At 43.1% G+C, this 576,716-nt stretch overlaps 4 protein-coding genes and 1 long non-coding RNA gene across 7 annotated transcripts in view; 3 read left to right on the top strand and 2 right to left on the bottom strand.

Moving 5' to 3' along the window:
- Positions 1-112,766: 112,766 nt before the first annotated feature.
- On the top strand, positions 112,767-435,712 carry MAML3 (mastermind like transcriptional coactivator 3). Of its 2 annotated transcripts, none has more exons than XM_066573728.1 (5): positions 112,767-113,969; positions 305,469-306,968; positions 419,644-419,871; positions 421,666-421,750; positions 428,063-435,712. In XM_066573728.1, the coding sequence occupies exons 1-5, from the start codon at positions 113,466-113,468 to the stop codon at positions 429,043-429,045; spliced, it is 3,300 nt and encodes a 1,099-aa protein (XP_066429825.1). In that variant the 5' UTR covers positions 112,767-113,465; the 3' UTR covers positions 429,046-435,712. The 2 variants fall into 2 exon arrangements, with proteins under 2 accessions (XP_066429825.1, XP_066429826.1); XM_066573729.1 differs by having other exon boundaries at positions 421,669-421,750.
- A 7,144-nt stretch (positions 435,713-442,856) lies between these two features.
- On the bottom strand, positions 442,857-477,356 carry MGST2 (microsomal glutathione S-transferase 2). The gene is made up of 5 exons (XM_066573730.1): positions 477,265-477,356; positions 462,352-462,451; positions 453,286-453,356; positions 447,027-447,108; positions 442,857-445,571 (listed from the first exon to the last, which is right to left on the bottom strand). The coding sequence occupies exons 1-5, from the start codon at positions 477,320-477,322 to the stop codon at positions 445,433-445,435; spliced, it is 450 nt and encodes a 149-aa protein (XP_066429827.1). The 5' UTR covers positions 477,323-477,356; the 3' UTR covers positions 442,857-445,432.
- Positions 477,357-491,987: 14,631 nt separating this feature from the next.
- LOC136572810 (microsomal glutathione S-transferase 2-like) lies at positions 491,988-517,576 on the bottom strand. The gene is made up of 5 exons (XM_066573731.1): positions 517,434-517,576; positions 504,371-504,470; positions 496,335-496,405; positions 495,832-495,913; positions 491,988-492,263 (listed from the first exon to the last, which is right to left on the bottom strand). The coding sequence occupies exons 1-5, from the start codon at positions 517,495-517,497 to the stop codon at positions 492,131-492,133; spliced, it is 450 nt and encodes a 149-aa protein (XP_066429828.1). The 5' UTR covers positions 517,498-517,576; the 3' UTR covers positions 491,988-492,130.
- A 17,865-nt stretch (positions 517,577-535,441) lies between these two features.
- On the top strand, positions 535,442-564,695 carry SETD7 (SET domain containing 7, histone lysine methyltransferase). Of its 2 annotated transcripts, XM_066573732.1 has the most exons (8): positions 535,442-535,539; positions 541,182-541,311; positions 552,961-553,162; positions 554,991-555,180; positions 556,157-556,238; positions 559,457-559,574; positions 559,901-560,058; positions 563,552-564,695. In XM_066573732.1, the coding sequence occupies exons 1-8, from the start codon at positions 535,500-535,502 to the stop codon at positions 563,730-563,732; spliced, it is 1,101 nt and encodes a 366-aa protein (XP_066429829.1). In that variant the 5' UTR covers positions 535,442-535,499; the 3' UTR covers positions 563,733-564,695. The 2 variants fall into 2 exon arrangements, with proteins under 2 accessions (XP_066429829.1, XP_066429831.1); XM_066573734.1 differs by lacking the exons at positions 556,157-556,238; positions 559,457-559,574; positions 559,901-560,058; positions 563,552-564,695 and having other exon boundaries at positions 554,968-555,152.
- Positions 564,696-576,120: 11,425 nt separating this feature from the next.
- Positions 576,121-576,716, top strand: part of LOC136572813 (uncharacterized) — a 2,532-nt gene continuing 1,936 nt past the window's right edge. Inside the window, exon 1 of the long non-coding RNA XR_010785822.1 lies at positions 576,121-576,716. This exon is cut by the window's right edge and continues 140 nt beyond it. This is a non-coding gene — a long non-coding RNA (uncharacterized lncRNA).

Here is a 576,716-nt window from a genome sequence, read left to right on the forward strand (position 1 = left end):
TTTGTATACTAGTTAATCCAGCTCCCCCCAATCTCTGCCGATGCATCTACAAACTTTTGTCCAACTCTAAAATAGTCACTATTAAATATGTTAAATAAAATCCATGTACACCAAATACACATAAGCAGGTGTTTCCTCCCTAACTCATATCAGTTGGAAAAGTAAACATTGTAACTCAATTTTTTTGAGAGGACGAATTTTTCCACTGTCTCCTTTACTGATCCTCAGGCTGCAATGATTCTTTTTTGTGACATCATTACTTTAAATCTGAGCTAGGGCTGATGTCACTTGTATGATTAATAGAATTTCAGGTCACACAACATGATTAAATCCCCAGCTAACCACCCATGTGTGCTGCATTATAAGGAGACAGATCGAGATGAAGACATTTATAGCTTCTTGTTGGAATTATATCTTTGAATTCAGGTGTCACAATAAACAACTCCGGAGTTTACTCTTGTGGTTTGGCAAGATGTCTCCCAAGCTCCTAGATGTAGTTGTCAGTGTGTTATTTACTGGCCTCATCATTTATAGTGTAGTGACAACTCGACTGTAATACACATTTAAATTGAAACATAGTTTGTACACAACATGTTTCTGTTAAAGAATATGTATTTTATTTTAATTCCTATGCACTGTCTTTGCTGCAATTGCAGAGAAGTCTATATCTAAATTATTCTGGGAAGGGGTAGGAGTGGATCCACGGCGCTGCTGGAGAGAAGGACCCAGGAATAGATAGAACAACCTTGGACGACATGTTTCGGTGTCGAATTGACACCTTTGTCAGGTAGTATGATGCTACTCTAATAATACTTATAGTGGCGACTCTATACATTGGGCACCCAGATCCTGTACAACAGTACATGTCCAATAATCTACTAATCTCCCAGGATCCATGTTATTCAGCACAAAAATGACAATAGTAAGAAAAAAGTTTTTTAAGTTAGGAACAAAAAACTAAAATAGATTATTAGCATTTCCAAGACTCTTGTACTGTACCTAGTGTTTATTCCATGTTTGCTTGCTTCACTCTGTTGATTTTGTTAAGGTTCCTGCAGGGATATAGCCCCAAGCTTGTGATGGATGTTTGTTATACTGATCTATTGTAAATCGTACTGAATTACCCGTATTTTTCAGCATGCACTGTTTAAACTAGTGACATGTGCCATGCATTTGTGTTTGCTGAGTTTACTCGTTGCGCCACTGAGTAGTTGTGAGTCTATGGTAATTGTCACTCTACAAGTTCTTTGCATAGAACTTTTCAACTTTGTTTAGTAACTTTGACATGCAAGGAAAAGCTGAAAATGTAAGTGTAGTTTCTGTAGACTAAACATCTAATGTAATCCCCATCTGTCTTATATGAGTGTTCACATCTACATATCCTGGTCACATGTGGAAAGAAGTGGTTTGCCTTGTATTCTTCTTATCATGGTACTCAACATAAAGGAATAGTCTGTCATAAAGGGTTATTGAAAGCACACATGAGTGATAAGTAAAAAGTACATGAATAAGGCCCATGCAACACGAACGTATTGGCCTAGAGTTGTACTCAGTGAATAGAAGCCATTGATTTCAATGGAAATGCAAAGCAGAAACCCATTAATTTGCAGTCATTCCTTTGGAAGGGCTGTCTGGAAACCACAACAAATGCGCAGGATAGCGAAGTAAGTCCAGCAACAGACACAAAAATACAATAAAACACGCACTTCAACATCCATTGTGCAAATATATGGCGCAAATGTGCTCCTAAATGTGATATGAAAAAAGGTTTGGTACGGTGTTAGCCAGTAGAATGAAGTGTGATTGTCCTCAGTGAGAGAAACCAAGTCATCTTGTAGATATGATACCTTTTAATGGCTAACAAAAATACATGATGTTACAGCAAGCTTTCAGGGATATCTCAACCCCTTCGTCAGGCTAATGAATGAAACTAGTTTGTATCGCACATAATTATAAGATGCAGAGGGGAGGGGAGGGGGACGCACTTCTCTTGATCTAAATAAATGTTCACACACAGAAATTTGAAACTTGAAAAAACACAAGACAGTCTGAGCAGAGAAACAAACATTAAATCAGATTAATACTGAAAGTGTTGGCCCTTTAATAAATAATGTAGGAAAAATTGTAGAGGGTGATGAGGAGAAAGCAAATCTAGTAAATATTTTTTTCTCCAGTGTATTCACAGATGAGATGCAAAGTCACAAAGTAAACTCTCCACTAAATCTGACCAGTATACCCAGAAAGAAGTTCAGAGCCTCCTTAAAAAAATTAAAAAAGACAAATCGATGGCATACACCCCAGGGTTCTAAGGGAATTAAAACAGACCATGGTTTCTTATATTTTAAGATTCTATAGTAATGGGGGGTGGGGTTTGTTCCACTTGAATGACACATAGCCAATGTGGTGTTGATACTCCAAAAGGGGTCTAAAAGTGAACCTGGAAACTACAGTCTGGTAAGTCTTACATGTATTGTGGATAAAGTGTTTGTAGGGTTTCTAAGAGATGCTATCCTGGAGTACCTTAAGGAAAGTAACTCTATTACTCCATGTCAGCATGGGTTTATGAGGGGTTATTCCGGTAAAACCAACCTGATCAGCTTTTACGAGGAGGTAAGTTCTAGACTGGATCAGGGAATGTCATTGGATCTTGTGTATCTGGACTTTTACAAAGCATTTGATACTGTACCCTATAAAAGGTTGGTACCTTAAATGAGAATGCTTGATCTGGGGAGAATGTGTGTAAGTGGGTAAGTAACTACCTCAGTGCTAGAAAGCAGAGGGTGGTTATAAATGGTACATACTCTGATTGGGTCGCCGTTACTAATAGGGTACCACAGGGGGCAGTAATGGCCACTATTCTTTTTAATATATTTATTAATGAGCTGGTAGAAGGATTACACAGTAAAATAACAATATTTGCAGATGATACAAAGCTATGTAAAGTAATTAACACAAGAGGACAGAATACGGTAGCACATGGATCTGGATAAGTTGGGAGCTTGGGTAGAAAAGTGGCATATGTTGTTTAACATTGCTAAATGTAAGGTTATGCACATGGGCAGGGAAATACATGTCACCATTACACAGTAAATGGGAAACCACTGGGGAACACTGACATGGAAAAGGACTTGGGGATTTTAGTTAACTGTAAGCTTGAGTGGAGCAACCAGTGTCAGGCAGCGGCTGCCAAGCCAAAAAGGATCATGGGGTTCATCAAAAGAGGTCTAGGGGCACATGACGAGAACATTGTTCTTACTCTTTACAAATCACTGGTCAGACCACACATGCAATATAAAAATAAAATAAATAAATCTTGCTTTTATAGCGTCAACTTATTCAACAGCACTTTCAGGTAACTTATTTATTACCCCCCACCAAGCTAGATACTCATTTTACTGACCTCGGAAGGTTGGAAGGCTGAGTCAATCTTGAGCCGGCTACCTGAACCATGCGGAGATTAAACTCGCAACTTTCAGGTCATGAGCGAGAGCTTAGGACTGCATACTGCTGCCTTTACACTCTGTGCCACACGAGGCTCTATTGTGTACAGTTTAGGGCACCAGTACTCAAGAAGGACATATGAGAGCTTGAGCGGGTACAAAGCTGGGCAGCTAAAGTAATAAACGGAATGTGCGGACTACAATACCCAGAGAGGCTATTACAAATTGAGGTTATTTATTTTAGAAAAAAGATGGCTGAGGGTCGACCTAATAACTATGTATAGATATATCAGGGGACAATACAGAGATCTCTCCGACCATCATTTATACCCAGGACTGTGACTGTAACAAGGCGGCATTCTCTACATCTAAAGGAAAGAACCATTCTACATCAACATAGAAGGGGGTTCTTTACAGTAAGAGCAGTAAGACTACGGAACTCTCTGCCTGAGGATGTGGTGATGACGAATTTGATAAAAGAGTTTAAGAGAGGACTAGATGCCTTTCCTGAGCATTACAATATTACATTATAGTCACTGATGACATCAGAACATTTGGTGCCTTCCTCTGGATCAACACTGGGGGAAAAAAGGCTGAAATAGATGGACATATGTCTTTGTTCAGTCTTACTAAGTTACTATTAACTACCAATATTCCCCCTCACTAGGCTCCCCCTTCTCAACATTGTTGTGGGGGCCCCCATAACTGATCATCTGGTTGCTCTTTGCTGCTGCCTGTGGCCTAGTGCTACAGGAACATGTATGCCCAGCTTGCAGAGCTGAGAGGACCACTAGCCCAAGACAAGAATCTGGTAGCAGGCTATTGTGAGGCCCACAGGACATAAACTGTGCGAAGCAAAGGCCAGGCAGCAGGCTACTGCTGCATAAAGTGTAGTTCCCTCTCCAACTAGGTGATTTTAAAAAATTACTTTCCAAATTCTTGTCATCCTTTAACCCTCCATCCGCGACTGTAACTCTCAGCAGGACCTGACTGCTGCAAACCATATTACAAAGCAATATTCTCCATATACTTCAGTGAAGACAGGGCTGCATGCAAATGAAGGGCTTGAAGGTCCCATTGAAGGGCTTGGCAGAGAATGCGAATTCTGGGGATCTGATCATATTTACATGTAGTTGTGCAGTGGGCCCTCAGAATGAATTTTACTAATGGGCCCCAAGCATCATAGACTGACTCTGCTCATATATTTGCTGTATATTTGTGTACAGTAGTGTACTAGATTCAAACTATCATTCATCTTTTTGTTTTTGACTATCAATCTAACCTCCATATACTGCATGATAGTTTCCTGAAGTGTCATCCATTTATAAAAAGTGTTATTTAATATGACTGTTATGGAATATTTGTGACATGTGAAAGTATCCGTTCTGTGTATAACCCTCAACAATTGTTGCAAGTCTCTTCTAAAGGATGGCGCAGTGAAGGGGCAGACAAACAGCGATTAGCTTGAGTAAACTTTACTTCACATGAAGCGCAAGGCTTAATGGTTACAAGCAGAAATGCTACAGAGCCTGGCAGTTACAGTCTCTCTTAAAGGCACAGAGCTTGGTGGTTACTATTAACAATGAGCAGTCTCTCCAGGGGGCACAGGACATAATGGTTACAGTCTTTCTTGGAGGCAATTTAGCATAATAATTACAGTTTCTGTTCATTTCACAGGGCGATTGACTTGAAAGGAATTTAGCCAGGCACTATAAGGCCAGGGGTTGGACGACAATTTTGGCTGTGACATATCACAGAGCCAAAGAACAGAAAGTTGTTCTTTACAGCCAAAGTACCAGTGTATTTCTAGCCTCTAGTCCTAACAGCAGTATTTCCAGGGCTTTGCTGAGCCCACAATACAGTCTTTTTTTCCCAATTAGCGGTCCAAAGCTGTCAATTCCTCCAGTGATACTTCTAGTTAAGAGATCTCCTAAAACCCAGCAGTCCCGAAAAAGGCCGGAGCCAACAAAGATCAGGATGACAGGACAGTCCACTCAACAGAATTTCATGATGAACAGGTTTTTAATAGTTCACTGGGCAAATCCAATTCCACTTCTCACAGACCAAATCAGTTGATGTTTGAGAGTTCTAGTCCGACTTGCTGTACACTTCACTGCAAAGTACATCACAACTTACCGCAAGGCATGCAAAGCAGCCCAAGTTATAGTCTATTATTCTGTCCTGAACAGAGCCTGTGCAACAACAAACTTCAGAGTATGACAGGTTTTAGAAACAATTAGCCACCCTAAAATGGATAATTAGGATAATTGGAGATAAAATGTAAATTTATATTGACAGGTACAATTTATATTACGTATCAGGGATACAAAAAAGGTTTAGTCGTTTGTTACATTTCTGAATTCTCAGCACTGAATGGTGGTAGACAAGTATATGAAAAATTCATATTGCTCATTTTATCCAAAATCTCCAAAGACAAATCTAAACTATTATGAGTAAATCAATATCTTTACATCATTAGCACTCAAATACATATTTAGATTCAAAGACGTTTTATTGGCAGGACTAAATAGACTTTAGTACTGTATTGCCAAAGCGATTAGAAAATAAGGATTGGAGGTAGAGGTGGTGGATCAGGGCTGGGAATTTAGGGTGTAGGGGTACTTCCAGATTGGAAGCTACCGAGGTCCATGACATATCACATAGAGGTTTTTGGATATCGATGACATATTACACACCTCTCAGTCTATGGTAGGCAATATGTGAAGTTTCTCTTCCTCTTCCATGAAGCCAAAGTCTGTTGGAGATCAGAGAGTCCCCTGAGGTGAGTGTCTGGGGCATTGCAACAGAAAGTGGGTCTCATTCTCCATGGTCTCTTGGTGGCGTCATTTCTGCCCATTGCCTTACCAACACTTTGTACCCTTTAGGGGAACCATCTGACACAGTGATACAGACTTCATCTAATGGCATTGAGGGTTCTGCATGACTTGGCTGATATGTATCTTTAATTTATATTTCATTTAACAGAAACAAATTGCATGCTTATAGCAAACTTGTGACGCAAAGGCAAAAGGTCAATACTGCTATTGTCATCCAGTGGACCAACAACCCGAAATAGAAAGCTGAGGGTTATTTTTAGTTCTTGGTGCTTGAACTGCTGGTAAATAACTAAAAAATAATCAAACAACTGTATTCTGGGATCTGGTAACTGGCATACGTTCCCCCTACTAGAGTGAGAATCAGTTTCAGATTTCACTGTCTGGCTTGGCTTTAAAAGCAGTAACAGGAATTATATGAGTTCTTCCTACTAATATAAAAACGTGTCCCAAGCCTAGACATGAGACCATTGAGTAAGGTTGCATTTACACGGGCAAAACTCTCACTATACTATAACTCATTATTTGTAGTGGATCTATTCACATGGATAATTTTTCTCTCGCAGCAATGCAGCAAGACGGAAAAATCTCAGCATCTTCTATTTTCATGTGAGTTTCGCAGAAGGATAGAACATGCAGATGTGTGTTCTCCAGCACATTGTACAGCGCACGGATGGAGTGTGCGGAAACAAAGCTATCAGTAATGCTTCTTTTACACAAGACGATTCTTGTTTGCCTAAGCAAACGAGCTGGTGATGTCATCACCAGCGTGTTTGCACTCGTTCAGTGTGTTTATGGCTCCTTCATATGGGTGGTGAGCTGTGCAGTCGACCAAGCCTCGGCTGCAACTCCCGTTTATGCGCCCGTTCAGACTGCCAGGGTCCAGCGAGTATACGCAGAGCTCGGGATACTGTCAGGCAAGAGGGAGAGAATTTAGCTCTGCTAGTGTGCTCATCTCCCGCCCCCTTCCTATGCCAACAGCCAGCAAGGAGCGGAGAGAGGAAGGGAAGGGGGAGGGAGTTTAGCAGAGATGCTGCTAAACTCCCTAACTCCTCCCTTTTCCGGCAGCTCCCATAGGAGTCTATGGATTTGGCTGGCACATTCCGGCCGAAAAGATAGGTCCAGAACTATCTTTTCCGGACAGCGTAAAAATGACTGACCAAAATGCGCACTTTTTGCTCTATCTTTTCCAGCCAACCGTTTTTAAGCATCGGAAAAATCAGCCATCTGAACTGATGCATTGGAATCTGGGGCCGATATATACTCTCGTGTGAATAAGCCCATAGACTGCACGATTCTTGTTGAGAATCATGCAGTTCTCGTTCACTTATCATTCAGTGTTTCACATTTCAGCCTGGCATTTGCTCTAACAGTGGGGACCAAAAAAAAAACACGGATCCCCACTATTTAACACTTTACATGCTCTCTCTCCCTTTCATCCATTGGACCCTCGTCAGGTCGTTGCAGGGTCCCAATGGGTTGCTATAGGACTCAGAGGCTTAAATATAGGCTCCAGGTCTGCCAACGACAGTGACCTATGAGGCTCAGCCTCTTGCTGAGCTTCATAGGCTTTCTAATGCACTGTTATATTGAAGTATAGTAGTGTTTTACAGGAATTCTCAAATACGGTAATATTCAAGTTCCCTAGTGAGAGAAAAATAAAGGGTTAACAAGCTTTAAAAAATTTTTAAATAAAAATAAAAACATCCAATTTCCACCCATCCCTCTTTACTTTGTAAAAATAAATAAATCACACTTGTGGTATCACTGCATTTGTAATGACTCAGAGCAAAGATTAATTAACCTGCAGAGTGCACGTCATGAAAAAAAAAATACAAAAAACATGAAAATAGCTTATTTTGCCTTACAAAGCACAAATTTAAAAATCCTGCCTCTTGAAAGTGCTGATCTGATTGGCTGAGCGCTCAGCCATTCATTGAATGACAGCTGGGTGCTTCCTGTGATTGGTCACAGCACTTAGCCAATCAGAGGCAGCGCTCAGCCATTCATTGAATTCATTTTTAAATCCCCAGCAGGAGAACAATCAGCAGAAAAGCAGAAGACTACCGGTGAAGCCAGCGCCAAGATGCTCAGGAGCCCTGACAGCAGTAGAGAGGTGATGTATTTATTTATTTTTACACCATCTAGGGATGATTTTCATGGAAGGGCTTATATTTCAAGCCCTTCCCCGAAAATCACTGCAGGGGTTGCCTGCATCCCATTGCTTTCAATGGAGCAGCTGCAGCGCTGGACCCATTGAAAGCAATGGTAGATCATCGCGGTCCTCTGCCACAGCTGTGGCAGGGGATTCCTTCATCCCCATGGGGAGTTCCCTTGTCACTGAACACTGTGACATTGCTGTCAGAGTGTTCAGTGATAAGGGGACTCCCCACTCGGAAACTTTCTGTGCAGCACGGACCTTCCTGGCACACAGATGTCCTAACTTTTGCAGGTGCAAGTATTTTGCACCTGTAAAAGATGGACATGTGAACACTACATAGGGAACCAATGGATCTATCAGATGCGCTTTTTTGCGCACTTAGGTCTTCTGACTTCACCCTCAAGGTGCAAGCAGGCTTCATTACAAAAGGCTTAAACTGCCTAACAAGTGAACGAGCCGCCACTGATTTTTATGCCAGTCTAAATGCAGCATAAGACTGCAGGTAGAATTTCTTTGTCATGAGGAATGCTTTACTTGTTATTTACTGATGACCCCTTGAGGCCTGAAAAATGTAGATTACAACTGTAAAAGTCCTCAATTTTTTATTCTAGAAAGGTCACATTATACACCATGATCGTAGAGAAGTTCTGAGCTGCGCTATGATCGCCCTTGTTCTCCTTTATCCAAACAAGACGTAAAGAGGTCTTCTGATCATAGAGGATTCTGACAGAAACCCTTTATAACAAGCATTTTATAAACATAGGTCAGCAAATCCCAAATCATAGAAAAAGGTCAGATGATTACTCAATAAGTCCAAAATCCATTTATCTTTCACCTGAGTAAGAGCTGTCAGCCCAAGTCTCTACTGCATAAACATTACAATAAAAGTAACAATAAATATGAGGAGTCTGGGAATATGACAGGTTTTAGAAACAATTAGCCACATTAACATAGATAATCTGTATAATTTGAGATAAAATGTAAATTCATGTTGACAGGTACAATTTAAATTATGTATCAGAGATACAGAAAGGGTTCAGTGATTTGCTGTATTTTTACATTTTCAGCACTGTCTGATGCTGTTCATTTTTTGCAAAACTTCCAAAGGCAAATATAAACGGCTATTATGAGTAAATCAATCTCTTTATATCATTAGCACTCGAATACAAATTCATCTTTATTTTTTATATTTTATTTAACTCAAAAACAGTAAATTTCATAGCAAACTGGTGACCCAACACTGCAGGCAAATAGTCAAGAAAACTGTTGTCCAGTGGACCAACAAGCAGAAACAAAAAGTTGAGTTGTTTTTAGTTCTTAGTGATTGAACTGCTGGTAAATAACTAAAAACACAATGAAATAAACAGCTGTACTTTATAATGCTGGGGTAAGATGACTGGCATAAGTTCCCTCTACTAGAGTGAAAATCAGCTTCAGATTTCACTGTCTGGTTTGGTTTTCACAGCAGTAACAGGAATTATATGAGTTCTCTACTAAAATAAGAAGCAGCCCCAGGCCTAGATACAAGACCACTGAGTAAGAAAAAAACGAAGGAAAGCCAAATGCACAGAAACAGATTTCCTGATTCCTGAAAGTGCCCATACATATCAGATAGCTGTTGACCCAATGCTCGTTTGGCCAACAGCTTGTTCGTCTAATAACTATCTCTTCCAACACCCTTATAGATGTGCATGTTCAGTTCCACAATAGGTTTATTTGCTCTAAGTGTAAAGAGTAGAGAGAGTCGCTGCCAGACTCAGCTTATCACTCTGGAAAGGCAGATTGGCCGTTTGGTCAATACATATGTAATGTGTATGCTCATCCTAAACCAGTTCTAGAAGCAACTCTTGCAAAATAAAACAAAGATTAAATAGCTATATGACACAAGAGATTCTTTCCATGATCCTAAAACTGGCATTTTATATTCTTGAAGGTTTAGTCCATGCAGCTTCACAACATGTAATTGACAAAAAGAGATTATCCAAATTGGACAACAATTTTAAGTTTTGGGATATCAATTTGATTATGAGGCTCTAGATATAGTGCGGGAACGTTCCTTATATGATGCTGTAATTACTTCACTACATGTACCTACATGTATCAGCATATTAAAGTGTATAAATGATAAATCATGTTACAATATTTACAAAAAAAAGTTTGTTACAGTGTTAGCCAGTCGAGCAAAATATGATTGTTCCCAGCAAGAGAAACCAAGTAATCTTGTAGATATGATACCTTTTAATGGCTAACAAAAATACATGATGTTAATGCGAGCTTTTGGACCTACTCAGGGTCCTTCATCAATGCATAATGAAATGGATTCGAAGAGGCATGCATATATACACACAAACTTATGACAAACATAACTTGTCTCACAAAATGTTACCTCCTTTCCACAGAATAGAGAATAGCTATTTAATCGGTGAAGTTACAACTGCTAGGACCCCCACCGTTCACGAGAGCGAGGGTCCTAAAAGTCCCGAAAAGACTGAAGCAGTGGTCACTCATGTACATCACTGGTCCATTCATTTCAATCAAACTATTAGACATAACTCAGTTCTATGGATAATTCGGCTATCTCTGGAAATCTCACAGAAATAAATAGGATATAGGGGATAACTTCTTTCCATCTGACAACCTCTTTAATAGCTTCTGATAGCACCTGACAGTATGTTCATGCCTGGTTAGATATGTCCCTACATGGAAGATATGATCTCTTGGATGGTCACTATATAAAAGTCAACATTTGAGATGACCAAAATCTTAAAAATTCACTTTGGCAGTGTTTCCATAAACCAGTCACCTGGTTGGTGAAATGTGAACAACAGATAGAGTTCTATCTTATTTGTTAAGTACCCAGTTATATATACCCTATCACATATCACTTTCTTACATCTCTGGCATTCTCTACTTGCATATAAGTGAAGTGATCAAGTGGCATACACTGCGTTGTTGAGTTCAGTAGCTGAAGACTGACAAAGGTGCCACCAATGCCTCGCATGAGCCCAGGAAGGATGTCAGTGGACCTTGGAGGTGTGGTAGAAAGTCCACTGGAGTGAGTAGACCTGTTTCCTGCTGAACCGTAGAGATGGCTGGGTCTGCATGTGACATAAACAGCATGAAACCACCATGGGCGCAATGTTGAGGTTCAACAGGTTGGTGGTGGTGGCGGTGTCATGACCTGGGGAGCATTTTCCTGGCATGGTATAGGTCTGTTGGTCATCATACCACATTCCTTGTATGGTGACTGGTACAAGAACCTGCTAGCTGACCATCTGCACCCAAATCTTGAGGAAGTCTTCCCCAACCACAGTGCCATCTTTCAGCAGAACAACACTTTATGTCATCAAGCTCGGATCACTAAGAAGTGGTTGGAGGAACATGACAATGAATTCTCCACACTGCTGTGGCTCCCACTGAACATATTTGGTATATGCTGGAAAGGGTTGTGAGATCTGCTCCAAGTTATCTTCAAAATGTGCACCAATTGATGGTGCAGCTACAGCAGGCATGGGTTGAGTTGAGCATGGAATATGTTCGCCATCTTGTGGAATCCGTTCCCCGATGGCTGAAATCTCTGATTGACCAACCCGTTATTGAGTAGGTGTTCCTAATGCAGTGATTGTTCAATGTATGTGTGTGTGTAATATATTAAATTACATATTAAGATAAGAATATAGAAAATATATGGGGAAGCAAAGCTGACACCTTATGAAGCTAATTTATGCAACAAACTAGAAGAAACATTTTTGCAACCACTGGGCTTGAGGTCAACATGGATGATTACGTTTTATACAATATCTTCCCAAACATCTGGAATAACTGCCTGAGAGTAGTTAGCTATAACCTATTGAGGAAGAGGTTCGGTTAATTGTCCATCAACTGTCTCCTACTGTGCAGTAAGTTAGATCAGTTTGATTCACTTTATTATTTATACAACCCTGATAATTAGTTTCCTGAGAACAGAAATGCTTTTTTCTTCCTACATTGTGATCCTTGTCCATGAGATCTTCAAAACCAGAATATTTCGGATTTCTGCTTGAATAGCCTAGAGAAGTGAAAATGTTGCCAAAGATATGTTGCCCTGCCTCAAAGTAAACATCTTCAAGTTGTTCACTCCACAAAAGTGCTTAGGCCGTCTGCACACAGGCGGATCAGACCCCGCATGCGGGATTCCCGCAGCGGAGTTCAACCTGGGACCTGGCTGGTGACCCCTGCTTACCTGTCTGGCGTCTTCTCATCTGCTGCTGATGTGCTGGCCAACACGCCGACGCACATGCGCAGTACAGAGGACGCCGCGCCGTTGCTATGGGGATGACGTGGCTGCTGTGACCATTCTGCATTGAGAATTGTTGAATGGCCACGGGACGGATGGCTTCCATTGACTTCAATGGAAGCCGGCCATGCATAGCCCGCACAAAATCGCAGCATGCTGCGATTTCTCCCCGGCGAGCAGGGAATCGCAATCGATTTTCGCTCGTGGGCAGGAAATTGCGTTTTACCTTAGCATGCTATGGGCTGGATTTGCTGCAGAATCTGGAGGCGGAATCCCGCTCCGGATTTCACAATGCAAATCTGCCCGTGTGCAAGAGGCCTTATAGTCACTAGACATATTTATATTTCCACAGAGAACACAGTAATTAAATGCTGGTGTGAAAAGAAAACTTAATCCATGGCAGGGAATGGCATAAAAAACTAAAATAACTATTATTCACCAATTCATTGTGCCTCTGGTTCAGCACTGTAGACCTGGTACCCTCCATTCGGGTACCTGCTGATAATGGAAGCGATGACGTCCCATTCATCATTCACATGACCACTGCAACCAATCGCTGACCTTAGTGTTTATGTGTGAATGAGCGGCACTGGACTACTGTGGTCATTGATTGGTTGCAGTGATCATGTGAGTGATGAACATGACTTCATCCCTTCCTTTATCAGCAGGGACCAAAGAGGAGGGGACTGGGTTAGCTGCATGAGACTAGTGAAGTTTGGAGGTGTTTCTGCTGGGAAGTACTAGGGGCATTGGTTACAGTGAACAGTGAAAGAGTGAGGGCTCCTGCACACTTGCGTTTTCTTGCGCGTTTTTTTCACGCAATTGTCAATGGGACTTTAATGTTAAAAAAACGCATCGCACAAAAATTGCAAAGCAGCAACTTGCGATGTTTTTTAACATTAGAAAGTTCCATTGATAATCGCGTGAAAAAAACACAGCGATATCACGTGAAAAAAACGCGCAAGAAAAATGCAAATGGGTGTCCACCCTGAGTAATGTTTTTGGTCTATTAAAGGGGTCCCACAAAGACAGGCTTTGATTACCTAACCATAGGATAGGTGATAAAAGTCTGAATTATGAGGGTCTCACCACTGGGCCCCCCAGCAATCGTGAGAAGAGGAGTCCAGAGTCCCCCTCTCCTGCCAATGCGGGGATGCTTCTCCCACCCGCAGTGATGTCAGATTGAATGCAGCTATGGCTGTGTACTCACCGCTTCGTTCATTTCAGTGGGGCTGACAGAAATAGTAGAGCACTTGTACTCGGCTATCTCTGCCAGTCCCATTGAAAATTATAGTAGCAGCACCATGCACAAGCGACTGTCATTCCATTCAATCTCCTTAGCTCAGCTGTTAGACCCCTACTGATCTGACTTTTATCACTTATCCTATGGATAGGTGATAAATATCTATCTTGGTACATCCCCTTTAATTATAGAAAAAGATTGAGGGTTTTAAAACTAGATGGATACTACAATATATGATTGGCTATCTTTGGTCAGGTGATCAAAATAAAGCAACATTTTTTCAGTGTTGGAACATAACAGCAGACTTTTATTGTAATTGCAAATGTGCTTCCAATGTATGGTTTTATGAAAAAGATAGTTAGAATTCTTAGTATGTTTGGAAGAATATTATACATTTGCTAATATATGTTAATGAAATGCAGACTAACAACAATTTTGGATATTTATGCAAGAGGTAATCATTGATTGATGTAACTGCATATAGTGAGGAATGTAGACATAGTAGGCAAGTTTTAACTTTGAATAAATGTTTTAGCATGAGAATGGGATGGCGATGGCTTATGAATGATCCAGAGTCTGGTAGGTTGAAACATGGGCCTTATGTGGACATCTGTTTTAACCCAATGGTCCCTAATGGTCTTTCTTGTGCATGGCTCTGCATTAGTGAGCTGCAGGTTAGGTGCAGAATTTTTTTTTTTTTACTGTTTCTGCCCTTGCAATTCCTTATTACTGTATAGAACACTCAATGAGAACTGTTTATACAACAGAGACAGTGCTACTGCCCCCATTAGTCCCAGCAATCACATGATCGACAAGACAACTGTCAGTTCAGGGCCCATTCACACAGTCATATTTTTTGGCAGTGTGAATGACCGAAGTCCACTGTTGGCAATGTTTTTCGTAAATTGAAAACATCTGGTGTGTGTGCAGTGCAGCCATGTTCGGGGAGAACTCGTAAATTGACAGAACATTGACAACAAAGCCTTTAATGAGCTATGAAGGCATCGCACACATCGTTTGCTGAAGCACTTGCTCAGAAGGTCTCACATGCCATTGGAATATCCAGTAGTACCATAACCATTTGTAGAAAACTCCATGCGAAGGGGTAACAATGGAAGAGCGACTGCACGCAAGCCCAACATCACAGCAATGAATGCATAGAAGCACCTGGGATGATGATTGGAGCATCGTTCTTGGACTTTAAATAAGTGGAAGCAAGTGCTGTGGTCAGCTGAATGGGATGGCCACATCTGGGTGTGGTGGTTGGCTGGAGAGCGGTTTCTACATGACTGCATCGTCCCCACAGTGAACGTTAGGAGGAGGTTCTGTTATGGTGTGGGGGTGTTTCTGTGGAAAGGACTATTGCCATTGGTTATAGTAAAGTTCACCCTAAACACTAAGTGGTATAGGTAAATTCTGGACAATGTGGCATTACCTGACAATTCTTTGGTACAGATCAGTGTCTCTACAAAAATGATTGAGCACCATGTCATACAGTATGCAGTGTTGAGGTTTGGATTGAGGAACAGTGTAGTGGTATTCAGGTGCTAGTAGTAGCCGCAGGTCTGGAGAGTAGTCAGGGAAGAGCCCGGAGTCAGCAACAGGAGGTCTTAGTTCACAGTACAGATTGAGGAGGCAGGTAGCGTCGTCAGAAGGGAAGCCAGGGGTCAGCAATGGGTTGTCTCAGTTTACAGTAAAGTTGGAGGAGGCGGGGAATGTAGTCAGAAGGGAAGTCAGGGGTCAGCAATGGGAGGTTTCAGTTCGCAATACAGATGGAGGAGACAGATAGTGTAGTTAGAAGGAAAGCCAGGGGTTGATATTAGAAGATCTCATTAGATTAGTAGAGGAGCAGGCAGAAGTAGAGCTTGATCAAGGCTTGGAGCACAATAATCACGCAAGGGTGGGAGGTTCAAAGACAGGTTTATATAGAGGGCTTAATCAGGAGCAGGGCGGATCTGAGACAGGGAAACAGAGGGTGGAGCCAGTCAGGGAAAACACAGGAGCATGGCTAGGTGTTCAGTAAAGAAGCTGTGCAAGTCCTGGATGGCCTAGGGAAAAGAGCTGCTGCCTTTGAGCCCTGACAAACAGAACATCAGCACACTTCATTGGCCAGTCCAAAGCCTGGATCTTAATCCTATCAAGCATCTTTGGGATGAACTAATATACTGTATCTGTACACACCCAACATGCCCATCATCCCCCACATCACTATCTGAGTCTATTCTCAAGAAATGGAGACAAATCCCTCTACCACAATCCCATCTATCAAAATTTGGTGGAAAGCATGCCTAGTAGGGTTACTACAGTCATTGAGGCCAAAGGTGGCCCAACCCCATATAGAGAAATGTGAATAAAATCGAATTTCATCGCCTTCTATGTGTGTCCCAATACTTTTGTCAACATAGTGTATTTATCTGTTAAACACCTTTTCCCCAGTGGAATGAATGTGCAATTAGATCTAACTTGTGTTATAGGGGGATAGTTATTTACTCCTGCAGGTTGGAGAATATATTGTAATATTTAGTTTTTATTTATTTAAAAAAAAATGTTGTTATTGGAATACAATTGGTTCCTCCCAGAAGAAAGGTGGGGACTTTTATTTTCATTGTGATGAGGCATCACAGACGGCCAACTCTTGATAAAGCCGGCAGGTTAAACCAGTTCAGTCTGCTGTGAAATTTATGTGTCCTTTAACAAGAATTGTTTCTTGTAAGTACAATTAAGTAGTGGGGTGTTCCTTCTTTTAGTCAGATTTGCACATTTTTTCTTCTTCTGTTCCCTCCGTGATTCTTCCTATACAGCTTTAGGACTTGGCCACTGCCCTGAATGTGAAGAAACTCGCTTGACGGAACTTTGGCCTAAAGCAACTTCCATAGTTACTGGAAGGGAGAAGATGTCCACCTGTGGCCATTCATTGAATTCAATGAATGGCCCGTGTGCTGCCTGTTATTGGCTGAGCGCTGTGACCAATCACAGGCAGCGTTCAGCTGTCATTCAATGAATGGCTGAGCGCTGCCTGTGATTGGCTGAGTGCGCAGCCAATCAGATTCAGCCCTTTCAGCAGGCAGAGATTTTAAATCCCTGCCTGCTGAAAGACCTTCAGAGCAGTGCAGGGAGACCAAGTGGCTAGACGCACCTGAGCCCGGCAGCGGCGGAGAGGTGAGCATATTTTTTTAAATTTTTTTTACACATACTAGGAATGATTTTTCAGGGAAGGGCTTATATTTAAAGCCCTTCCCCGAAAATCCCCGCAGAGTTTGCCAGCAGCCCATTGCTTTCAATGTGGCTGACGGCAGCAGCGGCGGCGCCATTGAAAGCAAGGGCAGAACATCGCGAACCTCTGCCACAGCTGTGACAGCTGTGGCAGGGGATTCTTTACTCCCAGCGGGGAGTGCTATCAACACTGTGACAGTGCTGTCACAGTATTCAGTGAGGAGAGGATTCCCTGCGGGGAATATTGATGCGCAGCACGGACCTATGGTGCACGCATGTCCTATCTTTTGCAGGTGCGCACGATTGCATGCCTGTAAAACACGGACATGTGAACACATCATAGGAAACCAATTGTTCTAATAGACGCTTCACAGGGACGTATTTGCATTTTTTTGTCTACACAAAATTTACATGCAATATGCAGAGAATAAAATCTATTGATTTCATTGGGTTTTTGTTCACAGTTAAAGTTTTTTGCGCACGTGAAAAAGAATGTAGCATGCTCTACTTTTGTGTGCCAAAGGTCCCTATAGAAGTCTATGAGAGTGCACAATATGCAAGAAGATGTGCAATACATTGCTGGTCAATTCATTGGGAAAAAGAACACATCTGGAATTCATTAGGCTAAATAACGTTGCGACAATGCTACAAATCGCATGTATAAGAAGCCCATGCTTTCCTATGGGTTAATTCACACATGCGATGTTTTGTAGCATGCGACGTCCCGACACAAAAACCTCACGGGTCCCGCGATACGCCCGCGACTCGTGAGATTTGTAGCCCATGTTTCACAATGGAGCCTTCCTCTCTGTTGCATTGCATTGCATGAAAACGCGATTTTCATGCGGTGCAATGCAACTTTGACAGTAGGAAATCCTACTGTCAAAGCCCTAACCTAAGCCCTAGCTGCAGGAAAAAATTAAAAGAAAACTGTTTATATCACCTTAGTAGTGCTGTCAGCCCGGCCGCTTCTTCTCCCTGGGTCCCTGGCACTCTTCTCCTTCATCTCTTACGGCTGGGGATTGAAAAATCCTGCCTCCTGGAAGCTCTGGCTGTGATCGGCTGATGCTTAGCCAATCACAGCCAACACTCGATGAACCAATCACAGCCATTCATCGAGCACTGGCTCTGACTGGCTAAGCATCAGCCAATTACATCCAGCTCTTCCAGGAGGCAGGGATTTTTTAGTCCCTTGACAGAAGAGATGAAGGAGACCAGTGCTGGGGACCAGGAAGAAGCTGCAGCAAAGCCCCGGACAGCGCTTCTAGGTGAAGTATACTTACTAAATAAATCTGTAGTTAGAGCTTATTTTCAGGGCAGGGCTTATATTTCAAGCCCCCACACTCCCGAAAATCCTCGCATGTGGTGCTACAAAGTCGCGCAGCTTCGTGGCACTACAAAATTGCGGTATTGCCATGAGAAGACGCAGTGATATCGCACAGACCAGCGATGCGATATTGCTGCGATTTTCTCACAGCGATGCTGTGTCGTCCATGTAAAGGAGGCCTTACAGTACAACATGTGTAACCTTTGCAATTGCACAGGGGTCCGGTGGGTAAAGGCCTTACCCATCTTAAATTAATTTCTTACTTTCTGCAATTTGCAAGGAACTGCGCTAATGAATTTCACGGCTTACAATCACTATGGATTGTGAGACATTGATAGGATGCTGTATGCAAGAGGCGCATATACTGTTCTTGTCTGTGAGCCTTCTGCTGTCTGTGTCCGTCCTTGTACAACACGCTATATTCTGAAACTTCTCCCCAATTACTAATCACATATTGACTGTCACACTGAAACATGGCCTATATATTAACTAGTAACAACACACGCATGCTACTATCCATCCAGTGAGAATATAAAACACTACTAATGAATGTATATGTGCTGCACCGCATTACCTTTCCTACTATTTATATTTGTATCCTGGAATCGCCTGCTTCTTGCCAGTTTTTTCTTATTACAGCTCCGGTATTCTAGTCTGTCAGATTCCATAGCTAAGTTATTGGAGAACAGCCATGCACACGCTCTAAGCTTCCTGTCACCGTCCCCTGAATGTAAGAAGCCATAACCAGCTGCTTTCACTAAGGTGACAAAATCCATCAGGTAAACATATCCCTATTTGTAAAGCACAGGACAGGTTTTAATTCCAGAAGTCGTTCTTTTCTAACATTACAGGCTTACAGGAAAAGAGGTGTTTTTTTTTTCCATTTACACAAAATTATTTCTCAATTTCAGACTTAAAGCTATTAGATATTACTCAATTTAGCAAATTTATATCACTTAGGCATAAACAGGATTCGATATAAGAACTATTTTCTATAAAAGTGGTAGTGATTTCTACATTTTCATTAATGTTGCAAATTATCTAGGAAATTACACAATGGTACAAATACACTAAAGATTATGGACACCCTTGAGGGCCTTTTTTAAAAGTGAAATGCATGTATTTTGGACTGAAAAGCATTTTTGCAATAGGGTTTTATTATAAATGCTGCAACGCTTGGCTTCTGCAGCTTCTATATATCACAGTATATAATAAGCTGCAGAATGCTGTTAACAAGCAAATCCATCAGTGAGCTCATCTGATGACTCGGTCTCCAACCCTCACTCCTTTGCTAAATGATGTTTCTAAGCTGAGTTATGTTTAACTATGTTTTGGTCATAAATTAGCTTAGAAAATCCTTCAGGAGAGTGAAGGGAGACTGAACCATTATGTAAGAGGCAATGCCATGCTATCCCTCCTAGTACAGCGGCTAAGCCACTCTAACTAGTAACCGCTTTGGCCGCACTAAGTTCTATTCCTCTGTCAGACAGAAAAGAGATAAAACTAGGACGTGGGCCATAAAATAGACACATGGCAGGGCAGAGGGCTCTGTGCGCCATATTCAGGCACCCAGAAATGCCAGAAGAGGAAGCTCTGACCCCCTGGATGTCAGCAGTGACACAACTGGTGTGTCACCAATTGAAGAACTGCTCCCACCATAGGGAAGGGTAGGGGCTACTCCCCGACCACCATCCAGCATGATTGGGAATGTTCTACGTGTCTCAGGTTCCCTATAAATGGAATTAGAAGCTGCACCACAGGGCAGTGTGATGAAGCAAGCAGCACAACATGGAGCACAGCAGAGAGAGCAGCGTGACATTTAAAGTGGCAGAGGCTGCTGCCATCATAGCCATGATGGGGGGAAAACAGGGGAGCTGCCAGGGGGCCTGACACAGCACCTGGACCCAGCGAGAACCGACCCAATGGCTGAAGATGATGCACCATGTGGAAAGAGGGAGAGTCTTCCTTCCCACAAGGGACCCAGTCCCAAAAGACACTGACTGTGCCATTGACCCAGGACAAGGAGCAGAGCTTCTAGACATGTGAGACTGGTCTGTGACTCAGTAGTGTGCACACACTTTCTGAACTATGACTGACGAACATAGACTGTAGTTATATGGGGATTGATGAAAAAGGTTTGGTACTGTGTTAGCCAGTAGAGCAAAATGTGATTGTTCCCAGCAAGAGAAACCAAGTAATCTTGTAGATATGGTACCTTTTAATGGCTAACAAAAATACATCATGTTATAGCGAGCTTTCCAACCTACTCAGGGTTCTTCCTCAGGGATGGATGACACACTGTTTAAGATGACGTGATATGTATAGATACCGGTTAAGGGGGAATTAAGTATTAGCAAATGATATGCTGCATACAATACATGTACTGGGGTTACAAGGCACTCTGCATTGGTGTTACGCACCAAGAAGACGTTATGTGGGATGGACATGAGGATCTGCATTATGTGCGGTCGCTGAGATAGATTGGAGATGTACTTTGTTGGGTCCACGGCATAGCAGAAGCCCAAAGTTACAGTAAGCCAAGTGATGGAGATGGAAAGTCACAAGTATAGTTCAAATTGCCTTGTTGTTCTGTAGTAAACACACAAACATATATATTTCCCAACTGCTGGGAAAGCACATGGGGATGTAAATGGAGGGTGCAGTGGTCAGCACTGAAGACGTTGGTAACAACAAGTTGGTCCATAGCTTTTAAAATCAAAGATATACATTACCTAGTGGCCACAGGAAAAAGTTGCCAAGCTCCAGTTGCTCTCCAATTGCTCTCCAGTGAATTTGAATTGTTAGAAAACCAAGGGTCCCTAGCATGATGAAAAGGGGAATCAAGCACAAAATACATAAAAATAAGGGAAATTACGCATTACATAGTCTTCATTTAATTCAATGGGGTTGTACTATAATGCATGGATATACTGGATATACAGAGGGATCCTCTTTATAGCGGCTCTTTGCTATGGCTAATAGATAAAGGTCCTGAATGAGGGACTCCCTCTATTAACTTAGAATTCCCTAATGCACGTTCTAAAGCCCCTGACTCAGCTAAATGTCTACATACATGCTGCAGTGTATGGGGGACACTTTTTAGTCTTGTAGGATTTAAAGAAAAAATCAAGGCATTAGAGGCATTACAGATATGCAAGCCACTTCAGCAACCAAGCATCACAGCAGCTGCCATGGACAGACCCACTGCACCCAGTGATAGATCTAGTAACAACTCACACTGGGCGGCCAACCTGCAGTTACATCACTTTTTATTATGATTTTTACACTTAAGTTTACAGTCAAGATATTTTGATCCTCTCAGGCATGTTTCATGCACAGATAGAGGATCACAAGTGTTTCCCACGCTGAAACCTCGCTTCGCACTCGCAGGCACATCGCGTGAGAGCCATGCAATGCATTAAAGGTCCCATTGAAATCAATAGGCAATGTTTTTTCCAAGGAACGCAAAGAGATAGGACATTGCTCGAGTATATGACTCCATTCAAAAGAAGACCCTGTTGGAGAAGATTAAAAATGAGATACAAGCAGTGAAGAGTGCCAAAGTAGGCTTATACGGTGACCTGGGCGTTACAGGTGGGCAGGTTGTGAAGACTGGCAAAGTACTGAAGAAAGAAATCTGTAAATGAGAATAAAGGCACTGAGCAACAGTTGGAGGGTGAAGCTGCTGAGGCTGAGAAGGCCATTGAAGGAGACACTGGAAAAGAGGCCTCCGAAGTGGCAATTAAAGAAAGCAATGTGAAAGAAGTTGCAGAACTGAGTCAGTAGAGACAGGCTCCTCACAAGAACTTAAAGAGAGGCTAGTTAATGAGAAAGGGCCAGTTAAGTCACAGACTGAAGGAAAAGATGGGAAGGTAGTCGAGAACGCACAGAAAAGTGAAAAGATTCTCAGTGTTATAGCCTGCCTAAAAAAAAAGTTGCAGTGATAGCCCCACACATGGAGATCCCCGAGCCTGGAGTTTTGACCCAGGAGGGGCAAAAGCAGTGATAACGCCTACGACCTTCATCTGGGATGGGGGGGAAGGGGAATGTGGGAGTGCAGTGAACAGAATGGCCTACAGAGGACTAGAGACAGGCATTCTGATACTGCAGAAAGGGTTAACGCCTATGGGTGTAGCAGGAACTAACATAAAAGGAGAGGATCCTGCAACACTCAGGGGGGAAGAGACAGCTTAGCAGAGCTGGACAGGCTGCAAGCCTGAGAACTAGTGTGGACCAGAGGGAGACATCAAGAGACGCTGTATCAGGACTGGGAGTCTGAGGTCCCATGCGGACCAGCTGTGGGACCTGTCACGTATCTGACTCTAGACACCCCGGGCGAAGTAGTGGCGGTGGCCCTGTGGGTTTGTGTACCCTGAATTATGTACTTTGTGTTGCATGCTGTGCACATAAATTTGCTGTGCTGATGTGAAATAAATGCTGGCAAGCGCCAGTTTTAAAGAAATCATGACTTTGGAGCTTCCTATATGTGTGGTGTCCATTCCGACTGAAAGGCAAAAGACAGCGAACCGCAGTCAAGTAACGCTATTTGCCATAATGTATATTGCCTAAATGTAAATATAACCCAATAAAAAAAAAGTTGTAAATATATACCGGTTTCCCACCCCCATCTAATATTATACATACGTTCTATTCACACTGTGTTTAGGCATACCCTAGAGCATGCATGTCAAATGCAAGGCCCATGGACCGAATCCAACCCTTCACCTCATTATTTGGCCCACCGGCTGTGCATCAAAACCTACTAGGAATTATACTCACCCCACCTACAGCTCCGGTCCAGCAGTGACAGTGCAGTCTGTGACTGCTGGCCTCTTTCCCCCAGTGTCTGCGTGCGCTGATCTATATGCAGTGCAGATGCTAAGGAGAGAGGCCAGGGACTCAGAAGTAGCTGCCGCCCCTGGGCCGTCCGTGTGGGCTGGGTGAGTGGAAAGCCTGTAGAGGAGTTGCTATTACTACTGGGGCCACTATGGGTGACACCATTACTGCTGGGGCCACTTACTACTAGGGCCACTGTGAGGGTCACTTTTACTACTGGCGCCAGTATGGGGGTCATTATTAGGGCTTGTTCACAGAGTTGTAAGCACATTTAGTTCGTGCAAATACGCTGCGTATTTCCGCAACTAAAAGACACTTACGTTCACGTTCTTGCCGCTCCAGTGTGTTTTCATATGCACAAATACATTGCGTGCGCAAAAAAGAATGCAGACAGGCCCGTTGAAATGCTGTGAAAATGTGTATTGAGGGTGGTTTCAGACGGCTGTATGTGTCTATAGAGCATAGTTGCACATTAACAGGCTGTATTTTTCCCTCCAGCCGTTAAAACTCCGTACCATAGCGCGGGAGTTTGAAAAAAACTGCAGGAAGATAGGACCTGCCCTATCTTTCCCGCATGTAGTTATTATTACGTGCGGGAAAGTTAGAGCAAGTCTCATCTTTTCTCACCCATACTATTAATGGGTGAGATTCCCGCTAGTGAAAACGAAACCATTGAAATCATGTGATTACACAGCCGCATAACGGGACAAATTCACACCCATCTGTTTAATCCCTGAATCCGCACATTTTCAGCATATTCCCTGTGTATTTGTGCCTGCCTGTTCACTTTAATGGCCTATTGTGGTGCGTAATACACACCAAAGTAAGTCATGTCGCATATGTTTTCTTGTGATTGCATGTGAAAAAATACCCAAACTGCATAAACTACTGCCTTAAAATATATGTGTAAACATATCCTTAGCAAGTATGATTGCATATAGAATTTGCCATTGAACATTTTTCAATATTGAACAGTGTGATAAAGTATGTTTACTATCAAAAAACGGTTACCATGTCATATGTATACAAGATTACACTTGTTATATGTTTGGCACATAGTCACAGAAATTGTTTGGATACTTTTTTGATTAAACAATGTATGCTTCTCACGTAGCCCAGAAATGTGATTTGAATAGAGCCTTACCTAATTTCCTTACCCTGTTGATATACCTTAGTGCTATTTCATCCAAAAAGATGAGCTTTCCACTGGGATGATATATGTATTTGTGCCGCTATGCAGATATACTGAGGCAGTTTATGAATCTGGTTACATAAGACCAGGGAGGTGCTCCCAGTAAAAACATAGAGGATACTATTAGAAACAGAGATTCATAAATGTGCATTGGAAACCCCAAGAACAAAACCGGAAACTAGAGAAGTACAGAGCATAGAAGGGTAGGGTTGGAAGGGACCTACAGGGTCATTGGGTCCAGCCCCCTGCTCAATGCAGGATCACTAAATCATCCCAGACAGATGTCTGTCCAGCCTTTGTTTGAACACTTCTATTGAAGGAGAACTCACCACCTCCTGTGGCACTGTGTTCCACTCATTGATCCCCTCACTGTCAGAAAGCTTTTTCTAATATCTAAGTTGTGTCTCCTCCCTTTCAGTTTCATCCCATTGTTTCTAGTCTTGTGCAAATGAGAATAGGGCTGATCCCTCTGCAGTGTGACAGCCCTTCAGATATTTGTAGACCGCTATTAAGTCTCCTCTCAGCCTTCTTTTTTGCAGGCTAAACATTCCCAGACCCTTTAACCATTCCTCATAGCACATGATTTGTGCTAGATGGGTGTTTCCAGGGGGTTGGGCAACTTCTGACATCCTTCCTTGCTTGTGCTCTTTTTTGCGCTTGTAAAAAAACATACATATGCTAGTATAGACGTGCAAAAATGCACACATAAGCCGGGATACGCAATTCCATATACTGGTAAAATGCTACAATTTTTATGCAGCATATTATGTATGCAGCCATGTGAGCCCGGCCTCAGCGCAATTTAATGGCATAACACTCTTGCAGATGCAACACCCCAGAGTGATGACCGTGGGCACCTGGCTAACGTGTAGAGCTGGGAGGGATAAGTGCTGATGGCTCACGGCGACACTTACCAGGCTCTGGTCCCAGAGGGATGACACACAGCTAAGGCCAGAGTAGGATCGCAGGCCAGCTTCGAAATTCCCTATGGTAGGGAATGCCAGTAAACAGGTTGATGGGGGTAGTAGTACTTATCACTCATGACGCCACCATTCCCACACACTGGTATGCTACACGATGGATAAAACAGCACAGAGACTTGTGTATAGTACTTCGGGTCCCCTGGAACAGTTAGGGCCCGGTATAAGTTTACTGAATGAATAAACTTTACAATACAGGTATTCAAGGTAAGGCAGGTAACATTCACTTTCAACACCAGAAGGCTATAGCTCAGATGTAGGGAGGATACACAGGATGAATACAGTCCTACATTCCACGTTATCTGCACGGCACCGCTCCTGGACTGGGAGCACTCCAGAGGAGGAAGGGGGTAGGGGTCACTCGCAGACTCTCTGGCAGACAATTATTGACAGGAAGGCTTACACAATAAACACCCTGCATGGCAAGCGCATGGGTGTAGCTCAGTAAAGTACCTCTGTGCGGTGATCCTAACTTTGGACGGCCGCACAGGGAAAGCCTGTAGTGTAAACTGTACAAAATTATTGTAGGGCTTTCTCTCACTCTGCTGGTGGCACTTACTCTATTCACATGCACTCTCCAAATGCTACAGGATATCGTTCCTTTTCCTCCATCTTCACCTACATGGAAGCTGAAGGTGCTTCCATGTGGCTCTGTGTTAGCACTCTCTTGGGTCCCTGAACAAGATGGCACTCACAGGTTGAAGATAGAACTTTTTTTCCCGCTCTCAAGCACTCACATCTACAACCTCACTTGTACCACATGACGTGATAAACTGATACATCTACACTAGAGATGAGCGAACGTACTCGGATAGGCACTACTCGTCCGAGTAATGTGCCTTATCCGAGTACCGCTGTGTTCGTGCTGAAAGATTCGGGGCGCTCCGCTGCTGACAGGTGAGTCGCAGCGGGGAGCGGGGCAGAGCGGCCGGGAGAGAAGGAGAGAAAGATCTCCCCTCCGTTCCTCCCGGCTCTCCCCTGCAGCTCCCCGCTCCGCAGCGCGTCCCGAATCTTTCAGCACGAGTACAGCGGTACTCGGATAAGGCACATTACTCGGACGAGTAGTGCTTATCCGAGTACGTTCGCTCATCTCTAATCTACACGCAGGCAATGATTTTATTACTGTTAACCTCTCAAGCGCCGCAGTTGCGCAAAACACACACAGGATAGGACAGGACAGGCTTTGCACAGTGCATCTACATAGGACGAAACATGTATGACATTTATGGAGGGGACCAGGATGGTGTTCTGGGCCACTACACAGAAAATAGAACAACATTGAGTTTGTATTCGCTCTTGCTATTTTGCCTTACATTGTTTCTCATTTAGATAGGATTCATAACGCGACTATACTTTCCTCTGTAATGTGCATAAGTGTTTCTTGTGAAGTTCCATACAGCAGGTGCTCATCAGGAGTACTTTTGTGGTTGCCCCTCAGTCGGTCGAGGAGTTACATTCTAGGTATAGCAAAGATGTCACTTAAAAGAAAGAACAAGGGATAAGAGAGCAGAATCAGCATCCAGTCGCTTGAGTTTCAAGGGATTTCATATTTATATTCCTATACATGTGGCCTTGATGCCTCTCAAGGCAGCTTTATTATCTACAAAAGGAATACGTTAGTACTGACAGTAAATTCCAACACTGTGGAACAGCTTGTAAATGCTGACAGAACTCAGAGCTGCCTTATGATACAGGCAAACTGAAAGCAGGCAGACACACAGAAAGGTGTATTTTTATTCTCCTGTATGACAAGTGTGTCAAATGAACATCATGTTTAGAAAACAAAGTCCCCGTGACTCACCGCCTCCCTTTTCTTCATGAACTCGCACTATGTCATAGGACGCTTATGCAGGAGCGAGGGAAATTGTCATGCTTAGGAATCCCATAAAAGTATAGAAAACAGTTATGTGTTACATACAATATGATTTATGACAGGGCAGGAGAAGCAGAGATGATTAAACCTATAGATTAGCTTTTCCACATTTTTATGAGTATAATTTTTCTTTTTTTATGAGCATCAGCTTTGCAGATCAGCTGTACAATGAAATGTTTGATGGAGGTCTATGCTGCAAATAGATGACTTGTCCTGTTTGTTAGGCGCTCCTTACACATATCCTAGGCAGAAGTATTGGTTCATGATGTGGCTGTAAGTAAAGGATACGAGGGTTACAGAGCTGTTAGCAGGCCGCTTTTTAGGATAGTCAAAGTTTAAAGGACCACTTATTCATTCATTATGTAGCTATCCTCAATTCTGACCTGCTCAGATTTACAGGGGGACACAAGCACTCCTGTTAGTTACTGGGATGACCACACAGCTCCTGTCACACAGTTATAATAGAGGATATCACAGCTCATCCTTCTGACTGGTGTGAGACGGTGACCGGCAAGGTGCTGGAGGGCAGGTATGTGTCACCTAGGATGCTCTCCTATGAGGCGTTGGGGAGCGCTTGGGCGGATACGTGCCACCGAGCAGCCTGGGCTCGGTGGAGGAAGTTGGCAGTATAGTGTTAGTGGCATTAAGCCACTAACACGTTGTAGTGTGTAAGTGGCTCCAAGCCACATAATCCGGGCCGGCTTTTCTGGAGTGACCAAAGTGAAGGGTGGGATGGTCACTCCCATGTACCAGGTGGGGCTGGTACCAGGCCATATAAAGCCTGGGCCTACAGGGCCAGCAGGAGAGCTGAGACCTTTGCAGGTCTGAGAGTCCTGGCTGGCTGTGTGCAGGAGCTATATTGTTACCAGTGTGTAGACAGGGACGCTACATGTATAGTAAGTGCTCAGACGAGCAGGATTTATGTTATGTTTGCCTGATGTTAAGGCTGTATTTTGCTTTTGTTTGCTTGGAAATAAACCCAGGCAAAGCCTGGACTATGTGTCACTGTCTCTGACTGCTTATGCCCAGGTTGCTACCGATCCTAAACGCTAATCCCTCACACTGGATACTTATGGTCTGTAATTTATTTAGATGAATATAGAACATAATGGTAAATAAAGTAATCACTCAGCGGGCAGAAATGGTATAGCCTTAGCTAATGCTGTGCTGATGCATACTTCCCAGCTTTTAAGCAAGAAAAAGTGGGACAAGTGTGGCGCATGTGCGCTGCGGCAAATTTTTAGGAAATCCATGCCCATTTTACACAAAGCCACACCCTCTGTATCCTGTTAGAGTGCCTTTCACTGACCCCCCTCACAATAATAGTGACCAAATCTGAGAAGGTTGGAACACATGCATAAGTAATGCAGTGTAGTAAACTAGCAATTGAATGATTGCATCTTCAAGTCCACTCGAGGGACAAGAAAAAAGGTAAAGTTTAAATTTAAAAAAAAAACAAAAAAACTCCCTTTTTTATTAAAAAAAAGTACACATGTTAGGTAATGCCTAGAGATGAGCGAGCGTACTCGGAAAAGCACTACTCGCTCAAGTAATTTGCTTTATCCGAGTATCGCTGTGCTCGTCCCTGAAGATTCGGGTGCCGGCACGGAGCAGGGAGCTGCAGGGGAGAGCGGGGAGGAACGGAGGTAAGATCTTTCTCTCCCTCTCTCCTGCCCGCTCTCCCCTGCTCCCCGCTGCGACTCACCTGTCAGCCGCAGCGGCACCCGAATCTTCAGGGACGAGCACAGCGATACTCGGATAAAGCACATTACTCGAGCGAGTAGTGCTTTTCCGAGTACGCTCGCTCATCTCTAGTAATGCCACATTCATAAAGACCTGCACTATAAACATATTATGTCTGTTGTACCACATGGTGAATGGTGTAAAAATGTGTTTTTGCCGGAGTCGCCCTTTAATAAAAGTATTCTTGCTCTAAGGGGTTATTCAAATAATAGTCTTGGTGACCTTCAGAGATTATCCTCAATATTTGTATATACTTCATCAATGCGCTGCCTGTGTAAGCAAGCAATGTATGACTTATAACTTTGAATAGCTGCGAATGAGTTTATGAGTGTGCTAAGTATTTTTGCAAGACAGGCTTTTTTCTTAGAAATAGATTGATTGATGAGATCTCAAAGTTATGTTTCTTGTCACTGAGACAAAATAAGGGGAAATGACATTGTTTTATGTTATTCTTAATTGTCGCTGTTTTATGTTCTTGTTTTGTATTCCATGTCACTTATCTGTAAGAAAAAAATACTTCAATGATGTATTTTTTGCATTTGCTCCTAGACTCTCACAATAGATAGTTTTTAGCTACAGTGGGGGAAAAAAGTATTGAGTCAGATACCAATTGTACAAGTTCTCGCACTTAAAAAGATGAGAGAGGCCTGTAATTGACATCATAGGTAGACCTCAACTATTAGAGACAACATGAGAGAACACATCCAGATAATCACATTGTCTGTTTTTTAACTAATTTATTTGCAAATTATGGTGGAAAATAAGTATTTGGTCACCTATAAACAAGCAAGATTTCTGGGTCTCACAGACCTGTAACTTCTTCTTTAAGAGGCTCATCTGTCCTCCACTCATTACCTGTAGTAATGGCACCTGTTTGAACTTATCAGTATAAAAGACACCTGTCCACAACCTCAAGCAGTCACACTCCAAACTGCACTATGGTGAAGACCAAAGAGCTGTCGAAGGACACCAGAAACAAAATTATAGCCCTGCACCAGACTGGGAAGACTGAATCTGCAATAGGCAAGAAGCTTGGTGTGAAGAAATCAACTGTGGGAGCAATAATTGGAAAATGGAAGAGATACAAGACCACTGATAATCCCCCTCGATCTGCGGCTCCACGCAAGATCTCACGACATGGAGTCAAAATGATCACAAGAACGGTGAGCAAAAATCCCAGAACCACACGGGGGAACCTAGTGAATGACCTGCAGAGAGCTGGGACCAACGTCACAAAGGCTACCATCCAGTAACACACTACGTCGCCAGGGACTCAGATCCTGCAGTGCCAGACGTGTCCTCCTGCTTAAGCCAGTACATGTACGGGGCCGACTGAAGTTTGGATGATCCAGAAGAGTATTGGGAGACTGTCATATGGTCAGATGAAACAAAAGTAAAACTATTTGGCAGAAACACAACTCATCGTGTTTGGAGGAGAAAGAATGCTGAGTTGCATCCAAAGAACACCATAGCTACTGTGAAGCATGGGGGTGGCAACATCATGCTTTGGGGCTGTTTCTCTGCAAAGGGACCAGGACGACTGATCCGTATACATGAAAGAATGAATGGGGCCATGTATCGTGAGATTTTGAGTGCAAACCTCCTTCCATCAGCAATGGCAATGAAGATGAAACGTGGCTGGGTCTTTCAGCATGACAATAATCCCAAGCAGACCGCCAGGGCAACGAAGGAAAGGCTTCGTAAGAAGCTTTTCAAGGTCCTGGAGTGGCCTAGCCAATCTCCAGATCTCAACCCTATAGAAAACCTTTGGAGGGAGTTGAAAGTCCGTGTTGCCCAGCGACAGCCCCAAAACATCACTGCTCTTGAGGAGATTTGCATGGAGGAATGGGCCAACATACCAGCAACAGTGTGTGCCAACCTTGTGAGGACTTACAGAAAACGTTTAGCAAAGACTTTTTGCCTTTATTATTCATTTACAGAAAACGTTTGACCTCTGTCATTGCCAATAAATGAAATATAACAAAGTATTGAGATGAACTGTTGGTATGGACCAAATACTTATTTTCCACCATAATTTGCAAATAAATTCGTTAAAAATCAGACAATGTGATTTTCTGGATGTGTTTTCTCATGTTGTCTCTCATAGTTGAGGTCTACCTATGATGTCAATTACAGGACTCTCTCATCTTTGTAAGTGGGAGAACTTGTACAATTGGGATCTGACTAAATACTTTTTTTTCCCCACTGTATGTACAATGGCAGCAATGCCAGCAGTCATATCCTTATTAGAGGTCAGGATTACAATGAAATATAATGGCTCTTACATGGGATGATTATCGTTCAGAATCGTTCAGAAGGTTCCCCGGTCCACTCTGTCTCCATTTCAGCAGCACTGTGAGTGATGCAAGCGATACTCGCTCCTGTGCAACAACACAGGAGCGAGCATTACTGGGACGAGTGTCAGGCATTGTCAACCCGACAGCTCATTTTGTGAAAAAGAACCCTAAAACCTCCATTATAAAGTTGGTGTCAGATAACAGGATCACACCACTGACAATAGGTGAAGAATAAGCTCACCTCCTCCTGCTTCCCCCTCCCTGCACAGTGATCCCTGCATGGGTCACAGAGCATACTCACAAGACTCTCCTTATCTGACTTTTCTTCTGTCTAGTTGTCTGCTTCAAAGCAAATCTCTGGAACTGCTAATAACTAAGGGAATATGTCTGCCCCAATAATCATGTAAAAACAAACATAACAAGAAAATTTAAAAAAAGTTTTCAAAACAGAACAAGTTCCAGCATATATTTTCATTTTTTTAATTAGTGAAAAAATAAACATGGTGATACATTCCCCGGAATTGTTAAAAAGTACAAGATTGTGATAAGATTTTTCAGACTTTCCAGTAGTTATGCATTATATTACATCCATAAATCTCGGAGGAGAGCTTCTAGAATTTTTTTCTTTTCAATGTGTACAAAAAAAGCTATAGAAACTACAAAGGAATGAGTTATGATATTGTCTAATTCAGTGTATGCCCATTTCCAGCACTGGGTAAACAGCAACTGTTCTAACTGACCAGGGTACGTTTTATCAATTATTCTGTTCGATGCATTTCAGTGAAGTGGGGAGAATCTATCTGTTTGTCTAGTTGTCCAGTGGTCAATGTTATAAATAAGGTATTGTCACTTTAATTAGCACTAAATCGTTCCATGTCTGCATTGTGATGGCTCGCTGCTGTGTCATAGGATTGGGGTGACATTATGGCATCAGTCCCAGTCCACGTAATCCTTTACACGGAGCGATGATCGCTCAAAATTTGCTCAAACGACAGTTTGAGTGACAGTTTTGAGCAATCATCTTTGCATAACTCTAAGAAGCTAATTAGCTACTTAAGAGTTAATGCAGGCGGAGCTTGATACCACCCCGATCACTAGGAGAACAAAGCAGCTGTTTTGCATATGAAATACAAACTGCCAGCGGGATACCAGCTGAAGGAATGCCATCAGCACTGCCCGCTGAGATATCAGCATGCGATGCTGATAAGGTTCATTGCTCATTTCTAGCTGGCTAGAAATGAGCGATGAATGAACAGTGCACAAACAGTGCACGATGGACGTGCGTTTAGATGCAACGATTATCGCTCAAATTGAGCAAATTTTGAGTGATAATTCTTGTGTCTTTTTTTTTTCTTTTTTACTATTTTGTGTTATTCGCATTAGTACTTTGTGTGTAAATTTGTCCTTTAGAGAAATAACATTTACGTTTGATCTGGACGCAACCAATTGCATCCAACTTGGATGTAACATGCATGTTCTTGCTAATTCTGTTACATTTTACCTTGAAGGGAAACTGTCTGCTTCTATGAGTCACATAAAATAACATTTACATGAGCCATCTAAACATTATGGGCTCATAGAAGCTGAAATACTGAGTCCGGGGATATGAGTTTTATACTTACCTTCCCTGCTGTTCTGCTGCTGTGCGCTGTTAAAGCCACGCTGTGTGCACCTAGCAGACTACTTGTGTGTGCGCATAGAATGAGAAGACTCCTTCTCCATAATCTGATCGGAACACAACCCATATAAAATTATATTGGGTCCTAAAGCCGTAAATGTTTTTGAGAAATTAGTTGTATGCATTTTAAACCAAGTTCCACTGTACATAATGAAACAGACCACATAGCAATCTGTAAAGTAACCCTTCTGGTCAATCAGAAAGCAACATGTAGTGTCTTAGACTACCAATGCAGTACTAATACACTATGTGCATTGTGTAGCCAGGAAGCACTGCTGCCATGTTGGAAATCCAAAGCGGGGCCCGGGAACTGGCAGATGCATTGCAAGATGGTGAGAAAGGAGAGTGACAGATAATATTACTCCACCACTATTAGCCTAGGATCGCTTTCAATCACAGAGTTACCAGTTACATATTTTTCACAGATGAAATTACTTTCTGTGTGGATGTAGTTTTACTGTCTTAGCAGCAGGGCATCCTGTGATCAGCATAGGGGTGGGCTGGGCTGAGAGGCAAGGAAGCAGGAGCCCACCCAAGCCGGGTCAACGACACATCTTTGGGGCTTTCTGGCTTTTCTCTACTGACCACCAGTATCCGCACTGCTGCTGTCTAGACTTATTTACACATAAGCCACTCAAAATTCACGTAAATGTGCACTTTTTGTTTGTCGCTCAGTTTCAGCCTGTATAAAAGTCTTCGCCGTATCGCTCACTTCTCGTTACGTGTAAACACTCCCCGCGCTGTGTTTCACATAAGAATGCGAAGCAGTGAAGGAGAAGTGAGTGATTCTCAGCGATGATCTGCCTGTCTAAACACTGTGCATGAGCACTAACTGGGAACGAATTAGCAGTGACGTCACTCTCTCGTGCGCTTGTTTAAACGAGAATCGTTCCGTGTAAAAGGGGAATTAGTGAAGAATTCAACAATGCCTTTTGTTTACCTTAAATGAGTGCACGTGCTTCGATCAGGGTGTCGCATTGTAGTGGCCCAGAGTTAATGGGGCCCCTCCATAAGTATGAATGTGTTTGTCTTGTGCCTATGTATTGTCAGTGTCTTCTCATATGAGTGAATTCGATGTGTGTTGCACCTCTGTAGCACTGAATAGGCTAATGTCTGGGTTATGTCTGGAAAATGTATCTTGTTGTGTCACGTGACCATGTGATATGTATGTGCTTGCAAGGTGTATGCAAGAGAGTCTAAAGGAGGCTAAGCAAGTTAGTTGGTCTTTTTGCAGGAGCTAGCGAGTTGGCAAGTCTGCTACCTCCAGGGGAGGAAATGGTAGAGCCCGTAACAAGGCCTCAATTTACCCCGCTAAGTCCTCGGCTGTGGACCCGTTCCTCGGATGCTGCAACATGACCCCCGTACTGTCCTGAGTTTGAAACTTCCTTTGATCTAATGTCCATGGTCAAAAGTTCCTAGCTTCCGATATTCTTGTATCTTGTCACGACCAGGCTGATGGGGGAGATGGACTGAGGTGAAGGGAATGCCCAGAGTTTCTTATTGGCAGCCACATATACACCCCTACTGCTGTTCCCAGAGCTCTGTGCTAGCTGCTGATTGGCTGCTTTTATACACACCTTTAGCCACCTTCAGGGAGCTGCAGAGAGCAGCAGCTCGGTGGAGGCCTGGAAAAGCTTCACAGAGGGAGGATTGGAAAGGCTTCACACAGGGAGGGAGCTCCCTCTGTGTCGCTGGGTTGTCATGGCAACAGGATGCCAGATACAGGCGTCCTGCTCTACCAGCGACTAAATCTATAGTGCACAAAAAATAAAACACTTTTTTTGTCTTTTTAAAAAACCTTCTTTTGCTCTTATTTCACCTATTTTCATGAAGCACATTAAACATTACAGCTAAACCCCACATATGTGATATTGCCGCTGGTCCCCTTTAGGATGGGATTTCTGCAGAGGTTCCCACGGCATCATGATGCTGCCGCGGATTTGCGTCGTGGAAAAAAAATCACGGCATGCTGTATTTCAGGACATAATGGCGGAGATCGCTGCCCAGTTTCCTTCAGTGTAACTAACTGTTTTTCACGTGACATTGCCAGCGGGGATTTTTTTGTTTATCCCCGCAGGCAATTGTGGCGTAATGCCGCGGCAGAATCACGCTCCGGCTATGGGCATCCAGCCTAATAGCTCAATGTTCAGGCTGCGGAATTCCACAGTGTGAAAAAACTGTGGCATGTTCTAATTGCCACGGAAAACGCGCAGCCGGCTTCCATTGTATTCAATGGAAACTGTCCGTTACGTGATACTTCCGCTGTAAGCACAGCGGAAGTACCGTGGAAAAAACATGTGGCGGGCTTCTATTGTAGTCAATGGAAGCCCTCCGTCACGCGATACTACCGTTGTGAGCACAGTGGAATTATTACATGATTACGCACCACCGCCCACCGCTGGTGCGGCATGCGATCCGGAGAGGTGAGTACAGGGTCTTCTGAGCTGCCGTGTGGGACTCCGCTGTGATATGCCGCCGGCAGCAACACAGAGGAAGCTCCCTGCTGCTCTCTGCAGCTCCCTGAAGGTGGCTGAAGGTGTGTATAAAAGCAGCCCATCAGCAGCTAGCACAGAGCTCTGGGCACAGCAGTGAGGTTGTATATGTGGCTGTCAATAAAAAGCTCTGGGCTTTCCCTTCACCTCAACCTGTCTCCACCCAGCAGCCTGGTGGTGACAAGATACAAGAATACCGATGGAACAATACCTCTGCAGCGCCACCTACTGGAAGACAGCATTCCTACAAGTCAATGTTAGACTTTTTATACAAGCATTGTAACAAAGACTGAGAATTGAAAGCCAAGCCAGAATCCATACATAGACAGCTGTTTAGAGGGGGTTTGCCCCTCCTCATTCTGGCTTGGCTAGTGATAGGCCTGTGCAGGAATGCTGCCTTCAAATAGGTGGCGCTGCAATGCTAGTAGACAGAATATCTATATAATATATGGTGGTGACAAGATACAAGAATACCACACACATGTAGCATTTAGACTTGAGCTGCTCAGTTCTTGTTTTTTTTTAAACTGTTGTAGAAATAAAAAGTTTGGAAGGAGAGAGCTATTAATGGTGGTAATGCTGAACGGTTTCGTAAGAATAAGCTATGGACACGCCTGGTTTAAAAAAAAAATTGTATTCAAGTAGTTAGCAGATGTTTATTTTAGTAGATATTCTAGCTAAAAGCATTAAAGAGTTCCAACGAGTTATCCCCTATCTATGGGAAAGGGGATAACTAGCTGATCGGTGGCGATCCGACCACTGGGACCCCCACTGATCACAAGAACATGGGCTCGGTCGGTACCCGAATAAAGGGAGTGCAAGTTGGGCAGTGCAGGAAAAAGAGGTCGGGCAGGCACACTGGACTCTATTCATTTCAATTAGAGGGTTTGACTCGGGAATCTTTGGCGCTGTCATTGAAATGAATGGAGGACATTGCGCTTGCCCAACCTGTGCTTCCCGCACTGCTCAACCCGGGCCTCCTTCATTCAGTGACCGACTGGGCCCCTGTTCTTTGTAATCAGTGGGGGTTCCAGCAGTTAGACCCCCACCGATTGGCTAGTTATCCCCTATCCCTTGGGTAGCGGCTAAGCTGTTGGAACCGGAATACTCTTTTTTAAAAATTGCCAAATTTAAAATATACATTTCTCATACACACCCTCCCTCCTTACCTATCCCACAAACCTCCACCCCCCCATCCCGCAAACCCCCAACACCTCCCTCCCTATCCCCCAAACCTCCACCACCTCCTTCCCTATCCAGCAAATCTCCACCACCTCCCTTCCTATCCCACAAACTCCCACTGCCTTCCTTCCTATCTCACAAACCCTGCCCCTCCCACCATATACCATCTTGAACTTAAAGGGGTTTTCCAATTAAATACTACTGATGACCTATTATCAGGATAGCTAATCAATAATTCATCAGCTGGGGTCTGTCGCTTGAGACTCTGACCGATCAGCTGAGTGGGCGCATGCTGTCAGCACCGCAATAACACAGAGGTTGGAGTAAAAGCAGCGGTAGCCTCCGCGCTGACCTCTGTGTAGTGGTGTAGTGGCCGGCGCTTGTAACTGCAGGCATGGCTCTCGTTAAAATCAACGCGAGCTGTGCCTGCAGTTACAAGCGCATGCCACTATACAGAGGTCGGCGAGGAGCCTTCCGCTCTTACCTCTGTGTATTTGGAATGGAAGACTCCATGCCAACCTCCCATGTAGTGGCCGGCGCTTGTAACTGCAGGTATGGCTCTCATTAAAATCAATGAGAGCTATGCCTGCAGTTACAAGCGCTGGCCACTATATGGACGTTGCCACAGTAGCTTCCGCTCCAAACTCTGTGTATTTGGAGCAGAAGACTCCATGCCGACCTCGCATGTGGTGGCTGGCGCTAGTAACTGCAGGCATGGCTCTCATTGAAATCAATGAGAGCTGTGCCTGCAGTTACAAGCCAGGCCAGTACATATAGGTCGGCGTGGAGACTTCGGCTCCGACCTCTGTGTTATTGCAGTGCTGACAGCATACTCCGCTCAGCTGATTGGCAAGCCTCCGTCGCTCGGGACCCTGACCAATCAACTACTAATGACCTATCCTGATGATACTTCATCAATAGTATTTCACTGGAAAACCCCTTTAAATTCTAATTATTTACTCTCACATTTCCTATAAAGCTAAATTACTGTAACATTGTTGTGTTCGGAATTGCCTGTTCAGCAACTACATTTCCACAGCCAGACTTGGCGCTGGCTACTCTGGATAGCAGGATCTAGGGACCGCAGGTTTTCACCCTTTAACTCCTGTACAGGAATTTGGACTTTGCTGCTACGAATCCCTAGGTTGCATCTGCAGAGTAGTCGCTGACTGGTGGAGTAAACAGGCAGCAAAGAAAACAACAAGCCTTGCAGTCAGTTTTGGGTAATCAGTAGAGATAAGCATCAGGCCAAATTAGACTCAAGAAACAGAATTGGTATGGGTGAGTAAAACTGCTTGACCTATACACACCCTCTCTCCCTAATCCCACAAATCCCCACCACCTTCCTCCCTATGCCACAAATCCCCACCACCTCCCTCCCTATCCCACAAACCCTGCCCCTCCCCACCATATACCATCTCAAACTTAAAGGGGTTTTCCAGTGAAATACTATTGATGATCTATTATCAGGATAGGTCATCAATAGTTGATCGGCTGGAATCCATCGCTCGGGATCCCGACCGATCATCTGAGTGAGCGCATGCAGTCAGCGCCGCAGTAACACAGAGGTTGAAGGGAAAGTCTCCGCGCTGACCTCTGTGTAGTGGCCGGCGCTTGTAACTGCATTCTTGGCTCTCATTGAAATCAACGCGAGCTGTGACTGCAGTTACAAGCGCAGGCCACTATACGGAGGTCGGTGCGGAGGCTTCTACTCCTACCTCTGTGTATTTGGAGCAGAACACTCCATGCTGACCTCCTATGTACTGGCCGGCGCTTGTAACTGAAGGAACGCCTCTCATTGAAATCAATAAGAGCCGTGTCTGCAGTTCCAAGCGCAGGCCACTACACATAGGTCGTTGTGGAGACTTCGGTTCCGACCTCTGTGTTATTGCAGTGCTGACAACATACTCCGCTCGGCTGATTGGTCAGAGTCCTGAGCGACAGACGCTGACCAATCAACTACTGATGACCTATCCCGATAATGGTTCATCAATAGTATTTCACTGGAAAACCCCTTTAAATTCTAATTATTTACTCTCACATTTCCTATAAAGCTAAATTCCTGCAACATTGTTGTGTTCAGAATTGCCTGTTCAGCAACTGCACTTCCACACCCAGACTTGGCGCTGGCTACTATGGATAGCAGGATCTAGGGACCACAGGTTTTCACCCTTTAACCCCTGTACAGGGATATGGACTTTGCTGCTACAAATCCCTAGGTTACATTACCAGAGTAGTCGCTGACTGGTGGAGCAAACAGGCAACAAAGAAAACAACAAGCTGTGGAGTCAGTATTGAGTAATCAGTAGAGATAAGCATTAGGCCAAATTAGACTCAGAAACAGAATCAGCATCAGTGAGTAAAACTACTTGTCCTATACACACCCTTCCTCCCTAATCCCAGAAATTCCCACCACCTCCCTCTTTATCCCACAAACCCCTATCACCTCCCTCCCTATCCCACAAACCCTGCCCCTCCCCACCATATACCATCTCGAACTTAAAAGGGTTTTCCAGTGAAATACTATTGATGATCTATCATCAGGATAGGTCATCAATATTTGATCGGCTGGGGTGCATCGCTCGGAATCCCGACCGATCATCTGAGTGGGCGCATGCTGTAAGCGCTGCAATAACACAGAGGTTGGCGCGGAAGCAGCGGAAGTCTCCGTGCTGACCTCTGTGTAGTGGTCGCGCTTGTAACTTCAGACATGGCTCTCATTGAAATCAATGAGAGCCGTGCCTGCAGTTCCAAGCACAGGCCACTACATATGGGTCGGCGTGGAGACTTCGGCTCCGACCTCTGTGTTATTGCAGTGCTGACAGCATACTCCGCTCAGCTGATTGGTCAGGGTCCTGAGCGACGGATGTTGACTAGAGATGAGCGAACGCGTTCGTCCGAGCTTGATATTCGTGCGAATATTAGGGTGTTCGGGATGTTCGTTATTCGTAACGAACACCATGCGGTGTTCTGGTTAATTTAACTTTCTTCCCTGAGACGTTAGCGCTTTTTTTTGGCCAATATAAAGACAGGGAAGGCATTACAACTTCCCCCTGCAACGTTTAAGCTCTATACCACCCCCCTGCTGTGAGTGGCTGGGGAGATCAGGTGTCACCTGAGTATTGAAATCTGCCCCTCCCGCGGCTCGCTATGGATGCATTCTGACATGAGTTTAGGGAAAGCGCTATCGTGTTGGAGCTGCTATAGGGAGAGTGTTAGGAGTATTTTAGGTGTCAAGAACCCCAACGGTCCTTCTTAGGGCCATAAATCTTCTCTATATGCGCTCAATGGGGCCGGCGGCAGCAGCGCTGACCCCATTGAGAACATATAGAAGAGAAATCCTTCTTCTCTGGCACAGCTGTAACAGCTGTAGCAGAGAAGAACGATGTTTGCCCATTGAATTCAATGGAGCCAGCAATACAGCATGTTCCACTGAATGCAATGGGCTACCGGCGATCGCAGGATGAATGGTCGGAAAGGGGTTAAATATATAACCCCTTTCCTGCAATTCATCCAGAAATGTGTTACACTAAAAATATATACCGGCGTATAAGGCGACCGGGCGTATAAGACGACCCCCCAACTGTCACCTTATACGCCGGTAATACAGTGGAGCAAAGAATAAAAATCATTACTCACTTTTTCAGATGATCTGCGGCGCTCCTGCAGGCTGTCGCTCCTTCCTGGTTCCCGGCAGACTATTCCTTTCTCCACGAAAGGCTTTAAATCCACGCCTCCAGAAACACATGTGCCTTCAGCCAATCACAGCCAATGACAATGATGTCATTGAATGGCTGTGATTGGCTGTGTTTCTGGAGGCGGGGATTTCAAGCCAATCACAGCCATTCAATGACATCATTGTCATTGGCTGTGATTGGCTGTGTTTCTGGAGGCGGGGATTTCAAGCCTTTCGTGCAGAAAGGAATACTCTGCCGTGGATTAGGAGGGAGCGACAGCCTGCAGGAGCGCCGCAGATCATCTGAAAAAGTGAGTAATGCTTTTTATTCTTTGCTCCACTGTATTACCGGCGTATAAGGTGACAGTTGGGGGGTCGTCTTATACGCCCCGTCGCCTTATACGCCGGTATATATTTTTAGTGTAACACATTTCTGGATGAATTGCAGGAAAGGGGTTATATATTTAACCCCTTTCCGACCATTCATCCTGCGATCGCGGGCAGCCCATTGCATTCAGTGGAACCTGTTGTTTTTCTGGCTCCATTGAATACAATGGGCAAACATCGTTCTTCTCTGCTACAGCTGTTACAGCTGTGGCAGAGGAGAACGATCTTTATGCTGACAGTGGGGGGGGGCACTCTTGCCGCTATTGTGGCTTAATAGTGGGACCTGTGAACTTGAGATGCAGCCCACCATGTAGCCCCTCGCCTGCCCTATCCGTCACTGTGTCGTTCCCATCACTTTCCTGAATTGCCCAGATTTTCACACATGAAAACCTTAGCGAGCATCGGCGAAATACAAAAATGTTCTGGTCGCCCATTGACTTCAATGGGGTTCGTTGTTCGAAACGAACCCTCGAGCATCACGGGAAGTTCGTTCCGAATAACGAACACCCGAACATTTTGGTGTTCGCTCATCTCTAATGTTGACCAATCAACTACTAATGACCTATCCTGATAGCTCATCAATAGTATTTCACTGGAAAACCCCTTTAAATTCTAATTATTTACTCTCACATTTCCTATAAAGCTAAATTCCTGAAACATTGTTGCGTTCGGAATTGCCTGTTCAGCAACTGCACTTCCACAGCCAGACTTGGCGCTGGCTACTCTGGATAGCAGGATCTACGGACCACAGGTTTTCACCCTTTAACCACTGTACAGGGATCTGGACTTTGCTGCTACGAATCCCTAGGTTGCATCTCCAGAGTAGTCGCTGACTGGTAGAACAAACAGGCAACACAGAAAACAACAAGCTGTGGAGTCAATACTGGGTAATCAGTAGATTTAAGCATCAGGCCAAATTTGACTCAACAAACAGAATCTGGATCCTACATATGCCCGCCATCTCCCTTCCTATCCCACATACCCCCACCACCTCCTTCCCTATCCCACATACTCCCCCACCACCCTCACTATCCCACAACGGCCTCCCTATAGGAGGCGCACTATTCCTATTAAGGCTGTTAAGGGGGTGCACTATTGCTATTGGCGCCGTTAAGGTGGCGCACTATTGCTATTGGCACCATTGAGGGGGCGCACTATTGCTACTGGGGTGATTAAGGGTGCGCACTGTTGCTATTGGGGGCATTTATTGGGCACACTGTTGCTATTGGGGGCATTAAGGGGGCACACTGTTGCTATTGGGGCCATTAAGGAGGCGCATTAAGGAGGCGCACTGTTGCTATTGGGGCCATTAAGGAGGCACACTGTTCCTATTGGGGCCATTAAGGGGGCGCAGTTGAGGGGCACACTATTGTTATTGGGGACATTAAGGGGGCAACCCTAACTACTAATGACTTATCCAGCTGGAGGTAGCGGCAGAATTACATCTTCATCTTCACATCAAGTTCCATTTGTCTGATTCACTGTTGCTTCCAGGTTGTGTATGTTTCTGTAGCAGATGGAAGACAACCTAAGAAGAAATGTAGAAATGTTATGAGAAAATACCTTTATAAAAATATGCTGGATTATCAATGAAGTACGACGTACGAGCCGTCTATATGGAGGTGACCCTTTAGAGACGCTGCAGGCCATAGATTGCAAGCTCCTCTGGGCAGGGTTCTCTTGGAACTGCTGTATTGTCCTGCGGTTTCCCCTCTCGTACAGCGCTATGTAGTATGTTTGGCACTATAATAGAATAATAGTAATTATATCGCCCCCCCCCCCCTCATTTTTCTCTTTTGATCCCGCTAGTTTATGGAATTCGTACTAATCATTTAACAATTTATAAAACAGATCGCTCTGTCCTCGCAGGTTGTTGTTTCTCTTTATGTTCTATCATTTCCCATGTTACCTTCTCCATCTACATTTAGGCCCAGTAGCTGCATACCCGTTTACCAAAATGGCTGCTGCTACCATAGCAACTGCAGTCACAATGCCCATACGGGCTCTCTGACTTGTCGCTATGGATATAACACATTTGGGGGTATGGCTCGCAGTAACTTTGTGTGCCCCCGGGAGTGGCTGTAGCAGGTGGGCTTGCAAAGTATCTGGCCCTAATATTGGGTACCAGGAGGGGCACCAACAAATCTCAGGTCTGATGTAGACACAGAGATGGGGCAGGAAATGAAATCTTTGCCCTGGGTGACAGAAAGCCTAAAGGCCCATTTACACCAGCCGATGATCGCTTTAAAAAAAAAAAAGGCTAATTGGCGATCGTTTTAGCGATAATGCTTGCATCTAAACGTGCGCCCACCTTGTGTTTTTCGGGCACTGCTGGCTGATCGCTAATTCACTCCAACCTAAAAATCGTCCTTCACTCTTATCAGCAGTTCTCCACGGGAAGTGCTGATAGCATTGTTTCCCCGTGGAGAACAAAGGATCTGAGAGCAGATAATAGCCCTTGGCCTATTAACTGCATTTAGTGAAGGCTTCATTTGCACACTTAATTGCTATTAAATAGCTACTTAATGGTTTATGCAAAATGATCACTCAAAGCTGTCACTCAAACTGTTGTTTGAGCGATCTTTAAGCAATCATCGGCTGGTGTAAATGGGCCTTAACCCTTTCCAATCCAATTTGTATCCTGGTTTTTCTAGGGGGCTTACTCTTTTTCTGCCATTATACAACGGCGCTATATGCTGGCTAAGGCCAGTACTGCATGAGGTGACACGTTGAATAGCCTTCAACAGCAGAGAGGCTGGCAATATACAGTAAGAGAACGTCTTCCAACATCAGAGCTGTACAGCCTTAAATCATAATGTCTTCACAGGTCAGACAGTGGATTGGGAAGGGTTAAACCATAGTTTATGTTCTAGTAATGCACCCTAATTCTGATTCTGCCAAAGCCTGAGTGTTCAATACTTTCACGCCATTAGGACTTTGTATTGGCTGATCCACACGTGTTTCTTGATATTTCACCGTGGCAAATAAATGGCGAATGATCCATTGTTTTCCATGGTTGGCAGTTGAAAATGATTAGAGATGAGCGAGCACCAAAATTCTCGGGTGCTCGCTGCTCGAGTCGAGCTTTCCGCGATGCTCGAGGGTTCGTTTCGAGTAACGAACCCCATTGAAGTCAATGGGCGACTCGAGCATTTTTGTATATGTTCGATGCTCGCTAAGGTTTTCATTTGTGCAAATCTGCAAAACCTACGAACGTGATGGAAACGACACAGAAACGGATAGGTCAGGCGAGGGGCAACATGCAGGGCTGCATCTCAGGTTCCCAGGTCTCACTATTAAGCCACAATAGCGGCAAGAGTGGGCCCCACCCTCCACCCCCAACAATTTTTACTTCGGACAAACCCTCATTAGCAAGGCGCACCACACTACCTCCAACCAAGCACAATCACTGCCTGTGGGACATACCGCTGCCTCTTCTCCTGGGTTACATGCTGCCCAAACCCCCGCACACAAAAGTGGCCCTGCACAGCCCTCAGCTGCCCTCATGCCACACGCTGGCCTCATAGCCACACCACCCTCATGTCTATTTATAAGTGCGTCTGCCATGAGGAGCAACCGGAGACACACACTGCAGAGGGTTGGCAGGGCCAGGTAGCGACCCTCTTTGAAAGTGTTGGCGATAGCCCACAATGCTGTTGAGAATTGATAATAGATTGACGTTCGATCCTTATTCCAATCCTGTGCCACCTCCGTCAGGAGCTGCAAACGTGGGCATAAAGGGGACTCAGCTGCCAGCCCAGCACTTCTACACATCTCCACAATGCAGCAATACTCGGTGTGGGAAGTATGTGAGCGGGCCCTGGGTCAGCCTCTGTCTCAGCAAACACCTTGTGTGGCCCAAGGTGCTGTGAGTGACATAGCAATGGGGATTCCATGTGTCCACACACTACTCATTCTGTTTGGGTGTCGGATACCTCATCGACAACGCAAGGGGTAAACCATCTGCACTCTGCACCCTACCCAAGTCTTTCAGTGTTTTGGGGACAGACAGGTACAACTCCGCTATGGCAAGTCTGTGTGCACCCGCAGCATGGGTGGCTAGCAGGAACACACAGACGGTGCATAAAGAAATCCCATTGCAGTGCCCCGGATAGCTGAGGTTACGTGAGAGGAAATACATGTTGGCTGCGGCCCACACTCCATGCCCTAGATATTCTGGGTTTTGGTTAAAAGTGCCAGACAGGTACAACTCCGCTATGGCAAGTATGTGTGCACCCACAGCATGGGTGGCTAGCAGGAACACACAGACGGTACAGAAAGAAATCCCATTGCAGTGCCCTGGATAGCTGAGGTTACATGAGAGGAAATACATGTTGGCTGCGGCCCACACGCCATGCCCTAGACATGCTGTTTGTTTTTTTTAAAGTACAAGGCAGGTACAACTCTGCTATGGCAAGTCTGTGTGCACCCGCAGCATGGGTGGCCAGCAGGTACATACAGACGGTGTCCTAGTGAGTCTGTTTTTTTTGGGGGCCAGATAGGTAGAACACCGCGATGAGAAGACTTAGTGCACCCATACTATACACAGACCCCTGTAATATTCCTGTAGAGCCGAGTAACAATTCTGTAGTAACAGTATAGGCAGACCCCAGTAACGTTTCTGTAGCAGCCGTATAGGCAGACCACTGCAACATTTCTGTAGCAGCAGTATAAGCAGACCCCTAAAACATTAACGTAGCAGCAGTATATGCAGACCCCTGTAACATTTCAGTAGCAGCAGTACAGGCAGAGCCCAGTATTTGTAACATTTCAGTAGTAATAGTACAGACAGACCCCAGTAACATTTCTTTTGTAACAGTATAGACAGAGCCGAGTAACATTTCTGTAGTAACAGTATAGGCAGACCCCAGTAACGTTTCTGTAGCAGCAGTATAGGCAGACCCCTGTAACATTTCTGTAGCAGCAGTATAAGCAGACCCCAGTAACATTTCTGTAGTAAAAGTATAGGCAGACCCCTGTAACATTCCTGTAGCAAAGATATAGGCAGAGCCCAGTATTTGTAACATTTTAGTAGTAACAGTACAGACAGAACCCAGTAACATTTCTGTTGTAACAGTATAGACAGAGCCGAGTAACATTTCTGTAGTAACAGTATAGACAGACCCCAGTAACGTTTCTGTAGCAGCAGTATAGGCAGACCCCTGTAATATTTCTGTAGCAGCAGTATAAGCAGACCCCTGAAACATTTATGTAGCAGAAGCATAGGCAGACCCCTGTAACATTTTTGTAGCAGCAGTATAGGCAGACCCCAGTACCATTTCTGTAGAAGTAAAGGCAGACCCCAGTAACATGTCTGTCGCCGCAGTATAAGCAAACCCCTGTAACTGTAGCAGATGCAAAGGCAGACCCCTGTACCATTATTGTAGCAGAAGTATACGCAGACACCCTGTAATATTTACGTGGCAGAAGTATAGGCAGACCCCAGTAACAGTTATGTAGCAGTAGTATAGGCAGACCCCAGTATCATTTCTGTAGCAGCAGTACAGGCAGACCCCTGTAACATTTATGTGGCAAAAGTATAGGCAGACCCCAGTAGCATTTTTGTAGCAGAAGTATATGCAGACCCCTGTATCATTTCAGTAGTAAGACTATTGACAGATCCCAGTAACATTTCTGTAGCAGCAGTATAGGCAGCCCCTTGTAACATTCAAGTGGCAGCAGTATAGGCAGACCACTGTAACATGTAAGTGGCAGCAGTATAGGCAGACCCCTGTAACTTTCTCGTAGCAGAAGTATAGGCAGGCAGGCAGACCCCAGTAAAATGTCTGTAGTAATAGTATAGACCAACCTCTGAAACACTGTGATACCATGAGCATAGGCGAAGGCCGGAAAAATTAGTTGAATAAGAGTATAGGCGTGGGCCCCAAAAATTTGTGTACCAAGAGTACAAGTGTACCTCTGAAAAATGTATCAGCCAAGAGGGCAGGTGAAACCCATAAACATTTTTTTAAAGATACAGCTCACTGTTGCTTAATTTGTAACAGAGCCTGGAGGCAGCCCGGTTGAAAAAATTGGTTCATGTAACAGTCTCAATACTTTTGAAACTTAGAAAAATTGTAAAAACATTGGTAGATTAAGATAAGCCTTTTGGGCCGCAGAAAAATTGTCCGTTTAGCGCGATGACATGTTTCTGGAGGAGGAGTAGCAGGAGGAGGACTAATGTCAGAGACAGATTGACAAAGATAAATGCCCCGTTTTCCCGGTGATACAGAAGAGTGCTTTTATCTGCGGTTGCAGCGAAAAAATTCTTTAGGTACCGCTGCTCTCCGCCAGTGGAGAAGAGAAGTCTGAGGAAATTCAGGCTTTGTTCATCTTTATGAGTGTAAGCATGTCCACACTGGCAGTTGACAGGCGGGTACACTTGTCCATGATGATTCCCCCAGCTGCACTAAACACCCTCTCTGACAAGATGCTAGCCGCAGGGCAAGCCAGCACCTCCAGGGCATACAGCGCAAGTTCGTGCCTTGTGTCCAGCTTTGACACCCAATAATTGTATGGAGCTGAGGCATCACGGAGGACGGTGGTACAATCGGCTACGTACTCCCTCACCATCTTTTTACAGTGCTCCCTCCGACTCAGCCTTGACTGGGGAGTGGTGACGCAGTCTTGCTGGGGAGCCATAAAGCTGGCAAAGGCCTTGGAGAGTGTTCCCCTGCCTGCGCTGAACATGCTGCCTGATCTCCGCGCCTCCCCTGCTACTTGGCCCTCGGAACTGCGCCTTCTGCCGCTAGCGCTGTCGGATGGGAAGTTTACCATCAGTTTGTCCACCAGGGCCCTGTGGTATTGCATCACTCTCGAACCCCTTTCCTCTTCGGGAATGAGAGTGGAAAGGTTCTCCTTATACTGTGGGTTGAGAAGGGTGTACACCCAGTAATCTACAGTGGCCAGAATGCGTCTAATGCGAGGGTCACAAGAAAGGCATCCTAACATGAAGTCAGCCATGTGTGCCAGGGTGCCAGTACGCAACACATGGCTGTCCTCACTAGGAAGATCACTTTCAGGATCCTCCTCTTCCTCCTCGTCCACAGGCCATACACGCTGAACAGATCGAAGGCAAGCAGCATGGGTACCCTCTGCAGTGGGCCCAGCTGTCTCTTCCCCTCCTCCTCCTGCTCCTCCCCCTCCTCCTCCTCCTCCTCCTCCTCCAAAACTCGCTGAGATATAGACATGAGGGTGCTCTGACTATCAAGCGACATACTCTCTTCCCCCATCTCCTGTTCAGACCGCAAAGCGTCATCCTTTATGCTTTGCAGCGAACTTCTCAGCAGGCAGAGTAGAGGAATGGTAACGCTAATGATTGCAGCATCCCCGCTTACCCTCTGGGTAGACTCCTCAAAGTTTACGAGGACATGGCAGATGTCTGCCATCCAGGCCCACTCCTCGGTAAAGAATTGGGGTGGCTGACTCCCACTACGCCGCCCATGTTGGAGTTGGTATTCCACTATTGCTCTACACTGCTCATAGAGCCTGGCCAACATGTGGAGCGTAGAATTCCACCATGTGGGCACGTCGCACAGCAGCCGGTGCTCTGGCAGATTCAACCGATGTCGCAGGGTCCGCAGGGTGGCAGCGTCCGTGGTGGACTTGCGGAAATGTGCGCAGACGCGGCACACCTTGCCGAGCAGGTCTGACAAGTGCGGGTAGTTTTTCAGAAACCACTGAACCACCAGATTGAAGACGTGGGCCAGGCATGGCACGTGTGTGAAGCTGCCGAGCTGCAGAGCCGCCACCAGGTTACGGCCGTTGTCACACACAACCACGCCCGGTTGGAGGCTCAGCGGCGAAAGCCAGATGCTGGTCTGCTCAGTCAGACCCTGCAACAGCTCAGGGGCCCTGTGCCTCTTGTCACCTAGGCTGAGTAGTTTCAGCACGGTCTGCTGACGCTTGCCCACCGCTGTGCTGCCGCGCCACACCGACTGCTGGCGACGTGCTGCTCACATTTCTTAATTGAGAAGTAGAGGTTGCGTAGGAGGAGGGTTTAGAGCAGGTGGCATAGACCGCCGCAGATACCAGAACCGAGGACGGACCCGCTATTCTGGGTGTGGGTAGGACGTTTGCGGTCCCAGGCTCTGACTCGATCCCAGCCTCCACCAAATTCACCCAGTGTGCCGTCAGGGAGATATAGTGGCCCTGCCCGCCAGTACTTGTCCACGTGTCTGTGGTTAAGTGGACCTTCCCAGTAACCGCGTTGGTGAGGGCACGATTTATGTTGTGGAAGATGTGCTGGTGTAGGGCTGGGACGGCACACCGGGAAAAATAGTGGCGGCTGGGGACAGAGTAGCGTGGGACCGCCGCCGCCATCATGTTTTTGAAAGCCTCTGTTTCCACAAGCCTATACGGCAGCATCTCCAGGCTGATCAATTTCGCAATGTGCACGTTTAAAGCTTGAGCGTGCGGGTGCGTGGCGGCGTATTTGCGCTTGCGCTGGCGACAGCTGGATGCTGCGCTGAGAGACATTGCTGGATGGGGCCGAGGACAGCGGAGGTGAGGGTGTGGGTGCAGGCCAGGAGGCGCTCGTGCCTGTGTCCTGAGAGGGGGCTTGGATCTGAGTGGCAGGTTGGGGCACAGGGGGAGAGGCAGTGGTGCGAACCGGAGGTGGTGAACGGCCTTCGTCCCACCTCGTTCGGTGCTTGGCCATCATATGCCTGTGCATAGTGGTGATGGTGAGGCTGGTACTGGTGGCTCCCCGGCTGATCTTGGCGCGACACAGGTTGCACACCACTGTTCGTCGGTCGTCCGCGCTCTCACTGAAAAACATCCACATCTTTGAAGACCTAGGCCTCTGCAGGGTGGCTTGGCGCGAGGGGGTGCTTTGGGAAACAGTTGGGGTAGTCTTCGCTCTGGCCCTGCCTCTACCCCTGACCACCCCACTGCCTCTTCCAACCTGTCCTGCTGCTGCACTTGCCTCCCCCTCTGAAGACCTCTCCTCAGTTGGCTTAGCGAACCAGGTGAGGTCAGTCACCTCATCGTCCAGCGGCTCTTCCTCCAAATCCTCTGTGCATTCCTCCCTCGGACTTACTGCCCTTACTACTACCTCACAGATAGACAACTGTGTCTCATCATCATCGACCTCCTCACCCACTGAAAGCTCTTAAGACAATTGCCGGAAGTCCCCAGCCTCATCACCCGGACCCCGGGAACTTTCCAAAGGTTGGGCATCGGTCACGACAAACTCCTCAGGTGGGAGAGGAACCATTTTTTCCCAATCAAGGCAGGGGCCCTAGAACAGTTCCTGGGTGTCTGTCTGCTCATCAGAATGTGTCATTTTCATGGAGTGAGGAGGCTGGGAGGAAGGAGGAGCAGCAGAGAGAGGATTCAGAGTTGCAGCAGTGGACAGCGTAGAAGACTCGGTGGTCGATACATTGCTGGATGCATTTTCTGCCATCCACGACAGGACCTGCTCACACTGCTCAGTTTGTAATAAAGGTCTACCACGTGGACCCAAAAATTGTGATATGAAGCTGGGGACCCCAGAAACTTGCCTCTCTCCTAATCTCGCATCAGTAGGCTGCGATTCACCTGGACCAGGAACTCGGCCTGTGCCCACACCCTCACTTGGACCTCCGCGTCCTCGCCCGCGTCCACGTCCTCTAGGTCTACCCCTACCCCTCAGCATGGTGTATTACCAATAGAGCAGACACAGAGCGGTCTGAATAATTATGCAATTAGTGGCGTGCAGTTGGAGGCTGACAGCGGTTATGTTACGCACACTGCAGTCCCCTCTATCTGTCTTTCCCTCTATCAGTGGCTGTAGGCGTACTCTGTGCGTGAAGTTGATGGGACGCACAGAGCGGTGTAAAAAATTAGGCAATTATTGGCCTGCACTTGGAGGGTCACAGCGGTTATGTTACGCACACTGTAGGCCGAAAAAAATATACACTGGGCTGCAGAAAGGCCTAGCCTAGCTAATAGTGAGACACTACAACAGTAATGCACACGCTCACAGGTAGCCCTAAGGAGGAGGTTTTTTGGGGTACTTGTTGACAGGATTCTACACTACCACTGTCCCTGCCTGACCAGTACTGCCCCTATACTCTGTATAATTGGCTGCAGACTGACAACGCAATAGTCTGCACAGCCCAAGATGGAAAAAAAAAACTGCAAAACTGCTCCCAGCAGCCACAACAGTAATGCACACGGTCAGAGGTAGCCCTAAGAAGGAGCTTTTTTGGGGTACTTGTTGACAGGATTCTACACTATCACTGTCCCTGTCTGACCACTACTGCCCCTATGCTCTGTATAATTGGCTGCAGACTGAGAATGCAATAGTCTGCATAGCCCGAGATGAAAACAAAAAAAAGTGCAAAACTGCTCCCAGCAGCCACAACAGTAATGCACACGGTCAGATGTGGCCCTAAGAAGGACCGCAATGCAAATCCACCTGTGTGCAGGAGGCCTTACTTAGATTATGTGTAATGTACGGCACTGCAGTCTGTATTTTCCCCCATTATACAATGTACAGTGCGGCATAGTCATTACATACACAATCATAATTATATAATTCTCTCAGATTTCTACCATTTCCAGAGGTTTCAGTAATTTGCATTAATCACGTTTTATTTACTTCATATAATAAATCTCTCCTCGCCCTCCAGTTATCCTGTTTCTCTTTACATTCCACCTTTTTCCACTTTCTGACTTATTGGCTCATATTACATTCAGGTCTGCATGCCCTCTCCCTCTAACTGACTGGGCTAAAATGGCCGTTGCTACCATGGCAACCGTAGTAACAATGCCCATACAGGCTCTGTGACTGTCCCTCTGGATAGAGAACATTTTGGGGTATGGCTGCCATTAACTTTGGTGGCCTAATTTATCAAATCGGTCCTCGTCGCTCATAGCAACCAATCACGGCTAAGCTCTCATTTTTTAAACTACTGAGGTGAAATGAGAGCTGCGCTGTGATTGATTGCTATGGGGCAACAAAGAGTCTCGTGTACCCTTTGGAATGGGTGTAGCAAGGGGCTTCCATGGTAGTACTGGGGGCACACTGTATTATCAGGAGGGGCACCAACTGACCCTGGCCGGGGGTATTTAGGCTGAAGATAGGGCAGGCATTGAAATCTTTGTCCTGGGTGACAGAAAGCCCAACTACAACTACATACAAGTATGAGCTATACTGCACCTCCACTTGCACACTAATAAGCTATTAAATAGCTGAGCAGCTACTTAATAGTTTATGCAAAATGATCGCTCAAAGCTGTCACTCAAACTGTTATTTGAGCGATCTTTGAGCGATCATTGGCCCATGTAAATGGGTCTTAATTGTAGGTAAATGAGCAATAACGGTTACATTTCTGGATGGTTTGTGTGTAGAGTATACATCTTATTACACAGCATTGGTAATCACTGCAAAAAATGTGTGTATTGTACTGTATGGCAATTTACAGCTGACAGTGTGCATATGTGTCTGTGTTATATAGAGTGGCTGGATACTGTAGTGGCTAAGAATGCTGACTTCAACTGGGGTTCAAATGCTGGCTGAAACCTACCTTACTGATATTTTGTGTATACATTTATTTGGTCCCCTGGCTGAGGTGAGAGACCTGGACTGGAGTCTAGAAGTGACCCTCCCCTTACACTGCTACAATATACAGTGATCCCTCATCTATCGTGGGGGTTGTGTTCCAGAGACCCCCGCAATACGTGAAAATCAGTGAAGAAGCGGCGTTATATTTACACAAATGAATCTGTCGGGTGAACTGTCAAAAAAAAATCGCCAAAGTGAACAAACAGACCGATGCTACGATCAGTGAGCCAATCAGCGCCCGATACAGAACACATTCCATCAGCCAATATTGTGCCGTGTACAATCTCGGGTTGGTAAGTGCTAGTGGCGTACTGTATTTCCTGTATGTACCGCAAACTTCCATGATCTAGCAAAAACTCGCTATGGTTTATCTAAAATCCGCGATGCACTGAAGCTGCAATCATTGAACCGCGACATAGCGAGGGATCACTGTATATTCAATGAATATATAGCATTTCACTGTATGATGATCCACTGCACACTAGGATCCATCTCTTGTATGAAAGTAGGTTACAGTTGCAGCTATAGCTGGTGACAGTGATGCAGGCTTTTTCCTCTTATTCAGCTTTGTGGGACAACGAAAAGAGCTACATGATCATCATTGATTTGGTGGGTGGGATTTAGTATTCATGAGCTGTGTGTGGGAGGAGGATACAGAGTGAACAGGAAGAGATGCAGGCCAGAGGATTATGGGAGATGTAGTAGGGAAGCACAGGAAGACTGCGAACAGGAAGTGCTGATGTAAGCAACAACAAAGTACAATGATATTGCAGAATGAAGAGGAGAGCAGAAAAGCAGGAAAAGCAATGGATGGATTTACTAGAACACCGTGAGATGATTTGTGAATATTTTGGAATTTCACTTCGGTCTTGGAACACCCCTTCAATGGGATATCTGTGGGTAATTATTCATTCAGTAATGAATGGATAACTTTTTAGTTAACATTTAGCCTTAAAAGGAATTTATAATTGGAAAATGACATATTTAAATCAGGTCATGCTATATATCTTTGCCATTTTTGGTGATTTATTTTTAGGTGAATATCCAAATAAAAGATAGCTCTAAATATCCCATTGTTAACACTGACAATTGCAGTATATCAATCACAGTAAACTCATACTTCCTGTTTTCTGCAGCTCACTTGCCAGCTTTGCTGTGTAGCCTGGGACACCATAAACAAAATTTGAGAGATTTAATGACATGTCTATTAAACTGCATAAGCTTCTGCATACATCTCTCCTATCACTCCCTGGTACAGGGGTGTTGTATACCCTCAATTTCTTGAGATTGAAATAATAACAATTTGTGACATTTCTCTATCAATTAGCTGCCACTCATTATTATGGCCATAAAGCAGAAGCACTACAATGATACAGACGCTCAACCAGAGGCAACGTTCTTCATTCTGTGCCATCCCTGCCACTTCCTGGTTTATGCTTGCAAAAAACAGCTTTCCTCTACTGGTAAGTAAACTTTCTGTCCAGTGCCACCTATAGGGTGTAAACCCCTAAGAGCCTTCACTTACATGATTTGTGTAATCAGTCAAACTAGAGACACACACATGAATGATCATTGCTAGTGAATGGAGGTGGATCGTTCCCTGGCCCGCCTGCCTCCATTAACAGTAAACAGGCCGTCATTCATTTATGCATGTAGAAACTAAACGCCAAATGAGAAGCGAACAAATTTTTGTCCCCCGTTCACTTGGGGCATGCATTTAGATTGAACGATAATCGTTCAGATTCCCACTCAATCTGTGTAAGATGGCCCTTAGTTTTTACATTTAATACTATGCAGCCATTTTCCTGCAAGTCTATTTAGGGAAGTGACTGATGGACCCTCTATAAGATAAGCAGACAAGACCTTAAAGCCCTTTTACTGGTGCCAATAAATTGTTCAGATTCACTCACCCAGTTTCACAAGTGCTGCATGTTTGTAAAAGAGCAAAAGAAGTCTCCCTGCACTAGTTCGGCTTTAGTCAAACAGATACAAAACATTTTTTATCCTGCTTTTTTATGTTTTTTTCAAAAATGAAGGAACAATTAAAATATGGGATATGTTTAGTACACCATCCTGCAAAGCAGGAAACTTTAAGCAAGGGAAAACACAAAAAAATGAGAATACTGTACAAGGAAACACTTGGATAGGATGTATGGTTGTAAATTAAAGGGGCTCTTGACTTTGCAAATCCCAAAAGAAGACACTCATCATATACATAGTAATACAGTATGTGACCTTCCCAACTCCAAATCTCGCAGTCAAGATAAATTACTATATTAACAACCATCACTACATCCTCAGGTCAAGTTCCACAGTCTCACTGCTCTTACAGTAAAGAACCCCCTTTTATGCTGGTGTAGAAACCTTCTTTCCTCTAGACATAGAGTAGTGATATCGGCATAGCAATTAAACGCAGGATAGTGCAAACCACCGTTTTCCCTGTAGCCATGTATGGATGTGAAAGCTGGACTGCGAAAAAAGCTGATAGAAGGAGGATTGATACGTTTGAGCTGTGTGCTGGCAAAAGCTGCTGCGTATACCAAGGACGGCGAGAGTAACAAACAGAGAAGTCCTGAATCGTATAAGACCTGATGTATCACTGGAGAGCAAGATGACCTGGCTCAGGCTCACGTATTTTGGCCATGTAATGTGAGCAGAGTTGCTAGAAAAATCTATAATGCTTGGACAGATCAGTAGCTAAAGAAGATCCGTCCGACAAAGAACACGATGGCCGATACTGTCAGAGCTGATACTGGCATAGATATCACACAACTGAAAGAAGCAGCGCAAAACTGAAAAACATGGAGGGAGGGAGCCTTTAGGGTCACCGACGGTCAAGAATGGTAACAACAGACATAGAGGATGCCCCTTGTTACAGTCATGGGTATAAACAGATGATGGGAGAGATCTCTGTATTTTCCCCTGATATATTTATACATATTTATTAGGTTGCCCTCAGCTATCCCTTTTCTAAACGAAATAACCCCAATATTGATAACCCCTCTGGGTATTGTAGTCCACCTAATCCATTTATTACTTAGTTTGCCCACTTTTGAACTCCCTCAAGCTCCAATAGCTTTCTTGAGTACCGATGCCCAAAACTGTGTACACAAAGAACATTTGCCTTGGCAGCAGCTGCAATCATCATAAGCCAGATATCTTGTATAGCTGCAATTTTCTAAACATTTCGGACAGTAAAACTTTTGTTTTGGCCCCAGTCACTTTAGACAACATGGTCTAGTTTCTAATTTGTTAAGTATGTTAACCATCTAGAACTAATTTTATTTCTTCTAAGCCAATTTAACATTGCCCTGGATTTGATACTCTGCCATCACCATTGTAGTGATATAAATAAAACTGGTCCTAGTTTTCTGGCACTATCCTCTCGACTGATTGTAATATAAGTGATAAAGTTGTTCATAATGAAATTGATATCAAACTGGTTATGTTTTTTTCTAAGCACAGTTCACATGATTAATCTTGGATCTGAAGCACTAGGATGGAGTTCAAGCTTCACCTTCTCATATGGTTGCTGGATCCTTTCTTCTCTACATATTTATGGTGCCCGCTCTGCATATCCCAGCAGGGAGGGACTTGGCTATTCTCTACATGTTGGGCACATTTAGGCCTCCTTCACACGGGCGACACAGCATCGCTGCGAGAAAATCGCAGCGATATCGCATCGCCTCACCGTATGATATCGCTGCGATTTTCTCGCAGCAATACCGCGATTTTGTAGCGCTACAAAGTCGCATGTGACGCTACAAAATCACGAAACTTTGTAGCATTTGCTACTGTGAAAGTTGCATCGAATCGCATGCCACCCACGTTTTCGTGCGATGCGATGCAACAGAGAGGAAGGCTCCATAGAGAAACATGGGCTACAAAACCTAGCGTGTCACGGGCATATCGCCGGACCTGCGAGGTTTGTGTGTCATTTTGTAGCATGCTACAAAACATTTCATGTGTGAAGGAACCCATAGAAAACCATAGACTTCTCACACATGCGATTTGTAGCATCGTAGCAATGCTACAAAAACGCGTGACTTTGTCGCCCGTGTGAAGGAGGCCTTATAATCTCTTTTATGCCAGTTTCTGGTGTAGAAAAGTTGCAAATTTTTGCGTGGGTGGGTTTTTTGCGTAAAAACTTGCAACTTTGTTCACTCTGTGCTGACAAGAGGGGCTTGTCGGGGGAAAGTGGCCACCCCAAACTGACAGAATTATGTATAATTTACGCCATAAACTGGTATAAATTCTACCAGAAACATACGCCATGTTGGACCTTGCGTATATTTCTGAAAAAGTGCATGGAAGTGCCAAGATGCACTGAAAACATGAAGAGGCATGCTCCTTTTCATGTATTCAGTGTACAGTGTGCCAGATGAAATCATACTATACCCGGTGCAAGAAATGGCGGGCTTAGTAAATTTCCCCAGGTTATCTGAAGCACTATGAGTAACTCAACAATGATGCTGTTAATCCGAGGCTTTGTTAGTAAAGACTAGGAAATCATAGTATCAGTGTTTCTGGTGGTGCAGTGCGCCACACAGCACTGCTACATGCACATTACGCACACAAACAGTTGTGGTACATGGGCATGTGACAGACACACACAGCTGTGCTACATGCCATGCGCCTGACAGACACAGCTCTGCTACATGGTATGCGCGGCACAAAAACAGCTCTGCTACATGACATGCACTTTGGTAGATGACATATGCCTGACAGACATGACATACGCATGGTACAAACTTAGCTCTGCCTTTTATATGCACGTGACAGACACAGCTGTGCCACAGTACATGCGCATGTTACAAACTCAGCTCTGCTATGTGACATGCATGTCACAGCACAGACACAGTTTTGATACATGACATGCGCATGACGCACATGACTTGCGCATGGTACAATCACAGCTCTGCTACATTATATGTGCGTGACAGACACAGCTGTGCTACATGACATGCACATGTTACAAACTCAGCTCTTCTAAATGACATGCACATCACAAACACAGCTGTGCTACGTGACATGCGCATGGTACAAACACAGCTCTGCTACATTATATGCACATGACAGACACAGCTGTGCTACATGACATATGCATGTACAAACTCAGCCTTGCTACATGACATGCACATCACAAACACAGCTGTACTACATGATGTGCACAAGGTACAAACAGCTCTGCTACATTATATGCACGTGACAGACAGCTGTGCCACAGTACATGCGCATGTTACAAACTCAGCTCTGCTATATGACATGCATGTCACAGCACAGACACAGCTTTGATACATGACTGCGCCTGACAGACATGACTTGCACATGGTGCAAACACAGCTCTTCTACATTATGTGCACGTGACAGACCCAGCTGTGCTACATGACATACGCATGTTACAAACTCAGCTCGACTACATGACATGCGCATCACATGCACATCACAAACACAGCTGTACTACATGATGTGCACAAGGTACAAACAGCTCTGCTACATTATATGCACATGACAGACACAGCTGTGCTACATGACATATGCATGTACAAACTCAGCCTTGCTACATGACATGCACATCACAAACACAGCTGTACTACATGATGTGCACAAGGTACAAACAGCTCTGCTACATTATATGCACGTGACAGACAGCTGTGCCACAGTACATGCGCATGTTACAAACTCAGCTCTGCTATATGACATGCATGTCACAGCACAGACACAGCTTTGATACATGACTGCGCCTGACAGACATGACTTGCACATGGTGCAAACACAGCTCTTCTACATTATGTGCACGTGACAGACCCAGCTGTGCTACATGACATACGCATGTTACAAACTCAGCTCGGCTACATGACATGCGCATCACATGCACATCACAAACACAGCTGTACTACATGATGTGCACAAGGTACAAACAGCTCTGCTACATTATATGCACATGACAGACACAGCTGTGCTACATGACATATGCATGTACAAACTCAGCCTTGCTACATGACATGCACATCACAAACACAGCTGTACTACATGATGTGCACAAGGTACAAACAGCTCTGCTACATTATATGCACGTGACAGACTCAGCTCTGCTATATGACATGCATGTCACAGCACAGACACAGCTTTGATACATGACTGCGCCTGACAGACATGACTTGCACATGGTGCAAACACAGCTCTTCTACATTATGTGCACGTGACAGACCCAGCTGTGCTACATGACATACGCATGTTACAAACTCAGCTCGGCTACATGACATGCGCATCACATGCACATCACAAACACAGCTGTACTACATGATGTGCACAAGGTACAAACAGCTCTGCTACATTATATGCACATGACAGACACAGCTGTGCTACATGACATATGCATGTACAAACTCAGCCTTGCTACATGACATGCACATCACAAACACAGCTGTACTACATGATGTGCACAAGGTACAAACAGCTCTGCTACATTATATGCACGTGACAGACTCAGCTCTGCTATATGACATGCATGTCACAGCACAGACACAGCTTTGATACATGACTGCGCCTGACAGACATGACTTGCACATGGTGCAAACACAGCTCTTCTACATTATGTGCACGTGACAGACCCAGCTGTGCTACATGACATACGCATGTTACAAACTCAGCTCGGCTACATGACATGCGCATCACAAACACAGCTGTGCTACATGACGTGTGCATGGTACAAACAGCTTTGCTACATTATATGCACGTGACTGACACAGCTGTGCCACAGTACATGCGCATGTTACAAACTGCGCTTTGCGACATGACATGCGCGTCACAGATACAGCTTTGGCACATGACATGTGCCTGACAGACATGACATGCGCATGGTACAAACAGCTTGGCTACATTATATACGCGTAAGAGACACAGCTGTGCTACATGACATGCGCATGTTACAAACTCAGCTCTACTACATGACATGTACATGGTACAACACAGCTCTGCTACATTATATGCCTGCGACAGACTCAGCTGTGCTACATGACATGCACATGTTACAAACTCAGCTCTGCTACATGACATGCGTGTCACAGCACAGACATAGCTCTGCTATATGACATGCGCCTGATAGACACAGCTGTGCCACAGTACATGCGCATGTTGCAAACTCAGCTCTGCTACATGACATGCACGTCACAAACACAGCTGTGCTACATGACATGCGCATGTTACAAACACAGCTCTGCTACATGACATACATCCATTCTGACTATACACATTACACTCAGAGCACATTAGACAAACAGCCATTCGCAGCTCAACATTTACGCTGACTGCACATATAACACACACAGCTCCTGGATACAGTGATGAGCCCCTGGTCATGTGATCCCTGACTCCACCCACACAGGTGGGTGACATCATTACAGGTCCTGGTAGTTTCTGTTGGCTTACTCAGTATACAGTACTGCTAAACTCCAGAATGGCTCCTCCCACAGCAGTGACATCACCACAGGTCCTTAAGCCCACCGGATTTCTGTGGTGGCAGTAAGTCAGTGTCTCCTGTCAGGACCGCTGAGTTGTATTGGAGATAATAATGGCTTAATTGTATTCTCAGTGTGCTAAGACCAGTTATGACGGTGCCAAGGGGCAGAGCTATGATGTCACCAGGGGCAGAGCATGAGAATCACACATACTAACGGACAAATGGTCATTAGTAGTTTGATGGTTTATGATTTGAGAAAAATTTGATTGAGGAATCCTAGTTTATCCATGTTGATTAGGAAGATGTCAAAAACTCTGTATGATGCTTGGGCCAGTTTATGCTAAATGGAAAATCTTCACCTTGTATAGTCATTAGACTGGATCAATATCCAATCAAATATTTATTAAACATTTTCAATTTCTATTCTGTTTCATTGTCTGCCAAAACCCGTTTCTGAGATGCCTATTCCTTGGCTTCACGAAAAAGTTCTTACAGTAAAGAAACCCCTCGTCATAATTTTGTTGCCCTTCCTTGCTACCTCTTAACTTCACTGAATTCATTTTTTGAACTGGTATTGAAGAATTAGCCGTTCTAGATGAAGCACTAATCCTTTGTAAAGCAGCAAGATTATTCCTGTGTCTTTTCAAACAGATGCAGTGTTTGGGATAAGGTTTATTTCCTATTCCTATCCCTTTTTAATGCCTGCCAGTATCACGCTGGCCTTGGAAAAAGCTGAATGGCATTGAAAGCTATTAGTTTGTCCACTAGTGCACACATATCCTTTCCTCTGCTGTGAATATCCATGTTTTCGTCCCCCACTCTATCATATATGCAGATTATTGTACAGATTATTAGCACCTGAATGCAGAACTACATTTATCCTCATTGAATCTAATTTTTCATGTCGTCGATTAAATACTCATTATGCTTAGATTAGCTTCTAACCACCTTCCACAAACTGTATTACATTGTATTCCTTGATGTCATATACTAGTACAAGGATAAAAACAGAGTCATCAATGTCATGCTCTTTATCATCTATAAATATGCTGAACAAGAATCGTCCTAGAACTATTTCACTGAAAGTATCTCAGTAATCACTATCATGGCATTGATGATATATTCTGCAAAATGTATATAATAATAACAATTAAAGGGGTTTCCCTGGACAAAAAAAAAAAAAGTTTCAAGGGCTTAAAATGAATAAAAATTGAATACTAACCTATCTCGGTTGCTCCCCGTCCAGCCCTGACACCCGCCACATGGAACATAGAAGGATTGGGGGCTGTCACGTGCCATTCATTGTGCATGACACCACTCAGCCGCTCAAAGACATCATCTTCTAACCAGTCTAAGTGGAGGTCTTGCTTCCTTCAGATCTGCCAATTTCATCTTCCGCCACTAAATTGCCTCTCACCCAAATATGACGAAACAAAAAAAAGGGTACTACCCCCGCCAAGGTGACCTCTTTTTTCCCTCCTACTGCACCATCTCATCAAGACATACTAAGCTCAAGCTCTACTGAACAACTACCCATGAGCCATTCACCTTCTCGGTCACTCTCTGCGGAAAAAAACAACAGTCATTCCTCACACAAACAAGAAGCTCCCGAGATATTTAGCACCTCAACAAATCAATATTGAACAAATCTCACCTGAAATCCTGGGGGCCATGTTTCAAGATCTCAAAGAGACACTACAGAAAGATATCAAAGAAGCTGTGTCCTTCATACATAATGATATCATAGCTATTGGTGAACGCACCTCCCACCTTGAGGAAAAGATGGAGGATTTTGTTATAACCCATAATACCCTGGTGGACGCTCACAACGAGGTGGAAGATGACATCACAGCAATTAAACTGAAGTTGGCAGACCTGGAGGACAGGTCAAGGAGGAACAACATCTGCTTTAGAAACATCCCAGAAAACATAAAGGATTCTCAGCTTGTGGAATTCCTTACTGACCTCTTTTCTACAATCATTCCTAATGCACCAAAAGTTGACCAACTGATAGATAGAGCCCATAGGGTACCCAAATCCAAAAATCTACCACCAACCACACTCAGAGATATCCTCGCAAGGTTGCATATTTTTCACTTCAAAGATGCTGTTCTAAAAGCTTCATCTAGAGCAAGGGACCCTCCTGAATGCTTCTGGCAAATTGCATTGTTTGCGGATCTTTCTCCTGCTACTCTTGCCAGAAGAAGAGAATTTGCAAAATTTTCAGGACCTAAAAGATCTTATTTTCCACAGCAATTTCTATGACCCCTGGAGAATCCAACATGCTAGTGAAATATACTTCACATTTCTCTCACTACCACATAAAGTATACTTTCGCATTGACTACCTTCTGGTAGTCAAATGGGTTCTTCAAAAACTACATTCGACAAACATAGGTCTTATAACCTGGTCAGATCATGCCCCTGGTTCCCTGGCTCTTAATGAGGTGTTTAACCTCATGCCATTGTCCCCATGGAGCCTGAATAATTCCATCCTCAATGACTTAGATTTATCATGTGAAACTCAAAAATAATCAGAATACTTCCATCTAATGCCTAATGCCCACGGATAGGTTTCCACCACGTGGAACGCGGCTGAAATTCGGAGCATTATCCCACAGCTCTTAGGTTCTATTGAACGTAATAGCTTTCTGCCTTTCAATGTTCACAGTGCAGAATTCTACCACGGAATTCCACTGCGTGAAAGAAATTACAGCATGTTCTAATTGCCACTGAAAAACGCGTGGCCGGCTTCTATTGTAGTCAGTGGAAGCCGTCCGTCATGCGATACTTCCACTGTGAGCACACCGCCCACCACCGGCACTATATGCTGCATTGCGTGTCGGCTAGCCGGACGGGAACTGCGCAGGGGATCCGGAGAGGTGAGTATGGGGTCTTTGTGGGGCGCTGTGTCAGACTACGCTGCGATATTCCGCTGGCAGAGTCCACCATGGCCATGGACATGAGGCCTAAATGATACTGAGTTTGTCTCAATTATGTCTATATAGTGCGCCCATAGAGCTGTCATAAGGGGTCCCTTTCTAAAAAAAAAATGCAGCTTTTGAACAGAAAAAGAGAATAAAAGAGATAGATGACCTCCTGTTGCGTATTAAGCATCTAGAAGATATGAATAGAAAGAAATTTGCTGATAAAGCACTTCTTGAATTGAAAAAAGTAAGATTTTGCTTATACAACCTCATGCAAAACAAATACGAGATGTACTTCCGTAGATCCAAGTTAATTAATTATAGCCAGGGAAACAGGGCTTCTAAACTTCTGGCTAGGAGAGTAAAAATCGCTGAGTCCAAAACGTTTCTCTATAACCCCAATAACAAAAAAATCATTAATCCTTATGAAATAGCTGAGGAATCTGCACATTATTACAGCTCACTATATAATTTAAAAGATGACAAAAACACACTACAATCTGATGAGCTTCATGGAAAATGTCACTCTTCCTGGTCTCTCAAAGTCACAGCCTGAATATCTTAACAGGGAGATGTCCCTAACAGAGATTTTAGACACTATTGCTTATTTGAAAATAAAAAAATTCCCTGGTCCCGACGGCCTATCTAATAAATATCATAAAAAATTTGCCCCTTATCTCTCAAAAATTTGTAGTCATGCCTCTCGAATGGGCTCTATCCCTCTGGAGATACTGAGCACCTTGATAGTTACTATCCCCAAGGCAGTAAAACAGCTTACCTCTCCTGCTGACTTTAGGCCCATCTCATTACTTAACTCTGATGTAAAGATTTTTGCCAAGATCTTGATGTCTAAACTTAATGATGTTTCACCTTGCCTATTCTGTAATGACCAGGTGGGTTTCATCAAAATAAGACAAACTTCAGACACCACTAGAAGATTTATAAACCTGGTGGAGGTGGCTGTTTTGGGTTGGATTCCTTCTCCGCTTCTCTTGTTAGATGCAGGGAAAGGCATTCGACAGGATACATTGGATGGTATCTCAGAGCCATTCTGGAGAAATTCAGTTTCAAGGGAAATGTCTTATCTGCTACAATGTCCCTGTACTCCTCTCCTAATGCCTGTGTCTACTCATCAAGCTTCAGGTCTACAACTTTTCTAGTTAGTAATGGCACCAGGCAGGACTGCCCCATGTCCCTATTAATATTTGCACTACTAATGGAGCCCTTCACGAAGCATATTAGATTGTCCCCGGATATGCATGGGATTCAGGTGGGTGCTAGAGATATGCCTTTACGTGGATCATGTCATCCTAGCTCTCGCGAGCCCAGCTCTTTCCTTTCCAGCGGCAATCACCATAATTGATAGGTTCTCTGCTACCTCTTACTACAAAACCAACAACTCAACATCCAAAATCCTCAAAATAAGTGTTAAAAGGTCTGTTGTCTCTCATCTCGCAAATTACAATTTCTGTTGGACTGCAGAATCCCTCTACTACTTAGGCATGCACTTAACTTCCCCATCGTCTAAACTTTTTGATCACAATTTTTAACCCCTTCTCTTTTCTATCAAATCAAAATTTAAAAAATTAGGGACATTTGGAATTTCCTGGCTGAGCAGAATCTCAGCGACTAAAATGATAATTCTACCCCAAATTTTATACTTATTTCGAAACGTCCCTATTTACCTACCAATCTCTTATCTCAAAGACATCCAATCCTCACTTCTTTTTTTATATGGGAGAAAAAGAAACATAGAATCAGAAAAGATATTCTCTATACACACAAGAAGAATGGGGGTCTTGGGTTCCCTTCCATCATCCAATACTATAGAGCGACCATATTGAATCACCTCAGATTCTCATGGTTAAATGATCTGTCAAAGGAAATGGTGTCCATTGAAAACCATAGATTGAACAATAAACTCCAAAAATATCACCTTCTGGCCCAACTCTTTTTTAATTCTAAGTTCCTTTTTACCTCAACAACTCTCTTGGCGGCTGCTAATGTTTGGAACATTGTGGCCATGAAGATAAAACTAATTACCTTCCCACTTCATAAAATGGACATAACTACACTTGAAGTTGCCATTGAGAATATTTCTCTCTATAACTGGAAGCGACTGGGTCTGATTCATGTCGGTCAGTTGTATAAGGACGGGCGCCTTCTAGCATTTCCAGATCTGGCCTATAAAATTAGTATTCCTAAATCCGATTTTTTTTAAATACTAACAAATCACCCATCTGCTAAGATCATTCCCCCCTCCTATGAGAATCAACATACCCTCTAAACTGGATGCTTGGCTCTCATCACTGCAGGGTTCCAACAAAGGTCTATCTATTTGCTATGCTATATTAAACCAGCCTCAAACTAATCCTATGGAAATTATTAACAAAAAATAGGAAAATGATCTAAAAATACAAATCTCTGATAATCAATAGTATGCGGCATACTCCATAATTAGCTCTATCTCTAAATGTGCTAACCACTTAGAAAATTCCCGTAAGATTCTATATAGATGGGATTTAACTCCTACATTATTAAACAAATTATCTCCTCGCTTCTCCAATTGTTGCTGGAGATGCGGGGTGATAGACGGATCACTGCTGCATCTATGGTGGGACTGCCTGTACATCTCCGGTCACTGGGGTCAGGTTTTTGAGCTCATAACAAGTTTCAGTGGCATCCAGTTTTCTCCCCATCCCGCTCTGGCACTAAAAAATCTGGACCCAGATCATCATCCCTGTTACTCTGCGTGCCCCAATCTTGCACAATCTGATTGCATGTAGATCACATATTGCCCAATGCTGGCACAGTAATTCCATGTCTTCCATCTCTGACATAACCAAATCTGTTAACAACAACTGTTGGCATCAAAGCATGCACTCTAGTGCCTTTAACAAGTGGAAAGGTTCAGGTGAGACTGGATGGCTTGGCTCCAAATTTACTGTTGTTTTCCAAAATTGATAGTTTAATGTTTACTCTTAAACACAGGACAGAGTGTTTTCTTGACTATCGATATCTAACACCCAGATTACTAACTTTGCTCGCTATATAATGGTTTCAACCTATGCTGCTACCTAGAATTGTACCACTGTTTTTTTTTTCTTTCTCAACTTTTACTTATCACTTATTCTGTTCAAAACTCAGTAAAAACCTAATGTTTAAAAAAAAGACTACAATGTTGTTCTTACATGACTGCTAAGGTCTGTGAGTGTCTGAGTGGTCACTTGCACAATGTATGGCTTGTGACCACCTGCCGCTTCTTCCAGGTTCCGTGCGGCGGGCAACAGGGCTGCAACACTGGACGGGAGTGGCTGCAATAGAAGAGCATCCAATTTTTGTAAACGGAATATTTTATACAGTTTTGGGCACCGGTACTCAAGAAGGGATAAGAGACCTTGAGCAGGGACAAAGGTGGTCAACTAAAGTAATAAATGGAATGGATGGACTACAATACCCAGAGAGATTATCAAAATCGGGATTATTTACTTTAGAAAAAAAGATTGCTGAGGGGCGACCTAATAACTATGTATAAATATATCAGGGTACAATGCAGAGATCTCTCCCATCTATTTATACCCAGGGCTGTGACTGTAACAAGGGGGCATCCCCTACATCTAGAGGAAAGAAAGTTTCTACACTGACATTCAAGGGGGTTCTTTACTGTAAGAGCAGTGAGACTATGGAACTCTCTGCTTGACAATGTGGTGATGGCAAATTCGATAAAAGAGTTCAAGAGAGGTCTGGATGCCTTTCTTGAGTGATACAATATTACATGTTATAATTATTAATAACATCAGAAGGGTCGGTGATCCAAAGATTATTCCAATTGCCATATTAGAGTCAGAAAGGATTTTTTTTCCCTTAAATGGGGAAAATTGGTTTCTACATCATTAGGGTTTTTTGTCTTCTTCTGGATCAACATTGGGAGGTAATAGTCTGAACTGGATGGACATGTGTCTTTTTTTTGGCCTTACATACTGTTAGAATGTAATTTTGATCCCTTTAAACAGTTTTTTTATGTCCCGGAAAAGCCCTTTAAGGACATGTTATCAGAAGTTTATCTGAGTATCAGACCTCCCCATTAACTGTGATTTTGGCTTAACTTATTAATACTATTTGCAGTATTCTATCTGGAGAAATATATTCAGGAATCTCTGTCTCATTAGTGATTCACTTGATTTTTGTTTAGAATTGCTGTGCTAGAGTTCTTATGTACAGCATGGGGAAGGGACAGAGTCGAGAGGAAAAAATGCTACATCAGATTTCCATTAGTGAATGGGACTAAGCTGCAATACCACAAAAACACAATGATTAGGTGTGGCACTGTGTTTGGAAGAAAGCAGACATTTTTTCTAATCCTGGGGCAACCCCTTTAACAGTGGTATAATTCTATGCCTTCACACACTAATTCTACTATTCTCAAACACATTGCTATTACAGATGACATGGAGGATTATCTGCAGTCTACAGGGTCAGATTAGCCTTAATATGTTATACAACGTTCTTATCAAACATGTAGTGGTGTACCACCAATAGAGGCTATGCCACTCGCCTCACCCATTGAACCTCTAGGCCCCTGCTCCCCAACCACCAGTATGAATCAGTACACTGCAGTCAGAGTACAATGTACAATAGGGGCACTAGTACGTGGGGGCATTGAGAGGAGCATTGGGAGTAGTGGCATTGTAAGGAACTACCCAAAAGATTAAAATGTTGCCATAGAGATGGACTGTGATTTGTGCCAAAACTTGCACCAAAATTATTGCAGAGACCAAAATTTGGGCTACATTTTGGCACATTGAAACTAAACATGTTCAGTAGGAACTTTGTGTGACCTTTTTGTGATTAATTACAGTGCAGAGATAGTGCTGAGCAGAGTGAACTGGAGTTGCTGCTGAAGCTTGGCCTGCAAGAGCTGAGGAGCTGCTGCCTGTGATAGGAAACTGCTGGAGCTACTGAGAAAAAACAGTAACAGGAGACTGCCTGGTGTCTGGAGCCAAAAAAGAGCTAGCTTTGTGTCTCAAGACCAGCAAGACACCTTGACAGTGGGAAGGATTTACAAAAATTATGGTGAAAAACGCTCCTGACCCTGAAGTAGATTGGGTCAGTTGAAGTGAGTATTCCCAAGTGATATATTGTAAGTGAGGCTAGCTTCAATCTGACAATAGGTGTGCACACCAAGGTAGGGGTTAAAGACAGTGTGTTAGCAGGCCTGCTATAAAAGATAGGGATTCTCTTGCAAACATAATACAAGGTTCTGATTCTTGAACCTTGTTTATGGACTGTGTTATTTAAAGGGACATTATATGTGAATACAAGAAGGCGCTTTTCCAAAAAGACTGTATTTGAGTGTTAACACCTAAGGGAAAGCTGTGTCGTTGAGCCAAATATTTCATAACCGAACGTTGTTTAAAACAGTGTTGATAATACTCGAGTGTTGCTCTTCAGGAATTCTTTCCTATAGTACACAAAGTATTAACCTTGGAATCTAGTTAGCTTTAGTAAGCGATAGGTGATTCTAAGTAAAAAGGTTTAATTGCTTAACCATAATTGCTATACTATTATTGGTAATTTCTTTTTCTGTATTTATCAATAAATGTTGTAAATTTTGGTTACTCCATCTGCTGCATCGTATCCTGAATCCTGCTAAGTGGGCCCCATGAGATCTATGTATGCCCCAGTAGATATAAATATGAGTTCTAGAATAATCAGAGGTGCTTAAAACTGCTATAGAACATCACGCGGACATGAATCTATCAGGATACTGTGAATCTGATGAGGCAGAAGAGTCATCATAACATAAGCAACCTTTTCCATTAAAACCCAGCAACAGTTATTATAAAAAAAAACATTAAACATTTTAGTTTTCCTGTAATGTAGTTAACTGAAGCTGCAGGAAGGACACGTAAAGGGGAATACATGCACATTTTACAGGATTTTATCTTCAAGATGAAAACCATTTATTTCTACTTTCGTATAAGACATAGTGCCCTTAACAGTTACATCGGCTGAAACAGCAACAGAAAGGAAAATAATGACCAATAAGACTACAAGTTTTTATGCAAGTTTAATCAGTTAGGGTACATGCACATGAGAGATGTAAAAGTTGCACCCAAGGTTCTGGGCAGCAAGTCGCATCAGACAGCCCACGGATATCCTGTCTATGTGCTGTCCAAAGTGCGGGACACAGCACTTGCACAAGTGCTATTCTTGTTCGAAAATTGACCACGAATAGGAAATGATGTGATTTTTATTTTACTCAGACTAAGTTAAAAAAAGCCTGTGTGCATGCACCTGTTCAAATGAAAGGGTCCTATTTCCTATTTTTGGACCTAAAATCAGACGAAAAAAGACCATATGCATGCACTCTTACATAATTATTTTTTTTTACCCATTCCTAATTTGGCTACAAAAATGGCATGTCATCAAAATAAACAAGCCAACTGACCCATATATTTACACATCCAATGAATTATATTTTATAGGCATCTTGTTCTACCATTGCACTTTGCTATACACCTCAGGCTCTGTTCACACTAACATCATGGCTTGCATTCATAACCGAGCCGTTTTCCAAAGGTATTAGGCAGCAAAAAAATAAAATCCAGCACTCAAAAGTTCCACCTAAAAGACGTATCTATAGTCCATTAAAATGAGCATAAGAGTACCGTATAGAGATGAGCGAGCACCCAAATGCTCGAGTCCGCGTCATTCGAGTCAAGCTTTTCTTAAAATTCGAGAGCTCTGCTCGAGTAACGAACCCCATTGACTACAATGGGACACTCGAGCATTTTTGTATGTGGGACGCCGGGTGCCGAGCTTTTTCTAGCTCTCTCTCTCGAACAGGAGCAGTGCAACGTGTTTTATCTGCAAAATATCCATTCTCAAGCACAGATGTATTACAGATAAAATATCTGAAGAGATATATATAATTAACAGTTGCATGGGGGATGGGCATGACTATGTCCAAAATTGAGTGTACGCTATAATGAAGTATGGCGCCCGTAATGAGCGTATGCTGCAGCAAAAGGGCGCCAACTCTGAGCAGCACGTTCCAATGATTGGAATTGGCCCAATGCCGGTACGCAAGCATTTCCCCCAGTGTGCAGCTCAACCAAATAGTACGTGCGTACGTTTCAATTGACAGAAGAGAAAGCAAACACGCTGTGCTGTAACTTCATGTAAAATAAAAACAAATTCTGCGGATAATCCATGTGACATTATTAATGATTATTACAAATAGTTATAATAACAACCAGAAGGTAAAGTATGGTGAATTATAATATCATAAAACCATCAGGCTGAGCTGGAGGAATAAAGTTAAAATATAGAATATAAATAAAATATATAGTGGGACCCACACATTCAATAAACACAACAGCATATGTAAAAGATAGCTAAAAAAGGTGATATCTAAAAATCTATATAAGAGGAATGGTTAAAAATGGAATGAATCAAAAAGTTGAATTACGGACTAGCTTGGAGTAATCAAGCAGGAAAGGCAAATATATAAGATATTGTTAAAAATTAAATATGAGTGATAAAAAATATTGCTGATGTTAAAAGTATAAAATATAACCTATTGTTAAGAAAAGAGTGAGGACAAGCCTGACAGATTGAGAGGCTAAAAATATATATATTCGCATAAACTGCAAATGTTGTTTATTACATTTTTCCAAAACTTCATTTAGACCATTTGTTACGAGTGCATAAGGCAAAATATCCAGTACATTTCCTTTGATCCTAATTGCGAAGAATGACCCTGGATGGCTATCTCCACTGGTGAAATGTCCAGAGACACTATGTTTTAGGAATCCATTCTGGATATTAGAGCAGTGCTTATTTGCTCTAGTTCTAAGAGTGTGTATAGTCCTTCCAATGTACCTAAGGCCACACACCATTCCAAAAGACAGATCACATAAGATGAGCCACAATTAAGGAATTGTTTCAGACAGATGGAACCATTTTCAATTTCTACAGAGATTTACTTTCTTCTGTGCTGGATATTAAAACAGCACTTGCAGTTCCTGATCCTGCATTTAAAAGAGCCGCTTATCAGTCCGGATGTTACACTCCTACCAAGGAAAGAGGAGTTGGAGGAATAGGAAGGGGCTTAAATGTTTTTTTAGAGTTTTATTCTTTTGAAAGACGACCATTGTTTTTTTCAGGATCTCATTTGTAAGGAAGGGATCACTCCTTAAGGTCCATTTATACGGGACGAATGTTGGGCAAACAATGCCCGACACTCGTCCCCACAAGTACCCGCTTTTGCACAGAAGCGGGTATCGTTGCTTCACAGCAGGGTGGCTGCAGGAGATTTCTTTCCTTGCTCTCCCCCACCTCTCTCCATTGACTAATCCTAGCGGCCGTTCAAAACTGAACGGCTACTATTTACACCGAATGATAAGCTATCAGCTCATCGTCCATCCTTTATGCTGCATCCTCCCTGGCCCCTTGCTGGCTACTCTGTGAGCAAACCAGCGATACTAGCTCCTGTGCAACAGTGCAGGAGCGAGTCTATGAGGGGACGGGTATCGGGCATCATTTGCCCAACATTCATCCCGTCTAAATGGGCCTTTAGAGTTTCCAAGTGTTTACAAATCATAGACTTTAATTGTGAATGCTGAGAGTTATAATGGGGGATAAATGGGGCATTAGAGTTGAGTTCTCTGGTGTCCGCAGATCTCTACAGGCGTGATTTTTGCCCTTGGTTAAAACTCTCATGTTGGAAGATTGAATCAGTTCTTCCGAATAGCCCTGTCTCTAAAACATTGTTTTAAAATGTCAGACTGTTAAAAACCTTGTCCGAGGTGCAATTCATCGCGATTCTCCTAAACTGTCTGCATGGACATGAGAACCAGTTAGGGCCCTTTTACACAGGACAAACTAAGGTTTTACACAGGACTGATCACTGCTAGTGAATGGAGGTGGATCGTTCCCTAGCCCACCGGCCTCCATTAGCAGTAAACAGGCATGCAGAAACTGAATGCCAAACGAGAAGCAAATTCTTTCTCATTTGTCATTCAGTCGGGGCATGCATTCAGACCGAATGATAATTGTTCAGATTCCCACAGGATCTGTGTAAAATGACCCTTAGTTTTTACATCCAATTCTATGCAGCCATTTTCCTGCAGGTCCATTTTGGGAAGTGACTGACTGACCTTCTATAAGCTAAGAAGACAAATCCTTAAGACTAGAGATGAGCGAACGTGCTCATTTAGGACAATTACTCGATCGAGCATCGCTTTTTTCAAGTAACTGCCTACTCGGGCGAAAAGATTCGTGGGGTGGCAGGGGGCGGCGGGGTGGAGCGGGGGTAGCAGGGGGGAACAGGGGGAGCTCTCACAATGGTTCTCCCTTTATCTTTATATCTGGGACACTATTATATCCTAAGATTTCTCCTTGCATTAGCTCTCCCCTCTTTCTCACATCAACACTTTTATATATGGACCATAGACATAATGGCTAACCTTTCTAGGTTGTGCCGCTAACGCCAGGTGAGTCCTTTTCCAGTCACTCACCATATCACCCATTGGCAGAGGCGCTGTCCTGACCACTGATGAAATCCCCAAAGAAGACACTTGCCATATTCATAGTAATATAGTACGTGATGCTGAAAAAAGATGTCTGTCCATCCCGTTCAGCCTATTATCTTGTAATGTCGATCCAAAGGAAGGCAAAAAAAACATGAAGTAGGAGCCAATTTTAATTTTTTTGGCATAGCAGCTGGAAAGAGAAGTCAAGATAACTTTGTTAGAATCAACAGGCTTAAAGTGTGTTTTGGTACGGGTGGAACCGTTCACAATATACAGTTCTAAAGCTCAAAAAAACAATATTTGTCGAATCAAACATGCCAGAAAATTCTAACCCCCATTGGTTGTCATTGAGGAGGTCAACAAATGTTTTCAAATCAGCTATAGCGCCATCCTAGATGGTTAAAACATCATCAATAAAACGTTTGTAAAAAAAAATTATTTGTGGGTCCCTAATTCATTCCTCGCATGCCCCCATATCCAGATTTGTGTAACTTGCGGCGAACTTCATCCCCATAGCAGTGCCTTTTGACAATCAAACTGGTTGATAAAAGCAAAATAATTATTCTGGGAGATAAAATAATGGCTTCTAAAATAAAAATTCTCTGATGATGGGGTATGAGAGGGTCCTGGTCTAAAAAGTGTTTCCCTGCTGTGATACCCATAAAGTGGGGGATATTTGAAGAAAGGAACTTTACATAAAATGATGCCCAGACAAAAGACTCCTTCCACCCAATGTTTTCTATTATGGTAGTGACAGCAGGTGTCCAGTGCCCTTAAGGTAGGCTGGCAGGTAAGTAACAAACCTTTGGAGTTTTCCAAAGGTATTTCAATACACCCTGGCAGACCTCATTAACTTATAATAGGATCCATCATTTTTTAGTCAGGATCTCAAGAATAAAGCTGTAGACTCTGATAATTCTAGACATTAAAGGGGTTGTCCCGCGAAAGCAAGTGGGGGTATACACTTCTGTATGGCCATATTAATGCACTTTGTAATGTACATTGTGCATTAATTATGAGCCATACAGAAGTTATTCACTTACCTGTTCCGTTGCTAGCGTCCTCGTCTCCATGGTGCCGTCTAATTTCAGCGTCTAATCGCCCGATTAGACGCGCTTGCGCAGTCCGGTCTTCTCCCTGGTGAATGGGGCCGCTCGTGCCGGAGAGCTGGTCCTTGTAGCTCCGCCCCGTCACGTGTGCCGATTCCAGCCAATCAGGAGGCTGGAATCGGCAATAGACCGCACAGAGCCCACGGTGCACCATGGGAGAAGACCCGCGGTGCATCGTGGGTGAAGATCCCGGCGGCCATCTTACTAAGGTAAGGAAGAAGTCGCCGCAGCGCGGGTATTCGGGTAAGTACTAAACGTTTGTTTTTTTTAACACATGCATTGGGTTTGTCTCGCGCCGAATGGGGGGCCTATTGAATTTTAAAAAAACCCGTTTCGGCGCGGGACAACCCCTTTAACCCTTTCCAATCCACTGTTTGACGTTTTCCTACATTCTGATTGAAGCTTGTACAGCTCCAATGTCAGAAGACGTCCAACAGGGTATTCTTACCATCTATTGCCAGCCACTCCGCTGTCGGAGCCTCTCTCGCGCACACACACTGGCTTTAGCCAGCAAAAAGCGAAAGCCTTTTAGGAAACCCTGAATCCAAAATTGGATTGGAAAGGGTTAATAATGCCAAAAGCCCTGATGGAAAGCCCAAAATACAAATGTAAACAGAGCCTTTCCATTTGGTAATTGAAGTATATTACATTAAAAAAAAGATTCCAGGAACACTCTATTTTTCTCAAGATTGAGAGATTATCCATTACAATATTACTGACCTCTGCTGTGAAGGATCCTTTTCTGTAACTCATCCCCTGCACGTTGTGTATTCTGCACTTTTCTTCCAGCCTCCAAGTCACATGACCAGTATTGTGACAATACTCTGTATCCTGAAGACAAATTGCAGGACACAGAGCGTTGTCAGAGTGTTGTTCGTGTGCCCTGAATGCTGGAAGAAAAACACAGAATACACAGCCTGGAGAGAACTGGATTCTTCATGGTAGTGGTCACTAATATTCAATGGAGGATTAAGGGGACCATGGGCTTGGGGCTGTTCACACAACTTGGACTTTCTTACACACATATAACACCCTCCACCTCCGGTAAAACATTATATAAGCAAATACAACAATAAGCATTTGGTGAGGATATCAGTGTGGATCTGCACTGGAGTTTCCTCCTTCAATTGATGATGAAATCTGCTACAGATCTGTACCAAAAGCTACGTCATAATCCGCACCAGATTTTAGTATGGATTTGCTATGGATTTTCCTGCTGTGGAAGATCCGCAGCAAATTCATCGCATGTGAATATGCCTCTCCACCCGAAAAAGTTGTATATATTCCATAAGACAACCTTTATAATGTGGCAGGCTTACATACAGTGGCTCAGCTTTAATATACCTCTAAATAATACAGTTACCGCATAACATACTCAAATAGCAGCTCTACACTGTGAGATTAATTACAGTGCTAAAGTAAAGGCCCAATTACATGCAAAGATAAGCTTTCAAATTACTGAAAGATGGAAAGATTTAGCGATCTATTTGCATAAAATGTTAATGGCCATTAACACTTTATCAAATTAATTTGCATGTAAAAGGACCTCCAGGAGCTGTTTGCAGAACCTAGTGTGTGATTAATCACATGCCTAGCTGTGCAAACAGCTGCATTGTTTTACTCATGGCTGACAGCAGATTACATTGTTAAAGGAGATGTCTCGAGGAAGCAGTGAATTTTTTTTTTTGCCCAGTCCCCCTAATTAAGCAAACATTACTAATTACCCCAGTAAATGACTTTTCTAGCTGGTTTCTACTTACCGTTCCAGCGTTTCAGCAACTTATAAAAATTTTCCCAAGATGGCCGCCGGCTCTTTTCCCTTCGCTCGCTGCAGCCCGCTGTGCGCGCTCCCGAGACGCTACCAGCTGTGTCTCCATGGCAAGCAGACGCCCCGCAGCCGCCGACCGGACCCCTGGAGTGAACACGGCCGACCAGTCACCCACCGCCAGGCAGAAGGTAACCGGCGCAGCCCCCCCCCCCATCACAGCGGCAGCCCCCTCGGCCCAGCGACAGCCCCCCCCCGGCCTAGCGCTAGTTCCCCCGTCCTAGCGACAGCCCCCCCCGGCCTAGCGACAGCCCCCCCCCCCCCCGGCCTAGCGACAGTTCCCCCGGTCTAGCGACAGCCCCCCCCCGGCCCAGCGCTAGTTCCCCCGGCCTAGCGACAGCCCCCCCCGACCTAGCGACAGCCCCCCCGGCCTAGCGACAGTTCCCCCGGCCTAGCGACAGCCCCCCCCCCGGCCTAGCGACAGCCCCCCCATTGCAGCGGCAGCCCCCCCGGCGCAGCGACAGCCCCCCCGGCACAGCGACAACAGACCCCCCGGCGCAGCGGCAGCCCCCCCGGCACAGCGACGACAGCCCCCCCCCCCGGCGCAGCGGCAGCCCCCCCCGGCCCATCACTTACCAGGACACCAGGACAGCTGGGCGGCTTCTCCGGACAGCTGGGCGGCTCTGCACCTTCCTCTAACAGAGGATGGTACAGAATGGCCGCTCCAGCGCGCTCCCGAGCAGTGACAGCTCATCTGCGCATGCACAGAAGAGCTGTAGCGGGGAGCACACTGAAGCGGCTCGTGCTGAAAGGAGAAGACCGGACTGCGCAAGCGCGTCTAAAAAAGCAAGCTGCCAGCGAATTTAGACGGAACCATGGAGACGAGGACGCTAGCAACGGAGCAGGTAAGTGTATAACTTCTGTATGGCTCATAATTAATGCACGATGTATATTACAAAGTGCATTAATATGGCCATACAGAAGTGTATAACCCCACTTGATTTCGCGAGACAACCCCTTTAACTCACTGCTAGTGTAAAATAACAGCCTTTTAGGAAGTCAGTTTTTTTTCCGTACAAGTGGGCAATGGGGCCTGGAATTTATTCAGTTGTGCCCTGAAATCCAACGGGCGTTCCCTCCATTCCCTGAACATGGGACAAAGTTTTCATTCATGTGTGTACTGTACAAAAAAACTGTTTTTAAATTGACACAATTGTCAAAAAAATGAAAATTGTATTTATTTTCCTTCTGCTTTGCATAGATTCATTCAAAAACTGTGGGATCAAAATACACAGTACACCCCTAGATGAATTCGTTAAGGGGTCTAGTTTTTAAATGGGGTCCTTTGTGGGGGTTTTCCATCGTTTTGGCCGCTCAAGGTATCTACAAGTGGGCAATGGGGCCTGGAATTTATTCAGTTGTGTTCTGAAATCCAACGGGTGCTCCCTCTATTACAGGCCAAGCCATGTGTCTTGTAAGCAGATTAGGGCCCCAACCAGTATGTTTCTGAACATGGAACAAACAGGGGTATCCATTTTGGGGTGAAAGTCTACATTTATATGTATGTTTTACAAGAAAAAAATGTTTTTAATTTGACACAATTGCCCACAAAAATGAAAGTCGTCATTATTTCCTTCTGCTTTGCTTAGATTCATTCAAAAACTGTGGGATCAAAATATGCAGTATACCCCTAGATAAATTCGTTAAGGGGTCTAGTTTCCAAAATGGGGTCATTTGTGGGGGTTCTATATCATTTTGGCCGCTCAAGGGCTCTACAAGTGGGCAATGGGGCCTAAATCAGCTTCAAGCAAAATGTCTGTTCTGAAAGCCACCGGCTGCTCCTTTCAGTTTGGGCCCCTTTGTGCATACTGACATAATATTAGGGCCACAATGGGCATGTTTCTGGACACAGGACAAACAGGAGGGTTCCACTTTGGGGTGTAAATCCTCATTTTCATACGCACTCTAGAAAAAAAACTGTCTTTAAAATGACATATATGCAGAAATCTGAATTTTTTTTTCTGCTGTAAATTGCATTAACTCCTGAAAAGAAACCTGTGGGGTCAAAATACCCCCGACCCCCCTCAGTGAATACACTAAGGGGTGTAGTTTTTAAAATGGGGTATCTATCATTCTGACATCTATGAGCCTTTGCAATGTTGGCTTGGTGTAGGAAAACAAAGTGTTCCTCAAAATGTTGATAATCAATGTTAAATTTGTATGTCTACAAAATGGTTAAAAAAAAATGAAAGCTTTTCAAATGTGCGTCCAAAATGAAGTAAACGGATGGAAATATATATCTTATCAAAAACGTGTACAGTATGTTTGCACATATTTGATATATTACAATTGAAAATGTGAAAAAATGACAATTTTTCAAAAAAAAATTCCCAATTTTGCCACTTTTAATAAATATACACAAATTCTATAGGTCTATTTTTACAACCTTAATGAAGTACATTATGTGGCGAAAAAACAATGTCAGAATCACCTGGGTATGCAAAACCTTTACGGAGTTATTGTATGTCAAAGTGACACATGTCAGATTTGCAAAATTTGATCTGGTCATTAAGGCACAAACAGGCCTGGTCACTAAGGGGTTAAAGCACATGTAGTCCCAAACTTCCCTCAATACCAACATACCAATCAGCATGGAATTAGAAATGATCGTGTCAGGTGCAGCAGAATATGCATTTAGAAAAGGACAGCAATCATCCTTGTATACCTTTTATGGTGTTCCAACAATGCAATTTCTCCTGTTGCTATTGCTGTGGTGAAAATTTTCTATAAAGGTTTAATGGTGCTTTTGAGCTACATGAGGGAACTCCACAATTGTATACTATTTCTAATTGAACCGATTTTAATTGCTTCGCAAAGTTTTTAGGATAATGAAAGAACTTATTTCTGTGTATTTAGAGCAATCTCAGACTAAGGGCTCCTAATGTTAAAATCGCATCGCACAAAAATCACAAATGTGTGCTTTGTGATTTTTGTGTGATGCAATTTTAACATTAGAAAGTCCCATTGACATTTGCATTAAAAAAACGCAGTGATATCACAGCGTTAAAAAAACGCTAGTGGGTAGGAGTCCTAAAACTGGCAATACATTAGTGATTTCAAATGGTTGTCCTCTGATAGACTTGTCATTCATGGTTGGTCTGTGAAGGTTTTCGTCTTGGCAACAACAATTCAACCAAAATCATTGATCAGTCATTTCCATAATCTGTGGCCTGGTCTGGGCTCCCACTGATGAGATGCAGATCTGTTGTCTGGCATGTACAACTTTTCAACTACAACAACTGAGAACAACTAAAAAATAAACCCAACAAAATAGGTCAACTTTTTGAAAGATATCTTTCATCAGCTGGCAACTGTGTATTTGTGTCACAAAAAGGCACCCAAAATTTGTATAAAATAGCCTCTTTGGCTTTCCAAAATGTCTAGGGCTGAGTTTCCCAACATCCATCCTCAAGGCAGCCCAACAAGTCATGTTTTCAGGATTTCCTTATTGTTGCACAGGTGATGCAATAATTGTCAGTACCTCAGATATTGCCACTGGTGTTCTTAATATAGGATATCCTGAAAATATGACCTGTTGGAGGTCCCTGAGAACTTGAGTTGGGAAACACTGGTCTAGGGTATCGCCACCTTTAGTCGACCACTATGATTTTTTTCCATTTGGAGGTCAAGTAATAGTTGCTAATATATATAAAGAGGAATGATGAGTTTGAATTCAATACTGGTTCAGAGATCACCTAAGCTTCAAGAAGTCCTTCATATTTTCATTACCGGTTGACCCTATCTTGTAAAGGTTGATAGTTCCACAACGATAACTTTCGTTCTAGCATCGACCATTACTTTCCATAGTTTAGATGCTACAGTAATTCAGCTATGTCCTATTATACAGAGGTTTCTGATTTAGCCTATTCAAATATCTAGCAAACTTTTTTAATTTTATATAACTAAAAGAGGTTAGCTGGGAAATACTGGCACTGCATCACACGTAACCTAAAGACCCTTAGGCAGAATTTGAGAAAAACTACAGGGATACATTCAGCTTACTTTATTTTGTGCTTTAGCCTCAGAATTTCTTTCCTCTCTCTTTCCTGTCACTAGTTTATTAGGACGTGATTCAGCTTCCCACATAACAGCCCCATCCCCCTCCTTGTGCTTTAGTCCCACAAGCATTCACTGTTTGCAGACAATGGATTTGCTGTATACATCCAAAGGCAAGTTGTAACACCTTCTGTGTTTTCCCTAATATACAGGTATCGCATTTACACCTTGACAGTGGTGAAAAATGGTAAGCTATATAAGATATTAAATGTTACATGTCCCTGCTACTCCTTAATGAGAAACTAAGGTGCAAATATTCTGTAGAATCCAACATATAAAAAGAATAAAGAAATATACAATATATGTAGAATACAACAAAGTTGCTTAGAACTATTGGGGGAATTTATTACATTTGTCGCATCACCATATCTCCTAGGCAGCACGCCTGCCGTCTTGGAGTCATATTTGGCTCCGATCTGTCCTTCCCTCCCTAGATTCAGTCGCTTGCTGGTTCAATCACCTACACCTCAAAAACATCTCCAGAATCTGCTCCTTTCTCACTGTGGAGACATTAAAAACACTTATTGTTACCCTGATCTATTCTCGGCTTGATTACTGTAAATCGCTACTGATCTGTCTTCCACTCAGTAAATTTTTCGCATACCAATTAAACCACATTCAATTTTTAATTTTTGCTAATTTTAATTATTAGGGGCTTCTGCGATAGCAGTTTGCAGGGGGGAACAAGGCCCCCCACCAAATCCTTTGCCCAGGGCCCCATGGTTTCTAAATCCGGCCCTACTAGCATTATCCATTGCATGCCATATTATGGAGGTCATATTTTGTTGAAGCATTACTTGTACGGTAGAATATAAAACATAAAGGGCCTAATGCTCAATAATGCTGATTTAACATGCCACAGCACAGGCTCAGTGCACATGGCTTTTGAATCCCAAACTGTGCTAAAAAAAAATTCCGGTGGGAGTTTTTTGCCAGCCAATTATATAACCCACGAAGAAGAGAAAATCAGCATGGGCAGAGGAAAACATCATGGAACTGTTGAGTAAACATCTGGTGCCCTAGAGAAGTACTCTTCTCTACCTCATTGAGGATACAGCCCATAAGAACTGCCTACACAATGACCACAGAAACTCCATCTCTACCACAGACCTCCTTCACAAGCTAGTGGATCTAACAGGACAGTAGGAAGACTCCAGGAGAAATCAGGCATCACGTTGGTAGCCCATCATCCCTGGTATCTCTACTGTATAGTTTGTATGTCTTGGTGGAATCTTTTTCATTGCTCTTTGTTAAAGCCACCAAGATTTTCTGGAAAGCAAGAGGCTGTGAAGGTAGTGTATATTGATGGTCATGTTACAGCCAAGATTTTAAAATTGATGAGCATGTCCTCTACTAATTAAGAACAGTTGTCTGCCTTATGGTTGTCAAGAAAGTCCTTAGAACAAAAGAAAAAAAGGCACTAGATCCAACCTTGTTTAGTGAATTTATTAAATCTTGAGTCATTTGCTAGGGGGTAAAAGATGACTGGGGAAGACAATGGCAAACCACCCCGCAAAAACAGTTTGCCAAGAAAATGTCATGATGTGACGTCACCCTAGGAGTCGGTCATGACTGCTTGCACCAGGGGACTTTACCTTTTTACTTTTAACATACTTTATTTATCCTTGATTTATATCTAAATTAATTTTGAGGGACTATGTAAATGCGTTAGCTAAAGAAAGTAAATTACTTAAAAACTGTAGACAATGTAAAAAATAAGAATGATTAGAATGGAGGTGTTATGTCACCATAAGTTGTCATAAGTAACCGAACCTTCCTTATAGTTAAACAAAACACACCAAAATGTTTACGAAATGACCTTTTGGAAAACAGAATGTTCGAATATTGGTTAAAAATCTGAAATGTAAAAAAGTTACTTAATTTCTTACCAAAACTAGAGATGATAGGGCCAAATCAGTGCTGTTTTTTGCATCAGCGCCCCATGCACTGAAGAAAAAATTATACATGCACTGAAGAAAAAAATTAAAATCTATTGGGTTCTGTAGCAGATTACTCTTTAAATCATTAGCTACAATGAATAGATTTCAAGATGTTAAATCGATAGAAAAATTATTTGAACTACACACTAACCTAGTAGAACAGACAGTAAATGAAAGAGAATAGATACATTCTAATCTGTATAGGTGAAAAACACTGGGATTTTCAGTTTCCAGTCAACTACTGGGGACTACTGCATATAGATTTAATTAATAGGATTTCCCTACTGGTCTACCTGAGACATAGGCCATTAGTGTGTGACTAGTGTGGGTCCAATAATTAATTGAGGCTTGCAAGACAGGCCAGAAGCAATAAAAAGGATTTGGGAGTATGTCAAAAGAAAAAGAAATGTCAAAGATGCTATAGGATGTTTGCAGGATGAAAATGTTGAATTGGTTAAAAATGATGTTGAGAAATTCCTATTTTGTATCTGTTTTCTCTCAGAAAGTAAATGCAACATCAATTGATCTTCCCTGTGCAATTGGAAGGAATAAAACAATACAGGCTATCTATAAGCAGAGAGATGGTGAGGGAACGTTTAACTAACAAATAGATTCAAACCTCCAGGTCCAGATGAATTACATCCTAGGATACTGAAGTACACATGTATGCAAGTACTTGGACGAGAATGTAGTAAATATCCAAAACCAACCTGGCTTTGCAACAAACAAGGAAAACAACAGGGAAATGCGGTGGATATAGTACATCTTGACTTTAGTAAAGTATTTGACAAAGTATCTCATACCATACTTATTGAAAAAATGACCAAATATCGGATAAACACGGCAACTGTTAAGGCCCTTTTAAACGGAGCGATGATCGCTCAAACAACAGTTTGAGTAATAGTTTTGAATGATCATTTTGCATAAACTATAAAGGAGCTACTTAGCTGCATGCAGTTAATAACTGGAGGTCTCTTATCTCCATTCAGCTTCATTGTTCTTGGGGGGGGGGAGCAAATAGTTGAAACAATACTATCAGCACTATGCGGAGAACTCCTGATAAGACCACAGGATTATTTTTAAGCAGGCTTGAATTCAACAATCAACGAATAGTGCATGAAAAGTGCGTTTGGATACAATGATTATTGCTCAAAAGATTGCTTTTGAGTGATTTTTGAGCGATCATCGCTATGTGTAAATGGGCCATTTTTAATCAAGGAAGATTCTAGTGTGCTGCTTGTTATACTTTCTTCTGTATATGGGCCTTTAGGTGAATTCATGGCTGAATAATTGTACTCAAAGAGTGGCTGCACTTCTAATTGGAAGAATTTTTGAAGTGGGGTACCACAAGGCTCTGTCCTGAGCCCAGTGTTGTTCAATCTATCTATCTATATAAAAATGATTGTATGTCTGTCTGTTTGTCCTTTATACATTACTATACCATTCATCCAATCGCCATGAAACTTTGGGATGCACAATGGCTCACAAAAAAGCATTGGAAGCGCTTGATCATACACTGCAAGATTTGAGGGGAAATGGACAGCCCTTCAGTGGAGTACTCATTTTATTGTCTAGTGATTTTCGACAAACTATGCCAGTTATACCACATTCAACACCCGCTGATTAACTTAATGCATGTCTCAAATCATCAGTTCTATGGCGACATGTAAAGAAATTGACTTTGAAAACCAATATGTGTGTTCAACTACAAATTGATGCATCCGCTAAACGTTTCGCCAAACAATTACTGGATATTGGGAATGGGAAGATGGCTGTTGACAGATCTACACAATGTATCACATTGCCAATAAATGTCTGTAAGATGACATCTACCAAAGACGAATTGATTCAAAAGGTTTTCCCAAATATCGCACGGAATTACAACAATCATCAGTGGCTCAGTGCACGTTCTATATTAGCAGCTACCAACAACGATGCCAATGCCATCAATTTCAGCATTCAAAACGGAATACCAAGCGAAGCGACAACGTATAAGTCCATCGATACTGTGATGAATCAAGACGAAGTTGTCAATTACCCAATGAAATTCTAGAATACACTTGATTTTCCAGGTATGCCACCGCACATTTTAACAGTGAAAATTGGCGTGCCTATCATTCTTCTCCGAAACATCAACCCACCACGACTTTGCAACGGTACAAGACTTTCAGTGAAAAAGATGATGAACAATGTCATCAAAGCTACAATTCTAAATGGGAAATTCAAGGGGGAAGATGTACTGTTACCACGTATTCCAATGATCCCCACAGATATGCCATTTGAATTCAAACGTTTACAGTTTTCGGTGCGACTCGCTTTTGCAATGACCGTCAACAAAGCACAAGGACAATCGCTGCAAGTGTGTGGGATAGATTTGGAGAATCCATGCTCCTCACATGGACAACTGTATGTGGCCAGCTCACGCATCGGAAAACCTTCTGATTTATTCCTGTACGCACCAGATGGAAAAACTAAAAATATTGTGTGTCCACAAGCACTCGAATAAATAAATAGAATTAAAATGACACTTTAAAATGTTTTCCATAGGAAAATAAATAAGTTTCAATAAAAATTATACAATGTAAATTCAATGTTATCAGAACGAGTTTCCTTAAATTTCCTTTCTTCTGAGATCGCAGCAACGCGCAACGGGTAAGCAAGTACTTTATAAAACAGTAGCTAAAGATACAATCGATGCATACATCAAACAACTAATGACCAATTGTCCGTTAGTATGTAAGTGAGTGCTTCTCATGCTCTGCCCCTGGCAACGTCATAGCTCCTCCCCTGGTGATGGCATAGCCACACCTCTGAAAACATCGTAGCTCCGCCCCTTGGCAACATCATAGCTCTACTCCTGGCAGCGTCATAGCAGGTGCTAACACACTGAGAATACAACTAAGCCGTTATTATGTCAGACACAATTCAGTGGTCCTGACAGGAGACACCGACCTACCGCCGCCACAGATTAGCGGTGCTGACAAGAGACACTGACCCACCGCCACCACAGACATCTGGTGGGCTGAAGTACCTGTTGTGATGTCACTGCTGTGGGAGGAGCCATTCTGGAGCTTAGTAGTACTGTATACTGAATAAGCCAACAGAAACTACCAGGACCTGTAGTAATGTCACTGTCATGTGATCACCTGTGTGGGTGGATTCAGGGATCACATGACCAGTGGCTCATTACTGTATCCAGGAGCTGTGTATTTCATGTGTGCAGTCAGCATAAGACCTCATGTCCACTTGCACGCATGGATTCCACTGCTCAATCCTGCAGTGGAATCCATGCAAGCCCATGGACATGGAGAAGAAAAGATAGTTTCTTACCTTTCCAGATCCAGCGCGGGTCTCCTCCGTGCCGGCTGGATCTTCTTTCTTCAGCATGGCGGATGCGTCCGGACGTGCCGGCGATGTGCCCGGTGCATGCGCAGAGCTGTCTTTTTTGTTTCTGAATCTCCTGCTTTCCCGCAGATCTGCGGCACAGTTACAGCTTTAGCTGTGCCTGGCAGGGACAGCTTCCATTGACTTTTTTTTCCTATCCTTTCTAAACATAATGTAGCCCCCCACATTCGTCAGCGGCAGCAGCGCTAGACCCATTGAAAAGAGATGGAGAATGACAGGGACTTCTGCCACAGCTGCGGACCCCATTGAAATCAATGGTTTCAGCCAAGCCCCGCAGAATGATTATCGGGGAAGGGCTTGAAATATAAGCCCTTCCCCGATAATCATCAATAAGTGGTGAAAAAATGAAAAAAAATTATTACTCACCTCTCCTGCGCTCAACCGCGTCCTCCTGCTTGCTCCCCGGCATTGCTATGAAGTTCTTTCAGCAGTCGGGGATTTAAAAATCCCCGCCTCCTGAAACAGCTGTGCAGATTGGCTGAGGGCTCAGCCAATAGCAGCTATTGCTTAGCTATTGGCTGAGCGCTCAGCCAATCACACATAGCCCTTAGCTATTCATTCATGAATAGCTAAGATATAGCTAATCAGATAGAGAGTGTCTGTTTCGGTCAGCAGTAGACCCTGCTAGCCGTCATGAACCGCCCCCTGCAGCCACGCTGATTCTGCCACCGCACAGCTTAATGTCTGACCATTGCTTGTGTATAACATCCCTCACTCTCCACCTCACCATACCGCGCACATCTCCAGCCCTTTTACCTTCTGTATCACCCCATTATTTGTAGTATGTAAGCTCGTAAGGACCTTCACCCCTACTGTTTCCATCAACTGATTACTATGCAACCGTGGTTTTTGTATTTTTGTACTTTTATCTTTCTGTATCCCCCTGTTTTTGTAAGCGCTGTGGAATATGTTTGGCACTATATAAATAAAGATTATTATTATTTTTCAATTGGTGATGTCTGACCAAGGAAAAGTAAAGGGGATAATAACCGCACGTGATCTAGACTCTATGCTTCTCTTGATACATCCCAAAATTGTGTTTGCCTTTTTTGCTGCTGCATCACAATGTCAACTCATGTTCAGTATGTGTTCTATTAGTATACACAAGTATTTTTCATATGTGCTGCTGCTTAGCCCAATTTCTCCCATTCTGTATGTGTTTTTTTTTTTTCATTTTTCTTGCCCAGATGTAGGACTTTGCATTTCTCCCTGTTAAATACTATTCTGTTAGTTGTCACCCACTGTTTAGGCTTGTCTAGATCTTTATGAATCCTCTCTCTCTTCTCTAGTGTTAGCTATCCCTCCTAGCCTTGTGTTGTCTGTAAATTTGATCACTTTCCCCTCAATTCCCTAATCTAGATTATTTATAAAGTACTTGTTTACCCGTTGCGTGTTGCTGCGATCTCAGAAGAAAGGAAATTCAAGGAAACTCATTCTGATAACATTGAATTTACATTGTGTAATTTTTCTTAAAACTTATTCATTTTCATATGGAAAACATTTCAAAGTGTCATTTTAATTCTATGTATTTATTCGAGTGCTTGTCTATACACAAATTTTTTAGTCTTTCCATCTGATGCGTACAGGAATAAATCAGAAGGTTTTCCGACGCGTGAGCTGGCCACATACAGTTGTCCATGTAAGAAGCACGGATTCTCCAAATCTAGCCCACACACTTGCAGCGATTGTCCTTGTGCTCTGTTGATGGTCATTGCAAAAGCGAGTCGCACCGAAAACTGTAAACGTTTGAATTCAAATGGCATATCTGTTGGGATAATTGGAATACGTGGCAACAGAACATCTTCCCACTTGAATTTCCCATTCAAAATTGTAGCTTCGATGACATTGTTCATCATCTTTTTCACCAAAAGTCTTGTACCATTGCAAAGTCATGGTGGGTTGATGTTTCGGAGAAGAATGATAGGCACGCCAATTTTCACTGTTAAAATGTGCAGTGGCATACCTGGAAAATCAAGTGTATTCTAGAATTTCGTTGGGTAATTGCCAACTTCGTCTTGATTCATCACAGTATCGATGACTTATACATTGTCGCTTCGCCTGGTATACAGTTTTGACTGCTGAAATTGATGGCATTGACATCATTGTTGGTAGCTGCTAATATAGAACGTGCACTGAGCCACTGATGATTTTTGTAATTCCGCGCGATATTTGGGAAAACCTTTTGAATCAATTCGTCTTTGGTTGATGTCATCTTACAGACGTTTGTTGGCAATGTGATACATTGTGTAGATCTGTCGATTGCCATCTTCCCATTCCCAATATCCAGCAATTGTTTTGCGAAACGTTCGGCGGATGCATCAATTTGTAGTTGAACATGCATATTGGTTTTCAAAGTCAATTTCTTAACATGTCGCCATAGAACTGATGATTTGAGACATGCATTAAGTTCATCAGCGGGTGTTGAACATGGTATAACTGGCAGAGTTTGTCGAAAATCACCATACAATAAAATGAGTGCTCCACCGAAGGGCTGTGCATTTCCCCTCAAATCTTGCAGTGTATGATCAAGCGCTTCCAATACTTTTTTGTGAGCCATTGTGCATTCGTCCCATATGATAAGTTCACATGTTTGGAGAACTTTGCCCATTCCGGAATGTTTGGTGATATTGCATGTTGGCGTCTCAGTGGTGTGCAAATTCAACGGCAATTTCAGTGCTGAATGCGCTGTTTGACCACCATTCAAAAGTGTTGCCGCAAACCCAGATGATGCAATGGCCAGTGCAATTTTATTCCATGATTGTATGGTTGCCAAAATGATTGAAATGAGAAAAGTTTTACCTGTACCTCCGGGCCCATCTATGAAGTACAATCCTCTGCTTTGATTTGTAATTGCTTTCATGATTGTGTCATATACAATGCATTGTTCTGAAACCAATTTTAGAAGATTCTTAATTTGCTGAAAAAAATAATAAAACCTTCGACACACGCACTAACTATCGTAGAATAAGGGCTTAGTCACTCGGGCGCATCGGCACCCGTACATGGGCGCCGATATGCCCGTGTGACTGAGCCCTTACTGCAGGAAGAAGATGGCCGTACTTCAAGACGGACAACTCGCCGCAGCGCTGAAGAAAGAACACATGACCAGCAATGAAGCCGGTCACATGTTCTTTCTTCCGGTGCTGCAGATAGACATCCGTCCTGAAGTGCGGCAGTCTGTTACCTGCAGTAACACGGGCGCCGATGCGCCCGTGGGACTAAGCCCTCAAGGACAAACAGACAGACAGACAGACATACACTCGTTTATATATATATAGATTATTTAAACAGCAATTGTTCAGTCTTATACAACGAATATGAAAGACTGAACGATTCTCAGTTGAACGAGCCAATGATGTATCTGCCTGTCTAAACATACTGCATGAGAGCAAATAAGATAGCGGTGACATCACCAGCTAGTTCAAACGATAATCGGCACATCCAAAAGGACCCTTACTGTGTGTGGATACATAGAGGAGTCGGTAGGATTGGGTGAGGTTAGAAGTATTGCTTAATGCTAAAGAAATGTTTGCTGTTGTGTTCTTAGCACCCCATATATTACCCCATTTTAAAGATCTCCATTGAAAAATCCTGTGTTTGCCCCTGGACACACTGTGAGCTTACATACAAAATCAGTATTCAAAAACACTGCAGCTGAAACCTTTCAACTAGCGGTCATTCCATTCCCAAACACATTATGGCGTGGAAAGGTACTTTCTGAATATACTGTACTGAACAGAAGTAGCTTTTCCAATGGGCAGCAGCAGTCTTATCCTCATCAATATATTTTCTCCATTTCTACCTTTTGTAATTCCACTTTAAATTCTCTCCGTTACTAAAATACCCGAACAAGGTTTAATCCCCCTCCTTAATAGATTTGGCCATTTCTTCCTCCTTATGTGTTCAGCAGCATTAATCTTTTGCCTCTTTCTGTCTAATTTTATACATTTGTCAGCTACACTTCCTTTATACCTCTTTTAGACAGACTTGTTTTCTTTACTAGATTTCTTATTTCTCTAGTAAACTGTCGTGGTTTCTTCTTCCTTTTACTTTTGCTATTCTGTTTGTCATATAGTTTAGCTGCCTTTAAAGGGGTTATCCAGTTTTTAAAAATAGCAGCAAATGTGATAAAATGGAAAAAGAAGCAGTACTCATCTGTCCTCTGCCCCGGTAATTCAGCTTTCACTCTCCTGCGGTTCGCTCTTTCTTTGTTCACTTGCGAACAGCATGTGACCACTGCTGCTAATAAGTGCCTGTACTGCTGGCATCACAGATAAACGATGGGAGCTGTAATGCCAAGAGTATGGCATGTGACCACTGCGCCCACTGATTATTTTCAGCGGCCACCAGCAGTAGGAAACATCGCTGCTGCTGCGGCTGCTCGCTTGGGAACAGAAACCAGTGGGGAGCCAGGATAGCTAGTGTTGTGTCAGTTTGAGCTTGACTGTGCATTTTGTCTTCTTTGACTGATGGGTGTGTCAGCTCTTGGGGCACACCTGGGGCAATTAGGGAAGGTTTTTAATTCCCTCCTGGCCTGGGTTCAGTGCAGTCTCCTTCTGTTGTGGAGTGAGGATATCTCTAGGTCTGTTTTCCGTGGTTCTTTAAGTGGCTCTTCAGATTAGTTCAGAGCACTGGCGTAACTATAGGGGATGCAGGGGATGCAGTTGCACCCGGGCCCAGGAGCCTTAGGGGGCCCATAAGGCTTCTCTTCTCCATATAGGGAGCCCAGTACTATGAATAAAGCATTATAGTTGGGGGCCCTGTTACACGTTTTGCATTGGGGCCCAGGAGCTTCATGTCACACCTCTGCTTCAAGGGGTTATGAGAAGTTGGGGGGCTCTAAGATAAACTTTTGCACCCAGGGCCATGAGCCTTTAGTAACGCCCCTGGTTCAGAGATTTACTACTGAGATTTACTCTTTGAGGTTTTGGTTTACTCATATGGTGGTTTTTCCTTTGTCATTTCTCAGGGTTAGTAAGTGGCACAGGCACGAAGGTGGATACATCCTTATCAGGGCGGGTCATCCACTAATAGGCAGGGGTTGTCACCCTCTAGTTCCTCTTAGGGAAAATATCCCTCCTTTGTTTACTTTTTCCTGGTACTGCAGGAGGTTCCTAGTAGTGTGGTGTGAACATTGCCAGAGAATATATTTTGGTTTGCAGTTATTGCACACACACAGCAGATGTGACAGCAGCATTACTGTTCACCAGGGCAGAGAACAGGTGAATAGCCTTTCCTTTTATGTCTTATCACACATGTAGCTGTTTTTTCTTAATGTTTTTTTAAACAGATAATCCCTTTATCCCCACTTCTGCTGTTTAATTCCCCTCTTTTAATTTAGTTTTTTTTTTTTTTAAATTCAGTCCTATTTCCTTGAAATTAGTCTTTCTAAAATCTAATTCTGCTGTGTTCACCTGGGAGCTGCCAGTGTCCAGGGGACAGTAATCAATTTTCTCCACCCAATATTTCTAATCCAGGAAGTACAGATAAAATATTGATAAAGCAGCTCACCCAGACAACATTTAACCACTAGTAGAGGGAACTGAGCTTATAACGAGGTCAGTGCCACAGGCCTGGAAGATTGCTGATGTTTTTCACAAATACTTAAGAAGGGTAAAAAGGTGGAATTGAGCGACTAACACTCAATAAGTTTGACATCTATGGTATATATAAGATTTAAGGGTATTCTAGGAGATGACTTGCAAAAGCATATAGCTGTGATAATCTAAGAGCTGACAACTGATATGGATACATGAAAGTTCATACCTAATCAACACATTTGGTTTCTATGAGGTGGTATGTGCCAATCTGGATGTTGGTCATGCAACAGATGCAATATATCCAGCTTTTGCTTTGTATGATGGCTTCAGATCCAGAGACTGGTGGAGGGGGCGATATATGCACATGGGTAAAGAATTATTTGAGGGACAGAAAACAAAGTTTGTGTAAATAGTACATACTCAAAAAACGAAGTAAAGTCAGCAGTGGGGTACCACAAGGGTCTGTTTTAGGCTCAATTCTTTTTTAATCTCTTTGTTAACAACCCTGTAGATGAGATTGAAAGTAAAGTGTCAGTTTTTGCTGATGATACATATTGTTGTACACTACTTAAAACTCAGCTAGATTGTAAAATATTACAGAAAGACAGGGATAAGCTGTCAGCACGGGCAAGAACAAGGCAGGTGAATGCTAATGTTAATAAATGTAAAGTAGGCTGCAGTAATCGTATTACTACATGAAATGAAATAAAACTGGGGACAACACAAAAAGAAAAGGACTAGAAATGTCCTACCGCCAAGAGGTAGAAATTACTGATACTTGGTCTGCATTTATGGCCCCCATACATACCTTATTTCCCTGTCTTATATTAATTTTTGCCCTAAAAGAGGCGCTGGGTCTTATTTTCAGGGGATGTCTTATTATACCTACCTAGCAGGCTTGATACAGGTCCTTCCTGCCTACAGAAGATCACTTCCTAGTTACAAGATTCATAAATCCCACCTCCAGAAAGCAATGGCTCTGATTGGTTCTTGAGTGCTGTTCAGCCAAGCAATGCATTGCTTGATGAACCAGTCACAGCCATTGCTTCCTGGAGGTGGGATTTATAAATCCTGTAACCAGAAACTGTTCTTCTGAGAGCGGCCAAGGACTGCAAGAAGAGCGTTGGAGCTCTGGAGAGCAGCAGGAGAGACCAAACCTGCTAGGTAATGTATTGCTCTTTTTTAAATGTAATGCAGCTAGAGCTTATTTTCTGGGTAGGTCTTATATTTCAAGCCTCCTGAAAATCCTGAAAAATCAGGCTAGGGCTTATTTTCAGGGTAGGTCTTCTTTTCAGAGAAACAGGGTATCAGAGTTTAGATATCTGAACCTGCCAATAACGGAGGACTCTCTAATGTGTATGGGGCAGCTCACTTTTTCTCCGACCAATGATGTTGGAGGCAAGAGCGTTAGAAGATGATGATTTTCAAAGCCAGATCCTTTTGTTGGTGGGAGATAATTTGGTGGAAGAGGTGTACATGTACATTCAGCCAAGCTGAACGTTTGTGCATAGGTGCGAGCTGGTGGAAACAGCTGTTGGATGAACATTCGTTTGTCCAACAGTTGTTGAAGTTGTATGGGGACCTTTAGACAAGGACTAAATGCCTAGCTAATAACAAATTATAATTAATGTAAGAAATAATGATGTACAATTGATCAAACCAGGTGGAACTTGATAAATCTGTATCTTTTTTCCATCTATTTAACAATATAGTTGAAATTTTGAAAAATTGCACAGACTTTAGGGGAATGCTGCATATTTTTCATTTCCCAGCATGCCTATTGTCTCATAGAATTGTTGCATGATTTCATCATGGATTTCACCCCTTACACTACAGAGCGGGAAATCTGCTGCCGACTGCGAAATCTCACACAAAATCTACTATATCTAACTGCATCCTGAGGCTTTACGTTCGTGATTGTAGCTTTGCTGGAATTTTTTTTTTAACTGTGAGGTTAGGGGGTCCTCTTTTATATTTCTCTATGCTCAGGCCCCATTTTCTCTAAAACTGGTCCATTTGACAGTTTTGTATAAATATGCCCCAATGTGTTTTATTTCCTAAGCGTAAAAATAAGCTTTGGTTATTTATTTTCAATGCACTAACATTTTTCTTGGGTTGAAGTCGGCTCATGTGATCATTTGGGAGCAGCAAGAAAGCTGCAATCAACTCAACACACTTTAATGGAACATCAGGCTGTGGAAGGGTGATCACAGAAAATGTCTCAATATAAAATGCATTATATCCCAAACCTTTCACTTTTAATGTATTTATTATAAATTGAATTATCCTGCATACCCTACTGATTTACTGGGATAGCCAAACTCTGTAGACAGAACATTAATTTCAGAGCAACTGGGGTTTGCAGCAGACTGCTCTACAAAGTGTTGCAAATCCCTGTGGTGATAAGGAAGGTGAACTAAATAATTTGAAGACTCTGCATGTCTGGCAATACTGATCTTGACAGAAGTAGACCAGAGACAGCGGTGAAAATAAAATGGTGGACAATAGACATATATAAAGAGATTAGGTCATGCCCAAAATCTGATATCAGACCATTTTATAATAGTGGTAAAGATTTCCTCATTCTATTGACCATTAACATTTTTCTTAAATGGAAAAACGTATTGGTTGATTATAGATATACTATCCAGTAGCAGGAAAAATAACTATAGACAGGATCACATTAACCATTTCAAAACTTGGGATCTTTTGAGCCTCAAAGGGGTTTTCCAGGCAAATTCTATTGATGACTATTGATGAATAGGTCATCAATAGTGAATTGCCGAGGACCCTTCGCTCCGGATCCCCAGGGATCAACTGATCGCACGACCCCTGTCAGTACAGCAGGCCGGACATCGTCATCGAGGCTGGAGATGGAAATGTCATGGAAGGCTTCATTCCCATTAAAATCAATGGAAGCTGAAGAGTCCTATTACAGTTTCGGCACTTCTGGCTCCGATCAGGGCTGGACACGGAAGTGGAACAGGAGGCAGCGCTCCCATTGATTTCAATGAAAGTAAAGCCCTCTATGATGCTTCTGTCTACAGCCTCGATCACAACGTCCAAGTGACAGGTCCCTGCGATTAATTATTGACGACCTATGCTGAGCATGGATCATCAATAAGATTTGCCCAGAGAACCCCTTTAAGAGAAAGAAGAGCTGTATTCTAAAGGAAATAATTACTTTTATCTCTTAGTTAGGACCTATTCAGACTCATAGACAGCATATAACCCCATGATAGCCTATGAGGCTATTTACATGGTCAATTTATCAAAGGGGAAGCATCCCTACTTGTCATACTGATGTAGTCAAATTTAACATGACTGTGATAAATTTCTGGGAAATGTTATCTTAAGCCATTAAAAAGCTCCTATTCTCTTACTGTAATACAATAAGGGCTCATTCACATGGGCGCCGATCCGCCCGTCTTTCTGCAGGATAAGACGGCCACACTGCACGCGGACGACTCTCTGCATGACCGGCTCCATTGCCGGCCATGTGTTCTATCTTTCGGGCGGTGTGGAGAGTCATCCGCACCTGCACTGCGGCCGTCTTATCGTACAGAAACATGGGCAGATTGGCACCTGTGTGACTGAGCCCTAAAACCCGTAGTTATGCAATTGAAAGGGCAAATAAGCTGAGGCACAGAAAGTTATCATAATGCATTAAAGGCCCTTCTTCAGAATCGCTTAGTGAAGGGAGGCAGAGTGGGCTGGAATGATCACCGACCCTCCGGCCTCCATTCACAGTAAACAGGCCGTCATTCATAGATTAGCTACAGCCTATTTACACGGGCCAGCTGATGTATATTTTATACTACCCTACTCCCGCAAGTCAGTGAGTGCCACGAAAATCTGACTTTTCAGAGTCCCAAGCATGTGCTCTCCTATACATGTCTATGGAACTGCACGGGACTCTGAAAAGAGTCAGATGTTAATGCCACTGACTTGCGGGAATAGGTGAGTATAAATCATGCATCACCCAGCTCAGTGTCATGTCCCCTAACTTAGTTTATGGTGCTGTAGGGACGTGACCGGTTCCCTTTTTTAAAATCCATTCCATAAGATAATCAAAATCTATCTATCTACAGTATTTTAATTGTATCAAATATAAAAGGAAAAATAAATAAATAAACTATTAGTAATATGCAGTACAGTATTTTAATTGTATAGGATGTAAAAGGAAAAAAAACAGAAAGCCAAAAACACATGTGTAAGGGTGGCTTCACACAAGCATACGCAGCACAAAAACAGGCTTGCATTTGCAACATTGCATTCCCTATGGTGTGTGCACATGTCCATACTTTGCAGGTGCGTGCCTGCAAAGATAGGACATGCATGCACCATTGGGAATGCACGCATTGTTTTCAATGGATTCGCGGCTGTTGCCGGCAGCTCCTTTGAAAAGAATGGTCTGCCAGATCTCTGCATTCTTTTTCAGGGAAGGGCTTTACATATAAGCTCTTCTCTGAAAAAGAAACATTTTTGTGTAAAAAAAAAAAAAATACTTACCTCTCCACCGCTGCCGTGACCCCCACGGGCATGAAAAACACATCTGCCGCATGCGAGAGATATTTCCTTCACCCCGCTAGTTAAAAGAATTCCCTGCTGCTACATCTGCCACACATGTAAGCTGCGGTACAGGATTCTGCTGCCAGCATCCCTGTCATTGGATTTCAGGGAAGGGCTTTAAACATAAGCCCTTCCCTGAAAATCCATTTAAAATAGTGTAAAAAAAAATAAAAAATACTCACCTGCCTTCAGCTGCTGGGGCTCAGCAGCGACTTCTGGCGCTGTCCCCAACTCTGTAGCGCTGCTGAGCTATCAGCAACCGGGGATTTAAAATCCCCCCCCCCCTGCTGGTAGCTCTGATTGTGATTGGCTGAAGCGCTCAGCCAATCACAATCAGAGCTACCAACAGGCAGGGATTTTAAATCCCCGGCTGCTGATAGCTCAGAACTACAGAGCCAAATTCTTTCAACTAGCGTGGGTGAATGAAACATATGCCGCATGCGGCAGATGTGTTCTTTAGCCCTGTGGGGGTCACGGCAGCGGCAGAGGGTAAGTTTGTTTTTTTACTGATTGTTTTTCAGGGAAGGGCTTATATGTAAAGCCCTTCCATGAAAAACAATTCAGGGGTGCCGGCAGAGCATTGTTTTCAATGGAGCCGCCGGCAGCAACCGCGGCTCCATTGAAAACAATGCACGCAGCTTCAGACACGCGTGTTTTTGCTTGTACCTAGGTGCGCACCTATGTACGCACAAAAACTCATGTGAAGCCACCCTTAGGGTGCATTTAGATGAGCCAATTTCTTCTTTGAACAAGGCCAGTGGAGGAGTACGGAGGGACATATGAATGTTGTGGAATTTCAGGACCGGATAGGGTGGGAATGAGATGGTAACAGGAGGAGTGGGAATTTTAATTAATCGGGTTTTCATCACTCAGTTTGCATTGTTTGACATATATTCTGCTGATTTAGTCTCTTTTTTTCAAATAGATTTGACACCACACTGACACGTCATTTTTTACATTTGCTCTCATTTAATTATATGTACGGCAATTATTGTATGAAAATGTATTGACTAAAAATGTCTGACATCTAGTTATTCAATTATTCAGTTGTCTTCTACAGAACTATTTTAACTGTGATTTACATTTTATTTGATTTCATTTCACTCAAATAATTTCCATTTACCATTTTAAAATGTTGCTTGTTTTAATTTACTATCTTTTATTCTTTTTCTTTTGTTTTACTCTGCATATTTCCTTACACTATTAACATTACTATCTGTCTGAGGAAGAGGTCTGTGGACCTCGAAACACATTACATTGCTGGTTTTAATTAAAAAAATAAAGCATCTTTGGATTCTACACTACTGTACTCTATTAGCAACTGATGTCTATGTATAGGTCATGTCAGAGCCCAAGCTTTTAACTTCCTCACATTCCTGATAATTCTGGTCACTTTCAGACGTTCTGTGTAGACTGGTGAGATCTGAGTATTAAAGTGCTCATTTGTTGTTTTTACCCAAAAGATAATAGACAATGACACTTTCATGTCACTATTTTTCCCGTAGTTTGGAGAGGTGATATTTTATGTCACCTGGTGAGGTCTATGTGCCATGGCCGCTTTTTAATCACAGTCCGGCGCTGCCCTAAATGCAATACACAGCTGAGCATCAAGGAGCATGCTCAGCTTCCAGCAATAAGTAGAGCCCCAGATGGCAAGCCACACTTCATAGTTAGAACAAAACATTCCCTGGCTCAGAGTGCCAATCCTCTGTTCTTCCTAATTTGTCTGCTTGAAAATTTGTGTTTTGTGGAAGTGCAGTGAACAGAATGGCCTGCAGGAGGGTTAGAGACAGGCATTTTGATACTGCAGAAAGACTTAATATCTATGGGTGTAGCAGGAACTAACATAAAAGAAGAGGATCCTGCCACACTCAAGGGGGAAGTGAAAGCTCAGTGGAGCTAGAAGGGTTGCTAGCCCGAGGTCCAATTTGGACTAGTGAGGTTTGATGCAGACCAATTCTGCGACTATCACGCGTCTGATGGAGGAAGACGCCCTCCAGACATCCCGGGCGGGGGAAGTGACTGTGCCCCAGTGAGTTTGTCAACCCTAAATTATAGACTGTGTGTTGTATGCTGTGCACATTCATTTTGCTGTGCTGTACCAATACATACTGGCAGGTGCCAGTTTTAAAGAATTCTAAGTCTCCTAAACAATCTATTTACACGTGTGGTGCCCATCTCCATTCTGAGAGGTCGGCGATCCGCAGGCAAGTAAAACCCTTTGTCACAATATATATATATATATATATATATATATATATATATATATATATATATATATATATATATATACTTTAATCGCCTTTTTGGGAGGGGTGCGAAGCAAGGGTGGCATTTTGCTGTTAGCCTTAGCCAGCAGAAAGGCTAGGGGCATCCATGGCTCAGACCCCACTGGTCAAGAGAAGAGGGGTCCTCTTTTTGTTAATGCAAGCTTGCTACACCCAGCCACAGTGAATTGGAGATTGACTGAAGCAGCGGTTGGACATGCTTCTCCATTCATTTCAATGGGGCTTATGAAGATAGCCAAGGCAAGTTTTTATGTATCTCCAGCCGTCCTATTGAAGATGAATGGAGTGGCACTGTGCTTGTGTGACTGGCGCTCCATTTAAACTCCTCCTCCTTGCAGGAGGTGTGGTGAACCTGTAGTAAGAAGGAGAGGAGAACACTGGACCCCGTTCTCAGGATTAGGGGGGTATCAGCAGTGGGATCCCCAACAAATCAGACTTTTATCACCTATCCTATTGAAACGTCATTGAAAAATCAATGTGGATTTTCTCTTTCACAAAAGAGCGCCGATCGACATTTCTGCAAGTTAATTGTGCTTGTTACATGGAGCAATCAGCTTTGCTTTATCAATCATTAGTGCGATAGCTTAGGTACAAATAGTTCCATTGTTGTCTGCAGCACATACCTGTTTACACTGTTATCGGAACCCCAATGGGTCAATCTGATTTCACCGTCTGTTCCAAATTGGATTTTGAGAAGAGCGTGCACACCGATAAAGGCAGTATAGCTCTGATTTATTAATAGCATCATGGCACATATACTCCAAATGACGTAGCAATAGAGATACATACCCCTAAAGTCATAAGAACTCAGGTTAGGCTCTAGTCTCTAATGATTAACATATGTTAACACCTTAAAGTGTGTGTTACTACTAAAACATGTGATTTCCAAGAAAGAAAACTTAACAAAGAATAAACTTATTAATATCACTGCTTGGCTTAAGGAATGCATGGGGGATGAGAAACTTTTCCTATCAGAATGTAGGCCTCTCTCTTGAGAAAGCCCTGTGGAAGAAAAATACAAGAATCTCATACATTCTAGTGTATAATATTGAACAAGTTAACCATTTAGCTGCTGCTATGTACTAAGAAGGAAGATATACCTATATATACATATATATGTGTGTGTGTGTGTGTGTGTGTTTGCATAGGCTGATGTGACAAACATATGAAAAGATATATACAATAGAATACATATATTATTACTATAAAAGAGTATTTTCTCATTTGTTGACTGAACTATCTGTTGACTGATCTAGCATCAATCTAAATAGGGCTTGCAAAAATCCATGCACACGATATAGACACAACTTCATCCAGATATACAAAATGGATTTTTCAGTTACAGAAATTGTAACATATCTACAGTATGTGATTATACACGTAATACGTAAACATTTCTTTACATTAAAAATTATAAGAATGCTTCACTGCACTCCAATATCCAGTAGCCATTTACTAGCACAGACACTGTGTGTGGGTTCAGTTTTTATTTATTAATGGTCCACTTTTTGAAAACTTTAACTGCATTTGTCGGACAATTCAAAAGTGCGGCAGTTTTGCCAATGTTTTGAACACACAATTTTATAACATCCCTCAAAGTCTGTGAAATCACATTTTCTACCCAATATGTGTTACACTAAACATTGTACTAGTTACTAAATGATTTTGTGATCCCCTTCTCATAGGTCAGCTCTTGTATCCTTGCTACAAGGTGTGAACTACATTTTCCAGCATCTCTAGTGGCATTGTCCCAGAAGGGACAATATGTCACATTGCTGCTGTAGGGATCAGGTGTTGGAAGAGAGTCCTTCTACAGGAACAAGTCTATTTTAAGAAGACTACTCCATAAAAATGGAAATGCATGGAAGGGCAGTGGAAGGTAAAATCCGTGCTGCAGCTTGTACCAAGTACCAACAAGTTTGTTACGTGGTGTCCATTTCTACCAGACCACCAAATTACATCCGAGACCCACTTGTTACAGCCAAAGGCACACCAGCAGAACTCCACTCTCCATCCTCAGTTCTGGGATCCTCAGAATGGACCCTTAAGCACCCTGTGTGCCAGTGAGTAATCGGTTACTATTGAGAACAGCTGCTGTGTCTCTATTCAGGACTTGTAATTCTATGAAAGACTTTGCCAGTTAAAACATAGTACTTTGCCAATCCACCAACCAACATATATTGAATGAAGACTGGCTCTTAATATTCCTGAATATCATGCCAATCACACATGTTATGAGAGAGGGTCAGCCATATTTGTGTGGAACAGAAAGCTCCTATGAAGAATGCAGTTAAAGTGGAAAACTATACTATTAAAAAAAACATAAGGTTTGACTGTAACCAGAGATCCTTTATGACCTTTTAAGAAACACAAAAAGTTAAAAGAAAACAAAAACTTAAATCGTACCTACATGGTACCACTTTTTACTGAAACGATGGGGGAAATTAAAGAAGTAGAAATAAGAAAAATGTTATTGCTTTTGTGATACTTGGAGGTGATTTAGCATCAGAGGTAGCAGCTTCCTGGACTCTTCAGAGGTGTTTTAGGGGGTGCCAAGTTCCAAATAAATAACATAGATGCTAATGGCAGTCGAACAGAAATGGCTTTATTTGGCTTTAAGAAAACTGCAGCTATGAAAATAACAATCAGCCTAGCCAACACATTGGGCAATACCTTACTCCTTGAACCTAACCTCTAAGGGGAAACAACACATTTCCGGAGGTCCATCCTCAGAACTCTGTCTCGCTGAGCTCAATCAAGTCCTTCCTGGATGCCAGTCCTCTTGGGATAGACCACCTGTCTGTCTCCGACTGGTCCACAGTTCACCTGCTTTTTGCAGGATACAAACAGCGCTTTACACGTGGCAATTATCGCCCAAATAATCTCTGGAAATTGTGAATTCAGCCAATAGTCGTCCCATGTACACACAGCCACCAACAGGGCACTGAGTGAGAAATTGCTGACTTGTCGGAGTTGCTTGGTTTTTAGCTCACCTAGAAACTAAGTGAGTACCGGCTCGTATATCTATGAATGACTGCCTGTTTAGTCTGAATGGAGGTGGATGGCCAGAGCAGATTTCTGGTGCATGCTGCCTCAATTCTCTGAACGACTATTGCTCCTATGTGAAAGCAGAAGAGTGATAGTCAGTAGGATGACAGTCAGGCGCTTATGTGCCCAACTGTCGTCCCATGTAAAGGTACCATTGTTGTCAGCTCTCCCTATGGAATTGGCTACAGAAGGGTGTAGTCAGGGATCTTTTCAGCCCGCAGAATTACCTGTGGAACAGTCATCAACAAAATCTGCACTGCCAATATGCGGATTTTGATTTGGAATTGAAAATAGCAGAATTCTGCCAATAATTCTGCCTCAAAATTTGCAGTTAGCAAGCAGTGTGGATTTTGGTGCAGAATTTCAGGATGGCATATTCTGCAATGCTGTGGCAGAATATTCCATCTTGTGGGATATGTCCCTTAGGCGGGTTTCAGATGAGCGTACAGAAACATGTCTGTAATACAGGTCCGTATTACAGATGTGTTTCAGATTACATTAGAACCGTATGTCAGCAGTGTTTTGCCTCTGTATATTTTTTTCTAATGGTCACATACTGATCAGTATTTGCCCAGTAGAAAGAATAATACTACAGAGGCAAAAATACAAAAAAAAGGTCAGGCTGCATTAAGCAGGTTTTTACGCAGACTTTTCAGTCAGTATAAAAACCATCGCTGGATTGCGGGCTTGTCGTTCTGCGTAAACACTCCCTGCGCAGCGCGTCATAGAAAGTGGAGTGCTGAGCAAGAAGCCCGCGATCCAGCGGTGAAGTCTTTCAGTGTAAACTCTCTTAAAGAGCACTGACAACCTTAGCGGTGACATCAGTACTTGTGCAGTCATTTACCCGACTGCCGGCCCGTGTAAAAGGGTTATAAGTCCTCAGAAATCCCACCAATAGAGCAAGCAGAGCATTGGACGTCGCGCAGTCGACTGTGTGGAAAATTCTGCACAAACTCTAGTGATGTTATCCCTACTGGCTTCACACGGGTGGGAAAATTGCACGAGATTTGTGCGTTTCAAGATGTACAAATCTTGCACAACTGTGAACCTTTTGGGGTCAATCACGTGAACAATTTATTTTTTCCTGCATGGCACCGCGTCTCCAATGGGCCTGCGACCATGTGCAAAGTGCATGCGATGCGAGGGAAACTCTGAGAACCGCTTCCCAAGCTGACAACCGCGGCGGAGGGTCGCTGCATCCCCGAAGAGATGCGAGGCTGTTTTCACATGAAAAGCCTTGCATTATCGGGGATTTCACATAGATGGCGAGGGCAATATCAGGTCGCGATTTACAGCCCAATATCGCCCCCGCCCGTGTGAAGTTAGCCTAAATGTCAAAGTAGACTCTAGTCAATGAGTGTGCAGCACATACATAGTAAATGTGACAGAAGGGTTTAGTCAGTGATGCGGCGCAACCTCTTTTCACACTGCATTAATAGCTCCAGCTAAACGTATGCGCTGCGAAAAGCTCCCCGACAGATATGGTTATTGAAGGATGTGACAGTGGATGTAATGGCATTCTGTAAAAAACTTATCCGTTAACTGGCTACTAGAGATGAGCGAGCACCAAAATGCTCGGGTGCTCGTTACTCGGGACGAAATTATCGCGATGCTCGAGGGTTTGTTTCGAGTAACGAACTTCATTGAAGTCAATGGGCGACTCAAGCATTTTTGTATATCGCCGATGCTCGCTAAGGTTTCCATTTGTGAAAATCGGGGCAATTCAAGAAAGTGATGGGAACGACACAGCAACGGATAGGGCAGGCGAGGGGCTACATGTTGGGCTGCATCTCAAGTTCCCAGGTCCCACTATTAAGCCACAATAGCGGCAAGAGTGGGCCCCCCCCTCCCAACAACTTTTGCTTCTGAAAAGCCCTCATTAGCAATGCATACCTTAGCTAAGCACCACACTACCTCCAACAAAGCACAATCACGGCCTGCATGACACTCCGATGCCACTTCTCCTGGGTTACATGCTGCCCAACCCCCCCCCCCCCCGCACAACGCAGTGTCCTCAGCGCACACCAAAGTGTCCCTGCGCAGCCTTCAGCTGCCCTCATGCCACACCACCCTGATGTCTATTTATAAGTGCGTCTGCCATGAGGAGGAACCGCAGGCACACACTGCAGAGGGTTGGCACGGCTAGGCAGCGACCCTCTTTAAAAGGGGCAGGGCGATAGCCCACATTGCTGTACAGAAGCAATGAGAAATATAATCCTGTGCCACCGCCATCAGGAGCTGCACACGTGGGCCACGTGTCCAGCTTCGACACCCAGTAGTTGTAGGGGGCAGAGGCGTCACGGAGGACGGTCGTGCGATCGGCTACGTACTCCCTCACCATCCTTTTACAGTGCTCCCGCCGACTCAGCCTTGACTGGGGAGCGGTGACACAGTCTTGCTGGGGAGCCAGAAAGCTGTCAAAGGCCTTAGAGAGTGTTCCCCTGCCTGTGCTGTACATGCTGCCTGATCTCCGCGCCTCCCCTGCTACCTAGCCCTGGGAACTGCGCCTTCTGCCACTAGCGCTGTCGGATGGGAATTTTACCATCAGCTTGTCCGCCAGGGTCCTGTGGTATAGCATCACTCTCGTACCCCTTTCCTCTTCGGGTATCAGAGTGGAAAGGTTCTCCTTATACCGTGGGTCGAGCAGTGTGTACACCCAGTAATCCGTAGTGGCCAGAATGCGTGTAACGCGAGAGTCACGAGAAAGGCATCCTAACATGAAGTCCGCCATGTGTGCCAGGGTACCTGTACGCAACACATGGCTGTCCTCACTAGGAAGATCACTTTCAGGATCCTCCTCGTCCTCCTCCTCAGGCCATACACGCTGAAAGGATGACAGGCAAGCAGCATGGGTACCCTCAGCAGTGGGCCAAGCTGTCTCTTCCCCCTCCTCCTCATCCTCCTCATGCTCCTCCTCCTCAACGCGCTGAGATATAGACAGGAGGGTGCTCTGACTATCCAGCGACATACTGTCTTCCCCCGGCTCTGTTTCCGAGCGCAAAACGTCTGCCTTTATGCTTTGCAGGGAACTTCTCAAGAGGCATAGCAGAGGAATGGTGACGCTAATGATTGCAGCATCACCGCTCACCATCTGGGTAGACTCCTCAAAGTTTCCAAGGACCTGGCAGATGTCTGCCAACTAGGCCCACTCTTCTGTAAAGATTTGAGGAGGCTGACTCCCACTGCGCCGCCCATGTTGGAGTTGGTATTCTACTATAGCTCTACGCTGCTCATAGAGCCTGGCCAACATGTGGAGCGTAGAGTTTCACCGTGTGGGCACGTCGCACAGCAGTCGGTGCACTGGCAGATTAAACTGATGTTGCAGGGTGCGCAGGGTGGCAGCGTCCGTGTGGGACTTGCGGAAATGTGCGCAGAGCCGGCGCACCTTTCCGAGCAGGTCTGACAAGCGTGGGTAGCTTTTCAGAAAGCGCTGAACCACCAAATTAAAGACGTGGGCCAGGCGTGGCACGTGCGTGAGGCTGCCGAGCCGCCACCAGGTTACGGCCGTTGTCACACACGACCATGCCCTGGCTCAGCGGCGCAAGCCAGCGGTCGGTCTGCTCTGTCAGACCCTGCAGCAGTTCGTGGGCCATGTGCCTCTTAACTCCTAAGCTGAGTAGTTTCAGCACGGCCTGCTGACGCTTGCCCACCGCTGTGCTGCCACGCCGCGCGACACCGACTGCTGCCGACATGCTGCTGCTGACACATATTGATTGCGAGACAGAGGTTGCGGAGGAGGAGGAGGAGGGCGGTTGAGTGGAGGAAGCATACACCGCCGCAGATACCACCACCGAGCTGGGGCCCGCAATTCTGGGGGTGGGTAGGACGTGAGCGGTCCCAGGCTCTGACTCTGTCCCAGCCTCCACTAAATTCACCCGATGTGCCGTCAGGGAGATATAGTGGCCCTGCCCGCTTGTGCTTGTCCACGTGTCCGTTGTTAAGTGGACCTTGGCAGTAACCGCGTTGGTGAGGGCGCGTACAATGTTGCGGGAGACATGGTCGTGCAGGGCTGGGACGGCACATCGGGAAAAGTAGTGGCGACTGGGAACTGAGTAGCGCGGGGCCGCCGCCGCCATCATACCTTTGAAAGCCTCCGTTTCCACAACCCTATACGGCAGCATCTCCAGGCTGATAAATTTGGCTATGTGCACGTTTAACGCTTGAGCGTGCGGGTGCGTGGCGGCGTACTTGCGCTTGCGCTCCAACAGTTGCGCTAGCGACGGCTGGACGGTGCGCTGACAGTCATTGGTGGATGGGGCCGAGGTCAGCGGAGTTGAGGGTGTGGGTGCAGGCCAGGAGACGGTAGTGCCTGTGTCCTGAGAGGGGGGTTGGATCTCAGTGGCAGGTTGGGGCACAGGGGGAGAGGCAGCGGCGCAAACCGGAGGCGGTGAACGGCCTTCGTCCCACCTTGTGGGGTGCTTGGCCATCATATGTCTGCGCATGCTGGTGGTGGTGGCTCCCCGGCTGATCTTGGCGCGACACAGGTTGCACACCACTCTTCGTCGGTCGTCTGCACTCTCAGTGAAAAACTGCCAGACCTTTGAGCACCTCGGCCTCTGCAGGGTGGCATAACGCGAGGGGGCGCTTTGGGAAACAGTTGGTGGATTATTCGGTCTGGCCCTGCCTCTACCCCTGGCCACCGCACTGCCTCTTCCAACCTGCCCTGCTACTGCCCTTGCCTCCCCCTCTGAAGACCTGTCCTCAGTAGGCGTAGCAAACCAGGTGGGGTCAGTCACCTCATCGTCCTGCTGCTCTTCCTCCGAATCCTCTGTGCGCTCCTTCCTCGGACTTACTGCCCTTACTACTACCTCACTGATAGACAACTGTGTCTCATCGTCATCGTCCTCCTCACCCACTGAAAGCTCTTGAGACAGTTGCCGGAAGTCCCCAGCCTCATCCCCCGGACCCCGGGAACTTTCCAAAGGTTGGGCATCAGTCACGACAAACTCCTCCAGTGGGAGAGGATTCGGAACCATTGCTGCCCATTCTGGGCAGGGGCCCGAGAACAGTTCCTGGGAGTCTGCCTGCTCCTCAGAATGTGTCATTGTAATGGAGTGAGGAGGCTGGGAGGAAGGAGGAGCAGCAGCAGCCAGAGGATTCAGAGTTGCAGCAGTGGACGGCGCAGAAGTCTGGGTGGTCGATAGATTGCTGGATGCACTTTCTGCCATCCACGACAGGACCTGCTCACACTGCTCATTTTCTAATAAAGGTCTACCGCGTGGACCCATTAATTGTGAGATGAATGTGGGGACGCCAGAAACGTGCCTCTCTCCTAATCCCGCAGCAGTCGGCTGTGATACACCTGAATCAGGAGCTCGGCCTGTGCCCACACCCTGACTTGGGCCTCCGCGTCCTCGGCTGCGTCCACGTTCTCTAGGCCTACCCCTACCCCTCAGCATGGTGTATTACTAGTAGTGCAGAAACAGAACGCTGTAATTAAATGTGCCGCTTATTGGCCTGTGGTTGGAGGCTGACTTCGCTTACGGAACGCACAGCAAAGCCAGGAAAGAATTTTGCGCAAGCCTGCTGCAACACTTAGCTGGCTGCGTATGAATTAGGACAACTACCCCCAGCAGAGACCCAGTACACTGAGGACGGTCACAGGCAGCCCAAATAGACTTTTTTCCCAAATGTTTTTGGAAAGGCCCACTGCCTATATACACTAAATATGTCTTCTGTCCCTACCTCACCACTACTGGCCCTGGACAATGTAAAATTACTGCAGACTGTTTCACTGTGGGCAGGAATACAGCGGTGATGTAACAGGCAACACAGAGCCAGGAAAGAATTTTGCGCAAGCCTGCTGTAACACTTAGCTGGCTGCGTATGAATTAGGACAACTACCCCCAGCAGAGACCCAGTACACTGAGGACGGTCACAGGCAGCCCAAATAGATTTTTTTCCCAAATGTTTTTGGAAAGGCCCACTGCCTATATACACTAAATATGTCTTCTGTCCCTACCTCACCACTACTGGCCCTGGACAATGTAAAATTACTGCAGACTGTTTCACTGTGGGCAGGAATACAGCGGTGATGTAACAGGCAACACAGAGCCAGGAAAGAATTTTGCGCAAGCCTGCTGTAACACTTAGCTGGCTGCGTATGAATTAGGACAACTACCCCCAGCAGAGACCCAGTACACTGAGGACGGTCACAGGCAGCCCAAATAGATTTTTTTCCCAAATGTTTTTGGAAAGGCCCACTGCCTATATACACTAAATATGTCTTCTGTCCCTACCTCACCACTACTGGCCCTGGACAATGTAAAATTACTGCAGACTGTTTCACTGTGGGCAGGAATACAGCGGTGATGTAACAGGCAACACAGAGCCAGGAAAGAATTTTGCGCAAGCCTGCTGTAACACTTAGCTGGCTGCGTATGAATTAGGACAACTACCCCCAGCAGAGACCCAGTACACTGAGGACGGTCACAGGCAGCCCAAATAGATTTTTTTTCCCAAATGTTTTTGGGAAGGCCCACTGCCTATATACACTAAATATGTCTTCTGTCCCTGCCTCACCACTACTGGCCCTGGACAATGTAAAATTACTGCAGACTGTTTCACTGTGGACTGGAATACAGCGGTGATGTAACAGGCAACACAGAGCCAGGAAAGAATTTTGCGCAAGCCTGCTGTAACACTTAGCTGGCTGCGTATGAATTAGGACAACTACCCCCAGCAGAGACCCAGTACACAGAGGACGGTCACAGGCAGCCCAAATAGATTTTTTTTCCGAAATGTTTTTGGAAAGGCCCACTGCCTATATACACTAAATATGTCTTCTGTCCCTGCCTCACCACTACTGGCCCTGGACAATGTAAAATTACTGCAGGACACAATGCTCTGCACAGTCGATATACAAAAAAAAAAGTGCAACACTGCAAAAAGCAGCCTCCACACTACTGCACACGGTTAGATGTGGCCCTAAGAAGGACCGTTAGGGTTCTTGAAGCCTAAAATAACTCCTAACATTCTCCCTATAGCAACTCCAGCAAGACAGCACTTTCCCTGAACTATGTCAGAATGCATCTGTGGCGAGCCGCGGGAGGGGCCGATTTATATACTCGGGTGACACCTGATCTCGCCAGCCACTCACTGCAGGGGGGTGGTATAGGGCTTGAACGTCGCAGGGGGAAGTTGTAATGCCTTCCCTGTCTTTCTATTGGCCAGAAAAGCTCGGACGAGTACGTTCGCTCATCTCTACTGGCTACCATTATAGCATATGAGTGACAGATGCCGCTGTTGGGTTCTTTTCCCAATGCGTATGCAATGTACAGTTTACAGTATGTGCTGGGAAAACTCATCGACCCACTATTCACCCGAGGGAGGCCAGTATGGCCTCTGGTGGACTCTGTCAGGGTTTGCCATGGAATGCTGCAACAGACTGGCCGATCACATATTATACCTTATTTGTTATTTTTTTACATGCATATTTCATTATATAGTACAAGAACATTTGTTTTAATATTGGTAGTTAACCTTTTTATATCAAGTCCTTATTGTGGATGTATATCTGTTCATAGGATTTATCTATATAATGGTTTTATTTCATTGAAAAAAAGTACATCACAGACTGGTCCAAGGAGTCTTATTATGGCCCTGGTTGCCGACTGGTTGAACGCAAGTCGGAGGTCTTGTATAAAACGCATGTATCTTCCAGCTTCTAGGACGCCGTGCGGTCCCATGCTTCTTTCCTCCTGACAATGAATGGCTATTAGATGGTCGGCTGGTCGAACGCAGACCGAAATTCCTCCATGGCACTCACATGACTTCTGGCCTCTGGATACACTGTGCAAGTCAGCAGCACCATGTGAGCACTCAGTCAGGGGTGAGTTATTATAAATACTAGCATTTACTAAGTACATGTATTATGGCTTGAAACAGGGAGTATATGTGCCTGACTCCTGAAACGTGTCGCCCTGTTTCCTCCATGTTGTTCTTCTAGTAAACCAATGACCTTGATATCCCTGATTGTGAGAGTGGCTTAAATGTTTGTAGACTTGACTAGTCTGATAAATCACGTTCACCAGGAAAGCGGTTAGGGCGTCTGCACACAGGCAAATTTGCAAATATGACCATAGCAATCGTTTTTCCGCTCACGGAGAAGAAATTGCAACATGCTGCGATTCTGTGCAGACTCAACACGGACTTCGATCCAAGGCCCTTCTGCAATGACATTGTGGAAAGGTCGCATATTCTGCTTTACCGCTAGGCGATACTGCGGGAAAAGCAGTGCTTAAAAAAAAATCCGTACTGTGCATGTCCAACGGCTCACCGAGCAGACTTTCGCGCGGACGCCGGCCGGGCGCAGGGTGCCTATAGATCTGACGTAAGCGTTCGGAGGGTTCAGAGAGAGAAAGAGCAGTACATAAACAGTAAGTGTGATATGTGGGTTCAGTCACAGAGACAGTTCAAAACTTAGACAACAAATGTGACATTCAGTCAGATCCAGCACACCATATAGACAGTGAGGCTCAGTTCACATCACGGCTAAGCCTTCCACCATGTGCATTCCAAGATGCATAACCCCAATGGCAAGTCCCAATTTATGCCACTGTATAATGGTATATGTCACCACAAGCATCCATAGTAGGAAAAAAAAGTATACCCCACTATGTTTTCTTTCGGTATGCCTCTGCATAGCAAAGTGTAGCTGACTGCACTCTTCTATACAGTAAAAAGGTATACTGATGTATACCAGCAATAGGAAGCCACAGTTATACTCTTTTAGCCACTGCAGTAGTAGCAAAGTGGATGAGATTTTGAAAATCTCGTCCACATGCTACGTAAATAATCCACACAAAACCCGTGCGGAAATTGACATGCGGTTCTGAATTTAATTCCACAGCATGTCAATTTTATCATTGTTTCCGCTGTGGAATACTATACCTCTTCTCAAAGAGAGGGCACATTCTGCACAAGAATTCAGACCTGCTTCAAAATCAGCACCAAATTGTGCGCGTTTTGAGGAAAGCCCCATTTACACGCGAAGATAATCGCTCAAAATTCACTCAAAGACAGTTTGAGTGACAGTTTTGAGCGATCATTTTGCAAAGCTACAAATGGGCACTAATGTCCATTAGCAACTAATTAACATCATTTGCATGTTAATGACTTGCAGGGATATGTATTTACAGAACAGCAGGTGGTCTGTTCTTTAAATACATGTCCTTTGTTCTGCCAAGGGCTGCCAGCTAATAACAATGTTATCAGCACTGCCCTCTGCAAATAAGCCCCAGTGTAGACCCAGCCTAAGAGTAACAGGAGGGTTCAGTCAGAGACAGTGCAGAACATAGACAATAGGGCCAGATTCACACATATTTGCATGCGCAATATAAAGTGAATAGGGACCATTGATTTCAATGGGTTCGTTCACATGTACATATTTTCACTGCATATTTTGGTCGCGAAATGAAAAATGTAGCATGCTCTATTTTCCTGTGATTTGCACACCAAAAGTCCCTATAAAAGTCAATGAGGATGCGCACACAATATGCTTGGAAATAATAGTAATAAACTTTATTTGTATAGCGCCAACATATTCCGCAGCGCTTACATAGACAGGGGGGATACAGAAAGACAAAAGTACAAACATTGCAGAACCACGGTTACATAGTAACCAGTTGATGGAAACAATAGGGGTGAGGGTCCTGCGGAAATGTGTGAAACACTGCGTAACGGAGCAGGAAAAAGAACACTTTTTGAACTCCGACTAATTATGGCTGGGAGCATCGGTGTGTATTTTTTTGCATGTGTAATTGTGCACACACAAAAAGTAGAGTAAATTACACAGATACGCGCATAAAAAAGCAACATTCAGTCCACAAAAACGCTGCACTTGGCCTTAAAGTAACAGGAGGCCTCAGCCAGAGAGACAATGCCGAACATAGGCAGTAAGAGTAAGGGCTCATTCACACCACCGTGATTTTGGCAATGCTGCATGGTAACATAGTAACATAGTATGTAAGGCCGAATGAAGACAATGTCCATCTAGTCCAGCCTGTCTATCCTACTGTGTTGATCCAGAGGAAGGCAAAAAACCCCAAGGCCAGAAGCCAATTAGCCCTTTTGGGGAAAAAATTCCTTCCCGACTCCCTAATGGCAATCAGACTGTTCCCTGGATCAACCCCTAATAGTTCCTACCTGCCTATATACCAGGATTGACACTTAACCTAATATTTATATCCTGTAATATCCTTCTCCAGAAAGACATCAAGTCCCCTTTTAAACTCCTCTATGGATTTTGCCATCACTACGTCCTCAGGCAGAGAGTTCCACAGTCTAACTGCTCTAACAGTAAAGAACCCCTTTCTGTGTTGGTGATGAAACCTACTTTCCTCCCCAACAATGGAGTTAATGAAAGTAGATGAACTTTGATTGATCTGTTCACACTAGCGTGTAGATATGCATGAGAAAAAGATGGCAGCATGCTCTATTTCACCATGTATCACACAGCGAGAGGGCTATTTTATGGGCAGCGCATGCAACACTATCCATACGCAATGCATTGTGTATGGGCGGTGATACATAAGCAACCCCGCTGTAAAACAGAGCAGGGAATTTAGAAAAAAAGACAGTCACACTGCGCCTGCCCAGTGCATGAGACACGCGGTCATGTGCAGTGCACTCACTGCCATACGCAGCGGTAGCGGCTCTCTGCTGGCATCACACAGACCGGTAAAGCGCTGCGGGACGTTAGCAGCGTTTTACACATACGGTCGTGTGAATGAAGCCTTACGGTGACTTTACATGGCTCAACTACCGACTGCAAAACTGCTCAAACGAGCAATATCTAGTAATAATTATCTTCTGTTACTGCCCTCAGTAATGAGGGTTAGGGATTTGACCTTGTGCTTGAGGTCATTTCAGGGTCAGATGAGATCATCATTGGAAGATTCTTGAATATCTGCCCCGGTAGCAGCTGGCCCGACAACGGTATCCGATTGGCTAGCGCAGAAATGGAGGGAAAAAGAGCAGCAGGATCGCTGGGCTAGTACCGTGCTTCCCTGAAATTAAGACCTATCCCAAAGTAAGCCTTACCCCTGCCCCCCTGAAAATAAGCCCTAGCGTTAAAAAAAAATCTATATTCACCTGGTCCACGGCGTCTGAGTCCCTTGCTGCGGCAGGTTGCCGTGTCCTCTGCACTCAGAAATCCTCTTCTTTCTGGTGACGGGGCTTTGAATACCCCACCTCCAGCAAAGCGAGCCCTGTGATTGGATCGAGCGCCAGCCAATCAGAGCCCGCGCTCAATCATTCACAGCCATTCAGTGAATGACATCACTGATTGGCTGTGATTGGCTCATCGAGTGCCAGCTGTGATTGGCTGGTGCTCGATCCAATCACAGCGCTCGCTTTGCTGGAGGCCGGGTATTCAAAGCCCTGTCACCAGAAAGAAGAAGATACCTCAGCGCGGAGGACACAGCAGACTGCCGCATCGCCACCGGAGACCAGCAGCGCAAGGCACCGGGACGCCGCGGTCCAGGTGAGTATAATATATATTGGTTTATGGGAGGAAAACTCCCCAGCTGAACCCTTTAATAAAATACTCCAAAATGGTGTCTTGTGTTTTTATTTAATGACGTCGGTTTAATTATATGTCAGTAACGCATAAGATCCCATGTATGAAAGCAAAGGAGAGAGAAGTCTTGGGACCATTCTCTAGCACTTGAACACCCGACAGTCGTCCATTGTAAAGTCACCCCAATAGGAGGGTTCAGTCAGAGAGACAGCGCAGTGCATACAGTAAAAGTGACCATACACCCTAGTCGGCGACTAAGTTTCCAAAGGGGAGAAGCAAATAGGCCGCTCTAGCAGCCACTGTAGGAGCGAAGGAATAGGCACGGGATATGTCCGCTGCTTTATGCCCCTTGGTCAGCTGCCTTTGGGTGGGGTGGGGGTCCTCATACACATTAGTAGTGTGACAGCCCAAAACCTAGACAGCAGGAGGGACAGGGGGGTTCAGTCAGAGAGACTGCACAGAATATAGATAGTAATCCTAAGAGGGCTCAGAGAGACACTGCACAAGGTATAGACAGTAAATGTGACAGGCAGGCTCAGTCAGAGAGACTGCCCAGAATATAGACAGTAAATGTGACAGGCAGGCTCAGTCAGAGAGACTGCCCAGAATATAGACAGTAAATGTGACAGGCAGGCTCAGTCAGAGAGACTGCCCAGAATATAGACAGTAAATGTGACAGGCAGGCTCAGTCAGAGAGACTGCCCAGAATATAGACAGTAAATGTGACAGGCAGGCTCAGTCAGAGAGACTGCCCAGAATATAGACAGTAAATGTGACAGGCAGGCTCAGCCAGAGAGACAGAGCAGTGTGCCTCTCCATGCTGCTCCCTCCCCTGTGCACACACAACCAAGGGAAGGTCAAAAGTTGAGCTGCTGCCCTGTGCCTCCCTCGCTGCCGCCCTGTGCCTCCCTCCCTGCCAGCTCCGCTCCTCCTGTACTGGAGCTCAGGCTCTACTCCTGGTTTTGCACCTGGTCCCCGGGGCCGCCTCACGGCCTCTCGCTTCTGTTTACTGAGCTCTTGTCCTGATATCACTCCGCTGGCATGAAGGAGGAGGAAGCAGTGAGAGGAGGAGGAGGAGGAGAGCACTTGATCATTGTGATGGTGGCAGGAGGAGCAATACCAGCACAAGCAGCAGCAGCACTAGGCAGCAGAAGCATTAGGCAGCCGTGCTCTATCAGCTCCTGCTACAGCCTGCACTGCTCTACTTTCCTGGCTGTGTGTCCTCTCCCCCTGCCTCTCTCTCTCTCCTCCTCCTTCTTCTTCTTGTCTCTCCCTGAGGATTTATGACTTATGTAGAAAGAGATACATTCATTTTATTGGTTCATTCCCTGGTTTATTTTTTTTTTCCCTTTTTTTGCACTGCGTTTAATATGCAGGAGATCCACCAAAAAGTACTTTGGACGCTTTGCTGCACACACAAGTAAACTTTTCTGCTGTGGCCGGGGAGTGTGAGAGGAGGAGTGAGTGCATGTGCGTGTTGTGTAGAGTGCCCGGCTGTGAGTGCAAGTGACAGTCATGTGTGGTCACCCACTGGCCGGACCTCCTGGACTCTAGACAGAAGAGGAGAGCTGACCTGCCTGGGCTTATCTCCACAACTCCTGCCTGCTGGCTGGGTTCATGTACTTTCTTCCTGTTGTATGTGTGATCCTATGAGAGCTGCTCTCACCTCTCCTCCCTGGGGGCTGGTGTCATCCATGCTGGCTCTGCACCCCAACCTCGCTCCTCCTGATCCCTTATAACGAAACAGCCCACACCTGGAGGAAGCCCCCCCACACACCCAAGTCCGGGGGCTGTGACACAAGTCTGGGGGCACTACAAACTTCTCTTCCAAAATAGTGTGCACGGGGACTGGCATGGGGGATTTCGCAGCCCCCGCTGCCTCTACAAACGGCAGCAGTCTGTGCATCAGCAATGCCCTGGGCAGCAGCATCGGTGGCGCTGGCATTGGGGTTGGTAGTCACAGTGGTAATAATACCCCTCCCAACGCTGCTGCCCCCAATGCACCGAACAATAGCAGCAGCAGCGTGAGCATTCCTAAGCACAGCACCGTGGTGGAGAGGCTCCGGCAGAGGATAGAGGGCTGCAGGAGGCACCATGTCAGCTGCGAGAGCAGGTACCAGCAAGCCCAGGCTGAGCAACTGGAAATGGAGAGAAGGGACACGGTGAATCTCTATCAGAGGACACTGGAGCAAAGAGCCAAGAAGTCGGGCACCAGCCAGGGGGCAGGTTCTACTGCTGGTGGTGCCAACAAGCAACCACCCCACCATCACCACCATCATCCACAGCAGGGCAAGCAGGATGCAGAGACAGCACCGGTCAGCGGCACCGCTGAGCACAGGAACCACACTCTGATCATGGTAAGAGGGGGAGCTAGTGGGCACTAGTGCTGCTGGAGTCTCATTGCTTGGCATAAGGGGGGAAGGAGGTGGAGGGAGGGGGTTATCCCGTGTGTTTTCTGTTTTCAGAGCGGGGTTAGGGGTGGAGCCAACAGTAATGGGCAATGCCTCAAAGTTTTCGGCACTTAGGAAGTTGAGTGACTGTTCTTGTAGCTGCAGCATATGGTACTTTATGGCTCTACTCTTCCTATGATGATCATGCCAATATGAAGGTGGAAGCCTGTGTTGCCCACTGGCTACATGATTGTATTTACCCCTGGCCTTGATGCTTGGCTGATATGTGGTTATTGGCAGGAAGGCAGCTTGAGTCGTGATCCCTTATCTCATAAGTGGCTTAGCCCCCCTGGGTGTAGCAGTGCCCTGCACACTCATCATGTAACAAAGGACAGCAAGATCCCAGCAAGTCATTGTGTGCTGCCTCACATTAACCCCTACATTGATCTGATCACTCATTGTATTGGTGAATGGATTATCAAGGCATGGCCTGGGAGGGGGATATTAACTCATGCTGTGCTATATACCTTTGCATTGGTGTATTAATAAGCAAGGAGATCTTGATGTATATCACAGTCATTTCGTTTATGTATTAGAGAAACCCACAAAAAAGTTGCTAAACGTGTATCTTTCTGATATAGTTACAAAGTAAGAATATAGTGTAGAATCACATGACAAAAGTAACATGTGACTTCACAGGCGAATTGCATTCATTCTATTAATGTCTATTTCTTTTTCCCAATGGAAGTGACTTGCTACATGAATTGTCCCACAACTTATGCGTAGAACGAGAAATCATTCGACTGAGTGAACGATGACAGCCATTCGCTTTAAAATGCAGTCAGTTTACACACGCAGATAATTGTTTACGTTAATTCGTCCTTCGCTCGATCGTCGGTCTATCAGAGCAGAGTACCAGCGAATGAGGATGCGTGAACGATCACTTTTTACACGTAACCACTTGCGATGATTTTTAGGTCTGCATAAAGCAAACAAATTATCGTTCCTCGTTCAATTGTTGATCCAACAATCGTTGAACTATATCCTTCAGTGTAAAAGGCCCTTACAGGGGAAAAGTTAGTCAATCTTTACTTCTGCAAAGAATCCCCTTTAGTTATGTACATATAATCGTATTACAGTCGTATGTACATTATACTAGATCACCGTGCATTCCTATAGGACAGGACTGTCCCCCTTGGCAGAAGTCATTAATTGTGGTCCATTTCTTATTGCTTTAGGTATTATGCAATTTTCTAGAAGTTAAAATGAATACGATGATAAATGGATACAAAGTGTCACTTGGTGACCTTGATGCACAATGTAAAAGACATGATTGCTACATTGTATACCTGATGCAAGATTGACTCTGATATACTGTGTATTGTGCTATATTGAACACACATCCTCACAAATAAGGCCAGCTAACAGGCTATTCGCTGCAAATCCACGGAAAAGCATTGTCTGAGGCGTGATAAATGTAGACAACTGGATTTTTGTGGTTAAATAGAGTCATGAGGCTGGGGGTGGGGTGTACAAGTGTAAAGTGTAATCAGGACACTGTCAGAGCCCAGGCTGCTCACTTCTGAGAGTGTCTCTGTGTTGTGGGGGAGGGTATGTGCACAGTAGTGGCTATTTTTCCTCCCTCCCTCCTCCTTTTCCTCCTCCTCCCTCTTCTTCCCTCTGACTGATGCTGTTAGACTGGTTAGATATCTTACAGGAAGCAACCCCCCTCCCTTTATTTGGCTTCTCCTGCATTAAGGCAGAATCTGCCCTGTTCTTCCCTCCCATAATGTTGTAAAGAGAGAAGATCATGTCTCCTCAATACTCCCAGAGTGAATGGAGGGTACCATTTAATTCCCTCGACACCTTCGTTGTATCGAGAGTATTTACATATTACATTATATAACGTGATGTAGTGCAATATAAAGCTACTATATAATAAGGTCCCCAGGAGCATATGTGATCAGCAGTTGCAGAGCTGTTCTGTACTATTCCCAGTCTCCAAAAGCCATACTTGAGGACTGTGTACATGTCCATATTTCTTCCAAATGCACCATAGATTCCTGCAGACAGAAGGAGCAAAGCTTTACCTTTGGACTAGAAATACAGCCATGTTAAAAAAAAATACTCCTAAAACCTGAACATTCAAGTGCGATATCAGTTAATCCCAGTGCAGTACTCCCACTTTCATGAATCCAGGAAGCTGAGACATGGGGAAGTATTGGCAGGGTCCTCACACTTGAGACCTGGTAGACATTGATCATTTCCTGCGCTGCGGAATAGGTTGGCGCTATAGAATTAAAGATTTTTATTTCCTCTCCCTAAGGTGGTTTCAGACGGCGTATAAAAACATATCCATAATACGAATCCGTATTACAGATGTGTTGCACACGACATTGCATCTGTATTTCATCAATTTTTAATTCAGATGTGTTTTCGGATTTCTATCATGTTCTATTGAGCATATACGGATCTGTATTTGCCCCGTAGAAAAGAATACAAATACGGAGGCAAATATGCAAAAAATAGAGCATGTTGCATTTTTGGAAAACGTCCTTAAAAAACACAGACATGCGATTAGCCCTATAGATTTATATTACCTGTGTATTATGGCCCCCTCAACACGGACCTAATACAGAGCAAAAATACGCGTGTCTGAAAGTGGTCCTAGGCTGTATTTACATGGGCGATATTCACACACGAGTTCCGTGCCATTGCAAGATGAACAGAACTTGTGCATGAAAAGAAAGCATTGTTTTCAATGGGTTAATTTACATGAGTGATTTTTCGCTCACTATGATTAAAAATCACGGCATGTCCTATTATGGGGTGATTCCGTTGCAAGAATAGCCCATTATTTTCTAAGGCAGTGTGAAAACTCGCATCGCACTCATATGCCATGCGATTTGCATGCGAGTGAGATGCACTTTTTACTATTTCAGCTATTGGAACAATATGCAGTTTTTTTCACGCACATGAAAAACGCCTAGTACAGCATCGCAGAAGCCTGAAAAATCGCGGGTTCTCAAGTGCAATATAGGTCCGATTTTCCTGGATCTATATCGCTCTATCACCCATGTAGATAGAACCTTCTAAACTAGTGACTGCAAGTGACTAGAAGATTACTCTTTAACCCTACAGATCCGCAAATCATAAGTGACCACTGACTCACCACAGTCTATGCTGTCAAACACATCTCAGAATGTAAGGAAATGAATGCTACATGAACTCAGTCCTAAAAGCGGTGTAGAACCTAACCTTTTCTGTATCTCATACAAGTGTCTTTTGGATATTATGATATTTGGGATTATTTCCAATAACATTATTGACTTCTTGATTACTAACACCATCTGTATGGACATCCACAAGAACACGTACATAAAACATTCAAGCAGAATACTTAATAGGGCATAAACATATGCCATAGGACATGTGAGCATTAATCATTAGGAAAGGGAGTGAAGGGTTAAGTGATCTTGTTGCACAGACCGCAGCCACACAACCACAGTGGTAATATATGCACTCGGAGCGAGCTACTGGAACGCTTCCACCGGTGCTGTGGCTTCCAAGCCTTTGTGTCCAGTTATCCTCTTGTCTGTTTTTCAGTTTTTGGATGAAGAACACAAGGGGAGGAGCGGTGTGTGCTCTAGCAGACACATGCTTGTATTTTTCTTCTTCATTTAAACAGGAAGCTGACAAGCTCCTTGAAACCAACAGAGGAGATCACAAACCCTAATCAGAAGGGTTTAATATTAGCACGGCTTGTTGCTATTCTGGATTTTTATCCAGGTTACAAACATTAGATAAAGCAATAGAAAGGTGCAAAGAAAAGTGGTGTACAAACGTTCAGATCCACAACATCTACCACATCACTGCTCGTGTAGCCGGACTAAACTTCTAGGGGTTAATTGTAAAATTAATGGCCTATCCTAAGGATAAGTCATCACTGTTGGATTAGTGGGGGTTTGCTGCTTGGGATCCCCACCGATCAGCTGATTGAAGGGGCATGGCACTCGTATGAGCGACGCAACTTCTACAGTTGTTTACATCTGAGCACCACCATGCTCATACTACAGAACGCTGTATTATTGATAGCGGAATTGAAGTAAGCCTGTAGTACTGTAGTACGCCATAATTTATTTAAGTGAGCAGGACGGCTGTTGTTTTACACCCACTTACTGCTCCAATATATGTGGATTACACTACAGACTGCCATGTTCTCTAGTTCCACTTCTTCAGTAGGTCATCAATATGACTGAGGATGAGAGAGAAATAGGAAGAAGGGCGCTAGGAGTGACTATTAGATGTCACACAACTACAGTATTTCCTGTTACAGGCACTGAAGGCAAAAAAAGGCTGAAGTACAAACGGTGGAAAATATATAAGGAAAGGCATATCTAGTCAGCTTCATCTTCGGAGATATGCTTAAAAACTAAACAACATATCCACTTTATTTTATTGTATATGTATTATGTAGTCACATGCTGGCTAGATGTCTTCTTTATGCTGGTAATGGTTGGCAGAAATGAAGAATGAGCCAGAACATAATTGATGGTCAGGTCATGATTAAAGGGCCACTCCAGTGAAGACACAACTCTTTTTATCCCTACCCCCCTCACCTTATTGGCTGCCAAGCTCTGGAGGTCTTTTCTATATTTTCCAGTCACTTTGATGCCTGCAGCCCCCTTATCAGACACCATCTTGATAGTGAGATTTTTTTACTTTCACTTTTAGTCAGTCCCATGATGCATCAGCCCAGCATGAGTTATGGCCCTTTAAGGCCGGCTGCAAACAACTGGGTCGGATTCCACATGCAGGATCCCGCAGCGGAAGTTGACCCGGTTCCCATCCAGTGACCCCCACGTACCTGTCCATATTCTTCTTTTCTGTACTGCGGATGTGCCGGTCGCTGCGCCAGCGCACACGCGCAGTACGGATAATGCTGCGCTGTCGCTAGGTGATGACGCAGATCCTGCAAGCTTTCCACAATGATGATTGCAAAAGGTCAGACGGTTTCCATTGACTTCAATGAAAGGCATTCGTTCGCAATCCGTCTTAAAATAGAGTATGCTGCGATATTTCTCCCGCGAGCAGAAAATTGCAATTGATTTCCGCTTGTGGGCAGGAAAAAGCGGTTTTACATTGCATGCGATGGCAGGTATTTGCTGCGGAATCTGGAGGCGGACGCCCGTTCCGTATTCCGTAATGCAAATCCGTCCATGTGCACGTGGATCTAACGATTCTCGTTCGCCTAAGAGAATCTCACGATTCTGATACGCATTTGCGCAGCTTGTTTAAACTGCACGATTCTTGTTGAGAGTCATGCAGTTCTCTTGCACTAGTCATTCAGTGTTTCACATTCCTATTCTTATGTGAAGCGCTGAATGATCACAGTTTAAATTGCACGAAAAGTAAATGATCAGCGCTGATTTTTATGCCGGCTTAAACTCTATGACGAGCGAGAACCTCATGATTTTTGTTCATCGTTCATCTGTTTGCCTGCGTTTAAACTTAACGATTATAGTTCCGTTTCGCTCGATTTTCTGAACGATAATTGTTCCATCTAGAGGAGGCTTAAAGGGGTTGTCCCGCGAAAAAAAGTTGGGGTATACACTTCTGTATGGCCATATTAATGCACTTTGTAATGTACATTGTGCATTAATTATGAGCCATACAGAAGTTATTCACTTACCTGTTCCGTTGCTGGCGTCCTCGTCTCCATGGTGCCGTCTAATTTTCAGCGTCTAATCGCCCGATTAGACGCGCTTGCGCAGTCCGGTCTTCTTTCTTCTGAATGGGGCCGCTCGTGCCGGAGAGTGGCTCCTCGTAGCTCCGCCCTGTCACGTGTGCCGATTCCAGCCAATCAGGAGGCTGGAGTCGGCAATGGACCGCACAGAAGACCTGCGGTCCACCAAGGGTGAAGATCCCGGCGGCCATCTTCGCAAGGTAAGTAAGAAGTCACCGGAGCGCGGGGATTCAGGTAAGTACTATCCGGTTTTTATTTTAAACCCCTGCATCGGGTTTGTCTCGCGCCGAACGGGGGGGCTATTGAAAAAAAAAAAAAAAACCGTTTCGGCGCGGGACAACCCCTTTAAGGGCTATCGATTACCTTCTGTATTCACCTAAATAGACTACAGACCATAAGTATACAGTTGGGAGGATGAGCTGTGATCTCTTCTATTATAACTGTGTGACAGGAGTTGTGTGAACATCATCAGTAACTCTGTTAGGAGATTCTGTATCCACTGCTAGGCAGTTTCGGTGTTGGATCCATGTAACAGCATCACACAGACTGAGAAATTGACTGTAAAATAAACCTATAACCCTCCAAGTAAATCTGAGCTAGACAGAACTGAAATCACATGACCATCCAAGGAAAAGGAATCTGGGAGATCCAGACAGAAATAACTAAACAACTAAGCCTCGTGTGGCACAGACAATTGCGTTAAAAAAACTCAGCGATATCGCAGCGTTAAGGAAATGCAAGTGGGTGTGAGCCCAAAGGCTGGTTGCACATCTGCGTTGGAGGTTCTGACACAGATGCAGCTCAAAAAACCAGGAAGAAAAAGCGCTGCATGCAGCGCTTTTTCTTCCGTCCAAAAGCCGGGCAGCTGGGTGAAAAATGGATGGACCCCATTATAGCCACTGGGGTCCATCCGGCGCTGCTCAGTTTCATTCAGAGACAGAGCCTTTCGGCCACAGGGATTCCCATCTCTCGTGCTCCCCGAAAGGAGCAGGAAAGCAGAATCCCCAATGCAGGTATGAAGCCACCCTAACCTGGGTATCTACTGTATATAATTATATATGTACAGCTGCTATAAGTTATACATGTATATAGTGATATGGGTGATTGTTCTCAGTGAGAGAAACCAAGTAATCTTGTAGATGTCTTTTAATGCCTAACAAAAATGCATGATGTTACATTAAATGTTAGCCATTAAAAGGTATCATATCTACAAGATTACTTGGCTTCTCTTGCTGGGAACAATCACACATTGATCTACTGGCTAACACCGGACCAAACCTTTGTTTTTGTTTTACCTATAGTGATATGGAGCATGCTGGTATAACCTGGGTATCTCCTGTATACATGTACAGCTGGTATAAGTTATACATCTCCTGTATATAGTGACATACCAGCATGGTCAATATCACTACATACAAGATATATAGCTTATACCAGTAGTACATATATGATTATGCACAGGATATATCCAGGTTATACCAGCATGCTCCATATAATCTATCTATCTATCTATCTATCTATCTATCTATCTATCTATCTATCTATCTATCTATCTATCTATCTATCTATCTATCTATCCCATAGCTATCTATCTATCTATCTATCTATCTATCTATCTATCTATCTATCTATCTATCTATCTATCTATCTATCTATCTCATATCTATCTGTCTATCTATCTATCTCATATCTATCTATCTATCTATCTATCTATCTATCTATCTATCTATCTATCTATCTATCTATCTATCTATCTATCTCATATCTATCTGTCTATCTATCTCATATCTATCTGTCTGTCTATCTATCTATATGAGATGTACATCCCCCTTTATATAGTGATATGAGCCTGACTGCTGTAACCTGGATATCTTCTGTATATAATTATATCAGCTTGTACCGTATAGTCTTCTCCACTCCTCCACTATAAGCCAATCACATGGCCAGCAGTGCACTGATGGACTGACGAATCACAACTGCAGTCTCACAGTGGAAGGGAGGACCATGTGGCGGGGTAGTCTGCTGCATAGACTTGGTTGCACACTACCCAATTAATGGCCCTCCCCTCCCTGAGTACCACCTACAGCCGACCGGTGGGCCACAGCAGTGATATAGTATATAGCCGGGGCCCCGTTCACTAATAGGCCGGGTTGCAATTGCGACCACTAGCGGTACGCTGGTGACTGTCACGGTTCGCCTCTGTGACTCAGAGCTCAGCTCTGAATCAATCTTCGTGAACCTGGTGGCAGAAGGTCTTTAAGATTAAAACCATCTCAATGTTTGTTGAAAATAGTTAGTTTAGAATCTATTTGATTAGTACATGTGAAGATACTAATGAGTCAAAAACACATGGATACTGTTAATTTACTACCCATTCTTACATGTTTTCTTTTCTCACCTTGCAGCCTTGTCTTTGTCAAGACATATCAGTTGACTTTATTGTATTTGCTTTTACAATTCTTTGCATAAATATTCCAAGGGACTGTATCATCACAATGCTTTCATGATATCAGCAACCAATAGTACCTCCTAAACAGCCAAGACGTCTACATAGGGATCTCTTAATTCCTTCATCACTTAAGTAAATATGTAACTGTTCTTGTGGAATATTGCTTTGGACAGCAGCAGATAAAGTCTCCTCCAGCTGTTTTTTCCTTTGTGTCAGCTGCCGTTTTATGCCAGAACAGTTGCTTAGCTTGAGTATTCTTGGAAGGAAGCACTTGTGGAAAGCTGTATCATTATTTGCAGATCACAGGAAATTACATGCACACGGCATTCGATACTTCTGTCAGGGTTTGCCTTGCCACAGAGTATATTCTTCTTATTCGCAGTGCCATGGGTTGACCCTTTCAATCTGAGAGTTTGTGCCCCATTCATGGTGGTGGCAAGAACTTGCCCGTGGTGGACAGAGCACCAACAAGTTTGCTTCTCTCTTAGAAACTGCTTAGTGTGGTGAGGCACTATGAAACGTACTTATATCACATACATCGCCCTCTTCATATTGCAGAGGAGACATTCATATGGAATTCGAAAGATTGTGATTGTTCTTGCTGGGAGGCAACAGCAGGGGAAATATGGCATTACATGATGCTGGGCTGGGTCTTCTGCAGAAGGAACTACCCTTTCCTTGAGACTCTCCACTATGGATAATAGAGGGGGTGTCACAAGTGGGCATCTATATATAGATGAGGTTGTCTCATTGAGTCATCGCCTGCAAGTTTATTCCATTTTTGTCTTCTTGCCACTGCTGTATCAGAATGCATAATATTATATTTCAGTTTTATACAGCTTTTAGAACATGTCACGTGGTGCAGGCTTGTTTTCTGATACTGAAATTTAAATGGTGGATAAGAATTTCTTTGCATCATTTTTTAATATTCTTCTATTGAATATAATTGTATTCTTGTGGACACAATGCAAAAACACTTAAGAATCCAGCATCCTTAGGGGAAACCTGTCATCAACTAAAAGCCCCATAAACTAACTTATGGTGTTTATAGTTCAGGTAATATGGAACACGGGGAGCCTCTTTTCATACTCACCCGGTCCCCCCGTTACCGTTGGGAAAGTATGCACAGCCTTCTAAAAAGAGTCAAGTTTGCTGTGAGCATGCTGACTTTGCCTTGGACACTGCAGGAAGGTGGAGCCGGTGAGTATAAAAAGAGGCAACTGCAAGAGGTTAATCTATTTTCAATCACTCATGTTGATAATTGAGCATAAATCATACACCAGCAAAGGCCATACACCCCAGATTACATACTTCCAGCACTCATTGTAAACAGGCAATATGTCCCTTATATGCTCACACCTTGCTTTCCAGCAGTAAAAGGGTTAACACTATCAAAGGCCATAAGTTCAGAACAAAGAAGGAAATAAGCTTATTAAGGTTTTAAGCTTTAATACCAAAAAGATGCAGTGCTTACAAAAACTTAAAAAGAGGACAAAATAAATGATTTGCGCAGGAACAAGGTTTGAAGAGATACATAATCTGCGTGTTGCGTGCGTGTCTGCCCATAGTACTCATAATTTTTGCGCACGCAAGGCCAGTTTACACGCGCACATGACTCACACTTTCTGTGGATTTCTTGGCTAATTAAATAAGGTCCAGACGTGTTCTTTTCCCTGCATTATGCACAGTGTCATACCCTTCCCCTTAGGTATTTTTGCACCTCCCATAGACTTCTTTGGCACTTTTGCAGCGCAAAACACAGGAAAATAGAGCAGGACCTGCTTATGAGAATGAACCCATTGACATGGGTTCTATTCTCTGTGTTTAGCAACCACGGTTGTGTAACGGAACCCTAAGGATGCTGTTACACAGCATTGTTTCTCCCCTGCAAAATGCAGGTGGAGAAATATTAATTGCTTCCAGCACCTGGACTTGTCATAGTGATTAAATTGACCAGGTGCCGGCCGTAATCAGCATAGCTCTGCCTGCATGTAATAGCACTGTAAGGGCTCCTTCACACTGGCGAGAAAATCAGGCGATTTTCTTGCGTTGCTAGAGGGAGTGAAAATGCATGATTATGAAACCAATGAATTTCAATGGTTTTATTCTCATTTGCCATGTCTTCACTTCTGCAATGCTGCGTGAAAAAACAATTGCAGCATCGTCTTTCTTTCTGTGATATCACCCATTGTTTTCAATGGAGCCGGCGGAAGCAGCGCTGGCCCCATTGAAAGCAATGGGTAAAGATCACGATCCCCTTCGTTTTCAATGGGGCCAGCGTTCTTCTGCCTCTGCTGAGACAGCAGCGGCAGGGGATTCCTTTATCCTTGCAGGGAATCCCCTCATCTCTGAACACTGTGAATCACGGCCCGATGTCGTCCTCGCCAGTGTGCAGGAGCCATTAGGCTCCATTCACCCGGGGTAGTTCAGTTGCAATTAAAACCGCACCAAAAAGTGCATTGATAAACCCTTGTGTGTTTTTGCCAGAGTTCTAGTAAAATCTGGCAAAAAAACACACACAGTTTTAAAAATGCACTTTTTGGTGCGGTTTTAATTGCCATTGAACCGCCCTGTGTGAATGGAGCCTATAGTTGCTCTTACACAAGCACTGTTAATGCTACCCTGTTTCCCCGAAAATAAGACGCATCTTATATTAATTTTTGCTCCCAAATATGAGCTACGTCTTATTTTCAGGGGGTGTCTTATTTCGCCGCGGCAAATCCGTCTGTGGCCGCTAATCCCTCAATTGGCCAGCTTTGTGGACGAAATTTCCCAGAAATCTCGTCCACATGGGACAGCAAATCTGTCACAGCAAAGCTGGGAGAAGCCGGTGTTGTGGTGCGGATTCACCGGCCACAGAAACGGAAAAGCGTGCAGCCAGGTCGCTTCAAAACAAGCGGCTAAGTGCCGTGGGTTTTGAAGCAGCGCTTCCCCGGCGGAAATCTCGCTATTTATCGCTGTGGTCAAACTGCGAGATTTCCGCTGGAAATACGCTCTGTGAGAACCCAGCCTTAAGAATCACACAGGGTGCCTGACTCACACACAGAGCCATAAAATAAGGGCTGTAAAGTAACGTACCTGTCTGTAGACAGAAGTTCCTGTACCACTTGTAAGCAGGGATGGTATTGTAGCTTCTGGCCACCAGGGGGAGCTCATCACAGCAGACGTGTACAGCAGGAACAGAATGTACAGTATGGACTTTTCCAGCCAGCAAGGGGAGCTCACAACAGCACACTCGTACAGCACAGCAGGGACAGGATAACAGCAGACTGTCTACAGATCTACCTATACATCTGGAGGTAGGAGACAACAGGGGATAGCAGCAGGGGACAGGCCTCTTGACTTGCCTGCACACTTTACTATGCCTTACTATCGGGGGGTGCCTTATATTTGGGACTTCTGCAAATTTCAGGGGGTGCCTTATTTTCAGGGAAACACGGTAATAGCTGGGCTGCACCAGCATTCAAAATTTTAGTTTGACAGTTATCAGAAAACGCAAGCACTAGTGTTTGTATAATCGCACACTAGTCCTATGCACAGGATAGGTCACCTGTATTACATGGGTGGGGCTCCTACGCCCAGCACCCCTGCTACTTAGCTGTTTGCAGGAGTCACTGTGCAATAGATCTAGAGCAGCTCCCTATACTTTTTATTCACCTGGAATGGTGCTGCAGCTTTCTCCTATTCAGTAGAATGGGACTGCTCTTGCATTGCCATTGCGACATAAGGAGCAGCGCTAATTCTGGCGAACAGCAGCTCCTGCAATCTGTTTAATGAGGGGGTGCCAGGCATTGGATCACACCGATCTAATATCAATGACCTATCGAAGAATAGGCAATCAGTATTATTGTCTCGGAAAACCTTTTAGGGTTTGTTTCCATGTGGCAAATCAGCACCAAAATCTGTGCCAAAATTTGCACCATTTGGTGTGAATTTCGGTGCAAATCAGCTCCCGATTTCACCCCTTCAATTGGTTTTCTGTGACTATAATACTGATCCCCTATTCTCAGGATAGGTCATTGATATTAGATCAGTGATATGCACTTTTGTTGCAGAATTTTCAGCTGTGGAAAATCTGCAGCAAATCTGCCATATGGGAACATACCCTTTAATGTTATGGGTAATCCATGACTCTTCAAATCACTTTTAGATGTTTCTTGAACATATAATTTCATAGCCATGGGCAGAATATAGCTCTTAGGATTTGTGTTCGTTCAGCCACAGGACCATTAGTGAGATTGAGAATGATGTGGTCAGGACTGTTTGCAGGGAAGTTCTTCCATGGACTTTTTTTTATTTGAGATCTCACTTTGTGCACTAGAGCATTCTCATATTTCTGAAAGTGGTGCCACAAAGCATTGCCATGCAAAACATCCCCAAACCCTTGTTTTGCATTCACCAAACTGTATACTTGTCACTGTCAATTTGGGCAGGAACTGCCCTCCTTGCGTCTACCACACTGATTTATGATGCATGATTCATTACTTCAAAGAATACGCTTTCATTGCTTCTTTGTACTACACCCCGCGACAGAGGCGTAACTTGAAGCTTCTGGGCCCCAATGCAAAACCTGTAAGAGGGCCCCCAACTATAATGCTTTATTCATAGTACTGGGCTCCCTATATGGAGAAGAGAGGCCTTATGGGCCCCCTGAGGCTCCTGGGCCTGGGTGCAACTGCATCCCCTGCGTCCTCTACAGTTACGCCCCTGCCCCGCGAGCCAAGACTTGGCCTTCTGCATAGTGATCTGAGGCTTCTCAGATCACTATGAAAACCCAATCCTACTCCAAGAGTTATGGAGAAACATTTATTGTGCTGAGGTTCCTTTTACTTAACCATGCTGTATGCTATGACAGTCGTTGAGCTCTTCAGTGTTACCGCTTCTATGTTGGTGATGCATGATTGTGTGGCCTAACCCATTACCAGTGGTACACATGCAGTGAGCAAAAAATACTGATAACAATGGGATAAAAGCCATGGATGACAGTGATATATAGTCTATAGTTATTTACTGTGTTTGAAGTTGGCACTCAAGGGCAGGTACCATAAATGGGTTTATGGAAGATCATTTTCAATAATTTTATGTTATCACTTTTTAGAAAGTAAAAGTTAAAAGCTCCACTACCTAATTGTATAAACTGTATGTTTTCGCATTAGTGATTGTTTGACCCATTGAAGGGGTTCCGTCACCGGAAGAAAAAAAAAATCAATACTTACATATTCCTCCCCAGGCAGTCTACTTACCAGGTCTTCACCCTCCCCGATGTTCTGGCTCCTGCAGTCCCTAGGGTGACATCACCTGCAGCCGGCCGGATCCTCTTCTTCCTGTGACGAAGCATACATTGCCGGCATTCTGTTTCCTGAAGGGCAATGTATGCTACGTCACTAGTGACCAGGTACACTGATCTGCAGGAAGAAGACTGCAGAGAATGTACGCTACGTCACAGGAAAAAGAGTATCCAGGTATTATTGTATCTTGACGCCACCGGAAATGGTGGGTGTGGTGAAGTGTAAGGCTCTGTGATAGGCGGGTGACGCCCCCTGCAATTGATTGGCTGCACGCCGCGCTCCCCCTTGTTGGGCTCACAGGTCCTGGCAGTGAGTATCGGCCTGTCCGCTGCGGCCCCTGAGCACTGTGCTCCGTTCTGTCTACCGTCGTCCTTGGGCTCTGAGTTGCGGCACCTCAGGACTGTGCTCACCACTGACAGGCTCCACTCCGCTCCCTTCCATAATTATGTGGGTATTTGGCCTGTCCCCTGCATCTCCTCAGCACAACGCTCCTTTCTGCCTGCCCTGGTCGGCCTGGCAGCTGCGGCTCCTTACGCACTCCAATCACCGGTCACAGGTGGGTTAAAGGTGCACCAGGGACACTGACGGCGTGGGGGCTTTGTACGGGGAGATGGGAGTTGGCTGTGTAGCACAGTCACAACGCATCTCACACTGCGCCGCCGGCAACAGTCAGAGCGGGGCCAGGAGCAGGGTGCCGCAGCTGTTGCACGCTGTAGCTGGGACAATTGCAGTGGCCACAGAAGGGGAGATGGCATGGGTACACTGACTTCTGCGGCCTCTACCTGGCACATGTCAGCGGGACCCTCTCCTCTGGAAACCCTGCAAGGCACATGTCAGCCAGAAACTCTCCTGTGGAAACCCGAGTGCTGAGTGCCACCAGTGCTGATTGCCAGGACCTGTGAGCATGAGAAAGTGGAGGCAGGCCTGCAGCCAATCACAAATAGGGGGCGCCACCTGGCTGTCAAGCAGCCTTACACTGCTCCACTGGCACCATTTCTGGCGACATCAAGGTACAATAAAACCGAGGATCCGGCCAGATGGAGGTGAGGTGACCCGAGGGACTGGAGGAGCCAGGAGAAGATCTGGTAAGACTGACGGGGGAGGAGAAGGTAAGTATAGGATTTTTTTTTATGTCAGAACCCCTTTAAAGGACAGAGTTTTTCAGTCCTAAACGACCAGACACTTTTTACTTATTTTACACATGGTGGTTTTATGGCCCTATTTTTTCTTGGGCTGCCAAAATTATTTTTGCTGTGTTTTTTTTTTGTGACCTATAGATCTATTTTTTAATACCTTTTTCACTGGGAATTTTTTTCAGTTTTTTTTTTCATTTTATTAGTGGTGATTAGAGTTGAGTAAACATACTCTTCCGAGCTTGATGCTTGTTCGAGTATTAGCATACTCAATGGTGTTCGCTACTCGAGTGAGCATCACGCTGTGTTCGACCCCGCCCCAGTTTTGGCCCCTCCGCACTACGACGTGTCAGTTTTGACCCCTACCCGCTGCGACGCTGTGCACGTCAATGGTAGTTTGTGGCTGGCTTGGCGAAGGAGAGAGAGAGGGGGAGAGAGAGAGAACACGAACAAAAAAAAAAGCTCGGCAACGGGCGGGTCCCATACAAAAATGCTCGAGTCTCCCATTAAAGTCAATGGGGTTCGTTAGTCGAGTAGAGCTCTCAAATTTTACAAAAAGCTCGACTCGAATAACGCGGACCCGAGCATTTGGGTACTCGCTCATCTCTAGTGGTAATCTGTTCAAAAAGTTGAACACATAGCCACTAATAGTTTACCACAAAAATAAAAAAATAAAATTATAGTTATTTTTAAAATTATATTTCCACTAAAATAAAGTACAGGAATTGGTTTGCCATTTTGATATATGATTTGTATAGTCTTGGATTACAGAGCGGATATGGCCATGGTTTAGGTTGGTATAGGCGGTGGGTTGCTTTCTTTTTTAAATACATTTTTTTACCTTTTTTTTTACTATCTGTGTTTCACATGACATCATATAAGATGTCTGGGAGACATTCAGTGCCTTTTTTTTTTAATTTCACAGTTTTCCATCGCAACTGGGACATCCATATGAGCCCTAGTTAAAGGAGAAAACATTTACTTGCAGTGATAAAAGTAAAATAGCAGCAAATGTAACATTATACCCAATGGGTAAGCAGAGACAGGGGCGGGGCTAATTCACGGAACTTAGCCCCACCCTGTCCCGCCTCCCCCCATTGCAAATAGTGCAGAGGGGTGGAGAGGAGGCAGAGAGGGGGCGGGAGCTCAGTTCCTGCTCCTGGCTCTTCCTGGCTCCCCCCCCCCTGCAGATGAGGACAACGTACATCAGCTCGGCGTAAAAACCGAGCCGATATACGTTCATGTGAATGCACCCTAAAATTGAAAGCAAAAAAATGGGCCTCTACCTGAATTTAAAGGAGACTAAAATTCTGACAACTGCAAAAAAAGGCCAATTTTAAATCGACAATGAGGTCATAGAATGCGTGCGAGACTTGTTCTTCCTTGGCTTGAAAATTGACCGGGCTGGAGAATCTATACCAGAGATAAAATGTAGGATAGCATTGGGGTGATGAGCAATGCTGAACATGGACAAGATCAGGAAAAATAGGGATATCGGTATAGCAACTAAACACAGGATAGTGCAAACCACCATTTTCCCCATAGCTGGACTGGATGTGAAAGCTGGACTGTGAAAAAAGCTGATAGGAGGATTGATGCGTTTGAACTGTGGTGCTAGCGAAAGCTGCTGCTTATGCTCTGGACGGCGAGAGTAACAAACAGAGAAGTCCAGAATCAAATAAGACCCGATATATCACTGGAGGGCAAGATGACCAGGCTCAGGATCACGAAGACAAGATGACCGGGCTCAGGCTCACGTATTTTGGCCATGTATTGCGAGCAGAGTCGCTAGAAAAATCTATAATGCTTGGACAGATCAGTGGCAAGAGAAGACCCAGCGCCAAAGAACACGATGGCTGATACTGTCAGAGCCGATACTTGCATGGATATTACATAACTGAAAGAAGCAGTGCAAAACCGAAAAACATGGGGGGAACTCACCTTTAGGGTCGCGAACGACTAAATGGTTAACAACAACAAGGATGCTTTCACACGGATAGAATTATTATGTCAGGACGCACCGCTTGACGCAGCTTAAGCTACCACCGTAGAATTCCGCACATAAAATATTTTGGTGTGGAATTTGCTGCATGTTGCGGTGATGATTGTGGACTATTTCCACTTGTGTGAAAGCACTTTAAGGATCTTTTCATACACGAAGATACATTGTTTTAAACGATTGACAATCTAAGCCAGTGATTAATGTTAGCAAGACTTCATGTAACAATAATTGGATGGGTTGTTTTTAACTGCAAGCACTTGTGAGATCACTTGTCTTTCTTCTCTTCTACTGTCTCTCTTACTAATGACTACAGATGCCTGTTTACATCAGTGGACGTTCTGCCGACAAACAATGAAATCAGCAACAAACGAGAGAATTATTGCTGATTGTTCACTAGCTGCACATTTATACACTGGACAATGGGAGCTTTCGCTCGATCCAATAACTGTTTGACAATAATCAACTATTCTTTAGAAGTATATTTACATGGAACGATTATTGGCCAAATAGTCACTCGTCGTTTCGTTTAAACATACCAAAAAATTAATCTCTGGTTGAACAAATTGGTGTGGTGTAAAGTTACAGTTGTTCGTATCTGAACAAATCGCGAGCAAGTTTGCATGGCTATCCCCTCTATAAACGATAGAGGCTGCACTAGTGATGGCGTCATTGGCTCGTTCACGCTTGCAAACGAGAATTGGCCAGTCTAAACACACCCTTAGTTTATAGTGCAGTGGGAATGTGACAGGTTCCCTTTAGGCCTAATTCCCACGAGTGGATTTCCGCCGCGTATCATGTGGCGGAAATCCACGGCGTTGCCCCGCAGCTTTTAGGTTCTATTGAACCTATTAGCGCAATGCTCATGGTGCGGAATTCTACTGTGGAATTCTGCCCCGTGATCTCATTGGTAATCACCTGCGGCATGTTCTATTTGCTGCGGGCGTATGCCTGGACTGCTTCCATTGCAGTCAATGGAAGCCATCTGTCACGCTATCTTTTGCTGTGGCACAGCAGTAGATAGCGTGAAAACGCTTCCCCGCCCACTGATACCCGCGTCATATGACGCGGTTGACATGTCATGTGACGCTGTGGGCATGTCATATGGGATGCGGGACATCGGGCAGCGGATCCAGAGGTGAGTATGGAGTCCTGGGGGGGCACCATGACGGATCCGCTGCAGAATTCCGCTTGCGGAGCCCGTCACGGCCGTGGGCACTATGCCTTAATTGTTGTCTATAGCTGTATGATTCCTGTGAAATCATTGTAGCAAGAAATAGATACTGTATCCAAACAGTCCAAGATGATACAACTTCTCAGCCTGGTATTATGATACATGGCTGGAAATACCTGCAGCAAACCCCTGTGTATGTAAACAGGAATGTATCATTTCTTCATTCAGCAGCATAGGTTTATAAACATACTGCATGTTGTGCAGAAATCTACCTGTGACACCCCGGATTTATCAAGCTACACCTGCTGAGATATAATGCGGCTATGAAGATAACACTCTGAATAATTTATACCGGCAGCTTTAGGTTCCCTCGCTCCAGACACCATGTTGTGTTGTTTTTGGCTACTTAAGCTGGGTGGCATAAACATACAAATGAGTTTAGGATTTGTCATACTTTGGACTGCCTATTTAATAATTGATGCACATCATACGCATTTGCTTTTTGTTGTTTTTTTTTCTTCGCTTTTAGACTATATATATTTTCAGGTCATCTGAATAGCGTAGAAAAGTAACGAAGGGATCAGCGGTCCACATGTATATCCAGCGTCTTTGCACTTCCATCTCCCCTTTGCTTGACATGAAGACATTGCGGCAGCTTCTGACTGTAACAGAGCTCTTGTCATCACCAGGATAGGAGTTGTGATTTTGAGAAGATCACGTCTTGCACCCAAAGTTCAATCAGAAGACAGATTTCCTGTTCCACGGCCTCTGCTGTAGAAACCGTACCGCGATTCCTGCGGAGCCCGTTAGAAGCTTTACGCCTGTAGCTATCTTTAGCATTTTCTACTGACAGTCACTTGTTCATTCTCTAAACTCTGCATCCTGTGCACTTTTTAATTTCATCTCTGAACATTGCTGGATACATAGATCAACCTGTTTGCAGAACTCTCAGGGGGTATAATATCTATGCAAATATTATAATAGTGTGAGTATTTCTTGAATGAAACGATGCCACTTTAAAAGCAATAAACCCTGATCTAATGTTTCCTCATTTAAAGGGCTTACATCTGCTTTCCATTTCATTTTACAGCTTTTCATATTAACCCTGGTGCCCCCTATCTGGTAGAACTTAGAAAGTGAAATGAATGTATTTTGTTGCTTCCTTTATACCCGTGAATGTCTAAGGCTTCATTCTGATGAGGCATTCTACTTTTTTTAAAGGCTACAAACTGCCCATGTATGTAGTGGCTAAAAACAATGGCTTAGAAACCACAATATCAATGCCGTTTTCAGCTATAATGCACTTTAGAAGAGCTCTGTGGATGACCCAAATTAGAAGGGAAACAGTTCTGCGCACAGTATGATATAGAGCAGGAGGAGCTGAGCAGATTGATATATAGTTTTGTGGGGAACGATTCAGTAAAACTTGTACTGTATTTGCTCATGGCAGGCTACGAAGTCCAGTGGGTGGTCCTACTTAGTGATTGATTGCAACAACAATGACTGGATGGTAAATGATAGAACTTGAAGTCACCTATACTATTTGCCTTTTCTGGGTACTTATAGTGTCTCCCAGTACTTTATATACCATCAGGACTTACAATAGAGACACAAAGTGTAACAATCATATCTTCTTCACAAGAATAATAGTTATGAAGCACATATCAACACAGTAGAAAACACTAATACAAAACTAGAGCCTTACCATGATGATGGAGCACAGGGTGATGGTAATCAGATGATGAGAATGAAGATGTTGATGAAGGTGATGTGGAGACTTTAGCATTTGATAACAGAAATAACAACCAGGAAACCCTATCCATGATGCTATCTCTCTGTAATCGCTCTCTGACGCTGACCCTAACTCCAGACACCACTGTCCTTCAGACATCCTCAGTTTACCCTATAGGTTTCCCTACATGAGAGCAAGAGGGCACTAATAGACAAAAGCCAAAGAAGCAAACTGAACAATGAACCAAGGCTAGGCAGATGCAAACAATGAATAAAGATGAAAACTAGAGGCTAAGAAACACGACTGGACTAAACAACTATAGGAACAAGACGACCCTGAGAAATACAAGCTAGAATAGAACAAGGTATTGGAACTTAAGGAAGTATACTAATGGTATTGCAGTATACTGTATAAGTGATCCATCGATTGCAAGTTCAAGTCTCTTATGGGACTAAAAAAAGAAGTAGGAATAAAAACCGTCATCCCTGATAAGAGGGACCGCATGTTGTGTTCTATGTGGGCAGCGCTGATAGCACTGTATGCAGCCAGTGGCAGAACAAAAACGATGTATTAAGGGAACAGACCACCAGCTGTTCTCTAAATACATGCAAATGAAACTAGTTAGCTACTAATGGGCTGATTAGCCTATTAGTACCTAATGCAAAATGATTGCTCAAAACTGTCAGTTTCTGACGAATTTTGAGCGATCATCTTTGCGTGTAAATGGACCTTTAGGAACCACTGCAGATTGCCCTGTTATTCTAATTAAGGAAAAGTAGCTAAATAACAAAAGCAGAAGTCTCCTGAACTATCTGTAGAAGAAAACAGGAAGCGAGCTGCTGTGAATGGCTGCATGGTATGATCTGATGTATCCTTGTGTAGTGGATGGTCATAGATCATATTGCCCGTGGTTCCCTGCTGCAGGCTGGATTCACATAGCATTACGATATGAAGTATTCCAAGTTATGGAACCAGCCTATATTAATTACCGATTATGTGCCTTGTGTAGTCATTGGATAAAATGCCAACCAACGCAGACTTCCTGTAGATACAGGAAATGAGAAGTTATTTATCGGCAGCTATGCTGCTTCTCTTGCACAATTAAATAAGAAGCAGTTGCAGGAACTATAAGATGTCATTTTTGTGCAAAAGTAATATGCATGCACTTTTATCCCGTACCATGATAAATCATATCAGTTAGGGCTCTTCCACACTTTTTTTTTCATGCGTTATCGCATATATATCTTTTTAAAATGTAAGTTGGCGTCTAGATGCCAATGGTTCCTGTGTAATTTTTTTTAGTCTGGAGCATTGCCACTACATCTAAATATACCCATAAGCTGTGCAGAAATACAGCTTCTGACCCAGGCTACAGTGATACCCGCAGAGATCTAGTTTATTTGGGCTGGGTCTATGGGTATATTCAGAAGTGACAGTCATGTTGCAATAATTGTGTCATTATTTGGCAAAAGCCATAGCATTCTCCTGTAGTTTTGCGGTAGCTGGCGTAAAATAAGGGGGTTAAATATTATGTATGAATATAGCCTTAAGGCCCATTTACACGAGCCGATGATCGCTAAAAGATTGCTCATAAGCTGATAGCTTTGATCGATCATTTTGCATAAACTATTAAGTAGCTAGCAGTGCCCGAAAAGCGCATGATGGGTGCACATTTGGACTCACCGATGATCGCTAAAACAATTGCCGATTAGCAATTTTTTTTTTTTTTGCAATCAATTCTGACAGCGGCATTTAAAGGCCCCGAACGCTGTTCGGGGGTCCCCTACGGCCCCCCCCCTGCAGTGAGATCGGGGGAGCTGTGCAGGTGTCATGGCTGCCGGGGCCTTCTAAAAGGCCCCAGGGTTGCCTTGAGAGACTGCCTATCAAGCCATCCCCGTGGGGTGGCTTGATAGGCTGCCTGTCAGAATGCAGTATGACGTAATGCTGTAGCATTACGTCATACTGCAGGAGCGATCAAAGTATCGCATATTGTAGTGAAAAAAAAGCAATAAAGTTTTTTTAATTGTAAAAAAAAAAAAAGTAATAAAAGTTTAAATCACCCCTCTTTTGCCATATCTATAATTAAAAAGTCTAAATAATAAAATAAAAATACATATTTGGTATCGCCGCATCTGTAAAAGTACGATCTATCAAAGACGTGCATTATTTACCCCGCACGGTGAACGTCATCCGGAAAAAAAAAAGAACGCCAGAAATGCACTTTTTCAGTCACCCTGTCTCCTAGAAAAAACGCAATTAAAAACTCAATCAAACGCAATCAAAACATCATACGTATTCCAAATTAGTACTAGCGGAAAGTACAGGGCATACCACAAAAAATGAGCCATCGCTGAACTACGTCGACGGAAAAATAAAGATATTGTGCGCACAAGATGACCGCAGAAAATAATTGAAAAAAATTAAATGTCTTTGAAAAAAAAAGAGTAGTATAGTAAAAAAAAAAACTATACAAGTTTGATATCAGCCCCATCACTTGAGTTGCAGTTCTCCTCAGAATACCTGGATGTGAGCAGTATCTTAGTGACCTTGCTATGGCTTAAATACATCTTTAAAGCAGTTATCTCACTAAAAACCCTTAGTTCCTATCCACAAGATAGCTGATAACTGTATCCACCAGGGATCATGAGGACGGCGCACCACCAAGTTTTCTTAGTGTATGGAACAGGTATGTGTGATGAGCACTCCATTCACTTCTGTGGGACTGAGGGATTGGTGATAAGTGCTTTTTGGTTGGACAACACTATTAAGCAAATATTTATCCTAATTTTCCATTTGGCTTTCATTCTTCTCCGGACTGTAGTGTATGAACCTGGGCTTATTGTAGACAGATGATCACATATAGTAGGAGAAGGTCTTCTGATAACTTTTTCCAACATGTCCAATGATTTTTAAAAGAAGAGTTTTCTACTAATTTAAAAGGGTGCCTGTCAGCTTGAACATGCCGTCCTGTCTGCAGGTAGCATATTACAGAACAGGAGGAGTTCAGTAGACGGATATATAGTTTTATGGGGAAAGATTCAGTACAACTAATATTTTATTCATTTACATCTTTGCTTATTCTGAGCTTCAAGGTCCAGTGGGCGGTCCTATCAGTGAATGGGCGGTCCTATCAGTGATTGATAGTTATCTGTCAGTCAGTAATAAGACCGCCCACTGGACTACAACATGCTGCCTATTGTCTGGACAGCATGTTCAAGCTGACAGGTTCCCTTTAAGAAAAGGACTACAGTATTACAGTGTCCATGGACATCCTAAGGTAGCGTTTGTCACATCTCTTGTCACTCTTGTAGGATCCATTTCTAATTTACGTCTGTCATTTATCTTGATCAGTCCAATGTAGTTGTGTGCTGCAAGGCTTGATAGGACTTAGTAGCACAATAGCTTATACGCCATATGTTTTTGGAACCTTCTAATTATTTTATTAGTGAGTTATTATTGCCTGCTTATAATATGAACATACTACAATGCTGAGGCTATTATCAAGCTGCCACTTTCAAGAAAGGCGAGACTGCCTGTAGCTGAACAGGTCTAATATGTAGTTTTCTCTTGAAGTCATTTATCCTTCAGTTCTTTGTGATGTTAACCAAAGCATTTAAAACAACAGGAGTTATTTCCAAGTAATGAATAAAAAACTCACAGCTGGCCGGCTTCCTATCAGTAATATTCAAGCTGCTTGTAACGTTGGCCATGCTCATACAAGAATTAACTTCAGCAATACAATAACATTGTTGAGTCGTTTTGCATGTCACCTTTGTACTTGTATGCTCTCTCTAGGCACGGGACCACAGGTTACTTAAATTAACAATGTGCAGGGAAGCAGCTAACATCTATACTTCAGAAACTCCCACTTCTTTCTAGTGGCTTGCTGTGATAATTATATATGGTTTTTAGCACATTTTTGCAGTATTGAAAACAATTTAACTCTTTTCATATTGTTGTGGTCACAGTGGAACAAACCTCAGTCTCGGTCTGGCTGATAACACCCTGGTAGAGTCACCTTCAAAACTGTGTAACAGAATTAATCTGAAAGCAACACATACAGTTGTGATGTGTGGTCTTCATAGATCTGACTTGTTTTTCAAGCACATCTCATAGGGTTGATCAAATTGAGATCTGGGTATTTTGGAGGCCATATGAACTCCTTGTGGTGTCGCAAACCATTCCTGAACAATTTTTGCAGTGCGGCAGGGCACCTTCTCTTTAGAGAATACTATTAGCATAAAGGAGTGTAGTTGATCTGCAAGAACATCTAGATAGGTGGTTTGTGTGAGAGTAATATCTGTGTAAATCCAAGAGCAATAGTTTCCTAGTCAAACATTACCCACAACATCACATGGTCTCCATTGGCTTCCCTTCTTCCCGTAGTGAATCCTGGAGCCATTTCTTTACAGAGTAAGCAGAACACATGGACTAGGCAATCCACAAGATGTAAAAGGAAATACAATTTATCAAACCACCTTTTTTTTGCTTTATGGTTCATTTCTGATACTCACTTGCCCATTGTAGGTGCTTCTGGTAGTGGATAGGCGTCCACTTCGGCATTTTGACTGGTCTATGGCTATGCAGTCCCATATTTTATCAGAATTGTGCTTGGTGTATTCTTACAGCTATCTGTCATAGCCACACTTACAGTAGCTTTAATGTTTACATGGCACGGAAATTAGTACGATTCAGTAGGCTAGAAGGATTGTTGGTTTTGCTATATGAGAGTGGTAGAACAATATATATTGTATGATTAGAGGTGGAGGCAAATCCAAAATATTTAATTTGAAAATTATGTTATGGGCTATAAAAAGGTTTGTTACGGGAGATTAGAGCCTTTTTTTCTAGACCTCACGTACTGTATACAATCTGTTTTGGTGTACATTGACTTTTAGAGCCCCAAAATATCCTATGATGGTCCATATACACTTACAAGTAAAAGTAAGTAAACCCTTTGGAATTACTGAGGTTTCTGAATTGATTACTAATAAAATATGGTCTGATTGTTATCCAAACGCAATGTAACTAAACTAATAGCACACAAACAGTTGTACTGTTCATGTCTTGTACTGAGCAGACTGAGTAGACTGAGTAAACATCCACAGTGTAGGTAGACAAAGTAAGTAGACCATTAAATTTAGTAACCTGCAGATCCCCCTTTAGCAGCAATCATCTCCCGAATATTTCTTGTAGCTGCAAAATATTTGCACACAGGATATTTCACAAGTTTTTTTCTTTGCAAAATGTGTTTACGTTTATCAGTATTTCTGGGATGCCTTCCATGCACAGTCCTCTTCAGTTCTTATCACAGCTTTTCAATTGGGTTCAGGTTTTCTTATAAGGAAAACAGGATACAAAGAGGAGAAAGTTTTGATATGCCGTTGAATTCATTGATTGTTCCCTCAATGATCGCAAGGTGTCTAGGCCCTGAGGAAGAAAAACAGCCCCAAACCATGATGCTCCCTTCACCATGCTTCTCAGTTAGTATGAGGTTTTGATGTAAATGTGCAGTGTTCTTTTTCTTCCAAATCTACCAATGTGCATTTTCTCATCGGTTCATAGAAAATTTTCCCAGATGAATTGTGGAACATCCATGTGGTCTTGGGCAAACCTGAGACATGCCACAACGTTTTCTTTGTACAGCAATGGCCTCGTTCGTGGTATCCTTTTCATGAATGCGCTTCCTGATCAGTGTTTTTTCAGCAATGGACACATGAACAGAGGTTTTTGTAGATCATAGTCTTCTATAGGTCTTTTGCTGTTGTCTTTGGATTCTTCCTCATTCTCCATTTGTAGCTAATTTGTCTAACTGTGGATTTCAAGCTTCATATGTCTCTATAAGAGCTAGTTCACATCAGTGTCGGAGGTTTCGTTTGGAACCTTCTTTGCTGAATTCCACTTGAAAACTGGATTAAATAACTCCACATGCAAGTCAGAGGTTCGTCTGGAAACTGAAAGGACCCCATTATAGTCATTGGGGTCCATTCAATGCCATTTAGTTCCATCATAAGTTGGATCCATATGGCTATGCTGTTGTCCTGCTCCCCGAACAGAACAAGAAAGCAGAACCTTGAATGCTGATGTGAATCAACCCTAACATGTCTTTTGAGGTCATCTAAAAGTTCTTTTCGTTAAGGCATGGTTCACACTAACCAATCTTTGTTGAGAACAGATTTGTAAGCTTTGTGTGCTTTTAGCCAATCAAACCACACTTTATTAGTAATCAATGCAAAAATATAGGTCGTTCTAAAGGGTTCACTTTTTCTTGCACCTGTATATGTAGTTAAAGAAGGGGTTTTATCAAGGCAACTGCAGTCCATATGCCTTATTAGGCGATATGAACTTAAGATCCCCCTGTATGAGCCACACCAGAAAGATGTTCTCTAAGAGCTCTGTAAGAGCAGCGCTTATTATGGCTGACCTGTGGCATTCCTGTTTTTCATGCATGGCCATTCATCTTAATATATGCCATGCCGTACTACATTTCCCCTTTAACGATTGCTGCAATGGAAATGTCTGTCACGGGAAGTATCCCCTGGTAAAATCAGCTATTTACCATGTATGGTCGGGAGCGGACCTTTAATATGAAAAAGGTTTTATCATTGAAGCAAGATCTTTAAAAACAAAAGGGCATTAACATTCCTGTAGCAAAGAACTTCATTCTTCTAAAAACAAGGCATTTCCTAAATGGTCATCTAGTAAAAAGAATGCAATGTAGTATTTACTATCTTTACTACTTCAAAAACATTCATTGAGTCATGTTTCAGACTTCCACTTATTACAGCAAGAACGAGGGACTCCTAGAAAAGCACTGATGCCGAGTGAGAGGCTTTGGCGTCATTGCTGCCGTAGATGAGTGGCTCTCCCACAGCCTCAGGAATTTTTGTCGAGTTATGTGGGTGGCTATGAGAGAATCCAAATAATGAACAAATTAAGCAACATTCTGGAACTTTAATTGACTTTTGTTACTTAGGCTGCAATTGTGCTTTCAAATATTTTGTAAAAGCTAATATATTAGACCTTTTCTACCATTAAAATAGTAAATATGTCAAACAGAATTATAGTAGCCTGAACTCTAATTCCTTTATATAGCATAGCTGAGTTGTCACTAAGTTTTCTAAAATACACCAGGTTCTCCTTACTCTCTCATTTGCTGCTGTTTGAACTGTTTAATGTCTAAAAGTTCTGATTTTAAGGTCGTCTTCCCAATTTTTCTGCTGTTTCCAATCTACTATCAGGCAGAGGGTGTGTAGTGAGCCCAGCATTCTGCCAGTACTTCACTGTCCTGTACTTCCTTTCCCTAAATTCCCATGCTGCATTGCTTTGTCTCTGGTACAGTTAGCAGTGAGGCATTATCAGAATGCCCACCCCTCTGCTTTTTTAGGGCAATTTAGACATTCAGGGCAAATGGTTAGTGAACCCAATATAATACTTATATTGGGTTCACTAATATCACACCGACACGTGCTGTAACAGCAGAAATTGTGGAAATTGCAGACCCTATGTCTGCAAGTCTGTCAGCCTGTGAATGTAGGGAGTAAAAGTGTGAAGCTAACCCCCACATCCTAGCATCCATGTTACTACAGAAGTTCAGTACCGAGCAACAGGCAGTGGATTGCAGGGTAGCTGGAAATGAGACCCTTTTGGCAGCTACTTTAAATGTGATTTTCAGTGATAAAACATCACAATTTTTTATGCAAGTATATTTTAAGATTCATGAGACACACACAGGCTATTAGATGAGCAGAAGTTGTCTGAAAAGTTTCTGGTCTTTTAATGAAGAACTAGAGGAGGACAAGATGGTATATATGTTCTATCAGGGCTTGACGGTTAGGTGTACTAGGGCTCTGTTCACACCCTATTCATGAGCTGTGTGTAAAGAATATGTTAGGTTACAAGTATTTGCATAGATGCTCTGTTATATCATAGGTTTCTCTGGGCCAAACACATGCTAGAAGCATTTCCCTTTGCCATGCATTTATCGGTTTAAGGAAGTTATCCAGGACTTTTCAAAAAGTTCCTTGAAGCTGTGAATAAGCTAAAATAATAAAAAAAACGAAGCAGTACTCACCTTTAAGATGGCCCTGTGATCCAGTCCACCTACCTCAGTCTAGGAAGCTCCTGTAGTGGTCACAAGCCATTTATCAATCACTTGACGACTGCAGCCAATCACCGGCCTCAGCAGACATATGCCGTTCATCCACACATGACAGATGAACCAGTGATTGGCTTCAGTGGTCACGTAAGTGATGAATGTCACGTGACCACTGTAGGAACCCCTGGGACCAGTGTGCTGAGGACCAAGGTAGCTGCGTTGGACCAGGGAGGCCATTTAACGGGTAGGTACTGCATTTTTATTTATTTATTTTTATTTTAGCCTATTCCCTGCCCTTAGGAAGTAGGGCAACATGATGACATTTGTAGTTGACATTCCAGTTATAACTATTAAGCTACAGCTGTAATATAAAGGAGTGCGATGAGTTGCATGCAACTGAACGCAATCCAGTGAACTGCAGCAGTCACTCAATAGTTCAAATTGGAAAGTCGTGCAGGCATACGGTCTTATATATGTTTCTTGCATATAGTTGAACATGCATTTTACTAATGCCCCCTATGTGGCGTTAATAGAGCCTGATTCTGAGGAGCTTGAATTTATAATTTCTGAAGAATAGCTGCATTCAGTAGACTTTAGTTGTTTTCAGCTTCTGAACATAATCAAGGCCCTATTCTCTGAAAGCAAGCAGAGATCTTGACAGTTGTGAGAATTTGAAAAATAAAGTATATTAGAAATCTGCATTTATGTTCGTCATTCAACTATTAAGATGAACTAACATTATAAACAAAAATAGAAAAGTCTATTCTCCTAGAGACAGCATATTTTTTGCAAATAAAGGTACCTTTACAAGGATATCGGCCGAATAATTGCTTGAAAGAGCGAATTCAAACGCTAGTTGCTCATTGTAAACATGCTCACTGACAGGATGAGTGATAAATCGCTAAAAAATAGTCGTAAGTTGGTCAAAGGTCACCTGTTTGTGCTGCGCATTTTTTTTAAAGGCGTAGTTCACTTGTGAAAAGAAATGCATACCTGAATGACCCAATGTAAATCAACGGGCTTTTAGGACTGCATATTACATGCGTGAAAAATACGTGCGTAATACACAGCCCCCATATGCCCTAATGAACTATCATCACTCTTTGTAGAAGCGAACAAATGACTGTTGTTCTTACACTTCAATGCCTATTCTGAGTGACTATCTGAATGATAGCTGCTAAAAGTACCTTAAAAGGGGTTATCCAGGAAGCACCCGCTGGGAAGCACTGGGGCTGGAGCGGAGGCACTGCTCCGACCCCTGTGTAGCGGCTGGCAGTCTTAATTATAATGGCAGCTCTCAGTGAAATCAGTGGGAGCTGCACCTGCAACTACAAGTGTAGCTCCCATGGATTTCAATGAGAGCTGCGCTTGCAATTACGAGTGTCGGCCACTACACAGGGGTCGGAGCAGTACTTCCACTCTAACCCTAGTGTATCCGAGTGGCCGCTTCCTGGATAACCCCTTTAAAGTAATACTACCAGGAGCTAAGTAAAACTGGTGATGCTGTTGGATTTTCTAGACACCATTCTCTTTTCTAGCAGAGCAAGCGACAGATATATGAAGAAGACAAAAATGTATCTAATAAAATGCTGTATGCAAGAAGAAAAAAAAACATAAAAAGGATACAAAGTTATAGCAAAGTGCAATTAAGTCATTTGAAGGCAAGATATTCCAAGAAGCAACAACCCATTCTATAATTAACAATAAAATAGATTAAAACCCCACAGTGCAAGTTCTACATACAAATATATACTGTCTATTTATATGCATACAGAAATGAATTTATGTAAACATGGCGTCCCCGGGGTGGCCACAATTAAAGCTCTGCAATTTTAGGCACCATGGCAACCTAGCTGGTAGTCAATCTTGGCGTACTGTATGCAATAGGTAATGAGGTTACTATACCATAGAAATGTTTCCTAGCAGAAATGACTGCTCAGTCAGGTGGAAAATAGGCAGAGGAATAGTGTGATGGATAACTAGGAGAGGACAATTCTAGTAATTGGATGAGGGAGATGACTTATTTTTTGCTTGGAAAGACTTTAGTAGCAGAAAGTTAAGTTACAGGTATATTACACAGAGAAAGATAACAGCAGGAGTGCAGTGAACGGCAGAGCGGGAAGTGTCTGAATAGAAGGAGGAGAGGATTGTAGGTTAGAGATGGAATTTATCAGGAAGTCAGCCAAGAGACTTGAGAGGAGAAAAGGCGGAGAAGGATCTCTGAGAGCTTCAGTCGGGAGCGTGTATTCTATAACATTCTTTATAGACTGCTGTAGTGGAGAGGGCTGTCGACTTACATCCACTCTCAAACGCACAAATTGTTAGATGGAGCTCTGTTCACATTAGCGTCGTGGCTTTCAGTCTTAACGGACTGCTTTGACAGATCTGTTTACAAACCCATCCCGAACCAATCCCATTAACTTATAATGGGGTCCTTCCATTATAATCGGGGTCTGTTGTGTTTTTGACGGTATGAATAACATCGCAGACTGCGCCAGTGTTTGTATCACTACATCTCGATGCACCTGCCAGAAGCTTCACAAGTGCCATTTCTCTCTTGGCTGCTGCAGTAATTCTAAAGGATGGGATTTAAATAAAAGCTGCTCACATTATATGGAATTTATATATGGAATTTGATTTTTTTTTTTAAGGTCGTATCACTTAGCGTTTTCTACAGTTTTTATTGACTTTAATGGGAAAAAAAACTGCGCACGAAACCACATGTAAAAGATGTGATACGGTAGCACAATGTGATTTTCTACAGATCTACTTCACTCGGGAGACCTGTCAATCATAGCGAGCTGGGGAAAGCCAGAGGGAAGTCACCCAGGGGACTCTTCTTCGGCACGTAACACTGGTCATGACCTAGTGGTAAAGCTGTGTGTTCTTTCAAACGTTGCAGCACTTAAGGGTGCTTTCACACTGGCCTGCAGGACACATAGCAAGTTGTGGTAAATTCAACACCAAAATCTGTGCAACTCCATGTGGATTTTGATGCAGAATTGAAAATGACTTAATTCTGCATCAAAATCCACAATGAGACTTTATACATTCCCCTTGTAATGTAGTAAAATTCAAAGACACCGAGGCAGATTCTTCAGGAAATATTGCTTATTTAATATGTATACATACATATGTGTTCAGTGGAATCATTTCCGAAGACCGAACCAACAACAAAAGGCAACATATTCTCTTATACAGTCCACACAAAGGCATTCCTTCATTATCTAAAAACAAACTGGTTACATTTCACTACAATATTACACAAGACTCTTTAACCCTATAACTGCTGTCTCATCTCCTGCCCTGAAATAGGCATACCTCCGCCCTCCTTTTTACAACACCTACAATCTTACTTTCTTATCCTAATCCCAGCTCCCACAGTATACTCAAAAGCAACCTGCTTCGTGTATGTCCGCAGTATTAGCCCAGTTGTTGAATTGGGCATATATATTGGTCCATATGCGGACAGCTTAGACTCTACCTACTACTTCGCCATAGTTGTACTGCTAGCTGTAACTAAAAATATAATAACATGAGATGTTTTTTGTCCAGGTCATAATAATGTCTCTGCCAAGGCTTCCTGCGTAAGATTTATCATGGAATGACCAGATCTGCCCATGCAGACCACAACTATACACTCTAGTACCAGGATCCATGGTAAAATGGTGGTGCTATTATATTTTACCTAGGGTGGCACGTTTGGTAGGCACAATAAAATAATACTTCCGTCTAGTCCATGTTGTCATCTACTGTTTTCAGAGTGTCAATTGACAGATAACACATGTATCTCAACATTGCATACCAGTTCAGAGGGAGAATTTTGGTTTGCTGTTCTTACTCTATTTTCTCATAATGTGATATGTGTCCTTCAGTAAGACTCATAAACCAATTGCTAATCTGTATGGGCATGCATATTACAGATCCATTTAAGTCTATAGGTCTACCTAAGTCTGTCTTCATAGTTTTCTAGCATTTAGTTTGACCACAATCCGTTGCAATGCTTGGGTAGGCACTAGAGAAGCGAGTAAATCCCTTTTACAGAACTGCTTTACATGAGAGGGCTTTATAAATGATGTATATTAGTAACAGGATAAGTCTGGCCAGGCAGCAGTTAACCGCTCTCTTGTGTCACTTGTACATGCAGGACTGGTACTTGGCAAGTTGCTAACATTGATTAATCCAGGCTGTACACAAGCTGCTGTGACATTGTTATCAGGCGCTGGTGATCGCAGCGCTGTCTGTAGAGGAAGAGTGATGTGTTGTATTGGTTCTGACTGTGATGAATTGAAGCAGAACAAGGGTGGTTTTTACTTCCCCCGGACTAAACTGCTGACTAGTAAAAGGTTCAAGTCCTGTGTATCATTCAGCTAGCTGGGACGCAGGATAAGTGGAAATAATGTAATTGCTGACATCACCTATAATGACTCCCAGTATTTCCATGCATCACCGAACACAGTATGAGGTGAGCGTGGGAAGCAGAGACGCAGCCTCCACATGCTCCACCAGTACTTAGGCCCCCATTTCAGAACACACCCTTAATTTGGGAAATTCTACTTCAGCTATAGACATCACCCATGCACTGAGATGACATGGATCAGAGGCACTGAGATAGGGAAATGGCATTTGATGAGCAATGGCAGTTGCTAAAATAACTAAAATAATCTTCCAGGGTATTCTGCTGCTTCATTTATAGGTAATAGTTACAGAATTTCCCAAATATATATATAGATGAGGTGTCAATTGTTGACATGTAATGTACTTGTAAACTGGCCGTTTTTGGAGTCTTCTGGTGAGTTTTACTATCTGTATCATGTAGACATTGGTCTAGTAAATATGGATCACAGCGAAGCGTAACATTGCAGAGCATGCTACATAAGAGCTGGACAAAATTCAGAAGCCATTTGGAGAAGGCTGGTTTCATATTGAGTTTTGTGAAACCAGCGCTGGTTCTGTCTTGGGTTTCAAGCATGGCACTTTTCTGTCCTGCGAAGCCCCAATTACATGCAATGATTATCGCTCAAACTTCGCTCAAACGAAGTCTTTTGAGTGATAATTGTTACGTGTAAATGCTACCATCGTTTGCTTTTTGGCCAGACGATGATTTTTAGTTGAGCTTAAAATCCATTGTTTGTCTGGAGAGCTGATAGCAGGGACTGCACGCTTTGTTCTCCATGGGAGCGCTGATAACATTGTATTCAGGTGCATTCCTGCAGGAGAACAGAGGAGCTATATGCAGATAACAGACCACCTGCTGTTCTCTGCATACAGTGAAGGGAGCCTCATTAACGTGCAAATGAAGCTAATAGGCTACTAATGGGCATTAGTGCCCATTAGCAGCTTATGCAAAATGATCGCTCAAACTGTCAATTATCCTATCATTTGAATGAATTTTGAGCGATCATCTTTGCGTGCAAATAGGGCCTTATACTGAGAGGGATTGAAAGTTTGGGAGAAAGAGATCAAAAAAGGTCTCTGTGTCCACAAGGGCCAGCAAGCTGACATAGAGTTGCAAAGATTCTAGAGTCTGTATTGTTGAACACTACAGATCGCATTGCCAAAATATTTGAAAATGTGTTGCTGCGTTCTGAAACTGTGTACCAAGTAAATTAAGTTGATTGGTCAATTGAGCGCCACATCAGCCAATGAGAGCCGGTGCTCGATTAACCAATGACAGCCATCCATTGAATCCACCTTTCATTGGCTGATGCGGCGCTTGATTAACCAATCAACTAAACTATTAACTTGGTACACAGTTTCAGAACTTTGCAACACTTTTTCAAATATTTTGGCAATGCAATCTGTAGTTTTCAACCATACAGACTCTAGAATCTTGGCAACTCTGTCTCGGCTTACTGGCTCTTGCGGATTCTAGTCATAGTCTCCTAATATATTCACAGTCTCCTTATATATTCTTATGTATTCACAAGCTTTTAGTTACTCACAGGTTCTTAGTTACTTAGCAGACCTGACGTAACTCTGTGAATGCTCAACTGATATGGAAAGGCGACCAATGAATTTCTTTATCAAAGTTCTTTTCTTTATCACAACACGGCTCTCAATGGCACACACATTCTTTTTGATCTGAGGCGCTTTCTATGACTCAGCAACTCAATGGTCTACGACCAGAACTACATAAGCTACAGAAATCCAACTATCCAGGCAATTTCTCTCCAATCAGGAGGCTTCCAGGGCTTCTCTTGTGGATCCTGACTAGCCTCATGCTTGTGTGTGCACTTCACCAATGCAGCCAACACAAAAACCATTTGCCACACTCCACCTTTTATACCTAAACAAACACCACCCTGCTGGGCAAGACATATCCTACCATTTGTCCATTTGACGCACATGCCCTGCCCAGTACGTTGACCCTGTGATGTATACTTTCTAATGGCCACCAGGTCTGGAAGCAAGGCCACTCACATAATGTCCACACAGGCCACAACACAAACTGTTACAATGACCCAATTGCATGGTTATACACAATCATCTAGATGGACATTGTCTTTATTTGGCCTTACATACTATGTTACTATGTTAGTTATACAATAAGCATTTGTCATTATCACATTTCCCTCATCACACATGGGCATTTACACAGTAAGCATTGGTGATGTGCAATAGACCCCAGCAACTATGTTTTAAGCATAAACCTATAGCATTTCCTATAATAAACCTCACAGCAGACACTATAGCATTAATCATCAGGAATTTACATAGTCGCTAAGAGCAGCTTTACATGGGACAACTATTGGTCAAAAAATTGCTCAAATGAGCAATTTTAGTGATAGTTGGCCTGTGTTTGGGGCATTTAGGGTGTCAGGTCAGATTTATCCTATGCAGCAGGAACACCAGCGACTGTGGGTAAGGCCCTATTCACATCTTCATTTGATCTCCGTTAGGGCTTTCTGTTCCGTGTTTGGAACAGAGATACTGAAGTAGATCTTAATTTAAATGGATCTGTTTTTTTCCCATTTAAATCAATGATAGAAAAAAACGGAAATGTTTTTGTTTGAATCCGTTCTGCTCGATTTCCTTTTTTTTTTGTAGAGGACCAATATCGCAGCAGATTATTGATTTCGATGGGAAAAAATGGATCCGCTTAAATTCAGTTTCTCTGTTTCAAAAACGCAACAGAGAAATAAAAAGCCCTAACGGAGCCCAAACGCAGATGTGAATGGGGCCTAACATTGGGAACAGATCCTGATGTTACTTATTGTGACAGCTGATCGATCCTGTGCTGCAGAGACCCACGGATCGCAGCGTTCCTGCAGCATAGGATGGCTTAAACTAACAGGAACTGAACCAACCAGGTCCCGAACTTGGCACTGGATCAGAGGCTGTTAGCTACAGCCAAAGCTGTAACTTCCTTGAAGCTGGAAGTTAACTATAACTGAGAAAAGGAAGACTGTAGCTATATAGCCGCTGAGGTGGTTGGGAAGGGGTTAAACCGTTTATACACATAGGATAAAACTCTTTAGAACATTTTGAATTCCACTGGTTTACGTGGAAAATAATCTGGCATGTTGGATCTGAACATGTCCAATCTTTAGTTCCAAAGACAATAACCGTTGCCAGAGGTGAGAGGACATGGTGAAGTTAAAAAGTTTTGGTCATCGGCGTCTTCCTTCACTCTGCAGATTCAAATACAGATCCTCAATGTGGCTGCTGTATGGATATAACATTACGGATCCTTTTTTTCCTACTTTGTGGTTTATCCAAATCTGAAACTTTGTATAGAAATCTGGCCAACTCTAAATATGGCTGAATGAATGGCTCTATAGAATGGCACTGGCGTCACAGTCTGGGCTATTCTATATGTAAAGAATAAGGGTCACAAGTATGAATGTGGTCTAATGCAGACAATACTCTATCCTTCTCCCAGCACGGCTGGGAAATCAGGGAGATATGCCGAAGAATGAAATACTTCTTTGTAGCAAACTGCTTGTTAAATCGCCATCTCCGAGCCGCTCAGTTCCTTCAACAATTAGCTAGATTTTTTTGGAGTTCCACCCTGCCACAAAGTTTGCCATGTCATGCATTGAGCAGACACAAAAGCAATGTGCTGCTGTAAGCAAATCTGCAGTGCTGAGTTCTCCGGCCGGTGCGGTTTGTTCCTGTTGCCAGTCGAGTAATATTTTAACTGACCCACTTTGTTTGCTCACCATAACAACATTGCAATAGAAACTTGCCCTCTCGTGACCCAACCCATGAAATTCATTTTATGTTTGCCACTCCTGCCCCTGTGACGTGCGACTTTCTGCACTTAACTTATGAGTTGCTGGAAAGTATTGGCAGAGAACTAGTTAACCTGTTTTTCTGTTCCTGCATGTCGCTCCATCTGGCATCAGACCAGCAGTCTGCTGTGTGAAATCCTATGTAACCCTGTGGAAGCAAGCACTACAACAGGACCCCTGGCTGTCATCCTACAGTCTTATATGCTGGACCGAGACGTGATAATGTGTTTAGTGCGTGATCCTCTACTGTTCGGGTTCTTCTTCCTGGTTTAGAATATTACGCTGCCATATCTTACAGTTAGCTTGCAATTAAAGCAAAGCTATGTAAGCGGTTCCACTGATGTATGGGAGCGTTACGTAACCTTATGGCCTCACAGGAAACTAATGATTGAAAAGGAAACTGTAGAGTCTATGCTCTGGTGCCCATGGGCATATAGATAGCTGTACGTTACTGGTAAAGATGTCGCTTCAAAACGGAAAAGAAATGCAGAGTTGGAGGTAATGCAATCGACGAGAGATGGAGGGAGAAGATTCAGGGGAACCTGTCACGTCTATAAGCACCAGAAACTAAGTTATGGTGCTCACAGGACAGGAAACGCGGGAGTACTTCCTAAAGCCCATTTAGATGGGACGAGTGTCGGGCAAACGATGTCCGACACTCGTCCCCGCACATACTAGCTCCCGTGCAGCAACACGGGAGCTAGTATCTTTGGCTCACAGTGGGGCGACTGGAGGAGATGTTACTCCTCTTGCTCCCCGCCCCTCTCCATTGACATAACATTGCGGCCGTTCAATACTGAACGGCTGCTATTTACACGAGCGATCAGCTCATCGCCCATTGTTTATGCTGCATAAATGATGACCTGATCGCTCAGTGTAAATAGCAGCTGTTCAGTACTTAACAGCTGCAATGTTAAGTCAATGGAGAGGGGCGGGGGAGCGCGAGGAGTAACATCTTGTGCACAAATCTTGCATGAATAAGATCTCCATTCTTTCGTACATGAGCGTTTTTTTTGTTTGTTTGGTTTTTTTGTACGCGGCATGTCCTATATTTTCTTGTCCCTCGGAACACATCACTCATTGTTTTCAGTGGGACAGGAAAACACATTGCATGGTGTGCAATGCGAGGATTCCCATTGAAAACAATGGGAAACACCAATCCTCTGGCATGGTGCGTACTGTAAAAATAATCCGTATTTCGGCCCATGAATACGCTGCATATTCATGGACTGAAAAACGCTGTTGCCTTGTGATTTTCTGCATCGCTTGAAAAAATACACTTAAGTGAACGAAACCCTTGAAATCAATGAGTTTTATCCACTGCATTTTACACGCGCAATACTTGCATGCGTAATGTGCAGCGGAAATACGCTTGTGTGAATGAGCCCCAATAGTTGCAGAGGTGCACATGGGTAATAGGGTAAATAAATGCAGGTGCAGTGTCTGGCACTGGATGCCAGCTGCTGCCTGGCACTCATCAGTGCCCAGCTTTAGAGTATAATCACGCAGTGCTCCGGGTTACATGCCCAAAGGATTTCACTACTTGATTAGCAGCAACGATATTACTTTCTGATTGGGCAAATTTGATTTGCAGAATCCGTGATCGGCACCCGCGTGGGAGATCTGCTGTACTAGTCGCCCATAGGAAAGCATGGAGCTTACACATCTCCACGCACACATGCGGATTTGATTTGCGGATTCCATGCGCGGAAAAGAAATCACAGCATGTTCCATTTTACTGTGGACTCCGCATGAATGGGCTCCATGGATCTCAGAAGCAAGCGATCCGCAATTCACTTGCAGATTTGTAGGCAGATACCTCTCTGGTTGCTTGCAGACCAAGGAGGGGGGAGGCATTCACTTTTTGGTCTTGCGATTTTTACGATCCGCCGTGCATCTATGATCGCCGGCAGGCATTTAAAAATCATATCTGCACTGACTTGCAGGTCTTCTGCTGCGGAAATCCGTGTGCGCCATGTGCATGAGGCCTTAAGGTGAAATATCGGCTTTGGAGGCAATCATAGAAGGCGTCCAGTACAGCAGTATAAAATGTACACCCTTACTTTTAAACACTGTATCATATAGCACAGGGGCGTAACTATAGAGGATGCAGGGGATGCGGTTGCACCTGGGCCCAGGAGCCTTATGGGGCCCATAAGGCCTCTCTTCTCCATATAGGGAGCCCAGTACTATGAATAAAGCATTATAGTTGGGGGCCCTGTTACAGGTTTTGCATCGGGGCCCGGGAGCTTCAAGTTACGCCTCTGGTGTAGCAACATTTTACAAGCCATTGTGTTGGTGTACTCAACCCTGTTTCCTACTCTTTGTCGTCTCGTGACCTTATTATCTGGCCATAGCCGCATAGTGTCATCGGTCCACGCACTCACACAACCCTGGATTATACAGTAGCACATGAACGCTACTGACAGAAGGGTTGATGGTAAGCATAAGGGGATTACTGGATATAGACAGACCACCAACTGTGTTCAAGCAGTGAGTAAACATGGCCGGACGAAAAATCAGGGTGGTAACTGGTGACATGATTTCATTCTACCATCTACCGACATCATTGCTGACGAACAATATAGGGTTGTGACATGTGGCGGAGATCCTGCTGGAACTTGTTAAAGCAGTTGCTCAGTGCATCGCTCAGTGCCATTATTATTTAACCCTCTCACCCGTTGCGTGCGCGGATATGATATATTTCATTGTAAAGCAGGAGCGAGTGCGCACTACTATATTTCCAGTAATTATACAAATAACCAGGCAGGCACACTTCCCTTTCATTATGTTTCCATACAGCTCCACGGCTTAATGTAAGTGCTGTCTGTAATCATTAAATGGCGTTTCTTTATATTTCAATGTGTACTTACGCGGAGGTAATTGTTCACTTATATTCTATTTACATTTTCCTGAATTTCTACATAATTCAGTCTGTAACTTTTCAGTACTGTTAGGTTAAATTTACTGCGTACGACGATTGCATTTGGTGGGACTGCTAAAGCGGAAAAAGAATAGGTTTGGTACGGTGTTAGCCACTCGAGCAAAGTGTAATTGTTCACAGTAAGGGAAACCAAGTAATCTTGTAGATATGATACATTTTAATGGCTAACAAAAATACATGATGTTAATGCAAGCTTTCGGACCTGTGAGGTCCGAAAGCTTGCATTAACATCATGTATTTTTGTTTCCTATAGAGTTGCATACAGCTGCCAAAAAAGCATACTACACGTATATTGGCCAACACTATGCCAAAGAATTGCTTTTTGGCATTGCTTGGCCATTCAAGTTTATGGTCATGTTGGCATATACAACAGCCGTGCACCACAAGCATGGTGTAAATTGAGCCTTGCTGTTAACCAAATGCTTTATTTATATGCCAAATGCTTTTTATTGTGCCATACAATGGGGAAGGAAGATTGAGGTGCCACCATATGGTATGGGATTTTGATAGTTAGCAAACCAAGTTAGCAAACCATCACTAAGGCTCTGTTCACTTTTGCGTTGCAACTTCCATTGCAAATTCCATCAGATATCACAAGAAGCCTAGTGCACAAGCATGACGGACACCCCAACTGAGCCTGAAATGCCCTGTTATGGGGTGTATCGCACTACGGTGGTATATATTGCTGCATTCTGGCAGCCACGATGCACTGGTATACTGTTTTTAACCTCTTTGATAACCCAAAAAGTTTCCAAATCCAGCACACGTTAAATTCTGTTAATTCCAGATTAAAAGAAGGTTAAAGGGGTTGTGTGGTTGCAGGACAAGTCTTTAAGTATAGGCTCAAATGTGTTAAAATAACTAAGCGCTACAGCCCCGCAGTCCTCCCGGTCTTTGTTGTGAAAAGGATACCATTTGACCACTGCAGTCAATCAGGAGCCGCAGCAGTCGAGAGCATCTGAGTGGTGATGCCAGGAGAGTGGCAAGGGCCATGGTGCCAGAAGCGCGGCACTAGTATAGCAACCTCGTAGTGCTGGATTGCCAGGAAAGAGGGCAGCTAAGTACCTCTGCTTTTGCTATTTTTACACATTTTAGTCTATACTTAAAAATTCCGTGGTAACTGCACAACCCGTTTAATGTAATAATTACAAGTGGCATCATACGGAAAAGACCAAAAGTTTCAGAATTGTCCTGGACTTTCATCCAATCACAATTATTATCTAGTTTAGTTTCTTACAGAAATGATTAGTTACCGAGTCGTTTATACTGTTCAAGGTGTTTGCTAGGAAAGACCCCAAATTTGTTCAGGTGTATTCGCACATGGCAGATTTCTTGCAGACCTTTCTGTGAGTGAAGATCAGTTCTGTTCATCTGAATGGAGTTGTTTGATTGGCCAGCACGTGGATTTCTGCTGCCTCCATTCACGTGAATGGAATTAATCTTCAGTCACAGAAATTTCGGCCACAAATCTCCCGCATGTGAACTCACTTTTACAACAATGACTTAGTAGCTGACCCTCAGTTTGCTGGTGACACCACGGACTTCCATACTTCTGTGTAAACTAGTAGTATCAGTTGGTATACATTACCGGAGAAGGCCTGCTGACATTTGCAGTATTGGTTGTGGGTCCTGAGTACTTCTAGACCTAGTTCAGAAAAGGACCAAGTTGGCCATTGGCTCTCCTACATGGGGTCCATCATTCTAGGAAAATTGTATCAATTGGCACTTCAGTAGAGGAAACAGTGGACGACCAGCTGTTTCTGCAATCATGGTTGTGTCCAACTAAATTTGTTTAGACAGAAAACGTTCCTTTCTCTTGAAGACAGTGATAAAGTTATGTGTTTCCAAAGGTGAACTTAATTTTGCTCAAACATTGGCTAAGATAGCTGCATAAAAGCTAGATTGGTGGGGTCCAACCCCCAGGACCCCCGCTGTGCTCAGCTGTGTTCATCAGTTCTACAGGCTTTGAATGGAGCCTCAAGACGCATGCCCAAACCCAATGCTCACCTTGTTGTGGTCTTGCAACTTTGGGGAATAGGGAATTTGTCCCCCTTTTCGGGATTATGGGGGCCCAGCTGTTAGACCTCTACTCATTTACATTTATCACTTATCCGTTGGATAGTCCTTCAGACTAGAATACCCCTTTAGAGTATGTTCACATGATTTTGGTGGGGATATGCTGTTAATATTATCCACTCCGGAATATCTGCAACAAATCTGCCACAATTGAACTTGCTATTAAAGAGTTTCCAGACACTTATCTATTAGTCAGAGCAGGGAATGACTACACCAATGTCTCTTTTCATGTGCATTTTACAAGCAGCTTGTTGATCTCTATAGGAACGTGTAGTTATTTATTTCTCCTATGGGGGTGACATTGGCTGGGGTTCCAAGCAGCAAAACTTTCTCTCATTCATAAAGATTGAAATCGCTACTTAGTTCCAGACTTGTTCTTTTTCCAATGCAATTACGCAGTTTATCTCCTTACGTATTGCACACCCCCCCCCCCCTCCCATTGACTTCTATGGGAATCTTTGGTGCACAAATATGCAGAAAGATAGAGCATGTTCTATCTTTTTTTGCAATGCCAAAATGCTCACGCAAAAAAAGTGCATGTGAACTAACCCATTGAAATCAATGGCTTCTATTCACTGTGTATAGATCGCCAATATGCTTGCAAATCCATCCATGTTAAGCCAGCCTAACGGTGCTTTTAGATGGAAGAATGTATCATTCGCGCAAATTTGCTCGTGCAGTTTGTTTATACAAGTAGTTAAATCGTTCACTGTGTAAGTGAATAAGAATGACTGAATGATCAGTATTTAAACCAAATGATTAACGAACGAGCATTCAAATTTGAAGGATCTAGTGATCACCGCTCCTTCTAAACGCACCTTAATTCAGCCATATAGTTGGACAGGAAAAAGAAGTATTGTACAACAATCCGTCCACTTTCGCGGGATCTTTTAATCACTAAACCCTTTGACTTCATTACTTGCAACTAAACGGCCGGCGAGAGCTGCAAGTTGACAGTGGCAGAAAGCAGTGTACAAACCTGCCCTGCAGGCAGAGTGACCTGCGATCTCTCATTACTACCGGTATTGTTCAGTCGGAGGAAATAATAAGTGGAGCACTGAAGCACGTTCATCGCTAGGATATTTTATTTATTGCAGGCTGAAATATTCTGCATCGGCTCTGTACTTTCCCAAGAAAGATTCATAAGCAATGGGAACAGAAATTCTAAGAACTAAGAATCATTTTCGGAACGTCTCTAACAACATAAATATTGGGTCAGTCCGGGTGCTCTACACTCACATAAAATATTACTTACATCCTCCACGCTGGGAAGAGACTTGGAAACGGAACAACAGATCAGCGTTTTGGCTAGAGTCATCATTATTAGATAGATTTTGTGAAAAGCTTACATAAGTTTCGAGTTAAACCAATAACAGGGGCAGGTTTGTAACTCCCCATCATTACTGACAAAGAGAATTGGCATCACTGCTTATTAACAAAGGGAACTAATATGTGAGCGTGCTGCATGTTGTACGAGCCAGGGCCAAACAGAGAGGACAGTACTGTATATGTACGAGATGTCCAAAGGATCAAGCACAAGATTAGCTTCTGATCGAGATGTACAGATCATAGCAGACAGAGGCATAACTTGAAGCTCCCGGGCCCCGATGCAAAACTTGTAACAGGGCCCCCAACTATAATGCTTTACTCATAGTACTGGGTTCCCTATATGGAAAAGAGGGGCTTATGGGCCCCCTAAGGCTCCTGGGCCCGGGTGCAACTGCATCCCCTGAACCCTCTATAGTTACGCCCCTAATAGCAGATATAGGCTAGCCATTAGCCTCTTCACTGAAGTCCCAAATTCTGTTCAGGAGAAACAATAATGTTGGGTTGTGTTTTAAATGGACCAGAGGATTGAAAGTTATAGTTATGTTTCAAGCAAGTTTTTCTAAGTCAAGAAATGCATCATGAGACCTAAGTACAAACAAAAAAAGATACAGTTTTTAATAACTATTGGCATTCTATAAAGGCTATAATAATAAATGATTATTGTAGGTCTACTTCATGCTGATTAGTGAGATAAAAAAAGAATACTCTGATTTTATAAAATAGCCATCCTTTTAAAGGAACAGTGAACATACAAAAAGGTTAAAAAATTCCCAGCTGTTTCTTCCTTTATACCTTCCTTTCCATTGATTCAATCTAAAGCCCCAGTAGATTATCGCTCAAACTTTGGCATGTGAGTGATAATTGTTGTGGGTAAATGTTGCCATCATTCACTTTTCAGCTGAACGATGATTTTAAGGTGAGCTTAAAATCCATCGTTCAGCCAGAGACTAGATAACAGGGACCGCATGATGTGTTCTGCACGGGAGCAGCTGATTACATTGTATTCAGCTGACAGCCCATGCAAGAACAAAGGAGCTGATTGCAGAGCTCAGACCACCTGCTGTGTTCCGCAAGCAGCTCCTAGAGGCTCATTTACATGCAAATGAAGCTAATAAAGTGTTAATGGACATTAGAGTCCATTAGCACTTTATGCAAAATGATTGCTAGAACTGTCAATCTTTCAATCGTTTCAAAGATTGTCTTTGCATGTAAATGAGCCTTTAGATCATATTTGCAATCAAAACTGAGAAATATATCAAGACATCATAGGAGATTGGCCATTTTCCCCCTCCTTACAAACCTATGTCTGGCTGTAAGATAACTTGCTCCAGCAGGATTCATCCCCCACACTGCTCTGTTAGCAATGGAAGACAAATAATTTTCATCGCCCCCTTTTGGTGGCTTAGGGTTGCTTTACACAGGATGACTGCCGGGTACAAAAATCGTCCCAAGACTTATCGCTCCTACAGGTACAGTAGTCATTCAGTGAATGGAGGCGAACGTGCCAGAGATCTCTTTCAGTCGCCTGCTTCTATTTACTGTGAACAGTGTGACCTTAACGAGAACTCACTCACTAGTCGCTTGATTTCAGTGAGCTGAAACTAAGCGAATACGAACAGCAAGGGATTTCTTGCTCAGTACATTGAGTGATTTTTTTTACCCAATAGATGTCCTGTACAATGCCACTGGGGCCTCTTTCACATGAGCGTTATTCCACTAAGTAGGTGCGTCAAAAAAATTGCATCCATTGAAACCAATGGTTTTTTATTGATTCCTTTAGTCAAACGATTTTCTGACGCACTAAAAAAAAAAACGTACCGCAAAAGATAGGACATAAGTGCAATATTTCAACACCAAAATTTGATTGCTGTGCTAAAAGATAAGTCTTGTCTTTTCTTTTGATAGACCAACGCAGGAGGCTCCATAGACTCCTATGAGAACCATCCAAAAAGGGAGGGGGCAGTTAAGCAAAAGCTAGCATGTGTGAATGCACCCTAAGATTGGCAAAAAGATTCTTTTCTCGAGCGTTGTGGACTATAATATCGGAATCTATCACGTACAAACCTGTGAAACATGACCACGCTCTACAGTTGGGTCATCCATGTTGTAGTCAATTTTCATTTTTTTACAATTCTTGTTTGACATGAAGTGAAATGTTACATCTATTAAGGCCGCCTTCACATCTGCATTGGAACGTTCGGTCAGAGGTTCCGTCGCAGATCTGGCACAAAGTAGAGGAAGAAACAGCTAGCATGCAGTACTTTTTCTTTTGGTATAATGCCGGTCAGCTGATTGGAAACACAACGGACCCCATTATAGTCAATGGGGTTTGTTTGGCGCTGTTCGGTTCCATCATGAGACGGATCCCTTCGGCCAGGAGATTCCCCTTTTCTGCTTCTTGAACGGAGCAGGAAAATGGAACTCCCAACGCAGATGTGAAAGCAGCCTTAGGCCTCATGCCTACGGGCGGGTCGGATTCTGCATGCGGAAGCCTGCAGCAGAATCCAACCCCGCCCATGGCCGAGGACCCTGCTTACCTGTCCGGGTCTTCTTTTTTCTCTACTGCGGTTGTGTGCTGAAGCACTGGCCGGTGCAAATGCGCAGTAGAGTCTTTTCTTTTCAAACTCTTGCTTTCCCGCAGAATCCAATGTCGATTGCAGACGGGCCGCGGATCGAACGGCTTCAATTGACCTTAATGGAAGTCGGCGGCGCGGAAAAAAAAACGCGCTGAAATGGAGCATGCTGTGATTTGATGTCCGCACCCAAAGGTCCGCAAATCAAATCCACATGTTTCAGTTCAGTTGCGGACGCCCCAGGTTCCCTATGGGCGGCTTGTACTGTGGATTCCGCAATTCACATCCTCCCGTAGACATTGGCCCTTATACAACCTTACTTTCTGCTCTCGGCATCTATACACTATGGGCCCGCTGGCTTGCATTCTACAATGTGCTGAGATAAACAGGCACTTTCCCCATATTTAAATGCACTTCTATGTGTATTTTACTTTTCCGATGTCTGCAGAGCGCCCATGCGATAGGAATTAAATAATTCTGGAGGCCTATTATCCGGTGTAGAAATTTTGACAGCAAGTGGAAGATTGTAATTACTCTCTTCCATTAGACTCTGTGGCTTTGGCCAGATAAGCTGTGGTGAAACGTGTGACCAGGGCAGGAGATCATGGATTGTCTTTCAGTGTTGTCATGGCGACTGTGATGCAGGTGGCCTATTACTGCCTGGCTTGTCAGATCTTATACATCAAACTGGTGCTAAGTGAAAATATGTTGGAGGGCCCAGAAAGAGGGAGAGAAAAAATTACCCGCAGCTATTATCAAGTCAGGCTGTTCCTCCGCTGGTGTTATTGTTTGTATGATCATTATTATTCGTTACCGTCCGCTTTCTCCGTTGCACCTCCTCTTGTTTACTTGAAGTGGTTAGTTATATTGACCATTTACCACATCAAGCCGTCCCCATACAGTCATTCTACCGCTAAATGGACATGCACCACATTTTTAATGAGGGCAGATTCATACGTATTCCTTTTGATGTTTAGACTTTCTTTTTTGCGCACATTTGTATTGGCGTTGTTGAAAATTTGTTCTATTACTAATAATCATCATAATCCCGTGTATTCCGGAGCGGCAATTTGTTACATCCATTTCAAATTTAAAAAAAAAAAAAAAGTAATAAAGGGCTGATTATTATGACATATGGATGTAACGAAGGGGGTCTGCTGTTTGGGCCCCCCTTGTATGAGCCAGAGCTGCTACCTCTATGGAGGAACTTGTTCCTTACATGGTTGTCCATTCTTGGCCAACTGGTGCCTTCTCCACCCATAACAGTTGATCATCAAGGTTTTGGGAGCTGGATTCATGGCAGTTATCATTAGGGAAGGTCTACAAATAGAGATGAGCGAGTATACTCGCTAAGGCACATTACTCGAGCGAGTAGTGCCTTAGCCGAGTATCTCCCCGCTCGTCTCTAAAGATTCGGGGGCCGGCGCGGGTGACAGGTGAGTTGCAGGGCGGCGCAGGGGGGAGAGAGGGAGAGAGAGATCTCCCCTCCATTCCTCCCCGCTCTCCCCCGCCGCTCCCCGCCGGCCCACGAATCTTTAGAGACGAGCGGGGAGATACTCGGCTAAGGCACTACTCGCTCGAGTAATGTGCCTTAGCGAGTATACTCGCTCATGTCTATCTACAAACCATGGAATCATGGATAACTTGGTCATCAGGTGCAGGACATGATGCTATTAAAAAATAATCTACAAATATTGGTGCAAATAGAAAGTGGAGCCATTGCTTACAAGGGTCCGTTGGACTCTGTTCTCATCTGTGTTGTGGTTTCTGTCTATGTAACACCCCCCAAAAAAGACAACATCCCCTCCTCCCATTTGAAAAATCTGAGCTAAATTCTACCTGGCGGAGTTCAAAATGGTCATCAAAGACGTTTTTGCCACCAAAATATACAGCCTCCCTCGCAATTAATACTTCCACTTGGAAGTCAATTTCTCATTATTACGCCAGTTAAACAGGTGTTTCCAGACTTTTGCTTCACCCTGTAATAGGGGTCAAAAATAAATAAAAGACAATAAATGACATTGATGGATAGGGCATGGCGTTTGGAGCTGCGTATCACCGCATTTGTGATCACGTATGCCTGCGCATGACAGTGTATCTCACACACGCTGTCATGCACTGGCTTCCTGTTTTTTTTTGTTTTTTTTTAAACTTTCCTTCTATTGTCCCTTAGGAACATTGCATAAAAACACCATGCATACACAATGTAATTGCGTGCACAGCGTTTTCGTACACACCCATAGAGAACAATAGGACCTTATCACGCGTCATACGCAGTGAAATAGAACATGGTGCGCTCTTTTTTTTACGAAGTGAATATACGCAAATTGAAACGGATCATAGAAAGTCAATGTACTTCCATTGACTCCATACACTGTGTATTATGAGCGGGTGTTATACGCAATTAAATTACACTCGTGTGACCCTGGCGTAACAGTGAATTTAAAGTGGCAGTGCATAAATAAATAAGATCTGTAAATTAATGTGAATAAATAAATATAATATCATAAAGGACATTAATTAATGTAGTCATATACTAAGGGGTCCACACGAAATGCATAGAAATCCACGCTCAAATACCTAAAGAAATAAAGAGCACAGCGTTCCATTTTTAAAAAAAAACTCATTGAAATCAATAGGGAAAAAACGGAAATGTTTAATTCTGTTTTTCTGCTCCAAAAATGGAACAGATAGATGGAATTGAGCCTGAAAGCCCTAATGCAGGTGAGAACTCAGCCTCAAGTGTCCATGAAATATTTAGTAACGCTGTAAATACTTTCTTACCTGATTTTGTAACGATGTTGTGCAACATGCCGTTCTGTTCAACATTCACACTCAACAACAAAAGTAAAACTTCTGCTGGTTCCTCTTTGGAATCCGAATATAGTTTATCTCCACCTTGTAGGCAGTCAGGCGATACAGTATGGGCCTTTATCAGGGGTGCACAACTCCAGTCCTCAGGACCCCCAGCAGGTCATGTTTTCAGGATATCCTATAGTAAGAACACCTGTGGTAATGTCTGAGGCACTGACAATAATTACATCACCTGTGCAATACTGAGGAAATCCTGAAAACATGACCTGTTGGAGGTCCCTGAGTTGTGCACCCCTGGCCTACATAATTATGGGTGCTGTATTATGGCTCTGTACAATACTGCTGTGTGGGTGAGGCCTTAGGCTGAATGCACACAGCCGGGTCGGAGTCTGACTGCAAGATCTCACAGCAGAATCAGACCCTGTGGCTCGGCGATGAACCCCACATACCTGTCAGTTGTCTTCTTCTCTGTGCTGCGGATGTGCCGGCTGGCTCGCTGCCGCACTTACGCAGCACAGGGAATGACGCAGATTTGTGGCGAATTGCCGCGGGATGGATGGCTTTCATTGACTGCAATGGAAGCTGTCTGGCTGAGTCTCGCACTACAATAGGACATGCTGCGATTTTCCACCTGCGAGCGGAAAATCGCATAGCATGTCTATGGGCAGTATTTGTGGCGGGATCCGAAGGCAAACGCTCGCTCTGGATCCCACAGTGCAAATATGCCCATGTGCTTTGGGCCTAAGTTCTGTTTCTTTGGGCTTGGTCAGGCGAGCAATTTTCTAGCGCATGAATAACCACACTTAAAAAGCCGCTCTATTACAACCAATGCGCTAAAAAATTGCACCAGCAAAAGATAGGACATGCGAGTGCAAATACACCTGTTCACGCGATCATTCAACATGCGATGTGCAATTTTTATTTTTACCGCGGCTATTCATGCGCTATAAAATCACTCGGCTGACCGAGGCCTTTCAGAGGAAAGTTCAAAAAGTTATTGCTCTCAATAAGAGAAATAAAGTAATATTTTAAATATGATACATTTTCATGGCTAACAAAAAGAACTGATGCTACAGCGAGCTTTCAAAGCTTCATCAGGCTAGAGGAAAGCTCAAGGACAACCAATTTGGCTACCATCCCTACTCCCAGAGAAGATGTCAGCCAGCTCTCTTAGATTCTTCGAAAGGCGATAGCTATGTAAGGATAAGTGTCTGATCATGAGAATGGTTGTGCCACGTCCCTCTTTATGACTAATGCGATGGTTGAGCATGTGCATCGCTGATCCAGTCTTCTCTATGGAATAGGCGGCATTGGTCGAATACTGTACTCAACTTTTTCTGGCAGTCCTATAAAGATGAATGGATTAGCCGCACGCATGCTCAACTTCTGCTTAATTCATAGGGCAGGTGGGACCCTGTTTTGTGATCAGTTAGGGTCTGACACTGTGGATTGCCAATAAGTTTAAAACTGGGCACAACCCCTTGAAGTAGTGGCACATATGCCAGTCATTTAAGACATTTAGTTGTTGGTAAATGAACTATATTCATGTTATCCATATAAAGAAATAATAGCTACAAGGAGGAAGACTAGATACATTAAGCAATTCTGAACACTTTGTTACAATTCCGCCGGTTCTCTGCACAGTTTCTCCAGCAAAATGCATTTCTAGTAGCTTCTTCGAGATGTTACATTGAGACTCACTGAATCTGCAAGAGGTCTCTTGAGATCTTGCTTTTTCTGACTTGCTGCATTACGTATATACCTGGGTAGAGAGAGATTACATCCAGGTTATTTTCTAAAGGGCTTTCTAAAGATGATGGTTATTAGTGTGGTAAGTCATAGGTTTTATAGGTTAGGTAACCGTAAGTGCAGTCGCAAAGCATCTTTGAGCCTAACTCAAGATGTGAAGCATTGAAGGGGAACTCGGCCAGTAATATAGTACTTGTTACAGAGATTAAAGTGGAAACAATGACTCTAGTACCGCTCGAGAACGGAGCTACTTAGAGAAGGCCTGACAATGTTTGGCTTTTGTTACATAGCCGAAGCAAGGGATCCAGGAAGTGTAGTCTTTACACAGTAAAGTAATCTGATGTAGGCAAAATACAGTAGAGAGTATTACGCCGTAGGAGCTCAGCTAAGCCGCTCCGGATGTGTCTTTCGAAAAATTGTCCTCTGTTTCCAATACCAATCAGAAGAATTGTAAATGCCGCTCTGAACTATAATACAGGCTATAACTCAGGATCAGGGTATGATAAGGAAGTGCAGTGAAGATTAATTCTATATATCATCTACAATTCTGTTCAAAGGTGAATTTACACTTCAGTATTTTGCTATTTGCGCTATTTTGTTTTTATGCTTTCGGTGCTTCTTACAGAATACATACATTTGGAAATTACTGAAATATAAGTTGACAGCCTTAGGGAATAATCTCAAACATTCCTGACTGATCAGATAGATGTCCATTAAAGGGGTTTTCTGGTCCAATACTATTGATGACCTATCTTCAGGATAGATCATCAATAACAGATTGATGGGAGCCTGCTGCCTGAGACCCTTGTCAATCAGTTGATTTGAAGTACCCGCAGGCTAACCGGAAGGCTCAAATGATATCCATTCGGCAGTGGCCTGGTGGTTACTCCAATGGGTGAGCACTGCACTACCATACGCATGAGTATGGGGGCAGCATAGGGTGGATTATGGGGGAAGCGGGAGACAGATTATGAGGATGTATGGGATGAGAAGGCATTATTTGTATGTAGAGGCAAAAAGAGCAAATTAGGAGGATGAAGGGGCACAAAGGGATCCTTTTGGGGGTTCAGAGGGGGAGGCTAGTACTATGGGGGGGCACTAAGAGGGCCATTGGATAAAGTGACAGTATGGAGAGAGTATGCAGAAGCAGGTCGAGATAAGCCATTGCTGGAAGAAGGCCTCATGGCAGTTTATGCTTGGATAAACAAGAAAAGGGAAATAGGACAACTCCAAACAGGGAATGAGTTTTTTGTGGTCATTTTCAGGCCATGTGCTGTCCATGTCATTCCACAGGCAGCACAAGGCCCCATCATAGCTGTTCACAAAGGATGTTTTTTGCACAGGGACCCATTCCTGCCCCTTTCATAGAGGAGCAAAAAGGGCCTGCAATGCCCTTGAATGTGTATTGTTGGTGTACATCAGACAGCACACAGACGTCTGCCCATGTGCTGTCCGATACGATTTGCGTTCCACTCCCTCTCGCAGTTATGGCCTTGTGCCAATAGCCTAAGAAACACAGGGTGGACATTTTATTATATCAGCTCAATGATAGAACTAATTGTGCTTGCATATTCTTGCTTATTTATTTAATTAACGTTTGCTGATCTTTTGGTTCGTTCACAATGTAGAGGCTCAGTTACAGCAAATGTGGAGCGATATGCCGCAGGATACCATACAGAACTTGTATGCCTCCATGCCCGCCCATATCACATCTTACATCCAAGCTAGAGATGCCCTAACAGGGTACTAGAGCCTCTATGCCCACCCGTATCACATCTTACATCCAAGCTAGAGATGCCCCAACGGGTACTAGAGCCTCCATGCCCATCCGTATCACATCTCACATCCAAGTTAGAGATACAGGGTTCTAGAGCCTCCCTTCAAGTGTTCAGTTTTCCACAATAAATTCGATTTTGTTCTGATACTGTAATCCCTTACTTATATCAACATTACAATCACACATAGAAAGTGCCATTCCATTCTGACAACTTCTATAGGGGATGTTTTTTTTTTATAATGACTGTATTTGAAAAATATTCTAAATATCTTACAGTTTTCATTCTGGCCACTAAGCCAAATAATTGTCTGAAACTTCCAGTTCTGTAGAGAAAACCTTTCAGTAGTCTTCTCATTATTATCAAAGGCAGAAATACAATGAAGGATAACACCTACATATAGATAACAAAGGATCCACCATTCACAATAGATGAGGGTCACAGCTCACCTCCTCCACTCTTTGCACAGTGATTTCTGTATAGGTCATTCCTAGAACACTCTCCCACATAAGTCAGTGCTAAAGCTTCTGTCCATTGTGTGAATGGCCTAAAAACTAAGGTATTTCTAAATGCTGTTAAATGCAACTTAGACAAGATAGCAGCTCCCATAGTACAGGAAATAGAATCTTAAAAAAATCTACAATCAGAAAATAAAACAAGATGAAGTAAAAGGAATATGTTTCACTATTTGGTTTTAATTAGCAAAAAATATAGATGATACATTTCCTATACGTACTGTAGTATTGTAAAACTCATGTTGACTGCAATACATATTATAAGAAGGATCATCTTCTTGTTCTGACTTGGGGCACTATCAGTATGTGATAGTGGGAATCTACAGATTGTTAAATTCAAGGATTCAGCCCCCACCCCCTCCGCACTTTGGATGTTTTCTTAGTGCGCTCAATAAAGGACGTGAACAGGTACAACTTTTTGTGTGTTATTGGTTTAGTTAGAGTTTTAGGTTTTTCTATAATTGTGACTTAGATATCAATTTAGACCACATTTTAGTAGCAGTCAATGCACAAATTCAGGTAATTCCAAGGGGTTCACTTATTTTTCTTGCAACTGTATGTAGCAAATGGAGTCCCAGTAAGAGTAGTCATGGTGATATACACCAGTTTACACGGCACACGTGTGTTGTACACAGCCTTATTATATGGTGGTTTTCTCTGTATCGCTTTCCATTCTTCTTCTTTTAGGTGAGCAGGAAGAGCAGTAAAATGTAAAGCGTTCCTCAGCTGAAGGCTGGAGCATAGCCAGATCTGGGAGGCCAACATTTCAGATTCTTGTCTGAAACATATCTCTAATAACTGGGTCACAGATTTTCCCATAGGAAAATCAGATCTGTCTGTTATGTGTCACTATAATGGTAAATGTATACTGCATGCTGTATGAGAAAGACTCGGTAGACTCAGTCGTTTGAGCATCCCTGCTTTTCTCACAGACACAAAGCTTACCATTACTGTAGCTGCTCTGTGGTCCAAAATGTTTGTGAAATCCTCTAAATTGCAGCAGCACAATGGTTATCCCTACAGTACTTGGGTCCCGAGTCTGAGCCCAACCAGGGAAACCTCTCCATGGCCACCAGAAGTTCTCTCTGTGCCTTCTTGGGTACGAAGGTTTCCTCCGTTAAGCCTACAATGCATGCTGTAAATTTTTGGATACATATAATTCAAAGTGCAAAGTGGATGCAATAAAAAAAACATGAATGCATTGTTGGGTTAATGTGTTTATTGGCTTCCTATTATCCTTTTTAGCTCTAAAGGCCCGTTTACACGTAAAGCTAATCGTTCAAAAGATAGGTTTCGAGCGATTGCTTTGCATAAACTGCTAATGGACACTAAGGTCCATTAGCAGCTTATCACCTTCATTTGCATGTAAATGAGCCTCCAGGAGCTGTATGCCGAGTACAGCAGGTGGTCTGTTCTCTGCATTCAGCTCCTCTTTTTTATCGCGGGGCTGCAAGCTGAATACAATGTAATCAGTGCTCCCGTGGTGAATACAGCAGCATGCAGTCTGTTTTATCTTATCTCCGGATGAACAATGGATTTTATGCTCACCTAAAAATCATCAGTCAGCCGAACAATGAGATGTAAATGGGCCTTAAAAGATTTGATTGTGAGCCTACTGGAGCCAGTACTTGTGTGAGTGAATACATTTTGTTTATAGTACTGCGATAAAGTATAAGGGGGGTGCACATGTGGTGGATTTGCAACAGAACTTTTCTGCGAACCCTCCGCATGGAAATTACACGGCATTTACAGTTGGTGCGGGTTTTGAGACGGGCTTTCCCGCTGCTGATATGCTACAGATAATACGCTGCAAATCAGCTCCCGTGTGGACCCAGCCTAAAAGTGCGATTACACAAGCACTAGCAGCTAACGCGCACGGTTTACCATTAATCACTGGGCTGCATCTAGACTTAAGCTCAGCAATTAGCTATGAATCGCGAGTGTTAGCAGTGGCCACTAGCGCTCATGTAATAGCACCCTAATGTTATACATAGATAGAATGACCAGCACAGGTGCAACATTATCATGCAGGATAGTGGCAGTTGTATTTTAAGACCCTGTATAATAACGAAGTACCAAACTTTCATACATCTGTTTATTTACATTGTGTGTCATGTTCCTATAGATGAATCATCCATCACTGCAGTAAATAACTTGCAAACTTTTGCAATCAAGTCCCTCTCACCTTCTGTTTCATTGTTTGTTGCTGCGTCGCTAATAATAGTATGTTCAAAGTTTTCGCCTTGATTTTACAGCAATACTTTTGTCAACAGGTAGCATCAGGTGTCATTAGTAACGTGATGTTAAATACTGTTGTGTAAAGAAGGCTAAAGTAATATAGGGGTGATACCTTCAATGGCTAACTAGATTTATGCTTGCAAGCTTTCAGAGTACAGAAGCTCCTTCATCAGGCTGGTTAACAAATGAAGAACTAAGTGAAATGCAGAACTTGCAAACACAGTAACATGCTACTACGCTACTTTTGCTGTAGATTGTAAATAGGATTCACATGTTGCTGCTCCCCCTAGTTATGATGTGTAATGATAGTCTGGCTCAGTGAGTAAAGAGTGAAACCCACTTTTAGATAAACTTAAAGAGTAAAGGCATTTTTACACGGGGCGATAATAAGCCAAATAATCACTAAAACCAGAAATTTTCGGCATTAGTCGGCCCATATACACACCGCCACCAATATGGCACTGAGTGAGAAATTCGTCACTTGTCAGAGTCGCTTGGTTTTTAGCTTACCTAAAACCAAGTGACTATTTCCCCTTGTAAACAGGAGCCATTCAATGTTTGAGCGACTGCCTGTTTGTAGTGAATTGAGGCAGGTGACTAGAAGTCATCTCCGGCGTGCTCCATCCCCATTCACTGAACGACTGTCGCGCCTTTGTAAAAGCACATGGGCAACAGATGCTGGGATGACTATCAGGCACTAATGCAGTTGTCCCATGAAAAGGTACCTCAACTGCACTTTTTTCAAACTTTTAACATGTCACAGCAGCATGCCAAAAGTTTGATCAGTGGGGGTCTCACTCACGAACAAAGGGGCTGCAGCGCTCAATGAACATTGCGCCCCTTCGGCCTCCCGTTGCCTATTGGCTCCTCTAGGCAGCTGAAGGGGAACACATACAGATCTGTAGACATCTTCTGTTGACCTCTATGCGTCCATCTTCAGCTGCTGAGAGGAGCCGACATGCAAGGAAGAGGCACAATACTTGGGTGAGGTCTGCAGACTCCTTGTTCTAGCGATCAGTGGAGGTCTCAGCAGTGGGACCCCTACTAATCAATACTTTTGACACGTTAGAAAAAAGTGCAGTTATACTTTAAAACTAATTGCTGCGAGCCTCATATAACAAAGGATCAGATGGAGTGAAGTCTGAAGGCAAATGTTTGCAAAGACAACACATCATAGCGTGTGCGTTTATTGACTGTTGTATCCTAATCAAAACATTTTACAGGGTTCTGCAAAAATTATAAATTATCAGCAGGGGTCCGACCACCGGGGCCTCCACGGATCATGAGAATGGTGGACCCTTGTCCCACCGAATGAATGAAGCGACGATTGAGCATGTGCACCGATTCCTCTCTACAGGACTGCCTGAGATGGCGAAGTGCAAGCAGCAGCTTGTAAACAGTACTTTTCTGCTAGCGGCAATCCTCCTCAGGATCGGTGCTGCAGGGTTTATTAGGAGTTATGTAGAGTCAACCAGCTCGGCTAGTATTTTCCATATCTTCTAAGTTCCTTTAACGTCTTAAGCTCATATAAATGTAGTGACCACCCTGTAGCTCTTGAGCCACGTATGGCTCACCAGCCACTTTTGTGTGTCTTCTAACACTCTAATCCCAAGTGCTTTAGATCCTAGAACCGTCCACATCATCTTGATAGACCACTGACAGATTTCTTCAAGCCTTATTCGAGAGATTTTTCTTCTAAAAGTTCCATGATGTTTTTCTGACATCGCTGAGTGTACTCCACCGGCTGAAAATGTTCAGTGTCCTAGGAGGAGGAATTATGTGAAAGACATAACTGTAGTAAATAAAATAGATGATGAACTCACTTATCTAATGCTTGTGTCACATTTTATCGCAAGCTCACTTCAAACAGATACTTGAAGGAAAAGTACAGCAAAGTACAAGTTGTTTCAAGTGAAAAAATCTCCAGTAATCTTCAAATAACACCTAGGTAAATATTCCAGGAACATGTTAGAGCTGAAGATATCAGAGATGGCCAGTGCTACACATGGGAAGTACGGAGTACTTGGTGTAGTAGACGGACGCTCACGACATCCAGTTATGTGATAATTGGATCAGATATGATTCTAGCCGATACTTTGACATTTGAAAGCCCCTTCAACTTGCAAACAATAAAGAATTCTTGACCCTGTTGTTACATTTTACAATTTAAAGGATGGAAGAAATCCTTCTAGATGTTTTCTATAAAGTTTCCATATTGTCCCCCACCCCGTCTTCAGTGCAAGTACTTAAACAGGTAAGTTAAAGGAACGAGATGAAAGAGTATCTGTCATGTTGTAAAGTCAGCATGGCTGGCTGCATAGCTTTAGAGCGGAATGGGCTCTTGTTCGGTCCAGTTGCCGATGCCACCATCATTGTGTCAAGTGGGGGATCCCTCCGCTCACTGTCAATGCGTCACGTCAGACTGTCAATCAAGTTGATGGTATGCTGAAGAGTCAGGATTCCCCACTTGACAGATTAACAACACCAGAAGTTGGACATTAGAAAAGCCGTGCAGATGAAGAGAGGTGACTATGAAAAAAAATAGTGTTGACAGATTCAGTGGGGCCACGACTGCAGGGCTATGCAGCCAGCCCCCTAATTTTACAATGTGACAGGTCCTCTTTCACAACCAATTATTTTCTTATTGTCCAACTACATCTAGTATGAAAGATAAAGCAGCTTTGCAATAGGAATAGCTAAAAGAGTATATTGTTAGGTTTGCACAAAAGCTATAGAAACCAATGAGTCACCGCGGTATCAGACCACAATCGAACCCTATGTAGTCTGATCCTACAGTCCTACTTCTATCTGTCCCCTACTCTACGCCAGCATACATTCCGTCAGCAAGAAGTAGGGGACAGATGGAAGAGAATAGGGTTGCCGGATCAGACTACAAAGGGCTAAAAAAACTACAAAGGGCTTTTTTTAAGCTTGTTACCAAGATGTCACATAGGTCTGCATACAACCTGGAGAGACAAAATGATAGGAAACATTTAATGAAGACCTATTACAACATTACTTCATTTTTTTATTTTAGAAGCGCTGAGGCAATAAATACAATTGGTTGCAAAGATGGACTTTAAGCGAAACCCCTTTAATTTCCACCTGAAAGAAGGGACCAGGAGGTGAAGGGCCCCCTGTAACTTTCTTGATTGTTTTTCATAATCCATTTCTATGTTTCGTTTCCCTTTAAACCCAGTAAATATCACACATATGAGTATCTAAAGTAATGCTGTGAGCAGGAATAATTCATCGTCTATTTAGATATGACGGGATACTTTTTTTCATACTTTTTAGCTTTTATTTTTATCCATATCCTCATCTAGTAGGCTGGATTCCACCTAGAGGTATGGTGAAGCCATATGTTTTGAGGTAAATAAAAAGGAGAATGCCTGCAAACACTTAGGAAAAACAAAAGCTAATTCTGTAATTGTCTTACCCATTGTAACATGAAGCACCTATGTGCCGGCTAAACTATGAATATCCATTTCTTCAATATGAAGTAGATAGCTGCTCTTATACAGGAATTATTGTAATTAGCTTGTATTGGCCTTTTAATGTAGAAATGAAGCTCCACCTTTGGAGCCACCATAACAAATTGTTGGCAATTTCCTTATATAAACCTATTACTCATATCCTTCATTTGCAAGCTGGTGTGATATGGATAATACAAGAGGGTCACCATAGGCCACCTGCAGACGCCTGGGCCGGATCCCGCTGGGAGAATTCTCGCAGCGGGATGCGGTCCCGTGCCACTGCAGAGGCCTGCGGCTCACCCGCTCCCAGCGTCTTCCATCTCCTGTTATGCACCGGCCACCGGCCAGCCGGCGCAGGCACAGAGAGGAGCCGGCCCGTCACCACTGACATTCCTGTACGGGCCTCTGCGAGACACACACAGAAATAGATCATGCTGCAATTTACTTTCCACGTGTGTTTTCACACAGACAAATGGCAGCTGTGTGCATTGGATTGCGTTTTGCAATGCAATCCTATGCAGGCGGGCATGGGTGGAAATTCTGCAGGAAATCCCGCTGCAGAATTTCCGCCCGTGTGCAGAGGGCCATAGGAATAAAATTCCTTTCAGCATGTGTCGTAAGTGAAGAAAGCAGAGGGTTGATGTCACATTGCAACAGAATTGCAGCTGATTTAAAAAATTTTTTGTATACAAAGAGTTTTCAGAATAATGGATTGGTGGAGGTCCAACTCCTAGCATCCCAACGATCAGCTGACTAAAGGGGTCATACTGCTAGAATGAGCGTCCTGTTTCTCTTAGTGTGATTCCCAGGCACAGTGCTATACATTTGGTAGTGGCTGTGCTTGGTATTGCAGCTCAGTCAGTTCTACTCACTTGAAAAGGAATAAGCTGCAGTGCCAGATACAAAGGCAAGAAAATGTACAGTGCTGGCCCGGGTAAACGATGAAGGGGACATCACTCATCCTTTAGTCAGCTGATCACTGTGGAGCTAGGAGTCAGACCCCCACTGATTTGATATTGATGTTCTATCGTAAAGAGAGGCTATCAGTATCAGAGTCATGGAAAGCCCCTTTCATTCTTTTGACTATTTATACAATGGGGAATTTCCACGTGGGTCCAGCCAGCAGGAACTGGCATTGACGTGTGAATATAAAAGCTCTCAACATAGATTTTCAGCAATCACATTTACTTGAACAAATGTTTTATTATCAATTATGGTCTCTATTTACACTATGTTGACGAACGTATTGGGACAGACATAGAAGGTGATGAAATTCGATTTTATTATGATGGGCACATTGGGCGTGCACGGTTATGGCATTCTAGTTTGTCCCAAAGATGCTCAATGGGAATGAGATCCGGACTTTGGACTGTCCAATGAAGTTTACAGACGTTCTGCTCCTCCAACCAAGTCTCAACCAACACTTCATGCTGTATTGCTTGGTGCTCGGTCATGTTGGTACAGACACGGAATTGTACCAAAGTATTGCCACAGGGTAGGTAATGCTACATTGTTTAGATTGTCTCTCTACCCATTGGCATTGAGGGTGGACTTCACGTTAATTAATGGCCCTAATACTTTCCAGCAGAAACACCCCCACACCATAACAGAACCTCCTCCAAACTTCCCTGTTGGTGCTAGGGCTGTAGAGTCGGAGACAGAGTCCCATTTTGGTGGAGTCGGAGTTGATAGAAATAGAGTAGAAAAACCTCCACACCATAACGGAACCTCCTCCAAACGTCACTGTTGGTGCCAGGGCTGGAGTCGGAGACAGAGTCCCATTTTGGTGGAGTTGGAGTTGATAGAAATAGAGTAGAAAAACCTCCACACCATAACAGAACCTCTTCCAAACGTCACTGTTGGGATGATGCAGTCGCATAGAAACCGCTCTCAAAGCAACCGACACACCCAAGTGTGGCCATCAGAATGAAAGATAATATACCATGATTCATCTCTCTACAACACTTGCTTCTACTTCTGCAGTCCACAGTCCAAGAACAACGATCCAATCACCATCGTAGGCGCCTCTATGCATTCACCGCTGTGATGTTGGGCTTGTGTGCAGCCACTTGTCTATGATAACCCTTTACATCCAGTTTCCTATGGATGGTTCTGGTGCTAATGGATGTTCCAATGGCCTATGAAACCTCCTGAGCGAGTGTTCCGGCAGACGATGTACATGATGCCTTCACAGCTCATACAAGACTTCGTTGTCCACATTCTATCTATCTACGAAGCCTTCCCGAATATGACTGAACTACACTCACACCTGATGGTTTCCATTTCCAAATAGCATTGCCAACAGTGGGCTTTGGAAGCATTGCAATGTCCTATACTGATTGGTTGCTCAGGTGACATCCCACAACCATACCCTGTTGAAAGTCTGTCAACTCTACACCTTGTGGCATTCTGATGGCTTCTCTACTAGGATATGTATGATAATCTCATTTATATCTAATGCTTACACATCCAATTTGCATATCCCCTTCGCCTGACAGCACAGGATTTTTCAGCGTCCAAATACATTTGTCAACCTAGTGAATATTAATCCATAGGCTAGTAGCCTCCTCACATGTGTGATCCATAATGTTGGCATTGATGAAGGGTTTACTTGAAGTTTGTTGGAATTAACAGTAGTGAATATATTGAAGGCAAACAGTAGGGAGCCAATAAGAAGAAAAGAGAAGGCAGGGAGTACGAGCCTAACATGTCAAAACAGTCCTGCAAATAGGGTGCTTGAAGCCCACTTATGATGCTAATACTTTGCACAATGAATGTAGCAATCTTAAACACATAGAACGGCCTGAGACAAACCATGTGATACAAATTGTTGATATATAATTTATTCTAAAAACTTCAGAACTGATTTAGATGTTACTAAAGGGTTATTCCCAATTTATAGAGAACGTCTAAATGTCGCAGTGAATTTAGCCATGATTCTGCAGTTAATCTGTGGCAATATCTGCAAGGGTAAAGGTGCTTTTACATGGAACAATTTTTAAAAAAGTCACCGAATCGTTAGAATTTGAACGATAATCGTTCAGTGCAAACACGGGCACTGATTGAACGATAAATAATAATTCTTCACTTATTGCTCATCAATGATTTCATGCAAGCATGAAAAATCATTGATGGCTCACTTGCTGATGGTTTGGTTTAAACACCGATCGTTTAATTGTTCTCATTCACTGGTACAGTGAACTGAAGGACGATTTATCTTTGGGTTTACACTGACTGTCCGAGTAAACTGTGACTTTGTTTGCTCGTTCAATCAGGCGACAATTTTATTGCTAGGTGTAAGGCCGTCTGCAGACAGCCGGGTCGGATCCCGCTGCGAGAATACTCGCAGCGGAATGCGGTCCCATGCCGCTGCAGGGGCCTGCGGCTCACCCGCTCCCAGCGTCGTCTTCACTGCGCTGTGTGCCGGCTGCCGGCCAGCCGACGCATGCACAGAGAGGAGCTGGCCTATCTCCGCTGACATTTCTGTGCGGGTCTCGAAATAGGACATGCCGCGATTTGTTTTCCACGTGTGATTTCACGCGGACAAATCGCGGCCATCTGCCTAGGATTGCGTTTACTAATGCAATCCTAAGGCAGCCGCCACGGGCAGAAATTCTGCGGGAAATCCTACCGCAGAATTTCCGCCCGTGTGCAGGGGGCCTAAAAATACTCTTTCTTGTGGACTGGCCACAGATTTTGCTGCAGATTAGCCAGAAATTTCTCTCATTTGAAGGGGTGAAATCCATTGTGAAAATCCACAGCATAATCTGAAATTGACATTCTGTGGATCTGCAATCAGCACTGCAGGTCAAGTTACAATGTAGATTTTTTTTTGTAGTGTGAATTAATTTTCCTTAAAGTTCATCTGTAAACTTCTATTGTAATATGCCGTATGTTTTCTGCAAGCAAATCAATGGCAATAAATACTGTATACAGCATATACGCTACATGTGAACATACCCTTGACGTGATGAGTAACTTGTTCATTTTTTCATACATCTGAGGGAGAGCTGACAGATCTTCTATCTCCATATCATGACTTAATGTTCTTGTGTTCTATTTCTATTGTACCTCCCAGCCATCACATTTTCCATAGGATAACCTTTTTATTTGGATCTCTAATAGGACGTAATAGGCCCTATTGCCTGGGCATGGTTTTAGTGAGGCAGACTTGGCCATCTACTCTGCTTCTCTGTTGAAAGGAGTTCAAAACTTTCTTTTCTAATAAATGAATTGTTTAGTCATGAATTAACCAAAAAGTAATTTGCTGCCAACAATGTCAACAAACAGTAGTTTTAATTTTGGTTGCCATTATTATGTCCAACTTTATGTTTGTTTTTATCAAAAGAAGAGAACAACTACTTCATGGTGACTTAAAAAGTGTTTTTTTGGGCTTTTACTATTGATGACCTATGTTCTGGATAAGTCATCAATAGTTCATCGGCAAGGATCAATGGCTTGGGATCTCCACTGATCAGCAGGTCATGCAGCCCGCTGTCAGTGCACTAGGGCCAGACTTGGTCATCAGGGTCAGATCCGCAAGTGCAGTAGATGGCTTTACTCCCATTAAAATCAATGGGGGTGAAGCCATCTATTATTCTTTTTTGTCTGACCCCCAATGTGGAGCTGCAAGGGTAATAGGTAGCCTCTCCCCTACTGAAACAAAGCTGCCTTTTATATTTCTGTTGCCAACCCCTGATAATGACATTCGGCAGTGCTGCACTGACAGCGATTTAAGCGATCAGCTAATCGGTGGTGATCATGAGTGGTGGAGCTCCACCAATCGACTGTTTATGACCTAAGATAGACCATCAGTTGGTAAATGCTTGAAAAACCCCTTCAACTTTACTGTTAGTCAAACTACTAAAGAACACTAACTGTATGTTTGTGTGTGGGTGCTTCTCATCCTCCGCCCCTGGATGACATCATTGCTCCACCCATGGTGATGTCATCAGAGGTCCTACAACATATATAAAACACAGAGCCTGACCGACAGAAGAACAACAAAGTTAGGCCTCTTGGAAGGGGAGGAAAAAAAAATAACAAAATGAGAATACAACTAAGACACAACTCAGCGGTCCTGACAGAAGACACTGACCTACCGCCACCACAGAGATCCGGTGGGCTGAAGGACCTGTGGTGACATCACTGCTGTGGTAGGAGCTATTGTGCAGTTTGGTAGAAAGTACTGTATACTGGATAAGCCGACAGCAGCCACCAGGACCTGTGATGAGATCTTCGCCATGTGATCACCTGTGTGGGTGGAGTCAGGGATCACATGACCAGGGGCTGATCACTGGATCTAGGAGTCTGCTGAGCTGGTGATGTCTGGAAATCAGCATAGATGTACCACAGCTGTGTGTGTGTGTGTTTAATATGTGGGAATCAGGATGCATGTAGTAGAGCTGTGTGTGTAATATGTGGGGATCATAATGGATGTACCATGTAGCACAGCCCGAAACACTGGTACTATAATTTCCTAATAATTACTGGTATATCTAATATAGGCCAGTGGAGAAATCATGCTTAGTTCCATATATCAATGCTTGGTTGTAGTCATGGCTAAATGTTGATCAAAATTGATTGTTCATAAATAACATTATCGTTTATATGATTGTAATATTTAAAAGGTTGTCACCTTAGTAATACGGGATTCTATATAAAATAGACATTTTCAACGTTAATTAGAACTAAAGCTGTTAAGCAGGTAGCCAGGCAATATGCGTAGTAGCATAGAGTTTGGATGAACGTTTTGCAACTGCAGCTTTTCGTGACCTCAGCATTGTGAGAGCGCCTGTGGAGCAAGAAATTTCAGAACATTGGTTGTTTATGCAAAGGATAAAGTTCCGGGAGACACCTGCAGCAGAGAAACAAGTGGATCGTGTTTGTGCAAATAGAACATTTGTAACGTAGTATTTTGGTGCTACTTTAAATATGTGCTCATCCCCCTATCTAAGGTTATGTTCACATCTACATCATAGGTTCCATTGCAGTTTTATATCAATGTCTTGTAAGTTAGGGTGCTATGGACTTTCATTCTTCCATTCACTCCCGCGATGGAGCTCCGAGGAGACATCTGTATAAAATGTAGGAGAAATACATCGCAGCATGCTCTTATTTCTCCGCGTTTCATATGCAGCCCTTGAAGGAGGGCATATTGAAACACCGCCCCTTCGCAATGCCTGCAAAAGGACAGCGTCTAGTACTTGGTGGAATGCTGTACACAGATTTTGCCAATTGGAGGGGCTAAATCCAAAAATCACCGCAAAATAGCCATGGATTTCTGCTGCAATTGTCCAGGTGGAATCCTGGCGGATCATGCCGTGTGAACATAACCTTAGGGTTCCCCGTTTCTGTGTGCACAACAATGAGTGTAAGCAGTTAGGCCTAAAGCAAAAGGTGCTACAAGATATAGAGACAAAGATTGTCTTTCTACTAATGCTGTTGGCTGGTTATATAATGAGAACCCATAAGAAGCCTTCAGACTCTTCTGACGTGTCAAACATATAAAGAACACTCTTTTTTAGGTTGTAATTTGTTTAAATACCTATTGTTATCTTAGTCAGGATAGAAGTGGGTGGCAACTTTTGTCTTCATCATATTTCCCTTGGCTAAAAGACAAAAGAAAAAAGAGCAGCTTGCCACTGACTTCAGCAGCCTGAGTGATCAGCTTGTTAATAGAGAGGGTGTTTCAGATCAATTGTCAGCCAAGAAAAACATTTTAAATTATGCTGGAGACAGACAAAGGGAAGGGAATGCTTGCTTGTGTTACATTGCAGGCAGGTATTGCCCATCTTCACTTCTGTCCATCCTAGCTTGATCTCTGTTACATTTTAGAAGAGCGCACATGCAAGGGAAACTACTTGGAAGTGGAAGGAAGTTTAATACTGAGGACAAGGAACCCAACTTGTATTATTACCCAACAAGGAAAAGCAAAACTATAGATAGTAAATAGTCATAATGGCCATAATCTAAGAAGGATGGAAATTCCTGTAAACTACCTTAGTCTGGCATATGCTCTAGTGTTATAAATAGTGACAAAAGCTCACTGTATACAGCAGATAACATTTTTCAAATAGATGACCAATTCGATCCATCCCCTAAATGTTGGTGGACAACATACCTCTTTAGTGACCCCTGTGCTAAAATAAGAAAAGGAACAGTACTTACCTGTTCCCTGCCACCGCGATCCAGTGCTGCAGTCCTGCTGTGGTCCCGGCGTTTGTTATGACAAATGATGTCACCGGGATTCAAGGGACAACTGCAGCCAATCACAGGCTCAGGACGTGAGCACTAATGTCCGGTGGCGCTGCAGCCGTGACATCACCTGTCACAACAAATAACAGGACCACAGAGGGGCTGCAGCACTTGGATCGCGGTGGTAGGGAATCGGTAGGTACTGCTCCTCTTCTTATTTCAGCACAGGGGGCACTAAAGTGGGCATGTTGTGCAGTAACTGGACAACCCCTTTAAGGGACTACATCATTGGCATATTATTTAACTCAGGTTTGTATTGTAAACATATATTTGAATGGACACAGTTGTTTTTATTTTTTCTTAGGTGATGTCAACATAAAAAACAAGTGTGAAATATTTTAAATTGTAAGTATTTTAATTTTTTAGAATTTTTTTCTGTTTTCACACTGGTAACTAGCGTCGATATAAAGGGGTCATATTTCCACTTTTCGGCAGCTCATTTTGTCTGCATTGCTGTGTAGACTGGGACAGTATCAGCAGAGAGTGAGAGGGGGGTTGAACGGCAGCTGTGTTGTATAGATAGAAGGCTAGATAAAGTTGCATAGCAATACTATACATTTAGATAAGGCTGTTTGTGCATCTCCCCTTTCACACTCTGGTCTCTGTTAAAGAGCATTGTAAGGGTTCTTTAACTATGGATGACTATGCTTTCAGACAGGAGCAATAGTTGTTCAGTGAATAGAGGCTGAGAGTGCTGGAGATCTCTTCCGGTCTCCCACCTCCATTCACTGTGAACAGGCAGTCTTTCAAAGATGAGCAACTGCCTGTTTACACTGAGCAAAAAAATGCTTACTAGTCACTTTGGTTCTGTGAGTTAAAACTAAGCAACTAATGAGCGATTTCTTGCTCAGTACCCTGCCGGATCCCTCTTTTACATGGGACAACTATAAGTCAAAATCACTTGTTTGAGCAATTTTGTTACGGCCGATAGTCAGCCCATGTAAAAGTACCCTTAGTCATGGCTTATTGTAGAATGTAAGGGGGTCTTTACATGGAACACAGTAAATGAGCACATTAAAGTCACAGTTTTCTTGTTCGCTCGGGCAGTCAATTTGGTCACAAAAAGATATTGTTTTTTTATTTTTTAACAGGATCGTTCAGTTCTCCGTAGCAGTGAATGAGAACGACTGATAGATCAGTATTTAACCCGAACGATTAGCGAACGAGCCAACAATTATTTTTATGCTTCCATGAAATGAATGATAAGTGAACGAATTATCATTCATCGTTGGCTGTGTTACATTGAATGATTAGCGTTCATTTTTGCTCGTTTAAACGATTTTTTTACGATAATCATGTTGAGTAAAAGTACCTTAAGAGTCTATGACGTCTCTGTCACTTACCTCCCACTTATTGCAGCTCTCACAAAGTACACTCCTGCTGCTGTACTGTCTATGCAGACAGTGCAGGGAGGAAGTATGTGCTTTCAATATTACCGCCTCCAGGAAGTTTTAAGATTTAAACAAAACAAATAGCTACGAAAACAACCACTTTAGAGGAGCTTTATTAATGCTGCCTCGAATTTAGACAGCATAGAATTAGACAAGGAAGCAGAAGCAATGACAAATGTATCAGTTACATAACTTTTCTTGGTGTGAAATTTAGCATGGGATGGTAACTCATTGAATGATCTCACTTTTCGCCCCATCTTCTCTCCGTACCGGTCGCAAGAGTCCCAACCATTCATTTCTCAATGCAGGGCAGCTGGTTCCTCTGCAGTGTACCTGCAGTAGGGCTCATTATCTCATGCAGCTAGGGTGCATTCACCTGAGCGTATACCATATATAACTTGTTTCTTGGAAAATGTCTACATGATAAAACCAGCCTTTCTCTTTTCGAAAAAACAACTTTTCACCACATATACACCTCTAGAAACCCTAGTGAGGTACATATGGTGGGTATTATTGTACCTTGACGCCACCAGAAATGGCCCCGCTAGGGAACATGGCCAGAGTGTGATTGCAGGCTGCTACAGGATATTCCGGCCACTGTGACACCGGGGAGGGTAAGGGGACATAGTATGGGGAGATGGGAGTCTGCCGTTTAGCACAGTGACAACGTAGCTCCCACGGTGCCGTGGGCTACAGTCAGAGCGGGGCCAGGAGCAGGGGCACGGCAGCAGATACACGCTGTAGCCGAGACAATTACAGCGGCCGCAGGAGGGGAGATGGCAGTGGGACACTCAGTTCTGCGGGCTGTGCAAGGCAGATGTCAGCGGCACCCTCTCCTCAGGAAAACCCTAGTGCTCAGTGCCACCAGTGGGGATTGCCAGGACCTGTGAGCACCAGACAATGGAAGCAGCCCTGCAGCCAATCAGAAACAAGGAGCGTCACCTGGCTGTCAAACAGCCTTACCTTTGACCACACCCACCACTTCCGGTGGCGTCAAGGTACAATAATACCCATATGGTGGTACATAGGCATCCTATAGCTTCACAGACAGGCACATGTATATCACCATAATATTGTAACATGTAATATAATTTTGCCATGCCTTGTTCTGAAGATATTGTCTCCTAGAAGCATTGCTTGAAGAGGAGAATATTTCCGACACGCAGTGGTACATGGAGTCCCTGCAGTTGTGTATTATAAGACTCCCGGTGGACTCCTAGTAGTCCTGCACCTCAGCCACCTTATGGTTAGTGGCCACTTCCTGGAGTGGTCTGCTGAATAATTGTTAGACATCTTAGCATCATGGTTGTTTTTTAAGAGACCACAATTTCAATACATTAACTTTATCCAGTTCTTCTGAGAGGTTGACAGAAAGGTCTAATTGAGCTGTAAGCAGCACATTATCCCTGCCTGAAGCTATCAGGTTGAGGGACAAAACTCCATTAACACAGTGGGACATATTTACAAAAGTAGTATGTGTTAAAGTAAAGCAAAAATCTGCAGGATTGTTTTCAGTTGTGAACTGCACAAAAATGTGTCACCAGAAAAAAAATGTCTTGCTCATATAAGCCATTTATTAGGGAACGCCAGCATATAAGAGAGCAAGTAGCGGTGTATGTGGCCTTAGCCTATAACCTTCTACTTATCAACCCGTATGGACATTAAGCCTTATGACTGTTAAGCAACCATTATAGCTATTTAACCCTTTAAGTAGAGCAGAAGCAATGATAGTGTGACTCCACTACAAGAGCATAATGGAAAACACACCGAAGTTTTATGATACTTTTATGCTGGACGCTTGTCGTATGCACAAGCGAACAAGCTGGTGACATAATCATCAGCTTGCTTGCACTCATGCAACCTGATTAGACGGGCAGAGTCATCGTTGACTGGTTCAACGAGAACCGTTCACTGAACAAGAAGTGTTCAAAGTGAACGACAAGTGAACGAGCCAACGGGGATTTTTAGTCTTGTAGAAACTGAACGATGAACAAGAAGCGATTGCTTCTTGTTCGGTGTTTGGTCATTGATTCGCATTTATACTGAACGATTCGCGTTTATTCTGAACGATTATCGCTCACTTTTATTCGTTTAAAGTATTTTTTCAACGATAATCGTGCTGTCTAAACGCACCTTTAGATGGGCAGTAGAAGAAGAGCGAAAGAGTTAAATGCATAATAACCCTTTCCAATCCAATTTGTATCCTGGTTTTCCTAGGGGGCTTACTCTTTTTCTGCTGGTATACAATGGCGCTATATGCTGGCTAAAGGCAGTACTGCATGAGGTGTCACGTTGGATAGGCTCCGACAGCAGAGAGGCTGGCAATAGACAGTAAGAGAACCCCGACAGACGTCTTCCAACATCGGAGCTGTACAGCCTTAAATCATAATGTCTTCAGACGTCAGACAGTGGATTGGAAAGGGTTAACATGATACCTTATACATGATTCCTTATATGGCCTAGGCTTTTGCAATGATCCTTTTATGTTATGATAAAGGCAAAGAAGTAGAAGGCTGGGTTCACACAGGACGGATTTGCCGCAGAAATTCAGTGCGGAATTTCTGCGTAGCAAATTCGCCCATGGCTCCTAATCCCCAGATTTGCCAGCCATATGGAAGAGATTTTGCATAAATCTCATCCACATGGGGCAGCCAATCCGTTGCGGCAAAGCCGCGCTGAGCTGGTGCTGCGGCGTGGAATTGACAGCCGCAGCATGTCAATTTTTTTTCCATTGCGATCTCTCTCCTCTCCGCAACGGAATGCCAGCGACCGAACCACTCCAAAACCCACTGCAAACTGCCAGGGGTTTTTAAGCAGCCCTTATTCTGCAGAAATCTTGCAGATTTTCGGTGTGGCCAATCCCTGAGATTTCTGCAGGATTTCCATCCCGTTGGAACACAGCCTTAGGAATATACCATGTATCTAAAGCTTTTAACATACAAGATTGTTCTTAAAGGGAATTTGTCACCAGGTACATGCTGCCCCAACCATGTGCAGCATGCACCCAGGGCAGGCATGTACATTACGGCAATGTATGTCTTATTCTGGAATGCTGTGGCCTTTCAGAATAAACCTACTTTGAAGATCCAGTCCAAATTGAGCTACGGGTCACGGGGCGGTGTCACGCTGGCCTCTACCTGCTCGGATTGCTAGTTCTCTCCTTGTCTGTGTATAGGGAGGTGAGCTAGCCTAGAGATGTCCCCATGACTCTATGCTCCGTTCGTGTAGGATTTTCAGTGCATGTATGTTCTGAAATTTAGTCCCGAAATGCACATACCTGTCCCGGGTTCATGCTGTCTGTAGTTCGAGCAGCACAAATCTGGGGACAAGTTCCCTTTTAAACTGGTCATATACATTAGATGAAATTCATTCAAACGTAGAACCAGTCACCTATTTAATGCTTATGGGGGCTTTCCAGCAGTCCCCCAATGGCAGGTGAGGGGGAGATAAAGGATCGGATGTTTATTTTTCAAAGATCACCTCATTTTGGGCATGTTAAAATAGTTTTTAATTTTTAATAGGAAGAATAAAACCCCAGAACTTCCCAGATGAATCAGTCCTTTATGATCTCAGGAGGAAATGCTTATAGAGAAGAATGCTTACTTAATAGGGACACTTAGAAACAGGTTCCTGATAGGGCCGGCCTTTACTTGGGTGATTGCTCTAAATTATATGACAACTATAAGGCTATGTCTTGAAGCGATAGCTAGGGAGAGTACTCAGAATGTGCAGAACAAACTCCAGAATCGTGGTAAGACCAAAAAATTCCCCATAAATTGTCCTGGAAGTTTGTAGCAATCTGGCACATTTCGTTGGTGATTTTTTTTTATTGTTCTTTTTTTAATTTATGTCATACTATGTGGGAACACAACACTTTGACAAGGGGAGTGGTATAGCTCAGTTGACAATTTATTCAGAATTTTCTAGCAGGAATAACAGAGGAACGTCACAACATAGAGTTCTCAGAAAAGAAAAATTATTTCATAGGGAATACAAGTGTTTACTAACATAGACATATCCAGAGAGCTGGTGAGTCCTAAAGGAAAACCTAGAAAATGGCTGGTAAGTGGAAGGCAAATATTCGGGGTTTGTGAGTCTACGGGACGTACAGATCCTGTAGCGTACACAAGGGTTACTTCCCGAATGCCTTCCAGCTTAGGCATTGCTAGGGGCATGGCCAGTGTTAGTGGTCTTCCATTGCAGGTAGAGCAGTGGGAGGAGGCTCATACTGCAGCCAGTTGTCTAAGGTCACCATGCATCTTCAGTAGCTGTTGGCCAAATGAGCTATTTAAAGACCTCCCAACCTTCCCATACAAATGCAGTCTATGCTAAGCCTAACAAGTATGTGTTTTTAATGTGGAGAGGGAAATAAGCAGCTGCCAGACACCCCTGGTAGTGGCTTATCTCCTATAAGAACAAAGGATCGACACGTTGAAGTCCAACGTATCTGATCATTCTTTTCCCCTTACATTTACCATCTGGGGAGTTGAAACACCACCATAACTTAAGGTTCTGTTCATATTTCCTAACTTGTGTGGTGCAGAGTGTTAAGGCAGCAGAATGCAGTCCTAAGCTCTCGCTCACGACCTGAAGGTTGTGAGATCATTCCCCAAGTGGTTCGGGTAGCCGGCTCAAGGTTGACTCAGCCTTCCATCCTTCCGTGGTCAGTAAAATGGGTACTATTTTAGCTTGAAAGCACTGCGGAATAAGTTGGCGCTATACAAATAACAAGTCCCTTCCCCTTCCCTTCTGTTCCATTATGGAATGCGGAAATAAAATGGCCTTTGGAAGTGATAGAACCCACTGACTATAATGGGCTCCGTTCGGTTCCATCCAAGGGTTCTGTGGTTTTACTAAAAATTGGGTAGCACCCTGCGCTGCCATTTATGAGGGAAGCACTGTAGAGAACGAGCTGATGGAAATACGAACAGAGAAAGTCGTCCAACTTTACTGCAATGTGTATTGACACGTTTTCAGATATATACAGGATTGCGGGATCGGAGGTGGTAATTCCTTATCTCCAGGGACACATATACAGAAATATGCATTTTTATCATTTTGATTGCAATTTGAGACCAATGAGAGGAGAAGATAAGGGAGGAATGGCTGCAATCTTCTTTTTAGCCTTTATGTAAATGTTACACCATTTTTCTTTACTTTGGGCTTTAAATATTGCATCTGTATCGATGAACCAAACAAGAGCCAGATTTCCTTGTCAGTCTGTGAATTTTCTGTGTCCTCTGTGCTCCTGCCTACAGACTAATGTCATGCAGGCAAGCCAGGCAGTGATACCCGCCCAATGTAATGAAGGCATGATTGCATGCAAGCAAAGCTCTAGTTATTATGGGGCTTCAGCTTGACAGCTAAGGAGGAACCCTTCTGCTAATATGCTAAAGAGAACATAAATCTTGTAAATAATTCATCTGGAGACACTTCTTGGAAAATGCTGGGCGGACTGTCAGCGTCTCACTCCGCTGATCTCTCTGGGGTTAATGGAACTGGAGTGTAAACACTGGCTGCTTGAGAAACTAAATTAGAAACAGGAAGGAAGTGTAGCTTGAAAGGAAGCATCTTTCCATCTTTGTTCTCATGCTGTGTGTTGTTTCATGTGATATTGAAAACAAATTATATGCCGTTTTGCTGGTGAGGTTAATTATTCGGTGTACATTAAATCACTTTAGATTTCATGTTTTCTATAGGAGATTATGTGGGAAAGGCATTTCCTAATGAATTAGATTTACCGTAGTCGTTAAAGGAAACTTCAATCTGGGGATGCTTTATAAAAGCAGAAACGTCAGAGCTCAGGGGCATGTATCAGGAATATAGATACAATGTATGAGTGAGAATGCAAGAAGGAACCAAGCTTAAAAAGTTACATTTTAGGAAGTGTATTTTTTCCCTTTGTTCTGGCCCAACTCTGAGATTTTGTCCTATTGTTATTGGACCGTCAGGCCTTCTGTGATAGCCTAGCCTAAAGTGCAATATGTGCAAACAGTTTATTATATGCTACTATATAACATATGCTGACATTAGAGATCAGGTTTTGCACCTTCTTTGTAATGGTCTTAGCAATCACTTAAAGGAGATGTCCCGCGCCGAAACGGGTTTTTTTTTTTTTCAACCCCCCCCCCGTTCGGCGCGAGACAACCCCGATGCAGGGAAGTAAAGGAAGCTTACCGGAGCGCTTACCTTAATCCCCGCGCTCCGGTGACTTCAATACTTACCGCTGAAGATGGCCGCCGGGATCCTCTGTCTTCGTGGACCGCAGCTCTTCTGTGCGGTCCACTGCCGATTCCAGCCTCCTGATTGGCTGGAATCGGCACGTGACGGGGCGGAGCTACACGGAGCCGCTCTCTGGCACGAGCGGCTCCATAGAAGACTACAGAAGACCCGGACTGCGCAAGCGCGGCTAATTTGGCCATCGGAGGCCGAAAATTAGTCGGCACCATGGAGACGAGGACGCTAGCAACGGAGCAGGTAAGTATAAAACTTTTTATAACTTCTGTATGGCTCATAATTAATGCACAATGTACATTACAAAGTGCATTAATATGGCCATACAGAAGTGTATAGACCCACTTGCTGCCTCGGGACAACCCCTTTAAGTCAACTGATATCTCTTTCCTTCACATGGATGTATGCACAATTGCGCACAGCTCAGCAGAATGTACAAGGTAGATTTGCGCACGTATTGGCCCATTTTACTGTATTTTGTGTTTTTTGTGCACGCAGGGTATGTTCACATGGGTGCAGGACCCCACCACTACCTCTTCCCATTATTTAAAAGGCTATTTAGCCTAATAAAGTCCAGCTGTGTTCTTTTTTTCATGGAAATGCCTTTGATTTGTGTATTTCGCACCTCCCATAGGCCTCTATGGGGACCTTTGGTGTGTAAATACGCACAAAAATAGAGCATGCTGTGTTTTTTTTCTGCACACGCAATATGCGCATGCAAAAAGAGAAATGATAACGAACCAGTTGAAATCAATGGGTTCCATTTTCTACGTATTTCCTGTGCAAATACATCCATCTGAAGGAGCCCTTAGACTGCTGTCACTTATGCAGAATTTTCCTGCAAGATGCGCTGAAAGATGAAGCTTAATCTGCAGCTGCGGGATTTCTCTCCAATACCGGTATGTCTACTTGTAGATTTTGGCGCAGAGTTTTCAGTGCGTTTTGCAGAATAATTCCACTCGTCTGAAAGTTCCCTAAGTACCATATTCCCAAACTATGTGTTCATAGTATTTGCAATACAGAAAAAAATGTGCACAAAATATTAGCAAAATTGACCTATTATGCAGATTTAAAATATTGCAATATTTAAAGGGTGAAATCTGCGGCATTTCTGCCACTAAATTCACAACAAAGAACCGCTGCTTTGAATTTTCAGCAGATTTTCCAGCGCTGAAGATCTGATGCAAACCCATCCTGTTGGAAGATACCCCTAGAGACCATTCACAAAAGAAGGAATTCGCCCGTGTGGACATTTCTGCGTCACAATGTTATCAATATTGGGCTTCAATTCCGCACCTGTTAAAATCCACGGATCTTTACTTTAAGGGCTTCTACCTACTACCGTTTTTTTTCCTCGCTGCACTAACTTGCATTTTTTGTGCGATGCGAATTTAACATTAGAAAGTTCCATTGACATTTGGAAAAAAAAGCAGGGAAATCGCAGCGGAAAAAAAAATGGTAGTGGTAAAAGCCCTTAAACTGCAAGATTTAATTCCACCGCATAAAAGTCTTCTGCTGCACAATTAACAAGGCTTGCAGAATTGTTGCGGATTTCTAATATACAGCAGATATAATTCTGTAATTAAAGTCTGTGGATAAAACACAATAAATCCCACAAGTTGTTCCGTCACATAATAACATAGAATGTAAAGCCGAAAAAAGACATATGTTCTTCCAGTTCAGCCTATTACCCCCCATTTTGTAATTAAAAACGCAACAATATCTGTACTAATTGACAAAATCCGCATCTGTGCTGCGTCCAGAGAGAAAGGTCCCTGTCATTATTTACTGATATGGGCCAGAGATTGGGTTCACTCTTGCAACTAGCTGTTGTAATGGGGTAGTATATGTCTCAATAACATTCTGGAAGAGCCTATGGGGCTGTTAGTATATAAGGATAATGAAAAAGGTTTCATATGGTGTTAACCAGTGGAGCAAATTGTGATTGTTCCCAGCAAGAGAAGCCAAGTAATCTTGTAGATATGATACCTTTTAAGGGCTAACAAAAATACATAATGTTATAGCGAACTTTCAAACCTCTCAGGGTCCTTCCTCAGGCCTAATGAAATAGATCCATGTCAGTGCCTTGTCACATATGTGTGTGTACATATATGCATGCCTCTTCTGATCTATTTCATTTGCCTAAGTGCTCTATCACACGAGCGTATATCGGCCGCTGTTTATATGGTTGGCCAATATACGCTACGATCTGATGCATTGGATTCCAATGCATCAGATCACATGTCCGTATTCCCGTGACGTAAGAGCGCCAATATAGCACCGGACGTTTTCACGTCAGGCCCAAAAGATAGTCCTGGAACTATCTTTTGGACCGCAATACGTTGATTGCTACATGGGCTCCTATGGGAACCAATGACAGCGGGCGGAGAAGGGAGGTGGGAGGGAGTTAAGCAGCATGATTGCTGAACTCCATCCTTCTTCCCTCCTCCCCTCCAGCCGATTGCAATGGGAGTGGACGGAAAGGGGTGGAGCTAAGCTCCCGCCCCCTTCCCACCCCTTGTCCGCAGTCAGCAATGAAAGGAGGTGGGGCAGGGTGGTGCATAGCTCCACCCCGCCCCCTCCCATTGCAATCAGCCAGAGGAGAGAGGTGGTGAGATGGAACGGGCAACGGCATGGCAGCCTCCGCGTAAATGCACCGGGATCCATGCCGTCTGAACGGGCGCACAAACATTAGATTTGTGCGTCCGTTCATGAGTTGTTACACCTCACATCGTAGCGTATATCGGCCGGCCGTGAAAACGGCGGCTGGTATATGCTTGTGTGAAAGATCCCTGAGGAAGAACTCTGAGAGGTTGGAAAGCTCGCTATAACATCATGTATTTTTGTTAGCCATTAAAAGGTATCATATCTACAGGATTACTTGGTTTCTGCTACTGAGAACAATCACATTCAGTACATAAAGAGAAATAGCAAAATACACTAATAAATTGTCACCGTTCCAGGGCTGTTTTTTCCGATTTTTCTTCTGATAGACAGTTTTCTACATGACTCCTTGTGTTGGATGACATAACGTCTCTGCCGTGCTGTAATAGGACTTGTTAACTAACAAGTAGTACACCAGCATTTGCAGGTAGGCACATAAGCGGCGTGGCGTTTAACTTGACAATCCGCCATACTTGAGCTCCCTGATCTAGTTCTGACACTGTGCTGCCTCCTGACTACAGGCATTGAAATGCAAATGACAGCAGTAATTGGCTAAGAGATAAATCCACAATGAGCAGTGAGCAATGCAGCAGGGAGTTAAGTGGCTAAGTGACAATTACTGCTCTACATCCTACAGTATCATGAGCACCACTATCGTCTGTCCTCTGTTTAAAGGTGTTGGAGCATATTAATTGGAGAGTCTGGCTGTTAACAAGTCTCACTCAGTTGCTCATCACATTCCTCCTTGAACAGGGCAGAGCTAAGCCTCCTTCTTGTAACTGCTGTGTTCAGAGTGGCGCCAGCCCCGGAGATGAAGGGGTTAAAGGTGCATAATCATCCACGCAGGTTAATCCCTGGGCCTGGTACCGAGGAGCAGCCCAGGCTTCTTCTGAGTGTCACAGCTCAAACATCATGTGCGAACAGGTTGGTCGGTTCAATTATAGGGCTTTGAAGTTTTCTCTCTGGTTTTTCGACAGAGATTTCTGGAGCTACAAAAATTTTATGTAATGGTGAGAGAGTTAATGAGGGAGAAAATGTCTGCTAATAAAGAACAGCCTACTGCAAATAAGAAACTCAACGCCAACTAGGATTTGTCACTCTGTGTTCTAGAATCCCGGATTTTTTGCAGCGTTCTTCATTATCATGTATAGCACTGTGCAAAAGTTTTAGGCTGGTGTGGAAAGAACGCGGCAAAGTAAGAATGCTTCCAAAAATAGAAGTGTTAGTAGTTTATTTTTGGCAGTTACCAAAATACAAAGTGAATGAACAAAAGAGGAATGTAAATCACATAAATGAATGTGGGCACCCTTCACCTTCAAATCAGCATCGGTTCTTCTAGGTACTTGAAGGAGCTCAGAAGGGAGGTTGCTCCAAACGTCTTGGAGAAGTATGTACAGGTCTTCTGTGGATGTAGGCTTTGGCTGGGCTCACACGGGCGGATTTGATTTGCGTATTCTGCCATCGCCACCCGCGTGGACATTACGCGGCCATTGGAAGGCATGAACTACCGCAGCTTCGCTCAGACTTAGGAATTGTGATTTCCGTGAGTGGAATAAAAATTGCAGCATGCTCTATTTTTGCGCAGATTATGCACGGAAGGCACCCATAGATGTTAATGGATGTGAGTGTTCTGTCACCCATACGCAATTAATATTGCCATCTAGAGGGAAGAGAGAGCTTTCTTCCGCACAGATGGTACATCCACGCGGAAAAACACACATCCACCATCATTCGCAATTAGTTTCTGCGAAAGATCGCAAGTCTTCCGCTGCGGAAATCTGCATGCAGAATCCAACCCATTCGTGTCAGTCCGGCCTTAATCAAATCCTTCATGTAATTCCAAACAGACTGGATGATGATGAGATCAGGGCTCTGTGGGGACCGTGTCATCACTTCCAGGACTCCTTGTTCTTCGTTGCTCTGCTTCAGAATTAATTTGGAGCCAATCAGATGCCTTCTGATTTTGAAAGTTATTTTTACTTTGCAACATTTTTTCCACACTTACCTTATAGGGGTTTTCCAGGGAGAATACTACCGATGAGCTATCCTCTGAATAGGTCAGCAATAGTTGATCGGCTGGGGTTCCTCCATTAGGACCCCGACCGATCAGCTGAGCGGACACATGCTGTCAGCGCTGCAAATACACAGAGATCAGAGGGGAAAGAAGTGGAAGCCTCTACTGCGACCTCTGTGTAGTGGCTGATGCTTGTAACTGCAGGCACAGCTCCCGTTGATTTCAATGAGAGCCGTGCCTGCAGTTACAAGCGTCGGCCACTACAAGGAGGTTGGAGCAGAGGCTTCCACTCCGACCTCTATCTATTTACAGCGCTGACAGCATGCGCCCCTCAGTTGATCGGTCGAGGTCCCGAGTGACGGACCCCAGGCGATGATAGGTCATCAGTAGTATTCTCCCTGGAAAACCCCTTTAAACGTTTGCACTGTACTGTATTTGTTCTACCCGTTGTCTTTTATATTTCGTCATTATTCAGCTCCTGGCACTGTCAGTTATTGCTCATATATTATCAATCAGCTGTGAGGTCTTCTATGGATATGTTCTGCTTCACTGGTCGATCACATTGATGTGCTAACTTTACCCAAACGGAAATCTCAGGTTCCTTTAATGAGAATTTAATTTAGAACCAGTGTGTGACACCAAACCATTCAGTGATTCGCACGTCCACGGCAACCTGTCTGCTCTGCGGAGAGCCATTAGGACTGGACATTGGCAATTAAATCGTTCCCGGTAGTGGCAGGCGGTACAGTGGTAGACCTCAGGGGAACCTGCTGCTTATGATAACAACTGCAGAAGTGTGACTCCACCCTGTCATCTTGTTTTATGATGTTCTACATGGGAGCTGCGAACACTGAGACTCATATAGCCCTCATCAGTTCGGCTTGATTTTAGAGAAAATACTGCACAACTCGCACAAAAATACAATGCATTATTTGCAATAAGTGAATTTACACGGGCGAGAAGGAAAAGTCGCAGCATCTTCTGTTCTCATGTAGTCTTGCATGAATATAGAACATGCAGATGTGTGTTCTACCAAGTGAATGCACCCGCAGGCCTCTGCCCGCCGAGCAATAACATTTTGACCATCAGACCCAATGCTTTCCTACGGATTCATTCAGAGAAATGATTTTTGTTGGCGCACAAAAATATCGGACCAAAAAATATTGCGCATAAGCACGTGATTTCAGCAACCGAAATTCCACGCTGCTGAAAAATATAGGTCTTGCCCTGTCTTTGGACCGAAAAACACTGGAGGCTCCATAGTCGCTGTCAAAAAAAGGGAGAGGGAGGGAGTTTATCAGAGGCAAGCTCATGTAAAAGTCTCCACGCTGCGGCGTAATTTCCCTGCATTACGCCGCAGCCAGCCATGTGAATGGACGAAAAAAAATCGTAAATAATAGCTGTGACTTGGTCACATCTATTCTTTGTTCATGCAATTTTTGGCAAAGATGGTCAGGATTTTATTGCATGGCTAACTTCGCCGCGATATTCACACTCGTGGGAAAGAAGCCTTAAAGGCATTTTCCACGTAGTCTACTGACATAGGTTTGCAAAATTTTCGAACCTAGGGGGCTGCATTTTACTGTCCATTGATTTCAATTGTGGAATCTCTAAGGTATAATTTTATTGATTTCCAGTTCTGATTCCAATGACAGCTTAGGGTGAATGGCCAGCACAGAGGTTTGGCTCTTACTGATTGCTTCATGGCCTCTTCTGGTAATCATACGGCAAGGTGGGACAATCCTGGTTATATTTTGTCATGCTTTAAGCCAAGTGTACACAGCAAAATAAAGATGTGTGCGAATTGTATTTATGTGCTGGCCACAAGATCTTGCTCAGGTAGAGTATATATTGTAGTGACATACACCACTCCCTGTGTCAGCAGAGACAGTCCTATACTAGGACAACAGTTGAAGACCCATAGCCTCTTGACAAAGTATAGCACTCCTTGGAATGGTGTCACACAGTGTTTTTTGGGAAAGGGCCTTTGCAATATTGCAAGCAGTTTTTTGAGTCAAACCCAGAAGTGCATACAGCATAAAGAAGTAGAAGTCCTTACCTTGAGGCCTCCTTCACACTTTCACTGAGGCATCTGGTGTGGTTTCCATTGTTGACAATATTGGAACCATGCTTGACCTCAACAGCATCTGATGGACCCCATTGACTATACAGTGATTGGGTTTGTCTGGCTTTTGGCATGCGATCCTAAATTTTCCTTCAGATATAGTCTGTTTTGCCATGAAAAAAGGAAGAAAAATCATATGCAGTGATTTTAACTATAAGGAGGTAAATATGGAAAAAATAGGTCATGCAACGTTTTCAAAAACTTTAGTAATATTTTAGTAATTTTACTATCCCCCATTAACATAGTAGTGTAGTGTACGGCTTTCCTTGGTATACATGTGATATACACTGTTGAGTCACATTCATACAACCATCTCCTATTTTCGAAGTCAGCAGCGTGTATCTCATAAAGGAAGTGATGTGTGGTGGGTCGGCTCGGTGGGTATAGAAGGTGTGCGATAGGCTGTCGGCTCACATATCACTCGTTGTCGTGAGTAAAAGGAACATTTTATCAGAAAAAAAGGGATGATTATTGGTTTTTGGGCCAAGGGTGGCGCTATTTCTGAAACAGCACAGTTTGTGAGCTGTTCACGGGCTGCTGTGGTGAAAGTGTATCGTTAGTGTTTAATTAGTATCATTGGGAATAACCTATGTGGAAACTGCGGAGGGACCGCGTGTCATTGATATTAGAGGTGAACGATGGCCATAAAGGTGTGTGACGGCCGACCGATACGCTACAGTGGAGCAGCTCACCATGAAAATGAACCAGAGGCTATCAGATGTGTGTCTAAAACAACAAATCCAACTGGTTATGGAGCTCCAAAGCAGACGGATGGTCACTGCACCTATGCTAATAGAGGGAAAGGCTTCAATTTACATGGCGGTATCAGAATGGGACCACCACTGACTGGCAAAGGGTTGTCTTCTCTGTTGAGTCACGTTTCTGCTTCATCGAATGGATGGACATTGGTGTGTCAGGTGAGAAACATCAGAGAACAAACACTCTGCAACCACTGTTGTAAGAACGCAAGTTGGTAGCAGCAACTTTATGGTCTGGGGAATTGTTTTGTGGCACCCTCTGGGCCGCTCATCTATGTGGAAGGCACTCTGAACCAAATTGGTTATGAATTCATCCTTAGCAGATCATTTATACCCATACATGCTGTCTATGTTCCCTTGGGCAGATGGGATCTTCCAGCAAGACAATGTGACATGTCACATGGCCAGAAATGTCCAACAGTGGTTGAAAGAGTCCAACCAAGACTTCCAAGTTCTTCCCTAGTCCTCTAATTCCCCAGACTTGAACCCAATTGTGCATCTGTGGGACCACCTTGCTCGTCGTGTTCGCTCTATGGATCCTTTTACACGCATCCTTCAGCAACTGTGGGATGCACTGCAGTCAGTATGAAAACCCAGATACCCAAGACAACCTACCAGCACCTTATTGAGTCACTTCGAAGCCCGTCCAGCTGCCCTCTGTGCGGCACACAGTGCTTACTCTGGATATTAATGGGTGTCATAATAATGTGACTCAACTCTGCAGTTGCTTGCTTTTTTTTATACAATAGATACATGTTCTACACTTTGCTACCTGTGCCTTTAAAATAAGAAATAGTTTTTTCTGCATCACTGTCTGCCAAGGAATATGTCCTCTTCCCACAGCTGGAAATCATACACAGAGCAGTGAGAGGTGCAGAAAATATATGTACATAGATTATTTGGTAAGTGATTGTAGCGGGGTAGCAGCACTATTTATAGCACTGTGACTTATGATACCCAACTCCAGGAGCACTCTTATTCCAAATGCCAGATACCTCACATCTCAGCTGGCCAGGGGGGAGCTTAATAAAAGCTCATTATCTACTTATTATTCTAGCCTTCGTATGTACTGTATATACACCATTGATGATGCTGATAGACCATATAGTGATACATTTATCTCCAATCTAACTATTAATGAGCCAGTGTTTTTCTCTACTGGCAGCTATGAATATATGTAACGTTCAGGGGGAGATTTGAGGTCATCCCGGATTCCTACAATTACCATATAGGAGGAAGCTTTCTTACACAGTAAAAATATATTTCTCCTACTTAAATAAATACATCTGTCTCAAAGTTGGTTTCGCAGTATGAAAATCCAAAGATATACTGGAGAAGTAATACAAAAAGTGTCTGATCTCTCTTTTAGTATCCTACTTAAGATTTCCACTAGTCTCAGCACAAGCCAAGTGTTACAACTGCTTTATAGACTTTGGTCAAAGCCTCTGTACAGCGAGGTCCAGGGATAATCATTTCTGCTGAAGAGACTTTTGGTATTGTTCAATTCCTTATCTGCGAGAGAGGCCATCGCTTCATAATACTTTCTTCACAATGCAGTATAGTCTTGTCAAGAGAAATAGAAAACAAGAACTGAAATTCATTCTGTACTGTGGAATAGGAAATAGAAGTTATCATTTCAGAGCAAGCTGAGCGTTGGCTCTTTCCTTTTTGGTGTTTGCAGTAACTATAGGACTAGTAGTAGTTGGGTCTGAATCTCATAGTAGACCCACAGGCCACCTGCTGCATAAGGCCCTTTAGGGCCAACATCACATGTTGTATGCAGGGGCACAACTTAAGGGTCCTTTTACATGGAGCAATTACTTGTTGGAACGAGCAGACGATGACTAAGTTGTTTGCTTTCAAACAACGACCGATTACACATGCAGGTAATCATTTACATTTTTTTTGTAATTTTTTTCATCATAGCTGGTTCAGTCCAACATTGGTCTTGTCAAGGGAGTCTGGAAATTTCTGGAAATGGTCTGCATACGACTGGATAATTGCCTTTTACATAAAAAAACTGGCAAATAAATAAACAAGGATTTTTAGATGTGCATAAACTGAACAACAAATAATACACTCTTTTTTCGTTGGATTCTGTGAAAAAATAGTAGCATAGTCCATCAGATGCCATATCAGAGCAGAAGAGCCGTATGGCTGCACCATATACAGTAATGACTGTGCAGTACAGCATTGAAGGGATTCTGTGTACTCTTGTATGGGGCTCTGCCATGTGCATTAGGCTTTAGGGTACTTTTACACTGGTTGATGGTTGACTAAGAAAAAAGAGCGATTACGGGCTACTGGCGACACATGTAAACATGGGATTTGATAGGTCAACTGAGCGAGAATCACTGAATTGTTGGAACCACTTGATTTTTAGATCACCTTAAAAACAAGTTACTATCAACCCATGTTATCAGGTAGTCATTCATCTATGAATGACTGCCTGTTTACTCTGAATAGAGGTGGGCAGCCGGAAGAGATCTCTGACACGCTCTGCCTAATTCAGTGACTGACTATTACTCCTGGGTACAAGCACAGGTGCGATAATCTTTGGGATGGTCATCCCCTATAAAAATACCCTTACTCTTCGATGGTTGCACCGTGACTACATGTTACTAGATGTATAGTATTTACTTCCACAAATATACAAAATGCGGGGCAAATAAGTAATACAGAATTATTAGAAAGTTCATGGAAGTGAAACGTGCCTTGAGTAAGGGATGGCCTATTTCAGTCTTGATGACCACTCTCCATAAGAGGCAGGCAGACTATTTTATTCGGGCACTTTATATTAAGAAAAGCTGCCCAACAGACTGGATTGAACAAGTTCAGAGCAGTAGTTGTTCTGTGTCAATGGCTTGCACAGCGTCCTCGCCTCAACAACAGACAAACCCGGTGTGTAAGTGTCTCGCCCAATGGCATAAAAAGCTTGAGAGAGCTAAAGCATTCAGGATTAAAAAAAGCAAAAGAGAGAAGCTTTTGTTTCCTCGGCAGATGCGTTTAAAGATGCTGAATTGCTGCTTTGATAAAGCATCCTTGTGCATTGCCAAAAGTTTGGCTGCGGTCATGTAAAAGACAGAGGAAGAAAGCTGGGCCGCAGCCAAAGCATGCCGCTATTGCCTGGTGTCAAGGAGACAAGCAGTCCCTTTCCACGTGCACATTATTCTAGTGTGACTGCGATGGAGCATTAGCAATGGGAGCTTTTGTCTGAGGGCCTTGTTTAAAAGTTAATAAGATGTAAAAGTCGCTTGGCGTTATGGCTGTCCCCTTGACATTAACTCACTTTACTCAGAGGGGAAGCTGTGTTTCACTGATCTGACTAGAGTGGAGGCCTAGTAACAGGAGCCGTGTTCTCTGCTGTCCTTTGATTCTTTGGTCATGTTTTTTTAAGGAAACGTTCAATTCAGTTGAATGTTCTAGGCCTCATTCCGACTTCTAATATATATGATTAAAGCGGTCAGGAGTCGCTGCACTGTGTATACGTGTTGACTATAATTTCCACAGCGGGAAGTGACAGCCCTCCTATTGCTCGACTTTACAACTGACTTCTATGTGACAAGGTCTTATAATCTTAGAATAATATTGCATCTATTACTGCCTTCCTTCATTTCTGTAACTTGGGAGAATGCTCAAATGCCTACCTACACTTCACAAAAAATATAGCAGGCATTCTGTCTTACTGAAGGAGTTGGGCTACCTGTACAAAGCCAGCAATAAACTGGTCACTGACCGAGGCATGTAGACTATCAGTCAGAGGGTGGAGTCACCCCTCCAACTCTCCATCAGCCCTCTCTACTATGTAATTGCAGAATGAAGCTAGTTACCATGGTCGGCTTAGTAAAGGCTCTCAGGGCTGCCGTGCTCGTAAGTCTGTTAAGCCCTGCCTGTGGCATATGGCATATGAGTGATAATCGTTGTGTGTAAATGCTACCATCGTTCACTCTTCGGCTGAACGAGGATTTTAAGGTGAGCTCAAAATTAATCATTCAGCCGGAGAGAGATAACACAGACTGCACGCTGTGTTCTGCACTGGAACAGCTGATTACATTGTATACAGCTGAAAGCCCATGGGAGAACAAAGTAGCTGATTGCAGAGCTCAGACAACCTGCTGGGTTCTGCGAACAGCTCCTGAAGGCTCATTTACATGCAAATGAAGCTAATAAAGTGGTAATGGGCATTGGTGTCTGTTAGCACTTTTTGCAAAATGATCGCTAGAACTGTCAATCTTTCAACCGTTTGAAAGCTTTTATTTACGTGTAAATGAGCCTTAAGACTACTGATGCACATTAATGCACAATGTGCATCAGGTAGACATAGAATCAGTTTGACCTTCTTTGTTTCTCCAGGACCGTTGTGTCATTTTAGGGGACTAAAATATTAAATCTCATCAAATAAAAAAAATTAAATATATTAACAATTCAAAAAAAAAACAACCTTTTTTTTCTCACTAAACAATAAAAAATAAACACAATTGGTATCTAAAAAAGCCAAAACTATGTTTCACATTATTCATCCCACAATGTTGTAAAAAAAAACATTATACTAGAATTTCTTTTTTCTGGTCTCCCAATAAAAAAATGTGATCAAAAAGTTGTCTGTGCATAAATATGGTAGCAATAAAAACTACAGCTTGCCCCACAAAAAAACAAGCCCTCACACAGCTCCATTGATCAAAAAATAAAAAAGTTATGGGGTTCAAAATATGACGACAGGAAGGATTTTTAAAAAGTAGTAAAACCTAAAAAATCCATAGACATAGCATCATCATAATTGTACCAACCCATAGAATAGAGCTAAATAGTCATTTTTATTGTAACTTGAAAGCTTTAACCCTTTCCAATCCACTGTCTGACGTCTGAAGACATTATGATTTAAGGCTGTACAGATCCGATGTTGGAAAACATCCGTTGGGGTTCTCTTACTGTATATTGCCAGCCTCTCTGCTGTCGGAGCCTATCCAACATGTCACCTCATGCAGTACTGGTTTTAGCCAGCAGATAGCGCCATTATTTAACAGCAGAAAAAGAGTAAGCCCCCTAGGAAAACCAGGATACAAATTGGATTGGAAAGGGTTAAAAGCAAAACTCCCTGGAAAATGGTGCAGCTGCATTATTTTTCCATTTTATTCCACTTAAAATTTTTAAAAACTCTACCAGTACCTGATATAGTACATTAAGTGGTACCATTAACAAATAGAACACAAGTTTGCAAAACACAAGCCCTCATACGGCTATGTTGACGGAAAGTAAAAAAAGTTTGCACAAATGAAAATAAAAACAAAAGCTGAAAAATGGCTGGTAGTTAAAGGGTTAATAATCTCAAGACTTTTCTTTTCAGAGGCTGCAATCCAGTTGACAGCCAAGCCTGCAGTCTAGAAAGAAGTGGATACAATGTATCCAGTCTAGGCAGTGCTCTGTGAGCTAACTACATCCGCAGCAGCTGCACACACATCATTGGCATTGCTACAGGTTATCAGTCTAGAGTCCATGCAGTTTAGCTCACAGAGCATTGCTCAAGATACCTTTACGCAGGACAATAGTCGCCTGAATAAATGCCCATCATGTGATTATGAGCCCATGTGCCCCCGACAGGACACTGAGTGAGAAGTCGCTAGTCATTCCAGTTCAGTGAGCTGAAGCAGAGCGACTAGTGAGCAACTTCTTGCCCAGTGTAAACAGGGAGTTGCTGAATCTCTGAACGACTGTTTGCAGTGAATGGAGGCGGGTGGCTGAAAGAGATCTCCTCCAGACTCCGCCTCCATTCTATGAACGACTGTCACTACCGTATGACAAACACCTTTAGGCTAGATGTCGGATCCACTTTTCAGATAGAAGAACTTAGTCTATACCAGTTTGCTGTTTCTACATTCACTTACAGCAAATATGAAAATGGTGAAAAATTGTACACAAATATATGAAGTATATTTTAGGCTGCCTCCTCAGCTGCATTGGACCTCCGTTTGAGGTTCCGTCATACATCCGGCACAAAATATCGGAAGAAATAGCACTGCATGCTAAGTTGAAACCGAATGGAACCCATTGTAGTCAATGGGGTCCGTTTGGCTCTGTCATAAGACAGATCCATTCGTCAGGGGATCCCCTTTTCCTGCTCTCCGAACAGAGTAGAAAAACGGAATCCCCACCGCAAATGTGAAAGCAGCCTTAATCACACAAATCCAAAATGTAGACCTTGTATGCTCATCAATGTAAATTGGTTCTGAGTAGAGATGAGCAAACCTACTCGGCCACGCCCCTTTTTCGCCCGAGTGCCGCGATTTTCGAGTACTTCCGTACTCGGGCGAAAAGATTCGGCGGGCGCCGTGGGTAAGTGGGGGGTTGCAGCGGGGAGTGGGGGGGAGAGGGAGAGAGAGAGGGCTCCCCCCTGTTCCCTGCTGCTACCCCCCGCTCCGCCACGCCTCCCCCCGCCCCCGGCGCCCCCCGAATCTTTTCACCTGAGTACGGAAGTACTCGAAAATCGCGGTGCTCGATCGAGTAATTACTCGGAACGAGTATATTCGCTTATCTTTAGTTTTGAGGTTCAAGGAGATGCTGCTATGTGTATAGTGATCAGTAAAAAGTATGTAACAAAACCATGATTGTCCAAAGCAGGCAACCCCATGTCTATGTATGTACCATCTTCTTTGCCATTATTTAGACATTTTAGCAATGCCCTTCTCTTAACCTCTATTGGCAAGATCCTGGAAATTACATGAGGGCATGGAGAAAATTTGAAATGTTAGTGTTTACCCTTTATGGCCAGGCATAAATATAGTGAGATTATATAATGATCATTATGAAGCCAGAGCCAAATGAAAGATGTTTTATGGGTATGATATTATGCTTGGTTAGGATGAAATGGCCATATCCTAGGAAGGATGATCTCATGATAAGTTATTGATATCCATTGACGGCCATATTTTATTGGTGCCATCTGATGCTGTTTTTCAGCTCTGAGGAAGAGTTGTATTATTTTAGGGGTAATTAGGTGGCGCCTGAGCTTGGGGTTACTGGTCATATGAAGACTATGCACCTAAAAATGTCTGTATCCTCTGACTTTGATTGGTACACAACATCTCTGTTCTGATGGCAAAGCTATCCCAGTGCAGTTTTAGAATGTGAAGTGTTTTTCAATTACAGTTTGCCAACTGTGCATGTCATGTTTTCTCAAATTGATTCTCATGGCTTAGCATCCTGTTTACGAGTTATGACCATGAAGTACTTGATCCTCGTGGGGAGAGCAAATGTACTGCATGCAGACACCGGGTTGTGTGCTTTGCATGTAATTTCTTCAGATAAATGCCAGATTAGTATGGTGTACCTTTACATTATGTCCTTCATTCTCATCAGCCAAATCAAAGTTTCCCACTTATTTGAACTGCTGTGCGAGAATTTATTATGGAGCACAACATACTGATGTAGGTGTTCGGCCCAGGCCAGATGTGCAGATTAATGAAGATATGATGAGCGCTGGTTATATTGGGTGTATGGCCTGGCTACTAGCTTGATGGCTTTCAACTAAAAACCAAAGACTCTGCATCTGTTGAAGCCAACCATGAGCTATTTTCCCTACTTCACTTTTATATCAATAGTGAAGAGGGGAATAAGTTGCTGCTCCACACCTCTGGCAGCAGCTTATCTCCCACGGGTTCAAATCCAACATGCCCAATTGCTCTTTTCTCCAATATCTGTGGTTGGGAGACAGTGGAGAAGCTCCATACACTTGAAATTGTAGGCTACAAATCATAAAATATTTCCTCCATCTAGTGGGGTGTTTTTTATGTAGGCAGACCACACAGTTACTTTGGGTCCATGATGCAGGGGGCCTGTCCAGGGATAGCTTGCTACCCCCCTTTTGATGCAGGGGGCCCACCCAGGATTGGGTTGCCCCCACCCTCCACTTATCCTCAGTCAAAACCTACCCTGCCCTGAGTAAGAGCAATAGTGGAGCAAGCAAAGCCAAAAGCTACAAGTACAGGTGCAGAACATTGCTCCACCTCTTAATGTTGCCACTTCTTGGGTGACTTTTTGTATTGGTTCTCAATACAAGTTTGTTCGCTAGTTGGTCAAATACGAACAACTGTGACTTTACACCAGACAACTTTTGAGCAACCAGTGACTATATTTTAGGTGAGCTGAAATGAAACGACTAGTGAGCAAATTGGCGTTCATCACCCTGTTGGTGGCAACGTTTACACAAAACAACTGTAGTTTGACTTTGTTCTTTCACGCATTTATTTGGACAATAGTCATCCCGTGTAAAACCACTCTTAAGCTGTGTTTAGACGGAACGATGATCGTTCCAAAAATCGTTCAAACAAATGAAAGTTAACGATAATTGTTCAGTTTAAACATGAGCCAACAACTGAATGACGAAAGAGAATCATGCGCTTCTTGTTCATTGTTCAGTTTCAGCCGGCTTACAAAATCATCGTTGGCTTTTCGTTGCATTTAAATATTGACCATTCAGTGTTTCACATAGGAATGTGAAACACTGAACAAGAAGGGAACAAGAAGTTTACGATTCCCAATGATGATTTACCCTTCTAAATAGGCTGCATGAGCGTGACCAAGCTGGTGATGACGTCACCAGCTCATTCACTCTGGCAAATGAGCATAGGGAGGGTCTCGTGTGGTGCAAAAGGGCCATTACCCATGAGACAATCAAAATAATAATGAATACCCTCATTATATTCTGACTTGACTACTTCAACGAGTTCTTTCGAGACCTACCCACAAACCATTAAGCACTTGTTCGAACTATTCTCAACTTTGTGACACAACTCTTCCACATCCCTATTGCTCCACAGCCTTTTCTCTCTGTCAACCCTCCTTTAGCTACCAATAACCAAGGGAATATACAGAACCTTATATTGAACATATAAAGTACTCTCCAGCCTGGCTTAGTCAGTACAAGGTATGTCCTTCACATCTAGATATAACACATGTACGTCCTGGGGATTGCATGGGTAGAGCAATCCTCGATGTAAGGATGGCTGTGGTTGACAGTCACACACCACTTACAGCTGGTCCCACCTGAGAACATGGGTATTTCTGTAATTATCTGACCATCCAGCTTGGGTCTGTATAGTGACACGGCTTCCAGTGATTGCTTTGGATTGTTTTATGGTGTCTCCAATGCACTTGTTTTGTCGTACAACTATAGTCATATCTAACTTTCACTTTTTTGCTGCACTGATAAACTCACTTGGCCCTGGATTAATTCATCTACTTCTGTGTATAATGAGTCCAAAGTCTCAGTATTACTGGGACACTTAGTGAGCTGAACTCTGCTCTCCACCTGCCCTGATCACTCAGCTACTTCCTGCTGCAATCACTTATCTGCACCGGAGCCAAGAAACACTCAGCGCCACCTTAAATACTCTATTCCTAAATACTTTACAAATTGGATCTGGAAGGGACTGACTGGTTTCAAACTCATTTTCAAGTACCCTGTTAGGGCATTCTGAGTTACCAGAGGGTGGTCTCCCATTCAGGACCCTCCGATGTTAGCTATACTACACAGCAGCCACAAAGAACGTCTCTAACTCTGGAGGACTTACCATGCTCATGCATTACAAGAACAGCTCATTATTACAGCATCATTACTTGGCACCCAGCTGAGGGAAGGGAGACGTATAATTGTTTGGCATTAACTAGGAATAATTATAAAGACATATAAAGTGACCCAAAGGATCTCTTGGAGAAAACGGGAGATCACACAGGATGATGGAGGTCAGCTGTAGCTGCTACGTGACTGCATGGCCTTTTCCTTCGCCATGGCTCATGCAAATTCCAGTGCATATTTAAATATGCAGCCAGAAGAAGAAACACTGGCCTCAGACATTCTGATTTCACTTAAGAATTAATCTGAGATTCCCTTTAAAGAGATAGACCAGCTTAGCCAGACCCATTTTCCTTTGCCTTTTGGGGGCATGTTAGGTTGATTGAGGATCCTTGTAATGGCACAGAGTGTTAGCGCAGCAGAAATGCAGTCTTAAGCTCTCGTTCACGACCTGAAGGTTGCAGGTTTAATCCCCACATGGTTCAGGTAGCTGGCTCAAGGTTGACTAAGCCTTCCATCCTTCTAAGGTCGGTAAAATGAGTATACAGCTTTCTGGGGGGGAGAAAAAGATGACTGGGGAAGGCAATAGCAAACCACCCCGCAAAACAGCCTGCCAAGAAAACGTCATGATGTGACGTCACCCGAGGAGTCAGTCATGACTAGGTTCTTGCACCAGGGGACTTTAGCTAAGTTGATTGAGGGGTCCCACCAAAGACACCTCTCTATTGGCTCCACCGCTCTCCAAAGCACATACACTGTACTGAAAGCAGGAGGGTGTATGTGCTCTGAAGAGGGGGGAGAAGCTGGCCTGTGCTATGCTTGGAAATGCTGTGATTGGGTGGAGCTTTTGGGGGGACGTGTATTGTGGCGAGGGGAGCTTTAGGCCCCAGACTTATGGGCCGGGTTGCAAATTGCAACTCCTGCGACCCATATAGCTATGGCACTGTCAAGGCCCTTGGGCAGAGACTCAGCACAGGAAGAGACTGATATAACAGCACCAATAGCATTTACACCAGGGCCATATAATAACATTTCTTTCCTTAATCCTTACTAGGGTTATCTCCCTTTGTTTCATATCCTTTCATACTATGGAGCAGTGAAGAAGGGCTTCATTTGTCAGTGTTGGCCACATTGCATGCGGTTGTGGCATAGTTCATTGTCTATGATAGGATATGATGTTCCTATGTGAAGCATATGTAAAGTGTTTTTTTATGAATAAGCTTTTATGTAACATCATTTAAGTGAGCAATAACTGTGATGTAAGTTTATGATATGTCAACATGTTATTCAACAAGCACAACATCTAAGTCGAAAAAGATTGTGTGCCCTGAATTCTCAACCGGCACTGACAACTTGTTCCTGCAGGTTCCAGCAAGCCGACTGTATGAACTTTGTTTCAAATATAAGTTTACTCCACTACACCTCTTTGTAGTTGGCATTTGGTTCTGCCAACTACTCTGCTATAAGTGATAGGTTGATGTAGCCTTGTAAAAATTTAGTGTAATACTGCGGTCATATGCTACTGTTGATGACAGTTTATGGTTAATGGTGTGTGAAAATATTGAATTATATTTCATGTAGTAGTGTCGTGTGCATAATATTTGTGCCGTGTGCATAGCAGGAAGTATATGTGCAAAAGACGCATTTTAGGTGAGGTTTTACTAAAAGGGTCTCAGATGCCGAGAATGCAGCTTTGTCATAATTAACCTTTGTAATGTTGTACTAAGAGAGAAGTATCACACATGCTGTTCACTTTGAATTGTTTACTTTGTGGGGGATGCCACACTATATAACCTTTTGCATCGGGACAATAAAACAAAAGAGCTGGGAAACATTACTTGAGTTTATCTCATTGTATTCTTCTCCGATGCATTGAGTAATAATTAGGCATACCTGATTGATGTGGCTACTATACCCCCTGAGTATCATATAAATTAAGTGATTACTTTAACATAGTGGAAGTAATATCTTCACATTTATGAAAGACTGCTTTCACGCCTACGTTAGGGCTCAGTTCTTGGTTTCTGTCTCTCTGCTTTGATTTTGGAGACTGAAATAAAATTTTAAAAAAAAACAATTTGTTTTTTTCTCCATTGATTCAATTGGAGTTTTTTTTTTTTAAACAGAAGCGGAAAGGCTTCTGTTTGCTTCCATTCCGTTAGGTTTCCATTTCTTGGGACAGTAAAACTGAACCGCAAATTTCGCTATTTTTCCGTGAAAAAAAACGGAAACCTGATGTAATAGAAACAAACCAAAGCCTTCCTGTTTGCTTTCCTTTTTTTTACATTTTGTTTTTTTGAAACTCTATCGGATCCGTTTTATTTCAGTTTCTCTTCTCTAAAAACGAAGCAGAGAAATGGAGACCAAGAACCGGGCCCTAAGGCTGCCTGTCCATGGGCGAATTTTAATTGCGTTCCCCACGGCGTTAATCCAGCCGCGGGGAGCGCAGTGAAAGCTTTCCATAACATTGCTATGGAAAGCGCTTCCCCCCCTGTCCATGAGGATAATAATAGTGATTCTCCGCTCGCAGGCGGGAAATCGCAGCATGCTGCAAATTGCCGCGATTCTCCGCGGTCAGCCTATCTGTCAGATAGGCTGACAGCGGAGATCGGTCTGCTGGCTTCTGCTCCCAGGCGGCCTGTGGACAGGCAGCCCTAACACAGGTGTGAAAGCAGCCTAATCTAAGGAGACTTGCAAATGTGAAAAGTTTTGATATTACGTTGTATTACTTATTTTCCTTTTTAAATCTAATTGCATCCGATCATTCCATCTTTGTCACTGCTTCTGAAACGTTTTAATTGTGCTATTGTCAACTCGGTTAATTGGAATTGTACAGAAATAGATGATACACACTGAAGACTTTTTCAGCTTTTCCAAAAGCCATTCTGTGCTGCTTCGACCCATGGGGACAAAGACATGTCCATGTCCCAATAGCTTAGAAAGATATGGTTGTCAAAGGACAAGGAGCGCATGCTACTGATAGAACAGAGTATGGTTATTAGACAGCATCTCTGTTGTCTCTTCCCTGCATTGACACTATTATAGGAGAAACTGTGGAGCTTATATGAAGGCACTGTGTAGCTAGAAATTTAATGGTTGTGTATCCCTGTTCTAGAAATTTTGGATCCTAAATGTATAATGGTCATTAGACTGATCTCTGTACTGTGCATTGATGTATTACTACTGTATACAGTATATGTGTCTGATTAGATTACCCCTAAGTCATACTTTTCCAAATTAAATCACCAAAAGTTTGTTAATGTCTCAGATGGGAATAGTCCACCAAAGAGCCACAACGGTGAAAATATTTTTCATTCTTTATGTAACTAGCCCATCAGTATTACCTTGTTTAGTTATTCTGTAGGTGAATATAGAAGGTAATAGCGGTGTCCTCCCTGCAGGCAGAGATGGTACAGTCTCATGCGATGTTGTGCTGATGCTTCATGGGATTGATAGCACAGAACAGTAAAATCATGGACAAATCTCAGCATCAAGATGGTACCTGATAAGAGCAAGACAGGTAGCTGCACTGCATAGAACTGATTGCGAAATACATAGGAGACATCCAGAGTATGCCAGGCAAACAGGTGAGCTGTGTAGGGATGGAAAAAGTTGCTTTCACCGAAGTGGCACTTTTAAGTTGTATTGTGACCTTTAGGAGATATGCAATCTGGAAAATTGGCACTTGAACCAGAAAAGGTTATACATCAATGGCCTAAGGTTAATCAGCCAGCTCTGATGGTCCCATCTGACATCAATAGAGGGAACAATGGTATTGAAAACCACATATAAAATGAGAGCAATTGTGATCTTCCAGAGACATATATGCTAGAACTGCTTCAATTTACTACAACTTGCAGTCCCACGCATCACAAGTCAGTACAAATCACACAATAGTTGTCTTTTATCGCCACTGTGTTCCCTCTGTAAAGAGGCCCATTTGAGACATGTATCAGAGAGTGCAAGGAACCAGATACCAAGGCCCGGAGGCCTGATGTAAGTTGTCCTGCCCCGTTCTAGAACATGTGAAAATACTTCTTAGATACTTGAACTCTTTCATAAGTTTATTAATAAATAGGTGTCCATGTCTTTGTGCTTCATTTTCAATCTAAAAGTCGTTCCTTTAGTTCTGTTCTTCGCACCTACGATAAGGCTGCACCCGTATTCCATGAAGCTGGCTCCGTACAAAATAATTATACCTATACGCCGGTCTAGCAGACACACCAAAGCCGCTTGTGTGACCTATCCCTTAGTAATGAACGTAAATTAGTGTAGAGCAAAATAATTTCCGCCTGTGTGGCCTGTGACGGGGATTAGCAGATAGAATAGGAGTGTGACGCCTGATGTTCCCAGCCTGTGTGTGGAGGGAGTATCGCATTACTGCTGTTACATGACTGTACACCAGGCCCAGCTTATTTTAGAAATGGTGTGTGAAGGGGAGGAGAGGAAAAGGCTTTTTACATCACCATGGGGCTGAAATTGTTGTTTCAGAAGAGAAAGCAGCTATTAGCTGTGTGCTAGACGTTCATCGGAGTCCGAGATGCTAATTAAATTGTGCCTTTGTGTCTCTGACTTTTCCAGTGTGTGCTATCTTCCTCCAGAATAAATCATTTTCATTTGCTATTTAGTATTCTTGAAAGTCATGATTATGAGTTCAGTACTTATAGTCGCGGCCATGTCTTTATTGATTGTTTAGTCAGAAACCTATTGAGTTCTACAAAGAGAGCCGGCAAGGCGAGCTTGGTACAGGCCTTCATTTATGGAAAGACCATTTGGGGACAACAGGGAATTCAAGTATAGCTCTACTAATTAGTTCATTCCCTGCGTCATTTCAATTTCCTTAAAGAGGTACATCCAAAATTGACTTTTAGCATTTATTCACAAGATAGGTGGAAAAAAGTATGATTGATTGGGGCTGAAATCCCTCAATGAAACCTTCGCCGGTTCCCAAGAATGGAGGTCCTGTAGCCACCCTCCTACTCCTCACTGCGGATTCACTGCACTTTACCCCATAGTAGCATAGAGATTGAATGCAGCGATGGCCGAGCATGCACGTCTGCCGATCCATTCGTTTCAGCTAAGTACTAGCACTCGGCTGTCCCACTGAAATGAAGGGAACGCGCCGCGTATGCATGGCCATAGCTGCACTCAGTCTCCTACTCGTTGCTCGTGAGGAGGACTCGTGACCCTAATTCTCAGGATGGGTGCGGGTTTAAGCAACGAGACCCTACTGATTAGACTTTTATCACCTATCCTGTGGATAAGTGATAAAGGTTAATTTTAGTAATACCGCTTTAAATTAATGTGTTTATATACCTTACCGAAAGAGTATATATTTCCAATAAGTCTGATGAGGTACTGTGGACTGGCACTAAAATAATGGGTCGACATGGGAAGGAAGAGTTTGCTGCCTTTTTAGTACAAGTGTGGCTAGGAGATTAGTGCTGATGCTTTCCATACAGGTTCCTAAACAACAATATTGTAAATGGTACTTGGTCATACAGATAGGGGGCACTGTTGCAGAATCTGCAAGTTACCTATGGAAGAATCCTAAGAAAATAATAAAATTGGATCTGGATGGGATCTGGCATTTTAAATGTTGATGTTTATGTTTTGTGTTCAAAGTGTGAAAGTATTGAATTATATTTTATGTAGTAGTGTCGCGTGCGTAGTATCTGTGCCGTGTGCATAGCAAGAAGTAGGTGTGCAAAAGACGCATTGTAGTGAAATTTATCTAACAGGGTCTCAGACACTGAGCATGCAGCTTTGTCTTAATTAACCTTTGTAATGTTTTACTAAAAGCCCTTTTACATGGGATGACAGTTGGCTAAACGACTGCACAAGTGCTAGTGTCACCACTAAGGTCGTTAGCACTCCTTAGCAGAGCGCTTAGACTGACAAAGCTCACCACTGGATCACAGGCTTCTCGCTCACCGCTTCAACTTCCATGCAAAGCGCTGAGCTGGGAATGTTTACACGGAATGAATAGCCAGTGATCCAGCGATAGTTTTTATGCTGACTGAAAGTCAGTGATAATGACTTGCGAACGAATAGTGAGTTATTTATTTTCATTTACACTATTATCGCTCAAATTCAGTTTTTTTGAACGAATTTTGAGCGATAATTGTTACGTGTAAATGGGCCATAAGAGGGAAGTATCACACATGGTGTGGACTTTGAATTGCTTACTTTGTGGGGGATGCCACACTATATAACCTCTTGCATCGGGACAATAAAACAGAAGAGCTTGGAAACATCACTTGAGTGTTTCTCATTGTTTTCTTCTCCAATGCGTCAAATAATAATTAGACATACGTGATTGATAAGACTATGATACCCCTTGAGTATCACCTAAATTAAGTGATTACTTCAACACTAGATATTTGCTTTAATATCTTAGCTATCATCATCTATAGGGATGGAAGATATAGTAGTGTACCTTATTCTGCAGGAATATACAATAAGCGCCATACATAGAGCTCTTTATCCTAACAGGCAGCATTAATGTTAGAAGTTATTCAGCTATTAATTTCTAGTAACTGAGTCAGCGATGCACTGAGTAGTATATGTATAAAGGGCAGTATAAATATATAAAGGGCAGTATTGTGTTGTAAGACAATCATGGTGTGCACAGGCACAAAGTGTATGGAGTTTCCTGCTGCTGACTTCTGGGACTATTTAGTGAGATTATCAAATAGAAACAAACAGAGGAGTGATACTGTTATCCAGCATGTCACTGCCAGTTTATTGTATTTCACAATATATTATGTGAAATTGTCCTCCAGAGATATGATAGCATTGATCTGACTTAAGGGTCAGGTCTCTTTTGCACCATGAAAGGGCAATTAAGGCAACAGATGAGTTTTCTACAATACTTCTAGAAAATTGCACAGTATGAATAGCCATGAGATTATACACCACCTATTTATATGTCTTTATCTAGTCCCACACTGAAAAACAGTAAGAGATGAATAAAAAAAACTGTAAAAACCTTGCAGAGCTAACATGTAAGGTGTGTGGATAATGGCAGCTTTGCTTCATTTTTGAGCCACTGTAGTATGCCTGAAAAAAAGTTGAAGTGTTTGGAAGATTTTAGAATCACATTTAACCCATTCCAATCCACTGTCTGACGTCTGAAGACATTATGATTTAAGGCTGTACAGCTCAGATGTTGGAAGACGTCCGTCTGGGTTCTCTTACTGTATATTGCCAGCCTCTCTGCTGTCGGAGCCTATCTAACGTGTCACCTCATGCAGTACTGGCTTTAGCCAGCATATAGCGCCATTGTATAACAGCAGAAAAAGAGTAAGCCCCCTAGGAGAACCAGGATATAAATTGGATTAGAAAGGGTTAAAGGGTTGTCCTCCTTCCAAAACCTCCAGCGATCAGCTGTGATTGTGAGGACAATCTCTTGCCATATTATACATTGACAGGTTGGGACTCCCCTCTATGACATTGATATGCCCTAATAGGGGGCTACCTACTAGATTCAACTCCTCTTAAACTGGATATTGCCAAATTGACTATCTCACTATAGTTTGGCACACATGCAACAACCACAGAGTAAAGGCCCATTTTCACGCAAAGATAATCATTTAAAATTTGAATCGTTTAAGGGATTGTTTTGCATAAACTGCTAATGGACACTAATGTCCATTAGCAGCTTATCACCTTCATTTACATGTTGATGAGCCTCCGAGACATGTATGCAGAAAACAGCATGTGGTCTGTTCTCTGCATTCAGCTCCTATGTTCTGCCACGGGACTGTAAGCTAAACATAATGTAATCAGTGCTCCCATGGAGAATACAGCATCATGGACAGCAAATACAGCGGTCTGTGTTATCTTCTGTCCAGCTGGATTTTATGTTCACCTAATAATCATCGTTCAGCCAAAGAGTGAAAGATTTTAGCATTTACACACAACGATTATCACTCAAACGATGGCTTTTGAGCGATGTAAAAGGATTAGAGATGAGCGAACGTACTCGGTAAGGGCGATTTTCGAGTACTTCACTACTTGGGTGAAAAGTACTCGGGTGCGCTGTGGGTGAGCGGGGGGTTGCAGCGGGGAGTGGGGGGGAGAGGGAGAGAGAGAGGGCTCCCCCCTGTTCCCCGCTGCTACCCCCCGCTCCCCTCTGCAACCCCCCGCCCCACAGCGCACCCGAGTACTTTTCACCCGAGTAGTGAAGTACTCGAAAATCGCGGTGCTCGATTGCGAAATCACCCTTACCGAGTACGTTCGCTCATCTCTAAAAAGGATGTAAAAAACAAACTTTTATTTTCTTTTTCAAATGAGTTAATTTGATTTACTTTGTATTATGGTGGCTTTACACCCGCATTACGACTTTCACTCATAATTTCAAACCCCTGTTTTTAGAGAAGAATAACGGGATTGAAACGGAAATTAACCTTTTTTTTTATTTTTCTCCATTGATTTCAATGGGTTTTCAAAAAAAATAGAAAGCAAATGGAAAGCTTTCAGTTTGCTTCCATTCCATGCAGTCTGCGCTATTTGTTCCTGTAAAAAAGAGGAAACCTAGCAGAATAGAAGCAAACTGAAATCAATGGGGGGAAAAAAACGGAAATGCTTATTCCCATTTTAATTCAATTTTTCTACTCTAAAAACTGAACAAAGAGACAGAATTGTAACTGAAAGCCCTAACTCATGTGTGAATAAGCCCTTAAAGAGTTTTTCTGAATAATTGGTGGCAGTGGGGGCACTGTTCAACTCCGCTGCACTTCCCCCGAAGCTCCCCAGCACTTGTTTGAAACTCTCCAGCAGAGCTTCCTGGTCAGAAGTTTGAAAAACCCTTCCTCCAGGAATCACTGGCTGCTGTTGGTTCTTGTGCGCCGCAGCTCAGCCAATCAGAGCCAGCGCTCGATGAACCAATCACAGCCGTTCAATGAATGGCCCTGATTGGTTCATCGCAGCCATTCAATGGATGGCTGTGATTGGTTCATTGAGCGCTGGCTCTGATTGGCTGAGCTGCGGCGCACAAGAACCAACAGCAGCCAGTGATTCCTGGAGGAAGGGTTTTTCAAACTCCTGACCAGGAAGCTCTGCTGGAGAGTTTCAAACAAGTGCTGGGGAGCTTCGGGGGAGATGCGTGGGAAGCTGACAGCGCCTGTTAGGTGATGTGTTCTTTTTTTTTTATGCAGCCAGAGCTTATTTTCAGGGTAGAGCTTACATTTCAACCACACCTACCCCCCCCCCCCCCCCCAAAAAAAAAAAATCCCAGCAAAAGAGTGCTACAAAGTCTCGCGACTTTGTAGCGACACAAAATCGCAATATTGCCACGAGAAAGCGCAGCGATATCATACAGAACACAGATGCAGAATCTTCTCGCAGTGATATCACTGTCACCTGTGTGAAAGAGGCCTTAGGATCGTTTCCACATACTTTCTGTCTACCCATCTCTTTACACCCATGATGTCTATAGCTTTTAATAAACAAATGAACAGAATATGGACGGGACCTTACTACCAGCCGAAAGACGGCTAGGAGTCGGAGACATTGTTAAATGTCCTTGGCATCAGAACAGTTCTACAGTTGGGGAATAAAGTCCTCAAAACGTTCTTTTGTTCCAGCGCTGAAAATCAGAAAATCTCATCGAATGTTTCAGGAAATACCGTCAAGAAAAGGTAACAAGTTAATCCTTTAATGACTGGTGTAGCCTTGCAAGATAACCCTTGTAGAGTTGCCTTATGGCTCCTGGATGTTTTAGAGCCCTCAGAGCTGCAAATCCCGGTGTTGGGATCATCTGTAATCCCCATACAATTCTAGGTTAGTGGTTTATTTACATATAGCTGCTTAACCCTTCATTAACTCTGTTTCCTTGCTTAAAACAAACCTACTATAACAGAGTCTCTAGTTCCCAGCTGCAAACAGACTGCATACGCTGATAGGCTGGGCTCGCAGTGTCACAGATTTGCTGTGCATTATCTGCATGCATTCCTCCTCCTCTGCAGATGGCTGTCATGTTAGAGGGATTACACTGGGTAATGTAGACAGCCCTAAGTGGTATCTATTGGCTCAACCCCATGATATCAAACATCCTCAATCTATATCTGTGTGGTCAGGGCTGAGCCAATAATAACACTCTCCAGTCAATATGATTCGACACAGCAGATCTCAGTTTTGCTAAAAATCTGTAGTGTCTCACCAGAAAAGGTTCTTGCCTTGTACTATAAGTAGGGCTGGTAACAATGATGACGACGCAAAGGCAAGCCGCCAAGACCGGTTATAGTACCACACTGATTAAGTGGGCTGTCCCTACGAGATAATCAGTATTTGCTGTAGTGATGCAAGGCAATTATTAATATTGACTTGATAGAAGGGGATGTGTAATATTAATATAGAAATGATCAATTACTATCAGGATGAGTTGAGCAAAAGCAAACAGTGTCAACTGACGAACTTCGGCTCTCAGGAGGACATGTACTGTTTGATGTTCTTATGGAGATTGTAGAAATGTAAAGTATAACACCAATCTCACTTTCTACCTGCCATTTTCTTGATCCTTAGGGCACTCCGCAGGGTAAAGGAGAAGATGCAAGCATGATCATTTTAATAATTTCCCTTCTATTATCCAAGTCACTATGACTGATGACTGATGTCTGTATCTATATAGTGTCCATGAAACAGCAGTCACTTAGAATGTTATCTCATAGACTGGAAAAGTAGACTGGAAACATTGCAACATGTTTGGGACCAGTACACAAAATGATTATCAGTCAGTCAATCGTTGGATCGTGCAAAACTAGATGATAATCATTTTATGTAGGTATAAAAGAATAATGGCAAATGACCCATTTAAACAGGCAGTCATTTATGGCTGTTTACTCTGAATGGAGGTGAGTAGCTGGCAGAGATCTCTGGTGCACTTTTCCTCCATTCAGTAAGTAATTATTGCTCTTGTGTGAAAGCACAGTAGCGATATCTTTGGGATGACTGTTTTTAGGCATTGAAGAGCTCAGTAGTCATCCCTTGTAAAACCACCTTTGCTTGTGGTATTGGAGAGGTTTGCTCTGGAGGTGGGTGGCTGGCAGAGATCTCTGGCACACTCCTCCTTCATTCAGTGAGCGATTTTCGCTCTTGTGTGAAAGCACAGGAGTGATAATCTTTGGGACGACTGTTGGATGCTTAAGCGCTCAAGGGTCGTCCCTTGTAAGACCACCCTTACTTGTGGTATTAGAGGGGTTTAAAAGCCTTAGAAAACTAAATTTTAGATAATTAATTGAGGGAATTCACCCAATTAGTAGCCATTAGAAAGTGGCTACTATGACCGTCTTTTTCTTTCTGGGTAGCCCAGGATGTCTGTGCATTAGGGTCCTTTTGTATGACACAACTGTCGAGCTCTTAAGAGTCCTACAGTCCTCCCAAAGATTATTGCTCTTGTGCCTTCATACAGGAGCAATAATCACTCCCTGAATGGAGGCGGATCATGCCAGAGATCTCTTCCTGCTACCCGCCTCCATTCAGAGTAAACAGACAGTCTTCATATATGAACGATTTCCTGTGTACAAGAGCTAATTATTGTTCGGTTTTTATTCATGCATAAAACGAACAACAAACGATAAGGGAATGAATCATTCATTGTTCATCATTCCATCGCTGGTCGTGTTTACACTGAACGATTATCGCTCAGTTTTGCATGAACCAATGATTACCTGAATAGTAATCATTTCTTGTATATATAAACAGCCTATTTAAATTGGGACTGTGATGCTTCATTTCACCTGTAGGGGTGCTGTAGTCAAACTGAACACTTGCTGCCAGACTACCCTGTAGTTTTCCAACTTTTCTAGTTACACTTTATTAGAACAATTCTAAATTCTGGAAACCCTAACACAGGCGCTTTTCAGATGTGGTAGGCATTATGAATTATTGCATTAGAATACATAGTGCCCGCCCAATATTTAAAAGAAAAAATAGCCAATCACATGTCCGGCTCGAAATCACATGGTATCTAAAAATGACACAGATGGGTATTAGCATAGTAATCATTGCAAAGAGTCGTTTCAGTCATGAAAAACTGACATGTTGTGGCACGTTGTGATGTAACATGTCAGTTTTTCATGAATGAAGTGGCTCTTTGTAATGATCACTATGCTAATACCCATCTGTGTTATTTTCTAATACCATTTGATTTCAAGCCGGACATGTGATTGGTTATTTTTTGTTTAAAATATTGGGTGGGCGCTGTGTGTCGATTAAAAGGCACAACTTAAAATTGCTTCACAGCTACTCTGTTCTTCCTGGTTGCTGCTGACCAGAACATGTGACTGCTGCAGCCAGTCACTGGCCAGAGCAGTGATTTTCTATAGCCAATAATTGGCTGCATCAGTCACATGTTCCGGTCAGCAGCAACCAGGAAGGACAGAGTGGTTGTGAAGTAATTTAGGGTGCATTCAGAAAACCATATATCGGCTGGGTTTTCACGCCCAGCCGATATACAGCGTTTCTCTCTGCAGGGGGAGGAGTCTGGAAGAGCCAGGAGCAGTGCTCTGAGCTCCCGCCTCCTCTCCACCCCCCTGCACTATTTTCAATGAGGAGAGGCGGGACAGGGGTGGAGCTAATTCCCGGAATTTAGCCAGGGCCCTGTTCTGCCTCCTCTCATTGCAAATAGTGCAAAGGGGCGGAGAGGAGGCAGAGAGTGGCCGGGAGCTCAGAGCACTGCTCCTGGCTCTTCCAGCCTCCTCCCCCTGCAGAGAGAGACGCCGTATATTGGCTGGGCGTGAAAACCCAGCCGATATACGGTTGTCTGAATGAACCCTTAAGTTGAGGAAAAACTTCTTTAAGGATGCATAAGACATCTAAAATGCATCTGTTTTAGGGGTTTTAGAATTTGGAGTTTTATTCATTGTTCCAATCTGGTTATACACTTTTTTGTATACCCTGCAGTTCAGGCCATTGGGGGTCCCAGCAGCAGGCAACTTGTGACACTACTAAAGAAAACAAACCCCAATCAACGATCATAGTGTGCCCGCCTGTGACAGTATATACATTGGGAGGGGCAATGTTCACGGAACACACAATGTTTGACAACTATTATTGATAAATTCTATTGAAATGAATAGATGGAATATATAAATACATTTTTATAATAACGTAGTTTTATTTAATAATAACCTGCTTAAATATGTTTAGAACCAGCATAGAAGTGATTCCTTACCCTTATCGCAGTCTCAATTTGCATAACCACACCCTTTATGTGCAAACTCACACCTATACAGTACACATTACTCAAAATGGACAGCTCTGCTGCTTTGTATCTCTTCAGACTTTATTGCCATGGTAGTTTTATTTTTAGGATGACATCCCTGAAAAATTTTAATGAAGCAAAGGACAATTTTCCTCATATTAAAGGGATCGCCCTAGTTTTTTTTTTCCCTAAAAACAGGTCCCCCGTGCCATAAAATAATAGTTCTTTGCTGTGACGTCATGTGTACAGGCTGCAGCAGCCTGTGTACTGGATGTAACAAGCTGCTGTAGCTAATCACAGACCTAAGTGCTCGAGTGCTGAGGTCTGACTGCAACCTGTATACACAGACCAGGCAATGAGAGCAGAGCTGCATTGTGGGAAATGCCAGGAGAGGTGAATATATGACTGTTTATTATCTTATGCACGAGGGACTGTTTTTTAAGAAAAACAAAATTATGTCAGACCCCCCCTTTAGGGGAAAAATTCCTTCCCATCACTAAATCTGGCAATCTGAATAAATCCCTGAACCTACAGTTCACCTCTAGTAAGATAGTTACTATAACATGTAATATTGTAACACTGAAGAAAGGCGTCCAGGCCCCTCCTAAACTCTTTTATCGAGTTTACCATCACCACGTCCTCAGGCAGAGAGTTCCATAGTCTTACTGCTCTTACAGTAAAGAACCCCGTTCTATGTCGGTGTAGAAACCCTCTTTTCTATAGCTGTAGAGGGCGCCCCCTTGTTATAGATAAACTACTGTGTATAGATAGATCGTAGGAGAAACTGCTGTATTGACCTTTGATACATAGGTGTATTCTAAGTACGTTGGTGCCCCCCCACTGGGGATTTGTCCAGTCCTGGTTCTCCCCTTTATATTATTACATAGTGTATGTATTATTGATAATATTTCCAAACACATTTCAAGACTTGCCTCTGAAGATCATTGGTAGATGATGTGCTAACTAAATCCTGACAACTTTCCACTTACGCCCTCAGTAAACTGGAGGTTTCCTCTTACGTTTTGCATTTTTATTAATACTTGAACTTGCGATATATGTATTTGTCTGGAAGAAGTGTCAGCGTAATATTTTCCTGTATGAGATCCTGGCAGATTACTTTTCAAGTTGTGCCACAAACCGATTCCATCTTTCTTGCCCATATTGCTGCAAGCTATGTTGGCACGGTGGAAGGAACTCATAATTCTCTAATTAGCACATTCACCTCACTTAGAGATTATAATAATGATTCCAGTCCCTCAAGCCTAACAAATACATGTGCTTGTCAGTCGAGTTGTGTGAATCAGGGTAGCTTAGGAGCTCATCTAGTCGCATCGTAATCCGGTGGATGTTTGAGGTTTCCATGTCATTCTCCTATGAATTCAGAAGGGTATTAGACGTGCTTTGAGTAAACCCCTCTTTTATGCAATGATATTGTGGAATATCTCCGCTCCACATGTGCTCCATCGGAAGCTAAGTAGTCGCTCGTAGCGCGTAATATATGGTTATGGTCGCTTCGCAGTGTACAAAACCTGCTGTTAGGGAGGTCAGGATGCTTGACTAGGACAGATTGTTTTACCTGCTCGGTAAGAAAGGTCATTTAAACAATATGTCATGGAGTCATTTCTTCTTGCCTGGAGAGATATAAGCTCTGCCTGCAAAAAAAAAAAAAAAATGGACCCTGTTGTTCTGGATATGGCTATTATACCATACTGATAGCACGGCACCCTTAAAAACCACAACTCATATCTTCACAGCTTGGAAATGAATTCTGGGGTGGTCCCGCTATCTATCCCTCGGGCGCTGTTTTCTACTCCTACACCTTCATTTTTTTCGTCTCGCAGGCAACTCGCTGTTTTCTCGAGCCTTTGTCAGTCTTTGCAAGTTGCGCAGCGATTGGCTTAGCTTTGTCTGCGATATAGCACTGCTCACTTAGCAACAGGGAGATAGAGAGGCAGAGCAATGCCACCTGCCTTAGCTGACACCAGAGAACAGCTTTGCAGCACTGTGGACAGCGAGCGGCATCGCATTCTGTTTAACCCTGTCATGGCTGATTGGCACACCAGATAAACGTGCATGGCATGTGGGGTACAGGAGCAGTCATGTTAGGGGGGCACAGATAAGCTGGCTGTTGCTTAGTCCACATGATGCTTCTAATGAGGTCTGTGGATTAAAAGGGAAGGAATAGATAAGATGGTTGTATATCATGGACCGTTGCCTGACTGTTCTGTATGTGGCATTGTTAGTCATTTGTATGCGGTGTATAGGGCTGGTCCTAGGATTAGGAGTGCTGTGAGCTGTGACTGTAATACTGGAGGATCATAGCTGTAAGTAGATGGGACTGTCCTGGTCCATACTCAGTTTTGCTATAAATTCCTTGCTGTGCTTTCTTATCCCATTTGTAAAGACATTTGCCAGTCTTATTTCTTCAATGGAGACATATAGTCTTTCTCCAGTCAGTGTTTGTTCTACCGCAAACAGAGAAGGAAGGCAATGTCCCAGATTATTTTTTGGAGAGTCCGGCTGTGAGATATATTGTTGTAGCAGCCCAGGTAGCATGCACAATCATGACTTGACCATCATCTGTCTACATTTTAGGTGCACATGGGTTTTCCCCGTCCATTGAGACCCCAAAAAGTGATGTCAGTAGTGTTGAGTTGTGTCCGGGCAGCAGGTCATCTGCTCATTTGTTACTGGTTTCACGTTGCTGACTTGATTGATACTTTTATGCTGCCTATATTATCCTGCGGCTTTCAATAGGGATTCCACCTAAGTGTATTCTTAGAAAAGATCATTAATATCACAACCTGAGATGGGAAATGCTATAGCTTGAGTGCTGCCAAGTTGGTTTTCCCCTTCTTGTCTATCAGCAAAGAACGTATCCAACTTTCAGCAAAAAGTCATGTAGGACGGACTGGTTGCTAGGGATACATTGCTTAACAACAATAGTCTGAGGTTGTCAGCCACAATACTTAGGTTGATAAGTTACATGGAAGGTTGGACGTGGACCACAAGAGGACTTCAACAAACAGATCCACGTGTTTCAGCTTCCTGGACCTACCTGAGTATGACTAGAGAAGAATTCCATATTGCAACTGGAGTTTTAGGTTTTGATTGGCATTCTGTTTTAAAGCAGTTGTCCAGTTGTAAACTATTAATTGTTTATTCTCAGGTCAAGTCATCAATAGTAGATCGAATGGGGTCTGTCATCCAGGATCACTGCTGATCAGCTGTTTGCCAGGTCGCTGAATTCATGCCCTGCACTGATTTCTGCAGAAAGCAGACAGCTCCATTCCTACTGCAGTGGCCAGGCTTGATATTGAAGTCAATGGCAACTTAGCCTGCAATACCGAGCCTGGCCACTGCAGCTAGGATGGAGTTGACTGCTTCCTGAAGAAATCAGTTCAGTGCACAAGCATGCTGGCCTCAGTGAACAGCTCTTTGGTGGGGAACCTAGGTGATCAACTCCCACGAATCTACTATGGATAACTTCTACTAAGGATAGGGCATAAATAGTTTACAATTGGACAACCCAGAGGTTTCAACGCATATGTGAAAACATCCTTATTTGGGCTGTAAAGATTGATGTTCCATCTTCATGGTAGGCTATCAATATCTGACCAGTGGAAGTCCAGCTCTCAGGACCCCAGATGATCAACTGTTCAAAGAGGCTGTAGGGCTCATGTGAGCGCTGCCACCTCCTAAGTGTTTAGATTGGCTCGACTTCTAGTTTTTCTCAGCGCGCCATACTTTTCATGGTGTTTATTCTGAGTATGCCGCATTGTCCCATTGAAGTAAATAGGATAACACTGCAGTACTCAAAACTCTCACTACAAAAATTATAGTACAGTAGTGCCTTGGCATACGAGTGTAATTCGTTCCGTGACGGAGCTCTTAACCCAAAACACTCTTATGTTAAATCATTTTTCCCCATTAAAATGAATTGAAACACCATTAATGTGTTCTGGATTAATGGCGTTTCAATTCATTTCAATGGGGAAACTAACTACACTACATGTAAAAAAAAGAAATATCAATACTCATCTACCGCCTGCGTTCCGGTCCTCGCGATGGTCTGCGGTGCTGCTGCAGGCTGCCACGTCCTCCTCCACACAAAGCATTTCATCCTGGAAAAGGGGCTTGAATTCTCCGCCTCCAGCAAGCTAATGCTCTGATTGGGTAATCCAGCGCCACATCAGCCAATGAAAGCCAGCGCTGGGTTAACCGATTACAGCCATTCAATGACATCATTGAACACAGGAGGTAGGTGAGTATTAGACCCCCCCACATCCCCAACCCCGAGCCTCAGCTTGCAAGCTTCTTGACTTGTGAGCAGCCTTGTAACCCGAGTATTTGCTCTTAAATCAGAACAAAAATTCGGGAGAGAGCCTGCTCGCAAGTCAAGAAGCTCGCAAGCTGAGGCACTAGTAAACCAAGCTACCACTGTATTCTGACTATAAGGCAGAACCTAAAGAGTCTGTGTCAGCAAAACCCCTTTTTTAGCTGTGCCCTGCGAAACCTATACATTGTAACCTGTTGAAAGAAAACCGTTAAAAAAACAAAGTAAACTTACCTAATCCCGTTGTATTTGTTCCCTCCCTTGTTTACCTGTCGCGTGAGGGGTCATCTCCCATTGGCTCCTGCGCGCTGATGCAGACCTGGCTGCGTCTAATCTCTGACGTCCTCGGAGAGTCAACGACAAGTGCGCAAGCGCGCAGGGAAAGGGGGACGCACGCGCACTTGTCGTCGACTCTCCGAGGACGGCAGAGGTTGGATGTGGCCAGGCCAATCAGTGGGCGATGCGTCATTTGTGACGCGTCAACCACTGACTTGGGCGGCAGTACTTGCCATCAGGCAGTGGTCAAAGCAGTGGCGGAAGCTGGCACTTTGCCAGATTCTGCACTGCGATAGAAAGGCTACCGAAGGGACATCAGGACAGCAGCAGGTTCCTGGTGAACGGCCCGGTAAGGCACAGGTGAGTATAGATTTTTTATTTTGCTGACAGAACTCCTTTAAGCCAATGTAAACATGAGCCACACAGTCCCAACAACAGATTGATGAGGGTCAGACCTAGAGATCGGATGGCCTGGAAACAATTGGGGGAAAAATGTATTTTTTCAGTTCTTTTTCCAAAGCCATTTTTTATGTTATACAGCTTGAATACCATGTCATAGATATATTATTTATCATTGGAAAAGAACATATTCTACACACTTTTTTTTCCTTTCAATTTTTCTGGGAAAAAATGGCTTTGGAAAAAACTGTTTTTTTTCCACACCTTCTCATCTCTACTCAGACCCCACAAATCTGATGCTGATGACCTTTCCTGAGGATATGCCATCAATTTTTACACCCCGGATAAACCCTTGTCCTTGTGTCTTCAATTACCAACCACACACCTTAGATAGCTCTTTAGGCCAACAGCTATTCATTCTCCTGACTCCCACATACACATGCATGCTCATCAGAGTGTGCATTTGTTTCCAATACGTAGAGGGAACCAAGTCGCTGCCAGACACCTCTGATGGTTGCTTATCTCCCACAGGAAAAAAGGATCAGGCATGTTAAAGCCCAACATACCCAACCCTTCTCTCCACAGGTATTGGGGGAGAGTCACATTAGGTTGTTGGCCAATCTTAATGAAATCAACCGATACAGATGACTTTCATCTAATGTATATGGCCACCTTTATAAAAGGAGAGAGCTTGCCGGTCATTGATAAGGGGGCTGTTTTGAAGAAGGGATAGCCCTGTGTAAGCGGAGTGTGCTATGCTATCTATCTACTGCAAGTACTGAGGGCAGCGATGGTGAATTGCATGATTGACAGCATTGATGGAAACACGCCTCAATAGGCAGCTCAGTGGAATATCAGCTTTCTAATGAGGTCACCGACAAGAAGAGACGGGAAGAAATGGCAGCAAGGAATCTTCCTAAAATTAGGAACTTAGTGCATGAAATTTGTGGCTTACCATACAATGCCTCCTTTCTAATTTCTTCTACCTAGTTGTGTTTTAGCTGTACATTGTAACACTATTATTTCTCTCTCTTATTGGGGTCATCTCTTGATTTTAAACACACGGCACAAAGAGAATTATTAGCAGCCACCATAAAGCTTAGATTTTATTTCATTATTGATCCTGAGTTAACCGAATGAGGATAAAATGGGAACAGTGGAGCATGAAATGTGTTAATACTCAGTAATGGTTGAGAGAGAACTACAAATAGACAGCATTAACCTTGTGCAAAGTGTTGCCATACACCAACATGAATGTGTAATTTGCTGGGTGCTGAAGGATGGTGGTGTCTCCTAACACATCGGGTGAAAAAAAGTATCAACTCTGCTTTGGAATTACATAGTTATTAATGCTCTGCCTACACGGTGAGTCATGGAGTCAACTGCTCATTTCATATTCTGCAATCTATGGAGCCACTCCACAAAAATAATAGGCAGCATTGTTTTACTGTGAAGGTAGAGGGCACCAGTGAAATAATACATAGATTATTAAATAGATTTACTAAAAAGCAGTATTTCCAGTAGCTTACCTGTAGTAAACATGACCCGCAGGACTGTGGTAAGTACTTCATGTTGAATAAAGCACCTCCCTGTGATAAGGGGCTCATTATCATGTATTAAACTACTACTAATTAGGCTGGGTTCAGCTGACTTACCGCAGCGGATTGGCCGTCCCGTGTGGACGAGATTTCTGAGAAACCTCGTCCACATGGCTGGCTAATCCCGAGATTAACGGCCGCAGGCGGATTTGCCGCGGCAAAATTCTGCGGCAAATCTGCCCTATGTGAACCCAGCCTAATATTGTGCTAGTGTTTTACTAAGCACTGCACACAAGTTATAGATATGTAATGGTAGAGACACTGTCAGCTAGCGCTCATTCACGCGGGCATATTTCGTTTCAGCCTGTGAAACATATTGCTTTTTTTTTGCACAAGTATACATTGCGTATTTCATGCGCAAAAAAAATCCACATGTAGTCCCCATTGATTATATGCATAAATATGCAGTGAATACGGATGTATCTTGCATATTCTCTGCGTACCTACGCAATCCCATTCACTGGAATGGGCTATTTCAGCCTCATGGTAGATATTAACCCATTCCAATCCAATTTGTATCCTGGTTTTCCTAGGGGGCTTACTCTTTTTCTGCCATTATACAACAGCGCTATATACTGGCTAAAGCCAGTACTGCATGAGATGACATGTTGGATAGGCTCCGACAGCAGAGAGGCTGGCAATATACAGTAAGAGAACCCCAACGGTCTGTACAGCCTTAAGTCATAATATCTTCAGAGGTCAGACAGTGGATTGGAAAGGGTTAATATGGGAATCCCCGGGTCAAACTGGTCTGTATTATGACGGATCCGAACAGTGCCGAATGGACCCCAATAATTATAATTGGGTCTGTTCGCTATATACTCAGCTGTCCAGCTTTTAGCCGGAAGAAAAAGCGTCCATGCAACACTTTTTCTTCCGGTGTTTTGTGCCGGATTTGCGACGAAACATCTGACCGGAGGTTTCAAAGCCGATGTGTAACCAACATAATTCTCCCAATGGGACTAGACTAGACCTTCTAATGATGGTTGCTCCTCACTTGGTGAATTTGTCAAGGTTTTGCACAACCACAAATCCAATGGAAATCCTTTTTCAAGTATATACAAAAAGAATAGTGCAAAAGTAAAGCTGATTTCTTCATATATGAATTGACGAGCAAGAGCCAGTATGGCATGAAAAGCTAGAAGAACGCTTCAAGTTTTTAAAGGGGTTTTCCAGGGAAATACTACTGATGACCTACCTTCAGAATAGGTCATAAATAGTTGATCAGGGACCCCGATCGATCAGCTGTGTGGGCTCCTGCTGTCAGCGCAGCAAAAACAGAGATCGAAGCGGAAGCCTCAGTGCCATCCTATGTGTAGTGGCCGTCTGTGTTTTTGCGGCGCTAACAGCATGTGCCCTCTCAGCTGGTCGGTCGGTGCCCCAAGTGACGGATCCTGGCTGATCAACTATTGATGACCTATCCTGATGATAGGTAATCAATAGTATTTTCAGGAAAACCCCTTTAATGCACCTTTACAGATGTTCAATGTGGACATCATTGGTGATATGGCAGATGTCAAGTCGGAAGTCCAGTTCTGCCCAGGTGTATACCAGCATCTATCCTCTGTTATTGATTCTACTAGAGCGGAGATGCTCTGCTTTAGGTCATCTAGTGTCAACAGCAGCGCCCACATCAAACATCTGTAAAAGTGCATTAAAAACTTGAAGAGTTCTTCTAGCTTTCATGTCATCCGGGTACTTGTATGTCAATTCATGCTTAAATGAATTCATTTTACTTTTGTGCCATTCTTTTTTAATCACCCTGTACTGTACGTCCATTATTTCTTTACGTCATTCGCCTGCCTAGAATGCTACACATACAATGCAAGTTTACCATATGGCTATTCTACCATGATTTACACACTAAGAATGAATAAGCAATCAAGGGTTGTACGTACAATGCTGAGTGGCAAGAATGTCTAGGCCCTGGTTGCATATGGGGTCAATATTATTCTACTAAAGTCTAGTCTGAGGTTTAACATGGTAGTCTTTAATTGCTCCTAAGATTCATTGCAGACACAATGGAAGAAGGCAGTCTTCTTCGTCAGGAGTCAAACTTTGCCCCGTAGTCAAAAATGAAATTCTGTTCCCCAACGTCAATGCTCTGGGGACATTTGATCTCACCCAGTTGATAGTGTGTTATGTTTTCAAATGTAATGAGTTAATGTCTACCATAAGGCTGAAAAAGAGCATTCAGCAGTCTATTTATACAGGTTGGTACATGCTCAAAAGCTCCATTTCTGGTCCTTCTTTTATTTTAATACTTTAATTGCCAGCAAGCTTCATGATAAATGGCTTTCAAAACATTTTAATTGATGCTATCCAGTTAATCATAGACCCACATCTGAAAAACAGTGTTTACGGGCAGCCATGCAGCCAGCGTTGCTTTGTGAATACATAATAACAATGCGAGGTCCAGGCCTGGTGAGGAAAACGCCTGGAGATCACTGGCATCCGTGCCTCTAATTGGGAGGTGAACAATGGATACTTTTCATTGTACTACATGGATTGGTACTAGAATGGTTCAAATACGTAGTGTATTAGTTAAAAGGGGCGCTCAACCCTACACTCCAATTTATTATTACTATTGTATACACCACTGAGCAGGAAGACTCGTGTACCTGGTGATATGCCTTATTTCATATGGTAGGCTTCACACAGGGCCATATCCCTTACTTATAGAACGGAGGAAATCTTCTGATGCCTCAGCTATGAACCACTGAAAAAAGTAATGAGCAGACACCAAAAAATGTCCTTCCGGAAGATGTTGAAAATGACTCTGAAATTTACCCAGGCCTCATTCACATAGGTGGATGCCATCCTGATCCATGAAAACTGCACCATTTTCGTTGCATGTGTGTGCATGCACATTTTTTTAGATCCATGTTGCATCCATGTTCACTGTCTTTTTCGCACGCACCAAAAAAGGCCCACTTAATGTCATTTTTGGTTCATGATATGGACTAAAATAGGACATGTTGCCATTTTTTATAGGTGTGTAACATAGTAACATGGCATGCAAGGCTGAAAAAAGACAATGTCCATCCAGTTCAGCCTGTTTCCACCCCCCCTTGTTGATCCAGAGGAAGGCAAAAAAAAACCAAGACAATGAGGCAGAAGCCAATTTACCCCATTTGACGGAAAAAAAATCCAACTCCATAATGACAGTTAGAATAATCCCTAGATCAACATTTGAAAGTTCCTACTTGACTCCAAGACCCGGATCAACAACCCCACTGGTTATTTAATGTCTATAGCCTGCAATGGTGTAGTGCTGTATAAAGACGTCTAGTCCATTGATTTTGCCATCACCACGTCCTCAGGCAGAGAGTTCCACAGTCTCACTGCTCTTACACTCATCTGGATACCCCAATTTAATTCAGTGCATCTGTATTCAGTCAGTAAAAAAACGCGGACATAAAATACGTCCATGTGAATGGGCCCTAACATTACACTCAGTCATTTTCAGCATCTGTAGTTGAAGCTGAGAATGCTCAGTAACCTATATAGCCATACTACAGATCTACAGTTCTAGACCTTGTACACTGATATAATATTGCATATCCTGTCATTTTACTTGCCATGCTCTCGGCCCTATAACTAATGACATTAATTAATGTCATCTAGGTTACATATTATCATGGCTCCATAAATCTCACTCACCTTTCTTCACAGATACTGCAATGAAAGATGTTGCCATCCACCCTTTATAATATGTCTTTCTTATCTTGCAGGTCATATTAGCAACCTAGGTAGGTCTCCTGAGCAACAAAAATGGCTAAGGTGCCCTCTATGGAAGACACTGCAGCTAATGCTTTCATTACAGACTAATTGGCTGGAGAGACTTCTCTCATATTGCATTTAGACTGATAGTTTTCTATCACTCAATGAAAGCAATGGACAGCCAAACCAATTATCACTGCAGTGGGAAGCGCATCAGCAGAGCAGGCTGAATGAGAGCCCTATAGGTAATGTTTGGTGCCAGCTGGGACCCTCTTTCAGCTACATTATGTTTCCTAGAATATGCCATTCTGGGTTGGGTGCCTATGTACTAACACACTGTACCTGAGGCACTGCTTATTTACAGTCACAATAGACAGAAATGATCATAAAAACTTTCTATAAGAGTGTAAGAACAATGTTTGCTGAAATGTCACATTCTTCTGTTAATATAAAGTTCTTGGATCCTCAGGTGTGATGCAGGTAGCAGTTGAAAGATATATATATATATATACACCTTTGCAAAAAAATATTTTCTTTGCTACAATGCAACTAAAAAAAATAAACTAATTTACTAATATTCTATTACAAATATCCTACCGTTTTGTGTAAACAGCACCTAAGCAGACTTTTGCGCACCAGGTTGTAGCTCTACTTCATGGTTACAAAGAAACACTTTGTATTAGGCCGAATGTAAACAGCCAGGTCCGACTCTGAGATCCTCGCCGCAGGATGCAACCCCGTGCTCCTGCAGTGACCTCCTGCTTACCTGTCCGGCGTCTTCTCTCTGTACTGTGGATGTGCCGTCTGGTGCACAGCCACACATGCGCAGTGCAGAGCCGGTGCATCAGCGGTGATGTGGCTGTGCGAGCGCTGCGAGGCTCACACTGAAGTAGGGCATGCCACGATTTCCACCCTGCGAGCGGAATATCGCAGTTGATTTCCACTCGTGGGCTTGAGAATGCATTTTTTAATGCATGTCCTGTGGGCTGTATTTGCTGCAGGATCCGGAGCTCGGGATCCTGCAGCGCAAATACGCCCATGTGCATTTGCCCTTAGGGCGCATGCCCATGAGCGTCTTGGGATACACCCACGGATTTACGCCGCAGGAGTACCATGATCAAAAACAAAAAAGGAAATCCGCGATAGAGTTCCACATGTGAGCATTGGCAAGCAGAAAGCTATTAGGTTCAATAGAATTTAATAGCTGCGGAATTCATGTGTGTTTTTCCGCAGTGGGAAAACGAATAACGATTCCGTCTGTGGGCGTTCACCCTTAGTCTGATCCTTCACTTATGTATTACTCTTCTGATCTGGATAACTTACTTTTAGGAACAGTCATTACCTGATCATCAGGCCATGTGAAGCTACTGCCAAATGTTCAACTATTGGTGGGTCGCATCTTGTGTGCAGCCACAAATATCATTGCTGTTGGCAGTACATCTGCCCGTGTAAACAGGGGAAGTGCTGCCAGCAATGATATAACTGTATGGGGGATGAAGAATATCATGTACCATCATTTGTCACCTATATGTTCTGATCTGGCCTGTGGGAAGGCCTGGTAAATGAACTTAGATCTCGTTGACCAGCGATGTTAGTGGACAGTCCAGTATATGCATGAGGCGATGTCTGAACTCTCACAGTTTACATGGTCATTGTAGTATAAGAGGGAGGTGGTGGAGACACTGACTAGTGATCTAAGAGAAGGAATGCAGAGAGAGAACATGTTTCACAGGAAACACCCACTGAGCTCTGAACTTGCAGCTCCACAAATAGGCACATCGGTGAAAGTAGGTCAATAAAACAAAAGAATAAATGCTGAAAGCAGCCAACTTAATTCTATATACTGGGTAGAATAAGTGTGGAAACACCCATATAGAATGAGAACAGTTTGGTAGATGGTAATCTAATTTTGCATACAAGCTGCAGAGGAAGGGCAAAACTTGTTTGGCCATATGACCGATATAACAGCCATTTTGAATGCCGCCATCTTGGATTCAACTGCAATTTTCCCAATAGGAAGGTAGGTGTGTGATATATCAATCTACCAGAAAAACAATGGTGTGCTTCGTTTTTAACTTTAATTGTTCTCATGGTAATGCAGGGACTTTATGTGAAATTATAAAAACAACCATAACCTCTACAGAATGTGTTCAAAATGCTGGGTGACATTGATTGGAAAGTACTGTGATGACATGTGCTTTGTTCACCCGACATAATGACGATCTCAACTTAATCTTCTTGAGATTACGCCATCGTTCACATTGCCTGTAATGAAGAACAGTCACTACGATAACATGGGAACTAATAAAGTTATGTTATAATGAATCACAGCATTGCTTTTCTGAGGAAATTCTCTGCACCTGCCTAGACATTGGAAAAATTAGAGATGAATCCAAGTTGGCGTCATTCCAAGTGGTCATCATGTTGGTCACATGGCCTAACAGGTTTCCCCCTCCCCTTGTAGTTTGCATGCAAAATTGGATTAATGTCTGCCAAACCCTGTTCATTCTATATGGGTGTTTCCACACTTTTTAGACACCCTGTAGGTTAAGCAAAATTTAAATCTCAGCAGTGACAGTAATGGTGAAAATCATTGGAAATTAGTGCATGCCATTTGCACCATCTTTTGTTATGTTTTCAGGCGCAGGTACTTTGACCCATTTAGGACCAGGCACAGTAAATATATGGCATCTGGTCCTGGGCTTAAAGCCGAGCTGTATGTAAAACTACGGCGGTAATTTAAGCCTCCTGCTCTGCAATAAATCAGAGGAAGGACAGGTTGTCACCCTTTCTGTCTTTTCCTTCCCCGAGTACACAGCGCTCAATGAGCACTGTGTACTGAAAAGTAAAAGTGGAAAAGTAACTTCCACTACGGGAGCCCAGGGGTCACGTGACTGCCGGGATTCCCTGCTATAGCAGAGCTGCAGGGTCATAGTAGACCCTGACCAGCTCTGCCAGTGACTAATGTCACTACAGGGGATGTTTTCCCATGTAGCTGGGGCTCCTATGGATGCCCCAGCTACAGTGTGAAAGTGTCAAATTAAAAAAAAACAAAAACATGTGAATGCCCCCCAGAGGTCTTACGTGACGTCATGGGGGACATATATAGTAAAAAAACATAATTACATACATCACTAAATACAAATTACAGAATACAACAACAATATATACATATAAAAGAAAATAACCCAAAACCGATGCCAACCAAAACCGTCGCTATAAGTGCCCTGCAATCCAAAACCATACATATTATATATCAAAACATCCAAAACAAAATGACGAACCCGTTCCCATACTTTATTTTAGCATAAATATACTAATTTTTTTTTTTTTTTTTAAACTAGAAATGTGAAAAAAAAAACCTTTTTTTTTTAGCTTTTTACCCCCAATAAAACTAAAAAAAAAAAGGGGAAAAAAGTCAGTAAAAAAGATATTTAAAAAATAGCCCAATATAGCACAGAAAAAAACACAGCAAAAATAATTTTGATTGGAAAAAAAATAAGGCCGTAAAACCGCCGCATGGGTAAAATCCCTAAAAAGTGTCTGGTCCTTAAGGTACAAACAGCCTGGTCCTTAAGGCGTTAATGAATGTCCCATGATAGAGTGTGGATATAATGCAAACTTAGATTATACAAACCCTGTTAGTACAACAGAAGCCATAGACCCAATCCATGCTGCCCAATAAGGACCTGATTATAACAGTTGGGTTAAAGCTATTGGGTTATAGACCTGCAGACATTGAGGCAGAATACATTTCCAATACTTTCTACGCTTCTGTTGTGTTTGGAGCTGTATTGTCAGGCAGACAGCGCATGTAAGAAAAGCATCATATAAAGTGATGTTCTTCAGCAAATCAATACAGCAGGGATAGAGGCAGCTCCGACTCTCCTGACTTAAACAAATGCTATTTATTTACTACATCAGTGTGCCGAATCAATAGCGTTCAGTTTAGCGAGTGCCGAGCTTTAGTCACTTCAGATTCAGGAAAAGAGATGAAATTTACATAGCTGCTACACCGAGAAGCAGACATTAGGCGTCCATCAACAAATTTTTCACCTGCCTGACTTGTCAAGTGAAATCTAAAGTAAAAAGCACATCAGCATCCATTGCTATGTAAAGTACAAGGCGGTAATTGGCCCTGACTATTAGAAAGTCGGAGTTGAAATAAACAGAAAGCTCAAAATTGTTTCTCTTTCTGCCTCTCAAAAGTTTTTTTTTTGCTATAATGATATCCGGAAAATTCCTGTTTAGGCTGCTTTCACATTGGTATTTTTTTTTTGGCAACTCCTACGAGAATACCAGCCCCCTAAAAAATTGTAGGGGTCCTTAAGAGACATTGTATTCTAGTCTATACTTCTCTTACAGTTGATTGGTCAAAAAGGATCAAGAAAAGTGTAATAGAGTGCACTAGCTTACTTTTATCACGCACTAATATATGGGGGTCTCTCGCTATAACAGATGCTACTTAAAGGGATTGTCTACAATATCATAAACTTTTACAGAGGGCAGGAAATGGTAGAAAATAACAAACTCAGCCAGAGTCGCTGGTTCAATTCCCTATCGGTCCAGCATCTGCACCCTGCGGTCTTCTCCATCATAATTTATTTACAAACAGCAGCAGTGATGTGTCTGTACAAATAGTGACCTCTGCAGCCAATCACCAGCTTCTGCCGTTTCCTGCTGTGTACTGCTGAGGCCAGTGATTGGCTGCAGCGGTCAAATGTGTATATTGACACAACACCCCTGCAGTTTGTAAGCTAAGCCCTGCGGAGAGGACCAGAGTAGTGCTGGTGGACCAGTGGGGGATCAAACCAGTAAATATAGCTTTGTTTGTTTGTTTTTTTTTACAATTTCCTACTCTCTGCGAAATTTCAGTCTATCTCGGACACTGTCTTTAAGAAACCCACGGTGAGTCTAATTGACTGAAAATTGTGCACTTCATTTCTGGCACCCTGAATATTTTCATAATCATCCCTCTTGGTGTGTTACCTGTCATGGGTTTCCTTCAAGCCCCTGTGATTTGGAGTCCGACTTACCAATTTTATGGATCAATAGTCTCATAAACTTCAGAGGAGACCTGACTGAACAAATGTGACTTATGAAAGCCCTTGAGCTTGACAAGAGATGTCATTGTTTGAGGTGCATAGATTAACACTATTTCATAGCATTCACTCGGAATTTTAAGGACTAACTTCACATTGAGTATTGCAGTGTTCATTTGCTTTATGCGCTTGCTGCCCATGTATCCACCAGAAGGTAATCCAAAAGGGTGTCCTTTTGGCCTCCGATGGGCTAAATACCTTGTATAGAATGGTGCTGTCTAACATGCTAATTCTATTCAGGCCTAGCCTAAAAAACACATATATACTGCTGGTATACTTTTAATTAAAAATGGGGGTCTATGGCTATACAGTGGTGTCCATTGGAGGGATGCCCCTAACATACTTCTGTCGAACACTGCATACACCCTTAGACACCCATGCACTGCAGGACCGATTAATGCATTTTTAATTAAGACCCAAGTATTCTGCATTTCTTTAATTGCTGCTTCAGGGTGTATATACTGTATGTGGAGCATTTCACTTTACCTAGATCACCTCGGTCGGGTGTTAACTCAATGCAGACCAAAGGGAACTGTAGGAAAGGCGGCTTCATGTAAAGCTGCAGCTTAGCCCACTGACTTTTTTAAACATACTTGATATGCTGTCAGCAAAGCGCAGGGATTTATTTGTGTGTTCACTGTTTTACACTTGGAGGACATGTGAAAGGTACCCGTACCCCAAAGTAACCTGACTGATGGTAGGGATATCTTTATTGGTGGATGCTTTTTGCCCATCAATAGTACTTTCTATTTAAAGGGGTTGTCCAGGGTTCGAAAAACATGGCTGCTATCTTCCAAACACAGTGCCACCCTTGTTCCGTGGGTTGTGTGTGGTATTGCAGCTTAGCTCCCAATCACTTCAGTGGAGCAAGGCTGCAATACGACACACAAGCTATTGACAAGAGTTGCGTGTTTTTGGGAGAGAGCAGCCATGTTTTTCTAATCCCGGACAACCCCTCTAATGGATAGTGACCACTAAAGCGCTTCCTCCATCAGGGCTGAAATCTGATTGGGGTCTGAGCATCCAAATCCCCATTATTCAGTCTTTCATCAGTTGGCCTACTCATATTTTGTGAAATTAAAGAAGAAATGGTAATTATAACAGCCCTTGTATACTCAGGTTGTTGCATACTTTTAGTTAATACATATACCAATGTACATGTTAGTTTGCTTTGAACAGATCCATAAGATAAGAGAATCTGGTGTGTGATACATATGTTTGGCCCGCACATTTGATGTATGCCACAAACATATGCCCCAGGCATCTACACCTGTAAACCTATACAATTACATGCACCTGCCATTCACTCCTATTGTGAAACAATGGACACTGCATGGTGCAAGCTTTCTCTTTCTGCAGGATTCCCTTGTACTGAAAAGTATAACGAATTACATTTTGCAATACAGGAAAAAAACATGACAACATATGTCAAAAGGAACGAAAGTCTTTTCGCATGTCAACATATACACAGAAAAGTGGTCCTAACACTTACGGTAGTTACTTTATTTCTTGCCCAACTTCATACAAACATTTTTTTTAGAATATAGCATTTTTTTATACACTGAATAGTTGCTCTGTTAGATACAATAACATTCTAGGCTAAGGCCAGCTGGAAATGGGCAAGCCGGATTCCACATGTGGGAGCCCGCAGCCGAATCCGTCTCTGACCTCGGTCGGCGACCCCGCGTACCTTCTCTTTTTCGGTATTGTGGATGATCGCAGACGCTCACATGACATTTGAGCCAAAGTTGTCCAAGTAGACAACTTCTTTAAGGGCTTATTCACACAGGTTTTCACGCCCGGCCGATATATGGTGTCCCTCTCCGCCCCTTGCTACTGTTTACAATGGGAGGGCCAGCACGGGGGCAGAGCTAAGTTCTGCCCCATCCTGCCCCCTCCTATTGCAAATAGTGGCGAAGGGCAGAGAGGGGGCGGGAGCTCAGAGCACTGCTCCCGGCTCTTCCAGCCTCCTCCCCCCTGCAGAGAGAGATGCCGTATATCGGCTGGGCGTGAAAACCAGGCCGATATGGACGTGTGAATAAGCCCTAAGGGTGTATTAATGCGGTCGTGTTGCATTTTTTTACCATGACTTTTGCAAAACCAAGTCAAAATGTGATAGTCGGACAACAAAAAAGTGATATGACCGTTATGTCTGAATATCCCCAAACTCAACCAATATCCTAAGTAGGGATGTATCTATAGTTGGGCAGTCAGTTACATTCCGTTCCAAATGGTAGGTGGGGGTACTGTTACAAATTTAGCATTTGACCCCAACATGAGGGCTGCTTTAAATTCCTAGACACTTTACTAGCAAATGAAGGTAAAATCTACAAATATATTCCTCTTATTCATTAACGGCAACCTGCAGCTTGTGGAACTGGCTAAATGTCACGGCGAAGAAGGGATTTCAGACGACGGCAGAAACACAGCATTTTGTATTTTAAACCACATAAAAGGGTTTATAAAGGCTAAGCGCAAATTACATGTATGGTACAAATCTCCACAGTAGTATGTAGCAGCAGACTGGGGGAAATGCTTCGTTTGTTGATCATCTGTAGTAAAGCATAATAGTATAATTATAGTGAATCATAGTTTTTGGAGTTTTCTGTTAAATCTTGCTTTGAATGTGTATTTTCAGCTGTTAGATGCCTGACTGCTTATTTTCTGGCATGTGTATAATACCTGATACTGCTCACACAATTCGAGGAAATGGCATTTCAGAAATGATTATGGGTATCTATTTTCAGTGTGGGTAAGAGACGTGTAATTGAAGTGATAGATAAATGCACTGTTTCTAAATACTATTAGGTATACTAATGTAATAATGGCCACTTCTGTCTTTCTTCACCTGCTATAGTTATGCATTTGCTTTTTTTTTTTTTTTTTTAGCTTTTTTTTGTTATAAGATGAAAAAGCAATAACCCCTGCGGTACCCGGGCATACACTTGAACACTCAGGGGCACATGTATTAATACTAACACTATTGGATTAATCCTACAGGAAGAATAAATATTGTGCATTGATCTTTTTTCTGCGTTTCCTTGTGTTACATTTTATAAATGTACTTACAAATCAGTGATGGAATGATCCTCCACAGCGCCACCTATTGGAGTGGTAGCTTTGCTATAAGTCAATATCTGACCTTTTTTTTACAGGCCTTGCAATATAATTAGGGATGTAAGTCATACCAGAATATCCATGAATATACAGCTGTTTGGGGGTTAGCATTCCATGGCCTACATACGACTCCTTACACCCTTGCAGTACTCTCTCTTGTGGTTCTCTCCACGGGGGGATGCATTACCCCCCTGGACTCACGTTGATGACCTCTCACCTAGCCAGCTAGAATCCTACTGCAGTTACAAAAAAAAAAGATCCAGTACCAACAAATGCCCTATAACAAAAATTCATGCATACAGTACAAATAAGAACCAGGAGACAGATATGTACGTCTTTGTTGTGGTGTGGAGTCCGGGTGAGCGGTCTGGTTTTGGATTCCAACTAGAATCCTACTGTACACTGATGGGGGTAAGAGCCCAGAAACAGCTCTATGTACATGGCTACTCTGAGGTTTGTTCTACATCCCCAGTCATATCGCAAGGCCTGTTAAAAGGTCAGATATTGACTCATATGGTAGCTACCATTCCAGCAGGTGGTGCTGTGGAGTATTATTCCATCACTCATTCATTTGCATGGCCCTTATAAGACTCCATATACAACTGTGGTTGTATTTCCTGCGGTGTTTTCGAAAAGGAGATACGTTACACCCCCCCAGACTAATTAGTCGGCGTTTAAGTGTAGTACTCGAATAGGGGAAGGGGGAGAGGGAAGAGGTGGAGGAGCTCCAAGGTGCAACTTATAAACAATGAAAGATGAAAATTACTCATCTGATGCAAATATACATTTTAAAAGGGGATATCTTGAGACAACCACCCCAAATTTAAGGAAAAAATATTTTTCTAGAGGGGTTATTCTCCTAAAAATAAGGTATACATAAGATTTTATGAAATTAGAAATCTGTCCGAGAAAAATCTGGTCTATATCAGGGGCGGTCTTTTACAAAAATGTGGTGAAATTGGAGACGTTTCACTAGGATAAGGTTTCCTATATATGTTGGACAGTTGTTGACTGGCTTTCGTTACTCTTTTCCAATTGATTCCAATTACCATATATACTCGAGTATAAGCCGAGTTTTTCAGCACTTTTTTTAATGCTGAAAAAGCCCCCCATGGCTTATACTCGAGTGAGGTAAAAAAAACAAAAAAAAAATGCAATACCTCCCAGCCGGCATCTGTGTCCTTGGCGCGATGGTCTCCCTGGCAGTGCGGCAAGCTGCTTGAGAATTCTCCCCGCTGTCATCTCTCAGCTTTGAATCCCCCCACCGTCAGCACTGTGTAAGTAAGCACTATGATTGGATTAAGTGCCAGCCAATCACAGCCGGCGCTCAATCATTCACAGCCATTCAGTGATTGACATCACTGAATGGCTGTGATTGGTTTATCGAAAGCTGGCTGTGATTGACTGGTGCTCGATCCAATCACAGTGCTTACTTACATAGCAATGACGATGGAGGAATTCAAAGCCGAGCAGGGAGATGACAGTGGGACACAGACACCGACTGGGAGGTGAGTATTGCATTTTTTTAACCTAATATATACTCGAGTATAGTTAGGCTTATACGCGAGTCAATAAGTTTTACCAGTTTTTTGTGGTGAAACTTATTGACTCGGCTTATACTCGGGTCGGCTAATACTCGAGTATATACGGTAATCTCTTTTGGGTTTAGTCAAGTGACTGCGGAGGTCAAGTCATGCAATGCAGCACACCATAACTCTCCTTTTTTGTCAAATAGTTTCTATAGAGGTCATTGTCCTATCAAAAACATAATGAGGGCTCAGTCACACGGGCACATCCGGGCGCCGATGTGCCCATCTTATTGCAGGAAGAAGACGGCCGCACTGCAGGTACAGATGGCTCTCCGCACCGCCGGAAGAAAGAACACATGACCGTCAATGGAGCCGGTCATGTATTCTTTCTCCGCACCTGCAGTGCGGCCGTCTTATCCTGCAGTAACACGAGCGCACCGGCGCCCGGATGCGCCCGTGTGGCTGAGCCCTGACACACTAACCTAGCACAAACCAATTGGGATAGTGTGTTACTGCAGAATAATGTGGTACCTTGTTATGCAGGAGAAATGTACCTTTAATTCTAGATAATCACCAATAGTGTCACTAACAAAGCAGCCCCATCATGTCTTCTACATGCATCATTTTGTACTCAAGATTAGACCACTGAATAGGTTTCCGATAATGTTCTCTTTCAGTAGAGGTTTCTTTTCAGCAGTTCCATCATGAAGGTTGGAATAATGCAGTCTCCAATGATCTGTTTATGATGAGGACTCACTGAAAGTGACCCTCCAGTCCTGTGGGCATAATATGTCCAGGGACCAGAGAGGGAGAGTAATATTACCTGGTGCCCTCCTCTCTGGTCATACTACCTTGGATAGGCCAATTCTCCAGTCCAGGCCCACATGGTCACTTGAAGCATTAATTTGTCCTCTAATCTGTGCTTTTAATAGTTAATTTCTGAGCCAGGGACTCTAAAGGCCCTTTTACAAGCAAAGATAATCTTTCAAACTACTGAAAGATTTAAAGATTTAGCGCTTTACTTGCAAAACGTGTTAATGTCCATTTGGTCCAAAAGGACCTCCATGAGTTGTTTGCAGAGCCCAGTGTGTTTAAACACACACCCAGCTGTGTAAACAGCTGCCGACACATTCAATTATTTTTCTCACGGCTAGTATAAACATGCCGAGGGGAGAACATCCTGCGGTCTTTTGAAAGATAAGCGAAATGCATTCAAATGGAATGTATTTGTTCAGTCTTTCAGCGGCTGAACGATGGATTTTATGAGGAGCCAGAATTCATCCTTCAAACGAAAAATGCACGATGCCCACGTTTACATGTAACGATTAGCGCTCATTTTCAGATGTTTGGAAGAATTTTGAACGATTACTGTTGCGTGTAAAAGAGCCTAAATAAACTTATACTTTATAGCAGAGGTAAATGTTGGTCTGACTTTCGAGCAGTGGTCCTTATGGGCTTCTTGTTTTTATCAAAGCCCTTCATTTTTGGCACTCAAGTTCACCTGTGCTTTAAAGTTTACTAGATTCGCACAGACCACTTGAGAAGCAGGCACTAATGGCTTCACGACCAGAGACCACCAAGCAAGTCTGACATTTTCCATTATTTTCTCCTGAGTTTGGGTGCATTTTATAAGTATGAATGCATTTTTTTCCTTATAATTTTCTTTTGTGTATCACCCAGTTCCATATTCATATGTCTCCAAGACTCTAATTTCAAGCATTTTGGCATAAGTCTTTCAATTCGAATGCTATAAAAATTGTGAGAGAAATACTTTGTCAGGTACGTCTACACGTTGACTGGTGAGGTACATTACCTGAATTACTTTCTTAATGATGCCTATATTCTGCTGACAATGCTAGAAGAGCAGTTTTTGGGTAATTTAGGTTCTTGTTGCTGTTCTTCTGTATTACCTAAATGTCTCCCACTCGTAAAGATGGTAATTTAAATAATTGATGCATATTAGGCCGCTGCATGCTGTGCTTTTACCTTAGACAACCACCCTGTGAATATGATGTGGCAACAAATTCACAACAGAAGGCAGGTAATAAATGAATTCATATTTGAAGTGTAAGAGCACATTCAGATAAGGTGTATTTGTGATGGCAAATCCCTACAAAATCTGCATGCACGGCCTAATGCACACTGGCGTTTTTGCGTTGCGGAATCCGGAGCAGGTGTCTGCCTCCGGATTCTGCAGCAAATACTGCCCATAGACATGCCATGGAGAATCGCTTTTCCATGTCCATGAGCGGAAATCAATTGATCGTGGAGGGAAAATCGCAGCATGTGCTATTGTAGTCAATGAAAGCCGTCCGATCTGCGGCCCTTCTGCAGTGACATTGGGAAAGGGTCATGGATTCCACATCATAGCCTGGCAATGGCGCAACATTTTCTGAACTGCGCAGGCACACCATCCAGCACATCCGCAGCACAGAAAACAACCATTCAGAGAGGTATGCAGGGGTCACTGGCTGGGCACAGGGTCGGATTCGGAGAGAGAGAGAGAGAGAGAGAGAAAAAAACGGCAACCGGCGGGTCCCATACAAAAATGCTCGAGTCCCCCATTGAAGTCAATGGGGTTTGTTAATCGAATAGAGCTCTCGAATTTTACGAAAAGCTCAACTCGAAAAACGAGGACCCGAGCATTTGGGTACTCGCTCATCTCTGCAGCTTACCCTTAAAATACAACAAGTGAATAAGATGCATTACATGGAAAGGCAAATCCTAACTGAATAGGACTACTTAACGTGGGCTTCTAATTGGACTCGACATTCATATCTTATATTTAGGTACATTATAGATAGAATTGATGTGTAACTCTTCTCTGTGATTAGCTGCATATCCCATTGTGCACCCAGTCACTCTTTCATACTTTATTGCAATTACTTTTCCTCTATCAGTGTAGGTATCTGTATTAGTACTTCATTTGAACAGGACGTTTAAAGCTCCTATTCATAAGGTAGAGCGTCTTTTTTTTGGAGTGTATTCAGCACCAACCACAAAAATCCAAAGCTATACTCTTTGTAAAAAATGGATAATCCACCATTTAAATAGGGATAATGAAGAACTGTGAAATTCTGGCCAATTTAATTAGATTTGCAATCAGGGGGAACATTTTAGAAAATAGTGATAACTGGAACATGTCTAGCCTGAAATCCTAGTAGTTAGGCAGTGTGCACACGGGCAACATGGCATCGCCGTGAGAAAATCGCAGTGATATCGTATTGCAGGTCTGTCCGATATTACTGCGGATTCTTGCGGTAATACCACGACTCTGTAGCGCTATAAAGTCGCATGTGGTGCTACAAAGTCATCCGACCTTGTAGCACTACATGTGAGGATTTTCTTGGGGGCACACTTAGCCAATCACAGCCAACACTCGATGAATGGCTGTGATTGGTTCATTGAGTGCTGGCTGTGATTGGCTAAGCATAAGCCAAACACAGCCAGCACTTCCAGGAGGCAGGATTTTTCAATCCCCAGCCAGAAGATGATGAAGAGAAACAGTTCCGGGACTCGGGGGAGAAGACGCGGCGGGGCTGACAGCGCTTCTGAGGTGATGTATGTGTATTTTTAATTTTTTTCCCTGCAGCTAGGGCTTAGGTTATAGCTTTGACAGTAGGATTTCCTACTGTCAAAGTTGCATCGCACCGCACGAAAATCACGTTTTCGTGCGATGCAACAGAGAGTAAATCTCCATAGGGAAGCATGGGCTACAAAACCTCACGAGTCACGGGCATATCGCCGCACCCACTTTTGTTTTGGGTTGTCGCATGCTACAAAACATTGCATGTGTGAAGGAACGCATAGGAAAGCATGGGCTTCACATACATGCGATTTGTAGCATTGTCGCAAGGCTACAGAATCGCGCAACTTTGTCACCTGTGTGAAGGAGGACTTATAGTGGAGTTTTGACTGAAGTAACAAAACTTTCTAAAGAAGTATCATACATAAAGGGTAAACTTTTTTATATAGAGTTCTCTCCTCATGTTCATATTTTATCTTCATTTGTCCTCACACAACAGTAATTGTACATGGAATTATATTTATGTACAGTGGTGCTTGAAAGTTTATGAACCCTTCAGAATTTTACATATTTCTGCTTATATTTGACCTAAAAGAACATCAAAGTTATACAAGTAAAGAGAACCAAATCAAACAAATGAGTCAAACGTATTAGATTTGGTGATTTAGTTGTTGAGGAAAATGACACAATATCACATGTCTGTGAATGGCAAAATAGTAGTTGAGAATAGTAGTTCTCTTTATCTACTTTTAGGACTTGTGTAAAAATCTGATGTAGTCTTAGAACAAATATAAGCAGAAATATTGAATATTCTGAACAATTCACAAATTTCCAAGCACCTCTGTGTTTATTGGAAAAGTATCAATCTGTATGTTTTAGCTTGTACAATGCAGCACTGTTATCACACTATATGTAATCAAAATACTAACGACCACCTGTCCATCCGTGAATGAGTTACATGCTCCGCCCCTGATCACATGACAGTGACGTCATCACAGGTCCTGTAAGCACACGGCTGCTGTCCAGCTAGGTGTTTGTTAGTATTCCATAGACAACTAAGGCTGCAGGGCCTTTGTAGGGGATGTAGTCCGCCCATAATATGCACAGAGATGAAGGACCTGTGATGACATCACTATCATGTGGTCAGGGGTGGAGCATTTAACTCACTCGGGATGAAGGACCTGTGATGATGTCAATGTCATGTGATCAGGGACGGAGCATGATGGTGACATCATTGCAGGTACTTTGCCCTGAGTATTATGCTGCTTGTGATCCCTGTTGTATGGGATGAAGAATGTATGTAGTAGACCTGTATGTAATGTACACATAGCAGTTCTGTGCGTGTGTGACATGCATGTAGTAGAGCTGTGTGTGATGTGCATGTAGCAGAGCTGTGTGTGTGACATTCATGTAGCAGAGCTGTGTGTGTGACCTGCATGTATTAGAGCTAGGTGTGTGTGATGTCCATGTCGTAGAGCTGTGTGTGTGTGTGACATTCATGTAGCAGAGCTGTGTGTGTAACATGCATGTATCAGAGTTGCATGAGTGTAATGTACATGTAGCAGAGGTGTGTGTGTGTGTGTGACATGCATGTATCAGAGCTGTGTGTGTGGGACATGCATGTAGCAGAACTGTGTGTGTGTGTGTGATGTGCATGTAGAAAAGCTCTGTGTGTGTGATGTGCATGTAGCAGAGCTGTGTGTGTGTGATGTGCATGTAGCAAAGCTCTGTGTGTGTGACGTGCATGTAGCAGAGCTGTATATGTGTGACGTGCATGTAGCAGAGCTGTGTGGCGCATTGCGTGACCAGAAACACAGGTACTATAATTTCCTAATAATTACTAGTTTATTTATAAAAGTTCTGGCCACACCCATGACCCCTCCCATCTTAGCGCCAAAATATAGGAAAAAATAAGACTCCCGTCAGTGTTAAAGCTGCAGTACAATCTTTAAGAAAACAAGCTGCATAGTGGAAAATAAACTTAGTACCTAATGGCTTTGTTTATTATTCCAGCCCGGTCCCTTAGGCAATAGCAATACATTTTTAGCACCTCCTTTTTCCATACGTAACAGTTTTGGAACAATGCTTTATCCCTTCCAGGTCCTCATACTTGGAACTGTCTTTACAAATTTTCAACTGCCATTTGGCGAAGTAGGACCTCACTAGCTATAAGCAATGTCATCAGAGTTTACCATGTATAGATACAATTATGTACTCGTATTGACTTCAGTCGTATATCATTTACATATTTTATGTTGTTAATAGAGCGTTTTGGTTGTTGTAGCTAAAAATGTCAGACGCATCTCATCAACCCACAAATGGTAAAGCATAAAAGAAGGGATGTGATCGGGGTTTTTTCATACAAACATGAATGCTTAAAAAAAGCAGTCGCACCATTGAGATAATCTGATATTCCTGGTTGTTAGGAGTAGATGGCCATAGAGAACCTGGGGAGCGTACAGGCTTGTTGCTAGGTGACAGTATCATATGTAAAATATTAAAATTATAAATTGTGCCTTCTGAAATGTGACATACACCACTGTGCCTTTCCTCTAACATCATTTAACAGCTGCATTGAATAGGACAATTGGGCATGGCGGGAGCAGCAGCTAGTTATGCCATGGCGTGTGTTAATTACCAGCAGCCGATAGACAACTCAAGGCCCTTTGTTAAACAGATGATTTCCTGTAGTTGCCTGCATAAATTTTCCATTGAGAAAATGTGTTACGCTGTGAATCACATTAAATCTCCCCTCTTGATTTGTGTATGGGTTTGGGGTTGCAAGGGATTATAAAATGTGCAAATAGAAATAAATATAGGCTTTCTGGGATCAAACAAAGTTTAGACTAGATATTCATCAACAAAGAGGGCTTTTAGCTGAGCTACTGAGATAGATGCTGGGCCTGCAGTGTGATGCTAAGGGTTATTTTTACATTCATTTATGCATTATTCGTTACACACATCCATTCGTCTTTGTTATGTGAAAAATGGTGGACTTTACCGGCTTATATCAAGTTAGCAAGATAGATGTCATAGTTTTTATTGCTCATTTAGTTCTTCAGTGCAAGCAGGTTCGGTTTATATGCAAACAGAAAGAAAAACCCCTCTCGTGGAATCTTTTAGTCGTAGCTTCCACTCTATGATCAACTATAAAGGGGTATTAGTGTATTATGTCTCCACCGGAAGTATGGGTTGTCCGGGCTCACCAACAAGTAACGCCCAGGTCATGCCCCAAGCTGGCCAAAACTCCCGATTGGCTGGAAACATACTACACTAATACCACTCTGTACTAGTAGGCGGCTACCAGCTCTCCTTCTTATCCCAACCAGTGCCGAAGTGTCAGCCCTCTGGTTTGGCACCAGTTGGGAGGAGTGTCCAGAGGGAGCTTCCTGGCTGCAGTAGTGCCGGAGCTGAGTGTCAGCAATCCAAATCCCAACCAGTGCTGGAATATCAGTCCTCCGGTGGGGTACCGGTCGGGAGGAGTGTCCAGAGGGAGCTTCCTGCCTGCAGCAATGCTGGAGCTGAGTGTCACCCCTCTGCATCCCAATTACCATGCAAACTCCTTGAACTAACGAGTAATTTGCATGATAATCAGGTATTATTGTATCTTGTCACCACCTGGAAGCTAGGGGTTTGACAGGTCTTGCATGAAGGAACGCCCCTGTCACGCCCCTAACTCCCGATTGTTAGGACCTTCCAGCAGGACCTGTAAAATGTCTACCAATGTGGTGATCTTGACCCAGCTGCTCCGCAGCTCACACTCACTCCTTCCTGCTAACGTTGATGTGCTGTCCTGGTCTGTGTGGCTAGGCATCGCGCAGCAAATATTCTAAGCCTAACTGGAATACTAATCCCTAACCCTCCAGGGCATGGTAAAATGTATACCGACACTGGTACGACCTTCCAGGACCTGACTGAAAATGTCTACCAATCGGGAGCTAGGGGTGTGACAGGGGTGTTCCTCCATGGAAGCCCTGTCAAACCCCTAGCTTCCGGTGGAGTCAAGATACAATAATGCCCGATAATCATGCCATGCAAAAGGTCCTTAAGAGTTGTCTGCTGTGTATAGGATAAAGCACCAACTGGGCATCTCTCTAGACTGTTGCAGAAAGAGTTGTAAGAATAAAAAGGTATCACACAAAGGAAAAGTGTGTCTTTATTTTTCAGTAAAATATTATAAAATAATTTTCTGTTACAAGCTGCAACCTCTAAGAACCAATTTTCTTGGGTAGACGTGTTGGCATCCTAATCCGTCTTTTGTGCAAATTGCTCGTTTGTGCATTCTCAGAATGGAAATGTAGAATATCAAAGTTCTAGAGAGGTGCTGGGCTGAAAGTGACTTTTTCTTTTACATAGAGCTGTCATTCTTGGAAACGGTAATGAAATAAAATGAAACATTTTGTAGAGGAAGAACCTGTTAGATGTGATATTTATCCTATTTACGATTATTACTATAGCCTACACATCCTACGCATGAAATAAACGCATTTCCCAGAGGGCATCAGGTAATACTTTATCAAGTCCCCGGCTCCCTTGATTTGTCTGATTTTTATAGTAATCACTTATGTACTGTGTGTGCTAGAACCATGTTTTTTTTTCTTTTTAATACATATGAACTGATTGATTAATGATAGGAAATATCTAGAATAGTTGAACATATGCAGATATCTATAAATCAGTTCATGATCACAACTGACTTTGGAAAAGCGTTCATGTGTTTTGTGGATAGGGAATAGCCAAAGCCTCAAGGGCCTAGGTGCAAAAGTTAAGCTATCAAAGCAATAGTGCCTTCCCTGTGCCCCTCAAAATGATAGAGCCCTTCTGTACTACTCCAAGTAAAAGTGCCTCCTCTGTGCTCCTCAAATTAATAGGGCCCCTCACAATCATAAAACCCATTTGTGCCTTCCCCTAGTAAAAGTGCCACCTGTGGGCCCCCTAACAGTAATAGAGCCCCTGAATCCAACCAGTCCACAGCACTCACCCACACACCCAGGCAGATACATCATTGGTTCATTCAAACAAGCATTCTTTCAGAGTCTTTCACATTCGCTGTATAAATAAATCAGAATGACTAAACGAACGACGTTTAAACAGAATGGGAAGTGAATGAGCCAATGATGATTTTTATGTCTCCATAATATAAACAACAAGTGAAAAGCGAATGATTATCATTCATCATTCGGTTGTTTGCTCGCATTTAGACTGAAAGATTATTGTTCACTTTCGCTCATTTGAATGATTTTTTGAATGATAATAGTCATTCCACCTAAAAGCATCCTAAATCATGTACAATAAAAGGAATCTGGAACCTACAGGAGGGTGAGCTGCGAGCAGAGTGGATCCTGTTGCGTCTGACTGTAAGGCCCCTCCCACATCCTATTTGGGACATCTCTTTCCCCGACACATTTTGGATCGGACACAACGCGGAAAGGGAAAACATTTTCTAACATAATTCTAATTTCCTTGTGTGTAGATCCATTCTTCCTGATTGAAAACAGATGTAAGAAAGAGCAAATCGCCCAAATGAAGTGTCCTTAAACGGAAGAGGATATGGCACATATTACACCCATGTGTACTTAGAGTACACAGATTTTCAGGAAATGTATATTAATTATAAATATAGGGCTACAGAGGGAGCGCTGAGAATCCAGTGACCGTTATCAAGGAGCTATTTTGGATGGTAAGGAGCTCTTGAGGATACAAGGAGGGTGAATCCAAGTGAATTTTGGCTTTTGCCTTCACACAGACCATTAACACTGTGGAATTCCCATTTGAAAACAATGGCCGATGCGATGCGAGAGTGCGCCCAAAGATGGGACGTGCCACAATTTTTTCACAAATGGGGGGGGGGGGGGGGGGAATCGCTCAAAAGAATGGGGTTCACATTCGTGTGAGATTTGTGCGTCTCGCAACGCACAAATCTTGCGCAGGGATCTTGGCCATGTGAAACCGGCCTTAGGGTTTCTTTATATGTAGTGGAAATGCTGCAGATTTCCCATGGTGGAAAATTTCTCTGCAAAATCCACAGCATTTTGGTAAAATCTTCCATTAATGTGGAATTTGAATAGAAATCAGCACTAAAATGCTTCTCCTCGGCTCGAAATTCTTTACATAGCCAGTGCTTCCTTCGCCTCTAGAAAGTGCAGTGCCCCTGGTTGGGTGATGCGAAAGTGGCTTTTTGACGGAAAAACTACGGATTTTGCCGCAGAACTTTCCTCTACATAAAAAAACATACCCAAATAGTTGGGGAAATACCTGATTCCCTCACAGGTGAAAGTAGAGCAATATTAATGTGCTCACGGCATACATAGATCCACCTGGGTCTTCTCCCCTATTTCAATTTAGGTTCCCGGAAGTGCACAAGAGGGCAAACAGATTCAAAGGTGAAGCCATCTAGTGTGTTCATAGCAGGCCCTGCTTGCACTGTAGTTTCGTACGGGGAGGGATGCGAGATATTCATTGGCTCCCTGCCCAACTTTTTTACTTTAATCTGATGATCAAATAATCATGGATCATTTATTCTGGTCGTCTTTTACCATTAAAGTCCATCTTTGGTGAACTTAGATTAATAAATCAAGAAGATGCTTAGTTAGCAATTCCCTAAGATAGTTTTACAAAAAGTGACCCAATAATGCAGATACAGGGTTGTGGGGAAATCAGATTCACTTTTATGTTTAATTAGTTTGTATTAAAATTTTAAAGAAGAGGATAACATAACAAAATATACGAATATCTCGCAGCACCAGAAAAAGTGAAGGATTAAAGAAAAATAGATTGCATCATTCAACTTGTTATTCCTCTGTGAAGGGGCCTCGTGTGGTGCAGAGTGCTAAGTCAGCAGAATGCAGCTCTCACTTAGGTTGTGGGTTCATTCCCCGCATGGTTCAGGTAGCCGGCTCAAGGTTGACTCCCTCCGAGGTCTGTAAAATGGGGGGTAATAAACAAGAATTACCTGTTATTTGTATAGCGCTGTGGAATAAGTTGGCGCTATACAGAGGATTGTCACCCTTAGTACAAAAGCTGGTCCGTAATGGGCTAAAGGGGTATTCCGGCGATTCAAAGAAAAAGTCATATGCTTCACAATACGTATGTAATTCTGCAATATAACAAGCTACAGAAATATTGCTGTGCCTCTGTTCCTTCCCCTCTGCTTAGTTATCTATTGGTATCCAATGGTTACGACCTGTTGTTTTACTGGTCGGGCATGCTCAGTGCCTTCAAATTCTGAAATAACAACACCGTTTGTGAAGTTGTGAATGTGCGGTCGTTAGTAACTTGCAATGAGGCATTATGGGAGATGTAGCTTTTGCACTCCCCATGTGGCCATTGTAAATAATGTGGAAATTTGAAGCTGGCTGGAACGTAGCTTTGCCGCAGGTTGGCCAAAAAACGCACTCGAGTTCAGTTTAATGATTTAGTTGGACATTTGGAATAATGTTAGGGAAATGTTGAAACTTTTTGCCCAGTCTCCGGAATATCTCCCTCTAAAGCTTCACAGCTACGTTCACATTAATGTCATATGACGGCCATTTTTCCATAAACGATGACGAATAAGATGGATCCGTTTTCCAACTTCTAATGGATCTATCAGGTTCCTTTAGTCTTTTAAAGGGAAAAGAATATTGGGGAATAGCCGCGGCGAGCCATAGTTTGTATTATATTCTACCCACTTTACCCAAAAACATACTTTGGAGGAGATTGTCTTTAAATTTCCGAATATGCCTACACTCAGTTTCCTGGACGGAGGACGCTGATGCGTGGTTATTCCGCGTGCCGGGATTCTCCTCACTACATGCTCGGGAAGACTTTGGTTATTGAGTAGCAGTAAGCTGTCTTCACAGCATGTAATAGCAGCTTAAGAGAAAATTACTGAAAAATTGGACGGTGATGGATGTGGGAAAGAAGAAGGGAGTATAAAGTCAATTTGTAAAAATAAAAAAATATATATGTTTTTCGGTGGCCTAAGTGCGGACCGCTGTTAATATGATACTTTAATAATCCGGATCTGTATCTCTTGACAGGTGAAGAGAGCTTTATCTGGCAATGAAGAAACACTAGCAGTTTCTGAAGCAATCCCTTTCTCTGAGTATTGGAGATAACGGAGACATGAAATAGAGGCCTGGTATTAAGGGATGTCCTGGGAGGGAGGGGAGATAGCAGGGAGTGTGGGCCAGGGGTTTGCTTGCAAATCATTAGTCATTTATTTGCACAGCAAGCTTTTCCCTCAACCCATTCAGCCATCTATTACTTGCTAGCTAAAAGTCACAAAGCCCTGTCATTAGTGGAATCAATCACCACAGGGCCCACTGAGAGCCCTCCCATGGCCTCTCATTTACTCAGCTAAAGAGCTCTGAATGTCTGCCTGTGGCTGGCTCCGTCTCCCTCACTTCCTCTCCAGCATGAGCCACTCTCCACCCCATCCTCATAATCCGCAGCTTCTTCCTTCACACCCACTGCAAAGGCTCCCTAATTAATAGATTGCTTGTACAGCTTACACTACATGGAGTTTGGATGTTTTATGTAGTCCTCTTCTTCAAGGTTGGCTAATGAAAGAGCAGACTTATACCTGAAATGTTGGTTACCTGCACATATTCTATATACTGTGCTATGCATATTAGGTTAATGGTCGCGTCAATAAACGATCACCAGATTTTATATTGTGGTGCTTGGAATCTAACCTTGAGAGCTGCTCGTTATCTGTTTTCTTAGCCCAACCTATATTAACCCATTTTCACTAGGGTCACTTACAGCATTACTTATATCATACACATTTACTTGCCATGTCCAGCTGGAAATGTTGCAAAATGTTGCCCAGTAACGTGTGGCGCTTGGCATCCTGCTTTCTTCTTTGCATCGGCAGTGGGTTACAAATCGATACTGTTGCATTATCGTATGTACCCCTAGCCGTTCAGCAATATAGTAATATCACTAGTCCATAGCTGGCCTTTGATGTGTGTGACATGTACAGTTGCACAGGGTATTGGTCACCAGTTTATGGGGTGGGTGCACCAAGGGGATGTAAACTGGGGGCTATCAACCCCTTTAAATCCACACAACCAGATAATCATGTTCCTCATCTTGTGGAGCTACATGAATCATCTTCCCCCTGGCTCTGTTTGCTTCCTTTTAACGTTCCAACGCACCGCTGTCAGCCTGTTGCCACTCTTGCAACACAATTGCTTAACTTCTATTGTATTTATGGTATGAGTTTGGTTCTGGTACTGTATCAGCTAAATGAGTTTGGTTCTGGTACTGTATCAGCTTTATGAGTTTGGTTCTGGTACTGTGTCTATTTTATGAGTTTGGTTCTGGTGCTGTATTAATGTACTAAGCTTGGTTCTATACAGTATTTATTCACTGAGCTATTCTGGTGTGGGTATGCTGCTATCTTGCGGCAGAATATCGGCAGATTACCTATCAGTACAATATATATCTTTATTCTCTTATTGCAGTGGGTGCCATCTAACCTAACCCTGGTACTGGTTGTGCCTGCAATGTGTTAGACACATCTGCAGAGTCTTCCTTTAAGCTGGGACTTCAGACTAGTTTGTTCTATGAAAGGTGCAATAATCCTTATAGTTGTCAGGTTGTTCTCTCACCTTCAGGGTGTCCACGTCTCCCACCCAGCATATGCTATGTCATCATGTGACAAGGCTGTTGGCATGTCCGTTCACAGTCATTCATCTGTATTATAACTCCATGATTGTGGCATGACTTAGACATTACTTTTTCTCATATATTACACTTCAAAATGTTGCAGTTGCTTTTGGGATTTCCAATATTGTTTATTTTTTTTCTGCAACAAACACCATATGGTATCATGAGGGAAATTACAAAATATAAGAAATATACTGGCAGTGCACATTTCCTCTGTCAATTTAGAGGAAGCAGCTTTTATGCAGTGCTCCTCTGAATAAGCAGACCTTTCCCTAACCTAATCCACATAAATTCTTATTAGACATGATCCATAACCACTTAATTGGCCTCTTAAGTGCCAGACAAGGTTGCCATCTGTCCTAGATTAGGGGAACATCTGCAAACAGCCCTGTTTTTATACATAGGAATATATTATTTAATAGCAGAGTCCCAGTGAGAGGATTTTAAATCTCTCCTACCAGGGGTGTCATACATAATCCCGGGGCTTCAGTAGCTTGTGGTTCGTTTCATTCAAATTATTAGTTGGCTTCAAAGTTTTTCCAAAGTTGTCAAACTTGTAGAACATTGGTCTGAATTATAATCTATGGCATATATCTCGATGCAAAGGCTATGTATGTGTTATGTGTTGTGAATACGGTCAGATATTGATAAACATCTCCGCTGAGTGCTACATTCAGGGTCTTGTGCTCAAGGGGATTCCCTAATCCCAGATCTTCGTATAGCGGAAACATCTTTACACACCAGATAGTCTCATTGTTCTAAACCTAAACATTCCGTTCAGTCTATCTGACTATGTCTTGTGATTTGCATTGATTTATATTATAGATGGGTTATTCCTCTGCATTCTAGTCACAGCTTTGGTTCTCATGGACATCTTCATGATTCGTGTGGCTGTAGCCATCTGGCTTCTGTGTACTTGAAGCCATTGATCCAGTAGTTTGATCTCCTAGCTGTACACAGTCTTAAATCTTCACAGGTAAAGAGGTGTCAGTACTTTTTCTGTCTGGCGTTAACATTCAGAAACACAAACGCTATACCCTGGACAATTCTGGTCTTGGCTTTTAATAAAAATGTCTCTTAAAAAAAATATCCCTTTTAGGTCGCTCATTCTTCCCTTACCACGCTCCAGGATCTATTCATGTCTTGACTGTTTAGGAGTTGACCTGCACATAGGAATCAGGCAAAAGAAATGTGGCAAGTCAGTATCAGTACAAGAAGAATAACAGCTCTATTACACGAGCGCCGTTTTGTCGCTGAGTGGGTGCGCCAAAAAAATCGCATCTAAAAGAACCCTCTGTTTCCTATGGGTTTCTTCAGATGAATCTTTTTTGACGCGTCGAAAAAAATCGCATTTCAGAAGATGGCGCTATAAACGCGTTTTTTTTTTAACGCCGAGATTTCTCTCTGTCAAAAGATAGGACATGTCCTATTTTTTGATGACACAGCGTCAAAGAGAGGGCGCGGGAGCGGCATACTCGCTAGTAGCAGTCATGACGTGCTGGCGGCTGCTATTCGCTCACCCGATTTAATGCTCAGATAGCCCCACTGTTTTATTACGGCTATCTGAGTGTTTGAGGGCGCTCATGTGAAAGAGCCCTAAGGGTGGTTTCACATCTGTGCTTGGGGTTCCGCTGTCCTGCTCAGTTCGGGGAGCAGGGAAGGGGAATCCATGCGGCCGAACAGTTTGGTCTCTGGACGGAACCAAACAGCGCCGGACGAACCACATTGACTATTACGGAGTCTGTATGATTTCCGGCCAGCTGCCTGGCTTTTGAATGGAACAAAATGCGCTTTTTTTCTGGTATTTTGATGTGAATATAACTACAAAAGAACTTATGTACAAAAAATGTAACTTTAGCAATCACTTTATGGCCAATTTCACATGAGCGTATTTATATCCGTCCGTAATATGGAGCTGTAATATGGACATATTACAGATGAAATTGTATCACCATTTTATCAGTATTTCATCTGTATTTGCTTTCATCGGTTTCATTGTCTATTGGGCAAAACCGGATCCATTTTTAGCCGAATAGAAAATAATAACAATGACTGCAATACAGATCAAATACAGATGCATCCTTATTTTATTCACTTTCCATAGACTATAATGGGCATATTTGTCATCAAAAACTGACAAAAGTAGCACATGTACTTTTTGAACACGGCCGTGAAATATATGCCACTTTATTACTGCCAGATTACAGTCTACAAAACGACAATCAAATACGGATTTAAAATACACTTGTCTGAAAGCAGCCTATTACTATACATAAATCTGAATCTAACTATATGGGATTAATTTGCCAAACCCAATGGTTTAAAGTGACCTGCTGGTTTCAGGGCAAAATTCTGCTCTGGGATTGGAGGGGTTGGGGGTATATTACCTAAGCTTGTTCTTCTCTGCTGTCTGTCTTTTCTGCTGTTTCTGGTCCTGGTTTTTGGCTATCCAGGATGGCCACTGCAATTTTCTATCTAGAAACGCACACTGTGCACTCCTCTCTGATTGGCTAGTGCTGATCATGTGAGCAGTACTGGCCAATCAGAGAGCAGGTATAGTGCATTGATAGATTAGCATTACCAGCGCATAATGGTGATTATGTAGTCTGAAGATTATGTCAGCTATCTTGAACAGACAAAAATGGGATACAAAACCAGCAAATTGGAGGTAATGTACCCACACCCCCCACCCCTTCTGATCCTGGGACAGCATTTTGTTCTGAAACTGAAGAGTTGGTTTATGTGGATAGCGGATTCCTAGTGGAGTCTTTCAGTAACTTGTAGAGATCATGGTCAAGCCCTTTCTGGCAAGACTACATATATACAACCATGAGGGACATTACCTTTCTTTCCATCTTCACTTGGTACTTTGCCATTATTGAGTCAGTAGCTGGCTTTATAGTTTTATTATTTTACCAGAAGTTATTCTACAGCTCTTGAAAAACAAGGTTTTATTCTCGATTCATTTCCAGTTAAGAACTTCTCAAGCCTTCTGAATTAGCACAACATAAGGTTTACTCAGTTACCTGTCACATAACTTCCTTAAAGTATAAAGCACGCTATGAGTGCCAATCCACTTCCTTATGCCCAGTTGTCATGCAGTGAAGTTTCTTCTTTGTTAAATGTCACCATGAACTGAGTTATAAAGATTGAAGAGTTTCTAAGAAGTAGGCCAGCGCTGCAGGGGCTGACATATTATGTGACTCTCAGCCATTGACAATCAGTGTGCACACTGCAACATAGTATTTCTGGCCTTTTTATAGTGATCAGATTTTGAGGACGATAGAATGGAAAGTATACAGATATTATATGTACAATGGACGGTTCTAAAATCATAATAATCTTTAATTGTATAGCTCCATCTTATTCCGCAGCGCTTTTTAAGGGTATGTTCACATGTAGCAGATTTGGCAGAGCCAAAATGCAGCACACATAGAAATCTACTCTGCCTCCAAGTGCCTCCGATTCCTTCGGGAAATGTTAGATCTGAACTGCTAAAAAAATGAATAAAAGTTGTAAGATGCTCTATCTTATGTTATGTTTTAGAGGTATTCTCCCACAGACGCATTGTTTCTTCATGGGAATGGTGGGATACCACGATGGTATGACAGGCGATGGATGATCCCATGGTTTTGTTCGAACAAAGTTGCATGCTTGAATGGACTCAAACTTTTCATACATTTATTCATCTAGCAGTCTACGTATGTATCATCAATATTATAATATACATGCATACATTTTTTTTTTTTGCTTTACTACTGAAAATCAGGTGTGAAGTGGCTGCCACTTGGGTTCTCTCTTCTTTACAATCCACTGCCTGTTGTTAGGCATTTGGATTCTATAATAAAAGGGACATGGTAACACTGCTAGTTACTACATGTAACAAAAGGACGGGCAATCAGATGCTTTCTTGCAGCTGATTGGAGCAGGGCTATGCAAGGCAGTATGGGAAGTGTAGGAGAGAAAGTCCTGGCCATTACAGTACTGGCAGAATGGCTACTTAGGACCTGTCCCACCCCCACTCCTCCCATCTATAAGTGGATTGCAAACAGCAGGGTAGCATAAAAATAAGAAGGTCTTCATGGAAAACTGAATTGATAGACCTCAAACTGGGTGCAAACAGCAACAGCCAGACCAGGGCTTCTTTTGAAAATGTTTCAAAAACTCAGGTATGTTTTGAGGATGGATCCCCGCATAGCATTTTGTTACATGACTGGTTTGTAGCAACTACTACAACAATGTTTTTTATCACAGATTGTTCTTCATACTTTGTGGTGAGACGGTACCAGACAGTCACTCGACATTAGACCAGTGTAGCCCCAGCCTAGGGCAAGAAAACTAGTTCTCGTCTTAGAACAAATTAAGCACTTTAAAAGACATAATATAAATTAATTGCACAATTTCCCCAAACGATGGGTCTTTAATTAAAGGATGGCCATAGACACTTTCCTCTGCAGTTTCCCATGTATTTTGCATTTTCTCAGGCAACAAACGCTGGGAGCTAGCAGAGATTGTTCTGCGGTGAAGCATACAGAAAATACATGCAACACCTAACATAAATTGTATTTGATTATGCTTAATTATGGTGCTGTCATATAGAGGGAAAAGAAGGTTTGCTTTGTCAAATAGCAAAAGAATAACCTGCTGTCTGTCTGCTGATTTAATGGCTTTAATTGCCAGCACAAAATCAGAATCTGGTGAAGTTGTTTGAACATATCAGCATGAACCAAATATTTTCAATTAAGATCAAGTTGTGTGATTGAAACAATTCTAATCGTCGTCAGTACCTTTCGCTTATGACAGGGCACGCTTGACAAATTATTTATTACTGGTACAAGTGCCTGTCGGTAGAGGAACCTGGCGGCCCTTTGTAGAGTGCACTTTACCCAGTACAATGACCACTAAGTCCCTTAAAAGTTATAATGTACATTGTATCATAATCATCACTAGATTGCTGGGAGAACCGTGTTGTTGTTTACTAACATAATGTATCTTGTGGACAGGAAAAAAAATGGTATTTGTTAAACAGATACTTTTTATTTACACAAAATTGTTCTGTATGTACATTGCACAAAGCTTTTAGGCAATTTAATAAAGTGCAATAAAGACTTATCGCCGCGGTGTATTCTTGAAAGTCGCAGCCCCACGAAAAACTAGGAGAAAATCCATGCAAATATTTTATAGAGTGGAACTAGATCTAAATAAAATCCATGTCCCTGATCTGCCACTTTAGTCTGGCATGTTGATGATGTGATGGTCTATATCAGAGGTTCCCAAACTCTTTTGCCCCATAGCCTACTTGCCGATTTTTTTTGTTTTCCGTAGACCCCCTGACTGCCTAATATTGAATCTTCCTTAACTTATTAAAGTGAAATGAGTATTTCCATCTGACACAGCACTGCTCACTTAGAGCTCTTTCACACAAGCATATAACGGCCGCTGTTTTCACGGTCAGCCAATATATCAGCTACCATCTGATGCATTGGATTCCAAACCATCAGATCACATGGCCGTATTCCCATGGTGTAAAAGCGCCCGACCGGGTCAATATAGCACAGGGCACTTTTACGCTGAGCCAGAAAGATAGTCCTGAAATTATCTTTCCGCCTGGAATACGTTGGCCGCTGCATGGGCTCCTATAAGAGCCATTGACAGCGGATGGAGAAGGGAGGTGGGAAGCAGTTTAGCAGCGTGACTGCTAAACTCCCTCCCCCTTTTCTCTTCCCCTCTGGCTGTTTGCAATGGGAGGGGGTGAGACGATGGCAGAGCCCTGTCCTGCCCCATCCCATTGCTGGTTGAAGAGGAGGGTAAGGAGCTTAGCTCCACCCCCATCCTGCACCCTCCCGTTGCAAACAGCCAGAGGGGAGGAGAGAGGAGGTGAGCCAGTGAGGGGGAGGGAATTTGTGCGTGTGTTTACAAGTTTGCACAAAAGTCATATTAGACAACCAATCAGCTCAGTACAGTGGGCAATTATTGACTCTTCTTGTCTCAATGTGATGTGCTCATTCACATTTTGCTTTTCACCAATGCAATCAGCACTGTCTCTGGTCCTGTAAACTTAATAAGGTTTCCGGTTGCAATGGCCCAGGTAATGTCACTAATATTATTTCCTGTTGAATCTGATGCAAGTTTGGGGGAAATGAACATGGTGGGTAGCCCAAGCCCACATGATGTGTCCACATAATGACACTAAAAGGGAGCCTGTCATGTCCTCACAGTACCATAATCTTAAGTTATGGTGCTGCTAGGGATGGTGAGCAGGAGCCAGGTGATGTATTTTTTATAGTCTCCTGCTCTTGCAATCCAACAATGTCCCACTCTGAAGTCAGTTCACGGCTCAAAAATCAGACTCTTTTCAGAGCGCCATATGTGTGCTCTGTTGTAGAAGTCTATGGGAGAGCACATGCAAGGGACTCTGAAAAGAGTCAGATTTTTGTGCTTCAGAGGGGGCCACCGTTGGATCACAGGAGCGGGTGAGTATAAAAAATACATCACCCGGCTCCTTGTCACCTCTCTTAACAGCACCATAACTTAGTTTATAGTGCTGTGGGGATGTGGCAGGTTCCCTTTAATGATTTGTTATATCTGGTTTATTAGCTTCCACTATAGTAACACTGAACAGAAATAATTCCGTACTTCCAAATTAACCAATGTAAATGTTTTATTACATCATATTACTTTTCTTGGAATTTATGCCCAGTTAAAGAGCCTGCTAATGTGTAGATACATTTTGAACAATGTAAATTTCCCCTCACTATTCTACGCAGCACTTATTGAAATGATTTGTATGAAGTATACTATTTTTGAAGTAATCACTTAATTTAGGTGATACTCGAAGGGTATGATAGCCTTTTCAATCAGGTATGCCTAATTATTATTCGATGCATCGGAAAGCCTAAACGATAATCATCCCGTGTACAAAGGCTATTAGTAAAACATTACAAAGGTTAATTATGACAAAGCTGCATTCTCAGCATCTGAGACCCTGTTCGTAAAGATTTCACAACTAAAAATGTCTTTTGCACATATACTTCTTGCTATTACACGGCACAAATATTATGCACACGACACTACTGCATAAAGTATAATTCAATATTCTCACAATATAATTCAATACTTTCACACTACATATAATCACTTTCTCAGTATTTTCACTACATTTTATTTGTCTCATCCTTATGTATTTAGAATCAAATGAGAAAAGATGACACTTATGAAAATCTGTTTGGAGGGAGAAAGAACTGAAGGCACCTGTTACCCTCGCTCTTTGGGGGATCTTTTTATTAAAAGCCTTGCTGGTGATGAGTAAAGTCGTCCTGATATCTGGCCATCTCTGCTGTCCACAGTACAGTGGTTTGTGGAGACACATGATTTAGAAAGAATTTGCCTGTCTACCATTACTGCTTTTAATGTGCATAACACATGCATGCTGAAAATCTGATCAGTATGGACATGGACGGCTCTGTTGTTTTGACTTTTTTATTATAAAATACATAATTTTAAAAAACTTTTAATATTGTTTATTTTTTCACTTATCTGTACTCTCTTTTTAGACATGGCGGGTAGTATTATTACTGTGGACATTATGGGTTAGGAGATTATGTTTGGAAAACAAAGCCAGGTTGCTTAAATTGTACCAGGGGCGGGCATGATGAAGTGCGGGGGAAGGGGGGAGGAGGGTAAGTTGTGTGAACACCCTCGCGCCCTTGATGCCCTTAACCACTTCAGTAGCAGGTTTATTATTACCATGTCAGCACAGGTTTTTTCTGAGATTTTTCTGAAGTAATTTGAAGTGGCAAATGTGTACAGTGGCACAATAACTGTGTGCCCTGGCCAGCATTTCAGCAATAGTGCTGTCCACGGAAATCTTCTGGGGTTTAACTGCATGGTCAGTGCAGAAACCCCCAGAGATTTTCCCGGCATGCCACTAAAGAGGGTAATCCACCACTGCTCTGTACACAAACTGTCTCCCATCCAGAACACCATTGAAGTAGATTGTAAGCAAGCACCAGTATATCGATGATTATGATACTGCATAAAGCCTGCTCTGCCATCCCCACATGGTAATGGAGCCTGCGCTGTGCCCACATAAACTAATACAGCCCCCTCTGTGACCCACAATTTCATACTGCCCCCTCTCTACTTCCTTCATTGTCATAGCCCCTCTCTGCCTCTTACACTCCACATCTCTGGAACCCGCACCTCCTAAATTCCAGCTGGCAATTCAAGAATAACTTTCCTCTGGATGCTGTGGTGTCATTGCAGCTGCTTTGTGCAGAGCCCACTCCCCCTCTTTTTAGGCAGTCATGGATCCCAGGGAAGCCTTGTCCCTGGGGCGGTCGCCCAAATCGTTCCAATGCTAACCCGCCATTGCATGTTATTTATCATAAAGGAGTTGTCAAGAATTACGTTTTTTCTAGTATAGGCCCAAATTGGGAAAAAGGTGCTACAAATAAATTACATTGGTGACTTGTAGGGGTTGAACAAAACATTTTTCCCCTTTACATTAATGGAGCTCCCCCTCTTTAGCTGCCTGTAGACAACGTAGCTTAACCATACAATGCCCCTTCACATACAGTCCCAAACTCATGTGGCAGCTTCCTCCAATAGATCTGGTATTCATTCAGTATCAGATCTTTTACTTTTATTCTTTGTTTATTATAAAACTAAATATAAATTATTGAAAAGAAATCTACAACAGATCTACAAGAGAAGGAGCGTGCTTGTTTGCTTGTTTTTTCACATGTTGGACACCTCCAACTTTCAGCAATGCACACATTTTCAGGCAAGTAGATCTCTTCTAGCCGTCCGTCTTCATTCCCTGCAAACAGGCAGTCGTTCATAGATGAACAACTTCTGTTAACACCGAGCGAGAAGCGACTGGCGACTTAGGAGCGATTTCTTGCTCAGTACTCTGTCAGGTCCCACTATTACGTGGGACGACTGTCACTGGAAAAAGCTTGTTTCAGTGATTTTTTAGCCAATAGTCGGCCCATGTAAAAGTCCCCTAAGTAGAAGGAGACAACCTTTGTGTTACTCATTTTACCAGTCCTTGCTGTTGCAATTCACTCACATGATCTTATAAATATGCCACCATCAGGATTTATGTAGATGGTTACTTTTATACACTACCGCTCCATGTGTAAAGAAGCTAGTGTAAAGGCCCATTTACATGGGACGAAAGTCGGGCAAACTTTGCCCAGCACTCGTCCCCGCACATACTTGCTTTCATGCTGCTGCACAGGAGCGAGTATCGCTGGCTCACAGCGGGGAGGCTGCAGGAGGTTTCACTCCTTGCTCTCACCCACCCCTCTCTATTGACTTAACATAGCAGCCATTCAATACTGAATGTCTGCTATTTACACTGAGCAATCAGCGATCAGCTCATCGTCCATCGTTTATGCTGCATAAACAATGGACAATCAGATGATTGCTCAGTGTGAATAGCAGCCGTTCAGTACTGAACGGCCGCTATGTTAAGTCAATGGAGAGGGGCGGGGGAGAGCGAGGAATGAAACCTCCTGCAGCCTCCCCGCTGTGAGCAAGCAATACTAACTCCCGTGCAGCAGCACGGGAGACAGTGTATGCAGGAACAAATGTCAGGCATCGTTTGCCCGACATTTGTCCTGTCTAAATCGACCTTTGGAGAGCGCACACTTTTGTCTTTTCTCTATCCTTGCCACAACTGTACATGTTGATGTCTGCTCCTATGTTTCTTGCTATCAGAATGACAGTGACAAGAATTAGCTCATAATTGGTAAATCACAGATATATTAATTGCTTTTCATAATTTAACTTGTTAAACAGCTTTACTAATTCACACTTCAAAGCATTAGTGTGATGAGTAGAATAATGGCACAATGTATTGTCTGGTAATACAAACGAGCCTGGTGGTATACGCAGTTGAGCTAAGGGCCCTTTTTACCTGAGCATAGGCGTTTTTACGTTTTCACATCCACGCCGTTTATTGACTGAATGGATGTTTTTCCACAATCACGGCTAACGTTTTCTTCATTCACACGACTGTGAGCGTCAATTTTAGTGAAAAAATACGTTGCACCCCGGAAAACCCTCGCAATGCCTTCCAATGTCTATATAGAGGCACCTGTAAACGTTTCCCAGCGTTGGACACTGCTAAAATACCTCTCCCTCCCTTACTTTGTCCAGCTCCCATAGGAGTCTATGGGAGCCACTGGCATATATCGGGCAAACGATAGCTCCAGAACTATCCTTTTGGATGCATATATGCATTGGCATATATTTCGGACGCGTATGTTCTATTTTTCACGGTTCAACTGTTTTATGTGCCGTATATTCACCCATGTGAACGGATACATTGGAGACCAATGGCTCAGATGGTCGCGTATGTCGGTCAGGCGTGAAAACATAACCGTCTATGCGCTCATGTGAAAGAAGCCTAAATGTGCAGTTAGTATAAACCACAGCATACACTATGCTGATATTTGTACAAATGTGGATGTCCTATCTGCTGCAAATATCTGTTTTCACCATCTGCTGCAAATAACAGTAGTGTTACTACAAGATATTAGCATTTACTAGGCGAAGTCATGAGTTTAAACATTTCCAACCAAATCTACAGGTTCAGATTAGAAGATTCAACAATACACACAGAGAGATTTACTTAGACTGGCATTTCGTAAGAGGAGTAACATGGGGGGGGAAAACGCAATTCCGCCATCTTTGGGCAGGTCTTCTATTTACGGTGTACATACTGTGGCAAAAATGACCAGGTAACTTTATTCTGTGAGTCACTATGATTACAACAAAACCAAATATTTATGTGTATATTGTGAGGGATTAGCGTTTAGGATCGATAGCAACCTGAGCATAAGCAGTCAGAGACAGTGACACTTTTGATAAAGTCTTTAGTCCAGGCTTGGCCTGGGTTTATTTCCAAGCAAACAAAGCAAAATACAGGCCTTAACATCAGGCAAACACAAAGTAAATCCTGCTCGTCTGAGCACTTACTGAACATGTAGCGTCCCTGTCTACACACTGGTAATACAAATGGCTCCAGCACACAGCCAGCCAGGACTCTCAGACCTGCAAAGGTCTCAGCTCTCTCAGCCCACCCGCTGGGCTAGCCGGGCTCCCTGCTCCACAGAGCCCTCTCTCTGGCTCTCAGCCAGATGCTCTCTCTATCTCTGACCTGAAGGCCCAGGCTTTATAAGGCCTGGTACCAGCCTCACCTGGTACGTGGGAGTGGCCATCCCACCCTTCGCTTTGGTCACTCCAGGAAAAGCCGGCCCGGATTATGCGGCTTGGAGCCACTTACTTGCTACACCGTGTCAGTAACTTAATGTTACTGACACCATACTGCCGGCTTCCTCCACCGAGCCCAGGCTGCTCGGTGGCACGTATCTGGCCAAGTGCTCCCCAAAGCCTCATAGGAGAGCATCCTAGGTGAAATGTAATGGCCCTCCAGCACTTTGCCGGTCACTGTCTTACATACCCTCCCCCTCTGTTCGAGCCTGTGGGGTCGGACACCTTTAGCCGCCATACAATGCGTCCTTGACCAGGCATCGGCATTGCCCTGTAGCTTTCCGGCCCTGTGTTTTATGACACCAGTACGCCCTGGTATATCGGAGAACACATCCGCATTACGTCGTATAAATTCCCTAGACTCTTGCTGTTGGGACTTGGACAGGGACCCTGATACACACACCTCTGGGACCTCACCATGGGGGGTGCTCACTGCAGTCAGGGCTTCTCTGTCCTTCCATGGCTTAATTAGGTTTACATGGTACAACTGTTCTGGTTTCCGCTTACCTGGCTGGTATACCTTATAATTTACCTCTCCGACTTTCTCAATTATTTCATAGGGCCCTTGCCATTTTGCTAGGAATTTACTTTCTAGGGTGGGCACCAACACTAGTACCCGATCCCCAGGGTTGAAGGTTCTCACCTTGGCGGACCGGTTATATACCCGGCTTTGGGCTTCTTGAGCCTGCTGTAAATGTTCTCTAACAATGGGCATGACCGCCGCAATTCGATCTTGCATGAGGGAGATGTGTTCAATAACACTCCTGTAGGGGGTGGACTCGTGCTCCCAGGTCTCCTTAGCTACATCAAGGAGCCCTCGGGGATGTCTACCATAAACTAATTCAAAGGGAGAGAACCCAGTGGAGGATTGTGGGACTTCACGGATTGAGAACATTAAATATGGCAGCAGACAGTCCCAGTCCTTCCCATCCTTATTGACTACCTTTTTTAGCATGCTTTTTAGGGTCTTATTAAATCTCTCAACCAGACCATCCGTCTGTGGGTGGTACACAGACGTCCGTAAGTGCTTAATATTCAGCAGCTTACACAATTCCTTCATGACCTTTGACATAAAGGGGGTTCCTTGGTCCGTCAGGATCTCTTTTGGTATGCCCGTGCGGGAGAACATGTGAAGTAGTTCCTTTGCAATACCCTTGGATGACGTATTGCGTAAAGGAACGGCTTCGGGGTAACGGGTGGCATAGTCTACAACCACTAATATATGTTGGTGACCCCGGGCAGACTTTACCAAGGGCCCAACTAGGTCCATAGCGATCCGCTCAAACGGCACCTCTATGATGGGCAAGGGCACTAAGGGGCTCCGGTAATGGGGCATAGGAGCTGTTATTTGACACTCCGGGCACGACTCACAGTAACGTTTTACATCACCATGTACCCGAGGCCAGAAAAAACACTGAAGGATGCGTTCCTTAGTCTTTTCCCTCCCGAGATGACCTCCCAGCACATGCTTGTGCGCCAGGTCTAAGACCATCCTACGATAGGACTGAGGTACCACCAGCTGTTCCACAACCTCCCCACGGACCTTGTCAACCTGATACAACAATTCCTGGTTGACTGCCAGGTGTGGAAACACAATATCAGCCCCTGGAAATTGAGGCTCCCCATTTATCACTTTAACATTTTCCCTGGCTTTTGCCAAGGTGGGGTCTCGGAGCTGCTCAGTTCCGAAGTTGGCACGTGAGACCTCTAAGTCAGGCATAGCAACTACTTCATCCTGTACCTCCGTCTCACCCGCCAATACTGTTAAGGGGAAGTTATCCTCATTCTCTTGGGTCACCCCTACTGCTGGAACCATACCCTCAGGGTCAAATGGTTCGGGACACACATCATACACATTTGCATCATCATGAACCTTATTTGCAGACGACCCTCGGTGTCGCCACAAGTCCCAAAATAGGGGAAAGTCTCTCCCGAGGATCACGGTGTGCATTAAGGATTTTACGACGCCCACCTCATGGGTGGCAAGTCCACTAGGAGTATCAAGTCTTACAAGGGCAATAGGATACTCCTTGGTGTCCCCATGCACACAAACAACCCCCATGCGACGGCCGGTGACGGTTGTGGGATCGACCAGGCTGGAGTGCACCAGCGTAACCAAGCTCCCTGAGTCCAGTAGAGCTGTTACCGCAAAGTCATTCACTTTTATGTGACATAATGGTCGATCAGTCTTTGACGCAGTCTCTGCAGAACATACTGGCCGTGCGAACATCGACCTCCACCGGGCAGAGTCACAGTCCATGGGTTCCACAGTGAGGGGACAGTTGGCGGCAATATGCCCGGGCTCACGACAGCGCCAACATAGTATGGGGCCCCGGTCCCCTTGGGGTTCTACCCGGGACCGGACTGTCCAGTTGGGACTCCTCTTCTGTCCCACATGATCCCCCTCTGAGCCGCCTCCCCTGGGGACACTTTTGACACCCCTTACATATGGAACAGTCTTACCAGGTGCTCCGGCCGACTTGCTGTTCCCGGGGTTGGAACATCGAGGAGGCACGGCTTGCAGTAAGTCCTCCGTGGCTTTATACCTCTCGACGAGGCTCACGAGTTGGCCCACATCCTGGGGACCTCCTTGTCCCACCCAGCGCTGGATTGCGGGGAGCAACGAGCGTATAAACTTATCCAGAACCACTTTTTGTACGATCTCTGCCGGGCACGACTCCTCCGGCTGCAGCCACTTTCTTACCAGGTGGAATAGGTCGTACATCTGGGAGCGAGCTGGTAGGTCGTCCGTGAAAGTCCAGGTGTGTACGCGTCGGGCCCGCACATGGGTGTCCACGCCCAAGCGTGCCAGGATCTCACCTTTGAGCTTATTATAGTCCTTGGCATCCTGCTCACCGAGGTCAAAGTAGGCCTTTTGGGGTTCTCCCGTCAGGAAAGGCGCTACTACCTCAGCCCACTGAGGCGCCGGTAACTTCTCCCTCTCGGCCACTCTCTCAAAGACCGCGAGATAGGCCTCGATGTCATCGGTGGGTGTCATCTTTTGTAAGGCCGCCTGTACCGCGGTACGGGTGGTGGGGAGTGAACCAGATGTCCTCTGCACACTTTGCGCCACCGCCAGGACTTGCTCTTGCAGCTGCTGGTTAATCTGCTGTTGCTGCACGCTTACTTGCACCAGCTGCTTTATCAGTTCTTCCATCTTGGCTGTGTCGGGGTGCTGCGCCGTTGCAGCTTTCACCCAGGACATGGGGGTTACAGCACTCTCCAGTCAATCGCTCCTGGGCAGTTGCCCTTAGCAACAGTTCAGCTGCTGCAGCAAAATGTCCATTAATTGGTGTATGTCTCTTTAAGACCGCTGCCCGCATCCAAACACCATATGTGAGGGATTAGCGTTTAGGATCGGTAGCAACCGGGGCATAAGCAGTCAGAGACAGTGACACTTGCGATAAAGTCTTTAGTCCAGGCTTGGCCTGGGTTTATTTCCAAGCAAAACAAAGCAAAATACAGGCCTTAAAGGGGTTGTCCCGCGGCAGCAAGTGGGGTTATACACTTCTGTATGGCCATATTAATGCACTTTGTAATATACATTGTGCATTAATTATGAGCCATACAGAAGTTATAAAAAGTTTTTTACTTACCTGCTCCGTTGCTGGCGTCCTCGTCTCCATGGTGCCGACTAATTTTTGCCCTCCGATGGCCAAATTAGCCGCGCTTGCGCAGTCCGGGTCTTCTGCTTTCTTCTATGGAGCCTTTCGTGCAGGATGCCGGCTCCGTGTAGCTCCGCCCCGTCACGTGCCGATTCCAGCCAATCAGGAGGCTGGAATCGGCAATGGACCGCACAGAAGAGCTGCGGTCCACGGAGGAAGAGGATTCCGGCGGCCATCTTCACAGGTAAGTATAGAAGTCACCGGAGCGCGGGGATTAAGGTAAGCGCTCCGGTAAGCTTTCTGTACGTCCCTGCATCGGTGTTGTCTCGCGCCGAACGGGGGGGGGGGTTGAAAAAAAAAAAACCCGTTTCGGCGCGGGACAACCCCTTTAACATCAGGCAAACATAAAGTAAATCCTGCTCGTCCGAGCACTTACTAAACATGTAAGCGTCCCTGTCTCCGTACTGGTAAACAAATGGCTCCTGCACACAGCCCGCCAGGACTCTCAGACCTGCAGAGGTCTCAGCTCTTTTCTAGGCCCTGTAGGCCCAGGCTTTATATGGCCTGGTACCAGCCCCACCTGGTACGTGGGAGTGACCATCCCACCCTTCGCTTTGGTCACTCCAGGAAAAACCGGCCCGGATTATGTGGCTTGGAGCCACTTACTTACTACAACGTGTTAGTAGCTTAACACTATACTGCCGGCTTCCTCCACCGAGCCCAGGCTGCTCGGTGGCACGTATCTGCCCAAGCGCTCCCCAAAGCAGCATAGGAGAGCATCCTGGGCGAAATATACCTGCCCTCCAGCACCTTGCCGGTCACCGTCTCACAATATATATATATATATATATATATATATATATATATATATATATATATATATATATATATATATATATGCTTGCTATGAGTGGGCATAGACTTGAGTTATAATTTATACCATTTTTTCTGGCATAAATGTATCAGTCAGATGTTGGACCTGCCCCCTCCTCCTAACCCTGCCCACTTTCATTTCCAAAAGTTTTGAGAGAAGATAAAAATTACTAATTTTAGCAACAATGTGGCATATTCAAAAATTTGTGACTTTTTTAGACCAAATGACTGGTGTAAATCATTAAATTAATTAAGGATAAATTTGTGATTTGTGAGAGTCCAACCACTGGGATCGCTGCCACTCAGGAGAATTGGGGTCCCGAAGTTCCGTGGATGAATGGAGCAATGGTCACATGTGCACCCTAGTGCTCCATTCATTTTAATTGGACTTTTGAGAAGAGGGAAGTTGGGAAGGTTCAGCACTTGGCTTTCTCTAAGAGTCCCACTGAAATTGGAACAGGATCGGTTAACTGCTCTAGAGCTTGCAATTCTTCCATTGTGATCATGTCAAGCAGGATAGTCAAATCCTTGCAGGTGAGTTAGGTGATCTATCAGGGTACAAAGGACAGACACATGTGGCACACAGCGGATATTGAATTAAAATATCATCTTTATATATATATGAACAGGAATTTCCTGTATTTCCATGACATTTGCCCCTCTTTAATCATTCTCTTTCAGCCAGTCTTTCTTATAATGATGCATAGGCATTGCTGAATGGAGAAGGCTTTCTCTAGAGTCTGGGTCGTTCTCTAGAGTCCATTCGTTGAAGTGTGCAAACTCGGCTCGCTGTAGATCATAGGAACTATAGAGTCTTTTCTCTGGAATAAAAAAGCAACACTCCAGCCTTCATCATGTAGGCTCGCTCCAATCCATGGCTTTCCTCCATTAGTGGAGATAATTATTGCTCCTGAAACAAAGCCTTGACTAATAACTATTATATGCCATGGTCTATAAGCAGTGAGGTGTGATTTATGTTTTACTAGAGATGTTGGCTGCTATGAACCTGTTCTGGTCACCTAGATACATGGGCATACTGGAGGGCTGCAGGAATTGATGAGCTGCACCTATGCATCACTCCTCCGTGTATAGTTGTTTGGTTCTGACATGGGAATGTGAGGTTTTAGCAAATATTTTCTACAGTCATGAAACTGTTTCATTAACATGTATTATATATTTAGTGTGAGGATGCTATAAAACCTGATAGAGGTAGAGTAAGTGTTCATATATGTGTATGAACACCACATGATGGCTCGATACAACTCGGAGGTTGTATGGGTCTGTAATACTGTAATACAGCCATGTGCATAAGAGAATTCTCCATATGAACATAAAAGGGTTAGGATACATCATCAATATCAGATTGATGGAGGCCAAATCTTGGCAACCTCACCAATCAGCTATTCAATGAGCCCAAGTGCTACCGTCTCTTCATGTGACGTCAAGTCCATTGGTCACATAGCCTTTCTGCAGCTCAATCCCATTCAAGTGAATTGTCGCTGACCAGGACCTGTGGCTACTTAATGTACATCCCTGTGCTTCGTATACAGTAAACCCATGACCCATGACCTATTCAACAGCTGATTATCAAGAGTGCCAGGAGTTGGATCCCCACCGATCAGATATTGATCACCTATCCTATGAATAAGTCATTAGTATCTGAGTCTTGGAAACCCCTTTAAATGAACACATTTATGAAACATTCAACGGAAATCCTATTATGAAATACAGACCACTATGAAGAATATTGCTTCGTAGTCGGACAGAGGTTCTGTGTTGTGTTTTATACAAGTTCTCGTCAGGTCGTAGATTGCAAGACCTCATGTATAACATATTATTTATTCTATTATGCGCATTTATAAGTAAAGTGAAGGTTTTAAACAATTGAACAAAGACATCTACGGTATGTGATCTATCAATTAGTATCTACTATATATAAATACCAATTCCCTAATATAATGTTATTACTGCCTCAGGGATACGTGGAACGGGAAATACCTTGTGCCTGACATACATGAACCATTAGCATGACCATTTCCGACAGCCTTTGAGAATATGACACCTCCAGTCATCCAGCAATTGGCCATTGAATCCATTTACCTGTGCCTTATTGCCCGCCATTTCCAGTGCCGGTCTACTCAACGTTAAATGAATGAATACCAACAATTGATTGAGAACAAGCTATTGTATTTAACAAAATAAGAAGGAAAATCAGATACATATTCTTTTATCATTGACAGTAAGCCAGATGAGTAGGTTTCCTATTGATTGTTTCCAGTGTCTGACACATGCAGAATTATTGTCACATCTCTCCTTTGTGTTTCGTCAGCCAAGGTACGAAATCTTATAGGATTGAAGCACCTCAATCTAAGACCCTACTCCAAGAATTAGACTCGATTTTCTCTTTTTAAACATGATTATTCTGGAAGATTTGAGTTGAGCACACGGGCAAAATGTTACATTCCAAAAGCCAATAAAATATGCGGAAACCCCATTGGAGTTAATTATTTTTCATGCTCCAGGTGAGCAATTCTTAAGATTATTGACACCTTGTTATTTCAATGTGGAAGCGCGTGGAGGAATAAGCCATACAAATACGCAAGGCAGATGACAGTGAAATAGTGTTATTTAACACTCCAGTATAAATCATAAGCCAAAAGAAATATCAGGCTTGACAGTTATTTAAGAACATAACAGAATGTTAAATCCTCTCTGAAATGTGTATTCATGTAGACAGGAAGTGATGCCCAGCACTGTTTTACATGGACTTCTAGAGTTTGATGGCAATGTGTTCCCATTATTGTACCCTGCGACAAACAGTAAGGTTTTGTTTAGTAGCTAATACCATTTACACCTAAATGTTCCTCCCGCTAGAACATGCAGTCATATTATGTCTATTATCGAGGGACAGTGCTTGCTATGAATGTTCTTGCCCGATCATTGGGTCCTTAAGATTAGCACTCAGCCGGTTCATGTATGCATCTGCAGTCTGGGAGTTTATCAAGATTGGGACTTTTCATTCGTATTAGCACACAATTTTAAGAGGACCCTAGCATAAAACGAGGCGTCATGTGGCAGACATTCCTACGCTGCTGATTGATGGCCGCTATACAATCATAATGACCATAAGTCAAAGGCTAATGTGGCGAGCCAGACAGCAGGGGGTCACGTGGCACATGTGGCTTCCGTGCTTTTGGTTGAGGACCGCTAATGTAAAAGTATCCTGATACTTCTAGCATTGTGGTATCACCACCTAAGGAGTAGTTCTGGCGGATACACCTGTCCATGTACATTTTGGTGTGATCTGTTGACATTCTATGTTCTATTTTAGCTGAGATGGCACACCAAAGTTCATCCTACTATAGTACAGACTGCATCTCCTAGCTGCACAGGGCATGTCGCACCAGCTTTCTAATCGTTACCACTTACTGTACATAATTGTATCCTGATACAGAGTTCAACCTAGAAGTCAGTGCCTACTGTAGCTGCCTAGTAGATGTGGTCAGTCATTAACTACTATGGGCACTGACAAATTATCCATATACTCTGAGATCAGCAGAGGAAGAAAAATGACAGGAGTAACTGCGGGTTGAATGCTTACATCCGACTAGCGGGCAATGGAGGAAGACTATGAGCGAGAGAAGAACTTGTAAATCTAGTGTTTTCTTTAGAAACACAAAGGCTGCAGTTATTCTATAGGCTACAGCGGCTTATATGCATAATATTTAAAACTATTAAGCAAGTACTATGCCTGGTACTTTTCTCTTTGCTCCGTGACTTGCTTTTGTTGCAGCATTTCGGCCGCAACCAGGAAGTGGGCGCAGGGTGAGGTTATGACATCAGCATCGGCCTATGTGACTGCAACATCACTTGCATCGGACACCGACATGAATACATCATCTGCTGGTGTGGGGTTTAATAATTCGTCGGCGGGGAGGTGGTTTAGCCAGCCATCTAATCAACTGTTATTCAAGTATATTCTGGCCTCACCTCTCAGAGGGCACCGGTTATTCATCTTCATGGGGGAGTTTTGGTCTGGTCTGGTTTGCATCATGCTTTCAGTTAAGTCCCTGGTGTCTTTACTTGTTTAACTGGTATAGTAACATCTGCTTTCTAATACCACTATGTTAGTTGTTATTTACATCTTTCAATTGTCACCCCTTTTGTTACAACCTATGGAGGTCTACGTTGCCCTCAGGTTCCAGATGTGGAGTCGCCCTTGTCAGGACGATCACCCTGCTTATAGGTCAGGTTTTCTAGTATTAGTATGAAAGGGCAAAATTTTACTTTCCTCATGTTTTAGTTTCGTTATTAATAGTTTCGTTCTCTACATTTACACATAGTGTGTAGGTCTGTCCATTTTGGACAACTATTTTGTCTGAACTGAACGAGGTGTTTGGCATCCAGCTTGCATATAAGTGTCCTTCCTAATTATACCTTGATTTGCATCTTTGGGCAGTTTGTCTAGTGTGGTGTTATGTATGTATATATGTGTGTGTTTGTGTGTGTGTGTGTGTGTGTGTATATATATATATATATATATATATATACACTACCGTTCAAAAGTTTGGGGTCACCCAAACAATTTTGTGTTTTCCATGAAAAGTCACACTTATTCACCACCATGCGTTGTGAAATGAATAGAAAATAGAGTCAAGACATTGACAAGGTTAGAAATAATGATTTGTATTTGAAATAACATTGTTTTTACATCAAACTTTGCTTTCGTCAAAGAATCCTCCTTTTGCAGCAATTACAGCATTGCACACCTTTGACATTCTAGCTGTTAATTTGTTGAGGTAAGCTTGTGAAATTGCACCCCACGCTTCTAGAAGCATCTCCCACAAGTTGGATTGGTTGGATGGGCACTTCTGGCGTACCATACGGTCAAGCTGCTCCCACAACAGCTCAATGGGGTTCAGATCTGGTGACTGCGCTGGCCACTCCATTACCGATAGAATACCAGCTGCCTGCTTCTGCTGTAAATAGTTACTGCACAATTTGGAGGTGTGTTTAGGGTCATTGTCCTGTTGTAGGATGAAATTGGTTCCAATCAAGCGCTGTCCACTGGGTATGGCATGGCGTTGCAAAATGGAGTGATAGCCTTCCTTATTCAGAATCCCTTTTACCCTGTACAAATCTCCCACCTTACCAGCACCAAAGCAACCCCAGACCATCACATTACCTCCACCATGCTTAACAGATGGCGTCAGGCATTCTTCCAGCATCTTTTCATTTGTTCTGCGTCTCACAAACGTTCTTCTTTGTGATCCAAACACCTCAAACTTGGATTCATCCGTCCACAACACTTTTTTCCAGTCTTCCTCTATCCAATGTCTGTGTTCTTTTGCCCATCTTAATCTTTTTCTTTTATTGGCCAGTCTCAGATATGGCTTTTTCTTTGCCACTCTGCCCTGAAGCCCAAAATCCCGCAGCCGCCTCTTCACTGTAGATGTTGACACTGGTGTTTTGCGGGTACTATTTAATGAAGATGCCAGTTGGGTACCTGTGAGGCGTCTGTTTCTCAAACTAGAGACTCTAATGTGCTTATCTTCTTGCTTAGTTGTGCAACGCGGCCTCCCACTTCTTTTTCTACTCTGGTTAGAGCCTGTTTGTGCTGTCCTCTGAAGGGAGTAGTACACACCGTTGTAGCAAATCTTCAATTTCTTAGCAATTTCTCGCATGGAATAGCCTTCATTTCTAAGAACAAGAATAGACTGTCGAGTTTCAGATGAAAGTTCTCTTTTTCTGGCCATTTTGAGCGTTTAATTGACCCCACAAATGTGATGCTCCAGAAACTCAATCTGCTCACAGGAAGGTCAGTTTTGTAGCTTCTGTAACGAGCTAGACTGTTTTCAGATGTGTGAACATGATTGTACAAGGGTTTTCTAATCATCAATTAGCCTTCTGAGCCAATGAGCAAACACATTGTACCATTAGAACACTGGAGTGATAGTTGCTGGAAATGGGCCTCTATTCACCTTTGTAGATTTTGCACAAAAAAACAGGCATTTGCAGCTAGAATAGTCATTTACCACATTAGCAATGTATAGAGTGCATTTGTTTAAAGTTAGGACTAGTTTAAAGTTATCTTCATTGAAAAGTACAGTGCTTTTCCTTCAAAAATAAGGACATTTCAATGTGACCCCAAACTTTTGAACGGTAGTGTATATATATATATATATATATATGTGTATATACACACATATATATAGTGACTATGGTTCATAAAACATGTGTTACTTTATCTGGTATTAGATGTGCAGCAGAATTAGTAATATTTTCTGAGCAGTATGTCCAGTATTTTTTGGGCATTAGTATACTGTTTTGTAGACACTATACTCTTTCTCTCATCTGTGTGGCACTATTTCTATTGATACAAATGTAGCCAGTGGTTTTGGTTGTGTGATATGTAAATTCTAATGAAATTGATTATGGCAGGCTCCACATCTAAAACAGTTACAGCGGTAGTTTATGAACCTGTGTACTAAAAGGAGGAGACAATGTACAGCAAATGGAGATGGGCTTTAAATAGATTTGGTGTCACATCAATTACGTCTAACAGTACTTTGTTGTATTTTATTGAATGGTTTCTCCTATTTTTCTACAGACTTGAAAGTGGATAACTGTTCCTCTGTAGCCATGAGAAGAGCCATTTTTTGCCATATCAATGACTTTAAAGACTGGCTATGACAAAAGCAGTCTTGGCTATCAGTACCATGTGGTTGGTAAAGGAGAAATTGAATTGAGCACTCTTATTTTAAGTTAAACTAAAGACCAAATGACATTTGTCATTGTGCCCTGAAACTTAATTCGCCGCTTTATCTTATTAAGGGTTAAAATGCTAAAAGATCACATAATAGCCTGGCCCAGCCTTGTTTCCTGGCCCTAATGGATGCTTGTTTAAACACTAGAGGTGTTTGCATTGCTGTGGCTCACTGCACGTTAAACACAGGCCTCTGAAACAGTACGCCAATCCAATAAAGGTATCAGCAGTTCAGCGTTGGGAGGCAATTACTACAAGGTCCCAAGTGTGCCTTCTAAGCTCTAGGAAGGAAAATTTGATCGAACTGACTAAAAGGAAAATCTGATTCTGCTCAGCGTCACGTGGAGGACACAAGGCTTAAACTGCAGCCGGGTCTGAGGCGGGTAGCAGAAAATCAATACTTCAGCGAGTGAGAGCAAGTGCACATTGTTAAGGGGAGGCTTGCAGACAGCCTGTTAGTAGTTGCAGAAATCGGATCACATGCACCCCCCTCCATCTGCTTCCTCCTAATATGCCACATTATATATGCATCACAAATACAGGCTGCATTGACTGCCATAGCGACTTGGCCTGGAAATCTTTGCCATGCAAAAGCTATAAAATGTACCACCATGCCAATGCACTGGTGTGTGTCCTTTAAAATAAGGCAATACTGGTCTTTTAAAAAGGGAAGTATAGTAACTGTGATGGGAAAATCAATGAAGCTGGTAACATCCATTCTATTTCAGTTCCCGGATTACCATGGCAAGGGAGTTATTTGCCACAGACATTGATGCATGTGAAACTGCTGTGGATCTGGCAACATGGCAATGCTATTCACCCCTAACATCCCTGGTAAACTTCTTCAGCCAAGTTCGTGTTTTGAAAAGTATGACCTGCAAAGAATAGAAATCGAATCCCAAGTAATGATCTGTCTCGAAATACAGTTATACAATTATAAAATGAACACACCTGCACTGACTTCCCTAAGTCTTTTGCTCACATCATCTCCCAGCAAGCGGTTATGGCTCCAGCCAATAACTCTGTACCATTCCTAGGCAGCTGAACACTTTCTCCTTTGGCTCTAATGGCATCTATGGGACTATTCGCCTCCGCCAATGGCAGGGCATTGCTGGCACCTGTTGATCATATCAAGCCTGGCTGCTTATTTCGGTTTCAGTTAGTTACCAATGCCTTGCCTGCTCATTGAGGTTCTGACCTTGTCTTGGTTTTCGTTCCTTGTACCGTTGTTCCTAGTTTGACTCCTGACTGACTACGTTCCTGGCCTCGACCTTGTTCTTGGGTATTGCCTCTAATTTGCCTCTTGGATTGCTTATCTTGTACTCGATCTGCTCCTGGCTCTGATCCTTGGCTTCTGACTACGCTCCTGTGACATTCTCTTGTCTGTGGCATCCTGACTACTCACCTGGTGACGACATTTGGCTCAGTTTCTGATTACGTTACTTCTCCATCACTGCTATTGCTGTCAATCTGTGACTATTTTGGGAACGACAACTTGCAGATTTTCTTGGTGTTGGTTAAGGGTGAAAGCCAAGGATTCCCTTATATTCTACACGCCAGTCTAGCCACATCTCTGGTATAGAGCTGTAACGGAGCCTAACAGTACCTAGGAAAGCTCTCTACGAGTCCAATACATCTAGTTAGTTTTTATGCACGAGCTGCATTGTATTCATTCTTAACACTTGCATGCACTATTGACTTGCTTTTCAGAGAGTTCAACAAACCTTGCTTACAGGGCTAGTTTGGAGCTTTCAGCAAGCTGTGAGAGTAGCAGATAAGGGTCTATGTCTTCGTGTGGGTGCAGTTTACATAGTTTTTAATATTTCTACATTCTTCATAGACAGAATTTAATGACTCTTTTTGCCTCCTGAAGAATGGCAGTTGATTTTCCCTGCCACTCAAGCACATTCGTCTAAATTGACGTATCGTAGTCCAGGCAGCTGTCACATGTATCTCTTGAAAGTATGATATTTTTGAGCAGGACATGGGGAAAACGAAGCAGTTGATAAACTACGAATACAACAAGTAAATTGACTTAAGGCCCATTTAGACACAACGAGTATTGCCCAAAATTCGCTCAAAAGCTGTCTTTTGAGCGATAATCGTAGCATCTAAACACGCGGCCATTGTGCACTGTTAGTGCACTATTAGTTCATCAATGAGCAATAAGCCTTATCAGCGTGTGGTGCTGATATCACTCTTTCAGCTGTAATCGCGCTGGCAGTTCTCAGCAGGACATCAGCTGAAAACGCCAAGAACAACGCAGCTGATTGCATATTCAAAACAGTTGCATTATTCTCCCAGCTATCGCAGCAGTATCCCGCTCTGCCTGCACAACTCTTATGTAGCTAATTAGCTACTTAAGAGTTATGCAAAGACGATCGCTCAAAACTGTCACTCAAACTGTCGTTTGAGCAATTTTTGAGCGTTCATCGCTCTGTGTAAATGGGCTTTTGGACATGACACACTGAGGCAAATTTACTAATTGTGTCTAAGATTTTGACAGAGTAAACTTAGTAGACAGTCTGGAAATGCACCCAATTTAATACCGTGGCTCACACTGGATGATAAATTTGGTGTATCTTTAGAAACCTAGGGGGAACTTTTCTTTGTAATAAACCGCCAGCACCCACATTGTATGGAGCGGGATCAACACCCAATCCCCCTCCATACAAGCATTTGTTCAGACATACAAACAAATGCAGTTATGGACAGCTTCCTGGAACGGAACCTGTTTGTAAGTAGGGATCTATGTGTACTTACAGTTGCAGAAATGTCCTTCCTACATACAACATGCTAAAGACTGGTTCATGATGTCATGTAACCTTTGCTTCATAGCACATGGTGGTCAAGGCTCATAAGTGCTGTCTAGAGTTTGCCGAAGTTTGCAACGAATTTCCTTTCCCCTTGATTGCCCCTTTGTCATTGCAGACCTCTAGTTTGTAGCAGGTTTTTTACTGGGAGTATATTAATAAATCGTCCATAATAAAATTTCTTAATATAGAGAACCATCTACCTCCAAACTTGGGGCGAACCCCCTAATCAACCTAGCAAGTATAGTAGGGATCAACTGTGATGTCTTATTTGTGTTTCACCGCCTACAGACCTTTTTCTGAAAAAAATTGCTAAATACTTGGATGTACACTAGAATTTATTGGGTCATCCCCCACTATCGTTATTTAATCATTCCCCACCATTGTTACTTAGTCATCCCCCACCATCATTATTTAGTCATCCCCCACTATCGTTATTTAGTCATCCCCCACCATCGTTATTTAGTCACCCCCCACCATCGTTATTTATTCATTCCCCACCATCGTTACTTAGTCATCCCCCACCATCGTTATTTAGTCATCCCCCACCATCGTTATTTAGTCATCCCCCACCATCGTTATTTAGTCATTCCCCACCATCGTCATTTAGTATAATATTTTCTTCCTACAGAAATTAAATAAATGCTTATTTACGAGAACTCAAAGGATATATAATCTGCTAGGAGCCAGACAGGTCCTCCATGTATATCAAACCCCATCCTAGTGATACAAGTAACAATTTTTGTCATGTAATGAGCATTGAGAATGACTCTATTGATCCTAATGGTTAACGCCAAATAGGCCCTTTTGTATAATAGGCTCTTGGAACAGGGTCTATTTTCAGTTATTATGCACAGTTTGGATAAATGATCTTATGTATGCAAACTTCCATCCATATATAGGGTCCTAATATACCCAAATGCAGCAGCTAGATATAGTTCTGCAATCTTGGAGAGCTCCATATACTTTGTTTTCTAACATATTTGTATTCTATACACATCCTTAGCTGTGAATTCATCTCTCAATGGATTTGGCAGTGAACTTGACTGGCTGTTCAGAGGCAAAGCCTTTCATCAGAGTTAATTACTGTTATGATGATGAGATCCAGTCACTGTGTGGCACTACCAGCCTACTGGCATTGAATAAGTTAAGAAATTACAGTGTATGTTGGATGACTCATGCTCGCTCTGTTCCTCACATAAGTGAGATAATTTATCTGAAAGTATACTCTTTAGGTATATACACTGGAGAGACTCTAAGCACAAAACCATGCTTTCTCCTTAGCCCGTAATATCGAATCACTGCAAAGCTCACCCCATGCTATGCTTCCTTTAGCTGACAATGGTAAAAAAATGGGGTCTCTTTAGCTGGGTTGCATCAAAGAGCAGATCTCCAATACAACAAGTAGTGCTCTAATTATTTGGATAGTGTTAAACAGTGTGAGCACGCTGTGTAAAAGAAAAGGCAAAGAAAGAAAAAAATATACATATACTGCATAAATACACACATTGTCAAAATGATCAAGCGCCGAGAAGGAGGTGTCGTTTTGCTGCAAAATTCAGCATGCAGTTATGCAAATTCAGATATGCAAATGATGAGAGTTGTGGTGATTAGATGAACGGTCTTGCCACCTGAGACCCGAAAAGTGGTTCCCCCCTTGGCCTATAAAAGGCTCTCGGAGGCTCCTTGTGTGTAGTGACCTCTTCTTCCGCTTGTGTAGAGCTTGTTGACCACTACACATGTCTATCACGCAATCAAACAGATTTCACTCGGTTAACAGATTTTGAGAGGAGGCGCATTATTGGCATACGAGAAGCTTGATGGCTGTATGGACGAATTGCCACCACCTGGGCCATTCTGACCAGACTGCTAGGAGGTGTTGGGACCAATGGATGCTTGAGGGATGTCACAGGAATGTCTGCATGACATTGCCACACTTCCGTGGCCTGACCAGTCGCTAGATATATCAACAATAGAACGCGTATTGGAAAAATCAGGGTTGACAACTTCAACAGCCAATGAGTATGAACGATGTAGAGGTTCAGTTACAGCAAATATGGAGTGATATGCTCTAGCATACCATACAGAACCTGTATGCCTCCATGGCTACTTGTATCACATCTTGCATTCAAGCTAGAGGCGGTACAACAGGGTCCTAGAGCCTCCCTTCAAGTGTTCAGTTTTCTGCAATAAAGTATCGTTTTGCTCTGATATTGTAATCACTTACTTATATCAACGTTACAATCACACATAGAAAGTGTCATTTGATTCTGACAACTCCTTCTAGGGGATGCAAAATTGTGCAGCCATCTAATAATCAATGTGAAACCACTGAAAACAGCAGCTCAGCGTGGTCCTCTGCAATACTGTGACCATACCACTCTGTGGCCCTACTCTAAAGGCCCATTTAGACACAACGATTCTCGCTCAAATGTCGCTCAAAAGAATTCTTTTGAGCGATAATCGTTGTGTGTATTTACACAGCAAGATGATTGCTCAAAATTCGCTCAAACGTTAGTTTGAGTGACAGTTTTGAGTGTTCACTTTGCAGTAGTGTGTAAATGAAGGCTCAAGCTGTATGTAGAAGACAAGCGGAAGCACTATCTTCTGCATACAGCTGTTGTCTTTTCGGAGCACACAGCTGGTGTACAGCTGAGCGCTCCTAACGGGGTATGCAGAAGATAAGCGGGACTGCTTGTCTTCTGTATACAGCTGTTGTCTTCTCGGAGCACAGAGCTGGTATATAGCCGAGCACTCCGAGCGGGGTATTCAGAAGACAAGTGGGGCCGCTTGTTTTCTGTATACAACTGTTGTCTTCTTGGAGCGCTCAGCTGCTATACAGCTGAGCTCTTCAAGTGGGGTATGCAGAACACAGCTGGAGCACTGTCTTCTGTATACTCCTGCTGTGTTCATGGAACACACATCTGGTATACAGCTGAGCACTCCGAGCAGGGTATGCAGAAGACAGCTGGAGAGCTGTCTTTTGCATACTCCTGCTGTGTTCATAGAACACGCAGCTGGTATACAGCTGGGCGCTCCGCGCAGGGTATGCAGGACACGGCTGGAGTGCTGTCTTCTTCATACTCCGGCTGTGTTCTTCGAGCGGGATACCAGCTGAAACAATAGTATCAGCGGTATCCCGCTGAGAACTCAGTACACCGCATTGATAAGGCTCATCGTTCTTTCAGCTTGCTGAAAGACTGTGATGAACGACTCGTTAACGAAAACTGCACGATGTCCATGCAGTTAGACCCAACGATTCTCGCTCAAAAGACGGCTTTGAGTGATTTTTGAGCGAGAATCGTTGGGTCTAAATGGGCCTTAAGTCCAGGGGTGTAGCTAAAGGCTCATGGACCCTAGTTACATTCCATCTGTAACTTTCTGCTGCACCGCTGGGTCTCTTAGACATGAGGTAAATTTCAATGAAAATCTGCATCAGACATCCATGTGATTGCTGCAGATTTCTGACACAGATCTGCATGCAGATATAGCACAGTCAAGTGACAAAATTCATGTTAAGAAGTGACATCACTTTTTTCTCTTCCACACGTGGCAAAAATCTGAAAAATGCCATGTGAACATGGTCTTAAGTGACCCATTGAAGTCAGGAGTGCTGCTAGAGTTTTAAAAGATTAGGGGCATAATACCCAAGACGTATGTTCGCCCTCCTTCGCTCACACAATAATAATCCCCCTTTGTGCCCTCCACAGTGATAGTGCCCTCTATGTGCCCTTCACACAGTGTTAGATCTCTCAGCTGCTCATGAGAACATCTTCATTTGCTCTATTGTAGAAAAAAATACAAGAATCTTCCCGACAGCACAGCATGGAGTCTGAATTCTCCAATGCATGTCACTGATCACATGCCCATGATATCGAAGGTCCTTCAGCCCCAAAGATCTTCCTCTACTCTCCTGCAGCAATCCGGATTGCCTTCTTTGACTATAGGCTGGGCTTGCACCCTCTTCCTCCTTACACCTGGGGCACATGCCCCATCTGCCCCCCTCAGCTATGCTCCTGTTCTTGCCTTCTTTCCTCCTTCCTCTTTTTATCAACAATTATTGACCAGTTTGAATACATTTTTTGGGTAGTCACAAAGCTTGATTTACTGCTGAATTTCTTCATCATGGGGAACATTTGATGGGAAGCAAATTTTACTTGGTATTACACTTTTGTTCCGCCATGTACTACCATGCATTATCAGCAACTAGCGCAATTCAAGTAATAGTACAGGGCGGCCATGGTGAATTTATATTCCCCATTGCTACTCAACAGAACATTATGTTAGCATCATAACAAGCTCTCTGTCCTCTGTTTTTTCACAAAGTATGCCTGGATTCTGCTTATGGCATTGGGAAGGAACTGCATTAAAATTGAATTCCCTATGTCTACCTTGTACTTGTAGGTAGCGATTCTGGTAATGCATATTCTGTATTTGGGGAAATTGCTAACAATCAGTTCCTTAATATAAGGTTGAAATTAAGGACTATAGACTGGCCATTTCCAATTCATAGCTAATGTTGAGTTTTTGGAACATTGTAAGCATAAAGCCAGAAATGTTTTATAACTTAGCATGTGAACTAAATAGAAATGGCATTTCATTAAATGACACGTTATTAAAGAAGAGGGCCGAGGACCATCGTCTCTCCCTACATAGATTCTTCCATACATAAATCTATTAGCATATCAAATGGGAGGAAAGGCCTGAAAGAAGTGCAACAGTCAGGCAGGAACTGCGAATAAAAGAAGGACCCCATCTTTAAATGGAACAAAGCCCAAACGAATGATTAGAGAGGTAAATCTTTCAGGGGAAGCTGTGTTCCGCACGCACATAGACAGGAAGTCACGCTGCCGCTGCTTACTTTACGCTTGGAATGATCCGGATGTATGAGAAACTTGGGGACATCTCACCAAAGCAGGCAGCAGCTTACAAGTCATCTGCCCTAGTTTTCCAGAATTGTTCCAGCCTTATTAAGGACAGAGAGTTCTTTCTGTCTGAGGCCCGCACTGGTGACACAAGTGGGGAAAACTGATTTATTTGCAGAATCTGATAACCTGACTAGATGATTGATATCGCATCTGCATCTGAGAGGCCTTCTGATAAAAAGCTCCCGGTGGAAGAAGCACTGAAACTGTAGCATTCACATATATTTTTCAGTGTTCTTCAGAATAAAACATTTCTGTGCCTTAAGCACATCTGAGGGTATTTTTGCCAATTACAGAGGTGCAAAATCCTCCATGCAGACTGGCAAAAAGTTATCTTAAATTCTTCCAGTTCAACAAGGGAATAAAAAATGTTTTATTTCTTAATACGGAATACAAATCTGCAATGTTTTTTTTTTTTCAGTTTTGCACTTGACTGCAGTAGAGACAGTGTTGTAATTGAGAAAGTAGACACTTTAGCAAGGCCAGTGGTATAGGAGGACAATTGTGCAGGGCTCCTGGACCCTAGAGGTCTTCCTGGGACAGGGACCCCAGGAGCAAACTAAACTCACCCAGTATTAGGCTGCCTGTCCACGGGCGGGTTTGAATTGGGTTCCGCGCGTTGCTATGGAAAGCGCTTCCCCCCTGTCCACGAGCGGAGAATCATTGCAAGTCTCTGCTCGCGGGCAGCAATTCGCAGCATACTGCGATTCTCCGTGGTCAGCCTATCTGTCAGATAGGCTGACAGCGGAGATCCGCCTGCCGACTCCGCAATGCCCCATAGAGGAGATATTTTCTTTTCTTAAATTGTAGTATTATGTGGGAATTACATCAGTAAAAAAATAAATAAACCTTGTTATTTGAATAGCGCCAACTTATTTCACAGCACTTTCAGGTAATTTATTTATTTATTACCCTCCACCACACTGGGTACTCATTTTACTGACCTCGGAAGGCTGAGTCAACCTTCAGCTAGCTACCTGAACCATGCGGGGATTGAACTCACAACCTTCAGGTCATGAGCGAGAGTTTAGAACTGCATTTCTGCTGCCTTAACACTCTCTGTCACATGAGGCTCCTTAGCTGTATCATGTAGTCTTTTTCTTACAACATTATTTGAATACTGCATTCAGTATAATTTGAAGTGGCATTATGTGGGCTGAATATGGGAGTATTAGGTGAAAGTACGAGAAAACTGTCTAAAAATGGTCTGAAATCTTTAAAGTAACTTTGAGTGTCGCTGAGGTGGATCTTAAGCAGTTTTTTTGGACGTTACTCACTTTTCTGTGTATGATTCCTGTACTATGTAGACGTATAAAGAATAATATGAACTCTTATGAAGCTGATAAATGCATCATCTTATTTAGTAATTGTGTCTATCGCCATTTGGACACATAGACCTGTTACTACAGAACTGTTAAAGGGGTTGTCCCGCGCCGAAACGGGTTTTTTTTTTTTTGAATAGCCCCCCCCGTTCGGCGCGAGACAAACCCGATGCAGGGGTTTAAAAAAAAAACCGGATAGTACTTACCCGAATCCCCGCGCTCCGGTGACTTCTTCCTTACCTTGCGAAGATGGCCGCCGGGATCTTCACCCTCGGTGGACCGCAGGTCTTCTGTGCGGTCCATTGCCGATTCCAGCCTCCTGATTGGCTGGAATCGGCACACGTGACGGGGCGGAGCTACAAGGAGCAGCTCTCTGACACGAGCAGCCCCATTCAGAAGGGAGAAGACCGGACTGCGCAAGCGCGTCCAATCGGGCGATTAGACGCTGAAAATTAGACGGCACCATGGAGACGAGGACGCTAGCAACGGAACAGGTAAGTGAATAACTTCTGTATGGCTCATATTTAATGCACAATGTACATTACAAAGTGCATTAATATGGCCATACAGAAGTGTATACCCCAACTTTGTTTCGCGGGACAACCCCTTTAAGGGAAAGCCTCAGCTCTATAGCAAATCACAAGACCCATTTGTTTAGTGCATTGGTATAAGTCAGATCTTGAACCACCACTGATGTAACGTTCTGACATATCCAAATGACGGGTCAATTCTGAAACTGGCAAAACTCTCCTCAATTTTATTCCTAGCTCTCAAAGTAATTTTTATTCAATACTTTAGTTTAACCACTTTTTCACCACTTTATTGTTGCTAATAATTACTTTAATTATTATTTTAGTTCTTCTAAACTATTTGTTATTCATTATTAAACGTGTGCCTTGTATCTATGGGCATATTCACATGTGGCAGGTTTGTTGCAGAAATTTCTGCGACTGTCTACCTAATCTTCTTTCAAAATATATTTATTAGTTTCCAAATTTAACATCACGTGCATAGAGTAATATATTTGCATTGCCAGGTTGAGAAGTAATGCAGAAAATTATATTGCATACTTGGTTTACAAATTGAACAATTCTTCTATGACCGTCAGTTATCAACAGACAACCAGGCATAAGATAATCAAGTATATAACCAATTCAGGCTAAATGTGTCCCTCCATGGGTCCAACCACAGGCCAGCAAAGGATGGTCCGAAACTGTTGGCCTCACGGCAGGTTCCCCTGGAAAGGAAAAACATAAAGGCCCGTACTATTTTGAACTAAGTTTTAACTATTTGAACCGGGCTAAACTAGCAAAAAGCAGAAGAACGCGAATTAGCAGAAAAAAGGAGAAATTAAAGTAGAAGCAGGAGAGTAAAAGAGGGTAGAATATTGGGAAGGAAGGGTAGGGAGAGGGTAAGGTAGCTGGGTTCTCTCGTCCTCCTCTTTGGGCGGGGATTTTAGAGCTCCGTCTATCGGTTCCGCCAAAGATCTCCGTCTCTTAGATCACGCCCATCAGTAAGCCATCTGGAAAATGCCGGAGAACCCCTAAAATCTATCCAAGTGGCCCAAGTATTATATGTGCTAACAGGTGTCAGACCAGGGTTCAAGTCAAAACTCATGAGGTCCGCCATGTATTTCATAAAGTCCAAGGCAGTTACCCAGGCCACCCTCGGGACCGCCCCCCCCCCCCCCCCCCCTGTTTCCAATGTTGGGGTATGATATGTTGCATAGCCATGATGAAGTGTCTCAATAACCCCTTTTTAGCATGAGATATAGATCCTGGCAACATGGAGAGGAGAGCGATCTCGGGGGACAGCACCAGGGGAGATCTGCATACGGCTCCGTACAGTCTGGCAACGTCGTCCCAGAGGGGGGCGATGATCGGGCAGCTCCACCAGATATGGTACATAGTGCCTACCTCAGAATGGCATCTCCAGCATTCGTTGGGTACCTCTGGGAAGATTCTGTGGAGTTTGTCCGGGGTCTGTCTAGTTAATCTTCAATGGGATTTGTAGAAATCCACGTGCTTGCACCGAAGCAACCCCATTCAGATGAGTGCAACTGATTTGAGATGTAAAAAAAATCAGCAGTGTGCAAATATACGCTAAAAAGGAAAGTAATGGAGTGAATATAGACAGTGTTTAATTACACCTATTATTTGGATTATTAAGAAACCCCTCGTATCAATATAACGTTTGGTACATGGCATAGAAGATGCATAATCACAACATTTCACTGTTTTATCTCTAGGCTTTATTGTAATTCCTTACATTATTCAATGGATAATACTTTCCATTATTAATCTTTGTAACTAATGTAAGCTCTCAATTACACAGCAGCACTCTGTCGGATTCATACAGAGAAGTGTACACACAAGCCGAACCTCAAGTCTTGGACTCCAATGCAAAGTCTGTAGCATGGCTCCCAACTGCCATGTATCATTTATAATACTAATCGCCTAATGAAGAGGCCAAAAGGTCTCAAAAGCTTGCTGTAACATCAGGTCTTGTTGTTAGCCATTAAAATGCATCATATCCACACAATTATTTTGTTTCTCTTGCTGGGAAGAATCACATTGAAGTTTCGGACTCATAGTGGCAACGTTGTCCATTGTCCTATCATACGGTAGTTGTTATAGATAAGACAGCCTGCTACTTACTGGTCATTATAGACACATTTGTGTCCTTGAAAATGGATATGGGTTAAAAATAGAGATGAGCGAGCATACTCGCTAAGGATAATTACTCGATCGAGCATTGTCCTTAGCGAGTATCTCCCCGCTCGGAAGAAAAGGTTCGGCTGCCGGTGCGGGTGAGAGGTGAGTTGCGGCAGTGAGCAGGAGGGAGTGGGGAGGGGAGAGAGATCTCTCCTCTGTTCCTCCCCGCTCTCCCCCGCCGGCAGCCGAATCTTTTCTTCCGAGCGGGCAGGTACTCGCTAAGGGCAATGCTCGATCGAGTAATTGCCCTTAGCGAGTATGCTCGCTCATCTCTAGTTAAAAACCATCCAGCTCTTTGTACTCTATCCCACTGGCGTAACTATAGGAGATGCAAGGGATGTGGTTGCACCCAGGCCCAGGAGCCTTAGGGGGCCCATAAGGCCTCTCTCCTCCATATAGGAAGCCCAGTACTATGAATAAAGTATTATAGTTGGGGGCCCTGTTACAGGTTTTGCACTGGGGCCCAAGAGCTTCAAGTTACGCCTCTGCTCGATCCCCTGATGTCTCATAGAAATCTTTTTCCAAATAAGCTTTTTTTTTTTTTGCAACTGTTATTTGATATGGATTTTTTATGCCGATGTCAGCACTATACCTAATGAAATAGTGAGATGTAACTGAATTGTTTTTCTTTCACTGTTGTATGGACAACCAGCTCCTATGACTGCTAAACTCCCGACTAGGTTTTAATGGCTATAGAGAAAATAATTAGCAAATTATAAAATGAAATAGATAAATTTCCTTCCAGAGCGATTTGGGATTTGAGTATTTTTCTGCCATATCTAAAATGGATATTATGAGGATTCTGTTGATTTCCTATTTTATGGGTAACCAAATTTCCAGCCAGAGATACATTCAGAGCTCATTAATATCTCATTATGTTCATAGCAGTATCACAGCTGATCTGATTTAACACATTGTATGCCAATGAGGCCATGGCACAGGCTGGGAGTCATTTGCTTCTTTACATTTTCTCAGGGGTAAATAGATTTTCAGCTTTGGTTCTGCTTGTGTAAGCCACTGAGTAAAGGATTGTCAGGAACTGATCCTCATTAACACAGACAGAAAATCATTGACACAAGGATGCTGATGTACGTTATTGTATCTCCGGTACATTCCAGTCCAAGTTTTACTGTGTGATAGACTGTAGGCAAGATGTATGTTTTCACATATGGTTTTTGCATGAGTAACCATCAGCAACAATGGAAGAATGAGACTCTATCTAGTGGAGGGTCTGTAAAGCGTGGAGAGGTACCGTAGCAGTTCTACTGGGGCACGGTGCCAAAAAGGAAATGAAAGGCCCCTCTGCAACAAAATAAGGTGAGTTTTGGATATGACACATAGTAGGTAGAGACCCTGTTACAGATTTTGCATTGGGGTGCAAGAGTGTTCTGTCCGAGCTGGACGCAAAAGACCTTGTCTGGATCAGACATAGCTTGTTGGCCTGAAAGGATGGATTGGATATACACACAATAGCCTAATGCAGAGAACACAAAATAATTAACAAACCCGAAAGTGGAGGGAAATGGGAAATCTGAACCTAACTTGCTGATACAATGGAACCCTACCCAAAAGTGAAGCGTTTGCCCTGATGAGAGTGACCCCACATCAAGAACATGAGGTGAGCCAGGCTCCGCAGATGGAAAACAGGGATAATGCTTGCTATAATAGATAGTTATGAGTGTGATATAGATTTTAAACAAACACGTAATGAGGCAGAATTAATAGCAATATAGAAGAAGTAATAAGTCAGAAGATAGATGTAAAGCACCCCAAATACTCTTAACATCAAGCAGACTTATCTCACAGTCGAACAGGACAGGAACAACTAACTAGACCAGAAACCTCTTCAGACTAGAAGCATGACCAGCGCCTTCCATGAGGAGGAGCTAGAATAAATCTGTACAAGCAAGCACTGATTGGTCGGCTAAGACACACGACTCCCAGCCGACCAATCCATCCACACACCAGCAGAGAAGTGCTAATATCATTGTCCAATGCCAGAATGAAAACTGAGCGTCTGGATTATGTGGGCCAGAGATGAGGCCACGATGTCACCCCAGTTCCGATCTGACACTGCCGGCAAGCTGTGTCAAAGAGTTTCAAGTTGCGCCTCTGACAGTGGTGTGTTTATTAGTAAAGTCTCATGGAAGTATGGTCTTAGGGCTCTTTTACATGGGCCAATAAATCGTTCAGATTCTCCCATCCAGCAAGAATCTGAACAAATATCGTTCAATGTAAATGCATGCTCTGACTGCATGACGAATGAGAATTTGTTTTGCTTCTCATTCATTGTTCAGTTTCTGTATGCAGAAAACTGAATGACATATTGGCCCGTGTGCACAAGTAGTCATTCATCTATGAATGGTGGCCTGTCCCGAAAGCGAGCGGGTCGAAACAGCTCCCAGACCCGCTGCGCCTCCATTCACTGAGTAATGCTCATTCCTGTGTAGAAGCTCAGGAATAATTATCGCTGGGATGACCTGTCAGGCATCTGCATCCCACAGGTCGTTCCGTGTAAAAGGGCCCTTCGTTGCAATACTTTCTTTGCAGAGTTTAGATTTCGTCTCTGAGCTTTCATGATTACAAGTCATAAGCCTCACCGGTAGATTTAGTGGCTTCTCAAGTAATTGGTTTTCAGTAATTTGATTGTATGTTCCATTGGGGCAGTAACTGGTGTACCTAGCATGGAATGAAGCTCCAAGCAGATGTTGGCATTATGTAAATAGGAGGATTAGATAAGTGGATCCCTGGCACAGATTCATTACATTTTAATATCTGTTATTATTATTTGCTACTTTCTTAGCGTGATCAAATAATAACCAATACATACATTTTACGATGCAGCTGATAAGACTGGCAGAGAAATTTACCATGTTTTTTACTCCCATAGTGGCATACAGTAGTTCCAGAAAGGGTGAGTTCCTTCCATACCCTCAGCTGGGTTTATCATAGAACAGGGGGGAAATCACAAGTGAGAAAAAATACAGGCAATTGTTCCCACCAAAAGGGTCACCCAACTTATTATACTAAGTGTCATAGATTATGTTTAAAAATATAGACCAGGCACCGCAGTGGACAACGTCAACCACCTTTTTTATACAGGGTATCTCAAAGGTAAGAAAAAGCCCTCATAAAATTAAAACGGCTTGGCATATGGTCATCCAATTTTAGACAAACTGTGGGAGAAGGCAGAAATCTGTTATGCCATGTTGCTAACTTGGTGGCCATGTTTAATACTACTATTTTGGATTCCAGTCTAGTTTTTCAAATGGAAGGGTAAGTGTGTAACACATCAAACTGGTAGAGAATCTCACCAAAATCAATGGTGTGCTTCATATTAATTTAACTTAACTCATTTTCATGTTAAAACAGTAATTTTTAGTCTGTAAAGGCGACTTAAATGATGGTGTTATCCCAAGCAGAACATGTTGACATTGTTCTCATTTCTGGTGAACGAAGCATATGTGTCATCACAGAAGACTTCAACAAATGCCACCCAAACAGGCCTCTAATTACCCACAATGCAGTTACCAAAAGTCTTGCCAAATTGTGAGAAAGAGGTTCTATTACCAATAAATTCACAGTTGGACTTCCAAAAACTTGTACAGATGTAGCAACAGCAACTATTGTTCTGGTCTCAACGAGAGCCTGCAATGTAGCACTCGTGCTGATCTTGGGGGTCTCACTGCTGAGACCCCTGCCGATCTGAAGAATGGGGGTCCCAGGTCCCCATCCTCATTTTCTGTGGGGTTACTGCACCCAATGCAATGAGGAAGAGACTGCATGGTGTGCTTTTCATACAAGTGCACCACTGCTCTATTCACTTTCAGTGGGACTGCCAAGTACCCATGTGGCACTCGCTTGGGTGTTTCCGTTTCGGCACTTCATTTGGAGAGACGTCACTGTGGGGAGAGAAGAGACCACTGCAGTGACAGGAGAGCGTGAGTCCCTTTCTCCAGATCAGTAGTGGTCTCAGGTGTGAGACCCCCCCCCCCTCCCATCGATCAGCAAGTTATGCTCTATCAAATGGATAGGGAATAACTTGATATTGTGGTATAACCCCATTAAGGTAAATTTTCAGGTTTCAATAGAATCACTGTTTTAACATGAGAATGATAAAATTGCCTTGATATTAAGAATGCCATTGTTTTACTGGTGAAGTTCTCTACCTTCTATTTTGAAAACCTTTAGTTGAATCTAAGATGACTGCATTCAAGATGGCTTCCATGTTGGTGACATGACCTAACAGATGCCCCCCTTCTCCATGGCTTGTGTCTACAATTGGATCATGATCTGCCAAAGTCTTTTCATTTTATAAGGGTGTTTATTTTTGAGACCGTCTGTATATTATGTAATTAATTTACTTTATGGAACTTTTCATTAGTAAAGTGAACTTTTAAGTTAGAAAACGTGGAACTTAAAACCATAATAATCCACTGTAACTGTGGTATAGTAAAACGTAAATGAAGATCATACTGTACATAAAACAGCATAAATGAAAGCATAATTGGTGCCAATAGCTGCAACACCACTGCTTTTTACTATGTTCACTAGTTTGCATTTAGGAATGGTGCCGTTCCCCCTGTAGAAAGCACCTCCCTCCTGACATGGCAGCCAGCTGCAGAAGAGAGAAGAATAGCATAATCTCTGTGCATAAGGCGGGCTCACACAACCGGGTCAGATTCCGCATGCAGGAAGCCCGCAGCGTATTCCGTCTGTGAGCCCAGGTGGTGACCCTGCGTACCTTACTTAACTGTATTGCGGATGACCGTGGAGCCTCACAAGCAGTCATGCGCAGTACAGTTTTTTGGTGTTTTTTTCATCTTTTTGTATTTGCTGCGCCATCGCACTGTGAATTGCGTATAGGCTGCGGGTCCGACGCCTCCATTGACATCGATGTACGCCGTCCCCGCGTATTAAATAGAGCATGCAGCGATTTTTCTTCCACTCACGAAATACGCAACTTGTATCCGTGAATGTGAAGGAAAATTCTAAAATGCATGCCATCCGATGCCGGTGTCTAACTGTGGAAAGTCCACGCGGATGCTGATCAGGAATCTGCAATTCAAATCCGTTCGTGTGAGCCCGGCCTGCTAGTGTACAAACCGTATTTGTCAAATATTATTTAGTTCAGAGCTATCAAACATATATTTAATTATCTCACTAAGGCCCCCTGTTCACGGCCGAGGCGGAATAATGCTACCGATATTCTGCCGCCGCGGAGGAGGGGGGAGCGCTGACAGGTCTCCGAGATGAGCCTATCTAATAGATAGGTTCACCATGGAGAATCGCGGCAATCGTAGAATGCCGCGATCTCAATCCCACAAGAGGAGAATCACTATGATTCTCCGCTCGTAGACGGCGGCGCTGCGCTTTCCATAGTAAGCCTATGCAGAGCTTTACAGAGCGTGATCTGTGGGCGATTTATCGCCAGCGAATCATCGCCCGTGGACAGGCAGCCATATAGGACTTCTATGTAAAGCAACTCTGTGAGGGCTCCTTTCTTACCGTATCTGAGGGCAGCGTAGGATTTAGGGGGACATACAGTTTTCTATGATTTTAAGTCATTACTTTCTGCAAATCCTGATTTAAATGCAGTTGGGAGTCATAGAGAACACCTCAGAGGCCTGATTCCCCCACCTACTCACAGTGATTGACAGTTTTTTATGTAGGAATATAAACATTGGAAGAGCTGTCAGTCATGTCGGCGGAGCTGGTAGGACTCACAGGCGCCCTCCTAAGCAAACAATCGTCCACTTATCTTACATGTAAACACTACCAAACAACACACCAAATGAGTGAAATGGCATCCAGTCGCTCACTTTTCGGCAGGTATAGCGACTTTTGAGTGATAATTGTTGCAAGTAAAAGGGCCTTAAGAGTCCTGGCAGCAAGTTTACTATGATTCACCATATCGATGAGTTACACTTGCTGTACAACAATTGCAGAAAGGGAGAAATTCAGTCAAAATGATGTTTAGACATCACAAGTGTAAAAATTACATCTGGAGTTTGGAATCTCAAACCACCATCAAGTTCCAGGATAAAAATCCCTCTCCAGGGAGCGCAAACCCCTTTGGCACTTCTCAAATATTTGTATTCATGGGAGTCTAGTAATCTATCACTGATCCCTCCGCTCAGAATTTCCAATTTGTATTAGATGACAGTGTTCAGTGTATGTAGCACTAGTTACTAGCCTCGATCTAGAAGCGTAAACCAGTGAGACCAGTTGGGCTCTCCCCTCTTCTTCATGGCTGAACATTGTAGTAACTTCCTATACAGATGTTCAACATATTTCTTTTTATGGCTAAAACCATAGAATAATTGGACGCTCATTAAACAAAGTACTCAAGTAACACAAAACCACTAAACAAGTCCCAGTTCGTTATTCTGCTTTTAAGTTTATATAAAATATTTTGCCAAGCTGCTATTTCAATGGAATATCATACTTTCTTAACAATTAAAAGAAAAACATTGAAAACTTGAAACTATCACATATTTAGGGTGCGTTCATATGGGTGAATGCGATAACAGTCTGAGATTCGCATTTACTGGGCTGTATGTTGCGTGCCGCATGTTCTGCATTACTCTTTCCTTGGGTCTGGATGAGGTGCAAGGAAAGAGTAATGCAGAACATAGCAATTACTTTCCAGCTTTTCTCAGCAACTTCTGACTTTTATATGTAAGGACTTGTTTGCTCTGTATTAGTTATCTGTAAATTTTTCTTGAATCTCCATTTTTTTTCTTATTACGGGTTGACATTTTGGAGGCTTTGGAACCAATAACTGGTTTTCCATAGACCTGTGCTCTCAATTTACAAGATTTTCAAATTATAGTAATTATCTCAGAGCAAATCACTGGTGTAAGGCCTTGTTCACATCTTAGATTTTCACAAAAATGCCTAATCCAGCTCTATTTTATCCAGGAAAATGCCGAACTGCCTAACGTCAGCCAAACGGAACCCATATCACTCAATGGGTTATATCTGGCACCGTTCATGTCCACCATGTGCTGAATTAGACACTTCTGCTTTTGCCACTGTTGGGCTCCTAGAATGGAGTCGAACAACAGAAAAAGCAGTGGTCAGCACTAATGTGCATGAGCCCTACCTTAAGGGACTACTATATATTATCATGTATGGAGATGTCATGTAATAATATTTTGTGTAGTAACCAAAATTGTCATGGTGTATAACCTGAAGAAATATGGCCTTTAAAAGGGATTCATAAATGTTAAAATAAATCTTTAAAACCCACTGAAGATTATTTGGCCTAAACCTTATCTGAGAACATCTGCTCCTCTTTGCCTACTGGAACCCACATATAGCTCTCGGGAGACCATGTACATCCTGCACGTATACAGACTGTGCTATGTGTGCAATAGTCCAGCCTCATATATGTGTGCAATGGTCCAGCCTCATCTATGTGTGCAATGGTCCAGCCTCATCTATGTGCCTGAACTGTCTCTCATCAAAATACAAGCATGTGCTCTTATAAATGCTGACACTTTTTATCTGTTTAGCTGATACATTGTAGCGAACCCCCAGGACAGGTGACAGAATTGTACTGTATAGATTTAGCACACAATATTCCTAGACTGGACTTAACAGGAATCTGTGAGATGTTTTAGGGGCCAAGAACAGCATAGCCAAAGCTACCCATGATTTTACAACTAATTGGCGCAGTTTTGCTATGATTCTTGACCACATGGCTTGTATGGGTGAAGTATGTGGATTCACTGTGCTTCACCTGTGCAAGATGCATGGCAGAGAACTGTATGGTGAAGTGTGGCAATTTGGGTCAAAACCATGTGGGGTTCTCAGTCATGCGGAACACTACCACTACATGTATGGCTATCCTTATGCAGTCATTTATGCAAAAGAAAAGGCTTATGCTCAAATAAAAGTTGGAGACAGCTCATACGAAAAATACATATATATGCACAGTACAAATAGAAGGCAACGCGTTTCGGGCCTTAAAATAGGCCTTCTTGAGGCATCTTATTCAGTAATTTGTTATGTGTGGATAATTTTCCTAGTGCTATCTGGAAACTATCAGCAAGTAGTTTAAGGCCCATTTACACGCAAATATCATCACTCAAAACTCGTTCAAAAGATAGGGAGAATGACAGTTTAAGTGATCGTTTTGCATAAGCTGCTAATAGGCACTAATGCCTATTAGCAGCTTATTACCTTCATTTGCATGTAAATGAGCCTCCAGAGCTGTATGCAGAGAACAGCAGGTGGTCTGTTCTCTGCATACAGTTCCTTTGTTCTGCCGTGGGGCTGCAAGCTGAATACAATGTAATTAGCGCTCCCCGTGGAGAACACAGCATGCAGGCCCTGCTATCAGCTCTCCAGCCGAACTATGGATTTTATGCTTACCTAAAAATCATCATTCAGCCGAACAGTGAAAGATGGGAGTATTTACACACAACGATTATTGCTCAAACTAGGGCTTTTGAGCGAATTTTGAGTGATAGTCGCTGTGTGTAAATGGGGCTTAAAGGGGTTGTCCCGCGAAAGCAAGTGGGGTTATACACTTCTGTAAGGCCATATTAATGCACTTTGTAATATACATCGTGCATTAAATATGAGCCAAACAGAAGTTATTCACTTACCTGCTCCATTGCTAGCGTCCCCGTCTCCATGGTGCCGTCTAATTTTCAGCGTCTAATCGCCCGATTAGACGCGCTTGCGCAGTCCGGTCTTCTCCGTGTTGAATGGGGCTGCTCGTGCTGGAGAGCTGCTCCTTGTAGCTCCGCCCCGTCACGTGTGCCAATTCCAGCCAATCAGGAGGCTGGAATCGGCAATGGACCGCACAGAAGACCTGCGGTCCACCGAGGGTGAAGATCCCGGCGGCCATCTTCGCAAGGTAAGTAAGAAGTCACCGGAGCGCGGGGATTCGGGTAAGTACTTTCCGTTTTTGTTTTTTTTTAAACCCCTGCATCGGGTTTGTCTCGTGCCGAATGGGGGGGCTATTGAAAAAAAAAAACCCGTTTCGGCGCGGGACAACCCCTTTAAGTTGATTTTGAACAATCTCTGTATTGCTTTTGTATGTCTCAATTCAGTATAATGGTGTAGAAATATAAATGGGCTGTGAGTCTTCTTGGCTTACTTTATTAACTACTCTAGCTAAGACCATTAATGAACCAACACACTGGGAAGCTTAGCTCATTAACACATAAATACTTGGGGTTGTTGGGCTAAACACATGAATATCTAAACGACCTGACTACCTGGTATGTGATTATATTCATATGTTAATAAGCCTTTCAGCCCTTTCACAACTGTGCATCCTTTTCTTAAACAGATACACAACCCATAATATGCTCGTTGATGGAATCCTTGTAACTACTGTACATATTTGTTATATCCAGGGTCACACTGCATTCAATCTCCATGTTTAGCAAGAGTGTTTGAAGCAGTCCTGTCAAATGTATAGCCAGACGTCACTGACTGTATACAGTTGTATCGAACAGCTGAGCCAACTACGCATTGCAATACAGTTGGGGCTGTGATAGCTAACCTATCCCAATCCAATGTATGCATACATCAGCCAGTAAAGTCTATGGGCATGTCTACATATATTCTGATAGTACACCATGAACTAGGTATGAGCCCAGCCAGTAGACTGCACAGAACTAACTGAAAAGAGGTGAAAAATCCGAATGAGCGTTAGAGCCCTTTTACACGCAACATTCAGAAAATCGTTGGATTGTGCAAATCTGAACTATAATCTTTCAATGCAAATATCGCCAACGACTGAATGATGAACGATAATTTGTTCACTTATTGTTCGCCGTTCATTTTGTGCAGGTATAATAGTTATCGACTCATTACGTTTAAACGCCAATTGTTCAGTCGTTCACATTCATCGGTATAGTGAAGGTCAACAACTGGATGATCAGCGAATGAAATTCCAGAGATTTATCTGCCTGTGTAAATCATTCGCATGAGCGAGTGAGCAAACTCCGTCATTGTTCACTTGTTCGCCTGGGCAAACAATTTTTTTGCTCTGTGTAAAAGGAGACTCGGGTTCTGTTTCTAAAATGTTGGCTTTTCAAAATAAAAGTGGTTATTATGATAGTACCGTTCTTTTCATGCAGCATTTTTTAAAATTCAGCACTGGTTTGTTCCCAGTTTCCATCTTCTATGAAAAAAACTGAATAACAATGGAAACCAATATAGAATCGGGATGGAACCATATGGTTCAGTAGATGAGACAGAGACCTGGTAGGTGAGACAGAGACCTCTTTGGTCAAATCAGGTCTTCAGCTGGAGGCTAAATTAGGTCTTAAAGCCCATGAACACCTTTTCACAGTTTTTTTTTCAGCGCTCATTTGCTTTTTACTATATTGCAAAATTACGCAACTTTATCACTACAAATGTCCTACCGTTTTATTGTTGTAGAGTCTGTGAAACTTCTTCTACTACCGTGGCTTCTGACACCTGTTGACCACTAAGGGACGACCTCATCAATCTCCTATCTGCTCTCACAGTAGCAGCATGTTAAAGACACCAGTACTAGGGTATGAGGTTACATGCAGAAGAGCAGACAGTAGAGCGTAGAGAGGAAGGAGAGCATACACATGGGGTGGGAGATCATACACTATCAACATCAGTGTCTACAGAGGTAGGAGGAGGAATCAGTACAAGGATGAAGACGTGCTAGTATATAGTAGCCAGTGAAGATAGCAGCATTCTGGACACACCAACCTCACATCCAGCAGTTTTACTGGGAGGAGGCCACATGAGAAAAGTTTGATACTAGGAGCAGGTCGCGAACTACATATTGGGGTGTCTGAAAACGAGCAAAGGGATGAAGATGGCAGCCTGAAAGTTAGTGCAACATAACCACCAACTTTTTTTTTCTCGTGAAAGATCTCCATTACCTTTATTGACCACAAAGAAGAGGAAAAACCTAAGCAGAATTTAGGCTTCTTCGATAGTCAATCCATTATGTTTCCCATCTCACCTGGCATTCTCTGTTTCCCTGCAAATACATTACATGGAGACCTCTGTACAACGAATAGCTGAGTTTCGGGAATGAATATAGGTTATATCAGGAGCTATAAGTTTGGTAGTTATGTTTTTCCAGCCTATGGTGCCTTAGGTTGGCTTTACATGGGACGATTGTTGCGTGCATAAGTGCCCGACAGTTGTCCCACAACGTATCGCTCATGTGCTCTTGTTGGGGTGGCCGCAGCATTGTTCAGTCAGGAGCTGGCTATCTGTTACAGCTGTCACCACACACAACTAGTCTGCTGCTTGGCCTGAGACTGGATTATTATTAGCTTATATTTTATGAGGTGTTGACATATTGCACGGCTTTGCATTGGAAATTTTATTCTGTTACATCAGTCCCAGCTGTACTTGAAGTTTTAGCCTAATTCCCTAGTCACATACATAGTATATGTACTCACACATGTAGTAAGGCCAAGTTCAGTTATACTCCTTGTGTGTTTAGAAGCTGCCATAGGACACCGGGATTAATATAGGGAGAGTTCAAAAATTCTAGTTAGTTGATTCCCAGATTGGAAAGGGATGTATACTTACGGAGCCAGGCTTGGCCTCTCGCCGCAAACCGCACAATTCCATTTCCATGGGGTTGCATACTTTCCATTGTACTTAGAAAGTTTGGAGGTTTTTATGGGTAAAACTGCATATATTTAAATTACTTGAAATACAAAAAAAAACCCTGTAAATGCCCATCCATGTGAGGCATGTACCGCATTATTCCTACTGTACAAGGTGAGGAAATTATGGCGGTGTGCAACCTCCAGCTTTTACCGAGCTGTAATAATGCACCCATAAACATGCGGTTTTTACTGGTTAAATCACATTTTTTTAACATGTTTAATCTCTGAAAACCCTGAGTCCAATAACCACATTGCAAAACTACAGCAGTTCATAGTACTACACTTGTGGTGAAATGGGTTTGGTCATTGAAAAAAAATCAATACTTACCTATTCCTCCCCAGGCAGTCTTCTTACGAGATCTTCACCCCACCAATCTTCTCCTTGCCCTTCCAGTCCCCCTTCTTTCTGTTTTGGAGCGTCTATTAGCTGCAGTTCACTTCCTGCAGGGCAGTGAACGCTACGAGTGACTGAGCGTAGCGTTCACTGCCTAGCAGGGAATGCCGAATCCTCGGCAGCCTTCATTGGTGCGCATACATGATATCTCGCCACTAGTGTTTCATATAGTATTTGAAACACTTTCGGCGAGACATTGCGCCTCCGCAGTCATGCTACAGCAGGCTGCCGAGCATTCAGCATTCCCTGCTAGGCAGTGAATGCTACATCATTAGTTAGGAAGAGTACATTGCCCTGCAGGAAGCAGAATGCCGGTAATGTAAGCTTCGTCACAGGAAGAAGAGGATCCGGCCGGCTAGAGGTGACGTGACCCAGGGGACTGGAGGAGCCAGGAGAAGATCGGTGAGGTGAAGATCTGGTAAGAAGACTGATAGGGAAGGAATAGGTAACTATAGAATTTTTTTTTAGCACAGAACCCCTTTAACCTGTGTGGCAAAATACCGCTTTGTGTGAACCCAGCCTAATAGGGTAGTTGAACATTGGTTTTCTTACCCAGACAACCCCTGTAAATATCAGGTAGAATCTATGCTGCACACTATTTGTGGTAATAGAATTTAAGTTTTAAAGAATTAAAGAGCAGTCATGGTGGTGGCGATGATGAAACGCTTTGCAAGAGTTAATTAAAAAGGGTATGTAGAAGAGGAGAGCTGTCAGTGCCGCCACAAGCCATCAGACAGTCATCTGACTATTGAGTGTGAAATCTCTGATGAGTCCTAAGAGATAGCTTTTCTTTATTGCTCTGGTTAGGAATAGGGAAAAAACAGTTCTCATACAGTAGGTGCACGAGTCATACCTCTACCCAAAGCTCCATGTTGGCTCAAAGAGTAGAACATAAAGGTAACCTGACAGTACAGAGGCTTATTGGTATCAACTGATGGCACGTGTCATCAGAAAAATCCCATTGAAATCAATGCCAATGTTAATGGAAATGTTTTTTCTGTTACAACAATGGAACAGAGAGATGCAGAAAGATACTCTAGCATAAACAGAGGCAGGTCTAAGACAAGTTCCTATTTTTATGGAAAATGGCAGATGCCGATACTTTTTGCATGGTGCAATTTGTCACATTTTTTAAATACCACTGTGGCCAACAAGCAATAAACTCCGTACGAGTGAACCTACCCTTCAGAGAGCCCGAGTCACCTGAATTTACTCCATATCCACCAGACAGCTGAGATACATTTTAATACTGCCTACGTGATGCTTTTGAGGTTGGTCATTCAAAAGCTTTGTGGGTTGTTAGCCTCAGCTGTGGGACATCCATGTCTAATGACAGAGTCGCATCTTACAGAAGTGGAGCACAGGTAAGACAGGTTAGACCCAGCGCAGAACATGTGCCTAGTTTTACTGCTTTCATATTAGAGCCTTCCGTCTCTGCATGCCTCCCAGTTGTCCCAGATGAAGCTGGGCGGTTCTGTATTTCGGACGCTGTCTTGGGAAGCCTGACGCATGTCCTGATTTGACTCCCATGGCGTTTCTCACTCTGAATTGCTTTTGGTTATTTCTTATTGGTAACTAGTTGTTAAGTGTCATTACATTTATCCTCTATTTCATCATGGCATTTTCAGTGAATTAAAGTCAAGGTTTTGGGTTTGATGCCACTTGTTACATTAGAAAGTGGATTTCAAAGTGAACAGGGTTGGCAACTTTGGATGACGACAGCTTACGGTGTTATAAAAGGAAGACGTGACAGCATTTAGGGTGTAAAGTAGAAAAAAGTCTTTATTCCTCCAATGCCAAACAGTAGCAACATTTTGACCAATGTTGATAAAGACCTCTTGGTATAAACATTGTTACGGTTTTGTCAAAAACTGTGACACCCTGTATAACAGGCCTTTCTATCAGTGTCCACTATCAAAGGTAAAATATATTAACTTCGCTCACAAAATTGTACACTTATCTACATGGAGTATATTTTACGGAGTACTCTGGGCAAAACTAATGGAGGCTGGGTTCCCACGGGATGTAAATCTCACGGTTTGGCCACACCAAAAAACGTGAGATTTCCGCGGGATACGCGCTGCTTCAAAACCCGCAGCAGTTTGCCGCGGGTTTTGGAGCGGTTCGGCCATTGGCATTCTGTTGCGGCTTTCTCTCCCCATAGAGAGGAGAGAGGCAGCAACGAAAAAAAAAAATTGGCATGCTGCGGCTGTGTATGTACACAGTGTATCACTTTTGACTGGAGTGTTCCTTTAATGACAGAAGAGTGGTTCACAAAGGGTAAAATTTTAAAAGCTGTAGGGTTACCACCAGCCTCATCAAAACAGCATGCCCACCAGACACATCCCCAATACCACATACATTACGTAAATCATACCATGATGGATTCAACATTCATTTTTTTAACAAGAACATTTTGAGGGACATCATTGCCAAGTCGGGTTTACAACATATCCATTCTTGACAATTAAGTGCCTACTCAATGGAGTCACTTCAGACCTACTAGAACTGGAGTACTGAAAGTGCATGGAAGAGAAAGCTGAAAGTAACTTCCACATCTCTGCAGCTCTACCGAGGACCATCTGGGTGTGCAGACTATAAACCTGTTCCTAAATGTAAGCTGTAGAGATATTTGCTTTCAGCAGCTATTCCATGCTAGTCCGGGAAGGAATATACAATCTGTTGTTATGAAGAAATATTGTAACTATTTGTCACTGCTATTTGTTGTGACACATTTCTACAACTTGACTATTGCATAGCACTTAAAGGGAATCTGTCAGCATCTTTTTGCAGCCCTCACTGGGAGCAGCATAAGGTAGTGCCTGTCACACTGATTACTGTGATGTGTTTGCTGCATGTATCTGTGCAGTAGTTTGGGAGAAACTTGCATTTTATTAGTAGTAACCACATACACAGCTAGTCCTGGTTATTCATAAGCTGCAGACTAGCCACGCCCACTCCGCCCTCCAGCCAATGATTGTCAGCTCTCTAACTACACAAAGTAATAGGCAGACAGCAGTCAATCAGTGTTTGGTGGGTTGAGGTTGGGTGGGTGTAGCAAGCCTGTAACTCATAAATATCTAGGACTACTTTAAGTAGTCCTCAATGCATGTGCAGCTACTGATAAAATACTATCTCTCCCAAACTACTGCACAGATCCACACAGCAACATATCACTGTAGTCCATGTGAATGCCACTACGTTGTGCTGCCCCCAGAGAGCGGTGCACAAAGACGGTGATAGGGATTCTTTAATGATCTCACATGTATAAGACGTGTTTTCTTTTTGTTTTTTACGTTTTTATATCTATATTAGCCATGTAACGATTAGAGAGTTACCCACACACTCATGGAATAAATACAGGATTGCACGAGCATTGGGAAAGCCTTGCATACATGCTTAGTCATATATGGGACTCGGCATTACTGTTAGTAGTGATTACAGTCAATCTGTGGATATACACTCATTACAAAAAAATAAGGCATAGGAAGTTGTTGTTGTTGGAGTCGAAAGAAACGTTATATATGTGAATGTAATAATGATATATGTAAGTGATTACAGTATTAGAGCGAAAGGATACATTTATTGATGAAACATATACATTTCAGATGAGGCTGTAGTACCCAGTGGGCTGCCTCTATCCTGGATACATGATGAGATCTGGCATGGGTTCTGTATGTTATCCTGCGGCATATTTGCCCACAAATGTTGCAACTGAGCCACTAGATCCTGTACTCCCATAGGCGACTGAAGCTGGCATTCCAACTGGTCCCATAAATGCTCGATCAGTGATAAATCTGCTGACCGGGCAGCCAATTAAGTGTGGCAACCTGGCGGAGGAATTCCTGGGGAACCCTTGCTGTGTGTGCAAGCATTATCCTGGTAAGAATGCCTGTTTAAACCCCTGCCATGAGAGACAACACTTGTGGCCGCAGGATTTCCTACACAAGTCCCTAAGCTGTTATTGTCACTCGATCACTAATAGGAGTATCCAACTGTTATATGCAATGGCTCCCTTGATTATTACACTAGCAGTTGGAACAGTGAATTGTACTACAGCAAAGACAGGACTGAAGCGCTCACCGCGAGGCCTCAATACTTGAACACAGCTGTCGTTGGCTCCCAAACAGAACTTGGATTTGTCACTGAAGACGATACGGTTCCAGTCTGTAGCAATCTAGGTTTCTCATTCATAACACCATTGCAAATGAAGGCAGTGGTGTTGGGATGTCAACGGGCAGACACATAATGGGCACTGTAACACCAAATTTCCTTCTATTAAGCACCTGGAAATGGTTGGGCAGAGGCAGGGTTCTATAATAAAGGTGCCAACTGTATCTGGATGGTGGCTAAAAAAAAAGTTGGATCTGCTTGTGCTAGTCAGTGGATCAAACAATCCTATCTACTGATGGTCTGTCTAGGCCATCCACAGCCAACCACTGCTCCCAACATCTTATAATAGTTTGGTCAGAGGGCCTAGATGGGAGGCATCCTGCTTCTTCATTCCAATGATGTGCCCTCTCAGAGTCTATTAACTGGGCAAAATGTCTTCTAGTTCATCGTAGAGGCATATCTAGTAGTCATCGATCTCCCATCAAGAGGTACGCAACACAAAGTAGCCTCTGAGAGCCTTTATTATAGGGGAAGAACTTTTATGGTCTCTGGTGGGAAGACCCTGTGTCTAATCAGACCACAGCTGTAATCCCTTACATATCCATATGCCTAAGACATAACGAAGTTCTGCAGCCATCCGGCATTTCTATCTGGGTGCAGTATTATTTTTTGTCAATGAGTGTATGTAGTATAGTACATTTCTGTATTACTCTGGTATATGAAGGGCCTTAAATGTGGAGTTAGTCAGTGTTAGTCAGTCCATACAGCTGTCTGTCCTGTTCCTCCTGGTTCATGAAAACAATGCAGGACTACGGCAGAAAAGAAGAGATATAAGCAAAGTGAAATAGTTGGTGGGTCCCGCTGGTTTCAACAAGCTGCTCCAGAAATCTAATGTACATGAGTGGAGCTCAACTATCCCCTGAAGTCTGCTGTCGTGGAAACAAGAATCGGGTACGCTGTATTTTACCTTGCCCAGTTCCTTGCTCTCCTTGACGATAGTTCTGGTATTTGGCAGCTGCTTATCCTCAGTTTCCCATTGCAATAAATATGGATGTTCACCCCATCCAAACCTGGATGTTCATGAGGGATTTGGCTTTGTGAATGGTATGGGCGGCTTTCCTTTGCATGACATAGTAGATTAAAATCCTACTCTATAAGTAGCATAGTGCGAGTATAGACTGCAGATCAGCAGATTCTACTGTCTGAATGTTTGCTTGCAGAAAATCATTATTTAGTTAATACAGTCTGACATAAATTAATGAAAGACCCTTCCAGGCCGTGCCCACTATGGCTTCTGGAGCTCAGTGCCAATGTGCAGAATTCTTCTGTCTCTTATTTCTGTCCTAATGGATCGAGAAGAAACACATTCTCCAAATGTGACTATTCATTTACAGACTATAAATCCTGATGGATTGCATTAACATGAAGCGTTTACTTGCACATAGGAAACCATGACACTTGTATGAAAATAGTGTTTGTCATGGGCGCAGCAGCCCTGCATTTGATATAGTATGTCTTCTACCTGCCTCAGACCTGCTAGCCTTGTGCTCGTGTATTGGAGGTGGCGCTGGCAGTGAATAGGTTATCGGAGCCCAGTGAAGAGAGATCGTGATAGGCAAAGACTGTTACCATAACAACAGCACCTTGGTTTAATCTCTTTGGAGAAATGAATTGCTGCTGGTGGTTTAGAGCAGAGCTACTCCTCCAGGCACATAAAACCTCGAGTACCCCTTGTGTTTATGCAAAGGCTGCTGCATTTCTAAATGTAACGCTTCATTTCAAGCTCTTATTTAACAGTTTCACAGATCATTTCTCAAAGGCTCTTGTTTTTCTACTCTATTTTTGTTGTTTTAATTTGGCTTAATTATCAGTATAAGATAGACACACAGAAAGATACAATATGCAATATATATATATATATATATATATATATATATATATATATATATATATAAATAAATATATAGATATCTATATATATATATATATATATATATATATAGATATCTATCTATCTAGATATATATCATATAGCTATATACATGTAATATATAAAAAAATGTGTGAATGCATGTTTTTCTGCGTATGTATCTGTATATGGTATATGTTCAGGCATTAATTAAACATAGTGTGATAGTATAAATATTAAAAGTTATCATTAATTTACGGTTACCTTCAAGCTAGCTAGTTAGAAACAGAATAGATAGATAGTAAATGTCATGTCTGAGATATGAGAGCAGAGACAGACTCAACAACATGCAAAACCAAAAAGCTCTAGTGATAGATACAGAAGTGGAGTTAGGGACCTTTCCTTCGATCTGTCCTAACAGGACCTGGAAGGGAAGTGGAGCACCCGCACTGTAAAAGACGACCCCCACAGCTGGAACTTATCTGGATTCCCTAAATATCTCTAGGAGTTATGCAGGCGAGAGAGAATGCAGGAGGACTAAGCTGAGATAAAAACGCAGTACCAAAGGGAAAAGACAAAAGAGTAGCCGAAAACCAAGTTCAAAGTCAGAGTGCAACTGAGAGTATGGTCAGTACTGGGTGAGAATCAGATAGCCGGAGTCAAAAGCCGAGGTCCGAGAACGTCATGCACAGAAGATCCAACACAGTGAAGGCTGATTTAGGCACAACGATTTTCGCTCAAATATCGCTCAAAGCTATCTTTTGAGCGATAATCGTTGTGTCTATCTGCACTGATCTTTCAGCATGCTGAGAGATCAGCAATCAGTTATCAGGAATTCACAGTGGGATACAGCTGATACTATTGTTTCAGCTGTATCCCGCTCCCTGAAGACAGGTAGGGTATGAAGAACAGAGCGGTCCAGCTCTGTTCTCCATACCCCGCTCAGATCGCTTGGCTGCATAACAGCCGAGCGCTCCGAGTGGGAAACAGCTGGAGGCAGAAGGCAAGCGATAATCATTGTGTCTAAACCAGCCTTAACAGAAGCTCCAAAATCACCAACATCAAACTCAGAACCAGGATACACAAAGTCTTACTGGCACCCTCTGCACAGAGGCACCAGAATAAATACCCCAAAAGAGATACTGATAAGCTGGCTGAGATGACTGACAGCTCAGCCAGCCCATCAGTATGTTAACAGAAGGGAGACGTTACTCCCACGGCATCCAGCACCTAAGTGACACTGAGCATGCCCTTGCCCATGCATCACTTGGTCTGGTGCAGATGCTGTGATGTCAGCATACATGCGCCATGCCTTAGATGACACTAGCCATAACAGTAATGAGGCTACTGTGTAAAACAATTTGTGGTCCTATCGCTGTGGGTTAAAATACAGCTGCCTGTATATTTTACTTTTAGGAAGTTATTTAACATCTTATAGGTGTATTTCACACTTTAGTCCTTTTCCATCAAGTTCCTATCCCTCTTTATTGGACATGGTATAGCTTCCGGCGTATTCTATCCATTAAAAAAAAAAAGCAGAATAGTTTTACTATATCAGTGGGATCTATTAGGATTTATCAGGATCTGACACCAAACAGAAACCGCTATGTATTGGAGCACAATATGGGATTACAATGCCCGCACTATCATGGATACTGTTGATGCTGGGCTTTAGGTTCAGTTACAGTTACAGACTAATATGATATGTAATTCTGATTTATCCCTTCGGTAGAGGCTGGCTGTATACAATTACTGGTCACTATGAATGTACTAGGAGATTTTTAGCAGTACATTGATGCCAGTTTTTTATGAAGCCCCTGCCCCACTGTTTCAGGCCAGTCTCACATGGATGGCTCAGATAACTCATGCGGGAACCTGCAGCGGAATCCAGCCCTGTTCCCGGCCAGCATCCGCACCTACCTGTTTAAATCTGTATTGCGTATGGACTCGGCAACTCGCCCTCAGGCGTGCGCAGTGCAGATTTTTATTTTCAAATCACTGGTTTGTAAGCCGTTCACGCGGAATCCGCAAGAAAATAGAACATGCTGCGATTTAATTTACGCAAGTGGAAATTGCAATGTTCTATTTTTTAAACAAATGTGGATTACAGCAGATCGCCCATGCAGGTGACGATCGTGGCTTCTGCAAATTCAAATCTGGTCATGTGACATATGCAATAAATTGTTTTGTAAAAGGCGAGTCCCTTTTACCTTCTTCAATAGAGGGCGCCACATAAAGAAGCTGACTGTACTGCCTTTTTAGGCATCATTTGTTTCTCTCGCAGCACGCCATGACCTATCCACTGCTTTTTTTGACATTTATGTAACCATTTCCATTTTCTCTTTTGTCACTGTCAAAACAAACTGCTATACATACACAGCAAGTTGTAAAAAGCATTTTATCTTCTGGCGCGGACCACAGCTGCTGTGGGACATGGATGTGATCTGTGCAGTCTTTGATCTGCCTTAAGCAAGAAGCCTCACCTTCCTCAGGTCCCTTAACGATTGGGTGTAACAGGCCCTGACAAGAGGCAGTGTCAGTTGCGCTGCTTTTACATGCCTGTGATGGCACTCTGTTCTAAGTCAGCAGAAGTCTTTGATTTTTAGAAAGAGCGAAAGGAGTGTCTTGAAAACACTCAAACATTAAAGAAGTATGACAAAGGCAAATGGTATGGATGGGTTTTACTTGTTTGACTACGCTGATTGTAAAGTTAGAGGATGCACACCTTCTCATCTGTTAGCGGGGATGTTGTTTGAAGGGTTTTTACTTTGCTGTTTTCATTAACAGTTGCTTTCGGCAGATGTAGTTAAGGCTGCTTTCACATCTAAGGCAAGGGGTCCGTTCTCCTGCTCCGCTACAGAAAAGGGGAATTCCAAACCGCGCAGAACGAACCCCATTGACTATATCGGGGTCCGTTTGGTTTCCATGTATATATATGATCCAGTATTGGCCTTTTAATTTTTGGGGGGTTTATAAAAGTTTCTTTTGTTTCTTTTAGTATCACTCTCTACTTTTGAATAAATATTTTTTAGACTGGTGGAATGGTAACATTTTACATTGATTATGACATTTTAATTTGACATTATATTTAAACTCTCGTGTTAATTTTAAAAATGCCATAAATTTTTTGCCTCACATTAGATTTAGACACATCATTATACTGTGAGATAATGTTCCAACCCAAGGAAACTAATTAGATTTACAACGTAATTGGATGTGCACTGCTTTTTTCGAAAATTAAAATATCTAAATTCACATGTACTTATTTATTCTTTTCTCCTTAGCTTCAAGAAGCTGTGCAGAAGAAGTTAGAAGGTGCTCGTTCACCACTTAACGGGGAGCAGCAAAATGGCATCTGTGATGGGAGGTATTCACCCTCTGCTAAACGGAGAAGGAAAGAGATGCCAGGTATGGACACTCTTAATAATTTGTCAAATATACCACTGCCTTCTGTGTCACCTCTTCACCAGCTTGATATGAAGCCACATCTACCTGTTACGAATAACGTAACACATTCAGGAGGATTAGAAGACATAAGTAAGAATGGCGGCCAGCAGGATGTAAAGTTAGCAGTAAACGGTTCGAATGCCAGTGAACTGGAGGAGAGCTTTAATATCCTCAATAAGGAAATGAAGCAAGAACCACTAGATGATGTTTCAGTCATTGACACTTCTGATACTTCACTTTCCAACCAAAATAAACTTTTCTCGGACATAAATCTGAACGACCAAGAATGGCAGGAGTTGATCGATGAGCTTGCTAATACTGTTCCTGAGGATGACATACAGGACTTATTCAATGAGGACTTTGAGGAGAAGAAGGAGCTAGATTTCTCCAGACCTACAGCCCAAACACCTCTTCCTCAAGAAAGTGCCAGTGTAAAGAGTGATCCATCCCACTCTCCATTCCCTCACGTCTCTATGGGCTCTCCTCAAGTTCGTCCATCCTCATCCGGTCCTTCTTTTTCTAATGTATCATCTGTTTCCAGCATACCCTCAGTCTCCAGTGCTCCATCTACATTAATGCTTGCCGGATCACCAGCAAGTTGTGTTGTCCAATCTCCACAGACTCCTAACCCACCTCACACACCTGGTCAAACCTCAACAAGACCTGGTAATGGATATGTCATGACTCCAACTTCTAGTTCTGGCAGTGGGTCTGTTAACCTCCCAAGTGCTGATTTGTCTCCAGCTGAACAGCTCAAACAAATGGCAGCTCAACAGCAGCAAAGAGTAAAACTTATACAACAAAAGCAGCAACACCAACAGCAGCAGCAGCAACCACATGCAAGCCAGCCTTCCAGTTGGTCACCTGTGGGACCTCCATCTAGCCCATATGGTGGAGCTTTTGGTACTGAAAAGCCAAATAGTCCAATGATGTATCCCCAAGTTTTCAACAACCAAAATTCCATTGTACCTCCAATGGCAAATAACCCCCCGAAAACCACAATGAACAACTACCTCCCTCAAAGCCACATGAATATGATAAACCAGCAGACCAGCAATTTAAATTCAAACTCTATCAGCAAAACTTCCAACATGCTCAATTATGGTAATACTAAACCACTGTCACACTTTAGTGCGGATATGAGTCAAAGAATGACTCCTCCGATTGCCAACCAAAACAAAACTGCCATGTTACCATACATGCAACAGCAGCAGCAACCACCAATGCCGCCTCAGATCAGCCATTTGAGTGAAGAACAGAAGCGGCTACTTATAATGAAGCAGAAAGGACTTATGAATCAACAAATGGCTTATGGATCTCTTCCGGGTCACAGCCAGGTAGGAGCACAAAGAATACTAACCAGCATGATACTAATCCTGAATTTCAATTTGACATCTACTCTCATACCATACCTTGCCCTCACTGTTTTTATGGTATTTTGAAGCTATATTGACTCCACAGTTTAGTTTAGGTTTAGCTTATATAGCTTAAAATGTCAATATCTTTGCTATTTTAATGGTATAGCCATCTATTATAGGCTTTGTGGCCAATTTATTTGTCCTCCTCCTCTAATGCAACATAGAGAGAATTTGTGTGCAGAAGCAGTCTCCTCCCGTAGTTTGTTATTTATGACCAGGATGATACAGCCAAGGGGGTTGCCTGTAGATATTAGTCTGTGGATTTGTCCCGAAAGACAGCAGATCAAATCTCCGAGTGTGAATATAGGGTTCTGTCTACAGAAATATATGGAAACGTATGCTGCTGTATGTTACTGACAAGCAGCCTGCATCTCCCAAGGAGAGCTTCTGGGAATAGTATATACTGATATAGCAGTTCATGTAGATCTGGAGCGGCAGGGCATTCTGTGATTGCTAGCATGCACCCAAGTATAAAATCATGGTCAGGTCAGCACCGAGTCATCTAAATTTTTTTTCTGGTTCCATGCACTGCATAGTTTCCATTTCTGAGAGTGGCAGGTCCTCCTATATACATAGGTCCTTGGTAGGAAATCCCATTTCTTTTCCTGCTTTGTAGCTGAGTGCTGAGGATAATGAGAGGCGATAGAGATAGGGAACATGATATTGTTTTTTATCAGATGGACAGTGATTGCGAGTAACCCCGGGTCACATATGAGGAGGCCAGCAATTCATCTTCTTTAAAACTCTAGCTATGTGCTCGGCTGCTTCAACCTAAGTGGAAACAATGTGGTACGAAAAGTATTTGTCGTGCTATCCTTTATTTACCAAACTTCAGAAATAATCAGTAGCCTTCATAACGTATATACATGTCTGATTTCTAGCATATGCTTTATTTTCCTACCCAAATCTGATGCAAATTTCGTTTCTTCCATAAACAGCCCTAACTTGCTCACATTTGCCAAATACAAAAGCCTTTCTATTGCTCTTTGGCACCCAAAATAATGATTGTAATACAATGTATCAAAGTTGCACATGATACAAACATAGACACACACTTGGCTCTATAATAGATAGACAAAAAAGAGGTCAGCACACAAAAGCTGCTATAAAGAGAACTTTAAATGTTATTAAATAGAATAATATCAAAATATCACATTACAGAAGAGATGAGTTCCCAAACAAAAAGGGTCAAAAAAGGAAGGCATTCAGCGTGTCATGTTAACCCTTTCCAATCCACTGTCTGACATCTTCCTACATTCGGATTGAAGCTTGTACAGCTCCAATGTCAAAAGGCGTTCGACAGGGTATTCTTACCGTCTATTGCCAGACACTCCGCTGTCGGAGCCTTTCAGATGGCACCGTTGTATAACAGCAAAAAGAGAAAGCCTTTTAGGAAACCCTGAATCCAAAATTGGATTGGAAAGGGTTAATAGAGACATGTGTATGCAAGGAATATCCAATGCTAGCACAATAATGACGATTATAAAACAAGCATATTAAGTAGTACATATTCACATGTACAGAACAATAATAGGAACATGAACGTATCAATAGTGCCAACCTTATAATCTGCGCCCTGATGCGCGTTTCGCCCAAGCTTCCTCAGGGTTACCATATCTTGCTCACATTTGCAAAATACTAAAATATTTCTAATGCTCTTTGGCACCCAAAATAATTAACGTATCTTGGCATTTAGAGCCAGCACCTAAATCCTCAGGGTATGTTCACAGGGCAGATTTCACCGCAAAATTTTGAGCGCAGAATCTGCCTGTAAAACCCCTGGCAGAAATCCGTGGCTTTTCTGCCACCGTTTTCATTGCGGATCCACATGCAGATTTCTGCGTGCGGATCACTGAGGCATTTCCTTTTCTATGTGAAGAAGTGACATATCACTTCTTGACACAGATCGGCATTGACATGTGTCGGAAATTCCGCACATCGATTTTGCCCATTGACAGGGCTAAATCGTCTTGCAGATCCGCGTCAAAAGCCACAGCAGAATAGCCTTGGATTTCTGTTGTGGGTTTGCAGGCTGATTCCACACGGAATGATTTCGCAGCAAAACCCACCTTGTGAACATACAGTTATGTGTAGTGACTGTGTGCGATATGACTATTGTAAGCATAGTGGTTCATGCTTCAGACATCTCCAACTGTTAGCCATATTGGGGCTGATATCTCTATCAGTGACCAAACACAGAGCCAATAAAGGCCCATTTAGACTGGACGAACGTCGGGCAATAGATGCCTTACACTCGTCTCGCACATACTAGCCCCCATGCACCTGCACGGGAGCTAGTGTAGCAGACTCACAGCGGGGAGGCTGGAGGAGAGTTCTCTCCTTGCGCTCCACTGCCCCTCTCCATTGACTTAACATACTGAACGTCTTCTATTTACACTGAATGATCATTGCTCAGTGTGAATAGCAGCTGTTCAGTACTGAACGACCGCTATGTTAAGTCAATGGAGAGGGGCAAGGGACAGCAAGGAGATAAATCTTCTGCAGCCTCCCCACCTCCCTACTGGCCGTTCTGTGCCTACTGGCCGTTCTGTGAGCGAGCCAGCGATAGTAGCTCCCATGCAACAGTACAGGAGCAGGGACACACAGAGATGAATGTCAGGGATCGTTTGCCCAACATTCGTCCCATCTAAATTGACCTTGAAGTCGTCAAGTGAATGGGAAACGAGAGATCATATGCGATCCTTTGTCCCCTGTATAAAAGGCATGTTAAACAACAGTTGATCTCAATGATTGGTGCTTGTTAAATGCTGATATCAGACTGTGTAAAAAGGCCCGTACATATAGTTACCGGAAATCAATACAGAAGTGAAATCTTGCACTTTTTCTTTTTGTTAGTGTTCTCATAAAGGCCACAGCATGTGTCAGTGCAAGATACCTTTAATATGACATACGTAGGTTTGATAAGGTTTCATTAGCGGTCTGCAGCCTTTTTCAACGCCCTATCAGGGAAGTTCAAGATAACGGAGAGAGGTCCCCCATTCAGGACCCTCATCTATTTGTCAGAATGTTCAGTGGCTACAAAGAACATCTCCTGGTCTGGAGGAGCCTGCAGGTTAATTTCAATGGGCACTATGCAAAGCTTTGTATTCCCTACAGTGGCACTCCAGGGGTATTGAACACTTGCTGCTGGATTATCCCACAGATTACAGTTAATCACTCGGGACCATTGCGAGGGAAATGTGCACGATAATGGCTGACAGCCACCTGAGAAGCTGGACCTGCGGTAATCAGCTTATCTCTGGGGCGGCTTCCTTCTAAGAAAGGGTTTCCATGCATGAAAACCTCTTTAACTAAATATGCTTATACAGTCTTGTATTCCACAAGCTCTCTGTATTTTCACTAACGTATTACAACAGCATAGAGTTTATATATCCGCTGACACATCTTATGAAGCAGACAGTACTTTTTGCTATCGAATATTGATATCTGATGCCTTCAAGACCTGGCTCTTTCCTTGATGGGCAGTCCGATGTTACTTACTCTTTCTTCAGGCTCTCTTGTTGTGCTCATATAGAGACAGGAAAAGTGTAAAGTGTTCTATTCCAACCCTACGTTTCCAAAGTTGACTGTTCCACGAAGAGCATTCAGAAGGTCTAACAGGGCATCGTTAATGTAAATTGTTCTACTTGTCACAGATGAACCAAAATCATTTGGGCTGAAGGATGACAACAAAAACCAGTGAGTTCACAATGACATTCTAACTAGTGTCCCATTATTTACATTTTCCTGAATCAATCATGTTGGGGGGGGGGGGGGGTGACCAAATATACCAGTGGTGGGCTTATGGTCTCTTCTCTACTCTTCTATAATATGTAAGTACTGGTTCACCTTATGCCTACCAAGGGCAGATTTACATTTTCTGATGTAGTTTGATCATCGTCTACAACAAAAGTTGGATGAATACAGTGTAAAATGCAGTACTCAGATATTCAACTGCTTTAGAACTTTTCACAACTTTGCATGAAAAATATTTAGAGCAGGGGTGTGCCACATCAGCATTATGGTTGCGGTAACAGCCACAGTGCTCAGTCCTGACATCGCAGTTTACAACAAAGATGGCGGTCACAATCCTGATACCCAGCGGCAGGCTGCAAACGAGTCCACAGTGCACCAGAGGGTCTTCCTTGCACAGCCTAGGACCCTCAGATCTAGAAGAGGCTCTTCTGCATCCAGACCTTGCGGGCCACGTAAAATGATGTGGTGGGCTGCATTCCACCCGCTGGCCTTGAGTTTTGAATCGTGATCTAGAGCATTATTGTAAAACATTGCTATGGAGGCTTATTAATTTACATGTAACATTTACTGTTTATTTCTCAGTTATTCCTCTTGTCAAAGAAATTGACAACTGCTCAATTTCATTCCCCTTGTTTATAGGGTGTATATACATAGCCTCAATGGTGTTTTATTTAGCCATGCTAACACTTTTAGGAACACACATGTACATTGTACACCCAGACTGTTAGGCTGTGTTCACATGAGCATTATCGTACGGTTTCCAATGATAAGGTGTGGCTCACGAACAAGGATAAGTGATAACTGTATGATCGTTGGGGCCGCCATCGATCACAAGAACAGTGGTCCCAAGTCCCCCATTTGAATGAAGTAGTGGTCACAAGCACGGTAGTGTTCCATTCGCAATCTATGGGACTCACAGAAGTAGGGAAGCCTTGTACTTGGCTATTTCTGTTATTTGCATAAAAGGTGAATGGTGTGGCAGTGCATGACTAACTCTCCATTCATAAGGGGGACTCAGGACTTGTATTCTTGTGGATAAGTGATACATTTTGTTTGTTTCAGGGAGTCATAAGAATGATGGATTTGTTTCTAAAAGGATCTCTACTTAAAATCCATACAAGAACCAACTACTCCTGATGGATACCATTCCATATATTATGGGTTGGTCAAGAATCCATTGGGTGTCTGTTCTTGAATTTCTTTTTAATTAACACCTAAGCAACATCCGCTGTACATGTATTTCAGATATGTGCAAGAATTTATTGAGCAGGCTTGGAAGCCATGCTTGCTCCATACATAGTGGGTGTTGTCTGTGTTTGACAGCTGAAAACCGGCCGCAGTAGCCGTGATCAGAGATAACCTTGATTGTGGCAGTAAACCATTTAAATGTTGCTGTCAATTCTAACAGTGGCATTTAAATCTGCCTAACAGACCAGAAGCAATGAGATCATTGGCAGTTGTTCCAATGTTATAGCAGCCTGGGACCTTTGCACCTGCAAAAGATAGAACATGCTTGCACCGCATAGGTCCGTGTTGAGCATAAAGATTCCCCGCAGGGAGCCCCTCATCACTGAACATTCTGACAGCACTGTCACAGTGTTCAGTGATGATGGGACTCTCCACAGGGACGAAAGAATCCCCTGTTATAGCTGTGGCAGAGGATTGCAATGTTTTCCCATTGATTTTTAAGGGGCTAGCGCTGCAGCCACCCTATTGAAGGCAATGGGATGCAGGCACCCCCCGCAGTGATTTTCGAGAAAGGACTTGAAATATAAGCCCTTCCCTGAAAATCATCCCTAGCTGCAGTAAATAATTTAAAAATATATACATCACCTCTCCGCTGCTGTCGGGGCTCTGGCGTGTCTTCTTGCTTGGTCCCCAGCACTGCTCTAAAGCACTTTCTACTGGCCAGGGATTTAAAAATCCCCACCTCCAGAAAGTGCTGGTCTGATTGGCTGAGCGCTCAGCCAATCACAGGCAGCGCTTAGCCATTCATTGAATGACACCTGAGCACTGCCTGTGATTGGTCACAGCGCTCAGACAGTCACAGGCAGCGCTCAGACATTCATTGAATTCAAGGCTTTTATTTCAAGCCCTTACCTGAAAATCACTGTGAGGGTTGCCTGCATCTAGAGATGAGCGAGTATACTCGCTAAGGCACATTACTCGAGCGAGTAGTGCCTTAGCCGAGTATCTCCCTGCTCGTCTCTAAAGATTAGGGGGCCGGTGACAGGTGAGTTGCGGCGGGGAGCAGGGGGGAGAGAGGGAGAGAGAGATCTCCCCTTCGTTTCTCCCCGCTCTCCCGCGCCGCTCCCCGCCCACCGCCGGCCCCTGAATCTTTAGAGACGAGCGGGGAGATACTCGGCTAAGGCACTACTCGCTCGAGTAATGTGCCTTAGCGAGTATACTCGCTCATCTTTACCTGCATCCCATTGCTTTCAATGGGACCGGCTGCAGTAGTGTCGGCCCCATTGAAAGCAATGGAATGGAGCTTCAGTCATGCGCACTTTTAACATGCATGGGGCGTTTTTTTGCGCACATAGGTTCACAAAAAGAAGACACTCATCTGACTGAGCCCTTAGGGTGCTAAAAAAAGTTAAAATAAATTAATTATTGTTTTTTTTTATTATTACAAAAAAGAAAAAATATTAAAAGTAAGAAAACTATTTTCCCATATGTATCATAAAAAAAAACTTATTTGGCAGTGCTTTGTCTGTAAAAGTATGATCTATTAATGCATTATTTATCTCGTATGGTGAACAGTAGAGATGAGCGAGCACCAAAATGCTCAGGTGCTCGTTACTGGAGTCGAACTTTTTGTAATGCCCGAGAGTTCGTTTCAAGTAACGAACCCAATTGAAGTGAATGGGAGACTCAAGCATTTTTCAATGGACCCACCGGAGACTCGAGCATTCTCTCTCTCTCAAAAAAACAAGCCATCACACAGCTGCATCAACGGAAAAATGAAAAAGCTATGGTGGTCAGAATGGCGACAGGATAACAAAAAATAATCATATACATTTTTTTAAAGATATTTGGTATCTTCATAATCACACTGACCCGCAGAATAAGAAGATTGTCATTTTTGCTGCAGTGTGTATGCTGTAAAAACAAGTCCCCCCAAAAAACTTGACCTGTATAAAACCAGCCCTCAGCTACATCAATTTTTTAAAGTGGGGAGAAAAAAACAAAAATTAAAAAAAATGACTAATAATGACCGTGTCCTCAAGGACCTAAGAATAGTCCAACTCTGGCAATGTACAAATTTTGAGATAGGGGTAAGGCTACCTGAAGTATTCATAGTTGCACCAAATTCACTCCTATTTTGCATAAGCCCAAATGCCTGAGTCTTGTTAGCGGACAGACTTTGATGGGTTGCTCAAATACAAGACGGAGTAAATCCAAAACCTTTGAGCGTCTCCAAGTAGATTTTGACAAGGTCTTTTCACAGATATCTAGTTTTGACATGCTTATGCAAACCAATGCAAAATCACAATATGAATGTAGAAACTAATTCTATTATCGACTTGGTGGCTAGATCAGGAACCACAAAAGGGTTGTGCCAGAATCAGCTTTTTGCAGAGTACTGTATGTTTGCTTTGGTAAAGGGTAACCACAATCACTAGCATCGTCGCGTACTTTATTGCGGATTTTCACAGTGGGATCCACAACGAAAATCTGCGACAAATTTGAACAGGTCCACGTGGTAAACAGAGAAATTCAAACTTTTCAAAAGGGGTTATCCCAACATCGACTTTTATCACGGGTCCTGAGGATAGGAGATAAGAGTTAAATCACTGGTGGGGTGGGGGGTCTCACCGCTGAGATGCCCACTGATCCCAAGAACAAGGGTCTCGTGTTCCCATTTTCTCATCACTGTGGGTTGTTTTCCCCACCTGTAGTGATGACAAATTGAATGGAGTGGAGATTGCACATTCGCGATTGCAGCTTCATTCATTTCAATGGTGCTAATGGAAATAGCCCAGCGCTTGTCTCCAGAGCTCTCCATGTGTCCCATTGACCAGAAATGGAAGAAGCATCGCAGATGTGCAACCATTCAATTTCCTCCTCACTGTGGGTGGTGTAGTAAGCCAGCAGGGAGGTGAAGCGGGGACACGGGACCCCTATTCTCAGGATTTGTTGGGGTCTCAGTGGTGAGACCTCCAGCAATTGGACTTTTATCACCTACCCTAGAGATAGGTGATAACAGTTGATTGTGGTACAATCTCTTTAATATTCTTCATATACAAGCGCCTATTGTTATTCTATCTACATAAATATCCAGTAAAAGGGATAAGCAAGTGAGAAGATGTTTGGACCCTGACAGAGGAGCACTGGGGAAGTGTACTATGGCTTACCCATTATGTGAGGCCCGGAAGTTACGGCAACTATGTTTAATAGTTTGGAGTTTTAATAGGAGTTCATTCAAATTCCAACTATCCATGATGCAGAATAGATAATGCATGTCTAATTGTGGGACTATACTTCTATAGGTATACAGGAAGGGAATCTTGGCTTTGATAAATAAGGCATGTAAGTTTCCAGGCCAAACCAAAAATATACATCTTGGACCTCATTGATGACAAGATGGAGCGTGCTCCAATTGTGGCAATATCCCATCTGTTGTTCCATGCCAGGAATCTTATAGCTTGCCACTGGATGCATATAGCTCCAGCTAGAGTCAAAAAGTAAATTGATTGGTATAATATGGCTAGAAACAGTGATATGTAAGAAAAAGAAATACTTCTGAGCGTTCAGCTATTTACATTGTAAAAACTCTATAAGGTAGGTTTCAGCCAAGCTTATTGTAACACGTCTGTAATTGGATTCAGTTTACGGATTTGCTATAGATGACATCACAACCCCATGTCATCAGTATATCATCAATATTTGATCTGTTTTTGCCTCTGTTTATTTTATTTTATGCTAGGTAAATGCTGATCCGTATTTGCTCAATAGAAAATAATAGCAATAGCAAAAATAGATACATAGCTTCATATTATGGTCCACCAAACGTGGACCAAATACAGAGCTAAAATATGCTCATCTGAAAGCAGCCTAATGGTAAGCGATGGAGTGGAAAAAATGATATATTGTGTACCGATGGTCCCCTACTTGCGAACAGGTTCCGTTCCGTTTTCGCAAGTACATTTGTTCGTATGTCCGAACAAATGGTTGTATGGAGCGGGATCGCGGGTGGATCCCGCTCCATACAACGTCGGGTGCAGGCTGTTCTTACAGCTGGCACCTAGCGGCAGCAGTTCCGACGAGCCGCGCTGTTTGGAGTGGCTCGTCAGAACTGCTGCCGCCGGGTGCCGGTTGTAAGAAACAGCCGGCACCCAATTTTCAGGGGTCCCATATAGTGTCCCGTGATCAGACCGCGGGACGCTGTGTGGTTGCTAGGCAGACGGGGGCCTTCTGAAAGGCCCCAGGGCTGCCTATGGAGAGCGCCTATCAGGTGCACGGCTTGATAGGCGCTCTGCATAGGCAGCCCTAGGGCCCTTCAGATGGCCCCCGGCTGCCTAGCAACCGCACAGCGCCCCGCGATCTGACCGGACAGACTTGATAGAAGCCTGTCCGGTCCCTGCACAGTATGATGTAATGGCATAGCATTACATCATACTGTGCAGAACAGATTGTTCGCAACTTGCGAAGTTCATAAATCAAACGTTCGCAAGACGGGGACTATCTGTACTTTTACTTGTGTCAGTACTATATAGGCATGAACAATTACTGATACCTTAACAGGTAATCTTACCACTGAATCCCAGCTAGATCACTGGTGATACAGTAAACATTGTAGTAACTTGGGGATTATTCACTCATGTGCCGCCATCTTTCCTTCATATGATGGGTGGCAACACGTTAAGAATTTACTCTACATCGTAGTCTTAGTAGAAAACTGGGTTCACCAGCTTTTATTGCAGCAGTTCAGCAGTATTCACACTGTTGTAACAGGTATCACACTGCACATGCCAACACATTCCCTGTCTAGCCGCTAACACAGGATCTTCTAGTTCTAACTATCAGGCCTACTGCTTCAACGTATTACAGCAATATGTCAAAGTCCATACCATCCCATTCAGGGAGTGATCTCTGGGGTGTCTTCCCTGTCGAGACCTTGCGGCTTGTCAGCCTCAAACACACGTCCTCTCCAGGGGTCCCAGGGCAGCCAATCTTTGTATGCTCCTCTCTGGCATTTCACAGGGCCCTTATCCCAAAGAGGGCAGTCTCCCCCAACATTGAGGAACTCCACAGCAACCTCCTGAGTGTGGCAGGAACCAGAGTTTTTATTTTTTTACCTGCCACACCAACACAGGTGTTCACTCTCAATAGTTGGCAGGGTTACCTCTTTGGAGCCCTCCGCTGGTCACTCTGCTAACTACGCTAGCTCACACTTTTTAACACAATCAGAATAATTAGAGCATTATATGTTGTATTGGAGATCTGCTTTTTAGTGCAACCCAGCTAAAGGGACCCTTTTACACAGGACTCCCCCATTCTCAGGATCGGTGTGGGTCTCAGTGGTGAAACCCCCACAGATCAGAATTTCTATCACCTATAGGATCCCACAGTGAACATCTGCAATAAATTACACGAAAATGCTAGTGATTGTGATTCGCTTTTTGCTGTGGATTTGCAGCAAAATATCCAGTAGAAATCGTTCTGCTATATATGAACACAGCCTTAGACTCTGACAAAGCTGTTTCTAAACAGTGTAATATCCTGTAATCCCACTTAACCAGCCCATTACAAATTCATTTTAGAAAAGGGGTTAATCCAGCTTGAAAAGGCCAACATTTCCTAAAGAAAATATTCTATGCATTGCAAACTGCTTCACGCTGCCTGTATAGCTCAGATGTATAGCATTTTATTGGCTGATTTGGTTGTATATAAACATCCCGGGGAGAAGGTCAGGTGCTGGTGACCCCCCATTAACATGTCAATGAGTATGGCTGGTGCTTTGAGTTTACTGCTCCTAGAAGTGTGATGAGCCTCATTAATTACATTTAGGAAGAAAGGCACACAGCTCCAAAAGAAAAGTGAAGAGGAGGGGGGGTGGGGGAGTAGTCTTCGTTTCACGTGAATATGAATAATTGGATGGTTGGCAGCATGTTAAATTGGTGGTATATCTGAACAGAAAAAAATAGCCTTTTCTGTAAACATGAAACCCAGGGATAACAAAGGCAGAAGTGCATCCTTTCAGGAAGTCTAAATAGATCCTGACCACTGCAGAGCTCTCACAGATCAGCTACTTGCTCTCCATCATATTAAGAGCTCCTGCCTTCTATTCTTTTTTTTTTGCGAACGAAAGGCAAATGTAATTGGAACGAGGAAAGTGGCACCTTATATTCAGCTCTGCCTCCATTATCATGATCTGGTAGCACAACGCACTTTTGGTGTGCTGTAAATTACGCGACCTCTTATTAAAGATGAGAATATAAGGCCTTGAATAAAATAATCAGCGCCTGTATCATTTCCCAGGCAGTAATTAAAAGATCATCTTATACATCTATTAATATATAGTTGCGGTAGAAAATGGAGTGGTACTATTAAATAGCATTCTAGCCATACTTATGATACATATCTTCTATTTCTGCTGTACTGCTGCTTGGGAAATTAAAGGGGTTTTCCCACAATCAAAATGTATCCCCTGTCCACAGGATAGCTTCTATGATCGGGGGAAGCCTCACCGTTGACACCCCACCGATCCTGAGAATGGGGGTTGCACATCTTGTCACTGTGTGGATGCTTGCCTTACCCGAGGTGACGTCAGACTGAATAGGAGTGCTGGCTGTGCATGTGCGGGCACTACTTCATTCTTTTCCATGGCACTGATGGAAATGGGCAAGCACTTCGTACTCCGCTATCTCCGGCTGTCCCATTGAAAGTGAATGAAGTGACACCACACATGCCCGACCGCCGCTCCATTCCTTCTCCACCTCACTATGGTGGGTGCAGAGAGCCCGCAATGAAGGGTCAAGGGCGTATGGAAGCCCTGTTCTCGGGATCAGGTCTCAGCTCTGAGACCCCACCAATCATAAAGATATAACTTTAGATTTTGAGATAATCCCTTTAAGTAGAAGTTGAACATTATTTATTAGTGAGACTTAAGGATATTAGTGACACTATGTGGAGATAAACTGTAGGCTATCCCAGAGCCCGTAAGTCTCTATATAGTTTAATCTGTCAGTTTGTGGCGGTATTGATAAATTAATGTCTGGCATTCGGCCGGTTAAAGTATCATGACTTTTCTCTGTCTACAGTTGATTCCCTCCTACCCTATCATAAGAAACTTGTGGCCACTCCGATCGTATAAGTTTATGTGAGAGAGATTATTCTGGATCTTATTTGCATGACCCACCTGTAATTTGATTTGCTTATTCACACAGAACATGTCTTAAAGAGTTTTTCCCATCAAAGACATCTGTGCCACCAGGATGGCATTCCTCATGGCACATCACCTATAAAATGGTGTAAACTTTCTATAGTAGCTCGACAGTAAAGCAACTTCTTTTCACCTTTGTCTGTCGGAACTTGTTTTATTTCCATCACCATGGAATTTCACCTCTTATATTCTCTACTCAACTGTCATTACTTTGCAGCTCCTGCTCTGAACCCTGGAACATATTACGGTAGCACCAAGGAATACTCCAGTATATTATCGGTAGATCATGGAGCTGAGGAAGAAAGTTGATCTTTCTTCCATTTTCCAACTCGACCCATTTACCTTTACTTATAAAATCAGCTAAAAAGGTTGAGAAATATTTTTTAAATAACAGAGTAATTTTCTATATTAAGATCCTTTACTGCATGATACATTTATTACGGCATTACTCGAATAGCTCTACAAAAACTCATATATAGTACATGTATTGGTCACTCAGTATTACCGTACTGTATGTCAGTAATACTGAGTGACCAAATGGCTTGTGTACTAACAAACATGACATTTTTATTATTCCCTTTACTTGTTTCTTTCATTAGTCACAACTCCCAGTAACATAAATGGTGGACCATGTGGACAAACCTTACCTATTAAAGGGGTGGTCTCGCGAAACCAAGTGGGGTTATACACTTCCGTATGGCCATATTAATGCACTTTGTAATGTACATTGTGCATTAAATATGAGCCATACAGAAGTTATTCCACTTACCTGCTCCGTTGCTAGCGTCCTCGTCTCCATGGTTCCGTCTAAATTCGCTGGCAGCTTGCTTTTTTAGACGCGCTTGCGCAGTCCGGTCTTCTCCATTCAGCACGAGCCGCTTCAGTGTGCTCCCCGCTACAGCTCTTCTGCGCATGCGCAGACGAGCTGTCACTGCTCGGGAGCGCGCTGAAGCGGCCATTCTGCACCATCCTCTGTTAGAGGAAGGTGCAGAAACTGGAGCTGCCCAGCGGAGAAGACCAGCCCAGCCCAGCAGCCCCGAGAAGCCTCCCAGGTAAGTGATGGGTCGGGGGGGGGGGCTGCCGCTGCGCCGGGCTGCGCCGGGCGGGGGGGCTGCCGCTGCGCCGGGGGAGCTAGCGCTAGGCCGGGGGGGCTGTCGCTGCGATGGGGGGGGCTGTCGCTAGGCCGGGGGGGCTGTCGCTGCGCCGGGGGAGCTAGCGCTAGGCCGGGGGGGCTGTCGCTGCGCCGGGGGAGCTAGCGCTAGGCCGGGGGGCTGTCGCTAGGCCGGGGGGGCTGTCGCTGCGCCGGGGGAGCTAGCGCTAGGCCGGGGGGGCTGTCGCTGCGCCGGGGGAGCTAGCGCTAGGCCGGGGGGCTGTCGCTAGGCCGGGGGGGCTGTCGCTGCGCCGGGGGAGCTAGCGCTAGGCCGGGGGGGCTGTCGCTGCGCCGGGGGAGCTAGCGCTAGGCCGGGGGGGCTGTCGCTGCGCCGGGGGAGCTAGCGCTAGGCCGGGGGGGCTGTCGCTAGGCCGGGGGGGCTGTCGCTGCGATGGGGGGGGCTGTCGCTAGGCCGGGGGGGCTGTCGCTAGGCCGGGGGAGCTGTCGCTAGGCCGGGGGGGCTGTCGCTAGGCCGGGGGAGCTGTCGCTGCGCCGGGGGAGCTAGCGCTAGGCCGGGGGGGCTGTCGCTGCGCCGGGGGAGCTAGCGCTAGGCCGGGGGGGGGCTGTCGCTGCGATGGGGGGGGCTGTCGCTAGGCCGGGGGGGCTGTCGCTGCGCCGGGGGAACTAGCGCTGGGGAGCCGGGGGCTAGCGCCGGTTACCTGCTGTCTGGTCGGCGGCTGCGGGGCGTCTGGTCGGCGGCTGCGATGCGTCCGGTTGCCATGGAGACACAGCTGGCGGCGTCTCGGGAGCGCGCACGTCGGGCTGCAGCGAGCGACGGGGAAAGAGCCGGCGGCCATCTTGAGGAAACTTTTATAACTTGCTGAAACGCTGGAACGGTAAGTACGAACCAGCTAGAAATGTCATTTACAGGGGGGCTTAGTAATGTGTGTTTAATGGGGGGGACTGGGCAAAAAAAAAAATTAACTGCTTCCTCGAGACATCTCCTTTAAGACATAGATTAGTGGCCAAAATGTAGAAACTTTTTAAAAAAATGCATTTTTTATGTTTGATGGCTCATAACACCATATTTTGTATTAATATCATAAAATTATAAATAATTTGAAAGACAATTTCATGTAGAATGTAATGCAACAAATATTGTTTAATTATCTGAATTCTATCCAACGTTGTAGCTAAATGACCAGCTATGAAGCACAATATCCTTAGGTTGATATGAACTGGTTTGCCTTGAGTGGAATTTAACCAATGAACATCACTGTGTAGAGAGCCAATCAGGGGGTGTAGTATTTTGGCAGGTAGCCAATGAGGTCACAGTAGCATTCTGCTTTCAAGGTCATGTATTAAAGTGGACAATTAGTATAATGACCTAGAGATGTATGACGGCAAAGGTGTGGGCAGTATGTGTGTGATTTATGGGACTGTAAAGGCCAAAAAGTGCCTAAATGAAATACTTGAGCCCAAACTGAAGCCTTCTGCATGTGATGTTTTCCAAGATAATGAAGCCTTTATATTTCAAGAGGATTCAGCTCCCTGTCATCTTGCTGCTGTGTACAAAAAGTGGTTTCAGGATAATCATATTACACTGCTAGAATGTCTTGCAAATAGCCCTGATCCTAACCCCATCGAAAATCTATGGAGCCAATTGAAGAAAATTGTTAGTCAGAAGCAACCATGGAATAAAACACAATTAATGAAGCAATAATACAATCTTGGTTTCATATTATAATGCCTGAAGAACTAAAAAAAACTTGGTTTACTCAATGGGAAGGCGTTGTAAGGCCATAATTAAGGCTAAAGGTTCCCCAACTAAGTACTGACTGCCGTACTGAGAACGTTTACATATTTTCTTCTCTATAACTGCTGTTCTACCAAGACGTCTTCCATGAAATTTGTTGCATTACATTCTGCATTAAGGCGACCCTCCGAACCTGGAGAAACAAAGATGGCCGAAACACTTCTCTGACTACCTGATGCACATTCTGCATAGTATGCATTGGTAGTGTAAGGGTGCTTTTACACGGGATGACCTGTCGGGTGCAGATGCCCAACAGGATGTCTCAGCGATGATGCCTTTACACAGGAACGATTATCGCTAGTGAGTAAAGGCGGAGCAGGTCAAAGATCGTTCCAACCCGCTTACCTCCATTCACAGTAAACAGGAAGTTGTTCATGCATCAACGACTGCCTATGTATATGGGCCGATCTGTTGTTCAGTTTTATGCATGCAGAACCTGAACGACAAACAAATTTATTGTTGGTCCTTCAGTCGTGCTTGCATTTAGACTCGTGCTGATCTCGGGAATCTGAACAATTTCTCAGCCAGTGTAAAAGGACCATAATAGGCTACATGCTAATCTGACTGGTCAGTGCTGCTCATGTGCACAGCAAAGCAGGTTTCCTGTCTTAAGGCCCATTTACACGCAAAGATGATCGCTCAAAATTTGTTCAAAAGATAGGGAGAATGACAGTTTGAGTGATCATTTTGCATAAGCTGCTTATAGGCACTAATGCCTATTAGCAGCTTATTAACTTTATTTGCATGCAAATTAGCCTCCTGGAATTGTATGCAGAAAAAAGTGGGTGGTTTGGTCTCTGCTAGAGATGAGCGAACATACTCGGCCACGCCCCTTTTCCGCTCGAGCGCCGCGATTTTCGAGTACTTCCGTACTCGGGTAAAAAGATTCGGGGGCGCCGTGGGTGAGTGGGGGGTTGCAGCAGAGAGTGGGGGGGGGGGGGGAGGGAGAGAGGGCTCCCCCCTGTTCCCTGCTGCTACCCCCCGCTCAGCCACACCGCCCCCCGGCGCCCCCCGAATCTTCACCTGAGTACGGAAGTACTCGAAAATCGCGGTGCTTGATCGAGTAATTACTCGAAACGAGCATATTCGCTCATCTCTAGTCTCTGCATACAGTTCCTTTGTTCTGCTGGGGGGCTGCAAGCTGAATACAATGTAATCAGCGCTCCCATGGAGAACACAGCATGGGGTCCCTGCTATAGGCTCTCTGGCTGAGCAACGGATTTTATGTTCACCTAAAAATCATCCTTCAGCCCAAGAGTGAAACACGGGATCATTTACACACAACGATTATCGCTCAAATGATTGCTTTTGAGCAAACTTTGAGTGATAACTGTTGCGTGCAAAATAGGGCTTAAGGCTAATGATGCATAAAAATTCACAGTGTGCGTCAAGCAGTCAGAGAAATGGGTGTGTCCATCTTTGTTTCTCAAGAAGGTGATATATAATTATATGGTATTATTACAAAAAATGGTGTCATAAGCCATCAAACCTCAAAAATGCTCTATTTTCAAAAAGTTTCCACATTGTTGTCCAATAGAGTATGAACTCACTCTATTCATTTCCTCTAGAGGTGAATAGAAATGGACACCTTTACTATTTTAGATACAGTAGTGCGTATGCACTGACAGCTTTGTGGTTCCTAGGAATTAGAGGTTGCCCTTGTGGAACATTCCCTTTAAGGTAGAGGACAGGGTGAATGGAGGGGAGACTGCTTTTCGAATCATAATGAAATCCCAGAAAAAATTCTTGATAATCCTTAGCATGTTGTATACTAAAGACTAGAGTAATTGGAAGGCTTCCATTATTTATATACAACAGATATTGATTCTATCTTCCTAATAAGCTTTTAAATTGCTCTCCATGAACTGAACAGCAAGTGAGATCGGAAACTGTATTATGATTGTGTATCATTTGGAAAATGAGTGATTGAGATCTATGGATATTGGAGTCCAGGAACGGAACTGGGCCCATTTACTAAACTAGAATTCTCAATAGTACAGAGCGTGCCTACCTTACATCTGAAATGAGCAATGCTTTAGTGGCCGTCTATGAACAAAGAGAGCGCTAGCTGTTGGATCACTTACTTATTCTCAACTCATTGGTTTAAAATGCTCTCTTGCAACCAAAGTGTTAATCTGGATTGTCGATGTTATCATTTGCATTCAGCGAGCTGCTCAAGACATGTTATTTTGATTGCTGGCTCAGGCCCATGCTCCTACAAATGGAGGAGGCTGGGAGGATTTAATGAAACAGGAGCAAACGCTTGATTTCTCTTTGTCTATTAATCTGTCTTGGGCTCAGTTAAATATTTTCTGCCCCCACCATTCTTTCATTCTGTTGCTAGGAAAATGGGAGGTAAAAGTTCATCCAGTGCTCGGTATGGCATTGCAGCACCGAGACCTTTTTAATGAAGAATAATGAAGAGTAATTGCATATCTGTAATAATATCAAACTTCCGAAGTCAAGGGCAATTGGACATGGCCCAAGAATGTGTCTAGCTTGAGATACACTGCAGTGACCATCGTTTCAAGGGATCTGTCTTGCGAAAATATGACCATGCTAGAAAATGCATTTTATATTTTAAATTACCTGTAAAAAGGGCTCAGGTTATTCAAGGGCAACTGCTTCACAATCAGATAGAAATAGTCCTCGTCCTGAAAATCACAATTCATATGGTAGATTCAGATTTCAGGTTCATTCTAACTTTTCTTGTGTTTTAATCATATTTTTTCGATGTAAATTATGTAGGATATTGTGGGAAAGATACGTTGTCGAATAATAGTAGGGACATAGCTCTAGACTCTGATGCCCTAAGGCCCCCCATGCTATATAAGAAGATGCTAGTATTATAAATTGTACATGGTAGGTAAGGCACCCTGCTACAGATTTTGCACTTGGGCAGTTAATGCCTTTGAATAATAGATTACAACATAAAAACTATAATAAGTCATTGCAAATTATTGAATGAGTTGTACCAACTGGACAACCATTGTCCATTTGCCCTAATGGGGCATCTCCTAACCAGTTGGACTTGGGCATCATAATACTACACTTCCCAGTTAGGGAACCCCGAAACTGTTATGCTGAATGAGGCAAAGTGTGAAATGGTGCTCCACTTCCCACCAAAAAAACTCCCCAAACACTCATTTAAGAGACAATGAAAACACCAACCACAATATACCCGACACATATTTTTACCATTGAGACTTGTCTGAAGCGACGGAGTAATAGAGTCCCCCTCAGTGGCTTTAATAGGTCATAGTGGCCTACTTAATGGTCCCAGTAGAAATAGTGATACTGTTAGTGGCCCCATTAGTAATACTGACCCCTTAATTAGTCCCAGTAGTAATAATGTTCAAAGGAAAAACAAAATATGGTAATGGCGCAGGCTTTCAATTTAAACACTTAGAAGCAAATGTAATAGTCCAACTTCTTTTTTATTGGAAAACCCAGCAAAAGTTTGCGTCTTGGGTTAGATAACCCTATCCTCGGCTTAGCTGGGAGGCACATTGCTGTATCGCGTCAGTGAACATTAGTAGTCTCCAACGAGAGTAGGGTTGGACTGACCCATTAAATGAAGAAGTGAATATTACAACTAGAGATGAGCGAGCACGCTCGGTAAGGTCAGTTACTCAAGCGAGCCTCGCTCATCTCGAGTAACTGCCCTCTCCTCCAAGCGTGCTCGGGGGGTGGGGGGCGGCGGGGGTGAGCGGCGGCCAGTGGGGGGGGGGTAGAGAGATCTCTTTCACTCTCCCCCGCCGCCCCCCCAGGCTCGCTTGAGTAACTGACCCTACTGAGCGTGCTCGCTCATCTCTAATTACAACCAGGCAGGCCTATATTTTTAGCAACTATATACCTTCACAAGCTCTTCCTATAATTACCTGGAGCTCTGTAGTTGGAGCCTCTAGCATCATGCTGTGGCCTAGGATACAAGTTCACTCATTCTGCCTGTTGCGTCACCTGCCGACACAACTGCAGGTAGGAGTGACAAAAACGTTAAACTTTATTTGTCATGACAATTTTGTGAAACTTTATCAGCCATAAACTTATATAAAAATAGAGAAAATTGTGTATATTTCAGTATTTCTTTCTTTCACTTGAACAGAATACAATCTGTTAATTGCTGCTTTCGGAATGCATGCGCCGCACATATAAAGATGTATCATTCCTGTGTCTGTGCCTTTCTGCTCATCCCTGAAATGGCTTAGACAAATGGCTTTTTTAGGGGCTTTCTGCTCCCAGTGGAAGACTTGTGAAACAGACTTGATTATCTCTACATTGGCAGTGGGCTGTGAAAATGACTGATCTCTAGCCCATTTAGACTCGAGTCATGCAACATATTACATAAAACATGTTCAGATCTTGAAGCTTCTAATGCACTGCTCTCAACCATTTCAGGTACGGTACTTTGTTGTAAATTGGATGCTGGAGGATCATGGACCCATAAAAAGCTTTGCAAGAAAATCATTTTTTTAAGACTAGCCCTGTATGCTCATGATGAGGTTCCTATTGTGTAATTTATGGAGCGAAATGTAGTATGCAAGAAAATGGAATTTGACAGAAATGACTGCAGAATGTCTGCCTTGCGTTAAATTTTAGCTAAAATGTATGTAATTGTTAGACTTGTGTAAAGAGGCATTAGACCAGAAATAAGAAGTCTTCTTGACTTTTGCTGCAGCTTAATTTGCCTTTCAGAATCCTTAGTATTTGACAATTCGAGGCAGTAGTTGAAATTCTTGTCTGCTTACTTTTTCCCAACTTTCCAAAAAATGTGCTAAAACCAGATGTGGATGGTAGAGATGCCAAATAAGGGCACCATAGAAAGAAATTCTGTCCGACTCCTTCCATTCTACATTCTGCCTTTTAATTCATCACTCTCACCTTTTTTCCTTTCACCATCCTTCCATCTTCCCTTATTTGTTATACTAGTTCATTGATTTATACAGTCACTGACACAAAAAAAGAGGAGGAGTTGTTGGAATCAAATGAAACATAATGTGTGCGAATGTAATAATGATATATATATAAAATTACAGTGTTAGGGCAAAAGGATACGTTTATTAAGGGGAAACTGTACAATTCAACGGAGCCTCTAGTACCCTGTTGGGCCACTTTTTGCCTGGGTACATGACGGTCCTGTCATGAGAGGCAACACATGTGGCCGTAGAATTTCTGGCACATGTCACTGAGCTGTTATGGCCCTTCGATCACTATTAGGGGTGACCAACTGTCATATACTATGGCTCCCTTGATCATCACACCAGCAGTTGGGATACCGTGTGGCTCTGCAGCAGAAGTAGGGTTGTCAACTTCCAAGTAGAACCTGGAATCATCACTAAAGACAATACGTTTTTAGTCCATAGCAGCCCAGGTTTCTCGTTCATGACACCTCTGCAAACGAAGGCAATGATGTTGGGGTGTTAATGGCAGGACACATAATGGGCACCATGAAACAAAATTTCCTTTTGCTAAGCTCCTGGAAATGGTCCGGGCAAACGCAGGGTTCTGTAATGAAGATGCCACCGTGTCTAGATAGTGGACAAGAAAAACTGTTGGATCTGCTTGTGCTAGTCAGTGGATCAAACGATCCTCTCTACTGGTGGTCTGTCTCACATAACCACTGCTCCTAACACCTCCTTACAGCCTGGTCAGAACGGCCTAGATGGTGGATTGTTCCTTGTAACAACCGTCCTGCTTCTTTCATTCTACTGATGTCTCCTCCGTCAAAGTCTGACTGGGCAAAAAGTATTCGAGTGCTTCATGCAGGCATGCCTAGCAGTCATCGATCTCTCAACAAGAGGTTCACTACACAAAAGTAGTCTCTGAGAGCCTTTTTATGGTGCAACTGGGGAAGCCCTTTTACTGCCTTTGGTGGGAAGCCCCCGTGTCTAATCCGACCACAACTGTAATCATTTACATATCTGCCTTAGACATAACTGCATGCCGAGTTTTTACAGTAAACTAACATTTCTATCATGGTGCATTATGTTTTCGTCAATGACTGTATATTTCTAGATTAAAACTAATTATATCGGAGTTGTACACATTCTGTAGCACTGCTAATATCATCATTGTGACTCGCTGTGTTATTCTTCGCCTGTGTAATGCACTTATGTAACAATCTGGCGGCTACTTCTATCTCGATTAATGTTAAATATGGAGCTACAAATGTGTTACCAAATTGTCAATTATTTTCTATGTTAAGAATAGTAAAATGTTGGATTGTCACATGCAGGGGTGCTGTAAAGGGAAAGTAGGGAGCGTTGTGGGGTTGCTATGTATAAATTATTCAATAATCATCATTATATATATATGTGTGTGTGTGTGTGTGTGTATATATATATATATATATATATATATATATATATATATATGTGTGTGTGTATATATATATATATATATATATTACTGTCTCTTTAAGTAGTACAGAAATAGTGGAGTGACATTGCTGATGGATGCTTGCTCTCACAAGACTGGAATGACAGATAATCCTGGCACTCACAGGTTTTGGGTAGGAAGTGGAAGAGAGAGATTGGAGTGAGAAGAGTTGTCTACAGCATCCTGAACCCCTGGGCTACTCCTTAAGAATTTTTAGATCCTGTGGTAAGATTCACCTGGCTTAATGGGTGCTATACAGGGGATTGAAGCCAGTTCTGCTGCTTACAAAGAAAGTTAAAGTTGACTTTTGATATTACTACTAGGCAAGCCTAGATTGTACCTGGACAGAGGATAAGGGTAATCACAGTATATAAAAACTTTAGGACTCATTTTGGAGCATAACCCTGCCATGCCATGTGGTCTTCAGTGCGAGGAAGGAGGAGCTAGCCCCATGGCGCCGACAAGCGCGAGAGCTACACATTCCGCATCATATAATGGTTGGTCTAGATTTTGATGCAAGTCTACAGAAGATTTCACCCTTTGAATTAAAGGGATGAATTTTGCTGCGGATCCATTTCAAAATCAGCTGCAAATCTGCTACATGTGAACATACCCTTAGGGACAATCATATTGGGACTATAAGGGTATTTTCACACACAGGGCGGATTTGCTGCAGACATGAGGGGTGGGAGGGGGGGGCAAATTTGGTGAACAGGCCCGGGCCTTTGGTCTACTTAATCTGCCACTGCTCTTCCCTCCATGAAAATAGTATGTAAATTTGAACTGTTCATATTGATAGTGGTTTTGGTTATGATAACTGCCACTATGAAGAGCTTTTACAGATACATCATTTTATATTGGTACTATAGACTCCAGTGGGAGCTAAAAAAACAAGATATACAATGCGGCAGATTTATTAATACTTAGTTTAGAACTGGAATAGATATGCCAAATTTCTCACAATAGCTTATGCTGTATGATAAATCTGACATCTCTTTAAACACTTGTGTAATGGCATACCATCTCTTGCTTGGTGTACTTTAGACCCATTAGTGTGGCACATTTTTAGCCGTGTATGTAAAAAAATATAACACACATAAAGGTTTCAATCATGTCCCCCTCTCCCTTGTTTCCTCCAGTCTATAAAAATTAAGTTTAAATTTTGAAAATTTGGAAATGTTGAACTACAGTTTCTATTGTCTTGACCATTTATAGAGTTAAAACTTCTCCCATGTCATTTATGAACACATTAAAAAGAATGAGCTCTAGGACAGGCCCTTGTGGTCACCTCTTGTAGCTTGTCCCCGTTCAGAAAATACTGCATTAACCACAACATTCTGATATCTCTCTTTTAACATCTGCAAATCCACTGGGCTATCAAAGGATTCAGGCCAATTTTCAATAACTTATCTGTAAGCTCTTTATATGGAATTGTATCAATGGCTTTCGGCACCACCTTCATCCAGAGTTTTGTGACGTGGTCAAAGAAAAAAATGAGATTTGATGGATGTGATCTGCCCTCAGTAATGCCGTATTGTTTAGAGTTCAACAGGCTGATAGTTTTTAAGTGGTCAAATATCCTCTTTTTCAGCAGGGCTTCCATTATTTTAACTATTACAGATCTTAAACTATTTAGCCTGTAGTTCCCAGGTTCTACTCTACTGCCCTTTTTATGGATAGGTGCAAAATTGGCCATTCTCTAGTTATCAGGGATCTCGCCTGTTAGAAGGGACTGGTTAAACAAATCGGGTAAAGGTACGGCAGTCACTGATTGGCGTTCTATAAGAACCCTGGGGTGGACGCCATCTGGACCCATCACCTTATTCAACTTTAAGCGCACAAGTTTCCTACAACATCAGCCTCCAAAAACACTAGATCTGGGCCTCTACAACTAGAGGTACAAACAGGCTCACACATATCATTCTGAAAACCAACTTTTGAGGATACTGAACAAAATTGGCTGTTCAGATGGTCAATGACAGCCTTATCTCCATTAGTTATTCTCCCTGTTTTAATTTTTTCTAATTCCACAGTTTTTCTTCCTTCTGACACTAATATGCCTGAAAAAATGTTTTATACCCCTTCTTAATGGATTTGGCCATTTCTTCCTCCTTTTGTGCTTTAGCAGCATTAATATGGTTTGCTGCCTTCTATTTAATTTTCAGCTACGCTTCCAGTTTCTTTAAACCTCTTATAGGTAGACTTCTTTTACTATCTTCTAACTTCTCTAGTGAACCAGGGTGGTTTCCTTCTCCTTTTTTTGTTAGTTTAACATAAAATTGAGTTTCCTTTAAGATGGCCGTGTTTAATCAGTAATCATTTTCAAAAACTCACCCAGTTTAAATTCTAAAATGTAATACTTTGGTTGTTGTAAAGGATTCCTCCAAGTCTGTTCTTATGTCAAACCATAAACATTGGTTGTCACTGGAACCCAAATTCTCTTCCACCTTAACCACAGACACCAGATCCCCATTTGTAAATACTAAATCTAGAATGTTATCTTCTCTGGTGGATGAAATAAGAATCAGTTTTAGAAATGTGTCTTTAAATGCCTCTATCAAATTCCTTCTCTTGCTTGGGAATATCCCAATGAATATAAGGCATTGTTCAAGTCACCTATTATTACAATATCCCCCTTAAATTCCATTTGAGTTATTTCATTAAAGGGGTTGTCTCGTGAAATCAAGTGGGGTTCAGCACTTCTGTATGGCCATATTAATGCACTTTGTAATATACATCGTGCATTAATTATGAGCCATACAGAAGTTATTCACTTACCTGCTCCATTGCTAGCGTCCTCGTCGCCATGGATCCGTCTAAATTCGCTGTCTTCTGGCGTTTTTAGACGCGCTTGCGCAGTCCGGTCTTCTCCCTGGTGAATGGGGCCGCTCGTGCCGGAGAGCTGGTCCTCGTAGCTCCGCCCCGTCACGTGTGCCGATTCTAGCCAATCAGGAGGCTGGAATTGGCAATGGACCGCACAGAGCCCACGGTGCACCATTGGAGAAGACCCGCGGTGCATCGTGGGTGAAGATCCCGGCGGCCATCTTGGTAAAGGAAGAAAGAAGTCGCCGCAGCGCGGGGATTCGGGTAAGTAATAAACTTTTTTTTTTAACCCATCCCTTGGGTTTGTCTTGCGCCGAACGGGGGGCCTATTGAATTTTTTTAAAAAAACATTTCGGCGTGAGACAATCCCTTTAACCAAAAGGTTATCAGAATCCTCAATTTGCCTTGGAGGTCTATATACAACACAGTTCTATTCTGTATATGAGAGGGCAATCTCAATACATGGGGTTTCTAGCACATACTTTGCATGCACTGTCGTTTACATGGGCATGCTCTTATCACTATTAAAGGGGTTGTCCCACGCCGAAACGGGTTTTTTTTTTTTTCAATAGTTCGGCGCGAGACAAACCCGATGCAGGGGTTTAAAAAAAAAAACTGGATAGTACTTACCCGAATCCCCGCGCTCCAGTGACTTCTTACTTACCTTGCGAAGATGGCCGCCGGGATCTTCACCCTCGGTGGACCGCAGGTCTTCTGTGCGGTCCATTGCCGATTCCAGCCTCCTAATTGGCTGGAATCGGCACACGTGACGGGGCGGAGCTACGAGGAGCAGCTCTCTGGCACGAGCGGCCCCATTCAGAAGGGAGAAGACCGGACTGCGCAAGCGCGTCTAATCGGGCGATTAGACGCTGAAAATTAGACGGCACCATGGAGACGAGGACGCTAGCAACGGAACAGGTAAGTGAATAACTTCTGTATGGCTCATAATTAACGCACAATGTACATTACAAAGTGCATTAATATGGCCATACAGAAGTGTATACCCCAACTTTGTTTCGCGGGACAACCCCTTTAATGGGGTGACTCTAACGATGCCCATACTTTGGCTTCCATTGTCAGGGACATTGTCTCTATTAGTTCATCATAAGATTTGTTGAATGTACCGCATCAAGTCTTCCTGATAATGAATCTTAAGAGTAGACAAGTATGGCAATTAGAGATGAGCGAGCATACTCGCTAAGGACAATTACTCGAGCGAGCATTGTCCTTAACGAGTACCTGCCCGCTTGGGAGCGGCGGGGGAGAGCAGGGGGGAATGGAGGGGAGATCTCTCCTCCCCGCTTCCCCCTGATCACTCCCGCAACTCACCGCTCACCCGCGTCGGCACTGTAATCTTTTCTTCCGAGCAGGGAGGTACTCGCTAAGGACAGTACTCGCTCGAATAATTGTCCTTAGCGAGTATGCTCGCTCATCTCTAATGGCAACCTTAATTCTTTCATTTGTTATGTTTACCCAACAATAGAGATCTGATCCACTAGGGATTTATCCTAATTATGTAGATATCACTCAAAAGACTTTCTGGAAAATGTCACCAAAAGTAGATAACCATTTTTTTTTCTTAAAGAGACAGACACTATAAAAAAAAAAACTCTTCTGATGTGATATACTGTTCTTAATCACCAACCTTCCATTATGCTGATCCAAGTCTAAATGGCATGCAAGTGTATAATATAAAATGTATATTCTTGCTGGAAGAAGAATTTTCATATTTCCCTAGATTTTAGACCCTGATTAGCACTAAAGAAGCCAGTGTGGTACATGAAACATTGGCGTGATTTATATCTTTTTGTACATACATTATCCTTTATCTTTATTAGCTTGTTTTAGTCCCATACTATATATTGTGTTCTAAAAGATGATTCCGTTCTAATTATCTAATGCACTTTCAGTCGCTAAATTGTATCTCTTTCTTCAGAGAAAAGCATTTTCCATAAAATGTAATGTGCGGAAAACGAAAACCTCATTTTACTTTTGATTTACTGTTTTTAATTATTTTGAAATTGTATGCTAATATGCTGGGTTTGTACACTGTAATCATTAGAGTCTGATCGTCCTCTGCATGATCAATAATTATCCCGGATGACGTGAAAGCAGCTAGAAACTGTACTTGGCTTTTTAGACATAGCGCCGAAAATCAGCCTACTGTCTACAAATCATTAGCAAGCTTCCAATGTTGCTATGCCTGAAGAATAAGGTAACTATAGATACACACAAGGCCCTTTAAAAGTCCAAATGTCAAAGGACACGGTTCTCTATTATCACCCCTTCCTTTATATGGCATATAAGAAAAGTACACGACTTCCTGCCTGCCATAAATGTGTCAGTGGTAGTAAAATGGCATGATGTTATATATAAGATTGTGTGAAACTTACCGTATATGCCAGGTGTGATTTATTATAATTTTTTTTAATATAATGTTTTATATATTTTATAGCACTCACACCACGTTAAGCTAAATTCCGTGTTGGATGCACTAAAGTATCTTTAGAAATGTGTTAGGAATTTATTAAATTCATTTGCGCAATGCGTTATGCTTTCCTAGACAGCTTTATGGGATGTCGAGCCGTGGCTTTACAAGGCTTGCACTATGTTAAATATAGCTTTTGAGTAATATATGAAAGGAGTGACGTGTCGGGAACACAGAGCTTTCACCTGCCTCTCTCTTGTATGGCTGTCCCATGGCTATGGGGCTTGTCAATGATGTCTTCTGAATGACTCTGCCTGCATTTCCTGGGGTGCAGCTTATAAAGCTCCAAGTGTCACCTGCAGACTTAGCTGCAGATCAGACAAAGCGGGGTAGCCTGGGATAAGCAGACATGGCCAGTGCATTGTTAGGATATTATTACCATATTAATGAAATGCTGGGAGGCAGTGAAACAAAATAGCAGTGTACACCAACCACATTGACTTCTTTATACAGCCTCAGTGGCAGTTCTCCCTTGCTTATATGTACATGAACATATGCAGTAGATACATATAACAGATATTGGATATAGCTAGAATGTAACTATAAATCTATGCTATTACTTATCTTGTACAGATTCTAAGGGGTCGTTCACACGAGCGCTGTGGGCATGCATTAAAGGTGCGCACTTTAAGCACTTCTATAGGAACCAATGGTCTTCTATAGAAGCGTTCACATGAAGGATTTTTAGACACGCAAAATCCTCCCACCTGCCAAAGATAGGACATGTGTGGCTATAATGCCCGGATCTAAGGTCCGTGCTGCGAATAAAGGTAGGACCTGACCTATCTTTGGTTCGAGTTGCTAAGACTTTCCATTGACTCTTATAGGGGCCGGAGTCTATGGAAACTCCTGCGCAGGAAAAGAAGATTAGAAGTCATTAGGAGGATTACAGCTGGACATTTAAAACTTGCAGTTTAGAAGCACATTTTAAATGTCCCGCTATAAACTCCTGTTAGTCCCTGCGGGGATGAGGGGACGCCTAGGGAAGAGACACCTAGCCTCGCCCCTGTCTCTAGCCCAACCCCTTCCCTCTCTACTATGCGAATATTCCTCGGGGATTTCCTGTAGCCCCACCCCTTCTCTCTCTGCACTATGGGGATCTTCCTCGGAGATCCCCATAGCAGGGAGAGGGAGAGAGCGAGGCTATGGGGGATTAACCTATAGCAGGGAAAGACAGAGCAGCGCTATGGATTAATCACCCATAGCAGGAAGAGAGAGTGGGGCTATGGCGGATTAACCTATAGCAGGTAGAGACAAAGCAGGGCTATGGATTAATCCCACATAGCCCCGCTCTTCTTTCCCTGCTATGGGGAAATCCCAAAGCCCTGCAGGGCTCATTCTCTCTCTCCTCCTGGAGCAACTGCGCTTTTTTTTAAGTGCAGCTGCTCCATCGAACGGAGAAGTTTCATACACACGAAGATCGGATCTTCTGCGCATGAAACATTGCGATTTTTAATGCAGTGTAGGCGCGCTTTCTTTGCGTACCTATACTGCGCTAAAACAGCACTCGTCTAACTGAGCCCTAAGTTATAGCTTGTGATATACTTCGGAGCTGTATTCACAATTCTCCTGATTGCTACAAGAATCTGCTAAGGTCAAAATTCACCCGACAGATAGCGAGTTGCACTCAAAATTCCGGGACACAACTTGCACTGGACAGCACCCAGACACCATATCCGAGCACTGTCTGTTGTGCGGGAAACTACACATTGAATGCACTATTCTCATCCGAGAATCGGACAAGAATAGAACATGCAGCAATTTGTCAAACTTGGACTATCAGTTTAAGAAAAAATCGCTTATGCTAATGAACCCAGTAAAATGAATAGTTTCTTTTCCCTGTGAGTTCTGTCCATCTTGGAATCAGACAGAACCTGCATGAGAAAATCACCCAGATGAATACACTGAACAGGATGAAGGTACACCTGAATAAGCAGGGAGTACTGGGGAGTTTTGATATCAGCAGCAAGCAGGATTGTGAATGCACCTCTAGATTATTATACAGGCTTAAAGGGCTAGGAAACTTCCTATAATTTATGGCATTCAATAGACCACACACTGAATTTCTGACTTGCATGCTGAATTTTTGAGCTTTATACATGCAAATTGCAAGATGCGTCTCTCACCGGGCTACTCAGAGGCATTGACAGGTGAAGAGGAGCAGTGAATTTTAACATCTCCCTCCTGAATCTGGGATTTGTAAAAAGGTACTCCATTCTTACTCTAAATGTTGCCGTGAAATGGAAAGGAGGATGTTGTGGGCAATGAGTATATTCTCATGCACACTTGGTTTGCACTGGCAGACTGGAGGTACAGTAGAAGTGAGCAAATGTTTTGTAGGGCAAACTATGGTCAGTGTTGTGTAGATTTCCATGATGATTCCAGAGCATGGCTTGGCTTCTATATATCTGATTAGGAGCGGCTGCCGCATGCAGAATGAATACGGTAGTGTAGTTCTCATTGAATTACTGCTTATTCACCAGCTGCGACAGTGACAAATTTGAGTTTCTCCAACATTTTCTGCCCGTTCTGTGAAATATTCTGCTAACACCATATTAGAGGAGAAATGTTAACTCCAAATGATGCTGTAGCTCAGGATCTTGTCTGACCTAGAAGATCTGCACTAACGTTAGTCTTGTCTTTGTGCCAGAAGAACATCTTGAGGCAAGGAAATGAGAGCCTGTGCATTGGCTTAGCAGAGATTTGGCAAGCCCAGTACATCAAACTAAAGCAGGAGAGTTTGGTGCATTTCCCAGTGCTGTCAGCCAGGGATCATTGGCATAGTGCTGGCAGACTACTAGGTCTTGACATCTTAGGCGATGGGATTGATTTTGACAGAGAACTTTGCTCACAAGAGAGAATAAGCATGAAGAGACAGAAATGTTCTTACAGACAGATATCTAACATGAGCTGGCAAACGACATTGGCAATAGTATTCAAGCAGGAATACTGGATATACTTGCAGCATATTCCTGATCAGTAACAAATAGATGCACACTTATGGGTTCGTACTGTAAAACAATAGGTGAAGTGGAGAAGAAAAGATTCCTAATATTTTCTGAATACAGTGGGACTATTCAATTTTGTTTTGTTTTATTATTTCTTCATCTACGTATATAAATTCATTGAATATGGAAGGAAATTCAGATACCTCTGAAACCAGACATTTCAGCCAAGGAAAATTACCTTAAAGCATACCAAACATTTCAGAGTAAGCTGCTGTGTATATGAATGAAGAATGACATTAATTTTTGCCATTATATGACTTTAATCTTGCATTTTCACCATTGTCAACTCTGCAGGCTGTACATCTGATTTTCAGTTGTTTCAAAAGTGATGCTGCTCTTATGCTGTGTTCTATATATTGTGCACAGAGAACTACAGAATCTATTCTCTTAACTGTCTGTAGAAAGACTTAAAGGGGTTGTCCCGCGCCGAAACGGGTTTTTTTTTTTTCAACCCCCCCCCCCGTTCGGCGCGAGACAACCCCGATGCAGGGACGTACAGAAAGCTTACCGGAGCGCTTACCTTAATCCCCGCGCTCCGGTGACTTCTATACTTACCTGTGAAGATGGCCGCCGGAATCCTCTTCCTCCGTGGACCGCAGCTCTTCTGTGCGGTCCATTGCCGATTCCAGCCTCCTGATTGGCTGGAATCGGCACGTGACGGGGCGGAGCTACACGGAGCCTGCATTCTGCACGAGCGGCTCCATTGAAGAGAGCAGAAGACCAGGACTGGGCAAGCGCGGCTAATTTGGCCATCGGAGGGCGAAAATTAGTCGGCACCATGGAGACGAGGACGCCAGCAACGGAGCAGGTAAGTAAAAGACTTTTTATAACTTCTGTATGGCTCATAATTAATGCACAATGTATATTACAAAGTGCATTATTATGGCCATACAGAAGTGTATAGACCCACTTGCTGCCGCGGGACAACCCCTTTAATATAATGTATGACAGTGCACAGCACTAATGAGCAGTGGAGATGTCAATAAATAGCAGTAAATAGTTCATCATTAATTCTAATAGCACATCTCTGTGTGAGTACTTCTGCTTTGCTCCTCCTCTTTCCCCTTTTCCTCTGCTGTCATGGATTCAATGAGCAGGACGACTCATGCCTCTCCTATACATTCTGTTCTCTGTCCTGCTGACTCAAGTAACGGAGATAACATCACTTAACAAACAGTGGACAGCAAGTTAGAAAGAAGGGATACCACTAGTGGCCAGCACGTTAGAGGAATTTTTCAACACAAGAACACCATTTTAGGTGAATAAAGTAAATTGCACTTTTGCAATTTATCATACTGGCTATTACATGAGCACTAGTTGTTTGAAAAGTTAGTGACTAAAGGCCCATTTACACACCACGATTATCGCTCAAAATTCGTTCAAATGATGGCTTTTGAGCGATACTTGTTACGTGTAAATGCTACCATCGTTTGCTTTTCTGCCGAACAGTGATTTTTAGTTCAGCATAAAAACCATCATTCAGCCGGCCAGCTGATAGCAGGGACCGCACGCTGTGATTCTCCGCGGGAGCACTGATAGCATTGTTTCAGCTGCTGTCCTGCTGGAGAACAATGGAGCTGTTAGCAGATAACAGACCATCTGCTGTTATCTGCATACAGCAAAGGGAGCCTCATTTGCACGCAAATGAAGCTAATAAGCTACTAAGTAGTTTATGCAAAATGATCACTCAAAACTGTCATTCAAGCTATCTTTTGAATGAATTTTGAGCGATCATCTTTGCATGTAAATGGGGCTTAAGGAGGAATAAGCTAAGTTGATTGGATGATCACTATTCCTGATTGACTTATGCTGATTTCACTTGCTGATTTCCATAAATGAGACACTTATTCGGTTTGTAATTCCTCATGAACTCATAATATAAAAATCAATAGAAGCTGAAGGGACATTGTATTCACTAGATTGCCAATGCCTCTTTATTTTTAGTGATGATGGGTGTCTCTGGTTATGGATCCTCGATGGAGTCCAATGCCTTAGATTGATACATACAGTGGCAGTCAGTAATATTTTACTGTAGTGTGTGTTAAAACTTATTAACCATAGATTAACATTTGAACACAATTTTAAAATGTATGTAGTACCTCTGCAAATACATTCATTATACTGAATTAATCCCTTTTGATTTATGCCATTTTTTGGTCCAAAATTCCATGTGATCAATAAAAGTCATGCATTGTGCTACTGTTTGAGTGTTATTAGACTAGTTAGATTGTGTTTGTCTTTAAATATAAATAGTGTGTTCTAATATCGGAATCTGTATATTATCCAGTACCAAATATATTGTCCACCTGCTCTGGTCCAAAATCATCATGTGCCAGTGATTCTGAAGCTTATCACCATGCAGGAACACCTAACACTCATCTATTCCCAGGGAACCCTACTTCCTGACTTGATAAAGCTGGGTGTAGGACAAGCCTTTTAGCTTTTCTTTGCATACTGTCTTGGTGACTCTAGCATAATCATATTGGCCAACTTTTTGAAATTATTTTCAGGGAGAACTGAGAGAATGTGCATGTAACATTCTGTGAGCTCAGATCCGTTCCACAGACTGCAGCCTCCTTTTTACATGCTAGGATCATGTAGCGATCTGCACATATGCTGAGTGTCTACTATGGTGATCAACTGTTTAACTGAAAGTACCACTGCAAGAAAACAGCTGATCGCTGCAACAAATGCCTGGCACACTTACAGACTCATGATTGTGGACAGCTGCACTGTTTTCTTTCACTTGCACTCAGGAGCGTACAAAAAGGCTCATGTGCCATGGTGCAAATGTTTAATTGACACACTGACCCCCCACCCCTACCCCTCAGCTATATATATGTGCATACTTTTATAGCAAGGCTAGAAAGGCCTAAAAAGAACAGCACGGCTGCAGAAAACCACTAAATAACGCAGTCATCAATTCTACACAGTGGTAGTATTTGCAGTCCTGTTACTCCACAGGTGTGGCCTTCTCTGATTGGATCTGCTCTCTTTCCCTTTTTTTCTCTATTGGGACTGAGACATCCATGAAGACGTTTTCCATGCATGACCCGTCTCTGGACAATATCCCCATTACTGTTACCCATAGTGTCCCCATACAGTAATGATTACCCCAGAATGCCCACCACTAGAAATAACATACCTCAGTGCCTACACAAAGTAAAAAGTGTCCCCGCTGTGCACCCACAAACTAATAGCGCCCCAATGTCTTAAACTAATAATGTTCCTTCTGTGCCCTCACAAACTAATAATGCCCTCCTCTGTGCCCTAACAAACTAATAGTGCCACCTCTGTATCCTCAGAAACTAATACTGTCTCGTTGTGAAACCTTGCAAGATAATAGTGTCCCCTCTGTGCCCCTGAAAGTAATAAACTCCCTTCTTCTTTACAGTCTGCCAGCTTCTAAAAGTCTATCCAGCTTGTTTATCACTCATGCTGACACAACAGAGTACATACAGCATATCCAGCTCCTCCCTCGCTCCCCTTCTCTGATCTGAAGTGCCAGAGACAAGGGCAGGGGTTGGGATATGCTGTATGCAATCTGTCATGCTGTTGTTAGTGTGAGTGATGAAGGAGCTGGATAGACTTTTGGGGTTGATTTTGCCCATACCTAAGAGACTTACCTCTAGGAGTGCGGGAGATTGTCTTTTTTTCAGGAGCCTCCGAGACTTTCTGGGGGGGTTGGCGAGTATGAGCATAATGTAGGCACAATGTATGGCAATACCCTCAGAGTGGGGAAAGCAGAGGAGCTGTCACAGTATACTGCCAGGCATCATGACATTGTCATGGGTGAAGTTACATGTTAACTTACTTTAACATATTTCACAGGTTCAAAAAGGTTGTGTCATGCTGGATAAAGATATTACGGCAGAGGCGTAACTTGAAGCTCCTGGGCCCCAATGCAAAACCTGTAACAGGGCCCCCAACTATAATGCTTTATTCATAGTACTGGGCTCCCTATATGGAGAAGAGAGGCATTATGGGCCCCCTAAGGGTCCTGGGCCCGGGTGCAACCACATCCCCTGCATCCCCTATAGTTACGCCCCTGTATTACGGCATATTTACGAATACTCTAGAAAAGTTAGACAGTGCGAACTAAGGGCTTTTACCCACTAGCGTTTCTTTAAATGCTGCGATATCGCAGCGGTTTGTTTTTCAAGGCAGCTGTAAATGCGGCGTTAAAAAATGCAACCTTTTTACAAGCGCCTGTGTGAGACTTGCCTAAGTTTATACCACCTTTTAACTGGCTTCGTTTATACCAAAAATTGTGCCAGAATTTTGACGCAATTTGGTGCAAATTTTGGCACCATTTTAGCGTGCACCCTTTTTATAAAGCTACACCCTTTTTTGGACGAGTTGGGAAAAGTGTCTGAAAGTGTCTAAAAACACACAGCAAATGTGATGCAAAGCTTTCTGGCACAATTTTGAGTAGTAACTCTGCCCCATTGCGACTGGTGTTGCAGGCAATATGGTTGATACCGGGGATAGTGTAGCTGGCACTGGAGGCGCTCTGGAAATCACTATTTTGGCACGGATACTATTGGCAAGGTCCAAACATCATCATCAGAGTATCATAGGCAAGGACCCAGAAGAAGTTTGGGAAACTCTGCACTATGGCCTGAATTACTCCTGTTGGCGAATAGAGTAGATTCGTGCAAAAGATGTATATTAGCCAATTCTGATGCCTTTGTGTAATGTGCAAATATTCCTTCTTTATTCTTTTTCCTGTTTTATACTCATCATTGTTTTCAATTTATTTTTTCCTTTCTACATTGACTTTTGGAAAAGATATTTGACAAGATTACAATCTCCAAGACGCAGAAGCTGTTTATCAGGCTCACTTTTTACTCTAAACTTTCATTAGAAATGACATCATGTGTCAGACAGTCGCATTAACATCATTCTCCATAGACATGAATGTAAAAGCGCACTCTTTGACAGTAATGATGGCGGGCAATCCCTGGCACATTTTTTTTTTGTCATGGTAAGCTGAAAACATGGCATTCTTTAGCAGTAAGGGTGCTGATCATTTATCCTGCTGCTTCGTTAGTAAATGTTATTTTTTTGTGTGTCAGACAAACCGATCTGTTCATGTCTGTATGTGTGTGCCATTGCACTAGGTAATTAGGTCTCCTTGTTCAGAGGCGTATTTAAGAGCCATTCATTGATGCCAATGCAGAAGAGAGGAAAAAAAAAAAAAAAAGAAGAGACTCCAGAAAGATTAAAAACATATGCGTCTATTATTAGTATCTTCATCACGCTAATGGACAGCTTGTGAGAAATTTGGCGTGCTATCATTGGCACCAAGTACTAAATATCAAATGGAGCATTGTTCCTCCTTTCTTTTGATAAGTGCGACTTGGAGAGCACAGATAGAATGCTCCATTTTATCTGCAAAGCCCACACTGCTTGTTAAAGAAAAAGGAATCAAGGAGAAAAGGAAAGAAATATTATATTGCTCTATTCACCACTTGTCATGACATCCTATTCAGTTGTGCCCTATGTCTATTCTCTTTATTATGCTATTGTAGACATAACCACCATACAAATGCAATCACTGCACGAGAAAAATGTGTTAAAATTTCCCAGTGTTCCAAAGTATTGATTTACCGTAGACACGGGGTTCCACATAGAGAACACATTCAATAGATTACAATGCATATGGTGCCAGAATAACTATGACTTTATTATATGTTTAACCTGATTGTTCTTTTTATGCGTTTCTTTTGTAGCGCAGGAAAAAAATTTAGCTTGCATATTTTAAAGCACGTTGAACAGAACGAAATATGTTTCCTTTTTATATTTTAGGCTTATTTTTTTTGCCGTAGAACATAATTTATAGGTTTGCCGAAGACTTTAAAGTCATGTCTGAGGTGTTGTCCTTGAATGTCATTGTAGGACACACTGCTGCATGCATTCACTTTGTATTTTCGGGTTATTCTACAAGACTCAGTGGATAGGGATTCAAGTTTTGTTGATTCATGAATGGGATTGTGGTTTACGGGTCATTGAGATGCGTTTTTAGCACCGGTGATTAGATTACGTGATGCGAGAGTGAGTGAGAACACATAATTATGAAACCAATGATGTTCAATGGTTCCATTTCCATTGGCAAGGTTGTCACTCATGCCATGTTGCGTGAAAAAAAATTGCAGCATGTTCTATTTTTTCGCGATATTGCCCATTGTTTTTAATGGGGCTGGTGGCGGCAGGGTCAGCCCCATTGAAAGCAATGGGAGAACTCCGCCGTCCTCTGCAGCGGCTGTGAAAACTGCAGCAGGGATGAAGGGAATCCCCACAGTGGTGCGATGCTGTTTTCACATGAAATCGTCTCGCACCACTGGGGATTTCGCATGGTGGGGAGTGCCAGTGTGAAGGAGCCCTTAGACCTTTTTTTACATCACTGTATGTGTTTTTACACTAAGCTGATTGCGGCTTAAAACCGCAAGAATGAAGAATAGCTGCGATCAAGTCCTGATTTTAATTGGCGTTTTCTTGTCCGTTCACATGGGCAGCTGCAGTGTATCGGCAAAAAAATATGCTGCAGCACGGAAATCCCTCGGTCGGCAGAAATCCTCAGAATGACTTCTAATGTTTACGTAGAGCCAGTTGTCTTCTTCTCGCAGCGTTGAATGCAGGTAAACTGCCTCCTCCTCCCTTTTTTTCTAACTCCCATAGGAGTCTATTGCAGCTTCCAGCGTATCTCGGCAAAAGATAGGGAAAGACCTATTTTTTCACACTGTGTATAAAATTGGTTACCGATGTGCTATGTTTCCCAGTTCAATTTTTTTTACGCGCCCCCAAAAATCACTCATCTGAATGAATACATTGGAATCCAGTGCTTTAGATGGTTGTGATTTTTGGAATAAGGCCTTAAAGGGGTTGTCCCGTGCCGAAACGGTTTTTTTTTTTTTTATCAACCCCCCCCCCCGTTCGGCGCGAGACAACCCCGATGCAGGGACCTAAGGAAAGCTTACCGGAGCGCTTACCTTAATCCCCGCGCTCCGGTGACTTCTATACTTACCGGTGAAGATGGCCGCCGGGATCCTCTACCTCCGTGGACCGCAGCTCTTCTGTGCGGTCCATTGCCGATTCCAGCCTCCTGATTGGCTGGAATCGGCACGTGACGGGGCGGAGCTACACAGAGCTACACGGAGCCCCATAGAGAACAGGAGAAGACCTGGACTGCGCAAGCGCGGCTAATTTGGCCATCGGAGGCCGAAAATTAGTCGGCACCATGGAGACGAGGACGCTAGCAACGGAGCAGGTAAGTATAAAACTTTTTATAACTTCTGTATGGCTCATAATTAATGCACAATGTACATTACAAAGTGCATTATTATGGCCATACAGAAGTGTATAGACCCACTTGCTGCCGCGGGACAACCCCTTTAAGGCATGTTCAAACATGGCGGAAATGCTGTGGCATGTCCGCTACAGAATTCTGCAACATTTGCAGTACAAGCCACGTGGAGGATATTTCAAAAATCTCCTTCATAGGCTGGATTCACACAGGCGTATGCTTTTTTACGTTCGCCCGCCAGTGACATAAAAATGCGTGAACAGGCGCACAAATCGAGTCCGCAATGCCGTTGGACAGGGAGAGACAGTTTAGCTCTGCTAAACTGTCTCTCTCTTCCCTCCCCCTCGCCAGCTTTCTGCAAGGGAAGGGGGCGCGATGGTGCTCTCTGCCCCTTGTCAGCAGCCAGCAATGGGAGGGGGCGGGAGCTTAGCAACTAGCTCTGCCCCCATCTGCCCTTCCATTGCAAACAGCGGCAAGGGGTGGAGAGAAGAAGGGGAGGGAGTTTAGCAGTCACGCTGCTAAACTCTCTACCATCTCCCTTCTCCGGCAGCTGTCATAGGCTCCCACAGGAGTCTATGCAGCCGCCGGCGTAAAAGCGCCCTGCCCAAAATGCACTAACTTGGCCGGCCAGTCGCTTTTACGCCGTGGGAATATGCCCATGTGAACTGAGGCATTGTAAACCAAAGCATCAGAGGGACAGCCTATATCGGCCGGGCGTCGAAGCGCCACCAATATACGCTCGTGTGAATCCAGCCAGAATCTGTAGCGTTTCTAAAAATGCTGTGGATGGTAAATTTATGATGCAGATTTCTGCTGTGAACTTCAGCCCCGGAAATCTAACGGCTACACAATGAATGACTTAAACAATCACCGGAGTGGCCCTTTAAGTTATTCATACAATAAACATTTATGTCCAAAGCGTCATCCTAGTTTAACCTGCATTCTGGTCAAATTGATTTTAATAACATGCTATACCCCAACAAGAGCCTTCTACCCAACCAACAGATGTGATACGATTGTGTCTTGCAAGCTGGGAGTGTTTCTAGACTAGATACAATAAAAATGACCTAAAAAACAGGCAGCCATTCTACACATTCCGATTGTGAAATATCCTCTAGAAACACCGTGAAGTGGATCCAGGTTTTTTAATTTTTTGTTGTTTTTTTTTCCCTTTGTTTGATCTTTTTTTTTTTTCGAAACACAAAAATGAGCATCTTGAATGTTTTTCCTCATTCCCATTTCTGCATGCTTTGTGGTTATTGCTCCCAGCTTGCCGATAAATGTAATTACATTTGAGTGGTGAGCATCTGTCCTCAGAGTCTGTCTGTCAGATGGCGTTGAGGATGCAAGGCCACAGGTGACATGTTTCTCCGTAAGTGAAGAAAATTGGCGTCTGACTGCAGTCCTCAAAATTTCATCCTTGTCAAGGCAATTTTACTTGAGTACCAGCATTTCCACATCTAAAGATTCAGATGGATTAATACAAAATCAACCATTGTCATTGTGCTTCGTCTTGGGTTTAATAGCCTATCTGAGTAAAACCAAAGTACCTAAAACAGCTGGCAACCTTACCGGGCACGGGGCGACGGAATCCAAGGTTAGGGCCCTATTACACATTATTGCTTCCAAAAATCATTGGACTGGGCGAATTGGAACAATGATTATTCAGGGTAAACACGGCCAACAATTGAACGACGAATGCTAATTCAGGTGCTCAACGATCAACGATCGAGTGAATGAGCAAGTGATGAAAAAATGTGAATGATTCCAATCATTACAAACTACATTCCATAGCAGATTTCTCACTCTGTGTAAAAGAACCCTTAGGACGTCTTAACATGGGCAAGAAAATCACACGAGATTTGTGCGTTGCGAGACACACAAATCTCGCACGAATATGAACCACATTCTTTTGAATGTAGTCATATGCATGATCGATTCTTTCCCGAATCGAAGCGCGAGAAGAGATCATGATATGCCCTATATTTTTGAGTTCCTCTGTAACACATTGCCCATTGTTTTTAATGGGACAGGAAAAGATCCATTGCACGGCGTACGATGTGCACGCGGGTATGATGCCAGGTTTACCATCGAAAACAGGATCGCTGCTTTACCTGAAGTGATGGGAGGCGTTTTTAATGAAAAACTCCTCCTATCCGAAGGGTTAATCGCACATTGGCGAGCGCGATATTGAGCAGAGTTATACGGCCCGATATCACACCTGTGTGGAGGAAGCCTTACTGTACACACCCATGACTACAGGGATCTCATCTTGGCGTTAAAATGGGAGAAGCCTATACTATATGGTAATAATGTGCTGTAGGCTAGAAGGGGGATGGGAAGGAATACTCTGATATGCACCCTGTCTCATGTATGCCTTTAATGGGGGTAGCTGTATATAAAAACTGTAACGGTCCCTTACATCCCATGGGTGAAGCGTTCCCAATGAACATAAATATACGTATATTACAACATGCGCTTCTGGTACAAACGGTAGCCAAATTGTAACTCGGTACCTATTAGTACAGGGTGGCCACAGAAAGGTAGGCTGGCACCACACTGTTATAAAAGCTGTCTAAAAGAAAATCTGTCTCTGTTGCTCATAGCAACCAATCACAGCGCAGCTTTCATTTTACCTCAGCAATATAAGAAATAGCAACCAATCACAGCACAGCTTTTATTTTACCTCAGCAGTCTAGGAAATAACAACCAATCACAATGCAGCTTTCATTTTACCTCAGCAGTATAAGAAATAGCAACCAATCACTGCGCAGCTTTCATTTTATCTCAGCAGTATAAGAAATGAAAGCTGAGCTGTGATTGGTTGCTATGGGCAACAAAGAGGTTTTCTCTTAAGGGCCTTTTACACAGGACGATTATAGCTCAAAATTCATTCACATGAGTGAAAGCGAGGGATAATCGTCCTGTGTAAATGCAAAAAATCGTTTACTATTCGTTCGCTTCTCGTTATCGCTGACTGTCAGCCAGCATAAAATACATCGCTGGCTTTTCCCTGCTTGTAATCGCTCCCCGCTCAGCTCTGCACATAGGAGGTGAAGCGCTGAGTGAGAAGGTCGCGATCCAGCGGTGAACTCTGCCTGTCTAGACTCTCTGCACAAGCGCTAACGACCTTAGGGCTCCTTCACATGAGCGTATGTGTTTAAACAGTCGCCCGCACACGCTGTTAAATCGCTTGAATGAAGAAATGACCCAATCAAGTCCCGAGCTTAATTAGCGTTTTCTCGTTCATTTACACGGCTGGGTGCGAAGTATTAGTGAAAAAATGTCCACGGATGGATTTCCGCTGCGTTTCACGTGATGGAAATCAACAGCGTTATCCCGCAGCCATTAGGTTCTTTTGAACCTAATAGCTCAATGTTCACGCTGCGGAATTATATCGCGGAATTCCTCAGCATGAAAGAAATCGTGGCATGTTCTAATTGTCGGGGAAAAACGGGGGGCGGCTTCCATTGTAGTAAATGGAAGCCATCCATCATGCGATACTTCCACTGTGAGCACAGTGGAAGTATCGCATGATTACGTGTCACCACCGTTGCGTCATGCGCTGCTCTGCGCATGCGCACCGGATGGGACTTGCACAGCAGATCCAGAGATGTGAGTATGGGGTCTTGTGGGCGCCGTGTCTGACTCTACTGCGATATTCCGCTGGCGGCCACGGGCATGAGGCCTTAATAGAGACACCTCTTAGCTCTTCCCTGCGTTGGACGCTGCTAAACTCCCTCCCACTCCCTATTTTCCAGCTCCCATAGGAGTCTATGGGAGGCGCTGGCGTATTCCGGTCACAAGATAGAACCAGAACTATCTTTTCTGTCCACTCGTAAAAGTGCCCGCCGGAATCAACAGCATATGTGATATTTCTCCCCGCTGGGCGATTGTCCATGGGGTAAATCACCCATGTGAACGAATGCATTGGAATCTAATGCCTTAGATGGTCCTGATATTCGGGTGGGCGTGAAAACGCGGCTACATAGCTGCGTAATAACACTCGTGTGAATAAAGCCTTAGAAGTGACATCGGCGCTCGTGCGGTCGTTTAAACGACTGTCATCCCGGCTAGATGGGACATTAGACAGCTTTCATAAGAGTGTGGTGCCGGCCTACTTTTCCATGGCCCACCTTGTAGATTGGTCCCATATGGTCTAATAGGCTCTGGAGAGATACATAATATCTTATATCTGCTGCTTAGGCTACATTTATAATCCTTAGCATCTCCATAAAGTGATCCCAGTGATAAAAGATATGCTTATCGTTACGCAAATGAAGATCAGGCGTTACGAATGCTATAAAGATAGAATAAATATTGAATTTCCACGGCTGTTTCTTCACAAACTATTGAATAAACTGTATCAGCTTTACTTTTGTAAAAGACAATTATACTGCGAGATAAAGAGAATGATACTCATTCTAGAGCTCAAGGTGTCAGCTAAGAGCTGATTGTTAAAGACTGGTTGATATGGGTAATATGTCGCCCTTCTTGCTTGCAGTGCATTGTGGGAGCTAGGGATTAGTCATGCCGTACCCTGAAATCTGGTGGATAACAAGGGCGTTTAATATAATATCTCAAGGCTCTACAAGGAAATAAGCTCCAATATGCCAAGGTGTCTATTGTCATCAGCAGCGTTAGGAACTTGTAGCAAATAAGTTAAATTGGAGTAGTAATTTTCCAGGCTGTGTACTGGGAACTGTGGAGCATTATGGTGCTTGTCCTGTCTTCTCCTAATAACATTAACTGCCTGTCAGAGGATATGATGAATGGACAGTCATCACAGCGCCAATGAAATGAGAGGAGGGGGGGGGGGAATATATATCCAAAAACAAATGTGACAGGAAGAAGCTCAGGAAAAGCTAATCACAATCCCGGCTACTGCTAGAAGCAGTGACATTGTATTTCCAATATCTGCGTGCGTATATAGATTCCATCATTACATTCGTATCTCAAGTATCTTTAATCTAAAGCTATAACATCTAAATATGCACATATATCTCTAGGGCTTATATACATGTGTGGCGCATTCTGTAAATATAGTCACTTGCAATATAGATTGCCTCTGGACCTTGGAGAGCACAGAAAAGTCAAATTCTTTATTGTTTTTCCTTTTTTCTCACAAAGAAATATGCACGAGCAGTGTAAGTGATGACTGTATAGCACTGCAGAATATGTATGTGCTATACAAAGGAGTAATAGAAATAAATGTACAGTACATACTTCCTTTAGAGTTCCTTTAACATATGGGAGCTGAGGACTGGGGATCAGATCATTAGTCGGGGTGTCAAGCAGCAGACCCCCACCAATCAACTATTGATTAGCTATCCTGAGGACAACCCCTTTAAGGTAAAAAAATCTCTATTCAAAGACATAAGCAGGCTCACATATTTAAAGTAGATACCTCCTTGAATTACATAAACCCCCAGTTGCTTCCTAAAGTTTACAAGACCTCTTGAAAGGAGAATAGGTTTGGCCCAATTTGTAGGAAGCCCAGAAAAAGACTCAAACCTCTTCACCACAAGTAACATCAGATATATATCTTCCCATGGATCTGAAAGAAAGTGTAGTACAGTAGATCTTCTGCGTACTGGGATATTCATTCCATTTTCCTCCATGCCCAAAACCTCTCATATTAGTGTTGCCAGTGGCTCTATCAGGTTAAAAAGCAAGTGGGAGAGAGAGGAAGGTCCTCCTGTATACTCCTGGAGAGAGAATAATCCCCAGTAGCATCACCATTTTTATTAGTCTATGCTTTCAGATTTTTATACATCTCAGCCTAGTAAGTGACACACCAAAGCCAAATTTATGGAGTAATGCCCATAAGAACATAGTAACATAGTTATGTCCATCTAGTTCAGCCTGTTTCTTCCCAGATGCCAATTTAGCTCATTTGGAGGGAAAAAATTATTTCCTGACTCCATAATGGCAGGCAGAATAATCCCTGAATCAACGTTTGAGTTCCTACCTGACTCTAAGAGCCGGATTAACAACCCCACTGGTCACCTAATGTCTATATCCTGTAATATCATAGCGCTCTAAAAAGTCATCTAGTCCTCTCTTAAACTGCTCTACCGATTTTGCCATCACCAAGTTCTCAGGCAGAGAGTTCCACAGTCTCACTGCTCTTACAGTAAAGAACCTCCTTCTATGTTGGTGATGAAACTTTCTTTCCTCTAGACTTAGAGGATGCCCTCTTGTTACCTTCACAGTCCTGGGTATAAACAGATCATGGGAGAGATCCTTTTTTCGTCCCCTGATGTATTTATACATAGTTATTTGGTCGCCCTTTAGCCGTCTTTTTTCCTGGGTAAATAATCCGAATTTTGATAGCCTCTCTGGGTATTCCAATCCTCTCATTCCGTTTATTAACTTAGTTGCCCTTCTTTGAAGGCCCTCAAGCACTGTAACATCTTTCCTGAGCACCGGTGACCAGAACTGCACACAGTATTCCATATGAGGCCTGACAAGTGCCTTATATAGTGGAAGAATGATGTTCTCGCCCCGATACCTCTTTGAATGCACCTCAAGACTTTATTTGCTTTTGCAGCAGCTGACTGGCATTGATTGCTCCAGTTAAGTCTACAGTTAACTAGTACCCCCAGGTATTTTTCCATCTCACTTTTCCCTAGTAGTACCCCAATTAGGCCCCCTGTCCACGGCCGTGACAGAATATCGCTAGCGATATTATGCCGCGGAGGAGCAGGGGGAGAGCTGTCAGGTCTCCGCACTGAGGCTATCTGACAGATAGGCTCACCGCGGAGAATCGCGGCATGCCGCTATTTGAATTCCGTGAGCAGAGAATCGCTATGATTCTCCGCTCGTGGACGTCGGGGCTACGCTTTCCATAGCTTTTCTAGCTGTTTTGTCGCAGGATGTAAGACTGCTCTGTACATTGTGCAGTGGTTTGGGCTGGTACTGCACTCTATACAGAGCTGCTACATCCTGCAGCAAAACAGATAGAAGTGGGAAAAGCCCATAAAGGACTACGCTCGGGACACTTACGGGAGTGCCACAAGCTGGATTAAAAATTCTATTTCCCAGTGATGCTGATAATAAACTCATACTCAAAGGTACATTGAAACTGCATTCAAGGTCTCTTACCAAAAGAGCAATTTAACTAAAATTTGTACAAGGAGTGACTAGAAGCAATTGGATAAAACTTAAAGGGAGGAGACGCGGATTAGATATTGGAAAAACTTTCTGACAGTGAGGGTGATCAATGAGTGGAACAGGATGCCACGTGAGGTGGTGAGTTCTCCTTCAATAAAACTCTTTAAACAAAGGCTGGACAAATATATGTCTGGGATAATTTAGTAATTCCTGCTCTAAGCAGGGGGTTCGACCTGATGACCCTGGAGGTCTCTTCCAATTCTACTATTCTATGATTCTAAAAGGTCAAAGACCCTGAAGTGCTCGACCTTCTTAAGCTTATCAATCTAACATCATTCACACCTATGTCATTTTTTTGGTAGGTTCTCAAAGCATGAAATGTGTAGGACAGTAATTCCCAATTAGGTGTGCTGTGAAAACTTACCAGGGATGCTGCGGGAAGGAGAGAGAGAACACAGGTGTAGGGTCATGCAATGAGAGTGAGGGCAGATATTTTTGTGGACTTCTGTCAGTAACCCCACTGCCGCCCATAATAGATTCACAATATTATATTAATTGGAAAAGGCAAGACGTACGAGTATATTGCTGATGTGGTATTATGGTACGTCTCTAATCGCCAGTGACATAGCAATAATCGCTACAGGGGATGCAATTATAACAGATTTCAGGGGAGTAACTATAGGGGTGCAGAGGTAGCGGTCACACCTAGGCTCTTGCGCCATATAATAAAATTTTAATTTGTTATGTAGGTCAGGGACCTTTTGTAATTTTTGTATAGGGAGTCAAGAACTTCAAGCTTGCCTTTGACGGCATTTCTAATGTTTGAGGGGGCCCTATATATCCAAATAGGAGGACAGCAATGTTATAAATGGTGTATAACAGTTAGGGTCCATTGGTACTGATTTTGCATTGTGGCTAGGAGCATCAGGTTATGCCTCACTAATAACGTATGATATCACAAGCACATTTGCTTTGTGGTAGCATTGCATGAGTAATCATGATAAACTAAAGCCATGTTGCAAAGTATAGTATATTAAAGTATAGTCTAGTCTAGTCTATCCTACCAGAAGTAATTGGAAACCTGAGCAAGAACCAATAGCAGTATTTATTTACATATGTTAATACTTAGTGGGGCCTCCTTTGACCCTAATGACATTATATACTCCCAATGGCACACTTTCTACCAACCGCCTGATACACTTCAGCTTGTATGTCCCTCCATTCATCCTGCAAATGTCTGGCAAGTTCTCTCAAAAAAGATGCATCGGCCCGTCTACAATAGTGCAAGGAGCGTCATCATTTGACAATTGAGCAATGGAAGAACGTTCTGTGGAGTGACAAATCACTCTACTCTATCTTCAAATCAGATAGACATACCTGGGTGTGGAAGATGCTTAGGGAATGCCTTTTGCCTGAGTGTGTTGTGCCAACAGTTAAGTATCTGTTATGATTTGTTATGTTTTCTGTGGCATGGTCTCGGTCCTTTGGTTGTAGTGGCAAGAACCATAAACACGGAGATGTATCTTGACATTATAGACAATAATGTACTGCTGGCAATGTTGTGATACTCTTGGAATGATCAACAATACAACGCAACTTGTTACAAATCCACTGCTGTTTTACATAGGTTGAGGACACGGAAGTTCCACGATTGAACTGGCCGCACAGAGTCCTAACCTGAAACCTATTGAACATTTTTGCGACAAGCTGGAACATTAGATCAGGAAATATGAACATGACTATGAAATGTCATCAGACATTTGCAGGATGAATGGAGGGAAATATCAGCTGAAGTGTATCAGATGCTAGTAGAAAGTATGCCATGGAGAATATTCAATGTCATTAGGGCCACAGGAAGCTGTACTGTGTATTAACAAATGTAAATAAATACTACTTCTGATTCATGCTCAGGTATCCAATTCCATACGGTATAGTATTTTAATATGAGTATATGTTACGGTATGAAATGAGAAAAGAAGGCTATTAACACGGACTTTTGAACTTTTGATACTGTAGTTTACTTAATAGATATAACATAGGGATTAGATTGGAATATTATTTGTAGCGACTCTGTCTCCTGCACATGAGAGGTTATGATTTAGGGGGACTGCAAGAAGTGTAAGCAGTCACCTCATTGCAGTGTTCCAAGTGCTGGTTTGGTTGGTGGTGAAGAAGAGATTTCACTATATGCGAATGCTCAAAATAATGGAGGTACAATGAGCAGCATAGCCTGGAATGAGCAGCTAGTATATGTTAAACTATAGCCCGCTTGGCAGTTGAGGGTTTGGGTGAGCAGGTTTCCTTTGTACATCTTGCCACAGTGTTGTAGCTAATGCATAATTAATAAATCAGTTGTTACATGAATTTTGCTCCAGGTGAAAAAAAGTCACCTTTGTGTGACGGCAGGAAATGAAATATTTACCCGTCAATACAGCTGTCAGTTCCAGTGACATTACTGGTTATGGCGGAGCGTGGTCAGACATACTAGTTAACGATAAGGCTTGCATAAAATGTTATGTAATGTAGCTATGTAAATGTTCTGTATGCGCTATGCTTTTAGTTCGTATGCAGGTATTTATGGCTTGGCCATTTTCATATTACACCCCCCCCCCCCATCCCCCTTCCCCTCTTCTATCTTATTTCCCATATGAATCTGTAGATTATTCCATATTGTTTACTGGTAAGATAGTATTAGCTTTATGTATTCCTTGCCACTATCTCAGCCAGATTCTGGAATGTAACCCTTTCCTTCCCCGAATGACTGGCAGCTGGCATTGTCTTGCTGGCCGCAGTACTTGGAGGAAGGGTTAACTGCCAAGCTTCCCCTGCCTGCTCAGCAAGATGAAATATGTCATTTCTTTGCACTGCATCTCCCCTCCTCTCTGCCTTGTTCTGCCTGTGTGTGGCAGGAGAAGATCTGTAAAAGGAGAGCAAATGCTTGATTGATCTCCTGTCTTGCAACCTGCAAGGCTGGAAACATTCTCCGGCACCCAGATTTGATTCTTCCAGGGCTGTTGTGAGAGGGGGAAGGGCGATTGCCCTAGGGCTTACAGCTATGGAGAGACTTCATACTACCTGCACTCCACACAAATAAGACAATCGCCGCAGCATCCTTTGGATTTCTTTGTTTAATATAAGCTAATAGTATCTTTATATAAATGGCTGTTCTATCGATTCGGCCGTGATATCATTGTATGATGGCAATGAGAAATAAAAGCCTGAACCTGACGGATACATAGTGTGGATGCTTAGAGGGGTTGTCCATTTCTTATAAGCCATATAATAGAGTACTGGAAGGGTTTCACATAGTAAGAAAAAACTAAAATGAGTGTATTGGAATATGGATCCATAATACGGACGTGTTTACAGATGATGTCATCAGTATTTCAGTAGCATTTGATCGGTGTTGGTTTTATTTTCTACTGCACAAATATTGATTTGCCCGATAGAAAATAATACCAATATACAGGCAAAAACAGACCAAAATAGGTCATGCGTTGTTTTTTTTAAAAAAAAACAGACGTTGAAAATATGGTCATGCGAATACATACATAGATTTACATGACAGTCTGCAAAACATGGAGCAAATGCGGAATTATAATACTCTTCTAAAAGCGGCCTAAAGACATGGGCAGAAGTATAAGTGAGCACACTTTGTAAGGTAACCACCATGCTAAGAGCATTAAGTAGAGAATACTATATAGATTACAGCAATCCATAGACCAATTAGCATCATCCTGCACCTTACTCGGCAGTCTTGTCTGATTTTACTCAGTTCATGGTTGCGTCTTGAAGTCATTTGTTTCCATAGATTATAAGACATAACCCATTCCAAAATGTTGGCAGTTAGCGTCTCTTTACACCAAACGATTTATCGCTTGAACAAGCAAATGATGCCAGAGTTCGCTTGTTCACTCGTCCGCCTGTTTATACAGGCAGATACATCGTTGGCTCGTTCAAATGAGGAATTGTTCAGTTGTTCTCATTCACTGTGTAAGTGAGAACAACTAAATGATCGGTCTTTGAATAAAAAAATAAATAAATCTTGTTATTTGTATAGCGCCAACTTATTCCGCAGCGCTCTCAGGTAATTTATGTATTACCCCCACACCAAGCTGGGTACTCATTTTACCAACCTCAGAAGGGTGGAAGGCTGAGTCAACCTTGAGCCGGCTACCTGAACCATGCGGGGATTGTCATTTGGTTTAGACAGCACTCGTTCACTTGCTCTCATTCACTTACAGTGTGAATGTGAAAGACTGAACGGCTCTGACAGATTTCTCGAGGGCAAACAAGCTAGCAATGACGTAATTTGCAATTTCACATGATAAATCAGCTCGTCTAAAAGTACCATTAGTGGTCCAATCTTTGCAACTTTGTGCTCACTGGAGCCTTTCTGATTCTCTTAGGACCAATGTCCACAGGCGGGTTTGATTTGCTGAATCCGTGCGGAGTACCCGCGAGGACGATCCACAAATCAAGCCGCCCATAGCCATACATTGGCGTCCGCATACGAAATAAAGAAGGGGGATTTGATTTGCGGACCTGTTGGTCCGGAAAAATAAATTGCAGCATGCTCCATTTCAGTGTGGATCCTGCAGGGACGGCTTCTATTGAAGTCAATGGAAGCCGTCCGATCTTCAGCGCGTTCCCAAGTGCATTGCGGACTGGCCGCAGATTCCGCAGAAAAGCAGGAGTTAAAAAAATGTACTGTGCATGCCCGCCAGCCAGTGCTTCCGCACACATCTGCAGACCCAGATATAGAAGACCCGGACAGCACGCAGAAGACCTGGACAGGTAGCACAGTGTCCTATGCGGGCAGGGTCGGATTCCGCGGTGGGTTCCCACATGTGGAATCCGATCCGACCGTGGACATGAGGCCTTAGACAGCATTGGTACTCGAACTGGTCATCTACTGTTGCAGCCCATCCTTACTAAAGAACATTGAGTTGAGTATTTGGTTATGCTAGTTGGGGCACCAGTGCTGTATCCTGCTGAAATTTGATTGACTGCACACCATTTGTCAAAGCGATTTTTGACATCCTACTTGAACCTTTTTATCAATGAGTCATTTATGTCCAAAGGATCCACTTTCCCTGGATATTTTTCCTCGATCACACTATTCTTGGCATACTCACGACACCATTGCACAAAAATCCTGCAAAGTTGGCCTTGGCTAGTATAGTATTGATGACTATGCCTCATTTGAAGTCGCTTGTTTTTTCAGTTTTAGTCGTGATTTACACTGCAACTGATTGGAAAACTTGCTCACTTGATTTTACACTGCACTCCGGGGTCACTTGTCTAATTTACTTAGGCTACGTTCACACAAGGCGAGAATCTCGCGCAAGTTTTATGCGTATTGAGACGCACAAAACTCGCATGAAAATGAACGCCATTCTTTTGAGTGAACTTATTCACTTGAGCGATTTTAGTTTTTACTCACAGCAATGCTGCAAGGAAAGATATCACAGCATACTCTATCTCTTGGCGTTCCCTTGGAACGCCTCGCCCATTGTTTTCAATGGGACCTTAAAAGACATTGCATGGCACTCGCACGCTATGCGATTTGCACATGAGTGCGATATGATGTTTCCCATTGAAATCACTAGCAATCCTCTGACACGCGTGAAACACGTGAAAGGGCAGGTGTCTCCACTAAAGTAGCCAGTCAATGTATATGCCAAAACAATCAGAATAGGTATAACACATTTAATGACCCGACACGTTTTAGTATCTTTACGCATTGGCTATAGATTAATAAACGTTTGGAGCATTTTGGGCCACGAACCCAAATAGCAAATTTCTTGGCCAAATATTAAGGGCAATAATAGGACGAAATATTCTATAAATATGGCTCACACACAACTACAACTTTCTGTACCACGTCTAAACAAAAATACGTGATCCCCGCATGGTTTTCTTGATTTAATCATCATTCATTTGGGTCCAACCTATAACTTCAGCGCCTTCAAATAAACCAAATCGGGAAATCACAGGATCAATACAGATCAGTAAAATTTCAAAATAATTAGTTTGAAGCTAAATTACCATCCTCGCAAACAGCACACTTGCCTTAGGCTACAAAGTCAGAGACATAGGTCTTCCCTGGTGACTTAATTGTTTCACTAAATGTATATGCAGCGTGTTATAGCTTTATCTGAGTGGGAGGTGCGAAATATGTTGTTCTGTTTCCAGTTATTCTCATAAACAGAACTACACAATGCATACTAAACGCAACCATGAAAATGCAGAAATCACAACAAATTACCCTATATCTGCTACATCTTGGGTTATGCTATGTCTACACACCCGGGTAAAATTCCATTCTAAAATCTGTACGAAAATCCACATCTTTTTGAAGTGGTTTTTGGCAGGGATCCAGACGGGCAGAATCCACGAACAGGATGGAAACAAGCGTTTCCGTGTCACTTTTTTGTCACAGAAACTCACGGAAAAGCGATTTTGCACACAGATTTTGCCCATTGCCGAGGCTAAATCCACACGCGGATCCGTGGCCAAAACCATTCCCCAAAACTGCAGCTTGTAGGGGCAGAATTCGTAATGGAAAATTCCAAACCCAGGAGAGAGTCCAGAACATGGAAGAGATGTACCTCTGTGGATTATAGTTTTCTCTGCGTAGGTTCCATTCCAGGTTTTGGATTCTAAATACTAATGCAGTACACAGAGCCAAATACCGCTGTGTGAAGGAGACCTAAGGGCATGGCTGCTCGATCCATAGTGGTACTCCTTTATGTTTTATATAGAAAGACCAAAATAGCTAATATAGAGTGAAACCTGATTGATAGTCAATCGATCTAAAAGGTCTCTTGATACGGGACAACTGTTGGGTGCTTAAGCGCCCAACAGTCATTCCACCAACTATAACTCCTGTGCTTTACCCAGAAGCAATAGCTGTTCTGTGAATGGAGGTAGAACATGATGGAGATCGTTCCGGCCGGCCTGCCTCCATTCACTGCAAGCAGGCAGTTGCTCAAAGTTTGGGCGACTCCTGTTTCCACATACCGACAGTCTCTTGCCCTTTTGGCGGCCGCATGTACAAGGCGTGACTATGGCCTGAATTCACTGTAATGGTGTCTTAAGTTCTAATCTCACCTATTAGGTTTGCGCTAATTACACACAAACACTGTAGAACGTGGGCTTGTATTTTATAGAAGGGGCTGCTTTATCCCAATGTAGAAAGAAAAGACTAATAAGGAGCGCTGCCTCGCTTCTCAGAGAAGAATTCCAGGTTTCTTCAGAAGTATAATTTGACAATTTGTTTTGGAGTCATACAGACTCCTTTATCAGGTCAAACCATTTTATTTTAGTCTTGAATGAATGAAAAAAAGTCTCCTGCCAGCTCTTCGTGTGCCACGAAACCAACCACTTAAGACATAAACGAGCATTTATTCCTGACACTAGCACTGAGCAAAGATAGTCATTTCCCTCAGGTTGTGGAATAAACTGGTGATTTTTCAATGAGTTGGTGGCAATGCCAATACTAAAAGTCAGATTGGCTCCTTCATTTCACTCAATAGGTCCTAAAGTATTTTGTCCATCCCCGGCGTGAACATAATTGGCGGTACATCTGGCCTGGGAAATGCAGGAAGAGTTTTTGGCCCCCTATTAAATTAGTATGAGTACAGTTTTTCCTGTAATGACTTAATATAACCAAGCCAGAGCCATTTCCTATAAAGTACTGTCAACCTCTTGGATGTATGATCCGAACCACCAGGAAGTTGCTGCTACCAGTCTCCTACAATGTACAGCACTGTGCAAACGTTTTAGGCAGGTGTGGAAAAAATGCTGCAAAGTAAAAAATACTTTCAAAAATAGAAGTGTTAATAGTTTTTCGGTCAGTTTAAGAAAATGCAAAGTGAATGAGCAAAAAAGAAATGTAAATCAATATTTGGTGTGACACCCCCCCCCCCCCCCCCTCTGCCTTCAAAACAGTATCAAATCTTCTATGTACAGTTGTGAACAGGTTTTGAAGGAACTCGGCAGAGAGTTGTTCCAGACATCTTGGAGAACTAAGCACAGATCTTCTGTGGATGTAGGCTTACTCTTCATGTAATCTCAGACAGACTGGATGATGTTAGATCAGGGCTCTGTGTGGCCATATCACTTCCAGGACTCCTTGTTCTTCTTTACACTGAAAATAGTTGTTACTGACATTGGCTGGATGTTTGGGGTTGTCGTCCTGCTGCAGAATAAGGCTGCCTGTCAATGGCCGCGACGGAGTATGGCTAGCAATTAGAGATGAGCGAGCGTACTCGGATAAGCACTACTCGCTCGAGTAATTGGCTTTATCCGAGTATCGCTGTGCTCGGGTCTAAAGATTCGGGTGCCGGCACGGAGCGGGGAGCTGCAGGGGAGAGCGGGGAAGAACGGAGGTAAGATCTTTCTCTCCTTCTCTCCCGCCCGCTCTCCCCTGCTCCCCGCTGCGACTCACCTGTCAGCCGCAGCGGCACCCGAATCTTTAGCCCCGAGCACAGCGATACTGGGATAAAGCCAATTACTCGAGCGAGTAGTGCTTATCCGAGTACGCTCGCTCATCTCTACTAGCAATATTCCGCCTCAGGGGAGGACTATAAGGTCTCCGCAATGAGCCTACCTAATTGTTAGGCTCACCACGGAGAATCGCAACATGCTGCAATTTTAATCATGCGAGTGAAAAATCGCTATGGTTCTCTGCTCGTGGACGTCGGGCTGCGCTTTCCATAGTTATCCTATGGAAAGTGTGTTACGCGAGCTCCACAGGTGATTTATCGCTACGACATCTTGCCCATGGAGAGCCAGCCTAAAGCTGGAGCCAATCAGATGCTTTCTATTTTTTTTTTTAAATTCTTACTTTGCAGCCTTTTTTCTTCACCTGCCTAAAACTTTTGCACAGTACTTTACGTGTTTCCTTTTTTATGTCTCAATCCCTGAAATGACATCTGTCAGGCTCACATTGCTGAAGTGAGCTGAAGTGTCATGGGTGGCACATATAATGCCCATCTTCTCATCCGATAAACCAGTCAATTCTTCCCACGCACGCTCATTTGGGCAGTATTAGAGGTGCAGGGACTTGTCCCCTGTGCTTGGCCTTTCCTCTCCCGAGCAGCAGTGCCCTCCCCTTTTCGAGCATGCTCTGATGTTCCAGACCACAGGAGAATAAGTGGCTGTCATTTCTGAGAGCAGGCGTAGTGTAATTAGCTACAGAGCATCGGAGCGTTGCCACAGATGGCTCTTAGTAAAACAAGTTTGCTTTAGCAGAGTGTGTGACCTGCTGACTGCTTGATCTTGCAGCATTTCTTTTTCTTGTTACATAATTCCTTTCCCGCACAATATACTTCTGCTTTCATGTGTTTGCTTTATTTGCCTCCTTTTCTTCTCATTACATACATTTTGTCCCCTTTTGCATTCTTTTAATTCTGATTTTGTGCTGTGGGAGAGCAAGAAAGCTGTGTGTGATAGAAACGAGAACTGGGACACTTGTCATTCCATGGCTACGGAAAGAATGAAAATCCAGCATTTATGTATGGAGAAGGTGATAACCCTCTTATGAGATAATTGGCGGCTTCAAGTTGCACTTATTACTCCATTATAATGCAACAGATACATTGTAAATTACAGCATCTACTTTAGCCATTTGCTTCTTTCTCGAAAAACAAAAAAATAGGGACTCATTAGCTCTTAATTAAATGCAGAATTGTTGCTTTGACTTTTTATATGGTGATCATGAAATATTTGGGGATCAAAAAGTGAGTTATGAGTGATTAACATGGCAGCTCCAATGCCTGACGGTGCAATGCTTTGGTGTCCCCATGGCAACACTACCTGCCTGTTCTCTGTCCTTATTCAGCCATGTATTTTGTGAATCCTATTCCCTATCCATGCCATTGTCTACTTCATAACTGATTTAAAGGGCTGTCCCACTTCTACCTGTTTTGTTGCCGGAAGCAGACAGCTCCATACATTCTGTAGTGGCCTAGGTTGGTACTGCAGGTTGAGTCCCATTCACTTCAGTGCAATGTACAGAGATGTCTGCTTCCTGTAGCAAAACAGCTAGAAGCGAGACAGCCTCTTAAAATTGTGGCCAATGTCTGGCTACATTTGTGCACATTTATGTGTCTGATTTTGATCACCAATATCTGTATAGCATGTAAATGTGTTGCTACATGGGTTCAACTTATTTTGCAGCACTTTCAAGTGATTTATCTATTAACCCCCACCAAGCTGGGTATTTATCTTACCGACCTCGGAAGGATGGAAGTTATAAGTTGACCTTGAGCTTGTAACCTTCAGGTTGTAAGCTGCATTAAGACTGCATGTCTGCTGCCTTAGCACTCTGTGCCTCACAAGGCTCTAGTAATAATGAGGGTTATGTATGAATCCGCTGTATTATTTCCTCCAGGGGCATACATGTAACTCATGGGTCCCCATAGTAAAAATAACAATTATTGCCCATGCACAAAAAACAAAGTTGCACACTGGCTGAGCAGATAGAGGTCAAAGATGGTCCATGCCACAGAGCCATACAGTCCTCAGCTCCTTGTGGGATCACCGTGCAGGCAGGAGGAAGCACTAGGACTGGAGAAGACAGATGGAGCCACAGTGCTAGAGAAGAGGCATGTAGCCTCTGCTCACAATTGGGCGGGCGAGGGGGTGCAGACCATTCTGCTCTAGCCTGAAAGAGTACCAATACTCACATAATAGAAACAGCTAAGGAGTTGCTACTGTAAAAGAACCAGCCATAGTACTCTCATAAATGCCAGCCTCTGTTCTGTACCTCCAAATTATGTAGACTTTGCGACCCTGCACTCTATATATGGTATAGAGTTAAATGGTACATTACCTGCAGAACGTTTTACATTGCCTTTTATAAATACTGAATCCTACAGTATAATTATGTGAGTGATGCACTTTGCATTAAAATGATGTGGCACTCACTGGCACTAAGGAGAATCTGAGTGAGGTCTGCATAGTCACACTATGCCAAAGTCATGAAACACTAATGCCCGCTGGCAACATTGTTCAGAGTGAGGATGTGATTGGAATCGTACATCATAATATAAATATTTTGTATGGATAAAAGGTTATAACAAGACAAATGGGAAACAGGTACAGCTCACCAACGACTATGAGTAAGACTTGCATGAATTCAAAACATGTCAACTTCTTCCTGATGTTCGCCGCTTTTAACTTGAAGAATTAAAGGATTATCACTGCATTCCTTTGGTGCTACATTTTGCATTATTGATATGGGGAAAATGTTGTTGCAGTTTAAGAAAATGTTTTAATAAGCACAAACCCAGAAATCTAATCTAGATGTGAAGAAAAGACAAGAGATCTGATAATTAGTATTTCCATTTCCATTTGAAAGGGGTTTTCCATGTAACTACTATTGATGACCTATCCTCAGCATAGGTTATAGTTGATCCGCTGGGGTCCACCTCTCAGAACCCTGGCTGATCAGCTGTTTGGACGCCATAGTATACAAGAGTGGAAGCAGATTTCTCCGACCCCTGTGTAATTTCCAGCACTGGTAATTGCAGGCACAGTTGTCATTAATTTTAACCCTCATGTGGTACCATGGGGTCTTTTTGACTCCAGGCTTGTTCATTACAGTCCTACACTTTGAAACTCCTACCACATGAGGGTTAATGAGAGCTGCACTTACAGTTACCAGCACCAGCCGCGTCACAAGGGGTCGGAGAAATCTGCTTCCGCTCCGTACACTGTGTCTTGCCGATGACAGCGGGTTCCTAAACTGTTGATTGGCTGGGGTCCTGAGCAGTAGATCCCAGCTGACCAATTATTACTTACCTATCCTGATGGTAGGTGATCAATAGAAATTGCACGGAAAACACTTATAATAAAAAATTGTTCTTCTGACTACCGATTGAAAAAGTAAGCCATGGCCGACCTATTTCCAAACGATGATGGTCTGTCATCGGTTGCCTAAAACGATTGTTTACTGCTAAGTTTAGCTTGGCAAATGATCGTTTTAGGCTAAATCAACTTAAATCTGATGTCTATGGAGACCCTTAGTATGGTCTTCTGATCCTGATAATGCTGCACTTCAAGCAATGTTTTGTGTATTACAAAGCCCAGAAAACATGACACCTTGAAATGTGCCATGTCCACATGGAGAAAATCAAATTTTTACACCAGCAATGCCTTCCTATAAACTGTGAAGTGACCAACAGTAAATTGTATTTACTGTTCATCTTGAAAACAGTAAGTGCCTGAATCTCCAGAAAAAGGGCCCAGCATGTGTAGACTCATCCTGTCAGCTGCACTGATATCTTAATTGTTGAGAAGATTGAAATACCTGCTGATTTCACTGGTCACGGCCCAGGGAAGATAAACCAGCATTGTGCTATGAACCTCCTTGGCCAGCCACATGCAGAGACACCCAGAGGAGCAAAATTAGGATTGATGTTGTGCTGAGACATGTAATAGAATTGGGACACAGATTTCTAAAATCCATCTCTTCTTATCTCTCTCTCCATCTATTGCTCTCCTTAACCATTGTCGGCCACAAAGAATGGCTGGGATCTCACCTGGTTTCAGATCCGTTATTATTAGATCACTATAATTCAACCCTGTCATACAGAACTCTGCCCTTGTAAGGACCTTCGATTGTTACAAAATATATGGTCACTCATAAAGGAACATAGTCACCAACAAAGACCCCTTGTATATCTCTAAATAACAATTGTTCCTAACAAAATGCTCCCCAAAGTGTTAAGCCTTATTTACACGCAGCGATTATCACTCAAAAGCCATCGTTTGAGCGATAATCATTGTGTGTAAATGCTCCCACCTATCACTCTTCAACTGAAGGATGATTTTTAGGTGAGCATAAAATCCATCGTTCAGAAGGAGAGCTGATAGCAGGGACCGCATGCTGTGCTCTCCACGGGGAGCGCTGATTACATTGTATTCAGCTTGCAGCCCCGTGGCAGACCTGTATGCAGATAACAGGCCACCTGCTGTTCTCTGCATACAGCTCAGGAGGCTAACTTACATGCAAATGAAGGTAATAAGCTGCTAATAGGCTGCTAATTAGTGCCTATTAGCAGCTTATGCAAAATGATCACTAGAACTGTAATTCTCCCTAGCTTTTGAACGAATTTGGAGCGATCTTCTTTGCGTGTAAATAGGCCTTTAATCAGGAGGCACTTTATACAGTTGCAGACTTTGTCAGCCATCTTTGCATGTCTATGGATTCTAACAAGATATAAGCAAAGTTTTCAAAAGTTTAGCTGCTTCACCAAATTACATCTAAAAGTTCAGTTTGGTCAAGATTAGTTTAAACTGAACCGAAAGTTCACAAGAACTCCTAAAACAGGAGAAGGAGCCTGGTCAGTGGTTAGTACTGTTTCCTTGCAGCACTGGTGTCCTAGGCTAAAAATCTCACCAAGGACAACATCAGCATGGGCTTTGTAAAACTCCATACAAATGTTGTCATTAGTCAGATTTGAACCTGAGACTCCAGCAATGAAAGATAACAATACAAACCACTAAACCACCATGCTGCTTCTTTCTTTTCCAGAGGAGAAGGAGAACCAACAAGAAGAAACATAAAGAGAACATACATACTCCATGCATATGTTGTCCTTGGTCAGATTTGAACTTAGGATACCCGCGCTGCAAGGCAACACTACTAGCCACTAAACCACCATGCTTCTTTTTTCTTCTTCCTCCTTCTTCTTCTTCTTCTTCTTCCTTCACAGGAGATGGAGAAGAAGGAGAAAGTAAAAGAGAAGAAGGGGAATGAGAAGGAGGAATAGAAGAAAGCGAGGAGGAGACACGCAGATCATCTTCTTTTCCTTCTCCAGGAAGGACACAGTGGTTAGCACTGTTGCCTTGTAGTGCTAGACTCCTAGGTCCTGATATGACCAAGGACAACATCTACATGGAGTTTGTATGTTCTCCCTGTTTTTTAGTTTCTTGTCCTCCTCTGGAGAAGGTAAAAGAAGCATGGTGGCTCAGCTGTTGGCACTGTTGCCTTGCAGTGCTGGTGTCTTAGATTCTACAAGGAGTTTTCCAAAGCCAATGCAGATGTTGTCCTTGGTCAGATTTTAATCTAGGACCCCAGCACTGCAAATTAATATTGCTAAAACTGAGCTATATCCATTGAAGGACCACCACCACACCACCCCTTAGAAAGTGTTCAATAAAAGTTTTTGGGGCTTTTATAAACTTCTGCTTTGGCGAAATGAACCACCTGAGGTTCCAGTTCTCGCTGAACCAAACTTTTAGTAACATTCAACCCGAATTCCAGTTCTACAGGTTCGATTCACTCATCTCCAATTCTAACAATGTCATGTCTGATAGAGCAAGCCTCAATTTTATGTTCACTTTGCACAGAAAGCAATCTCCATATTTCTTCATATAAAAAAGGGGCATGTGGAGGAACAGTAAAGCCTTATCTACCTCTATGGGTGCCATATAAAATGCAGCAGTAATACGGCCATGTGGGTAAGGCCCTCATTGTGACATGATTTAATAAACAAGAATTGTGTGAGAAGTATTCATCATCCATCTTGCAAAAAGATAAAGATCCATGATGTTAAATACTCATATAAAAAAGACAAAAGCATTATAGAGGTGATACCCCAAGTTGCAAACCAGAAAACCCATATATACAAGTTTTCGAGACTATTTGGTCTCTTGCTGAGGATGATGTGACGAAGAGGTCTAGTAGCCTCAGAAGCTTGCATATATAATTTTTCTGCTTAGCCAATAAAGGTATCACCTCTATAACACTTTTGTCTTTTTCATACAATATTTAACATTATAGATTTTTCTGGCTAACACGGTACTACACAATTTTTGCTCTACAAAGAAATGAAGTGCAACTTCAAAGTAAACCACTTAAGAGAAATAGCGGCAAACGTCATTGTATTATGTGTCATGTCTGACCAGTATAGCATAGAGTTCTTTACGTCAGGTCTTGGTGTGATTTTGTATTATTTGGGTTTTTGCATTATATCGGACACCATGAAGCAAATTTAATTGAATCAGTAACAATGCGGTCAACATCAGTTTGAATCCTAATCCCGGCAGTAATTCATGTGTCTGATTCACCTGTTCTGGAGCTCGGAGCAGCACTGTAGAGAATGAAGAACAGCACGCCAGCCAGCAGATGCATAAGATATTTTAGCCTTTCATGGCCTTTAAGTTGTCAGATCCCCAGAGTGGGTTTTACCTGCAGGTCACTCATGCTCAGCTGTTGTGCATGAACTCCACAGTAGTCACAGAAGTCCGGGGACTGTAAGCTTGTTGACCTTTAACCTGTAATTTGTAGCTTGTACTCTAGCTCACTTTTTAACTTATGAAATATTATTACATCTGTATTCATGGAGCCTTGGTAGTTGTAAGTCTTCTTTGCATGTGTGTAACCACCTCTCCATTGAACTGTATGGAGAATGCTACCACCAAGGATTAGCGAATGGGGGTCATTGGACCTCCATCATCACAAGTGAGGGCACCAGCGGTGAGTATGCCAAATATACTTAAGGAGGTATTCTAGTTTTATCAAAGAAAGGTTATCATTTGTATAATGAAAAGTTACACAGTTTTCTAACATTCTTTGTGTATCAATTCCTTATGGTTTGAAAGTGAATCTAAAAAAAGGTTTAGTAACGTGTTAGCCAGTAGAGCAATGTGTGATTGTTCTCAGTAAGAGAAACCAAGTAATCCTGTACATAGGATACCTTTTAATGTCTAACAAAAATATGTAATGTTACAGCAAGCTTTCAGATCTTCTATGGACCCTTCATCAGGCTAGATTTAGAAGATCCGAAAGCTTGCTGTAACATCATGTATTTTTGTTAGCCATTAAAAGGTATCGTATCTACAAGATGACTTGGTTTCTTTTACTGAGAACAATCACACTAAAGTGAATCTGTCATGGGGTTCATGTTGCCCAAACCACGGGCAGCATGAATTCAGGACTTATAAAATTTACCTGTTTGACTTGGGAACGGAGCTTTCAAGTGAAAGAGGCGAGCCGTGCTCTTCCCGCCCACAGTATGTTGACCGACAACTCTTGACCCTTCTTGTCTATAGGGGAGACCTGTTGGTCTATATACTGCAGGCAGGGAGAGCCTGGCATGGTCAGCCTCTTTGCCTTGGAGCTTCGCTCACAAATCAGATGCACAAAGTTCAAAGTGTGTTTATACTGAAACGCCGCAGCGTTTCAGAAGAACACTTGTATGTGTTTACTGTGCCTATCTGTTCCAGGTTCTTGTTGCCTGTAATTCGGGCAGCATAAATCCAGTGACAGGTTGCCTTTAATTGCTGTCATTCAATAGGAACCTTCATTCTTTACTGCTAGTGGATGAAATGTGTCCTGATTATGGTTAGAACTCACATGTACAGGACACAGTTACAGTATGTATATTGGAGTTGCGTATTCTAATAAGCCGAGCACTGGTGTGTCCATAACATGATCAGGACAAACTTGTATTCCCTAGGTATGAACAATGAAAATTCCTTTCAATAACTGCAAGCAAAGACCTTGAAAACCATGAAGACTTGATACAGAGTGTTTTAGAAAACAACTACACTTGTTATGGCACAAAAAATAATGCATTGGGTGAAAACTGAATACTCCTTTCAGATGGAAATACTTTCATTGTCTTAATAAAGCTCAGCATTGAAATCTAGGATATAACTGGCCATTTATCTTCTTAAGGCCCCCTGTCCATGGGCGAGGCGGAATATAACTAGCGATATTCCGCCGCCGGGGAGCAGGGGGGAGAACTTTCAGTTCTCTACGGTGAGCCTATCTGATAGAACGCTTCGAGAGAGTCTCTAGTACCCTGTTGGGTTGCCTCTAGCTTGGATACAAGATGTGATACGGGTGGGCATGGAGGCTCTAGTACCCTGTTGGGCTGCCTCTAGCTTGGATACAATAGGTGATACATGCAGACATGGAGGCATACAGGTTTCATATGGCATCCTTCAGCATATCGGTCCACATTTGCTGTAATTGAGCCTCTAGATCATGCAAACTTGTAGGCTGTCAATCTTGTGTTCCAGAGTATACCATACATGTCCTATTGGCGATAAATCTGGCAACCAGGCAGGCCACGGAAGTGTGACAATGTTGTGGGGACATTCCTGTGACACCGTTGCTGTGTGCGGCCGAGCATTATCCTGCTGGAAAATGCCTCTTGGAAGCCGCCATGACAGACAGCACATGTGGTTGCAGGATGTCCTAAACATATCTCTGGTCTGTCATTGTCTCTCGTACCACTACTGGGGATAACTGACTGTTGTATACCATGGTCCGCAGACCATCACACCAGCAGTGGGGGCAGATTGACGCTTCACAGCAAAGGCAGGATTGAGACACTCACCCCCGAGGTCTTCAGATATATACAAGGCTGTCTTCCATGCCCAAACTAAACCTGGATTCATCGCTAACGGCAACTTAGTTCCACTCCGCAGCAGTCCAAGTTCATGCCACCACCGCAAAGAGAGGTGATGGCGAGTGTTAAAGGGTGCCATCAGACCAAATATCCTTTATCCAAGTGCCTGGAAATGGTTCAGACAGACATGGGGGCCCATAACGATGGTGTCACCTGTCCCTGGATGGCGGACAACAAAATAGTTTGAGCTGCTTGTTGGAAGATCAGACTATTCTCTCTGCTGGTCTATGTAGGGCATCCTGAGCGCGATCACATTGTGTGTGTGCCCTCACACATCCACTGGTCCCAATATCTGCTAACAGTCTTGTCCGAACAGCCCATGTGGTGAGCAATTCATCGATACGACTATATAGCTTCTTGTATTCCAATAATGCTCCCCTCTCAAACTGTTAACTCGGTGAAATCTCTTTGATTGCATTGTAAAGGCATGTCTAGTGGTCAACAAGCTCTACACAAGTGGAAATAGAGGTCACTACACACAAGGAGCCTCAAAGAGCCTTTTTATAGGCCAAGGGTGGAACCACTTTTAGGGCCTCAGGTGGCAAGACCTTTCATCTATGCCACAACTCTAATCATTTGCACATCTGAGATGCAACTGCATGCCGAGTTTTGCAGCAAAATGACAACTCCTTGTAGGTGCTTGATTGTTTTTGATAAAGAGTGAATTTACTTTACCATTTGAGTAACTTTGCATATCGATGCCTTCTAGTGCTATGCCATATGTATGCCAGAGTTTCATATTTCATAATATTGGCATTGCTTCTGCTGTGTGCTGGAGTCTGATGTGGAATTCTTACTAGATGTTTGTGAGTTGGTCAGTAAAGAAGAGATGTGTACTGGGAATCTCTAATTATCATGTAGTTGGTTTAATAATTGTTTTCCAACATTTTCAAAGTCCTCCGTATAGGGCTTTACTCAAACATTTACTACTTCAGGACTGCCCATAGACTGTAAGCATTGCGGCAGTTCTTATCTATCTCTGCAAGGAGGTTTTAAAACATCCTTGCAGAGAATCCCCATACAGCCCCCCCCCCCCCCCCCCAGTTTGCGGGAGCTCTATTGTCAAAGTGTCTGATGACAGCTGAGATTACAGGGCTTAGCCTGGAGAACAATCATCATGGTCTCCTAGCATGTGATGGCTGTGAAAAACTTAGTTTTGGAATGTTGCCGACATAAAGTGAACATATGGTAAATGTTATTTATTAACTATTTTGCGTTGTATGACAATCTGTATCACGAGCAGAAATGGCCACATTTTGAAGGATGCAAATTTGTACAAATTTTCTTTAAATTTTGGATTTTTTTTCTAAACCAACGCAAAACATACCAACCAAAATTTACCGTGGATATAAAGTAAAATGTGTCATGAAAAACAGTCTCAGAATCACTTGAATAACTGATAGCATTATAAAGTTCTTACACAGGAAGTGAAACATGTCAGGTTTGAAAAATTGGGCTTGGTTACAGAGGCCAATACTGGCTTGGGGGGCAAGTGGTTAAAGCAAATGCAAATAAGTATATAGCCATTCTGGAAATGTACAGAACACCAAGCACAAGAGTGTGAACAGTGGGGTTCCTCCAGAGATTCATCTTCACGACCAGTGGTAGGGAACAAGAAGTTCCTGAAATTGTGCAGGGCATGGGCTGCTAACCACAAAGTCTGACTAATCTTGTTTTGTCGACTTATATACAAGTCTCTCAATCCTTAAAGGGACCATATCACCATTTTTTTCAATTAATTAAAACCAAATAGAGAAACATTTTTCTAATCGGTTTTTATTTTCTAATTGTAGATTTTTTTTGTAGATTCTGTTCATGACTATGAGGACGGCCATCATCCCTGAGCTGCAATTGACAGCATTTAGAGCAATTAGAATTAGATGCCCTACAGCAGCTTCATGGGCCATTCACGCAATGGACAGGAGGAACCTATTGACTTTTATGGGAGACTGTTCTAGACCTGCTCTGTGACCTGTAGGGGTCATTTTGCAGGGAGGATATAGTAGATAGTAACAGCTTATACCTATTGTGAATGGTGGGTCCTGTGTTATCTACATAGAGATGTTAACTTCCAGTGTAATCCAGCCTGTAATGTTAGTGAGATGACTGTTGTAAAGCTTTCTCTACATGTTTTGTGGTCAGTGGGAAAATGCAGGTTTTTAGGATTTCTAAAAACATAGACTGTGACTGCAAATTAAAAAAAAAAAAAACACCAAAAATTCTTTAAAAAATATGATTAACACAAAATTGTGATTTATAAAATAGGGCATTTCCTAATAACATATTCTTTTTTAAGAATGTGTAAAAAATAAATGACCAGTTATATCCTTGATAATTAAAGTATTTCCAATTTAAGGCCTCATGCCTACGGCCGTGTGGGTCTCCGCCAGCGGAATATTGCAGCGGAGTCCAACACGGCGCCCCCCAAAGACCCCATACTCACCTCCTCTGTGGATCCGTCGAAAGAGTCCCGTCCAGCGAGCTGGCGGTGGGCGGTGATGCGTATTTCCGCGATACTTTCACTGTGCTAACAGCGGAAGTATTGCGGGACAGACAGCTTGCATTGACTACAATGGATGCTGGCTGTGCGTATTTCCGAGCAAGACAGAACATTCCCTGATTTCTTTCACGCTGCGGAATTCCATGGTAGCATAAGCATTGGCAGGCAGAAAGCTATTAGGTTCAATAGAGCCTAATAGCTGCGGGATAACGCAGCGGGAAACATGGCAGAAATCCGGCTATGGGTAGTAGCCCTAAAGGGGCATTCTGTTTTCAGCAAATACATTCTCTGTTGTGCAATAACAAATAACAACATGCCATAGTGCAATCATGCAAATTCTTTCAGGCTTTGAGTCGTGGTCAAAATCCACATCTCCAAATTCTAAAAATCTAATGACAGTGTTGGCTCCGCTTGTGCTTTACCAGTCTGCCTTACATATGAGGTCATTCTTCTTATGACATCATACACTTTATTATACCAACCATCACATAAACCTGCTGGCTGTCTCCACTCATCTGGCATACTGGAAACGTTCAAGCCTTTTAATACATAGCAACAAACTCTTCTCAGTGCTCTCCTATCATTCAGCGCATGGTTCACAGTTTAACACGTGTTATATCATATTCATCAACAGATCCTCTGAGCAGGGGAATTCTGTTAACACTTTTCATGATATATGTGTCTAAAGAGTGTCCAATTCCAAACCGAGCAGCGGGCTGTAAATCTGTCATGGACCAGCAGACCTCTGCACTCTGCAGAAGTTAAAATATCCTCGGTGTAATTCATTATTGGGGCTGTCTGCCATTAATATTGGCACGACCTTTGTGCCAAATGGCCATTTCAGATTGCCTTGTTTGCATAGTGCATTGTGCAGAATTATGGGTTTATTTCTCTTCCACCAGAGGTCATGGAGCGGTCTCCGCGAGAGCCCTTCTTATGGAAATATGATTTATATCGCTGATAAAAGATGACATCAATCAATATAGCCAAATCTGATAACGCTCCACTGATGATTCCTAACCGTTATAAGAAACTACAGTTATATGTTTCATGACGGGATCTATAGCAAAGGAGAATAAATGATGATCTGCAAAAAGAATGAAAATGTTCAATTTGAAGTGCACTGCGCATGACAGCGTATATCACACACGGTAATGCGCAGGGTGACTTGTCCCTTTTTTTTTTTTTAATTCCCCGCTCTGACTTATAATGGCATTGCGTATGTATTATCACCATATGCAATGTTTTGCGTAAAGACAGAGTTGCATACGCTACCCATAAAAAAGTATAGGGCTGGCCCTGTGTGATACGTGTAAAATAGAGCATACTGCGATCTTTATTACGCACATATCTACACGCAGTGTTTACACGTTAATGTGAATGGATCAGTGAAAATTAATGTATATTCATTGACTCCAATTAACACATATCACGTGGCCGTGCATCCTGTGCATAATACGCAGTGACATTACGGTCGTGTGAATGAGTCCTAAGCCTTACACACTCTTGTCTGCCAAGTCCAAAACTGAATTAACACCTTAGTGACCAAGCCTGTTTGCGCCTTAATGACCAGGCCAAATTTTGTAAATCTGACATGTGTCACTTTAACATAGAATAACTCCGTAAAGGTTTTGCATATCCAAGTGATTCTGACTGTTTTTTCGGCACATGTTCTGCTTCATTTAGGTGGTAAAAATAGACTGATAGAATTTGTGTATATTTATTAAAAGCGCCAAAATTGGGAACATTTTGAAAAAATTGTCATTTTTTCACAATTTCAATAGCAATATCTGAAATATGTGCAAACATACTGTACAAATTTTTGATAAGATATATGTTTCCATCTGTTTACTTTATTCCAGATGCACATTTGAAAAACTTCAGTATTTTTTAACCATTTAGAAGACTTACAAATTTAACATTAATTATTAACATTTTGAGGAACATTTTGTTTTCCTAAGGCCCATTTAGACACAGTGATTATCGCCCAAAATCCGCTCAAAAGCCATCTTTTGAGGGATAATCGTTGTGTCTAAATGTGCCCATCTTTCAGTTTTCTGCCGAACTATGGTTTTCAGTTATGCTTGAAAACCATCATTCGGCAGAACAGCTAATAAGCAGGACCGCGGGAGAGCTGATAACAGCTGATTGCTTTGTCTCTGCTGTTTTCAGCTGTCATTCCAGCAGGCAGAAAAACTAGTAATCAGGACAGCAGGCTGTGTCTGCTGTCCATGGTGCTGAATTCTCCACGGGGAGCTAGAGATTACATAGTTTTCTCTTAGCAGCCCATGGCTGAACAATGGAGCTAATTACAGAGCTCAGACCTCCTGCTGAGTTCTGCAACAGCTTCCAGAAGCTCATTTCCATGCAAATGAAGCTCATAAAGTGCTAATAGCAATTAGTGCCTATTAGTACTTTATGCAAAACGATCACTGATCTTTCAAACTTTTGAAAGATGATCTGTGTGTAAATGTGCCTCTACACCAAGACAAGATTGCAAAGGCTCATACGTGTCAGAATGATAGATACCCCCACAAATGACCCCATTTTAAAAAATACATATTTTAATGTATGTACTGAGGGGTGTTAGGAGTATTTTGTCCCCACAATTTCTTTTCAGGAGTTAATGCAATTTAGATGCGAATAAATAAAATTTCAATTTTTTGCAAATGTCATTTTAAAGACAGTTTTTTTTACTGTAGTGCACATGAGAATGAGGATTTGCAGCCCAAAATGGATACTCCTGTTTGTCCTGTGTTCAGCAACATACCCATTGTAGCCCTAATCGTATGTCTGTATGGACAACGGGCCCAAACCGAAAGGAACAGCCGGTGGTTTTCAGAACAGACATTTTGTTTAAAGATGTTTTAGGCCCCATTGCCCACTTGTAGAGCCCTTGAGCGGCCAAAACGATGGAGAACCCCCACAAATCACCCCATTTTGAAAACTAGACCCTTTAACGAATTTATCTAGGGGTGTACTGCGTATTTTGACCACATAGTTTTTGAATGAATCTAAGCAAAGCAGAAGGAAAAAATTATGATTTTCGTTTTTTTGGCAATTGTGTCATTTTAAGAACAGTTTGTTTTTTTACAGCACACATATGAATGAAGACTTTTACCCCAAAATGGATACCCCCATTTGCCCTGTGTTCAGAGACATAATATTATGCATCAACAGTCTTTTAACTTTTACGTGATTGCCATTATCCATTGGATAACGGCGATCACGTGACCAGGGACCACTCACAGTGACCCTTAGTCGCTGCTCCAGGCTCTTGGCTACCTTCAGTAGCCAGGAACAAGGAGATTTTAAATTTCCCGGGCCCTCTCCACGTTCTGCGCTTGCATCCGCCATTTTGGTGACAGGCGCATGCGCCGAAGCTGGGGAAAGGTCCGCAGATGAGGATCCTGTCGGGGGACATCGCCGGAGGCCTTAGGTAAGTAAATTCACCTCTCCTCACGAATCAGATGTATGACAGGAGATTAAACTTTGACTTTTTTTTAACTTTTACGCGAACGACGTACCAACCGATAATGGCAATCACATCACCAGGGACTGCGTACCATGGCCCCTGTGAAATCTCCAGGGTCTTGGCTACGTTTGGTAGCCAGGAGCAGGGAGATTGTAAATTACCCGCAATCCGCGGCTTTTGTGCATGCGTCCGCCATTTTAGCAATTGGCGCATACGCAGAAGCCGGGGTAACATCTGCAGATTAATCTGGGTGCCTTAGGTACATCATTTTATCTCCCCTCACGGATATGATCCATGAAAGAAGATGAAACAAACTTTTTTTTCATTTTTTTACTTTTACATGATTGCTGTTAACCATTGGATAACAGCAATCATGTGACCGGGAACCACATACAGTGACTCATACTAGCCGGGAACTAGTAAGTACTAAAAAGTCATATGTATTTAAAAAATGATACCAACGGAAACTACAGGACGTACCGCACAAAATGAGCCCTCACACAACTATGTTGACAGAAAAAGAAAAAAATTGTGCACAGAAAATGGAGACAGAAAATAATTTTTAAATAATTAAACTCATCCCGCAAAAAACAAGCCCTCATACAGTTAGATTGATTAATAAATAAAGGAGTTACGATTTTTAAAAGGGGGGAGAAAAAAAACGAGAATAGAAAAAAACAAAAGGCCTTGGTCACTAAGCGGTTAGTCCCAATAAAACGAAACATTTCTTTAAAATTGTAACAAACAGAAATCGGGAAAGAGAAGAGCCATCAGCATGAATTAATATAGAACAACTACATAAGGGCCGAGATTCTACAAAAACCAATTAATTATGAACAGGACATAGATCTGAATTAACCAAGGTGTTCACACGAATCCAAACGCTTCGACCTGACCTATCTGTTTTAGATCGACGCAGGAATAATTTAACAAAACCTACACCGAAACACACATCTGACTGTAACAGAGGGGACTAAGGAACCTTGGACCTAGACACTAACTCATCCATGCGGATTCCACCAAAGAAAGCCAATAAAAAAGCACAATTAAACAACAACGTTTCGTACTCTGAAAAGCAAGCCTGTGGGCAGACAGATACTAACTCACCTAATAACTTAAATGAGATAGGAGACTGATGATCAGTAGCCGACTCCTTACTTTTATAGCTTTTAACCAACGGTTTAACATGAAAATAAAAATTAATTGGACAAGCATTATGCCATTTGTGGAAAAAAAACTAAATTCCAGCTAAAAGTTTCATAACATAGTTATATAACCAACTCTGAGAAAAAAGAGAACATAAAGAGATACATTCACATCATGAGTAAAATTAATGAACTTCTCAGAACAAACTTTTGACTAATTTACAGGCTTACACATGATCCTTCTATGCCTTGGGTGCGACTGAACGAACCAGTAGTTGATACATTACTCCCTGCATCTGAAAATGAGGCAAGACCTCCACAATTACATTGCTGCGTCCATACACACATGCCTCGCTCTCAACAGAATATTCAAACATAAACAGAACAGCACAAGATGCTGCAATAATTTTCCAACCAGATCAGATTTTGATGACAGACATTTATTGGCAAAAACAACACCTTTGTTGTCAGTATTTAACAGAATTCGCTTATGAGACAAATACTGACCCCTAAAGGCCCGCAGCCACTATCACAGGAAGTACCTCTAGTAACACTACATTTTTAGGCCTTAGTCAGACGGGCGTTTTTAGCCGCGATATGCGCATGCGCATGCATCCGGCGATTTTATAAAACCATTGCTTTGCAATGGTATCGGACACATGAGCGCTTTTTATGCGCTCGTCCGATAAATTATAGAACAGAAATCGCAGATCGCACCTATCTGCGATCTGCGATTCCTGTTCTCTTCTCTATATGCGCTCAATGGGGCCGGCGGCAGCAGCGCCGACCCCATTGAGAACATATAGAAGACAAATCATTCTTCTCTGCCACAGCTGTAACAGCTGTGGCAGAGAAGAACGATGTTTGCCCATTGAATTCAATGGAGCGGCAATACAGCCGCTCCATTGAAAGCAATGGGCTGCCGGCGTGCGCGGGGTGAATTGTCGGGAAGGGGTTAAATATATAAACCCTTCCCTGCAATTCATCCTAAAATGTGTTAAAATAAAAAAAAATTGTATACTCACCTTTCCGCTGCAGCCGGAGTCCAGCCGCGGCTGCTGTCAGTTCTCCTGAACTGCTTCTTGGCACTATTCAGCCGGCGGGGCTTTAAAATCCCCGCCTGCTGAATGATCTGCCTCTGATTGGTCACAGCCCTGACCAATCAGAGGCTGAAAACACTCACACACCCATTCATGAATTCATGAATGGGTGAGTGACTGCTGCCTCTCAGCGCTGAGCCAATCAGGGGGCAGGTCTGACTCACACCCCCTTCACACCCACTGCAGGACGGCCGCGCGGAGCTCCGGCTGCCGGGAGAAGGTGAGTATACAATTTTTTTTTATTTGAACACATTTTAGGATGCATTGCAGGGAAGGGCTTATATATTTAAGCCCTTACCGACAATTCATCCCGGGCTCGCCCGCAGCGCATTGCTTTAAATGGAGTCGGCTCTATTGCCGTCTCCATTGAATGCAATGCGCTGGACAGCTCTGGCCCGTTTCTAATGAAACACGGCTAGGAGCAGATTTTCGGGCGATTTGCGGGCGACTTGCGCGCACCGGTCACGCGATTTGCGGATGCGCATCCGTCATGCGATCCGCAAATCGCGCGAAAAAACGCCCGTCTGACTAAGGCCTTCGTCGTGTAACCATGAGTATCTGATGCATCAGTAAATAAACACAATCCTGAGGCTTCAAAAAAGTCATCTCGCCAAACTGAATGACCGTTAAAATCAGAGAAAAATTATAACTAAATTGCTACGTCCTCCTGCAGGATACAAGACAAATGCACACGTGAAGAAGATGTAAGGCCCTTGGTGGCACTAAACAATCTTTGAGAAAAAATGCGACCAATCGGAATCACCCTTGTGGCAAAGACTAATTGCCCTAAAAGAGTAGGGCAATTAACGTACTCTTTTTACGAAGTTGTGTTATATCCAAAAGATTACGTAGTCGCTGCAATTTGTCTTGTGCTATAGGAAATTCCATAGTATGACTATCAATTGTAATGCCTAAAAATTCCAAACAAGCACATGCAAAAACTGAGGGCTACCAAAAAATTCCACAGTTTTACAAAAAATAGCAAAAGCCATTTTACACTCACCTGGATGACCAATAAAGAAAAAATTGTCCAAATAGTGCATGATGCCAACTGATCGAAACTCACACAACCTACAAAGTGTCACAACCCACTCTAGAAAAGATAGCAAGGCCTCAAAGTAAAACAGGATAAAGAATATCCCACAGGGAGGCACATATCAAAGTACAACTTCCCTTCAAACTGGGAACCTAATGAATTATAGCCAGAGGGACACACAGGTAAAAAGCAGAAAGTGGATTTGCTATCAGCTTTGGTTAATAAGGCATTCTGACCTGAGCGCCTTAACAAAACCAATGCTGAATCAAAAGAAGCATATTCAACTGATAATAAATTAGTATCCATCTCATTATTGAGTGACAAATTAGTGGGGTAGGATAAATTATTAATAATACGAGAACTACTTGGATCCTTTATTGGGATAACCGCTTATTGGTGTTAAGGCTTTTGGGTAAAAAGGCTTCACTAGAGGGATGGGTGCTGAGCTGAGCTACATGGTATGCAGCCCATCACAAAAGGAGCATTCATGGCGGTAGCTACTATTTTGTAACCACTTACATTGGCCCTTGTTAAAGGCGAAGCAGACATCTTTATAAAAAACAAGCCAGGCAAAGTAGTTCCAGAAGACGTCGGCCTTTGACACCCCATTTAACGTTAGAATAAGCTCCAAATTTTTTGCAAATTTTTTTTGGCCTACAAATACCAAGAAAGACCACTAAAATTATGTCGATATGTTGCAATAACCAGGAAGCACTAACTTGTGAGCATTCTGATAAAACAGCAGGAAAGATACAAAACGCTTGTAGTTAATAATAAAAAGATTTCACAGGAGCTCTCCTACACTCAGTCTACTTGTCATCGACCTTTTTATCGGACTTTGTTGCAAACTTTTTTGCCGAAGGCAATAAGGACAGCAGTTCCACAAATTCACCTCTCCATATTTTTTCCTTTAAACTCTGAGGGAGATGAAAACCCTGAGGGGACAACTCACAAGTCAGTGCCTTTTCATACACACCTCACTAACACCTGCTCCCCTGGGCCTAACAGAAATGGGCTACTAGGCTGGACCTGGACCTCCATTTGAAAGCCCTGAATCAGTAGATGTACTGGCTGTTAACCTAGCCCCACTCCCTGCATCCCCTTGCAGCAGACTAGAAAGAGTTAATAAAACTTTGTTCAAAGCTGCAATATCTAGTTCATGATTACTAGGTACAGGGGAAGAAATAGTGTTGCCAGTGGACAGAGACTGACTCTGACTGCAAGGGATCTTACACACAATCCCTGCTGTAGCATACATAGCCACACTGCTCAGTACTGCTGTATAAAGTCCTCAATGCTGCTGTTACTTATGAGGGTGTGCTACATAGAGATAGAGGAACAAGATCTCCTTTCCTCAATATGTGCAGTGTATTGGAGACTTTATAGCAGCTAGTCTACACCCAGCAGCTCAGAGATAACTGAGAATTAGGTATAGTGTCATTCCTCATATACATATGTAACAGCTTATATACAATTGTTTTGCTAAAGGTATTCCAACCACCTTCATTCTAGTTTTGTTATGCCATAGAGTACAATGATGAGGACTAAGAGCTCTTTTCCAGGCATCTCTGCCTCTTAGTGGCCATTCTCCTGAAAAGTTGGTGCTCCAGAAACAGGACCCTCCACACAGCAGACAGGAATGACTATCATAGAGACTACCTCTTTATGTATGCTATCAATGTTCGGGTGGTTCCTTAATTGACTCTATATTTAGTATTTCACTAATTATAAATATTCTTTTTCTGTAAACTCGGCATATTGATCTTCACATTGAAGAACAATCCATGTAATGTATCCGTTGTTCCATACAACATTTTATAAAAGTTCATTTAGAAATACAGCATACAGTGCATAATATGGTATTTACAGTAGCTCATAGTCTGTATGAAGCTGATGTTATATTCATTAATGAAAGTCCTTGAATCCTTCTCGACTGATCAAATTAATACAAAGAAAGCTTACAAAAAGTTGGGATATTTTTATGAGTCAAGAATAGTGGAGATAACAAGGGGGAGATGGGCGCTGCTCTGAGGGAGACCACGCTTGCAGGAAGATACAAGTCTTTATTGGGCTATGCGTTTCTGAGCTGGACAGGTGAAGTGAAGGTAGCCAAACTCAGTAAAAGGGATTATATCACCAAAATATTTTTGTAGGAATTAAAACCAGATAGTGGAACATTTTCCATTTTTCTAATTGGTTTTTATTTTCCGATTGTAGACTTTTATTTATTCTGTTGTCTATATGTAACTGTGGAGCGGTCGTCTTACCTGAGCTACATTTAACAACATTAGGAGCATTTAAAAATATACTTTGCAGCAGCTTCTTGAGCTTATTCACACAATGGACAAGCGGGAACCCATTGACTTGTATGGGAGACGGTTCTAGACTTGCGCTGTGACCTGTGCAGGGGTCATTTTGCAAGAAAAAGGAGTAGATAGTTACAGCTTACACCTATTGTGAATGGTGAATCCTGTGTTATCTACATGGTGGTGTTAAGGCTCATTTACATGCAGCGATGATTGCTGAAAGATCGCTCAAACGACAGTTGGAGTGACAGCTTGGAGCGATCATTTTGCATAAAGTATTAAGTAGCTACTCATCTACTTAAGTACCAATTAAGTGTGCAAATTAAGCCTTCACTGAATGCAGGTAATAGCCGGAGGGCTATTATCTGCGCTCAGATCCTTTGTTCTCCACGGGAAACAATGCTATCAGCACTCCCCGTGGAGAACTTCTGATAAAAATGAACTACGATTTTTAGGTTAGCTTGAATTTAACAATCAGCTAGCAGTATCCGAAAAGCAAACGATGGGTGCACATTTAGACACACAGATTATCGCTACAACGATCACCGATTAGCAAATTTTTTTTAGCGATCATTGACTGGTGTAAATGGGCCTTTACCTTACAGTGTAATTCTGCCTGTGATGTTAGTGAGGAAGTGACAGACTAGTGTTAGGTTTTGTGGTCAGTGCAAAAAATTCCAAATTTTAAAACATTCTTTAAGAACATGTTTAACACAAAAATTTGATCTATATAATAGGCCATTTTCTGATGGCACATTCTCTTTAGAGCCATCTGACTCCACATACAATTTAAAATAAAACTAATTGAAAATGTAGCATATTTGTGGTGTAGTTTTATTACAATTTTAGCTGTTTTCACTTATTTTCCACTAGCATTGTTGTCTTTGTTCATTTTATATCCAGTAACCATGCATTTAGCCATGCTATAGAACAAGGCATCATACACATGGTCGAATTATGGAGCCAGAATGGCCGTCCTATTCCGGTTCCCAGGGCTTCTGCTCTACCTCCACATGCCTCCGATTTCATGCAGCAGTATTTGGCATGCTTTAGCAGATGTTGCATTTACAGAGTGTGTATGTAGCTCCATATATACGGTACCCGATGGAGCAGTATACAGCAGCACATGGAGGCCATATGGCTCTGCCTTGTGTATGAGTCTTTAGGCACTGTGAAGCATCTTTTGCAGTATCAATAGCACAAAGCCTCATAATGCTGAATTATTCATTTGCTACACAGTAAGACAAGGTTTCTAGTATAAAAGATTGGCTGTATCTGAACAGTACGTTTCATGTACAATTAGGTGTATATATGAGTTAACATATTATTGTTCTTGGGGCAGCTGGCTGACAACTGGCACAGTCACTGCAGTTTTCTATGAATGCCTAGCAGTCACACACTCAAAAATGATGAGCATAGACCTAGTCGTGGCTTTACAACACTTGACAGTGATTATGCCCTGACCTTGAGGGTAGAACATCACACTGAATCCCGACTGCTAGAGAAATGAGGTTTGCATTTCAGAGTCAGCCATCTGTCTGATGCGGAAATGTTCACAGAAAGTAGTGCTTACATGCGAACAACACGGAACATGTGCTGAGCTGCCGCTGCATCCTGTGACGGTGCTCCCCCACAGTCTGCCACCGGCGTGTGTCGTTATACAGGTCATTGCTGCAGGCCGGGATGAAATTACTCTACTACAAAAATATATTCAAATATTTGCTACAGATATCATTTTAATGGGTCTAACCAAATCTGCTGCTTTATATCTGACTTATAAAATTAAACAGATTGGTTGAAGTGAGAAAACCTACGGAAGGCTTTTTATAAGTGATAATGCTACAATACGTTCAATAATGCATGTATTCAACATTAGTAGTCGCACAGTCTAGTCTAGAATGTATCGGGGTACTGCTCTGGTAAAGGGATAGTCTACCAGGATGCACGCAGCCTACAAAGCTTCACCATGTCCAGTCGTTCAGCTTTTGTTGTGCAGATGAGACTCATGTCCAAAGTTGGCAGAAGTTGGACATTCTTCTTATCCAATGACTAGTAGAAGGACCATTCATGTGAATACAAAATCACAAGTCTTCTCTTAATGCCCTGAAATTGTGCATAATGTCAAGTTAAGGTTACGTTCACACTTGCATCATAATGATATCTAGAAAGGTAGGAGAGATTATAAGAGAGCCTATAAGCTCAACTTTAATAACTAAATGGAGCCTGCCTGTCTTCACATGTCTGTGTGTTTAACCTACTCAGCCTGATGATCCACTTTTGAGTAGCAACTGACAAAGCACATCTTTTTAACTCTTCTTCTGAAAGTATCAGTTTTGCGCCCAAGATTTAGCATTTTTACACGGGGAGAGGAAGACATGTTTCCATGGCCATGAAGCCACCAAAAAGTAATACATTGTGGACTGCAGTTATCTCATCACTGCCATTCATATTTAAGACTAGTTACAGTACTTTTTCTGCACTTTTCCTGTAGGTTGATTCTGTCCCCATTTACTGGAGCTGGCTATTAGATGCTGCTGGCTTTGACGGAACCATCAACAAGTTCATTTCTATGGGGACAGCACAACTGTTCATATTTTCCCATCAGGGTTAACTTATAGGATGTTGGTTTTGTTTCCTCTATATTCTTTTACACTACAAACATATTTTACTACAGATATAGGATTTCACCAGGCTTGATGGTCAGAAGCGGTGTCGTGTCTCCTTAAGGAGAGCACCCAAAAAGTGTGTGGAGACACCTAGGAGGTGAGTGGATCAGGGGATGGTATAGTCTCTCTCCAAAGAGAGCACCCAGAAGGGGTGTGAGGACACCTAAAAGCTAAGTAAGGAGATTTATAAGGCAATGCTCCTCTGGGAAATTTTATGCAAATAAGAAAGATGGAAAAATACCTCTAAAGCAGCATTTATTGGATGGCAGCATTCCTTCACTTCAAAGTGACCTAAGTCATCAATGATTGGGAATATTAAACTAAGCCAGAAACCATGCACAGACAGACTGTTTTGGGGGGCTTGCCCCTCATCAGGATTCTGGCTTAGTCTGTGAGGGGCCTGTGATGTGCGTCAGCAGCAGTGTCATGTCTCCTTAAGGAGAGCACCCAAAAAGTGTGTGGAAACACCTAAGGGATGAGTTGATCAGGGGATGGTATAGTCTATCCCCAAGGAGAGCACCTAGAAGGGGTGTGGGGACACCTAAAAGCTATGTAAGGAGACTTATAAGGCAATGCTCCTCTGGGAAATATAGGCAAATAAGAAAGCTGCAAAAATACCTCCACAGAGCCATCTATTGGATGGCAGCATTGCTTCAATCCAAAGTGACATTATAACAAGTCATCACTGATGACTTGTTATAATGTCACTTTGAATTGAAGGAATGCTGCCATCCAATAGATGGCGCCGTGAAGGTATTTTTTCCATCTTTCCTACCAGGCTTGACGCAATACATGATGACATCATATGCAGCAGTACATAATGTCATTGGCAGTTAAAGCTAACCTCCGGTTTCAGGACAAAATTCTATTGCAGGACTGGAGGGGGTGTTATATTGTCTTAAGGTGTTCTTCTCTTCCATCCCTCCCATCCACTGGTTTCGGGTCCTGTTATTGGCCATTAAAAATAGTTGATACAATCTTTACACTACGTAATCCTCAATAGGGCATTGGTAGTGTTAGACTACCAATACACTAGATCTGTTCTCTGACTGGCCAGACTTGCTCACATGATTAGCACTGACCAATCAGAGAACAGTGCATGGTGTGCATTAGCTAGTTAGAAAATTGCTGCAGCCATCTTTGACAGCTGAAAACGAGGCCTGGAACTAGCAGATAGGAGGTGAGGCAGAGAAGAACAGCTGTTGGTAATATACCTCTGCCCCTTCTGTCACGGGACAGAGTTTTGTCCCAAAACCGGAGGGTTGCATTAAACAGTAGGTCCAGATACAGCGTTTATATCAGGGTCTAGGAACTTGAAGAAATGTCTGCTCTCTCTAATAAATGCATAAATGAATGACTCATAGCAGGCTGACAGCTGCCTACTGCTTCTCTAACCTCTGGCAGAACATCTTTGAGAAATATATGAATGTATTATTAAATAAAATAGTAAACGTGGTCATAAATTGTACCTTTCCTATTAGAGTAATAATGTTAGCTGAGACCTACTGAAATGCACTTGAAACCTGGGCAAAGCCTTAAGACCAAGGTATGCACATATATCCTATGACTGCAAGAAATTGATCATCTGACGCCCTGACAAATTCTGGCCTCCATTTTTTCCAAGCAGTGATGTCATGGCCCATTCTACTTGTTTCTTTGCCGTAGTGATTAAAATATAGCTTATGTGTCAATACTGGGTAAAATAATATGGACACTAGTGCCAAATTCAACCTTACAAAAAACTGAAAAAGGGTACAGCAGACATTGTAACATCTACGGACCTGGTTGTCAGGACCTGGGAATGATTAGGGTGGCTCTGGACTGGGATGAGGGATAGACAAGGGTAGACCTCCTAGGATGCCACCTTGCCACAAGATGATGGAGGTACTCATTGTTACAGAAGACTTTGGAGCAGTGAGCATCCTTTATATAGCTAACCAATGCTCTCCTAGATGGCCTTTCTCTGCTCCAGGCGCCAGAGCTACACTGAGCTCCAATGGCATCATTTTCAAGACATGGTGCAATGTCCATGGCAGAGGAGTACCCAGAAGGCTGGAGATGTTTCAACAGCAAACTCTGTAGTTTTTGGGAGAAATTGCCAGGCTGGTTTGGGCCACATGGAGAAGAAAAGTAAATGAAGTCACCAGATTAAATATTTATTCTACCTGTATCAGGTTATCTTAAGATGTGTTTAAATTTCTTTAATTAGAGAGTAAGTTGGCTTTGAGCTGATTCTAAGGGTTGAGGGAGAAACATATTAATTTCATAATCTGCCTAGGGCACCTTGTCCCGGCCGTCGGGTAGTATATGTTCCATATGTTACTCTAGTGGCATTGTTACCAATATTTGAAGTGTCTATTTACTATTAATGCCTTTAAGATCAGGTTCAATACTATATTCCTGCACTAGCAGTAGAGGGAATGTAGTATTAGCAGCATGCCAGTGTTAGTATTTGCACAGGAGAGCTATTACTGCTGTTCACTATCACAGTGACTTACAGGTGGAATATTGTACTCCCATCCTACTAATATTAGGGGCACTGTTGACTGTTTGTACATTTATTTCTGTTTATGCCAGTGATATCCCCTTGTTGTTCTTGTATCGAAATGATCAACTAATGTGAATCATATAAATGTTCCTTTAGCTGGAATTTGTACTGTAAATACATTTTTGACAATTTACTGCCCTCCACCTCCGCACACCATACCATTAGAGTGCTATGTGCACAGCATTGTTCTTTAGTTTCAGTGTGGGGTGAAGCTCAGCAGTGGATATATCATAACATTTACGTATCTGTATTAGAATGTACACCCAACAAGATCTCAAAATATATTCCAGATTGAGAATGGGAGGCATTCACACAAACAGTAAACAGCCTCTGCTGACTCATTCTTCCCATTCTCCTTATTTGTTTCCAGGTGGCGGTGCAGCTAATGACTCATCTGAATTTGCCGTCTCATTTCCAGCATCAGTGTTTGGTCGCTGATGATATTCTTACATAGTGTTTTCTCTATCGACCACCAGTGATCTGTAAAAGTAGATATTTACACGTATACATATGCCAATGGTAATCCCGTAGTTCATTCAAGCAGCATGGCAATGTACATCTTAGTACAAGCTGCTTAGAGATCGCTGTGTAAATGGAGATCCATAGATATGTTATATGGGATCAAAATATAAAACTGAGGAGGCTTACCCATTGGGCATTCCGATACATTTATTTGGAGAGTCCCTAAACGAAGATATCTGTAGGTTTTCAGTAACATTAGAAAGGTGAAATGAAGCCCTCTATTTAGTATAAATAAGATAGGTAAAGTCCCCTGGTGCAAGCACCGAGTCATGACTGACTCCTTGGGTAATGTCACATCGTGACATTTTCTAGGCAGGCTATTTTTTGTGGGGTGGTTTGACATTGCCTTCCCCAGTCATCTTTTTACCCCCCAGCAAGCCGGGTACTCATTTTACCAACCTCGGAAGGATGGAAGGCTGAGTCAATCTTAAGCCAGCTACCTGAACCACACGGGGATTGAATCTGCAACCTTCAGGTCATGAGCGAGAGCATTTTTGCTGCCTTAACACTCTGCGCCACACGAGGCTCCTATAAATAAGATACAAACCCTTATACTAGAAAGAACATGCCAACCTTTGTTTTTGATATTTTAACGCTACTAAGGCCAGGCTCACATGGCCGTAAGCGTAAAGCCTGGTTTAGACACAATGATTATCGCTCAAAAGATGTCTTTGGAGTGACTTTTGAGCGATAATCATTGTGTGCATTTATAGCACAAGGTGATTGCTCAAACATTGAGCGCTCACTTTGGACTCCGAGCAGGGGATGCAGAAGACAAGCGGGACCGCTTGTCTTCTGCATCCACCTGTTCTCTGCTTGGAGCGCCCAGCTGTTATACAGCTAGGCGCTCTGAGCGGGGGATGCAGAAGACAAGCGGAGCCGTTGTGTCTAAATCAGCCTAAAGACGGCGGTGTACCGGCCTATCACTGCGTACAGCAGCGATTTTGGACTGTGCATGAGAGTGTATCTCACGCACGCTGTCATGTGCAGTCTTCCTGGTTTCTTTTTACTTGGTATGAATTTCCTGCTTTGTCACTTCGCAAAGGCATGCTTACACACCACACATACGCAATGTAATCGCGTGTGTACAGCGATGATTACATGGCCATAGAGAACAATGGGCTCTATTGCACGTAATACGCGGTAAAATAGAATATGCTGCATTCCTTTTTGCACGTGTATTACACGCAATGAATATTCACAAGTGTGACTGGATCAATGAAAATCAATGTACTTTCATTGACTCCATTCACCGAGTATTACGCGCACATAATATGTGGTGAAATTAAGCTTGCATGAGCCCAGCCTAACTATGATGCATCACTTTCTGTACATGGCCCAAAAATATACAGTACATTGATGGAAATTGAAAGTGTTAAACCTAAAAGAAATTGGTAGAATTTCATGAAACATGGTAGATATTTACAGAGTCATACCCAGAATAAATTATAGCAAATTGGAACGACTCAGACAAAGTTTATTACTGTTCGGTACGGGTTTTAGTAAGAAGTGTGCCCACCATGAGCACCTGTGCACTCTTTGATCCTTGCAAGCCTTGAATCAATAAGTGTTTGGATATCTTGTTGGGGTATGTCTCTCCATCTCTGCAAGACTTGTGTAGTCAGTTGTTGTATAGTTTGTGGTGGGTGGCCATTTGATGTAATGCATATACCTATGGTGTCCCAGACATGCTACATATGGGGACCGCATGGGCCAATCCATAGTCGAGACACCTTGCAAGGCATGTCTTGTGATGGTTGAAGTATGCGGACAGGCATTATCCTGTTGGAAGATACCATTTTGGATGTTGGTCAGGAATGGAATTACAACAGCGTGTACCACTCTGTCCACATACTGGGGGGCAGGCATTCAGTTTCCACAACCACCAACTCAGTTCTGTTGTCATTACTGATCGCCCCCGAAACCAGGACTCCAGGGGTTGGACCTGTATAGCACTCTGAAATCACAGCAGAATGGGCCATTTCCCCAAAACGCTGACAGATACATTGACAATGATTACTTTGCCCCAGACAGAATCGGTACTCATCACTTAGCACAACTGTTCTTCATTCATGTGTCCAGTGCGTCCAGCAGTACACCAGGTTAGTCATTGCTGGCAGTGAAATGGGGTTAACGGAGGATGCTGTATGGGGGTCTGAGAATGCAACCCAACTTCACAGTATTGGCTTACAGTTGTTCGTGGGATGACTCTTAATCCAACCACTGCTCAGATCTATGCCGCAGTCGCGTATCTATCAGCAACTGCCATCCGCACAATTAGGGGATCTTCACTTGGCGTTGTCCTTCTTTGTTTAGCGTGTGGCAGGTCTGCAAGCACTGGAGCCTTCCAGCATCCACTGAGTAACCCCTCTCTGTACTGACATTGCACTATGGACACTCCTTCTGGTGATTTCAAGATATGATACCCCCATTTCGAACATGCCAATTATCTGACCTCTCAGTCAATTTGGTAGTACGGAATTCAAACTCTATGATTTGGCATACCTGGTCACCAATACTCTGTGGACAAAATGACCTTCTTGCATAACACACTTTGCAATTTATAAACTAAAACAATGTATCATTTTGCATAACAAAGGGTTCCATAATTTGCACACTAAACCACATACTTGATCCAATTTTTAATTATTGAATACCCTTCCTATTGAGTTACTTTGATTAAAGTTTCATAAATTTTTTGAAACTCTGTCTGGGTGTAACACTTTCAAATTTCCACCAGTGTATTTTAAAAAATCAGATTGAGTTTTGTGGCAAGGGCACAACGTAGATGAGGCCATTTCCTGAGGTTGGTATGAACAAGCCTTGCAAACAAAGGTCTTTTGGAGAAATCTGGTATAAGTTACTGAACTTGCATGTCTCAATTCATATCTGAACAATAGGCGCTATGCGGCTGCAGTTCCATGTGTATATGTTGAATGCCGCCTTTGTTTCCTAGTCCTATATAGGTCAGATAGAGAAAGTCCATTTCAGTGTCATTGCTGTGCTCACGAGTGACCCCTTCCCTAGAAATCTCTCCACTGGAACAGCACAGCTGCGGTAATAGCAAACCACACTATTCTTTTTTATCCCCTGGAGAACTGATCTGAAAGAGAAAGAATGACGCACATCAAACCTCTTCACATCCAAGCAAAGGCCATTCAGAACCACACAAGTAGAATGAGCAAGACCAATAATTCTTTCATCTACGAGCACAAAAATTTTCTCTCCTAGGACCTGGCGCATATCATCATAATGTCAATTATCTTTTCTTTTCTAGATGTTCCCTCGCAATAAAGTCTTGTTCTTTGCCATCCATAATTGATAACATGAACCAAAGTCCAACTAGTTCCCTGCTCACAGGATTCAGATATAAAGCACGGGCACAATGCTTTTTCAATAGACCGGTTATTTGCTTTCAGAAGGTCACCACACAGCTGTTAACTCAGCAACCTACCTGTGTATTTCAGAATCACTCATTTACCTTATTTTTAAAGGGAAAATTGGGGCATTAATCTTGATTGCCGCGTCTTTCAGCACCGCATATAATTGTATCGTCCAGCAGAGAAGGTAAATGTAGTTCTGTTAAATCTTCACAATAGTTATAATATAATATTTTCGGAAGGTCTGAATAGCCATAAAATATTAGAGGCCTATTTTCAACCAATCTTACCGGCTGACAGATTAACAGTCATTCGAACGTGTTACGTTGGCGAGTACCGTAAGGCTAGAACTGGTGTCGTTTGCATGTTTTTGTATATTGATAAATGTTGGTATAATCTATGTGTATAAATCACTTTTGTGGGCAAAGACATAGAGCAGTTTCTCTCTGAAGATCCAGACTCAGAGCAGCATTACCCATTCTACCATCTTCAGAAAGTAGCCGATAAATAATGCTTCCGTTAAAGAGGTTTCCTATCGCCTTGTTCTCGTTTCATGCCTGGGGTTACAAATTAGGCCTGCTTGACCACATTCGCTGCCGCTTGTGACTCTTCACGGTTTCATACTTCATTCCATCCCTAACTAATGATTACCTGGAGATGACCTGGTCTTATTTAAATGATCTACATAGCGAGCAGAATGCTATTGTGTGGTAAAGTAACTAATTACTTAGTCCAGCTGTACAGAAAGGGGATTTGCATTGCGGAATCCAGAGCGGGTGTCTGCCTTCGGATTCCGCAGCAAATACTGCCCGCAACATGCTATTCAGGCCTCGTTCACTCAGGCAACAAAGTCGCGTGATTTTGTAGCATTGCTTCAATCGGATGTATGAGAAGCCCATGCTTTCCTATTGGTTACTTCACATATGCGATATTTTGTAGCATGCGACAATCCAACACAAAAACCTTGCGAGTCCAGCGATATGCCCGCGACTCATTTTGTAGCCCATGTTCCCCTATGAAGTCTTCCTCTTTGTTGCATCGCACAAAATTGCAGTTTTCATTCGGTGCGATGCAACTTTGACAGTAGGAAATCCCACTGTCAAAGCCCTAAACTTAGCCCTAGCTGCAGAAAAAAATTAAAAATACACATACATTGCCTCTCCCACACTGTCAGCCCAGCCGCATCTTCTCCCTGTGACACTGTTTCTCTTCATCATCTTCTGGCCGGGGATTGAAAAATCCTCGCCTTCTGGAAGCACTGGCTGTGATTGGCTGATGCTTAGCCAATCACAGCCAGCGCTCGATGAACAGCACAGGAGAGGTGATGTATGTATATATTTTTTTTCTTCAGCTACGGCTTATTTTTGGGGAAGGGCTTATGTTTTAAGCCTCCCCTGAAAATCCTTGCATGTGGTGCTACAAAGTCGCAGTAGAACCGCGAGAAACAGCAAAGATATCGCATGGACCAGCGATGTGATATCGCTGCGATTTTCTCGCTGTGATGCTGTGTCGCCCGTGTGAACGCGGCCTGAAAACTGCTTTTTCCTCTATACAAGTGAAAATCAATTGCAATTTTCTGCTCGCAGAGGAAAAATCGCAGCATGCTCTATGTGAAGTCAATGGAAGCTGTCAGATCCACGGCCCTTCCGCCATGATATGGCAGAATGGTCGCGGGAAAAGCAGAGGTTTAACAAAAAAAAATGCACTGCGCATGTCTGACGGCTCACCGTGCGACCATCCGCAGTACAGAGAAGAAGAAAGAAAGACTGATATGTGCGATGCCGGCTGTGCACAGGGTCAGATTCCGCTGCGGGATTCTGCATGTGGAATCTGGCCCGCCCGTGTGTAGCCGGCCTAAGACTGGATCATATATATGTGTTTGTGTCTATGTTATAATTGTGCTGGATTACGGTTTTCTCCAGCAGGCTTTGGGGTATTTTGTCGCTTTCCAAATTGTGTGGAAGCAGTATGCGCACACTGACCAAGTCAAACACAAGGTATGAATCTCATGTTAAAAATGGCTCTCCGTCCAGAAACAGCCAGACAGGGCCTTTTATTGTACAGACACACAATGGGCGTGCAACAGGTTACATCAGTAACATATAGGATTCTCATTTGTCGGATCATACAGAATCCCCCACCTCTCTGCCCACCTCTCTGCCCACCCTCTCTCACGTCCGCCATAGTATGGACTTTGTATTCTTTAGCATGCAGACAACCTTAAGGAATTCTGTGTAGTTGACAAGATGTGTTTAACTAGCTTGTGTTTGAAGAGTGGAAGGGGGCCTAGGTAAACACACAGGATATACACGACACTATGGCCCTTTAACTTCTTAGAAACTGGTTGAGCAACTTCGATGTATTTAGAGCAAATACATCACCCATCCATTGGCTAGCAAATACCATGATTAGATTGTGTGTGTCCTTTGAACTCCTCAGAGCTGAAAGTCATTACAATAGCAAAATACATTTGGGTTATATACAAATAGCGATAGACATTTTATACTAAATAATTATCATGTCTATCACAATCCCCCCTTAAAATGTCTATCCTCTAATTTTCACAGTTCTCTGCGCGTGAGCCTATAACTGGAGCGCGTTGAAGGTTCGTTTTAGGGTCTTCAAGGGGGTGTAGGACTTGTCCACTCCTTCTGGGGATGCATCCAGCAAACTCATGATGGGAGCGGCTTTTCCAGCATCAGTTTCACAGGTCTCTCTGACACAGGGGATAACACAGCAGACTAGAACAGAAAAGGTAACCATCAGTTCACATACAACAGCGACGCCCGTCTGTGCCAGAATCCTTTACCACCCGCTCATCCATGGCGAGTGCTGGTCCCAAAAGTTAGCTCTTTTTAGTTAGTGCGGTCAGCTTCTTAATGGCAACTGCGTCTTTACCCGCGGGTCACGTGTCGTCTGGGATGTAGGTACAACAAGTCTCCCCTATCATCTTTCAGACACTCCCCTTTTTAGCTAAAGTCGTCTCTAAGGCCATTCTATTTTTAAAAAAGTCATAGTCGAGATAGGTCCTATTGGTCGACTAGTCCCTATAAGGCGTCTCCAGTATAATTTATAAACCACTGCTAATTATAATAAACATAATTAATCCAGTCAACGTTTATTTACCATAATGATCAGGAAAATGGACTCGAATCTAGTTTTAACTTGGTCTCTAATTTTTAAAACTTGTCAGGTACCCCCCTTGGCTATCCTATGACGTCAATGTACACGTGTAGATCAAAACTACCACCAGGGGTCTCTCTTCTCGCTCTAGCATAATGTTACAATACTAGTAGCGTGCACAGGTACGCACGGCGTGGGACTCCCTAATCTTCACCCACACCAATGTCCCTCCTGGAGATAGTCCTAATGGTGAACACGTCCAAGTCGCCTCACCCTTGCGTCAGGGCTTTCCCACTGCCCGTAAGTCCCTACTCCTAGGAGGGGGGGGGAATCCCTACCTCACCTCAGAGGGAGGCCATGGATTCCCTGGGCTCATTTCCGGGCATCCATACCCTCTATCTGTACAAGTTAACACCCCACAGGGTGTGCCCTCGCCGGAACCTAAGGTCTTCTGCACTATCCCTAGGCAAATGGGAATTCCACTGACAATCCATCTTAGGAGATCGGGGCAGGCGCAGTACTAGTACATTTCTCCTTTTTCTTTGGTAGCGCATGTGGTTGGCATTATCGGAACTGGCTCTTCATCTTTTTCAAACAAGGGAAACGTTGGTGTCTGACAGGATGTGGAGGAGCATAAGGGCTTTACTAAGGCACACTCCCCTGTCCAATTACCCTCCAGGCGGGTCCTCTACCTCATGTCTCCACAAAGCCAGTAAACGTCTCCTAAGGACTGGACCTGATTCTGCATCTATTCCCCTCCTATCATACTGTAGGAGGAGCAATACCCGTTGGTGAGTTCCCCAAAAATCTCCCTCCACCCTGCCTATTTGCCCGGCAGGTGTAGTTTCCAGGGTAGTCAGTAATACTCTCTCCGGTGCAAAACACTTAAGTAGTTATAGAGTATTCCTTCTTCCATTTCTCACGGACAGTGTAATTAGCGGAAATGTTCGTGAAGAGACTAATAAACCACTCTTCAGCATCTACAGGGAGATTTAGGGGGACCATCCCCGAGTGTGGTCGGGCACTACCGCACACGCAACAGTTAGACTTGTTGCTCCTGTTAGCATTGTACCTCATCAACTCCAACCAGAGATTCTGGTCAGAGTAGCCAGTCGCTACTGTCAAGGTGTCCTCAAAAGGTAGGGTCGGCTATGATCATCATGTTCGTCAAGGTCTTTATCTTACGGCGGAGGGGGTTAATTATGGGCACGGGACTAAGTGAAGGCTTCCATTCGGCTGCATCTACCATACCCCTTATTTTAAACTTCCCTAAGGGATCTATCCTCCTGTACCGGTATGTCCCCAGACTATAAGTCTCCCCGTCCCCCGGGCTTGGATCTCCCATGGTTAATGTAAAAACCGCATTAAAACCAAGCAACATACTAAGTTCAGCCTTCCAATACCCGCTGTCCTTATTATTCTCAAGGAGGGTTATACGACTAATTAGGGATTTCCCGCTCCTATTTTTCTTATTTAAGGCACTTCGCGGTTTATAGGACTAGTCTGTTCCTGCGTTCCATCCCACTAATCCCCAATAACGGCAGTCTTCTCCCCAGACGTTATCAGTGGCGCAAACATATTGTATTCCCCGGGTATATAAGTCATATAACCAGCTGGACTGAGCTAAATCTGGCCTGCGGTGGGATCTTGCGCCTAGACACGGGACCACAGTACAATAGTCGAAGGAATATGCGGCTACTTGAGCATTGGACGAGTTATACTAGAAGGTAACCATACCCTCATATTCTTCCGACTAAGGATTCCAGTTGCCACCCTCCTCTCTCACTAGCCCTAACCAGAGTAATGTCTTTGGCACAACTTAAGACTGGTCTCCCGGATCTGAAGCTTTCTTACAGTATGAAGCATGGATCCATGTAAGTCTTTCGGCTAGTTTCACAGCTGTGGCAGTAGTCAGAAGCACCTGGTAGGGGCCATCAAATCGGGGCTCAGGAGGGTGCTTCCTGGGGAACTTCTTGAAGCACACCCAATCCCCAGGCTGCAAGATATGTGTCCCAGTGTCTGCCTCTGAGTCTGGAAGAGAACACCTGTGCATAGGCTTTGGTTAGTTCTTTAACAACGGAAATCACATACTCAGTCAACACATCAGATTGTAATTGTAACCACTGAGGATAGTAACGACCTAGCCTTGGGGCTAGCCCAAACAATCTCGTAGGGAGATAATGTATAATCCCCCCTGGGTTCATATCTAACACTGTATAAGGCTATTGGATGACAGTCTTTCCAAAGTGGCGTCATTTTTAAGTATCTTACTTTTTAGCGTGCCACTACGTCTCTCCACCTTTCCACTACACTAAAGGTGGTACAATATGTAAAAGGCCTGGGATACACCCAGAGCAGACATGACATGTTACATTCACCTGCGAAGTTTATACCTCTGTCTGACTCTGAATCACTTCTGGTACACCATATTCACAATTTACCTCGTTCATGAGCTTCTTTGCGGTTACCTACTTGTTTGCCTTGGTGACAGGGTCGGCCTCCAACCTGCAAAGACATCAACAACAACAAGCACGTATTCATACTTCCCAACAAGTGGGAGCTGAACGTAGTCAATTTGCAATCCCTGAAATGGGTAGAGTGGTCCCGGCAAGTGTGATGTGGCAAATTTACTTCTGCCCTGACTTACCCATGGCATAGATCATGCTAAACCGGACAAATGATGCAGCAGCTACAGAGAACCTAGAAGTCGCCCAACCTCTTTCAAGCGTCGTCGTCATTACTGCTTTACTAGGTGGGTCTTTCCGTCCATCAGCTGGGCCATCATGGGATACAGGAACTGTGGTGGGCAAGTGCTGTTGACTGTTCACCACACGCTGTCCTGTTTCTGCTGCTCCCATATTAGTCCATTTATTCTTTCCTTCCTTGCTGGCTGGTAACTGTAAAAGTCTTTAGCATATCAAAGTCCAAATTTTTGTCAATGTCCAAAGTTTTTTGCCACTGACTCATGCTGTCAGTATCTTTCTTCTTTCTTCCACGGCTTGAGGGCCGCTGCCTTTGCTGCGCTGTCAGCGAGTGTGTCGTCTCTCGCCTCTCCAGTGTAGGAATCGGTGCGAACTCTCAACTTTGTCAGGTAGAAGTAGGGCCTCCATGCGACTCTGTACCGTTGCACCATTCTCAATTGGTTGTCCTGCTAAGGTAAAAAACTGTCTGGCCTTCCATATTGGGCCGTAATCATGAGCTATGCCAAATGCATACCAGGAGTCAGTGTAAAGGATTGCCGGTCTTACCTCTCGCCACTCTACACGCCTCAGTGAGGGCCTTCCATTCCGCTTATTGTACTGTGACATGCGGAGGCAGAGCTTCTGCTTCTAGGACATCTTGTTGTGTGACCACTGCATATCCGATGTGGAGTCATCAATCCTCACCCTGGTACCATCTGCAAAAAGCTCAACATATGCATTATCAACAGGGGTTCTGATAACTGTTTGCATATCTGCAGTTTCTTACTGAATTAGTACTAAATAATCGTTCTGATGTTCTATTTCACATGGCTCGGAATCTTGTAGCACAAAATCATTTATTTTTTTTTCCAAACCCAATAGCTGATCTACAACACCTAGATCATCTATGACCCAGATCACCTATGCCTCCCCCCTTTTGAACCGCAATACTCAATGGAAAAAGAGTCATTGCGTTCAAACTAGTAAACCAAGAGGCACAAAAACAAGCACTTTGTAGGTCAAGGTGACATTGTATGCAGCGAAGTCTGAGCGAAAATCTCCTTAAAAAAAAAATTTTTTTTTTTTTTTTTTTTTTTTCAGGTCGCAGTTAGCATTTTTTAACACAAGGGGGCGCCACACGATTCAAATTTTACGTCACCCAGTGTAATAGTATTTCAGGGTATGACCAGCGTTTAGCTTTTACTCTCCTGTCGGAATATAATTATAGCTTCAGTGTAGACTGACACTAGAATATACAAAAGACTTAAAGAAAAACTAAAGAATACGGATGAATTAACATCCTACTCTGGGCAATTCAGTCCCTCTTTCTTCACATTAAAAGTAAAATTACTTCATCAAATTGCATGAAAAAAGTTTGCTGGGTGACTATAGGGAAATTATTCCATCTGTAGGAGCCTTCCATAACATCATCTGTCTGAGCATCCATTGGAGAAGCGGGCAGTGGAAAACAGAGCCCCTGGGAACATGAGAGAGCGTCCCCTGTCATGTATTCCCAGCCTCTGCCCCCCATGCATCAACTCCAATCTTCCATGCACTATAAACCAGCTTAGTCATCTACTATGTCCCAAGCTGCGTCTCCACAAAGGTTTGTTTCCCTGAACTTATCACACATCCAAAGTGGCCACATCTTGGAGCGTAACAAAGTCTGGTCAAACAAAACCTTTGTTCAGACAATCATGATGTTAGCACTGGATACAGTGGCATTGGGAAATATAGGCCTCCCAAATGCAGCAAAATGGCCGCCAGAGGCAGAAAGGGGCGGGGCTACAAATCTCCCAGGTGAGGCAAAATGGCTGCCGGAGGACCGGGCGGGGCCAGGGGCAGCAGCACTTCCAGGTGAGGCAAAATGGCTGCTGAGTAGCAGCACTTCCAGGTGAGGCAAGATGGCCGCTGGAGGAGGAAGGGGCGGGGCCAGGTCCTGTCCCGGATGGGGAGGGACCGGAAGTAACATCACACACCCTGAAAGTGAGCACATGGGGGGAAGTAACTTCAGGGTGGGGGCAGGCCTCACTACATTTACTGCAGAGTCACACTATGTTGGATTGTAAACATTGCAAGCGCGGCCGCCATTACAGGGAGGGGCCGCAGTCAACACAAAGACATTACATTGTTCATAAGCAATACACATACCCCCCCCTACATGCTTTCCCCTCTTCAATCTCTTAACTACATTATACCTCCTTCTAGCAATCTAAAAACACCTTTCTTTCTGCTAGGCTTCCTGCTCATCTTCTGAAAACTTTCTACAGCCTATCTTATCTGTCCATGACCTAACATTTCTTTCTGCAACTTTTCCTGATCCTTTCCCATTGTTCAGTAACCAAATCACAAGCTCTATGACCTTTGTCCTTGCTCACTTTGCTCAACTCTATGCTACCTGCTTATTCTATTCTATTCAAAGTTTCTGCACACAGTACTGTTTCTTTTGTAAAATCTGCTTTCTTCAAATCCTTCCCATATAACCCTTCTTTCCCACTCAGATTACAATACGCATTAATTCTATAAAACACAGGGAAAGACAAAGTAAACAGAAAGGGTTAATTGAGAAGTGCTCTTAGTGGCTTAACTTCAGTCCACTCTCTTACCAGCACCCCTCCCCCAATAATCAACACTGCACATTCTTTCTATAATAGCAGACAGACGGGATTACTGGAGAATACCCACAACGGCTCAAGGTATATATATATATCCACCTTTATATCAACCCAAGGTATATATCTCATCTACCTTTATATCAACCCAAGGTATATATCTCATCTACCTTTATATCAACCCACCGTCTAGTAATCCCCAAGAGCACTTCTTGTACACGATCTAGACAGGACATTTAGCTATACACAGAGACTGACGATTATTTTCAATGACCAAAACCTCAACAATATTCTGGAGCTTCAGCCGTCACAAAGCACGGCTATATTCACCCGTAAATACCTTTTCACATATGAGAACATAACACGCTCAATCATATGGTAAGTATACGTATCATAAATCTTCCTAACCTCACACTAGTTTTACCTAGGAGCACGTGTCACTGGCGTGTTCCCTCAGACTTAAACAGCCGAGTCCGCCCTCCCGACACATTAACCCTCACAGAATTTGTCTCTTGGTCTTGCATACACAATTTTTAACCGTCTCAGACATAACAGCATACACAGCGTACAAAATACCCCTAGACAGGTAACGTGGTGATTTTCCCGAGTGGACAGAACTAGAGTTATTACCTGTCTTTCAGTGAAGGTCCAGTCTGGCTCAGGAACAGGCAGAAAAGCAGTCAGAACCCAGCTTTGACACAGGTAGATAAAGCAATCTTACCGTGTTCTGTAGATTTTCGGGCCCCTGAGTTCTGCGTGCCATCTGCCGATCTCTGTACGTTCCAGGCTGTGACCTCACAGATCCACTCGCCCACCCAGGGACGCCAATTGTGCTGGATTACGGTTTTCTCCAGCAGGCTTTGGGGTATTTTGTCGCTTTCCAAATTGTGTGGAAGCAGTATGCGCACACTGACCAAGTCAAACACAAGGTATGAATCTCATGTTAAAAATGGCTCTCCGTCCAGAAACAGCCAGACAGGGCCTTTTATTGTACAGACACACAATGGGCGTGCAACAGGTTACATCAGTAACATATAGGATTCTCATTTGTCGGATCATACAGAATCCCCCACCTCTCTGCCCACCTCTCTGCCCACCCTCTCTCACGTCCGCCATAGTATGGACTTTGTATTCTTTAGCATGCAGACAACCTTAAGGAATTCTGTGTAGTTGACAAGATGTGTTTAACTAGCTTGTGTTTGAAGAGTGGAAGGGGGCCTAGGTAAACACACAGGATATACACGACACTATGGCCCTTTAACTTCTTAGAAACTGGTTGAGCAACTTCGATGTATTTAGAGCAAATACATCACCCATCCATTGGCTAGCAAATACCATGATTAGATTGTGTGTGTCCTTTGAACTCCTCAGAGCTGAAAGTCATTACAATAGCAAAATACATTTGGGTTATATACAAATAGCGATAGACATTTTATACTAAATAATTATCATGTCTATCACATAATTAGAGATGAGCGAGCATGCTCGGATACAGCAGCATGCTCGGGTAGGGGGGGGTGCGCGGCGGGTGGTGGGGGGAGAGTGAGAGAGATCTCTCTCCCTCCTCCCCTCCGCTATCCCCCGCCGCCCACCACTCACCCCCGCCGCTCCCCCCCCCCCTGAGCACGCTTGGGCCAGTAAGCAGTTACTTGAGAAGAGCGATGCTCACTCGAATAGCTTTGAATGAGCCAACGATGTATCTACCTGTAAAAACAGGCCGTCTAACCGAACGAGCGAACTCTGACACCATTCATGCCCTCAAATGCTAAATTGTTTGGTGTAAACAGACCCATGGACTCCTTGTACACGGAGTGATAAATGGTTTGAATGAGCAAACAATTATTTTTATGCTTGCATAAACTGAACGACGAACGAGAAGTAAACGAATTCTCATTCGCAGTTCGATCTCTTAGTACCATACATATTTACCAGGTGCCTTCTGGCCTTTTTGAATTGTTATTCCCAAAAAGAAGAATCTCCAAAATTGAGTTTCAGCTCATTTTTGGCCTCTTACACGCGTTATTAAGTAATAGATACTCGGACAGACTTACACATCTCCAATATCTATACACATAGTTTCATAGTCGATATTCTCAAAGATAACGGGCATTGGAAAAAATGGTTAAATGAGCCCGAATGAATGTTTCTTCCCCGTAGAAGTTATGTATTGTTTAAAGATGGCTTAAATCTGATGTCACCAGAATAACCAGGTGCATATGGTGACACAATGGTTGTTTCCTCGGATGGAGCCGGTATGTGGACTTCCCACAGCATACCATATGGTCAGGTAGAGCACAGTGAATAGACCCCGGCAAGGTGTGGAGCATGATGTCATTTCACACCACGTCCAGGAACCTACTGTTTTCTGCTGTTGTTTTCTTGTAGCTTGGCTGCAGCAAGGGGCCTCCTTTTGGCAGCAGGGTGATGTTTTGTCTATAAATGGAAGCTATTGGCTTTATTCCCAGTTTGAGTAGCAGCACGACTCGTGTGCAGTTTCCACATTAACCCCAGGTCAGCCGATGCATTCTTGAAACTTTGCAGTGTGGTTGCACAACATTCAGCCAGTGTTGTAATTATCTGTTGAACTGCTTCTAGGCTGACACAAAGGATCACATCACACCCATTGCAGCAGCTATATATCTAATTCGGGATACTTAGGGGAGTCTTTTGGTGGTAGTGTGGCATTTACAAGGAGATACAAGGGACAGACAAAGAACTTTTCCCAGTCCCTAGGACTGACTCATACACAACTAGTCGCAACTAGTCAGCAGTACAATCAGTCGCATTAATTTAGAAGTACAGAATCTTTCATTGGTTCAAACTAACCGCAGAAACGTTCTGTCTGTTAAGAAAATCCAAAGTCACCCCATCAATTAAAGGGTTTGCCTGGGATTCTGCATTTTTCTTTCTAAACCACTTAAACGTATAAGGGCCAGCTTCATACGGATGTAATTCACTGCATGCTGCCTGCGAGTCGGCACACTGCAAGTACGCACCTTCTTAGACACATACACTGAACGATCACTGTATTAGGAACGGCTGGCGTGTGACATCTTGTGATCAGTAACGTAGTACCGCACAATAGTTGTATCACAATCTGCTCTCAGATAATATGCTGACCTCTCCTCTGTGCAGGATTGTTGGTGCTCGTATTTCTGAAACAGTGACAATTGTTGACTGCTCCCACAGCACATTATCAAAAATGTACCAATACTGGTTGAACCATGGACAGGCCTCAGACAGAAGATTACATAGTGGCAGCCCACATGTGGTTGATGCTAGTGCCGAGCATTGGGTGGCACGTCTTGTATCTCAGCAATGAAAGGCTGCAGTGGACCAATTGACCCAGTAGTATATCAGTGGAGAAGTTAGACAAATGTTTACATTGACCATACAGTGTATCTTGCGTGACAAGGGTGCCCCTGATGATCCCACATCATCGCCAACAACGCCTGGCAGGAAAAGCATCAATGCACCTTGGACACATGATAGTCTGGAGTGACAAGTTCCATTTCCTGCTGAACCAAATAAATGGCTGTGTTTACATCGGCCGTAAACAGCATGAAACCGTGTCCCATGGGTGTAATATTGGAGTTGAACAAGCTGCTGGTAACAGTGTCATTGTCTGCGGAGCCTTTTCCTAGCATGCCCCAAGACCATTAGTCATCATTCCACAATCCTTAAATGGTGGACACTACAGGGACCTGTTAGCTGACCATCTGCACCCATATCTTCAAGAACTATTCCCTGACCACAATGCAATCTTTCAATAGGACAACACTCCACATCATCGATCTTGGATCACAAGGAAGTGTTTGGAGGAATTCTCCACACTGCCTTGGCCCCCAAACTCACCAGACTGTAATCCATTGAATATGTTTTGGATATGCTGGAAAGGGTTGTAAGATCTGCTCCCTCTTATGCTCAAAATGTGCACCAACTGATGAAGGTGCTGTAGCAGGCATGGGTCAAGTTGAGTAGGGAGGATGTTTGCCACCCTGTGGAAGCTGTTCCACGATGTCTGAAAGCCATGATTGCCCAAAAAGGTGGACCAACCTGTTATTGAGCAGGTGTTCCTAATGCGGCGATCGTTCAGTGTATAACCTAATAGCATCCATAGCAGAAACCTTCTTGGCAGTTATCCTGTTGAGTTACACAGAATTAGATATTAGTTAGTGGATAACAACTGATATGTTCCTGCATACTGAGGATTAGATACTCAGTGTCTTCATGCTTTTCTGTCATTTAATGGCAGCATGCAGGGTGAATGTTTCGTTGCGGACACCACTGAGATGAATTCATGTGTCTTTTGTCGACATCTTTCTGTGGTTTGAGGTTTAACAGTTCTCTTATGAAGTCAGTTTCTGGTAGGGATTATAGGATAAGCATAATTTTGAGAGATATGCTCTATAGGGATTGTGAAGATTGCTAACATGAGCAGACGGAAGTGCGTGATGACAGCAGATACATTGCTGGATAGTGAGAGCAGTGTGAAATAAGGGTGACCATTGCCGTCTGATGGAATATGAGAAAGTGCGAGCCCTGAGAAAGATAAATCTAGTGCTACATGTAAAATACTGTCAATGAAATAAGTGGTGATGTATTAAGTACCTGAATGTAAACGTCATATACAATGCACTTAGCAAAATCCAGAAAGGAATTTCTAGTAAAATGTTTACCCAATTGAGGGCTAGTAACTGTTGCCTGGAGGGCAAACAGAAAAAGAACAGAACTGTCAGACTGGATGCATATTCATATTACGGTATGTAATCACCACTGGCTACATTGTCTCCAGTTATCTAGTACACATGCCCTAGAAGAGAAAACTGCAATGAAATTAAATTAAATTAGATTAAAGAAAAACATACTCTTACGTAAAATCCATACAAAACCTGGGTCAAAATCCACACCAAATGGAGCAGACTCCACTAACGCTCAGCCATGGATTTCATCCTTTTAATTGAAGGAGTAAAATCCGGGATGGATCCTCACTAGAGATGAGCGAGCATACTCGCTAAGGGCAATTACTCGATCGAGCATTGCCCTTAGCGAGTACCTGCCCGCTCGGAGGAAAAGGTTCAGCTGCCGGCGGCGGGCAGGGAGCAGTGGGGGAGAGCGTGGAGGAACGGAGGGGAGATCTCTCTCTCCCTCTCCCGCTCCCCCTGCTCACTGCCACAACTCACCTCTCACCCGCGCCGGTAGCTGAACCTTACCTTTTCTTCCGAGCGGGCAGGTACTCACTAAGGACAATGCTCGCTCGAGTAATTGTCCTTAGCGAGTATGCTCACTCATCTCTAATCCTCACCAAAATCCACACCAGTTGGTTCGGATTTTGATGTAGATTCTTGTATGGGTTCACTGCAGATATTTCCACTATGAAAAACCCACAGCAAATCCGCGACATGTAAATGCACCCAAAAAGGGGTTTTCTATAGTTAAATATTACATTTCTTTTAGATCACACAAAATGTAACAATTTTTTACTTTGAATTATTTTAATTAAAATACTCCTCTGTCTAGAGACTGGTATTACATAGTCGCTGTGGTGCCTTCTGGTGGTCTTTTGCTTTCTACTGTACACTCATCTAATGCTTACAGTGCCGTTGGATACACAAACTTGGTAGCTCAGTTCTACCACCCCAAACCTCTTGTCAGTGTTGTAACTATAAGGTTTATCATTTAAACTGTGCTCCTAAGCTTGGTGGCCCAAAGGCCCTCCTCACCATATGCTAACTCTCTGCTTAATGATCAGGCAGCACACTCCTGAACTGCTCTGCCTGATCATAGAGAAAACTGTGTAACAGTTGCACGGTCCTCTTTAACCCCCCCCCCCCCCCTGGGCTCAACTGTATGATCAGTGCAGAGTTGAAAGGGGAAGCTAAACTATCATGTTCAGCCTCCTGCTTCAGTTAGGAGCCTGGAGAGGTAACTAACAATTTGACCCCAAGTATTGACCCTTCCACTCCTCTAGACAACCAGAAATATTAAGATTATGCATTTGACTGCCATAGACCACCAGAAATCCGAATATTAACCTCTTCACTGCTCTAGACCATCATTGATTCTGACATTAAAGAGACTTTCCAGTCCTGGACAAACAAAAATAGCTGCACCACTTCTCTGACTACCTGATGCACACTTTGTATCAGTATGTATTGGTAGTCTAAAACATTATATACTGATCTGATTGGGCAGTATGGCTCACCTGGGCAGCATGTAATGTCTTAGTCTAATGATGCATACTAATACACAGCGTGCATCAGATAGTTGAAGAAGGGGTTTGGCCAACTTTGTTTGCCTAGGACCGAAGGGCCACTTCAACTTCCCTGGATCACCAGGAATTGCTATACTAACACCTTTACTGCCATAGGCATTAACACACAGGACTGCTATAGACCACTAGGATACGGACATCAACCCCTTCTAGACTATAGTGATAGGTAGACCTGTATATCTGGCAGCTTTATAACTAATATGTTTTAAAGGGGTTGTCCAGTTGTAAACTACTGATAGCCTATCCTTAGGATGGGTCATCAGTTGCAGATCAGTAGAGGTCTGCCACGCGGAACCCCAGCTGAAGCACCGTTCGTCAGACGCTGCACTCATGCACTGAGCTGTTTTCTTTAGGAAGCAGAAAGCCTTGTTTCCACTGCTGTAGCCAAGCTTGGTAGTACACTTAAAGTTCCTATTCACTTCAATAGGAACTTTGCGTGTAATACCAAGCCTCACCACTACAGTAATAACAGAGCTGTTTGCTTCCTACAGAAATCAGCTCAGTGCATGAGCATAGCGGTCCGGTGAACAGCTAATTGGCAGGAATCCTGGGTGGCAGACTTTTGCTGATCTACTAATTGATGGCTTATCCTAAGGACAGCCCATCACTAGTTTACAACTGGACAACCCTTTTAAAGTGCTGTACATTAATATTTATGTAATGCGGTTCTATATAGCCAGGCTCAGGGGGAACAGTGCCCATGTCACTAACTGCTACAGTCACTAGGCACTAGGGTTTAGAGGAAAAGTTGCCAATGATGCCACTAATAGCTATGGGTGAGCCACAACTAGCAACCATGAAGAGAAGTTGCATGGGGAGAAGGCTCAAACCAAATTTGTGCAGTAGGGCCCATGAACTTTTAGCTATGCTCCTGCAGTAATTCCTGCTATTCTTTTTTGCTGGCCTGCACAACAAGTTCACTTGAAGCGGCCTCTTTTCAGTAGCACTGGACACAGTAAATGGACATTCTAAATAGGAATCAAAAGAACACCAGGGGGCGCCATAACAAGTATGTAATGACAATATTGAGGCAGGGGCATTACTTTCCTAAATGATTCTATACACGACACATTATTCTTTGCCTGAGGTTGATGAAGAGCATTACTTCCCACACTAAAATCCTAAATTCTGACTAGCACTTGTCTCCAACACATAACTGCACGATAATCGTGAATTTCAAAAGACCAGAACCAGAAATTTAAACTGAGAGAAGCAATTAGCAGACTCCTCTGAGACCAGGGATAATAGAATATTTTATAGAAGCTTTGTATATTAACCTGTCTTCCTTAAGACTCTGCTCTGTATCGGTGCCAAACTTGGCATATTTGCCATTTCTCCCGTCTAGGAACATTTGGCACACTGCGGTAGCCGCCATATTGATTGTCAATCATTTTTCCTGAAAAGAAATACAACGAAGAAATAGCTGAATCATTTGTTCCATTGATTTTAGGCAGATGTGCTCTTAAAACTAAAATCATTTAAATGTCGGATACTAGAATTTGTCAAAAGTCATAACCGGTGTAGGTCCGTAATGCACCGGATACGTAGGACCAGAACCCAAAAATATTGACCTGTTTTACGTGTCCTGACAATGGATCAGACTCGATGCCGATCATTATCCAAGCACTCTAACAGGGTTCAGGCCAATCCACTTAGTAGGGATGTTCTTAAACCCTCCATTATTAACATGACTGAGCTGCCGCTTCTTCAATGTCAGCCCCTTATTTGCTTGGCTGTGAAACATGTTGTTCTGCCTTTGTATTGTTAAGTCTGTGTGCTGAAACGGAAGAGCTGCTGACCCCTCCTTATCCCCCTCTTTCCTCTTGTGATCTATCTATCCCCCTCCCAGCACAATGACACTATCATAGAGCCCTCTGCTATGAGCACTCTCTTCCTCCCCTCCCCTTCCTTCCTCACCGCAGATAGCAGCAGGCAGGGTGCTGCGGTGGCTATTTTACTGTAGATGGCATCATTATTAGCGGGTGCTGTGCTGGATTTAGCTTGGAGACATCATGCAATAAACAGCAGGCCCATATCCACATAGTTAAACAAAGCGTTAGCTGGTTATTCTCTTCCTCTATGTTACATGTTATAGTATAGTCATTATAAAAAATCCTTAACCCTTTAAGAAAGGTGCAGAGACTTATTAAATTGGAGCAAATATATTTTTTTGAATGGGCATTTTGAAAATCCTAATTCTACACATAATTGAAAATTCAGGTAAGACAATAAAATCCTTAAAGCCTTTTGAAAGGTACAGAAACTCGTTAATTTGGAACAAATGATATTTTTATTCACTTCCCTCTTAATAACTGTACACAAAATCTGAACACTCGGATATGGCTATTCACAGTATTTAACTTGCCGATTTTAATGTCTCCGAGTCATGTGCATGGAGCTTGCACAGTATAGTGCAGCTCCCGAGTCATATGACCTCTGCGTGCTGCCGTAAAGGCTCTCTTGGGCACCATATACACTCAATGGCTAGTTTATTAAAGACACCTGTCATTTCACATTTGGAGCATCCCGGTATGAAAATTTAGACAAATGCCCCAGGGTGCAGCATAAAATCAAGTGGGCAAGTTTTTCATGGACCAGTTTCAGTATGAATCCACATTAGAATGCAAAAATCGAGTGATCTGTTGACTTCGAATGAGGCATGGTCATCGACGATAGACTAGCTTGGTCTAGTATTTCAAAAACTTCCAACTTTGTGGGGCTTTCTTGTGCAATGGTGTCGTGAACCAAGAATGGTGTGATCAAAGAGAAACATCCAGTGACAAGGGATCCTGTGGTTGTAAACTACTTATAAGAGGAGGATATCCTCAAGAAGTGTTCTGATGAACAGGCAGTGCACAATCAAGTACGTTGGAGAATCACAGAATGCTGGTTCTCCAAATAAGGCAACCTTTACACAGGCCAACGGTCAGCCAAAAAGTGGCTCGAAGGAGTGATTTTGACTGATAGTTTTCCTGTGTAAACACAGGACCTGACAGGGTGCTGAGCAAGAAATCACTCCTTAGTCGCTTTGTTTAAGCTCACTGAAGTGAAGCGACTAGTGAGCGACTACCTGCTCAGTGTAAACAGGCAGTCTTTCATCTTTAAGCGACTGCCTGTTCACAGCGAATGGAGGCGGGTGGCCAGAAGAGATCTCCGGAATGCTCTGCCTTCATTCACCGAACAACAATCACTTCTGTCTGAAAGTACAGGAGCAATAGTCATCCTGTCCAAAAGTACCCTAAAGTGACCAAATGCACAACTCACCATTCCTTAGCACGGATAGGCTATAACAGCAGATGACCAGTTCAAGTGTCACTACTGTTTGGGAGAAATAAAAAGACAAGACTCCACTGGGTAAAAGGGCACAAAAAAAGGATCAGTGAATAGGGGAAAAACATCACCTAGTCAGATGAATCCAGATTTGTGTCACACCACGATAATGGGAAGTACAGAATTTGACACTAGTGCCATGAATCGATGAACACTTTTGTAAGGTGTCAACAGTTCAGGCTGGTGGAGATGGAGTAATGGCATGGGAATGTTTTCTTGGCACACCTTGGGTCCCTTGATACCTGTGGATGGATGGCACAATGAGTTGGTGTAATTCTGAAGGCCAGCAGTTCAGCACACTACTAGATGGGTGTCGCTAATAAAATGACCATTCGGTGTATGTGGAGGTATTCTTCCTTTGAAGCGCTATTTCCATCAAAGAATATCTCTGGCATGACATCTAATGTAGCATTCCACAATTTTCTTTCTGTGGGGTTTAAATGGAATCTGACAGAAACCAGCTCTGTACACTTACTTAAATGGACACAAACGTTTCATACAATTTATGCTCATTTACCAGCTATTGTATGCCTGTATAATCAATTCTGTAATATACTTGCATTAAAAAATGTTGTTTTACCACTCAAAATCCAGTTTGAAGTGCCTGCCACTCGCTTCCAGCATTTTTGCAATCCACTACCTGTCATTAGGCATTTGGCTTATCTAGTATCAGGGACACTGCTAGATACTACATGCAACAGAGGGGTGGCCATTCAGATGCTGCCTTGCAGCTGATTGGAGCAGGGCTATGCAAGGCAGCATGGGAAGTGTGGGAGAGGAAGTCCCAGCCTGTACAGTACTGGCAAAATGGCTGCTTAGGACACGGCCTCCACTTGTAAGTTGATTCCAAATAGTGAGGCAGCAGAGAAATAGGAAACTCTACATGGAAAACTGAATTGATAGAACTCAAACTCGGTGCAAACAGAAAAAAAAGCAGCAGCCAGTGAAGACCTGGACTGTTTTTGAATTTTTTTTGAAAAATCAGTTAAAGAATCACAGGCTTAGAGGGTTTTTACAGAGAAATACTATTGATGACCTATCCTCGGTCATTGTAATTGTAGGCACTGCTCTCATTAAAATCAATGGGAGCTGAATCTGCAGTTACAAGCAGTGCACAGGGGTTGGAGTAGCTGCTTTCACTCCATTCCCCTGTGTCTTCAGGCGCCAACAGCGGGCACCCAATCAGTTGATTGGCCAGGGTCCTGCTGTCAGCGTACCCCAGCTGATCAACTATTGATGACTTATCCTGAGGGTAGGTCATCAAAAGGATTTTCCTGGAAAACCCCTTTAATTACTGTAAGCATGGTAAAGGTACTGTACATTACAATTGGAGTCCTGTACAAAAAGAAGCTGTAATATGGCCACGTGCATTAGGTTTAAGGGGTATTCATGTAATAACAAGTTATCCTTATCCTGTAAATAGGGAACAACTGGTGGAGATCTGAACACTGAGACCCCCACCGATCACCGTTATGGGAGCGCAGGTTGAGTATGTGCTCTTCTGCTGCACTCATTTCAGTGGGCCTACCAGAAATAGCCAAGCGTTTGAACTCGGCAGTCACCAGCAGTCCTATTGAAATGATTGTAGTGGCAGTATCCATTATCAACCGCTGCTCCATTCATTTGGGGGTACACAGGACCCTCATTCTGGTGACTGGTAGGGGTTCAGCAATCTGACCCCACCAAGTACTTATCCCATATCCTGTGGAAAGAGTATAATTTGATATTACTAGGATACTCCTTTAAATGTCCAGGAAGCTAAGATATTAGGAGTTGTTGGGTGTGGACTTGCTCTGTGCAGCTAGTGGTCACCTATGCAAGGTTAAGAAGTCAAGAATATCAGCGATAGAAAACAATCATCTGTACAGTATGAGGTCAATGACAAACAGCTCCGTGTATCTCAGTTTCACACCTGAAATTGCAGATTTCAGGTGCTATTCACTAGCCAGGCCATGCATGCCCAACACTTGAAAGCTAAAGCAACATATTGTGATTTCCAGATAATACCGAAATATGTTATGTGTCATTTATCCAATTATTGGTGCATGGATCATTAGAAGAAAAACCTCCTAGAAGTAATAGGCAGCAAACGGCTCCCCTCCTGCATTCAGTCTATAAACGGAGAGATATTATCCCGTTCAGCCCAGAGCCGTTACATTCTACCAGACGCTGACTTTATCTGATTATTCCCCTCCACACACACAAAATGTTGCTGAAAGATGCGATCAATCTCTATAAACGTTCACAGTGTATTTACCGCACTGGAGAATAATGTCATTTGGTCCCTCAGGATGACATTAGTTTGTGGCAATCAGCTTTTGGTGGATTCAATGATTATCGCAGAAAAGAGACATGGCTCGTATACCCGTGTCTGTGTGCCTGCTGGTGTACGCTCGCCCATTTGTCTGCATGTCTGTTTTATTGTATGTTGCAGTACAACACATTGGGGTGACGTACTGAAACATTCGTTTTTTTCACATTGGGTTTCTCATTTTGTTCTACAATGTACCTTTTACGTTGAATGCAGATGGCAGTGAACATTTACATGTCTGCTTCCTGATCTCTTCAGTTCTCTATTTTTGTAATTAAAATTTTCAAAAACCAATTTTCGAGGAAACCAGTTTTCCATATTTGTAGGTCGGGCACAGCAGTGACATCCTGTAGCCAGTGATTGGCTGCCGCAGTCACATGCCCTGGACAGCAGCCACCCGGAAGAACAGAGTGGTTGTGAAAGTCCTGAGAAATATTATAATGTAGAATAAATTGTAGCAGCAATTAAATATGCATGTTACTGGCTGAAGCTATCATGTGATAAGCCAATAGGGTTCACAGAAACCATTTAGGATGGACTTTATTTTATGAATGGACTGTTCAAAGGCCAGTGTGATGGCATGCAAGTCCGGGGGGATATTGTTAAAACAGTCCTGTTTAGAAAGCAAGTGATCCAGATAGCAGCCTTTATCAAACTAAGTTCAAGAAAAACTGCTAATAACAATCAGATTATAGCACATATTCTTAAAGGCGCCCATACTTGTGAGGTTAAAGTCATCTAAAATGGCAGATTTTTGTCAGTTTGGGTGATGATTGTTTGAAAAAAACTCAGTGAATGATCATTTGCAATGGCCGACTGCGGACTATAGCCTGTCAAAATGTGATTCATCATGCTGGAAGATGTTGCCCTTGGATGGCAAAAAATAGAAGTGTATGGCATGGTCAACCAGATAAAGCTTATCACACGGCATTTTGCGCAGGCCCATTATCTCTCTTTTCATTTAATTTTTTTAATGTTCTTCGTCGGCCAGTTTAGTCTGGCAGGTTGCTGTTGGATCATCATTTATACAATCCCACAAAGTTTCTTGTGTCCGGCCCGTTTAAGAGGTTGCCAGTCTGATTGGTAACCATACTATATATGCAGCCGCTCCAATCTATTGTTGCATCGGTTATAATAACTCCATCCCAATGCATCTGGCAATTGCTACAATTCCCTAATAAAATCCTTGAGGTAGCTCCAAAGAGGCCTTACTTTATTATCCTCCTCATTCTGTGCGCACAATATATACTATCCTATCAAAAGTAATTGGACACCTGAGCAAGATTCAAAAGTAGCATTCATTTACATATGTTAATACTTAGTGGGGGCTCCTTTGGTCCTTATGACATTGGATAGTCTCCATGGCATTCTTTCTACTAACATCTGATACATTTCAACTGGCATTTCCCTCCATTCATCCTACAAGCATCTCATGAGTTCCTTCAAAGAAGATGCATCGACCCGTCTATAATGCAAGGAGTGTGATCATTGGAGAGTCGAGCAAGGGAAGAACGTTCTACGAAGTGACCAATCATGCTACTCCATCTTCAAATTAGATGGATGTACCTGGGTGTGGAGGATGCCTAGGGAATGCCTTTTGCCTGAGTGTGTTGTGCAAAAAGTTACGTATGGTGGAGGTTCCATTGTGGTGTGGATGTTTTACATGGCATGGTCTTGGTCCATCGGTTGTAGTAGCAAGAACCATGAACACGGAGATGTACCTTGACATTCTAGACAATCTTACTGCTGACAATGGGGTAACACTTTGGGAAAGGCCAGCAACACTTCCAACAAGACATTTTCACAAATTGTCAGAAATCCAACACTGTTTTACATTGGTTGAGGACATGGAAGTCCCACCATTGGACTAGCCTGAGTCCTGACCTGAACCCTACTGAACATCTTTGGGACAGCTAGAACATCAGTCCAGGAAATATGAACAGTGTCTTTGAGAGAACTCATCAGAAGTTTGCAGGATGACTGGAGAGAAATACAAGCTGAAGAAGAAAGTATGTCACAGAGAGTATCCCTTGTCATTCAGGCCAAAGAAGGCCATACTGGGTATTAACATATGTAAATAAATACTACTTTTTATTCTTGCTCGGGTGTCCAATTACTTTTGGTAGGACAGTGTACTGTTGACAATAGTTTACCAGTTTTAAGAGGGAGATGATAATACAGATATTAAGATGCAGGGGTGTAGTTAAGGGGGTGCAATAACTCCCATATCCCATGTGGATCTTGCGCATGATGCTTTTCGCATTAGGAATGGTTTCAGGATTTCTTGGTCAGGGTGCTCCTTGTACGGACATTGGTCAGTAACATCAGTGATGCCGTATTCCACATGTGCCTGATAGATTAGTATGATATATGACCGTTACATATCCGTCCCAGGCTGCAGGCTTCATTTACTCGCCATAAATAACGACTGCAAGTGCCAGACAAAAGCCTAACATATAACGCATGTTAAGTTTTAAACAAGCTTTTATTTCTTCCCTCGGCAGGGAATTCCAGGCCAGTGTGTGTCTGTGTGTGTGTGTGTGATGTCCATCACACCATCTGTTCAGTATTATGCTCTCAGTTGCCAGGCTACCTGCTCTATGCTGTCACACTTGACTGCTTAGTTGTACGTTAGCAGCATTATCCCAGACGTACTGTGGGGGCTGGAGGGGTGGGGAGAACTGGAGTCACGATTAAGCCATCTGCAAGTATGGGGGAGGGAATGAAAAAAGGTGGTGATTTTGAGGCATGGTGGGGGGCACAGAGAGAGCAGCAATCACCAGTGACACTCAGGATTAGACTGATAACACCATCTGCTGGTATAAAGTACGAAGCTCAGGCCTTGCGATGTATTACTGTCAGAGGCCGGGGCCAGGCTAATAAAGGAATTGTAGAACATGCTTCCTATTAGGTCTTAATACGTGTCTTTATTCAGAGAATGCCCTAATAATGAGTGTACTGTAGATTATTCCCTCAATGACACCTCTTATATATATGCCTGCAAGGAGTTCCTTCCGTTGCCTTGTATATCATGTATAAATATGTGGAAGCGTTACATCCATAGAGGCCAGGCGCTTGGACAAAGAGGAACCAGCTCGTCGCACAAGGACTGGACCCGTAGGCTCTTACAGACCCTTACTCCTAGCTTTGCTTGTAAACCCTGTTGAATTAATTGGAGAAAATACCATTTAGATGGGAAATGGATATTCTAACGTGTATTTTGTTTTGTATTTTGTATTTTTCGTCAAAGGCAATAATGGTATTTCGTAACAGTCCTGTACAAGTAGATACAAGGATGCTAAAGTTCTGATTGAAGAAGTAAACCTGAGCATGCCGAGATATCAGAGTTTCTTATCTATGCAGCCATATAAAAATATATTTTTTTGACAAGCAAGATGGTTGTTTCTTCAGGTGATACGTTACTTTTATGGTGCCCAGGAGGGATGACTTCTTTCTAGATGACTGAAATGCTGCTCATCTTCAGTCTGTTTATAGAGAGATTTTTTCACGGTATGAGATAAATAGATAGATAGATATGTGATAGATAGATAGATATAGATATTAGATAGATAGATATGTGATAGATAGATAGATAGATAAAGATGATAGATAGATAGATAGATAGATAGCTATGAGATAGATAAATAGATAGTAGATAGATAGATAGATAGATAGATAGATAGATAGATAGATAGATAGATGGATATTAGATAGATAGATAGATATAGACAGATATGGGATAGATAGATAGATATAGACAGATATGTGATAGATAGATATGAGATAGATATAGACAGATATGTGATAGATAGATAGATAGATAGATAGATAGATAGATAGATATGAGATAGATATAGACAGATATGTGATAGATAGATAGATATGAGATAGATATAGACAGATATGTGATAGATAGATAGATATGAGATAGATATAGACAGATATGTGATAGATAGATAGATATGAGATAGATATAGACAGATATGTGATAGATAGATAGATATGAGATAGATATTAGATAAATAGATAGATATTAGATAGAGAGATAGATAGATATGAAATAGATAGATAAAGATATTAGATAGATATGAAATAGATAGAAAGATATTGATAGATAGATGGATAGATAGATATGAGATAGATAAATAGATATGAGATACAGACATAGATAGATAGAAGATGCATTCATACATACCTACATATATGAGCTACATACATACATAGATTAGATAGATATGAGATACATACATATAGATATGAGAAACATAGATATTATAGATAGTTAGGTAGAGAAATATAGAGATATTAGACATGATAGCTATTAGAGATAGAGATTTTAGATATATATTAGATTGAGATTTGAAAGATATTTAGAAATAGATATAAAATAGATACATATATTAGAAATAGATAATAGATGGGATTAGAGATTTTACATAGATAGATGGTTACATGGAGGCACAATATGTTAGTTCATGCCGGAGAATGAGAAGAGCATGATATACTATGGACTTCTGTAGTCCCTACTCCATGTTTGTTCCTATCTTTCTTTGTCTTATTACCCACTTGCTTTGGCAATTGTAATGTGTTTTGGTCCTGCCAAAAGCTCCTTTGAATTTGATATTAAAGCAAAAGAAAGAGAGATAGACAAAGATATTAGGGACAATAAAGAAGAGTAAGTAGGCAGCAGCACAACCTAGATACCATAAATGGGAAAGCCCAGCGTTGTGCACCATCCAGAAATGGGTCCAGACTTAAAACCCTCCAAACTCCAATAGGTATAGAATGTAGATTAGCGCTAAGGAACTCAATGTATCATCGATGATGGAAAATCATATCCTTTATTTCTCCAGAGATAAAATCATGCTGCAGCGTTTTGACCTGCTGTAGGTCTTTGTCAAGCATCTTAATTGCTGATCTTCATTCTATACCTAAAGATATTAGGTCCGTCTCATATGAGTGTATGTGTAAAACGCTACATGTATAACACAGCGTTTTGCCGCTATGTGCGCTGGCGGTGAGCAGTCATATCACTGCGTAGGGCAGCGATTTTCCACTGTGCATGACAGCGTTGTCTGACCTTTTAAAAATTTAATTGCCCGCCCTGTCACTTAGCAACGTTGCGTATAAATATTGCGCATACGCAATTTAGAGAACAATAAGGCTCTATCATGCGTAATATGCAATAAAACACGCTGCGTTCTTTTTTACGTATTTATTAGCTTTATTTACGCTTTTTAGCTTTATTTTGTAAAATGTGTCTTTAATAATAAAAAGGGGCGCGCAGTACGTGTGACGTTTATTACCTTTGTTTTTGTAGTCCTACACAATGCCTGACCGAATGGAAATGCTCAGATTTCGTATTGAAGGATACCATACTGATGTAGCACACAGCAGATGCCACGGACTGTTTGTAGAAGCTGAAGTCATTGGGTTCATATTGACTTAATGTAGCATAAATCCCATCTAAATGGCTGCACTGCTCTAGTGTGAGTGCTAGATAGCAGAGGGAGTGACACCCGCCTGTATCCCTAGCAGCCCGTAATATATCCATCACCAGCTCCAAGGATCGCTCAGTGCCTGGAGGACACATGCAGCCCTCCAAGTCTGATCAAGCACAGGGAATGTAGATTGCCCTGGTTAGACGCTATTAAGCCTCACTGGGAGGAGCACTTCATTACCGCTTCAGAGGGGGGGCGTTTAGCATGTGGTTATGAGCGCTGAATTGGATGGGAGGGGTGCCACATCACCTTTTTATTAGATGTCCTAGGACTGATCATATTTTAGACGTGTAAACTGGGAGACCAGCTAGATGAGCTAGTTGCTGCTAGATTAAAAATCATAATATAGTGTAGATGTTGTGCCCTTGGGAAATTAAAGATAAGCAGTCTTTAAATGACAGGCTGTCTCCTCGGCTGATAAAAATGTATTAATACGGCCGAGACAAAGGTCTCTTTAATTCACCATTTCACATTACAATCCTTTGTTATACTGGAACTAATTTCAAGTTGGTTGTCGAGCAAATTAACAGCAACTGAAGTTTTAATGCAAGAAAATCACAGCTATTATACTACACATAATAGGCTTTCCTTGAATAATCCTGACTCGATCTGCCAAAGTTCAATGAAGATGTTTTAGCAAAAACCTCCTTGTAGTAAATACTATTGTAGAATATGATATTTCTCATAGAACATTTGTCCAAACCACAAGAGGAAACTATATGGAATATTGTACAACGTTCTGTCAGATTGCTAGACAATACTAAAATAAACACTTACCCGCGTGCCATTATGAGAGATAAAGAAAGCTTGGAATGAGGATGATGCCTGCATTTGCTGAGTGCGCTCTTATTAAAGAATGCTTCTCCCAAAAATGAGGGGACTACCTTTGTGACCACTGAATGATCTCTGCATTAGGGACAGCTGGCATGTCACCTCTTGTGAACAGTAACGAGGTACCGTGTGATGGCCATGTCACGATCTGCCCTCAGATAATGTGCTGACCTTTCCTCTGTGCAACAGTAGACCACATTTGGCAGTAATGGGTAAATGTAACAACTTGAGTGACTTTGACTGCGGGCATATGGTTGGTGCCCAAAGGTGTTCAGCCAGTGTGTCTGAAACAGTTGCGCTTGTTAGTTGCTCCAGAACTACGCTATCAAGAACGTACTAAGGCTGGGTGAACAATAGAAAAACATCTGACAGAGTATCACACAGTGGCAGGCCACGTGTGGTTAATCTTAGAGGTGAGTGTTGGGTGGCACTTCTGGTGTCTTAGCAATGATGTGCCACAGTGGACCAACTGACCCAGCAGTGCAACACTAGGGATGCTAGACAAATTTGCACAATGACCATGTGGCATAACTTGAATAGACTCAATAGCCAAAGACTGACAAAGGTGCCCCTGATGACCGACGTCATTTGCAGTCATATGCACTTGTACCCATTCCTAAACCAAACAGCCTGCAGTCATCTGTACCTGTACCCATACCCAAACCATACAGCCTTCAGTCATCAGTACCTGTACCCCTGCCTAAATGATACAGCCTGCAGTCATCTGTACCTGTACTGATACCTACAACATGCAGCCTGCAGCCATCTGCACCTGTACCCATACCTAAACTATACAGCCTGCAGTCATTTGTACCTGTACTTATACCTAAACCATACAGCCTGCAGTCATCAGCTGTCAGTGATCTGAACCTGTACCTGTACCTGCACTACACAACCTGCAGTTACCTGCACCTGCTCCCATACCTAAACCATACAGCCTGCAGTTATCTGCACCTGCTCTCATACATAAACCATACAGCCTGCAGTCATCTGCCCCTTTACCTACACCATAAAGCGTACAGTCATCTGCACCTGTACCCATACCTAAATCATACAGCCTGCAGTCATCTGTACCCATACCTAAATCATACAGCCTGCAGTCATCTGCACCTGTACCCATACCTACACCATACAACCTGCGGTCACCTGCATCTGTTCCCATGCCTACACCTACACCATACAGCCTGAAGTCATCTGTACCTGTACCCATACTTAAACCATGCAGCCTGCAGTCATCTGCACCTGTACCTGCACAATACAGCCTGCAGTCATCGGCCCCTGTACCCCTACCTAAAATATACAGCCTGCTGTGCTGTCATCTGCACCTGTACTCATACCTACAGCATACAGCCTGCAGTCCTCTGCATCTGTACCCATGCCTACACCAACAGCATACATCCTGAAGTCATCTGCACCTGTACTCATACCTAAACCATACAGCCTGCAATCATCTGCACCTGTACCCATACCTACACCATACAGCCTGCAGTCATCTGCACCTGTACCTACACCATGAAAGCTACTGGGACCTGTTAACTGACCATCTGCACCCATATCTTCAGGAAGTCTTCCCCGACTACAGTGCCGTCTGTAAATAAGACAGCACTCCGTGTCATTGACCTCGGATCACTGAGGAGTGGTTGGAGGAATACTACAACCAATTCTCCACACTGCCTTGGCCCACAAACTCACCGCACTGCAACCCCATTGAATATGTGTTGAATATTTCCAGAAAGTGGCTGCTCCCACTTATCCACAAATTGTACACCAACTGATAAAGTTGCTGCAGCAGGCATGGGTCGAGTTGAGTATGAAGGATGTTAGCCACCTTGTGTAATCTGATGTCTGAAAGCCATGATTGCCCAAAAAGTTGGACTAACCTGTAATTGAGTAGGTGTTCCTAATGCAGCGATTGTTCAATGTAGATCCCACTGGGGTTGTCACCTAGAATGTAGTTTCCTGAATGACAAACCTGTCTGATTATGCAGCAATACAGGAAATGGGGATGCATCTCTGTGTGACTGCGAAAAGTTATTGTTCAGGAGGCTAGAAATGATGACTGACAACCCAAGTGGCAGAAATAATTGCATCTACGCCGGCTGCCATGAATAGAATTTTTAAGACTTGACAAAAATTGACCATTGGAGAACACATTTTACAGGTGACTAATATGTTTTAGTTTATAGGGCATAGTTCCTATAAGATCTTTAAAGGATTTGTTTGAAAACATTTATTTTTTGTTTTTATACACAGTTCTTGGTGCCTTGGAGCAAGTGTTAGGCCGCCTGCACACGGGCAGATCGGATCCCGCTGCGAGAATTCTCACAGCGGGACCCGACCCGAGCCCCTGCAGGGACCTGTGCGGCGCTCACCTCTCCCGCGGCTCCGGCTCTGTGATGTGCAGGCTGCCGGCCAGCCGGTGCATGCGCAGAGCGGAGCCGGCGGCCTGGGAGTGACATTTCTGTGCTGGGCTCTGCGAGACCCGCACAGAAATAGAGCATGCCGCGATTTGTTTTCCGCGTGCATTTTCACGCAGACAGATCGCGTCCGTCTTCATAGGATTGTGTATTGTAATGCAATCCTATGCAGGCAGGCACGGGCGGAAATTCTGAGGAAAATCCCGCCCCCTAGAGCATATGGTCATCATAGAAGAGGGTCCCCCTTTAAAGAGAGGAGCCAAATTAGAGCGCTAACAAACAATGACTCTCAGTGTGATGGACTCGAGTCATCCATACATTATATGGTTGGCTATTCATTTGATGGGTAATATGTCATAATAGTACATTCACTGCTGTAACTATAGGGGATGCAGTTGCACCCGGCCCAGGAGCCTTAGGGGGCCCATAAGGCCTCTCTTCTCCAAATAGGGAGCCAAGTACTATGAATAAACCATTATAGTTGGGGGCCTGTTACAGGTTTTGCATTGGGGCCCAGAAGCTTTAAGTTACGCCTCTTAGTACATTATAGCTAAGAAGCTGGACCTGAGGCTTCGATCTTCATGAGACACCCCCTCTAAGTGTTAATGGATTATATGTACCAGATAAATGGCACAGATACTGTATATTGTAAAATATACCTTAAATATATAACGTATCCGACCGTTTTCACTCCTCGGTAACTAAATGGCCACAATTAGCCACTTTTCACATAATAAACCAAGACCTGCCATATAAACTTCCATTGTCTGTCAATTAAATTATTAATTCTAGAAGACCTTGCAAGCCAAACTCCAGAATCTCTCCATTGTGCGGCGAGAGCTGTGGAAGATGCACATAATCTGTACTACGGGTTATTATGAAAAGTGCTGAGAAAAGTGCGCGTTCTCTCCAAAGAGGCGGCTAACAATAGGCGCAGATTTGATTTTCTGTCTGTTTGAGACAGCAGAATTCTTCAAGTTTATTAAGACAAAAATCACTCCAACCAGCTCCTCCAATTAGCCTGGCGTAAAATATGCCACTTTTAGTGGATGTGAGCCATTGTGTATTCCAGGAAGGGTTCTTTTTGGGGGGGGGGGAGTTGAAACCCGCCAGCTACAAGCCCTTGTTTAGCATACAGGATTTCCTTCTTTAACAAGCAGTTGGTCCGTTTAATATTGATATATACAGCACAATGTTGGTAATCACAGATATTCCTTGTTTTACACAGGAACAGAATACAGTTGGCATGTCAAGACCTGCGGGACCCATGCAACAGTCTGTGCCAGGAGCAAGTGGCAACCCAGGGGCTCCGGGCTTCATGCCTAGCCAGCCTCAAGCTGCAATGATGAAACAGATGCTTATAGAGCAACGGGCTCAGCTACATGCTATGGAGCAACAAAAGCAGCAGTTTCTCAGGGAGCAGAGACAGCAGCAACAGCAGATACTGGCTGAGCAGGTGAAGTAACATTTACTTATCTCTGTGGCTCATCTACGGAACTATCTTCATGCGTCCTCATTGGATTAATGAAGCCATTTCCTCTGATTTGCATGAAGCTTTCCACCATTGCTTGGAATGGCACCATGGAATGCAATGTGCTTTATTGTTCTCATAAATTGGCAGCTTCCACTCCACAAGGAAAATATGTAAAAAAAAAAGAAAGATCTAATACTTTTTATACTGATAGAAAACAAAATGTTTGTATCTGACAAGCTGTGAAAAATCTGAAAAACAGACAACTTTTGAGTTTGATGAAATCATTCATCGGGTCTTCTATGAAACAACAGTGCCCTCTAGCAGCCTTGTTTAATGCAATGCATGTCTGCAAGTACAAAGTATGGATCTAAAGTCATCACTGTGTGCTTCTTTGTGTTATGGGGTCTCTTCATATGCAGATCTGTGCCGGACTGCCAGTTCCATTTTTAGGGCCTTTGTGTAAACTTTTGTGGGGGAACAGGACCCAAGCAGGAAAAAGCATATATGCAGTTTTTTGAAGGCCTGAATATTTTGACAACCTCTAAAAGTACTTACATTAGGGGTTATTAACTTGTGTTTCCCAGTTTAGGGTTGATTACAGGTTCACACTGAATATGCTGGGGGTCTAGCTGCCTTACAAGTTAATGGTAGACATTACTAAGACGGGCTGGAGGTTTAGAATAATATCCCTCCTGGTGCTGTAAGGTGGCTTGGGGTTGATTTTTATCTGTGTGAGTTAATGCAGATATTGCTGGTGGACTATTTTAGGGCTTTTTTACACGGGCTGAATGATGAACGAGAATTTGTTCGCTCCTTGTCTGTCGTTCAGTTTCAGCTTGTGAATGATGGATCAGTTTGTGTAAACAGGCAGTTGTTCACTGTTGAACAACTGCCTGTTTATTGGGAATAGAGGCGGGTGAGCTGGAACAACTCCCGACCCGCACCACCTCCATTCACTGAGCGATGCTCGGTCTTGTGTAAGAGCACAGGAACCATTATCGCTTGGACGACTGTTGGGTATCTGCAGCTGACAGATTGTCCAGTGTAAAAGGTACCATAGTGGATTGGTTAATGCTAGCAGCTTTGGTGGTCTAAGGTAGTAAAGGTTTTGTTACAGCATCCCTGGTGGTCTACGGTGGTGAAGCCATTAATTCATACCTAATGGCTAGTGAGTTACTCACTTTTCCAAAATGGTCTTGTTGTTTGATGAAGCGGAATGTGGTTAATCATTTTCATATCATGTCTACCTATCAGAAATCAGCTCAGGACAAAGGATAGAGAGTAATGTATGTCCTCACATATACCTCTATGATCAGGCAGAATACTTCATGAGTGATCTGCCTGATCTGGGATGGCTGGGTCTGCTCCGCCTCCCATTATGGGTGGCTCTGGATCTGTAACAGAGTGGAAAATGCTAGAATGCAACCAAACCTGTGATGCTAAAGTGCAGTTAAATTCCGCGATTCACATAGGTTAAAATCCACTGAAAGCATCATTTGCATGGAGTTAGTACGTTCTTCCTTTCGATATTTCCTCTTAGTTTTCTGCATCCTTCTACTCTCCAAAAACATTCTGCAAGGCTAAATAATTTGGTATTCACCCCAGTGACTGTGTATGTAGATGAGCTGTGTATGCATGTTGTCATTGTCATGATAGTCATTGTCCCTCTCTACTCTGGGGGGGTATCACACAGAATAGCACTGACTTTACAGGGATCTTCATGCCGTTATGTACATAGCTTTATTTTCTTTTACCATGATTCTCTTATCTCCACAGCAGTTACAGCAACCGCACATGAACAGACAACATCTCCAGCAACAGAGGAATCCTTATGCAGTCCAGCAAGTCAATCCTTTTCAAGGTGAGGGCATATATCAAACAGTTTCATTCATTGAAGTTGGCTTGCAACACCTTAAATAAAAGAGTGCACATCAAGTAGATGTCCCGTATTAGAAAAACATGGCTGCTTTTCCAAAGACTGTGCCACACCTGTCCACAGGTTGTGTGAACTATTGAAGCTCAGCTGCACTGAAGTGTGTATGGCTGAGCTTCAATATCACACACAACCTGTCGGCAGACGAGGCACGACGTATGCTAGAAAGCAGCCAGATTTTTCTGATCCCTTGCAACCTCTTTCGTGTTGACCAAAATGCTCAGTTGTGAAGTGTGCATGCCTCTTGCTACTAAGAATATTTCTTTATTGACCAAAACACAGATAATTGTCACCAACAAACCTCCAAAATACCTTTTGGCTGAGCAATCATGTTGAAGCTGGCTAACACAGATAAATGATCTGCTACAACTGACAATAATATCTATGGGTCCATTGGGTCTCAGGTACAACTAAATGTTAGCACATCACTTTTGCAAGGAGACAGTGGGTCATTTATTATGGAGCAGACTACAGCAAATTTATCCAGATAGTACATGCTGCAAAATACTTGCAGTATACTAGACATTTCCTTAACCCATTAAGGACCAGGCACAGTAAGTATACAGCGCCTGGTCCAGGGCTTAAAGCGCTGTGTACTAAAAATTGAAAGCAGAAGTGTAACTTCCACTATGGGAGCACAGGGGTCATGTGACTGCTGGGATTCCCTGCTATAGCAGAGCTGCAGGGTCATACTAGACCCTGGCCAGCTCTGCCAGTGACTAATATCACCAAAAGGGATGTTTTCCCCTGTAACTGGGGCTCCTATGGATGCCCCAGCTACAGTGGGAAAGTGTCAAATAAAAAGAGCAAAAAACATGTAAATGTTCCCCAGAGGTCTTCCATGAGAGGTTAAACCACCTCATGATGTCATACATCTATGCTACACTAATATACTTCTGGAATAAATCAGGAGTTGTTTTACCACACTGCACCTTTTTTAAAATGTGTTGTGCATGTTGCAGAACAAGATTTAGAAAGTTTTTTAAGTGTGGCTCAGTGTTTTCTAACAGTTGTTGCACTACTTTTCTGACCCCTTGTCATTTAATGTGCAAACACTGCAACTGCAATACATTTTTGCAGAAGAGAATATTCTGGATACTAACCTGTTATCCAAACAAAAATGTTTGTTCCTATAGTATAAATGTAGCTAATTTGGACTACACTGATTTGATGGGTAGGGAACATCAGATGTGATCCAAGCAGGGAGCTGATACCAATGTGCCTGCACACTACCATGGAATATGTTGGCCCTATTTAAATACCAGGAAATAATTATCAATTTTTTTTAAAGGATTATCTGCTTTAGACTATTCTAGTTTGTTTTGCCCCCGAACAAATGAATTATGATGTCCTGCTGGTCACAGTTGTTCAGCATAATCTACAGAGATTCTGGAGCAACTGTACAATTTCCCTACAGTACCGCTACATGAGAAATGGGGCATTACAAAGTGCCCTTTAAAATCAATAGACTGTCCACATAACACACTGATATGTCCGGTCTCCAGAGACTCAGCAACAATCTTTGTAGCTGCTGTTCCATGTATATGGCAGATAAGTGTTCAGATAAGATACCCAGTGGGTTTCCTGAGTTAGACGACCCGTTTGAAGTGGCTCTGCCATCTGCCCTGAGTTCTGTGTTTTAGTAAATGCTTGTATTCCTCATAATGTAATAATTCTGGAGCATCTTTTTATAGAACTTTCTATAGTGCAGTTACTCTGTTGTTCTTCCTAGAAATTTATGAATAAATTGACAATTGGATGTTACCAGTTGGGGGAGTATATCCACACAGTCTGACCAAATTGTCCAATCTGTGCTTTTTGAGTAGGGATACACCCCTTTGACCATGGGAATGGTAACCTCCAATTGTCAATTTAGCCTAGAGCAATAACAGAGAGACGACATAATGCTGAGTTTTAATAAAAGTTGCTCCAGAATATGTGACTAGGAATACAAGTATTCACTAAAACAGACAAGTCATGAGAGCGGGGAGGATGTAGCCTCTGGAGATGGACTGTGACCATGTTGCACTGAAAACATAACTAAGATACACATGAGCAGAGTGTTAAGGTAGCAGAAATGCAGTTCTTAGCTCTTGCTCATGACCTGAAGGTTGCAGATTCAATCCCTGCATAGCCAGCTCAAGGTTGACTCAGCCTTCCATCCTTCCGAGGTCGGTAAAATGAGTACCCAGCTTGGTGTGGGGAGGGGGGTAGTGGTTATAAATAAATTACTTGAAAGCGCTACGGAATAGGTTGTCGCTCTACAAATAACAAGATTTATTTTTTATTTATATAAAAAATATACTAATATATATTTAGAATATACTGTTTAACTTATAGAAATATTTACAGAGGAGAATACAGATTTAAAGCCCTTCTATACGGAACGATTATCATTCAAAAAAATCGTACAAATGAGTAAAAATAAACGTTAATCGGTCAGTGTAAATGAACCATAAATACATGCATAAAAATCAGCGTTGGCTTGGTCACTAATCATTCGGTTTAAATACCAACCGTTCCGTTCTTCTCATTCACTTATACGGTGAATGAGAACGACCGAACGATTTCTCGTTTGAACCCGCCAACGATGTATCTGCCTGTATAATAAACAGGCGGCCAAACGAACTCTGGCATAGTTGGCTCGTTCAAACGACAAACCGGCAGGTCTAAAGGGACCCTTAGTCGGAGGCAAGTCTTGTGCTCTACAGGTCAACTATATATCTTGGCTAGTGAAGATAAAGTGCGCACTAAACTCTATTGTTCTTCCACAGACAAAATGGCTTAGCAAATAATAAAACAAAAGCTTGCAGTATTGATGAAGGCTTGTTATCTGCACAATGGCTTGAGAGATATGGCATTACAGGAGCAATGACACCTGTGTCTGCTCCCCGTGTAACTTATCCTGACTGCATGTCACACACATTCTGCAATCTGGAAATAGTAAAGCCAAGATTGATGCTCCTGACCTCTTAGCTGCCGGTGGGATTACTGCATAGATCAGGCCTTTCCAGGCGCTGGATAATAATAATTCATCATGTCATGATAAAGCCTGCTGCTCTGCCTATATCTTTATGCCACACAGAGACGCCAAGACAGAGGCTTCAATCACTCCGCTCTTCTGGCTGACATTTCTTCCTTCCACTCATTCCTCTATTAATGTAGTGCTGTGGAATACTGCAACTATGTTACAGCTGGGGAAATGCTAAAAAGGGACAATTGGGTTTAATTGGCAATGCACTTCGGTTCTAGTCACACTTCTGCGGTAATTTCTGTCAGGTTTTTGGCACTGTTTGACATAAGGAGTAAGGACCTGTGTTAATGACTTCTATTAAACATATGCAACAGGAAAAGATACATTTAGTGGAGGCTGTGATGGTAGTAATGGCATCCTGTAAAAAAAAGTGTTCGTTATACTCCATGGGTGATGGACGCCACTGATAGGCATCTGTTTAACACATTTGTCGCCCATAGACTATAATGAAATCCGTTTAACAGGTACATCATGAAAAGCTATTGCATGGCTCATGATGTATCCATTAAATGCCTGTGACAGCTTTTATTCAGTGGCATCCAGCACTAGAGATGAGCGAACGTACTCGTTTAGGGCGATTTCGCAATCGAGCACCGCTTTTTTCGAGTAACTGACTACTCGGGCGAAAAGATTCGGGGGGCGCCGGGGGTGAGCGGGGGGTTGCAGAGGGGAGTAGGGGGGAGAGAGAGAGAGCTCCCCCCTGTTCCCCACTGCTACCCACCGCTCCACCACGCCACCCCCCGGCGCCCCCCGAATCTTTTCGCCCGAGTAGTCAGTTACTCGAAAAAAGCGGTGCTCGATTGCGAAATCGCCCTAAACGAGTACGTTCGCTCATCTCTATCCAGCACCCTTAGACTATTATGCTATCTGTTTAATGGATGCATATTTTTTACAGTAGGCATGTATTATAGTAACATAGTATGTTAGGCTGAAAAAAGAGTTCAGCCTATTAGCCCCCAATGTTGATCCATCTGCATGGAATAGCCCAGTCTGCACTATTCCATCCAGGAAAACACTCTATCCTTGACAGATACCAGCTGAATGGAGGCCAAAAGCTTCCATCTGGTGAACGGGAGCTATAGATCCATTTGACTGTCTGGTGTCCTGCATCATAGGCAAAGCTTGAATCTCCTGTGTGCAATGAAAAATCTATAACCGAGCCCACACCTACCATGTGTTATCTTGTGTGGCAAAGGCACCAAGGCATAGGAGGTACTGCTCCCTCTTATACATTCTATAGGTATACTTTTATGCTGTGCTGCTCTATCCAGTAACAAATGAACATCTTACAGACCCATTCTAAGTGTATTTTTAGAAATAAAGCAAAAAAGATTTTAATGAATCCCTCATATTTGTCATAGACTATTTTAAAACAGAAGGCATGATGCAAGTGTTAAGAGGAACTTAGTGGGCACATTTATAAAAACTTTTACCCTATTTGTGGCATAAAAAAGTTGCATATTTTTGCACAAAAAGGTATTTGCACAAAAATTTGTGTCTATTTAGCTTTCTGCACTGACCCTGCCATTTTTTCAAAAAGTGGACGGGGTTTGTCTGGAAGGGGCGTAGCTTACACCACAAACTGGCAAAAAATATACCAAAGATCTATGCCAGGTTGGACCTCATGTACATTTCTGAGAGGTCTGAAGATTGGCTTAGCCATCTTGGATAGGCAAAAGTGAGACCTGGAACGAAGCGATGGCAGAAGAGAACAATGGCAGAGAATATACCCCTTCCCCCTCTCTTCCTGGGACTAGATTTTGTCCAAAAACCAAAGGGTCTATTTAAAAAATGTATAGGTTCCTTTAAAGATGAACAAAATAGCCTGAAAACAGTGTGAGTGTTTTCCTAGCAGATATTACCTACTGCACAGCTGTGTATATTGTATGGCTGTGCTTTATCCTTTTTTGCAATTTTCAAATCAATTACTCCTTACCATTAGATATATCCTTGATCCACTGCTGCATCCATGCACAAGAACAATATCAGGGGGGGTACTCTTAGCTTCATTTATAGATAGGGGTCACCAGCAGGGAAGCCCCCACAATAATGTGAAGATACAGATCAGATAGCCTAGTAGTAGCATCACTGGAGTATTAGAGACGAGAGCTGCGGAGTGCTGGATATCTGTGCAGTGGATATAATATCCGGTTTGTTGACGGAGCTCATTATTCATTTCCATGTGTTTAGGTAAGTTTCCCATTATGTGAATGTGAATGAAACCCGAAGGATGTCCTTGGATGTGTAGCACATAATCCATGTTAGATATCTGGTAGTCTGTAGAACAGTCAACACATAATTACTCTAGCCTCCAGGCTGTGTACACTATAATATACAGTTATTATTCCAGATATGTACAGCATGGAACACTAATTTCACCATATTACATGATGCCCGTCACTGAGACTCACATGTGGCTTTCGACTTACTCTATTGATTGAGGTTAGACTTGTTTGGCTACACATTATAACCCCAGCGCGGCATGCAATTTTCACATTATATTGATCTCTACCTTTATTCCTCCACATACAACACCTTGAACTTAGGGTAATTGCCAAATTGTTATTCAAGATCCACTGTATTCATCCCAATAGTACTATCGATAGAGCATTGATTAGTAGCTGAACAATGGTATTTCAATAGTCCTGAATGCGCAGAACAATAGTTAATTCACTAAAGCGCCCGGCTGAATTGAGATGTTGTATTGATTAGTCAAACCCCTTAGTTACATTTGTGGAGATTTCAAAATTACATACACATGCACAATAAATGTATTCCATAAATGAGGACACAATCTCATCACTGGAATAAAGATGCGATGAAGTAAGTTTAATAGGACAACGGAATAACCAACCTAATGTGGGAAGGCTCAGGTGTAAGAATACATTATCGACTCAACGCATGACTGTAATAAGTATCAAGATCTCACAGTAGAGTTAGTGCATTGTTCTGTATATTACATGTGACAGATATTCTGCAATGCATGCTCCCATATAACAGAGAGCAATGGAGCTCTTCCCAGAAATATGGCAATTGTTTGAGGGCAATGACATAAACCCTGTATAGATATTGACAATGTAGAGTTGATCCTAGTATAGGTTTGACATATTTCATAATGAATGGCCAAATATGTTTGTTATATCGCTAGATTTTCCATGCATTTAGATATCTAGCTTTAATTTCATGACCTCTCTTCTTGCTTGCAGGTTCTGCGCAGGATATTGCAGTTGCAAGAAACCAAGCAGCTCTTCAGAACATGCGGGCAACCCGAATTCTGGCACAGAATACCGGCATGCTCTCTATGGGTCCATCACAAAATCCAGGCACAATGCCTACAGGACCACTCCAGCCAGAAATGGGTATGGCTCCATATAGCAACACACCATCAGGTCAGCCTGGCATGTACAGCATGAACACAGGAATAAACCAAATGATGCAGCACCCAAACCAAAACAGCATAAACATGGCCCATAGTGCTGTGCAAGGCCCGCGGCAACCCAATTCAGGACAAGCAATGGGAATGGTTGGAGGATTTAGTCAGAATATGCTTGTAAACTCTGTGATGCCTCAACAACATCAGCAAATGAAAGGGCCTGTAGTAGGCCAACCTATGGCCAGAGCTCAGGCCCCAAGACTGCAAAACATGATGACATCCATACCCCAGGGTGCACAAAACTGGCCGCAACGTGGATTACCAGGAATGAGAACTAGTGGTGAAATGGCGGCTTATAACAATGGATCAGGTTATCCAATGCAAACTGGGCAGTCAAGAATGAGTAAACAGCATTTTCAGCAAGGACTTAGTCAAAGTGTGGTTGATAGTACCGGAACAGTAAGAGCCCTAAACCCAGCAATGAGCAGACAAATGATGCAGTCATTGCCTGGACAACAAGGCACCAATCAGTCCAGACAAATGATGCCGAGTATGAACCCTGGTGTGCCGAGTATGGCTAGTTTTAATCAAGCTCAAACACAGCAATTACCTGGTGGGAACTTTCCTCAAGGCAACCAGGGTCAGGGTTATGACAGGAATCCTGCACAGGACATGTCATACAGTTATACCGATGCAAGCGCCGGTCCTTTTTCAGGACTTGCAGATGGTACGGACTTAGTAGACTCCATTATGGGCAGAGGACCTGGAGATGAGTGGATGCAAGAACTTGACGAATTGTTTGGAAATCAGTCTTAACATTCAAAAGAATGAATTATGCTGGGCTCAATGGAAAATGACAGTACACCTGTCCAGGTCTGTTCTGTACAGATAAGCAACAACTGCAGGCAGTTACAGAAATGTCAGGTAGTAAAGCATCCCCGTTCAGGCGACAGCAGCTTTGCATGTTTTAAAATGAGGGTTCAGTGGAAAAGGATGCCCTATGGTCCGCAGCCTCAGAAGGTCAGATGTTGACCGGAGGTGAAAGAGTTTGGTCTGCTCCATGGTGAAAGTTCATTATCCATGACATGGCTTCATGAGCTAGATAAAGTCAAAAGAGGCAAAAGCTTTGCACAATGATAGAAGAAATCTGAAAAATGTTTATATCAAGGGAGAAGCAATGTTTCAGTACGGAGTAAAGTAATTTATTTGAAGTTGCTGATACTTTTGGCTAACGGGCTTAGCCACCAACCATGAGGTTTTTAAAAAAAAAAATGAATGGGGAGGAAGCTGTTACAAGTATCACAGCAGTACTTCTGGAGACGACAAGGTAGAATAAATATTCCATACCCTTAGTGATGAGTGGAATCATTATACACAGAGCCTAAATAAATTATAGAGATAGATACAATGCAGGAATTGCACAAGATGGTAAGCAAATTGTCACTGCAATATATCAAATAAATGCTATATGTATGGTGTTCAAAGAAGGAAAACTCAACTCTAGATCATATTTTGGATACAAATAAGGAACGGCCATACTTTATAGGTCACAAATAAGTATTAATGTACACATAGACGGATACTGTCCTAATACACAGGGCTGATCAGCACAGCAGTTTCCTGTATTTCCAGCAGCTTTTCGTAAAAAAAAATGCATTTCTTTCATTATGGCTTCTCACATTTGTGGAGCTTCTACTACAGTATAAATAAAATGGAGAAAAAAAACAAAAAACGGGTCATTTCAGTAGAATGTAGACGTCCACTCTTGAATCACTGTATACAAACATATATATCTGTCTTTGTGGTACCAGAGCATATGTGTCCACTGCTGCTAGAAGAGGTAAGAGAGTCCTGTGCCAAAACAGCAATCATGGGCCATTCAGTGACTTTGGTGTAATATGTTAACCGGAAAACGTGACAGCCTTTTTCCTTCTACCCCATACTGTTTGTGAAGTGTACCTTCATGGCCTAACTGGCTTTATTCGGGTTCTCATTTTTTTTGGAAAAGCACCTAGCTCTTAGACTGACTGATATAAAGCATCGGGTCCCTGCAAACCTGGTTGCTTGATATGTCCATATGACATGGCCATAATACAGGTTATATGATGGCATATTTGCACTGCTATATAATGGTAAATGTTGACATCTTAATAACATGTATATCCCAAGAATAAAGTTGTTTTTTCCTACTTCCATCATGGCTTTGAATAGTGAGAGTCTTTATGAACGAGTCTTGAAGAATAGCACTCCCCTACTTGACTGCAAAGAATAATCCGAAGTTGTCACTCACTTTTGTTAACGGAATGGTGCCAGGCACATATTTGTATCCCCACAACTAGTTTTTCCTACTGGGTCATCTTTTGCAGATGACCAGCCGTCTCTCATTTTCAGGAACACATCCGAGTTTTATAGAGGTTTACCAGTCCAAACTAGTTGTAACCGTCATTGTAACAGTGATGATAGACGGCTAATACTGCCATTCATTTTGCCGGCTCTAATTGTGTGTTTGTGCCTCATTCGAGCTCAGTACCTTCTATTCTACAGTATGCAGGTGACCACACAGTCAATGGGAAATGCGACGGCGCTGAATGAGCAGATGCTTATGTAACCGCCGGCATACTGTAAAATGGAGTGTAGAAGAGCAGATGCAGCACTAGAGGAGCCCAGTGTGGACCGAAATCTGGGCTTTGGTCAACTAGTTTAACTGTACAAGCTATTTGAACATACTTCCCTAGATTTATATCTCTGGCACTGCCCGTAAAACCTGGAAATTCTGACATGTACATGAAAAACTACTTGTTTGTCATGTTATTAGTATTTCTTATTATCACTTGTTATTCTTTTTATTGCATACATGGACATTGAAAACTCAGTAGCTTTCCCTGATTCACTGAGATAAAACTTATACATGTTATTTGCAGCCAGCAGAGAGAGAACAACTCTGCTAGTATGCCACAGTCCAAATATCCTTACAATCAATGCAGCCTAGGGATGTAAATGTAAAGAGGTGCTGTCATGGCAGTGCAACTTCACTTGTCCCTATGTGAGGGCTTAGTCACACGGGCGCATCCTGCACCGATGCGCCCATGTTACTGCAGGATAAGCGCCCATGTTACTGCAGGATAAGACGGCCGCACTGCAGGTGCGGGCGACTCTCCGCACCGCCAGAAGAAAGAACACATGACCGGCTCTATTGCCTGCAGTGCGGCCGTCTTCTTCGTGTAGTAGCACGGGCGCAGCAACGCCCGGATGAGCGCCCGTGTGACTGAGCCCTTACAAAGGAACTTTTGTTCACACAGCAGTTCCTTTCACTGGTCCAGATTTTCAGACTTCTGGTCCTGCACATGTAGTGGATTCTTTCTGCTGCAAATTCTGAATGTATAACATGTTGATTGTACTGCGGATTTAACCCCTCGGGTTGAAAGACGTAAAGTTCTCCGTAGAAAGCTGCAAAATAGACTTTTGCAAGTTCATATAAATGAATTGGACAGTCATAGAAATTTCCGCAACAAAATCTGTAGAGTGTGAATTGTTCTGTATGTAAATACAATCTTTGACATCAGTCTTGTAAATTGCGTGCCATGACAAATCCTCTTTAAGTCAGTTTCAAATGAGCGTATTACGGGCGCGTTTATGCGGCTATATTACAGGCGAATGGCCTGGCCCAACTGCTGGTCTACAGACCTGAACTCGGAGTATCATAGAAATCTATCTGAGTTTGGGTCAGTAGACCACATGTCCACATAAGGTGCATAAATGTGCCAGTAGCATGTTCATGTGAAACGGGCCTTAGTCTGAGGCTAAATAGACTTTTTGTAGCAGGATTTTCCGATTTTAACTATTGAGTTATAGCTGCTCTCCAGAGGAACACATTGAGAGAAATGTATCAAGTGATATGAGTCAAAGTTGCACTGTAATTTGTAACTTTACTCTCCTTTCTCCACTTTTGAAAAGTGACAAAAAAGTGGAAGGGCATTTGCAGGAGGGATGTGGGAAAAAGCATAAATTACAGTTTTCTGCTTCCGAACAGCCCAAGTTGCACCACTTAATACATTTACAAAAACAGTCCACTCCTATGTATTGCGCTTGGCATGCAGTGCCGCACAATGTGAATCCCGATTTCACATAAGTAACCTCTTTAAACAAAGTTCCCCCCAAAACGTCACTGTTGTCGGCATTGTAGCCACATCAGCTCTCTTGCCTCGCGGCTTTGGCATGCTGTCTGTGGATTCTATGGACTATATGAGCATGTTGGTGATAAGCCTTGTATGTATATCTACTAGCAATTTGATAAAGTAATAACACAAAGTACTTTTGGCGTCTGCAACTTTGTTTAAAGAGGCCACTTAATACATTTTGTACATTTTACTCCAACGCACTTCAGAGTAATACTATGTGTATTCACATGTAATGGAAATGCTGCTGAATAAAGTAACAGCAAAGTGGAAAAGACTTTTGTGTGTAAATTGAACTGCTATGTAGATTTTTAAAAAAACACTAACTTTTCAGACAACTTCTGCTCATCTAATAGCCAATCTCAATCTCAATCTCAATCTCGTAATATACTTTCATCAAACATTTTTTGCTTTACCGCTGTAAATTCAAGTGTGAAGCCTCTCTGCAATCCACTGCTTGTCTTTAGGCATTCAGTTTCCCCAGCAACTAGAACTTTTGGATGTCTTCTTAGCTGCAGGGTCTGTCTTCACAGGCTCAGATTCCTTCACTCACACTGATCTGCAGTCAGTGTGTATATAACTGTGTGTATCTGCAGTTATCTTTATGTTGTAGGCCTTTTATGTGTCTCCAGTTTGGTATGGGCAAAGCAATATAAATCTTACTGGATTTTTCTTTATTAGCTGCTTTACTATGGTAGGTCTTGTGTATTTGCATGGTCACAGCATATATAGTGATCTCTATACAGTGTATGCTTTATAAATTCTGTGACCATGCAAACACACAAGACCTAGGGAAGCAGCTAATAAAGATCAATCTAATGAGAATAAGCTGAGTGGCAGGTTAGGTGGAACTATAAGATCAGGGGAAGTAGAGATTGTGTACACACTGACTGCAGTGTGAGTGCAGGGAGCAGCCAGTGAAAACAGCCCTTCCGCACAGCTAAGAACATTTCATAATATCCTACTTTCTCCAGAAGCTTAATGCCTAACAAGCAGTGGATTGCAGAGGATCTGCACTTCAAACCTGATTTACAGTCGTAAAGCAAAAAATAAAAAATAATGAAAGTATATTACAAGATCAATGAGACAAACACAGGCTATTAGATGAGCAGACATTGTCTGATAAGTTAGTGTCCCTTTAAATCTACACATACTGTACCAATTTATGTTGCTGAAGGGTCACATTTTTGTTGAGGATTTTCCCCATTGAGTTCAGTGGAGAAGTCAAACTCTGCAAGAAACCTCAGTTGCTGTGAGACCTGTGGATCTGCAGTAAAGTCCCCAAGTCCTGAATTTAAAAAAAACTCCATCCAAAGCTAAAAATAAAGGAAAACATTATACTCACCTTCTCTGGTGCTTCCTTGGTTCCCTTGCCTGCTCTGCCTGTTTCTGTCCATCCGGTTCCTGCAATGCTGGTTAATCATGTGATCACTACAGCCAAACACAGGCAGTCAAATAGTATGAGACATCGCAGGAGGCTGGGTGTAAAGGAGCCATTGTTGCCATTGGAGTGCCAGGAGAGGCGGGTATAGCTTTTTATATTTGGTGCCCTGCTGTCTTCCGCTGATGAGAGCCACAAAGGAGGCTGTCCACCTTGGGGCAGATTTGCCACTGCCAAATGTTCCCGCAGCAGTTCCACTTGTAGCCTTAGACTCAAGTATGACATGCCATTGGAAAATCTTGCTACAAATAGTGTAGCCCAAGCCTTATAGAAAATATAATACCTACATAGTGGAAATCGCCATTTTGCAGATTAAACCAATGTGAGGATTTTTATACATTTATGGTTTATTACTTTATGGTTTTCAGGCAAGACAATGTATCAATCTCATTTACCAAAACCTGCAAATTAATTCCATATTAAAATTACTAAGTGACCATGAAAATTGAGTGTTTACAAAACGGGCTTATTCTACAGGTATACTTAAAGGATATTCCTGGCAATTAACCCCTTACAGTATTACTGAGCTATTCTCAGGATAGGTCATCAATAGTTGATCAGCAGGGGTTTGCCGCTTATGACTCCCAGCAATCCGCTGATCTCAGCCCCACTGCACTGGGAGATATAACTTCCATACATTTCTATCTATACCTTCTGTTGCCCTTCTGGCTCCGATCCAGGGGTTGAAGCTGGAAGTGTAATAGAAGGCTTTGTTCCCATTGAAATCAATGGAAGCTATACCTTCTATTGCCCTTCTGATTCCAACCCCAATGTGGATGAAGCTGTGAACATCCAGCCCACTGCAGTGAGTGTCGGGGCTGTGATTATCTGATTGTCAGGGGTCCTGAGTGGCAGACCAAGCCAATCAACTGCCGATAACCTATGGATATGGAGTTAAATGCCCAGAATACTCCTTTAAGGGGATTCTCCTAAAATAATGAATAATGTTTTTTGCAGTAAGCACACCTATCAGTGTATTATATTCAGCGATTTCTTCCCTGAGAGCCGAGGCTTGCTACTACACCGAGCGTGCCCACAGGTTCATGCAAACCTATGTATACTATATTGTCTTGTCTATGGACACTTATCATGGAAACATGTGGCAGTATGGAAACACACTCCTCCTCTATGGACTTTTTCTGTGCATGTAAACACAAGAGTATGACGGATCCTGCGGTCTGAATCACTACATATAGTCCCCCATTATGTACTGAGATTCAGTATGTATGTTCCTATAAGTGGCAGATAGACATATGGGTGTGGCTAAGAGTAGGTCACGTCTGTTGGCATTGTAAAGCTTCCTCCAAATACTCTCCACATCGGGACCAAGTAAATATATAGACAGATGATGTTTCTTTTTTATCTATGGTGCTGATGTAAATGTTTGAAAAAATGGTTATCTGTAAATATCTTTTTACAATCCTGCGGATATCACTGGGTCTAATGTCTGTACAAAGATATAAATAAAATGAAATATATATAATTATATATATATATATAAATATAAATACTGTTTGTTTAAAATAGAGTATTTTTATTTCTTTCTCTATCTCATCATCGATGCAGTGGTATTGCACTTCGAATAACATCAAATTTTAATTTTGTACTGTTTATCTTCCATCGACTTTCACCATTCAGATCATATTTTTCTTTTGAAATTTTTTTTTTAGAGTTTTCTGATTTTTTTATTGGGTCGTTTCTTGAAATTGTAGATTCTTGGGCTGTAGAAAAGGTGATATTGGCATACCACTTTTGATGAAAAATAAAATGTTATATGAACAGAACAATTGTGTGGACTCTGAATAAATAATTGTAGTGCAACTAGTACTTGCATCGTAACTACCATACTTCAGAGGGGGCAGAGAGAAGCAGTTTCTGTCAGTATGGTTAAGTTGGTACTAGAGATGAGCGAGTATACTCGCTAAGGCTAACTACTCAAGTGAGTAGTGCCTTAGCCGAGTATCCTCCCGCTCGTCTGTAAAGATTCGGCTGCCGGCGCCGGTGACAGGTGAGTTGCGGCGGTGAGCGGGGGGGGGAGAGGGAGATCTCCTCTGCGTTCCTCCGGCCGCTCCCCGCACCCCCGCCGGCCCCCGAATCTTTACAGACGAGCTGGAGGATACTCGGCTAAGGCACTACTCGCTCGAGTAGTTAGCCTTAGCGAGTATACTCGCTCATCTCTAGTTGGTACTAATCCTGTGGGCTGGTGTTTCACCTTCCTATCGATCTAAGGTTAGCTGGATGGATAATCTTGCTTCCAAGGGAACACACAAGATGGCATTGGTTGGAGCAATGGAAATCACAGAGTGTCGGCCAAATGGGCATAGTTATTGGAAGAACACTGCAGGCCACTTTGTTCTAGTGATTGAGGATCCCTGCTGCCAGGCTGCTATCAAATGTGGTGAAAAGGTGCACATTCCTTTTAAAGGGTCTGTCCAGTTGTAAACTATTGATAGCCTATCCTCAGGTTAGGCCATTAGTAGTAGATCAGAGCAGGTTGGTCACCCATGACCCCAACCATTTAGTTGATAGCAGGCTGGTGTGTCCATGCACTGAGCTGATTTCTGCAGGAAGAAGACAGCTCCATTCCCGCTGCAGTGGCCAAGTTTGGTAATATAGTCCAAGTTCCCCTTGAAGTAAATGGGTGTAATGCAAAGCCAGGCCACTGCAGTGGGAACAGAGCTGTCTGCTTCCTGCGAAAATCAGTTGAGCACACCAGCGCACTGGCCCAGAGAACAGCTGATCGGCAGTGGTCTCAGATGACTGATTTGCACCAATCTACTATTGATTGCCTAACTTGAAGATAGGCTAGTAATAGTTTACAGCTGGACAACCCCTTTAGCATAACCAAATTTTACTCATGGCTGGATTATTATGAGGCTAAAGGAGTTATTGTCCAGGGACCTCCATTACCTAGAAGCCTTCACCTCCCAATACTTGCCAGGCATTCTGAGCGGCAAAATATTAACGTTTGCAAGTTTTTCAACAATATAAAAGTTTTAATATGTGCAGAAGATGTTATAATGCAGCTTTTACTAATATTTATCAGGTTGCCTTCACACATTGCATAAATCCTGTGGAATTTCCACAGCAGATTTTCTTGAGGGACATCTGCAGCATCTACTACACGCCACATGGAGGAGACTTCAAAAACCCTCTCTACACCGAGCAGAAAATGTCCACAGATGTAGATGCTCATTTATGCTGTGGATTCGGACTGCAGATTTCAACCACTGAAATACAGAGGATGAAACCCATGGCAAACCCGCAACAAAGTTTGCCGCAAAATCTGCACCATTTAGTTGTGGATTTGCAGCCTATTTGCTGCAGGTTTACCCCTGCGGACAGCCAGAAGTATTTACGCAGTGTTTGAAGCCACCCTTAGGGTTGGAGCTCCTTCCTTTTTGTTTGAAGCACCAATGCTCCATTTGTTTGCATACTGTAGCTTACTAGAAGAAATTCTGAGTCTGAGTGTGCATGACTATTGCCATACAGATGTGGGAGATAAGTGGTTGCTTCACACTTTTATCTCTGCTTATCTCTCAGTTGGTCAACCGGTTAATCTTGTTAAAATTCAATATATCTGATTTGGTTCCCACAGTAGACATCAGAGGGGAAACTAACTTGAGCTGTCAGATTCAGCTGATTTTGGTACAAGTTATCAAATTTGTTTGACCTGCTAAAGTTAGCTACACAAATTATGACACGGTTACTGGGGATGGGACTCTAACCATTTTTCCCCAGACGGCTCCACCACCCTTGTTCTGGACCTGATTGGACTTTAGGCTTCATGTCTTAATCCTGAGCAACCAAAAGGAAATTCCTCCTTTGTCTTTGGATTAAAGCATTTGCCATATCTTCCAAGCAAATATACGGAAAACCCTTATTTGGGTGCCTGCAGATGCTGCGGTTGATTCCCTCTAACCATGACCGCTAATTTTACCAGGATTTGCTAATTAAGTGCAGATGCCCGCTGGCAATAAGTGGCTATCTGCATGTGGTTAGCGCGGATCACTAAATTGTAGGAGGGCACCCTTCTTTCGCAGCTAATCTAAACAAGGTCCAGGAGGACCCACGAGCACATTAGTAATAGTCAATTGAGGAAGAGATGTTATGCCAAATAGAACACTGGACAAGATTATTGATTTTGCCCCTTTCTTCTACCTCTATGATCAGTATATATCAGTGCAGGCAGTAGGAAAATGCAGACTTTCCTGATTCTATCCAAGCATCACCAAATCAACAATGAAAATGGGATCATTTTAACCCCTTAGGGTGCTTTTACATGGAACGATCTGTTGGGCAACAGATGCCTGACAGGTTGCCCCTGTTGCTGACTGAATGGAGGTGGAGCAGGCCGAGGATCATTGCAGTCTGCCTGCCTCCATTCACAGTAAGCATGCAGTGGTTCATAAGTGATACTGCCTGTTTACACAGAAAGATATGTTGATCAGTTTTCTGCATGCAGAAACTAAACAACGAACAGCGAGTGCCGATTCGCCTGTCAGCACCATGGTGCACGCTGTCCCAGGGTGCTTACCATAGGCTCCTATGGGAGCCGTGGAAGCACGCAGCCCGCACCACAGATGTGTGACCGGGCTGCTCCACGGACCTAGAGACAGCCCGGTCACATGATCTTTTTCAGGATGACAGCAGCGTGGTTTGCACGTTGCTTAGCAGTGCGTAAGCCTTAGCAGTGCATAAAGCACGCTCGTCTGACCTCAGCCTAAATTATTTTTTTTTTTTTTAAGTTGCTTTTTTTATTTTTATTTTGTATTTTATTTATTTAAAGAGGGCTTTTGTGGGAAAAATGTTTTTGTTTTGTTTTTTTTAAAGGACTTTTTTCCTTAAACTTTATTGAACTTTCCTTTATTTTTAGTCCCTCAAGAGGGCTTGTAGTTGTGAGCATTGAATCTCTATGATAGTACACTGCATTTCTCATTCTTCTAGGCTTATGAGAACAGCTAAGTAGACTCTGCCAGAGGCAGGGTATAAATGTCCGAGTTAGGGTGCCTACCCACTTGCGATTTTTTTTCCTGTGATGTTTTGCGTTTTTTTCTCAAGAGCAATTAGTATAGAATGTGTTCTTGTCCATCTGGGGTTTTTTTTCCGTTTCGTGGGTTTTTTTCACATAGGAACTGTCAGTTGCATATGTCTCCTTATTTTTCTCTTAATGCACCCATAATTGTCAATGGAGGGCTGCAAAAAACGCCGTGAAAAACGCGCAAAAAACCCGAGGAAAACGTGCAAAAATCGCCGCGTTTTTCATACGCGAAAATCGGCAACGCAAGTGGGTAGGCGCCCTTAGATGGCAGACATGGTGGCTTCCAGCTGCCATGGGAACCCAATGGTACTCTGCAAACACACTGCAGGGTGCTGATGGGTGACAGAAGGAGCTCCTCCCCCTGTCATCTGCTTACATGCTACAGTTGCTATTGATTCTGGCATGTTAGGGGTTACCCTGCGAGGATCTGAGGTTTCTCCACTCTTGATGGTTAGAGCAGGAGCATGTCTGTCAGGAATTAGCCAAGCCACCATCTTCAAAAGATGTATGTGCAATTTTAAAGCCCATTAGGGCCCTTTCACACTGGCAGAATATTTTTGCATTCCACAGCTTAAAACGCAGAACATTCCACACTAAACTCCACATGTATACATAATGGGAATGGAAATCCACAGCAACAGATTTAACTGTGTTTTTAGCCTTTAGTGAGGTCAGTAAAAAGGCAAATTGGCCGTCACTATGGGGTTAGATGCATACGATAGTTAATATAGTATTAGTTTTGCTCATTCTTTATTAAGAAACACCTGAAATAATGTTAGTGAATATAATAGAATAGTAATGCTATGACTGTTACAATGTGTGACAGCTTAGCAATACTTGTGTATTACAGTATAATAAAAGGCATACACAGCTATGATATCCATCTGAAGAATCCGAAAACCAAAGATATCTCTAAATGACTATATTAAGACAACAAAGACAAAAGCATTGTGTACTTCCTGGAGTTTCACTTCTGTGCCCCACAAGGCTAGAATGCTGCAACTTTTCCAAACAAATTAAGAAAATCCCTGCAGTGAAACTTCTTCATCACTACAAACAAATCATATGCCAGAGCTGGTCATTAAGCAGTATGCAACTGATACATGATCTAGCACAGCACATATGCAGAGTTATTGGATGCAGTGACTACCGTGTTTCCCCGAAAATAAGACAGTGTCTTATATTAACTTTTGTTCAAAAAGGTTTAACTTTTTTACATGTATAGCTGCCTGGACACTATTTAAATTGACTTTTTTAATTAACTGTTAGCAGGGCTTAATTTTGGAGTAGGGCTTATATTTCAAGCATCCTCAAAAAACCTGAAAAATAATTTTGCATCCTCAAAATTTCTGGAAAATCATGCTATGTCTTATTTTCAGGGTATGTCTTATTTTCAGGGAAACAGGGTATAAGACAAAAAAATACCAGGAAATGTAAAAAGATGGAAGGACATAATTAGTTGGGGAACAAATAGTATTTTACTTATGTTACAGTACAGATACAAACATATGATCATAATACAGAAATACATTTGTAGCACAGATTATTGCCCTGGCTGTGAACCGTCAGGATTATCCACTTTTGCACAACATTTTTGGAACCACTGTGGAATGAATATCTTTACAAATACCGCGCTGTACTTGTACTACTTTTTAATTAACACTTTAATGACCAGCAGTTTCTCAAGTTCTCTTTTTTGCTTTTTCAACTACAACTTTCAAGAGCTCTAACTTTTTTATTTTTCTGCTGACATAGCTGTATGAGGGCTTGTTTTTTTGCAGGACGAGCTGTACTATTTTATTGTTACCATTTAATGTACCATATAATGTACTGAAAGATTTGTAAAAATGTAAGTGGGGTGCAACAGAAAATATCTCACAAAAATTCAATTGGTTTGGGGGTTTCATTTTTATAATAGGGGGTCAGAAACGCTATATTTTCTCCTTAGGGAGAGCACCTAGACGGTGAGTGAGGAGACTTAAAAGGCCATTAAAGGGGTGGTCTCGCGAAACCAAGTGGGGTTATACACTTCCGTATGGCCATATTAATGCACTTTGTAATATACATCGTGCATTAAATATGAGCCATACAGAAGTTATTCCACTTACCTGCTCCGTTGCTAGCGTCCTCGTCTCCATGGTTCCGTCTAAATGCGCTGGCAGCTTGCTTTTTTAGACGCGCTTGCGCAGTCCGGTCTTCTCCATTCAGCACGAGCCGCTTCAGTGTGCTCCCCGCTACAGCTCTTCTGCGCATGCGCAGACGAGCTGTCACTGCTCGGGAGCGCGCTGCAGCGGCCATTCTGTACCTTCCTCTGTTAGAGGAAGGTGCAGAAACTGGAGCTGCCCAGCGGAGAAGCCCAGCCCAGCCCAGCAGCCCCGAGAAGCCTCCCAGGTAAGTGATTTGTCGGGGGGGGGGGGGCTGCCGCTGCGCCGGGCTGCGCCGGGGGGGGGCTGTCGCTGCGCCGGGGGGGGCTGCCGCTGTGATGGGGGAACTAGCGCTAGGCCGGGGGGGCAGTCGCTGCGATGGGGGGCTGCCGCTAGGCCGGGGGAACTAGCGCTGGGCTCCGGAACCTAGCGCTGGGCTCCGGGGCCTTCACCTGGGCTGAGGGTCTAGCGCTGGGGAGCCGGGGGCTAGCGCCGGTTACCTGCTGCCTGGCGGTGGGCGTCTGGTCGGCGGCTGCGGGGCGTCTGGTCGGCGGCTGCGATGCGTCCGGTTGCCATGGAGACACAGCTGGCGGCGTCTCGGGAGCGCGCACGTCGGGCTGCAGCGAGCGACGGGGAAAGAGCCGGCGGCCATCTTGGGGAAACTTTTATAAGTTGCTGAAACGCTGGAACGGTAAGTACGAACCAGCTAGAAATGTCATTTACAGGGGGGCTTAGTAATGTGTACTTAATGGGGGGGACTGGGCAAAAAAAAAATTTAACTGCTTCCTCGAGACATCTCCTTTAATGCTCCTCTGGGTAATATGCAAATAAGGTGGCACCGTGGAGGTATTATTCCCTCTTCCTTATTTGTTTTTATAGTATTCATGGTGCAGGCAAAGTGACATGTTAACTTTATTCTGTAGGTCAATTCAAATGTGGCAATACCAAATTTATACATTTTTTTGTGTTATTATTTTTACCAAAAAAGGACCTTTTTGTTAAAAAAAAGTCTCTTCTGAGACTCATAACTTTTTGTTCATCTGTAGTTAGGACTGTGTGAAGGCTTGTTTTAGTGGGGCAACTCATAGTTTCTATTCATAGCATTTTTGGGGCACATGCTACTTTTTGTTCACTTTTTATTCAGTTTTTCAGAAGACGGAGTGCCCCAAAAAATGCAGCATTATGTATACATTTATTTTATCAAGATCACCATGATAGATTAAGTCCCCACTTCTATCATATACTGTGATTCTTCAGTATTGGAATATATTGTATTTTTAAGGATCATCTAATAAGCCCTACCAAACTTCATAAACTGCAAGGCTCTAGGCTGCCTTGTGAACCCATCGGCACCCAGCAATCTTGTCACAGGGAGGAGTTGGCTGCTTAGACAGGCTGTTAACTTTGACAGTGGCATCCAAACAGTTACCAGTTGCAGTCGAAGCTATGGACTGGGTTGAGCTCCAGAGCATGTTCCATATACCACTCAACCAGTACATTTACGGCAGGTAGTCTTCTGGGATTACTGTTCAGGTAGTTAAAGCACAATGTAAAGAAACTGCACACAGATATCAAGAAACAAACAAAATTTTGATTGCTAAAAAGTGTGAATGATAAAGAAAATTACATACACCGCAAAATCAATACAAACTAAGAAAAAAACAAATTTACAAAGTTACCCAACTTTTTATGGAGAGTTTAATTTGGAAATGTTGTACAAAAGTAGCGTTCTCTTTCCAGTGATTCATATCATGAAGTATTTCTATTCTCTGAGGAATTTGGTCCTGCAGGTATGTAATCATGTAGGGGTCAAGTGGGAATACAATATTGTAACTGAAGATATCAATATGTTGCCCTAAAACTTGTGTACACTGATCTGTATTACTCTGCCTCTCAAAGTGTGAGGAGGGGGCGGATGAAAAAAGTAATTTTTGGTTCTGTGGAGACAGTCAGACTTTTAATGTTCTCTATCACTTCTGCTGATTTGCTGAAAAGGATCATACAATGTGTCCAGTAAGTCTTAAGCCCCTCAATTTTTTTTACATTCTGTTATTTTGTGGTCTTGTGCGATTAAAAAAAAAATCAAATGCCCCCCCCCCATCATTCTGCACTGAATACCCCATAATGACAGAGTTAAAACAGAATGATAGAAATCTTTGGTATTTTTTTATGAAAAACTAACATTTTGCATTGACGAAAGTATTAAGACCCTTTGGTATGACACTTGAAATTTTGCTCTTGAAGCCTCTCATTTCTCTTGCTCATCTTTGAGATATTTCTACACCATGATTTGACAAACATTTGTTGTAAATTTAGTTGATTGGACATAATTTTGAAAGAGACACCTCTGATTATGTAAGGTCTCACATCTCACAATGCATATCAGAGTCAAAACCAAGCCATGAGGAGGAAAGAACTTCCCGTAGAGCTTAGAGACAGGATTGTGTGGAGGCACACAGCTGGAGAAGGCTACAACAAAATTCTGCTGTCCTGAAAGTTCCCACAGGGGCCACCATAATTCTTAAATGGAAAAAGTTTGGGACAACCAGGACTCTTCCTAGAATTAGCTGACCCAGCAAACTTAGTAATCGTGGAAGAAGGGCTTTGGTAAGACAGATGTACAAGAACCAAATGGTCACACTGGTTGAGCATAAAAAATCCTGTGTGCAGATGGGAGAAACTTCCAGAAGGTCAATCATCACTGCAGCACTCCACCAATCTGGGCTTTATGGCAGCCTATCCTCTGTAAAAGACACATGCTTTGGGGGTGTTTTTTCAGCGGCTGGGACAGGGAGACTTATCAGGGTTTATGGAAAGATGAATGGAGCCAATTACAGAGATATTCTACATGAAAACCTGATCCAGAGCACGAGGGACCTCAGACTGGGTAGACGCTTCACTTTCCAATAAGACAGTGGCTTACGGACAATTATGTGAGTGGCCCAGCCACAGCTCTGACTTGAACCCAATCAAACATCTCTTGAGAGACCTGAAAATGACTTCCACAGATAGTCACCATCCAACCTGACAGAGTTTAAGAGGATCTGCAGAGAAGAATGGCAGAAAATACCCAAATCCAGGTGTGTAAACCTTGTGTCATCATACCCAAGAAGACTGGAGGCTGGAATTGCTGCCAAAGGTGCTTCAACTAAGTACTGAATAGAGGGTGTGAATATTTATGTCAATGCAAAATGTTAGGTTTCCTTTTTTGAAAAAATAAAAAAAAAATTGTTATCATTCTGTTTTCAGTTTTTCATTATGGGTACTGAGTGCAGAATGATGGGGAAAAACTTGAAATTTGTTTTTAATTTGCACAGAGCCCAAACATATCAAAATGTTAAAAAGTCTGAAAACTTTCCGAACTAACTATATGGGACTGTCTTTCACTCCATAGAAGCAATTAAGGCCTATATACTCGGTGGGGGGGGGGGGGGCAGTTTAGTGAATATAATTTTATGTCCTTTATACCTTCTTTTTAAATTTTTATTTACACCTCACAGAAATTATAATCTATGGATGAAATAAATTTTCCTAACTCAGTACTTATATTTAATATGGCTAGTACTACAAAATATACTGCAGTTCTGGGTCATGTGATCTCAGTTCTTGCCAACTCAGATTTACTTGGGGTTATTCTGTCTAAAACCAGTCAGATTCTCAGTTTGTGTGATGCTGTCACAGGGATCTACAACAGAAACTGCCCAGAAGGGGACACAGACACTTCTGTCGCAGTTACTAATGATGGTCACACAGCTCCTGTCACACAGTTCTATTGGAGGAGATCACAGCTCATCCTCCTGACTGTATACTTATGGACTGTAGCTTATTTAGGTGGATATATAATGTAATGTTAATTAAACTGAATGCTTTACTGCAGATATTTGCCCAACGGGTCGTATATCCACCAGTGCATACTGAACTTTTACTTTTTGTTACATGTACAAATTGTGAGTAAATGCATCATAGCTCAATGACATCACCTTGAGGTAGAATAAAATTTCACAAGAGGTTTCCCTTTTTTCTCCTTGTAACACCTTCATTTTCCCTGACTAAGTTCCCCTTGTTCTGTGCCCATGTGCTAATGTACATGAGGGTGATGAGCACTGTGAGTCCAGAATGTGACTGTGGATCTACATAGCCCATCAGTTTATGATACTATCTAACCCACAAGTTTATGATACTATATAACCCACTAGCTTACAGTGTTCGGGACAAAGCAATACCTCAACGGACCCTGGGGACGATTTGGCCTTGACGTTAGAGAGGACACCATGCACCAAAATTGCCAGGTACCAAGCCATAAGTCTGAGCCTGTAAAAAAGTTGCCACATGCATAACATGTTCTCAGAATAAGTCTACAATTCTAATAGTGATTATAAAAGCAAGCATGTTATCCTCCCCCTTATCCTAGGACTATGTGACGGATTTTATTCAGCAGGTTGATGTGGATGTATTTGTCCAGGAGACTGTTAGTGATCCCCATCACCGACATGACCAGTAGCAGAATCAGGGCCATCTTGGTTACAGAGAATCCTTGTAGCCTAGTGAAAAGGGAACAGAAGTATTAGCCCTAACTGATACACTGGACATAGATTTGAAAGTCACGACTAAGCACAACTGTCTATATAATTATAGCATTATTTCTTATTGTAAAGTCATCAAAATATAAGGGAAACTGCATAGTCATTGCAATGCTTCACTGTGTCTCCAAGGGAAATAACCGTCTGTTTCCAGAAGAGGATGGAACAGAAGCCAGCTAAGTAGAAGTCAACTTTCTTATAGACTTTGCTGCATTTGATCCTAACTCCTCTTTAACGCGCATCAGCATTTGTTCATCCTGACATGTGTGTTTTAGAAAAATATTTATTTTTTTCATTAAATAGACAGTTTTGGAGCCACTTTTCTTAGAACTCTGTATTAGGCCGGTCTTACATGAGTAATCCAGAGTCCGCAAGCAGAATCCAGCTCTGACCTAGGCTGGCGACCCTGTGTACCTTCTTTCTCCTGTAATGCGGATGACCGTGGATGCTCGCTGTTGGTCATGCGCAGTATAGATTTTTTTTTCAATGTTTCTTTTTCCAGTGCCATCGCTAGGCAATGACGCAGGTACACGCGGCCTATCCGTAATGTCAATTGCGGATGGGTTGGGGTTGGATGGCTTCCATTGTCTTCAATGGAGGCCGTCCGCAGCAGAATAGAGCATGCTGCGATCTTTCCTCCGCTCGTGGACTTCACACTTCATTTCTGCAAGTGTGAAGGAAAAAGCGATTTTTGAATACCTGTTAATGCATGCCCTTTTCCGCAATGGAAATCCAGCTGTGTGAGACCGGCCTTAGGCTGTTCCTTTGTTAATCCTCCTAAAAACTTATCAATAAATTGACGACCAGCTGTTGCCATCACCTTGTCAAAGAGTCCAGCATCAAAGGCAGTAAAGTCACAGTTTTTGTTATGTGCATTTGACACAAATTTCTGGCAAGTAGGATCCTTACTCATATAATGGAGCCAAGCATGGATATGTATGGAGAAATCAGGAAGGAATAGTTGTTAGACAACCAATTACTCAGCAGACAGCTATTAAAGGAATATGGGTGTCATTAGATTAAAAAAGCTTAATAAAAGGTCTTGTCCTAAGAACGTAAGTCATCACTTATCCACAGAATAGGGTATAAGTAACTGGTGAGGGTCTGATCACAGGGACCTCCATCAATCCAATGGGGATCCAAAACATTCCCGAATGAATGGAGTGGTGGTCACACATGTACATCATTGCTCCATTCATTTCAATTGGAATGCCAGAGTTAGCATAGCGTATGCATTTCATAGGACAATCCTTTAACGGAAATGTTTATCTATGTTTTCTGTAAATGTAATGACACTGAATAACAGGGACATACAGGGAAATACAACAGTGTGAAGAAGACTTTTTTTATACTTATGACTTCAGGTCAACTATATTATTTGCATCTTTATTAATAATTTTTGTGACTCCAACTTACCTGCTCTTCACAGATTGAATGTATCCATAAAAGTAGAGGTGACGTCCGTAGATGTACAGTAGGCCAAACAGTGAGGCTAGTTCTGAAACAGACGTCATATGTCCATTATATATCAGCTATGTATAAACCGCTTTAAAAAAAAACTGTAATTCATCTATCTACTTAGTTAATTAGAGGATGTGTTTTACTGATGCATACAATATCCCTGTCCTGTAGAGATGGTGTAACTGTCCTAATTCTTGTTTTAAAGGGGTTGTCCCGCGAAAGCAAGTGGGGGTATACACTTCTGTATGGCCATATTAATGCACTTTGTAATATACATTGTGCATTAATTATGAGCCATACAGAAGTTATTCACTTACCTGCTCCGTTGCTGGCGTCCCCGTCTCCATGGTGCCGTCTAATTTCAGCATCTAATCTCCCGATTAGACGCGCTTGCGCAGTCCGGTCTTCTCCCTTCTGAATGGGGCCGCTCGTGCTGGAGAGCTGCTCCTCGTAGCTCCGCCCCGTCACGTGTGCCGATTCCAGCCAATCAGGAGGCTGGAATCGGCAATGGAACGCACAGAGCCCACGGTGCACCATGGGAGAAGACCTGCGGTCCACCGTGGGTAAAGATCCCAGCGGCCATCTTCGCAAGGTAAGTAAGAAGTCACCGGAGCGCGGAGATTCGGGTAAGTACTATCCGTTTTTGTTTTTTTTTAAACCCCTGCATCGGGTGTTTCTCGCGCCCAACGGGGGGCTATTGAAAAAAAAAAAACCCGTTTCAGCGCGGGACAACCCCTTTAATTCAATATTTACAGTCAGTTTATTGAGTATAGTCTATTGACAATCTAAATGTCCCTCTCATCTTTCATTCTATGTGCTCTGATACTGTTTCCTATGATTGAGTACTCCTTACTACAAGTGTTTCCGGACGTTTTGTAGGTATAACAGATTTCTTTGAGTTGTCTGCTCATGATCTTGCTTACCTTAGATTTCTACTGAAACTAATTCTCAAAAGCAAGTACCATATTGTATTTTTAGGACTATAAGATGCACCTAACTATGGGACAAGAGAAAACAGTCTACTGGTCGACTAACAAAGTAGAGGGGTAAATATCATTAACTTTGCTAGTCTAGGGTAGCACTTCCTTCCTTGGTGTCTCAGGATAGAAGACAGGGTAACGCTTTATTCCATAGTATATACAGAAGTAGAAATTCATACTTGTGGACTAGGGTATGTTGGGGGTGGAGGGGGTAATATATTTTAGGCTCAGTGGGCAGAGAAGGGCCCAGCGGCTATGAGAGCTGTCAGTAAAAGGTTTTTGCAGCTACTACCACATTACGTTAAATGCAGGAGCAGCTTACCATGGCCCAGAGCAAAAGACTGGCGCAGTAACTGCTGTACTGGTGAAGCGAGCACTACCAGACTGGAGGCGATGATGCCTGAGGATGACCACATGGTCAGGCCTAGCAAGAGCACCAGTAACATGGACTTCTCTTTATGATATCATACTACCTTATCGATCCGACAAACTTGTCTTTTATTTTCCAGGGAAGCATTGCGAAGATGAACATTTGCTCATCTGATCACTACTTTGTGTCTAGAGATGAGCGGACGTACTCGTCCGAGCTTGATACTCGTTCGAGTATTAGCGTGTTCGAGATGCTCGTTACTCGAGACGAGTACCACGCGATGTTCGAGTTACTTTCACTTTCATCTCTGAGACGTTAGCGCGCTTTTCTGGCCAATAGAAAGACAGGGAAGGCATTACAACTTCCCCCTGCGACGTTCAAGCCCTATACCACCACCCTGCAGTGAGTGGCTGGCGAGATCAGGTGTCACCCGAGTATATAAATCGGCCCCTCCCGCGGCTCGCCACAGATGCGTTCTGACATAGATCAGGGAAAGTGCTGTCTTGCTGGAGTTGCTATAGGGAGAGTGTTAGGAGTATTTTAGGCTTCAAGAACCGCAACGGTTTTTCTTAGGGCCACATCTAACCGTATGCAGTAGTGTGGAGGCTGCTTTTTGCACTGTTGCACTTTTTTTTTTTTGTATATCGGCCGTGCAGAGCATTGTGCCCTGCAGTAATTATACATAGTCCAGGGCCAGTAGTGGTGAGGCAGGGACAGAAGACATATTTATTGAATATAGGCAGTGGGCCTTTCCAAAAATATTTGGGAAAATAAATCTATTTGGGCTGCCTGTGACCGTCCTCAGTGTTCTGGGTCTGTGCTGGGGGTAGTTGTCCTAATTCATACGCAGCCAGCTAAGTGTTGCAGCAGGCTTGCGCAAAATTATTTCCTGGCTCTGTGTTGGCTGTTACATCACCGCTGTATTCCAGTCCACAGTGCAACAGTTTGCAGTTATTTTACATACTCCAGGGCCAGTAGTGGTGACGCAGAGAGAGAAGACATATACAGTGTATATAGACAGTGGGCCTTTCCAAAAACATTTGGGGAAAAAAATCTATTTGGGCTGCCTGTGACCGTCCTCACTGCACTGGGTCTGTGCTGGGGTAGTTGTCCTAATTCATACGCAGCCAGCTAAGTGTTACAGCAGGCTTGCGCAAAATTATTTCCTGGCTCTCTGTTGGCTGTTACATCACCGCTGTATTCCAGTCCACAGTGCAACAGTTTGCAGTTATTTTACATACTCCAGGGCCAGTAGTGGTGACGCAGAGAGAGAAGACATATACAGTGTATATAGGCAGTGGGCCTTTCCAAAAACATTTGGGAAAAAAAATCTATTTGGGCTGCCTGTGACCGTCCTCAGTGTACTGGGTCTGTGCTGGGGGTAGTTGTCCTAATTCATACGCAGCCAGCTAAGTGTTACAGCAGGCTTGCGCAAAATTCTTTCCTGGCTCTGCTGTGCGTTCCGTAAGCGAAGTCAGCCTCCAACCACAGGCCAATAAGCGGCACGTTTAATTACAGCGTTCTGTTTCTGCACTACTGGTAATACACCATGCTGAGGGGTAGGGGTAGGCCTAGAGGACGTGGACGTGAACGCGGGCGAGGACGCGGAGGCCCAAGTCAGGGTGTGGGCACAGGCCGAGCTCCTGATCCAGGTGTATCGCAGCCGACTGCTGCGGGATTAGGAGAGAGGCACGTTTCTGGCGTCCCCACATTCATCTCACAATTAATGGGTCCACGCGGTAGACCTTTATTAGAAAATGAGCAGTGTGAGCAGGTCCTGTCGTGGATGGCAGAAAGTGCATCCAGCAATCTATCGAACACCCAGAGTTCTGCGCCGTCCACTGCTGCAACTCTAAATCCTCTGGCTGCTGCTCCTCCTTCCTCCCAGCCTCCTCACTCCATTACAATGGCACATTCTGAGGAGCAGGCAGACTCCCAGGAACTGTTCTCGGGCCCCTGCCCAGAATGGGCAGCAAGGGTTCCAAATCCTCTCCCACTGGAGGAGTTTGTCGTTATTTCGAAACGAACCCTCGAGCATCGCGAAATTTTCGTCCTGAGTAACGAGCACCCGAGCATTTTGGTGCTCGCTCATCTCTATTTGTGTCTAATTGGGCTGTTTATTGACTCCATGGCCTGGCTGTTTAGCTCCTCAGATGTTTTAATGTTCAAAATAAATAAAAATAAAAAACTACATACAATCAGTATAACCAAATCCATAACATCCCATAATATAAAATTAATATTTTATTTATCCCATATGGTAAATACCAGAGGTGCCATCACTACAACTCTACTCCACACAGCAGCATGAAGAACTTCTAACCCCTTTCCTGACTCATACTAGGGGAGGAGACATGCTGCTCAAGCAGCAGAGTGAATTAAGGTGTTTGTCCTGGGAGCACTATAACTGTGGGGAAACAGAGGGCACTATAGCATTGTGGGGTACTATTACTTTGTTAGGGCACAGGGGACACTTTGTGATAAACTATCACTTGGGGTGGGGGGGGGGTTCACAGAACATCAGTACAACCCTGTGGGGCACAGAGGAGTAGTTATAACTTTTGGGAGGCATTATAGCGTTGATGGCCACTATTAGTTTTGTGGTGGCACAGATAGGACATTATAACTCTGTGGGAGGAGAGATGAGTACTAATATTTTGTGGGGACACAAATGGCATACTATGATTTTCTGAGATCTCGAAAGGGGTACTATTACTTTGTGCAGGCACAGAGGGGAATTATTGCTTTGTGAAGAAAGAAAATGGTCATTAATACATTGTGAGGGGGCAGAGAGATGAAATTATCACTATGTGGGACACAAGAGGAGGCACTATTAGAGAGTATGGGGTGCTGAGAGGGGCATTGGAGGTAGCACAGTATAGGGAGAGAGTACAGAAAGGAGTCATGAAGAAATCTTCATAGCGAAGAAAAGTGAAAATATATGACTGCAATCAGAAGAAGACATCACCTGTAATCACTGGAGGTAACTACACTGTAATGACTATTGTTGTGTAGAGCTGGTATCTGTCTATTACACAGTGACTACATTTTCCAAAAGGTATACTATCGCTGTGTTAACCCTTTCCAATCCACTGTCTGACGTCTAAAGACATTCTGATTGAAGCCTGTGCAGCTCCGATGTCTGAAGACGTCCAGCAGGGTATTCTTACTGTAGATTACTGGCCACTCTGTTGTCAGGGGCCTTTCCGGAATTTCACATACCACAGTACTGGCTCTAGCCAGCAGATGGTGCCATTGTATAATGGCAGAAAGAGAAAGCCCCCTAGGAAACCCTGAATCCAAAATTGGATTGCAAAGGGTTCAAAAGTTGTTCAAAAGATATGCTGTCTCTGACATATAGATTTCCTTTGACAGGGGCAATGCATGTGTGTTGCAGATTGTGCCCCTAATGTTTTAAGATTCTAGCAATGTGACTAGCTGCTAGTGCTGCATTGAGGGGCCACTTAAGAAATCCAATGATGTAGTGGAAAGGTCTGGGTGAACCATAGTTATGTGGAGTGAGGTGGGGTGGGGGGCAAGCTAATCTATTGCATCAGGGCCCATGAAACTTTAACTGCTCACTTGGGTGTATGGATATAATAGATCCAGTCCCCCGCTAAGGATTTGTCCCTATGAGTCAGGGCTTAATGTCCTATCTCACCTAGCACATGCATGTAATTACATGGACATCCTTCCATTTGCTTGGTCAACATGCAATACTACATTTCCCCTGCAGCGACCATTGGAAGTTCAATTTTAGGATGATTGTAAAAGGATAGGATGATAGATACAAATGATTAAGATGCCTATGTGCAAATAGGCAGAATCTGTGCCGAGCAACGCTTGCCATAGTGAGCACTGATTTACAGCAGGAAGGTAGAGACTGCAAGAAACTTCCCTGGGAAGTGAGAATACTCTATATTGCTGTTTGCATGGTTACCCTTTCTATCTTGGTTTAGAGGAAGTCTTGGAACCTGACCTGATGACTGAATATCTAGAGACTGGAATCCCAACTAAACAGCTGTGGTTAGATCTGTTCCAGTCTGCTAGACTGGATTATAGAGAATGGTTAGCCATGTGACATTCTGAGCAGTCCTGTAATAATACCGAGCGTCACAATATAACAAAAATAGCAATTTTCTTTCAATCTTATTAAACCAATCTGATATTGTAACACTCAACATACAATGTTTTAATAGCTCATCCCTCTCAATCATCTTTTTTCCCCAACAGGCAGCTTCACAGAAGTACAATGTATATAACAGGCTTAACAGTTAAGTTACACACAAACGACTCGGCCATTCGGTTTTACTGCAAATCAGCACAGTTTTCAAATTGAGTGTTAATGGTCACACGAGTTTGTGGATAAAACTGCTGCCGACTTACAAAGCCACATAGACATGAAACGTGTTGTGATAAAACTGTATGTCAGTAGTCTTTTCGGCCATGCTGTGCCTGTTACATGTGGTTTCACACTTTACTAGATATGCCATGAATCCCACTTCTGGAATCCTCACCTATTGGGTGAATGGGGGTCCACCATTTTTCTCCCCATAGCCTCCTGTGGAGACAGGGTGCACACCAACGTAGCCACTAGCCACCTTTCCATTGATGTGCTTAGAGAATGCAGTGGCTGGGAATTTGCAAATGGGGGTGAGGTAATATTTGCATATAGCTGTACAGTGGACTCCCACAATGAATTTGACTTGGGGGTCCTGGGCACTCCAGTCCGACACTGGTATACAATTCCTTGATAGAATGCATTTATCACATGTAAGAGGCAAAAACCAAATTAGATTTTCCTTAAAAGAAATTAGGGGTCTCAGTAACTTACACTTTATTCAGCCATTTATTGAGAAATTACCTTGATTGAAGAACCAGCCCGCAGTCCAAAGGTCAACCAAAAATAACGCATAGAATTCAATACCATTTTGTCTGTAAAAGAGATTAGAGTTACTAATCTGTATGTCTTGTCAACTTTTCAGTAGAAAATATATCTAACACGTCCCCAGAGCACCGTTATACAATACATCTATCCCACACACTTATGCAATTACTGTCAATACAACCTATATATAGCTATATGTACAGTAAAGGATAACTGAGCAATATATTCTATATCATGTGTTAAATAGTGACTTCCAGTATAAAGTTCAACATTATCCTGATTCCACACAGTACAGTTTCTTCTTACTTTCAGCAAGAGTCTTCCACTGATCAACTTCTACCACATTTAGTATGAGTACTGGACACACCATTGGCTCACAAGAAATCTTTCAGTTTGGTAAAAGTTTCTGCATGTTTTATGCCAATGTAAGGGGCTAGCTTGAAAGGGTTAAAGGGTTGCCTGGGCAATAAACAGAGATAAACCAAAAGTTGTGCCAAATTCCTAAAGTTCACCAAAAATTGTGCCAAAATGTTGCAAGGTGTTTCTGAGTATGCCCAGTAAAGAATTCACAAGAGGACATCAAGACTATAAGAGGCTTTACAACTTTGCCACAAGCACAGTCCAGAGAGTGTGGTTATTAGTAAGAGGTGCTGCTGGAGAGGCCATTCAAGAGATGCCATTTTCTGCAGCGCCCTGATACTTCAGAGCAAGGTAGACTGTTTGGGTTATTGCCTCAGAGAACTGAAGAATTCAGCATCTGAGTGGGAAAGGCATTGGGTGCTGCTTGCAGTCTGCTGATGCTGCAGAGCAGAAAAGGTGATAGTCTGCAGATATAGTAGATACCTCAGGTGCTGGTGCAAGAGGCCCAGGTGGTCATGGACTGAGCTACCAGACATCAACTGGGCAGCACTTCTTTTACACCTTACAATCCACAAGCTGTAAGTGAGGTCAACCTCCATATAAACATTTGGTGTGCACATTCGTAGGGACTGGATAAATTACGACAGGCCTGTTATATAAAGATAAATGCTGCAGTAGGTAACACTTAAAGGGATTTTTAAACTTATGGGCTAAACACCATGGGACTGGTGAATCAGATTCTATAAAACAAATTACTATTGGATTATGCAGCATCCCCTTTGGCTAAGTAATACTCAATCAAATCCTTGTTGATTCATCACAGACATTTCACCAGTTACTAACGGAAGCCATTGCTTGAAGCCAGTAGGCAAGCTATGGCCCATACGGGGTAAGATCTGAAAAAGCTGAAGAATGAGGTGAAAGAAGAAGTTTGGGAGAAGAGGGTATGAAATTTGTAGATCTCATCGAGCTCCGTCCAACAGGCTCAAGTGTGGCAACCACCAGACCTCATTTCTGCTGAGACCACCACCTGCTGTAAGAAGCCAAAGTACTCCTACACATTGGGAAACAGACGGGCGAACCGACCAATAAGGATTCCAGTGTTGGCATTGTGGGGAAAGAGGCCACTTTGCCCGAGACTGTCAAAGTAAGGCAATACGCTGCCCTGAGGAGTCGTTAAATTAGAAACCCCTGCAGTCATGGGGCATACTGTGGGGGAGGTGTAGAGAGAATCTACAAGCCAATTCTCTGAGCATCTAATTGCTGGATGTCTGATAAATCAGGCTGAGTTCAAAGGAAAGGGGGTTGACTGCCTTGTGGATACATGTTTGCAAGTGACAACGATGCAGGAAGCCTTTTTCAACCAACTCTTCCAGGCCTTGATCAAACCTGAAAGAGAAACTGTATCAAGTTGACTGTGGGAACTCATTTGCTAGCTCCTGTCTCAGGACTTACCTGGATGAAACTGCAAATATGCAGCCAAGACATTGGCAAGAAAGACATTAACATTGTTTACAAACGCTTCAGAGATGATGATCTTGTGATCCTGGGCATGAATATATTGTGAGAACTGGACCAGATTATGTTTGCTAAATGAGGGCCCGGATGCTGGAAGCAAACAACACCCCACTGGCCCTGTAAAACCTGTTCTCGCCCTATCTCTCCGACATGAAATTGTTCTGACTCTGCCGATCAGGACAAACCGTTGACTAGAAGGAATTAAAGTTATACTAGAGCCGGAGGGGCTTGGTCAGATGAGCCAGAACTCCTTGGTGACCTGAATGTTAGCTGTGATTCAGAATTGATAAGTCCCGATACGCTCTGTCAGTTTGGAGGTCCGAAGATTTTACCCTAGAACACACGTCAAACACAAGGCCTGTGAGCTTAATCTGGCTCACCACCTCATTTTACGTAGCCTGCTGACCGTGCAGCAAACTAACAAGCACTCTCCCAGCCTGCAGCTCTGGTGCAGTAATGGTAGTGCAGAGTCCGTGACTGCTGACTACCCCCCACTGCCCACTGTCTGTGTGCACCATCCTGTGTGCAGCCCAGACACCAAGGGGAGAGAGAGACAGTCACAGAGTCAGAAGCAGCTGCCACTGCCAGACCGAGACTGCAGGCTAGGTGAGTGGAATGCCTGTAGAGATGCTGGCTGGCCAGAGGCCAATAGCGGGTTGCTATTACTACTTTGACTGCTATGGGGGTCACTTATTACTATGGAGGCCATGGGGACACTATTAATACTGGACCCACCATGGGGGCACTATTACTACTGGGGCAACCAATATAGTGAACTTTTACTACTGGGTTCACTATGGGGGGGTCACTATTACTACTGGGGCCACTATGGAGGGGTACCTTTTACTACTGGAGCCACTATGGCAGGTTACTTTTACTACTGGGGACACTATAGAGGTTACTATTATTGCTGGGGTCACTATGGGGGTTAGTATTACTATCCAGGCCCCTATGACAGCATTATTACTACTGGGGTCACTATTACCACTGTGACTACTATGGAGGCAGTATCACCACTGGGGCCACTACAATGGACATTATTATTATTCAGTCTTACAATTACAATTGGCCCTTTGAAGGCAATCATAACGCTCATGTGGCCCTTGATGAAAATGAGTTTGATACCCCTGCCCTAGAACCTGGAATAAAAGTTGCACAAGTCTATGTAAACCAAGGCGAAGTCATGAATAGGTAAAGAGTAAAGCAGGGACCTCAACTGTGTCCATAGAAGAAAAAGAGAGCTCAACACCCCAGTGGAATAAACAAGTTATCCTAGAACAAATGGGAGTTGATTTGACTTCATTCAGTGCGGAACAGATGAAGGACATTGAAGACTTACTGCAGAATATCAAACAGCGTTTGTCCAACATGCTGAGGATTTTGGGTGCACAGATGCTATTCTGCATTAAATACTAACTGGAAATATGTTGCCCATACATGAAAGGTATTGCCAGATCCCACCAAAGTTGTATCAAGAAGTGAAGAAGTTGCTAACTCAAATGCTGAATTGAGAAGTTATCCAGAGCAGCCAGAGCCCTGGTGGTGCTTGTAAAGAAGATGGGAGGGAGTATCCGGTTCTGTGTAGATTACCGTAAACTCAACACCTGAACCAACCAAGATTCCTACCCACTGGATTCAAGAGTCCTTGGTAAATGCAAAGTATTGACTTGACTCAGCCAGTGGATATTGGAAAGTGCCAGTTGCACAGAAAGACAAAGCTAAAACAGTGTTTATTCTACCAATGCGGTTGTATGCGTTAAACCGTATGCCACTGCGGCTGACCAACGCACCTGCAAATTTCAGTGGCTCATGAAAAAAAGTGACTTAGGGATCTCAATTTTGAAGCTACTCTTATCTACTGGATGACATATTTTTGTACTTTGCCACTTGCAAAGAGCATTTGAGGCGATTAGGGCAAGTGCTGGAGAGATTACAAGCCCATGGCTTGTAGATCAAGCCGAAAAATTGTCACTCCTTCAAGCGGGAAATCGAATACCTAGCCCACACTGTGTCCTAAGACACATTTCTGCCTTCTAAAGATAAAGTAACTGCTTACAGCAGCGGCCAATGCCGCAGACTCTACAAGAGTTAAAAGCATTGCTCAGCTTAGCTGGATATTACAGGCGTTTTATCAAAGATTTTGCAAAGATTGTAGCTCCTCTGAATGAGTTATTGAGAGGGATAGCTGGTGGTCCAAAGAACAGATCCATCTCCTAGGATCAGGTTTAAGAAGAGGCATTTCAGACACTAACAGAAGCCCTGACTGCAGCTCCTATCTTAGCATACTTTGACCAGCCTTTCCTGCTCTATACGGATGGCAGATTCTATGGGTTAGGAGCTGTACTGGTGTAAGTCCAAGATGGTCATGAAAAAGTGGTAGCATATGCCAGTCGGTCCCTGGGAGAATCTGTATGCAATTCCAACAACTGCAGCTCTTTTAAGCTAGACTTGTTGGCGTTGGTCTCTAGGTCATGACCGAAAAGTGTGCAGAGTGCTTGACCAGGGCTAAAATACAAGTCATGACTGATAAGAACCCGCTAGCTGACTTAGATACAGCTAAACGTAATAATAAGGGAGCTTTAAAGCACAGGTAGGTGGCTTAGCTTGAAAAATACAACTTCACCATCCAGTATAGGTCGAAGACAGAAAATGTGAATGCCGATGCCCGATCACTTGTGACACTAAAGATCCCTTTGGGAGAAGTAAATGACCGATTGTTAAGAATGGAGTTGCTACAGACAGCATGAAGAATCCTTAGGGCCCAAGTCTTATTGTTTTGTCATTTTCATATCGGTACTTGTTATATTTCTGTTTTCTTAAATAAACCTTGTATGTTTTTGGTAACTCCGTTGGCTCCATCATATCTGGAAGCCTGCATCACACACCATCTCTTGTGACACCAGTATTCCTCAACCTGTAAGTCAGGAGCCACATGTCGCTCTCAGGCCCCCTGCAGGTTGCTCCCTAGCTGGTGGCAGCACTAAGAACACTAGAGATGTCATAGAATTATTAGAATTTGTCACTAGAATCAAAACCATATCACTGACTGCTTTAGAGTATGTGTATATATAGATCAGCACCGGAATCCATTATTTTCAACATCAGTGGAATGCAAGAGTTCATCTATCCCAGAATGATCCATCCCAGTTGCCAATATAGTAAAAATAAATCACTGCAATGTCAGCACCTCCATCTGGTGTCTTGCATTAACCAACAACAAAAAGTGCACAAGAATGCCATATTCAAGGAATATTTTATTGAAAACACATTAAAAAATATCTAAAAAGATGAGTCACCATAGGAAAAATACTGAGCCATGGATGACAAACCCAAGACAAATGTCTCAATATATTACAACAAGAGGTCATACGTAGACTATCAAAGTGCAAGTGCAAAGTATTATAAAAAATAGTGAAAATGCATGGGCAAAACTAAGGGAGAAATACCTAACTCAGTTGTCTGGGTTGCCTCACATCATGGCGTCAGCCCTGATGTGTGTGTTGATGTATAAGCCTTCATCTGTGGATGGTGGTATGATATTAACCTTGTTACTTTATATAAAGCCCGACCAATGAAATTACAGAAACACAGCTGCAAATCACTAATACTTAGGCCCCTTGCACATGGGCGGAAATTCCGTGGCGGGATTTTCTGTAAAATTTCCGCCCGTGGCCGCTGCCATAAGATTGCATTAGAAAACGCAATCCTAGGCAGACGGCCGCGATTTGTCCATGTAAAATCACACGCAGAAAACAAATCGCGGCATGCTCTATGTCAGTGGTGAAGGGCCGGCTCCTCTCTGCGAATGCGCTCTCTGGCCGTCGGCCGGCGCATAGCAGACAGTGAAGACGCCCGGAGCGGGTGAGCCGCAGGCCTCTGCAGGGGCACGGGACCCGGCCGTCTGCAGGCGGCCTTACTGGGTATAATACGGGTACATGTGTCAGGGCATACAGACTCCTTCCTGTTCAACACCATGGAGGGTCAAGTCATGAGTCATGAGGGTGCTCCTACCTTGGGGTGCATTCACACCACCATATGCGTATTTTGGCTTGTGAAGTATTCTTTGTGTTTCTGCTTATCGGCAGTTTTCTTACATGCATAAATACACGGCGTATTTGTGATTGTAAAAAAACACAGAAATACCATTGATTTTGTGCATAGATATGTACTGAATATGCAAGCTCCCTGCGTATTCAGGCCTGCCCATTGATTACAATGCGCTATTATGGTGCATAATACAATGTAAGCACACACACGTAATAGAGAAATGGGATACCGGGAGTAATGTGGATCTTCTGGTCACCAACCCGTCCGCTGAATAACATGCCTGATTGGTAGGATCATGTGTCAATCAGGTCTTTTTAAACTTTAGATACCGTAGGATAGAATACACTAATTATGTTTGATGTTTTTAGAATTCATTGCTCTTTATTAATGGATGTCATTATAAGGGATGTATAGAAGAGGTGAAATGGGGTTATGTCTTGTGCTTGAAAAGGGCTCATTGGAGCTGAAATGTTGCATGTTTTATAAGTGAGTTCGGAGAAATGGGATAAACCAGATGGAGATGCTGACATTGCTGTGTTTTTTTACTCTGGAGTATAATCATTATGTCTAAAGAATGGTAAAAAAAAACATTTTCTGACATTCTGAACTAATTTCAGTGTATCAAAATTTTGGGGTGCAATCAATGAACTCTTACAGATTTGTTGGTTATGTTATACGTCTATTACCGATTTTTCAAGGATAAGCAGTAGTCGTGACATATACAGTATTTAGGGGTCCTTAGTGTACTGAGACCCCCTTTAACTGGTTATAAATTAAACATTAACCCTTTCCAATCTACTGTCTGACGTCTGAGGACATTCTGATTAAAGGTTGTACAGCTCCGATGTTGGAAGATGCCCAGCAGGGTATTCTTACTGTATATTACTGGCCGCTCTGTTATCGAGGGCCTCTCCCATACCACAGTACTGGCTCTAGCCAGCAGATGGCGCCATTGTATAATGTCAGAAAGAGAAAGCCCCCTAGGAAACCCTGAATCCAAAATTGGATTGCAAAGGGTTAATACATTCATTTGTTTTCCAGATTGTTTCTCACTTTTGATCACTTCTCACTTCTATGGCCATCACAAGACATTAACATACTAATTTTAATCAGTCATGGGCAAGGTGTTTTGACCATTTCCAGACATGACTACAGTTCTGTTGGTATTTGGACAACAATAAAGCAACAGATAATGTCATTTGGTTACTGTCTAGATAAAGTGTAGACACTACTTGATGACATTATTTGAATCAGTGTTGATATGTTCGTTATATTGTTATGGAGGCACAATAGCCTTTAACTCGTGGTAGATACTGAAAAGCTTCTATAATGGCTCATACACACAGCTGCACTACATCTCTGTGCTGCTTGAGCTGTATGATTAGTGCCAAGAATGGGATCAGCTCCTGTGCTGTGATATCAAAAAGGCCTTCCCCAAAGTTTTCTTTGGCAAAAACTTTTTAATCCATCATAGGCAAGAAATATACAGCTCAAGCACAGAGCATTAATACAACTGTACAAGCCCTAAGGAGATCTCATGTTCCACCTTTGACCTGGAAGCATTGTGTAGAGAAATGGAAACAATCTTTTCTGCTTGGTTAAAAATGACTTTAGTCAAAATCCAAAGAAAAAGAGGATCCCATATACACAGAGTCCACAAAAAAATGGAGCATACTGCAATTTTTCCTCCGCTTGTGGAAACAAATTGCAGGAAGAATCGATTTCCCATAGCATGCTATGGGTGCTATTTGCTGCGAATCCACGGTGTGGACACCCAAGGGAGGAGCCTTAAAAGTGAAGCTGTTTCCATCTAGACTAGTGTTTTTCCAACTGCAGTCTTCATGAGTGCTTTCATTCAGCCCGCAATCGGCACCAAAACATACTGTAAATTCTGCACAAAAATCGGCCGGGCCACCTGTGGATTTTGATGTAGGATTGCAAATTACCTAAATCTACCACCAATTCCACATAAATTCACAGTTAGCCGTATGCAGTGTTAGCACAGAGATTGCGCAGCTGCAGCTTAAAGTGCAGCTTGCAGTGCGTCCTGGTGAAATAAATCTTCCCATATGAAAGCACCCCACAGGGTCATGGTTCCTGATATCTTATAGAGTGAACAACTGTGGCAATGTATGAGGCACTGACAATAACTGCATCATATTGGCAATACTATGGAGATCCTGAAAACATGACCTGTTAAGGAGTTATAGTTACATGGTATGTTAGGCTGAAAAAAGACATATGTTCTTCTAATTCAGCCTATCCCCCCCCCCCCCCCCCTTCAATGTTGATCCAGAGGCAGGCAGAAAAAAGGCCAATGAGGTAGAAGCCAATTTGCCTTATTTAAGAGGAAAGAAATCTTCCTGACTCCATGTCTGGCAATTGGAATAGTCCCTGGATCAACAAACCCTCTGAAGTAATTAGTGACTATAATATTGTAATGCTCAAGTAAGGCGTACAGGCCTCTCTTGAATTCTTTGCCTTCAAGTTTGCCTTCACCATCTCTTCGAGCAATGAGTTGCATAGTCTCACTGCTCTTACAGTAAAGAACCCCCTTCTATGTCTGTGTGGAAACCTTCTTTTCTCTAGACGTACTCATGAGGACTGGAGTTCGGGAACTACTATCTTAGATGCTCTACTAAAATATCAGGAAGCAAAACAGAACATTGTTCAAAACAGCTACTATCCCTGCCAATCAGCTCTTCTCTGGACAGATGAGCTCGTGCATAGTGCTGATTTCTGCAGGAAGCAGACAACTCAGTTTCAACCACAGTGGTCATACGTGGTCCTACAGGCCAATCAGCCGTTGGAAACTTGTCCTGCAATTCCAAGCAAGGCCACTGCAGTGGGAATGGAGCTGTCTGCTTCCTGCAAAACTCAGCTCAGTACACCAGCCCAGAGAACAGCTGGTCCCTGGCAACAGATTCCTAACAATCTACTATTGATGACCTATGATGAAGATAGACCATGAATGGTTTACAAGTAGACAACCCCTTTACATGTCCACCATCATATAAAATACATTTTTATAAGCGAATCTTCCAAAGAATAAAAGCAGACAATAACTAATAAGTAATCTCAGGCATAGTATATTCTCTATTTCTTCCAATTACATACTGTGCTCTGAAGGTTCTTTCAAACTCTGGGTGACCACTGACAGCTGGAGGTATCACTTTATGCTTTATCCTGGATTTTCCAACAAAGCTGGCAAAATACGCTGCAATAGAACAATATAGAGATTAATAAAGTGTAAAAATCAGAGAAAAAGGCCAAACTTAAGGGCCATTGTCATGCAAAGATTCAAAAGATAGGTTTTGAGCGATTGTTTTGCATAAACTGCTAATGGACCACTAATGTCCATTAGCAGCTTATCACCTTCATTTGCATGTAAATGAGCCTCCTGGAGCTGTATGCAGAGAACAGCAGGTGGTCTGTTTTCTGCATTCAGCTCATTTGTTCTGCTGCGGGGCTGCAAGCTGAATACAATGTAATCAGTGCTTCTGTGAAGAATACAGTACTATGGACAGCAAACACAGCATGCGCTCTGTATTATCTTCTCTCCGGCTGAACAATAGATTTTACACCCACCTAAAAAATCATCATTCAGTGGAAGAGTGATAGATGGGTGCATTAACATACAACGATTATCGCTCAAACGAATTGCTATAATCTTTGTGTGTAAACGGGCCTTAAATAATACAGCAGAGTGCAGAGAAGGCAAAATGCTATATGGGAGAGCGGCAGGATTGTAATTTTGGATATTTTGGTCAAAATATTAACAAATACTTTGTGCTTATTATTTTATCAAGAAGCAATCTACCTTTAAAATGTTGGGTGCGCCCACAGGTCAGTGCTTTGTCTGGTACATTTAGAAGATGCAGCACAGCCCACCTGATCTTATAGTATGGGCATCACCAATAGGCTGTAAGCCTGCATGGTGTATTATACATATCTATGTAATTAGCACCCTAGTGCAAGCTCTATGTGCAAACATGATACTAAGCAGACTCCTACCCCACTCCCCTAAAGTATGGTAGGAGTGTAAGGGTGCCATTACATTGAGCAACTGCGTGCAACTTTCAGATAGTCACTTAGAAACTTCACTGAAGTTTGAAAGTTTTTACACGGAGTGCTTATTGCTCATTAGTTCTTCGCCAAGATATTGTTTATAGGGAGATGTCAATGCAAATTTGTTTGCAAGTTATTCAAATCAGCATGACTGCAACTTTACATCAGGTGACTTTTGATCAACTAGTTACTATGTTTTTTAGGTGAGCTGAAACTAAAGGACTGGTGAGCTAATTATGGCTAATCTCCCTGTTGGTGGCCATGTTTATAAGGAACAACTGTTGTTTCCATTCGCAGTCGCGAGTGATTATTCGGATAATAGTTGTTCCATGTAAAGCCACCTTAACCCCACTGATGAATCCTGTTTGCGCTTTAATGACCAACTAATTTTTCATTGTTTTTCATCGTCGCATTCCTAGAGACATTTTTTTCCAGCAGCAAGATTAACCCTTTCCAATCCACTGTCTGACGTCTGAAGACATTATGATTTAAGGCTGTACAGCTCTGATGTTGGAAGACATCCGTTGGGGTTCTCTTACTGTATATTGTCAGCCTACCTGCTGTCGGGGCCTATCCAATGTGTCACCTCATGCAGTACTGGCTTTAACCAGCATATAGCGCTGTTGTATAATGGCAGAAAAAGAGTAAGCCCCCTAGGAAAACCAGGATACAAATTGAACTGGAAAGGGTTAACAAAATCTGCATGGTTTTTATTTTTAACGGCATTCACCGTCCAGTATAGATGATATATGAAATTAATTCTACAGGCGAGTATGATTATGTCAATACCATATTTATCTGGGTTTTTTCTTTGCACCTTTTTCACGCTTTTTAAAAAAATTTATTGCTGCACTCAAAGACCCCTAACATTTTCCTTTTCGGTGTTATGTAAGGGTTCTACCTTTTTTTTTTTGCGGGATGAGTTGTACTTTTTAATGGTACCATTTGTTGATCCATACGACGTTTTGATCACTTTCCATTCCGTTTTTTTGCAGGGAAAATAGGCAAAATTAGCTATTTTCGCCATGACTTTAGTTTTTTCTTATAACGTGCACTGTATGGTTTAAATAATGTACTAACGTTTTTTTCTCTGGGTCATTACAAATACGGTCTTACCACATATGTGATTTTTTTTTTACAAAGTAAGGCCTCGTTCACACGAGTGCTGTTTTTGCGCATTAGTGGCGCGTGAAAAGAGCAATTCTATAAAAGCCAATGGTTTCCTATAGAAGCGTTCACATGAAGGAATTTTAGATGCACAAAATTTTCGCACCAATCAAAGACAGGACATACGTGGCTACAATGCCCACATCTAAGGTCCGATGCGAGAAAAGATAGGACCTGACCTATCTTTGGTTCGTGCTTTCCATAGACTTCTATGGGAGCTGGATAACACGCACCTCCAATCATGTGAACGGGCCAATTAAAATAGTTGGAATTCACCCATTCACGCGATCTTTAGTGCAGTATAGCCGTGATCTTTTCACGTGCCTATACTGCGCCAAAACAGCGCTCATGTGAACGAGGCCTTAAGGTGGAAAGGTGGGGTTTGGACATTTTTATTTTTTTAAATATTTTTTTAGACTTTAACTTTTTATTCTTGTCCCGCTAGGGTAGTTGAATATCACTAGAGATGAGCGAGCATACTCGCTAAGGACAATTGCTCGAGCAAGCATTGTCCTTAGCGAGTACCTGCCCGCTCGGAAGAAAAGGTTCTGGTGCCAGCAGGGGGCAGGGAGCGGCGGGGAGGAACGGAGGGGAGATCTCTCTCTCCCTCTCTTCCCCCCGCTCCCTCCTGCTCACTCCCGCAACTCACCTCTCACCCGCGCCGGCACCCGAACCTTTTCTTCCGAGCGGGCAGGTACTCGCTAAGGACAATGCTCGCTCGAGTAATTGTCCTTAGCGAGTATGCTCGCTCAGCTCTAAATATCACCATATTTTATCATTCTTCTAATACACAACTATACTTCAGTATAGTAGTGTATAACAATGTCTATTAGGCTCAGCCTCCGGCTGGCAGACTCAGAGGCTATATTCAAGCCTCCGAGTGCCATAGCAACCCAACGGGACCTGTGATGACATTACGGGGGTCCGAATGTGTGAGAGAGGGTGCGCCCTCCCTATCTCAATATTTTACATGCCACGGTTGCACTGACCATGGCACATAAAGTCTTAAACAGTGGGGATCGAAGGTTTTTCAGGTCCCTGCTGTTTGAGCAGGTGCCCGGCTATCATCCGACAGCTGATCACCTGCTCCCCCTTGCACAGGAGACCTGCACCAGGCTTCTGATGCAGTCACCGTAAAAAGACGGCTCATCAGAATGAAGCTTCCTAACGGCAGCTATCAAAAGTTGTCTGGGTGGTCGTTAAGGGGTTAATTAGTAGTTCATCCATTTTTTACACCTGCGCCCCCTCCACCATGTAGCATTTTGTTTTTTCTCATGCTGCTGGAAACTGGTGTTTGTACCTTAGTATCAGTAGCTTTGTCTTTTTTCTGTGATTTTTGAGTAAATTTGATTCCAATTTCTGAGATTTGTATATTTTACACTATTGTCTAATTGTCCATTGTCTGCTTACATTAAATCATGTCGTGATGTGTGATGCCTTGTTTAAAAATTTGAATAACTATTAAAAATCGCATATACGGTGCTACATGGTGAGCCAGGGGAGGCACTGTTATTTAGGAGGTTAACCCTGACACCCATTGATTTGCATTGGGGTATTCAGTCCATATTTTTCCTATTTTGGTCTGTATTACAGAAGTCAGTTTGAGATATTATTGAAGTCAATGAGATTGTGTAAATACATGTATATTAACTGCATATTTACCCAGGAAGGAGGGAGAAATCCATAGGACCTTCTTGTGGTTTTTTTTGCGCTTGTAAATGCACAGTGATTATGTACGCAAAAAAAACTCGCAAGAACATCAAAATACACATTGAATGTACAGAGTATCGGTCCATGAATACGCAAAGTGTAAATGAGCCGTAAGGGTGCCTTCTCATGTAGCAGATTTGCTGTGGATTTTGATGGAGCCCCACAACTACAGCACAGCCGCAGGGTCGGAGCAGACCCCGATCAGCTCTGTTAGTGACTACTGTCATTACAGGGGACATTTTTCCCGATAACAGGGGCTCCTATGGATGCTCCAGTTAGGGCTTATTTCGATGTGCGCATATCGGCCAGGTTTTCACACCCGACCGATATACGGTGTCTCTCTCTACAGGAGGAGGAGGCGGGCCAGGCCGGGAGCAGTGCACTGAGCTCCCGCCCCCTCTCCACTCCTTGTCACTGCTTGCAATGGGAGGGGCAGTATGGGGCGGAGCTAAGTTCCACCCACCCCACCCTCTTCTACTGCAACTAGTGGTGAGGGGCAGAGAGGGAGTGGGAGCTCAGTGCACTAGCTCCTATCCCGTACCGCCTACTCCCCCTGCAGAGAGATATAGCGTATAACGGCCGAGCGTGAAAACCCAGCCGATATATACGCACATCGAAGTAAGCCCTTACAGTGAAAAAGTGTGAAATGAAAAAAAAAAGACAATATGAATGACCCCCCCAGAGGTCTTATATGACATCATTGAGGTCATAGATGTTAAAAATATAGTTACAATAAATAAGTACAAATAAATTAAAGAATAAAATAAAAAAATAAAATTAATTACACACACACACACACACACACATATATATATATATTAACCCTTTGCAATCCAACTTTAGATTCAGGGTTTCCTAGGGGGCTTTCTCTTTCTGACATTATACAATGGCACCATCTGCTGGCTAGAGCCAGTACTGCGGTATGGGACATGCTAGAGAGGCCCCCGACAACAGAACGGTCAGTAATATACAGTAAGAATACCCTGCCGGACGTCTTCCAACATTGGAGCTGTACAGCCTGTACAGAATGTCTTCAGACAGCAGACAGTGGATTGGAAAGGGTTAATATATATACACATAAAATGACAGACTGATGACACTAATCAAAACTGTCGCTATATATAACCTGCTTTCCTAGACTATACAAATTAGATGTCAAAACGTCCGAAACAAAATGAGGAACACATTCCTGTACTTTATTTTAGCATAGATATATTAATTTTAAAAATACTTTTTTTGTAGCCTTTTACCCCTAAAACAGAAACAAATCTGTGAAAAAAGATATAAAACAGCCCTATATGTTCCGGAAAAAAAGTTGCTGAAAAAATTTGGGTATCTGAAGAAAAAAAAAATAGGGCCGTAAAACCACCACATTGGTAAAATCCCTAAAAAGTGTCTGGTCCTTTTGCACCAAAACACCCTGGTCCTTAAGGGGTTAAGGCTTGCTCTACATGGGACAACTATTGTTTGAATAATAACTCAATTAAGGAAATGTAAGCTGATAGTTGTTCTGTGTAAACACCAGCAGGGTGAGGAGTAATAATGAGCTCACCGGTTTCGCTTTGGTTCACCTGAAAATAGTTGCTGGTTGATTATCGTTTATCTTTTAACAACTAGCCAATAAACTTTGCAAGGAAGTGAGGGCTTGCAAGATATGGACCAGTCTGGGCTTGCAAGATATGGACCAGTCTGGGCTTGCAAGATATGGACCAGTCTGTGTTTGCGGGATACCAATATTATAGCAAAGCTGTGGCAGCATGTAATGATGCGGAAAAAAGCTTCGTTGCTGGCTTTGCATGAATATTTTTCGCTACAGAGAAGGAAACTTTTTGAATTTCTCTCTGTTTCTCCCCCCCCCCCCCCCCCCCCCAAGTTTTCTTTTCTGGCGGGGTCGAATGAGTGCTGTGGTTCTTTTTTGCTAATTACTGTGTTTGCGGGATATGGACCAGTCTGTGCTTGCGGGATATGGACCAGTCTGTGCTTGCGGGATATGGACCAGTCTCTGCTTGCGGGATATGGACCAGTCTGTGTTTGCGGGATATGGACCAGTCTGTGCTTGCGGGATATGGACCAATCTGTGCTTGCGGGATATGGACCAGTCTGTGCTTGCGGGATATGGACCAGTCTGTGCTTGCGGAATATGGACCAGTCTGTGCTTGCAGGTTATGGACCAGTCTGTGCTTGCGGAATATGGACCAGTCTGTGCTTGCAGGTTATGGACCAGTCTGTGCTTGCAGGATATGGACCAATCTGTGCTTGCGGGATATGGACCAGTCTGTGCTTGCGGGATATGGACCAGTCTGTGCTTGCGAGATATGGACCAGTCTGTGCTTGCAGGATATGGACCAGTCTGTGCTTGCGGGATATGGACCAGTCTGTGCTTGCAGGATAGGGACCAGTCTGTGCTTGCAGGGATTGGATCATGCCTCCTCCCACATGTAATAAGTTTTATTATATTTTGCCCTTGAGTGTAGCCCTGCATGGACCGAATCATGCCTACCCTTATTATATTATTACAAGTTCTTCCAATGACGTGTTCTCTATATTGAACCCTTTAAGGACGCAGACGCGTTTTTTCATTTTTTTCATTTTCATTGTCAGTTTTTCTCCCTACTTTCAAAAGATCATAATTCTTTTATTTATCCATCAACATAACTTTCTCGATGGTACTGTACAATGTACTATATGATGTACTGAAAACCCTTTTCTTTACTTTTATTTTATTTAACAATTAATAAAACTTTTAAAACTAATTTTTATATTTTTTTTGTCCCCATAAAAGTCATGAACTTTTAATGGTTAGATAGCTCTTGCAGTATGATGCAATGCCATAGCATTACATTATACCGCAATCTTTCAAGCCACACCACAGGCATGGCTTGATAGGCAATCTGCAATGGCAGCCCTGCGATATTTCAAAAGGCCCTGAGCTGCCAGGGCAACTGAATTGCAGCCCGCAATTTCATTACGGGGGGGGGGGGGGAGGGGTTAAAAAAATGAGTTGGTCATTAAGGCACAAAAAGGCTTCAGTACTAAGGGGTTAAAGAAAAGGCAGCAAGGGCTTCAAAATTTGTAAATAAAACACAAAAAGAGTGATGGAATATGGGGGAAGCCAGTGTATGAATTGTGTTGTAATATGCCAATGTAAAATTGGGGTTCGAACTCGTGTTTCGCTACTACTGGAAAAATGGCAACAACATTCTTGACAAAACAGCAATAAAGTTGAACATAAGAATATACAGTTTTGCTGAGGTTTTTGGCACTTCTTTGAATTCCACCTATTATGTACTCTGCTTGTACAACATGATTGTAAATTAATTGTTCAGTGTAATTGATTAAATTCAAGTCTTCAGTGTTTCTTGATCTGTCTTTCGCATGAAATGAATATTTGTTTGAAATCCTATTTCGGCAGCTTTCCTTTTCGTGTGTCGCTGTTATTCTTGACAATGAAAACATTTATTATTTATATGCCTTTTGTTTTCATTTTTCCATTCTACACAGGTTTTGGCATATTGTATGCACATTAATCATTTAACATATTCTGCATGTGATGGGACTAGTTTGTAACATATTTGAAAATTAAAATAGATAAGCAATAAATAAATATAAGTGACTCTTCCAAAGTCTCTGAATTTAAAATCACTAATCTCAAGTCACACACTTAAGAAACAGCATACTTGGTTTTACAGACAGCTAGTGTGGACCCCCTGTGCCAGCAATCATACAGGATAAAGCAGACAATAAAGTCTCAGACAGGCGACCTATGATACAGATACAAGTACAGAATAAAGGGCAGACAGTGAAGCCAGAGATAGGAAAGCTATCCTGGATAACAGAGACAAACACATAAACAGGATCTGATGCAAAGTCAGGAAGGAAGCAAAAATACAGTATAAAGTAGACAAAAAGTCAGAGACAGGTGATCTATGTATGCTGGATGTCTGAGACAAACACACAACAACACTCAGGCAAAGAGAGAGGGATCCCCTGCTCAGCTAAATAGGCAGGTAATAGCTATTTACCTTGCAGCTGGGCTGAGAACACCAAGCAGGGTTAACTCCTACAGTGCTGATAGAAAGTAGAAGCAAAGAGTCCATTTATACAGGAGAAGCAGAGTGATGCCTGCGTCTGCCTCTAGCAAGAGGGTGGCAGACATGGGTAACCGACCTAATACTTGGAATGCAACACACACACTCAGGCTCGCACAGTCACTTATGTTTGCTTTATATAGCTCTTATCTGTAAACCTCCCCCACCTTCTCTGTTTGGAAAGGACACAGGAAATTCCACAGATGCAATGTATCATACGCCGATTGGGTAACCCCACCGTTAATTATTCACCTGTGTAAAGCAATGGAGATTGAAACCCACAAGCAGACTATATGTGCTTTTAAATAATACAAAGTTTTATAATTAACCCTCCAATATACCCTCTCAGCACAATGTATTTAACCTCTAGGAAAAAAAACTATATATCTATAATGTATAAGATAAATAAATATGACTTGATATAAGACACAAATATAAAGAAAATAGGGAAAGATGCACTCAGCATTTCCACCAATCTCAAGTCACACACTTAGAAAACAGCACACTTAGAATGCAGCTCGCACACTCACTTAGCTATATATAGTTCTGTTTGGAAAGGAGATCAAATCTGTTTTTAAGAGTCATTTTGAAAGTAATTTTGACCTACAGTAAACTTCACCACATCTTGGCAGACTGACAGCTGCTAGTTGGGACCTGTTACATCCAAGCTGGATCACACAAACACTTTGTTCGGAAAATATGTAATAATCCTTCCAAAAGATGGAAATACTAAACCAAAATACCAATATTGGAAGTGAACATAGGGGAAAATGGAAATCTTACTCTAAAGTTCTAATAGAGAAAAACCCTGGTCTAAAGGTGCCTGTCCATGGGCATTGCGACATCCTGTGGTAGATCTCCATCACGTGAGCCGCCGCCTGGGAGCAGGAGCCAGCTGACGGATCTCCATGGTGAGCCTATCTAACAGATAAGCTCACCGCGGACAATCACAGCAATTCACAGCATGGTGCGATTTGCCGTCCGCAAGCAGAGAATCGCTATGATTCTGCACTTGTGGACAGGGGGGCGGCACTTTCCATGGCAACGCTACAGAAAGGGTTCGCTACGTTCACCGCGGCTGGATTATTGCCGCAGAGAAGGCAATGCAGAAAACGCCCGTGGACAGGAGCCCTTAAGCGAGGCAATCACCCTAATAAGGGCAGGCCCACATCAAGAGATGTTTAACCCCTTCCCTCCACATGACCTAAGGGTACGTCATGGCAACGGGGTACTTCTCGCTACTGGATGTATCTTTACGTCACGTGGATAGCACAAGATCATAAGAGATCTCACGCTATCCTGCAGCGGGAGCCAGCTTTCACTGATAGCTGGCCTCCCACTGTAACAGCGGGGGTGCATCGGAGATGTGACCCCCACTGTTAACTCCTTCCCTGCTGTGATTTATGTAGATCGCAGCATGGGAAGGGTTCACAGAGGGAGCGTGATGTCATTGGGCTCTCGTGATGTAATCGCAGAGAGCCCGGCTGGTTGCCATGGTAACCTGTATTAGAACTACCTATGATCACTATAACAAGCGATAAGGCATTGCAGGAGAGAAGTCCTGCAATGCCTTATCATTGTGATCATCGGTGCTATGCTCTAAGTCCCCCACAGGGACACAAATGGTGTAAAAAAAAGATAAAAATAATGTACAAAAAAGAAAAATGTATAAAATTCCCCTTTTTGTGCTTTTTTTCATATTAGCATAAAAACATGAAAAAAAAAATACATATTTGGTATTGTCGTGTCATGTCGATAACAATGTGTACAATAAGTGGAACATGCTTTTTATCCTACACGGCAAAAATCGTAAAAAAAAACCCCAGTAAAATACTGAGGCAAAATGCAAATTTTTAGCATTTTACCTTCCAAAAAAACGCAATAAAAGTGATCAAAAAAGCCATATGTACTCCAAAATGGTACCAACAAAAACTACAGCTCGTCTCGCAAAATGTAAGCCCTCACAGAGCTCCGTCCATGAAAAAATAATAAAAGTTACAGCATTTTGAATGCATCAATTTAGAAAAAAAAGATTAAAATAAAAGGGGTTTTATTGCAGAAAAGTGGAAAAACCTAAAAGAAGAATTTTGGTATTGTACTCGTACCGACCCGCAGAAGTGTCATTGTATCATTTATGCTGAATGATTAAGGCCGCCTGCAGACGGGCGGAAATTCCGTGGCGGGATTTCCCGCGGAATTTCCACCCCTGGAAGCTGCCATAGGATTGCGTTAACAAACGCAATCCTATGCAGACAGCCGCGATTTGCTTGCGCGAAATCTCTCGTGGCAAACAAATCACTCACCGGCCGCTGGCCCCGCTCTGCGCATGCGCCGGCAGCCGGCACATGAAAGAGCCAGGGGCTGCGGGAGCTGGTGAGTGACACGCTGCTCTCTGCAGACGCTCGGGTCGGGTCCCGCTGCGAGAATTCTCGCAGCCGGATCCGACCTGGCCGTCTGCAGGCGGCCGAACGCTATAAAAACAACAATCTATGGCAGAATTGATGTGTCTTCTCTCCCTGCTATCATAAAAAAAAAACAATAAAAGTTTTACAATATAGTCAATGTACCCAAAATTGGCACCAATAAGAAACACAATTCGCCACGCAAAAAACAAGCCCTTATACGGCCGCGTCAACGGAAAAATACAAAAGTTATGGCTTTTGAAAAATGGAGATGAAAATCCGCCAAAAATCATTGCGTCCTTAAGCCCAAAATAGGCCATGTCCTTAAGGGGTTAACAGTAATAGCCAAAACTGTACAGGAAGTAGATGCAACTCCTCAAAAACAAGTTAGGACACCAGAGACTTATTTAAATGTAGGGTGACACCAGAGAGATAATGACAAGACCAGAACTCCCCCAAAAGAAGAATAACTGACAACCCTATCGGAGGAATGACAGCGCACATGTGCCAGCTCCACTCTCACATGGACCGGGTGAAGCCATGATGCCAGTCTGGATCCTTTCTGTGTTGGGGCCGTTGCGCCACGATATTGATGCAGCCCACATTCTGTGATAGGACCGTACTCTGAATAATGTATATATCCATTTAGGCTTGGAAACACAAAATTTGTTTTTATGCCGGCATTTATTTTATAACGTACAAGTGGTTATACGGAATTTCCAGCAATTATGGATCACTTGTGGATTTGGGTGGGGTTCAGTTTTGCTGTTTCAATCTCTGCAGCTGTGGTAGACTAATGAAGCCTCACCCTGTGTTCCGTCTCTGACACACTAATATGAGGCACGATTCAAGGGCTCGAGCTACAAGAATGATCCTGGCACAGGCATGAGATATGAAGCGTAAGAATTTCCTCGCAGAGAATCTTGTTTTCTCTCGAAATGTTTCTGTAGAGGAATAACGAGGAGGAATTTATGACTTAGACTAGTGTTTTATATTAAGCTGCTCGACTGCTTTTTAGCTCATCTGCATTAGATGGGAGCTGTGATCTTTGACAACAGTTTATCTATAGTGTCTAAGGTACAATCCCTTCACATGAATGGGATTGAGCTGCTATACTACACACAGCCGCTATTCCATGTATGGCATCATGCCAGCTAGTAACTGAAGCTGAATCAGTGGATCGACGTCGATACCGAGCAGCAGACTCCCACTGATCAACTATTAATGAGGATAGGTCATCAAGAGTTTAGTCCTGGAAATCCCTTTAAGTAGAGGTACATTATCAGTATATTTACACAATGCATTTTCCTACTGAGGACATAAGCTCATGGAAGATAGCGTAAAAAAAGTGTGACCAATGCTTCTTAGTTTGTTTTTTTTTGTTTGTTTTTTTTAAACTGACATTTTTTATGGGAAACAGGAAGCTTTTTAGGAACAACAGTTCGTTTTTTGATGGATCTTTTATATTTGTTTTCAACCATGTGTCCCGGTTTCCAATGCATCCATTTGTGCTGCTTTGCTTTCTTAAAGGTGTTAATTGTTAAATTGTAGTTTGAGGCCTCTTTCATACGAGCGTATATCGGCCGCCGCTTTCACGGCCAGCTGATATACGCTACAATCTGATGCACTGGATTCCAATGCATCAGAACACATGGCCGTATTCCCGCAGCGTGAAAGCGCCCAGCTGGGCCAATATAGCGCCAAGTGCTTTCACGCTGGCCTGCAAAGATAGTCCTGGAACTATCTTTTGGGCCGGAATACGTCGGCTGCTGCATGGGCTCCTATGGGACAGCGGGCAGAGAAGGGAAGTGGGAGGGAGTTTAGCAGTGTGACTGCTAAACTCCGTCTCTCTTCTCTCCTCCTCTCTCCTCCCTTCCGGCTGTTTGCAATTAGAGGGGGTGGAACAGGGGCAGAGCTCCTATTGCTGGCTGCAGACAAGGGGCAGGAGCTTAGCTCTGCACCTGCCCCATCCCATTGCAAACAGCAGGGCGGCAAGAGAGAGGAGGTGAGCCGGCGAGGGGGTAAGAGGGGGAGGTCCAACGGCATTGCAGCCTCGATGTATATGCATCGGGGCCTGTGCCATCTAAACAGGCACAGAAACGTTAGATTTGTGCACCCGTTCAGACATTTTTACGGTGCCGGCGGGCGCACGAAGAAGCACCTATGGCCGTGTGAAGGAGACCTAGGTCTCAGTTCACATCTGCACCTGTTGATACTGTTGTTTGGCTACCATCATAGGAGTCAAACAACGAAAATCTCAGAACCGCCTGACACATACAGCGCCTGTTGGATCCTATTGACCATAATGGGGACTGTCAATTTTCCATCATGTCAACTGGTATTTTACCAGACAAAATAGTGCAGCATGCTACATTATTTAATCTGAGATTTTGGACCAGATCTGCAATGGAGTTCCTGAAAGTGGACCTTTCAGCCAGTGCTCGATGAATGGCTGTAATTGGTTCATCGAGCACTGGCTGTAATTGGCTAGGTGTCAGCCAATCAGAGGCAGTGATTCCAGGAGGCGGGGATTTTTCAATCCCCGGCCAGAAGAGATAAAGAGAAACTGTGCCGGAGACCCGGGAAGAAGATGCGGCCGGGCTGACAGTGCCTCCAAGGTGATGTTTACTGGTTTGTTTGTTTTTTCCTGCAGTTAGGGCTTAGGTTATGGCTTTGACAGTAGACCGTCAAAGTTGCATCACACCGCACGAAAATCGCGTTTTCCGTACGATGCGATGTAACAGAGAGGAAGGCTCCACAGGGAAACATGGGCTACAAAACCTCACGAGTCGCGGGCATGTCGCCGGACCCGCAAGGTTTTTGTATCTGGATGTCGCATGCTACAAAACATCGTGTGTGTGAATTAATCCATAGGAAAGCATGGACTTCACATACATGCAATTTGTAGCATTGTCGCAACGCGACAAAATCAGGCAACCTTGTCACCTATGTGAAGGGGGCCTAAAAAAACTTTTTGGGTCCGGTTCTTCATAAAGGCAGAAAATAAAATCGATCCTGACAAAAAACTTGACAGATGGAGACAATGGACACTTTGAAACATGACCAAAGCTCCATTGAAAACCAACAGATCTGTTAAGGGATCCAACTAAAATAAATGAAACAGACAACAGGATGTAAAGACATGATGTGAACAAGTCCTTACTGTGTCAGGCACTTCAGAATGTTCCATCAGTAAACGGACTTTACTTTAGGCCTCTGGTATACTTCCCATGTGTGTGAGTTGTGCCTGAGAGTCTCGGGAGAAACTCACATCGGACAGCACATGGACATGTGTCCGTGTGCTGTCCCAATTACGGACAGGCAGCAGATTGACATGCATTAATATGTCCTATTTGTCATCCATGATACAGACAAGAATAGGACATGCAATTAGTTTTTTCATACAGACCATTGGTCTGCATAAAAAAAGTCAGTGTGCCCGTCCTCATAGGCCTATAATGGAGCCATATGCTGTCTGTGGATTAACACAGAATACAGTCCCAAATACACTAGTGTGCCGGGGGCCTTAGAAAAATAAAACATGTGACATGCATGGTACGGAGTGTTACGAAGAGAGCAACCTCAGAAGAACAGATAGTACTGTAGTTTATCTACCCACTATGTACAAAAAAAGGTGGCCACAGACACACAGATTAAGTTGTGTTCACTTTGGCGTTGGAGGTTCCGCTCAGAGCCTCCATCACTGACTAGCACAAAAATCGAAGACAAAATAGCTCTGCATGTAGTGCTATTTTGTCCATAAAAATGCCAGAATACATAACTGCACAGAATAGAACCCATTATAGTCAATGTGTCCCACTTGGCGTCATTCCGGTCCAGCGTGAGCCACAACCGGCACTTCAGCTTTTGCCATTGTTTGGCACTTTGAAAAGAGCTGAACAATGGAAAAAGGCAGTGTAGGCCGGTGCTAGTGTGAATGAGCTCATATTTAGGCAACTGCAAAAAGATTCAAAAGCTCCTCTTGGGATGGCAGTCATGGCTAAAGTCGTTCCAGCTTAAATAATCGCCATTTTCTTGCACCCATAGCACTTATCTTTTTCCAATACATCATAAAGCAGTTCGACAACATTGTAAGAAACCATATTTCTCCCTATTCCGAACCATTAAAACATTTTTTTGGGTATATTTTAATAGCCTTTGATGCCATATTTCAACCTGAATCCATATTACATCCATACCATATACAGTATTAATATATAATGGTGGGGTCATTTCCTTCCAATCTGAATAAGTCCCAATGGTGAACAGATACCCATCATCTACAGGATGTCCGTTTATTCCATTTATCAAATACCAGTCCACCTGGATAAAAAGGGAATTACCAGACACTGTGTTGATGGTTAGTAAAAGCTTACAATGCAGAAAGAAGAGCCAGCAGAATCAATTATCTACTTTTCATCAGCACATCTGCTCTAGAACCTTTGTGACCTGCTGGCGTCAGTTCTTCACTACTACATTCATGTGCAGAGATATATGAAGAATCTGCTCCCTTCACCAACTACCTGTACATGCGGAGATGGCACTGGCAAACTTCAGGGTAGTTCATGACTTCACAGGTAGAGTCGAGAACTTACCTTGTTGGCAGGCAGATAGCACAGAGACAGCAGCAAGAAGGACTATGTCAGAAGCCATGGTACAGAAGAGAAGGAGTGAGGTAGAGTGCAAGGGGAGCAGACTCTCAGCGACCTAAGGACAACCCTCCAGTTCCGTACTCTATGTTAACTCCTTGACTGCTGGAAGGCACCATATGTTACCGATGATATTGTTTCCTTACAGGGATGATGATGTCATTCAGTGGGTAATTCTCCCAGTTTTGAAAGATAAAATTAATTAAAACAGTAAATTTGTAACAAGTTATAGGAGCCGACAGGAACATTCTAATGTGTTTTACAAGTAAAAAGTGTATATTTTTTGTTATGGAGATTGCTAACATATTAATAGATAGTTACATAATTTGTAGTCTTAAAAACAACATAAACTATCCAGTTCAGCCTATTATCCTGCAATGTTGATCCAAATGATGGCAAAAATCCAATGATGTAGAAACTAAATTACCTCATTTTAGGAAGAAAATTCCTTCCCAATAACAAATCTGGAGATCAGAATAATTCCCTGGATCAATGACCCATCTCCAGTAATCTAGTAACCATAACCTCTAATATTATACTTCGGAAAGCCGTCCAGGCCCCTTATGATATCTGGTAGTGAGTTCACTTTCTCAGGTTTACATAGTCTTATAGATCTCTAGTAAAGAACCCCCTCCTACGTTGGTGTAGAAACCTTCTTTCTGTTAGATTTAGAGGATGCCCCCTTGTTACTCTGTCCCTTCATATAGCTATATACAGGGGCATAACTAGATTCAGATGTGCCCTAGGGCATATTTTGGACTTTCCCAATCCCCCTGCTTGTTGCTTGGATGCACTGGTCCCTGTATATACATATTGTAAATATCTAGTTTACAGACATTAATTATAGTACAAAACCTGTGCCCCACATGTGATGTGATTTCTCATTCAAGTCTTTCACTTTTATTTTTCTTCTCCGTCTGGCCCAAACTGCTATGTTAACGTCTTTCAGCCACATGACATCTATGCAGAATTTAACACAGACTGTCTTATATTTAATTTTGCCCCAAAAGTGGCACAGTATCTTATGTTTTTTGGGGGGTGGGGGGTGGCTGTATACTCACCTCACAGCCAACGTCTGTGTCCCCAGTGATGGTCTCCCCTGTGGTGCAGCAGGCTGCTCTGCAATCCTCCCTGCTGTCATCTCTCTCTGGTAAACGGGGCTTTGATTTCCCCTGCCTCCAGCAAGTAAGAGCTGTGATTGGATCGAGCGCCAGCCAATCACAGCTCTTTAATACAAACACTCCATCAATAGTGCCTCACGTGGTAGGAGTACTCTTTTGTGCCTCCACAGAGTAAGAGTGCCCATACAGTAATAGTTTCCATTTTGTACTCCCGCACAGTATGAGATCTATGCTGAGTCCCCATGCAGTAATAGTACTCACACTGTAACTTCCATACAGTAATAGTGCTCCCATTATGCCCACATATACTATTAGTGCCCCTATTCTGCCCTACATACTAAAAGTGTCCCATGCAATAATGGTGCCCACATAAATAAATAGTGCTGCCTTTACGCCCCCATATAGTAACAATGCTCACATTGTGCTCCCATATACTAACAGTGCCTCCACTGTACTCCAATACAGCAATAGTGCCCTCGTTGTGCCCTCATACACTAATAGTGCCTAATACAATAAAAATGCCTCATATAGTAATAGTGCCCTCATACAGTAATAGTGTATCCATTGAATCTTATATACTAATAGTTCCTGCTTTGTGCCCCTATACAATAATAGTGCCCCCCTTGTGCCAATTAAAAGAAAAACAAAAAAACTCACCTAACTGTTTCCATCTTACTATGCCCAGAGCTTGTCGCAAGCAGTGGATTGCAGTGAAGTCATTGCTATGTTGAAGCCAGCCAGAAGACTGACAGCTCCCAAGTTCTGGCCAATGTAAGTGTCTAGGCAGGGAGCCGATTGCTCTCTGTATCCCCCTTGGTTTCACCTGGATCCATGTGCTGAGGTCAAAGATCCAGTTGAAAAGTGACAGTCATCTGGGGATCTCAGCTTATCCTCAAGGCCCAGCCGTATCACCTGTGATCGCGATCATTTAGCCTCTGGTTATACATATTAACCAGGTAACCTCTCGGTCGCCTTTTTATAAACTAAATCACCCCAACTTTGATAACCTCTCTGGGTATCACTTTACTTGCCTGCCTTTGAACCCGCTCAGGCTCCAAAATGTATGATGGCTCCATGTTGAACAGATGCATAATATGGCACCAATAGAAATCTGTGTGCCCAAACTTTAGCTCTGTGTGTCTTGTTCTGTTGCATGCCATAATATGGAGATATTCTTCCATTGACTTGCCTAGAATACGGTTCCTTACAGAGACAGCCTACAGCGGTACACAGCATGTGTCACACATCTGCAGGGACACTGAGTGGCATTGTGTAGTCTCTGTGCACATGGCCTCATCCTTGGATACATAAGACCTAACATAACCCTGAACTGAAAATTAAACATGTCTGTTCCACTTGGCAAAGACGTGGGTCAGGAAGGGTATTGTTTCTCCTAAAGGAGAGCATCAAGAATGTGAGTGAGGAGACTTATAAGGCCATTCATACTCCTCTGGGAAATATGCAAATAAGGAAGATTGAACAATACCTCTGCAGCGCCACCTATTGGAAAGCAGCATTCCTGCTAGTCAATGTTAGACTCTTTAGACAAACCACATAACAATGACTGAGAATGGAAAACCCTGAAACAGCTGCCTGTGTACGGTATACTGGCTTTGTTTTTAATTCCCATTCATTATTATAAAGTTTGTCTAAAGAGTCTAACATTGACTTGCAGGAATACTGCCTTCCAATAGGTGGCACTGCAGATATTTTGTTCCATCTTCCCCATTTGCATTTTTTCCAGAGGAGCGTGAATGGCCTTAGAAGTCTCTTCACTCACCTACTAGATGCTCTCCTTAAGGAGAAACAATACCCTTCCCGTCTCACATTTACAGTCCTCTCATTAGCAGAGTCAGAAACCTACTGCTAACTGATGAGGGTCAAAACAGAAACAGCTGTCTGTGTATGGATTCTGATTTGGTTTTCATTGCTCAGTCATTCTTATTAGGCTTGTCTAAGGAGTATAACATTGACTTGCAGGAATGCTGCCTTCCAATAGGTGGCGCTGCAGAGGTATTATTCTATCCTCCCAATTTGCACCCGGTAAAGAAGCACTGATTAAAGCTATCCAGTATTTTCATATATGTTATTAATTATAAGAATGTCATGTGTGGATATAGATAAACCTAATAACAGATTGAATTACACCAAATAATACTACTTATGCTACATCTTCTGCGTTCATGTAGACTTCATGATCTACCTACAGAAAATATGATGCAACCATAACCATTGCTAGTAACATATTGGTGAACCACAGAGGTCTGAGCTACCACTCCCAGTTTCAGTCTTAGCAACAACTTATTAAACCAACTTGGGCAGAAAATGTGCTTAACTACTCTTTCATTTATTAGCAGGATGGAACTTGGCCTATGATATATAGTAGAAAAAATGAAGGAAACATCAGAAATGATCATTTATCACTTAGCCGGCAGCTGCCTGATGCTTATGACCAGTAAGACTTGATTTGTGTTTGGGACACTAAGTTTCTTCTGACTCGGTTGTGTCATGGCCAGTTTCCACTTTGAATCACTTACACTTTCTTCACTGTTGCATATGCAATGTCTACAATAATCGGTCTGTGTAACTGCCTCACATACAAACTCACATGCAATGCTAACTTATATAATGTACTAAATGGCATTATATTCTGACCCTGCTGCCGAACTGCCATGGTGATTTCGTTCATTATCAGATATATAATGTACTGTAGTTGATGAATGGAATGCACCACAAAATGTGGTAATGGGATGAGTAAACCCAATCATGGGGGCTGGGGCACAAGGATCACCAAGGCTGCAGAGCACCCCTACCAAAAAGGGTGTGTGCTAAAGGGGCATGGCAGGGAATATAGCTTATCGCTATTATACCTCCATTATCCTGGTGATCCCTATAGTAATAGTGCTCCATCTCAATAGGCCCAGTAATAACAGCGCTCTCTCATTGCTATATAAGGAGACGCTTCAGGGGGGCATTAATACTACATATGGAGGATCTCTAGTGGGGCATTTTTACATTTTATGGGTGCATTTATACATAGATTTTAGTGTGGATGCACACCAAAAATCAGCAGCATATTTTGCACTGTGGATTTTAAAGGCCTATTTAGACACAACGATTATCGCTCCAAATTTGCTCAAATCACTGAGGCAGGGGGTTCAACAAAAAGGCAAAATCTAATCACTGTATTGACCCTATTAAAGTATAGCTTTTATTAATAGTTTAAAATAATGCGACTCAACAACACATATAACAAAACAAATAGGACATACACATTAATGGGCCGACCCACAAACAACCTAGGGGTAGACTACAAAGAGTAGATGAGCCCCCACTTAATAACCGGCCCAGATAGGGTATCTGTCTCAAAATACCTATTGATGGAGGTAGAGAATAAAGGTCAGTTATTGTAAATGGTAGACCCTTTATATTCGTATTGACCCCCCCCAAATTTTCAGTATATGAGATCTGGAGTAAATCCAACTGAATCAAAAAGTGTGTCAGGAGAACACTATTAGATTGTTACTATGTAGAATAGTGCCCCGGAATGGCTACAATCTACCAAATTCCAAATTCTCCATATAGGAGTATAGAGAAACATGGTTAACTGGTTTAGGTCAACATGGGAAGATGATTCCCACTAAGACCATGTAAGAATGATAGATAGTATATTAGTTCAATAGGTGTATAATTTCAATGAATAGATGATAAATAAATTAATAACTGTTAAAGTTCATTGATTATAATTCATTGATTCTGGTTAATTGGTTCATTTCTATCACGTAAGTGACTCTTCAGGAACCATAGAAAATATTGATCAGCCCACTGTTTTAATACAGTTTGGATGTAGGTATAAATGCCCACTGTTATCTTATAGCTAGAGCTAAACAGGCTAGTAGCGTCCTAATAGGATGATTGAAAGGCCCAGATGTACGTGAACGCAATGGCGATGAATGCCATAAATGGGCTCTTGTATCGCTAGAGACCCTATATGCGTATAGTATTGTCAAAGGATAAATGGTCTGCAAAGTAATAGACCATATCAATACATCTAGCCCTATGGCAGGATAAATGATCTTCAAACTGAGGACAATACCCCAAAGAACAAAGATATAACTACTAGAGAGGAAAATAGATGGAAGAACCTCTATAGTCCCTTTCCAGGGAAGAGTAAATACTCCAACTACTAATAGACATTAGAAATCAATCCTAGCTAGTAAGTAGAAGAATGGAAAGGTGTTAGGATGCAACAGCATCTCCTGCCCTAATGGTGGAATGGTGCTCTCGATAAAAAAAGTAAAAAAATTATGACTTTTGAAAAATGGAGATGAAAATCCGCCAAAAATCGTTGCGTCCTTAAGCCCAAAATAGGCCGTGCCCTTAAGGGGTTAACGAGGTTTTTGATGTGGAAATGATGCAGATTTTGATGCAGATTTTCCACTGAGAGAACTCTGGACCATGTTGTAGGATTTCTGCACAGAGAATCGGCAGCCTTTATGTTCTGCGTGGAAGCATCCATTCACTTTTACGGCTCGTTCAGATCAGTACTAGAGGGTTCCATTCTCCTGCTACATTTAGGACTCATGTCCATGGGCGGGTAGAATTCCACATGAGGGAGCCCATAGCAGAATCCGACCCCGTCTGTGGGCGAGGACCGTGCTTACACTCTTTTTTTTCTGTACCGTGGATCGGACGGCTTCCATTGACTGCAATGAGGGAACCACAGCAGCATGGAGAATGCTGTGATTACATAACCGCGAGTAGAAACTGCAATTGGTTTCCGCTCATGGATATGAAGGATCGTTTTACCATAGCATGACACGGAGGCTTATTACTGCGGAATCCAGAGCGGAACGCCCACTCCGGATTCCGGAGCAAAACTCCGCCGTGGACATTGGGCCTAACTGGTGTGCAGTTTGGGAAGAGACTATGCACAGGCCGGCCACAGATACACACAGCAGCGGCGGCGGCGGCATCCATCAGCTGATAATGATGTGATAGGCTGCATTCACACATGGCGGTTTTTGCTGCATTTTTCAACAGCAATTAAAAACCCCCTCAAAGATGCATGCTGTTTTTAACTTTAAAAAGCATGCATTCTTTTACGTGTTTTTTAATTGCAGTTAAAAACCTCAAGAAGAAAATGCCATGTGTGAACGCAGCCATAAACCTGTGCAATGCTTGCAATTCTGTACTCAAGCTCCCTCTGGAGTTTAAATAAAGCATTACAAGGAAGGCACAGAGAGACAGACATACTAAGCCCGATCTCACACCACCGGACTTGAATTGCTGATTCCCCACTTGCCATACCCGCGGTTGATCCATGCTGAACATGTACTTTTGATTTTTCCTACACACTTGCGGATATGAATTGCGTATTCTGCGAATGGAAGAATAATCGCAGCATGCTCTCTTTTACCGCAGAATCTGCATAGACGGCCTCCATTGAAGTCCCACCCGCAGCCAATTAAAGGAGATGTCTCGAGGAAGCAGTGAATTTTTTTTTCCCAGTCCCCCTAATTAAACATACATTACTAATTACCCCTGTAAATTACTTTCCTAGCTGGTTTCTACTTACCGTTCCAGCGTTTCAGCAACTTATAAAACTTTTTCCCAAGATGGCCACCAGCTCTTTTCGCATCGCTTGCTGTAGCACGACGTGCGCGCTCCCGAGACGCTACCAGCTGTGTCTCCATGGCAACCAGACGCCCCGCAGCCGCCGACCGGACCCCTGGAGTGAACACGGCCGACCTGTCACCCACCGCCAGGCAGAAGGTAACCGGCGCAGCCCCCCCCCCCCCCATCACAGCGGCAGCCTCCCCGGCCAAGCGACAGCCCCCCCCGGCCCAGCGCTAGTTCCCCCGGCGCAGCGACAGCCCCCCCCCCCGGGCGCAGCGGCAGCCCCCCCGGCCCATCACTTACCAGGACAGCTGGACGGCGGGTGTACACGGGTGAGCGCGATATTGGGCCGTGAATCACAGCCTGATATCGCGCTCGTCAACATGCGATTTCCTTGCGGCTGAAAGGTGTTTTTATATCGCAGAGTATTTCCCATTGGTTTCAATGTGTGCACCTAGCATGTGGTGCAATGCTGACACTGGCCCCATTGAAAAAATGGGCATTGCGATGCGAGAGCACGCACAAGATAGAAAATGCCACAATTTTTGTCCGGGAAAAAAAAAATCGCTTATGTTTATGACCTCATTGAGGTTCATATTCGTGCGAGATTTGTGCGTCCCACAATGCACGAATCTGGTGCATGTGACGCCGCCTAATGTGCGGGCAACATACACCCATGTGAATGAGCCCTTAGATGTGAAGCAAGTCTTAAAGGGTTTAGGAGAAAAACAATCAAGCACATGTATTAATCCTGTCAACGTGCTTCTTCGCTTGAGCATGCGTAAATATGCTCGCCTCAGAGCAATGTATTTGCGCTATGAATGAGGTTGATAAGACTAATTTGTGTTTGTATATCGGCGCATAGTACTGTGCGTTTTTATTACAATTTCTTTCATAATCAAAAACAAAACATATCATCAACGATCCAAAAAAAGGAATTTGTGTAATCAAATTATATTGACCTCTTGAACATATGTACATGTTGCCATTAGGAAAATACGCACCCCAGGGTGGAATCCACTTAATAGTTTACTGATATAATTCAATTAAATAAAATGTGAATGCATTGTGTCTTGCGCATTTAACAACTTTGAATAATTGCATCGCAATGGTTAACAATTATATATATATATACACCGTGTTTCCCCAAAAATAAGACACTGTCTTATATTTTTTTTGCCCCCCAAAAAGGGCACAGTGTCTTATTTTTTGGGGGGGCCTTGTACTTACCTGGTCCGCTGCCTCCCAATGTTGTCCTGTGGTGGCGCGGCGTCCTCCTCATCTCACAGATGCCTTCTGCTGGCGACGAGGGGCTTTGAATACCCTGCCTCCAGCAAAGCGAGCGCTGTGATTGGCTAATCGAGCGCTGGCAGCCAATCACAGCCGGCGCTCGATTAGCCAATCACAGCGCTCGCTTTGCCGAAGGTGTGGTATTCAAAGCCCCGTTGCCAGCAGAAGGCAGCTGTGAGACGGAGGACACTGCGCCGCTGCAGCGCTGCTGGAGACCATCGGGATGCCGTGGACCATGTGGTATTGATTTTTTTTTTCTGTGTGTGGCACCCAAGATAGGTTCTGTTTTCGGGGGAAGCCTTATATTTCAAGCCTCCCCTGAAAATTCGATAGGTCTTACTATTGGGGTAGGACCTATTTTCGGGGAAACATGGTAGCACATTAGCTTTAATTGTCAACATAGAACAAAATAAAATAAACAAACAATGGACAACTAACAGTGGATATTGAGAGTATAACTTTGTGTCTCTTTGTTTTATCTTTTTATTCATTTCCTATATGCTACGACGTATTAATATACAAAAATTTCTATTTATTGCCTAAAAATATCATCTTCTCATCTCCTATGTGAATTAATTAATTCATTAATTCCTTTATGTTATTTTTAATCTTCCTAACTGACCTGCTCCTGCCGGAGAGCTTACTCAAACGGGCGTATTTTTCCTCAGTATTTTGTGAGCCAAAACCAGGAGTGCGTCCAAAATAAGGAAGAACTGCAAATCTTTCCTTTATACTTTCTCTTTTCATATTCCACTCCTAATTTTGGCTCACAAAATACTGAGGAAAGATAGGCCCGTGTGAATAAGCCCTGAGTGTGATTCCAGGATGTGTTACTAAATGGGCGCATGCATTCTATGATCTCATCCGGATCCATGAATCTTTCTACGAAAACTCCCTAAATATTTAGACACTTGGGACGCCATAGCTCGAACATTTTATTATCTCCTTTGAACTCCAGACTCCCCCACAAATCCATATATAATTTGAACGGTAGCTGATAGTTTTTGCGGGTTATTTTCCAGGCGGCAATGGTGTCCTTTGCCATAGTAGAATGTTTGGCCTCCGACGGAAGACTAGAAAATCCTGTGTGTAGGAGAGCGTTTAAGCTCCAAGGATGCATCAGGTCATTCTCTAGCTGGTAGTTTGAGAAATGCCTGGTCTTCAGTAACCAGTCAACTGAGTGTCACACAAGGCTAGCTATATTATACGCACGCATATCTGGAAAGTTCAATCCACCTGTTTTTCAAGGCTAAACGTGGACGTTTGCAGGACTAGATAGAGGCCATGACTAGATAAAGTGCCATTTATATAGTTCGTTCATTTAAGCCACGCTCCCACACAACATGCAAAAAAATATCTAAAACACATGAATTTGGGTTCATATATTAGTGTGTCTCACAGCGCACAAATCTCATGCGAATTTCTCGCCCATGTGAAGCTAGCCTAAATCTCCCCTAACAAGTGAGCCATGTAGTTTCCTGTAAATTCCAAGGCACAGCCAAGGAGAACACCGGGCGCACAGCAGTACAAGGAGAGCCTACATGTCCGTATTACAGGCCAAAAGCTACGCTATGTGCCGCCATACATATCCTGCGGACATAGATCTGAGAAATGATTTAACCAAGTCAGTTAATCCAGCTGCCATCACAGAGAACATGTAAATGTATGGAGGCGGAAAACTTCATTGTATATGATGGGTTAAAAGTAAATCAAAATGGAACGTGTGATCTGAGGAACAATGTAGTGCAGTGTAAATGCCAGCACATTCTATCACAGGGGAATTCACACTAACTGGCGTCTCACACGAGCAGCTGCAATGAACCCTATGTGAGGTTGATAATATAGTTGAGAAAGTGCAGAGTCGGCAATAATAGCCTTCACCTTGATGGCAGGAAGAGTGGGGCAGACAAATTACAGCGTTTACAAGGCAGAGTTTCCTTTTCCTTTAAAGGCACACACCTAAAATCTGCACATCTATAAGGCAGAACAGCTGTGACAGATCCTGTACAAGTGATTGGAGTCCTCTCTGGTGTAACCAGCCACATCTCAGATGTATAGAAATTGACCAGGATGAGTTATACATGATACTGCAATACTACCCGCAATACTACTGCAGCATCATAAGAGCAGGCCCACAGCCGAGGAGACAGCAAGGTAGAGAAAGGCCTTGTCACAGGGGGTCTACCATCTCCTCCCCTGGGGGTAGCTCGGGACTTGATCACATTACTGCTGGGGGAGATCACATGGATCGTAACCAGGGGTCACCTTAAGTCCAATTATCACTCATGACACCACCGTTCCTTCTTCAGGGATGGATCTTGGAGGGAATAAAGTAGTCCAACACCAGAAGTGTATATTTTGGAACAAAACCGAATAAATCTTGTTCATTTACTTAAACGCTTGAATAAAGTTAATAACAATTGCAGAAAATCACAGCTTACAAGAATTATATCTCGGTGGAGCTCACGGGTTATTTGTACAATCCACAGTCCAAGTTATCTGCAGGTTTCTTACTCCCAGTACTCACTCTCTCTCTTCACTGGCAAACACTCACTCTCTTCCTTCTTCACGCTATGAGGCAGGTTTTTCCTTCTCCCAGCGGTCAGCAGAAGCACCGAGGATTCCTGGATTGAACAGGTCTAGGTTGTGCATAAGACACTGACACGAGACAGACATAGAACATTCTGTAGGGGCCCCACTAACTCTGGGCCACTACACTACCTGCCCTAAATCACAGTGAAGTGAACCTATAGTAATCCTCCTAAAATAATGTGGTTCATTATTCAACATTTACTATATACTTCCAGGATCCCACTGCTGCAGGTGTGGTAAATTTGGCTGGCGGATGATTTGGAGTTCTCCAGCCAATCAGCACTGGTCTGCTGCACATAAATACCAGCCGCTTTTACTACAGGATGCTAGTCATTATACTTACTTTATCATTCCCTCCCAGAAGACTGCTGGTTGGAGTAATGCATGCTGTCTTCTTGAGTTTAAGTCATTAGTTTGAGTCATTCTCCCATACTTTTCATGAAGACTGTTTGGACATCTGATTCCCCTGTTCGCATGTTCTGCGGGCTTCAGCTTACATTCAGGTGTGATTCCAGACATCAGATGTCCTTTTCTCTGTCAGATGGGTGATGTCTGACACTTTAGTCTCTTCTCCATCAGATGGGTGATGTCTGACACCTTAGACTCTTCTCCATCAGATGTGGGTATGGATGTTTAAACTATGTCTGGCTTTGTATATGTATGCATGCATAAGGTTCTGAGTGGGATTCCCCTGTATCTGTAGTGTGCAGACACCTGCTGTGTACCATGTCTTGTGGGGCTGTCACTATTGGAATGATCGCCCCACTTATAGGCAGGGTTATGTTTCCTGTGGTTTAGTTGTTTTGTTAATGTAGGGACTCAAAAGATAACGAGGACCCTTGATGTGTGCTTGTGAGTTTAGGTATTCTGTCCAAAATATGAACCAATACCTCGTATGGTACTTGTGGGTTATCTGTCACCACTTTTTGAATTGGTGTCAAAATTAATGTTTCCTCTGCCTCCCTAAACAACAACTTTATGGCCCTAAATAACTGTGCTCTTTCTGTGGCCCTAAATAACTGCCCTTTGTGGCTCTATTTAGTTATTATGGCCCCTACTTAGCAAAGGTGTATAGGGCTCCCGTTATCACCCACGGCCCGGACCGTGGCTGCTAGGTAATGTATTCATTTTTATTTTTTTAATGTAGTCTGGTTACGGCTTATTTTTGGGGTAAGAGCTTATTCACACGAGCGTATAATCAGCTGGCTGTGATAATGGACGGCCGATATACGCCACTATGTGATTCGGGGCTCGGCATATTGACGTTGGGCAGGGAAAGACAGCTTAGCTGTGTTCCCCTTCCCTCTCCCTCGACGGCTCTCTGAATGGGGAGGAGGAGGGACGGGGCGGGAGCTAGTGTGCTAAGCCCCACCCCCTCTCTGCCCCTTGCTGCTGTTTGCAATGACAGGGGCGGGACAGGGCAGAGCTTAACTCCGCCCCATCCCGCCCCTGTGCACTGATGCATTATAAACCAATGCATCAGAGGGGCAGTGAAAACCTTGCCGATATACGCCCTTGTGACTAAGCCCACGAAAATAGCCAAAAATCAGGCTAGAGCTTATTTATGGTGGAAACACGGTATATAAATTTGGTATGGATGTAATCGTGCTAACTGCAGAATTAGTGTAACATATGTATACTGCACAGCGAACACTGTTAAAGAACAAAAATGCAAACATGCCAGAATTGTAGATATTGTTAATCTTGCCTCTAGATAAGAGGTCATCCTGCAAAACACAAGCGCTTATAGAGCTCCATTGATGGAAAAATAAAAATGTTATGGCTCTTGGAATGCAGCGACACAAGGGCAAATCTTAGGCTGGGTTCACACAGGGCGTAATCTCCGTGCACGGAAATTCTGCCCGCGACTTTTTATCCTGGGATTAGCCAGCAAAGTGGACAAGATTTGCAAAAAGTAATGTAAAAAAAACTGAAAACACACCCGGACAGGTGAGAAAATGTCCATGGCTGCGAGCACGGGTGAAATCCACTGCGGGTGGAAATGAGGCCTTACTCTCCTCCAGCCGAGCAGAAAATGGTTAACACATCAATCACTCATTGTATTTAACAACCCAGCGGTGGGTGTTGTATGCAGAGAATCATCTGACCCTCTCCTCGTCTCCTGCCCCTCCACACTGTGTGGTACCGTGAGCCATTGATCTGTTAACCCTTTGCTGCTCAGCCAGATAAGCGGGAGTGAGATCTAGTGATTTGGCAGTGGAACAGGGCCATTTATACCTAACCCACCACAGCTCAATTATTATCGATGGTAATTAATATTGCAGGCAAAAAATAAATACAGTCACTAGCTTTGGGGCATAATTACCAGCTGGGTAATTTAAATTAGCTGTGAAGTAGCCCGTTCACACAATTGGAGGTGCATGGTGCATATTATCCAGCTCGCATAGGAGTCTATGGAAAGCACGCACTAAAGATAGGTCAGGTCCTATCTTTTTGCGCACCACGGACCTTAGATGTGAGCTTTGCAGTCACATGTCCTCTCCTTGATTGGTGTGAGGATTTAGTGCATCTAAAATTAATTCATCTTAACGGTTCAACCATTTTTTCTATTTAGATGCGATCTTGTCATGCACCTATAATGCGCAAAAACAGCGCTCATGTGAACAAGGCCTTAGTGTAGAAGTATTCCCATATCTGTTAATCCAATAACCAATGGATAAATCATTTGCCATTTTAGCCCAAAGCTGGCCACACTTTGACATGTGTGGTCTATATAAACATAAAACGGTTTGCATCATGTGGATATGTACCTATAGATATATTGTATTTACTTTGGCAGCTGCTGCCCGGATCTGGTTGCATCAGTTTAGCCTATTACTAATCCTCTACTCCTCCTTATAGCAATTTGGCTGTCTGCAAATTGGGGAGCCCAGGGTGCATGGTGTGCTATATGTATCAGTTGGTTTGGCACCCTATGTATGTCTTATCTATGTAAAAGTATAGTATTAAGCATCTCTCCTCCCCCAATATGTGGCAGGTGTATGAGTGGTTGTTTATCAGTATTTTGCACCCGTGTAATGCTCCTCCATATAGCAGTTTGGCTGTCTTGTGGGCTGCATTCACACGAAAGTATATCGGCTCGGTTTTCACGCCGAACCGATATACGTCATCCTCATCTGCAGGGGGGGGGGGATGGAAGAGCCAGGAGCAGGAGCTGAGCTCCCGCCCCCTCTCTGCCTCCTCTCCACCCCTCTGCACTATTTGCAATGAAAGGAGGCGAAACGGGGGCGGGGTTAAGTTATACAAATTAGCCCCGCCCCGTCCCACCTCTCCCCATTGCAAATAGTACAGAGGGGCGGAGAGGAGGCAGAGAGGGGGCGGGAGCTCAGTTCCTGCTCCTGGCTCTTCCTTCTCCCCCCCCCCTGCAGATGAGGACGACATATATCGGCTCGGCGTGAAAACCGAGCCGATATATGTTCATGTGAATCCAGCCTTAGCTGAGGGATGTGCTTCAATACCTGCGCTTGTATTTGGTGTCAGTATGGCTGCCTCACATGAATGGATTTTTGCTGTGGAATCCGTAGTGGGGGCGTCCGCACCGTGGATCCGCAGCAAATACCACCCATAGCATGCTATGGGAAATTACTTTTTCCTGTACACGAGCGGAAATCAGAAGCATGCTCCATTTGTGCGCAGATTCCACGCGGACAGCTTCCATTGAAGTCAATGGAAGCCGTCGGACCCACGGCCCGTCCGCAATTAACATTGTGAACAGGTCGCGGATTCCGCGTCATCTCCTTGTGACGGTGCGGGTAGAACAAACATTTGAAAAAAAATCTGTACTGGGTGTGACCGACGGCAGCTTGCCACGACCATACGAAAAAGAAGAAAGAACATGGGTATGCAGGGTCGCCAGCCGCGGTCAGAGCCGCGTGCGGAATCCGTCTCTGCCATGTGCAGGCGGCCTAAATTAGTAAGTATAGCCGCTGGCAGTAACTATTACTAATACTACTAGAACAATTGTACCCCAAACCTTAAGAAATGTCATTTAATGAAATAATTAGTGAGTAGACCGGCCAGATCTAGTGAAATGTTAATAGTATTTTTAGTTTTCATCATTCATTTACATATAAAGGTAAATTATAACAGATATTTGTAGAAACAATGGAATGTACAGAATAAGAGAGGACAACGATGATTGGAGATGTATTCAGTAAACAGCGGTCCGATTAGAACACATGATGGACCTTCTTAAGAATGTTGACATCCAGGTATTTATTGAGAAGGGCGTTAGTAATCCCAAGCGCGGCTAATGCAAGCAACAGGAACAAGGAGATGAGATTGAGGTAAAATCCAGGAAGCCTGAAAAGAAGACATCTATACAAGTTCATGGATCTCCTATAAGTATATTTGGACAGATATCACTCACTGTTTTACCAGGACAATCCTTATTTTGGCTGTCAAACGTTTTTACGATTCCCTAATGAAATATTACCTTAGTCAATCAATGACTAAAATTAAAGGGGTTGTCCAGTTGCAATATAATTTTTTTACTGAAAGGTGCACCGGGTTTAAAATAACAAAAAACAAGCAGTTCTTACCCATCTCAGTCCCAGCAATCCAGCGCTGCGGTCCTCCAGGTCTTTGTTTTAATACGGATGCCATGTGATTGCTGCAGCCAATCAGAGGTTGCAGCATCACCACTATTTTCCAGCGCTCATATCCTGGGTGCCCTGATACCAGGAGCTCAGAACGGTGATGCTGTGGCCTCTTATTGGCTGCAGTGGTCACATGGTGTCCATTAGAAAGCAAAGACCAGAGGGATCGCGGGGGCTGCAATGCTAGATCGCCAGGGCTGAGGATGGGTAATTACCCTGATTTTGTTATTTTTAGTACTATGCATCTGTCAGTAAAACATGTAACTAACTGTACAATCCCTTTAAGGTCACTATTTTGGCCTGAACTTAAATTCACTGAAAACATAATGCACTTCTCATTTCTGTAGCATATTTGTGAACTTCCTATATGTATCAGAGACCTCATCAACGCTCAGTCATGTCATTTTATAAATGATAGGATGTGAATTAAAGGGGTATTTGCATCTCAGACATTTATAGTGTATTCACGGGATATACCATAAATGTCTGGTAGATGTGGGTCCCACCTCTGAAAGACTTTCTCCCTTTCCCATCTTCATCCTGGTTCACCTCCTTGTGTTCTGCGATGCATCCAGGCTACCTGAGGTGGCAGATATTACAGAAACAGCGAAGCTCGTTGTACTATGCTGTTTATATAACTCCCATTCACGTCTATGGAAGTTGCAGAAAGAACACAGAACATTGAGCTTGGCTCTTACTGAAGCAGGTGGGTGGTGTGTTTGGTGTGATGGAGGCAGTGCTTTTTTTTCAATAAAAAATAACTTTTGGTTAACAAACTGGAATCCGCATAATTCTGCTCCATAGGAGGGCACTTCTACTTGAGCGTTACGTAATAACACAGCATATTTGTATCTACATCAGTATGACAAGGCATTTAGTACTTGCTTGTAATTATCATCTGCGTTGCTGATCTTGCTGTAATTTCAGTGCTCCGTGGCATGTCACGAAACTTGCAGACTTGGTGCACAAAGTGCCTTATCTTCCTGTAACACAGTGACATACCTTTCTACCTGGCATCTCTTCCCAACCATTGTGTTATAACTCTTGTCATCACTAAAGAACATTTTTCTTATGCAATCGTAACATAGTCACATTACTACGTTTAGCATCTCACACTAACATATACATCGCCTCTTATATCTCCCCCTTGTGGTGGCAGCAAGGCACTTGTCTCTAGTCATGACTGACACTAGTTACACTATCTCGAGACTAACCCCTTCCACTCAGTAGGAGCCGCGTTCTTTGCCCACAGAACGCTAGACATTGTAGACGTCACCAGCACAAGAGTCTTTAACAAATATATGCGGAAGTTCCATTAGATTGGGCTTCCTTATCCTCATCCACCACCTCTCTCACTCCATAGGAGCGATGCCAATCCCACAAGACGCACTGACATCATGGGTACCATTCCACTGAGGACTCTTCCCACAAAACAGCTTCACATGTGACTAAATTACTGTGCCACATTCCACCTTAAATATACTTTGCTGCTCTACCCATCAGGTGCCCCGCTGTGCCACTACAGAATAATGTATGGGTATACAACACTGTACATCATGGACACACGACATCACAACATAACTATTAACCCTGTGAGGCCTCAGACTCGATCACAACTCCACTATGCTTGTGTCAATGCAGTCGCATAAATTCCACATCCTCCACCCTGGCTAGGGATTTTACTCTACACAGACCTGGGGGAACAAGTACATTTACATCCGTGCGACATCCCCTTCGCTGAGTATTGGACTCTCCATCGCTCTGGTCCTTTACTTCTGCACTGATAGTCCTGTTGCACCTCGACACTAACTCCTTAGTGTCCAGCATCTGTGAGGATGGAGGCTCCCTCTTCTCCCACGGGCTGACAGTGGTCCTCCATCCAGCCATCTCTTCAGCCCCCAGTTCATCAGGGCCCTTTCCGTCTCCAGTGGTTTCACTCCTAGCACTCCCCAGCATGGGGACACTACCTGCTTCACTGTGCCTAGGCCTGGCTTCTACCACTGCAGACCTCCCTGTGCTGTGTCCTTCTCCTCTTACAGACTGAATTCTGTGCTGCATCACAGTCCTATCTGAATGTGTAACATGGGACTACACAGCCAATCAGAGCCATTTTTTGGAAGCTTCTCAATATATCCCAATAGCTCCTTTCACTTCTGTTAGAAACAACCTCTGCTTGTGTTGGCCAACTTTGACAGCACAGTCTGTAACTTAAATATAGAGCTCCATCCAGAATATTACAGAGTGGCCAACAGTGGCTGAACCACGTTCATAAGTAAGAGGGGAGAAGGGCACTGCTCACCCCCCTTACACTTTCATAAAACCCAGCCTCCTCAGGCAGCCTGTAAGTGGGCACAGTACAAGGGTTGTGAGAAGGTCAGGAGCCGAGATGGGAATAGCCCTTTTAAAAGGTTCTTTTGAAACTGTAATGTCAATAAAGTGGTGCACTTACACCTGTGTACCATGTGCATTGGCCAGATATGCAGACAGGTCTTCCCTCAGACTGCCAATGTACAGCACCCCAAACTGACTCAGAGTTAATGGATGCACAATTATGCACTTCAACTAAGACAGAGTGTTAATTTAAAAAATTATATTTTGGGACACACCTGGAAATTTTCTTGTCATTGACCAACTGCAGAAATGTAGGACTGGCCAGAATACATCAAATTAGACCTTACTGAACAGTATGAAATGTGTGCAACAATGCAGCTCTATAAGGCTGCGGTCACATGGGGTGTAAATCCTGCAGAAATCTCGCGGAATGACCATAGTGGGACCGCACGGAAATACCACAAGATTTCCAAGGCAGAAAAGCAGCTTCAAAACTCGCGCAGAGAATCTGCGTGGAAATTCTGCTGCAATTCCGTCCCATGTGAACCCAGCCTAAAATCATGGATGTCTGAGTAGCTCCATAGAATTTATTCAGGATCTGGACTGCAAGGAATGAATACAGATCCTGAATGTTCAAATCTGATTGAGATATTACACTGCAATTAGTTAACCCTTTCCAATCCACTGTCTGACCTCTAAAGACATTATGATTTAAGGCTGTACAGCTCCGATGTTGAAAGACGTCCGTCGGGGTTCTCTTACTGTATATTGCCAGCCTCTCTGCTGTTGGAACCTATCCAACGTGTGACCTCATGCAGTACAGGCTTTAGCCAGCAGATAGCGCCGTTGTATAACAGCAGAAAGAAAGTAAGCCCCCTAGGAAAACCAGAATACAAATTGGATTGGAAAGGGTTAATATGTTAACAATAGATAGTACTTACCGCCCCTGAGCCGCTTCCACATACCCCTTGAAGTAGAAATGACGTGCTAGAATGTACAGTAAGCCCAAAGCTGCAGCCACTTCTACAAACAAAGGAAACATAAAAGTAGTCTTGACTTCTGAAGACCCCAATCACTTATCATGAAGGCTGGACCTACATGGTATCATTTATCATGTACAGCTTTTAGAACTGAGGTCAGTCTGGATTGTTAAAAAATTGTTAGCTGCACTAAACTGAACTCCACAGGATGAGGGATAACTTTAAATCTTGGCACAGCCCAGTTAAATAACTCAATCTTTTTCCATAGAAAACCCTGCCAAAACGTTGTCAAAAATGCTGTAACCGCAGTAAACGCAGCGTTTTTGCAAACGCCTGTGTGAGGGAGGTCTAGAAAATGTTAATATTTCACTGCAACACAAACAAAATGTATACATTTAGATTTTTGGCAAATTTCAAAAACACTTGAATGCTGTTTTTCCACATAGGAGACAATATTGCATTACCTTCATAGAAGAATATGCCAGCAGTCCACAGAAGCACCAGGAATATCGGGAAGAACTCCACACAGTTCTGTCTACAAAGGAGACTGGCTGTCAGTTGGAGCATATAGTAGTATTCCATCATAGTTATTCATACAGGCAGATGTGACCTCACTGATGCGCCACCACTACTTACGCCTCATTTTTATTGCTTATCTAGTATTTCTGCTGAGCATATGAAAAGGTTGTGGCGCATCTTTTAAAGCTGACAGCCCTAATTATTAGTGACAGTATAGAAGTATCTGTAGTGTGGCGCTGCAAAATTGATGACAGCATATATTCATTTACTGTATATACAGTTCTTCACAAGTGTGCAGATTAAGACTTGCCCTGGCGTGGCCTGATGATGACTGTTTACTGCCTGATGATGACTGTTTACTGCTATGGTTAGATCTGTGCTGCTTCCATTGATAGTAATTAGACAGCTTATGGTAGATAAGGCTAGATGAAGCAAAATACTTTAAAAGAAACCTGTCACCTGCCATAAACTAACTTATGGTGCTGTTAGACGAGGTGACAGGTAGCGGGTGCTCTATTTCCTTTTTTCCACAAAAATCTGACTCATATCAGAGTCCCGTGTCCTTGTTCTCCCGTAAGCATTGTATTGGAGAGTGCGCACCGGACTACCGACACACGGACTTCAGCTGCCGGAATATAAGTATAAAAAAAACTTTACACAGCAGATACATCGTTGGCTCATTGGAATGAGAAATCATTCAGTCATTCTTATTTACTGTATTAAGTGACTGATAACGACTGACCGATCGGTATTTAACCCCTTAGTGACGTAGCCTGTTTGCGCCTTAGTGACGGAGCCAAATTTTGGAAATCTGACATGCGTCGTTCAACGTAGCATAACTCCATAAAGGCTTTACATATCCAAGTGATTCTGACATTGTTTTTTCGCCACATGTTGTACTTCATTTAGGTTGTAAAAAGAGACCGATATAATTTGTGTATATTTATTAAAAGTACCAATATTGGAAAAATTTTGAAAAAATTGTCATTTTTTCACATTTTCAACCCTAATAGCTCAAATATGTCCAAACATACTGTACAAATTTTTGATAAGCTATATATTTCCATCTGTTTACTTTATTCTGAATGCACACTTGAAAAACTTTTGTGTTTTTTTAACCATTTAGAGGACATACAAATTTAACATTACTTTTCAGCATTTTGAGGAACACTTTGCTTTCCTGCACCAAACCAAGTTTGCAAAGGCTCATAAGTGTCAGAATAATAGATACCCCCTCAAATGACCCCATTTTAAAAACTACACCCCTTAATGTATTCACTGAGGGGTGTCATGAGTATTTTGACCCCACCAGTTTTTTTCAGGAATTAATTCAATTTAGAGGAGAAAAAATAAAATTTCATATTTTTGCAAATATGTCATTTTAAAGACATATTTTTTTCCTATAGAGCCCATGAAAATGAGGATTTACACACCAAAATGGATACCCCCGTTTCTCCCGTGTTCAGAAACATACCCATTGTGGCCTTAATCTTATGTCTGGATGCACAACGGGACCCAAAATGAAAGGAGTAGTCGGTGTCTTTCAGAACATAAATTTTGCTTGAAGGCGTTTTAGGCCCCATAGCACTTTTGTAGAGCTCTTGAGCGGCCAAAACCAAAGAGAGCCCCCACCAGTGACCCCATTTTGAAAACTAGACCCCTTAACGAATTTATCTAGGGGTGTACTGCCCATTTTGACCCCACAGTTTTTGAATGAATTCAAGCCAAGCAAAAGGAAAAAATTGTGATTTTCGTTTTTTTGTCAATTCTGTCATTTTAAAAACAGCTTTTTTTGTACAGCACACACATGAATGGAGCCTTGCACCCCAAAATGGATACCCCTGTTTCTCCCGTGCTCAGAGACATACCCATTGTGGCCCTAATCTTATGTCTGGATGCACAACGGGGACCAAAACCAAAGGAGTAGTCGGTGGTTTTCAGAACATAAATTTTCCTTGAAGGCGTTTTAGGCCCCATAGCACATTTGTAGAGCTCTTGAGCGGCCCAAATCAAAGAGAACCCCCACAAATGACCCCATTTTGAAAACTAGACCCCTTAACGAATTTATCTAGGGGTGTACTGCCCATTTTGACCCCACAGTTTTTGAAAGAATTGAAGCAAAGCAAAAGGAAAAAATTGTGAATTTCGTTTTATTGTCAATTCTGTCATTTTAAAAACAGCTTTTTTTGTACAGCACACACATGAATGAAGACTTGCACCCCAAAATAGATACCCCAGTTTGTCCCGTGTTCAGAAACATACCTATTGTGGCCCTAATCTTTTGTCTGGATGCACAACGGGGCCCAAAATGAAAGGAGTAATCGGTGGCTTTCAGAACAGAAATTTAGCATGAAGGTGATTTAGGCCCCATTGCCTACTTGTAGAGCCCTTGAGCGGCCAAAACGACAGAGAGCCCCCACAAATGACCCCATTTTGAAAACTAGACCCACTAACTAATTTATCTAGGGGTGTACTGTGTATTTTTACACTACAATTTTTGAATAAATCTAAGCAAACCAGTAGGAGAAAAATTACAATTTTCATTATTTCGGCAGTTGTATCAATTTAAAAACAGGTTTTTTTGTACAGCACACATAGGAATGAAGACTTTCACCCCAAAATGGATACCCCCGTTTGTCCCGTGTTCAGAACCATAACCCTTGTAACCCTAATCTACTTAAAGGACACATGGCTAGGCCTATAATGGAAGGAGCACCCGTTGGATTTCAGGGTACAACGGTATAAATTCCAGGCCCCATTGCCCACTTATAGAGCCATTGAGCGTCCAAAACGATAAGGAACCCCCACAAATGACCCCATTTTAAAAACTAGACCCCTTAATGAATTCATCTAGGGGTGTATTGCGTATTTTGACCCCACAGTAAAGCAGAAGGAAAAAATTACGATTTTCATTTTTTTGGCAATTTTGTCAATTTAAAAACAGTTTTTTTTCTACAGTGTACATAGGAATGAAGACATTCACCCCAAAATGGATACCCCCGTTTGTCCCGTGTTCAGAAACATACCCATTGTGGCCCTAATCTACTTACAGGAACCATGGCAAGGCCTATAATGGAGGGAACACCCGTTGGATTGCAGGGCACAACTGAATACATTCCAGGCCCCATTGCCCACTTCTACGGAATAAAAATTGACACCTTAAAAAAATATCCCCCCCCCCCCACACACACACACACCCACTTCTACCGCTCCGCCCTTTTCGGCGTTACCCAAATCTTAGATAAAAGTAATAATGTGAACTGTGTAATATTTCCAAAGACAAGGGTAATTACGGAGGCTGGTTGGGATGGGTACATGGGGCTATAAAACCGGGTATCCCCCCTCCTCTCATGCTTTTTGGGGGTATTTCTTGACCTCAGTAGCGGGTATGGGGTGTAAAAAGTGGCGCTCTGTGAGTCTCCGTAAGCTTGATGAGGTGCAGCGGTCTCACAGAGAAGGCGCTCAACAAGCTGCTCCTGGAACTGCAGGAAGGCGAACGTTCCCGGGGCTTCTTGTAAATTGCGTATTACAGGTAGCGGTCTGAATAACGCCGGGCTCACACAGCCGTAGGTGGATCCCGGCTGTGAGCCCGGCTGTGACCCTGCGTACGGCTGCGTAATGTACTGCGCATAACTGCCTACTCACACAGGTGGTCATATGCAGTATATATATATATATTTGTTTGTATTTTCCGCACCGTCGCTTAGCGATGACACAGGTACCCGCAGCCCGTATACAATGTAGTTGCGTATGGGCTGCGGGTATATCCGCGACCATGGAGCACAATGGGCTCTATGTTGCGGATATCCGCGGTAAAATAGAACCTGCTGCGTTCTCTTTTCTGCGAGTGGATTACGCAATTCCGACCCACTAATGTGAGCGGAATTGTGTAATCCAATGCGATTGATCTGCGTATTACCGCGGATCAGAAGCATGCGGAATCCGTAATTCCTATCCGGTCATGTGAGACCGACCTAAGGTAGATCGCTACCTTTTTTTTCACGTGACCGGGGACCACTCAACGAGGCCACCCGTCACTGCTCCAGGCTCTCGGCGACCGTTGGTCGCTGGGAGCAAGGAGATTTTAAATTTCCTGGGCTCCCCGACTCCTGCGCATGTGTCCGATGTTTTGCCGGCGGTCACATGTGCAGAATCTGGGAACATTCACGGAAGAAGATTGTGTCGGGGCGCAAATACGGAGGCCTCCGGCAAAAAGTTTCATCTCCTCTCACCGATCGCATCAGTGAGGGGAGATGAACCTTCACCTTTTTTTTACTTTTACGTGATCGCCATTATCCATTGGATAACGGCGAACACGTGATCAGGAACCGCTCACCGCGGCCCCCCGTGAAATCTCCAGGCTCTCGGCTAAGTTTTGTAGCCAGGAGCAGGGAGATTTTAAATTACCACGGCTTTTGCGCATGCACCTGCCATATTGACGACGGGCGCGTGCGCAGAAGCTGGGGTAAGGTCCGCGGATAAATCCGCGGGCCTTAGGTACGTCATTTCATCCTCCCTCACGGATATGATCCGTGGGGGGAGATGAAACGCAAGTTTTTTAAACTTTTTAAAACTTTTTTAATTTAACTTTTTGCACTTTTTTTTTTTTACTTTTTACCCCTTTTTTTATTTTTATTTTTTAACTTTTTGCACTTTTTTTTTTACTTTACATGATCACTGTCATCCATTGGATGACAGTGATCATGTCCCCAGTGACATCCCTCTGCTTTTGGCTACACATGGCAGCCAAGAGCAGAGGGATTTTGAATTTCCCGGGGCTCGAGCCCCTCTGTGCACGCGCCCGATGTCAATCATCGGGCGCGCATGCGCAGACCGGGATTTCGGGTCCCGGGACATCGGGACATCGCAGAGGACCGGGGGTGAGTATTTTCACCTCCCCTCATGGATCCGATCCATGAGGGGAGGTGAAACCTTACTTTTTTTTTACTTTTTCAACTTTTTCAACTTTTTCGCTCACAGCGGTCCCCGGTAACACCTCCTGGCTCCCGGCTACCTTCAGGAGCCGGGAGCCAGGAGATTTTAAATTTGCCGGGGGCTCCCGGGCTTCTGCGCATGCGCGTGACGTCATTGTCTGGCGCGCACGCGCAGAAGGCCGCCGGCGGGTCCGGGAGGACGAGATCTCCGTGGGACACCGCCGACAAGCCGGGTAAGTAATTTCAGCTGCCCTGGTGGAGCCGATCCAGCAGGGCAGCTGAAGAACTAACTTTTTTGACAGTTTTCTTTACTTTTTTGCGATCGGCGCTAGCCGTTGGCTAGCGCCGATCGCAATGCCGGGGGGGACTGCCCGCATCCTGGGATGACAGCTCCATGCTGTCGGCTACCTGCGGGCACCGACAGCATGGAGCTGTCACGTCCTCAGGCAAGTGGGCATTAATCCAAAGAGGATGCATAAAACTACGTCCTCTAGGATTAAGGCCCACTTTCTGAGGACGTAGTTTCCCGATGGGGCAGTCGTTAAGGGGTTAAACCGACGATTAACAAACGAGCCAATGGTGATTTTTATGCCGATATAACATGAACGGTGATCGAAAAGTGATCAATTTATCCTTCATTGTTCGGTCGTTGGCTGCATTTACCCTGAAAGACTATTGTTCATTTTCGCTCTTTGGTACAATTGTTTTGAACAATAATCGTTTCATGTAAAAGGGCCTCAACTTCCAGGAGAGAATGCAGCCCCTCTGAGTCATCACTCATCTTGGTCCTAATTTGTAATTGTTCCTAATGCTACAAACATACATAGATGGTAAAAAGCATTGCTGGTTTAATACATGGGTTACAAAGCTGGTATTTAAAAGAGAAGTAGGAAATATATTAGACTTCAACATATTACACCCCGATAAAGTGTAGGGGCAGTTTCCAAACAACGTGTTGGCGTTTAATAAGGTATGAAATTAGGATAATATATTAGACCAATTCTGTGCAAAGACATTTTATTATTCTAGAGGTGTCTTTTAGAGATGAGCGAGCATACTCGTCCGAGCTTGATACTCGTTCGAGTATTAGGGTGTTCGAGATGCTCGTTACTAGAGGCGAGCACCACGCGATGTTCGAGTTACTTTCACTTTCCTCTCTGAGACGTTAGCGCGCTTTTCTGGCCAATAGAAAGACAGGAAAGGCATTACAACTTCCCCCTGCGACGTTCAAGCCCTATACTACCCCCCTGCAGTGAGTGGCTGGCGAGATCAGGTGTCACCCGAGTATTAATATCTGCCCTCCCGCGGCTCGCCACAGATGCATTCTGACATAGTTCAGGGAAAGTGCTGTTGATGCCGGAGCTGCTATAGGGAGAGCGTTAGGAGTGATTTTAGGCTTCAAGAACCCCAACGGTCCTTCTTAGGCCATAGAAATCGCAGATCGCACCTATCTGCGATCTGCGATTCCTGTTCTCTTCTCTATATGCGCCCAATGGGGCCGGCGGCAGCAGCGCCGACCCCATTGAGAACATATAGAAGACAAACGATGTTTGCCCATTGAATTCAATGGAGCCGGCAATACAGCAGGTTCCACTGAAAGCAATGGGCTGCCGGCGTGCGCGGGGTGAATTGTCGGGAAGGGCTTAAATATATAAGCCCTTCCCTGCAATTCATCCAGAAATGTGTTAAAATAAAAATAAAAATATATATATATATATACTATTACTTACCTTGTCCCGGCAGACGGAGTTCAGCCACGGCGGCCAGCAGTGGGTGTGAAGGGGGTGTGAGTCAGACTCAGCGCTGAGCCAATCAGGGGGCAGGTCTGACTCACACCCCCTTCACACCCACTGTAGGCCGGCCCCGCGCTGAACTTCATCTGCCGCGACAAGGTAAGTATATACCGTATATACTGGCGTATAAGACGACTTTTGAACCCCGAAAAATCTGCTCTGAAGTCGGGGGTCGTCTTATACGCCGGTAATACAAAAAAAAAGAAAGTGTCAAAAAAAAATTCATTACTCACCTCCCCCGGCGTTCTGCAGCGCTGCTGCAGGCTGTCGCTACCTCCTGGTCCCTGGCAGAGCATTGCTTTCTGGACGCAGAGCTTGAAATCTCCGCCTCCAGAAAGCTACTGTGATTAGCTAACACACGCCATCAGCCAATCACAGCCATTCAATGACATCATTGTCATTGCCTGTGATTGGCTGAAGGCACGTGTGTTTTCTGGAGGAGGGGATTTCAAGCCCTGCGTCCAGAAAGCAATGCTCTGCCGGGGACCAGGAGGGAGCGACATCCTGCAGCAGCGCCGCAGAACGCCGGGGGAAGTGAGTAATGATTTCTATTTTTTGCTCCGCTGTATTCCCGGCGTATAAGGTGACAGTTGGGGGGTCGCCTTATACGCCGGTATATACGGTATATTTTTTTTATTTTTACACATTTCTGGATGAATTGCAGGGAAGGGCTTCTATATTTAAGCCCTTCCCAACAATTCATCCCGCGCACGCCCGCAGCCCATTGCTTTCAGTGGAACCTGCTGTATTGCCGGCTCCATTGAATTCAATGGGCTAACATCATTTTTCTCTGCCACAGCTGTTACTACTGTGGCAGAGGAGAACGATCTTTATGCTGACAGTGCGGGGGGGGGGGGGCACTCTTGCCGCTATTGTGGCTTAATAGTGGGACCTGGGAACTTGAGATGCAGCCCAACATGTAGCCCCTCGCCTGCCCTATCCGTTGCTGTGTCGTTCCCATCACTTTCTTGAATTGCCCCGATTTTCACAAATGAAAACCTTAGCGAGCATCGGCAATATACAAAAATGCTCGGGTCGCCCATTGACTTCAATGGGGTTCGTTACTCGAAACGAACCCTCGAGCATCGCGAAAATTTCGTCCCGAGTAACGAGCACCCGAGCATTTTGGTGCTCGCTCATCTCTAGTGTCTTTTCACTTTTAGGGAAAGTGCATGGTTGACCAACTCTAAATGCATCCAGCCAGTGAATATCCAGTTTGAAGTGCTGCTCCGTATTTGTATACTATGTACTTACTGTGCACGGAAGGTCCTCTCAAACTCTGGAGGCCCGGTGACTGATGGAGGCATCACCTTATGTTTCATTCTAGATCTCCCAACAAGCCTGGCATAGTAACCTATAACAAAGAATAAAGAGAACTGAGTAAAATAAGTAGATATTAGATCTGCATGATCCTCCCCATTTAGGATGTCCATCCAAACAAGAATTTCTGCAGGGGAACCGAGGAACGGAGAGAGGGGCGTAAGGGGGGAGCTACTGTTAGGTCCACTGTTCAGACCAACTCCTCTGCCTCTGTGTATGGCAGTCACGGGCATTGTCCTGCTCTCTGCGTAACCTGAGCTCATACCTAAATTCTTCTGGTACTTCTAGAGTTTGGATTCTGGGTTCCTCGGCTCAGCTGTAGCTCTTTGCTAATCTCCTTCCTATATAGCCGAGCTGGTATTTCCCCTCTGTGCTACTGAGTTGTTGTCTTTTGTCCTGCTCTCTGGCCCCCAGCTTAGCTCCTTTTCGTAGGTGGTATCCTGTTGCAGGATTGAAGTATCAATAATGGGGTAGTCTAGGTTTTTAGCCTTTTCATGGGAAACATGTAAAAATTTGTTGAATTTTACTGAAGAAGGGCTGAAGGATAAAGATGGGGGCTATGTGAAAAATATATAACAGTTGGGGAAGAAATGTAAGATTTCAAGAAATTCTTCCTTCCCATGCAGGAGATTAGAGAAAAGTTGGGGCGTTGAATTGCATGTTAATTTGGGATATCAAAGGGGAATAGCATGGGATTTAAAAGCTCTTCTCTGATATAATCTTGCCGAGCGGTTGATGAGTAAATTTTTGAGTTCTCTACGAAGGGTGGAGAGTTTCCCCTGCACCCCCAATGCCCTGGAAAACTGAAATCTGAATGAGTAAAGAGTTAAGTTTAGCTGAGCTTAGTTTCTTACATTCTGTGCTTAGTGCGATAAGTTCGCCTAAAAACCTAATGCGTTTCCCATAACAGTGGGGAGTAAATTTCAGGCATTTCATTTCTAGAGAAACAGCCCTCCAGAGTCTCTTTTAATCAGGATATATGTTGAGGAGGGTCCAACAATGTTTCGTTTAGGGACCACATTAAAGAACAAGGTGGAATATTAGAAAACAGTCAGGAAAAAGAAGTAGGGGTATGGTCCGAAAATGTAACAGTGCCAATTAACAGTAAGTATCTGTGGTTTATAAACAGATAGTCAATTCTTTTATGGGAGTTATGATTCAAGGAAAAGAAGGTATATTCCCTATCATATGGGTGGTGCAAACGCCAGATACCTATTAGGTGAAAATCAGAAAGGTGTTTCTTCAGTCTTTTTAGAGCAGCATAGAAGCCAGAGGATCTCTGATAACAGCTATCTAAGAGGATCAGTGCTACGTTTAGGTCACTTCCCACTATAGTTATACCTTCAGCAAATGTTTTGAAAGTTTCAAGTGATTGAATAATCCAGGGGATCTGCTGATGATTTGGAAGGTACAGGTGACTGGCGATGGAGACTAGTGAACCTGCAATAGTGCCTGTGATGATGAGAGACCTGCCCTCTGGGTCTGATTGGGAAATAGAATGCGTATATGGTACATTTTATGTCGCAATACTTACTCCTTTCAGTGTAGAGAATTCTTGAACACTATGGTACCATTTGGTGTAATAGTGATGGTGAGAGGGGATATTGCTAGCTTTAAAATGGGTTTCTTGGAATAGAATGATGTCACTCTCTGCCTTTCTTAGCAGGGAAAGGAGCCGCTTTTTTGGGGGTTTGTTCAGACCTTTAACACTATATGATGTAATAACAATAAGTTTACTACCTGTAATATTAAACATTAGATGTAAAATACTAGACAATTATCTTTATGAGAGGCCTCCAGCACACGGGAGGGAACAAAAAAATCTCTGGAGACAACATCAAACAAAAAAAATATAAAAACAATTGTGAAATAACGGCTGAAAATTTCTAATCCTTAATTAGAGCCATAACTGGATCCACATAAAGAAACTAGAAGAAAGCTGGTATTATGCCTTAGTATTGACCAGACAGGAGTGGGTGGGGGAAGATAGGGAAAGAGTGAACAAGGGGAGAGAAGGGGGGATAGGTCTCTAACAACCATCAAGGCACTTGTTGTGTACATTATATATATATGTGTATGTGTATATATATATATATATATATATATATATATATATATATATATATATATATATATATATAGCCAGAGAGATTGAAGACCTTTTAACCATTTAGCCAAGTGATATTAGCTTTAAAAATACAAAATGCTATGCTAACACTGGTCCGCAAAATCAGTGTAACAGTGTGGTTTAACTGGTGGCATAACTCCATAAGATGCATGCATTGTGTCCTGACAGGCAGAATCTTCATAAAAAGTTTTGAATGCAATAATTGTTACCTCCTGTTGAGTCTGAACATGCTGATAGCTGGAAGCTATAGAAAAATTAAAAAGAGGGCGTATAAGGTAAAGAGTAGATACTAGAGGTAGTAAGAAAGAAGGGGGTTAGGAAGAAGGGAAGAATTGACATATGGGAATTCTCCTAAAGAAGTATATTTTGCTAACCAAACTACATAGATATCGCTAGTATATGACCACATGAATCTCTCAACATCTAAAAGGCAGTTTTCAGGCTGTAGAATTCTGAAATAGAGATTAAATCTTTGCCTTCAAGGATAAGGTGTAAGGGGGTAAAGTTCCAAATGCCGTAAAGTTTCCAAAACATATAAGCGGTATCCTCATTAAGTCTATTCTTTAGTATATATTCGTATGTCAGAGTTGAGGTTGTTAGTGGAAGTCCATGCTGATTCTTTTACGGTGAATTTACCAGAATTACGAGTTTTAGCTTGTTTTTTGGGGCGATCCATTTCCCACAAAGTTGGAGGAGTGATGGATGGAAGACTTACAATGTCTTGGATTGCGGACTAATCAGAAATATTAAGGTCCTCAACCTCAATAACAGTATATATTTCAGGAAGATCAATGTTTGCAAATTAAAAACTTTTTCCCTCTTGTAGAGAAAGAAAGTCCGAAAGGAAAGAGCCATTTTTTACCCAAGTGTCTCTGTCAAAGGTCTCCGTATGTAACATAATATGTTAGGCTGAATGAAAACATTGTCCATCTAGTTCAGCCTGTTTCAACCCTTTTCTTGTTGGTCCAGAGGAAGGTTAAAAAAAACGAGTCAATTTAGCTCATTTGGAGGAAAAAAATTCCTTCCTGGCTCCATAATGACAGCCAGAGTAATCCCTGGATCAACATTTGAGATCAACAACCCCTAATGCCTATATCCTGTAATATCATAGCGCTCTAGAAAGACATCTAGTCCCATCTTAAACTCCTCTATGGATTTTGCCATCACCACGTCCTCAGGCAGAGAGTTCCACAGTCTAACTGCTCTTACAGTAAAGAATCCCCTTCTGTGTTGGTGATGAAACCTTCATTCCTCTAGACGTAGAGGATGCCCTCTTGTTACCATGGCAGTCCTGGGAATAAACAGATCATGGGGGAGATCCTTGTATTGTCCCCTAATGTATTTATATATAGTTATTTCATTGCCCCTTAGCCGTCTTTTTTCCAGGGTAAATAATCCCAATTTTGATAGCCTCTCTGGGTATTCCAGTCCTCTCATTCCGTTTATGTGGTGCTTACAGAGGGTAATGATCCATTTACATGGGACGATTATCGCTCAAAATTCATTTAAATGAACAAATTTGAGCGATAATCGTGCATTGTAAATTAAAAAACAAAATCGCTCACTATGCGTTCACAGGATCGTATCGGTTTCAGTCAGCATTAAAATTATCACTGAATCGGGGGTTGTCGTTCAATGTAAACGCTCCCCGCTCAGCACTTCACTTAGAAGGTGAAACGCTGAGCAAGAAGGCCATGATCGAGCGAGAAGTCTGTCAGTGTAAGCGCTCTGCGCGAGCTCTAACTACCTTAGCGGTGATGTTAGCGCTCGTGCAGTCGTTTACCCAACTGTCGACCCATGTAAAAGAGCCATAACCCTAGCTAGGTCTTAAAAGATAGAGATTTTAGCACCTTCTAGCAATGCAGGGCCATATTCTCTGTTTTTGTGCAGAATATCATCTCTTACTCTGCAGGGGTTGAAAGGCATGTTGTCTCTCCTTAAGGAGAGCACCCAAAAGGTGTGTGGAGACACCTAGTAGGTGGGTGGGTCCGGTGGGGCATCGTTCCTCCACAAGGAGAGCACCCAGAAGGGGCGTAGAGACACCTAGGAGGTGAGTGAGGAGACTTACAAGGCCATACATGTCCGCTGGGTAATATATCCATCTTCCTTATTTACTCTGCAGGAGGATAGCCTACAGATAATATCTCTAGGTGGTTCCTGTTGTATTGGATCTGCTCTCAGGGCCCTATGGCTCTTTCAGTAGAGATTTTGAGGGGTAGGAATCCCCAAGAATGGAAATAAATAATTGTTTCATTGTTGTTGGCAGAGCATCTGTGGGAATAGATCCTGGAACCCCTTTAATTCGCAGGTTGTTTCCTTTCTCCCTATTTGGTCCTCAAGCCAGTGAATTATTTTGTTAAGATGCTCTTGATACCATATGTAGTAAAAGAGGAAGTAGATAATTTTGCCTCAGTGGTTTCTAGTTGTCCCCCCCCCCCCCCCCTTATATGTCTCATGTCTTGTTTAATGTCTTGCAGGTCTTTTAAGACTGGCTGTAGGGCTTTATAACGCTGCTGATGAAAGACCTAGAAATTGGTAGATCTCTGCCAATGGAAGTGTTGTCCTCGTCACTGCTTTCTTTATCCGTTTTTGATCGGGTAGCTAAAAGAGCAGTTTGTTTGACAGATTGAAGAGTTATAGTAGAGGTTTTTGTAAGATAAGTAGATGGGGTTTTCCTGATGAATTAGTCTATACTACCAGTCTTAGACACTAATGTAGAATTTCTCAATTTGTTGGGGCCTATCTGGACCATCCTGGAAGAAAAAGCTATATTCCCCATTAGTTCGATTTAAATAAGTTTTTTTAATTCTAGGTATAAGAATCTGTCTGATGAGTTAACGGGGTGTAGTTTCCAGGACGTGGATTACATTCCTATCTTAAACATTGAGTTTAGTCATCATATTCGCATGCCATAGAGGAGTCCATTTAGGGGTGCGTTAAGGAATAGGGGTATCTGAGGGTAGAGTACCCTCTTGCTAAGGTATTCAAAGGAGAGCGGAAATCTCACTCTGGAGGTTGGTATTGAGCGAAATGAGGCAGGAATAGACTTCTGGTAATAAGACTCCTATGCCACTTAGCAAAATCAATTTTGGGAAGAAAGTCAGAAGGTCAGAGAGACTGAGGTTATTGAGGTCAGATCTCCACCATGGAGATTCTGTATACAATTGGGCTAAGCCCAGAAAAACAAGTTTGGTGTGAAGCTAGTAATGAAAACCTTGATAACGAAAGAGTTAATTTCTATAGCAATAAGTTTTCCAGTACCTCTTCTCTTTTTGCAGGTGAAAGTGGGAGTGGAGGGGAGATAGAGGGATGCAATGTAACTCACATAGCTTGCCAGCAGATGTTATAGCAGGATCCAAGAGATCCACCTGCATCTGATTGTAGATGATGAGGCTGGGTTCACATGGGGCAGATTTATCACGGATTTGCTGCGGAAATTCCGCTGAATTTCTGTACATGCGGCAAAACAGCTGACCAGCTTAATTTGATCTTGCGTATATGGTTGCATATTATGTGCATTTTTTCTGCACGGAAAAGGCGTGCGTTTAAATCCGCAGCGTTTTTTTAAACTATTTCCAGCGTTTTTTAGTGCGATTTGTCTGCCAACATGGCGGACTATAGAGAAAAAACCGCTGCGGAAAAATCTAAAGAATTGACATGCTGCGTCTTCAAAAACCATGACGCAACAATTATTCCGCACTGCGGAAAAATTCTGTTCTGTTAAAACAACTTTTTGCCAAAACACATTAACTTTGGCTTTGCACTGCAAAAGCAGCGGTTTTTCCATCCTGCAGATCTGCAACAGCAAAACGCAGCAAATCCACAGCAATTCCGCCCCGTGTGAACCAAGCCTAATAGTGACTGGAGCAGTAATGCCAGTATCAGACTATTGCAGACAGGGCTGTGTCAGAGGTCTAAACCAGGAGTTGCTTCCACAACTGCTGGGAGAATGGTCCAGAGGAGCCGGAAGTTATTGCTTCCCTTCAGAGGTGAACCCAGGAGCGCTGTCCCATCGGCGCAGAGGCACAAAGGGAGATTGCAAAGCAAGGGTGAGCTCTCAGTGGGTATGGGGAAACATGGGTATTGGGTATTCTGTGATGTTCTGCTGCTGGTGCACTTTCTCCCCAAAGCAATCTGAAAGTAGGGGTTTCACACCAGATAACTCTTGAGAAGGAGGTCCCAGTCCCCTCCCATAAATAGGCTGCACGCTATGCTGAGAATTCTGGGTCAGCAGGTCTTCCAGAAAAGGCCACCAAAGTTCCCTCAAGATACAGGGGGAATTGTGCTTCATTGTATTTAGGTCACCATGCAATTTCCTGAGAGCTCTCTACATGTGCGTCTGGTTACTTCTCCCGCTAAGCCACACCCCCACGTCCATGTGATTTCTGTCAGAGTTCTAAAAGATGGGAGTTAAACCCCATTACCTATTTTGACCAAAGACCTATAAAATCTAACTAAATACAGACTTACTGAGATTGTATTTTGATTACCATGTACCCTTTTGTGGACACTGATGAGTCCTTAAAAACACAGACCTGCTAGAAAATAACTGCCTTCATGGTAAGTTGTCACACTAATTGTATTTTTTTGAGTTAGAGGCCTTTTAGGTTTACCAGTCTTTGTGAGCATCTCATCTTCAGATCACCATGTGTCATCCCAGGGGTATATATGTCTACTTTTGGGTTTCTCGTATTTGTAGATCATTTCCTTTTATGTTTTAGAATTTTACAAAATATCATATGAAAAGATACACAACACTTTACACAGCCTTACCGAGGAAACATAATTTCTTTACATGGAATCACAAAACCCCTCTAAGGTGCTGTTCTTTTATGGTGCATTCTTGCTAAAGAACTAATCCAGAAGTCTATTCTCATACTAAATGTGTCCACTGTGTGGCACTGCAACTTACTTTGTTTTACTATAAGTTATCACACAACAAAGTTAATTAGATAGATATAAAAAGTATCTAGATTCAAAATATTATGTGCATTTATATTTTATTTCTATAGGTTTAAACAAAATGGAAAAATAAGAATTGTAAAACGCATTCAGTTTAATATGGTTCTATTAGAAATAGAGATGAGCGAGCACACTTGGATACAGCAGTTACTCGAGCGAGCATCGCTCTTCTCGAGTAACTGCTTACTTGTCCGAGCGTGCTCGGGGGGGTGAGTGGCGGGCGGTGGGGGTAGCCGGGGGGAGAGTGAGAGAGATCTCTCACTCTACCCCCCGCCGCTCACTGCCACCCCCTTCCCGAGTACGCTCGGACAAGTAAGCAGTTACTCGAGAAGAGCGATGCTCGCTCGAGTAACTGCTGTATCCGAGCGTGCTTGCTCATCTCTAATTAGAAATCTTTAGTCACAAAGTATGCAAGATATAACATCTTGATGGAACCTGCCAGGTATAACTGAATGCAGATGACATGCTGCTCTCTTTGTGTGATATTCGCTCAGTGGAGTATGCTGTCCAGATATGAAAATTGAAGTCCTTTCGAGACTAAAGATTGACTTGGTGAATTCCAGCATTTTGTGGGACCTGACCATCGAATCTTATATTTGATGGCCAGGTCCCACAAAGGTAGAGTTTGGAGTTGGTTACCTCCTTTAATTATCTTGGTGTAATGATATTAAGGACCTTACAGGACCGAAGACTGATTTCTTTACACAAAGCTGTCATCACCAATGAAGGAGAAGGTAAAAATTGACAATAAAATTCCTCTATTTAGAACTTCTGAAATTATCCATGTGGAGATACTTATATTGCCTTTTTTTCCTAAATGTGCCTGTTTGGTTCTTGGATGTTGTGGGTAGTAAAATTATAGAAGTTTTTGAATGGTGGTAACTTCTCTTAACTCCTTAAGTCTCTATGACATACATATGCACTCTCTACCTAAAACTGAACCTCTCAAAAACTGACCTCCTGGTGTTTCCACCCTCTATTAATCGACCTCATCCTGACATCTCCATCTCAGTGTGTAGCACTACCATAATTCCCAGACAGCACACCCACTGCCTTGGGGTTATATTCGATGCCGATCTCTCCTTTACCCCCTACATCTAATCTCTGACCCGAACATGTCAGCTGCACCTTAAGAACATCGCAAGAATCCGCCCTTTTCTCACCATGGACTCGCTAAAAGCGCTCACTAATGCCCTCATCCACTCCAGGCTCGATTATTGCAACTCGCTGTTGATCGGCCTCCCCTGCACCAGACTCTACCCTCTGCAATCCATCCTGAATGCGGCAGCCAGGCTCATCTTCCTGTCCAGTCGCTACTCGGACACCTCTGCCCTGTGCCAGTCACTGCCCTAACTGCCTGTTAAATACAGAATTCAATTTAAACTCACTACCTTCATCCATAAAGCTCTCCATAGCACCACGCCGCTCTACATTGCCTCCCTCATTTCAATCCACCACCCAGTCTGCACCCTCTGCTCTGTTAATGAAATCAGACTTAGTGCCCCTTTAATTCGAACCTCTCATTCCTGCCTCCAAGACTTCTGCAGAGCAGCACCAGTTCTCTGGAATGCATTGCCAAAGGCTATCTGGGCAATCAATGACTCACAAAACTTCAGGCGTGCTCTAAAAACATACATCTTCAGGGAGGCATACCATATCTCCTAAACCAAACCCCTCTGGATGCCGCATGATAACATGCTCCCTGACCTACTGACTGCAATCCCTGCTAGCCACCATCAAGTGCCCCTCTGCATTCACACCGTTTCTGCCGTCACATGGCTTAATGTCTGACCATTGTCTGTGTATAACATCGCTCACTCTCCACCCCACCATACCGTGCACATCTCCAGCCCCTTTACCTTCTGTATGACCCCATTATTTGTAGTATGTAAGCTCGTTGGAGCAGGACCCTCATCCCTATTGTTTCCTTAAATTGACTACTAGTACTACATGTAACCGTGGTTCTGTAATTTTTGTACTTTTGCCCTCCTGTATTCCCTCTGTCTTTCTAAGCGCTGTGGAATATGTTGGCGCTATATAAATAAAGATTATTATTATTATGTGCACCATAGAGGTATGGGACTGATATGTAGCAGGCTTCATATTCAACTGGTGGCAGCTGTATGAAAGAGTTTACACCCACCCTCAATAGCTATGGTCAGAGTTAGCTTTGGTCATGTCCTTTTACCCACTTACATGCTACTGCCAAATAAACTGAGGCTTTGTTCAGGGTATAGAAGACACATGTGGACCTGCGTGCACTGGCCAACGCTCAATGGTTCCTATCAGACTGGATGTTGGACCCCAGATGGCAGCTGTTTGCTTTGTGCCGTGAAGGGAAAGTCTATAATATACAGTTTATCATTCTCTGTTTTAGAAGCAGAATATACTGCAATACAGAAGTATTCAGTAATCCACGGAAATCCAATGCTGCCCCTTAGTAGATGCTGCCAATAGGGTAAGGCTGTATTTACACAGGTGTGTTTTATGTGCAAGTTCTATTGCGCAAGAGATGAAAGGATCGCAAGTTCGAGTCTATAAAATAAAAAAGGAAACCTAAGTTTTTGAGAAATAATAAAAATATTAAAAGTTGAACACCCTCCCCTTTACTAATTTTTTCCATAAAAAATGAAACAATTAAAGAAAAACATCTTGTTATTTGAATCCATTTGGTACATGCCCCCGAACAGCCCGTCTAGCTCATATGCCTAAAGTACACTATTCATGGGTCCCCATGCACCTTCTACACAGACAGATACAAGTAAAAAAAAATGTATGCAGCGCGATATATATTTTTTACAATGGGAATCCATATCCGGCGTATAGCTCTGTATAGCTTTCCAGTGCCATACGTCACAGCCTTAATTCCAACAGAAGGAAAAGAGATTAGATGTGAACAGAGCCGAACAGTGGACTGTGTCTATTAATCCTTTGCAATCCACTGTCTGATGCCTTCAGACATTCTGATTGAAGGTTGTACAGCTCCGATGTTAGGTTTATTACTGGCATCTCTGTTGTCGGGGGCCTCTCCAGCATGTCCCATACCGCAGTACTGGCTCTAGCCAGCAGATGGAGCCATTGTATAATGGCAGAAAGAGAAAAAAAACCTAGGAAACCCTGAATCCAAAATTGGATTGCAAAGGGTTAAAGATGATTTCTTCTCTCTGTTACTAAAAAGTCTTTTCAGGAAATCCTATGCCTGCCCCTTCGTTAATGCTGCCAATAGGGTAAGGCTGTATTTACACAGGTGTGGTTTATGTGCAGTGCATGTGAAAAGAACCCATTATTTTCAACGGGTTAATTCACATAAGCAATTCTTCACTCACATTGATACCATGAGATTGAAATATCGCAGCATGTCTTATTTTTGAGTGCTTCTTCTGAGAGCACCCATTTAATTCCTGTGGGAGCCCCCCCAAAAAAATTTGCATCAAACTCACTTCTAAATGCAATTTTTATGTGAGTGCGATGCATTTTTTTCATTTAGAAACATGCTAATTTTTTTTGAATGGCATGAAGAACACATGTTCAGCGCTGCGTTACATTTTCAACACCTGAACACATTACAATAGCAGTAAAATTGCAGGTTTAGGAGTGCGATATTGGTCCAAATGTTTTGGGACCAATATTGCACTTACCTGTGTAAATACAGAAAATATGCCCCTGGCACACTAGGGTTTTTTTTCATCCGTGTGCAGTTTGTTAAAAAGACTCCTCTATCTGACATATAATATTTGTTGGTGTAACACACACTACTGAGTTTTTTTTACACATACACAGACTGCATGAAAAAATTAATTGCATGCCTTATTCTGAACCTTTCTGCAGACAAGACTCGCCTATTCATGTCAATGGGGAGAGAAAAAGAAAACGGACAGCACACGGATGTAACCTGTGTAGTTTGTATGCTGTCCATTTTTTTAAATTTTTCTTTAAACATGCAAAAAAAGAATCGGGCTTGTATCAGTTGTTTATTTTGCCGATGTGAAAAATGCATGGCATGCAGAGAATAAAAACGGATACACAGACCAAATATGGAGGCCAAAGGGAGCTGCACGTATAGGAAAAAACATCAATTTTTTGGAGATGTGACCCGGACACTTTTTTGTGTACACCTAGCCTAAGACACCCTTTACCCCGCTTACCTTACCTTTTTGTACTAATCTACATTTGGCAAAAGCTTCTTTTTCAGGTTTTATAGATCAGTCTGCCTATAAGGCATTCAAAGTCCTTCAACGCAGCGAACCTGCTTTCAGAGTTAACAGGTTTGAGACGTATTTCCTTCTTGAGTTGCTGCAGACGTTTGCTGAATGAACAGGACAGACTGTAAAACGAGATGACAGTTCTCGGGGCTGGAGGTCAGGAGGCTAGTATGATGTGATCTTTAACTTGCTCCTAATGTTACTACAAGGAGTTTGGTTAAAAATTCAAGCCAAAGGTAAATCGTATGCACTGACCAGCCAGAACATTATCTCTTGAAAATAGCAGCCGTCAAGGACTTGGATATATTAGGCAGCATGCAAACAGTCAGTTCTGGAAGTTGATGTGTTGCAAGCAGCAAAATTGGGCAAGCGTAACAATCTGAGCAACTTTGACCACGGACAGATTGTAATGGCTAAATACATGGGCCAGAGAATTTCTAAAATGACTGGTCTTGTGGGGTGTTCCTGGCATGCAATCGTTAGTACCTATAAAAAGTGGTCCTTGGAGGTATAACGTGGGACAGAGCCATGGGCAGCCAAGGCTTATTGGTGGACATGGGGGGCACAGGCTCATAGTCTGGTCAAATGTGGGTTATCCTGTGGAAATGGTTTGTTGCCAACAGCTTTCCCTGGCAGAATGACCAGTTTGCCGGCCTCCCTGGAGCGGGATCCAGAGCGATCAGCTAATCGCCGCGGAGTTGCAAACTAAAAGGCATTGTCTCTGAGTCAATTCCTTTACCGATTCTTCATGTGTCAAATCCACCTTTTCATGCGCATCCAAAATCTGAATAATCACCAAATAGCAATATGTCATTGGATATTCTTTAGAACTATAGAGATACTTTGTGGAGAGCTAATGATACATGTTTTAAAGAAAATCTATTCAATCAGTCTCAAAGATACAGATTATTTAGGTCCAATTAATTAGAGAACAATTGATCAGTAGCTGAGACTGTAACATCTGCAGTGGGAGCTATCTGTGACCGACAACCAGTATCCCACTCACTGCAACGGTTGGGATTGGAGAGAACACCGATCCCCACCTTTAAACCCCTACATGCCACGATCAATGTTGATCACAGCATGCACGCAGTTAACAGAGGGAGGGAGCTCCCTCTATGATATCGTCCGCCATCCATCATGAAATTGCAGAGGGCTGACAGGTGGCCGCTGGGTCTGCCATCGTCTGCCGCGATAGGGAATAGGCTTGCCTGTGGATAGGTAATAGCTTGCAGTTTTGGTACAACCCCTTTAATGCCTTTTTGCTATATTGTTGGTGTTGTGTTCTTTTTATTTCTCACCCCATTGGATTAGATATCATTATCTGCTGAAACAAACAATATTTTTGATGCCGGACATTGATGGAAAAAGAGAATATTAAGGATTACCACCTCACTTTGTAGGTCTATTGTAAATACATCCATTTAATCATTTACCGACACACAAATGGACATACAGGGTAGACGCCCATGTAGTAGAACATTGAAATATACTTCATTTTAGGTCGAATTTCTGAGGACTTTTTATCAGCAAAGGCAGACTTGAGGAGACAAGCAGCGAGGCACTGCATACAACAGGAAGTAATGTGTGTTATATTCAACTAGTGAGCTCCGGAAGAATTCCAGAAGTTCACCAGTAATACAATAAAACATAATCCTTCATGACTAGCAGTATTTCTTGGCTTAATTATAGAAATTTCTCTTACCATGCTGACAAGCAGAAAGAAGGGAAACAATGGCCAGAAGTACAGTATCAGATTCAGCACCCATGTCTCAGCTATTGCAGATTCGCTCCGTGAAAACTGGAGTTAGAAAAACTATTATCCAAGTTCCGCCTCATCAAGAGGCACTCCCTCGTAGATAACACTTTATTACACTGCCTCAAGGAACTGCAACTTGACCTGTATTTCTAGAACTACAACTCCAAGACCAAAGGCACTTCTGTAATTCGCAGGGTTCCATCATTCGACAGTTGGATTGACATTAATGTATAACTTTAATATTAGAAATACATTTCTTTATATAACAACAGCCTTTAATTGTAAACCAAACATCTGAAAGTGGAATGAATGAACAGATGATCTAGCTGAAATGTTGAATTATGAGCGGATTGCAATCAAATTAAGTGAGATATACAGCACTGTGCAAACTTTTAAGCAGGTGTGGGAAAAGGCGGCAAAGTCAAAATGCTATCAAAAATAGAAGTGTTACTAGTTTACTTGTGTCAGTTTAAAAAATGCAAAGTGCATGAAGAAAAGAGAAATCTAAATCAATACTTGGCATGACCATCCTTTGCCTTCAAATCCGCATCAACTCTTCTAGGTAGACTTGCACAAAGTCAGGGGTTTTGTAGGATTATTTTCAGGTATATGATTGACCAATTGTACCAATTAGGTGATATTGATCATCATTTTCATACGTAGGTTGAAATGCAGTCATTAATAGAGATGAGCAAGCACTCAAATGCTCGGGTCCGCGTTATTCGAGTCGAGCTTTTTGTAAAATTCCAGAGTCCCTCTCCCCCTCTCCCTCCCTCTCCTCCTCTCCCTCCGTCTCCCCCTCTCCCTCTCTCTCTCAAAATTTGCCATTGACGCGCGTGCTCCAAAACAGGCACGTCACAGCGGGGAGGAGCCAAAAACTGGGGCAAGGTCGAACACGGCGTGATACTCGTTCAAGTAATGAGCACCATCGAGTACGCTAATACTTGAACGAGCATCAAGCTCGGCAGAGTACGTTCGCTCAACTCTAGTCATTAACTGAAAAAGAGACAGCTGTGGAGGAGGCGTAAAACTGGGTAAGGAACAGCCAAAATCTGCTACAAATGTGAGGCTGTGGAAGACAGTTTCATGTCACAGGTTATCATACATCATGGCAAGGCTGTGCACAGCAACAAGACACAACGTAGATATACTGCATCAGCAAGGTCTCTCCCAGGCAAGCCTGGGTTTCAAGATGTGCTGTTCAAGCTCTTTTGAAGAAGCACAAAGCAACAGGTCTGCCTTGAAATCTTTGCCTGGGAGAGACCTTGCTGATGCAGTATATTCCTAATGCGTCTCATCCAGTTGAATGGGAATCCACACTGTAAAATTTCCAATGGATTTTAAATCCACGCTGCGAAAAAAAGAAGTAGCACGTAACACCGTGACAGATTTCTCATCAAGTTTGCTGCACAAGGATTAGTTTCCTTCAATGAGGCAACAATCTGTACACAAATGCTCAAGAGAAATCCACAGATTTCTGCCGCAGCAGATTTCAATGGAAATCTGCACCAGAAAGATGTGATGTGGATGCCTGTATGTATGTACCATACAGTGACTGGAGGGGACCACAGTACCACAACAAAATAAACCCAACATGCCATGACTGGATAAAAACACTATAACAAAAATTGCTACCTGACACTAAATACAGCAATTTATATTGTAGTCAGATTCAGATATTAATAAAATAGTGCTAAACACATCCTCTGGGCTCATTCCTTTTCTTCTCCATCTGGACCAGATCGTCATGAATTCACCAGCTAATTGTTGCTCTGCGTTGTTTGTGGCCCTTACATTGGCTCCTCTGAAAATAATAGCGCCACAAACTGTATCACTTGAAAATAGTGATGTAGTCCCCAAAAGGATAATAATACACACTGTGCTCGTTTGAAATTTTTAATATACACTAGGTCCCTGAGAAATTATTAATAATACACATTGTGCCCCCAAGAAATTAATAATACACACTGTGCTCATAAGAAATAATAACACACACTGTGCCCCCAAGACCCAAGAAATAATAAAACACAGTTCCCCCAATAAACAATAAAACACACAGTGGCCCTGAGAAAAAATAATACACTCTGTGCTCCCAAGAAATTACTAATTAACATATTTCTATTGTTTCTAACGGGGTTGTAGCAATATCTAAAGTTCTGGCCTATTATCAGGATAGGGGATAATTGTATGATTGTCAGGGTCCAACTACTGGGAGTCCCTAGAAAAATAGAGCAGAGGTCTCACATGCTTGTCGCTGTTCCAATAATTTTAGTGACAGCAGTGGAGATTGTCAGGCACTTGTACTTGCCAATTTCTAGCACTGGCACTAAAATGAATAGTGCAGCGGTGCACGTGTACTACCTCCACTCCGTTCTCCAAGAGACCATTGGACCCCGTTCTCAGGATTTATTGTGATCCCAGTGCTAAAACTCCCAAACATACCGCCAATGTTATTAAGAACTACCTTCTGTGTAAAGAAAAAGGAGTCCTGGAAGTGATGACATGGCCCCCCACAGAGCCCTGAACTCAACATCATCCAGTCTGTCTGGGATTACATGTAGAGACAGAAGAATTTGAACTAGCTACATCCACAGAAGATCTGTGCTTAGTTCTCCAAGATGTTTGGAACAACCTCCCTGCAAAATTCTTTCAAAAACTGTGTGCAAGTAAATCTAGAAGAATTGATGTTGTTCTGAAGGCAAAGGGTGGTCACGCCAAATATGGATTTGATTTAGATTTCTCTTTTCTTCATTCACTTTTCATTTTGTTAATTGACAAAAATAAACTATTAACACTTCTATTTTTAAAAGTATTCTTAATTTGCAACATTTTTCCACACCTGCCTAAAACTTTCCCATAATACTGTATGCAAATCCAAAGGCATGGTTTCTCGAAATATAGAGAGCGACAGATGGATTGTTGGTGAGGATCTACAATGCACAATTATGATGGCAGCTATTGAATTAAATTGCACTGAACAGGGGTTCAACAAGCCCTCTTGATGCGTGGTTTCATAATGTTTCCCACCCCACTCGGTCCCAAATGTGTTAACCCTTTCCCATCCACTGCCGTCTGAAGACATTCTGATTGAAGGCTGTACAGCTCCAATGTCGGAAGACGTCTGGCAGGGTATTCTTACTGTATATTACTGGCTGTTCTGTTGTCAGGGGCCTCTCCAGCATGTCCCATAACGCAGTACTGGCTCTAGCCAGCAGATGGTGCCATTGTATAATGGCAGAAAGAGAAAGCCCCCTAGGAAACCCTGAATCCAAAATTGGATTGCAAAGGTTAGTCGTGATAACTGTCAGATGGATAATAATACACTTTTCCTCTTCCCCACCAATCTTTAGTGTATTGCTGCATGGCACTTGCTGTCTTTGTTCAGCTGCTTCCCTTTACAGGGTGACACTTACTGGGTATACTGGATGTCTGTTACAAAGGAAAACATTTCTCCTGAATGACAGATGCTGTCCCCTCACCAGTGCGCTAAAAGAAAGTGCTCATTGAATGCCTACATATTTACACGACCGGTTAAAGCTTTTAGAACAACTCATATTTTCTTTTTTTTTTACATTAACACAGTTCAAGTCCAGCATATAATGTGAAATGGTTCAAAAGTAAGTTAAAAACATAAAAATATTACATTTTAACATGAGAAGCAACAATAGTCTGGATTTATGATTTTAACCAAAGGCCATGCAGCACAGAAAGCAAATTGTTGTTTAAAACTTGATGCAAACTGTTCTTATAGGTGTCAACTTTTGTAGATGACTTTTAAACCCTATGATTCTGTATAACCATTGTTAGAACAGACTGCATTACAACACCCTCCTGTAAGGCATTACAGTGGTGCCTTGTGTTAAGAGTTTAATTTGTTCTGTGACAGAGCTCTTAACCCAAAACACTCGTAAGTCAAATCGATTTTCCCCATTGAAATGAATGGAAAAGCCATTAATTCGTTCCGGATTGTGAAGCTCTCCCACTGATTTCAATGGGGATGGCGTTGCCCCATTGAAAGCAATAAGACGCTGGCACCCCCGCAGTGATTTTTGAGGAAGGGCTTTAAATATAAGCCCTTCCCTAAAATCATCCCTAGCTGTAGTAAAAAAAAAATATATATATATATATATATACACACACACACACACGCCTGTCAGCCATGGCTCAGGTGCATCTAGCTGCCGCTTGTTCTTCCTGCACTGCTCTGAAACTTTTTAGCAGGCGGGGATTAAAAATGCAGGGAGAACAAGTGGCGGCTAGACATGCCTGAGCCCCGGCAGCGGCGGACAGGTGAGTATATATTTTTTACTATAGCTAGGGAAGATTTTCAGGGAAGGGCTTATATTTAAAGCCCTTCCCTGAAAATAACTGCAGGGGTTGCCGGCAAGCCATTGTTTTTAATGCGGCCAGCGGAAACAGTTTGCATGATCGGCACCGCACAGCACAAAATCTTCAAGCACAGCTTAAGGGCTAATTCCCACAAGCGTATATCGGCCGTCGTTTTCACGGCTGGCCGATATACACTTTTATCTGAGCAATCCCCCCTTCCCTCCCCCTCACCAGCTCCCTGCTTCTCTCCTTCACACCTGCGTTTGCAATGGAATGGGGTGTGATAGGGGTGGAGCTAAGCTCTGCTCTGCCCACCCACTCCCATTGCTGGCTATGGACAAGGGGCGGGAGCTTAGCTCCGCCCCATCCCACCCCCTCCCATTGCAAACCGCTCGAAGGGGAGGAGAGAAGCAGAGAGCTGGTGAGTGGGAGGGACAGAGTATATCGGCTAGGCGTGAAAACCTGGCTTATATACGCACGTCTGAATAAGCCCTAAGAAAGCCACTGCTAGGATTGCAAAATATAAAAAAGCAAAACCTCCAGTGGACTACCGAAGAGTGGAAGAAGGTCTTATGGACTGATTAATCAAAATTTGACATCTTTGGTACATAATGCAGGTTTTTTGTATGGTTAGAGTAGATAAATTGTTTCCCCCTAAGACAGGTCATCTGTTCGGGATCATTCTGCATACAGCCCACAGCTGTATGGGGACGTGTTAATAATTTCACACAGAGACCTGATGTGATCAAAAGCACTCCAGTTATAATAAAACGGAGAGCATTATTTACTACTGACTTGGCGCAGAGAATGCGAAGATAGCGTACAACTGGAATTTCCCATTCCATGTGATTCACATCTGTTAATTTTAATTAACATGTGAAAAACAAAGTTCAGGAATAAACAATAAGTAATTAATTAGAAATTTCAAAGACCTGGAAACAGAACAACACCTGTGATTCCTAAGTCATCATTCACATAAATTTGTCAAAACATTAAATATGACTTTTCTGGGTGCAGCGCCATATAGGGTTAATTAGGTAAATACACATTGTTAGTATATAATAATAAATAATAATAATCTTTATTTGTATAGCGCCAACTTATTCCGCAGCGCTTATAACTCAAGAAATAGGAATATATAAGAATAATCGTAAAGACACCTGTATTTTCACTTGCTTATCAAATTAATTGTTATATACAGTATACTGAGAAAAATACCATTCTTATAGTTTGTCAGATGTATACTTATCTATGGCTAGCATTTTCGCAAATTTGTATATTAAGTAAAAATAGATCACGTGATTCCAACAGAGCGTATGAGTAGGGGCTCTCATTAGGAACTTCTGCTAGCTCATTTACTACAGCATTTTGATACATCATGGAATACCCACTGGTGTACGCCTAGTTGGTCAGGGGTTCATATTACAGCAAGACAATGATCTAAAATATACTTCTAGGTTATACCAGAATTACGTCAGAAGACAAGAAGAAGCTGGAAAGCTTCAAAGAACGCAGTTGCCTGCACAGTCTCCAGATGTAAGCCCTATTGAGCTTGTTTGGGGTCAACTAGACTGATGGGTGAAAGCAAAGCAATCTAAAAGCACAGCACATTTTTGGGAACTTCTGCAACGAAGCTGGGAAGAAATTTCTAAACAACTACTTTAAAGAGTGAAAAATCTAGATTTAATTGGGTGAAACAAAGATAATCCATTATTTTTATCCATTGTTTTTTTGTGTAGTATGCTTTGAGACATTAAACTGTGTAAATGTCAATAAAAACTGGAGAAATTGAGGTGCTCTAAAACGTTTGACTGGTAGTGTATGTGTCCTGCTGCTTCACGTTCCGGGACTTCATGGTACTACATACCTATGAAATTGCTGTTTAAAATCTTCCCGTGTGGCATGTAGATTAGGAAGAGCAGTCCGCTTAGTGGGACGGACCGTCTCGCTTTCAGAAAGCTTTACACTGGAAGATGATCGCTCAAACGACAGTTTGATAGACAGTATTGAGTGATCATCTTTGCATAGTCTATAGTAGCTAATTAGCTACTAAAGAGCTATGCAGGCAGAGCAGGATGCCGCCGTGATCACTCTGAAAACAATACATCTGTTTTGCATAAACAAACAGCTGCATTGTTCTGTGAGCTTACAGCTCATGTCTCGCTGTGAACTACCAGCAGGACACGAGCTGAAAGAATCTTATCAGCGCTTCCGACTGTGATAACAGGCTGCACTGCTGATAAGAGTTCATCGCTCAGTTCTAGAAAACTAGAATTGAACGAGGAACGAATTGTGCACGAAAAACTGCACGATGTCCGTGCATTTAGACGCAACGGTTATTGTTCAAAAGATGTCTTTGAGCGAATTTTGAGCGATAATCGTCATGTCTAAATGGGCCTTTAGGCAGTGCTGCAAATTCTAGTGACGCTCTAATCTCACTGACGTACGCATGTGCAGTTGAGCACGTAGACTTTGCACACAAATGAGACAAAGGATAGACGCATGCACAGGACAGTGATGTTAGAACATCACCTGAGAAGAGAAGGGGTGGGCTTATTGGCAAAGCTTGCTGAAAAGAGAAACGGTCTGGCCCGCCCACCAGACCACTCTTCCTAATTCACGTCTGTGTAAGAACATTTTAAATAATGATTACACAGGTATGGCTTTGTATATAGATATAGGACATTAAATAGGGGCAAGTGATTATTCTAGCACTGGTCTTGGCTTTACTGTCTTAAAAAGTTTTGACAGGTTCCCTTTAAACCATGCCAGTGATCATTACAGCAAAGAAAAGTTAACTGCTCATCCTCCACAGCCCATTTATTGCCAACAGCCATACTCCTCAGGCTTCTTTCCCACGAGCGTATATCAGCCGTCTATTTTCACGGCCGGCTGATATACGCTGTGATCTGATGTATTGGATTCCAATGCATCAGATCGCGTGGCTGTATTCCTGTTTTTACGTCAGGCCCAAAAGATAGTCCTGGACTATCTTTTGGGCCAGAATACGTCGGCCGCTGCATGGGCTCTTATGGGAGCCCATGGCAGCGGCCACAGGTGGGAGGGAGTTTAACAGCGTGGCTGCTAAACACCCTCCCTCTGCTCTCCTCCGCCCGTGCAGGCTCACCTGTCCTCTCCTCCCCACTGGCTCTCTGCAATGGGAGAGTGTGTGGTGGAGCTAAGCTCCCGCCCTCTCCCCGCCCCTTGTCCATAGCCATCAATGGAAAGAGGTAGGACGGGCCGGCACTTAGCTCCACCCCTGTCCCGCCCCCTCTCATTGCAAAGAACGAGCGAGGAGGAGAAGAGAGGTGAGCCTGCGATGGGGAGGGAGGGAAAAGGGGTGACGGCATGGTAGTCTCGGCGTATACGCTCCTGGACCCATGCCGTCCAATGTTTGATTTGTGCACCCATTCACCAATTTTATCTCTCCCAACATAGGGTGTATCGGCCGGCCGTATAGACAAACGGACGATATACGCTTGTGGGAAAGAAGCCTTAGGCTATTACACGAGTGCTAACAGTACCTGCTGGCGCTCATGTTTGCCCAACAATTGTCGGGCTGAACTTACAAGCGCACATGCAGATTGGCAATTAGTACTATTACATGAGCATTAACTAAAATCACCCGGAATCACTTAAGCCCCACCAAGAATGTATACTGCTGGGGAGGAGGGAGAGAATGGCTAATGGGGTAGGGAAGCTCTGGATATAATTATACTGCGACAGGGAAGTATTTTTAGCCTTTTTCTTTGCAAAAAATATATTTGGAAAAGGTGCCCCAGTGTAAAAAATGTTTCCCAAAGCCAAAAATGTTAGAATACACGGGCTTAAATGCTTCTTTGGAAAGCCAGAAATGCTAACATTATTGCTAATCACATGTATCCTGAAGTAGATCTACACAATCTCTTTTTTCCTATATACTGCCTTTCTGCTGCTTTTTGTCTACATGACAACCATAAGTGTGATCATACACATGCAGACACTTTTAAAGACACGCTTGTAATATTTCATGACAATGATGGCTTCCTGGCATTCCCACTAGTCTAGCTGTAATCAGCAGCCAGAGATGACTCTGTGACTAGACATATGATGATAGTCATTGTTTAGCAGAATCCCAGGCCTTACAGATGGTTGAGAATCATTGCTCTTCCATTATCTATTATGCACAATCCGAAAACATTGTAAAGGGATGAGGGGCTTGCATGACCAAACACTGAGAAAAATAGTCATTTTATTTGAAAACAAAAGTACTAGCTGCAAAAAAAAAAAAATAGGTAAAATTTCGGGTAAAGATTAAGTTAACCCTTTCCAATCCAATTTCTATCCTGGTTTTCCTATGGGGCTTACTCTTTTTCTGCTGTTATACAACTCCGCTATATGCTGGCTAAAGCCAGTACTGCATGAGGTGACACATTGGATAGGCTCCAACAGTAGAGAGGCTGGCAATATACAGTAAGAGAACCCCGATGGACGTCTTCCAACATCGGAGCTGTACAGCCTTAAACCATAATGTCTTCAGAGGTCAGACAGTGGATTGGAAAGGATTAAAGGCTCTGTGCACCATTGTAGACCAATATTTTTTATTGCTCCTGTGCATCTAAAATGAAGCAACTTTGTGAATCATTTTGGTTACAAATGTTGTGTTGTTTTATGTCTACCACTTTGCTGTGTTCGGAAGCACACTTAGGGCTCATTCACATGGCCGTATTTTCAGGTGTGTGCTGCCTGTGTATTTAGGCCATTCAAATGGATAATGTTTAAAATGGACCGACGGACTATGTGAAAACATTTTTGCACGTCTAATTCTTGTCCATTTAAACAAGCAAGAATAGCACATGCAATGCTCAGGGTTAGAGATAAGCGAGCATACTCGGTAAATGTAGGAATCCATGTAGGAGTTTGTGTGCAGCTATACAACATCTGCCACGTTCATGAAGCCTAAGGCCTTCTTAACACGGGCGGCAAAGTCGTGCAATTTTGTTGCGTTGCTGCAATGCTACAAATCGCATATATGTGAAGCCCATGCTTTCCCATTGGTTCCTTCATACATGCAATGTTTTTGTAGCATCCGACAACCTGACACAAAAACATCACCGGTCCGGTGATATGCCCGCGACTCGCAAGGTTTTGTAGCCCATGTTTCCCTATGTAGCCTTCCTCTCTTACGCATCGCACGAACACGCGATTTTCATGCGGTGCGATGCAATTTTGACAGTAGGAAATCCTACTGTCAAAGTTATAATCTAAGTTCTAACAGCAGAAATTTTTTTTTAAAAAACACATACATCACCTTCGAAGCGCTCTCCGATGCTGCAGCAGCTTCTCTCCCAGTCCCGGCACTGTTTTTTTTCATCATCTTCTTTCCATGGGATTGAAAAATCCCGCCTCCTGGAAGCACTGGCTGTAATTGGCTGATGCTTAGCCAATCACAGCCAGTGCTCAATGAATGGCTGTGATTGAACCAATCACAGTCATTCATCGAGCACTGGTTGTGATTGACTAGGTGTCAGCCAATCACAGCTGATGCTTCCCTGGCCAGAAGATGATGAAGAGAAAACCGTGCCAGGAACCGAGAAGAAGCTGCAGCGGCGCCCCGGACAGCGTAAGAGAGGTGATGTATACTTATTTTTTAATTTTTTTTTCTTCCCGAAAATCCTTGCATGGGATGCTACAAAGTTGCGTGACTTTGTAGCACCACATGTGACTGTAGCGCTATAAAATCGTGGTATTGCCGCAAGAAGACTCAGCAATATAGCATGGACAGCGATCCGATATCGCATGGACCAGCGATGTGATATCGCTGCAATTTTCTCGTGGCGATGCCATGTCACCGTGTGAAGGAGGCCTAAAGGAGCACTTCTTATCCTATAAGGTTATTTTCAAAGAAAGCACCTACTGTATATTAACCTGTAGTTTTGGGGACATCTGTGACAAAGGCTCCAGGCTGTGAAGCAAATAGCTAACCGTATGAAGGAAATATTGGGTTAAAAGCTGTTCGTGTTGCTGGGAAGTCTTGATAACTGGGTGACATCACAATAGGAATAAGATCATACTTCCCATCTGTTCCTCCATTACTCATACTGCATATCATCCACAGAGCTGTGAACAGTAATTATTTACTAATGTTATCAAAGTAAAAAGGAATCGCTCTATACAATTATACAAGTAAGAAAATGTGAAACATTGTATATTACCTTAGCAATCTGTGAGTTATATAATGTACCATTCAATTTGGCTTGTACTGGCAGGGGCATAGCTATAATGCATGGGTCCCTCATAACAAAGTTAGGAGTCAGACCCCACAGCGATGCAAAGTAGTATCAGATATCTGCATGAAGACTCACACAGTGACATAACAAAGTTGTCACCCTGTTTTCTCCACAGGGCTTTTTACAAAATTTTTCAGAATGTTATTTCCCATCTTGATAATTGTATCAATAGAAACAGTAGGAAAAAATCTGTGGCAAGTTATAGCACTTAGGCCGTCTGCACACGGGCGGATTTGCATTGCGGAATCTGGAGCAGGCGTCTGCCTCCGGATTCTGCAGCAAATACTGACCCTAGCATGCTAAGGAAAAGTGTTTTTTCCTGCCCACAATCGGAAATCAATTGCGATTTTCCCGTCACGGTGGAAAAATCGCAGCACGCTCTATTTCAAGGCCGGATTCCGTGTTGAAGTCAGTGAAAGCCGTCTGACCTGCAGCCCTTCTGCAATCATCATTGCGGAAAGGTTGCATGATCCACATTATCGCCTAGTACCGATGCGGCATTTTCTGTACTTCGCATGTGCGCTGGCACATCCACAGTATAGAATATGTAGACTGTGGACATGTACGCGGGGGTTACCGGCTGGGCACAGAGTCCAATTCCACTGCGGGATCCCGTATGCAGAATCCAACCCGTCTGTGTGCAGGTGACCAAAAAGAGAACTTGGCACCGGATTCATGCTGCCCGAAATATGGCCAGCACGCTCCAGGGTCATATATGTACAGTCCCCCATGTAGGTGTGAAACACTGTGGCATTTCAAAATAAACACACTTTGACGTTTTATTCGAGAATGGTGCTCTGGAGTCAGAGATGGCCTGAACCGGCCCCTCCTCGCCCGCAGCGGGTTCACTGACAGCTCCTCTCCCTATACACAAGCAAGCAGGGAGAGGCTGGTACAGTCCATATCTGACTCCAGAGCTCTGTTCCCAGGTCGGAAAGGCAAACTTCAAAGTGTGTTTATTCTGAAACACCGCAGCATTTCACACCTCCATGGAAACTGCTAATCTGTCCCATGGTTCGGGCAGCATGAACTGGGCGGGCGACAGGTTCCCTTTAGTGACTTTTAATAGCTCTTCCTAGTGTCATTTTTCAGTCCGTTAGTGCATGCACCTTTGTAGATTCCCAACAGTGGAATGCATGTGCTGGGTCTTTTTTAATTGCACCAAATATAAAACAATGTCCCAGGTTTGACCAGAGTGTTCCAATATAGTTAGTAAGGCTGCATTCCCACGAACGTATATCGGCTCGGTTTTCACGCCTAATTCTCGCCACTTAGCCCCGCCCCCATCCCGCCTCTCCCCATTGCAAATAGTGCAGAGGGGCGGAGAGGAGGTAGAGAGGGGGCAGGAGCTCAGTTCCTGCTCCTGGCTCTTCCATCCTCCCCCCTCTGCAGATGAGGAGGACGTATATCGGCTCGGCGTAAAAACCGAGCCGATATACATTCGTGTGAATGCAGCCTAAAAGAGACATGTAATTTATTAAAACGGAGGAAAATATCCTGTTTAGTACTTTTTCACCAGATTATTAACTACTGATTGAACCAGACAACTCTATTCACTGAATAACGGGGAAAGAGAATTTTGAAACGTTTTTTAATCTACATGTACATGGAAAGATGAGTAACATTGCAAGGGCCTTTCTTTATCTCTACTGTAATAGTTTCACGTATCAACACTGCAACATTCTACTTGTTGCTATATTCAATTCAGTGGGAACAGAACCTACAAAACCAACCCGGGGGGCTGCAAAGTGTATGGAGCTGTTTGCTTCCAGATCCATATACTCTGACAGTGGCCCGATGAACAGCTAATCGGCACAGATCCTGGACAGTAGACCCTCGCCAATCAACTATTGATGACCTATCCTGATTGGTACTCTAGTAGGTACACACCAAAGCGGTGAGGAGTCGGGGACTACACTGGAGCTGAGCAGAATGAAAGATGCCATCCACTGGCACAGACATGGCATCAACGCAAACCAAATCACACAGACGATGAGGGGCGCAGGTAGTTCCCTTTCTTTTTCCTCCTCCAGACCATTTCCACCACGGTACACTAGTTCTTCATTGGTTGCCATCTAACAGAAGGCTGGGACTACTCACACCTTTGTAAGCGGAAAGAGAAACAAGTCAGTCAATGTCTTGGCAAACTCTGAATGGCGCTGTAATGGGGCTATACGACTGTTAGTTCATGGGAAGTGGTTGTTCCTATTTCCTATTCACAAGGGTGAGGGCAATGCCAGCCTCCAGTTAGATGGCACCTTGTGCAGAAATTTTCTTTGGCATCCCCTTCAATAAAAGAAACCCTATATATTGCTCTGATAGGCTTTCTATCTCCATTTTGCTTGTGCAGAAAGATAGCAGTATACCCAAAACGGAACAGCTAAGTGAATACTGTACCAGAACCAAGCTCATAACATAAACACAGCACCAGAACCAAGGCCATAATATTCAGTAGCAGAACTAGGGGTGCTTTTAGACAGTATGATTTTTCGTCCACATGAGTGAAAGAGGCTAGAGTTGGCTCAAGCAGCCTGTTTATACAGGCAGAGAAATCATTTGCTCGCAAATTGTTCAGTCGCTCACATTCAGTGTATCAGTGAATGAGAACAGCTGAATGATTAGTAGTTAAACTGAACAATTAGCGAATGAGCCAATGATGATTTTCATGCTTGCATGAAATAAATAATAAGCGAACTAATTAAGGCCCATTTCGACACACCGATTATCGCTCAAAATTCGTTCAAAGGCAATCTTCTGAGTGATAACCGTGTGCATTCACACGGCAAGATGATCGCTCAAAATTCGCTCAAACGACTAATTAGCTACTTAAAAGCTTATTAAATGAAAGATCACTCAGTATACAGAAGACAGCTGGAGCACTGTCTTCTGTATACAGCTGTTGTGTTCTCAGAGCGCTCAGCTGGTATACAGCTGGACGCTCGGAGCGGGGTATACAAAACACAGCTGGAGCGCTGTCTTCTGCATACTTGTGCTGTGTTCACGGAGCGTTCAGCTGGTATACAGCTAAGCGCTCCGAGCGGGGTATACATAACACAGCTGGAGCGCTGCCTTCTGTATACAGCTGCTGTGTTCTCTGAGCGCTTAGTTGGTATACAGCTGAGTGCTCTGAGCGGGGTATACAGAAGACAACTGGAGCGCTGTCTTCTGCATACCCCTGCTGTGTTCTCTGAGCGGGATACCAGCTGAAACAATAGTATCAATGTGTAATGGAAATTATTTGATTGTAAGGTATTATAATAATTATATGAATTTAAAATGCGCAATGAGAGACACCATTGAAATATACCAGAAGTTACTTCACAAACTAGGGACATATGTCTAGATGAGATAAGGATATCAAGAAGCTTCCATATGTTAGCTGAAGGGGCCCTAAGAATATCAAGATACTAAGGGAGGGGTTGACTCCTCACACTAGGAATAAAAGAATAATGTTCAAATATGTGGATGTGTATATATATATATATATATATATATATATATATATATATATATATATATATACACATGTATGTATATATGTGCATATGTATGTGTATGTATATATGAAGGTGCACATGTATGTATGTGTGCCTATATGTATGTAAATGTGGGTATATAAGTAATATTTAATATTACGCCACAGTCAGATGAAAAGGACTACACAAAATGGCCGACCACATGCTTTGCTAAAGTACAAGGAACACATATGGTGAGATAAGATAAGAACTTCGAGCTACTTGGGCCCCTCAGCACTCCGTCAAGAGGTTATTCACTGCTGACTTGGAAGATTCTGGAAGGTATGTAAATGAAGGATTAGAATGTACCCAGTGAATGCCATGAAATGTCTGAGAAGTAACCAATCAGAGTTCGGATTGAGAACTGTGCAAAGAACTATGATATTTCTTGTATTAATGAGGTGTAACCAATGGACACGAAGAAGGGTTAAGTTGACCTATGACAAATGTTGGATTGGAAACTAACCAATAAACTGCATAGTTAATTGTCCAATGATGTTGCGACACCCCATTGTAAGGGGACTATAAATAAAGAAGCCCGACATCGATTTGTTGGGAATTCTTTGATGAATCCATAACTGTGTGGGCTCTGTCATTTAATTCCTCCATCATATGACGTACTGAACTCTAGGTGTGGCAGCCCTACTGCACGGGTCACCTGGACTTCAGTCACAGGGTACACTCTGCTGTCCCTCACCAGGCTATCGCTGTAGCATGGGTCATATGACGTCATTCACGAGGTACACTCAGCTTTCCCTCGACGGCCATATATTTTTGCCGCGACACAATGGTATCCCGCTGAGAACTCAGCGCGCGGCACTGATAAGACTCATAGTTGTCTTTCAGCTTGATGAAAGACAACGAAGAACGACTCGTTAACGAAAACGGCTTTTGAGAGATAATCGTTGTGTCTAAATGGCACTTTATCCTTCATTGTTGGCTGTTTTTACGGCTGCATTCCCACGAACGTATATCGGCTCGGTTTTCACGCCGGGCCGATATACGTTGTCCTCGTGTGCAGGGGGGGGGGGGGGAGGATGGAAGAGCCAGGAGCAGGAACTGAGCTCCCGCCTCCTCTCTGCCTCCTCTCCGCCCCTAGGGACCTAAGGAGGGGGAAGGTGTGATTGTCCCCAGCCAACATCCACCTGGTGGCCCCTACAAGCTGGTGGCTGGTTGTGCAATCACAAGGGGCGCATGGAGCTAAGGCCAGCCATGTCCAGACTAAGTTGTTGGCTGTTAGAAGGCGTGCCGCACTTGGCTTGGGGACATAAGTGAAGTTACTCACTCACTTTGCCAACTCCTGATGGTGCTTTATTGGGGTTATGGGACTGTCATTTGATGGCAAGTGGCTATCCCTGTGTCCAAATACAAAGGTGGAAGTGATGATGGGAGCTTGCAAAGACCCTACAATTACCAGGAGGGATGAAGACACGAAAAGTTAAAGGAGATGTCCCGAGGCAGCAAGTGGGGGTATACACTTCTGTATGGCCATAATAATGCACTTTGTAATGTACATTGTGCATTAATTATGAGCCATACAGAAGTTATAAAAAGTTTTATACTTACCTGCTCCGTTGCTGGCGTCCTCGTCTCCATGGTGCCGACTAATTTTCGCCCTCCGATGGCCAAATTAGCCGCGCTTGCGCAGTCCGGGTCTTCAGTAGTCTTCTATGGAGCCGCTCGTGCCAGAGAGCGGCTCCGTGTAGCTCCGCCCCGTCACGTGCCGATTCCAGCCAATCAGGAGGCTGGAATCGGCAGTGGACCGCACAGAAGAGCTGCGGTCCACGAAGACAGAGGATCCCGGCGGCCATCTTCAGCAGGTGAGTATGAAGACGCCGGACCGCCGGGATTCAGGTAAGCGCTGTGCTGTTTGTTTTTTTAACCCCTGCATCGGGGTTGTCTCGCGCCGAACGGGGGGGGGGGGTTTAAAAAAAAAAAAACCCGTTTCGGCGCGGGACATCTCCTTTAAGAGAATGTGTAGTATAAAGAGATGAATCAAGTGTCCCCCCCAGCTGTCCAGTATCATCAGCTTAAGTTCAGGACACTAGGAAAGCTGAGTTCACATCCTTTCCCCTTACTAAGTAGATATTAGACAGGTAGATAAGGATATGCGATTGATAGATATGTATTGTGATGTTGAGGCAGTAGGCTGCCAGTCATTTTGTATAGTTTGGAGAGAGAAGAGTTAGAGGCCTTTCCGCATATAGAAAAGCTGAGTGTTGCAGGAAGCTTTAAGCAGCAGGCTTCAAAGAGCCTGTCACATTCCCCCAGGGGGTCTCTGATGTCCTACAGCCCCTCTGAAGCCAGAGCAGAAACTGTTTATATTAGTTGATAAGGATGGGGAACTTCTCCGCCCCCATTTTCTTAAGGCCAAAAGCCAGACCTGATAACTTTTGGAGGCAAAGTTAACAAAAGGACGAGCCTTCAAGACAACGAAAAAAATGTAATTTAGAAATCATGATAGATCTGTACGTCGCAGCCCGCTGACAAGGATGTTTTATGAAATGTCGCATCACCGCGAATAAGATGCAGAGACTCCCATATTTGCACGATGCGCAGGAACCGAGAATTGCGTATGTCGGACCAGATACGTCCGAAACTACTCATGTGTGGGCTCAAAACGCACGTAAAACCATGAGAAGCAACGTCGTCATCATATTTTCGTGGTGGGTCACACCCACGCGGAGTTCTGAAGAAAATATGTATCCCAGGGAATTGTGTGTTCCAAGATAAGCCACCCCGCGGGGGCTGGAAGGAACTAACTGCGAGTTACCCCAGTGAGTTTTAATTATTTAAAAAAAAAAAGAAGAAGAAAAATAAATAAATAAATAAAAATCGCACACATTGACAATCACGTTAACAAAAAACGCAATCACAAGTGTGGGAGCCCTAATTCATAAATCGGGTTCCAATTTACCGTAACAAAATTGGTGGTGGGAGCATTTTGTATGCATATTGTAGAGCTCTGAACTGCGTTAGCACGGAGCAGGTGGGTGGTTTGAGCTTCTGCTTTGCATGTGTGCAGAAGTGTGGGAAAGCTGGATACAACTCAGCCTGTACTCTAACGACTGCCGGCTTACAATATTGCAGAGTGTTTGAAGACAGAGGCGGGATCGATAGGTATCGTCCCTTCCCCTTTCTCCTATTGTCCAGTGAGTTGTGGCTCTCTTGGAAAGTTGGGAACCAGTCACTCCACAATCTAAGAGCCTTCCCTCCTTTCCCTAATTTGTCATGTAGTAGGGCAAGGGGAAAGACGGAAGGCTCTGCTGCTCAAAGCTTCCTACAGCACTCAGCTTTCCTATGTGCGGAAAGGCCTCTAACTCTTCTCTCTACAAACTATACAAAATGACTGGCAGCCTACCGCCTCCACATCACAATACATATCTATCAATCTCATATCTTTATCTACCTGTCTAATATCTACCTAGTGAGGGGAAAGGATGTCAACTCAGCTTTCCCAGTGTCCTGAACGTCAGCTGATGATACTGGACAGTTGGGGTGGGAGTGGGGGGGGGGCACTTTATTCAGCTCCTTATACTACAGAATGCATAAAATCAGTTGATCTGTAAATAATAGAAGCCTGCAGGGAAAAATAAATGATGCCATCTTCCAGGATCTGCGGGTTCCCATAAGCCACCCCATTCTGAGAAATGACAGCTGGCACCGCTGGGGGTGATGTCATTACTTGCTTATTAGGAGGCAGCGGGCGCTCGTTAGTAAGCAGACGCCACACTGCAGAGAGGGAGCTGAACTCCAGGAGCAGCAGTGCACGCTGTGTCCATAGGGGGCAGCAGAGTACAGGCATGCTGCTCACGCCTTCTCACATAGTGGAGGAAGGGGGCGCCCGAGAGTCGCATGAACGAGGAATAACTTGGTGTGAGTCAATCGCAGAGGAAGCCATGGACAGCGATGATGAGAACGTGGAGGAGACGGTGGAAGGTGGGTGCAACGTGTCTGCATGCTGCTGCTCATCCATGGCCGACATGCCAACTGCAACGTGCATGCTATAATAGGATCTCCCCAAAAAGGAAGTGACAGAGCCCTGCTGAAGACTGGGGGGAGGGGAGGATGTCGTCTACAAAGTAACAGCAGGGTCGCCTAGAATACTACGGCTAGATACAGAGTATCCATAGGAGCTGCACATCCAGCCCATAGAAGGGAAGCATGCTGGAGTGCTGCTATCAGATCCAGCCACTGGGTGACAGCAAGTTTACATAGGCAGGGATCTACTTCCCATAGATGGATCCATAACAAGCTGCGTAATCTGAAAGTGGTCAGTAATCCCAGATCCAGGGGCTGTCTGGCCTAGCAATGTATGTAGCTAATAAGGGTAATCACCCATTCCCCAGGCAGGCATGCACACCATCCCCCCTGATAGAGCAGATGTCATCAGAACCAGTAACTCCCCTCGGTATGTTAGGATTGTGATTGTCACACGCACGAAAATAAATCAGAATATATGAAGTTCCACCAGTAGGATCCTAAAATGACCAGAAACCCAGAATATTGGATTAGAGATGAATGAACTAACCAATAAACACCAAATTCTTCTGAAATATATAAAGTTTTTTTTTAAAAGGCAAAAAAAAAATAGTTTATACAACAAACAGGTGAAGGAGACCAATAGTTGGTAGAAGCATCCCCTCCATTCTCACGTCTCCCTCGCTTGCATATGATAGTTATTAGTAATGATACAATTAGTGCTGTGGTCGACTCCAGCCTAAATATTACCTTCCACTCACTTGCATAGATTAATTTGCACTTGTGGGATGATTGCGATGTACGACTGTCTGATACAAGGACTGCTCTTCCATCTGACACTTGGTTCTGTTTATAAATAACAAGTCAGCATTGTCTCACCCCAGCTGTTTTTATGAATCGGCCTGACAACAGAGAGCCATAGCACAGTAGTGTACTTGTAGGCAGGGGCACAGATGAAGTCCAGCTCCATTCAGGGCACCAGTAATAATAAAGTGTCAGTATAAGCGGATTCCTTGCACTACACCATTAGCCATCATTCTATATTATAAGGGATGATGATGGGGGATTCCCATACATCTAGTTTATTAGGTGAGTTCAGTTTCTGTTACCTGTACTATATGTGAAAATATTCCATGTAGAATATATATATATCCACACCTGGGTAAATAAATCTCCCATGATGACCGTTTTGCTTACACTATATTGCTAATCTTGGATATAATACTGCATATCTGTATGTAAATATTTGCCCAGGAAAGATCTACAGTTTATTTGCTGAGTGCCAAATTAGCCCAGCAATGCTAATAGGAAATGACCAGCTGAAAGCATTCCTCAGAGACCTCAATGCTGTGCAGGTCCGCCAACAGCAGAGTGAGGAGCAACTTTAGGGGGAGCCGTACACATTAGTCAGAAGCAGGTTGGTACTCATTAGACTAATTAGCCATTTCAGTTGGTGTGTATTTTTTTGGCTGCATGCAAATGCACATACCTTGCGTGGAGAAAAAGTACAGTAAAATATGCGATGTGCGTGTACAAACAGCAGCGTTCGTTCCGCAAGAACGCTACACTCATGCGCATTCGCTCGTGTGAATCCAATGAAGGATGCTTTCACATGAGTGCAAGTGGCCTGCAGTATGCATCACTAGACCAGGAAAAATCTGCACCAAAATATGCAGCCTCCATGCAAATTTGGATGTGGAATTGAAAACGGCTTAATTCTGCCATAAAATCTGCAGGTAGAACAGCGGTTTTTGTAATAGAACTCTGTGGCAGGCTAAACCGCGTCTTTTGGTGCGGACAGCAGATACTTCCATTCACTTGAAAGCGCTCTCTCTCCCGACACCCTTATACATTTCGTTCAGTATGGACAAGCGTGTTTGAGTTCTAAATGGGGAGATGGGAGTAAAGGCCCATTTAGACACGATTATCACTCATAAGATGTCTTTTGGGCGACTTTTGAGCGATAATCGTTGTGTCATTTACATCACAAGATGATTGTTCAAACGTTGAGCGATCACCTTGCAGTACGGAGGATGCAGAGAACAAGCGGGAAGGGGCGCTTGTTCTCTGCATCCAGCTGTTCCCCGCTGGGAGTGCCTGGCTGTAAGCGGGGTATCGCAGCTTGCCTTCTGCATCCAGCTGTTTTCTGCATGGAGCGCCCGGCTGTTATTCAGCCAAGCACTCCCAGCGGAGGAGGCAGAGGACAACCGGGGGGCCGCTAGTTCTCTGCTTCCAGCTGTTCCACACCGAGCGCTCCCAGCAGAGGATGCAGAAGACAAGCAGGGTATCCCCGCTCACCTTCTGCATCCAGCTGTTCCCTGCTGGGAGTGCCCGGCTGTCATACAGCCGAGCACTCCCAGTGCAGGATGCAGGGGACAAGCAGGGTGTCTCCGCTTGCCTTCTGCATCCAGCTGATTTTTGTGTGCCGCCGAGACTTCCGAGGGGGGCAACTCCTTGTCATGTCCCCTAGCAGCACCACAACTTAGTTTATGGTGTTGTGGGAACATGACAGGTTCTCTTTAAGAACAAAAATCATACTTCTGACTGCTGAGCAGAAATATTTATGAGAGAAGTATTTATTCACGTGGCTGTATTTTCACGGCCATTTTTTATTTTATTTTATTTTTTTCAAATGCAGAATGCCCAAAAGGATCAGTACTTTCCCAGTAGAAAATGTTAAAACAAATATAGAGGCAAATATAATTTATATATGGTTGTTATGTCATCTATAAATAAAGGCTTATTCACGCAAGCGTATATTGGCCGCCGTTTTCACGGCCGGCTGATATACGCTGTCACCTGATGCATAGTACATAGAAGGTATGTGGAGCCACAGACCTGTATGAAGAGTCAAATATTGATTTGAAGGAATGCTGCCATCCAATAGGTGGCGCTGCAGAGATATTGTCCCATCTTCCCTATTTGAATATATTTCCCAGAGGAGCATGCACGGCCTTACAAGTCTCTTCACTCACCTCCAAGGTGTCTCCACAAGTTGCTGTGTTACCCCTCCCGACCCAATGTCATCTGTATTATGGGCTTGTTACAATACACTCTTTTGAAACCAGCCATAGGGTGCCTTCACACTTGCGAGTAAATTGCGCGTTTTGAGCAATGTGAGTGAGAACGCCGAATTATGAAACCAATGGTTTCATTCCCATTTGTGATGTTTTCACTCATGCGATATGGAGTGGGGGAAAAAATCGCAGCATGTTCTTTCTTTCTGCATTTTTTCCCCTTTTTGTATCTCTCGTGTTTCCCCGTGGAGCCTCCTTTTTATCGCAAAGCACGAACTTGCAATTTTTGTGTGATGTAATGTGTTTTTAACATTAGAAACTCATATTTTGTATTGTGAGAAAATCGCAAGCAGCAGCGATGTTTCTGCAAGAAAAAGCATCGCTGATGTTCAGAAATCTCATGAGCAAAAATACGATTTTTTTAAAATTTTTTTTATTTTATTTTTTGGCCGTGATTTTCTCGCAGCAGTATTGTGATGGAAACTGTGAAGGAGCCCTTAGGCTGCCTTCACACGGGCGAGAAAATCTCCCACAAATATGAACCCCATGGTGTAAATGGAGCCTTATGTGTATAGTGTAGTAAACAAGTACGTGTCTTCTAGTGATGCTGACGCTCCAGTACCTGTGAATTACCTCTCACCCAGACAGGCTGACCCTAATCGTCTTTACAGGTAGGCAACAGGGATCTGCTACAATGCTGTGCCAGCAGACAGGAGAGATTAGGAATGGGAGAGATAAAGGGCTTACCATAAAATACTGCTAGGAACATTAGAGAGTGTGTTGGACAATAGATGTGTCATTAACACAAGGCAATACTGACTTTCATAAGGCCCATTTACACACAACGATTATCGCTTAAAAGATGTCTTTTGAGTGACAATCGTTGTCATTTGCAGCGCAAGATGATCGCTCAAGATCATCACTATGTGCTGCGAGCGGAGGATGCAGAAGACAAGCGGGGTGTCCCCGCTTGTCTTCTGCATCCAGCTGTCTTCTGCACGGAGCACCCGGCTATTATACAACTGAGCGCTCCATGTGGGGTATGCAGAACACAGCTGGACCGCTCTGTTCTTCATACTGGGCCTGTGATCAGGGAGCGGGATACAGCTGAAACAATAGTATCCGCTGTATCCCGCTGTGAATCCCTGATAAGGCTCATCGTTGTCTTTCAGCACGCTGAAAGACAACGATAAGCAATGGGATAACGAAAACTGCAGGATGTCAGTGCAGTTACACACAACGATTATCGCTCAAAAGACGGCTTTTATGCGAATTTTGAGTGACAATCGTTGTGTTTAATGGCCCTTTACGTTTTCTTGAATGTGCTTGGAAACTGCTGGCAGGTCGTTAGGGGGGATCTATGAATGGTTACAGTCTTTGGCGCAATTTGCATCAGAAAACTGTTTACTTTTCAACAGCAAATAGGCCCCATTGTGTTAAAAAAGAAATCCTTGATTCCATTTTGATTATAACGAAGATAAAACGCAGAACGTACTGAACTCCTTACATGTTGTGACCCGAATATCGATTACTCACAGCGTCCTGAAATGTCAGGTAGAGGTGCAGATCTCTGCTCTATAGCAAGTAAACAGTGGCTATTACATTTGCTGAACGGCAGCCTAGGTTTTTCAGGGAGCAGTTCTGTGCATGCTATAAGTAAATTATTGTGCTGCTTGGCCTGAGAGGTGTGATGTGGTCGTGTGGTCGTGGGCTCGTGGCCAGCCCGTCTGGTTGCTCTGCATAAACTATGCACTCTAATCAGTATACCTGTTTGTTTCCTATAGTTCTTCTAATAGATGCTTTTACTTAAAGAGGTCTCTAACCAGGACAGACCACTTTACGATGAAGGCGTTGTCAGAGTTGTGTGTGTTGTCTCTTTTTTTGCAAAGCCTTGTGCCTCATACAACAACATAACAGACATATAACAGCCCCCCTGCATCTCTCGCACTGTGCTCAGTCCTCTGTACTGGTTTACAGGCTGCAGTCAGCACGTATACAGGCTAATACAGCCAATGACGGCGTGTTTGAGCGCTGAGCTCTGTCATTGGCTACAGCAGTCTGTGACATCCCATGAACGGGCTGCTGCAGCCTGTAGGCATGACGTCACAGGGGACACCCGGAGATGCAGTGCAGGACACAGTGGGGAGCCGGGAGAAGTAAGTAGTATATGCTTGTTATGCTCTTTTAAGTAGCTGCCGCTAAAAGCAAGAACTGTCACCAAAATGGTCTTACATGTACCGATGACTATAGGCCACAATGACCATTATTTTATTTATTAGTTTTTTACTTAATTGGCATTCCCTTTCAGATTGTCAATGGTATCATCCCAAGTTTCAGAGACCACATTTTTCTGTACCGTACTTTATAGCCATAGTTAAAGGGTTAGTCCCAGTTTATAAACTGATGGTATACCTTAGCCATATGTCATCACTTTGATATGTTGAGTCGCGCACCAGCTGATGGGAGGCACTCTTAAGATTACTATGATTCTCTATTTTTTAATTAAAAAAGGGAAAAACATATGACCACCTTTTTGAACCAGTTTTTTTTTTTTTTGTTTGTTTTTTTTCATGTTTGTTGCAGGTCAACTGGATGATGACGGCTTGCCTCATGGATTCTGCACTGTTAGCTACAGCTCCACAGACCGCTTTGAAGGACACTTTGTACACGGGGAGAAAAATGGTCGTGGAAAATTCTTCTTCTTTGATGGAAGGTAACCTTTCTTTCAAGTCTGTCGTATATGGCACAGAAATAGAAGGGGCACGGGTCTCTTATGTAATATCCTCCTAATGCATATTATTACTTAAACGTGTCTCAACATATTAAAGAGGTTTTCCAAGACTTTAATATTTGATCTCTGGCGCTCTAACTCCTGGTATCATCACTGATCAGCTGAGGAGAGTAGCAGCCATCCAACTGAATGGGACTGAGCTGCAGTACCAGGCACGACTACAACCATAAATGGGGTGCTGTGCAGGAGTTAAATAATGAAAACCAAAAACGCTCTTGCCATGAGCATTAACTAAAGCCTGGTTTAGACACAACGATTATCGCTTAAATCTTTTGAGTGATAATTGTTGTGTGCTTAACAGCGCAATGTGATCGTTCAAACGTTGAACCTTTTTAGCGGGGCCATTTGCCTTCTGCATCAAGCTGTTACCCCGTTTGGAGGGCCTGGATATTATACAGCTGAGCGCTCCGAGCAGAGGATGTTGAAGACACACGAAGTTGCCTCGCTTGTCTTCTGCATCCAGCTGTTCCCCACTTGGAGCGCCTGACTGTTATACAGCCGAGCGCTCCGAGCGGGGTGTGGAGAACACAGCTGGACCGCTGCGTTCTTCATACCCAGCTTGTCATCAGGAAGAGGGATACTGCTGAAACAATAGTATCAGCTGTATTCTGCTGTGAATTCTTGATAACTGATCGCTGATCTTTGAGCATGCTGAAAGATCAGCGATTAGCAACGACTTAATGAAAACTGCACAATGCCAGTGCAGTTAGACACAACGATTATCGCTCAAAGGCTGGGTTCACACAGGGCGGATTTGCCACGGTTTTGCCGCGTGGAATTCAGCCGTGGCAAATCCGCCCGCGGCCGCTAATCTCGGGATTAGCCAGCCATGTGGACGAGATTTCTCAGAAATCTCGTCCACACGAGACGGCCAATCCGCTGCGGTAACTCCGGCTGAAACCGCGGCGGCCGCAGCTGCGGTTTCAAAAGATGCAGCATGTCTATTTATTGTTTACTTTCGTCGCGGCCGCGCGCTCTCCTCTATGGGAGCGCCGGCCGCAACGGAAAAGCGAGCGGCCGGGCCGCTTTAAAGCCGCTGCGGCAGTTCTCCCGGCGGAATTCTCGCGGTTTTTGCTGCGGCCAAACCGCGGGATTTCCGGCGGGAATACGCCCAGTGTGAACCCAGCCAAAAAAAGGCTTTGAGCAAATTTTTTTTTTTTTTTAAGCGAAAATTGCTGTGTCTAAATGGGCCTTAACAATTAGGTTCTTTTAATTCAATGAAAGTCATATTTTATACAAAGATTGCACATGGAAGCGAAAATATTTAAAGCCCAGTATATGCTGCAGACACATAATATAATATATATTGTAGTTTATTACTATCCACATTGTTAGTTATCCCATATTAAGATAGCTGTCAGTCTATGGCTATAGTTATATTTGCATGTATTATTCAGCAGGCCAGTACCGAAGAGGATGATCCGATGGTCAAAAATAATAAACAGGGCACGCGTTCCCTATAGAGACCAATAATAAGAAATAACTTCTCCTAGCTGGAGGTACAGGGAAAACCCCAGAGCATATATAGAAATGCTGTCTAAATATGTATTTTATATAGCTCCTATATTCCCCTGAAGGCGCCACTTGGAAGAGCTCGGTTTCATCTTTAAATATCAGTGCAGGCATTGCATTGCTATCACTCAGAATATAGCTAGACAGTCATGCAATTTCCCTCCATGTTAAATGCTGGAGGATGGTGTAGCAGGTTCTGACGATCAGATCATTTAGTCAGATCCTATAGACCAGTGATGGCGAACCGTTAGAGACAGAGTGCCCAAACTGCAACCCAAAACCCACTTATTTATCTCAAAGTGCCTACATGTCAGGGGGTGGGGCTTATCACAACATATGATTTTTTTTTTTTTTTTTTTTTTTACCTCCGTCATTTTAAAAAGGCCAGGGCCGCTTCAAAATAGGCAGGGTGCAGATTTTGACTGCTTTTTGGATGCGGAAATGCTGCAGAATTTGCCACAGAAATTTCCGCTGAGGACACTCTGCAGCATTTCTGCCACATGTAAACATACGCCAGTGGTAATAGTGACCTCCCCACGGCAGCCCTGTGATAAGTGACTCATCCCCCCCCACACACACACACACACACACACACACACACAGCAGCCCCCCAGTAGGAATAGTGACAACCCACAGCGGCCCCCATCCCCCCCCCCCCCAGTAGGAATAGTGCCCCCTCCCCCTTGAAACCCACTGCTGCTCCTCTATTTGGCGCTGCCAGCAACGCTGATCCTAGGTGCACACTGACGTCAGTGTGCTACCGGACGCCTCCTCCCCCTGCTCTCGCGGAACCTAAGAGGAGACGTCAGGGGAGGGGTTGGAGGATCCCGACGTTACAGTGTGCTCTGGGATCAGCGCTGCCGAGTGAATACTGGCAGGGGAGCCGCGGCACCCTTGCCGATATTCACCAACGTGGTGAACGGCCGACGGTGGCACGCGCCAGCGGAGAGGGCTCTGCATGCCGCCTCTGGCACGCATGCCATAGGTTCGCCACCACTGCTGTAGACAGCGCTCTGGAGGCTTCCCTGTACCTCCAGCTAGATGATCTGCAGTGGGGCAAGGCATTGGACCCTCATTAATCAGATATTTATGGCCTAGCCTAAAAATAAGCCATCATTTTTAAACACCTAGAACATCTTTTTTAAAGTAAAAGAACAAAATGTATAATATTTATACACATATTTACACACACACATTTTAACCATCTTTTACTAAAAGGTAAACCTAGATATATTAACTGAGAAAAAGGGGTAAATAGAACCAAACTTTATTGGGAATGCTTAAAAATTGAGCATACAAGCCCAGTGTATATATATTAGGACAGAGAAGTTTCACCTCTATTGCCCCAGTAGAAACTGGTGGAAGAAAGGGTCCTGGAGACCTACTACACCCTCAAGAAGTATTCATAAGCGTTTTGATTTTTGTATTTTCCTCCACCCACCGTTTGCCCATCTTGTGGAGTGATATAGGGGGAACATCTTTGTGTTCTTTTCATTGCGGTATCTCCTAATAATAAAGTTTGGTTTTATTTACCCCCTTCTTCCTCAGTGAATATATCCAATTTGATTGTCGCCACGATTGGTGATTACAAATTAAATTCAACTAGAAACCCAATTCAGACACCTTATTTGCAATTTTATACTCTGGGTAAAAATCACCATATATTGTATTCCGGGCATAAAGTATAGCTTAGAAGCTTGGCTGACCAGAAGTTCTGAACAATACTGTGTAAAATGATATTGAAAGTGACTGTGCTAGCACACTTGGCACGGGGCGCATGGCTAGTCGGGGAACTCATCAGGTGCTGGCTTGTCTGAAGCCTGAGCAGTTGTCTGGATCACTGCCTGCACAGCTGAGTTTGGTGAAAAGCAGACATTGTGCAAATGAATGCCTCCATAAGATTAACGCTGTCAAGGCAAAATACATTGTAGCTTATTATAAACCTACACTGAAACAATTGTGAAGTCAGAAGCTTTAGATTTTAGCTACTTTGTGTGCTGCTTCCTGAGGATGTATTGCTGACACGAGAAAACATAACTGTGGCAGAATTCCTGAGCATTATGCCGAACGTTGCAGTTCCAATAATGAGATTGTTTTTATATATAACTGGAAGTACACTTTAAATACGAAGTGCAGGACCCTCACAAATAATAATCTTCCCATGGAACTTGATTAGTTTATTTTTGTTTCTAAAAACTAGCATGGACCCTCCACTATTCTTCATGTTGGCTGCTCTTGGCGAGGTAGAAGGAGGTGGAGTGCCCTGCTCTAATCTAAAGTATAGACTATTATAGGATATAGTGTGAACCACTGGCGTACGTATATAGGGTGCAGTCTCAACTGAGCCCAGGAGCCCTAGGGGGCCCGTAAAGTCTCTCTTCCGCATATAGCAAACCAATACTATCAATGAAGCTTATAGTTGGGGGCCCAGTTCCATATTTTGCACTGGGGCCCAGCAGCTTCCAGTTGCGCCTCTGATGTGAACCTATAACTAGGGTACATTAAAGCTCAATGGGACTAAAGAGGACAAGTTGCAAGGAGATAAAATACCGACCAGACTGGGACATAATGTTTAATACTAGGTATCAGCCTCCACTTCGCACCCTTTGGCTCCTTTCCCATGAGCATATATCAGCCGGCCGTTTTCACGGCCAGCTGATATACGCTGTGATCTGATGCATTGGTTTCCAATGCATCAGATCACATGGCCATATTCCTGAGACGTAAAAGCACCCGGCCAGCCCAATGAAGCGCTGGACGTTTTTACGTCGGGCCCAAAAGATAGTCCTGGAACGGGGAGGAGAGGACAGGTGAGTCTGCAATGGGGATGGAGGGAAAAGGGGCGACGGCATGGTAGTCTTGGCGTATATGCGCCGGGACCCATGCTGTCTGAACGGACGCACAAACGCTTGATTTGTGTGCCTGTTCACCAGTTTTAGCTCTCCCAACATAGCGTATATCGGCCGGCCGTGAAAACGGTGGCTGATATACGCTTGTGGGAAAGAATCCTAATGTGCATTTCTCTCCAAGGCTGCTTCTGGAGAAAGTGAGGCGGATGGCATAGATACAGAGTTTATAAAGGCCAGGTATTGAAGTCGGTTGCAAGTAATATTTCATTGAAAAATCACTGCACTTTTTACAAACTTTTGACTTGTCTGAGTGTCAAAAGTTTTGATCAGTGAAGGTCCACTGCTGAGACCCCGCTGATTGCTAGAGCACTATCCTGAGCACTGTGCCCCTTTAGCTGTCTTCGCTGCCTGTCAGCTTCTCTCTGCACCTGAAGGAGGATGAATGTCTATAGACCTCTGAGTTCATCTTCAGCTGCCAAGAGGAGTTGTCAATCAACAAAGACAGCCAAAAGGACACAGTGCTTGGGTGAGTGCTGCAGCCCTTTTGTTCTAGCGATCAGCAGGGGTCTCAGCAGAGGGACCCCCGCTGTTTAAAAATGTTGACATTTCGCTCCAAGCTGTCAAGAGTTTGTAATATGTGCAGTGACTCTTTAAACATATCCTGTTATCCAGTGGATATGTGGCATTCAATGAACCTAGAACTTCCTGGAAGAGGTACTACGGGCAGAAAGAAGGGTGAATATGTCCACAATTTGGCCACACCCTGCTCTTGTATCCAAGTACACCAAATGGCCCATGTGCTGATTAATGTGGGTGCTGCCTTACCCTTCACAGAACCAGACGATATAAAATATAACTTTTATTTAGTGACTAGATAAAAACTTTTTCTTTCCGACATGGGCTAACAAACATAAAAACAAAAATAGAGACAGAGGACACGTTCGTCAGGGTTGGTCCAATGAAGGACTGAAAGACCAGACCGTGACTTAATGGTCGTACTGATATCTAAATTTAATATCTAGGTAGTAGAATATCTGAAGGAATGGAATAGACACTCCTTAATATAATCTAGCTATCAGATACTTGAATTGATGCTTTGATGCATAGTCTCTTACAACCTTAATATCTCAAATATGTAGTTCATAGGATGAGAGCGGAGTATCCAGTATATAATGAAAACTCGGGGACTCAAGATATATAGCCCCGAGTCTAATATGGTGATGCAAGCTTGGAGAGGCACTGGATGTCAGTAGTGCACTTCTAGGCATATAAAAGAATATGCTTCAACAATTTAGTATAACGCGCCGCGTTTCTCTACTGATGTGACCAGTAGTTCATCAGGAGCTTGAAGTTACTTGAGATAAGTACATTAGCTAGATTGCTAATAAGAGAGGATGCTCTCGAGATAACAGTGTGTAAAGTCTCTAATAACTTGTATGTAAGGTATCGACAGGCGGTCTATATGCATTGATCTCAATGAGTGAGATCAGGACTCTGAGATATAAGATTATAAGGCGAGTCCACGGGAGAGCAGAAGGCCGCTCTGTTTGCTATAGATAAATCGCATCATAGCAAAAAAAACTATATATATATATAGTGTCTGAATACTATCTTAGAGAAAATGCCAAAGCAATTCCTAACTCTGTATACAAGTTTGTAACAGAGAATAAAAGTGAGCGTAATGTGGGGAGCAATTATGCTCAATGTAGCTCTGATTAGAGTATGGGTTTATAGATAGAAAACTTTGGAGGGAATACTAGTGGATAATATCCAAAGTATAATGGATGTCAGCATAATAGCTGAAGAGAAATAAATCCACTAAGTAGTCAACTACAGAGATTACTAAGAGGAGTGCTCAGTATAGCCTCTGATGGAAAGTCATCTCTGAGAAAGAAAAGCTTTAAAATAAACCCAGAAGTTGTCTAAACTGCACTAATAGCACTGAATAGAATAGCATAGTGGCTAGATTATTGCGGTAAACTGAGCTAACTTCCTTGGAATTGCTTTCTAAGATAGAGCCAAAGAGCTGAGATACCAAACAAAATAAAGAGGTAGCAGAGCCTGTAACTCTGATGGTGAGTATATGCCTGAATTTTTTTTTTTTTCAAACCCCCCCCCCGTTCGGCGCGAGACAACCCCGATGCAGGGGTTAAAAAAGAACACCGGACAGCGCTTACCTGAATCCCCGCACTCCGGTGACTTCTTACTTACCTGCTGAAGATGGCCGCCGGGATCTTCTCCCTCGGTGGACCGCAGGGCTTCTGTGCGGTCCATTGCCGATTCCAGCCTCCTGATTGGCTGGAATCGGCACGTGACGGGGCGGAGCTACACGGAGACGGCATCCTGCACGAGCGGCCCCATTGAGAAAAGAAGAAGACCCGGACTGCGCAAGCGCGTCTAATTTGGCCATTAGACACCGAAAATTAGGCGGGCTCCATGGAAACGAGGACGCTAGCAACGGAGCAGGTAAGTGAAAAACTTCTTATAACTTCTGTATGGCTAATAATTAATGCACAATGTACATTACAAAGTGCATTATTATGGCCATACAGAAGTGTATAGACCCACTTGCTGCCGCGGGACAACCCCTTTAAATTTAGATATCAGTACGACCATTAAGTCACGGTCTGGTCTTTCAGTCCTTCATTGGACCAACCCTGACGAACGTGTCCTCTGTCTCTATTTTTGTTTTTATGTTTGTTAGCCCATGTCGGAAAGAAAAAGGTTTTATCTAGTCTCTAAATAAGTTATATTTTATATCGTCTGGTTCTGTGAAGGGCTCTAAATTCCTAAATACCTAGACATATTTCTGCCTCTGTGATTCCTGCCTTACCCAACCAGATTTCATCAGCCGCTGCATTTGTAAAATGTATATTGACTCCAGAAACCATATATAATCATGGCAATTGCCCATTCCAAATTGTAACCCAACAGCATTTATGAATAGCGTAATTGCCCATGTGTCATAATGTTAATAAATATTCATCAAACCCAAAATAAAAAATATATATACAACTAATACTCAATGCAAAGGTGAAAACGTAAAGTACCGATGTGCTGCTTACTGGTGCACAACTAAAAGTGCCCAATACAATGTAATGAGCGCCAATCAAAACGCATGTTGATTGCGCTTATTTAATTTTCCTTCACACAAACCGATAATCGGCTTATGGTGGACGAATGATTGCTCGTCCCTATCGAGTCTGAAGACTTTCCAAATTTCTTGTGCTTTTTTTGTTTTGGCACAGGGGTTGGTTGAGTGAAAGTCTTTCAGCCTCCTCTTTTGAGCCTTCCTTCTCTAAAACATTGCCCTCTAGAATGGCACAGATAGTATAATTTGGGTGTGAGTAGGCGGCACACTTGTATGGTTGTATGTAATGTCCCTGATTGGTTAGTTGCAATTTTCAGACCCCATGGAATCCTGTGTGGTGACGAATGTTCATGCCATTATTATGAAAGTAGGATAGGAGACTCAACTTTGTATCTTATCACACAAATGATATGTCATCCACAAATGTCCTCTAGGAGAGGACAATGAATTCCTCTGGAAACAATGCTGACTATACGTATTCTGAGTAGTCTGTCTCTGAATGAGCCATGATGGAGTGGGGGGGCTGATTTAGCTGAGTAGGGGGCTGAGTCAGAAAGCAGCCCCTTCATACACATCCACACACATGGAAGTGAAGCTTCCTGAACCGTGAAACTGGCACTGTCAATAGGACATGGCTGTAGCTTCCAACCTTAAGTTTAATTTACATGTTCTAAACAACTTTTCGGCTCTCCAAACAATCCCTTTAAATCCCGAAGCTAATGACATTTGTATACACATAGAGGAGAATGCAATTACTTCCTGCTAGAACAAGCCGTTCACAAGCTATTATCTAGTATTATCATGCACAATATACGGAACTGGCTTTTTTGAGTTGAAAAGCCTGAAAGTACTTAGTTATTGACTGTTCTCTCGAGTGTTGGCATACCTTAAACCTGCAATTCAGCAATAAATTTGAGCTGAAGAGGACGATCTGTGCAGCCTATTATGAACTCCTCTGAATTAGGATTGGCTACTGCTTTTTGGAACCCACACATCGAGCATGTACATTTTTGCTTCACTTCGGCACAATGGAAGATCAACAATAAACCTGATTTTGTGGGTTTTTTTGTCCTCTACAATTATTAGCAGTACGAACTGATTGCTGCATCAGTGATTATGCTGGGGCTATACGATTCAGGAGGGTCTTAATAGAGGACTTTAATGTTTAATCATGATGATTGTATTTTCAGGCATGTTTATAACGAATGGGTTTATTGTGCAGATATGTTCAGGGAAGAAAAAAAAGCACTCCTTTTACTAATAATTCTGTGTTTTTGAATTGTTTGAGCATTGACTATATGGAGGTTTGGCTTTCCCCTAGTTCCCAGCTGTAAGTAATGTTCAAGGTCTGCGGCAGCATCCGTGTTTAGGATGACCCTTTACAGGTTGTGCGCAGTTGTTTTTAATTAGAGTTTCAACATTTTAGGTGAGAACCTATAGATATCAAGATGTGAGACCTTATTGATGTATGCAGAGGCTAGCTGTATGGTCTAGCTCAGGGGTCCCCAACTCCAGTCCTCAGGGACCACCAACAGGTCATATTTTCAGGATATCCTATGGTGAGAACACCTGTGGCACCAACAATAATTACATCACCTGTGCAACACTGAGGAAATCCTGAAAACATGACCTGTTGGCGGTCCCTGAGGACTGGAGTTGGGGAACACTGGTCTAGAACCACAGAAGATCTATTGTAGCACAAATGACTGAAAGCCAGAACACAGAGTGCATCGCAGTGTATGGGGCTGAGTAGCCGTAGACTGGTCAGGGTGCCCATACTGATGCCTGTCCACCTCCAAAAGCGCCTACAGTGGTCATGTGAGCATCAGAACTAGATTCTGGAGCCTGATCTGATGAATCATGTTTCCTTAGCATTAAATGGTGTGTCTGCATCACCTACTTGAGGATGAGATGGCACCGGGATGTACTATATGAAAAAAGGAAGCCGTTGGAGGCAGCCTGATGCTGCTGGGAAACTTTGGTCTGCAGCAATGTTCAGGGAGTTGGTATGTGTCAGAGTAGCAGCCAAATTACACCCCTTCTTGGTAATGATATTCCATAATAAAGGTTAGAACAATCCAACCACAGCACTCAGTTCACAGCAAAGTGCAACAAAAGTGTTAGTATTTATTAGAGTATGCAAGCATTGTGCTCCACCGACATCCACCGCAAACAAAGGGCTCTGAAGAAGCGCAATTCGAGTGAGGCGGCCTGGACGCCACATGGAGTATTATATGCTAGTATTTATTTATTTATTTATTTATTTATTTTCCCTATCAGAATTCTTTGTTCCTGCACTATGTCCATGTATTATGCTGATCACTGAGCAGTGAGAGGGGCGCGTCTCAAGAGCATACTGGACAGGGTCAGAGCTGCTAGGATGGCAAGAGCGGAACCTACACAATATTTTAGTGTACTAAATAAGGACTTTTAATACAGATTTAGTGAGGCATGGTCATTCTGAAACTGAACTCGTATAGGAAATATGTTATTTATTGCATAGTAAATGCATGCTACATCATATTGCAAATAAGTGTAATAGAAGAAATGCTAGATTTGTTAATTATTATTGTTTCTTTTACCAATTAACCTGCAGGTAAAAACCACAAAATTGGTAATTTTGCTGTTTTTGTTATTGGCCACTAGATGTCGTCTCGACAAGCTATACCGAAAACTTACAAAGAAAACGATCGTGTTGTGCAGAGCAGAGGAGCAAGTTGCCTCAACAGGCTATAGACCGAGGATCATTCTTGTCGAGTCAAAACTCAGATTTTGACTAATATGTCAGATTAAAGGGTTTTTCTGAGTGACAAAATGTCTGAGGACTAGGGATGGCACAAAATCACAAACTATGCACTGCTGGCTGGTTAGATTTGCGCCCGCCGCTCCGGTTATAGAAGCTCCTGCAGCGGTGTCATGCCATTTATCATTCATGTGACTGCTGCAGCCAGTCACTGGCCTCAACTGCTGTGTGCATGAATGGCAGCAGCACTACTGAGGCCAGTGATTGGCTGCTACAGTCACGTGACTGGTGAACGACAAATGGCCACTGCTAGAGGTTCTATAAGCGTGACGGTGGCAACTGCAGGTGTTTCAGCCCCGTTACACATCTAGCTGGTTAGTATTGTATAGTCTGCTGTCTTGTGCCGGCCCTCAGTCATTGCTGCCTGTAGGTTGAGAAGAGCTGGTGAATTTAGTAAGTGCATCTTTATCTCTGACCATGCATCACTTTCTGAAAGACTATATGATATGATTAATCCCTTAGTGACATGGCCTATATTGGCTAAAGGACGTGCCAATTTGGAGGTTTTCATCTTCACTTTTCAAAAGGCGTAACTTTTTTTTTTTTTCCCCATTTTTCTGTCGACCTAGTCATATGAGGGCTTGTTTTAAATGACGTTAGTTTTTTTTCTGCAGGTTGATTACGAAAATACCAAAATTACATTTTTTTTTTTTTCTGTTTCATTTTTAGGTTTTTCCACTTTTTGCACAATAAAACCCTATTTATTGAAATATTTATTTTCACGTCAATAGAGCTCTGTTAGAACTTGTGTTTTTTGCAAGATGAGTTGTAGGTTTTTAGTTGTACAATTTTTTGGGGGGGTACATACAGCTTTTTTTTAAATCACTTTATTGCATTTTTGTGGGAAGCGAAATTAACAAAAGAAGCCTTTTGACCTTTTTATTTTTATGGGTTTTCCTTTTTTGTTGTTGTTGTTCCTGTAGGGGGCTAGTTAGTACCCATGATTGTATGATTGCTGTGATTAACACATTGCAATACACTATGGGAGCTCTTTCGAAGTTTCTTGCAATGCCCCTTTGCCTGACCAATAAATATCTGTTTTTGACTTTCACCCTGCAGGGATCCTATATTTGGAATGAAAATCACAAATGAGTGTTCTTTTGATGTTACAGGAAAGGCGTGTGGTTTCCATAAACCCTCTCCTTATTACGGCTCTTGCATGGAGTCAACAAACTATGTAACAAATATTTTTCACTTCTTCCGAGGGAAATCTCTTATAAGGCTAAACCCTGGGGCTGTGTCACTCCATACTCTGACACATTAAATGCATGAATGGTTATCCTCCTCTAATAATTTGAAATCTTTTTCTATTTCAGTGCTTTGGAAGGCTTCTACGTTGATGATGCCTTACAAGGACAAGGGGTGTACACCTATGAGGATGGTGGCGCTCTGCATGGTACATACGTTGATGGAGAACTCAATGGGCCAGCGCAAGAATATGATGCAGATGGGAAATTAATATTTAAAGGTCAATATAGAGACAACATACGGCATGGAGTCTGTTGGATTCACTATCCAGTAAGGAAACTGTAAAAGAGATTTAGTATTGTCTGTAAAAATAGACTATGCTCAACGATGCTGCAAAAATTAAGGCCCATTCACACCAGCAGATAATCGCTCAAATGACAGTTTGAGTGACCGCTTTGAGCAATCATTTTGCATAAAAATTAATTGGTATTTAAGTAGCTAATCAACTACTTAAATGCCAATTATGTATGCAAATGAAGCCTTCCCTGAATGCAGCTAATAGCCCAAGGCTATTATCTGCGCTCAGATCCTTTGTTCTGCATGGGGAAACAATGCTATCAGCACTCCCCATAGAGAAGTGCTGATAAAGGTGAGTAGATTTTTACGTTGGACTGATTTTAACGATCAGCTGAAAAGCTGACGATGAGTGCACATTTACACGCACCGATTATCGCTAAAACGATCGCCGATTGACGATTTTAATTTTTTTGCGATAATCGTCCAGTGTAAATGGGCCTTTATTTAAAGGGAATATATCACATCTAATAACTTTTTAACTAGAGGTTTAGCCAGAGGTTCAGAACTGAGTCTATGATGCAGATATGAACAGAGCCTGCTGTTAGCTAAAAAGTTGATACAATTGTACCCAGTCTATGCAATGCTTTGTGAGCCAGACACCCTGGACTTCAAGCTGACACATTGTAGAAACTGGTGAATTGTGCAACTGCTGAATTTAGCTCATAGAATATTTAAGGGGGTCTTTAAAAAAGTAATAAGACAGCTCATAATGGTAAGAAGTAGAGAATAAGAAACGGAGATTGGCTGTAAGCTATGGGAGAACCTGCTGTAGGTGTTCAATTACCCAACACTATCACATGGGGAGAAATTACAGTATTTCTTGGTGGCCATTAAAGTCCATCAGCTGTCTGTGCTGTTTCAGTAAAGTAAAGTTTGGGTTTTTTTGTTTGTTTTTTTGTTTTTTTTTGTATTACAGTCAACGGGCGAGAACTAAACGGAAAGTTTTCCATTTGATTCCATTCTTGATGTTTGTTTAATGGTTCTGTTTGCAGATTAATATGTGCAGAAGGTTGGAAGGACAACAGAATACAAAATTTGGCCTGTTAAAAATGGATGTAAATGGGACAAAGTTAATAGAAACCATTCATTTATTATTATTTTTTTTTTTTTTTATGATCTGTCTACCAGATCCTTAAAAAAAGAAAAACAACAAAAAAAAACAACCTATGGATTCAATTTTGTTATCCATTCCATTAAAAAAAACACATGTCAGTTTAACCCTTTCCAATCCACTGTCTGACCTCTGAAAACATTAGGATTTAAGGCTGTACAGCTCCGATGTTGGAAAACGTTCGGGGTTCTCTTACTGTATATTGCCAGCCTCTCTGCTGTCGGAGCCTATCTAATGTGTCATCTCATGCAGTACTGGCTTTAGCCAGCAGATAGCGCCGTGTATAACAGCAGAAAAAGAGTAAGCCACCTAGGAAAACCAGGATAGAAATTGGATTGGAAAGGGTTAAAGCAGAAATTTAAAAAAAATCTGAGATGAACAAGCCCTAACAAGTAAAGATTTTTCAAAGCAGAGAACCCCTCTAGTAGGGTACTCTGCTACTACAATAGTAAAATGTAGTATTTTAAAATGGATTTTATTAACTTGACAACTCATTTAAACAAACCATAAAGTTGTACAAGTCAACATACACCCTTTACAGTACAACTATTGTATAGTATTCTTACACAAAAAGAAGATAGATGCAACTTATTGATGCAAATAGGATCCATTGCAGCAGACTATCCAACAAGATGTCTACTTTACTGAATTTCTTTGACGCAAGCAGGTGTTGGTTACATTCTCTTACAGGATGGAGGAAGCCTCGTGGGGGAAGTGAATGAAGATGGTGAGATGACTGGTGACAAGATTGCTTATGTTTACCCAGATATTAAAACGGCTCTATATGGGAAGTTTATAGATGGAGAAATGTTGGAGGGAAAATTGGCTACACTCTTATCTATAGAGGAAGGAAAGCCATACTTTGAGATGGTCCCTGGTGGTAAGTATACTCGGCAAAACCAAAATATGGCCTGGCTTTGTCAATTTAACAGGATATTGCGGGCAAAGCCCCGATTCCTGTTTTTATACACGGGTGTGCAAAAATATATTGGTACCCTATGACTCTAGTTTCTCTAGGGTTGAACCTAAAAGTATACAAAGTATTTTCCCTACATTTAATGGCCCAAAAAACAGTTTTAAAAAAATATATTTTAGCACTAATATGAATAAAGGAAATGGCCTGAACAAAAATATTCAAGTTGTTAACCTAATCTCGCTACGAAACAGTAAAATAATGTGTGGATTCTAAACAGGTGGCTTTTTTAAAAGAAAAGGGTCTATCCAGCTTCAAACTTTTGATGGCCTATCCCCAGAATAGACCATCAATAGTAGACTGGTGGGGGTTTGCCACCCATGACCCCCGTCTATTTGTTGGGCTTCTGCTACTGTACATTGAGCCAATTTCTCCAGAAGACGGACAGCTTTGTTCCCACTGAAGTGTCCCAGCTATGAAGTAAATTGTAACTCTGCCTGAAATACTAAGCCAGGCCACTGCAGTAGGAACGGAGCTGTCTGCTTCCTGAAGAAATCCGTTCAGTACAGGAGAACATTGGCCCAGAAAACAGCTTATTGGTGGCGGTCCCTGGCAGTGGACCGCTGCTAATCTATTTATGACCCTTCATGAAGATAGACAATCATGATTTTACAACCGTGCAACCATTTAAGCAGTAATATAGTTCTAAGCTTGCACACTCCTGGTTTCATAACCATTATGTTTTGACACTTTGTGCATCCCATCTATACACCCTGAATATATGTGTTTAGTGCTCCTCTACCACAGCTTACATTTACATTTTTCTGCCATGTTGATCCCAGCCAACACTGTTTTGGTAGAGGCACTTTACCTGGGTTGCTTTTTGCTACTAGCAAGTTATTTAATTTACATTAACACAATTATTCCTCCTATTTCTCTGTAGGTAAAGTTTACATATTTGACAAATCCACTTCATCCTGTATTTCTACAAGTCCTTTGCTTCCAGATCCATATGAATTGGAAAGGTGAGTTTATCATTCCATCAGCTATCCATATTGGGTAATATAACTTGTGTCACCAGATACAGCTGTCCTCATGCATTTACATGCCCCTGGCAAAGGAGTTTCAGATGGTACCATGGGCATGTACATTAGGAAATAGAAATGATCATGCAAAACTAAACTAGTTGAAGTAGGAATATTGATCAAGTGATGCTAGTTACTAAGCTAGAATTGTGTGTATTCCTCTGTAATCATTCTAACTCAAATCGCACAGATTGCCCCGTATCAAAATGACACACCCTTGAGTGTTTGGACTGATATACACTAAAGATGAGGTGGCAATATAATGTATGTATCTACTGCAGGCTAGATATTGCATCACAAGTTGCAGTGTCCAACAAAGTTAAGATTGATGTGTGCTTAAGGTCCACTTTTAAGTTGCTGCAGGGTTATTGCAGGTGTTTTGCAGGAAGACACATTGATGTCCTATTTTAGAATATCCATGTTAGATCTGTAGTGGTTCAAGCACTTGGACCCTGATAATTGGCAAAACAAGTGACTCGGTGCTCCCCACTTTGTTGTGCTGATTTGCTGAATTCCCACTGATCACACATTAAATCCATTTGTTCTGCATGGTTTTGCTTAATTAACTCTTGATAGCGAAAGATGGATGGGGCAGTCATTGCTTCGTGTTGGGTAACTTGAAGTTGGATTTCATGTATAGCAATTTCTAAAAGCTGCTACTAAAAACATTGTAGTTTTTCAATAACCGTAATTTGTAAATGGTTATGACTGATACACCTGTTATCCAAATCCTATAAAGATCATCCTTTGTAAATCTGCTATAGTGACGACCAGGGCTGAACTGGGGACAGATATACCTCTTTATTAGTTTTTTGGGGTTTTTTTGGTTTTTTCTTTGTAGCCTGTCATGATCCTCTCAGATTTCTTCTGCATGTTCTTATCTAGGTAGTTATGTGCCCATCCAGTTCATTAGTTGATACAAGACTTTTATTGTTGTAGTCTTAAAGGGAGTCTGGTAGCTCGAACACACTGTCCAAACTGCAGACAACATGTTATAGAGCAGGCGGAGCTGAGCAGATTGTATATAGTTTTATGGGGAAGAATTCAGTGTAACTTGTATGTTATTCATTTATCATTTGCGCATTCTGAGCTGGAGTCCAATGGGCGGTCCTATCAGTGATTGGTAGCTGTCTGTGTATGACTGTACATACAGAGTAGCTGTCGATCACTGATAGCTCCGCCCATTGGACTGTTCAACTCAAGACGCACAAAGGTTAAATGAATAAAATACAAGTTACGCAGAATTTTTTTTTCCCCATAAAACTATATATCCATCTGCTCGGCTCCTCCTGCTATAGAACATGACGCCTGGAGTTTGGACAGTGTGTTCAAGCTGACAGATTCTCTGTTTTTAAGAATTGAATCCTTTTTACATTTGCCCTTGGTCTTGATTACAGATTCTAAACTAGCAGCACAAAAACCCTGATCTGATTCTAAAGTATTCCCCTGCACTGACTACTGATTCGCAGATGCTCAATAAGAATTCCTTCAGTTGTCCTTGTTACAGGCAAGAAGATATGCTTTTCCAGCAGATCATAGGCTATCAAATTCTCTCTCTATAAAGTAAATTCCTTTTTGGTTTTAGAGGTTATTAGAAAAGCCACCCGAAATGTTATAAGAGAACAATGTCATTTTTATGTAAGACTTTCTTCTTTCAATCAAAAGATTATATATTTTAAGTACAGAATTGTAGAGATGTATGGCCTGAAGCCTTATGTGATAGTCAGGGTTCCTCTAGATAAGATTAAAACTTGTATATTCTACAATTTCAGCAGACAGAAAGTGTACGGCTTCTCTTCAAAGTTAGGCAATTTTTCCCATAGACTTTACGGAACACAATGAACAGCTGCAAACTGACCTAGATAAACTGGGGGCTTGGGTAGAAAAATGGCAAATGAAGTTCAATGTTGACAAATGTAAGGTTATGCACATGGGCAGCAAGAATGGATGTTACCAATATTCACTTAATGGGGTACTGCTAGGGAAAAGTGATATGGAAAAAGACCTGGGGGTACTAGTGGACTGTAGACTTAACTGTAGCAATCCATGCCAGTCAGCTGCTGCAAAAGCAAATAAAGTGTTGGGGTGCATTTAAAGAGATATAGGGGTGAGCGACGGGAACATTATTTTCCCACTATATAAGGCACTTGTCAGGACCCACATGGAATACTGCACACAGTTCTGGTCACCGGTGCTCAGGAAAGATGTTACAGTGCTGGAGGGGGTTCAAAGAAGGGAAACTAAACTAATACATGGAATAAAGGGACTGGAATACCCAGAGAGGCTATCCAAATTGGGATTATTCACCCTGGAAAAAAGATAGTTATGGGGCAATCAAATAACTATGTATAAATACATGAGGGGACAATCTAAGGATCTGTTTATACCTAGGACTGCGATGGTAACAAGAGGGCATCCTTTACGTCTAGCAGAAAGCAGGTTTTATCACCAACATAGAAGGGGGTTCTTTACTGTAAGAGCAGTGAGACTGTGGAACTGTCTGCCTGAGGACATGGTGATGACAAATAGAGGCGTTTAAGAGGGGACTAGATGCCTTTCCAGAGCGCTATTATATTACAAGATATAGACATTAAGCAACCAGTGGGGTTATTGATCCGGGTCTTGGAGTCAGGTAGGAAGTTTCAAAACATTTATCCAGGGATTATTCTGACTGCCATTATGGAGTCGGGAAGCAATTCTTTTTTTCCCCCACAAATGGGCTAAACTGCTTCTGCCTCATAAGGTTTATTTTGCCTTCTTCTGCATCAACAAGAGGGGGGGTGGGGGGTGGAAATAGGTTGAACTAGATGGACATTGTCTCCCGTCAGCCTAACATGGTATATTACTATATGTAACAATTTTTTAAAACCGGAAAATGAGCGTCCACGTGTGTATCTGACCTAGTATTGGGCGGCAGCCTGTGCAGCCCATTTATGTGCCCACTGGTTGCCACATTCTTTAGCCAAATCATATATTGGAAGATAGAAGGTAGGATTTGTGGATACTAACTGTCCAGCTTTAATTTCCTAAATTTTTGTATGACTGTATTTGCTACCACCGAGAAATATAGCTTCTGTATTACATTAGCAAACTTGTTGGAATTTACGTCTGATTGAACACTAGGTCTGGACTTATAATTTTTTTTTTCCCTCCTCTAGAGTATATGTTGCTGAGTCTATGATTTCGAGTGCTGGCGAAGGGTTATATTCTAATATAAACGTAGGCCCTCAAACGGTGATGACCTTTTATAATGGAGTACGGATAACGCATCAAGAGGTAGGACTTCAAAATTACATTTTGCATTCTTGAAGTCTAGTAACTTACATGGCCACACATATCTTGTCAACCAAGAATCAGCATGTATGGCTACACCCCCTCCTGACTTGGTGTCTCAGGATCCATTTAGGAAGAGGGGAAGTAATGCTATTATGGAGGAAATTTAAAATAAATCTTATAATATGGTGTTATTGCTACATACGATACTCTGCCGGTAAAATAAGAACATGATTTTTGTAAGGTTTGGACAACATGTTATGTTTTACCTTTTGTTCTATGACGTTATGTAGAATGATAGAATGTACTGTTTCTGATTTCACCACTAGGTTGACAGTAGAGACTGGTCGTTAAATGGCAACACAATTTCTTTAGATGATGAAACTGTAATTGATGTACCAGATCCCTACAATATGACTACCAAATATTGTGCATCTTTGGGACATAAGGCCAATCACTCTTTTTCTCCGAACTGTATTTATGACACGTAAGTATGAACATTTTGAACTCCATGAAACTCCTCTCTAAAGAGCTCATTGCAAAAAAAAAATTCTAGTTCAAATAAAAACGTGGGTGGTTGTCCATGTACATGTCGCGTAGAAAACCTTCTATGATTTACTTTTTTTTTTTTTTTTCTTCCAGTCATAAGACATTGAAAGGAATTTATTAATTAAAGGGCTTGTCCCGCGGCGAAATGCAATTTTTTTTTTTTTCAACCTACCCCCGCATTCTGCCCCGTTAAAATCAATACCGTTTGTAATTAAAAAGAAAAAAAAATCGCTTACCTCCTTCCCAGTTCGCGCTGCATCTTCTTTTCTTCTTTTAAAGATGGCCGCCGGTCCTTTCCCAAGGATGCACTGCGGTTTTCTCCCATGGTGCACCACGGGTCTTCTCCCATGGTGCACCATGGGCTCTGTGCGTTCCATTGCCAATTCCAGCCTCCTGATTGGCTGGAATCGGCACACGTGATGGGGCGGAGCCAGAACGCCGCTCGTCCCCGGACCGACCAGAAGGGAGAAGACCCTTCTGCGCAAGCGCGTCTAAAAACGCCAGAAGACACCGAAATTAGACAGAGCCATGGAGACGGGGACGCTAGCAACGGAGTGGGTAAGTAAATAACTTCTGTATGGCTCATAATTAATGCACGATGTATATTACAAAGTGCATTAATATGGCCATACAGAAGTGTATAACCCCACTTGCTTTCGCGGGACAACCCCTTTAACTTTAAGGGGTTTTCCCAGTAGACATTCATTCCTACGCACAGGATAGGGGAAAAATCTCTGATTATTGGAGATTTTGCTTCTGGGAACCCTAGTGATCCAAAGACCATCGTACCCAAATGCTCCATGGGAAGTGACCGATGGTGCACATCCTCAATCTCCACTCCATTCATTTCTATGAAAACTACAGAGATTGATGCACCTGGCAATCTCCCTCTGTTCTACGGAAGTCAACGGAGCAGTGGTTGCTGCGTTTTTGGTATTAGGATGCCCTTGTCTTCAGATCGCTGGCGGTCCTGTCGGTCAAAACATTTTTATCACTTCTCCTGTGGATAGGGGATAAATATCTTTATTGGGAAAAACACTTTAAGCCTAATTTTCTAGAGTAGAAAAGTTGCTATTTTGGCCCATATTATATCTGCACTAAATTTATTTATTTTTTTTTTGCAGCTTTTTACTAAAAAGTGGGAGTGATTAAGTGAGAAGGGCCATGTCCACTGTCAGTCTGACAGATTTACTATAAATACAACCAGTCAATTTCTAGCACCTGGACTGTCAAGGGTTCATCAGCTTTATCAAGATGCAGGGCTTTCTTAGTAGATTTGGGGCATGTTATTCCATGGCACATCAGTTTAGGACTGGCACATAAAATGCCAGTCTAAGTAGATCTCCCTAATTGTAATTTTTTTATGTATTTGCACATATTATTGTAGAATAATATAACAAAAATAATTAGCAGCATGTCAGCGGTATATTTTTCAAATAACTTTTTCTTTTTCCTGAGTTTGCATTATACTCCAGTGCACTGCAAGCTGGAGGACTGGGTTCCTTGCAAAATATGCCAGGCTGACTGACGGAATGTGAACCTAATGACAGGAAAAGGGGGAAGGTGTGCAACCTGCAGTTTACAGCAGGGGGGTAGTTGTTTGATACATGGCTTGGGGGAGGACATGTGACACATTCTGTGATTGCGGATGTTTTTATGAGCATAACTAGCTGAAAAGTACTGGGTTGGGTGGCTAGCTCTCCTAACTGCTTGCCATTACAAATGCTTAGCCTTCGCTCACGACACGAAAGTTGCAGGTTCAATCCCTGCATGGTTTCAGTAGCCGGCTCAAGGTTGACTCTGCCTTCCACCCCTCCGAGGTTGGTAAAATGAGTACCCAGCTTGCTGCGGGGTAAAAGATGACTGGGGAAGGCAAACCACCCTGCAAAAACAGTCTGCCAAGAAAACCTCACGATGTGATATCACCTTAGGAGTCAGTCATGACTCAGTCCTTGCACCAGGGGACTTTACCTTCATGTTTGAAAGATAATTTGATTTCTCTTCTCATTCTTGTCCTGTTGCCTGTACACTCAGATTTCATTTCCCCCTATCTATCAGAGCGGTGGCGGCATTAGCAGAGCAAGAAATCGGTTATCTTTTAGACGGGAATCGGTTCACATAGTTCAAAGTAAAGTGTTGGCTCTTAGAGGCCAGTACTTGTAATGATAGGTAGTTAGGAACACTGATCACCCAGACCTCTTTTTTTTTTTTTTTTTTTTGTTATTTGCATAAAACAAATACCAATCACAGAGAATTTGTGTTTAAACATATCCTTCTCCATCTGTGCAAGTTGCATATTGCACATGTCCTCCCCCCGTTGTTAGGTTCACACTCCATCAGTCCCACTGACTGATTCTGCAAGAGATTCTATCCTACCGCTTGCAGTGTACTAGACAGCACTAGAAGCACAGAAAAAAAGCTTAAAGCATTTTCAATAACTTCAAATTGCAAAAATTCTTGTAAATAATGCATTGAATAAATTTAAAAAAAGCCTTTAAAGTGTGGGGTCTGGAGCCAGACACTGTGGAACACATTTATCAATGTATTTGTGCCTTTTTGCAGTGGGGCACATACATTAACCATTTGCACCAGAAATTAGAGCCATTAACATCATCCATGTCAGTCTTCAAAAGTGGAGCACCTTGTAGTGCTGTTACATTTATTTTGCAGTTTGCCAACTGCGGATGGGTGAAAGGAGTCAGAGCAACATTGATGAAAGGAGCCCATGGAGGAATGGGTGAAAAGGGCTGCGGGGGAAAAGCAACTGTCTAGTTCTGCAGTGTATATTGCTGCTGGAAGCGGCAATGATGGAGGGAGCCTTAGGGAGGGGGGTCAGAATAGAGCCACAGGCAGAATGAAGAAGGGGGGAGTAAATAAAGTGGCTCTGCTCAGGGGGAATGGATTCAAGGTGTTACAGGGAGGAGCCACGAGAGAAAGGGGACATTGTTGCCCCATGACACAGCTGTCCACATATAGACAGTTGCGCCATACCCCGCTACCCCAGAGATGCCACAATGATACAACTGTCCATGTATGGATAGTTGCATCATTGGGGAATCCCTGAGGCAGCCAAGTATGATGCTGCTGTCCATATATGGACAATTGCGTCATTGAAGAATCCCCAGTGGCCATTTTACACCGGACGATTCTTGTTTGGATGATTACACGAGCAAGGGACGCCACCGCTACTTCATTCACAGTTGTTTGGGCTCATGGGGAATGAAAGAAAGGAACTATAAAGGAGGAGGGAGAAATGGATGAATGAAGAGATGGGAAAGGGAGGGAATGCGGAGGAAAGGCGTCATGGGAAGCATGGGTGAAAGTAGCTACCCCCTTTGTCTAAGATACACCATGATGTTTGTTTTAATGAACCTTCCTATCTGACCTATTCTTAATGTTTCATTGATTTCTGTATGCTCTGCCACCATAAGGTTTGTCCATCCAAGATTCGGACATATCAAGTGTATCCGTACCATTACAGCAGTGGAAAAGGACGAGGAACTTACCGTGGCCTATGGTTACGACCACGACTCGGCAGGGAAAAGTGGCCCAGAGGCACCAGAATGGTACCAGCAGCAGCTGAAGGAATTTGAGCTGACTCAGCAGAAGTAAACTGTTACACTTTCTTCTTCTGTGCTTTGGGTAACTGGATCTATGCATTCTGTTTTTACGGAAGATTTTTGGACGTTCAGACGGTCGCTCAGAATCGCTACAGACTAATCTCCATCTTGTAATGTTACTAGTTATTAAACTTATAGTCAAGATACACATTAGCATCGTGATCACGTCTTACACGTAAAATAAAGGAAAAAGCTATTTCATTACTAAGCAAATATTGTGAAAATTGGTAGATTTTCTTTTTTCAGTCCTAATTTTTATAGACATTGAAAAGCTGGAGGAAAATAAGACACAAATATTAGGATACAAAATGTACAACTTTTTGTGTATATGCCTTTGTGATGGTTACAAAGTAACTGCGTTTAAATTTTGTGCAATACACATACACTGTAGATTAGGATGGAACTCCTGTTACGTGCAAAAAGGGAAAATACACCTGTTCTTAACATAATGTGACATTGTATAGCTACTGTACCTTGCAAAAGTATCCCCCACTGTGTTAATTAGCCTGTTTTGTTGTATGATGACCTTGGAATTATAATGGATTTTTGGATGGCTGTACTATTTGCATTACACATGTCCACCACTTTCAAGGCGCTGCCTTTTTGTTGCAATTTCAAATGCAAGTCTCTATTAGCTTAGCACATGTAGGCACTAGGATTTTTGCCTATTTTACCAAGCAAAAATGCTCCATTTCCTTCAAGTTAGCTGGCGTTGGTGTACAGCAGTTTTCAAGTCATGTCAGATTCTCATTTGGATTGGGGTTTGGGCTTTGATTAGGTGATTCCTTGACTTTTTCATGTTTCGCCATAAACCCCTTCTCTGTAGCTTCAGCGATGTGTTTAGGGTCGTTGTCCAACTGGAAGGTGAACCTCTGTCCCAGTCTCAAATCTCTGTGTCTGGAAGTCTGCCATGTGCTCCAAGCATGTTTTCTTATGTTTTTCTGTAAGCAAGGTTTTTTTTGGGGGGGGGGGGGGGGAGGGTTGGTCACTCTTCCATAAAGCCCCCCTCTGTAGAGTGTACGGCTTATTGTGGTGTTATGGACACGTACTTGCATCTCGATTGTGGATTTCTGAAGCTGCTTCAGTGTTACTATTAGTTTCTTTGAGTCTCCAATTAATACCCTCCTTGCCCAGTTTGTGAGATTTGGCAGATAGCCTTGACTTGGCAGGTTTATAATTGTGTCGTGTTCTTTCTATTGTGTTATAATGGATTTAATGGCGCTGTGTTGGATGTTCAAAGTTTGGAATATTTTTATATAACTCAATTCTGATCTATACTTCTCAACTTTGTCACTGACCTATTTGGAGAGCTCCTTGGTCTTCATGTTGCTTGCTAAGTGTTTTTGCAAACTCAAGGGTCTTACGGAACTGGTGTATTTATATTGACCACATGTGACAGATCATATGAGACACTTCAGTTGCATAGAAAGAGACTGTATTAAACTAATTATGCCACTTGGAAGTTAGTTTTTTGGACCCAACCTTCCATAAAGGCTTAACAGGAAGGCACATAAATACAAATACACTCACAACTTTTCAGTTTATTTTATTTAGTTGTTCATTTTATTTATTTTTTTAAGCAAGTTTTTGGGTTTTGTTTTTGTTTGTTTTTTATTCCTCATATTTTGTCAGGTCCATTACATAAAATCTAAATTACATTTTAATTCCAGGTTGTAATCTAACAAAACAGGAAAAACACCAAAGGGTTTGAATATATTTGCAAGGCCCCATTCTTGGCAGAAAAAAGAAAGTAAAGTCTCTCTGGGATTTAGCTTCTGTATAAATGCCTCTGTGGTAGAGGTATAGATGTGGGTACGGGGAAGTGAAAACTAGAGGACGCTTGGTAAAAGTACTGTCCTGTAAAAGTATCTGTCAAAAAGTTGGATGAGTATTAAAAGAGAACATTTTTGCACACAAATTCATTATTATGTGCTGTAGTGCAATTGTGAACACATTTGGCAACACATACAAGACGTGATTTAGGGTTTGTTCAAATATGTGTTGGAGGCTCTGCCGCAGATCCAACGCAAACTCATGTACAGAATATTGCAGCATGCTGAGCTATTTGGTCCGGCAAAATGCCTGGTGGCTTGACTGATCTATCCCCGAATGGCATTCCATTTTCTGTTTCTTAAGAGGGAACAGGAAAATGGAATTCCCCAATGCTGATATGAGTGAAGCCGTATCTGCAAAGCTTATTGCTCTCTTAATGATGTTATGAATAAATTCATGCCAAGAAAAAATGTCCCCTCAATTGATCTGTTCTGCTGCGACCATAGAAATGTATCAATAGGGCCGCTTGACAGATAACCAGAGAATCTTTTTAGCATCCGTCAAGCAGTTAAACATCAGTATACATTTTGGGCTCCATTAACATCTGCGGCAGAAGTTTCATTTGGAGTTTCCCATGCAGATCCAACAGAAAATCTCAGACAAGATAGTCTGCTAAAATGGCAATCTGAATGCCGGAAGCCGTAGGGGGTCTTTATGGCCAACACATGTGCCGTAACTTGCGGGAGCTCCAGGCACAGGTGTGAATGGGGCCTTGACTGTTTAGAAGAGCATATTCTGCATTAGTTCCCTGTACAGTGGGGCACAACATAAAAATGTATACCTTCTTTGAACATGGGGGTTCTTGTATGAAGTATGCTGTTGTGTAGCAGACAGTGCTATATGCCAGGATATTTCCTTGCTGTATGTGCCGAAGCCCAAATGCGATGTGAACAGCGTTATATATATACTAGTTTTATATTGTAAAATGTGCAACATTCACAATCTGTATACTAGAAACACTTTTAGAAGAATAGCCTGGCGATTTACTCTGTATGGCAGCTCCTACTATTTCAGTTACTTCTGATTGCTAACGACATATATGCCTGCTTTTGATAAGTGTATTGTAACCGTTGACTACACCAGCGTCTCCTCAATGGGGATTGTCCCTTCTAGTCACAATGGCCTAGTTAAAATGTCTGCTTTATTTGTTGGCAGGTAACTTCTTTTATATACATTTGTATTGAGGGCAGGAAGACCAAACTACATCCTTTCTTCAGATTCAGTGAATGCCCTGGTTCTGAACAACCTCACACTTTATACTGCTGTTACTCTCCAGGTTCACACACTCAGGTCACAAACATGCCAATAGTGGTCTTCTGCTCAAAATACGGCATTAACCCTTGGATTATAAGAGAGCCTGCAATGGAACTGTAGGTGTCCGCACAGGGTTACTGTCCATTGTAATAGTTTGAGATATGATACAGGTTTTCTCACGGAACTGGTTTTATAATCTGGGACAATGTAACAGTGTATGACTGAGCTTTTGTTAAGCTGGTTGGCACTAACTTTTCATGCTGTATGATTTTGTAACTTTAAACAGTCTGCAAATTTGAAGTTTTTGCATTCTTTTGTTTTATTTATTGTCTTCATTCTGTTACTGTTTTTGGTTTCTGGTTGAAACTGAAGGAAAGTGTTGCCTGCGAATGAAACCTTGTCTGACAGTTGTGTGAGTAATGATGTGGACATGTGGCAACTTCTAGAATCTGCAATTTAGTCATCAGGAATTTAATGATTAGTTTAGATTGAGATCTGGACAACATGGCAATGGAAACTGAAAGGTGGTGTGTTTTCTATGTTGCAGATAGAGGGTTTTCCAGCTTTGGTTACTACATGAAAACTTTCTTGACTGGTTGATGTTTTTATTAGATCATCCATCAATTAGTTTTTCGTGTTTGTTTTAACTAAAGCTGGGGAAACCTCTACCTGTGATATACCTATTGCCTGAGGATCGGGTCGTCGTTCCTTTTTTCTCTTTGCATTGGGTGAATCTCTTCCAGGCTGATTGCTGATACAACGGGCGGTGAGCTGATGTTGTTTCTTCCTTTCTCAAAAGGCCCATTTAGACACAATGTTTATCGCTGAAAATTCACTCAAAAGCCATCTTTTTGAGCGATAATCGTTGCATGTAAATGTACCCATCTTTCACTTTTCTGCCAAATGATGATTTTCAGAACAGCTGATAAGAAGGACTGTGTTCTGCCCGGGGAGCGCTGATTACATTGTCTCAGCTGTCAGCCCCATGGCAGAACAAAGGGAATTTATTCAGAGAACAGCGTGTGGTCTCTTCCCTGAATACAGCTCCCAAAGGCTCACTGGCTACTAATTGGTACTAATAAGCATTAGTACCAAGTAGTAATTTATGCAAAATGATCGCTCAAAAGCCATCTTTTGAGTGATCATCTTTGTGTGTAAATGCACCTTTACAGTGTGTTTCCTATACTCCACTCAAAGCTCAAATATAAGTTTGTAACCACACTGAATCATTAGACTTTTATGGGAATGTTGGGTTTAAACAACTCCTGGTTAAATAGATCTCTAAAGATGTGCTGAACTAATCACGTGATATTGATGAAGGAAGGGGATTGTATGCACTATGCTCCAGAATAAATGAGGCATACATGGTGCACATTTCCTGCATTGGGTCTTCTATGTAATGCATGGTGAGTTGCGCCCTACAGTTACAGAGATGCTCTAATAGGCATAGGAGCCATGTATGACAGGTTGTCTTAAGTTTGATCTGACTTGTGTTGATAGAGGCCCTTTTACATGTCACAATTATTGTGAAAATAACCATTCGATCAAGTGGTTTGCATGACAGTTGTTAGGTGTAAATGTGTGTAGCGAGCGATCGGTGATAAATCGTTATATTATCACTGCTCGGACCTTTCATGCAGATCTGAGGATCATTGTTCTTTTCCTGCTGCATCGTTTTGTATAAACCGGTGTTGTACAATTTGCCAAATAGAAAGCGGCAGTGGAAGGGTTGACTAGAGGTGCGGTTATGTTCCAAAAAACGATCTAAACTACCCAGTTATGTTCGGTGTAAATGCATGCCTAGCAAACTATATACAATTGCTACATCACCACTGGTTGCATGCTTGTTCCGATTTATCTTGCCATGTAAAGGGGGCATAAGGCCAGGGCTTAACTTTGACTTCAATTTCATCAGCTCAGCTTGAGGAGATGATTGAAGTAGTGCAGCTTTTCCTTGTGAATTCTTACTCCAATAGAAGTGAATGGCACAGAGCACACAACTGCCTTGGTCCCTAACCCCTTTTTTGGAATATGAGTTGCTTAACATGTAAAGCACATCCACTGAGTGTTCATGTAAAATGTAACCTCAATCTATCGTGCAAATTACAGTCTTTGTTTTACCCAGACTTTAAGAACTGCTCACTTCTGCAAATGAGCTATTATAATTAATAATGCAGATTTATAAAACTGTTGAAAAGAAAAATTCTTTGTTGCTCATAATAGAGCAAGCTTTCATTTCAAGCTCAAAATGAAAGCCGTGCTGTGATTTGTCACTATGAGCGAAAAAGACCATTTTTATTTGACAGTTTTCATAAATGTCTCCCATTTTGTTTGTATAGTTCTAAATTTAGTAAATTGGTATCTTTATCTTCACGATAGTGTCTTATTGAATTCTTGTCTAACTGTTGCGTTTATGATGTCTCTATGATCTCCCAATGTACAAAATATCTATATCCATATGGCTCCAGTAGCTCAACAGACGCCAAGAGCGTCCCTTTTTAGCCTCCGTCTGGCCATACAGGGTGTCCCAAAAATGTATACACATTATAATGGCTTAGAAATCTCTTAATCACTGGGGAGATTAATCAAAACTCATGCAAAGGAAAACTGTCTTACACTTTCATAGCAACCAATCAGATTCAACCTCAGGAAAATGAAAGCAGAGACCTGATTTGTTTGCAACGGGCAAGTAAACCAGTTTTCCTCCGCTGCAGTTTCGACTTATCTCCCCAGCTTAGTTTTCATTCCTTTTTCAGGTTTATCGGATTAGAAATCATGGGTGAAGCCAGGCTAATATTTGAACAAGGGAAACATCCTAAAGTGCTCCTGAAAATTTAAAAGCATAGTTGAGGTGCAAAAGACCGTTTCAGACAGAGTTTCAGAAAATTTACCTATGCGACTAAAGGGTCCGTTTAGACGATAATCGTTCTATGTGAAAGGGCCTTTGCTTTCACTTTAATTAGAGATCATTATGAAACAGATGGAACCGTTCAGAATTTCTACAAGAAATGTTCTGGAAGACCATGGACGCTACATTTTAAATAAAGGGCTCAATTAACCACGACCATTGTGCTTATGGGGGACCTGAGAACCTGTGTATTATGGAGGAACATCATGTTAATTTACCAGCGCTGCGGAATATGTTGGCGCTATACAAATAAAGTTTATTATTATTATTACCAGGAGTTACAGCGTGGTGCAGCATATAGACGAGGGGATTAATAAGACCATTATTTGTTGATTCTACTGTGATTGGTGCCATTTACTTGAACCTGCTTCAGCAATCTGTTATGCCGCACGTTCAAGAGGACTTTGAGGATAAGGAGTTTTATTTCCAACAAGATGGATCACCCCCCCAAACTATCATCACAATGTAAGGACCTACCTTGATGACAATTCGCCAAACAGATGGATTGGACAAAGAGGTTCAGTAGAATACACTGTGCGCTCACCGGACTTCATGGCGCTAGACTTTTTTTTTTACTTTTAAAAGTTAGTTTTATGGCAAAAAAACAGCAACTATCAACAAATTGATGGCATTCGTTAAACGAGAATGCGTACAAATACCAAATTTAAATGATTCTTGATTGCAATTCCATTGCTGTGCATTATCTGTGCCAGGACCAGAACAGTCATCAGTTTGAAAATGGGTATTGACAAAAAGGCAAAAACAATTAGACAAAAATAATTGCTCATTTCTGTATGAATTAACTATATGTTAATAATCACTGACTTTATAATCTTTCTAAGTGTCTATACATTATTTGGGACACCCTGTATACATTATTATACCACCAAATGGAAGAGAGAGTAGTAGAGTACATTATTCCATACAACTGTATTTAGGGGGAGGATATAGCACTGGCATTAGAGATGAGCGAGCACCAAAATGCTCAGGTGCTTGTTACTCGAGCCGAGCTTTTTCTAATGCTCGAGAGCTCATTTCAATTAACAAACCCCATTAAAGTCAATGGGGACCCGAGCATATTTCAATGGAGCCGTGGCATTGAAAACAATAGTCTGCCGACACACAGCATTGTTTTTCATGGAAGGGCTTTACATTTTAGCCCTTCCCTGAAAAACAAGGATTTTAGTGTAAAAAAAAAAAAAAGAAAAAACTTTCCTATCCGCCGCTGCCGTGTCCCCCACGGGGATGAAGAACACATATGCCGCATGCGTCAGATGTTTCCTTCATCCCTGCTAGTAAAAAGAATTCCCTGCTGCTACATCTGTGACAGATGCAGCAGAGGAATTCTTCAATTCCCTACCGCAGCTGTCACACATGACAGCTGCAGTAGAGGATCCTGCTACCGGGACCCCCGTCAATGGATTTTCAGGGAAGGGCTTTAGTAGTGTAAAAAAAATAGATACTCCCCTCCCTTCAGCTGCTGGGACTCAGCCGCATCTTCTCTGCGCTGTGCCTGACTCTGTAGTGCTGTTCTATCAGCAGGCGAGGATTTAAAATCCCCGCCTGCTGAAAGAGCTGATTATAATAAGACTGAGGCGCTCAGCCAGTCACAGGCAGCTCTTGCCTGTCATTCATTTAGTGTTTTTTACACTACTTTTACTAGATTTTCAGGAAAGGGCTTATATTTAAAGCCCTTCCCTCAAATCCATTGACGGGGGTGCCGGCAGCAGGATCCTCTACCGCAGCTGTCATGTGTGACAGCTGCAGTAGGGAATTGAAGAATTCCTCTGCTGCATCTGTCACAGATGTGGCAGATGTAGCAGCAGGAAATTCTTTTTACTAGTGGGGATGAAGGAAACATCTGCCGAATGCGACAGATGTGTTCTTCATCTCCGCCAGGGACACGGCAGCGGTGGAGAGGTTTGTTTGTTTGTTTTGTTTTTAACACAAAAATCATTGTTTTTCAGGGAAGGGCTTATATATAAAGCCCTTCCCTGAAAAACAATGCAGGGGTGTCGGCAGACCATTGTTTTTAATGGAGACGCCGGCAGCAGCCGCGGCTCCATTGAAGACAATGGAGAGGGTGAAATTTTCTCGAGAAACGCAGTGGTGCTCGCTCGAGTAATGAGTACTTTCGAGTATGCTAATGCTCAACGAGTATCAAGCTCGGACGAGCATGCTCGCTCATCTCTAATTAGCATTCTTTTAAGGTACCGTATATACTTAAGTATAAGCCGAGTTTTTCAGCTAATTTTTTTTTTTTATGCTGAAAAAGCCCCCCTCAGCTTATACTCCAGTCTGGGAAGGGTTAAAAAAAACCCTCCATACTCTCCTCCCAGCTGGCGTCTGTGTCCCCGGTGGTGGCGCGGCAAGCTGCTTCAATTTCTGTGTTCCCAGCGGCGGTGCGGCAAGCTGCTTGAAATTTCCCTGCTGTCTTTCCCCGCCGTCCTCTCTGCTTGGCTCTGTCATTCCCCACCGTCAGGCTGTGATTGGCTGTGAATGATCGAGTACCAGCTGTGATTGGCCAGCGCTCGATCCTATCACAGCGCTTACGGTGGGGGATTTGAAAGCCGAGCAGGAAAATGTCAGTGGGGAGAATTCTAAAGCGGCGTGTGTGCCGCACCGTCGCCGGGGACATAGAAATTGAAGCAGCTTTCCGCACCGCCGCTGGAGACAGACGCCGGCTGGAAGCTGAGTATGGAGATTTTAGGTTCTTTTTATTCAGTATATACCCCAGTATAGCTCAGCTTATACTCGAGTCAATATGTTTCACCAGTTTTTTGTGGTAAAACTTATTGACTTGGCTAATACTTGATAAATACAGTACATGTCTGGAGCCAAAATGAATGTGAACAGCGCATATAATATTTTTTTTTTCTCTTGAATGGTATGTTTGTGAAGTCTTTCCCTCTAAAGTTCAGCCATCTGTGTTACGGATTTTTCTTCCTAAATGGCCTTTTACAAGGGCGATAATGCCTTGAACAAATGTCCCCAATCATCACGCAATGAAATATCAGTGATAATGCACTTGATAGGATCAGCAGTAATCTCTTATGCTGACCGAAGATGTCGCTTGTTGGGCGTACATCCCATCCTATAAACAGGAATATGCCAGTTATTGGTAATGGAAACTGCATGAGTGGATGAAAGAGAAGGCATGGCACAAAGTATTGCAATTACAAAAAAAAGTAATAGTGTTGTACCCTATGAATGCAAGTCTTGTGATCATTAAAACATTTGCTTATATTGGTAGTCTGTGCTTGTTTAAATGGTTTACTCCTCCAAAAAGACCTTTTTAAATGCATATTCCTATCTCCGATTTTTCCACAGGAAACTTCTGAGGTTTGTCCCGCATCTATATCTTGAGATCTGACCTCCCTCAACTCTGTATGTGTTGGCTGGGGGTGACCGGGAATATGTAAACCGTTGAATAGGATGTCTTACACTTGAAGTGATTGGGAGTTGTAGGGACAGTTTAGCACATTGAGCTATGCCATTTCCACCGCTTCCAGGTTATGGAAACCATATAGCTAACTGTGCCACACTGTTTCTATAACTCCTATTTACTTCTAGACGGTGTAGCACAACCCACTAGGCTGTTCTGTACTCCCAGCTATCCTGGCTATGGCTTGTGGAGGGGTATTCTGATCTCTGCCTGATGGGCCGAGATAAAAATATCCCTTTTATTGTGACAAACATTAGATGTACATCAGTCAAACACGACAATCTGACAGATGTTGTGCAATATATGGATTGGACAGTTGGATTTCAACTCTATAATCCTTTTATTTTCTTGGGAAGGTAAGCCGCTGCCAGTAGGTATCTGTAGGCATGTGTTCCCAATGCAACACATGAACCCAGCTTGACATATAATAGGGCAACATGTGCAATTCTATCTATTGTGCAACTACAAACTCCTTCGAGCATGCCCCGAGAAAGGGTGATGGTTTAGTTTGAGAGGTACATGGTTGAGACTACAGAACATGTATGCAAATTTTTGTTTTTGTAGATTGGTTTACTTCCCAGCCATTTGGTGAATTTAACAGAATAATGGGCAACTCTGTTCCTACATTGTTTCTATAGACTAGCAAATCTGCTAACTCTACTGTAATAAAGAAAAATATAGATAATTTAAGGACACATAATTGTTACTTTGATCCTTTATTAAAACAGTCTGTGAAACTAAAGATAATTTCAATATTGAATGTATGTGCAATCTAATAAAACGCATGTGTGTGATCTTGTACATGATGACTGCACAGGAAATGAGCATAGTATATTGGTTTTATAAATGCTTCATGGGATATGGCTGCTTTATGCTCTGCAGGAAGGACTGTTGGGTGCATGATGGGTTTCTACTGCAGAGTGGTGTGTGGGGGAAGTAGAGGGGTAGTGTGTTTTTTTTTTTGTTTTTTTTGTTTTTTTTTTATGTGCCTTAAAATGACAGAAATGCTTGTTTATTTTGAACTTTGTGTAAGATTGTGAATGACTCCTTAATCTACAAATTAGTAGCCGTCCCAGCTGGACAGTAAACAGGTCCCGCTCCTGGTTTTCATGCATGACCTCTCCATCTCCAATTACTGGGATTCATCTAAGCCTATGGATGAGCACATGTAAGTTTTTCTAACTTTTTTTGATCACGCCTGTTGACATCACTCCATGAAAACTAGGGCTGTGATACTTTCCTATGAACACTTGTTGGGTATATTCACACATCGCAAAACTGACTTCTAGTTTCAAAAATTCCCTTAACCAATCGTTGACATGTGAATATATCCTAAGACTAATTCCACATTGGTGAGTGTGGTATGAAGCCGTGAAACTCGGTCCTATATCGCGCTCGTCAACGTGTGATTTCCCTGTGGATGCCAGGCATTTTTGTGTCAAAAGTGCCTTGCGTCACTTCGGGCGGCTGAAAAACCACTCCTGTGTATGACCCTATTCTTTTGAATGGGGTTCATATTCATGCATTTCGAGACACACAAAACTCATGCAATTTTCTCGGCCGTGTGAAAGCGGCTTAAAGCTTGGCCATACAAATGATATACTGATTCTCATCTGAACGCTCGTTCGACCAATGGCGTCTCTCCTGATTTCCCCCACAATACTTATGCACACTTGGCTTGGCCTTGGAATAAATGTGCTCTCAGTAAGGGAAATAGTTGCAGCCACACAGGTCATCTCCATAAGCACAAAGGATCAGGCTTGTTATAAGAGATACATATCAGGCTATTGGATTCCACTATCAGATAGGGGCGAGTCAGGAGACCCCATACACATTAGATGGTCAGCTGATCCTGGCAAAATTGGTGAGTTGGCTGATAACATCTAATGTTTTTATGGTGAGCTTTAGAGTTCCTGCTGTTGGACCCTAAAGACTAAGGACACCAATGCTCAATTTATTTTCTCGAATTCATGTATTTTTACATAAAAATGAAATTTGTAATAGAATGTTTGGAATTTTGAATCCTTTACTTTCTAGGCTTGTCCGCTGTTGCATTACAGTGATAGGTGTAGTAAAGGTTAATGAGTTATCACTGACAGAAACCTCAAGGCCCAATTACAATTAAAGTATCGCTCAAAAGTTGTTTACACGTAACTATTATTGCTCACTTTCGCTGATTTGAACATGCAGTTGTCGTGCACTTGCCATTTATCGCTGAATTTCAGCTGGTATAAAAACAGTCGTTGGGTAGTTCACTATTTGTACCGTTGGAATGGCATTCCCTAGAAAGACTGAAATACTTGAGTGGAGGGGTGATTGTTTACATTGCCCAACACAATGACTACTTATTTACTCGTGTTGGCAGTAGACAATGTTTTTTTTCTCTCCACACTAATTAAAATCATGCGAGACAGAGATTCCTCGCATCAACACACTCCCACCTGAGCAAAAATATACAGAGTTTACTTTAGCTACTGAGGGAAATAGAGATGATTTCAATTGATTATCTGTACATGTAAATGTACAGCATTTTATGTAAAAAAAAAAATGTTAATTCATTCAGTCGTTCAAACAATCGTTGCATGTAAAAGGGCCTTAAGGAGCTGACAGCAGTGGTGACAACACACACACACCTTCTAACATTTTAGCTAGGGTCTTAAAGTCATGAGTTAGTACAGATAGTCCCCGACTTGCGAACATTCGAGTTACGAATTTCGCTAGATACGAACTATCTGTCCTGCACAGTATGATGTCATGCTATGGCATTACATCATACTGTGCAGGGACCGGGCAGGCTTCTATCAAGCCTGATAGAAGCCTGTCCGGTCAGATCGCAGCTGCTAGGCAGCCGGGGGCCTTCTGAAAGGCCCTAGGGCTGTCTATGCAGAGCGCCTATCAAGCCGTGCACTTGATGGGCACTCTGCATAGGCAGCCCTGGGGCCTTTCAGGAGGTCCCCGGCAGCCTAGCAACCACACAGCGTCCCGCGATCTTATCGTGGGACGCTGTACGGGCCCCCTGAACGTCGGGTGCAGGCTGTTTCTTACAGCGGGCACCCGGCGGCAGCAGTTCTGACGAGCCGCGCCGCTCGTCAGAACTGTTAACACTTTAAATGCCGCTGTCAGAGCAGTATTTAAAGTGTTAACAGTTCTCACAAGCGGCTAATAGTCTCCCTTAACCTTGTGTAGCTGTAAGTATCCCCGCACCCCCTCCTGACTGACAGATTGTACAGGAATCTCAGTTCTCCAACTATCAATGTAATGGGACACAGGGCAAGTCTAGAAAGTAAATTGTAAAAAATTGTTACAACATTCAATTACAGATATGATTTTTATGTAAAAAATACATTGATTTTAAAGAAAAAAAAAAAGCCCACAAAAGTGTCCATAGTCTTTAATCATTTTGATAATACGTGGTCTTTTTTTTTTTTTTTGTATCATTCAACCTTCCAGTTGTCCTTTTTGTTAAGGGTAACCTGTCCCCTCCCCACAGCACCACAGATTTTAGACTCCTTTCACAGTGGTGTCATGGCTTAGAG

The sequence above is a fragment of the Eleutherodactylus coqui genome, chromosome 7 (assembly GCF_035609145.1).
Source record: "Eleutherodactylus coqui strain aEleCoq1 chromosome 7, aEleCoq1.hap1, whole genome shotgun sequence".
Taxonomy (NCBI): Eukaryota; Metazoa; Chordata; class Amphibia; order Anura; family Eleutherodactylidae; genus Eleutherodactylus; species Eleutherodactylus coqui.

Excerpts from the sequence above, each read along its gene's own strand:
- SETD7 (XM_066573732.1), top strand. The coding sequence starts at position 535,500 with ATGGACAGCGATGATGAGAACGTGGAGGAGACGGTGGAAG. Across the intron at positions 555,181-556,156 it reads CTTTGAGATGGTCCCTGGTG|GTAAAGTTTACATATTTGAC; the intron begins GTAAGTATACTC and ends ATTTCTCTGTAG. Across the intron at positions 559,575-559,900 it reads TACGGATAACGCATCAAGAG|GTTGACAGTAGAGACTGGTC; the intron begins GTAGGACTTCAA and ends TTTCACCACTAG.
- MAML3 (XM_066573728.1), top strand. The coding sequence starts at position 113,466 with ATGGGGGATTTCGCAGCCCCCGCTGCCTCTACAAACGGCAGCAGTCTG. Across the intron at positions 113,970-305,468 it reads GGAACCACACTCTGATCATG|CTTCAAGAAGCTGTGCAGAA; the intron begins GTAAGAGGGGGA and ends TTTTCTCCTTAG. Across the intron at positions 419,872-421,665 it reads AGCAGATACTGGCTGAGCAG|CAGTTACAGCAACCGCACAT; the intron begins GTGAAGTAACAT and ends TTATCTCCACAG.
- MGST2 (XM_066573730.1), bottom strand. The coding sequence starts at position 477,322 with ATGGCTTCTGACATAGTCCTTCTTGCTGCTGTCTCTGTGCTATCTGCC. Across the intron at positions 462,452-477,264 it reads GCTATCTGCCTGCCAACAAG|CGTATTTTGCCAGCTTTGTT; the intron begins GTAAGTTCTCGA and ends GTTCTATTGCAG. Across the intron at positions 453,357-462,351 it reads GAAAGAACCTTCAGAGCACA|ACAAAATGGTATTGAATTCT; the intron begins GTATGTAATTGG and ends TCTCTTTTACAG.
- LOC136572810 (XM_066573731.1), bottom strand. The coding sequence starts at position 517,497 with ATGGGTGCTGAATCTGATACTGTACTTCTGGCCATTGTTTCCCTTCTT. Across the intron at positions 496,406-504,370 it reads GAGAGGACCTTCCGTGCACA|ACAGAACTGTGTGGAGTTCT; the intron begins GTAAGTACATAG and ends TCTCCTTTGTAG. Across the intron at positions 495,914-496,334 it reads TGGCATATTCTTCTATGAAG|AAGTGGCTGCAGCTTTGGGC; the intron begins GTAATGCAATAT and ends CTTTGTTTGTAG.